Below are 576,716 nucleotides of genomic sequence, written 5' to 3' on the forward strand. Positions count from 1 at the left end.
CCTGATTTTCTCCTCCTTTTTCTTCTTCCTCTTCCTTTTTTTTTTTTTTTTTTTTTTTTAAATACATTTTTCCTGGCTTCAGACCTCAGACTGCTGCAGCCCGAACCTTTCCAGGGCTCTGCTCTTTGGGGCTGCCCATCCCTCCGGCTGCTAGAAAGGACGCGCGCCTTGCGTGGGGCGAAGAAAAGAAGAAAAACTTGTCGGAGGGGTTTCGCCAGCCCACAAGTCACCCCCTTCCCGCAAACCTAAACCTCCCGCCGGGGCCATCCCACGACTGAGGAAAGTTCCTTCAGAGCCGACAGCCTTCTCGGATGTGGAGGAGGCAGCAGCTCTGGCTGTGGAATTAGATCTGTTTTGAACCCAGTGGAGCGCATCGCGGGGGCTCGGAAGTCACAGTCTGCGGGCACCGGGGCGGCGCTGCCACTGTAGGGAGCCGGCAGTTTGCGAGCTCTGGCTGCAAGTGGCCTTTCTTCCCCGCAGTTGTTGTTCAGTGTCGTGTGAGGGCTGCGAGTGTGGCAAGTTGCAAAGAAAGCCCCGGAGGTCCAGAGAGGGCTGCGCTCCTGCTCGCACTCCCTTCTTCCTCTTCTCGCTTCGGGTGTGAAATCCCAGCGAACGAGGCCTCCCACCGAGACCGCTGGGCAGCGCTCCGCCCTGTCGCCCCTGTTCGCCCTAGAGAACCGGGCGCTGGGGAAGGACTGGCGGGGCAGGGGAGGGAGGTGGCGACGGCGGTATGGCGAGGTTCCCGAGGGCCGACCTGGCCGCTGCAGGAGTTGTGTTACTTTGCCACTTTTTAATGAACGGGTTTCAGTTCGCCGAAGGGAAGCCTGGAAACCAAATCAATGGTAAGATGCGCTTTCCCTTGTTGATTTTGTGATCAGCTGAGGACCTCGCTGGCACCCTCATTCCCAGCCCACCCCCACCTCATCTGTCTGCCCTTGGGAAAGTTATTGCAGTTGCTTTTCGGGTAAACTTAGGCTTTCCAAATGGGGAGAAAGGTTGACAAGAGAAGGATGCTGGGGATTGGGGGTGTTCTTGAGGCTTTGGAGCTTACTTCACCTGGGCGGCAGGGGGTGATACCGTTTCCCCCAAGTGGGGCTCCCCTGTGAGATCAAACCTCCTGTGGATACCTCGCCCAGGAGCTGGCATCCCCGGGCTATTTCCTCTCCAGCTTCTCCTCCTTCCTCACTGCTGGATAAACTAAGCGAGTGCATGGTGGGGGTGCGTGGGGGACGTAGTGAAAGCCAGGGATCGCAGGTCTCCCTTCAGCAGGAGAAAATTCCCTGTGGCAGCACCTTCCTCCCCCAGGCGACCCCCACTAGTTCCCTCTCTCCAACTGGGTCTAAGCGGGAGCTGGAAGTGGGGCGGGGTAGGTGCGGCCTGCGAAGAGGTGGAGAGGAGGTGAGAAAAGTGGGGGCGGTGGGTGCGCCTCTGGAGACAAACCACTGGCCCTTTTGTCCTCAGCCTGCCAGTTTCGCTGACAGGCCTGAACGTGCCGGGGGTTCCTCCAAGTGCCCTGACACTGTCCCCGAGAGGATCCCCAGCCTCCGCATCCTCCCAGTGGCTGCGCCTCCTGTTCGGCTGCTCCAGCCAGGTGCGCGTCCTGCGAGGAGCCGTGTCTCCAGGGCGATCCCGGCACCCTGCCTACTGCGAACTGGGTGCCTTGCTCCTTGCCTCTGCCCCTCAGTGAGGAAACAGGCAGAAAGAGAGATCTTGTCAGAAATTTGTGAACTCGGGTAGACTTCAAGAGGAGGTGAAATGAGCAAAAAGCACTTGGAGGGAAAAGAAAAAAGAAAACTTTCCGCTTAGGATAATCAATTATGTCCTGTTTTGATGGGGAGGGATGTGTGTGTGTGTAATTTTGGAAGAGGGAGGATGACAAATGATTCCACAGAAAGTATGCATGCATCCCCAACGGTCAAACATAAAAGTCACTGATGGAAGGCTAGGAAGGGCACCTGGGGATTCCAAGGAAGGTGAATCTTGAAGGAAATTCTTGAATGAAATTTTACCAAACTGAGCCCTACAAGATAATCCAAACACCAAGTCTGTCCCTGGTGTAAATTTTTATAGAGAAAGCTGAGATACTGACTCTGCCCTCCTACTTATGATTGGAGGTGTGTGTGTTGTGGGGCATGGGAGGACAACATGGTGACAACACTTTTAAAGCTGAGAATAAAATTCAGGGTTCCTGGGTGTTCATTTGTCTTCATCATATATAATGGTTCTGCACTGATGGACTTAGGTTGTTCTTGACTGTTTATGGCAGTAAATCATACCTTCTGTTTATTCCTCTGATACATTTCATTGGTTGAAAACAATAGTACTTTCAGCTTTCTGGGAAATAATTAAAAGGTGCAACAGTAATTTTTATGGACATATTCATGGAATAAATAAATGCTTAAAGAAAGCAATTTACTTTATCATAAAGGAGCTTGGAAGGATGTGTGTGCCAAAATGCATACCAAGTTGCTTAAAAAGTTCTTTGGCACAGTGAGTAAATAATGCATTTACAGTAAAGAAAAAAATCAGCAAATCTTTATTTTTCTAAACATTTTCAGTAATGTTACTGAGAAAAGAAAATATATATATATATATATATATGTATATACTTAATACATTTGCTATTCCTAGTTCTGAAATTGAGGATGAAATTCATCCTACTGTAAGATTGGCCAAATAGGTAAGAGTCTTTGCTGTGGAGAATATAAAATACTTAAAATGTTCAACATCAATGTACTGGTATTTTAAACTAATTCAGTATTTCTGGTGGAAATCAGCTCTAGAAACCCATATATTTACAGGATTGAGTAAAAAGGGAATAGTTTAAAATTCTTGGCAAATTTTGGGGGACTTTATTACAAACTGAACTATCTTCTTTCCTGGACATCATTCTACATATATTTTTATGAAATAATCTTGGAATGAAATGGTAAGCTTACTGAGTACATAAAAATAACAAGGTGAAACAGAAGAAAAATGTAATTTTCTTGTAAAATATCCTATTTAAAAGTTTAATATTGGAAAAAATGTCTGACATTCTTGAAGTTTGGCATGTAGCAATCAGGATTTTTATTACAGACATTTTGGCACAGGAAAAATCTGATTTCATAACAGGGACATTTTATTATGCATTACTTTAGTAAATGCTGCAGTTGATTTTATTGCCACCAGAGGGCAGAGAAACTGCTAATTTCTTCTATTCCCTTCTCTAATATGTCTTTATGTTCTAAGAGAAGTAGTTTATGATTAGCATATTATTTATGCTTACCTTAGTTCTTTCTCTGGTTGGATATTTTTCTGTTATGCTTTCATTGGAGTTAAACAATTAAGTTTGAAATATTACTAATTTGTAGAATTTGTTAAGAGAGTGTGCCTATTGAGATACTAGTGTAAGGTTTCTGTTTGCCTATATACCTAGAGCAAAATGTTATTAACAGAGAGTTAATTCAAGTTTATGTTTCCTACAAAATGGACATGGATCAGATTATTGCACAAAGGCAGGTTAATTATTTTTATCAATCTACGACTGTGACTGCTACAAAAATTTTTAAAATATGAAATATAAGAGTCTTTTTTCCTTTAGAGAATAGATACAGGTTGACACTTTAGGTTGGGTGAGTAAGTTTGGACCGAGACATTAGTGAGTTTAGAACATTTATGTCAGAGATAAGTTTTTCATTCGTGGATGTCTGCATAGAGGTTTGGAATTATAATCAAGATAATTTGCACATTTGAGTGTGATCTTCAGACGTAGACTCTTATCAGGGAGAACATGCTTCAGTAAAACTTAGTAATGGAAGATGCTAATATGCTCCAAACAGGTTTCTTCTCTGTATGAATCAGATACTCTCATGCAGAGATACAGAAACTATGTATCCTTCTCAATTAGTTTTGTCTGTTTTTTCTTTCTAAATGTTATCTCCTATTGCAGAAGTACTGTTTTTAAAGAGGAAGGACTTGGTCAACAACTGTGATCATGAGGTCTAAAGTCTTCAGCTGTTTCCCTGCCACACTAAATACAGTCTCTTCCCCATGGTCTGTAAGACCATTGTCCCAGGGCCTCACTTTCCCACCCCAGCTCTAACCAAATGAGCGCCTTTATCTTCCCTGAGTATGTGCCATGTGTTACTACCTCTTTGCCATTCCTCCTGCTCTTCTTTCTTTAAGTCCATCTCCATCCATCCATCTTCTACATTTTCTTACAGGCTTATCTCAAGTGACATGCCCCACTCCACCACACACAAAAGGACATGTTGTCTAAGAACCTTCAGAGCACTCTATGCCTTCTTTAAGGCATTTGTTTGCCTGTGCTTGATATTGTAGAGTTTTCTTTTCTTGCCATTTCTGCATCTCTCTCATATATTCTATTAGACCAGACCACACATTCTTTAGGTCAGGGTCTATTGTCATTTATTTCTGAACCTACTGTGGCATCCTCCGTGCAGGCATGCCGTAGGTAGTTGTTGAACTGAACTATAGTTCAAGCTGGACTAGTGATTTAAATGACACCTTGGGAGACTTTTTATAATACCCATATTAAGACTTTTTCTATCAATAAGACAGAAATAAATATAGAGACTAACTTCACAGGATAATAGTTTAAAACCAAAGCATAGGATACAGAGGTCTGCCAAACTACCCTAATGCTTCTGGAGGATGCATTTTACCTTAAACCTTTTACCTTCAACCTATTAATAGGTAGAAGTTTCAAAAAATTCGTTCTACTGCTGGTTTCTGACTGAACTCATGTTCTTAATCTAACATCTTTTTTCTTTTATATATTTTTTACTTTTAAATTTTTATTGTATAAATTTAAAGTGTATGACGTGATTTTTTGTTGTTGTTGTTTTTAATTCCACGGAAAAGAAAGACCATGCAGCATTTGTATTTCTGTGTCTGGCTTCCTTCACTTAGCATAATGTTCCCCAGATTCATCCATGTTATTGTAAGTAGCAGGATCTTCTTTTTTAGGGCTAAATAATATTCCATCGCATATATCATATATATATATATATATATTTATGTATGTCACAATTTTTTTATCCAGTCATCTGTGGATGGACACTCAGGTTGTTCCCATGTCTTGGCTATTGTGAAAAATGCTGCAATGAACACGGGAGTGGAGATAATCTCTACGAGATGCTGATTTTATTTCCTTTGGCTATTTGCCCAGAAGAGAGATTGATGGATCATACAGTAGTTCTTTTAATTTTTTGAGGAAAGTGCATAATGTACCAATTTACATTCCCATCGACAGTGCATAAGGATTTCCTTTTTCCCACATCCTCAGCAACATTTGTATATATTGTCTTTTGGATAAGAGCCATTCTAACAGATATGAGATGATATCTCTTTGTGGTTTTGACTTGTACTTACCTGATGATTAGTGATATTGAGCATGTTTTTCATATACCTGTTGGCCATTTTTATTTCTTCTTAGGAGAAATATGTATTTAGATTCTTTGCCCATTAAGCGCATTATTTACATTAAACCTTCTATTAATATATAGAACTTCCAAAAAGTTAATTTCATCATTTTCCTTAACTCCTGGTTTCTGACTGCATGTTCACTCATGTTCTTAATTTAATATTTTAAAATACAGTATATATATTTATGTATGTAAATGTGTATACATATATATAGTGGCAGTGGTGGTATTTTATTTTCAGTGAAGGAGAACATCATTAAATATTTCTGGTTTTTTTTTTCGAAATTGCTTTTGCATTAAGCTGTGTTTAAGCCTCATGCCATTTAACTACAGTGAGGGAGGCTTTAAAAATATTGTCTCATAAAACGTGTTATGGTAGCTGTTGCAGGGAGGTACGTGGGGACATTGTGCAATACATTGTGCAGTATCTGCTCCCTGAGTAGCCATGAGAAATTAAGAGAAAGAGAGTGAAACACAGGGCAAGATAGCTTGTGTTTCAATAATAGATATTGTTCTTTCAAACTTGTGTCTTCCCAACATTATGAATAGTGGCTAGACATGTTACCTTTTAAATTTTGATTTCTTGAAAGCTCAGAACACCATTTGTGGCCCACCTCCAACAAGTATACAAGCCTTCTGGCCTACATTTTGTGTACTAGCTTACCTATGTCTTCATCTTAACATTCCTACATTTTCTCACTTAAAATCTTACCTTGTATTTGTGTTAGATATGCAAAATAAATAAATAAAATGGAATTGCAATAACACATAAGGTTACGTTTATGAAGTTGCTTTTCAGCTTTCTCTTAATCTGATGAATTCTAGTCCTTTGGCTTTATTCTGAGCACATTTTTCCAAAGCTTTAATTATCTCTGTAGAGTACTCCATTCTGAGAGATCTTTCTTCACTGAGTTCACACAGGATGTCTTCCCTCACTGCCTCCCACACAATGATTCTGTTCAACTGAGGAAGTTACTCCAGAATAACAGACTAAGTACTGATGCTTTTATTAAGACAGTTTCTCCCACTATTTATTGTGTCATGCGTTGCCTGGCCAAATTAACAAAATGATAGCTGAGAAAAGACGAGAGTATAAAATATTACACATGTGTTTATAAACAGTGAACTCATTTCATATTTCTTCTTTGGTTTGTTTTTATTTTCCCTGCTGTCATTTAAAAGGTGGTAAGATGTGGAATGATGGTACAGATTTGTATATTTAAATAGAATTAGAGGTTTTGTCTGGGGCCTGTTTGGAATTAGCGTAGCCTGTTAAGGATTATAGATCTGAACATCGGTCAGACACTGTGTGACCTTACTGGAAGTTCAGACTTTTAATCTCCTCCTCCAGAGACCATCCAAACAGATCTAAGCACTAGTAGCTGTCCTTTACTCTCCAAATTAAAATAGGCTGTCCTCAACTGTTTCTGCTTCAGATGTTATAGTAGAGAGTGGCCTGTGATTTTGTCAAGAGAGGATCACAAAGGCAAAGATGCAGACTGACTTTTATTTTACTTTTCTGGAATCTTATTTCTTAGTACCCCTCCCCCATTATTTTTTACTCATTAACTGGAAATTTTCCTTAAAATCCATATTGCCAAGGTCTTATCCTGTAGGTAAGGGGCGTAGCTCACTGAGGCTTTGAGAATATGGAGACAATATTAAGAATTTGCCTTGTGGACAAACTACATAAAAATCCAAACATTTAAATGTCTACTTTCTATATTCCTTGGAGTGTCCATTGGTAGCAAAAGTTTAAATAAAGCTGATACATTCTCTTTGAGCATGATGCTTGGTAAGTACACTTTGGTTTATTTAGATTAGGATAATGTATTCTTTGGTCCAGTTGGAATATGGAACATTCAATATACAGTGATTTTTTGGAGGTAGCAGTAATATGCCTCTGTGTGTATGTATCTGCTTGTAGTAGTAGCCCAACTTTTTCTTTCTGAAACCGTAATATGAACATCCAATAAAATATTTATTTCCTTAAAGCCTAAAAGGGAAGTAAGATAGACAGAATTTATCATTTTAGAATATGAAATTCACAAATAATGATGATTTTTCAAGTGAAATAGTCTTTTAGATGTATTTCAGGTATAGCTCATGCTGAATCTATTATACATATTTGCTTAATTCTAACATACAAACTTAGACTCTAGCTACCACTGACCAAATGTTCTTAGTTATTCATTTGGTATATTTTTGTTCATTTGTTTAGTCAAAAGAGCCCACTGACCTCCTTGCAGGCACAGCTGGGAGCAAGTCCGGTTTTGTATCTGACTTTTCCTTTTGGCTGTCTCTTCTCTTTTTGCTGTCTTTTTCCTTCAATACATTGAGAAAGATTTGTACGCAAATTATCTGAATGTAACCTGCATTGCAAAATATTCCATGGAAAAGTGTATGTGAAATGATTTTTCATGTACTGAATCATAATCTCAGTGCATATGAGTTCCTGCTATTTAAAGGAATCCTGTCCTGAACTTGATTTCTGCTTGTCTGTAGTTTTATGTTTAAGATTAGCTAAAGTTTATTACATGTCCATAATTGTTTCAAGAGTTATATCTTCTCATATTAGCTATTTTAATTCTGGCTATTTATTTATTTACATAGGTCCTAGGAACATACATCTTTGAATATTTTTTGTAATTTAGCTATTTATTATGCTGTTTTCAAGACACAAAAACTGAACTAAGATACATAACTATGTCTTTGCATTTTTGTTCCTTGGTTCTCGTTTTGAGTAGAAACAGGAAGGGTCATTTGAGTTTTGTTTGGTCACACTACAAAAGTTTAAAGAATATTTTAACACCTTTCTGAAAACTCTGGATGCTCTGTGAAAATGAAGTTGACTTGTAGGATAAAAAAAAATTCTTTTCACGTTTTAGTTTGAAAGCATTCTTGCTGTATTACAAAGATATTGCTCAATGTTTTAGTTTCATATGCTAGTTTAACATTGTAGGATATTATATATCTTGTGTAATATCAATTTGTACTTGTTTTGATTCATAACTTGGGTTTTATATTTTTATATAGTATTTTTAAATGTTTATTTCTTTTATTCAAATCAAATGATTTTTATGAAGGCTTTTGGTTTTACATGAAGCATGAGTAAATACAGTTCCTGTATCAGACTATCGTGGTCACATTTGTTAATATGGCAAGACTTGCAAAATACTGATGGATATGTTGTGAAACAATTTTGGTTGAGGCCGAGTTGTGAAATAACTCACATCATCTGCTGTTTTGTTTTTAGCAGTTACATGTATTTAGCAGTTAGATGTATTTAGCAGTTAGATGTAATTCTGATCAGTTGGTCCACCACTGGTTTATTCAATTTTCCATCCGTGGATAATCAGTGCTGTTGTGAATATCCTTGCATATTCTCTTTGTGTTCATATGCAGAAGATACTCAGCTTATATTTAGAGCTAGAATTTCTGGGTTATTGGGCTTGTGAAGGTTCTACTATAAAAGATATATTCTGGAATAAGTCCTGCTAAGATAATGTACTTCAAAGATAAAGGGGGAAAGAAACCATAATTATCTCTATACTGATATCACAGTTTTAATTACTATAGCTTTATAATAAGTCTTAATATCTGATGGGGCAAACCTGTCCTCCTTGTTCTCTACCTTTAGGAGTTGGCTATTTCAGCAGGTTCTTTGCTTTTTCATACCCATTTTAGAATAAACATTTCAGGGTTTGCTAAAAACTATGTTGAGCTTTTGGTTGACGTCACATTACATCTCTGGATCATTTTGTAAAGAATCTCCAAACAACTGGGAGACATGTAATTTCCTTTCTACAACATCTAATAGCCAGAATAACTACCACAGCACTTCATACCAAATTGTTAATAGTGACTATTTGGCAGTAACCTTTTTTAGTTGAAACAATGTCCCTAGATTGAGGGCTGGTGCTGTTTCCTTATCACATCATCAAACTAACCACACATCTAATTGTTTCTTAGGAAATACATGGGGGAATTATAGGTTAATTAAAACGAACAGCTCAACTAAAAGAAGGAATGTTAATACCTCACTTCTTAGGAACCACCACAAAGGAGGGGGAACCACCACAAAGGAGGGGTGAGTTCCGGGCAAATAACACGTGAAAATGATGACATTTTTACAGTGTGCCTTTTAGTACCCTATCTCTGGACCAGCAGAGTTCCAACCAAGACTTTGTTTAAAGTTTGCTACATCTTAAGAAACAGCTCTGGTGAGAATGGTCAAGTCCCCAGGATTTAGGATTCACCTTAATGTTTGTTCATTAGCTAATTCATTTCAATACTATTGGAGATTTACATTGAAAGAGAGTACACTTTACAAATTGCTACCATTCTAAAAATAATGGAATTTATGACTTTATTTAGACTATGGGCATTTATATATTAGGGTTTATAATTTGCTTTATTTGAAAATAAAAACTTCACCTCCACATCAGCCCAGTTTATGACTGGCTATTGCTTGGAACTCATGCATAGTGATCTGAGTATTTTTTAATCAGGAGTGAATGGACAAGCTAGGCAGCCTGTTTTATTTCTTTGTTGTTTAGCCTTCATTATCTTTTTAACATCTGTTGTTCATTTCAGATATTTTTAAAAACAAGCATGATTTAAAGTCATTCTGCAGATGATAGTCTCATTGTCTGGACATTGCAAAACAGCTCTATGCAGGAAGCCAAATTGGTGCAATCTAAGTTTTGTCAAGCTGTTTTTAGAAGAGAGGTTTGTAAACTAGACACAGCCAATAAGGAGATGACTTTTTAAAAACTGAGCTCTGATGTTTGACTTCAGATGACTTTTCTCCATCCCCCGTTCTGTTATCCTGGCTCCAGCAGGCCACTGGCCTTTCTAGCCTGCAACAACTTCCTATTTTGCCTCCAAAATCTTCATTCCACAGCCAGAAAGATCTTTCTAAAATGCAGATCTAGCGATGTCACTTTTCTGTTGGAAATGCTCTCTTGTCTTCCTGTTGCTTTCATGCTGAGCCTGGTCCTGGTTTATCCCTCTACGTCAAGCTTCATCACTTCCTTCTCCTCCCCAGGTTTTTCATACACTGTCTCTCCTCAGAAATTCTTCACATACCTCTTTTTTGGCTGTTTGTCCTTCAAGTCTCAGCTTAGACTTGGTTTTTGGTAAAGTGGATTTTTTTTTGTTTGTTTTTACAGTATTTCTTACCCAGAACCAAGTCTGAGATGGGTGACTCACCAAAGGACACCCTACCCATCTTCATCATATCACTTAACATCAGTAGTGTTATTACTTGTGCCTGCACTTAACTGTGCAAACTGCCAGAGATTGGAGACCTTCTGTGACTGATGTCCATTACATCCCTAACTCCAAGTATAGGAAGCTCTCTTTGAAAATTTGTTGAAGGAGTCTTGTTAACGTTCTGTTTGTATGATAGTGCTGTATTTGCTTAGATTTATCACTCATGCAGAGTTTTGTTGATTCATTCTTTCTACATGTTTCTTTGGGTAAAATTTCTAAATCATAATTTCTATAATATATGCTAGGTTTAAATATCAATGGCAAAAAATGTGTAGACAAGCCAGAGATTAATTGACTACATAGTAATGGAATTTGTCATATATATTTGTGAAGAATTGAGAATTCAATTTACAAAGAATAGTTTACAAATGATCCAGTCACACACTAAGCCAGGAAGAACAGAGAAAGGGATACTTTAACTGGTCTTATCAAAAGTAGTTTGAAATTGTGGAGCTTTGTAAATTTGAGTAACATTTCAAAGGCCACGAAAGGACAAGATTTTAATCCTTTGTAATGATTTATAACCCAGCAACTTGAATTGTCTGATAAAATAGTAAAATTAGTTAATTTGCTTCTCTGGAAAGAATTCCATAGTTAAAAAGGATATATGGATAAACAATGAGTGAAACAGAAATTAGAGAGAGCGCCATGAGATTTGCATAATCAGGTTTCCGGGTGTCTCAAAGCGAAAGATTCAAACTGGGGAAATACTCCCTGGGATTAGATATTTAAGAGATTTTCAGATACAGATCATTGGGCAGCATTTAAGCAGCTTTTCCACAAAAGAATCTAAAAGATCTCTTACTACTGCACTCAGGGATGTGAGTTAACACTTTCCCAGGTCTTAATGTGATTCACTTGCCCGAGTTCACATTCGTTAAGATCAGCATCCCTCATGTACTCAACAGTTTGTTTCTGTTATATTCAGAGAACATTTTTCTCACCCTTGTCTTTATATTTATTGTTTTCCCTGAAACATCCTCCAGAGTTCTTCTATTTTCCATACTTACTATATGGTGTCAACATCTGATTTTTTTTTTTTTTTTTCCTGAGATGGAAGTTTCCCTATGTTGCCCAAACTGGTTTTGAACTCCTGACCTAAAGCAATCCTCTTGCTTCAGCCTCCCCAGTACCTGGAATTACAGGCGTAAGCCTCCGTGAACAGCCAACATCTGATATTTTTATCTGCTCAGTATCTCTTTCCCACTTCTTACTCTCCCACCACTTAGGGATGTCCTCTCCCCACTCTTGTCATTCTTCTTAGCCTTTTATCATGGTGGCATATTTCCCCACACAGTTCAGCAGGGGTCCCAGAGGTCACCACTCGTAATACGCCTTTCACTTGAGCTTCAGGCCAATTAGTCTTTCTCTGTTACCTACATATTCTGGAAGAGAGAAGGTCTGGGTTTTTGTTTCTTTTTTTTCTTCTGGGGGTTGCTGCATTGGGAAGATAAAAATCTAAAGCTATCTATAGGCAGTCTGGGATTTCCCAATAGCATAAACCAGAAAATTCCAATTTTGAGTTAGGATTGGTTACTTGCCAGTGACAGAGTCTTGGAAAATAGATCAAAGTTTTCAATTATATTGCGATTTGTATAATTATTTAATCAGGGTCTGGTCCCCCTACTAAATTATAAGATTTGTGAGGGTAAGGAATCATATTTGTTTTAGTCCCATTTTTTTGTTTTCTTGGCATTTTTCATAGTGCTTGGTATATAGAAGGCACACAGTAATTACTTATTAAATCAATTTTCTGCATACATTCATTTGGTAGAGTGTAATCTCCATGACCATTAAAATGATTCAAGTCTCAGACATCAGGTGAGATTCATCAGACAAAAGTTGTGACTGTGATAACTCTTAACTGTTGGTTTTCTTAGGTAATCTTTTTTATCCTCTTCTCATTTTACATATTAAATTCTCTTACCTGGGTCTTACTTTTCCAATATTCCTTGTGTTTAATTTGGTATCTTCCTTTATTTTGCCCCAGAGTTCCTATCATCATTTTATTTTTCCTGTGGGTATAGGTAAATTTTTCCAGGCAGTAGGACACAATGAATGAGAAAGCTTTAACTCTTGAATGAAGGACACGCACCATAGTTTTTGTTAGTCCATTAATCTATCCCTAGAAGAAAGAGGCAAAAAACAAAAACAAAAAACAACCTGTCATAGCTGCTCCATAGGCAATGCTTACTCGTATTGTATTTATTTAATATTTTTGTTGATTGGGATTTTTCAGATCATTAAACATATAACTACACTTCAGACATGGCACCTAGCACATAGTAGGCTCTCAATTTAAAAATTGTTGGCTTATTGAAAAAAGGCCCGCAACAGTCTATTTTGCTTCTAATAAATGCAATGACTCATTCTTCCATCCATTCATTTATTCAATAAGTAATCACTAATTTTGAAAAATGGATAAAGGAATGAATCCATGCATTTATTGGAAGTAAAATCAGCTGTTGCAGGTTAACTGGAAACCTAGCTATTCTATCTCATATTCTTTATACATAATTTGGGGAATGCCATATGTTACACATTTATGTGTGATGTGTGCTTAAAATATATGACATTTCATGGTATCATTTGAAATTCCTTATAAAGTTCAATTCACCTAATTTTTATATTAGTTAACCTTTTCCTCCACCAGGATAACTTCATTGGAAGATATTTCTACTGTCAATTTAATTTCCTAATTCACTGTGTGAGATACAAAACACATGGTTTCTATACTTAAGGGATGTGATCTACCAGGAAATATAAGTGTGTATATAACATGAGTGTCATGCAAGGGACTCTAGCAGCATGAGTATAGTGCAAGAAACAAGCCATTGTTCCTGGGATCATCACAAGGCCAGAGAAGAGTCTGGCAGGAGTGTGAGTGATGGGAAAAACTCTCCAGGGACGATAACATAACAACTGTCGGTGTTTGCTAAAAGGATGCTTTCGATTGCCAGACATGGTGTCATCCAAACCTTGGCTCTGCCATTTCCTCATGCCATTTTGACTTTGGGCAAAAGTATTAATATTAATGCCTGAACCTCCATTTCTTTTAAAATTTTTATTTATTTATTTATTTTTTAGAGATGGGGTCTCACTCTGTCACCCAGGCTGGAGTGCAGTGGCTATTCACAGGCATCATCATAGCTCACTGCAACCTCACACTCCTGAGATCAATCTATCCTCTGGCCTCAGCCTCCCAAGTAGCTGGGACTGCAGATGGACATCCCCATGCCTGGCTAATTTTTATTTTTATTTTTTTAACTTTTTGTTTAGATGGGTCTCCCTATATTGCCCAGGCTGGTCTCAAACTCCTGGCCTCAAGCAATCCTCCCACCTTGGCCCCCCAAAGTGCTGACATTACAGGCATGAGCCACCACACCTGGCCCATTCTTTACCTGTGATCTGAAAAATCACCTGTCTTATAATAATAACTGCTCTGAAAAATTTTGTTCTCAGAAAGTTTGGGTGAGTTTCAGTAGAAAAATAAGGAAGTTAGAAGTGGGAAGTCCTAGTTATGGATGTAGCCATATTTCAAAGTGCCAGAGATATACCATATTATCTTTGGTTCAATAGTAATTATGTGCAGTGGTGCTGTTGTATTAATAGGTTTAGGAAAAATTCAGCCCAATAAGAGCCTTTGATGGCCACAGGAACATTAAATTGCAGGCAGCAATATCTCAGAGTGCTGACTGCACCTCCAGCAGGCTCTGGCCTGCATGACTGCGTCCTGGAATGCAAAGCATTTCATATTCACAGTCCTCCCCCTCATTCATTGATAGCCTGGGGTAAGATTTGGACTTGAAGAACACTATTCCAATAAAACGTGCATTAAAAAACACTCAAAGAATTATTTTTTAACAAACTCGTGTTGTGTAAAATTAGATGAGGCTCCCAGAAACAGTTTTCTTTTCTTGCCATGGGCTGAGAAATTCTGCTGTGTCATCTACTTTGAAGCAAGAAAATAATACTTTGACCTTCTTAATGTACTCGCTTCTAAGGATAAGTAAACTGCCTTAGGAGATTACACAACTCCTTGGATGACAAGTTAACTTTTTTGGAGAAATGATGCTCTGTTTATAAAGAGATCCAAAATACTACCCATGTCTTAGTGAATTTATCTAAAAAGGTAAGCAGTGTATGTCTAAGAACGAGACAGCTGTCCTAAGATTTCATTAATGAATGGAAGAAATGTCAAAATAATAAATACAAATCTTTAAAAATCCAGAGTTTCCTGAGCATTTCATATTTTGCATTTCTTCTGGAACTCTGTGGAAGCCTTTATTGTTTCAGTTGAGGCCAGCCCTATATATGTGAGCGATAGAGGTGGGCGTCTTTATGGTGTCATTTGAAAGCAATGGAACAACTCCTTGTTCCTATACTAATGTTTCCTACAGTAATGTGTCAGTGTAGTTAACATTTAGAGTCATTTATTTGGGTTTAGGTAATAGATCTATGAAAATGTAAAATATCACAAAGTGGAGCAATGGTCACGCACATCCTTTCTATTTGAAACATAGGGAAAAACAGGTATGCTAGAAAGATACAGTCTCTAGGGTCCCTGGTTAGATCAAGAACTGCAAGAAGTCACACAGAGAGAGAGTTAGTTTCTGTGCGTGTGTGTGTGTGTGTGCGCGCACGCTCGCGAAAGGGCAGGAATTAACAAAGGCAGAGGAACAGGTGTACCAAATGAACCAAAAAGTGCTGACAGAGAACTGCTAAAATAGAGGTGAGCGGGCTCTGAGGACAGAACAAATACACCATTTTTGCAGCCCTATGCGTATAGCACCTGTGGTACCATTTTAATACACATAGGCTAATATGTTGTTTATTAATATTATCAGAAGTTAATAGAATTTTTGAAGATATTCAAATTATCCAATTGGATTAGCCTATAAACTGGAAGAAATTGGCTCAATATATGATTGTTTCAAAATAACTGAAATGACTGAATTCAATTGAAATTAGTATGCTATTAAGTTGGGGTTGATGGTGAAGTTTAGTTCTCAGAAGAAATATTCATTCATTTGACAAACATTTGCTACCACACAGTCTCTGGGGGAACTGCCATGGCCTGTTTGGCAGGAGCAGGTGCAGGACTAGGGAGGGCCTTGCACATCTGGCTGGATGTTGAACTCTCTCCTGAAGGTGACAGCTGGCTAGTGACAGATTTTTGTCAGCTGGGTGAGAAACTTAGATGGGCTGTTAGAAAAGTCTCTCTAGCAGTGGTATGGAGAGCAGATAGGAGGGGGTAAGCCTGGAGACAGACCAAACTAGGAACTGCTGGATTAATCAAAATGGAAGGTGATGAAGGCTTCAAATAAGAGGAGGAAGCCTAAGAGAAATCCCAGGTTCCCTAAGTGCTTGAGGGAATAGAAAATGAGCTCAGCCTTAGACTTGCTGAGTGCTGAGATGCTTAATGGACATCTCAGGCAAGACACCAACTCTACCAGGACCAGGGCTCAGGAGGGAGTTCTTGGATGAGGTCAAGATGTCAAATCATCAATATGTAAGTGATGGTGGGAACCAGCCAGGGAACAAGAATAGTCAGAGAAGAGCAGAGGGTCAAGATCAGAGTCCTGGAGAGAGTCCCGGGAAGGGTAAACTGAGGAAGGGTCCCAGGAAAGAAAACTAGGAGAAGTGACCCAGAAAGGGAGGCAGATTGGGAGGAAGAACAGCAGAATCACTAGGAGTGGTCTGGGAATTCAGTAAGATGGTTTGAGTGGAGGAATGCGGGGGCGTGTGGCTGGTGTCTGATTGCAGTAGGTCAGTAATGAAGGGAAAAGGAGGAAGTAGCGATGTAGATGACATGTCTTTCTTTTAAAAAACATGGCTGGGGAAGAAATGGCAGAGAGAAAGTGGCCAGAGAGGATCACAGGGGCAGGAGGGGGCTTTGCTTGAACAGGAGAGTTGAGCCTGTTGATAGGTGTGGGTAAGCAGCCAGTAGATGCTGAGGCGGGCTGGGACTCTTAACTATGCTACAAACACAAGACACCGTGTAAGGATCATTGTCTCAAGGAAAATGATCCCGGCCCTCCGAAAATGAAACTGGACTTTAAGAAGTCTTTCTTTTATCACATGTAAGAATATTGCCTTGACATCTAATAAAAATTTAATTAAGGCTTAGATGATATCACATTTTATGTAACCTGAAATCGTTAAATCCGTGAAATCTCTCAAGTAAAATAAAGTTTGTTGGAAAGAGAATCTCGTCTTAAGAAGGAAAATCTCATCTGCCGCAGGAAAAATGAATAAATTTCATTTATTTTATCAGTGAAGTCTGAGCTACAAAATGGTTGTAACAGGATAAAGAAATAATAGCTGCATCAGACAAAAGGGTATTTAAAATAATTTATTTAGTTTCAACCGTTTTTTGAAGCCAGTGTTACACCCAGAAGGAAAGGCAGTGATGACTTCATTATTCTTTTACCAATAGGGAGATCAGGAATTAAAATAATAAATAGAAGAAAGAGGGTTGTTTTTCTTCACTGTCATTAATTTTTATGGCTGTTGTGAAGGTGAATTTTTATAGTGATTAAAACAGTGCATGGCACATAGTAGGTGCTCAATAAATATGTGAAGTATGACTTTTCTAACTTTTATTTATATTTAAGGTTTAAAAGGTCAAAATATTCTTTCATAAAAACCTTGGAACTGTCTTCTCACTAAAAAACTGTAAACTCTTATAAAAGAGGTATTATTTATTTTCTTTCATTATTCCGTTCTTGGTGAGTTGGAATTTTCATCGACAGTTGTTTTATAAAATCGTTTGAGGACTAAAAGGGATGATTGTTGTCATGGGTAACGTGCTACCCAGCAACACATTCCCGACCAGGTTCAAATAAAAAAAAATTTGAACGAGTAAAAGATCAGGCTTATGCAAGTTTGAAATTAAAAACAAGAACAGAAGTTAAAACCAATAAACACTTCTTATCAGTAGGTTATCTTTCAGGATAGATTATAAGGTTGTTTCTCTTAGTAATTGGAACATTGCTGTTTGTCCTCAGTGTGTGTGTTTGTGTGTGTATGTGTCTGTGTGTTGGTGGACAGGCAGGGATAGATGAATGAGTTGGGAAGAAAGCAGAAGATGAAAAATGATATGGCTTAGGTCTGGTTCTGATAATTTTGCAATATTTATAGATGAACAATAAGATAGTTACGAAGTTTGTGCTTTCTTAAATGATCTGTGTTATTTTAACTTTGTAATGCATTGCAAACACCAAAACAATAGCATGCAAAATTAATGAATTTTGTCTTATAAGACATGCAGAAATGCTAACATAGAATATAAATGTGTATTGGTCTACAGTGATCGTTCAGCTTGTAACTGAACTTGTTAGGTCATTTATCATTGTTTCTCTATGTAAATTGCTTTGTCAGATGCTTCCACATAAATTAGAAACAGAGGCCTCTTCTTTTTGTTTTTGTTTAGTTTATTTCTTCTTCATTTAAGACTCCTAATTGTTACTCTGACAAGATATTACTAAAAAAGCACCAGTGTAAAACCATTTACTCTTTCTGTTGCTTGCATTTTTATGAAACAATAAGAAAAAATAGTTATAATACAATGAATATTGTAACTTTTTAAAAAAACTTTCAGGCTGTAGATACTCATTTGTATTTCTAGAATAGATAATGTAATGCTTAGTTTACATATAAAAGAATAAAAACAGCACAAGTTTTTAATATTTTCTATCTTATTTTTAACTTCAACTCTATAATGTTTCTCAGCATATGATAAAATTACAACATTCGAAATCTGTAATCAAGTGTATTTAAGTCCCAGTAAAACAGATAAACCACTTTGTTAGTCTCCTTAAATATATGACAGTGTTGAAACGATTTTGAAAAGTATAAGCTCAGATGAACTTAAGTCAATTATTCAATCCTACAGAACAGGGATTGAAATATTAGTCTAATATAAAAGTCAATACCAGGAGGCCCTCCATGAGGTCTTGTCATATTTCTTTGCCTTTTGCTGAGTTCCTGAGTGTGTTGTGTGCACCTGTTCATCTGGCAGTCAGTTATACAGTGTATTTTCTAATTGCTTTGTTTGTTAAGTCTTGTCTCAAGAGATTACGTGCCATTTTGAGAGGAGGGATCTGGCATTGAGTCCAGTGGACACTTGTGCACTGATTTACCTTTTTTGACCCTGGAAGATAAGGAACTTGGTCCCTTTCCCTTTCCAACATAAGTAGTTTTGGAGGGGAAGCGTTAACTGCGCCGCTGCCCTTTGGTTGGCTGCTGCTGTTTCCTTCTCTTGTTCTGCCTGTAGGCACTCCTCACCGGCAGACGTGTCCCGTCATGCTATACGCTGGGTCACAGATGGAAGCAAGAAGATTCTAACTTGTGCCCCAAGCTATGAGGTGTGCTGATTAGTAGCAGAGACTTAAGAGTCAGACAGATGGAGGTTTGAACTCAGCCCCAGCACTTCTTGGGCCTGTCTTTGGAGCCACTGCTTCACTGTTCTTCACCCTCATTTCTTTCATTAACACACCAAAGGGCTATTGGAAGATTTAAATGAATAACATATGTAGGCCACTAACTTTTGATATAAGCCACAACTACAATAATAATGATAACAAAAACAAATGATAGCATTTACTTTAATAAAGTAAGGACTCTTGTCAGCACAAGAGAGAAGCCCAACTGAAACTAGTTTAACCAAAACAGGGAATTTGGAGGGAAAGTCCCACAGAGCCCAAGAAAAACAATATGGCTGGGCCTCAGGGACAGGGGTCCTAGGAGAGTCTTTCTCCACCTCTCATTTCTGCACCTGTCTGTGCCTTTCTACAGGTTTCGTCTACTTTGCTGGTCCAAATGGCAGGAAACATAATTATTAATACTTTCCTCCTTAGACTTCAGCTCCTCCCAAAGAAGGGCTTAGCCTGACAAACCCCTAGTCTGGAGTTCAAAAATCCTGTCGAAGGCCTTTACTGTGGCCATGAGGGGAGGTTCCACTAAACCTAAACTTTGCACAGAATAAATTAAATCATGGTGCTCCTTTGGTTAAAGCCTTCCAGTGACTTTCCATTGAAATAAGTATAAAATCTGATTGCTTTTCCATGTTCTACAGGGCCCTATGTGAATAGGCCTCTCTGCCTACCTCTTAGGCCCCTTCACGAACCACAAGTGTTTATTGTTCGCTTTCTCACACACAGGATATGCCCCCCATTCCGGGCTTCTTTCTGTTTCCTGCTTTTGACTCAGGTCTCAGCTAAAATGGGGCCCTGCCAATTGCCCAGTAGACAGTAGCCACTCTCTGAAATTACCTTTTTTTTTTTTTTTTTTTTTTTTAAACAAAAAAGGTAATTTTATTTCATTATCTTCTCCACAAATTATCTCCTTAGTTGCTATTAGTTGAATCCGGGCCCCAGCTTAGCAAATTGCAGGTTCTCAATCTATATTTTTGCAGGAATGATCTCTCTTCTTGCAAACATGCACATGGTGTTGGGGTTCGGATTAGGGATTGTTCAGTTCCAGAAGACAAGATGATGGGTAGGCTAAACAAAGGGGCCACTACCCACTCATATGGCACTTTAACTCTACAAAGCCTTTTACTATATACTATCTTATTCTATCTTTACGCCAATCCATAGTCTTTTACCAAAATGGAAGTAGAGGTTCTAGGAGATGAAACAACTTATCCAAGATTCCACAGATAGTGAAAGCAGATAATAAACCTACAACTCCAAAATTCAAATCTGATTTTCTGCCATGCCACAGACAATTATGCAGTGAACTTTTTCTCTAGTCTAACCTTTTCCAATTATTTATATAAATGAATACTCTTGATCATAGTTGATTAAGACATTCTCTCCTTGATTCCATATATACTTAAGTGAACTTTACTAACTTATACTGGATTAGTATTATAAAAACCAATAGCTTGTACTATTTTACTTTGTTTTTAATAGAGACAGAGTTTTGCTCTGTCACCCAGTCTGGAGTGCAGAGGTACAATCAAAGCTCCCTGTAACCTCAAACTCCTGTGCTCAAGTGATCCTCCTGCCTCAGCCAACCAAATAGGTGGGACTACAGGAACATGTCAACATGCCTGGCTAATTTTTTAAAAAAGTTCTTGTAGAGACAGGGTCTTGCTATATTGTCCAGGTTGGTCTCGAACTTCTGGCATCTAGCAATCCTCCTGCCTTGGCCTCCCAAAGTGCTGAGATTACCAGCCTTATACAATTTACTTTTAAAACCTTCTGTTCAGGAACGTGGGTAGTTTTTTGTTCCAAGGGAGCATTTTCCAATAAAGAGGTTAATTATACATTAATTGAAATTATTACTCATTAAAGATACTGGTTGTATTTGGGTTAGTATTTAATATAAAAAATCAATCAATAAAAAATGTTTATTTTTCACATGTAGTTTTTCCTTTATGAATTTAGTAGTTTCCTTGCAAAGGCTCTTCGTATCCAGGATGGATAGCCTCTAGAAAACATAAAAGCATTCACTCTAAGAAGTAGTTTACCTATTAACTACATCATTCATACTTTGTATTAATATATGTTGCATTTAACACTGGTGGCATTTTTGTTAATTGTGTCGTTCTATTTTGGAAATTTATGAAGGTGCATACAATTGTCGCTTGTTCAAACAGTTCCATTTGAGTTATACTTCATTGAATTTATTTTCACGGTCATTTTATAATTGGAATTGAGGATAAATAAGTGTGATATAATTGCTGATTTTAACAATCCGCTGCTTGATTAGATAACTGGTGACAAATGCAATCTGGATTGTGGAGATCACTGGTGAATTTGGATGACCCTTGATGTTACAGATTTAAGCTTCAGCTCCTGATAAGCAGTGCTCAAGATCACTGCTCTGCTACTTGCAACTTAGAAACACAGAAGGGTCTAGATTCAGCTCACAGGGGCCTTAAAATCTGGCCTGGGTTTGATTCTCTTTCCCACAAATTACTAATTCTGTGATCCTGGAAAATTGCTTTACCCCTAGTTCGTTGATTTTGTCATCTGTAAAATTGAATGATAATGCTCACCTCACAAGATTTTATATAAAATAAGGAAAACTCTTAGTACTTGGTATGGGGCATAGAAAGCACTCACTAATGTAGCTACTATTTGCTTATTAAACAGATATTACAGATATTCAGCAGAGATTCAGATGTATAGTGTATAGTTTTCAAAATGTAGACTTTGGGCATACATCCATTTACTTTTTGCCACAAGTTGAGGTTAAATATGTGTTGACATCTTTTGATAATAAAGATTTAGCCAATATTTACCTGCTTTCATTGATTTAAAGGTAGCCATTTAGATCTTCAAGAAATCTAAAATGTCATGGGGTTTGAGTAGATTAGGCTATAGAGGTTTTTTTTTTTTTTTTAATCACTTGATAAGGAATAATAATTGAAAGCAAAAACTAAATTTTAACTACATTTCTGTGTAATGTTACTGTAAGGCTTAAGGATTTGCTCACAACGCTCCTTTCATTTTATGATGAATTGATTACCTACAGATATTTTTCGTTTGCTAAAAATCTGTCTTCGAAATGCCAAGAGTTGGCAATGCATTTTGGACTGACAGTTAGTAGGTGTATATAATTGTGAAATGCTAAAATTATTTTTCAGAAAAGGAATCTGTTACGATTAAAACTGAAAAAAAGCTATGTCCATTTGACTGCAGAGAAGGGAGGAGATTGACATTAACCAAAAACTCAAGAGTTTAAGTTTTAGATAAATGTGCAGCTTTCCAGTATAATTACAAAACTTTCAGAGCTAGAGGATTTAGGAGCTATGTGGTCCAATCTCCTCATATGAATACAACCCAGGAAGTTTATATGACTTTCCAAGGTCACAACCTTAGTGGTGGTGGCAAGATCAGAACTAGAATGCTCCATCCATCTTAACATGATTAAGTTAAATGTATGATTATAACCAAGCAAGTTAACAGGTGCAAGACACAGTACCTTGGATAATAAGCTTTCATAATAAAAGTGTAATAGAAACACAATTTGTTAACTAATTGCACATCCTTATGCCTTGAGCAACAATATATACATTTTATTCCTATTTCATAAAAGAACTCCTAACTTATAAGTCTGCATAAAAATTATCAAAAATATATTACTATGAAAACAGAGTAAGGACTGGCCTGTCCTCATTATTGTAATATATATCATATGTACGATATTAGATGGTTGAGAATTTGGTGAGGTGAGGAGTGGATATAATTGGTATATAATTTCGTTTTTGTTTTGGCGAAGCATTGAACATTACTGATTAGACATATACTATTCATGTCATTGCTATTATCAAAGTACTGATTGTGACAGTGAAACAGATGTCAGAAAGCAATTATACTAATAACAACGTGATTACTGCCACCAATTTAACTCTAGAAACCTGCCTAGAATCCTTATGAAGCAAATAATTTTCCTCAGCTATCTAGAATAGGCACTGATCTGTGTCCTTTACCCATCACAATTTAAAAGAAAATGGCATTTAAACATTTTTGATTAGACATACCATGTAACATCAGCTTTCAAATCTTTCTCTTTAAATCTTACATCTTTTTCAAAGCAATTTAATTACTTTTCAAAGCTTACTTCCACAGATGGAGGCTCCTTTCTTCAATTGTTTGTATTTATTTGGCCATGATCACACTTTGAAATGTGTGCATGATGATTAAAAAATCAGCCCCTACTCATTCTTTATTTTTTAAGTAACACTTTTTTCTACCTTGCTATTCAGTGTCTCTTTTGTTTTTCTACCTTTTTCACTGAATTACAGTGTTTTGGTTCTAATATTTAATGCTTTTCCTTATTAGCTCTAATTTATAAAGGCAATCTTGCTAATTATAGATATTTTAAACAATACAAAACAATATATAGAAGAAAAATTTTGCTTACCATTCTAGTGGTCAGAAATGACCATTATTAGAATGTCACGTGTCTCTCCTTTTTTTTTAATTCCTATCTATCTCTATCTCTCTGTCATCTGTCTCCCATCTACTCTTGTTCTGCCACTTACTAGCTGCGACCTCAGACAGCTAGACTTCTGTGCCTTCCTTTCTTCATTTGTATAGTGCAAATAATAACAACCCCTACCTCTTAGAGTGACTTTGAGGATTAAATGAGTTAATTCATGTAAAGTGACTGGCAGAGTGCCTGACATAGAAAACTTTCAATAAATGCTGATGATTTTTCTTCTGCATTGCTCATTTATATATTATTTGCCTGTGCTATTGTAATCTATATGTTATAAAATACAAAGTAGAAATGAAAATAAGACACCCCAGTGGGTGGTGTGCCATGCCCTACATTAAAGACCACTCGAGAAAGGATGTTGAAAATTTTCAAGGAGGATAAATGATAATATTTACAGATACATACAGATTACTATCTCACAGTAATTTACTTTGAGGTTTTAGATTTGGGGTAGGAATCTGAAGTCGTTTTGAAAACTTGATACTCTCTAAGTGCTATCTATGTCCTTTTACTGAATGGGGACATTATTCAAGGGCATCTCAGAATGTTTTAGTTTGAGGTGTCTCAAATAACAAGTGTATAGTAATGGCTTTAAATGCTGGGAATACTTTTTAGGGTTCAGCTAAACTTACCCCCTTCCCACCCCTGCCCTTTCATGAGAAGCGTCCTGACACTTGCAGCTCCCATCGTCCTTGCTCTGCCTTGATTTCTCTCCTGTACAACCCACTTGAACCTTGACCATTTATCCACCTTATTTTCTTACATGTGAGTCACAGCATAATGAACATCTTTAATAAATAACACTCATGGGCCGGGCGCGGTGGCTCACGCCTGTAATCCTAGCACTGTGGGAGGCCGAGGTGGGTGGATTGCTTGAGGTCAGAAGTTCGAGACCAGCCTGAGCAAGAGCAAGACCCCCGTCTCTACTAAAAATAGAAAGAAATTATCTGGCCAACTAAAAATACATATAGAAAAAATTAGCCAGGCTTGGTGGCACATGCCTGTAGTCCCAGCTACTTGGGAGGCTGAGGCAGAAGGATTGCTTGAGCCCAGGAGTTTGAGGTTGCTGTGAGCTAGGCTGACGCCATGGCACTCTAGCCTGGGCAACAGAGCGAGACTCTGTTTCAAAATAAATAAATACATAAATAAATAAAAAACACTCATGCTGAGTTCAACTCAGAGAAACTTAAACCCAAAACCTAGAGATTATCCACAAAGGCTAACCCAGTAAGAAGCTTTTATCTTGCTGGGCAAGGTGAATTTGAAGATAGCTAAATACATTGCAAGTTTAGAAGAGGCCATAGATCCAAACCTGTGGGTGGGAGCTTCCCCATATATGGGTCAACGAATATCCTCCTCTCATTGTGCATTCTGTCCTATATATGCCATACATAATGCCCTTTTTTCTTTGCTGCATAAAGGCTTTACATCTTCTGATATCATGTTTATATTATGTAATCTAAATAAATCTGATAGAAGTAACTAAAAAATGGCAATGAAGAGCCGAGTTACAAGTGTATTATGTGTTTATTAGCAGAGGTGATATTCCCAAATAGCTTCACTTTAAAAAGTATTTTTATTCTGTATTACATATGCTCCTTCTTAGTAATGCTTTTAACTTATGTCACTTTTTTTTCTATAAAATTTAGTGAAACCCTAATGTCTATGCAATTGTGTATTCTGTCTGCCATGGTTAGAGTTTTGGTTTCCCACCAAAGTTGTTTTAGATCATATTTAGCACAATTTATGAATATTGTTTGAAAACAAAGTGTTCATCTGCATTTTAAAGGATAACAATTGAAATTGAATACTGATTATGTTTCACAATGTAAAACTAATGTGTTAATTTGATAATTATTTAATACTTTATCCTCATGTTCTTTCTTTATAAAGTTTCTTTTGGGCTTCCAAAGAGGCAGTCACTGTTAGGTTAGTATGTCTCGCAAAGAACTCCATCCATGGGTACCACTGGGAACTAATGACTGTATTAAGATATTTTATAGTGAAGAAGAAAATCGAAGAAAGAATGATAATAGTTGGAAAACAAAAGAAGTAGAAAGTTTGGGGAAAAATAATTAAAGAATGGATAAGGCCAAAAGATAATAGATTTGTATATGTAGAAGACAGTGGACCCAACATCCGTTACCTAAATTTCTCTCTTCTAGAATCTTTTCTGGCATGACTGTGAAGAGCAAAAGCATGATTTGTTGAGGGATAAATCTGATTCTTAAGTCTTACCTATGACTTAAGGTCATAGCTTATTTTGTAAATTTGATCTTGAATCGGTGGAGAGAAAATTCCAGTCAAAATTACTAACCAAAAACCTGAATTACATATTTAACCTGTGCATTTTCATGCGTGCTAGCTGAAGTCTGTGCATGACTAAGACTAGTTAGAATGTAGTGACTGACTGGCTTTGGCTAACTTAGTCAAATTAACTATGAACTACCTTATACTCACAAATATAGGGGGATCTTGTTTCTCAAAGGATATAGGAATGTGGGATTTTCTAATGATGTTTTGAGGTCATATAAAAGGTCATTTATGACATTCACAATTCACAGGGACATGGAACCAGGAATATAGCCCCAGTCCTATTTTCTTCCAGTATTTTCAGAATCTAATTTTACAAGAAAATGTCTTGCTTTGGTTATGCTGGCTATTCATTTCTTATGTGTGGTATGTACTTGCTGGGATGTAACACACGTTCTTCCATAACAAGATGGCTGTTCCCAGATGTGGTTCTCATGGTGAGTTGCCTGCTCTCAATATGTGGGGAAAAAGTCATTTCACTTTTCTGCTGACCACATTCCCTGTCTGTATAAGAAGATGCTTGCACCAGGTCTGAATTCCTTAACAGGTGCGCTATAGCTCAAAGATTTCATGGATGTGTTGACAAATTGAAATAAATGTGTGGGATTTATTTTTTTGCTATGACTTTGGGGAGGCAATTATGGTGACTTCTTGTCAGATGAACTGTTAAACTAAGCTGTGTTGAGTGAGGGCAATTTATTGCAAGCAGGAGGTAAAGTGTAATGTTAAGCTTGTGCCAAGAGGTGTTCTTGGCAACTTGCAAGAACTCTTCTCCTGTCAATCATTGAGCAATGCCCTGGCAGGAAACAGTTCTCCCCAGTAAGTCACACCATGTCAAGGGTGACCAAATTAGTGGGGCTCCATCTATGGAAGCTATTTATTTAATTCCTTCAAGTCAATTCTCTTACTTCCAAAACACCCTGACCATGTCAAAAATTTACAAAGCCACACTCAAAAGATTGTATGAGTCAAACCTCTCACTTCTTTCTTGATACCTCAAGTGTAGTCATAGCAACCACAGTAAAGAGTAAATATAAATCTGATGCTTTTGCCAAACGTGAGTAATTTGGATCTGGTAGTGGCAGGAAAGTTATTTTTAGGGGAGAAGAAGGAGAAAATGAAAGGAAAAGAGCATTAATTATTTTTGTTCTATATCCCCTCATGAATGATATTTTTACATAGAATATAAGATTGGAAAGAGAAAATGGGGGCTTGATGAAGTGACAATCTAAAGGAGGACAAAAAGAAAGTCAAGTCTTACTGATGGGTTGTGAGTCAGCTTTTCTTTGAGTCTTATGGCTTTTCAAAAGACTGTTCTTGATATAATACATTTTACTTATCTTTTCTTCATTTATGTTAATAACACCTCCCTTGTATTATTGGCTTCATTTTAAAGATGGGGTAACTGACGCCTACAGTGTTACACTTTCCTAATATTACACAATTTGTAAATAGCAGGGTCTAGGATCCACTTGTTTAACTCCTAAATCTGTGCACCTAACCACAGAACTGTGTTTCCTTTATGCTTATTGAATGCAAGGCAGTTGGAGACCAGTGTTAGCATAAACAATCCCAGACCCAGGAAGTGGAATCCCACTTTCATACATTGAAGATTGATTTGTCTTCACTGGCTCCCTCTGTGCTTGCTGTTTCACCTAGAAAATACCACTTTTCTTCTCCTTTAATCCAGTTGAGTGGCTCCAGTGAAAATCAGACACGTGACATACCTACTTGTGGAAGCTTTCTCTGTTTTTCCTGGTGGAATGGATCTTTCCTTTAGTCATTTCCCCTCAGTTGTTGTCATCTCCTGTTCCTGCAGTTTGGTGGTTTTGCACTGTGTGTGTGTGTCCTACATCTATCCCCTGCAGATGAATTACAGACTCTTCCAAGAGAGGATCTCCATCTATAGGCAACTCCTCTCAGTTCCCCAGCAGGGTTCTGTCCATGGGGGGCTTCTAGTGAGGCTTGTTGAATAATAAGGATGTTTATAAAATCTCTTCTATATGAATACACTTCTAGGTTAGCTGACAGAGGGACCTCCCTGAAACATTGAAGGGAAATGGCTAAAACAAATTGAAAGCAGTAGTAAAAATTATCCAAAGTAGAGACAACTCTTGTCATCGTTATTGTTAACTTGAATTTCCAAACATCTTCAATGTAGGATAAGAGGAATTTCAAATGTTTCCATGAAGTACCCACTAGGATTGCGTCTGTTGAGCCCACAGGCTGTTCTTTTTGGCTGCACCTGAATTTTATGAGGCGATGCTGTTTGCCTCTAAGGATTTTAGAATGAGAGGGTGGCGGATTTTTTTTTTAATGAACTCATGAAAAGAAGCTTTCGGAAAAGACAATTACACTTCATTGCTCCAATCTTAAGCAATGACATAGTTTTACATTTTAAGTGAGAATTAAGATCTTATAAAGACAGAATCCCTATTAATGCCCTAGTAATTTCTTGTGTCACATATATTTATGATCCTCCGATGTATTTGCATTTATTAAACACAGAGATTTATGGAATTTATAACAAATAGTTTTACAACCCACACAACATCTATAGTTTTAAAAATGAATAGCATTTTTTTTTTACAAAAGAAACAGGTTTATTGTAGATAATGGAAATAACACAATAGAATAATCCAAATACATGTTTGTTTTCCATGTGATGAATTTATTGATATAAATTTTATAAGTAGTACATGTATATGTAGGCAAGTATTACACACACAAACACAGAGCTGTCAAGTTTTGTGAATGAAAACCTAATTCTACAAAATGAAGTCTAACACAATATGTTATGTGTTATATATGTTATTCCAATGGATGGAATAGGTGATTGTGAAATTAAAGGAATATAGAGAAATGGGTACTTAATGGTAGGAGAAATTACAGGAGAAAATAAATTGCAGTAGAGATTTTCGAAATTTCTTCCTAAAGGGAAGTCTGCCTCACCTGTGGTGTAGATGTTGGGGACAGTTCAGATACGACAGTCTCTGGCAACGTTACATGTTCTCTAAGTTACCTTACCTTACTCCCTAAATTATTTTAGAGTAATTTGATACACCTAAGGTAGTAGTTAGTAATTGTCACCCCACCTTAGCAACTTTCATCAATACATTTTGCGCCCTCTACGTAGAGCCTGGTCAGGAGTATTACACTGTTTAATGCTAACCTCACTGCCTGGCTTTACTGATAATAACTGCTTTACTTGTCAGTTTTCTTGTGCTGTGTAGTTAAATTAGAAACATCCCTTCTCTAACCTGGAAGAAAACTGCACTTGCCTAGCTGATAGGTTTTTATTAGACACACACACACGAGCACACATTTTGAATAAGGAAAATTAAATATGTATTTTCCCCAGCAGTAATTTTCAGTACCTTATACTAATTCTTTCTTCACTATTGTAAAAGTCTCTCTACTTAAAAATATTTAGTGTGAAGTCAACTGAGTTGTTTATAGATGATGTGTCTTAAAACTTTTGAACCTCTACTCTTTTTATTGGGTATTATAGTTAAAAGGCAAAATACAAAACAAATTTGCTAAAAAGATTAATATCTCATGGATGTTTGATCATGAAAGACCCATCTAATCATATAATCGGTTCCTACATGACCGCTACTTACACACTCCATACTGAGAGACTCAAAAGCAAACAATCTGCATTTGAATTACTATCTGTTAAGTTCTTTATGAGAGCCACCAAAATATGCATTTTAAATGAAAGATCCTGCACACTGCACTTTAGGAAAGACATGAATTTTAATGCATTTTCCAGTAACTGATAAGAACGCAAATCATGGCTTACTTAGAATTCTCAAATGACAACCCAGATCTGGAGCTAAATGAAAAATGGATTCTGCCTTGAAGCTCACAGTCCTCTGCTGCTGGATCTCCAGGAGGGGTATCTTCTTCAAAGATAGCAGACCCTTCATATCATTCAATTTGCTTTAACAAACATTTGTAGAATGCCTACAACATACCAACTATTCAGCTTTGTAACTCCAGAAGATTCAAGGAATTATAAGACCTACTTCTTGCTTTTGAAGTATTCAAAAGTAAAGGATTATATGATAAATGGGCAAAAACAGACATATAAACAAAGTATTTTATGACACTGATAAGGGTTATAAATAATGATATTTTCACAGTGCTGTGTTCTGGGACATAGATAGGGAACAATTATTCTTTCTAGGGATGGTCAGTCCCAAAGGATGGGATTTCTCTTGCTCTTTTGTCATCATCCATAGGAATAATGTAACATAGCCAGGCCCTTTCCCGCAATCATTACTTAATACTCACTTGCTTATGTGATCTGAACTAAAGGGTTTCTAGTTGTTGGCATTTTTAGGTTTTTTCTTTTAGGAGTGGTCACACGTACAATTGGTAGTTTTTGACAAAGGTTCTACTTCCTGCAGAACCATCTTAATGCTGTTTTGGTACCTCACTTGTTCCTTTCCTCACTAACAATTTAAGACTCTGAGAAGCAGCCTTTGATGAAGTGTATGACCAAGAGAAAGAGCTGGAGTAACCCATGCTTGCATTCAGCTCTTCCCCTTATTCCTTGAAGAAGCCAACGTAGTCAGACCTGAGTGAAAACTAGCCGGCAGTGACCATGGGAGCAACACATTGGAGGTGATTTTAGTCATGACATAGCCTGATGTTTAAATTCAGGGATAGAGGAAAGATCGAATCAGGCAACAAAAAGGTACTTTACAGTCTTGTTACTCTAAATGTGGTCCATGGCAGTGTCAGCTTCGCTTGGGAGCTTTTGAGAAATGCAAAAATCTCCACAGAGCTACTGAATGAGATTCTGCATTATAAAAAGGTGCCTAAGTGGTTTTTTTGAGCATTAAACTTTGAGGACTAGTCTAGATCCAGTGGAAAAAAAATTTTAAATAATTGGAAAGTGAGAAATACAAATGGATTCTAGAAACAAAATTTTTCAGCTGTGGTGATATTGTTACATTTCATATTTCATATAAAGTCTGGTTGATTATAGATAATATAATGTGCACATGATGGATAATCATGACATCAAAACACATGCAGCAAGATGGATGATATTGTGGAGTTTTTGCCCTCCAGATGTTGAAAACCTGTGTTTTTATGGGGGAGTTTGTTGTTTGGTCTACTGTATGGAATAGTACATATCTCAAGGCCCTTCTGAGGTGAGAATATCACCATGAGTCAATTATTAAGCAAAAGAATCTGATTGTTAAAAATATTTTTTGATCTCTTCATATTGTTGCCTTAGTTTCTAACTCGATCATGCTCTTAAGCTAGCACAATGAAATAAGCAATATAATCATCACGAGGTTGAGAGTGAAAATACTTTTTACCAACATTGTCGATACAAACTAATCAAGGTAATTTGAATCTTGGACACAATTCAAGAAAGCCATTTCTTTTACTTTTCTGAGGTGCATTCTTTCAATTGCTCAGTGAAGACTGCAGATAAAGATAATACAGAAATTAAAATAATACAGTTTTAAAAGGCTCAAGGAATGGACAAGGTACCAAATGGAGGGTCATTTATTATCTGAAACTGTGGTACCTAAAGGGAGTAATGCTTTGCATTTGTACTTAGGTTATATGTCACAATTCATTAGAAACAATACTAATTATTCCTATATTGCTTATTTAATAAGAACTGCAACGAATGTGGACATCACTCTGTCTTGACTGAAGAATACGTGTAGAATTAGATTTAAGTCTTTGCTGTAACAACTTCCACTCCTCCTCCTATTTCTCTTTCTCCGTATCCCTCTTCTCTTCCCCTTCCTACTAGTTTCTGTCTTTGTTCAGGGTCTCCAAACACTGGCCTTGAGGCAATTTTCTGTAATTTTTTTTTTGGGGGGGGCATGTGCAATTTCTGGAAAGCTTGAGTGAGGACAAAGAAAAAGTGAGGAATGAAGGAGGAAAAGCAAAGAAAAGCTGTTATTGAACTGGTCACAGTTTCACAAGAAAATATAGGTCCCACAGGTTGTCTCCTGAGAGGCTGTTTGAAATGATCACATCTTGGAATCAATTTTTATCTGGATCAATTCATTTATTGGCTTCTCCTATCTTATGTCTCTCTTTGGTCTAAACTTACTCCACAGTGGCCCTCTGGGCAGCCTCTGCAGAAACTAGCATCGCCATGCTTCTGGTTGGGTCAGCCCGGGGCACTGGAGATGCTGTGATTCGCACCGTGGTGGGTGCACGTGGTGAATGCACACAGGAGCCTGGCCCTAGACCCCTGGGAGAGGGAGGCTGAATCTGCCTGCAATGACAGGAGACAGGGCCACTGCAGCAACAGCCAGGTGCCTTGCATACACCATGGACCGGCTGGAATGGCTGGGGACTGCTCTGGCCTGCATCAAGGCAAGTGGGCTGAGCAGATCCGGGACATCACAGAACCTGTGTTTAGTACCGTCTCTACATAATTGACTAAAATGATAGCATCTGAAAAGAAAACACCCATTTGTCTTTCCACAACAGTCAAACTGCCCTAAAATACAGTGGACAAAAGGCCTAGATGTGTTGTTTTTAATATAAATCAGTGGCTATCAACCCAGGGCAATTTTGACTCCCAGGGGACATAGGGCAATGTCTGGACACACAGTGCGAGGGGTGCTACAGGCATCTAGTGGGTAGAGGGCAGGGATGCTGCTAAACAACCTATTATAGTATACATAGGGTAGCCTTCTGCAACAAAGACTCACCTGACCCAGAATGTCTTGGTTAAGAAATGTTAATATGGACTGAAGACCAAAGACATAGTTTTTTTTTTTAATCATAAGATTATTTTATTAGTAACTGAAGTAAAAAATCTCAGTTCCTGTCCCTTAGACATTAGTTGGAAATTCCATCCTTCCACAAGCACCCATGTCTTTGGGTACAATCAGTGACCCCCCAGGCAAGCTTCCAGGGGGCTGCTAGAGAATGCCAGGGGCAAGTTTCACTTCTTTAAAAATTTAGCCTAAGCTAACTGTACAGTGAAGAGAAGTTAAACTTTGATCTTTACTCCCTCCTCCTCTTTCCTGCAGTTTTATAATCCTTGTGTTCAAGAATTCAGGCTAGAATCTTTAAGTCACTATAGTCCTGACAGTTTATGGAATACACACATCTGTGAGTCTAACCACCATTTGTAATAGTTCTCCACTGCAGGAAAAATGTGTTATATTACAAACATATGTACAATTGTTAGAATCAGTCTAGCATTCATTTAAAATACTTTCATATATTACAATTTGAAGAAATCTCCCACAGTTTTTAAAATCATTTTTGTTATTACTATGAATAGATTCACCTATAATAGAGCTTAAATATAAATTACTTAATGGCAAGGATCTTTGTTTTATTTATGGATGTACCCAAACAAGCCTAGATTTGTGCCTGGTTCATACAGTAAATATTTGTTGAATATAATTTTGGATCTGTAGTAGCAGAAATCACAGTTTTTACAAGAGGAATATATAAGTACACAAGTAATTAAAACTCAAATACCATTTTTTCCTTTTTATCTGAGTTAATATATTTGACAGATTAGGCCCATTAAATTGGTCTCATTTCAAATTATTATCATTTATTGGCCTTGAAGTTCTTGAAATGATGGTTTCTACTTTTTCTCTCATAGATATTTATGTCTATAGAATCATACAGACCTAGATCTGAGTCCTGGTTCTGCCTCTTACAGCTGTGAACTTTCTAAGCCTTATTTCCTTTTTTGTAAAACTTTTAGTCCAGATTAATTATCCTTTATCCAAAATTCTTGGAACCAGAATATTTCAGATTTTGGATTTTTTTGGATTTTGGAATATTTGCATTATACTTACCGGTTCAGCATCCCTAATCTAAAAATCTGAAATCCAAAATGCTGCAATGAGCATTTCATTTGAGCATCATATTGGCTCTCAGAAAGTTCTGTATTTCAGAGCATTTTGGTTTGTGGATTTTCAAAGTTTGGGTACTCAGCCCATGTTAAATGAGTTAATATAATGGGCTTCGTTCAGTGCCTATAACAACGCAAGTACTCAAAAATGTCAGCTACTACTATTATTGCATGCTATGTAAAAATTGGATGTGTCAGATTTTATAATTCAGAGGTGACTTGTGAATTAATGTATTTACAAGTAGCCCAGTATTTTTTGTGAACTATTTATTTTTCACATGTGTTTTACATGCTCTTGTTTTTTTTCTTTAGTAGAAATATGTCTTTTTCAATTTAAAATTAGAATTCTACTTTTGACTTTTTAGGCTTTAGCATGATAACATATTACCAAAATAAAGTGGTTTTCATTAAAGATAACTAATAGTTGAAGATGAACACACGCACACAAACACACACACACACAGTATGCGAATATCTTCTCATAACGTGGTTTGCCAAACATCATTGTCTGCCAGTGTGATGACCTGTGATGAACTTGGACCCAGAGATGGGCACTGACAACTTTGTCCAAGAAGTTCACATAGAGTTTGAGAATTGTTAGTCATTCGCTGTAAGCTCATCAAGAACTGGAGCTTTGTTTGAAGTTTTAATGCTCATTTCATCTTTTTACATCTTGGTGTGTCCTGGCCTTGACAGCTCAACTCTGGCATTTCACACATTTCACCTGCTTTCTCCATACCAAAAATGAATGTTTCCAAGCATAAATGAAAAGGGGAAATCAAAACAACTTGTACTGAAATTTTGACAGTTCTGAAGACATTTTATTTATTTTTTTCCATTACTTCTTATTTCACTAGTATTCTTAAATATCCTGTTTAATTTCATCCTTTAAAGTGTATCACACCATGGTGATGGGGATAAAGAAAACAATACTTACTGAAGTAATTTCCTTATTGGAAATCGTCGATGAAAATAAATATGTGCAAAATAACTAGGATCATGCAAACTGAGTTTCTCTTCTAGCTTTTTTTATTTTTAAAGGGGCAAATAATAATAGTCATAATTTATTAAACACTTACTATGTGCCAGGCATTAGGCCATGCACTTTATGAGGATTATTTCATTAAATTTTCACAACAAGCAGCAAATTACCTAATTTACTATTGCAGGAACTAAAGCATACAAAAATTAAGTTACTTGCCCAGAGTTCCATAACTAGCAAGTTACAGAGCTAAACAGACCCTCACTAAAGTAGGAAGTCATTTTATGTTTTATTTAAGGTTCCCACAATGTAATTAACATTGTTCACTGCTTATATTTCAAGGACAAGAAAAAACAAAAATGGCCTAGCTCTAAATCATCTCTCTCTCTCCCCTTTAGATCTATAACCTACATGCTTCTTAAAGCATGTATTAATATTAAAATTGCAAACTGAATATAATCAATGGAGGGACAAGATAATTCATGCTCCTAATTAGAACTTAAGATAGGAATTAATCATTTATATATTTATCTCATCACTTTAGAAGCTATCTGGAAATGGTAGAGATGAACAGTTTTTCTTTTCTTCAGTGTTTTATCCAGAATTATCTTCTCTAGTGGCAATTGTAAAAGGGTTCATTTTCATATCACCTTTTTTCTCATTTGTAAAGTTTTTATCCATACATTGATCATGGCTACAAACTGAAAAAGCATGTTGCATCATGTCTTGGACTTAAAAAAGAAAACCAACAAAGATATTAGGGATGTTGTACTTTAAATATATGACTGCTTTCTATGTTCTTCACTGATTAGACAAGCTTAAGTTCTGAAGTATTATTATGTGAGTATCCACAGTAATAGAGGTAAAGAAGTAATGTTTACCTAGTTTATAATGAATCATTGAATCCAAGGCCAATTGATTCATTACTGGAATATTCAAAATACTCTCTCTTTTCTCCAGAATTTGTGGTTTTGGTATTTTAAATATATCTAGGGGAGAGGGGCAGGTTTGGGAGATACTTCTTCATTGGACTTGCCTGTTCTTTGACTTACTTAAACAGGTTCTTGAAATTATAAATTACTTCCCATTTGTTTGTTTGCCTTTATTAATGTTATTGTGGGAGCAGCATGCAGACAAGCTGGTCAACCACCCAGCTGGCTTCTTGGAGGAATTGATAGAGAAGTGAAGAAAGGACAAAAGATATGAATAACAGCAATAGTTTAGAGCTGCTGGTTTCTGGGGACAAATTTTCAAGGAGAAAGCTACCTAGTGGTTGCTCTGGTCTCCCAAATTACCCTCCTTCACCACTCACTCTTCCCATGGTACTTCGTCTGCCAGGAACCTGCACCATACAACTAATATGCTATCTCTTACTTACTACTTACTTACCTGTAGGCTCCTGAGGGTGGACCACGTACTCCTCTTTTCAAAGCGAAATCCAGATCGCTTAATGCAGTGTCAAGCACAAAGTAGAGTCTCAGTAAATACTCTTTGAATAAATGAGGGAAGGAATTCTTGAAATCATTTTCATTTTTATTTTAAGACTGCAGTGACCGTATGCCAGATTAGACATTCATTTGAATTAGCAAACTTAAATCTGTAAAAATGTAAGTATCTTTGGTAGAGTCAGAAACTCTCAGGTTAATAAGAATGAATGAATTTAGATTTCTCTCTTCTTAACATCTAATTGGGATTAGCTGCACTGAAGAAACGTGAGTTAAATTGAGGGTGCAAGGGAAAGTTTGGGAGAAGGAAAATAAGTAGTTTTGGGGATAGACTATGCTTTGGGTTGTAGTGTGGCCCACTGGTTGGGGAGCTGAGAGGGGGACTAAAGGCTTCGTAATGGTACTAGAAGCCATTAGGAGGGAAAAAAGAAAGAGAGAGGGGCAAAGGGAAGACTGAAGAAGCCAAAGAGAAGTTGCATAAACTACAAACTCTCTAACACGCAAGAGATGGCGTTAAATTTACATCCTTCTCTTCCTTTCCTTGCTACAAATTTTCTTATTTCCAAGACCTGGGTTTCAGACCATATCGTTAACGCTACATTTCAGACATACTGTGGGTCATATAAGCTGTAGTGGTTTGGCCTGTGAACCTATCACCATTTGTTAAAGTCCTTCTATGGGGAAAATGCAGAGGATAGCATTTTAGAATTTTCAGGAATCTTAGAAATCATCCAACTCCATGGATTTTTACCTTATTTTAGATTCACAAACCTTTTTTTTATTGAAAGAAAATCTTACTCTGGGTGAAATGTGTTATAAGGTGACAGCAGAGCTGATCTGAGGGTGGGCATGGTCAACCCACCAACCCAGCCTTCCCACTTCTCTCTCTTTCCCCAGGATGGTCTGGCCTTTAATGAGAGCTTGGGCTTTGTGGTGCAGTTTGCAATCATTGAGCTAAACAATTATGCTTGTTTACTGGTGAAGTAAATCCAATGACATTTAGAAACTTGGCAAAATGAGTTAAGAGCAGACTAAGTCTGGTCCCTAGTCCAGTGTGCTTGCCATGATACTACGATTCTCCAGCAGTAAGAACACCTGGTGCAATGTCTAATAAGTGCCTAGCACAGAAAAGACACTTAATAAATAAATATTGTGTAATGAGTGAAAAAAATGAAGGAATGAGCACTGAACTAGACGTCAAAAGGGCCAAGTGCTGTAGCTCATTCCAGTAATCCTAGTGACTCAGGAGGCTGAGACGGGAGAATCGTTTGAGGCTAGGAGTTCCAGACCAGCTTGGGCAACATAGTGAGACCCCATCTCTAAAAAAAAAAAAAAAAAAATCAGCTGAGCGTGGTGGCACCGAAACCAGAGGCTGAGATGGGAGAATTGCTTGGGCCCAAGAGTTTGAGGCTGCAGTGAGCCTGGGTGACAGAGCATGACCCTGTCTTTAAAAAAGGGGGAGAGGTTATCTAAGTGTGAAATGCTCTGACTCTTTTTGAAAATAGTTTGGAAATTGCTGATGCTTGGGAAATAAACCAATGGAGCATGGATTCATTTCCTGAGGGCAGCTTTTTCTGTAGTCGAGATCTGTCTTGTTACTGTGTAAAACCTAAACTTCCATGAGGGTAGGAGGCATGTCTGATTTGTTCACCATCAATACCTACTACGCCCAGTGCTCAGCACCACTGGGACAGACCAGATGCTCAATAAGTATGTGTTGACCACATTGTTTACAGATCCTTTCATCTGTAAAACTCTGAACTCAGCAATTAATTTGCTTGGAACTAAATCTATTATCTTCTGTGTTGCAGGTATTTTGTTAAAGACATCGGTATATACATAGTTTTCAATACCAGAAAAAATCCGGGAGTCAGTTTTGTCTAATCTTCTTTGCTCCTGGCTCCTATGCAACTAAAGGCTTGTCAAAGTCTGATTATTTGACTTTCTCAATATCTTTTAAATGTGTCCCATTCTTTCTGGCCCCCAAGAGACTCCATTACTGTAGGACCCTTTCATTGCTTTCTTGGATGATTTATCTTTTGCAGTAGCCTCTTAGTCAGTCTGCTTCTTTCAGTGTCTACTTGCTTCCTTCTTGTTCTTGCCTGATTGTTCTTTCCAAAAGTAACATCTCACTTTGCCACCCCTTTGCTTAAAAGTTTAATGTCTCCCTTGCCACTGTGAGATTATCTGAACTCATTAATTAGCACAGTGTTCAAGTAACCTTTTGAGCCTCACTGCATGCCTCTCCATTCTCAGCTTCCCCTAAGTGACCTGAGTTGCCCTAAGGCACTATCCTCTCTCATATCTATTCCCTATTCTTTTTATCCATGGAGCTTTTCTGCTTCTGCTTTCCGCTTTGCAATTTCTTACTCATATTTCAAGCCTCAGTTCAGATGTCCAATCTTTTTGACCTTTTCTGCAGCTCCTCTGACCCCAAATCCACCTCAGTGAGAGTTGGAGCACATTTTTTATAACCCTTCTGAATTCTAAGATAATTGGCTTCATGCTAATATCTCCACTGGATTCTGAACTTGATGGCAAGTACTATTCCTTATTTACTCTGATGCTACATCAAGAACCTGGTCTTTCACACAGAGATGTTATTGTAGGTTACTCACATTGATTAGTAAGTGGTATTTATTTCAAACTCCCAGGGAGATGCTAGCCCATTTTCCTCAACTCTAAATATAGGGGATATATTAAGTGATGATATTTACAGATACTCAAGGCTACATGTAGGAGATGATGAAAGATGTTCCAAATGTCTACTTTTTTTGTAGAATTTATAGTGGTATGATCTTAATAATGAACACAATAACATAGCATAGGTGGACTTAAGGCAATTTAAACTAAAGCGTTGCAATTCAGCTAGTGGCTTGAATTAATTATATTCTCTGAAAAGCTTATGGGTACTCTTGTGACTAATATTTATATAGACATAGTGTCCAATTCCTCAGATGTGGTGTTTTCATATAAAATGTGAAATTATGTAAGTAATCCCATTCAATCAAACAGCAAAGATTTTACGCTGCCAATACTTCTATAGTCATTTAAAAATTATTTGTTAAATGCTTACTATTTTGAGGGCGCTTTTAAGGCACTGGAAATTCAGTCGTTATCTAAAGAATTGCAATAAAGATAGCTAAGTATTGGAATCAAGATAACAGCAGAATTGTAGGAAGGAAGAACAAAGAGGGTTCTTTCTTCTTAATTTGTGTCTTCTTCAAGTCTAAGAATTTGAATAAGCTCATTAATCATGATGAGAAAGTTTACTGGCTTTATATATCACTATTAAAGGCATTTATAAAACCTATGCTATACAACACCTACCTGACAGCAACTCATTTTTCTTTTCTTTTCAACATGGAACTTCCCAGTCAGGGAAAAATGGAAGCAAATGGTGTAGGATCTGTTTATACCCACCAAGAGTTAGCCAAGCTTCTTGAACTTATTGTGAGTTTGCATCTGTTTCTTTTATTATAATTGCAATTGCCATTAGTCTCTGGAGCCCCTGTCTCTTATTTCCTCAGAATCCAGAATTGAGGATGTGAGCTATATGAGGCTCCAAATCTATTTAAATCTGCCTTGAGGAGGAATAGCAGCAGTAGGTTGTGAAGAGCTTCCTATGGTCCACGGAAGTGGTGTCTGTTTTATGTCAACCCTGTTCTGGTTTTCTTTTTAAGTGACATGAATAAAGTAACAAATGGGAGCCTGTCTTTTCCACTTTTATTTTTAGAGGGTAAAAGGAGGTGATTTTGATCTTTAAGATCTAAAACAAACCCCCCTCACTCCTATTTGAATCTTCCTGTCTTATTAATATTTCAATTCTCAATAGCATCTGAGATGCTAAGGATGTGAATGTTGTGCTACTATGTTTGGGGTTCTTTTGTTCCCCTCCAGGTTTTGTTTAGATGAATTTGGATCTTGGGTAGATGTTTGTGCAAAAAGTTGTATTGACAAAGACATCTGTGCAGATCCCAGTTCAAAACAATATTTAGTTCTGGGAATTGTTCAGAAACAGCTGCTGGCTGACATTATGTTCTAGAAGTGCTTGCAAGGCTGGTACGCTGCATGGAACGTTTTGCATTTGACACTTACGAACTGACAGCTGAGCTGCTAAGAAATTAATGTTGAGAGGAACAGCGTATCAGACAGAACATTCTAAGGTACAGAGAAAATCACTGCTCACCTAAAACAGCCCTGCAGGAAGGCAAGTTTGTTATGAAGCACTTTCTTGTCTGCAAGCTATTTTGTACAGATAACTCCAAGAATGGAATTTTTGTTTGAATGAGTTAATGATTCAGTACCTGAAGGAAGCAAGACATACATGTCTTAGTTTAATTCTGTATCATTTTTTTACACGTTTTTATTATTTCTCTCTGCAAAGGATTGCTGTTTCCATTTTTTTAAAAAAGTAAATTCCAAGGATTGCTGTAGCTTTTATGTTAAAAACTAATAAGCACTTTTTATTTCAGTTCAAGGTAATAAGTAAGCTTTATATTTGTTAGGACTCAGAAAAAAATGCCCTGAAATGAAGGCCTCGGAAGCAGCCTCAGAAGCAGAAGTTTTTCTCTGAACCTTCCTCCTGTCTTTCAGTTCTCACTCTCCCCCGAGGCTAGCCCTAGAAATTAGCCCTCTTCCCCAAGGCGAATGATAGAAACAAGAGAACCCCTTTTCTCCAAAGCCACCCATAGCACCTAAAAATATTATTCTGACTTTCCCTCTGCTTTTCTGTGCAAAAACTGGCCATAAAGGAATTATCTGATCTACCTTGTTGGACTGTAGATCGTAAGGCCCCCACTGCAGAGCGGGCCCTGCTGCATATCCAGAAGGTAGCAATGCATGTTCACAGAGGCCAAGAAAAATCTAGACAGACAGGCCTTGGTGGGTTTCCCCACTCCATCTAATAGCATTAGCTTATACCTTTTTTGTCCAATCATAATTCTACACAACTATCCGTACTTTGTTGAACCTACACATAAAAATGGGCAATTTTCTTTGAATCATTGGGTCTTCATTCTGAAGGCTCTTGTGTACACGTTAAATAAATTTGTATGCCTTTTCTCCAGTTAATCTGCCTTTTGTCAGTTGAATTTTCAGCAAAACTTCAGAGGGTTAAAGGGAAATTTTCCCTTTGCCCTATGTTTTAAATGAGAGGAAAGCAAAAACTGGGGTTTTGGTGAAGGTGTAAATCATACATTTTAAAATATTTTTTGTAATATCAAAGGGAAAGAATATTGGGCTTGCTCAATGTATGACTTAGATATAATTCATGAAATATATGTTGGTGTCTGACCAATTAAGCTAATTATCTACGAAAAATACAACATTACTTTCTTAGGTGAGGGAACAAAATGCACAAATTGAAGAAAAATGCCATTTGTATTATATCTGGGAAGATTATTTGAATATGAGAAAGAATGATCTCATGCTGATTAATCATATTTTTATTTCTTGGGCTAAAATAGGCACCTGTCTGGCACATGGTAGGTGAAATCTGAAACTAGTACTTGCAAAGACTGTTTTGTCTCCTGATTTTGATTTGATTTAATCTAAAATTCCTTGTGAAAATATATAAAGGATAAATAATTTGGAAATTAAAATTAGAACAATTTAAAGAATGCTTTTATCAAAATAATATCGTCTTTATGCTAAAGCTAAAATCTTCAATGAAAGTTCTGATGAGATGTTGATTTTTAGAAAAATGGGAGAAAATGGACCCTAGATAGGAATTAACTAATTCATTTATTAATAATTATACACGCAATAATTACTCATTGAACAATGTTATGGGCATTGTACTAGGTAATTTAAGATACAGATCCTTCAAGGAGAGCACAAATTAGTGGACTGGACAAACCACACACTTTTTCAGGGGAGTAGGAAAAGAACTCAGGAAAGAATTCCACATCAGGCTGTAGTCACATGGAAGAGACACCTAGTGTAGGTTTAAAGAGTGAGTCAAGGGGAACTTCCTGTAGGAGGAGACACCTCCCCTGAATTTGGAATAGTAAGTGAGAGTTGGGAAAGACAGAAAGAAAGGCACTCCTGTCAGTGAGGATCAAGTTAATCAATGTTCACAAAGGACAGAAAAGATGATGCTTTAGGAAAAGGACCACAGTTCAGTGTGGCCAGATGAGATCGTACAAGACAGAATAGATAGATAGGTGTGGCTACTTCTTCTTTAGCTGTTTTACCAGCAAAGTAGAAGTTTTTAGATTGTCCCTCAATACTGTATTCTGCATAGACCCAGTGGGGACAACAATGAGGGGGCAAAGTGGATGTATTTGTGTAGGGCCCTGGATTCTCTGAAAGCCGGACATCTCAGTGACTCTTTACCTGTGGCCAAAGGTAAACCTATCCAATAAAATGAATCTGTTCCTGGGCGCTATACACCGTAGGGAATTTGGTTACCTTTTGGGTTAAAATCTTTTGCTTTCTTTTTGAGTATAAGAATTCAGAAGGCTGACGGAGAGAACTTGGCTCTTCTTTATTCTTGAGAAATGTGTTTTTCTACTTCACAGAGGTAGAGCTGGGCTGTGCTTCACTTTGCAAATTATGAAAACGCTTTTATGTGCCCTGAAGGTCCTGCCCTCTCACTATTGGAATGAACAGATTCAAAGATAACGTCTTTGGTTTTGTGTTTTTAAGTCTTTTTTACATCATTGTCATTTGCTTTGCTACTCCCCTGCTACTTAGCATTCCAAAATACAATGGATAGTAAAAAAGACCTCTAAAATACCCCCACGCCCCTTAATATTCCTAGGAAAGTCCTAATGGAAGGTTGTTACTTTCTCCTTCAGCCTTGGTCATCTCTGGAAGCTCTATAAGGAATTGAAACTTTAAAAATGGAACATTTAGTATAGAAAGAACAAATCGTTATGGCAGTAGTAAGCATAAAGCATGTTTTCACAACTTGCTTAACAGATTTCATTAAGGTATCTCCCTGGAAAGACTCAGTTTTAACTTCCAGCTGCTGAACACATGATGAACACCTTTGATGCCCTAAATCCTCCCTTGATTTCCTAATTGGCACACAGTTTCCATCATGGCACTCTGATTATTACTTCAGCCATCTCAAAGATGCTTACACTCTTCTGCTGGCACCACAAATTCTCACCTTTATCCTCTTTTATACTTCATTCCCAGTAAAAAAAAAAAAAAAAAAAAAAAAATCACTGAAATGAACACATTGTAAAAAATTATCTTCCAGATAATTTGTGGGTTTTTTTTTTTTTTTGGCACTTTAGGATGATTAAAATCAAAGGAAATGAGGTGAAATTTCTTGGATGGAGCTGGGTAGCAAGATAATCATTTTACACAGTCTCAGGGTATTTTTTTTTTTTTTTTTTTGGTGGCTTAAACAATACAAATTTATTTTCCTACATTTCTGAAGGTCAGAAGTCCTAAAATCAAGGTGTTGAAGTGCTGTATTCCTTCTGGAAGTTCTAGGAGAGAATTTGTTTCCCTGCCTTTTTCAGCTCTTAGGGTTTGTCCGAATTCCTTGGCTTGAGGCGCCTTCTTCCAACTTCTGAGCCAGCAAAGTGCATCTCTCTGATCTTTCTTCCATGGTCACATCTCCCTCTGCCTCTCCTGTTTCTCCTCTCTCTTCCTCTTTAAAGGACCCTTGTGATTACATTGGGCCCACCTGGATAATCAGGGATGCTTTCCCTACCTTAAAGTCAGTTGATGAGTAACTTTAATTCCATCTGCAACTTCCATCTAAATTTCCCCACTGGAGCCTCTAAAGACCACCCACAAATTTTGACACATGGCCTCTCCTCCATATTCAAAGGAGCAGTGTAGCATCTTCAAGTCTCTCTCTTTCTGACTAGTCTCAGGGCATTCTAAATGTGACAATAATGATGTAGGTAGAGAAAAAGTGCCATCTAGGAAAATTTCAGAAAAAATATAGTTAGCATATATAAATCTCTCTTTGGAAAAGCAAAGAGGGACCACCTGAAATTCAGTTGATTGTTGTATCAGTAAATATATTCTAATAAAGTCTCTGTAAGACATCAACATTAAAAATGATGGAAAGTGTCAACTAAGTTTATCATTTGTAAATGCGCTGTGTTTAGAAATTAAAACTGTTATTTGGGGGCTTTTGAATCTATTCAAGTGTAATTGGTAGTTTTATATGAAATTTGAAAATCTTATTCAAGTCATCTTCACATGGATTAAAGTAACAGAGACTAGGGCACTGAGGAATTCCACACAACTTTTAGCAAACTGTAGACACAGTCTCAGAAATAAAAGCCGATGTCTTACAATATCTGCACCTGATCTAAATGTAATGTAGTTTATTCATTTTCTGATTCTACAAAATTTCCTTCAGAAGAAAAGTTTGAATCTACACCATTAAAAGAAAGTATGCCACCATTATTTTTTGTTTATATTTAGTTATGTAATTACCCAGTCAGTAGGTAGAGTCTATTGCTAGTAAACACTCTGTTGATTTATAAAAAAAAATCCCCTCTATATAATGAAACACCATTATTATTCTTGAAAAATTGTGTAGTGTTTATATTTGTTGATTCAGCCTATGCTTTTTGACCTTGACACTTTATTCTTCAACTATGATTTCAAAACTTAGCAAGTGTATAGAAACTACCAGAATGAAGAATATTTGTGGTTAATTCAAAAATTTTAGTGATAAATTGCAAATCTTAAGTTATTAATAAAATATGTAAGATATTTTTATTTCTCCTAAGGGTTTCTTTTTAGTTTTGAGAATTTGACTATATTCTCAATAATGGTTTTTAGTTGAAAATATGATAGCACCTTCTACTCTATCCTACAGACTATTACAGATATATTACAAGGCTTTTCCATCAGCTTTTGAGTCAGAGAACTCAGGGTTCAAGATTTGGCTATGCCCCTTTCTACCTTTAATAACTGTGAATAAGTTAGTATAATTTTTCTAAGCCTATATTTTTCTCATTTTTAAAACATATTAGTAACCATATTATAGGATTCTCATGAGGATTAAATGAGAAAATAAGCACAATGTGGTTATATTAATTTTAATGTTAAATTTAAAATGTTTAATTAATATTTAATACTACTATATTGAGTAGTATGTATTTGTGTTTAATTTTTATTTTATTGAATGTAGTAACAATGTATTACATCTCTTAACATCCTGATTATGCTAGAACCATAGCTATATTACTGTTCAGAAAACAAGTGAAAATACATTTTAAGATTCATTTTAGAGGAACATGCAAAAATGCAGTGGTCATCAAGACCTTTAATAAGTCATCGTTAGCATGTCATTTAGTGTTGAGTTTATAAAAGCGCTCCTGGTGGTGCCGGCATCTCTCCAAGCAATAAGATAAAGGTAATTTCTGGCAAGACTAGCGTAGTAATGGAGAGGAAGCAGGGAGGCTTCCTGAGAGAGAGTGAGGATTGCTTGGCAAGTTTTTGTAGAAAGGAGACAAAGGAAACAAACCTGGCGTCTTATTCAAATGACTATTATAAAAATAATTGAAATTAATGAGATGATGTGGCATATAACTAAAGCTAAAGTAAGATAAGTCAGGAAGGAGTAGAAATGTGCTTCATAGGAAAAGGTTGAAACTACTGGATTATTATTGGCAAAACTGAAAGTGGAAAATGTGACATCTGTTATTTATCTCTAAATATAGTCATAGGTGATGAAATATTGTATATAAAATACTTAGATCATTTCCTGCCACCAGTAAATACTAAATGACGATTAGCTATAATTACTGCTACAACTAGTACTTCAACTATTGCTATCATGTTAGATTTGTTTGTAAGTAATACCTGTTTGGTGTTAAGCTCAGAAGAAGAGAGAAAATCTGTCATATATAATTTATTTACTGCACTAGATTCTGTGTTAAATGCTTTATGTGCATGATTATAAGTAATACATATAGCAATGCTGTGTGGTAGGTTCTATTATTACCTCCTTTGTACAAATGAATAAACTGAGATTTAAGTTGAGTGAATGCCCAGGATGAGAGCTGGGATTTGACCCTGAACAGTCTGGCTGCTACTCACCGCTGGGAACTGATTTAATGCTTTCTCACAGTGAGGGATTGGCAATGGGACAGAAGTCAGGCAGAGATCCTCTTGGAAGCTGGGACATCCTAGTATTTAGTGTCTCAAAGAAAGGAAGGACAGTAAAGCAACAGAAAATGATAGACCATCATTTTTCTTCCTAAAGAATTAGGACCTTATGAAGAAAATTGTTCACATCTATGGTGAACGGATTCTCAAGTCATTGTCATTCTTTTGACCACATTGTGTTCACCTGGGGACGTACTATAATGAAACCTGTAATAATTCCAGGATAAACAAACAAGCAATCAAAATGTAGAAGACAGCACAGCATTGTTCAGTGTCAAATTGTGTCAGAGTGGTACTTTTTATTATAACTTGTCCTTCTTTAGATTCTTTGAACTGAAAGTCCTTGTTCAAATACAATCTTATCAGTTAGGGCTGGCTTGACATTTCCCATTTAATTGCGCATGCTGCACTCCCAATGCCCATTTCCGGTCTACTTTTCCCTCTCATGGTACTTGTCCTATAGTGTGTCAGAACTGACTTGTGTATTTTTTACCAAATGGCACTTTCCTTAAGCATAAGCCTTGTAAGGGCAGGGATTTCTGTCTGTTGTATTCACTCCCATACCTCCAGAGCCTGGATGAGTGCTCAGCACATAGTAGGCACTAAATAAATAGTTACTGGATGAATGAAAGGCACCTTTTGAGAGTAACTAGGCTGAAATGCTCATCTGGAGTAATGGGTAAGTTATTTTTCTTCAGAAAATCCAATAGGTTTGAGAAGGAATTCCAGAAACCGTTAGCCATAAAATATTCCACAACACGAATGAAGGCATCTGCAAAAGCAACTTGGATCAAGTAGGGAAGAAATTGTGGAAGACAGCCCAGCACCTTCATCCCTGCAGTTAAGTTCAGCGCCATAATGGTGAATGCCCAAATGTAAAGAATACACTGAAAGGGAGTTCGGAGAGTCAAAGAAATGTCACTAAACTTGACAGTGGTGGCAGCCCTACTAGAGTACATAACAGATCAAAGCTATACCCAAACTTGGCAGGAATGAAAATCAGGGCCAGGAATCTGTGGCCTCATAAGGAGAATCAGCCCAGCAGAGCTGGTGTCAGTCATTTGTTTGTTTGTCCTAAGGATACTATGTACTTATTTCCATGTTTTTGTAGTTTTGCCCTTAAATGCCTGGTAAAGTTCCTTGAATAATTTCAACACTGACTTAATTCAAGTAAGGGGAAAAGCGTTTCAGCCACACCTAGATGAATGTGGCTTGAAGCATCATGATACTCCAGAGGGAGAGGGGGCAGTAGGCTGAGAAATTGGGTGGAGTGCAGGGGAGCCAGGAAGGCTTAGAAACAGGGTGGGGGTTGTTGAGCTTGGGTCAGTGTCTATGATCTCCTTCCACAGTGTTCTTCAGCAAAGAGGGCCTGTGGCCACGGGACGCAGATTTTCTCTGGAACAAGTCAACCCAAATGTAAAATAACTTCATTTTGTTGCATCCTGAGACATGTTTGTAAAGTTTCTCTGGGTCTTCCTGAAGGTCACCAGTATGCGGGAAAGAGTCTGGTCTGGGGCTGTTTTGTTAACTCCCCTTTTGCACATGTCTAATCTTTATGCTGATTCAAGTGATTGCACAAACTCCTAACAGAACATTGTGACTGTTTACATGACACCAAAGAATTGTTTTGACAGGAAATCTCCTAATACAGCAAAAAGGTCAGTACTGGTTCAAAATAAGGGTGTCTATGTAGTGTTTTGATCATATGTGCCAAAGTGTTCATTGCTAGTGTTTGTCCATGGGGTTCCCAGAGTTCTTTGCTACAGTGATTTAGGATGGAGGAGTCTAGAGAGGCCTTGGAGAGGATAAAGGATGCTCTGTGGAGTGCTGGCTGAATCTACATTTTCTGAGCTGCACGCTCAGCAGAGTAGTTTGTTGGTTTGTTTTGTTTTGTAGTTGATGGTTTTCTAGATTTGGAGGTAGTGCGGATCTAACCCACCTTCCAACTAGTGGATTAGTGGGATTAACATTCTTTATTCCAGTTTTTTTCAAAGCATAATCTTTTACACACAGGACCAGCTGTATACTTTCAGTGAATCTGGATTGACCAAAAAGACTTATAAAATAGCTTAGACAACATTGTATAAAGTTTACTTTTTCATTAAAAAGTACATTATAAGAAATTCCATTTCATTTCCTTGGTATCACAAAGATCTATTTCCACTGCAAAGTAGGATTAGGTGGGTGTGTGGAGCGGGGGACACCCTTTAGTATTTGATGCTGCCTAAAATGGTCTGGAGTCAAAAAATGGTTTGAGAGTAAGTTCTTGGAACCAATTTTCAGTTCTTATGAGGACATATCATAAACGATCTATCAGGCTTTTTCTTAATCTTGAAACTGGGTTTCCATATTCTTAAAATTTCAGACCTGCCTCTGGGTGGACAAGAAAGGCAGAGAGGGGGAGAGCCAGTGTAGCAAGTGGTAGGTCACATGTATTAATATAAAACTCTTCTTACTGAAATTAGCTTAACCCAATACATAGCTTTCTAGCACAGTTCGTTGACACTTATCATCACAGTTGATTATCTCTGTTTCTCTTGTCAATGAAGTCATTAACAAGTGCAGGAAAAAAAAAAAAAAAAAAAAAAAACAAACAAGAAGTGCAGGACTACCAGTGGGTCGGAAGGGTGAATGCTGGTCTAGTCTCAGGAAAGTGGCATGACACAGAGGGATGCAGAGCATTTACGATGAAGCCTTTTCTTCTGTTTAGAAACAATTTCTACTAGGCAAGCATGGAACAAGTTTCCTTTAACCATCAAATCTTCTCTTACTGGTTAGTATTAAGGGAGGTACCTCACTTTTTCAGAAATACAAGGGGTCTTCCTGAGTTCTATGGGGGCACCTTAATCATTGTTTCTTTCCTAGTTTCCTTGTTTGTTTCCTTAACCTCAGATGGTCATTGACTTTCAAACCTGTTCGTTGTAAAAGACTTTACAACATGTAAGAATTGCAGTAGAATCCCTGCCCTCAGAAGACTGTAAGTCCAAAAGAAGAAGTAATAGACACAAATCTGTAGGATAAAAGGTGTCATAGGCCAAAGAACAGGTCCATATTGCTCATGGGCTGAAAGTGTCAGATGCGGGCCAGAGAATTTCCTTTTTGGGAGCTGGGGAAAAATTAAACAAGGCTTCTTGAAAGAAATAGCATTTGAATTGAGCTTTAAAGAGTATATGTAATGTTACCAGGTTTAGCTGAAGGCAGAAAGCAATTCAGGTAAAAGGATCATAAGGCCAAAGAAGCTGAGTGCTTGTTAGGGGACCTGGGGAAGCTGAGAATGTTCATTCGCACCTGTTGTTGGAGGTTTTTGTGCAAGGCCAAGGAATTTAAACTACTTACGATCTGGGAGAAGCAACTGCCCGAAATGTTGTAGAGGAGAAAATCTCTTCCACGGGGCAGATGATACATCTAAATGACTTCTCTGAAACCTTTTAACAGTATCACTCACTGAGTGTATCACAAAAAATAGGTAACTGAAGGTTGTAATTAGCATCATGGGAGTAAAAGAATAATAAGTCTTTTATTCATGAAGAATAATCCAAGAGGCAAAAAAGAGAAATTGGAATAATGTTAGTTTTTAGAAATATTTTTAAGCTATACAGTTTAGATTTGATGACCTATGAATACTGTGAGGGTATCACAGGGTTGGGCTCATAGAATGCACTCAGACAAGGTTTTCTGATGCATTGCTAAATTCTTAACTTAACTAGAATGATTTGGATGCCATTTTTTATAAATTCTGGCAGTTAGCGTGTCTTGCATCTCTGTGTGGGAATGTGTGTATCAAATTGTGCCATTATTTATTTATTACATTTTACATGCACATTATGTGCTAGACACTTTGCCAAGTGCTTGCATTTCAACAAATACAGATGTTTAGTGATTTATATATGAGACATATATACATAATGGAAGGCCTTGCATGGAAGGCCTGAGGCAGTTGTACTTAGTTTGGTAGGCAATGGAATAAAGGCATATGATCAAGAAAATGCAGTAAAAGTACATTTTAGAGGGATTGATTTAGGTGTGTTTTATAGGATGAGTTAGAGTATGAAGAAAGTAAAGGTGGGACACCAGTTTGGAACTTATTATGGGTAATTTAGGGCACAAATAGATAATGTAAGTCCAACTCTTATTTTTGTTGTCAGTGAGTTGATTTGTTACTCTAGAGCAATCTGAATGTTTAGGAACCCACAATCTAGGGACTTTTTCTTTCCTTTTGTTGTTATATTATTGAAAATTAAAAATCTTAATTGGCAAGTTTTAAAACAAATTCTTAGCTGCTTTGATTCATGTGTACTGACATTATTTTGGAATAGGAAAATCAGTCCACATAAGAAACTACAACGTGAGACACTTCAGACCATAAATTAAGGATAAAATATGTGAGCACAATTTTAAAACATTCAAAACACAATGTGATAGCCAGGCGTGGTGGCTCACACCTGTAATCCTAGCACTCTGGGAGGCCAAGGTAGGAGGATTGCTTGAGGTCAGGAGTTCGAGAGCAGCCTCAGCAACAGTGAGACCCTCGTCTCTACTAAAAATAGAAAAATTAGCCCAGAACAACTAAAAATAGAGAAAATCAGCTGAGTGTAGTGGTGCATTCCTGTAGTCTCAGCTACTTGGAAGGCTGAGGCAGGAGGATTGCTTGAGCCCAGGAGTGTGAAGGTTGCTGTGAGCTAGGCTGATACCACAGCACTCTAGCCCGGGCAACAGAATGAGACTCTTGTCTAAAAAAACAAACAAACAAAAAACAATACTTTAAAGCTTTAGTGACCACTTTTTGAAGTTTATTTATGAATAGTTTTTTGGTATTCTATGGTATTTATTACATGGCCAAGTTGCATAGTGATTTTTTAAAAATTATTTTTTTATTTGAAATAGTGAAAAAAGCCTTCTCTATTATACTTATTCTTAAAAACATGTTAACAGTAGTCCCCCCATATTTATAAGGGGTACATTCCAAGACCCCTGGTGGATGCCTGAAAATGCAGATAGTAATGAACCCTATATATACTATATTTTTTCCTATACATACATACCTTTGATAAAGTTTTATGTATAAATTAGGCACAGTAAAAGATTAACAACAATAAATAAAGTAGAACAATTGTAACAATGTAGTGTCATAACAGTTGTGTGAATGTGATTTGTCTCTTGTATGGTACTCACCTATTTTTGGACCGTGGTTGAGCAGATAACTGAAACCGCAGAAAGTGAAACCCAAGATAAGGGGGATGACTGTATTAAAGTTAGCACTGCACCAGATGATGCATTAGACAGAGGTGATACCTTGGAATTCTCTATGAAATAAAGCATCCAAGACTTTTCATGTTATCTGTAGTCCTTCAGCATCTTCTCCCTCAACTCTCATTCTTTTCCAGGACCTATGTTCCAATCAAATCATAAAAACTTGTACTTCAGTGCCTCTACTTTGTGTCATGTTGTTCTTAATCCTGAAATGTTCTTTTTTCAATTTCTACTTCTTCAAGAACCATTTAAAATATTATAGAAATCAACCAGAATGACTTAAAAAAAATTTTGTGTATTTATAATAATTAGGAGTTTGCAAAACATATTCCTATCTATTATTTCACCTTTATTCTGGTAACAATCTTATGAGATCCAGAATGATATTTTACAATTATTACACCAGAATGATGTAAAATTAAGTTGTGCTCAAATAAGCCTAGAAACTGTCTACGTCTCAGAATGAATTGGGTATTTTTTCTAATATCCCAGTTACCTCTCATTTCTCCTGCCTGTGAACTTCATGTGTAGGATGTCAATTTCTTTTAAGAATGGAGTTTTTCACCTTCTCTCTCATTGTCTCCTTTACATTGTGAATCTTTTAATGCCTAAGACTGAGGCTAATTACAAAGACTTTGAATTAGTGACTGCGAGGCAACTTACGTGAAATACCCACTAGATTTACTGATTGGCATCAACTATATGGGGCCAGATAACAGAATTATTATTACTTAGACAGGATCTTGCTCTGTTGCCTGGGCTAGAGTGCAGTGGTGTCATCATAGCTCACTGCAACCTCACACTCCTGGGCTGGAGTGGTCCTCCTGCCTTAGCTTGCCGAGTAGCTGGGACTAGAGGCACACACCACCATGCCCAGCTAACAGAATTTTTAACAGAATATTACTACTTTTTGACAAGATGTGACAACCAAAATGTTAAAGATCTGTTACATTATTGATATAATGAAAAAGGTCAAAGAATTTCAGTAGATAATTACAGTGCTAAATGAAATTGTTTATAAATCTCTTAATTATTGAAATTAATTATTTTGGCAATTATTGAAATTGCCAAAAAGTTCATTAACTTCTCAGTTTCCTACTGTAGACAGTATTGTAATTTATTAGCAATCTTAAGTTATTGAGTCATTACATTTCATGTATATATCTTATACGGAACCCATTTTTAAATGTTTGCTGTCTACCAATCCTCAATGTTGTTGTTCTTATTGGATTGAAAGAATGCTTAGTTCAACTTAATGTTCCAATTGCTTAGTCATGCAACCATCTTATGTTGTTAGACATCTTGGCAAGATTTTTACTACTGGTTCCAGCTCAAGTTCATGTATTAAAATTTGACATGCTTCTAATCAAGTTGATATTGTCTACTAAGTGCCGAGTTTAATGACTAATAGACTTTTCTCATGATGGATTCCTGAATTATGGCATTCTGACTCATACTGAAGCAATTTGAACGTTTAAAATAAGGTTCAGGGTAACACAAATTCAGAGTTACTTGTTTTTCCTCTTAAGATAGTAAGAATTTCATTTACATTTATTTCTGCCACAACATCAATACAATGAACATCAATTCATTATTCTACAGTAAGAATGTTAACCTCAATATAGCAATAAAGACAAAGGGGCCAGGGAATTTGCATTCTCTAATTAAGGAAAGCAAGAAGCCCAGAAGAGGGTCACTAACATCAGGAGATCAAAGAAATGTTTAGGTTAATAATGGAAAAGTGAAGCAGGAGGTTAGTCGGGCTTTAGAAAAATTGGATAGTCAACTAGCGGAGCCAGGACTTAAACCGAGTTCTGTCTGACTCCGAAGTCAGGTACTTCTTTTTCACCTCTGCTGCCCTACTTCCATAAATAGATGCCACGTTGCTGTGTGGTGCAGCTAGATGGATGAATCAAATATAATAGTGTGAAAGGTTTCTAAGGACAAATATCAGGTTCTGCATTTGGATTCTAAGAAACAACTAAGAACAAATGGATGAGACATGGATAAACAGTAGCATATGTCACAAAGATTTGTTAAATGTAAGTTCGATATTGGTCAACATTCTGACAAGGCCAACCAAGATCATGCCTTGAACAATGTTAAAAGCAGCACAATATTAAGAGCAAATAAGCAGAGAGCCCCCTTTTATAGTGGATGCTTGTGCTTGAGTCTTGATTTCTTTTTTCATCTTATACTTCAAGGGAATTTGTGGCAACTAAAATTTATTCAGAAAAAAAAAATAGGAAGTTACATGGCTTGTAAAGAATGATGAAAGGAATGGAAGGTGTTTAGTTAGCTGTGAGATAGCCTGGGTGGCCATGACACATGTCCTCAGAACTTGACCTTCTTCTTTTCAATATGTAGATTTATTCTGTTCAGATTTTGAAATCTATAGTATGAAATTCAAAACTGAAAATCATTACATTCTCCCTATTTTACGTTGGTGTAGGTTACTGTACTCCCTAAATGAGCGTATAACAACTGACCTCAAAGGGATGGTCAGTAACAATGAACAGGAAAAAAAGAATCCTGAGAACTTATTTCTCCTTTCCTTTTTCTAGAATATTGAAATAGTTTGAATAGTGTCCCTGAGGATCAATATTTTGGCTTCTCTTTTCCTGCTATTTCTTTTTTTTTTTTTTCTTTTTTTAGACTTGGAAAAAAATCAGAAGAAGAGCAGATAATGAAAAGTAAAATTCAGTTTAATCATTTTGCCTCAAATATTATATGCCTGTCAGTCATCCAACTTCCCCCCGCTGCAATGCATGTTAATGCTACAGAAAGTCATCTCCATTTAGATCAGTGGTCTTCAAATATTTTTGTCTCAGGATAATTTTAAAACTTTTAAAAATTATTGAGGACCTAATGATTTGTTTATTATGAGTTACAGCTCTCAATATTCATTATATTAGAACTGAAAGATGAACGTTCCTAAAATTTACCTAATAATTTATTTTAAAATAACAATAATAAACTCACTGCATATTTATATAAGTGAGATTTTTATGAAAAAAATCTGTATTTCTGGAAAAAACTTAGAAGAGTAAAAATATGTATTTATGTTTTTGCAAATCTCTTTAGTGTTCAGCTTAATGAAAAATGACTAGATTTGCATATCTGCTTCTGTATTCAGTTTCTTATGTTATCACACATCATATAACTTCTGGAAAATTCCACTGTATATTCATGAGAGAATGAGAGTGAAAAAGACAAATAATGTCTCAGTATGAATATAGTTTTGCCCTCATGATGCCTGGAAAGGGTCTCAGGAACATCTACAGGTCCTCAGAACACGCTACTTTGAAAAGCACAAGTTAGGATATTAGTGTGTGTTTTTAGATCTTTTGATTATGTCTCTTGTAGTTACCAATAGCATGTTCTGTATATTGTAGTATGGATCATGTCACTCAGTGGAAGTCTTCTCATCAGAGAAGCTAGTGATTAAAACTTGGAAAGTAATTCATGTGAGTGAAAGATTGGCTCAGAGTGCCAAGGATAAATGAAAAGTGAACGTGCATGTGTGTGTGTGCACTCATATTCAAAGTATATGCCTTATGTGCAAAATCCATGTATATTCTCTGTGAATCAATAGAGAGCAAAGTAATAGAGACCACTCAAAGTATCAGTGGCATCAAAGACAGTGTTCCCTCTGTCTTGAGTGTAAAAGTGTTAAAACTTATCCAGGTCACTTGATACAAAAGTAAAAGTAAAATAGGTTATTTCTTGAAATTGAATGGACAGCTTTTTTTTATAATTACATAGGCAACATCAGCAGGATGTAAGTCACATACCGATGACATTAATGCTGAACCAGCCAAAAGAAGGAAGAAAACAAGATTTTGAATTATTTCTGCACAGCCCACATTCTGTCATCCGTAATTTTTTAATTGGAGTTTGCTGTGTCATCTTGTGAAGGAACATGCCTATCACTCTGCTTCTGACAGTTCAGTATGCTTTGGTGTTCAAGTGTGAGAAATTAGTAATGGATTTGGTATAATTAAAGCATTTGCCTTTTAAAGAGCTTTCTCTTCATACCTTTATTTTACCTTAATTTTATTTATTTTTGAGACAGAGTGTCACTTTGTTGCCCTGGCTAGAGTGAGTGCCATGCCATCAGCCTAGCTCACAGCAACCTCAAACTCCTGGGCTTAAGCGATCCTCCTGCCTCAGCCTCCCGGGTAGCTGGGCCTACAGGCATGCGCCACCATACCCGGCTAATTTTTTCTATATATATATTTTAGTTGGCCAGATAATTTCTTTCTATGTTTTTAGTAGAGACAGGATCTCGCTCTTGCTCAGGCTGGTCTCGAACTCCTGACCTTGAGCGATCCACCCACCTTGGCCTCTCAGAGTGCTAGGATTACAGGCGTGAGCCACCGAGCCCGGCCTATTTTACCTTAATTTTAAAAAAATAAACTAGAATTCTGAATTAGCAGCTTTGCCAAGAGAATGATAAGAAAGTATTATTTAACAAATATTTATCGAACTGAATGGATCAAAGGTGATATGAATTTGACTCCCTGAGGATTCTGGGAGCGTTAACACAATTGGAAATCATTTACATGTATCTAGAATTTGGCATAAGTTACAGATTTTGTTTATTTTCAGGCCAAGTTCTTGTTCTTCTGGTGATTGATCTCTAACAAACTGTTTGGCAGCCTTCAAAACAGTAATAAAAAATAAACAAGAATGGATTACCTGCAGCAAGGTGCTATAGAGTAGACGGAGTTAGACCTACAATGAGATCAGTATCTCAGGGAGGTGGAGGGAGAAGTGGTCTGAGGGGGGTAGGGGAAGAACAAGCCAGTAGATGACATTGTAACCAGAGCATGGCTCTAGGGCACAGGCCAGCAGTCACCATCACGAAAGGTCCTAGTGAGTGAGGTACACATTAAGTCACACACATGGAACAGAGAAAAGGTCAGTGTTGGAACAGACCATGCTTGGGCAGACCTGGTGGCCAAGTGACAGATACCTGAGAAGTACATCAGACACTGGATTTTAGGATAAACAGCCCTAGGGGAAGTGTAGAGGAATAGGGTGAGACCAGTAAAATAAAAAAGAATTCAATGACTAAAAATACCATTTAAAAGGGAGGTGAGCTGCAAATCAGGCAAGATGTTGTATTACCTGAATATATAGAACAAGCGTCGCGGTTCTGATAGTACCAACCAGCATTCTTTGGTGGCTATCTCCAAAGGAATTTCAACTCTTACAGATGTTAATTAAATACTGTAATTTGAAAATAAATGTTTTTTCAAGTTCAGTGTATGGTTTGATCTTGCAGAAGGTAGTAGAGAAAAATACGGTATAAATTTCCTCTGACAAATCTTTTTTATGGTAATATCATAGCATCCAAATTTTGACCTATTGCTTTATTGGAAAAATGGTTTTGGACTGGTGCTGGTGTTCATCTTTCTCCTTGTTTGTGATTTAAAGACCTTTATGAAATGCTTAAGGACCATTCAGTATTTCTTAGAAGTGGTAAATCACCATATATATGTGTATATATATTACATTTATATATATATGTATATATATTACATTTATATATGTATATATAACATATATATATATATAAAAAACGTACACACACACATGCGCATACAGACACATAGCTTTTAAATTTGTATGATGACAAGCTCTCTTGATTCTTTTCATTACCAGTTATTTTTGTTTCATGGCCACGTCACTCCTGCCATTAATCATGCACTTGGGGCCATGCATTAACTCATTCAAGCCACTTGGGCCCCTCCAAATACACTGATGTACATTTCCTTAAATGACTCATTAATTGTTTTCAAACCACAAGGGTCTCATTTAATAACTTGCTGGAGCCATGTAATTAAATAGTGTCCTAGTGCCCTCAAAATGTATCCTCGTTTAATGACTCAGGCACTCTTGCAAAGGTAATTTATTAAGTGACCACAACTATGCTAGGGTTATAAAGTGGAGAGAGTTACTTTTCTTCTTTGTTTTCTTTTTCTTTCCTTATCTGTGGCCTTCCCAATATGTTTTGCTGAGACACCAACTACAAATATATATTAATAGTACAGAAACCTTGTAATATTGCAACTTTGAGATGTAATACATTTCTCAGCCTTAATTTTAGACATCAACAGGCAGGAAAAATGTAGACCACGAATGACTTTACCACCTTGTGCTCTGGGATGAACTCTGTGTCAGCAGGTAACCCATATAATTAAAATGAGTGCTAACTGGGTAGACACTGGCTTAAGTCTTTGTCTGAATTTCCTTATTGAATTTTCACAAAAGTGCTATAGGGTTGTAGGTTTTTAGAGTAGCCCGGATTTAATAGATGAAGCAATTGAGGCTTAGAGTAGTTACAGGTAGAACAAGTAGCAGAGCTGGGATCCTTACAGAGGTGGCCGACTCTAGAATATTTCCCTCAGCCTCTCGACACTCCATGTCAATATTTCAGGGCTTTGTCTCATGCGTTCATTCATTCATTCACTCATTCTACTTTCAGTTATTATGCCCATTCTGTGACAAATTTGATAGCTTGCTGCGAGTGAAGGGCAGGGAGTCTATTATTTCAACTTTTGAGGGTAACTCTGGGCCTGCTCTAATTGCTTTAAATTTATAGTCATGATGGAGAACTGTGTTTTGCAATCAAGGATTGCTAAATCTCACTTTTTAAACTCAAGCGTGTATAAGCGTATAGCATATAACTATTTAATACAATTTAGACTTTTTGTATAATATAGTTAGATGTATGTGCATATAACTAATATAAGTATTTCTCTCATTTATACTGATATTCCCCAACCTGCATATACCCGATGCTTATAGAAGTTTAAAACACATGTAGCCACCTGGAAATATTCTGCTCCAGGCAATTCAATTCTCCCCACCCCCTTGCTGCTTTACTGTGAGATTCATTTATTTCTGACTTCTCCGGGTTTCTTTCTCACTGATCTGCCGTGCATTCTCCTTGCTATGCAATTCCCTACACATCTTCAGTTTCTCTCTTAAACCTTTCTCTCTGTGGTTCCCAGCCTTTAGAAAATACAACTACCCAGTTAAGGAGAATAAAAAAAAAAAAAGTCACATTCTCTTTTAGAAAAAATATTGAGTACCTAATATTAGTATTGATAATAATATACAAATGCAATATTTTAGTGGTTTGTGTGTCACTCTATACATGTAAAAGCACATTATTTTTCGGCTTTCAATTTTTCTATGTCCTGATTTAAGTACACTCACACTCAGCTTTTTACCTTCTTTCCCCTTTGTCCTGTTTCCCTTCCACAATCTTCCATAATTACTGTTCACATCTCTTAAATTGCTCTATAGATTTTTGAATGGCATAACCCCAGAGTCTAACCTGGGAAATACTATTTTCTGAGCCATGTTCCCTTCTCCTCAAGTGCCTGCTGCAGGCATTGTAAAATGAAAGCCATGGGTCCTGACCTCCACCTCCTGCTTAAAAGCTTCCTGCATCTTCCCTCCAAAGAGATTAGGCCTAATTTTAGACCCTGCTGCCTTTGGGAGGTTGGTAACCTCTGGGGTGATTATAAAGCTAGGCATGATTGAGGAAACTTCTCTTTTGCTTCTAGCCTAATTCCATTTAGCTGTTATAACTTATTTTTGAAGTAAAACTCAAGGCTAATAAACCAAAGAATTGGTTTTACCTTTAAGTTCTCAACAAAGCAAATGCCAAATGATGTTACATGTGAAATTGCTTCTTTGATTTAAAAAATTGGATTTTCATTTTCACAGAATAAGTTAAGATATCCTTAGTGAAAGAAAAAGTAACAGAGCTTTATTTTCATGTTGGAGTGTTCTCTCTTAATAAATTTGCGAGTTTATGGGGAAAAAAGAACTCATGAGAAGAGATACTTCCTCTTATTAAAGTAAAACAAGGGATTTTAGAATTACAGAGTATTAATTCTGACAGTTGAAATTTTCAGCTTACATTAGTATTTACTATAAAAGAGTCGTATGCACCAATTCTTAGCAGGTACTTGGTAAATATTTGTAAATATTATAATAATACTTAAATTCCTTTTTTTTAATTTCAAAATTTTATGGGGGTACAAATGTTTTTGGTTGCATGGATCGCTTTTGTAATGTTTGAGTCACAGCTGTAAGTGTGCCCATCACCCAAATAGTGTTCATTGTATCTGTTAGGTAGGTTTTTGTCCCTCCCCTTCTGCCTGCTCTCTCCTGCTTGATTTCCATTGAGTTTTATTTCCCTCCCTGCACATGTGTGCTCATTGGTTAGTTCCAATTTAATAGCAAGTACATGTGGTGTTTGTTTTTCCATTCTTTAGATACTTCACTTAGAATAATGGTCTCCAGTTTCATCCAAATTGTTGCAAAAGGTATTAATTCATCCTTTTTTATGGCTGAGTAGTACTCCATGGTATACTTATACCACATTTTGTTAATCCAATCATGAATTGATGGACATTTGGGTTGATTCCACATCTTTGCAATTGTGAATTGTGCTGCAATAAACATTCAAGTACAGGTATCTTTTTGATAAAATGACTTTTTTTCCTTTGGGTAGATACCCAGTAGTGGGATTGCTGGATCAAATGGAAGGTTGACTTTTAGTTCTTGGAGGAATCTCCATACTGTTTTCCACAGAAGTTGTACTAATTTGCAGTCCCACCAACAGCGTATGAGCCTGCCTTTCTCTCTGTATCCATGCCAGCATCAACTGTTTTTGGACTTCTTAATAAAAGCCTTCCTAACAGAGGTAAGGTGATACCTCATTGTGGTTTTAATTTGCATTTCCCTGATAATTAGTGACAGTGAATATTTTTTCATGTTTATTTGCCATTTGTCTATCTTCTTTTGAAAAATTTCTGTTCCTGTCTTTTGCTCACTTTTTAATCAGCAAGAAAAAACAAACAACTCCATTAAACAGTGGGCAAAAGAAATTCTTAAATACTCGTTTTACTATGGATCAACCACTGTCTGAGGGCTCTTAGTTAATTCTCACAACCACTTAAAGAGGTATGTGCTATTATTATTGTTTCTGTGTTAGAGATGAAGATCTGAGGTATGGTGAACTTGAATGACTTAATTTGTCCAAAGCCAGTCAGCTAGTAAGAAGCTGAGATGGTACTCAAACCCATGCAGTCTGGCTTCAGAGGTTTGCTCTTAACCACTGTGTCACACTACCACCCCAGTGCAGATAAATAAAGGGCGTGCTCATGAAACTGAATGACTAAGGTGCTTATTGAAATTATTCTACTCATGAAAACTTCAGATGTAAAGTTACAACTATGACTCCAACTGAAATTGCTGAATGCTATTTACATAGTCATTCATGTTTAAACATATTGATTGCTGTGAATTCTGAACTCAGGCACTTTTCTGTGACTTCATCTTTGGCCATAAAAGCTCCAGCCTATGGTAAGAATTTGATTTAAAGCAGAGAATGCTTCTGTAAATAAAGGTAGACTTCTTATACTTGGAGATTTCTTCTCCTCTCTTTCTCAAACTGCCCCAACATTTGATGGCCACTTCATGCAGCAGTAAGTTTTGATGTTCTGTGTGTACCAACACAGCAATAAGTCTCAATAAGGATTTCACTTATCTCTAAATAATGCCTTAGGGTACAGCACAAGTTAAGACTGAATCAGACAGCAGGAGCCTTTCTTCCTTACTGTTGGCCTAGTTGAAATAGCCTTTGCCATTGTTGTGATTCACTGTTGTCATCATAAGGAGTAGGTTCATCCAAGGCAGGTCAATTCTAGTCTAGGTTTATTTTATCTTACATTCTGAGGAGATGGCTCTGACCTTTGGCACTGAAGGATAATAATCCTGTTTCAAGGAAGCTGGCATAGGTAATCATATTTGACTATTAAGTTTATGTGGCTGTTGGGGGCTCCTAGGTATGGCGAATTGCTTTGCTGCAGGGCCTACAGTGATTATGGCTGTGACAGGCACACACTTTGCTAGGAGTCCAGTGTGTGTGTGATTTAAAATCGTATATGTATCCACATAAAAACATATTGTTATGGTGAATATTAAATCACTGTATACTTCTAAGGCTGAATATACATCAGAAATGTCTAATGTTATTTATGTTTGCTGTCGGGAGCATTAAATAGCATTTGGAGAGGAGATAAAGTACCGTATCCAGTAATTTCATTGGTTTGAAATAGGTGATGAGTTATAATAAAATGATCTGTGGGCTACTTAATTTTTTTAGTGAATTCCTATACATACATTTTTGTAATGGTCATTTTCAAAGTCCTAAATGCTTTTAGGAATCCACTTACATAAATAAATTGAGAGAAATTTTCCTAGATAGAAGGCTGGTCTTAAACTCCATCTGATAATTCTAAGGCTTGTTTTAAATCATGTGGAAGTTCTGTGCAAAAGGATAGGTCTGTGACCAACATGATAATGGCTAACTTGGATAAAAGCAATCCTTCTGAAATTAAGGGCAATGCGTTAGACATGTATGTAATAAACAATGGAAAATAATCTTGGAGACAGAATATGCCATTAGTGAAATTCTGTAGTTGTTGAAGCAATCCCTTATGGGGTTTTTACTTTCTTATCAGCATATCAAAAGAGCAAATGACAACTCATGTCTCACTAGCTAGTTACACAGCCCTTCCCAGAAATATTTTATTTCTGGAAGCCTCCTAAGTGACCTTTGAAGAAGAAACCTGGATATTCATGAATAGGATTTAGTAAATGACTTGAACAGTTGGGGTCAACCATGGTAATAGCTCTAATCCTTTGAAGTCACTTCAGTGACCAGGAGTTGGACCTGGTAGGATTCCCTTCCCACAAGTAAGATGAGGTTAGACTCACATTGTTCTGGAATGTGAGTCTACTGTTTCTTTTTGTCACATCTCTTCCATAACTCCTTTCTTTAGTATTCCCAAGAGGAAATTGGGAAATGACTTTAGGGAACAGAAAACATAAATAAATGTATGTTTCTGTATTGGATTAAATTTTTTAACATGTTTATTTTCTTTTAGAGTAGATACACGATATGATGTTGATTTATTTTAGAGGTTACCTAGCTTATTCCATCACTTTTACACTTAAAAAAGCCAATATTCTGAGAAATTACATGATTTGGCCAATGTCATGCATCTAGTTAAGAGAAGAATGAGGAATAGTTGTTGAGTCTCCCTAATTTGAATATGTGTGATATGTGTAATTTTCATATGTAATATGTATTACTATATATCATATAATACAGTTTTCAAGTAGAAGGACTAGCTGAAAGCTTTGTTTTTGCAAAAATGAACATTCTATCATCTGCTACGTTTATCTTCTTCTGTAATCAATGAAACTGAAGAAACACCTGCTTCTCTATAACAGCAAGCTCATTAAATAAATTATTTTATCTTGACTACTGCATACTCTAAAATTATATTTATGGTTAGTTTTCAGAAATAAAAATAAAGAACATTATTTTCATGTAGACAGGTAATTTGAAGCTTAGCCTTGAATCATTCACTCAGTAAATACAAAGAATAGGGAAGCCAGTTTGAAATTGACATAAAATTGTTATAACAATTATCAACTTTTGTCCTGGTTATATATGTAACTTCTCCTGCTCATGCTCACTTATGAATATTATTCCTCTATCATGTATGGAAATGTTAAAACACATCTTAATCTTAATTATACACATATGTCTTGCAAACACAACAGGTAGAAAATTAACAGGGACAGCAAAAATTAGCTTTAATTAACAGCCACCACCCAAACTAACTTTCATTTAGTCTGGTGAGCACAACTGGTTGAAAATTAATAGCAACAACAGAATTTAACTTGAACAACGACAACAATAACTGGCTTTAACTTAGGGATTAGTGCATACTGCTTGCAAATCTATTTGCCTTTTCTCTGTGTTTCCGACTCTTGCCTGGAATAGCAGAAAATGAGGAAATTTCTATATCAAATGTAAGCTGAGAACTGTCCCACAGTCAAATAAATCACTGCAATTGTTAAACTCCAGAGTACTTACTCCTTTGCCCTCAGTAATATTTGACCTAGAACAATTCCTTGCACATGACAGATATTCATTAAATATATATTAAATTAAAGCTGGAGCAAGGAATTAAACAAATATTCATTTGGCACCTGCAATGTGATGGCTACCGGGCTAGATTCCATATACAAAGTTCTTGCCTTCAGGGGTTTAATCTTTTTTTCTTAGCACTTTGTTTGTACTATGAAACAGAAAGAAAAGCAGACAGAAACAGGAAAATTAACAAAAAACAAAAAAGGACAACTGAAAAGATGCCCCCTTAACCACATGTAGAATTCATACAGTATTTACAAGAGGGGAAAGAACTTTTTTCTCTTGCTGTCTCTGCGACTCCTCCTCTACCCTGGCTCCTTTGCTTTCCTTTTCATCTCAGAGAATCATCTCTGGTCTCCTTCAAGACCTCTCAGACCAGTTGTTTCTCTGAAGTTTGCTCTTAAAGTTGCTTCTCATAATTTCTGCATTACACTTATGTCAGATTTGCACACTTCACTGATACGCTAACCACTTTAAGGGATAAGAGTAAGTTAGCATAATGTCCAGTTTCCTTTCCAACCAGGTAGTTTATAAAGATCAAGCAAACTGCTTGCCCTCCATCTGCTGCTAGAACTGGCAATGTTCTGGTAGTTAAACATTCTGGCCTTTAAAGTTCATTTGCTGCCTAATTAGACATCATTTCTACAAAATTAATGCAGGGTTTTTAAACTGCACGTATTATATAAGAACAAATACTCAAGAACCTTATCAAGCCTCAAAAAGGACCCTCTAAGGCTGGGCTACCATAGTCCAAGTATAGAAGAGGGCAATACATTGCTAGTAATTGTAGATCTTTGAAATATATTTGGTGTGAAAGTACCACTAAGCTCTTGGTGAGGAAAAGTGAAATTTTTCAAATCTGAAGATAATTAAAATTCTTGTAGTTTTCAAACGTGAAAAGATGGTAAGATACCACATTAGTACTATGTATGAGTACAATCAATGTTTAAGCATTTTAGATTTCTTTAAAACCTTCATGCATTCATGATATAAAATATTTTAACAAAATTAGAGTATTTTTGATTATAATCTCTGACTCATCTGTTCTGATTTCATTTTAATTTCAAATCTTTACATTTCTTTGGTCAAGAGCTTCTGGTTATTTGACTTTTTGTCACATTTTCTAGATGGTTAGAGTATTATTGTATTTAAGGTCTTGTATTTAATTTAACTAGAGGCCAAAATAAACATGGTCCAGGCATTCAGCTATCTGAGAGTTTGGGTTTATTGAGATATAAAACCTTTGGATAAACTGATATTTTTAAACCACTCTTTGTAAATATTATTTCTCCCTATTGGTTTTTGATAGTCTTTGGGAAACAAGCAGTTGAAGATTATATTCTCTTGTAAGAGACCAAACAGAGGCGTTCTGAATAATTGATTTAGGGAAGACTCACGTACTTGAAGATGCAGAGAGTGTGTGGGAAGGTGGTAGGACTGGTGATATTTTGCAAAAGTTGAGGATCCTCATAAATGAGTCTTTTTTGAATAGATGCTTATCTGAGCCAATTTCAGCCATAGAAAATTATCAATTACATCATCAATTAAATTATGACTTAGAGTAAATAACTCCTTTTGAATACTCCAGGACAAATTCTTTAATCGGAAAAAGTACTCCAAAGGGACAAAATATTAGACTTTTTCTCATGTGTCAGTGGATATAAATCAAATTAGTTTGGGGCATATTTGCCACATATTAATACCATGATTTTGGTTTTTGAGTAGAAAATTTTAAGGCAGTCTTTCTGACAACAATTGGCAAGCAGGAGCGATGGTTTATTGAGGCCATTCCGAGTTCATTCGTTTATATAACAAATATTTGTTGTGCACCTATTATGTGCCCAGGTCCTGTTCTAGGGGCTAAGGGATACACTAGTGAAAAACATAGCCCTAAATCTCTGCCATCATGGACCTTGCATTCTAGTGATGGGAGACAGAAAAAACTAAAGGGAGTGATAGGACATGTTAGACAATGATGAGTGCTATGGACCAAAATAGAGAAAGGGACAAAAGTGTACATGCGCACGTGTGTGCACGTGTGTGTGTGTGTGTGTGTGTGTGTGTTTGTGTGTGTTAAGATACATTTTTATTATTATTCAGGCATGGCAAGGCCAACAGGTTAGAAGATGATTGCCGCTCACAGGAGATTATTGTTACTCACAGATACCGAGAGAAGAGGGAGGCATGCCATGCCACGCAAGGCCACATGGGGAAGCACCAGTGTCAGTCAGGAGGCAGGGGGAGCAAAAGGAAAATGTGGGCAAGAACCTGTATTGTGGTTTCTGTAGAAAGGAACAGGGAGGCAGAGTCAACAGACTGAGTAGGTTGAATAATTTCAGCAGGCTCTGGGGCATAGGGGCTGTTCTCTAGTTGTCTGATTTGTGACCTTGGGGCGATTAGAGCAGGAGGTAATGGTCCTGAATGTGAATGCCCCAAGGAGGAAGTGATTAGTCCCATGGGCTCTTAATTGGTTGGTTTGCATATGAAAGGTACATTCTCTGGCTGGAGATTTTAACTATCTCTAAGACTGGGTTCTCCTGGGAGGAGCAGTCCCTGTAGAGTCAACAAGGTCCAAGATATCAAAGCATCAAAAATACAGAAAATAAAAAGACACACTTAATACCATGTATGTGTGTGAGTTGTTTGCTCCTCTTTTAAATAAGATGGTCTGAGGTTTCACATACAAAATGACATTTGGGAAAAGACCCAAAGGAGACTGAAGGTTGAGCTGTGTAGATACCTGGGCTCCCTGTAGACAGAAGAATAAGTGCAAATGTCTTGAGGCAGGAGGAGCATGCTTGGCGTTCTAGGGGAACAATAAGGAGGCCTGTGCGACTAGAGCAGAATCCAATCGGTGAGGGGAAAAGTCTAGAGATGAGCTGAGACTTTTTAAGTCCAAGTTGAGATTTAAGTCCAAGAGGGAGAGCATATGGGCCCCGAAGGCACTGTGAGGACTTGGGCTTTTGATCTGGGTGTGATGGGAGCCACTGCAGTGTTTGAGCAAAGGAGTGACATGGTCTGGTTTATATTTTAAAAGGATCATTCCGCCTGCTCCACTGAGATAACAAGGGAGAAAGGGTGTCAGCAGGGGTTAGTTAAGAGGCTGTTGCAACAACTCACACTTGAGATATGGTAGCTTGGGCCCAAGTGGAGCCACTGAGGCTATAAAAACTGGTCAGATTCTGGATCTGTTTTGCAAATAGAACCCACATGATTTTCTGAAGATTAGATGTGGGTGTGGTGAGATTCAGACAGTAAAGTTAGAGCCCTGAAAGAAGCAGGCTGCTATTAGCCAATGTGTACCTTTGTGCAAATAAGGAAAAGATACCCCCTTGTGAGACATCACAGTCCTGGGGAACGTACTTGGATGGAAGGCACAGAGTCAGATTTCCATCCTTGAGCTTGAACTTTTTGGCCAAGTAAATTTTGGTAGTGCACAAACCACACAGTCATGTGTGGTGGCCTGTCTGTCCCCCATCAGAGTTTTCTTTTCTTTCTCTTTTTCTTTTCCCAGCAAGAAATCATGACTCCAACTGGTCAATCATTAACATTGGTCCACTTCAAAGAGATGGCAAAATAACTACTAGAAAAGGTTTATTGTGACATGTTAATCATTTTTTCCCATGGTAATATGTGTTTATAAAATTTTCCTTTGATTTTTCAGGAAATAGAATTTTATTTTCATGAATGTTAGGAGCCTGAAGTTCTGGTCATAAATGATAGTGGTGACTCTACATTATCATGTCCTGTAAGGATCTTGCTGTTTCTTTTCCCTGTGAATATTTAATCAAACAAAAAAAAGTTGAAGTTTTATCCACCTGTGTATTATTACACAGAAGTCATCTTTGACCATTTTGTTTTCTCTAAGACATTTCTATTCATAAAATGCCCTTTCCCCTATCGCTACCTCCACAGTAAACAGAGCACTTAACAGGTTAACACAGGAACAGAGAGATGGTATTCTTGGAATAAAAATATGAAACTGCAAACTGAAAATGAATAGAGTCAGTGATGTGCAAAACAAAACAAAATAAAACAACATTAAAATAACCATACCTAAGCAGTAACATTAAATGTGATTAAGGAAGTCACGGAACATTAAAACAACCACATCAATATAGACAGTACCCCTTACTATGTTAGTTTTCCTAAATCTGTGGCTTAATTATTGATATTTTTTAATAGAAAATGTTTCAGTAGAAAACAGGTAATCAATTTACTGCAATGCTCTCCAGATTTTTTTTCTTATATTTCCCTTAAAATAATACAGAAACCTATTTATTTCCTTCTTTTTTTTAAAGTTGATTTCTAACATACTTCATCATAAAATTCAATTGCTGTGTTATAAAAGAAGTAATTTCTGGCCATAAAAGTGTGATACCATTTTTACAAAATGAATCAGTATAAAGCAATCTGTAATTGACCATTTTTCACTTAAAAATACATATGTAAGATCTTAAAAGTCAGAATTTTTACATGGTTCTTTACCATTAATATCATATATTCATTTTAATTCCCCCCCACAAAACTTATTACAACATATTTTAATCTTTTACTGATAAATTTATCATAATTCTTTGCAATAAAAATGTATATATAAATTAAAATTGAACATTTTAAAAAGCTGACACTAATCCCCAATATGTTGAATTATTTCCTTAGATTGAGTGAATTATTATTACAGTTGTTAGAAGTATCCAGTTGATTAAAATGGCACAAGTATTTTTTGTATTCTGGTAAGTAGTTATTAAACATAAAAGGCAAAATACTACTGAAAATTGATCTCTGAAAGAGAGGGATGATGTGGAAGGAAGTTAGGGGCCCTGATTAAAGATGTTCTTCTCACATAGGTATTGAATTTCCTTGGCTCAGTGCTCAAGAGGTTTTAACACTCCTAAAATATGTACATGCTAAAATTCTGATAAGTAAAAGATACTCTCAGGGAGATAAGACATAGTAAATATGGAAGTTTCGGATCAAGATAGGAAGTGTTTGTGTTTCCTCAGGGGTACACATTACCCAGTTTGAGGAATAAGTGATGTAGAGTAACTACCAGTTACCTGGCAGTACACCTTACACATATATTATCTCATTCATTCCTCACAGCAGTCCTTGAGGCTACATCAAGGTATTTGTTGGTCCTAGGTCTTTCTACATTTCCAGGGAAGAGGGTGTTCTAAAGAGAGGACACAGAATGCTCTACTCCTACAAAGTGAAGAGCTGCCTTGCCCTTCTTTGCTAAGCATTGTTATATTAATACTATCTAATTCTCTTAGTTTTGACTTTTTGATCACCAAGCAACTGTCTGATTATAATTTTGCCACCAAAATAAAGTTCTCTTCAAGGAAAGAATACACGAGCAAAGTGGTCTTTATGACTGTTTCATATTGTATACATAAATGAAAATTTCAGCATTCTGGTTTGTACATCAGCCTCTCATGAATTTTGATAGTGTGAGTTACTATTGAGTAACCAAGTTTCTATGGATAAGAACCGAAGCTCTGGATCTGTAAAGATGACTAGTTTCAACAAACCTGAGAAGCCCTGAATCAAAATCTCAGGGATGTTGGTGACTATTAAATGACAGTTTTATACACGCACAGACACACAAGATCATGAAACTAATATCATTTCTTTGCTTAGATTCATATTTACCCAACTAGTCTTTTTTTCTGTTTCATAGAAAAACTTGAGTTTATTTCCAGAGTTGTACCACCTCAGCATTGTATTATGCAAATACAAATTAGCAAGAAAAAATAGATTAATAAGGCTTATAGAAGCCACCATATATTTTAGCAAAGTAACAAAACAAATTTGGCCACAGCTTGGCAAGAGATTAGGGGAATGATCAGGTGGTGACAGTGGCATAGAATATGACCAACAAATCAAATTGCTGTGACTTCTTGTCGCTTAATTATTTTATTATTCATTCTTGTATCCATTTCTGTATTGAGTTACTCATTTATTAATGAATATTTCTGAGGTTAAGCAGTATTCAACATGCTAGGGGTATCAAGAAGAATAAACCATCATCTCTAGTTTGGAGAAGTTTGCTCTCTAATGGTTGGAGAGAATAGACAGGTACATAAGTTATTACAAGAACAGTGATGATAATAATATATACTCACTATAAGGATGATGATGATAACAACAAGTCCTTCCATAACACTCACCATAAGCCAGGCACCATTCTAAGCGCCCCTAAAGTTCAAATACTGGAAGTACTATAAAACGTATACGTTTAATGTATTTCTAGGAGACTCATTAAGATGTCATGTAGTGCCATTTGTAGTTGTGACCCTAGAATACTATTTCCACCTCTTTCAGTAAATATTCAGTGCAGAACATAAAATCAGTGTTGTGTCTGTGTGAATCGTCCACACATACTTGCAGGATCTGAGGGGTCCAAGGTGCTGTTACAATCTTTGGAGTCCCCATTGTATGCCAGCAACATCGTTGACAGCCAAGGACCTCAGGGATGAGGACACAAAAGAGTGATTAGTAAACTATATGTTTATGTCTGTATTTACCAGCAGGTTTAATGGATTTGTATTTGTAAACTTCCGTCTTTGGAAAATAATTATTCATTTTCCAGGTAGCAATGATGCTGCTGCTGAGATGATAGTAACAATAATAGTAAGAACAACATTTATATGACATGTAGTGTGTGTGTCCTGCATTTTTCAAAGCCCTTTAAATGAATTATCTCATTTGATCTTCACAAAAACTCAAGGAAGTAGACACTACTATTATATACACTGTCCAGGTGAGGAAAATGAGTCACTGAGAGACATTACATGATATTATGGATTTAGTGCCTTCTGCTAAATAATAAAGGACCAGTTCCTTCCACCAAAGCACTTATAGCTACTCTTTTTCTTTCATTCATCTAAGAGATGGAGAACCATCACTTTTCTAATTGTGGCTTATTTTTTCTTTGGAAGGAGGTGTTAGTGTCAGAAGAGGCACAGGAGAGTTGAACAGCTGCTTCAAAGACAGAAGCCAGAACATTCCAGTGTCTATCCTCCCCGGCTGCCACTATCTAAGAATTCCCCAGGTCACCCCTAGTCTCCCTCTCAAAATCATGACTCTCCTCTGGGGTTTGGCCTCCTCACCAGGATATGGGCTGCAGGTATGGCCTGTTGTTAACCTTCATTGATCTAGGACCATAATATTTCAGAGTGTGTATACAGATTATCTAGTGTACATGGTCAAAAGCAAAACCAAAAACATGAAAGAAATCAGTGAGCTTTTTGATCATTTTGGGATAGTGCTAAAAACTGAAATGTGTCTGCTGAATAGAATAAAAATCTAAACATAATCCTTCTACATAGATTTCACCTATACACATTTCAAGATATACATACTCAATGCCATTCTTACACAACTTTCAATACTTGGTGCCTCCTTTAACTCTAAATATTTTTCAGTTTTCTCTGGCATAATTTTAATTAAAACCTTTTTAGCCATGTCATTCAAGTTCTCTAAGGTTACTGTTTTGCCCTATAAAATTTCCCATATACCTAACACTGTATTTGCTTGTGATGGTGAAAAAACAGAATGGCAGCCTCAGTAAAGCCTTTGTCAAACATTCAAGGCAGTGGGAGGTGTCAGAGTTATGGATTCACAGACAGAACTAACTCTGCAGACCTTTGAAGTCATCTCCTTTCATCTTATAGTTATGAAAACTGGAGACCCAGAGAAGCGAAATAAACTCCCACACTGAAGCCAGCCTTAGGTGGCTGAGCTAGGTAGAACCTACTTCTCTTGTCCCTACTTGGGAGCTTTTTCTACTATGCCAAGATACCTGCAGTCTTTTCTATTTTTAGTTCATTAAAGAAAAACAATATTTAATCAGTGAGATATATTACAACATATTCTGTGTTACAGACAGTATTTAATTTCGTCCAAATATAGACAGTGAATAAACAGATACATAATATTTAAGAGTATTCTCTGTAAGCAAATTCTGTTTTTCTGGCTTTGAAATGTCTGTCTGCTGCATCTCAAAATATTTCTCTGAAGCTATTTCCTTTCTCTAAATGGTCTCCACTGTATCTTAGTTTATTACTTGAGCCATTTTCTTTGACTTAGTTTATTTTTCTCAAACTGATTCCACATGTTACTTTCAATCACAACATCTCAAGACTTTGGACAAACAACCCTGAAGCATTTCACTTGTTTTGTATTCTACAGGGAATTCAGTCTGAGTATACAGAGGCCGTGCAGCTGAGATGCTGAATGCTTTGTCTTAGGTTTTATTTTTTATTTTATTTTTTTGGCCTGTTTTTCTACAAGCCAGCTGATATTTTAAAAAACAAACAAAAAACCAAATAATTTGTTTTATTCTTTGTCTATAAATGTGGACTTTTATGAACTTATCTTGAAATCAAAGTAATCAGATGAGCAGGAATCAATCTGAACTTTCTCCCTTTGCACATTGTAGTAAATTGTTTAACCTTATCTTATTTGCTATAACATGAAGAGAACCGGCACTTTGAGAGGTGAATGTAATGATTAGTTACCAAACATCTCTGATATAGGCTAACAAAGAACTAATTATTGCCTTAATCACCTTATGATACTTATGACCTTGATATCATAACATTTTTTCAGAATCTAATTCATCAGCCATGGCCAACAGGAATAATGATATTGGTGGCATCTGTTGATAACAGATATTGGTAATGTCTATTTTCTTTACTCCTCTTTAAATACTCTTATTCTACTTATTTTAAAAACAATAATAATTAACATTATGATTATCTTTGAAAACTGCCACAAATTCTTGTAGAAGTTAGTGATACATAAAGTCTAAGAACATAAAATTTGAGAAATGACAGCGATTATTAATAAATATGGTAAAATAAATTTATGACCTGATTAGCACATTCTCCACTTAGACCATGGGTTTTCCTTCTGATTAACATCCAATGACCTAATTACATTTTTTAAATTACTAACTTTCCTAACTGTAGAATACAGAAAACCAGGAGGTACTGGAGTTGTATTAATCTACAAGTTTTTCCTAAGGCAGTTTAATTATCTAAAATGCAATTTTAAAGACTTTTTCCTTAAGCTTTGACCTGAGAGCATGACTTTTAATAAGCTCTGGTGTCCAAGATCTCACAAGTTTTCAAAATTTATGAATGTTTTTTGGATGAGTGACACAAAATGAATTGAATTCCCAAAAGAAATCTATGAATATCAGTTTTATTCTTATTAATGAATTTTCAACTTAATATTAGATTTTTTTGAAATTTTAATTATTTTATTTTCCTTTATTCATTTAGTAATTCATTAGGTAACTGTAATTTTTTTAAAAATAAGCTGAAAGTTTGAGTAAATTTGTCAGTCTCTCTGCTTTACTTTATTCTTTTGATCTATTATGGTTGGTTAAAATAATAGTGCCTGCCAGTTTTGGGATGCCTATCAACCATATAGTATGCTGGGGGCGGGGTACATTCATCATTTTTTACTTTTTTCTTCTTCTTTTAAAAAAGTCTTTTATAGTATCTTTTGTAATATTAAATTTTGGCCTAGACCATTTAGTCTGAAATTAGAAGAGTTAATTTAACCTGTAGCTTTTTATTTTAGTTCTACCTAAATCATGCATTGGAGTAGTTAAAACACACAGTGGTGAGAATTATGCTCTAAAGGAAGAGATAAGATCTTCTTTTCTTCACTGAAAAAGAAGATGCAAAGTAAAGAACAAGGAAGGAAGAAAGAAGGAAGGGAGGGAGGGAGGAGGGAAGGAGGAAGGAAGGAAGAAAATACATCAAATGAGATTACTTGAGCAATCATTTTTTTTGTTCTTTCTCTTTTCAATTCTTCTTGTTTTGTGAAGTATTGAGTAATAATTTCATGGTTTTATTAATCTCTGTCATTCCTTACTTTTCCTTCCTATGAAAAGAAGAGCCAGTAAAAACACATAATTATCCGGATCTCACTCCATTACCATATATTACAAAATATTACTATCCCTATATTGTGTCTCAGCTGATCTTCCATTGATTCACCCTGCATTACATAGTGGGTCCTAAAGTTAATTAGAATCTGCATTTCTATATCTTATTAATTTACCAAATTACAATCTGCCAGTAAATCTCATGACCATTCATGAGAAAGAAACGATAAGTAAAGAGTTGAAAAGTTGAAGTTTCTTTGAGTATTTCTCCTGTCCATTTTCAGCTTTTAGGCCAAACCATTTATAGTGTAGTGGAGGGAAACAGAAATATGAAACAAGAGCCTGGTACTTTTATGTAATGACCTCGTAGCTTTGAACAACTCTATAGCTTAAGCCCTAATAGTCCCATTTTTTTTTTTCAGATGGGAACAGAGAATCTTGGAGAGCCTTACAGAAAACTAAAGCCCAGGGTTACACAAGTGCAATAATCAAAGTTGTTCCCACATCTTTAAGACCTGAAACCATAACCTGAAATTGTATGTTTTCTTGGTGGATTGACACTTTTATCAAGATGGTCCCTTTCTGTCTCTAGTAATTTTCTCTGAAGTCTACTTTATGTGATATTAGTTTAGCCACTCCAGCTTTCTTTTTTTTTTTGAGACAGAGTCTCACTTTGTTGCCCAGGCTAGAGTGAGTGCCGTGGCGTCAGCCTAGCTCACAGCAACCTCAAACTCCTGGGCTCAAGTGATCCTTCTGCCTCAGCCTCCCGAGTAGCTGGGACTACAGGCATGCGCCACTATGCCTGCCTATTTTTTTTTTTTTTCTATATATATTTTTAGTTGGCCAGATAATTTCTTTCTATTTTTAGTAGAGACGATGTCTCGCTCTTGCTCATACTGGTCTCGAACTCCTGACCTCGAGCAATCCACCCGCCTCGGCCTCCCAGAGTGCTAGGATTACAGGTGTGAGCCACCGCGCCTGGCCTCCAGCTTTCTTTTGAATGGTATTTGCACGGCATATCTTTACTTTCATTCTACCTCTATCATTACATTCAAAATGAGTTTCTTGTAGACACTGTATAGATGAGTCTTTTTTTTAATCCACTCTATCAATCTCTGTCCTTTAATTGTATATTTGGAACATTTACACTTAATGAAATTATTGATATTTGATTAAGGCACAAGTCTGCCATTTTAGTATTTATTTTACATTTGTTTTACTTGATTATTGTTCATCTACTTCCCTTCTCTGCTTTCCTAAGAGTTACTTGAACATCTTTAGTGTTCCATTTTGCTTTACCTATAGAGTTTTTGAGAATATCTTTCTGTATTTTTTTTAGTGGTTACTCTAGAGATTATACATTTGAACTTTATCACAATCTACTAATATCAATATTTGCCACTTCAAATATCCTTACAATCATTTAGGATCCTTTAGCATTCCCACTTTATAATTTAGTTGTACAAAATGTCTTCTTTACATACATTGAGAACTACACTAGAAAATATCATATTTCTGCATTCACCCATCTAACATAATTTTTAAAACTCAAGAGAAAATGAGTAGTATATTTTATGTACCCATATATTTGCCTGCTCTGTTGTTCTCTCTTTAAGCTGATGTTTCAAGTGGCCTTCTGTTGTCATTTTCTCTCTGAAGAACTTTCTCCAATTCTTTTAATCAGGTCACTGAGTCATTCCTTGCATCTTGAGGTTTCTAGAAACTGTATCTTCTTGACTCTACCTTTCAGAGTCTTCTGCTGTTGTTTCATTTACGTTCTTCAGCGTTTTAACTGTAATAAGAGGGAAGATTAGGGTGAAATGTACTTACTCCATCCTTCTGAAACTGGAAGTCCTCCCTATACTTGTTTAAGTACGTTCATGTTAAACCCAGAAAATGGCTGCCGTAGCCTCTGCAACTTGCATAGGCGTAGAGAGCTTGTTTTCCCCTTTCCTCTGTCTCAGCTAGAGTCCAACAACCAGCTGGTCCTTTCACGTTCACCTCTCTTGCATCCTGGAAAGTACAAAGTGTATCTGACATGGAAATGCTCTGTGGGTAAAAGTGTGAGCTGTGTCAAAGTAGATAAAATATTCAGGGGGAAACTACGTGGAGGGAGCTTTTTCCTTTTTTTCTTTTTCCCAAATACATATGAATGGATGAGAAATGGAAATCTGGAAAATACTGAAGTAAATATTACAATATTAACAGTAGCTCACAATTATTTATAGGCACTATGCTAAGCTATTTATTATTTCAAACCTTTTAGCACTCTAGGAAGTGATTATTGTTAGTATTATCCCCATTTGACAGACTAAGAAATTGAGACTCAGTGATAAATCTCACTGAGCTATACAGTGGTAGAGCTGCAGTGAACTCAAACTTTTCCCCAAAGATTAGTGGATTAGAAATAAATATGTGGCCAGGAGTGGTGGCTCATGCCTGTAATCCTAGCACTCTGGGAGACCGAGGCAGAAGGATCACTCGAGGTCAGGAGTTCGAGACAAGCCTGAGCAAGAACGAGACCCCTGTCTCTACTAAAAATATAGAAAGAAATTAACCGGACAACTAAAAATATATATAGAAAAAATTAGCCGGGCATGGTAGCGCATGCCTGTAGTCCCAGCTACTCGGGAGGCTGAGGCAGTAGGATTGCTTGAGCCCAGGAGTTTGAGGTTGCTGTGAGCTAGGCTGACACCACGGCACTCTAGCCCGGGCAGCAGAGCGAGACTCTGTCTCAAAAAAAAAAAAAAAGGAAATATGTAAGGAACCTGGCATCTACTTGATGCTTGAAGATGGAAGTTATGGTCATCATTATCTTTTCTTTTTCTTAGTTTAAATAATCATGTGGTTCAGGTATATTCCTGATTTTCCAATACTGAGGCACAAGAGCAGAATTACATGTGTATGCAGAATAATAAACTTTTCTAGCAATGATTGGTGGTTAAATATATCCTTTCAGTTATTCAGAAAGGGGGATGCTTAGCAATAATAAAAGTATTGCCGAAAGACTTTGAAGACCATTCTTCTTTATAAAAGGCTCACCTGTAGGTGTGGCTATTGACTGATTTTTATCATCTAAGTGAGAACACTGGCATTTAGAATGTCTCAACTCTTCTTAAAAATTGTGGGGTTTATTCAGTCAGGCCTTTTCTTGTTTCTGTCTTGTTTTATGTTACTGAGAGCGGCACAAGGCTTTGAGTCTAGCAGTGCTATGCAAGAAGGAACACTTTCATAGAGCCGGTGTCCTGACCATTTGCTCCAAACCTGGCCACAGAAGCAGAATAGCACTTAGTTCTATTTTTTTGTGACTGCACAAAATTAAGGCTATTTTATGTTCCTGATGGGCTGCAGTTTGCTTTAAGCTCAGCCAGACCTCTTTATAAACGAATGTATTTTCCATGATACTTCAGATCCATCCTAAGGCAGAGCATCAAAAATATCACAGAAACTTAAATCATGCTTCACACTCATCAAATGCTATGACTCTCCTTTGAATTTTGCACATAAATCCTCCCAAATGGTTTTGCAATTTCATCAAATGTCTCACTCAGTTCAGCCCCATCCTTTTAGCGATGAAAAGGAAATGCAGTTTCTAGATGTGAAACACACATGTTCAGTCTGAATTTCAGTAACTGTCCTTTTAAGTTGAGTCTGTTTGTGTTTTCTGACATCAGTAAGAAAAGGACAGAGACAATATGGGTCTCTTAGAGACCTTTAATTCCCCAGAGTCCATGATCTGTGTCAACAGCTGGGTAAACTTTTTAATGAGTATTTAAAATCTACTCATCTCAATGCATTACAATAAAATTAATTAAATGCCTATATTCTACTTCAGCTTCTTATAAATAGCTCATAAGCTATGGAACTGGACAACATAGAAAACACACAGTCGTAATCAGTTTTTCCCTCACATTAAAGCAGTGAACCTATTTGCAAAGTTCACAGCACACACTCTCCTGGTGAGTGATGCAAAGCGGCCACACCATATTTATGAACTAGTGAAATATTTTCCGCCTTTCTATGCAGGTGTCCCACTGCCGCAGTCAGCCCTTTTGGATTGAAGTCTAAGTTATCACACTTCATTTCAGCCATTGGTTAATTTGTGTATGGTAACTGTATAGGCACTATCTTCTTGCCAGAAGAGTTGAGCAGGTCAAAAATCCTGGTTTAGGTGAGCTACTCTAGGGGTACTAATTTCACCTAGTCCTCCATTTTTTGAGAGAGGAGATTAAGGGACCTGTGGTTTAAGACATACAGCTGGTTCGTGGCAGAGCCAGCAAATCCCACCCTGGTCTCTAGGAAAAAATGGAATTAACCTGGGTTGCAGTAGTTGAAGAAAAGATTTGCGGAGCTGGTGGAGCTTCCTATAAGCCTAAATAATGAAAAGCACAAGGGCAGGAGGAGTTGAAATTCAATACATTGTCTGTATCAAGGAAGGCCTCAGAAATGATGAGAAACAGAGGGGCACAGAGGACCATGAGCACACTGATCTTTTCTAAGATTATGTATGGACTATAAGTGGAGTTGTGGAACGTATAAGCATCTTTATAGCAAGTGTAACTGTGCATTACTGTATCTAGAGTCCTGGAAGGTATTTTCTCCAGGAAACAATCTGGGTAGTTACTTAACACATTTGATGGGTTACTACAGAGAAATGTGATGTTGATCATATAAACTTAAATTTGGAACATTTGTCAATATAGGCTATTTATTGTATTGCACTGTGGCCATAAAGTATGGAGAAACGTGTAAATACTGGGTCTAACTCTCTGTCAATGGCTTCTAATTATTCCTAATAATGTGCTCTTTGAAATTGCTTTTCAATCAATGCAATATGAAGGATTCTTATCCAAAAGAACGAAAATAAAATTCCATCTTATAAACACTCTGGTTTTAATTGATATTGCATGTGCATTTACAGTGTTGTGCTGATTTTCATTTGCACAAAAACCTTATTAAAAAAGGACATTATCTTGCGTGTAGGCACTTGCTAAAAGGAATGCAGCTTGCTGGCAGAGAATATTCTAAACTGCCAATCTCACTGGGAGCCTGCTGTAAAAACATCTGCAGCTTGCAAGAATTGGAGACAGCTAATAACAGCGACTATAATTAATAGTTAATTGTTTTAAGGAAAGCAATTAACAAATTGAGCTGATACTTAATCTACCCAATTAAAAAACAAGAAACAAAAAGAATTCGGAGAAAGGAAGCAATGTATTTTGTCTCCACAGTTGTTTCTTACAGAGATGGTTTGTTTTACACATTTTCTTTTTGAAATATACCTGTAGCTGATAATGGTGGTTTGGGCCCGTGAGATCCTTGGTTTATTTTGCCTTTCTCTTCTGCCTTTTATTATTAAAACTTTCACTTTGGTTATTGTGTGTTCAAACTCTATCTGGTACTCTGTTCTAGACACCACACAACAGGAGGTGATTGTAAAAAGTTACTATGTTTAGTCTGCACAGGAAAAAACTAGGCAAAGGTGCTAATTACCTTTTAGTATTTGGAAGGAAGGCTGTTTTAAAGTCAGAGATTTATTGTACTGCATAGTTCTTGAACGTTGATTTAGGAGCAGCTGATTAAAATGAGAAAATAAATTTCTACGTTACTCACCCCCAAACATACACCCAAATAATTTTATAACGATGACATTCTCACACAGCAGTCAGTGGCTGGGGCTGATAGTTGCTGCCACTTTACCTCTTTTCAATGGGAAAGTGTCTCCTGTTGCCACCACTTTCTGCTAATCGCCAACACTGACACCAAGCTTCTGTGGTTGTCCGTGGTTGTGCCTGCGTCTTGATTTCTTTACATATTACACTCATTAATGGTACTTGCCAAGTTCCTGTAGGCATTTGAATTTTGTCCTGACCTTTGAGGGCTCTTCTAGAACCCAGAGTTATGATCCTTAAGCATCAAAAATGACTGGCTATATTGTATTCATTTTTTATTCCAAGTGGGCATTCAATTAAATTCAATTTTTATGATTTTTGTTGTTGTTTTGTTTGCTTCTTTGTTTTTGAGATGGTCTTGTTCTGTCAGCCAGGCTAGAGTGCAGTGGTGCAATCATACCTCACTGCAGCCTCAAATTCCTGGGCTAAAGCGATCCTCCTACTTCAGCCTCCCAGATAGCTGAGACTACAGGTTTGAGCCACTACACCTAGCTATTTTTTTATTTTTTGTAGAGATACGGTTTTGCTGTGTTACCCAGGCTGATCTTGAACTTCTATCCTCAATTGATTCTTCCACCTTGGCCTCCCAGAGCACTAAGAATACAGATGTGAGCCATCATGCTTAGCCTGTATGAGTTTTAAAAACAGAACTTTGGTCTCATAATTTAAAAAGTAAAATTAAGGATGTGAGCTTTAATACAGTCATCCTAATTTTTATGTGTTAACTTTGAGAACTTATGTTCACAATATATCAATAATAGGCGAGGAATCAAAAGTATAGATTATATACCATTTTATGGATGTTTCAGAGGGGCAGTTTCCTTTGTGTTGGCCATCTTCCTCATTCATAACCAAGTAACAAGAACCTCCCTCCTTCCAGAAACTTAAGACACTGATTTAGGGATTTGCCAAGTATTCCAAGAAGATGTGATTCTTGCTTTCATAGAGCATATAATCTGAGAGGATTAATTGACTTAGACCATGCATCATTACATAACCAGACAAAAATAAAGAATATGATGATAATTTTAATCTTAACTACATTTTGCCCCATGAAAATCTCTATGATGCTTTCAAATTTCCTCTTAAGGTTGCAGCTCTAGCTTTCATGGGGCCAATGGGGCTATGTAGGGCGGCAGTGCAATGGTTTATGCTCTGCATAGAGTCCCTGGCCTAGGAAGGAAAGAGGCTGAAATCTAGCCTGATTCCACATGCCACGCCAGATGCCCCAGGGCCAGTTGAGACCACTGTGTCTAAATGTCCAACCCAGAGGACACTTGATTCTAATGTACACAAAGGCGCTCCACGGGCTAGCAGAGGCTCTCAAGCTAAACTTATGCCTACACACTTTGAATTGAGGAACAGTTTGCCAGTGTGCTTAAAATTAAAAGCTTGTCATAACTTATCCTTTATGGAGCTGTTCTGGAGGATAGGGTTATGTGTGGGTTCAAGTGGAAAGGCATGGGACACACATCAGTGGTAGCTTTGCTTACTTGGTGTTTTTTCAAGCACTAGTCCTGGGGATCAGGAGGAAGAAGATGGTGCTGGAGGTGAGGCTTCCCTCTATTAGTCATTATCCTACTTGACTTCAGGCTTCTGGAGTCCACTTGGCTGGGGTGGAGCTTGTTGGAGGCGCCATGTATGAGCAGCACTATGTATGTTTTCTTTCAATAACGTTTTGAATAGACGCTACTGCATCTACTTTATGGCTTAATTGTTTGAGATTGTCCAAACTCAAGAAGAAGGAATAAACAACCGACACCTCAGAGAGCATAGCTTAGTGACTGGAATGGCAAAATACAGCTCAGAGATTCAAAAACTAAAACTTGTTTTTAAAGCTCGTAAAGTTGGTCTGAAGTGCCAGAAATTCCCATTTTGGACTGGCTTCAAGGCAATGAAAGCTCAGACACTGACTCATTGAACTATTTCCTTATTAACAGACATAGAACCAAGCATTTTTTGAGGATTGAAAAAAATAACTGAAATGTTATCCAAAACCTTTGAGCCTCTCAAATACAAAGCTTTTTAAAACTCTTAATTTTGAGAGTTTTGTGATTTCAAAGGAAATCTGATCTATCTCTCTTTATATGTTGTTTATTCATAACTCATCTAAATGCTATTTGTCCAAGCTTGGTTTATGTTTAAAAAATCTCTGAAGTCATTTTATAAGCTGTTCAGTGCTTTATTTCTTTAGACCGGGAAGTTGCAAATTGCCAGCAGTAAGCAGAAGGTATGTTATTGAGTGCTAGCTTTATTTAGAAAGAATGAGGTTTCATGTATTTGTGGGCAGATTTATTTTACTGAAAATCTACCCCAAAATATCATGTAACAGTTGAAACTTCTCTTAGATATACTGTTGGAAAAGTTTTGCCTAATTAGAACAATGTCTATCCAAATTATTTTAACAAAACATAAACACATTTATATTTAACACAGGGTTTATAGAAGAGTTCTTCCAGAGTAAAAATCAAAGGATTACTGTAACCTTTCTTTTTGCTAATATAATGTTATTCTGAAGACTTGGAAGAATTATACATATTATTAAACTGAATAATTTTCATTTAATATAAGCAGAAAAATTTTTTTGTCCAATTGTACCTCCAATTGAGGTACATAAAGATAACTTTAAAAATTCATGACAGTCCATAGAAAATGAGGGCAAAAAGGGCTGAACAAGCCTTACCTTTGCTTCTAACTTGAAAGGATTGGTTTGATTTTTTTTCTAGCAAAAACTGAGATGTGAACCCTGCTCTAATTTTGTATAAAATTAATAACCTAGAACTGATTCCCCTATGTTATTCGTTATCAATTCATAATTTATCCATTTCCTTCACATTTCTTATACAGGCTAGCAATTATGTTGACATTCCTGATGAGTGAAGGTCTGTGATTCCTTAGCAGGGTTATATAATATTGGCCAATAATGTCCTTATCTATTTACAGAGCAAAACATTGAAACAGAAGTGGAAAACAATCTCTGTGAGCAGCAGCATGAGTAGTACGGTTCTGAATAGACTTTTGTAAGAAATTTAAAAGCTCCAGACCTGTATTTAACCTTCAGGCAGACTGTGTAAATCATCTGGAGGAGATCTGAAAGGATGACAGAAAACTTGTGTCCACATTTCTTCTTCTCTACCAAGTAACAGATTTTGCTAAAGACATTCAACTTCTTGATGGTTCCATTTCTACATTTATAAAGTAAAAAATGGTGTCTGTGTGTTCACCTGCAATACAGCTGAAAAGTTAGTGCTAGTAAAATGTACTTGACTTGCCAGATGGTGAATGGAGTTTCCTGGTGCCCATTTTATTACCATCTATAGAGATACCATGACGGCTTGTTCCATATGACAATGAAGTTGTATTTCTTACCTATTACTTCTATGTGCTTTTTGGGATGTTGACAGACAATGGATTCAAAACCGGGGTGAAGTTAAAGGTCTGCAAACTGTGACTGTATGGAATATAAATTTGTGGACCTGCTCAAGACAGCACAGTTAACTCACGTTCCTGCAGTGACACCAGTGAGCTGTATTTAACATCAAAGTGCCAGAGAAGGTCAGCCAGGTCCTGCAGGAAAGTCTGTCAAGCTTATTGAGGCTCTGCTGGAATCAAGAGGCAGCTGAAGGCATGGAGGGCCTACACAGCATCTGTACCTGGTGGATTTATAACCTGGCAGTGCATGCAGCAGTCACACAATTCTGTTGTAAGTGGGCCTTGTGTGGACAGTCTGGGAGACATGGTGACAGACCTGCAAATAGTATAGAAGGAGCTGAGTGATCACTCACTAAGGAGTATTCAGTGACAGAAGGGCTCGGAGAGGCTTTGGTCTGCTTTTTGATTTTTTATTTGTGTTTTTAGCAAATGACATTTGCATCTATATCTTTGAAAACAAGAACAGTATCTGGGTGTATATTTAATCATCAGGTTTTTATGCAAAATTATATTTACTAAACAAAAATTATATTTAATAAACAAATTATGTTTACTAAACGATGCACTTTGCACAGACTTTCCCCTACTTTGAGTGAGAGACCACTATGGCAGGGGGTAGTGGAAGTCACAGACAGATGTGTTGACTTTTTTGTTCAGGATCTGCCCCTTCCAAAGCAGGCTTCCATCAGCCTCTGTAGGACAGTACTTAGGTGAGGAATAACGTGCACTGAGGTGGCTTGCCTGCTGTTTTCCACACAGTGAACTGAGAATGTGTGCAGTCTGCCGAGTTTTTCTGAGTTGCTGTTTTGTGCCAGAGTTTATCAGCTAAACAGTATGCTTGTTATGCCAATCTGTTGGAATTAGAGAGCTCCCACATAGGCACATTTAACAAATCACATGGATGCATCAGGCAGCAACATCAGGGAGGTAGAGTTGGTATTTTTCTTTGTTTTTAATACAGGACAAATATGAACAATATAGAAATATTGGAGAGTTAAAGAGTTGACACAAAATACAATTCTACCTGGTTGGTTTAACCAGAAATGAATTTAGAGATGCGAAATTGCCAGTTACTTACACCACAGTGTCTGTATATCTGTGACTTTATATCATCCCATGGTATAAAATAAAAGCAAGAAAAATATGATTTTTATTTGTGCTTAGCCAAGTATCCAGGTGAGATTACACCTCCATTTGAACAGACAGGACTCCTGTTACAGCTTAGTTTTATGGGAATTACAGTTCTGCACTGGGTAGGTGGCATGTTTTTATTGTCTGCAGTATTACATTGTCAGAAAATCACCTAAAGGAGCAGAAGAGAAGGGATTGTCTGCTTAATAGAGGCATTAGCAGGCAGAATCCATGCGACCGCTACACCAGGTTCCTCTTGGCTGAGAAATGTAATGGACAATTACCAGGAAGGGCTGATTGAATCACTTTCTCAAGAATCTAAGATGGGGAAAGATGGACAAATGCAGAATTTCTTTCCATTTTTTTCCCTGTTGTTGTCATATTGGGGGAAGACATTGGTGGTGAGAGTAGACCAGATAGGTTTTGCTAAAAGTATATTTGCTTCCTCATTTTCAACATTGTGTTTGAGAAATGTAGCATGGAAGACTTCACAGTGAAAAGAAAAAACATGTAGTTTGCGGAGTTATTCAGAGTTATAAAATAAGACATGGTATGTGACATATCAATCAGATGGGACAATTATTAGATATCTGTAAAGACCAGTGAGAGCCCTTGACATTTTGATCACCACAACCTTTATTAAAATAGACTTGAGAAGTTAGCTCCTGACCTAACGAGTTTCCTGAAATGTGAATCATCATTGTTGTCCCAACTCTTTCTTCTCTTTACACATCCTCATTTCTACTGCTCCCTCCCCGGGGATATCAGCCTTTCCTCTCTCTGATCTCATCAGCTGCTCTCTGATTTACCCTCGTGCTGTTATTGCTGACAGAATCAACTCATTCATTCCCCAGTGCGTGGAAAAATTGTCTTCCATGAAACCAGTCCCTGGTGCCAAAAACGTTGGGGACCACTGTCTTAGAGACTGTTAACCTGAGCCTCAAGTTTTAGTATTGCCTTTCTGTACAAGGAATAATTAGGTTCTGTTTTAGCAACATGAAAGGTCAAATAGATTGTCAAGGAAATCTCTATGTCTTTTTTATTTTATTTTATTTTATTTTTTTTGAGACAGAGTCTTGCTCCATTGCCCGGGCTAGAGTGCTATGGCATCTGCCTAGCTCACAGCAACCTCAAACTCCTGGGCTCAAGCAGTCCTCCTGCCTCAGCCTCCCAAGTAGCTGGTAATACAGGCATGCTCCACCATGCCCGGCTAATTTTTCTATATATATTTTTAGCTGTCCATATAATTGCTTTCTATTTTTAGTAGAGACAGGGTCTCACTCTTGCTCAGGCTGGTCTTGAACTCCTGAGCTGAAACAATCCACCCGCCTTGGCCTCCCAGAGTGCTAGGATTACAGGCGTGAGCCACCGCGCCCAGCCAAATCTCTATGTCTTTGAGGAAATTTGTCCTCACCTTTTAACAATTGACTGACAAATTTTATAATAGTAAATCTTTTAAAAATCATGTTCTGAATTGCCCCTAGGTCTCTTTCCTTCTGACTTGGAAGCTATTTGTGCACATGCCAACAAACATAGGATTGAGATCAATTTTTTTTCGCTCTGGTGTGGAATCAGAATCTAAGTGATGGCAAGCACAAGGCTATGGGTCAGGACGACAAAAATAAAACAGAGCTGCTTTCCCATCCAAGTACTCTGAAATATAGCCCCTGGTAGCAAGAAACTACCTGTTGGTTACAAGTCCTGAGATAAGGGACAAGAGAATGGTTTTCACCGCAACTTTATGTTAATGTCCCCGCCCAGCATTCATTTCACTCTTTCCATATTTAGTTGCCGAAAATCACTTTGCAGATGGCACTGTGTTAGCAGCTGTTATTCTAAAATCACTAGGGCACTAAGTTTCCTTGGGTAGCTGGTCTGCTTGGAGAATGCACAAAGAAAGCATCTCCTCTATCCTAGACATTGTTTGGACATTTGTTAGTGCTCACAAAAGAGCACATTCTCATTTGTCCCTTTTTTCCCCTTCTAGAATTTCATTTCCCAGAACTTTTTTATTAAAGTTTTGATAAACTTTAAGTTGCCCAGATTCCCTTAATGCCATTTAAATATGAAGCATTGTACTCTTCGTAGGTCCAAATTCTAAAATTTCATTTTGGGAGATTATTTCGTTAAAGAAGCTGACTGAAACCAGTTTTAAAATGAGAATCATATATCTCAGTTGGAAATAGTAGGACTTCGGTAGCAAACATTTATTGATTTATAGAAGAATAGAACCTTCCTTTTTTTAAAAACAGCTGGGGTGTTTTTTTCCACTTGAGCTCTCTGCAAACCACTAATAAGGTCTTTAGCTCTGTGATCTTAGCATAATTCATGGTTGTCAAGAGGAATATTTGCTGACTTAGATGATATGTTGACTCTTATCAATGAAATGCAATGAAGCTGATATTTATACTCTGAATCTTTATTTCAGGCACACTGGGCCTGTTCCAAAAACATAGGAAGACTGGGAAAAAAAAGTAGTTGCTCTATGATAAGCAGAAGTGTATACCGATTTTGTAAAACGTGTCAGGTACTTTTGGGGAGATTGCTAAACCAGTGGAAGAACAATGTGGTTTAGAAAGAAAAAGAAGAGATGGTCCTTGTGTTTGCTGAATGATGGCATTCGTAACAGTGTGTGTTGTCTCTGGAAGCTGCAAAAACCCGTGGGAAGGAGAGCTTGTCTGGTTAGCTCAGATGACTTTGTGTTGATTAAGCGTACAAATGCAGTGCAGGAAAAAGGTTTTCGAGAGTGTGATCTGATTCCCCCTGTGAGCTGAAACTGGGCTCTTTGAAAGTCCTGAGGATGAGCCAGGTTGGCAGGTTCTTCTTTTTTTCAGCATCCCACCTACATCCCTCGCTTCCACTCTTCCCTCTGAATGTTGTGTATAGGCACTGATTTGCCTAGGGCCCAGGCTGTGAGCCAAGCTCATTTTAATGACTGTCCTTAAGCTTCAGCCAAACAGCTGTTTTACAGGTGCACAATATTCATCAACTCACTTTTAATATATGATCTAAAGGCTGCACGTAAATCACTTAAAAATGTATTTTAAATACTCTAGTGGGCTCGCTCTTTAAAGGGACCCTACAGCAAGTGTTTTTGTGAAAGGGAAGAATCTCTTTATAATGTCAGTAACTATCACCATCCCCTAGGTTTGGCCTTATATATATTTGATAGGTTTAAAGTGGGGGAAGCTATATTTTTCAGGCTGTTACGCTCTGCAGAGATCCAGAGTGAGCTTCACCAGCTTGTATATCAATTTTTGTTGCTGCTCACCCTCCCCATAGGAGCATCAGCGGGTTTGGCAGGAGAAAAAGGCAGATTGTGTGTACCCCTGTCTGACTCTCTTTCATGGCCAAATTCCTGATTTCTGTGAATGAACCTTGATATAAAATCACACAGTCATATAAAAGAAAATGACTTGAGGTTCAAGGATAACAAATTCAGGAAATATACTAAATGAAGTTTAATTTCAAAACAGGAAATACCTTCTAATTTGGGAAATTTGGGTGTGTGTGTATGCGTGTTTAAATAATGGAATCTTACGAAAACTTCCTGCTTGTGGAAATTTCATGGCTGCACAAACAAACAGATTTTTGATACTGGGCATTGCACACTGTTCAAATAACCTGTCAGTCCCAGTGGGTCCTAGCTCAACATCCCTCCCTGCTTCATTGCATGATGGTGACATAGTGTTCACTATTTTTATCAAAATGTTGACAAAGTATCAGATACCAGGCTCAATTGCTGGTGTTTTTCTTACTCCTAATTTATTTATCCTCCAGGTTCTTCCAGAGGGCCCATTTTTCACTCTTCTGTTTATTCTTCTCTTGTCTTTTCCCTATTCTCTCCATTTTCCTTTCTCTTGGCACACACATGCCTTTCCTGATCTTGAACTTGTCTTCCCTTCCAGACTTCCTTTCTGTGTACCAAGACCATTCAGTCGGCCAAGTGGAGTTATCAGGATAACTTTCTTGACAAGGTTATGAATTTCTTTCAACAGGTATTAAAATAAACATGCACTTTCATAGTCTTATTTTCAGCAGCCTTCATTTATTTTTATTTGTTTCACACACTATGCAGCGTTTTATGATTTCCCTTTATTTTTGATTTTCTGCTTTAGGATAATGTTCTCTTCTGCTCAGCGAGACACCAACCATATATGCTGTCAGTGGAAGGAGGGCAAAAGATAGCTCTCCACACGAAATGACTTTTAAGTAAATTGTAATCTTTTGATAGATTATCCTCTTATCTCATATTGGAGGTTTTAGTTGCAAAGCCCAAAGTTGGAATGTTATGGGAATAAAAAATACGTTCTTTTCTGAGCACGTTTGAATACTAAACTTTTCCAAACCAAATATTCTTCTGAACTCATTGCACTCTATTTAGGTAATACATCCCACTTGAGATGTACAGAATCGAGTTCTTGACTTTGGGTCAAGTAGAAGCCTGAGAGAGGATTTGGCATATTCAGTTACCTTTTGTATTTGTCTTCTGATTTAAGACATCCTCACTGCCACATATATATAACTTCCCTTTGCCAAAGAGGGGTTAGATAATATTTGGACAGCAGAAGAAAAATCAGTGTAAAGTAAACGAGCAGTACCAGGTATGTACTATAGTTAGTTTGGCCCAGGCTAACCCACTGGTGTTTGTGAGACCTTTGGCAGATTATTTAGCTCATGTCATGCCAAGGCTCTTGTTCAGCAAAGTGGAGATGGTGCCTTCAGCATAAGATTAATAGTATAGTTTCTGGCCCAAAGTAAGTGCTCACAAGTGTGAAATTTCCTCTTATGATAATGGCGTTGGTCACTTTGATGGGAGGCAAAGATATACATTGTTCATAGTCAAGACCTGATCCTGTTCAGTCTCCCATTTACATTCACTTACAGTTTGCTAAGGTGTTTTAGTGGCAAAAGAAGAATCGTGAGCACAGTTTCTACTTCTCTTGTGGTTTAGTTGGTTAATTTAAAAAAAAGCAATGTACTAGTTTAACAGTGTTTCTGAGCCAAGGCAGTGCATAAGTAGTTTGCTTTCTACACTGTTTCTTCAGGGGTTCCCAGAGTTTGTGTAGGAGCTACCTCACCATCTATAAATATGGGTCTTCATCCAGACCTAAATAATACTCTGCTCCTTTAGTATTTCCCTCGCTAACGTGTAGCAGGTCCTTTCATTGGCTTCTTTATCAAAAATTATCCAAATAAAATATCTCTCATGTATCTCAGGAGGTTTGTTGCCTCTTAGAGCCCACAGTATTTCAGCATTAATGCCAGCCTTGCTAATGCCCTAGGGCTGGCCCTTTTCCAGAAAGAGGAAATGTACTCCCCTTAAAGATTTAGTCGAAAAGTCAGAAATGCATTGTTATGCTCAACAAATCATTGACCGTTTGTATGGAGGGCATTTTAGCCTCTTCTCAAATACTATACACACTGGTTGGTCTGGCCCTGTGTCAGAGTTCATGGGTGGCAGAGGCTGATAGTGGGAGCCTAATGCCCTTTGACAAGACTGGTGGCCTCTTCAGATGTTTTGCCACCATCCACGTGTTCCTGTATCTGGTTGTTAGGTAACAGGCTGGCCAGCTGCTACAGACAGAGCCAACACTGTTCTGACAGCTGACAGGTGGTGTGGGCTTGGAGCTAGAGGAGTATAATCTCCAGTAGGGAAAGTTGCCAGCCTGGGACCTGGCCCATGGAAGAGCCCAACGAAGTGCGAGCTCCAGCTCCTCTTGTTTCTTCTTAGAGAGAAATACAGGCTGTGAGAGTTGGCTGGAGGCGAGGAGGTGCATGTGCTCAGGAATCACACGTGGGAGCTCAGGCGTGGCATAGGGCTGCCTCCTCTTTGGCCTCGGCACACACATGTGGGCTGTTGCCAGGCATCTTTGTCTCACCCTAGTCACCTAAGAGAATGTTAGCATTGATGTGATTGACCTGCCTCCCATTTTTTAAAGTCCTGTTCATGACGATCACAATGAAGAGTCACCTCCCCAAAGAAGTACATGGGAGGACCCACCATCTCTGGGCAGACTCATCTAAATAGACTTTCTCTCTGGATGGGGAAGGGTTCCCAGTCAAATTGACATGTCAAAAGAGACAGTGAAGAAGGCATCTTGATTTTTTTAACAAAATTTTTATTGAAGTATATTCGCATATAGAAAAATGCACAAATCTGAATTGTAAGCTTGAGATATTTTCACTGGATAACCAGCACCCTGATTAAGAAACAGCATTACTGGTACCCAAGAAGTCCTGCATGCTCTGCTCCGGTTATTCCTTCCTCATCTTGCCTCTCTCAGGGTCCCTGCTACCCTGACTTCCAATAGGATAAGTTGGTTTTGCCTGTTCTGTGCTTTATGTCGGGTTGGCAAATGTTTTCTGTAAAGGGCCAGTGAAGGAGGCAGTGAAAAGTCCTTGGCTGCTGTCCCATCTCCAGAACAAGCTTTTAACCCACCTATGTAGTGTGGTCTTGGCTTTGCCTAATACCAGTTGTAATTGTGGCTTAAGGCACAGTGTAACAATAGCTAACAGATTTTCCTTCAGCTCGGGATATTTTTTACATTTGACTTCTCAGTGGCTATAACAACTCATGACCAAATTTGCATGATGGCATTTCTAGTCTTCCGATTTGCAAACCCTATGCCTATACTTATGACATCACATACATTATGTACAGCAAATGTTGCTTATCTTACGTTGGCATAAAACACAGTGACGAGGCTTGAGGCTCTAACTCAGGCATAAACATTAAATGGATCAGAGGAATCTCTCACAAGCAAGAGTTTCGGTTATGTGGTACCACAAGAAGATAAAACTGGAAAGGTAGTGAGACCAAGTTATGGATGGCCTTAAAATAAAACTTCAGAGAGGGGCTTCTGCTGGGTAAGCAATCAGAAGTAAATGAAGGTTGAGTATCAGGGGAGTGTTGTAATCAGAGCTGGGTCAGAGGAAGGTTAAGTTGGCAGTTGTGCGTGGAATGAATGGGAGTATAAAGAAACAGAATCCAGACCTCCTGTAAGTGGTCTGTTAAAATCGTCCAGAAAGGATGTGCAATGTTCCTAACTAGGAAAGTGGCAGTGAGGATGGGCAACAAGGAGAGCGTGCATATAAAAATATAACTGACGCAGACTTTTCGGAACTTGAGAGCCAGCTGTGTGTCATGACAAGGGAGAAATACTTCTGGAATCAAAGAATGGCATCAATAAAAGATTTCAAGGTTTCACGGACTAGTGGCTGAGAAGGTTCAAATGAAATAAAGATAAATACTTGATAAACAGGTGCAAATTTGTTGACTAATATAAATTAACCAGTTAACACATATGAGTGTCCCTTCTGGGGTATCTGTGTTGGAAACTTCATAAATTAATGAGATGAAACACCCATTTCTAGTCTGAGATGGAATACATCTTTAACAGCACAAAGCAACATTGGCAGTGACCTGGGATCCAGATTGGGGTGGGAAGGGAAAGATTACCCTACCTCCAGAAATGGAGGAAAATTTAAAGAAAAAATATTTTTTAAAGAAGGAATCTCAGGAGTTTTATTGGCCAAGGGAGGGCAACCCTGGTCAGAGTTTTCTCGATAGTTAAATTTCATCAAATTAGCATTTGGGGACATGGTTTTTCCAATATGACAAAAAAAAAAAAATGTGCTGCAGCTCTAGGATTTATCTAATGACACTTTTAAACTTCCATTTCCTACTTACGTGTAAGATTTTATAACTGAAAGCTCATGAAAAGTAGGGTTTAAAGGGCTGAAAATTTTCTCCTCTTTCTTTTTTTTTTTTCTTTGGAAAAAGTCACATGATGATGTGTGGGGAGGAAAAAGCAATACAGTAGCTGAAAAAGGCCTAATATTTGTAGGGTTCTACTACAGCCTTCTGTTGGACAAAATGTGACAAATGTGGCAAAAATACAAAAAATGTGGTTGTTAAGCTATGAGCAGAAGGGAATTCTAATTTTCCAACTATAGCTTATAAAACTGGAAAGATGTTTATTTGGACTTGAGGTGTCAAGGAAAGGAGAGAATTATATTGGTATGGTTGGCATTTTGTATACTATGTTTATTTACATGCATGTTCAAGATGATTGCTTTAATCAATTCAAATTTGAATAATTTTCAATAATATCAAAGAGTTCAGGTGATTTAATGTATTCTCATAAAAGAATCTCAAGACCAGAGGGTCTTATCATTAAACAAATTCATATGCTAGAAACAGAAGGTAGGAAAATAAGATGGTTTAATGCCATACTAATCCTATATTCTGAGGGGATTTACTTCATTTAAAAGACAGTGAGGAACTTTGAACATTATAGTTAATTGGTACTAAGATGTATAGAACTTGGAAATACATAGTCTAGTAAAATTTAAAAAAAGAACTGCTAGGAGGTCATTAGTTTTATATTTGTTTTATTTTATTTTTTTAATTTATATAAATGAATGGGGTACAAGTGCAATTTTGTTGCATGCATAGATTACATAGTGAAGTCAGGGCTTTTAGGGTATCCATCATCTGAAAAATGTACACTGTACCTGTTAAGTAATTTCTTATTATTCACCCCTCTTTACCCTCTAGTAATTAGTTTTAAATGCATAGTAATATCCAAAATGATATATAGAATGATAAAATAATTTATGTGATTTATCCCTATAAAATAAATCTGCATTTTGACCTCAATTAATTGAATAGTAATGGAATAAATATTTTTTTCTCTTTTGAATTCCTACATTGTGTGCTTTACTTGGGTAGGTACAAATACATTTCTTTACCTATAAAAGCATAGTTAGTTGTGCAAAAAAACCCCAATGATTTGTGGATGTTCAACCATTTCTAAAATAACTTCTGGAAAATTATTCTATTTTCGTAGGTTTTTCTTCAGCCTATAGACTTGAATTTTCTTTTAGATCTCAGTAGCATTTAAACACACATGGAATAAGGAATGAAAGCCTGTATTGGTTAGATCACGTCCTTCCTCCTCTGTTTTTCTCCCCCATAATCACCCTCCTAAGAGTTGAGAAATTAAATTAGTTCTCAAAATTCCTTTGCTATTTTTGATTCTGTGAATTAATGTCATTTTTATCTGCAAAGATAGGATAATAGTATCTATAACCAAGATTTTTAAAGTACCTCATGTTCTTTGTGTAAAATATGGAAAAAGATAAATCATTATTGTCTCCTTGAATAATAAGAACTAAAAAAAACACATGCCAACCACCTATTACTCTTAAAGCTTAGTAAAAGAATTGGAGACATTCTGATACTTTTGAGATTTAACAAGAACTTATGAGGTAGAAAGGCAGTAGATTTAAGTATTTTATAAGAGGGAATTCTGTCAAAGAGAAGTTGCTAATAATTCTTCAAATTGTTGTACCAGTAAATGTTGACTATTCCTAACTTGAGCTATATCTGGGATGTGGGGTGTGTTTAATACTTAGACGATTATCTTGCTGTAGTTTCAAGAGCTGCCATCACACATGAGGTAGAATGCTAGGATCATTTGCTTGTAGACCTAAAGAATTTCAAAGCAAGAGGAGATCAGTTCTCTAATTTTATAGGTAAATAAACTAACAGGAGCAGAACTCAAGTAGGATTTGATTAAATGTCCACAGCTATGCAGTGGTAGAACAGGGCACTGCTGGAATTCCCCATGCTTATGCTTTATCTTATTTCAAGAATAAATGCTCCTGATCCCCAGTTATGGGAATTTCCGAAGACACTTCCCAGAGAATATAAACTTTAAAGTAATTGGATTTATCAAGGCAATACTGCATGTGTCCACTCTGTATTTTCACTTTGTAGAGAGAACGTGTTCTTATCAGTGTGTTACCTCTGTGCTGTGATAGTCAACATGAGTCTGCCTGTGAAACCCAGCAGTGGGCTCACCCTCAGTACTGCACCCACCATGCATGGGCACCTGAACGGAGACGGGCCAGTCAGAGCCCCTTCCCTTGGAATTGGGAATTGTGACAAAAAGTTAGCGTCATATGACTGAACTGTCTCAGTGAATGCAGCAGCCATTGGTGGCATTAGGTAACTCTTGGAGCAGAGGGAGCTGGTCTTTGGACAGCAAGAAAATGATGGGCAGAGAATTTTGCTGGGTCTAGTCATTCCAGAGAGCCTGCTGCCAGCTGTATTGGTTACGTAGCGCACTACTTAATATTAGAAGTATTAGAAATGCTTCTTTTTTCCCCCCTTGATCTCTTAAGCCAGTTCAAATGGGAGTCTATAACTTTAAATGATGGTTAATCCATGTTTATCCTTTTAAATATATTTACAGAAGGGCAAAAAACGCCTTTTGTGACTATTACAATTACAAAGAACTTTATACTTTATGAGAACCCAGGGTTCATCTTTTCTTTCTTTCTCATTCTCTACCCCACTCCATGCCTTTAGATATCACTAACATGAATTGAGTTCCCAACATGTGATGTGCATTGTGTTTCATGTAGGTCTTCCCATTTTATTTCAAACCAATGTACAGTATTTTTTATTTTTTTGTAAGGTGAGGTACACCTACTCCCTAATCAAGTCTTTTTGTATTGCATTTGTCTCCAGCCTTTGAAATTTAGGGAAAAAAAAATCAGAAACTTGGTTTTGGAGTAAAGCTTTTAAGGTGATTGAAGAGTTGGGCGCAGGGGCAGAAAGCCCAAATGTTATTTATCTTGAACTAAGGGGAAGATTTAATAACTATCTAGAGTTGCTATTTTGTAAAGATGGTAGTAATTTTGCAACCATCCTCTATCTTTTCCAAAGGCCAGAGAAAGATTAAGTGGACTTAAACTGAAATATTAGAGGTGCTGTTAAAAAGAAATGCTTTTGAAAAGAAAAGATTGTCCAGACAGCGCTGTTGAATACCAGGTGGTGTGCTAAATAGCACTATACAATACTTTCCATTGTGCTTAAAAAACAGGATATTTACCCATCTTGTATTTTGTAGTTATTGTTTCCTCTAATAATTCTGAGTACTATCTTACGGAGGTTGCATCTAATGATTCCATAAATTTCCCTTATGATATAGGCAAATTCTGTAGTTTTTAAGTACTGTTTTACATGGTGCAAAACATTTCTCATTAAATCTAATTGGGTTCTCCAAAAATACTATAAAGAACAAAAAGTCAGATCTACTTTCTTTCTGGTCTAATTCAATGTAAATTATATGGCTTTATCTTTACTTCATTAAATGCTAATTTTAATATTTATAGGGGAAAGTTCAAGGAGTTATTTGTAATAACAAGGAGATAGATATTATGAATACTTACTTCTCTAGTTAAACTTAAAACTGGTATTTTAACCACTAATTATAATCTCTGCACTTTAGAAAAAGCATCTTTTTCATGCAGTTAATTTCAGAAGTTATAATGATTTTGTTTGGCTTCCTCTCCATCCCTGTATACTTGCCAGTGGAGTGGCTAAAGATCAGGATACAGCTCAAATTCTTTGAGAGAGGAGGAAGCTGCAACTGTGTGCGTAGACACGCGATTTTCTTGATTACAGGTGATTTGTAACATTAGGATCTTTGTCAATATACGCATGTATCTTTACACTAATGACTGCTGAGTTTAAGCATTTCTATAACGTTCTATATAATCTACTTTAGGTTTTGGGTGAGTATTCTAAGCTTCTAATGGTAAGGAGTTCTATGTCTTTTCCACTTTTCTCTCAGCAACAAGGTGACACCTTTGCCAAAGTGAAAAGTTCTTTAACAGAGCAGCCACCGTGCAAGATCCATTCCATATAGTGCGTTAGCACATGAGCATTGCCATATACTATTGACGTAGCTTTAGTTTACTGGTCAAGACCAGTTAAAGCATAAAATGTCTGTGCTTTTTAAAATATTAGACCAGACAAAGCTTCCTGTGTCACTGGCTTTCTTCATACTCTTGGCTGAATATTTTCCCCCTTTTCCCTTGTACAGTACCAGCCAACTAAAGAAATTCTTAAAGTAGGAAAAGTATTATCTTGTCCTTTTAGATTTATTATTAAATAAATCCAACCAAACCATCCTGAGAAAATGAGTTATTTGAGTGACTTGTTTACTTGGAAGAGCAGGTAGAAATAAAGATGATTTGTGTTTCTTTTTGAAGGAGATAGACTTTTTCTGTGCATTGTTCATTGGGACAATCGCTTGCCACATTTGATAGAATGCAGCCTTCATACCACTAAAATGCCTTGATACTAACTATAACCACTTCCACTAAAAATTTGTGGGCTACTTTCTATTTTCCAATAGCTGTTATGCAGAGGCAGCCACACAGTAAATTTCACAATGACTTAAGATTTTAGATTATAAGATAATTATCTATAATACTCTCATAAACCCTAAATCAGTTTAGTATGTTTTCCATGCTAAATGGCAGAATTTCTCTAGAATTTTCTTGTAATCTAGTGGTAATAAATATTCTCTAGAAGAATAGAGAAATGTATCATATAATCCCACGGAGAAGCCGTCACATTCCATTGGCTTCTGTATTTTAAAGAGATGGAAATAGGTCCAGATTAAGAATCTTTTTTCTCCAACTTCTGACATGAAAACCTTCAGAATATATATTAATTCACATGGATATGGCAGATATTGTATATTTAGAATATGTATATCTTTACCTGTTAACTCCCACGATTGGTAACTTTTCATTTTAAAAAAAAAAAGATAATTATATTCAGATTGTTTCATGGCATAGTGAAGTTTATGTTAATATAGCTGTCCAGATATATGAACATTTGTGAGCTTGTTTGCTGTTTCAGGGCTTCCTCTCCTGACCTAGTAACTGTACTGGGAGATTCATTATTGGGGAGTCTGTGTCAGTATCAGTCATTTGTGTCCCATGTGGTTAACAAGAAAATCTGATGAAACCGTTGAAAAAAAAAAATCTTGATGTGCTTGTAGCAGACTGAAGCCATGCTGGTGATTAGGTATTCTTCTCATTCTGTAAACCTTCAATTTGTTTGCAAGAGGATGCTGTGTTGGCAATACTTGCCAGAGATCAGCCTTGCCAAGGCCAGGTTGGCCTGGATTCAGTTCACTTGGCCTTAATCTTTTATTCTTCCCTGTGCAGCCCAGATGGGAATGGAGGATGGCTTTCAGCCTTGTGGTGCTAGTGAAATCCTTGGCTGTGAGCAGTTTGTTATGTGACCTGAATTGTCTTTGGGTTCATCAGATCTGCAAAGGACTTCACAGTGTTTTCCTGTTATCTTGTCTGTGTTTCATGAGTACACTCATATGCTTAGAGTAAATTCAGTTGGCTCTTGATAGCGGTGAATTAACTGAGTCTTGCAGAGTGAGAAAAGCCCATATCTAACCCCAGCAAACTACTTTTAGTCAAAGTGACAAAGCCTCCAATTCACTCCAACCAGATATGAAAGATTTATATTATGCTGTTCCCTGTTGAGCTGAAAAACGTTTCCAGAGGACTGGAAAGGTATTTTCACACCAGCTTCCAAATCCCTTGTTATAATTTTACGTAAGACCATGTAAGAAAACATGGATTCAAATTGGACCTGATACTGTGTGCTGTTCAAATTTCCTCCACACACTGATTAAGATTAACAGTGAATCAGGCAGAATGATTTCAATTTCAAAAAGACTGTCAATATCGTCATCAATTGGTCGTGGCATATTAGAGAATTTTCTCAAGGCAGCTCAGCTGAGTCTGCTGATTCCTCACTGAACCCCCTGCCTCCATCATCTCATCCTCCAACTATTTCTACATGCTATTGCCCAAGTGAGTAATTACTAGTGAGAATACTGCCTTAGTGAGCAATATTCTAAAATGTAGCTCTAATAACAGGGAGGGAGGAAGTCTCTCATTGCTTGTATTTTTAAAAATCTAAATTCATTAATATTCAATGCTCTTTATACCTTTTCTTCCCAGCTTCACTGAAATTTGATATCCTGTTTGTAGTGACCAGAATAATGTCTTCACCTCCCCCCACCAAACATGTCCACATCCTATTATCCGGAACCTGTGACCATGTTATGTTACATGGCTTGTGGGGAGAGGAAGGAAGCTTGCAGAAGGAATTAAGTTTGCTAATTAGCTGCCTTGAGGTGAAAAGATTATCCTGGATTAATCTGGTGGGCCCAATGTAATCTCAATGGTCCTTATAAGTGATAAAGGGAAGCAAGAGAGGGAGAGTCCAGAGAGATTTGAAAATTCTAGACTGTTGACTTTGAAGATGAAGAAGAGGGGGTGGTCACAGCCAAGGAATGCAAGAGGCCTCTAGAAGGTAAAAAAGGCAAAGAAATGAATTACCCCCTGGAAACTTCAAAGGAATGCAGCCCTGCAGAAACCTTGATTTTAGTCCAGTGAGACCCATTTTGAGATTCTGACCTCCAAAACTGCATGATAATAAATCAGTGCTGTTTCTGCAGCAATAGGAAACTAATACACACCATTGTATAGTGCAGTAGTTAAAAAAAACAGACTCAAAGCCCAGATTACTGGGTTGGAATCCAGATCCTGACACTAGCTCTGTGTCCCTGGGCAAGTTTACTTGAAGTTTTCTTTGATGTGGATTCTTTCCTCTACTCATTGATGCTCGGATAACTAAATATCTCCTTTCTCCAAAAACATCTTGTGCTTTACTTCTACCCTGCTTGCTAATGTTACTAGGCCAACAATTCTTTTTGGAAAACATTTACCTGTCTTATTGAATCCAACATTAATATTGTCTCTTCCTTAAAAACTTGCTGTGATCCCCTCAGGGTAATTTATGTCTGTCTGTCTCTCTCTCTCTCTCTAATATAATTGTAGTGTTTTGCTTTTTATCAAGTTAAAACTTTTGAAAATACTAGTTATTGCATTTGGTTTAGTATCATTATTCATATTAAAAACTCCTTGAAGTGATAGATTTTGTACATACTTGAGCCTGTTTTCCCTTCAGGGTCTAGAAAAGTCCCTTGCTTATTATAGATGTCCCTCAATGGGACGTAACTATTGACAGAAGTCTTGTGAACTTAACAGTCCAATAAGATCTTTTATGTTTGAGACTATGTTGGCCATTTTAATAACTAAATGAGATGATGTGTCCAGTAGGCACCTTAACGGATGAAATGGTCAAACAATCTTATTCAAAGACTTCTTGCAAAATGAATTTTTAAGTCCACAACTGCAATTTATGATACAATTCTTCATGAAATTAACACCCAAAGGTATCCTTTGCATGTGCTATGTAGTGAAGAGTCCATGTACTCACCATTTTATTATCAGGATATTAAATGTGAGTAAAAATGAATAGAGATGTGTTTCTTTCCTATTGCACAACCCTCTATTGATGCCATTTCTCAAATTCCAATGAAGGAAAATGGAAGAAAGAAACAAAAGTGTTAAAAGCAAGTAGAGTGTGGCATTGCAGAATGATTTTCTGTTTCTCAGGAATAATAGAAAGAATGCAGTGCCCTTGGTTAAGAATGATTTTGATCTTCCATTCTACATCAGACTCTGTAAGAGTGACCAACAGTTTGCTAGCTCCACTTCTCCATTTGTAGCTGAGAGTTTTCTCTATAAATTATGCTTGATGGTTTCAATGGAAAACTATCATTGGATCAGAAAAATATGTCATTGTGTGGTATTTAACTTAATGCTCTGAGTTCTAAAGAAAGAGTAACCTGTTGTGGATTCTAGTTTTGCCACTGAGGACTTCTGTGTCTTTGAGCCCATGTTTAACCTTCCTGACTCACTCTTTTCTTATGCAAAGACATTAATAAAAAAAGAACTTATGTTTAAAAATGGTAGTTATTATTTTGGATATTTTACTGCCTATATCATTTGTGTTTTTTAAAGAATAAAACATTGAATTATTATTTAATAAATGCGTTAGAATGAATATACATTATATATGTATATTTATAAAGCTATTTTAATGTATAAAATATATACTCTATTCATTCTTGAAGGGTCTGAATTTGTATAAGAGCATTCTATACATCAAAATACTAATTCTTTGGGTATTTGAAGGCTAATGCTAGTTGAAAACTTGACCTTTAATAAAAAAAATTTATGGAAAAAAATTCTGATATTCAGAAACAAAAGAATTAACAGCTGTTCTGACATGATCATTTTTCAGGGCTTGTCAGAGCAGAGGGTTCTGAATATCTTTTGGGAGTATATGAGGCTGGGTGCAGTGAAAAACTAAAACAATTAATAGAAATAGTAGGGGGTAAATCAGAGATGTGCCTTTAACCTCAATTGAAATGTGATAAATGAGATTAACATTTCAGAGTATTATTAAAAAATAACAGGAATGGTGCTTGGTAAATGGTGCTTATATTAGAATGCATAAAGAATATTCATTTCTTAATATATACTGATTTGCTATGTGAATATCTAATAGAAAATGACAGTTCAGCTTGATATTGGAGGCTTTTCTATAAGTAGTTCTACATACACACTAGGACTATTAAATAGAAATGTGATAATAGATAAAGTTTACTTGCTCCAGTTATGGAACACTTTTTAAGGGTAAGGGTACTTAGTACATGAATGTGTCCTATTGGCCATAACCTAACATTATTTCAGGAACATTACCTGAGTTAGAGAACATGTACTAATCATTTTAGCCATAGTCCATAGGCAGAGACATTATTATAGCCCACCTTCTGGAGACCAAGGTGAGTTATTGATGGATAGGCTGTCTTTCAAAGTGGTATTTTGTTTTCTTCCTCCTTTCTTCCTTCCTCCCTCGAGTGTCCAGGAGACCTCACTTGGCCTCTTGGCTACTTACTGTAATAGCAGCTGTTGTTTGGACCATAAAGTGAGTTATTCATTAAGTCAGCCTTTCCACCAGCTGACTGGCTGCTGATTTTCTGAGAAATGACACTGATTTCTTAAGATTCCCACGTAAGTAATGATAATCAACTGCCTAAATTCATCCAACCTTAATTGAACAAATACTGTATGGATTCTCCCACAGGATCTCAAAACCAAACCAAAAGTTGTTCAGCTAAAATTAAACAATCTTTGGCTGTCTGAAACCAATGGGATTTGAAATGCAGAAAATTCCATTGAGCAGTCAAATACCCCAGAGGATACCAGACTTAATGAGAGCATTGCCTCCATGTTTTGTTGAGAGGATATGCAGGGAAATGTTGAATATTTGAATTTCTAATACGATTGCTTGGGTGAAAAGGACTTTGGATTGTGTACCTATAAAAAAGCAACTATCTTGGAAATATATTGAGCTTTAACTGAAATCTGTAGAAGAATTGGCTAGTAGTTGCATGCTGCAGATTTTCTAGGAGGAGAACAAAATTGAGACATAAGGGGCAACTTTTAAACAGGTTAACTTGTTCTTGTCTGGCCTGAAGGGAGTCAGCCAAAGGAAATATGATTTTTCTTTCAATCTTGGATCTTTATACTTGATTTTATACGTGTAAGTCAGAATTCTGTAGTTTCTACACAGTTTTTAGAAATCAGAATCCCAGATATCACAGCCATCATTTTCAGACCTTGTTTATACTAGCAGTTAGTTTAGATTGCTCTATAGAAAATGAATTGTAGGGAGATAGCAGCATTAAGAACAGAATGACCAATGAAATTGTTGTGTACACTCAGACTTTGGGTGGTGGTGATTTGGACTAGGGCTGTGGGGTAGAAAGGGAGAGAAGTAGAGATATCGGAGGTATATATTTGGTAGTGCTGATAGGACTTGCTGAAACCTGATGTTTAGGCTTGTGAGTATGAGGGAGTCTGTGAATGAACATATACTTGATTGTTGAGGGTGAAGGGTATGTCAAGAAATGAAATACAAAGCAACAGGAGAAATCCAGCATAACTTCTATTTTTTGGTTTGAACAATAAAACAGAACAGGTCTATCAAAAATACCTATCTTGTTTTCAGTTTGATCAGAAGTCCACACTTCTAGTAGGTCTAAAGTTAATATTGTCATTAAAATAGATTCTTGTGGATTTGTCTTAACATGGAAAGATCAAAAGTGGAAAGATATTTGAACTTTCAATTTCAGAGCTGTCAATCTTATATCTTTGTTTAACACTAAAATTATTTTTCTTAAAGGAGTTTATGATCATCCTCGAAATGATCTCTAAGAGTAAAATTTAAAAATTTTTATGATAAATTATCCTTGATATAGAATGAAAATAAATCAGCCACTTTTTTTCTTTGAAATAATGAGAACAAATGTACTGTCTTGATGAAATGATGTTTTTCCAAGCCTTGGTGATTGTATTTTAATTTCAAAGAGTCTGGAACAGAAAGTGACAGCTGATAACATTTGGAAATGTGGAAGGGATGATGGAATCCTGGGTTTAAATCATGCTAAAAGCTTGGCTTGAATCTTTGGAAGCTTAGTAATTTATAGGAAGTGATCAAAATCCAGCTTAATCTGATGAAAGGAGGACAGACTAGGTAGACATTGGAACAGGCAGAGATTATGAGAATAATAATAAAAAAGAACAAATGATTCAGTTAAGCAAAATGTATGGGCTTATTTCTTAAAGCAATTTCTCTGGATGTCGTTAATGAAAAGTATACTAAGCCTTGTATGTTGACCAACTGTCTCTGTCAGCTCGCTTAACACCATCTCCTGAAGACAAAATTTGGTACATTTTTATCCTTTATTATCCTTACAAGTGTTTTGAGTAATATTACCCTCTAAGCCAGTTTTGACTAATGGGCAAAGTAATTGTAAGCACTAGCATATCCATTCAAATGTTTCAGATGATTTGCATTTTTTTAAATGGAATAATTTATTCTTTGCACCTGACATCTGATTTTTGATGATCCATTAGTATTCTACATTGTCTGTATAGGACTTAAAAAAACATAATATGAACTTCAATTCAATTGTCACAATACAACTTCATTTACATGGATCTTATTTTAAATTTAAATTAAATGAATTAGTTTAGAATGACTAAAAACTATTACCTGGGCATTCTGTTCGATTTATTGATTTCTCAAACTTAAACATGCTGTTTAATATAGATTGCTCACATAGAGAGCAAATCGGCATTATGAAGTTGTTTCAAACTGGTTTTATTAAATTGGATATAAGTTGGAAAAGCATATTTCTGTCACTCCTTAAGCAGTCAGCAAGTTCTCAGGATACCTTTTGGTCTGTTTATGGGATAGATCACTTAAAAGATGACTTAACTGACTCTATGCTATCTATACACTTCTTTCGGGATACTTTTCCTAAGGTAAATATGCGATTGTGTTACTTTATTGCTCAAAAATCTCTAACTCTGTTATCAACTAAATGAAGCCCAGATTGGGCTCTACTTGGGCCTTCTCCATACTAGTCATCTGTATTTGCTTCTCATCCTGCCTTTCCCTGACTTTGTATCAAACTGATTTACACTTGCAGAAAAATGGCGTCCTCTACCTCATCTCCAGGAAATGTATCCTCTTCTCCATGCTTCTCGTCATCATCTTTCTAGATTTTACCCATCATGTAGCATATACCTTTCTTCTCCCACTGATGGTATTCAGAACTAGGGAGAGAAAAAACATGGGATTTTAAGTGTAACAGACCGGGGTCTGAGGGCTGCCTACAGACTGAGTGACACATTAACATTTTTAGCCATAGCTTCCTCATCTGTAAAAGGTAATAGAGTGCTTATACAATTATTTTAGGGACTAAATGAGGTAAAATACATAAAATATACATAATCCCTGGAATACAGTGAGCACTGCTTAATAAAATCAATTCCCTGCTTTTAAAAAAATTGTTCTCAACTGTTTCACTCCCACACTGGAAATAAGATCTACTCTTCTAAGCTGTTATGACATTTTATTTAAATTTGTTTCATATTCTTACAATTTTCTAACTATTGGAATAAATATTGGGTCCATCATCGCTACTAGGCTGCAGAGTCCTTAAAACTATGGATACCTTATGTCTTTCTGTAATCTCTGCCGTGCCAAACAAAAATCTCTTTTATGTGAAAATGAGTCCTTAGTGACTAGAAAGATAATTGAATGAATGACAGCTGCTCTCAGGAGGGCCTCTAAGCACTTGAATAAATATTTTTTAAAAGAATGCAAAATATCTCCCCAATCATTTTTATATTGATTACATGTTAAAATGATAACATTTTGAAAATTAATGTACCCTTTTTTTTTTTTACTTTTTAGAATATTTACAGTTACATATATATCTCCCATTTTATTTATGTTGTACAGCTCTGTTCTGGAATCTCAGCGTTAACGTTACTCCATGAAGACATCAGCTCTCAAACAAACCTGTTATTGACTTGAGAATTTACTAATTGTTAATTGCTAATAGATATTAGCTGATGTATTCATAGATTAATAGGTAAATGAATGGATGAACAAATGTACAGATGGAAGAACAAACAGATAGATGGCATAAAAGATCAATGAAGGTACAGATTGTATCTGTCTCACGCACTTAGGTATCCCTGACATTTAGCATGTTTTGTATATTAGTATTATCTAAAACTTTGATTTGCTTAATCCTAGGATATCCAACTACCTCAATTACTCTGTGACTAATGGCTTGCCTTACACCGATAAATTTATATAATTATTTCTGTTTAATGGTGCAGATAGTGAAAACTTAGAAAAGTTAGTAATTAAGGGGTACTACTGGGAACAATTCTCTTTAATTAAAGAGCAATTTTAGATGTCTACTCTTTGGACACTGATGTAATTTGTGAAATGTCAGCACAAATGTCTCTGTCTTCACTTAGGGCAACTCAATTTATGATACTCAACAATTTGGAAATTTTACAAATCATGGAAAAGATTTCTACGCTTTATTTGTAAACTGAGGCTTTAGGAATTTGCAGGCAAACTAGCACCAACTTAGTTCCATTTCTAATTCTAGTCTTTGAACTGGGACTGAGTGGAAGTTAATTTCTGAGCAGACAGAATACATTACTGGTATGTGTCACATTTTAAGAGGGATATTGCTCTTGTAGTTTTTTGTTGACTCTGGAAATGATATACCATAAATGTTTCTTATAAGAATAAGGAAAATATAAAAAATTTAATAGAAACAACAACAAAAAAATATGAGTTACTGATACCAGAGGCAGCCACTTTAAGTATTTTCATACACAAAGTTCCAGACAGTGTTTCAGTCATACCACATTTAGACTTTATATATACAATTTTATAAAAATTGAATGAATTGCGTAAGGTTTTTACTCAACGATATGCAGGAAATATCTTCTTTCCATGTCATTTTGTGGAATTATCACTTTTATGGCAGGGTAATGTTGAAATAAATTAATGCATCATGATATATGTAACCTGGACCCTAATGATGGACATGTAGTTTCCCAATTTTTGATAAAAATGACACTGTGATGAAGTGACTCACGCATTCATCTTTGTGCACTGGTATGATTGGCTCTTTAGTAAAAATTTTACATATGGCCTTGCTGGATCAAGGTTATGTAGATACTAATACATATTGCTAAACTTCCCTCAAAAAAGTTGTATCAATTTGCATTCTGTTTCCATGCTCCATAGTAGTGCAAATCTAGTTTTTGCAATGAAAGTTATTGGGACAATAAGCTTTATTTTTTAGAGTTTGAGTTTTATGCAATCTTGGCACCCATTCTATATATTAGATGATACCAAAAAGACTAACAAATGTAAATACTCTTCTGATTGTGATCTCCTGGAGGTTAAATACTTAGATCATACCTTTGAGATTGATTGTCTGACTTGGATTTGTACATTCTTGTAAACTCACCTTTCAACTAGAAGTCTAACGTATTTTTAATTTCATCTAATATCTTCCTGGATTAACACATGTTCTTCTTAACTGAAAATTGTTGTTTCTATATACATCGCTGATATTTCATAGAGAGAACAGCAGATGAGGATGATAATTCATTTCTTCATCACCTCAGGGTTAAATCAAACTTGATTTCGTAGCAGTGGGTTTCTGATACACAATATACTCTCTCTAAGACAGACACAAATAACTAATTTCATGGTTTTGTTCATACCTAGCCCATGCTATTGGGGAAAGTGAATGTTTTGATCCTTCCCTTAACCAAGATAAATTTCTTGAACACTCACTATGTGCTTGATTAAATAAGTAATAAAACCTACAGACCTAAAATAAATTATTATAACCTATTAGCTATACTGTCTTTTGACATCTAAACATATAGACCTAAACTGGAAGGCTGCTCTCTGGCCATGCAATAAAGTCTGATAAAGCCAAATATCTTTGTAACCAGATCTCTCTCTAAATTTACTTGGAACTGAATTTGAAATATTATTGAGTAAGACATTTAGAATTTATTAATAGTACATCCAAGGCTGTGATGTAGCCCAAGCTTTGGAAAGTAGTTCCAAAGCTTATCTGCCTTTTTCTCCCCCGATTCAGAATTAGTCTTGGGAGGAGTGTTTTTGTTCTTGTTTTTATAGGTAAAAGGGAGAAAAGATCATCACAAACAATTATATTTAACTCTACATATAAATATACTAGATAAGCATTATATGTTTTTTTTTCTTTTTCAAATTAAGCCTCCAAACTGAACTAGACCTTGTTTCCAGAGAAGTGGAACAGTTTGCCAGTGTTGTCAAGGCACATAATTTTGTGGCCAACAGAGGAAATTTTGAGTCCTGAGCAGCTGCTCTACCGACCATTAAACCAGTTTTTGTGGCCTATTGCATGTAGTCAGGCTTCTGATTAGATGCTGAAACAGAATGTAACACAGTAGTTACTCTTCTTTCTAATACCTGAACAGAAGGAAGAAATGAACCTAAATTTGGGTCTTCACTGTCATCTTCTTCCGTGTGCATTTCATAAATGAAAAATTAATCCTAAAATGTCAAGCAATTTAACCAGGATTACTATCCAGTCCATAAAAATCATTCCGCTCTCTGTCTAATGAACCGCTTTTATCTTAGGAAATTGTTCAATGATTTTTAAGTGAGAAATAATAAAGGTAACTGGAATAATAATCTCAGTGTTTCTGAGAAAGAAATTTCTAACCAAAAAGGAAGATGAAATCAAAACCTCGTTACTAGAAATAATTGGATGGAAATCTTATCCAACTTTACCTTTTGATAAAAAGCTACTAAAAAAAAAAAAAGATTGATCACTGAAAGGAAAACACCTCACATTAGAATGGTATCTTTATAGCCATGAGTTTATTTGGTTCCTTTCTTAGCAAGGATGTTTCCAGTTTTTCATTACATTTATGGTCACTGTGAGTTGAGAGTTCATATCTTAATTTGAGAATCTTGAAATGGCTTGTTTCCTTGGTACTTACTTAACTTTAGAAATATTCATATCTGAAATATATCACAGTGTAGAGTGAATAGCATAGGACTTTATTTAAATCAGTCATTCTAAACCTGGGATCTATGTATCACTTATATTATAAAACCCTCTCCTAGGGGGTGCCAGATTTCTTTAGAAGGTAAAATATCCAGTAACCCACGTATCTTAAAGATCTAGGAAGTTTGTTCAACAACTTCCCCCCTAATTGAATGACCTATATAAATATAAGCCATGACCAGGATTTCTGAAAACATCCATGACATTTTCTATGTCTCTATTTTTTTAGGGTTCTAGTTCCTACATAATCCCTCCGTGCTGTGCTATGTGGCTTAGGTGTGAAAATCAGTGCTGTCTTCGAGTTGCCCCCAAAAGCACTCACACAGAACATAATGATGTCATGAATATTTGGTATGGAAGGGGAATTCTAGAGAAGGGGTTTAAATAGCAGCAACAAAAACTGGCAAAATGAAACAAAGGTCATCTCTGTTCTTGCAGTGTTTTTCGGACAGTCCATAACATTTGTGAGGGTAGAATCTCTCATTTGTGCTAACTCCTCTCTTTTTCCTTTCATTTCTCTTCTCTACTCTCTTTTATTCTTGTATTCTTCATGAAGGTAGAATACAACTCTCCTAATACTCCGAAGTTGAGGGGTTATCAAATTCCTATCAACTTGAGCTCATACCATCTACTCAAATGCTTATTAGAATGTTTTTCCAAGCAAAGACAGTTCCTGTCTACCCTGGGATCAAGGAATTATGGTGCCAGAGTACACATTGTTTTCTGCCACATTACATCAAAAATTTCATATTAAACCATGACAGCCACATAGACCTTGAGCAACTTATTCTTCGGCTGTCATTTGCATAATCAATTGAAGTACGAATTACGCATGTACATAGCTTGCTGTCCCTAGAGATTAAAGAATATAAAATCAATGAAGGCTTAAGTGTACCAGTATTTTTAACACCTTGGAAAGCTGAGCAGCAGTAACCTACTTGCTTTGAGCTATGATATGTCATCTTAAATTGTACTTCTGTATTGCCAGGAAGTTTTGGGACTACTGCTTATGACCATACAGCATAGGGCTGTTTGAATTCATTTAGCCGTTGTTAGCGGGATGTTACTTTTTTTTTTTTTTTTTTTAAAGACAGGACTTGCTTCATTGCCTGTACGTCCAGGCAGTCATCACATGATCATAGCTCACTGCAACCTCAAACTCCTGGGCTTAAGTGAACCTCCTGCCTCAGCCTTCCCAGTAGCTGTGACTACAGGGCCGGCTAATTTTTCTATCTTTTGGAGAAATGCGATCTTGCTATGTTGCTCAGGTTGGTCTTGAACTCCTGGCCTTGAGCAGTCCTCCCACCTGAGCCTCCCAAAGTGTTAGAATTACAGGAATGAGCCACCCACCACACCTGGCCTTGTTTTTTTAAAACAAAATTCTGTAGTGCTTTTGGGTAGTACTGTGATTTCTTACACACTGGTAAAAAAAACCTCAAGTAAAATAATTATTTTGGTGTTCTCATGGAGATGTAACTCAATGTCAGCAGTGTATACTATGCAAACTTATTATTTTCAAGATCTACATACAAACCATTGATTTTTCCTGCATGTGTCAACATGCATCATGTCAACCCAACAGAATAAGACAGTGATGTATGGATGCAATGCTAAGTCACAACTGAATTGTTGTAGAGCTCTAAGCACATTTGGGTATGTGCAACTTGAAAACTCCTTGTTCCTAACATTCTGTTAATTTTCTGGTGCATGTGCCACATTAAAGAAACCTTGTAAGAGAAAAAATACTAGCAAAATCTCATACACTAGAAGTGACAAAAATTGCATTGAGACCACGAGGACAAAGGAGGGTTAAGCAGGAATCATTGTCATATGACATAATCAGTTCTAGAATTCATGAGATGAGCCAGGTTAACTTCCAGCAAATTAGGGAAGCAAAGCCAATTCTGTTCATGTGTGTGTTCATATAAATGAGTCAAATGGCACTGATAGCCATAGCACCAGTCAATTGGGTCGTACATCAAACAGAGATCTTGGAAAAACATTTACTCTGGGAAGCGTTGTAATGATCTATGCAAGGAGTCAATTTGATCAGCTTCATCAGAAAACTCCTTGACTTCTGAGTTTGAGCTTGATTGCTTTGCATGGGTGATGTCTTTATTAGCCAGGAAACCCCTCAAAATGATGACACATCATCTCTTGTATCATGCACTTGCTGAGAAGTGGTTGCCTATAAATTTGAAGAATTCATTTTCTATTGTGGCAATTGCTGCATACCTAAGCAGAGAACTTGCTCTAATTCTCACCTCTCCTATATATATACCTTTTTCCAAAGCAATTGGTACTGAAAGCATTGTCTTTCTCCATGTGGAAACGAGGTGCCTTTTTATGACTAGATATTTGTTTAAAATGTGAGAAGAAATAAATCGGGGTTTTTTTCTTGCCATAAAGCTAGAATTTAGTAAATATTTTATATTAAGATACTTGTTTCAGGAAATAAAGGGATGAACTTTGTAAGTAGGATCTTATTGAATTTAGAGCGCTTGAGTGTTTTTATGGCTGGCCATTTTTCCCCGGAGAGCTTACAGTGACAAGGAGTAAATGATGGACCATGTGTTTGAAACCAGGATTCTATCTACAATAGTAATATGATAAAATGTAAGCAAAATAAATTTTGAGGCAGGACCTCAAACTGAATTTCATTCAAGGGAACAAAAATGTGGTCAGTTAGCACTGTCTCTTCAACTGATAAAGGCAGGAAAGGAAGGCTGTTCGTTCAGGAAATATTTACTGACCGTGACCATGGGCCAGACACTTTGGAAGACACTAATGATACAGACATAACCAGAGAGACATAATCTGTGCCCTCCCACAAACCGTGTGTCAGTCCAGCTGACGCACGAGCCACATGACAGAAACTTTGTAAGGGAAAAAATATTAGTCCATCTTTGTGTGAATTATAATTTACCCCAACATATCTTTTACATCTAAACCAGTGGTTCTCAAAGTTGATGGGAGATCAGAATCATCTTTGGGATTTGTTAAACCAAAGATTGCTGGATCTACCCCCAGAGTTTCTGATTCAGTAGTTCGGAGAAGAGTCCCAAGAATTTGCTTTTCCATCAGGTCTCTAGGTGATGTTGTGCTAGTCAAGAGCCACACTTCAGTGCTTTAACCAAAGGCCAGAATTGGTTAAATATGAGTGATGGCAAGTATGAATATTAATCATTCACTTAAGTCATTGAATAGATGCTATAGCAGAAGAGTCATTGCTCCAGTATTCCAAAGAATTTCCAGAGAAATCCGCCATGATCTTGTGGCTCTCAATATTTCAGAAATAGACATTGAAGGAAGTTATTCTGTAGCACACTTGTTTCCCCTGAAATTGTCAGGTTTCATTCTGAAATGTCAGTTCTTGACCCACTCATGGCCGAAGAATGACCAGACGCACAAAAGTAAGACAAGCACCAAAATGAGGTTTATTGAGAAGATGATGGGATTATAGGACAAGAGCAAGACATAGGTTTACAGAACATGATACATATGCCATAGATGATGACAGGACCCATTGTGGCAGCAAAGGGAGAGCAAAAGAAAGGATGCAAAAAAAGGGGGCGGGGGGGGGGACTGGTTATGGTCTCCATCTTGTTTTATAGTGCCTGGATTGGGACCTCCCTAGTGGCTCAGACATCACCATGGAACCACTTTGATTGGACAGTGGGAGTTGCATTACTATGCATGCAGGTTGTTCTAGATCAATTTCCAGACTCTATGGTACCTGTACTGCTTGGCTTGTGGGCTAGAGAGTCCTCTGCATTCTTTTGTAGCTGGTGCACTAAATTATGATTGGCCAATCCATAGGGTATTCCCTTCTCCCCTAGGTATGGCAGTCTTGGGAGAGGATTAGGGTGGGGCAGGACCAAGATGGGGGCCTGGGGCCCACCCTTGTCCTTCTTCCCAGGTGGGGCAGTTGCACCAAGGCAAGATGCCCACTTTTGTCCCTAGGAGACCTGTAATCTCTTGCTATCTACCTAACAAAGTGAGAAGTAACTCACTCCTTTGAACCCTATGAGGGTATGAACACTTTTCGTTACTGTTATTTTCATGTGACATTTAATGTACTTGCCCCCAAAACACAGATTTGCAGGGGGACATTATGAAAAATGTCCAAAGAGCCCTTTTAATGATCTCTGATTAGAGCCAAACTTCTGTTTCTTTAGGTTTTAGGTCTTGTCTGAAGCCAGAAAATGAGCTTGAACTCTGGTCCTTTGGGAAGGTGGCAATAGGTTTTCACCTTCTACTACATACAGTGATTCTAAAATGTGTAAGTGCAAAAATGGCTAATTCATTATCAGCTGAAATATGGAGAATATGGCAGGTAAGAACACATTACTGCCAACATAATATCATCAGTTACAAGCAATGGTGTACCAGTCAACGTTTAACAACAGACTCTCTGAGGAAAGGAAAAAAATCCCTGATTTGTAGCCTTTGCCAGTTTCCTTGGCTTCTTCTGCCATGGCTATTAAGCTACCAACTAGGTATCGCTGATAAACGGAGTTAGCAAGATAGGCACAAAGTTGATTCCTGGGAGCCAGCTCCAGAATATACTATAAGCTTACAACTTGGTTGGTTGGTTGCTTTTCAGGTGGGTGAGCACAACATTTTCAATATCAGTCCTTTATGTGAGCAAAAAGAAGTTTCAGGGTTGGACCTTTTCCAAACTACCAGCTTCCCATTCCTGCATAATATATTAAATGGCTTTTCATCTTTCATCACTGCAGAAATAACTCAGAAATCCAAAGGAGCAATACACTAAAAGGAATTAAAACTGATCGCTATAGGGAAAATAATAAACGCACAGCATCCTGGCAGTGTCTTTGTAGTAATGCCTCTGAACCGTGAGTGTGGGTTGCATAGGCAGTTCCTCTGGCACAGGGTCACACCACACTTGTCCCCTTGCTTGTTGTTATATGTTTGCATATCTCTCTGTCCAACTAGACCCTGAGCTCTTTGAGGGCAAGCACGATTTTTTTTTCATTATCTCCAAACCTTAGCAAGAGTGCTTGGTTAACAACAGGCTGTTTTCATGCCTTCTGTGCCTCCACAAGGGACAACTCTAAGGTTATCCCAGCCCCAGCCCTCCCTCTGGGAACAGCCCAGTCTTCTGCTGTAACCGCTTTGCAATTGAATTTTCCCTTTGCTTAATCCAGCTTCCCTCACTCGTTTGCAAGAGTTGTTCCTGAGTCAGGAATTCTCCACAACAAATCTCCTGCTTGCAAATCTCCATTTCACAGACAATATGTAATTTATGACTTTTTGAATGTCGCATAGAGAAATTTGGAGATTTGTTTGGCCATTTTTCTACAATAATGTGCTTCAGAGCAGCATTAAATAATTTGCATTGTTCAAAAACGAGTATCACACTAAATCAGTAGCCGTTTGCTTGAGGGTGCTAATAAACTAGATGATCCGTTAGAATCTTTGGCTTCCTAAAAATATTTCTGTCGCTGTGCATTGAAATTACCTGACTTGGCTATGATTAATGTAGCAGTGTTTTAAGATAGAGTGCAAATGCTTTTGAGAAGGAGTCCTAGCATAGTCATAAAATATTTTCCTGGATAATTATGGATTATTGGCCAAGTTTTCTGGTACCGCCATTGAAAGGTGAATATGTGCTTTTGGTCCCAAGGCAAATGCTATTCTTTTGAAACAGAAATCACCTTTTAATAGTAAGCTTACTTTTACATCACCTGAATTTTTTAGTATGTCACATGGGATTCCTTAGTACAAACAATTCCCACATGTTCTGTGTGTCACATGGCCAACCTGACACTGCATCTGGAATAATAAAGCTGTCTCTGCGGCACCAGCAAATACCTTGGCTTAGGTGAGGCAGGAAGCATTTGCTTGAACTATATAGATCCACAAAAGCACAGAAGATTTCTCTGGAAAACACTGTGTTTTCTGTTTTGTTACACAATTAAATGAAAGTGTCTAAATGGATGAATCTCAGAAATCAGGATGATTCACTTCCAACTCACTGGCATGCCCTAGAACAGCCATTATTAACACTGGGCTGGTGTGCCCTAGTTTTAGAACTAAGTTTCTAATTTAATTATATCCCAGTAGTCCTCGATGGATTTACAATGCCTTTCTTATTAATAAGATCCCATTCTCAATTCCAGAAGATTCTTCTTTTAGGTATCAGTAAAATAGGACAAGTAGACCTTCCACAATTTTCCTGAATTAGGGAAGACTAGGCTGAGCTATATATAGATAAATATATAAAGAGAGATCTAGGTAGGCATATATAGATATAGAAATAGATATATATCATAATTTGGGTCACATTTTTAAATGATGCCATTGTAAGCCAGCAAGTAAAATGTCATATTAAATTCTCTTGTCTCATGAATTTAACACACAGTTTTGCATTTTGTTATTGAATTTTTTCCCTTGCCTTGCCTTCCCTTCCCTTCACCTTTTCTAATAAGACTGAAAAAAACGAAGATTATAGCACTCAAGTCCCACATTACTGGGCCTGAGTCTTTGCTGGCCTGGCTGAGATACAGTTTCCTGAGAAGAGAGCAATTAACATTAATGTTTTTTTACAGCATCTTCTGTGCTTCCCCGCATGTAGGTCAGCCTTGAATGTAGAGGCAAGGGGAAATATTGGGGGGTGGTTCCAAGCAAGCACCTAACAGTGAGAGTGTCCCAGCTGGTGCTGGGGTAGCTGTGTCCACAGCCACGTTCCGCATCTCTGAATGGTCTGTCCAGACACAAATCCCAGCCTGTCTTCATCAGTGCTAACAGATGGCAACCTCATGGTGAGACTTGTTTTATGGCATAGATTTTATAATCAGTAGCAACAGCCAACCTTGTGTAAAATGTGACCGTAATGAACCATCTATTCCCCACCTCTAGAAAGCAGAAGCTGTTTTTTTTTTTTTTTTCATACATGTTTTGGTACAGCTTATTAACTGCTTCATTCTAGATTTTGTCAAGGTAATGAAATGACCAATGGGCTTGTTGAACAAAAATTAGGAATCAATAACTTAGGAAACCAATATGAGGTCATTAAGACTATCATATCAGGCTAGATTTTTAAAAGATTTCTTCCCAGAAGGTAGAAAGATGGCATCAGTAGTAAAGGCAAGTAAAAAGAAAGGATATGAACTAATTATATCTGGATGAGTTTAGAAAAATATGGGAGTCTGAAAAAACAAGTGAACAAAATGAAGTCAAATCACATTATTTAGTTATTTGGGGTTAGATCACAAATATCACTTAATTCATTTCCTACTTCATTTTTACTGCTAAGTACCATCTTCAAACTAGAAAAGGTAGAACAAGCATAGTAAGAGGAAACAACTATAATAATAATAATAGTAAATAAACATATTAAGAAGGAGTCAAATAGATGAAAAATACGTTAAAGTCAGACCCAATTACTTAAAATCAGCTCAAGGTTCAAGGCATGAATCAGTGACATTTCAGTGTACTGAAAAAAAATTGCAGATAATACCTCATGTCCACTTTGTCAGTACAACTTAGAGGGAAGACCTTGCTTTATTTCTCATTTTAAAAGACAGGAATAAAAAAACAAGAGTCAAAAATTGGATCATGCTGCATCAAAAGTGAATGTAGTATTAGGCTATATTGACAGAGCTGAGTTTTCAGAAAAATCAAAGATGCATCCCAATTAAGACTATTATTACTTGGTATGGTATTGTGTTTACAGAGAATATTTTGCACTAGCATTAGTGAAACAGATCTGATTTATAACAACTAAAATGATAAAGAAAAGGGAACAAATATTATGCACATTAGCTGAAAGAACTCAGAATATTTAGCCTAGAAAAGACTTAAGGAGAAAGATAACTATTTCACATACATAAAAGATTGTCATATAGATGAGGGTTTGGCTCATTTATGTCACTACAGTGGGCAGAAGAACAATCAACAAGTTGAAATTACAAATAAATAGGTCTCCACTCAGTGTTAGGAAGGGTTTTCTAAGATTGCCAGCTATTTAATTAAAATGGAATGAACTGCTTTGTGAGACAGTTCTGTTCAAAGGAAAGGTGAAGACAATTGTTCAGGTTTATGGTGAAAGGAATTCCTGTATTATATGAGCGATGAAATATGATGAACTCACAGATTTCCCTTGTTTCTAAAATTCCATGTTTGGTTTTGGGGCAGAGTGTCATTTGGGACCTATTCAACAACTACATGGGGCTGTAACATTGGAATGGTGCTATTCATTCAAACCAACTTACTTTCATATATTGTAAAAAGAGGCAGAAGATAGGAGAAAAACTAAAATAAAATGTCATTCAGTACTGTAGATGGTACCTTGTAAAAACTATTGATTAAATACCAACATCATTGTAACAGATGGCATGACCCAGTGTCAGACCAGTAAGCTTTGTCAGGGCAAGGGCTCCAGTCCACATATTGAAAACAGGTGGCACAAGTTCCCTGAGGAACTTGGCATCTGTAAGTAATCAGTTACTGTAAAAGCCCTGATCAGACACAAATTAGCTTCATTGCTGATGACATTTTTAATAGCTGAAGAACCTCACAGCTTTATTTAATTAGAATCATAATAAACAATATACATGTAGTTGATCACCTTTGACAATTGTTTGGTTCTCTTCTACTTTGTTAGCTTAAGTTACAGTATACCAGACATTTTATTTCTGTAATGCAAAAGGATCATGAACACATGATGGAAGGCAAGATGAACTTGTCTGTCTATACTGCTAGAGTGTTGTTCTGTTGCATTTTCTCTGGTTCTTCCATTCATCCATAACCAACCCTTAAGGAGAAATCAAATACATATGTATTTGGTTTCTGTTCAGTGGAAATTAAATCCCACAGAAACCAAACCATGGTTTGAACTGAAAGTGCTCATTTTTAAAGTATGTAACCAGCCTCTCTGACATTATATTCTGTCACTCTTCTCCCCCTCTTCAATGGATATGAAAGTGAATTAAAGTTTATTCATAAGGAATTTGGTAGAAAAGATCATGGGTAAAGATATAAATTGCTAACATTGTCCAAAATTGATGCTTTCTAAGCCTTGGATCTTATATATCAAAGCTTCTTTGTAAAATATGGTGGAAAGTAAGAATTCAGTGGGAAGTCCAGTCTTTTCAGTTTGGAGAAAAATGAGTAAAGTCCTTTAGGAATCTCATGGGAACATTTCTGTACATTCCTGTATGCTGTTGGCCAATGTTTCGGGTCAGTGGGGTAAGATAATTTTTCTTCTGATTATATTTGGTAATTAGTCAGAATAGCATTTGCTTTGTTTAAACAGTAAGTTACTTTACTTATAACAATTGAGACTGGCCATAAAACAGGATAAACACATAAAGTAAAACAGCAGAATGATTTAAAATACACTGTTTTTGAAAAATAAATGCCATGTGAAGTCAAAGGACAATATGCTGCATGTTATCTGAGGGTCTACCTGCCAGCACTCTTTTCTCCATATTAATAGAGAGAACTGTAAGGCAGAAGTCTGCTGCATAAAATGGCTAAATTTTTAGACTACACGAAGAAGCAGTAGAAGGAGTTGGAACAATTCAAATCTTATTCCTGTGGTTGTATATCACCTTGCTTCTGCCTCTGACTCTCTTCCCTACCCCAGAAGAAATTTTATCTTCACAAGCTACATTGTTTCCTACTAGGCATTAATCTATTACCTAAAATAAAAAAAGCATTTTGCATTATTAGCTTTGGTCAAGCCTTTGGTCTGTATCCTATTAGTTTATTTAGGTAATGAATGGTTGATTTATTGTTTAGGAATAACTTTCTGGTCATGACGACCCTCATAATTTTTGCACATCAATTATCTAATCATAATCATAATCAGAAACCTGGATCTTGTGAAGATTTAAGAACAGGAAGCCCCTTGGTGGATTACAATTACATTTCCAAGACAGTTCATCTGAGGAAAATGGAACCAAGCGATAATAGACAGTGAATGCCTTTGTGTTGCGCATAACTGTTATACAAACTTAAGCCTTCTGTTTATAATGAAAGCTCAGCTGGATTACCTCACGTAATCCTTTAGATCTCATAGTCAGTGCTAACTGTGAAGCACAAATAGTAACAACCTCCTCTAAAGCTGATGAAGACATTACCTTGGCTTACTTACTATCATTTAGAAGACAGTTATGGCATTTTCCCATTGATTTCATTGTGCAAACCATAAAGACATATTTTAGACCCTTTTGACTATGAGATTCTCAAACCCTCCCATATGGCTTTGTATTCCCAGGAATACTACTATGGTTCAGGAAGAGATTTCTGGGCAGTAAGATGCAATAGCTGGGCAGCACCTCGTTAGTTCAAGAACTAGGGCAGTGAAAAAGTGATAGAGAACAAGCAGCCTGTTCTCAATCTGTTGCACCTGGGAAGTCCTGAAGGAGTCCCAGGGAATCTAGACTAAACACATTGGACTACGGGAGTTTCACTCTGGGCTTCATTGCAACATTACAGAAGGATTTGCAGAAGTTGGCTTGGACCTAAAATTTATAAAATCCCTTGGATATGTTGGGATTAAACCATGCAGCTGTTCCCAGCATCTACAGGTTCTGCACTGCTTCTTTCTTTTTGTCTTAGTAAGACTTTTGATTTTATATATGATTTTTAAATATATATGATTAATTTATAGTATAACCAATTTAGGATTATTTTTTAAATTTTAAAGAAGTTGAATTATTCAGATGTATTCCTTTTTGCATTTTGCAACTTACCTTTTAGTTATTTCTATTTTTCAAGAAGCTATTAGAAAATGAGAGGAGTGAATGAATCAGTGTTTTTTATATGTTAATCACTATCTGATGAGTGAGTTATTTCAAGAGGTGAAAATCTTGACCTTTACAGTTAATTGTATATTTGGATCGATCACATGATCACAATTCCTTGATACCATGGACAAGTGGGAAAGTACTATAGACTAGTTAACATTTCGTCTTTGACAATCAAGGTTGCTATGCCCTAAATCTGAGATAAGAAGTAAATATAAAAGGGCTGAGATGAGAGGGCTGTAGTCTCCTAGGCAAGAGATGCAAGTTGTGCAGCCTGGTGAGTGGGCAGCCTGAATACAGGGTAAAGTAGGGTTTCATGTGCTTGAAATTCTAGGAAAAAGAGAAATGAACAGCTTCTGGGTATAAGAAACACATTTGGGCTTTCCTACATTCGAAGGTTTATTAGGAACTTTGTGTTGCCCTAGACTTCTGCTTGGCATGTGGTTTGTTGTTTTTTCCCCGTATTTATTCATCTTTTCACAAACGTTTGTTAAACTCCTTTTTATGCAGCAGTGTGTCTGATGCTGAGATCATAAAAAGTCGACTCAGCCTATCCAGGAAAGGGAAAAAATATGTGTTTACGTGTGATGTAAGTCAGCATATGTTAATTGCCATGGCAAGGGGGAGAAAGTTCTTGTGACTGTGTAATCAGGAAGGGCACTATACTTCAGAGGGCAAAAAGATTAGTATAGCTGGAGGGAGACATCCCAAGAACAGGGAGTGGCAGGAGCTCTGCATAGAGGTAGGAAGGGTCAGACATTACTTGGGGAGTGGGAGAGAAGTTCACTTTAGCTATAAGGTTTGAAGGGTGGTAGAACATCATTTGAAATGTCCTGGAGTATCAGTCTTACAGGTCCAGCCTTTATCCTGTGGACAATTTAGAACCAGGAGACGTTTTTGAGCAGGTCCTCTGATACTGTTAGTATCAAGATGTGTCTGGCAACAGTGAGCAAAGGAGACTGGATTAAGGAGAGAATGGATACGGGGCACAATTGAGCTATTAGTATAGAGAATAGGATAACAAAAGCCTCAACTTTTATTTAATGTTGAAATAAAAAGGAAGCTGTACTTAATTGATCAATTAGAGGAACTTGAGCTCGTTAATATCCTCAGGGTATTTTCCCCCCTCACTGGGGAAACAAAGACATTCAAAACATCACTACTCCCTATTTCTACGTAGTGAATAATCAGAATTAAGAAAAATATCGAAAACATAAGGTTAACTAGCATTTTGCTAAAGGGAAACATATTAATAAGATTTTATTAACTTTTCTATGATGGAAGTAAGGCAGGAAGTCTGTAAATTCATAGGTAAAAATTTAGATTTTTAACTTAGAGTCCTTAATTAGAGTGAAACAGGCTTCTTAATTTTGAATTTTAATTATTTTTTCATAATAAACTCTGCCTATGGTTAATTTCTACATCTTTGTGAAAATTTTGTCATTTGCAATTGGTGGAGATATTTTGATTGTGTAATATCCTTCAAGATCTGAGAATATCTTTTCTTTCCAGAAGGAAATCAGTTGTTAGCATTGTGCTTATTGCCGATGTATGATAATTACTTGATTGTCCTCATTATTGTCAGAGCATTTGGTACAAGAAGACAGGTATTTGCTCAAGGATATTTTAGCATCTCAATTCTAATTAGAATTTTCTAATTTCTATTTAGAACCTAAAGTCAGTAAGTAGAAACACAAAAAATTGCTTTGGTAGATCCTATGGTGTCAGAGGGCATACGGTTCAGTTTTACCTTTGGAGAAATAGCAGTTTTGCCAGTACAGAAAAAAGTTATAATAAAGGAATTTTCCCTCTTAAGATGAATTGCCAGTCTGAGAGGAAGCGGTTAGGGAATGGTGGCCCATCAGTTAGAAAGCCCCAAGAACAACCATTAATAAGCACTCCTTGGTCGAACACCTATCATTATGGGGGCTGAGCTCCCTGGGAGAGCGCCATTCTGCCTCCATCTGACATTCAGAATTGTCAGTAAGAATGAATGAAAGAGTATGAAAAACTGCCCAAAACAGACTGAACAAGTCTTCGTTTGGAATAAAGAATAAAAAACTAAAATTGGAACATTTCATTTTTTCCAAGAGAGTTCTACAGGTGAAATTAGAATTGTTATAGTTACTTTGGTTAACCTGTAAAAAGTAAGACTTGGGACATTTTATATGTAAAATGTTTAAGTGCCCCAAATTTTCAGTGCATGATTTTTGAGAGCCTAAAATGGAGAAAAGCAAGATTTATATCGAGCATCTATAGTTTGCCTTTTGAAGCTATTTTTGAAAAGCCAGAAAAAGGTTCAGAATGTCTAGATCATGGGGCTGTTCCTTTAAGTAGGATTTCTCAGGTCATGTTTCCATCAGGAAGTAGGTAAGTGGCCAATTTCTCATGTAGTTCCACAATCTTCAACAAAATCAACTTATTACTGGATTCTCATTGCACCACCAGATGTAAATTGTCAGTTCCCCAACCAGCTGCTGGTTTCTGTGGCTTGGGGAGGGCTGTCAGCCAGTCTATGGGCTGAAATGTTGGCGACAAAGCAACATTAACATGGAAATATGAAGTTGCTCAAAGGCCATTATTTCACAGGCTGGTGGCTGGACCCTTCTTGGCGCTGAAGAAGAAAGGAAAAATAAATTATCTTGGTGCTTACTGTGTCAGGAAGTGAAGTCAAGGCTTATCCTGTGTGTGGGGAGAAAAAATTTCATGAGGAGTATAGAAAAGAAACAGATGAGTATACAATTAGGGGATTTAATTTCCAAGTCTTGTGGTCTTCTCAGTTGGTGAGAAGTTAGCTATAAATGTCGTGTAATATGTCTTAGCAACTTGTAAACTCTGTCTGGGCAGGGACCAGGTCTGATTTGCTCACTACTTTACTCCTGGAGAACCTAGTTGGCACTCAATAGATTTTTGTTAAATGCATGAGTGAACAGATATCTAAACTATGACTGTGATTATGTTTAGTAACAGAATTATAACAGTTTAAATAAAGAAACAATGAAATGCTCTGGTCTTGATTATTAAAGGCACCTTATTGAAGGACCCGGGAAAAAGTCATAATTCTGGCCTTCATAATTAGAATGAATGTGTTAGACTAAGTTGTCATTATTCTTTCTGTTTTTATAAAAGTCACGTGAACATATAGTTTAAAGAGTTGAAACCATCATTGCCCCTGGTGTATCCCACTTCCCAGAGGTAGTTATTTTCACTTCTTTTTAGCTGTTTCTCATAGTATTTTTCTACACATAATCTGAACAGTATGTTTATGGTACTAGCTCTGGTTTTTCAGTTTTAATAATTATCTCTTAAAACATAATGGAAGATGTAATTTTAGCTCTTTAAATTAAATCCTGCCCCCCATCACACACCATTCCCTCAACTTTCCATTATTAACATTATTAGCTGGGTTACTAATGAAAGCACTTTTCAGACCTGAGACATGTCATATACTATGATTTCTTTTATCTCTCTTTTGAGGTGGATTCCCTGTTTCATAAGTTTCTTATCTTAAGTTGAAATTCATTTTTCCTCACAATTTTGAAGGCATTGTTCTTTTGTATTCTAGTTTCCTGTGTTATTGTTGAGAAACTCTAAGTTACCTTCACTTTTGCTCTGTGATCTCTCTCCTCTCTCTCTGTCTCTGTCCCTTTTTTTGACTGTCATCAGTGTTCAAAAATTTCACGATGAGGTGCCCAGATATGGGTAAATATCTTCCATTGCAAGGCACCCAGTGGATTTTATCAGTCTGGAAACTCATCAATTTGGGGAAATTTTATTGGATAATTTCTTTAGTATTTTTCCTTTTTTTTTTTTTTTTTTTGCATTCCTATTGTTGAGCTTTGTGGCTTTCCAGGATAAAATAATATTCTCTATCTCTCTGACTGTCTGTCTCTCTTTTTCATTTGCCTCTGCTTATTTTTCCATCTTTTCCCCCTTATTTTTTGCTCCTCAATGTTTTGTCAAGCCTCCTCGTATTCCTAAAATTGAAATTTTAATTTCTAAGAGTTCTTTCTTTTCCCATAGTTTTTTTCTTTAAATAAAATTTTGTTCTTATTTCACAGATAAAACATATCCTCTGATCTTTTGAGGACATTAATGATAGTTTTCATCTCATTGTATAATATCTCTTCCCTTCAAATTGCCTCTGTCCAGTCTCACTCTTTTTTATTAGAGACATTCCTCAGATTTCTCAAAATCCTTGGACATTTTCTCATATTGTGAAGTAGGATGGTATAAAGCTGATTGGCATTCATTCTAGATTGATCTGTCTGGGACTTTTTGTTGGAAAATTGCGAATAGCAGTATACATCAGCCTTTTGTGTTAGTGAGATTCTAGAATCTGCTACTAAAAGTATGGATCATGACCAACAGTATCCACATCACCTGGAAACTTGTTGGATATAGAACCTATGACCTCACCCCAAACCTACTGATCAGAATCTGCTCTTTAACAAGATCCCTAGGAAAGAAGCATTATCCTGGAGAACAATCTTCTATTCATCTGCTTGAGATGCCTAAGACTGGACATCAGCATAACAGGAGGCCAATGGGGGAGGAGGTAGAGTGCAGGTGTTTCCACATTCAGATGATAACCATTTAAGTAATCTCCTGATCATAGGGTAGTGTCCCTGCTTTCACCATTGCCTGGTATCATAATCAGTTCAGGAAGCCATAACAAAGTACCATAGACTGAGTGGCTTAAACAATCAACATTCACTTCTCACTGTTCTGGAGGCTGGGAAGTCCAAGATCAAGGTGCCAGCAGATTTGGTATCTGATAAAGGCTCTCTTCCTGGTTTGCAGCTGGCTGCCTTCTTGCTGTATCTTCACATGGTGGAGAAAGAGATCTCCTATGTCTCTTCCTTTTTTGATAAGGGCATTAATCCCATCATGGGGGCCTACCATAAGGACCAGATCTGACCCTAATCACCTTCCAAAAGCCCCACTGCCAAATACCATCACATTGGGGGTTAGGGCTTCAGTATATGAATCTTGCAGGGGGACATTTTAGTCCGTAGCACCTGGTGTCCCTGTGTTTTAGCCTTTTCAGATAACAAGCTTCCAGTTTTCTGCAAAGTTGAGCAGATCATCTGGGAGTCTAGCTGCTGCTTCATCCTCCTCAATTTCCTGTCCCACCCTTCTGATGTACCTGGTAGATCCAATTTCTGAGCAAATTAGCCTTCTAGTTTCCTGGTAGCTAGAACTTTGTAGGTCATCTTCTCTTCTCCTCCATTTTATTTTCTTTATGGGTTTATGGTTTTCAAAGATCCCTATGCCCTGATTTTAGTGAATTTTAAAGTAATAACAGAAGCGAACATGTAGATTCAATTCACCATCTTTAAACTAGACTAATTAATCTTTAAGTTTCCTTCTGACTCTCAAATTTTACATCTCAATTTCTCTGTTTTCAACTAGAGACTAAATATATCTTTTTATTTGGTTTTTTTTTTTTGCTTATTTGTTGCTTTATAATTTATTTTTATTCCAAAAATCTGAACTCTTTCATTTATAGTTGCTTCATATGAGCAGCAAAAGGTGCTGTGTTAAAAGCATTTACTTGTGTAGAAATCTTCCTCCATACATGTTTTTTCAAAAAAGAAAATTTTCAGGTATATAGAGAATGTTTTAGTGCTCAAGTTTAATTTCAGCCCAGCTCTCAGGTCAAAGTAAATTATCATCAGCAAAATTCAGTGATACTAAAGAGTCTTAGAGTTTCAGAAACCCAGCAGCAGCAGGTGTGTTTTAGTTTTACCCCTCAGTAATTACTTGGCATTTGAATGAGATTCTAAATAATAGGCTACCAATCAATCATAATTTCACACAAAACTCCGCAGTTTAAAAATTTGGATTACAATTGGACCCTCTATTGTGAGTAGTAAAATGGAGGTTTGGGAGGCAAATAACTCATTACAATGACAACTTCTTGACCACTCTGCAAAGTATTGATTATGAGATAAGAGTAAGTTCTCATAATTATTATTTCTTATATCCATGGAAATGATGGAACAAGAACATCATTAGTCAGTGTTACTATACAAGTATTTTCTTATATGTATGTGTATATGTAGAACAGGAACCAAAAGAAATGCCTCTTGATAAAAGATCTCCAGGTTGAAGATTCTCTGTATATATTAACATGTCCTTTGGCCTCAAAATACATCTAACTAGTTTTAAACAAAACTTCCTCAGCTTTATTTGCTACGGGACCTTTTTTTTTCTTTTGCATAGCATTATAAATACTACCATAGAAACAAGGAAGATGGGGACTGAAGCCAATATTGTGATACCTCGGTACAGTGCCAACTGCTGCATCTCCTGAGCGCAGTTCAATACTTGGCACATATTCAATAAATACTTTCAGAATAATCTGAGCCAATTTAGATAAGCTGTACTTCTTCCTTTCATCAACATTTTTTAACCAACTTCTTCAAATTATCACCTGAGTTGCTTTGTGTTTTAATCTTCCTCCCTGCTTTAGAGTCTCCGAAGGTAACACTTAACTAGTTTTCCTTACACCCAGGGATTAGTTAAGTTACAAAACGTGGTAACTTGAGCTCCTTATTACTACCTCTTAAAATAAACTTGCCCCTGGGCATTTCCACAGTGGAGAAATGACTAAGCCTAGATGATCCAGATTGATCCAGGGGCCTTGGCCTTTGGTTCATTTCCCAATTGAATCTTTATTATCGAAATCTCTCTTTAGAAAAGTGTTTCCTTTTCTTAGTGTCGTATATCCTGGGTGTCATTTGAAGTAATATCAAAGCATCTTAAGTGTTATTCAAATTCTCTTTGATGATTTTTATAGTGCCACAGGCTTCTTATTTCAATTATATTTTGCTAAACTGTTGACATACAAGACATACAAGAGATGAGAGTAAATGTCAATTTGATGGCACATCTCTGCATTTCTTAACAGCAAAATTATTTTTTTTACATCTCTTTTACATCTAAATGAACGGATCTTTGCAGTGGATATATCCAGTTGAAGGTTTCAGTGTGTTGACAGATTTTAGCAAGTTTTAGAAAGGAGCCTTATACTCTTGTGTGTCCCTCACAGAAACTAATTAACTGTTAAACACACGTAAAGGATCAGTTCCATTTGTGATGTCTGGTATCGCAGTCTGCCTGGGCTGCTATAGCAAAATACCCACAGACTGGGTGACTTAAACAACAGACATATATTTTCTCATAGTTCTGGAGGCTGGAAGTTCCTGATCAAGGTGCCTACAAATTTGGTTTCTGGGGAGGGCTCTGTTCCTGGTTTGCAGATGGCTTTCTTCTTGCTGTGTCCTCACAAGGCCTTTCCTTGGTGTGGTGAGGGAGTGTGGGGTGGGGGAAGGGGAGAGACCACACTCCTCTGATATTTCTTCTTATAAGTAAACTAAGCCTGTCAGATCAGGGGGCCCCACTTCTGACCTCATTTAACTTTCCTAACTTTCTTAGATGCCCCATCTCCAATTACAGCCAAATTGGGGGTTAGCACTTCAACATAACAAATTTTTGGCAGATACAAACTTTCAGTCCTAGAACATGCTTTTCCTAACCCTTTTATCTATTTACGTGGTTTGAGATGTGGTTGAGACTTGAACCTCATTCTGCTGGACGTGATTTAATAGATGAATTGATTCTAAACCTGATGTAGCAGATAGTCCTAGCAGAAGAAGAGCTCTGGAAATCACATGGACATCTGACCGCTCTCTTTAGTAAGCTTACCCAGAACCTGGAAGCATCTTTGCACACCCTGCCAGATTGAGATGAGGTTTCACAGAATGAGTGAACATCAGGCTAGTGGGTATCAATTTTGTTTTTCAATGGTGGCGAATTCATCATGAGTCTTTTTGTTAGTTTACAGCCAACTCATTGTAAATGGTATCTATCAATATAAACACAAAAAGTTGAATTATGTAGTCAATAAAATAATGGATTATTTCAAATTAGCATGGCATTGATTGTAAGCACCCGCTACAGAAGAGCAAGGCTGCTCTTCAGGCCTTTCTGGGGAGAAAATCCAAGCTCTGAGTCATGTGAAGCTTTCCCGTGATAACTAACCATCCATAAATTCCTGAACCCGCCTCTCTGAGCTGGGTCAGTTCAGTGAGACAATGCATGTGAAAGCACTCACAGCCCTTTGACAAAGAGCAAAACAGAAATTTCTAGTGGTGTTATCGTTAGTCTAAAATGCATGGTCCAATCTGCAGAGTGCTGCAGTTTGACCCTTTGGTAGCAAATGACAAGGAGTTTCCACAACAGTAAATGCATTCATTTAACTAAAACTGGGTTTTTGTCAAATCTTCCTAAAAGAAGGGAATCATTTGAGACAGTATTTTAGAATGTTTTTTTCCCTTGAGGAAGACATAACAACACTTCACATAACTAATTTTAATCCTGGAGTCACTGAGTGGTCATGTGTGGCTGATTTGTGACAGATACATTCAAAACCATCCCTCCATTCTGTGAATGTTCAACTTTTAACAGGTCTAATATTGCAGTATCCTGGTTCAATCACCTTCACAGTCTTTTATCTTCTAGAATATCATAGACTCCTGGGTTTATTTCAGCTATGAAACAGACTGCTTTTTGCAACATAATCCAGAAATACCAGCAACAGTAATAACAGTTTAATTTTATGTCTCCAGTTCTATGTTAGGATAGTGAAATTAATCTGTATATTTTATACAGTGTAGGTAATATGATTGTTACATCATTTAAAAATAGAAATCATGCTCACTAGCTGAACAGCAGCAAGCTTTTTTCCTTTTTCCTTTTTTTTTTTTTTTTGAGATGACTATTCAGCATCTAGTGGACAGGTTTTTAACAACAACAAAAAAGACCTGCTATAAAAATAAGCTTCTTTATTATTTTTCTTGGATGCATTATATAAGATTGTAAGGAAATAAACTATGTAAACAGTCATTCACATTGCTGAGGAAACATTGAATCCTTACACAATTGCCTCTTTATTGAACGAAGAACACCCAGATCTGCAAAGTCAGTTTATCTCTTTAAGCAGTAAATCTGCTGAAATTTAAATATGTTATAAAAAGTTCATTTTCCCACTTTGTAGTAGTCACTAAAGAACCATCAATTTTTCCAATGTTAACATACTTTTTTATGATTATTGACAATGAAATGTTAAAAAATACTTTTTTATACCATTAGTATGTTCTTCAGAGTATTTTTTAAATTTAAAATTATTTATATCACACTTTAATGATACAAATTCTCTTCTAAGCAGAATATCTCTTCGGGTACCCCTCAGTTAATAATGAGAAATTTCTAAATCTTTACTCTTAACTGAGTTAGTCACTCGATACTTCCAAGTATCAGTAGTAGATTCAATAGCAATCAGATCTACAGTAGGTAAATCTTGAATTCCACTTTTAAATTCATTCCTTCTAAATTAATCTAGCCAAACTGGGAAAGAAGGCATACTATTTATCTTGTGCAAGACAAAAAGGGAGGAAAGAAATAGTTTTCTTTGATTCTAGGTGTTCCTACATTGATATGTGTGGCTTTTTAATGTTCTTTATTGTTACTGTTTTTTGTTTTCTGAGGATAAGTGACTACTTAACTTTTTTGGAGGTCCAAGCCAGGTGGAGGAATTGGCCACTGGACTAGAACACACTACTGAGAGGGTAAAGGCATGAAGTCTTCTCGTAGAATAGCTACCCTTACTCAGAAATTTTCGGTAACCCCAAGGAAACCAACAATCGAGAGAGACGAGAATATTTATGCAGGTTTCTTTGTTTCTGCCTCCTACCCCTATCTGAGTTTTCCTTTGGTTCTTGTTATTTTCTGGAGTCCTGGGTTTAATCTGTCTCTCCTGTAGCTTTGCTGCTTAAAGTATGGTCCACAGGCCAGGGGCTTGTCAGAAATGCAGAATTCCAGGCCCATCTTGGATGTACTGAGTCAGATCTGCATTTTGTCAAGTCCCCTCACTTTCCCTCAGGTGAGTCCTGTACTTGAGAAACGGAGTCCTAGATTTTCCTGGGTACCTTGTCTGCTCAGCTCATCACTCCAATAATTAATCTTGATATTTACAATATAAAAGGTAGGCCTACATTGTAGGGTAATAAATTAGTCTGAATGTGTTACTGTGATGTGGTCCAGCAATTTGTCATAAGATGACCTATTCTTATGGGTTGTCAAAGTGTCAGGCAAGAAAGAGTAGAGGATACTACTCTAAGATTCACATAGCATATCCTATATAATTCAAGTTCCAAAAAGAATTCAGGTCCCCATTACCCCTAATTTCCATGTGTTCCCCTATCTCAAGGCTCCCCATTGCTGGTTGTTATGTTGGCTACCACTGTAAAAGGTCTGGTGTTGGGTGGGGGTCCTAGTGAAAGAAAGGAATGCATAGGGTGATGACACTGAGCAGCCCAGCCAGCCTTCTTGTGGGAGCCGAAACTGAATTTGACCTCTGAAGACCCAGGCTCAGGTGGCAGCTGGCCAATGACTGGGGATGGAACCTCAGACAATGAACTTTACCCACTTGCAGGTGAATTTCTTCATTTATAAAGTTGGAGCAATGATACTACCTTACATAACTCGAGGGCTGTTGTGAAAAATAAAGTAGATAATAGTTAAGAAAGAACTTTTCAAAGGGACACATGAGTCTAGGGGGAGTTAATATAAGATTCCAAATATTTGAGCAAGTCTTTTCAATTTTAAAATAAAGTCAGCACCAACATCTATAGATTATTTTATGTTTTTACTCATATGCCACATGTAATTGTGGATGGCACCCCCCAAAGTATGCATTTATGATCTTTAATTCCAAGGACACAGGAGAAGTAGTATTCTTCTGTGCTTTACTGACAGCAGTGTTTCCCTACGTACAGTTCTCTGATCCACCTGCCTCAGTATCCCCTGGGGTCTTTGTGAACGCAGTGGGTTTGAGGAGTCTTCAGGAACACTATGTCATTCTGATGCATTCTAAAGTTTGAGAAATTGGTCTGAGTGTATTTTTATTAATTTTAGGAAAAATTTAGAAATTTTATTTAAGTTAACTTGTAGGTCTTTTGGTTTTATAACAGCTATTCTTAATTTTCCCTTTTATTCTTACTCTGGTAAAAGAAAATCGTAAGTCTCCTTTCTTTTTCTTTAAATGATGTTGTTTACTCATTCGCTCAACAAAGATTTCTTGAGCATCTAATACAACTGTGAAGGTTTATTATCTGTGCAGGAAACCAACTTAATTACTTTCCACATTCCTGAGTTATTCAGGCAATACATTGAAATTTAATGTATTGAAATACAAATACATTGAAAACTGAGATTCTTTGGTCAGATCTTTGGTAGAGATGTGGACCTCAGCCAGTCTCTGTAGACAATAAACCATCATAAATTTAGGGGTGTTTCCTCCCCTTCTCTTTGATTTTATTTGTTAAAATTAATTTGCTTTCCTCTCTACCTTTTGGAATATTAAGCAAAGAAAAATGGAAATAGAATATATCAGGTTATTTTGCTCTTTCATGTCACACTTTGATGCATGAAGTTCAAATGCAGATTCTGCTGTAGTGGAGATTATTACAGTGGATTACAGTGGAGATCATTTGTTTTCATATTTTCACTTAGAGAAGTTGCTGATGATGTGGAAAATTCTCAGTCAGGTATTTTGTATGTCTTCTCAAACACATGAGATGGAGAATTAACAATCCTAGACATTTCAATTGTTAGTTATCCATCAGCCTAACTAAGTACTTATTTTTCTTCTCACAGTCCACTCTTTATGCTAACAATTAGTTCATGGACTTAGTCAATCCCTTATTGAGTGAACCTGTTCGTCTTTATGTATGATTGCCAAAAATCTTCAGAATAAAAGCATTGTTTGCTTTTATCAGTTAAACCTAAGGTGATGAAAACATAATTTATACTCAAGCAGTCTATTCTGAAGTGAGTAGTGGAAGTGATCTTTTAAAATCATGTTAGATCATCCCCTTTACTCCTAAAACCCTTCCAATGGCTTTCCAATTCCTCAGAGCAGAATTCAACTTTGTTGCCTCTGCAAGGCCCTGGGCGATATGGTTCCGACTCACTTCCTCTCCTTGTCTCAGACCACTCTGCTCTTGCTGCTTCCACTCCAGACACACTAGCCCTCCTTATTCTCCTCCAGTCGAACTCACATTCCTGCCTGTGCCATGTTCTGGCTGCTGCTTCTTCATGCCACTGGGCCTTTGAAAAGTTTGAAGCTATTTAATAGCGTGACTGGATTTATGGATGAATGAATGAACAAATGAATGTACATTGAGTTGAGGAGAAAGGATTTGTTTTGTCATGAATACAATCTTAGGCATTTTGCAGAGTACTTTGAAATGTTTCTGATACTGGTGAGAGGTCTTTCTAAGTGTACTCAAAGAGTTTAATAAATATGGTAGAGTTAGGATTAGCATTCTCAGAACAGACCTGAATCTAAGCTTAGAAGCTGAAATTTACATATAAATAGAAAATTAAATCAGTTTTCTAAACAGGTATTTTTGAAAATCCAATAACAGGTTAACAAACCTAAGGTTTATATAAACACTGAGAATATTTTTGACTTAATTTTAATTAAACTTCATGAAGTATTTGATTGGTAAGTGAGAAAGGAACAAAGCATTCTCTCAGCATTCCAAATAGCATTGTAAGATGTTGATGGCTTAAAAAAAAAAAAAAAAAAAAAAAAAAAGGATCCCAGGCTGCCTGTCTGTTACCCAGCCAAGTAATTCATAACAAAAGGCAGGTTAAAATACTTTGCTCCAGAGCAGTGTGTTGGGAGATGGGAGACATTATGTAAAGTTAAAGTGAGAACATGGTGATGTATTTTCTTCTTTTATTTACACGCCATTCTTTATAAGCACTATACTTGAAAGTTTGTCTCAGAGCATTTTACTTTTCCTCTGGAGAAATGTGAAAGAAAATTACCTGTGTAGAATAGAAACCTGTTAATGTGTATTAATTTATTCTAGAAGAGATGCAGGTGTATTACTTTTGAGTGAGATGGGTGGAGTTCGAGGCAAATAGTGTTTCGGGCGCATGAACATTGGAAGTGCTCAAGGCTAGTTATCACCAGTTTTTGAAGTGGGCAGTGGTTGGGGGGATATATACATTTAATTGAAAAAAGGAGATATCAGTGAAATATATATAAGTATTTCACTATCTCCCTTTCTCAATTTTCTTTTTTCAAGTACTGCCATTCTTAAGTTTCTATTAATTGAAGTATAAATGGAGTAAAGCCATTACCCAGGTTTCAGTATTGAGTAGAAGACAAGTGAGGTTAATCTCATTTGGCTGAAGAGCCTGAAAAGATGGTCTCCAACCCGGGGAAGGAGCGAACCAAAGTAGTTGATACTTCCATAGAATAACCACGTCACATCAGTTGCTTATTTCCAAAGGGGTTCTCTTTACTTTAGCTGACTCCCCAAATTATTTTTATGCAACTTTGCCACCATTCTAAACACCCACAATCAAAACCTTTGCTTTCCTATTTCCTTTTCCTAGTGTGTCAAAGGCGTATCTGGCTTTTCATTGTAATGTGTAGCTCATCTCCCATAATGTATTTCTACACTGGCTTAATACCCTCCCTTTAGTCCAGAGTGTCCTGCATACATGTTTAGATTTAAATTGATTGAAATTTAAATATTAAGGTACACTTGCCATCCTTCTTTACTCTAGGTTGATATTCTGAGTTTTGATGTGGTTGTGTTATTTTTAATTTTATTTTTTGTCAACAGAAGATAGGAGGAAAAGTTTAGAATCGTAACCTGCATGATTTATATGTTATTCCTTTCCCCCATTCTACCTTGTTTAAAATTTAGACTTCTAGTACCAAATAATTACGCTTTCTCTTCTTGAAAGCCTTATTAGTGATGAATAAATTTAGTGGTTTTGTCCTTGGTTTGGCACCAGATTCATTATTTACATAACTGCCATTTTGGGGGTAATCTGTCATATGAACCTACTATTCTTTTGTTAGAATTTTAGAGGCTCAATGTTTTTTGAAAGCCTTTGCAAGCCTAACTGATAACTAAGGAAATACAGAATTGGAAAATGCCTGATACACGTAGCTTCCCGGAAAGATGAGGACATTCTAATGATTTATAGGAATTTAAAGCCTCTCCTGAGTTGACTAACAATTTCCTACTTTTTCTTTATGTGCTATCATCCACACTTTTTCCCCTTAACTCTTCATAAGTTGAAGAAATTATATCTAACCCTCTTCTCAAAATCAAATAATTCTCTTTATACCGCTGTCTGCAATTTGTGAGACTTGACTGAAGGATTGCATCTGAAGTACCAAAAATGAACCTTTACTTCATAGTGGATTTTAAGACTAGCATACCCACACCATAGAGATATTAGAAAGGAATTATTTAGTATATGACATCATTTCTAAAATTGTATTATTTTGGCAAGGATAAAGTATGTTAATATTCTCACTGTTTAGTGATAAAGTCAAATGCTGTATTGCTTTCAGTATTGTTATTTTGTGGCCAATATTTTTAGACCATTTGATAAGGTCTAAAATGTTCATATTAGCAACTTTTCAAATTAGAGGTAAGTTATTAATACCATATTTAGATGTCTGGTACTGTAAAACCAATTTGTTCTGGTTCAGTCTGAGGAAGAATGACTAAACAAGAAAACACCTGGGAGATGCTTAGCAGAATGTGGAATTTAAAAAACAAAACCAATGTTTGTAAAGTATATTCTGAAACCTACCACATAAAAGGTGGCATGCTGTTATTTAATCCCATAGGCCAATATAAATGAAAATATAGATCAAAGGAAATATCTGATTTGTATGTTAATGAGGACTTTGCCTGTTAAAAAAAACATTCTTGGGCTAGGGACAAATATGTGGGTATACTTCTTTCTGTAGGTAAGACAATTTTTCCAGAAGAGTCAATAGACTATTATGATATAAGTTGCACAGTCAGACAGGGGTGGTGGTTTCTTCACAATAGCAGGAGAGACTGTCGATAAAATGTTTTAGCTGGGATCTTCTGAAGGGCAGGAGCATTTCCCCCACTTCTTTGGAATGTTTTCCTCATGGTATATGCTGAAAATAAAGATGTAGAAAACCATGCATGTTGAATCCTATCTACAAACACAATCCTTCCACCTTTCCTTGAATCAGAACTATTGCAAAGTAACTGAACAATGTAATATTCCCCTATGTTTGGGGAAAGTGTGTCAACTTCAATAGAGTTGTTTCTGGCAGATGTATATAATGTGATTTTCTGCAAATTGTTTACAAATTGTGTTTTTACTAAAACACTTAGTAAATTTTAAAGGAGTTTTCTATCCCATAGGAAGGTTTTGAATAGGATAATCCAAAAAGAAAAATAAAAAGAAAGAAACATGGCAGGGCGAAGATAATATAGGTAACCTAAACATTTGTACCTCCATAATATACTGAAATTTAAAAAAAAGAGAGAGCAACATGAAATGGGAATAGCAAAAAAATGTTCACTCATTACCAATCAGAATGTAAATTAAAATAGTGAGATTCCATTGTTCAGCTAACAAATAGATAAACTTTCTTTGAAGGACACCATTAGGTGAATGGTGAAAATACAATATGCCCATCCTCATATCCTGTGGCTGCATGTGTATGCTGATGTAGTCTGAGCACAATAGCACACAGATTCTACCCAGCAATTTTTCCTGAGAAAAGAATTGAGTTTGTTTGCAAAAGTTTAGCCTCTAGTATCAGATTGAAACTTCAACAATTGAGGATTAGTTTATGGTAGACTCTAATTGTTCATTAAATGTAGTATTTAAGTCAACAATACAAAAAGATATTTATTGTGTAGTGCTGAAATCAAGTTATACATGCATATGCACACACACACATATTTGTATGTATGTAGACATATGTAGACACATAGAGAAATATCCAGGATGGAAATTCACTAAGATGATAACTCTACCTCCTACAACTGGAACAGAATAACAGAATAATGGGTATTTAAAATTTTTTTCTATTTTTTAATGATTTAATTTTTATATTTTTAAAAAATATTTTTAATAATATTTTAAAGCCCTTCATTATTTACTCTCTTATACAAATAGTTTTTCTTTTCTTAAGATAAAATGGGGTGATGCTTACTGTAAGGAAATTGTATAACTTCCATCATTTGGCAGTTTTTTTTTTAATTTCAAAATATTAAGGGATACACTTTTTTTTGTTACATGGATAAGTTGTATAATGTGAAGTCAGGGCTTTTAGTGTGCCCATAACCTGAATAGTGTACGTTGTACCCAGTAGGTACGTTTTTATTTCTTTCTCCCCTTCCTCTTTTCCTCCTGCTTAGTTTCCAATGTCCTTTCCACCACTTTATGACCATTTGTACCCATTATTTAGTTCCCACTTATTAGTAAGGACACGTGGTATTTGTTTTTCCATTCCTGAGACACTTCACTTAGGATAATGTTCTCCAGTCCCATCCAAGTTTCTGCAAAAGACATTATTTCATTCCTTTTTATGGCTGAGTAGTACTACATGGTATATATACACCACATTTTCTTTATCCATGTTCCCCAGATATTGCTTATTTATTTATAAAATAAAGGAAAGAATTCCTGTCTTAGTGTTGTCCTGAGCATTAGTGACTATATAAAAGATAATTATTGATAATATCCTGGCAAGTAGTTCTTGCCCAATAATGAAAAACATTGGTTAATTATTTTATGAAATTCAGGTGCCTGTGCTAAAGTAGGACACAGCCACACTCGGAGTTTATCCTAAATTTGTATTGTAATAAGTACTTAAAGCAAAGCCTCTTCTAGTTTATTTAGTTTACCACTTTTATGGTAAAAAACTTTTTACAAAAAAAATAATTCAAAAATAAACGAAGAGAGAAGCAATTGGATTCTAAAAGTGTCAGAGCTCTACTAATCTATAAGTGTTGATAGATTACTTTTGAAATGTGGATTTCCATCTCATTTTGGTGGCTTAATCCTTAACTGGTTGTTTGTATATTTTAGGAATATATCACAAAAGTTGAAATCTAATTTTAGTACAGTTTTTACTCTCTTGATTTCTTTTTATAATGTAATTTTGTTGATTGTGGATTATTTACAATGTTAGTTAAATTATGTAATCAGCATAAATATATGCAATCATGCAATTTAATTAGGGAATGTTGTTTAAGAAAGTAATGACAGAATTCAGACATTCATGGCATTTTAGAAATTCTTGGGAGCTTTATTTTAAAACTCCTACTTAGATGAATGGTGGTTGATATTCAAATTTAAATATTCCTCGTTTCCAAAAAAAGTGAAAAAATCTTATTAAATTCAGTGGTGTGAAATAAAGTATTAAAAGTATGATACAGTTTGTGAATAATCAAAAATTGTTAACTAAATTTATACTGATGTTCAAGTATCTATTTCTCATCATTTTCTCAGTTTTTGGCTTAAAGTATTCCCATTCTTGGGAATGGGGAAATTATAAGATGATTTGTTTTTTAACTCAAAACCGTAAGGTTACATATAGAAACGTTTTTTCCATATCAAGATATTTCACTCCTAATACTAGCATGAATTAATAATAAAGGGAACTGGTAAGTTGATGATGGCATAATTTATCTGATTTAAAACATGTAATTTACAAAATATCTGATACAAGTACATGCGTTGGCTGTCATCTCTGGTCATTGAGTCAGTCAGCCTGGGCTCAACATTGGGCTGTTATGTTTCTGACCCCACAAACTGGATATGGTGTGATGACACTGTGGGATGAGATTGAGTCTATCAGACATCTGGCAGCCTTGATTTGGTAAAACTCTCTCAGTAATTTGGGCACTAGGCATTTGGAGATCATTTCTGACACTGGGCACCATTATAACAATTGACTCCATCTGGCCTGTTATGGCTCAGAATTTTCACATGTTTCTTAGCAAGGCTATTGGCCATTTCTGGTCCTTGTTGACAGAAGTTTCCATCTCCCCTGATTGGCAGAGTCAAACTTTTCATGGACTGGGACTTAGCTTTTAGTGCCGAGCCCTTATTTTAAAATTAGCCATTACCAATACAGGAAACAAGAGCAGTTTAGGATGGCTAATGATAAATAGGAGTGTTAGAGTATTTTGCCAAGTAATTTTAGTTATTTGTTGTGCTGTGGATCCACTGAATTATCATAATTCATGAATTTTCACAAATAAAATAAACTTAAACAAATGTAGAATATTTAGTAAATGACTCAAATAGCCTAAAGTACATTAACAAGATATTTAGCTAAACAGTAGAATAATAGATTTTTTTAGCTGGGAGAGGCCATAAAGGCGGTAAGGCTGACCCCCCTCATTGTACAGACAGTGTGAGGTTGCATACCTACGGACTCTCTGTGCTTTCTTGGTTCATGATGCCATATTCCTTATGAAAAATCACAAGGACCTTATTAAAGATAGATTCTCAGATTTAATCAAATGCCCTTTTTCTTATTTATAGATTATTTGTAGATTATGGCTCATGTAGAAATAAGCCTATTGCCTAAATCTGACAGATTTGTACCTAAAAAAATCAGTGAATGCTCTGAATTCTTTGACAATTGTCCTTGAATTATAAGATGAGAGGTTATCATCACAGTAAAACAAGTGCTGAAATCTACTTGGATTTCATTTTTCTTTTAAATGTGTACTAGGCAGTTAATAGAAAATCCTCAATTCATGAGAAGATTAATTATTTATTTTAAAGTACTTCCCAAACCTTTCAAGATTAACAAAAGATATAATCAATATTAATGTGCTGTTACTTTCTGCTCTGTTTTTATAGGAGCAGTGTTTTATTTCCTCATATTAACAGAGTCACATGATGGGATATTATATTCCTTTTTGCTTTCACATGCTGGATTGTTTATATATTTTTGCTGTTTTAGGTTGCATATTTTGCTTAGATAATTGCTATTTTTTTTTTTTAGATTGTTTTCTTATATCACTAGGCTTTGTGGCAGATTGCTAAATTGATCCCTGAAAGATTAGTCAGAGGCAGCTTAGGTAGTAGTTAAGACCCAGCTTCACAAGGTACATCTGGTTACTTTCCCTGTTCACCACTTCTCTCATCCATACAGCGATTTCCTCATATGTAAAGTGGGATAATAGTACATGCCAAATACATTACTAACCCTAAAGGAGGCTCAGTCATTGTTATTATCAACCTATCATTGGAAACAATGTATAAAACATCTTTGTTTTATAACCATTAACATAGTTTTATTCTATTTATTTTAATACAATAATAATGTACTATTACATTATTGTATTAAAGATAATATAATAAAGATGTAGTAGTACTTTAAAGTGGTCTTAAATTTTCCTAATGATGGCTCATAATGCTGAGCACGCTTTATATTTTCCATAACAACATTTACCATTTTTACATATATAATTAAAATGTTCATTATTTTATTTAATAGTAAAATTATAAGACATCACATCTTAAAAGTATAAATTGCTTAAGCGTATATTTTGGATTGAGTGCTTGCTTACTCTGATTTTCCCATTTTGGTTCATTTTATTTCTTTAATGTATTTTTCTTAAACTGCCAAATGTTCTACGTGAAAAAAAATACCCTGCAAGTGATCTAGAACCCTGCAATGACTGAAGTCAGAGAAGGGTAAGGACAGAGAATAGGGGTGTTTGAAGCACTTGCATTTAGACTGTAGGCCTTTATGGTTCCAATTCTCTGCCACCTCGGAGATTGAACTCTTATGCATCAAACGTGTAGAGTAATTCTCTGCTTATTTTCCATTTTTAACTTAAAATTGTTCTCTTTTCATCTGCTTTATAGCTGTTCAATCTCACTGGACCGAGTCCACATTCTTCAAAGACATGTGTTATATTTCTTACTGATTTCATTAACCAAAGAGAACAGAGATGATGAACTGTAACCATGAGTGTTACTGAACATTACCCAACTGGCCAGTGAGCTATTTTTGAGTTAAGCTCATCTCAAATAAATAGAAGCTTTTATAGATTTGTTTTCACATCGTATTCTCCTTTTCCTACCCCTTTCTCTGACTACTCAGAAACGTGATTAAAATCTTAATAATTTGGACAGGAAATTGTATACATAAACTTTTAAGACACTGTCTTAGATGAGCAGTAACCTCATCATTCGTTCATTCATTCATTCATTATTCAGAAACCTTAGATACTTATTACATGCCAATGCCCATGTTTGTACTGATGGGAAAAATATGTAAGAAAGATAGAGTCCCTATCCTGAAATATCTCTGTGTCCCCAAGACTCCCTCCAGCTTTGGTGATTTGCTAGGTGGAGTCACAAGATTCATCATACAGCCATACTCATAGTTATGATTTATTATGGGAAAGGGAGACAAAGCAAAATCATCACAGGGAAAAGGCATATGGCACAATGTCTGGCAAACCAGGGTAAAATTTCCAAGAGTCCTTTCTAGACACACAGGACACATTTCATTTTTCCAGTAATGAGTTGTGACAGTGTATGTGAAATATTGTCTAAACTGGAAGTTCATTAGAAACTCAGTTCCCAAGGTCTTGCTGAGGGCTGGTCACATAGCTACCTTTTGTCTAGCATGTACCAAAATTCCAGACTCCCAGAAGGGAGACAGGTATTCACCATGAACCATATTGTTCACCCAGTTTAGGTACAGTGAGCCACTTTTATCAGTTGGGAATGGTGGGAACCCTCCCCAAATCTAAGTTCCCAGATGCCAGCCAAGGGCAACCTTGCAAACAGGACGTTCTAAGGATAGCAGTCTCAGGCGTGCTACATTAACTCTTTTCTGCACAGTCTCACATTCAAGTGAAAGTAGGCACAAGAGTGTTTAAGGAGTCAGGCAAAAAGAGTTACTGGATTATAGAGGAAAAACTCAATTAGCTCTGCTTGGGAGTGTCAAAGAAAAGTTCAAACTTGAAAAGACAATATTGGAGCTGGATCTTGAAGGCGTTGTAAGATTTCCAAGTCTTGGGAGTAGGGAGAGGGCCTTCATGCAAAGGTAACTATATTCATTATAGGTAAAGAGATTATTGAGAAATTCTGCATGATGAGAGCATAAGGCATGGTGGAGGAAGCAAGAGGTAGGGGAGTAGTTGGGACGAGAAGGTGAAGTATGTTATAGTTGGGTGGATAGTAAGGAGAAGTGAACAATTTGACAGGCATCTCTGGTAACTAGTGGAGAAAAGATTGGAGAAGGAAGAATTTGATAAGACCAGTTAGGAGGCAGGAGATGACGGAGATGTGAGTTAAGGCACCTATGGTGGGGATAGAGCATGTAGCAGTCCTCAACCCAGAAGACACAAAGAATCTTCTGGGGAACTTCAGTGAAGTAAGATGTCTAGGTGCCACTCAAACCCCTTAATATCTTCAGACAAAAAGTTCTGTAAGCTTTGTCTTCTGTAGCTGTCTTAAACTGTAATCCTACCAGTCAAAACCTCAAAGCTGGGGTAGCCAGTTCATTAATGGAGGTACCCAAGGGTTTAAGTATTTTTGTAGAATTTCCTCTTCAGTTCTGTAATAAATTGAGATGCAAAGCCATATGGCTGTCTACCTTAGCCAAATATTTTCATCTATTCTCAGATGCATCTAGCCAGCAAATCTGCTTGCAGTGAATAATCTCCATGTTTCTGCAGAGGATTCACAGTGGTGATTTGGTTCACTTGTAAAGTGCAGGCCAAAGTGTTTGTCAAAAGGCACAGTAGTGATGGATCCTAATTACATAAGATGCATGTCAATTTACGCAGTTAATTCCTGGTGGTTCAGAGAGTGTTATGTGTATGCAGGACTCAAGTAATGAGGTTAAAATGTTTTCAGCACATAATTATTGGTTAAATGCAAGGTATTGAAATAAAATCACTAGAATAAGACATAAATATAAACATATCCTTCTCAGCACAGCTTTCTTCCCTTTTGCTTCTACTTTGTTATTTTACAGTATATGATGACACAACAGAGACCTGCAAGATTTGTAAAGAATAAGGATACACATGAATTTCTTATTCTACTCTCAGACATTAACTGGACATTATGGCGTTTCTTAATAATGTTCAGTTGAAAAAAAACAATGAAATAACCTTCTTCAGTAACAGGTTTTCTGCTATTGTAGTCAAATAAAATATTTCAAGAGTGGGTTAAGATCAGTGTATGTATTGTTTATAGAAAAATATGTGTCTTTAAAGCTTTCTTTATTTTATCCAAATGGGAGTCACAAGATGTATTTATCATTTCCATGAGCTATCTGATTAACAACTATAGGCAAATATGTTGCAAAAAATTATCTTTGAAAGTTTTCCATCAGTGGTTGAATTAACATACAGTAGACAGAAAGCAAACAGTCTGTTCAAGCAGACTATTCGAAGATCTCTCCTGTTGTTTTTGTTTTCACTACAGCTGGGAAGGGAAAAATTACATTACGTATATCCCTTTGGCTTGCTTTTGAATGATTAGTTTTGGTGCTGATCTAAAAAATAATTTAAAATATTTTTATGAGTTGGAAAACCTGTGAAATGCATAGGAGTAATTTACAATATAGATAGCCAAGCTGTGGTTTTTCTGATTATCCTCAGTCTTTATTTCTGTGAAACATCAATTTTGACTTGTTTTATCTTCTCTGACTTGTTTTATCTTCTCTAAAAATCATTCAGAAATGAGATGAAAATCTAAGCCAATTTCATACTTCAGTCTTGATGAACCATGTACTACTGAATTATGAACATATAATAACATTTCCTCTATGCATGATCGGATAGCCTTGCTTATTCATAACATAACTGGAGAAAAAGAATTAGACTTAAAATGCCAACCAAAAGGAATAACCACAGATACTGAGAAAGGCCGAGTACTAAAACTCACAGATTTTCTCATTAGAAAACCCCTCAAGTTCTCCCTGAGATGCTGTTTACTCTTTGTAAATACAATTAGAGCAAGCAAGTGATTGGTTTTCAAAGTTTTAGGCAGCAAATTCTAGGAGGAACAAAGATAGAAGCAAGTCAACATTTGGCTGCAATAGCTGTGGATGGTGACAGCAAAATGAGAGATAACAAATCATAAAACACTGCGAACAATGGGGAAAAGATTCGAACCCACAGCTGTCTGGAGACGTGCCCTCGTAAGTGCTAGAAGCAGCATACATGCTTGTTTCAGAAAGAGGCCTACCTGTCTACTAAATTTACCATCCTCCAATAATCCTGCTGAAGGATGACTCTGAATGTTCACTACAAAAACAAGAGTTTGACACATTAATCACACTTCTCAAATTTCAATTTAAGTGGGAAATGTAGACTTTATTGCTCCTCCTGAAGTTCGTTTTCATTTGTTCTCTAGAGTAAGAAGGCAGGAAGAAAAATGAGAAGGGTATTTGAGGAAGTTGAGAATAGAATGCTACACAGAAGCCCCTGCAATGTCAGACATTCCATCTACTCCCTGCCCTGTGCAGGACCCCAGGGGCTAGTGTGAGGTTAGGGGCCCTAATGAGCATTCTGGAAAGTACTGTTCTGTCCTATGTTATAAATATCTAAAAAGAAAGCGATAAAAATTAATATCACGAAAGAGAAAATAACACCTATTTAAAAGAAACCAAGCGTTGCTTTGAAATTCTGTTTTGAAGATTTTAATGAAGACTAATTCTTTGAAGTTTTAGGTTTTTTCCTGATTTACATTTTAGGGGACTGATACACCTTTGGTTGAAGCTGTTCCCTTGTTGTGTATGTTTTTTCTTTTTCAATATTATTTCTCTACCTGGGACCATTGAAACCATTTCCTGCATTATGTTTGTTACCATTTCTTACCGATATTGACATCCTAACAAGGATCCTGTATAGATTTTCATTTGTTCCTACATGACTGTATGTGCATAGCTGTGTCAGTGGTATAACTTGCTACCATGCCAAGTGCAAGGCAAATGCATGTGTCTGATGTTGACCTAAGTGTTGTGCTAGGAGGTCTTCTCTGATATAAAATTTTATTGCTTACCTTTGTTGTAAGCTGCCTCATATGTTTTTGGTATTGAAGCAGTATATATAAATAAAGCAAATAAAATTGCTTTACGTAGCTTTGCCTAGAATCATAGGTCTTAGAGCCTGACACTTCCTCCAGAAAAGCTGTCTGCTTTTGCAGGTAAAATATTTTCATTCCCATTTAAAATATGGGGTAACAAAAGCACAGATACTTTTAAAAGACTATGCCTGATCTCACAACCAGCGAACCTAACAGGAAGAATTTCAGCCCAGGTCTCCGGAATCCTTGCACAGTAGTTTTTCTAATTACTTACTTCTGCCTGTCCCTATGATGCTTGGTCCAAAGAAACTGTCAACAATGCATTCATCTACTCATTCGGAAAGTTAATAAACATTTATTGAGTACCGTTCAATGGCCACTAGGCACAACAGTGTTAAAAAGAAACATTTTCTACAGTGATGATGACAGTACTGATTCAGTGTGCATTCTGAACACTTACTGTGTAGAAGTTGGGAAGGGGACCACACTCAATGCTGTATGTACATGAATTCTTTTCAGTCTATAGCAATTCAGTGAATTGCACACAATGCTACATTTTTCTGGCTTTGGGTTTCTCCCTGTGGAGCTTTGCTGTTTTGGTCTCTGTGGTCCTTTTAAGCTCTAATACTCTATGAACCCAAGAAAAGATCTAGATGGCAGAGGCTATGGTAGTGTTTCTTTCTAGGCTCTATCCGCTAAGGCACCAGGCCACAGAAGATCTTTTAAGTTCCCTGTGAAACCAACAAATAGCCTCTCTGTGTAGAAGAACACCTTTCTGAGTTGAAAAGGAGATATTTTAGACCGTTATGCCTGTGATTAGTAGAGGTAGCCTTAAGTTAGTTATTAGAGTTCTAAGTAGCTGATTCAGTGATATTATAAACTACTTTAAATACAGTTTGGTTTCTTGGAATATTCTGGCACTGAGGGGAACATTACAGCTATAATTAAATCACTACTCTCTTAGCCCTTTTTGAACCTATATTCTGCCAGTTACAAAGGCTGTCAATTCATATCTTTTGGTAATGGTTGTGTAGAAGAAGGCTGTTCTTGTTCAGAAACTGAATTACCAATACTTGTGGTACACCTTCCCTGGCTGACCTATCGAAATGAAAGACTAGAAGTAATGATTAAATCTCATTTTTCCTCCCATGGTAGCAGGATGAGCTAGGTCAGTGAGGCCAGTCTCTGCAGATGGCTTTAAAATGCCTTTGTGATTTGATCTCCTTGCCTTGCCATCCATTTCTATAAGTGCCTATCACTGTCATCCTTTAGACCTGACAAGATTTCAAGGTGAGAACAGCACAAATGAACAAGAGCGTTTGTGATGACTCCTGTGGGTGTCGCTTATTAAATGAGTTAGGCAATGAACCAAGTCTGGCTTGTAAGCTACAAGGTAGGCTCGCCCATTTACACAAAGATAATTTCGTGTATTATTTAACCCATTCCAATACGTTGTCTCTTTGCTGTCCAGCATAAATGCATGGAAAATAAGTATAAGCTTACAAGTTAATAATGTCTGACTTTTATTTTCAAATAAACTGAAAATCACTTGGTTTCATTCCTTTGTTTGGATTCTTGCTGGCTTTCTCAGAGCAGCCAGAGAATGTTTATGAAGTGTGTGTGTGTATGTGGAGGGGGTGACGGAAGGGAATAAAAATGCATTGCTTCAGGGCTGCACATATGTTTTAGGAACTCTGCGAGTTCCGCACGTTAACCATGTCACAACTCCTGGTGTATCCCACAATTGCATTCTACTCGGAGTTGTTCATACCAACTCCAAATATTACCAGTAAACAGATTTCACTGTTATAAGTTAGTTTCCTATTCTCGTGACTAGCAGAATTGTCATTTTTCTTTTCTTGTAGATGCCACATGTGTGTATGATTTATAATCGGTGGTAACACATGTTCTTTCTTTTTCAGACTGGCAGTATGACGTGGCTCAGGCGTTCCCTCAAACAGAAGGGGAGGTGGTGCTGGATTTGCACTCGCACAGCCACAGGTGGAAAAGGAACTCGGAGCCTCTCAAGGCGGTAGACTCGAACCGAGCAAGCATGGGCCAAGACTCTCCAGAGCCAAGAGGCTTCACGGACCTGCTACTGGACGACGGGCAGGACAACACCACCCAGATTGAGGTAGATAAATATTCTGGGTAATTGAAATGGATTAATGACTGTATTTCATGGAAGGTGCCCAACTTCTGTGTACACATAAGCTGTTCCTTCATCTCAATCTGGAGCGTTTGGACTGTTTTCTAAAAGAACAATTTATTAATAAGTGTAGTAGCTGAGCCATTCAATTATTCATTAATTCATTTACTCATGAAACAAACACGAGCTTGGTGTGGTGATGACAGCGAGGGGACCATACAACGCCTGCTCTCAAGGAATTCGTTGTGTAAGCATCTGAATGCCACAAGCAGACCATCCCTATGTCATGTGACATGTGCAAAACCATACAGGCTGTAGTGTGGCCTGGAGGACGGTGTGATCAATCTGTTTGGGATTGGGGTTGGGGTGTTGTCAAAGAGGCTTTGCCTAGGAGTGGGCATTTAGGCAGGGGCTTGGCAGATGGAGAGGAGTTCACCTGGCTGAAGACCTGTTAATGGCAAGAGGGAAGGACATTTCCAGCAGAGTGAATTGCCTCTGTGGTGCCTGAGGTGTGGAATGGCATGGCAGTTGAGAGTCCCCTAGGGTGAACAACCATCACAGTTTGCCCAAGGTTGAGGGGTTTCCTGGGATGTAGGACTTCCAGTGCTAAAGTGGGACAATTCTAAACAAACTGGGATGGTTGGTCACTCTGTCACTGTGAGTTATTCTTTGTTATGGTTGGATCCAGGGAGTACAAGGAGGAGTATTGTTTGAGAGTGTTTTGTTGAGTATGGGAGTTTGCAGAGGGCACATTTTAGGCAGATTTTGGGGTTGCTCAGAGGCCTCAGAGGTTGTGTTAGATTTCTGAACTTTCCATGGTCCCTAGCCTTGCAAATCATAAAATATGATCTTGTTTGTGAACTAGATATAAAAAAGCAAACAAGTAAATCTTATGGAGATAAATGAAGACCACCCAAATGAGAATAAACAGGGGCTATTTATTCCATTTGCTGTTGCAAAGAGGTAAGCTAACCATCTCCTTTAGCTGGTAGAGATTCCAAGGCAGATAGGAGAGTGAAAAAGTTTTTAGTGAAAGAAAGTGAAGGCTTCACATATGTTCCGATTGAAGGCTGTTGGCATGGGCAGTTAGAGGTGGGCTAATTAGAAACAGAGCGTCTTATGTGATTAGTTTGAGGAACATCTTTGGCTTTCTGTGGTTGTTCCTGAGTTGAAAGCAGCAATGAAAAAAATAGGGAATCTCTCAGTTATTAATCAAGCCCTGACCCTTCTAGGATGACTGCTGCCAAAGCTATGATTTGGCTTCTTAGACTGGCTGCTGCAAAGGTTGGGGTCAGAGTTCATTGTCATGTGTGATCTGGCCGTTGTCTGTTTGCATGTGCTCTCTCTATCCGAAGTTTCACTTCCTATTAATACTTTCTCCCAGGTGACAAGCTTAAAAATTTTAAGAACCAGGCAGCATTCTTTTTACTTCCTACTTTACAGTCCTAGAAATACTCATTATTTAGGGTAAGAACTCAGTTTCTTGAAGCAGCTACTACATAGTCCTGTAAATAGTATCAAGGTATCATTTTGTTCCTTCCTAGAAGGTCTGAAGCACAGGCTGTGGGAATCAGTACATGTGAAAAGGGCAGGAATTTCTGAAACCCCTCTCCATGGCCTTAACTACTGTGTGGCTGTGGTGTCCCCCAGCTGCCCCAGCCAGGTCCTTTAACAGGCGACAGAGGATGTGTCAGGAGCAGAAGTCGTATGATACCTATGAGGCTATTCTGGCTCCTGCAGAGTGGCCTCATATTTTGGCAACACTGTTGTTATAGCAACTTGAAGTAGGCAACATAACTCTTCCCTGAGCCCCTCTTTAGCTGGGGAGCAGCATAAAGAAAGGAGAGTTGAGTAGACGCAGATGCATCTACTCTCTGCCTAGAACCAGGACCCAATGGAAATCGAAAGGGAAGAATAGTAATTCCTAGAACTCTGTGATCTCTCATGTGGGGTTTTGAGTTTTCTTGATCACTTATAAAATAAAAAATCTCTTTGCTCAGGGATGTATTAACTCTCCTGAAAATAAAATCCCAGTTGTTACTAGAGCTGTGCTTTTGTTATTCAGCTGATTTTTCTCTTTTTCACCTTAACAGAGGGAGACCATAAAGTATCAGTAGTTTTGAATCATTAAAAAGGAGGAAGGACAGCACAGGAGACTATTTGGTGGGTACTTGCTTGGGGCTAATTTCTACCAGGTGCTGAAGGACACTGTCTTTTTTAGTCCTTAGCGTGCTAGTGAGATTTGAGGCTCCAGGTTCACTGGGTAATCTCAATCACTTTTTATAGGAGAACAATTTCAGATTTAGGTTTAATATTTTCCTAAGGTGTCCCATCATGAGTATTCAAACCCAGCTGGTATTCAAACCCCAACTTGCCAGGCCTCAACGTTTATCCTTTCCACTTAACTTTGCTTCCTCCAGTAAAAAGAAAGACAAATGGCACTTGCATTAGGTAGTGATTCTGAATAGTGGCAGCCCCTTAATATCCAAACTTTGGTGTTTCAGTCTGGCTGGAAGGAGACATGTCTCAAAGCTAGAGTTGCATAATAAGAGCACTGCCTTTATTTTGAGATTCATATATTTTGATTGTGTTCTGGCGTAAGGATTAATAGAAATTACTGAGGATCTGAAGTTCCTCACATCACTCCTTGACACTGCCACTAGTTCTGGAAATAAAAATCTACACCCAAAACTTCTTTGGAAAGTTTTACTTATCCTGGCCTTTAAAATGTCATTTTGAATACTGTTGCATCTCTTTTGGAGAAAAGAGTTTTGCTTGGTTGAGTTAAACAAGAATGAGAAAGAAAGGACCCAAATGGTTATAGATTGAGTACTCTATGCTGGGCATTGTGACAAGATCTTTCTTATCTTTTAGGAATAAGTGTTCTGGTTTGTATTGTTTAATATAAACAATACACATGAAATACCATGTGTGCTTTTTCCTTTAGATGCTTTCAGAATCAATGTGAGGCGTAAGAATTATTTTGTCCAGCAGCCCTGTCTCTGGTAGTGGCTGTTAAAATCATTTGTATTCCAAGGAGACTAAAATCATCCAGGATAGTTGTCCTGTACATGTTCACCTCATTTTTCCCCATTGTCTAGACTCTATATCCCACTCTCATTTAAATAATAAAACAAAACAAAACAACAAAAAAACCCTCAACACCCAAAGAAGACAGTAGCACATTTACTGTTTTGGCACATATTCATTCTGAAATAAACAAAGACTGTTATTCTTTTAACTCGGTACTTGGTGACAGTATTTTTTCTGGCTCTACACAATAATAGATAATGGAATGATTGTAAAACTTAGTATCCCAGTTAGAGAATTCTTCCAATGAAAGTTTCATTGTTGTTGCTTTTTTTTTTTTTAATATTCTTCCCAGGAAGATATAAAGATGTGTTGATGCCAACTGTATTTCCTGTCGAATAAGGAGAGACCCAACAGCTGGCAAATGTCACTGTTGATCTGAATGTTGGTTTCTGTGAGACTTTTCTTCTTGTATTTCCTCTGTTCATGTGGACCTGTGACCACTTAGGTGAAAAGAAAAAGTACCTTCCGCTGATTAGTAGTTATTAAAAATGAGGTGTCATAAAACAGTCACTAGGTACACTCCTTTTTGAAATTATGGTGAGATGTAATGGCTTACAGGACCCTCAGGTAAGATTGGATTTCGTTCAGGATTTGGGTTTGTTTGAGCAGTCTTCAGTGAACCCACAACCCCAGGGACAAGTGTAAACAAGCAGGGTAGGCGTATTCACCTTGACGCTGGCTGACCTTCCGTTATCTGGCGTGGACCTCTTGCAGCAACAACAGCACCTCAGAGAATGGAGAGGGCTTCAGTGTTGTTGGCTGAGAACTACTGATGCTTCACAAAGCTGTTTCCTATCCTTGTAGGATAGTGTTGGTAACTTACAGTTCTTTAGTTTACAGAAATCAATCACAAATTCCTTTGTGGCATGCTGAACCAAGTATGTGGGTTTTACCACTTGTTCATATACATTATTTGGAAGTATCATATTCCCTCTCTTGGGACAAAGGTTTATGAAAGGGATTACATAGTATGATTTTTGCCTTGATTCAAAAGTGCCTGCGTGACTGAAGAAAGAAGATTTTAAAAACAGGGATTATGGATCATTTAAGTATAGTCTCATGCTCTAAACTGACTCAGAAATTGGGAACTAGGCCAATGCCTCTGAAATTTTAACATGCTTACATATCTCTTGGGAATCTGGTTAAAATATATGTTCTGATTTCTTAATTCTGGGCTGGTGGCTGCCTGATCTGTATTTCTAACAAGGTCCTAGTTGATATAGCTGTGGTCAGCGTATGGGCCAGTTTTTCTTTAATTCCTTTGTTTTCTTTTTCTTTTTTTTTTTTATTTCAGCATATTATGGGGGTACAAATGTTTAGGTTATATATATTGCTTTTGCCCTACTCGAGTCAGAGCTTCAAGCGTGTCCATTCCCCAGATGGTGAGCACTGCACCCATTAGGTGTGAATATACCCATCCCCTCCTCCCCCTCCCCCCTCCCCTGCCCGTCATACAATGAATGTCATTAATATATGTGCGCATAAGTGTTGATCATTTAATACCAATTTGATGGTGAGTACATGTGGTGCTTGTTTTTCCATTTTTGTGATACTTCACTTAGTAGAATGGGCTCCAAATTTTTAGTTTCAAGGAGGTAGACCACAAAGCAGATTTAGCTATTAGTTTTGAAGGTATAAATTCTCAGAAAAATCTTGAATTAAATTTAATTGCCTACCAACAATATGTCTCATGGAGTTCTCATTCTGGTACTCAATTGAAAATTGCAGGTGTATCCAACAACTGTTCTGTCACCCACTTGTGCCTTAAAGTTCATATCTGAGGAGAGTACAGTTGAGAATGATCAGCAAATATGTGTGAAAGACTTAACTAAAAACTAGAGGTAAACAATTTTTCTCTTAAACGCATATGTAAAAACTCTCTCTGCTCTTCCACTGTCATACACTCTGCCAGTTGTGTTGGCATCTTATTTTTACAAATTGTACAATATGTTTCCTTAAAAAGTTTGCCAATTGCTAATTGCTGCACACAAGCTTATTGTGTAGGCTCTAATATTTTATTGCAGTCCATAACTAGGTAATCTCTCTGAGGGGAAAGACATTACTGGCAGCAAATGCTTAATCTAAAAGAGAGTGTGGGGCCAGGCACAGTGGATCACAATTATACTCACAGAACATTGGGAGGCTGAGGCGGGAGGATGGCTTGAGGCTAAGAGTTCGAGGTTGTAGTGAGCTTTGATTGCACCACTGCATTCCCGCCTGGGCAACAAAACGACACCCCATCTCTTTAAAACAAACAAACAAACAAACAAACACCTTAAAAAGAGTGTGATTGCTTTGGTGATTATTTTACAGAGAAAAAGGCACATTTTGTAATGTCGATGTGGGCAGAATCCTCATGGTATGTTTGCAGTATAGAGTATATCAGATTATCCTTAGATAAGGATAATTCTTCTTGTCTGTCTTTTAAGCATAAATAAGTTTTCTCAATTTCACAAGTCTGACAATGACAATAATGAATATAAATATGCAATAGTAATAAGACACACCATCCTGATTCACAGAAATAGAGTGACAAAAATTTGCAGGGTACTGTCATGCTGGTTCTTTCTTCAGGCTGCTATTCTCTTACTGATGCATAGAAGACAACAGTTACATATAAGCAGAATGTCATAATGCAGATTTTTGACAGTTTTCAAAAAGAAGAAAAGTACCTCTTAACATTGAACCGTTCTGTTACTATATTTATTATGAATGTGAAAAGCTGGTGGAGATTTTTTTTTTTTAATGAAGCATTTCCATTTTAGGGGATTTTATACTTGCAGAGGTTTCAGCATGTGGTTGCAGATGTGGAAAGCTGTGCACAGGGAATACTAAGATTAATCCTGAAGAAGTACACATATTGGACTCCAAAGTGAATTACAATTTCCCAAATGCTTGTAGGTGTCAGATTGACTTTCACAAAAAAGAAGAAAGAAAGCATTGTGAAGATGTGCAATTGAAAAGGAGAAGAAATATTGCATAGGTTAATTAACATGCAGAAGGAGACCTTTATTCAGTGGAGAGCCAGGATTAATGTAGGGACAAGGTATCACTTGAACCAAGTCATGAAGAGAGAATTAGAAGATGTCAAGGTATTGCTAGGCAGAGAGTTTTACACAGATAAGCAGGAGCAAGATTTTAAACTTCATTGTGTTCTATGCTAAGGTGTTTGGAATTTATCAGGAAGATGCCTTGAAGCTGCTGAAAGATATTAAACAGGGAAAGGCAAGATTGCACTGATGCTCCTGGTAGATTGCTGAGGGAACTGGATCAGAAAGTCCAAATCTGAGAGTGGAAAATAAGTTAAAGTTAGATGAGAATTGTGATAGAGTGATATAGTGAATGGTTAGGGGAAAGACTATGAATGAACATATGAATTTCAGAAATATTTAGGTTTTTAAGCCATTCACTTAAATTAATTGTTATTGGCAAAATTTTGCCCAACCTTAGGGTGCTTGCTTGATTCTGAAGGTTAATTGTGGATTTTTGTCATTGCTTCTCCTGGTAGGGTGACCTGATACCACCTTGAAAACACCCATCTAATGTGGGTTGGGAATTAGCCTCATTTCTTCAACTCTCTAGGGCCAAAGGTTGTACGTTAACTGACAAAAAAATCTATTTCAACTTTTTCTGTTTTGGTAATTTGCAAAAACACATAATTTTTAAACTCTTGATTTTATCCCATTCATTTTCTTTTGGAATATTGATGAGGACTTTTACTTTGCAAAGAAGAAAATGCACTGAAAATAGTAAATCATGTAGAAGTGAATTCTACAATCATTGCTCATCCTCTAAAAAGATAATGAGGATTAAAATAGAGTATCATATATCTTGCTCAATTATAGATTATTCTTAGCTTGACATGTCAGCTCCTTATTGGAACCAAAATGGAAAAAGATCCATAACTGTCCTTTAAAGAATAAAGAATAACTGAATTTTCTCTCTGATGCTTCACTATTAGCTAATTGAGTTTACTTACAGTAATGGCATGAAAATAGTCTTTGGAATGATACATACAGGTTGTAAATTATTAAGTAAGTTAGTCATATAATTTATTTCCAGAACAAGAATTATGTTTCAGCGTGAATAATATTCTTGCATTCTCCATGTTCAAAGAGAAATATATTTAATCTTCTCATCACCTGAGGGGCCCTAAGATTAATTACAAGAACACTGCATCGTTTTTTTTACTTCAATTCCCTAGCCATTCATAAGGAGCCCATTATATCTTCCCTTTGCATTAAATAGTGAAAGTGATAGGGAAATTCTAATAAAGGGAATTCCAGGTAACTGTTAATCAGGTGACTTTCTATTTTATCATCTTGCATACTTATTTTTCTTCTTGGCTGATATGAGTTTTCAACAGAGCATTTAAAATATACTTCTGTGAAAATTATTATTTTCAATATAAAAAATTATAGTTGAGCCACAATGTCATAGGTCTAAATATTTATCTAATTGACTTTTTAAAATCATGCTAAGAAATCCAGATGAATTATTTTGGTAGTTCAGAATACATCCAGTCTTTATATGTGGAACAAGGGGCTCAGGATGAAGGAGAAGGTGACCATTCAGTATGGGCTGGAACTCAGGAGCAGGAAGGCCAGCAGATGCAGGAGGCCCCTGTTCTCCTGGCAGCTCATGGAGAGTGCAGCTGGATGCACCCACAGTGCAACAACAGAACTCCAGAGAGGGATTTGTTTCTTTGCTCTCCCAAGCATGGGAGGGGAATTGCACAGGGGAAATGCGCATTTGAGGACCAAGCACCCAGTGTGATTCAGGCTTATCCTCCAGCAGTTTAGGAAAGTGTGAAAAATGTCATTCACCTGTACCTTGCCTGGAGTTACCAGGTCCTCAGAAATATTGATTGAGTTCAGCTCAACTCATGTCCCTGTGGGGACCATAACCTATGTCTTCAGATGGAGCTTCTGGGATCATTGAGTGGGCAGCCTCATTCTATATTTATGTATTAGGCCTTAAGGACGAGTTTTTTCCCTATGATTTTCAGATTCGGAAATGGAATAATAAAGTGATGGTAGCTCAAAGGCTAAATAAATCTGAGTTGGCACAGACATGCTAATAGCATGATTTTTATTACTGCATTTGGGATAGTGTTGGGGCCACTACTTATTCCCATGAAGATTTGTAGTATAATGAATCTGCCAGCCTCTACAATGTAAACTTATGTAATTTTTGGAATTTTTAATGCCAGTTGGGTACACTAATCACATCAAATCTTTGCCATTTATTTTATCATACAAATTAATGTGCACTCAACAATTTAGCACCAATTGATTGAAAATATAAAGCATAAAGGCTTCCTGATAAACAGTGATGTTGTGTAATTTTATGTGGCAATCAAACGTTTTGATGGAACTTTGCCGAGAATGTCTCATGTGTCTTTGACAAAAATAGTGACTTAGATGGAAACACTATTAGATCTATACATAAATGGGCCATTACAAAAGTAAGAGACATTTAAATTTTTCTCTGATTATTTAAACTTAAGAGATGAAAAATTGTATTTCTATGTTTAAGCAATGATGTGTAACATACTCTGCTAAATGTTCAAGGAGTTTTACTTCACCTTGTGTTTCTGAAGCAGATTTAAGATATATATGAGCCTCTTTATTTAAAAAAAAGTGTGCATATGTATATTCATGTTCATTGCTTTTGCATTTGTGATAAAGAAATTTGCCAATATGCTACTTTATGCCCTATTAAGAAACTCATCAAATAGCAATGGTCCGAGAAGGGATGGTAACATTTAGAATAAAAAGAGACTGCATTAGTTTTCATTTTGTGTTTTCCTGAAAGAAAATCAGAGCAAGGCATAGATTTCTGAATCTGTCTAGAAACAAGAGAAGAACTGAGCTTTGCAGTCCTTGGAAACAGTTGTTTTTAGCTATTTTCTATATATTTCAAGCCTGAGCTATTAAGTATTAAATTGAAGTAATAGTTTGGAAGTCATTACACTGAATTGAATGAATGGATTAAACACAGTTGAAACTATTTCATTTTTACAAGTAATTTCTAGATCTTTTGGAAACTTCATATATTTATGCAATCACTAGCTTAAAGAACAAAGTTGTGGAAATCACTAATATTCAACTTTTAGATGATATCTCTGTATCTATTTCTGTTTGCCTGCCTAACCTATCATCTATCTGTATTATTTTGGATTTACAATGCTGATCCCATTTGTGGCCATAGGAATTTGAAAGAAAATCTTGCAAAGCAAACTTATGTTTAAATATAAAAATTTCACTTAGTTGTAGCTCCTTTTATTAAGGAAATCTTTCAGGTACTTCCAAAACTAAAGATGTTTCATCTCATGATGGGATTTTCTACCTAAAATAATGCTACTTGATCTTTTGGGATTTAAATGAATTATAATCTGGAAAATTTTCTAATTCACAAAATCAATGCATTGATTTTGATTCTCACATTTTTTTCTCTAAGAAAATTTAGGTTATAATATTTCCTTATTTTTCTAAGATTACAATGCTCTGCACAGTACTCATTAATTGAATGTAAATCTCTACTTGTTCTGTCATTTAATACTAATATAGAGAAAAGATAATTTAAATTTTCATATTCTGAAAATGTTTGCAAGGAACATTACCAAATCCTCCCAGAAGATCTGAAAACAGTTAATCCGTCAATATAAATAAGATTATAGAATGATGTGTTATGTTAAGAAACAAGATAGAAATGATCGGTTTTCTCTTCCTTAGACACCATTTTACTAAAAATTGACTTATCATCTTCCTCTGCCCACTGAGTAATCAGACATTGCTTTATTATTTTTACAAGTGAATGAGATCAATCTTCCTCATAGTAGAACAGTATCACACTAAAATGGGGAAAATGTAACTAAATGAGTATTTGTAATAAAACAATATTATCCATAAATATAAATATGTGCTAGAAAAAAATAAGAATTCATGAGAAATTTTTCTCATCTTACCAGTTGACCAAGTGATAGCAAAATTATCTTCTAAAGGTAAACAAACTTTTTAGACAAATCTTTTTTTTTTCTTTTTATTTATTTTTATTTCAGGATATTATGAGGGTACAAACATTTTGGTTACATTTTATGACTTTGCCTCATCCAAGTGAGGATTAGAGGCATGCCCTTCCCCTCTACAACGCTCACCATGTCCATTAGTTGTGAGTTTACCACCCTGCAATGCCCTAATCCCTGGAGAATATTACTACCATGTGAGCACCATAGTGTTGATCAGTTAGTGCCAATTTGATGGTGAGTACATGTGGAGCCTATTCTTCCATTCTTGTGATACCTCACTTCGGAGAATGGGCTCAAGCTCTATCCAGGAAAATATAAGAGGTGCTAGATCATCGTTATTTCTTAAAATTGAGTCATATTCCATTGTAACAATCTTAAGTAAAAAGAACAAACTTGGAATTATCAGTCTACCAGACTTCAAGCTGTACTACAAGGCTATAGTAACTAAAACAGCATGGTACTGGCACAAGAACAGAGACATAGACCTTTGGAACAGGACTGAGAATCCAGAGATGAAACCATCCCCATATGGTAATCTAATCTTTGACTAAGCAGACAAAAATATACACTGGGGAAAAGAATCTCTTTTCAATAAATGGTGCTGGGAAAACTGGATAGCTACATGCAGAAGATTGAAACTAGATCCCCACCTCTCACCTCTCACAAAAATCAGTTCAGGATGGATAACAGACTTAAATCTAAGGCATGAAACCTTAAGAATTCTAGAAGAAGATGTTGAGAAGACCCTTTTAGACATTGGCCTAGGCAAAGAATTTTTGAAGAAGGACGCCCAAAGCAATCACTAGAGCAACAAAAATAAATAAATGGTATCTGAACAAATTGAAAAGCTTTTGCACAGCCAAGGAAACTATCATTAGAGCGAATAGACAGCCTACAGAATGGGAAAAAATATTTGGTCTCTACACATCCGATAAAGGGCTGATAACAACAATCTATCTAGAACTTAAAAAAATCAACAAGAAAAAATCAAACAGCCCCATCAATAAATGGGTAAAGGAAATGAACAGAAACTTTTCAAAAGAAGACAGAACAATGTCCAGCAAACACATTTAAAAAATTCTCAACATCTCTAATCATTAGAGAAATGCAAATCAAAACCACAATGAGATATCACCTAACCCCAGTGAGATTGGCCTCTATCAAAAAATCCCAAAACAACAAATGCTGGCGAGAATGTAGAGAGACAGGAATACTCTTACACTGCTGGTGGGACTGCAAATTCGTGCAATCTCTGTGGAAAAGAATTTGGAGATACTTCAAAGAGCTAAAAATAGAAAGACCATTCGATCCAGCAATAGCACTATTAGGCATCTACCCAAAAGAGCAAATGACATTCTATAGTAAAGACATCTACACCCGAATGTTTATGGCAGCACAATTCACTATTGCAAGGATGCGGAAACAACCCAAGTGCCCATCAATTCATGAGTGGATTGTTAAAATTTGGTATATGTATGCAATAGACAAATCTTTTTATAGTCCCTGTTCCTAAAAAACTCTATGTAATGTAATATTTTCTATCTTAAACCTAAAGAAATAAAGTGATTAGTAAATTAAGAAGCCCCCCTTCTTCCTTTCTGCCAACAGCCCATCCCAGGTGAGATTATTTCTGGCAAATCTTCCCCAATAGAAGGAGACCTTGCAAAGCAGTGCAGTTATTTATTTAACTGGAAGTCAAAATGACTTTCGTTACGAGAGTGAAAGTGTTATTTTGCCTCATTGAATAGGTTTGTTATGGTCTGAGCAGATTTAGAATGTATTTGATATGCTTTGTTCAGACAGTTTTGTGGCTGAACAATTATAACTGCCATTTCAAGGATCTTCTAAAAAATTTTGCCTTGTCAATGTGTATTTCTTACCTTGTTATTAAAAAAGAGAATGTAATATATTCTGCACACAAAGTCATTTGCATAAAAGGCAAAAGAAAGTAAAAACTCTGCATTTTTATCTCAAGAACAATGTTGAAACATTTTCAAAGAGAACTATTTATTTTTTTGAGTGATCACTTGGGAATGCGAATTGTAGTAAATGGTAAATGACTGTGGGACTGTTCTTGATTTTCTATTGACTTTTTAATTGTTGGTAATGAAGAATCTAGAAAGAGGAAATGATTTCCAACATTGAAACAGTCCCTGAGACAAAGCAAGGAGTGAGTTGAGGGCAGGGAATCAGAATCTGGGACAAACATTAATTTTCTCACTTTGTTCCATTTTATTCCAGCAAAGCTTTTGACCAGTCATCTTCTGTCTGTTCTATAGCCCCCGTACCAATGTATCATTGTCTTCCTTTGAGCTGCAGTTGCAAAATGAGAAACTGAAGAACTTGGCATTTTAGGTAGTGATTTTAAAAATGCTTATGTCTAGGCAAGGTTGATATATACCAAGGTCTATACGTAGAAGTTTTGGTAATTTGTATGTATGTATGTGTGTGTGTGTGTTTGTGTATGTGTGTGTGTTTGTGTATGTATGAGTATGTACATGTACACTCACGTGTGTGTATATCGTTTCTAATCATGGTAATTAAAAATTACTTCTGTGGGGAGAAATAAAAGGTGGCTTGGATAACCCTTGTACATTATACTTAGCATATACTTAGATATTTTATTTACTGGAGCACTACATTGATATGTTTTTCTGGTAGGGACAATAAAAACTAAACAGAGGACTGGCCAAGAGTTTCAGTTCAGTGAATTTTTTAAATTTTAAATATGTTCTCTAGATTGTGGCTCTCAAAGCCTACTGGATTTTTTTAAGTAACAGGGATCATAAATTATGAAAAGGTGGAGAAAGGATATGATGGTGACCCCAAGGTGATGAGGCTGGAATGATGTTCTCTAATCCCCTCTTCCCTCATTGCCCCCAGGAAAAGCACATAAAACCCTATGAGGCTTGTCCATCTGGGTCTGTTCCAACCATTGTGTTCCCTCTGTTTTCTTACTGGCAACTTGGCCCTCTCAACCACATATTTCTCTTAACTAAAAACTCATATGCTACTAACGACTTGTGTAGTCTGAAACCATGTTCCCTGTCTCCATTATTGCAAGGCCATAGGGGAGTGTAAAGTACATTCTCCTCTGCAGTTAAGTGAAAGGGCCTATTTAAAGCAGGGTTTGGCAAATGAAACTCTCTGGATAGCTCTCCAAACCATCTAGCAGTGAAATGACCAGACTATTTCAAAAGACCAAGTCTAGAGAAAATCTAACTCAGATTGCAATCTCTGTGAGGGAAGAAACAATGCCTGGTACCTTGCTGATGTTCATACAATACCCGTTGATTTGAAGCAAATTTTACTGGATGTGAGGAGAGTAGTATTTTACTGAGAGTTAGACAGAAAACCCAGAAAGGAGAGAGAGACTTTTCCTTCGTTTTAGACCAAGAAAACCAAGACTCATTTGTGGTTTGGACTCTTAAGTAAAATGCAGTCCATGTGACAAGAAGTAGAACTGGGTTACTAACAAAAGCCTGATATTTTTTTGTTGGCAGTTTCCATGTTAAAATAAGTAGTGAAGTGGGATGTGTGATTAGAGTTTGTCCACTGGGATTCTTTCTCAAGCAGGACATTTGTTTTCATACTCAAATTATGAGTACCATTTTCTTCTGAAAAAGAAGAAACAGATATAGAATGGAGGAAAGTAAGATAGTTACAGAGAGGCCTAGAAAGTGTTTATCCTATGGCCATGGTGTTGAAATCCTTCTTCCCGTAGGCACAGGACCATGTGCAGTGCCTTCCTGGAAACCACACCTGTCCACTCCAGTTTCCACTTACCTATGGTGATTAAAGCTCATGCTGCGTGCATATATTTTCTTCCTCCCCCTCAAACTGTGACTTTGGCGAATGACAGGTTTGAGGCTGTCCACATGCAAAAAAAGAGTAAGAGGCAGCAGGGCTGATATTAGCAGCAGTATCACTCCTTGTAGCATTCTGGAACAGAGCAAAGTGAAGCCATCAGCAGTTTGCAAAAGCAATGGGGAGCTTACAGGAAAGCATTTTCTTGGCTTTAGCAAGCTGCAGCTTCTGTCCTACATTGGTCATTTTGCTTCTATGATGGCTGTTTTTGCCCACCTTGCTGCTTTCCTCTCTGTTTCCGCTCTCAGGCAACCACAGATTGAAATGCTGCAAAGCACACATGACTGGAGAGAGAAAAACAGAGAGAGAGAGAGAGAGAGAGAGAAACACCTTGCTGATTCCTGTCCATGCCAGTGATGACAAAACCTGAAGGCACTGCTGTGACTCTTAAAACTGCCCTCCATGGGTGCTAATTGGGCTTTCTCAGCAGGGAACAGGCATGATAGTGCCTCTGGGTAGGCAGGGACCATTTGGGCATCTAGGTAGACAAAAGGGGATCAGACTCATCAAAACACTGGACCCTTCCAGGATTGCACAGCCACTTACTCCTTGGTGAATGATCTGTGGCCACTCGGCTCCCTTCAATAGTGTGATCCGTATCTCACCCTCCTTAGGGAATCAAGAGACACCTATTTCCAAGTTCCCCTGTGATGTGATCAATCTGGAATTTCTCTTTCCATTTTCTTGATGGATTATGTATCTGCCTAGTTCTCACATGCAGAAATCGAATTCTATTTTTTAAAATGGCTGTATTAACCACGATTTTGGATTGATTACTCCCTTTCTCTCACACAGACTTCCTCCAAACAGAATTCCATGCAGTAGATTTTAGTAAAGTTACTGTGGCAAGAGTTCTGAGGGTTTCAAATTCTTTAGTTCCATGTATATATACAGTTCCATACATATATACATATGTATACACATATGCATATATTTTTTTCAGTCTTACATTTAAATGTAATCACTAAATTTACATTCACTTTGCAAATTTGAGTGCCCTTGGGGCCATGCAAATAATAATCCAGGTTGGGGCAGGGGAGAAGGGGGAGGAGAAGAAGGAGGAGGAGGAGGAGGAGGAGGAGGAGCAGCAGCAGCAGCAGCAGCGGCTGCGGCAAGAAGACGGTGCACAAGTGGCATGATTTATTTCAAACGACTGTCTTCCTGCATGTAGGAAAACAGTGCAGCACGGGGACCATGGGGACCATAACAGAAACTCCCCACCTAATGGAGCAGCTGCTATGACGGGGGCCGTATGGGAACCTGGGCCCACGGTGCCAGATCTCCTAGTTTCTCAAGAGACATCCGAACACTTAAAGGTTGGCTCTTCACTCATTTTTTTTTTATTGTAGTCACATGTGGCCCAACACAGTGATGGCAAAACAAAACATGTGCACGGGCCCATCTATCCGATGGGCTGCCAGTTGCTATTGTGCATATACACCAAACTAATGACTAATCACCTTGTTCATGTAAACTTAGTAGGTCATCTCTTGGAGGACCATTTTATTTCCAAGTTTTGAGAGGCACCTCGCTGTAGAATTTCATGTTTACCCCATAGCAGCATACTATCTATTGAGCTGAATTCAGTCAGCTATAATATGATTCCTGGATATATATTCCAGACTTCTCTACTTTTCTCCCATGCTTATTTTATGTAAGCACCATCCAGGTGAACTATTTCTTTTTGCTTCAGTTAAAACAAAATTATTGAAAACAAGTAGTTTAAGATGGTTTTAGAGCTTTCCCCTTCACTGGCGATTTTGAAGGAAGTTTCTAAGATTATTTTCTTGTTCCTCTGAAATATTACAGTGTGTGAAATCATAGTCATGGGAAATCTGCTGCCTGGTTATAATTGATTCAGTACTCCAGGTTTTCAGAAGTATTTAAACATATGGACAAAAAACTTTTACATCTATTATTAATTGCACATAAATATTATAATTTAAACAATGACATTTCTTCAAGTAACCATCTTTTCTTGTTTTTGGGTTTTTTTTTTTTTTTTTTGAGACTGAGACATTTTAGACTTGCCAGAAAGACTTTAGAAAGTCAGAATAATTTGAAACATTGGTAAAAGTTTCAACTTTGAATAAGACAGGAGCTGGTCTATTGCTATCACTAGCTTACTAAAAATAAACAAATGGGTAAACTGTAACATGTGGCCACCACATATGCAATAATATTGAGTATATATAAAGTAGCCACAAGATTTTCTAAATTGCACATAGATTTGGAGGGGAAAAAAAGGATGAAACTCAACCAAATAACTTGTTAAAGGTACAAACTTTTAGTTCATGACTGGCTGCATTTCTTTTCATTTCTATAGCAGTTTCTTCAGATACAGGTGGTAGCTTACACATAGATACTTATTTTAGAGGTGTGCTGAAGTGAGTGGATCCAGTTTAGATTGACAAGTTACTTGCAGGGCCAGGGACCCATATCTTCTGTCTCTTGTTCCCGATGCCAGCTAACCCTTTCCCCTACACTACCATACTGGTAGCCTTTTCTGTGAGTTCCTGGCAACTGATGCCTAGTGCTGTGGGCTGAATTGTGTCCTCACAAAAATCACATGTTGAAGCCCTAGCCCCCAGTGTGACTATATTTAGAGATAGGGTTTTTAAGAGGTAATTAAGATTAAATGAGGTCATATTGTGCAGTCCTAATCTGATAGGATTGGAGGCCTTATTAGAAGAGGAAAAGATATTTCTCTCTCTCTCTCTCTCTCTCTCTTCCCCCTCCCCATGCATATACCTTGCGGAAAGGCCAGGTAAAGACAGAACAGGAAGGTGGCCACCTGCAAACCAGAAAGAGAGCCCTCACAAGAACCAAACCATGCTGGCACCTTGATATTGAACTTCCAGCCTCTGGACTGTGAGAAAAGTAAATAAAATAGGCCGGGCGCGGTGGCTCACGCCTGTAATCCTAGCACTCTGGGAGGCCGAGGTGGGCGGATCGTTTGAGCTCAGGAGTTCGAGACCAGCCTGAGCAAGAGCGAGACCCCATCTCTACTAAAAATAGAAAGAAATTATATGGACAGCTAAAAATATACATAGAAAAAATTAGCCAGGCATGGTGGCACATGCCTGTAGTCCCAGCTACTTGGGAGGCTGAGACAGGAGGATCCCTTGAGCTCAGGAGTTTGAGGTTGCTGTGAGCTAGGCTGACGCCACGGCACTCACTCTAGCCTGGGCAACAGAGTGAGACTCTGTCTCAAAATAAATAAATAAATAAATAAATAAAATAAGTAAATAAAATAAATTTCTTTTGGCTAAGCCATCTAGTCTATGGTATTTTGTTATAGCACAGAAGTGAACTAAGACTCCTAGTTGTGTGCAGAGATGCCCTGTTACATGACATTTTTCCAACGGGGATCTTTGTGAACTTACCAACCCTTGGACGCCTAACTTGACAATCTAAACCTAACCATGAGTGTAGATTACTCTTTATTAAAGAGAATACTACTCTTCCTCAATCATGTGACTGATTGCATGGATAGTTGGCAATACAAGACTCATAGTGCATCTTGTTCACACCTGTTTTCTCATGGTCCATTCCCAGTGAATTTATGATAGTTAATCTCTTAAAGAAAAATAGCCACTTCACTTTGCCAGACTATAGACTTGCTCTTTCTTCATTCATAAGGACTCCCTCTGTTTGTGGAGCTGGAGAGATTCCTTAACCCCTTGTACATACGTATATGTCTGTTCATGGTCTATTATTTGGGAACACTAATCCTTAATGTTCTGAAATATTTAGGCTGTTTTGGAAACTGAATTGTGTAGATAAATCCTTCTACCACATTTTTCATGAGTGAACATAGCCACGCATAATGGCATGTATCCTTCAATAAATATTAATACCTGATTAGAAAATTAAACATCAATTAGCGATGCTTTTTTTGTACCCTAGATAACCCTGTTTAGAATAAAATATTGCATAAGTTAAATAGTGTCCCAAGAGCTCTGACACAAGTAAATGAGGACAAGCCTGAAATAAAACCTAGAAAGGAAAGGTGGAGGAGAAGACAAAAAGTAATCTAGAACTTTTTGGAAAATACACACTGATTTCTTGTTATTTTCTATCTGAATAGCAAAGTATTTATTTAGTGACCAGTTTACTTCAGGAAGCATTTTTAAATGTCTTAAACTAAATATAGTTTAAAATAGTTAAACAAATGTTAGGTATTATAAAATCCATGTTTTACCCACATACAGAAAACATATTCGTAGCTTTGCTCAAAATCTTCTAATGGGGATTTTACCCTGTCTTAAGAGAGAAAATTCTGTTTTAGACATCTTAATTTATTAAATTGTTTTCTCATTCTTAGCCAAATTTTTCATCCCCAGAACATTCACTTATTAATCCTCATTCTGACTTCTACGTATAGTAAGGCCAGCCCCTCCTGTTGTGCTGTGGTCTCTTCACCATTCATTTCTCAAGTGACACACACCTCAACCATTCTGATCTTCCTCCTCCAGCCACATTTTATGCTGTAGATGTCTGCTTGAAATGCTGAGCTCACAATTGTACTCTGCAAGAATTCATCTTGGAACTATTACACATCTAGTAGCAGACTAGCAGCTGTGTCTCAATTTACTCTCGGGTTGTTCTCTATAAATCAATTAATTAATACTAAGTGACACTCAGAAATGCAGAGCGCATGTTTTTATAAGAGAAAACTGTAAGTTTCTAGATTTTATGTGTCCATTTATACATTTATTCATTCTGCAAATATTTCAAGAGTGCTAATTACTTGTATTTTTTTAGTAAAGCAGATATGAATGGAGCCTTCTTGGAGCTTACAATTTAGTGGGGTGGATAAAAATAAAGTAAATAAATCTATAATTATAAATATGACAGAACAAAGTGGGTGCAGAGATATGGGTTATTGGTTTGGGGTGAAAAGGACCTTCTAAGATAGGGTGCTTGGGGAAGACCTGTACAAAAGGCTGAGATCAGAGCCCACAGTTCCCTGAAAGCTATATGAGAGAATTTGCATTTCTTTGGGGCCTAATATATTCCATGACCATTATTTGTGCTATGGACAGCTTCTTCCTCAGAGGACCTTCAGAGGCTGGTTTCTAGAATAAGGCTTGAGGATTATAAACATGTGAACAAATTCCCTCCCCTACCTCCCTTTCCCTCCCAACCTACCACGTCCCCCAGTGCACATTTTGATAAGTTCATTGTGGTTCCCTTTGCCTGCACAATGGCCTCTCAGCTACCTACAGGTAACCAAAATGATCTTAGGAATTCCGTAGACCCCTGTACGCAGAAGAAAAAATGCAAAGCACTTGCAAATAATCATTTGCTAGAACCATTATTATCATTAATGGAGTGGGGGAGATTTTGATTTTGAAGATAGGAATCTTGCAACTTTCCTAGAGTCTCTGTGAATAAAATATAGTTGGCAGAGTATGAGAAATTCTCTGAGCTTTAGCTCAGCAATTTTATGACAAATACTTTTGATTATTTAAATATGTTCTAGTCTACCTCCAAAGGGGAAGACAAATTAAGCATTGTGGCAGTGGCCTCTGGAGTTTGGATATCATCATAAAACCAAATTGAAATAAAAAACAACTTTTAATTTTTTTAAAGTAATGGCATTTACAAATCTATATTATCTACAATCCCTATTGTTTCAGAAAAAAAGCATTAAAAAGAAATAGAACCATGACAGAATAAATGATAGGTAAATAACTAAATGTATCTTACCAAATTATCCTTATTTTTTTCACATTTTTCTCTTCGTACAGCACTGTATTACAAATTCTTTGTTGTGGATCTAAAACATTTCTCTAAATCATAAATTCCTTGTTAAGTATGTGCTATGGTTTGAAGATACCCCCAAAAAGCATGTGTTGGAAACTGAATTCCCAGTGCAACAATGTTGGGAGGTGAGGACTAAAAAGGAGTGATTAGGCCATGAGGGCTCTGCCCGCATGAATGAATTAATGCTGTTATTGAGGTATTGCTGATAAAATGATGAGTTGTGCCCCCTTCTCTGGCTCTCTCTTGTATGCTCTTGACCTCTCTCGCCTTTCTGCCCCGGGGTAACACAGCAAGAAGGCCCTCACAAGATAGTGGCCGCTCAGTCTTGGGCTTCCCAGCCTCCAGAACTGTGAGCCAATACCTTCCTGTCTATTATAAATTACTCAGTCTCTGATATTCTGTTATAGCAGCACACAATGGACTAAGACACTGTGTAAACCACAAAAGTTATTTATAGGCAGCCATTTTCCAAAAAACCTTTCATTTAAAAAACCTACCTGCAAATTATTTTATTACTTAAAAAGATATTCTAGGGGAAATTTCCACCTATAGTTTTCAAGGCAGTCTGTTTATTTTTCCTCGTTGGCTTTAACAATTTTTCCACTCTTATTCCTCTACATGTTTTGATAACTATTGTTGGCAGTATTCTTGCAATACAAACCTCTAGGCCATCACAAGTTATATAAAATCCCATCTACATAAGGGGACCAAATATGTATTGGATTTGAGAAACTATGTCCTGCATGTTGGACTAATTACTAAGAAATCATCAGGTCAAAATAGCCTTTCGCAAAGACCTACATTGATCTTTAGTTTTACCCTAGTTGTAACAGAACACTGATGTGCTGTTTGTTCATGCCTATTCTCGCTCATCTGGTTCTAAGGAATGTTTATTACATCTTTGCTCTCTGATTGAACATATGAATTGTTCTCCTCAACCCCTTCCCCATTGTTTCTGTCTTCACTCTCTGGAGTAATAATGTTTCTTCTAAAGGAAAACCCAAGGATAACTTTGACATAAGCTTTCTTCACCTTTTTCTTTTCTTCAGAATGTATTGATGTTTTCGCCATTAAGCAATATTATTGATTTTTTTCTACAAATTAACTAAATGCATTGTATTTATTGGTGACAATTCTAAGCAACTTTTATTCACATTGTAGATTAATGAATAGAATGACCAAGGCCAGGCAGAGGAAATCCATGAGAAATTGGAAATTGTCTGCTTTTTGCAAGTATTACATTTTACAAGTATATAGAATTCTAATGTAGAGCATTGAACTAAGAGTTTCTGTTATGATTTCCTTTGAACTTTTCGTTTGAGATGCGCAAGTAAATTAGGTGGCCCTAGGGTCTCTTATTAGTACAATCACTTAATACCTATGTTTCCCACTAAACTATAAGCAACATAAATGCAAGGACTATGTTCCTTTTTGTTGTTGCTGCTTACTGTATATTTCTTAAAATGAAAGTCTCCTGAATAAATGTTTTTAATATACTAATAGTAAAGGAATAGATGTTTAACAAGGCAAGTGGTTGATATTTGAACCACAAACACCTAGAAATAGAATATTCTCCTGTATGAGTGTCCACCCAAGGCTAACAAGTCTGAATTACTCAGTTTAGTCATATGACTCATGTTTTGAAAAGAAAGAAAAATATAAGTAAGTGGTATCATTTCAGGAAAATGGTTTAATGTTTAGAGTTTTAAGGATAAAGTATGTTGGATAGAGTCACTTGGGGATCTCTTAAAGATTCTAAAGCCCATGCCATATTCCACACCAATTAAATCAGAATCTGGGGTGGGGTGCATGGTGTGATCCCAACATGCAGACAAGTCTGGAAACCACTGAATAAGAGCAAATACCACCAATTAGCTGAAATTTGAAAATTGTTGAATGGATAAAATTAAATGTACGAATTTAAACTTCCCAAAGCTAAATATAACCTTTTTCTAAGTGCTGTTTATAAGTAGTATTGTGTTTGGTATAGTCACATTCAATTTACCACTGTTTAATACCTCGAAGCCTACTGATCATATGCTGTGGTCTGAAGGTGTCTCCCCTAAATTCATGTGTTGGACACTTAATCCCCAATGCACAGTGTTGGGAGGTGGTGCCTAATGGGAGGTGATGAGGTCATAAGGGCTACACCCTCATAAATGGATTGACGCTGTTGTAAAAGGGCTTGTGGAAGTGGTTTCACCCCTTTCTGCCCTCCTGCTATGTGAAGACACAGCATATTTTCTCTCTTGCCCTTCTGCCTTCTGCTGCATAAGGGTGTAGGAGGAAGGCCTTCACCAGATCCCTGTGCCTTGATCCTGGGCTTCGTGGCCTCCAGAACTGTGAGGAAATAAATTTCTGCTTTTTATTTTAAGTAAATTACCGAGTCTGTGGTATTCTGATATAGCAACACAAACAGATGAAGGCATTATGCTTGCGGACTGATGGTCTTTAAAAATGTTTTGGCATCTCAACCATGCACCATATCCATTGCATTTTTGAAACTGCTTTATCTAAACACTTACTCCAAAGCTGGTATAACCTGAAAAAAAATAAGGCCATAAAAATTCTACATAAATTAATGCAATAGAAACCATGCTATGAGGATTCCGCATCTATCTTTCGGACATCTATAGATGCAACCTGTGAAACATCCACAAAACATGTCAGAAATTGTCTAGATTTGATATCCATTAAGTAAGAGAAATCTCAATACAGCTTACTTTACAGAGATCGATTTCAACATGTGTAGAACTTTAAGGGTCATCATTTTAAAAACAGATTAAGGACTGTGTATTATTCCCAAAGTTTTCTAGAACATAAACTGTATGTGGTTTGGAAAATAGTAAGTTCAAATTGACAGAAGTGAAATTCTTCAAATTCAGTCACTTTCTAAAGAGCATAAGTTGAAACTTTTTATAGATTTCTAAAGTCTTGGTTTGGGCATGATCATGTAGACACACAACATGTTCAGTTGCATTTTGGAAATTTCAGCTAATTGGTGGTATTTGTTCTTGTTCAGTGGTTGCCAGACTTGTTTGCATGTTGGGATCATACCCTGCGCCCCACCCCAGATTCTAATTTAATTGGTCTAAGCTAGCGTATGGCCTGGGCTTTGGAATTTTTAAAGGTCTCCAGGTGATTCTAATATGCAGACATTTGAAAACCACTGCTGTAGTTCAAAGGCATTTGCTAGCTCATGGCATTGTCCCACTTTGGGCAGGTATTCAAGTATTTGGTGAGAGAAAAATAGAAATGCAGGTGTTATTTGAATATGAGAGACCTTCTCAATTACATCTGATTACTACTAATACCTTGTTTCTGTGAATTTTATATGTACTATATTTTGGAGACAATGATATTTATTTTCCCATAATTGTTTTTTAGTATTTAAAAAGATACATAGATATGCCAAGTTGTGCTTTAAAGTATTAAATGGCATTAGTTACTCTGAACTTTCCAGCTTGTCTCGGTTGTACTGACTAAATACTTAAGGGTCATTTTCAAGTACCCCTCTGCCTCTCAAATACTGGCAAACCTTCTGGATTTTTCATAGTCCCACAGCAGCCTCTTTTGCTTTTGTTCTTGTTAGTAACCTAGTTTGAGCTATGATGATTTTATTCTTGGCCTATTCTAATAGCTTCCAAACCAATGTCTGATTCTAATCTCTCTATAGTTTTTTCTGCTCATTTCCTTATGTGCAGACCAGTACTGCGGTTCTCTTATACTGGCTTGGAATAGAGATATTTGAGTATCTGTATTTTCTTACTCTGTTGCAGGCTTCTGGAGAGCAAGGACTAGATCATAAACATCTCTTTGCCCTTCACAGCCTCTCACTCAAGGCCTCCCACATACATAATCAGTACATCATGAATACTTGTTAACTTGAATGAGTGACAACCTAAAAGAAATGGTTGTAAATAAATAGGCCATTTTACAACATCTTCCTACATTAGACTATATTCTCTTGAATATTTTACCTGCATATATTTTTCCTGGAGTCTTTCCAGCTATTTCTTTAGAAAGTGAGAAGCTGATAATGCTGATCTCCCCCCCCCATGTAATTTTGCAAGACAGAAAAAAAAAAATGGGAAAACATGCTTCTCAGACTGCACTGAAATAAAATCTCTTCTAGCTATCTGGAAATTTTATTGCAAGCTATAAATGCCAGCTTTGTAGATCTGAAAGAGACTCTGCAAAGTCAGCAAAACCATACTATGAAAATATTTGTTTGAATCTAGCACCGGTGATTTTAAAACAAAACTGCTCAACAAATTGTGTTTTTCTTTTTTGCTTCTTTATTTTTAATGACTCATGAAACCATTGCAGCTTCTGTCCCTTTGCTCTGCACGTATTTGCCTTCCGTATGAGCTACCTGAAGTTAAGTGAGTTGGCAACAAAGTTTCCCTTCTTCTAAGATACGATCCTAGAAGAATTTATTATTTGAAAGGGGTTTTTTAAGTCTTACTTAGAAAGCATTAGGAAGACTTACACTGCTAAAAGTACCTCTATGCCAAATGAAAGCACTTTTAGAAATTATTTGAAAAAAAAAATTGAAACTACCCAAGGGTATTGTCAAAATGGTCTCTCAACAAAGTGAAAATGGTACAGTGTCTCTTTGGGGCAGAGTGGCTCTTTATTTACACTTAGCCCAACGGCTCAACTGCTCAGGAACAAAATAATTTGATAACATGTGAATTTAAAATGGCCATAAATTCTTACAGTTTCTCCTATAAGAAGGCAAGATATTTCTTCTCACCCCTTGAATTCAGGCCACGCCTTGTGACTTGATCTGATCAAATAAATGTGCTGAAGTGATATTGTACACCTTCTCGGCAATGCCTCAAGAGGCCTTAAGCTTCTGTTATTACCCTCTTGGGTTCTATTATTTTACGAATAAAGCCGGATCTGACCCACTTAAGAATGAGACAACAAATGGAGATAGAGTCCCTAGACGTGTGACCAGGGCTGGCTGGGAGCAGCCAGCCCCCAGCTAACATGCCAACTGGCTGTAAACCATCAGTGAACTCAGCTGATACCACATACAACAGAAAGAATGCCCAGCTAAGCCCAGACCACCTCATCAATCCTCAGAATCCTAAACGAATGGATGATTGTTTTAAGCCACCAAGTTTTGGGGTCATTTGTAATCTGGCAGTAGACTACTGATAAAAGTGGCTTGGGAGTTTTTGCACTAAGGCATGGAAATGTCAAGAATAGTAAACCGCATAATGAATAAAATGCACTATAAATAAATTGGATTGGTTTGAGCTGCAACTTCTTCCTTGCTGTTATAAAGAATCCACCACTCTGACTTCTTTTCTAAGCCGTGATAAAGCCAAAGAATGTAACGAAGTGAAGCCGTAAGATCAACAGCTATGTATTGAATGCCTATTACGTACCAGGCAATGTTCTAATCTCTGGAGAACAGAGTTGAACCCAATACAGAAAAACAGAGAGATTTTAAAGGGGCTCAAATGAGGTGATAGACAAAAAGAAGTTTGGTAACAGTGTTTTAAAGGAAGTCAAAGCAAATAAAACCGACTAAGGGAGTACCATTCCAGATGCATGGAACAGCAGGTGCGTGCATGATGTGGGAGAATACTGGCATCTTCATGGGACAACAAGGAAGCCATAGGGTTGGTGCAGAATGTGTGATGAGGAGGGTGAAGCTGGGAAGCACAGTGTGTAATAAGGATTAGGGATTTTATTCTAAGTGTCATGGGAAGCCTCATTAGAGTAGGGGAGTAGAATGATTAGATTTCTGCTTTAATAGGATTGCTTTTTTTTTTTAAGGTTAGAAACAGTTATTTCTTTATTTCTTAATTTTTAATTTTTTTATTTCAGTATATTACTGGGGTACAAATGTTTAGTGTACAAATATTGCCTTTGTCCCACCCGAGTCAGAGCTTCAAACACGTTTATCCCCCAGAAGGTGCACACCGCACCCATTCATTAGGTGTGTATATACCCATCCCCACTCCCCCCTCCCATCAGCCAATAGGATTGCTTTTGAAAAGCATTAGTCTACGGTGAAGGGAACCTATAGGTGAAGCAGGGAGACCAGTGAGAGAGCTCTTACAGAAGGTCTGATAAATAGCCTAACGGAAAAAATTTGAGCAAATTTAATTTTTCTTTGAAGTCTTAAAAAATTTGGTATCTAAAAGGTACTGTGCAAGTGGAAGGAACATTGACTTTAAAGTTATACAGAACTGCTTTTATTTCCCTGGTATTTCTGTGGAGCTAGGCAAGCTCCTTGGTGTGCCTCAGCCTCCTTTTCTTTATTTTTAAAATGGTATTTAATTCATCGAGTTGTTGTAAGGATTAAATATATTGTGTATGTTTTCTGCTAAGCTGACATCTTTGGAATATCATAGACTCATAAGTATTAGCTACACTTATTAATCAGTTTTGGTACGTTGTGATTATTTTCGTAGTTTTTTTTTTATCAACATTTTATATGCTTTATTCAAAGTTGACAAGTGCAACAGTTAAATACAGTGACACCTTACAACTGTGTAGAGAACATGCACAGAAACATATGCATATAACTACTATACAGGTAATATGCAGAAACCCCTACTGGGAAAATCCATTTCATTAGCCAGAACTGATCATTTTTCAAAGTATTCAACCAGCTCAATCGAAAGACTTCAGTAAACAGGGATTTACTTCAAGATATTCAGCAGCTAGAAGATGTTGGATTACACAATGTGAGTAACTGTGCCAAATTCTTACAATTTCTCTAGGTGTGGTTTTTGTCATATAGCAGTTTTTATGTAGATTGGTATAGAAGACAGCCCACACCTCTTCAGACAGCCAGTGAAACATCTAAATTTGAAACTGTACAACCTAAATAGTAGTTACAGTCCTCTATTGTACAAAAAAGAATCCACCAGCCTGAGCAAGAGCAAGACCCTATCTCTACAAAAAATAGAAAAATTAGGCAGACATGGTGGCACATGCCTATAGCTACTCAGGAGGCTGAGGCAGGAGGATCACTTGAGCCCAGGAGTTTGAGGCTATAGTGAGATATGAATTTGCCACTGCACTCTAGCCAGGGCTGCAGAGCGAGACTCTGCCTTAACAACAACAACAAAAGACATAAATGAATAAATAAAATAAAACAAAATAAAGAATTCAAAAAAAGGACCAACCACCAAAAGCCCATAATGATAGATGGCAGACATGAAACAAATGAATTAAATATGGAGAGAATGTAGAACCTAATTCAATATAGATACTGCTTGAAGTTTGCTGAAAATATTTTTACATAGGGGCAGCTGAAACACAAAAACAGAATGATCCATTTTATCTTCATGTTGGCATTCTACCTATTATAGCATATCCATTCCTTTCTAGTTTATTCACTAATATAGCCCCTTTTCATATTTTTAAAGTTTTATAATTTTGTAAAGTATGAGCACCACAGGTCAATTGTGCATACATTTGTGGGTTGTTTTTAAAATTAATTTGTTTTAAAGCTGTATTTTCTTCTTATTACTGTTCTTTTTTTCCCCACATATTAATCTTCCCTTAAAACCAATGCTATAAATTATGGAGGTGAGACAAACTAAAATACCATGGACTATATTTGCAGTTTATTTTTGTCTCTTGGTGCCATACATCCTGTTTAAGGTAAAGTTTTTATCATCTAAGATGTTAAAAAGATCTTATTATGCAAGATGTTAAAATTGTGAGGATTTTTAAAAAACATAAATATATAATACATAGAGACACCGTCAAGATTTGCCTACAGATTATTTTACTATTTTGAAGTATTCTAAATTTGAATATAATTACCCAATATAGCATGTCCTGTTTAGCTGTTTCCCCATTAGATTTTCTTAATGCAATTCCAAAATTCCAATTTCATATATATGATTTCATTTGAGATAGTTGTTAATCCCATTAGATAGATAATTAACACATTAGGAAAATAGCTTTATTATTAAAAATATTAGTAATTTCATAAAATTAGGTTAAGGTAAATATTTTCTTTAGGTTAGAGTAAATTCTCTTTTTATTTTCTTTAGGGTATAATTCTCTGTACTAGCATAATATGATATATGCTATTAATGGGCAAATTAATTTCCTTGATTTCCATTTTTTCTATGCTTGTTCTGTTTAAGACACATTCTGATAATAAAAATGGAATGCTTAGAGGCAAGGCAATTATATAAAATTCAGTAAAAAGGAAGGCTTTTTTTTTTCAAAATATCATTATTTGTCAAAATTGTTTTCCAATATTAGAGGCTACATAACATTGCCCGCTGTGTTTATAATGGATTATGATCTGATATTTGAGGATAACTCATGATTTAATAAATGTCAGTAGCATAAAAATATAGAACGTTTGAAGGTTTTTTTTGTTTCCATGGATTGCAGTCATGCACTGCGTAAAAGTGTTTCAGTCAACAGTGAGCATCATATATGATGGTGATCCCAATAATATTATAATACCATGTTTTTACTGTAACTTTTCTATGTTTAAATATGTTTAGATACACAAATATTTACATTATTCAGTATGGTAACATGCGTACAGATTTATAGGCCTAAGAGCAATAGGTTACACCATCTAGCTGAGGTGTGTAGGAGGCCATACCATCTAGGTTTGTGTAAGGGTACTCTAAGATGTTTGCACAACAATCAAATCATTTAATGAATTTCTCAGAAACTATCCCATTGTTAATCAATGGATGACTGTATTTGTGTTAACAAAACAAAAGTAGCATCTGATAGCACTTTATACTTTCTAACACATATTCAATGTGTATCTCAAGTAGACTTATCTCCAGTGGTGTGACATTGACTATATTTATTATAACTTCCATTTTATAATCTTGAATATAAAGGCCCCCAAAGTTAACTTTATTTCCAAAATGATGAGCAGAAGGGTAAATTAGTACTAGATTCTAACTCTAAATATGGCAAATGGTGTCAGTCCCCCAGCAAAATTCTATTTACAGCTGATACAGTGCTTGTTAATCACTGCCTGAATCTAATATTCTAAGAATTTGAAGACATGGAGAAGTTACAATAAAAGAAAAAAAAAAAGGATCAAGAACAGTTTCATTCTTTAACATTAAATGAATAATAGTATAAAAAAATCTGATTAATAAAATGTACATTGATACCTATCACTTGAAATTTCAGACTGAATAGTAACAGCTTAGAAAAGAGACTGTTGGCCAAGTGGTCACCAGTTGGTAGAAAGAAACCATCCAACTTTTCCACAAAGGTTGGTTATGTGAAATTCTTAACTGAGTTATAATTTTTAGAAGTTGCTCCTGAGCAAATCTGTTCATAATTTTAAAATTATAAATAGTGTTGGTTCTCATTTTTTTTGTAAGAAGTAGATCGATACAGAGATCTGTGTGGATTTTCCAAAAGCTTTCTTATATTAGAAATGGCAATTTTGATTAGTACTAGAAAATGACATGACTTTTCCAAAGTAATATATCTACAGGTTTTTTTTTTACAAATCCAAACTTAATAAAGGAACTGTGCATACATGCTGTGGACTGAATTGTGTCCCCCCAAATTCTTGTATTGAAGCCCTATCCCCCAATGTTACTGTATTTGGAGTTGGGGCCTTTGGGAAGAAGTAATTAAGGTTAAATGAAGTCATAAAGGTGGGGCCCTAATCTGATGGAATTGGTGACCTTATAAGAGGAAGAGGAGATTCCAGAGAACTCTTTCTCTGCCTTGTGAGGACAGAGTGAGAAAGCAGCCCTTTGCAAGCCAGGAAGAGAGCTCTCACTGAAAATGGAGTCGACTGGAATCTTGATCTTGGACTTCCCAGTTTCCAGAAGTGGGAGAAATAAATTTTTGTTGTTCATGCCACCCAGTCTACGATGGTGTTTTGTTATGGCAGCCCGAGATGACTAAGGTAGTAGGTAGCTAATACCCAATTTGGGGCCCTGTCATGGATGCTAAATCTAGAACAGATATTTTCATCTGTTTAAATTATGATGATCTTTTTGATTATTGGAACATTTTAAAGCCCTCTATACTATAGATTTTTTTTAAATTTCAGAATATTACAGGGGTACAAATGTTTAGGTTACATATATTGCCTTTGCCCCACCCAAGTCAGAGCTACAAGAGTGCCCATCCCCCAAACAGTGTACACTGCACCCATTAGGTGTGAATATACCCATCACTACCTCCTCCCTCCCACCTGCACAACACCTGATGAATGTTACTAATATATGTGCACATAAGTGTTGATCAGCTAGTATCAATTGGATGGTAAGTACATGTGGTGCTCGTTTTTCCATTCTTTTGATACCTCATTTAGTAGAATGGGCACCAGTTCCATCGAGGATAATACAAGGAGTTCACCATTGTTTTTTTGTGGCTGAGTAGTACTCGGTGGTATACATATACCACATTTTATTAATCCACTCATGTATTGATGGGCACTTGGGTTGTTTCCACATCTTTGCAATTGTCAATTGTACTGCTATAAACATTCTAGTGCAGATGTCTTTTTTATAGAATGTCTTTTTTTCCTTTGGGTAGATGCCATAGTTGTTTATTTCCAGTGGATTCAAAAAATACACAATACCAAGAATTATAGAGAAATTTAGTGGTACTCTATAATGAACATGCATCTGACCCACCACAATTATATTGTGCATTTGAAAAACGGTAGTGCACACATATGCAAGATTCATAATTTATTCAGTTTGCACAGATAATGCATGGTATCTCCAGGGATTTTTATACCCCCCACAACACTTTTGAGAATTTGCTTCCAAACTTGAGGCCCATCTACAACTTATCAACAAGGATGATTATGTACGTATTGAAGTGGTACTAGTGCACTGGCTATTCAAACTGCACACTTTTGTTTCTCTTAGTGAGGATCACTTAAGTCAGGCAAAGAAGGTTCTGACCTACACCTACTAATCACTACTTCTTAGCTTTGTGGCCAAAGATCTTAGGAGCTTAGATGAAAGGGATTTTAAGAGAGATCTAGTTCAACTCCTTATACAGACTAAAGCCCAGAACTTAGAGTGGCTATTTAGAGTCAGACCCTGTACTTCAACTCACATCTCTTCTGAGCTACATTATTTTAATGCTAATTTTATGCATTTTAGTAGAAATCTCATACATATTTTAAATACTTTTTTTCAATCACATCTTTTTTGTTAGATTTTTGAAGCCCTCAGAAATCCCTTGTAATTTGTCGATCCACCTCTTCAGAGGCCTGTTTGGCCTCTAAATCACTTGGTAGTATTTATAAAAGACAAACTGAGATGAATAATTTATTCAAAATTCTGCCCCCAATTCTCCTTCTGGCCTCTTCTATCTCAGCACACCACACCTGAGAATAGTCTACTGGGCTCATTGTTATAAAAGTTAAAGGTTTTAACCAGAGGTTAGATAAATAAAGGTACACCCTACCCAGGTGGAAAATATGTTCTAGTTCATTTAATAAATGAACCAGCATAAATACCTACTGACACCCCTCAAAATGCCCGTAGCTCTAGGTAATCACTTCATTGAATTGTGGAGTCTTAATTTTGTTATTATTTTGAAAGATCTGTACTTCCTTGGACCTATATTTCACCCGTTTCTGTGTAACATGACAAACGGTCTCATCTGTGAGAGAAATTGTTATAGGGAAAACGGAAACTTTTATATTGGAAACATTGCTAGGATCCCATATTTTATATGTTGCACAATATTTTGACCTTACAATAAATTTATACAAATACACACACACACACACACACACACACACACAATCACTCTACTAATCTTATGTTCTTGGATGTTGTTTAAGTAAATTCTTGGAAGAACTGATAAAATAAATTATGCCTACAAAAGGTCATAGATGAGGTATGCTGGGAGGGTAGACCATGCTACAAATAGATCAAGTCAGTAAAAATCCTTAGGGAAATGATGAAAGTATGTGTAAGCAACTGAAAAACTATGTAAAAAGTGTCCATAATGAGATCAATAATCTGATATAACCAACAAGAGATAGATGGATTGATTTTAATTCTTCTAACACTTTAACAGTAAATTGAATCATATACCATGTAATTGTTCTTAGTATCTGAAGAAGGTATTATGTAGTATTTGCTGATGGATATTGAAGGCTATTCAAAAATAATATGTAATTGTTCCTATCATGCTGAAATTATGTAGAGCTGATTTAATAATATTGAACATTCTATGTTCTGCACATAGGCTTTTCAAATGTGCTTAAATATGTTGGTTTATTTTTATTCTTTGGCAGCTCAGTGAAAGAAAACTAAATACTATCATTCACTTTTTGTTAATAAAAATGTAATACAAATTAAGTACCTACCCACACCACACCCCATGTAGGTCAGCTTCTTCTTATGTGATTGGCAAAGATGGGCATGGGGCTGAGATCTTTATCTCGTATCATTTTCCATTTGCTTTCCGTGCAGTCTACTCCCAACCCAAATGCGAGCCACCACTCATTCCACTGGGTAGCTCCTCTAAGTCTGAGACTCCTGCCATCCTCTGCATGATTTGAGCTATGGCAAAAGAGGAATTCTGTGTGCAGGAAAGTTCACAGTGAAATGAATTAAATGGATAATCGACCTCAATGAAGTGACAGAACTTATTAGTGATGGAGCCAGTGAGAATTCGAGATCAGGTCACCTGGCTGCCTGAAAGTTTAATGACTTCAACACACCACTCTTCCCTCCCCACATCCTTTCTGACCTTCCATCCCTCACCCACCTCTCTGTCAGAATGTAGCTGTGTGTCCATTCTACAGCCCCTTTTTGACAACCTTAGAAATGTCCTAGAAATAAGCCAGCAGATTATACTAGGTTGAACCACAACTGAAAGGGAAACATGAGTGATTCCTTAAAAGTCTCTCATTGAATAATAAACATTGCCAAGGTCTAGCAATACTGTTGAATAATTCTTCAGTATTGCATCTCACACATTCTATCAAAATGCTTCTCAGAAATAGTATGTTGTACCTTAGACACATGAATAAATGGTTTCTACATAAATGAGTGAACCAAGAAGAGAGATAATTTGGTGATGTTTTCATAAAATGCTTACAACAGAAAATCACTTTATAAAGATTCAAACTTATTGCCCTTGAACTTCTACATCGAATATCTGATTTATAGTATGTTAAAGGATTCTTCTTTAAGAACTTTTCAAAGTACCTATTATAGAAATTCTACAGAACTCTTAACTCTATATTGCATATGGCCTTGTGTCTTTCGATATATGTTGGTGGTTTGATTCCAAGGATCAACAATTGATATCTTTGGGTGTTTTCACATATTTTCTAATGTTTCATGTGAAGAAAAAGAAAGAAACTGGTAGTACATAATGTGCTTCTTATAAAAAATTCAAATAATACAGATGGGAAGGGATCTCTCTAAATCCTAGCACATCGAAATAACTAGTCAGTATATTGTAAATATCTTCTACACATATCTTTTGAAAAATAATCAGAAAAAAATAGAGAGATAGTTGAGTGGGTATATGAGTTCATATTTGGATTGATATAATTTTGTAAAATTTATATTATAGCATGAGTGCTATATTTGAGGAAAATAATGAATTTCATTTTTTGTTGTTGTTGAACTTTGGTGTCATGCATGCAACCTGAAGGCCACAAGTTTCAGACTTTTGCCTCAAAATGTTACCTTAAAAATTAAAATTTTCAATTTACTACTTTGTGTAAACTATATTTTATTTGTTCAGATTTATCTAGCAACTACCTCTATATACCATTAGATAATTAGACTTTTATTTTTATATTTTCATGGTTGACAGCAATTTCATTCTGATTTATAACCATAATAAATAACTTATCCTATTACCCAATTTCCATGGAGTCAATACTCACTGTCAGAATGTTTGCAACAGCTTCTCCGTTGCCATATAGAGCAATATACAGTTAATAGATCTATTTTTGTAATAAGTACTTTGATTTACTGCTTGGTTGATTTGATTGTATAATTAGGTATTGCATTTTTAAGAAGTTCTCATTGGTGGTATATTCCTTGCATATTTCTATGCATTAGAATTGTGGTTATTATAATTTGCCAAGCTTTCTTAAAAAATTAAAAAATAAAAAGAAATATGTTTGTTGCATTTATACTTAAAGTAGAACTTGGTTGGGGAAAAAATTCTTGAGTCACAATTTCATTCTCTGAGATTGTGTAGACATTGTTTACACTGGATATCATGGAAAGATATCAGACTATTAAATGATAACTTTGTCTTTCTAGATGCCTATAAGGCTTCTTCTTTTTTAATATATGGAAAGCCTCATTAGAAAATCTTATAGTACTCAAAATACTATTGCAAATTTTCTTGGGACATGGTGTGCAGATTGAATTCTTTATCTTAGAAAATGTTTTTTTCTGTAATATATTTAAATTTTTTTCTTTGCCAACTACATATGTATTTGATCTCCATTTTTTTCTATAATTTATATGATGATCTATTGTCTTGTCAACCTGGGATGCCATAGCAAAATATCATAGACTAGGTGGTTTAAACAACAGAAATTTATTTTCTCACAATTCTGGAGGCTGAAAGTGCCAGGTAAATGTGCCAGCTGCTTGGGTTCTTGGTGAGGGCTCTCTTCCTGGCTTGTAGACAGCTGCCTTCTTGCTTTGTCCTCACACATGGTAGAGAGAGAGAGAGAGAGAGAGAGAGAGAATGAATATGAATCCCATTTCTCTTCTTATAATGGCACTAATCCTATCAGATCAGGGCCCCATCCTTATGACATCATTTAATCTTAATTACTTCCTTGAAGAACTTATCTCCAAATACATGCACATAGGGGGTTGAGGCTTCAGCTTATGAATTTTGGGGAAGGGACATAAACATTTAGTCCATAACATTTATCCTAGACATTTATCTTATTGCTCTTTTCTGTTTCATGTTGTTTGTATCTTAGGACAATTTCCTGTGTTCTGACTGGAAATATTCAGCTACAAATGGGTTCATCTCTGTAATTTTTTACCTGAGTACTGTCAGTTCACTTTTTTCCTCCTCTTGATATTTCACCATGTCCTTTCGATTTCTGATATCAACATTACTTTTTTTTAAAGAAAACTGGTTTTTAGCTATTTCTGAGGAGTATAATATTCACAAGTAATATTTAAAACTAACTTTACCTTTCAATGAACTGCATGGTCCTTGTGAAATCATTCTGATAAGAATGTAATATATTTGTTAACACCTGGCAAGAATCCTTCAAATTATAATATTCCGTTATTTATTACAGAACAATCTTCAAGAGGTATCCAAATGATGCAATGCTAAAATGCCTTACCTAAGAACTTTTATGTTTTATGTGTCCATGTATGCCAAATGTCTAGCACAGTGATGGCCATGCAATATGTTCTTGATCATTTTCTTTTATTTAGTTCTCAATGAAATGAATTTGGAGCTCAAATGCCATTGCTGCATAAGTTGATGTGAAGCAGTCACAAAAAATTATCCATGATAAAATCAACTTAACACCTATGATAGAAAAGAAAGCAGCATTTGTGTTAGGCATTACATAGACTGATTGTTGCAGAATGGCTAAGCTACAGTTTTGATGACTTTTTCATCTATATTTTTGGTATATGTCTTCTGTTTGTCTGCAGCTGCACATTTCCAAGCATTTTTGAGAAACACGGATTTATAAGATTTATAGCCACCTGCTGTGCCTTTCAGTAACAGTTGGTTTCCTAAATGAATTGGCAACTGGGCATATCACAGTAGTGTTTTGTTTTATTTTCTATAGTGTTAGAAATAGTTTGCTTTTGAACAGAAATGAAAATCTTTGTACCTGAAGTGGCTTTTGACAACTCTTTAAGTACCATTACTCCTAAAAAAGCACAAGACGTGGTTTGAATAATTTAGCAGTGCTAAAATGTCACATTTTTGAGACATCTATTTTATGGCTTTCGTGAATATCTGAGAGAAACACCTCTCTGGACTTTAACAACTGTGTTTCTGCATTCCTAAGTAAACAATAAATTGTCTTCCTCTTTGAATAAAAGTTGCCATGACAACTTGGCAAGTGTAGGCTATAGAAGTCAAATACCAAGCTCTAGTATTTTCAAGGATGTGATACTGCTTTTTGCAGCTCTGATTTAAGTAAAAATGAAGGTGTATTTTCCCATAGCCGTATCAGTGATGTATTTTGTAGTGAGATAAAATCATATATATTTTTGCAGATAATTCATTGTTAAAATACAATGATATTCTTGTTTTTTATGACAACTTCGAGACTTTTAACTTATAGAAAATCAGGGATTGAGGAAAATGCTGAAGTCATTTTACAAATATTGACTTCGACAATTATACTGAACTCTACTTTGAAAGTTTGGAATTTTAAAGAGAATACCTATTTAGTAATTGTATGGAAATCTGGCAGCATCATAGAATCTTTTACATAATTCATCTAAAGATTATATCTTTAACTTCAATGTTGCCAAACTCTTTATAATAATAGTAATAGGGATAAAAAAATTTAAAATTTTTATTTAAATTCATTGAATATTTTCTTTAAAAACACTCTTTATGAATCATCATCATTTGCTATTGAGACTTGATGATTTCTAGCAGGTTACACACAAACTGCCATTTCTGTTGTGTGATTACCTAGAATAGTAATAGCATGAGAGATGTTTGTTATCTAGACCTGCAAATCTGCCAAGGTTGCCTTATTCAATGTTGCTTAAGTTTGCTTGCAAGTAAGAGAAACTTGTTTTTCAATTAGGATTCTTTTGGTTGACCATAACCTAACTCAAGGTGATGTAACAATAAAAGAGATTTAATGGTTCATCCAAGTGAACAAGTCTAGCAGTAAGTCACACTTAGATGTAGTTGATCAGGGATCTGGCCTTTTCTCTGCAGTGTTTACATCCTGTCTTTATCTATGTATTTGCCTTATCTTCAGGCAGGGTTTCCTCATGGTAGCCAAATGGACAATGGTTCCAAGTCTCACACCTACACATCTCAGCAGTCAGAATAAGGGGAATTATCTCCTCTCTACCTCACCTCCTGAGTGTCTCAGTAATTTCTCCTTCTTAGGTTATGTCCTCATGCATGTCCACCAACTACTGTGGCCAGTTTAATGACATGTGCTAAATGCCTTGTGCCTAATGTCAAGGAAGGTACCTACCTCTGAAGCTTCCAGTGGCGAAGCGAGACAGCAGAGGGGAGTTAAATACATACATGTTGGAGACACAAACACATGCTTTATATCCTCATAGAACTCAATCAGTATCAGGAGGTTCTGGAAGGGAGGGCTTAGAAACCCATCAGGATATCAAAGCTCTTTTGTGTTGCATCTTATTCCGCTCCTATTTTTGTATGTACTTTTTTCTTCTTTTTCTGCAGAGCTTCCTTTTCTTTCATCAATGGTGTGTATATAATTCGTATGTGATACCAGTAGTTTAATTGGAGGCATACCTAGGATTTTTATTTTTAAAAAAGCAACAATTTACTGTTAACATTTTATCGCTGTTTTCAACATTTACATTTTTGGTCATATTGTTTATTTTGGTCATGAGGCAAAATCTATTTAGAAGACAACTTAGAATATTCTTTTCCTTTCTGTAATCAATTTTATATATAATTAGTCTCATGACTTGTGAAAAAGTATATGGGATCCTTGTTTAGACTGGATTTCAAAAATAATTTTATTTTATTTAATTAGCACTTAGATAATAAATGAATTAGACAAAATTCACATCCCAAACTTTATTATTCAAATAAAGACCTTCTATTTACTCAACATTTTTCTTACACTTACTTGAATGTTTCAAAATATATTCTATCTAGTAACTCCTCAAATTGATAAGCACAATTTCATTTCATGGTTAAAAAAAATTACAATCAGAATTAGCCAAGAATCATATGACTTTTTCTAGGTATTCGTCATCAAAATTGTCTTTTAAAACATTTAAATCTATTCATTGAGTGGAAACATGACAAATAAAAGCTTTATGACAGGTACCATGGTAACACCAATAATGAGAATTCAAATGAAAATAGAATTTAAAAACCTAAATTAAAGGGAAAAATTTATTATCTCAATTTCTAGGACAATTAACTAAAAGCGGGCCCTAATACAGCCTTATTTTTAAAGAAGAGAGGTTGAATTTATTGTCACTCAATCATAGCTCAGATTTTCAGTAAGTAGTTTTAAAAATAACATTTTTGTATAGGTGGCAATGAGATCTCTAATAGTACTATGGTACACAGAATATATATTTGCCTCTAAGTTTTGTATATTTAACGGTTTCTTCTCAGGAAGACTACTAATTTATAGTTCATCTTAATTCACTTCCCTTAAAGGTTATTTAAATCATCTGGTTATTTTGAATACTACTAACACGTGTAAGTTCAACAGTATTTTCTTTTTATTATTATTATTATTTCAGCATATTGTGGGGGTACAAAAATTTAGGTTATGTATATTGCCCTTGCCCCCCGCCCCCGAGTCAGAGCTTCAAATGTGTCCATCCCCTAGACAGTGCGCATCGCACTCATTATGTATGTATACACCCATCCCCTCCCCCACTCACATCTGCCCAAAACCCAATCATTGTTATTCCTAAATGTGCTCCTAGGTGTTGATAAGTGAAACCAATTTGATGGTGAGTACATGTGGTGCTTATTTTTCCATTCTTGGGATACTTCACTTAGTAGAATGGGTTCCAGCTCTATCCAGGAAAATACCAGAGGTGCTATATCACCATTGTTTTTTATAGCTGAGTAGTACTCCATGGTATACATATACCACATTTTATTAATCCACTCATGTATTGATGGGCACTTGGGTTGTTTCCACATCTTTGCAATTGTGAATTATGCTGCTGTAAACATGCGGGTGCAGATGTCTTTTTTATAGAATGTCTTTTGTTCTTTTGGGTAAATGTCCAATAATGGAATTGCTGGATCAAATGGCAGGTCTACTTGTATCTGTTTAAGGTATCTCCATATTGGTTTCCACAGAGGTTGCACTAGTTTGCAGTCCCACCAGCAGTGTATGAGTGTTCCTCAACAGGATTTTTTTAAAAAAGAATTTTAAGAACAAAATTTCTGTTCTTGATATATATTATTCTCTATTATTACAGGAGGACACAGACCACAATTACTATATATCTCGGATATATGGTCCATCTGATTCTGCCAGCCGGGATTTGTGGGTGAACATAGACCAAATGGAAAAAGATAAAGTGAAGATTCATGGAATATTGTCCAACACTCATCGGCAAGCTGCAGTAAGTGTTTTGACATTCAGGGTTTCTTTTCCCCACTATGAAAAAATTGTTGCTTTAATTGGCATATAGCCACTTCTTTCATAAGTGTGATTATTAAATATTAGAACAGCCTTGTCTGTTGCGATCACTTTTCAATATAGCCAGGTCTGTAATTACAATTTAGATTAATAATTCCATATAAGATATTAAAGAAAATGAAAGAGAATTATTTTGGTAAACCACCATTAATTGAACCAATTTCCTTAGTATATCTGATGAATATATATTTGATTCAAAGTTGAAATTTTCTTGAGTTATTTTCTATGTTCTTATAATCCATGAGTTCACAGAACATTTTAAAAGATTACATGTATTTGGCACCTTCCATTTTACATGAGTTTATTGCTCTTTGTTTTGAAAAAGATTTAACCAAAAACATTTATGATTCAGATAATATATGTAGACCAAATTATGGGCTTAAATGAAGTTTAATATGAAGGAAGAGAATAGAGGACATCAAACTGATATTTTAAGCTTGGGCACGTTATTTACTATCTGTGTATCTTTAAGTAAACAATTTAACTATTCTGAGGCGTTATTTCTCCATCTGTAACATGGAGGTGATAAAAAATATTAGTACCAGCCTCACTTACCTTACTTGTCATCCGTAGTCTATACTATGTGCCAGACCGAATGCTTAAATGGATTAGCATTTTCAATCTTCACAGCAATCCTATGATTTAAGTATTGTTAACTAACATCCAGATATTGCAAATGAGAGAACCAAGTCTTGGAAAAGTCAGTAACGTATCCAAGGGTCTCCACTCTTAAGTGATGAAATTGGGATGTTAACCTAGGTAGTTAGGCTGATGTTAAAATTGCACACGTAAAATTTATCACACTTGGTTCTCAAAATGTCCATTGGTAATCATTTTCTGATAAATGCCAGATTTAACATTTTAAAAGTTATTTGGTTTGCTGGCATGGGTAACGGTGCTGATCTGTTGTCAATGAAGCCACATCATGTTCAGTTTAATATGCCTTAACGAGTTTAGTATGACTTGAAGAAAAAAATAAAAGAACTTTAACCTTTCAAGTGCTTTTGTCACTATTGACCTAAAGATAGAACTAATGGAATCAATGGCTGAAGGTATTTAGAGAGACATTGATTTAACAAATGTGAAATATGAGAAGTTTTGGCAGTGGCCTTCACTGTTTATATGTAGATGTTCCTGTGTCAGGAGATCAACTTCCAAAAGTTAAATGGAAATCAATTATAGTTCACCATGACAATTCATTGAATTTTCAGTGTATAGCACATGTTTGTGGAATCTATAAAGCAAATGAAGTAACTACCTCTCCTTGCTGAATTCCATTATGTCTTTTTTCCCCATATTCAGGCAACCCCAGGCTAGATGACAGATTCAGAAATAATTCACTGTGTGATTTCAAGCATATTTTCAAAAGAAGAGAAAATGAGAAAGATTAGATTAGGACAATGTCTGTCTGGAATTTATTGCAATTGACAATCTTCCCTCTATGTCACAGTGGCTAATAGTGTAAAATATATTTTCTCATGAAGTGGCCCAGTCCTGTTATCACCCCTATGGGTGACATCTATAGGCAGAGAAAGGTGTTCCTCCATTAAAATCTTAGCTTATAGGGTAGAGGAGAGTGCAAGAGAATATCTTACCTGGGAACATGATTTTCTAAAAAAAAAAAAATTTCCCCTCTCCCACCCTCCAAACAGTGGTGGTCCCACTGTTTGGACCACCATTCTTAAATGTGGTCCAAACAGTATTTTGGAACTTTAGTTAATATTCTAGAAAGAGGAAAAGGGTGGAAATAAAGTCAGAATTTTCGCTTTTCTCCCATCCACAATAATATAATATGAGAGCAGAATTAAACTTAGAAATCATTTAATGCACATGTTTGACATGCCAAAACACATTGATTTCTCTTTCCTTTCCATAATCTGAACCATAGTCATTAATATTTATATTACATGTATGTATACTAGAATTTGATTATATGTTCTTTCAAATTTCTCCGTTTTTCCTTTTTGTTTAAATAACATATCTTAAATCATTATTGCAAAAAAAGCAGATGCTAAAACCTAGTTTTGCAGTTGACAAATTAAAGCAAAGAGTGTCTTCTGAGATAAAGGAAAGTGAAAAATTTGTATGAGTCCCTACCATGTGGTAAACAATGAGACAGGCACTTTATATTAAAATTCTCATAGTGATCTGGGTACTCTGTCCTTTATTCAAAGTCACATAGTTATAAGGTTGCAGATCTAGACGTTTCTGACTTTAAACCTAGAAACCAGCCTAGATTTGTTTCTTTTCCTCTTTGAGGACCTTTCAAATTTTGCATTTTTGTGATTTTTTCTATACTTCTACATCCATATTATTTAATTTATTGCTGGGCACAAATTTAATTCAACAGTCAGACATATTAGAATGATTTTGTCTTGTGAAACCGTAGTTGATGGTGTTCTGATTCACAACTCCTAGAGAAGTGTCTCTGACCTGGCAGAAGGAGTCCAGGGTTAGGCATCAGGGGACCTTGGCTCCAACACTTATTTTCTTGGATTCTGGCCTCTCCACATCTCAATTTTGTAACCTGGAAGAAAGGGGGGAAAATGCCTATCTAGACTACCCCCGCCCCAGTTCAATTTTGATAATAAAAATGAAATAGTTATGAAAAGACATTGAAAATCTTTTTAAAAAAACACTAAAATTGCTAACCATTATTATTTGAGAGTTCTAATTCTTTACAACAAAAAATAATAACCCTTGCCAAAGAAAATCCAGAGCTGGACAATTGTTAAAGTGGTAAAAACAGATTTTATTTAGCATTCTTTCAAGAGGGGGAAAGAGACCTCTGTACAGAGCTGGGCTCAGTTCTGCATATAGCCTGGGCAAGTGGGATTATAACCAAGAGCAGAGAGAGGGGATCAGTGGGTGGAAAATTAGTAAGAGGAAATATCAGAAATAAATGAGGATTCTGCCTAAACTAACATGTTAGGATTCTTACTGAAGGAAAGCCAAGGTGATTAGATCCCAATGGGGAGATGAGGAATGATCAGTATTGAGGGTGATTAGACATGTAGGGTGGAGATTCTTGCAAAACTGACTTAGCAGGATTTTTGCTAAGATTGGGTGATGCCAAGATGGAGACAGAAGTCCAAAAGTTGAGGCCTCATGTAGATGGTGGCTCAGAGGAAGCTGACTCAAGTTTGGTCAAGGGGGGCATTTTGTAATTTCCCAATAAGTTAATTGCTATGTACTTTCTAAGAGCCTCTCTCTGAAAGATAGGTACATGGATACATAGATATGGGTGGGTGGATGGATGGATGGAGATACAGGTATAGGATGGATGGACAGGTGGGTGGACAGCTAGCTAGAGAGATCTAGATGGATGGATAGATAGAGATGAAAGATAGATCTATATATTTCTGTCTACATTATATCTTTCTGTATAGTTTTTGTTCGTTTGTTTGTTTGCCAAGCTCTTTGCCGGACATAAATATACTCTGGCTTAAAACATTTTAATCTTTCTATATATTGGTAGGAAGATTGATTTTGTAAATAAGAAACACCAGCACAATGAAATGATTGAAATGCTCTTCTCTGTCTCTCTCTGTTATAATTCAGATAAGCTTTTTGATGAAACTTACATGATTTTTGATGTGTTTTTTAAAATTTTTAAGTTGGACTATTCTTGATGTGATCTTCTACATGAATATACAAGAAAACTTTCATTAAAAAATTAAATTTTCTGGAATTTTTTTCTTTTCCATCGGGAAACTAACTTACTGCTTCAGCTAACATTTCCATTGGTCTCACATTTGCATAATGCTTATATGGGGGGGGGGCTAAATTTGGCTTCCAGTGGTGACTTTAGTCAGTTGTTTTCCCATATTGCACAATTTCATTTTTGGGGCATCAAAAAATTCGCTGACAAGTGCTCATTTTTCTAAGTGATTAACTTGAAAAGCAATTTAATTTGCTGTCTCTATTAGGCTATTGTCTTGACAACACATTTTTGCCTGAATTCTGTTCACAGTGTCTAACAATAGATTGCTGTTTACTTAGTTTTATTTTTGGCTTGTTGAATAAATTTACTGCATTCTTTCTTTTGAGTTGCTTCATTTCAAGTAAGACATACACAGTTCATCAACCTGGTCTTACTTGCCTTTGTTCATAGAATTTTCCTCCAGTTTGATAACAGACTGGGATGAGTTGTATCTGCATGTGTCACTATAGCTTAATTTTGTTTCTATGTATATTAAACCATATCTATATACATACACATAGTTTCTTCTACATATATAAAGAAAGAAATGTATTTGACATAATTAATATTTTATTGAATACTCTTAATATTTTTGTTGTAATCAAATTCTAAATACTCAGACAACTCTGATAGTTGTAAAATATTAATAGAATTGTCTTCAGATATTTAAAAAGCTTGGTCTAGTCTTCAACTTCCTATGAAACAGATGTACATTTCAAACAGATTAACAGGTTAAGTTGTTTAAAAAACACAGGGATTCAAAAGCATAGGAATTGGCATCGTAAGATCCAAATTCAGGTTTATTACAACTATGAGACCTTGGAAAAAGCCCTAAATTCCCTTTCACTTTCTTCCTATACTAAATGGTTGTGATATTACTGTCTGTCCTGCCTGCCACAAATGGTAAATGAGATTTTATGGAGCTTTGTAGTTACTTAGGTATTTTCACAAATCCTACCATTAATTCATTTTCCTATTATTTTACTTAAGTCACTTTACAGTTCTGAGGTTCTTTCTGTCGAAAGTATTAGTTGAGGGCCTGCCTTTGATCCCTTCACAAAACTAACGTGGTAAGAGCAACTGAGTTCTATTTCTCTGCATGCCTGGGAAATGGGCTGGGCCCCGGGCCTTGGAGCCAGTAAGGACAAGGGACATTCTGTCTATCCCCTTTCTTGCTGGGGAGCATTCAGGACACAGATTGAACATGCAGCCCATCTAATATGCTGAATTTAGTAAACTCATTTTACTGATATCATTACATAAATAAATATGTATCACCAACCATTTAGGCTACTCTTGTTATTCTTCCTGAAACTAGGAACCAAATTTTAGACATGGAAAGGACTTTGGAGATCCTTGAAGCCAGCTGCCTTTTGAAATCTACAGTGATCAATTTTTGTGTATATAACAAACCTTAGCTTAGCTTTCCAAAACAAGAACTTGCCTTTTTTTTTTTTTTTTACAAATCCTATTTGAGTGCATTGTATTTCATTGCCATTTAATCTTGTTGCTCCATTTTGGGTCTCTAGTGGAAGATGGGTACCATTCTTTACATAAAACTAGTCATGGAAAGTAATCTAATATATTCTCTGTTGCCAGGGATGGCTATAAAATAGATAGCTAAATATCTACTCACCTTTTAAATATCACAAGTGAGGTAAACACTTTAGGTTTCTCTGAAACCCTGTTAGATGGTTTCACATTAAACTTTCATAATCATGAATATTGCAAAAACGGAGACCCTTCAACCATGTCTCAGGTAAAATAAATAAGCCCATTTCCTCCTGTCTCTTACCCAGATTCTCTTCTCCAACCTATTTCTGCTAATCTTTTCTGTCATCTCTGCGTGAGCCCATGACGACTTAACGCCAGTTCCATTTAAGATAACATGAGTGTAAAACATATTTTCATCCTAAAGTCATTAAATGATAAGGATAACTCTTTTGAAAGTAAGATGGTTTGTACATAGACAGTTTAGCAAAATATAAATGCAATGTGATGTTCCTTAAGAGTGAACACACCTCAAAGCAGGTAGGCTTAATTCTTGTGAAAAATATTAAATTATAAAGGATAAAAGACATAATGCCTTGGAGGATTGAGATTCCCTGGGCAGATTAGTATTCTAGCATCTCTTAAAAACGATGCTTTATACCTGGTCACAGTATCTTTATTTGTCTGTTTCTTCCTACCAAATTACAGCACATCACTTAGGTGGTGGATGTATATTACCCTACACAAAATCATCAGTTTCCATGTGGATTGTTTATAAATGGCCTTCCCAATAGAACTTCTAGTGTACTCAGAATTCCAGCCCCAGAAAGTGGGTGTCTTTTTTTTCCTTTTTACTGATGATGCTCCATTAATATACCAGTGGAACTAGAAGTAAAACCCTGTTAGCCATTCTATTAATGATATATTTACAGAAATTTTCTATCCTGCAGCATCGACCTGAGAAGAAACGCCAAATAAGGTTCAAGTATGATAAATAAGCCAAGGTTAGGCACATTAGTCCTGAATCCCTGAGGGCTAAAGTGTAGGGAGGGGTAGAGTGTGGGTAGGGTTTCATAAGGGAGTGACTCTTGGATGCTGTGTTGAGGGGCATCAATTTACTTAACTTTTCAGAAATCAAAAAGGTGGCACATGTGACAAATTGATGAATCGGCATAAAACTAGAGACGGGAGCTGTTTATATTATTTTTGTAACTTTTCTTTAATTTGAAATTGTTTCCAAATAAAAAGTCAAAAGAAAAAAGAGAGAAGTTAGCAGAGGGGGGTGAAGAGTTAAAATTGAACTCTACATTTCAATTTCAGCCTGCAATCAAGGTCTGAATTATTTAGTCACTTCTCTGATGAAGTTTGCCCACTGAATTCTGAATCATTTTTTTATTGATACATAATATTTTACATATTTATGGAGTACAGGTGATATTTGTTACATACATAGAATGTGTAATGATCCAGCCAGTGTATTTGCGGTATCTATCACCTTGAATATTGTCGTTTTTGTGTGTTGGGAACATTTCATCGTAATACAGCAGTTGAGGGGCAGCTTGACATAGTGTTAAAACACAGGGATTTAGCACCAGAATGCCTGGATTTGAGTCCTCACTTTGCTAGCTATTAGCTTTGTGACCTGGAGCAAGCAAGGGTGTTTACTCTTTCTTAATCACTTTTCATCTTTTAAATGGTAATAGTAACAATACTTACTGTCAAGGTTGTCATTAGGATTAACTAATTTAGCATTTGTACAGTGCTTAAAACAGTGCCTGGCAGAGTGCTAAAGATATGTTACATTGATGATAATGATTGTTATGCAAACATTTACATTTAAAACGGTCATTTTCCACTTACTGGAAAGTAAAGAGTTTATTCCCTGGAGGGCAGATTGTAATCAACTGAGGAAAGGAAGGACCTTTTCAAGCTGTAAATGATAAACTCCTAGGAACATTTTTCTGCCCTACCTGGTTTGAGGATCACTGGTCAAGGAAGTAACAAGAATGTCACAGTCTTTACGTGTACTGGGACCGCAAAGAGGTTTTGCAAGTCATTGTTTTAAAGGTGCTTGGCTAGCAGGTGCCTCTGTACCACAATTCCATCCATGGAAAATTTCAGGGCCATGCAAGTACTACCAGGTAAAGTGAGATGCTGTCATCTAGAAACAAGTCTGTTCATCCTTTTAACCCATTTCACGCTTGTCAAAGTTTCCTTTCACCAATGGTTTTAGAGTTTTAAAGACCATTTACATAATAGAGCCTTACTGCTCTAAGCAGGGGGTGGGGGGTGGGGGTCCCTGGAGCCATGTTAGAGATACTGGGAACTTGATAGAAATGCAGGCTTTCTGCCCCTGCCCCCTCGAAATCCTATCTGAATTTCAACAAGAATCCTAAGTAATTCGTTTGCACACTCAGGTTTGATAAGCCTGGAGAATTCCATCGTATTGCTTCTGGAACAGCAGGAAAAATCTAGAAGTAATTCCTTCTGATTCTCACCCTCCCCCACCTGCCCTGGAGGGGCTCTTTACAAAATCCAATCACACTCTCTCTGTGCCCTTGAATGGTCGGATTCTCTGAACTCTGCCTGAGTTGTAAATATTCACATCATCAGTTTGAATAATTCCCAGCATTGACAAGTATAGACAAGCTACTGTAAGCCCAGTGTTTGTTGGGAACCATGTAATGGGAAAAAGATCAAAAGATTTGGCAACAGTTGACTTAATCTCAAGTTCATATGAGCCAACATCAGATAACTGCAGACTGTTTACATTTGTTTTCCAGTTTATGAATATTCCCTTGAAAAGTGTCATTCAATAGGCAGGGTTAATTAAGTTCTCAGTTCTGCTAAGAAAAAAGTGCTGAAGAGGTTAGAATTTCTAACTCAGAAAATCAATCCCATTGATGGACTTTATTTCTGAAAGGAGTAGCCAATTCCCTGTCTGCTGTATATTTGTGTATTGATTAGCTCCTGTCCATGAACATTTTGATCTTTTAATTAGGTTTCCAGTGTTTTCAGGCACTGGATTAATGACCCATGTTCTGTCAACCTCTCCCAGGGTGTAAGAATTGGTTAACATTCCATTTTTTGAAAACTCATACATGGTAAAAAGTATTATTAATTATCCTGCCTACTGTGCTATATTATTTTAGGGTACACTAGGCTCACTTAAGTTCTAGAAGCAGGATCTTACTGCATGTCCAAAGATGTTTGCATTGCCATTACTCATACATATGTGTGCTTCCAGATTCTATTTTCCATCTTTAATATTTGCTAGTTGTGGAGGCCTGTCAATTTTAATGTTTTCTATCTATGTTTGTATTTATATCGTTCTACTACCTTTCAGTTTATATTACTTTTATAAGTGAAGTTATTTCAATTAAGTAGGTGAATAAAGGCAGTGTACAACAGTTATCATTGACAAATTTAAAAAAGAAAGTAATGTTTTTTAAATTTAGAAAATAGGCCCCTGGAGCTATCTTTAGGGAGTAAGAAATGTAAGCAATCTGCTCCTGAATGTGCAAAAAAAAGTTTGTACCTCCATTATACTCTGAAATAAATTAAAAAAAAGAAAAAGAAACTCTACCTTTTGATGACAGGAACTGTAAAGAATTTGTGGCCATCTTTAATCTACCACAGTTGCCTAGGAATTTGCAACCAGAGCTGTTCACAACACTGTAATTGGTGCATCTGGTTCAGGGATTGGCAAACTTTGATCTGTAAAGGGCCAGAATTAGTTTAAGCCTTATGGGCAATATAGTCTCTGTTACAACTACTCAACTCTGTTCCTGTAGCAAGAAAACAGCTGTAGACAATATGTAAATGAATGAGTCTGACTGTGTTCCAATAAAACTTTATTTGCATGGACAAAAAAAAAGTAATTGAGGCTGAGTCAGTCATCTGGTGAGAAGGGACCTCTTGCTGTGCCCAGACCACAGGTGGTGCGGCAGCAGTGCCAGTGCTGCACCCAGCATGGAGCTATGTTAGTTCAGTCCCTGTGATTCTGAACATTTGATCTGAGAAGACTGCACTACACCTTTCCAATATTTTCTCTCTTTCGTGGCTTTGACTTCATGCATCTGTTTGTTTTCAAATTATCTTCTATTATTGCTACATTTTAAGGAAAATTAAGTTATTTATGTTTACCAATAATAAAAAACATGAATGACTGACAACACTAAGAATTGCAGGTAGAAAAAATTTGTATTGAAGGCATGATAACAAGTAGAAAATGAATCGGCTAGTATAAAAGGAAGATAGAATTATAAATTGTCAAGATGCAGACCTTGGGAGTCAAATGTATTTGGACTGAAATCTTAGCTCCAATAGCTACTGGTGGTTTGAATTTATCATTTGTCCTTTTTTTGTTAAAATTCTGTTTTAAAATGATTTCAGTTTTATAAAAAGTTGCAAAAGTTTTTGAGAGTTCTCATACAGGTTTTACCTAGCTCCATAAATATTAATGCCTTAAATACTCATACTACAATTATCAATACCAAGAAAGTAACACTGGTACTATGGTTTTAACTAATCTATAGGCATTATTCTAATTTTGCTAATTGTCCACAAATTATACTTTTTTTCTTAGCCAGGATCCAATCTAGGACCTACTTTGACATTTATTTGTCAAATCTTCTAGTCTCCTTCACTCTATGACAATTACTTAGCCTTTCTTTGTCTTTCATAAACTTGACCCTTTTAAGAAGTACTGACCAGATATTTTGTACAATGTTCTATTTGGGGTATCATACTGTTTCCTCATGGTTAAATATAGGTCTTTGCTTTTTACAATACTACAGCAGAGATGATATTTTGTCCTTCCTTATGCATGATATCAGGAGGTACATGATGATAGTATGTCTCATTAGTGGGATGTTAATTTTGATCACCTGGTTAAGGTGATGCCTGCCAGGCTCTGTTTCTTCACTGTAAAGTTACTGTTTCCTTTTTGTGTAATTGACAAATAGCCTGCTGCCTGATGCTTGAGACTATCCTGCTTCTCATTGTACTTTTTTCAACTAATTTTAGCATTTGTACTTGCTAAATATAGGCAAAAATATTTAATGTCTGATATACTAAATGATAATTCCATTCTCCTAACACCTGTAAGTATAGTAGTTATGATTATTTTAATATAAAAATAATGAAGATATCATAACATTGCCTAGAAACATAATATCTAATTGTGATATCAATTCTATTAGGAAAGATGTTTGCCTGAATTGGTTTAATCCTTTTTTTTAAGTGTTGTGGTGATGCATTTTTGTATTAGAAAGAATATATATCAGATCATTTGTAGCTATTAGGACTCAAATAAGGAGCTATTTTTGTTTAGGAAACTAGTTTTAAGAAATTATTGCTATGCTAGATACCTTTATGTACGTAATATAATGTTAACCGTCATTTACTCTGTCCTTATGAAGGTCCAGTTATTAATTGATGATTTGATCCTTATAATAACCTTTTAAAGATGTGGCTTGACTTTACAGATGAGAAAACTATGACTTAAAAAGGTTAAATCATTTATGAAATCACACAGCTGCCAAAGTACCAAAGCTGGAATGTAATTTCAGGTCTCTCTGACTTCAAAATCATGCTAGGTCATTCAAAAATTAGGAAAGAACAGTTGAAAAATAAAGCCCCATCTACTTGCGTTAAAAGAAGAGTGTCAAATGTGTGTCATGGTTAGTAAAGGAGTAAGACTACAATAATCTAAGCATTTATTCAGTTTCAAGAAAATTAGTTAATTGTTATGTGCATTTTGGAAGAATAAATCACATCCCAATTAAGTTTATCATAGTTATCTGATGTTTATTCAAGCATTTTTGTGTGTGAAAGATATAGAAATTTTACTGGAGACAAGACCAGTAATACTAGAAATGTCCATGTAAAGAAAGCAAATATAATATTTCTTAAATTTCGCAATTCCTCCCGAAGTTAATACGTGGCACAAATAAATGAACTGAAAATAACATGATTCAAGATTTATTTGATTTACTTTTTGAATTTATCTTTGGAAAAAATGACGTAAATGTCATTCTACTTGGATTAATAAAATATGGTATATGTACACCGTGGGGTATTACTCAGCCATAAAAAAACAATGGTGAACTAATACTTTTTGTAACAACCTGTATGGAACTGGAGACCATCCTACTGAGTGAAATATTGCAAGAATGGAAAAACAAACACCACATGTGCTCACTATTAAATTGGACCTAAATGATCAACACTCATGTGTATGGTAGTAAAATTCAACCAGGAGGAGGAAGGAGGGAATGGGTAAATATACACTATCTGGGTGATGGACACACTTACAACCTTGACTCAAACTGTAGAAAAGTAATTCATGTAAACAAAACCTTTGTATCTGTGTAATATTCTGAAATAATAAAAAAAGAGAAGTACAAAAAAACCCTCACTCTACTGCTAATATAAATAATAGCCCACCTATTATATCAGAGCTTCCAGAGACAAAGATTTGCCCCCAAACATAAAATTATTTGATTGATTAAAAATAGAATGTTAAAATGTGTGTAAAAATTAATGTTTAATCCATTAATTAATTCTTGAATAAGTAGATATCCCCTATATTCTGTAGATCCTTTGCTATGATGAACTTAGGAGATCAGCAATTATTGTAACTTCACTTACTAATTTTCTTCCCACAAGCTGCTTTCAGCAAAATTATGCCATATAAAGTTGAAATAAATAGACTTGGAATCAGAAAAGGATAGCTGTATTACTGCAAATAAGAAGCTGTCCTAAAACAAAAAGGAGTTTTTATTAGTGACATTTTAAAAAATGTTTCTGAGAATTATAAATATGCCCACTTCAGATTCTCAACTTTTATTAACAGGTTTCTGTCTTCAAGGTTTTGCAGGCATTGACTAATTAATTTATCTTTGTAGTACTATTGAGAAGTAGGCAAACAAGTTAAATGGGAACAGGGTATATTTAGGATTATAATTCCTGTGCTATTAAAAAAGAATTAACGGAGATCATAATAATTAGTGTGAAAATGGATAGGAATTTGCATAAGAAAATATGTAAAAAAGTCAAGGAAAAATGTTAGCACACTTAGAAATCCAAGAGTATGACTCTAAATGAGTCTAATAGTCTGTTGCCAACAGAAATTTCATTGGGGTATGTTTTAGGAAAGTATGGCATGGCTTTAAAGGTCACAGTCATGTATGGCTGTAGTTGCCATAAATTTATCTCTAACCACCTGAACAATATATACTTGTACCAGCTCTTCAAATATGTTTCATAAATTTATCCTCCACGCTATGAAGACATAATACTTCTTTTGTTTGTCTCAAAATTACCATTCTCCACCCTTTCTAATAGTTAACCCCTTTCCATAGACTGTCAGAAAGTAGTTAGCAAACTCAGTTGATTCTATTTATGCCTCTCATAGTCTTTAATATTTCACTTCTGAACTTTTATTTTGTGTTTTGCCCAGACTCTTAATCAATTTATCGGGTCTTCACATAACCATTTTCCTAAATCTTTTTTTCCCCCCTTTACATTAAATATTTCTTAAAGAATAAAATTCAAGATAGCATATGTTCAAGGTATAGTAATTACACTATAGTTTCAGTATTATGTTTCTTTTTGTCTATAATTGCTTTTTATGATAGTGCCCAGGGTTCAGTTAGCCTTTTTGGTTGCAGAAGAGTCCTTTGTTTCATATACAGTTTGGGTTCATTTAAACAATTGTTTACTGTATATAGTTAAAGGATGCATAACTGGTGACATAGCAAGTTTTCTCACACCTAACCAAAAACCACTTTTCTTCATCTCAGTTGGTGGCCCTGTGGTTCACCAGTCACCCAGCTAGAAATCTGTGCTTTGAGATTCCCTTCACCCACTACTACATTTTTTTTTTTTTTTTTTTTGGAAATAGGATCTCCCTCTGTCACCTGGGCTAGAGTGCAGTGGCATCATCATAGTTGACTGTAACTTCAAACTCTTGGGCTCAAGTGATCCTCCTGCCTCAGCCTCCCAAGTAATTAGGACTATAGGGGCACCACCATGCCCAGCTAATTTTTCTATTTTTTGTACAGATGGGGTCTCACTCTTGCTTAGGCTGGTCTGGAACACCTGACCTCAAGCAATCCTCCCACCTTGGCCTCCCAGAATACTAGGATTACAGGTGTGAGCCACTGTGGCTAGCCCTAGTCCAGACGTTTACGTCCAATTAATCACAAAGTCTTTCCAGTGGTAACAGTGGGAGTGAAGGGATGACTGTCCCAGCCTTCTGACTACCAGTGAAATGATACTTAGGCACATTTTCTTTATCGTTTCTCAGAGGGTCTCCATGGGATCGGAGGCCCAACTGGCTATAATGGTAGCACACCCAATGCTGTACTTGTTATTGGTTTTCCTCCTTTCCTTGTCTCTCTTTTCCCACTTCCTTCAGCAAGTGCTTACTAGGCATACTCTCCAAACAAAATATCTACCTCGCTGTCCTTATATCAGGGTTGGTTTTGGGGGTAACGCAAACCAAGCCGAGGCTTGACGAATATGGAAGCCATGACTGACCAAGGTTGAGAGACTATTCTAGCCAGAAGGGATGTCATGTAGAAATACCAGAACCAAGAGTTAAGGGTGGCAAGTTCAAGGAACTGAAAAATCTTGACTATGGCTGGCTGGAGCAGAGAATGTGAAGAAAGTTGTGAAGTAGCAGAGACCAGTTAATGGTGGGCCTTAGAACTCATGTTCACTGTGTTGGTGTAATTCTCAGGGACAATGGGATTCCCGAGTGAATGATTTGAAGTGGGGGTGTGATAGGCTACCTAGCATGGACAATGAATTCAAGGGGAACGGAACTCCCCTTGAAGACACCTATGATGAAGTTAATGCAATAATAGAGACCTTCATTTAGGGAAGAGTGTCAGTAGTGACTGGAGAGAAATGAATGGATTTCACAACTATTTAGAAGGTAGCATCTTCCTAAGTTGCCATTGCTTTTCCATATCAGGGTGAAGCAGGTAATGGTGGGAACTAAGGAAAGTTGGTCATTTTAAACAGGGAAACATTTTCAATCATTGATGTTGCTCTTCAGGATGATTGATCCATTAGCAAATTTTCTTTGACTTATTTGCTCCTCAAGGAAAAGTCTTTGACTCATGTATGTATTCCTGTATCTTAATCTGATTCTAAACATATTTAAATATTTACAACAGCTGAGAAATTCATGTCATATCCTGTTAATTCATCCTTGATGGTAATTGATAGGGTTTGTTAGTAATAATATTAATATATGTTTAAACCAGACTTCCTTTCTGGAAGTGAGAATGCTTACAGTTGTAAATTTTACGAATTTACTGATGAGTGTGGAAATCAATTGGAGTTATGGAAAGCAATATACAAGTGCCTTTATAAAATTTTTTCTGACGTCTTTGAGATAAATGATTTTGCCATTACAACTTTCATTTTAGGATTATTAGTGACTGCTCATTTCAGTTAGTGCAGTGAAAATGGGTCTTGTTGTTCCTGTTAGTCAACACAAAATAAAAATGATGATAAACCCTTTATAAAGATGTGGCTTTCATTATAAAGGGAAGAAAACCTAATTGAAAGTCACTGTAAATTCTGAGTGATTAATTTCATGCCAACTAAGCCATTAGAAATCTCTGATGGACATAAAAAAAGCAATCATTTGCAAAATTAGAATAGAGCTAAATTCAATCTAGACATACTTTTTTATTTTTTAAGATTTGTATATTGGGAGAGATGTAGTACAGAACTAGTGGAATTTTAACATAATTACCTTTTATTATAGGTAGTTTGTACATGCAATTGGGCTCTAAACCAGCTAATTACTTTCTCTCTGGATCCTTTTCAGTTGATCATCTTTGTTATAACTTAATGTTTTTCTTGTTTCTTGCCCAATAATACTACATCTATTTCATATCATTTCAAACATATAAAAAAGCTACGGTTTTTGTTTTGCTGTGTTGTGTTTTGGTTTTTTAAAAAGTTTAACATATATTATTTTTAGAAATATACACGTGCTATACACACATATACATATATATATATATATATATATATAAAAAATTTAAAAATATTAAGAGCCAAAGCTTTAGGCTGCTTTTTAGAAAAAAAGAAGAGCAGAATTTATGAACTTTCTACGTCTCTCTCATTTTCCTCTATACCAAGTAGAAATAGCTCTCTAGTAACCAGTATTATTTATTACACAACTCTGTGTTTTAAAAGTGGACATAATGTACTAAATCTGGAGAGCTTATTGTATTTTAAAAATAAAAAGGTCTGTAGGTCTAGATCTGTAGGTACAAGATATCTTTTTCCACAAAACTGCCTTTCATCAAGGGATGTATGGAAAACAAATTGAATATGTAATCATGGAAAATAAAACCTTTTGATTTTTATTCAATGAGTGTTGGCATATAACATGTTCTACTATTTTGAAGGAACTAGTCAATCTAAAATGAACCCCCAAATAAATTATTTATCATGATGACTGAACTGCTTGTTCAGTGGACAGCAAAAATGCAGTAGTGATATTAACTTTATGTTTTTCATGTACTTCCAATATTTGATTACCAGGACAAATATTCTTTAGTCCCCATTCAGGACTCAAAAGTCAACTACAATAATAATGGGGTATAGTAGAAGCATCGTATTTTTTTTTTAAGTAAAAGTCTCTTTATTTTATATTTACTATGCTGCACATTATTGATTTTCTTCTCTGGTGTTGTTCCTTGCAGAGAGTGAATCTGTCCTTCGATTTTCCATTTTATGGCCATTTCCTACGTGAAATCACTGTGGCAACTGGAGGTAAGTGATTTTCTAAACATTCACCTTAAGTAAGCTGCAGTTTCACTACAGTTATTATTTTTAATTTACTTCATATTTCAAGATTGGTGTGTATTTTATCACAAAGTCCTGGGTACAAATAAAACCTAAGAAAGAGTATACCTATTGGAAAAACTTTTCAGCAGAAAAACAAAATGTAGTTATAATAATTTTCAGCTTAGGTTCACCTCTGCTTTTCTTTTAAACTTAAGTTTAGTTTTTGATAGTATGGTAAAACTACACAAGTGGCAGAAATTGGAATAGAGATAGAAAAGCTGCTTAGAGAAGCTGTTGGTGATTTTTAATTTTCTTTTAACATATGTAGTGGATACACACACATACACAACCACACATATATTAGCTTTAATCATTTGGTTTTTTCCTTTAATGCCCCTATGTTGACTGACAACTCTTTTGAGAGTCTTCAAATAGACACTGAAATTCACTTCTAATGTTTATGATTTTATTTTTTTCCACAAACTGGGTTGTTAGAGATTAACAACATCCTAGCAAGGTAATTATCATTCTTTTTTTTTTTTTTTTTTTTTTTTTTTGAGACAGAGTCTTGCTCTTTTGCCTGGGCTAAAGTGAGTGCCGTGGCGTCAGCCTAGCTCACAGCAACCTCAAACTCCTGGGCTTAAGCGATCCTACTGCCTCAGCCTCCCGAGTAGCTGGGACTACAGGCATGCGCCACCATGCCCAGCTGATTTTTTTTCTATATATATTTTTAGTTGGCCAGATAATTTCTTTCTATTTTTAGTAGAGATGGGGTCTCGCTCTTGCTCAGGCTGGTCTCGAACTCCTGAGCTCAAGCAATCCTCCCGCCTCAGCCTCCCAGAGTGCTAGGATTACAGGCGAGAGCCACCGCGCCCGGCCTATCATTCTTTATAGTATATCTCAGAAGTCAGAAATATTTTAACCCTTGAATACTACTAGCAGAGATAAGCAAAATGCCAAAGAATATCCCTGTTGGCTGGCCCTAAGACAGAGGTAGAGAAAGTAGAAGAATGAGTGAAAAAACATAAAAATGGAACAGTAAGTAAAGAATCAAGTTGAAAGAAATCATAGCTATATGAAAAGGCTATGAGTGTCTGTACCCAAAACACCACAGATCAGAATCCCTTTTGTTCACTGGATCTTATGGATGTATGGAAACCATATTGATCATTGCCATTCTTGCCATATTTTAATGTAAGTCTTAGAAGATGTGCAGGATTTAGAAAAAATATTTGTAATCTGAAATATCAACAAGCAAAAGTGTTTTGAGTGCCTACTCTGAACGATAATAAATAAAGCTGCCTCTACTTTAGGAGCATATAGCTTAGGGAACTGTTAGACAACATGAAGCAGAATGCAGAGAATCCCTTAGAGGTGATGAAATATAGATTTTCAGGAAGGATAAAGCTCAAACATCTGTAAGAGTCAGACTCTAGAGAAATTTTTGCTCAAGGTGTTTCTTGGAGGATGTCCCAATTTCTTTGGTTATATAGAGAAGGAAGAGTCAGTCACAGGGAGGAAGATGCTGAGTAAATGTACTTATGAGGAAATGGCTAGTGCAGGATAGTAAATGACTGAGTGAGTGAAGTCGGGAGTATGTTTACAAAAAATGTGGCAAATTAAGATTAGGAAAGCAAATTGGGACAATTTTATATAATGCGTTAAGGTTCAGTTTGAATCAGCAGTCAGTAGTTCTTAATTAGATAAGTAATAAATTTTTAAAAAGATAAATCTACACATTTGTGTATGTGATGCCTTAAAGTGTGGGAAGACTGGAGTTAGTACATTTAATTAGAAGAATATTCTAACAACTGGTGTGAGAAATATTGAGGATCTTGGTGATTCTGTTGCTTCAAACCAAGGGAGAAGAATGATACCATTAGTACCAGTTACAAAGTCAGCCAGAAAAGCTGACTTTAGGGAAAACAAATGGTTTCAGTTGTGAAACTATTAAACTTTGTGTGAAAAAGGACTATATGTGAATAAAATGCACACAAGGAGTATGCCTTTTGAGCTCACCATGTATATGCTAATATACTGTTAGACATTTAATTAATGTTGTTGAAGGACTAAATGAAAAAGGAAAAGGTAAAATTGAATGATGGCCCCTGTAAGCCATGAATCCTATCCTGTCATCTCACATCTATAAAGGATGATATAAACATAGGGATCTTGTAATATGGACATGAGGTATGTTTTCTGACATTTAGGCTATCAGTGTTCTATTTAATTTTAAAAAGTGAACTATTAATCACATGTGTTCAAAACCTGTACACACTGCGGTAAAAATATGGGCAGCTTTGCATTTTCAATTTCTCAGATTATTTTATCTTTACAACTCATGTCAGACAATGTAAGACAATATGAAGTAAGATTTCCGGTAGCAGAGTGGGTAGGATCAAACCGAAACAGATGGCTATATCATCTTTACAACTTCAAAATATCATTTTTCTTTGAAAAGATCCTTAAAATAAGTGGAAAATCTGACATCTTGTACGATCTCTTTCTTCTTTGAAGAAAATACTAATGTAAAGACACTTATTTTGTTTCTCTGCTTAAAATATGCTAGTATGGAGCTTGCTTACCTAAATCGATACCCTGTTTAAAGAAGCATAGCTGAGATAATTTAGACATTGGCCTGGGTTTCTTCAAAATGAAACCTGAATCTCATGTAAAAGTTTTTAGTTAAATAAATAGCTTGCTTGCCCTTTCATTCTTCATTCATTCAGTCAATATTGATTAAGCCCTTGTAAAAGGCAGTGTGCAAGATGCTTCGGAATATGCTGAGAAGGATAAGCTAAGTTCAGGACCTTAGAATCTAAGAAGAGGAAGGGGTGTGATGTGAATAAGCAGGAAGAATAGGCTGACTGCAAGTGCTAAGGAGCAGAAGTTTGCTCAGAAACTTCTGCCCATACTTGCTGGTCCAATCAATCAAGAATAGGTTTGGGAAAGAGTAACCTTTGACGTTGGCTTCAGAGAAGAGGTGGAGAGGAAAGGGACATTCCAGACAAGGGGATGCTGAGCTGAGTGACAGTACCAAGCCCATGTGGAGTATGTTTCGAAGGCTGTCAAGTAAATCAGTGTACCTTCCACAGAGGGTTGGAATGAGAGTCTAGCGAAGGGGAGATGGGAAGAATGATGGGAGTACTTTGAACATTAGGAATTTAAATGAGATCCAGAAAGCACTGGGTTTCTTAGAGTAGAGGGTAGATCTGGACTGATCTGGCAGTGGAAGGCAGGGTAGGGTGAGGGAGGGGTTTGAAGACAGACTAAGTTGTTAGCAGGAATTTTAGCACTTCTTTGTGGGATATAGCGCCTGAACTAGGTTGGATGGGGTAGAAGAGGAGAAAAGGAGCCAGTGCAAGACAGGTAATTTGAGTTAATGATTGGGTTGGAAAGGTTTCCAGCCAAAAGGATCCATTAGAATGCAGTGAATAAAGCTAAGAACAGCTTAGAAGACTTCTGAACCATAGAGTTTTGATGGATCTCTTCTGTGACTGACTCGATGTTATAAGCAGACAGTCCCATCTGACAAATGCTCACTGGCCTTACAAATCTTAAAAAGGTTATTAACCATGGGAGGCTTGGAAGAAAAATGGAAATCATAGGTCAGGTTTTATAAAGTTGACTGCAGGCCATTTCAAATACATCAGGGGCTGGGATTTTTAAGTGGAAACACATAGATGTCTTTTCTATTGACTGCCAATTCTCTTTCACTGTGTCTAGAAATCCTTTTTGAACCTGATTCTACATTGGGTGTGGGAAAAAACACAGCAATATGTTTTCATGGGGAAGAGAAGCTGTGCAAATAAATAAAGTAAATGCTTTAAACCGCAGTCCTCTTCATCTTACTTCATTGGTTTGTTATTTTCCATACTTCCTTTTTTTTTTTTTTTTTTTTTTTTTTTTTTGAGACAGAGTTTCACTTTGTTGCCCAGGCTAGAGTGAGTGCCGTGGCGTCAGCTTAGCTCACAGCAACCTCAGACTCCTCGGCTTAAGCGATCCTAGTGCCTCAGCCTCCCGAGTAGCTGGGACTACAGGCATGCGCCACTATGCCCGGCTAATTTTTTCTATATAGATTTTTAGTTGTCCATATAATTTCTTTCTATTTTTAGTAGAGACGGGGTCTCGTTCTTGCTCAGGCTGGTCTCGAACTCCTGACCTTGAGCGATCCACCCGCCTCGGCCTCCCAGAGTGCTAGGATTACAGGCGTGAGCCACCACGCCCAGCCTCCATACTTCCTTAAAATCTCTCTCTCTCTTCACATGAACACAAATTTATTTAAAACTAAAATTAACTTCAAGATAATGCCTTGTGTTATTGCTGGGATCAACATAATTTAAAAACAGAAAGTTGTTTAAAAATATAGATACATGCATAATTCACTATGGCCCATCTTTGTATTTTATATGCATTTCCTTATGAGTAAACCTAAGTTTCCAGCTAAAAGTATAAATTAAAACTAAACACTTGGTCATTTACTTATAAACTACAAAAATAAAATTTTTTCCTATTAGGCATTTTAATATTCAAAATCTTCAATCATCCATACTAATAATGCACAAAATGAATTGGAAATACCATCTTATTTTCTGGTTCACTGATAGCAGAATCTGAAAGCATTAATTTCTCTTGCTATTTAAAAATACTTTAGAATACAAATATTTCAGGCATTAGAAAACTCCTCTGTGCATTTCATAAAAATATTTTCATTAATGGTATCACTAAGATGTGTTGTTTGCATATCACACTACATATTTTCTTTCTATATGAATACTTTAATTGGTTCATTTTTATTATTAGACTGCTAATGTGAGCCTTTAAATGGTTCATAATATAGATTTAAGTTTGAGGATTTGATTTTTGATTCCTGCAGCCATCACTAGTAATGATATTTTTACCTGAGTCCCTCATGGGTACACATGACTGTGATGAGTTGGAGGTGAGTAGGGTGGGTTAATTGCTGCCTTATATAATGGGGAAGAGAAGAGGTAAGGTTATTCAGATAATTTTGGCCCCAAAATGTATATAGAGAGATGTCAATTCATAATTAAAGTGTGGAATTGCAGGCAGTTGGACATGAGATTAAAAAATCAAAGGTGACATGAATTAAAAAGCTAATGATAAAAATGTGTCACTTACCTTGATCTTATGAAGGATTTGCCCCTTCTTCCTTTCTCCACAAATTTCTCCTTGTAGATTTCATAAGAAAACTTTTTAAAATTTTAGTTCCACTTTATTTCATTTGCCAAATGGTGACTAATAAAATATAAAAATGTTTGCTAAGTAATAAATTTTTGATATCTGAAAAACTAATACATTGACATTAAAAAACTCTTCCTTCTTCCTCTGCCTCCTAGTCTACCAGGTTCTCTCCCAAGAAAAAACAACTGTTACTCTTTGAGCCATAGTATATTAAATTCAAATTTACAGTAATTTCCAGGATATCTGGTTAATAATCCTTTGCTTTTTCCCTTTAAATCCCCAGCAAGAGAGATTTTTGTAAAGTAATGAATATTCTCTTGATTGGGTTTTCAAAAAGTATATTACCAAATCTTCCAGCTTCTTTTTTGTTCTGGCTTTTAAATAGTAATATTTTAATTGTAGTCCCAAATAATATTTCATGCTTTTTGGAGGGACTTGATTAATAACAAGAATAAAAGGCTTTTTAGGCGAGGAAGAGAGTTAGTTATTACTCATAATGATTGATTTATAAATACCAGCCCCATCTTCTTTCAAATGTACAACCTCATAAAACAGACCTTGATGTATCCATTAACTTTCTGAATCTAGTAAGAAAGTGGATGGAGTTACTTTGTCTTTATTATTATTAACAGAGAGCAGAGGTTATGGGGTATTTGGAGATTCTGTGCATGAAGGGAAGACACTAAAGGGGTAGATTCTGGCCAAAAGTAAATCCATTCCAATTTGGTTCACTAATTTAAGGTAACAAGTTCAGTTCTCAAGGATTCTGGACAGAAAGATAAATCGTGTCATCTAAGTGATTCTCTGAGCTATATACCTCCACGCACCTGAGTTTGCCTTGGCAGCACCCGTTGATAATTTACTCTTCCCCCAATCTTTCAGCAGTAGATTCAGTAGCGTCACCAACATTGCTACATTTCATTTCTCTGTGGCTTCATGAATTGCAATATTCGCAAGCACCTGTTTCTACTTTGTATCCACACATTTTGTATTTCATTGGCACTGGTTCCCTGGGCTGGGAGTGGGAAGTATAGGCCAGTAGGAGACCCAGAGAGGGACCACCCATTCTAGAACTGTGTCAATAGAAAAAAGCAAGGAAAATACCAGAGGCAGAAATATGGGTAGAATGAGAGAGGACAAATATAAATCAACAAAAGAGAGAGGCGCATTGGCACATGGTGGGTAAATCATTGTTGGGGATACGAATGGGGGAAGACTGACCAGCTGAGATGAGGATTTGGGTAAAAAGCAGATTTCCCAGGCTCATCCCCTTCCATTGCCATAATGACAGGCACAGAAGATTCCACTTGTCACTAGCACTTGAATATTCACCTAGGAATGTTTGTCTCTAGAAAGCACCATTCATCTTCTTCCAGTAGATCCGGGCTGTATTTGAAATATGGGTGATAATGTGTTGCTTGCATCTTTTCCTAGTCACTGCAGAAATAATTCAGATAAATAACAATTTTACACAGATGCTTAAATACATCACCCAATTGAAAATAAATGGTGTCTAGGTGACTGTTTAATTAATTAGGTAACAACATACGGCAGATTGCTCTAATACTGTCCATTTCTGGAAAGTAAAGGAAAGCAATATTAAACAGTACTGACATAAGACCATGGACATTTCAAGTTCAGAAAAGCAACCTCAATTTCTACCAAAGCCAGAAATTGAACTTCATTTTCTTAGAGAAGCAGTCAGGCACATAGGCTAAGGTAAATAATAGACTCTTGAATCAAAATGCCTTGGTTCATAAGCCATGCCTATCATAGCTGTATGATCTTCACCAGATTAGTTAATCTCTCTTATCTCAGTTTCCCTACCTGAAAAATAGCACAATAAAAATACCTAGCTTATAAAGATATTTGTAAAGATTAAATTAATGTATGTTAATGATACCTGTTTCATAAAATGTGCTATATAAATACCATATATTATTACTATAATTTTTTACATTTAAGTTTTCTCCTTTATTCCTTTCCAAAAAGCCTTCTCTGCAAAGCTTGTGCTTACTTATTAAAGTAGTTTCTCTGTTGTTTTCTTTAATGACATCATTCATTAGATTTCTCTCTGCAAAGTGTAAGAGGGAACTCAAGGAATGTTTAGGAATCTAACTCATTGTCACCTCTAATTATTTCTTTTAAAGGCTGGCTCAGCCATGTATGACTGGGAAGTTATAATAGCATGTAGATGACTTGGGATGTTCGCTTTATCAGGATGGCCACATCTGTCATTTCTAAGTGCAGTTCTGGATCTCTCCTAAAGACTGCCCCATGATGACATTCTGGGATTCTGGGACTTTACCTGGAACTCTTACAAAATTTAGCAGTTTTTTAACACGTGGAAGAATCTTGAAATCTTTCCCTAATTGTGATATCATAGTTCATAACTGGGTAACAGACATTATTATAATCAGCAGGCCACATATATCATTATGCTTCCTATTCTACCCTTGGTATAACAAGAACTTTAAGGACAAATTATCAAAGCGTAAGTTTGGTTATGAGGAAAATGATGGGGACAGGATGGACATCCCCCCAGTAGCACTTAGGTCACCTTTCTTGGACTTGAGGTTCATTTACTTGCTAATAATACAGTGCAAAATGTATTGAAGACCCAACCCCAAATGCAAAATTAAATTCATGTGTGATCCTTTGCCTGTAAATTAGGAAGCAGATTTTCTTATGTGTATCCATAATTTCAATGCTACCTTTATTTCAGGATCTTCTCCTATGTTTTTAATACATTACACATAACCAATAAGGTATATGTGAAAGTAACTCAAAATCGTATTCTCTCTTCATCATGTAAAGCTCTGAGACATAGTACTAAAAGAAAAAAAAAATGTCTAAATGTTTTGTTGGCTAATTCTAATGGGGTTATGATAGGTTTAGATTACTTTGTTGATTTCACTGGCCTGAGGGCTACAGAGAGATTTTCATTTAATCTGCTAGAATTATTGTTCAAATGAAAGGTTTCTCCTGAAGGCAAAGAAGATGGAAGAAAACGCCTTTTAATTGGTTTATTTTCAATTTTCACAGCTACATTCAAAAACAAGCATCCTTTAGTTAATAGCTTGTAGAGAAAATCACAGCACTTTTAGATGACTACAGAAAAATAGAAAATTAAGGGAATTTGAAGCAATTAGATTTTGAAAAATAAAATTATATAAATGATGAAGAGTGAAACTCTAATTTTTAAAATTGTGATAAACAGTAAATAGCATAAAATTTACCGTTTATGAATTTACTATTTATAAAGTTTTAGTCATTGAGCTCTAAATTTATTTTTTTGTTTTTTCCTGGTTCTCCTCCTCTTTTTCCTACTCCTCCTCCTCCTCCTCCTCTTCTTTTGATTATTGGTAATCTCCTCAGGTAATTTATTAGTTTCCTCCAAAATGCCTGGAAAACACAACTATTTCCCAAACTTTTACTCCAATGTATTCTTGTAGGCCAACTTTACTGTTCTCACTTTCCCTTTTTACCTTTCTGCCTCTCAATAATTAGAGATTATCTTGGAGAAATTTTTAAACCTATTTCTTTTATATTAGATAAAGTCTAATAACACTAATTTGGAAATTATTTTAAGTATTCCTAACTTATATACAGTTTAAAAAGGAAGATTTATGGAATATTACATAACTAAAAATTAGTGGGTTAGTATGAAAAGAATGCTTATAACAATCAAGATATAAAATTGTAGTATTCTATGATGGTAATTATTTAGAAATAAATTATTTAGAAATAGACATCTGCACTTGAATGTTTATGGCAGCACAATTCACAATTGCAAAGATGTGGAAACAACCCAAGTGCCCATCAGTACATGAGTGGATTAATAAAATGTGGCATATGTACACCATGGAGTTCTACTCAACCACAAAAAATAATGGTGAACTAGCACCTCTTATATTATCCTGGATAGAGCTGGAGCCCATTCTTCAAAGTGAAGTATCACAAGAATGGAATAACAAGCACCACATGTACTCGCCATCAGATTGGTACTAACTGATCAACACTGAGGCACTCACATGAAAGTAATATTCATCAGGTGCTGGACAGGTGGTGGTGGGTGGGTAAACTTACAACTAATGGGTGCAGAGCACACTGTATGGGGGAAGGGCATGCTTGTAGCTCTGGCTTGGGCAAGGCAAAGGCATTATATGTAACCAGAATGTTTGTACCTCCATATTATTTTGAAATTTAAAAAAAGAAAGCATGGCACCGATATGGGGGGAAGAAAAAAAAAAAGAAATACATACAAGTAGAATGGAAGGAAAAGCAAATACTGATTCTTTTGAAATGAAGGCATTGTGAGTGGCTATTTTTCTATTCCCTAGATTCCAAATATTCAGTTGAAAAATGTTAAATTTATATTTTAATCCTTCTATAATTTTAAGAAGTAAGAATCTGATTTCCTTTCAATGGAGATGCCTACTCATTTATTTTAACACTACTTATTAAATTTTTATTTCTTGCATTTATATGCAATGCTGCTTATATTCTAAATTCTCTTATTTTCTGTAGAATTTGAAATATATTACTTAAAATTAACATGATTTATCATAAATATAAAATGTAACTACAAAAATACATTAGAAGAAAACAAGAGAAGAAATATTTTTTTAGTTTGAAATTGGGAACATTTTTTGAAGAGTGATACAAAGCCTGGAAACCAAAAAGAAAATATTGATAAAATTACATATTTAAAATTTTGCACATATTAAAAATTCATGGCATTTAAATACCATCAATTAAGAAAAGGGAAATAAAAATCTGGAAAAATATTTGCAATGCATATGACAGTCAAAGAGATATTTTCCCTAATATATATAGAGGCAGTGTAAGAAGAAGACAAACATGGCAACTAAACAATGAGAAAATGACAAAGGGCTATTAAAAAGGGATTACAGAAGCTTCTGATTTCAGCTCTCCATTATAAACTGTTTGGAAGTTGTCACTTCTCATTCTAACAAGAAAAATATGGACAAACTAAAAATCAACATCTTTTATTGGACCCCTGAGACGGTTGAGATTCCAGGGCAAACCACTGTCCCCAAAATCTGGACAGACAGGCATATCCACAGAGACACAGAGGAGATCAGCCTCTCTGGAGCAGAAGCCACTAAGCCACTGGAACCACAAATTGGTAACAATATTTAAATAGTAACTTCAGCAGAGGTAGAGTTTGAGTGTAGATTGGTGCGGGGACTGCTGTCTTACCAATACCCTTACACTTTTGTGGTCTTGACCTCTAGGAACCACATCAGTTTCTACCAGTGAATGTCTGAGAAAGGTCTCCTTCATGGTTCTGTTGGGAGAGGGGAAGAGTAATCACTGTGAAATGTACCCAGAGCTTTCTCCAAAACAAAGATCTAATCTTCAAGGGAAAGCTTATCTCAGCACAGGGAAAGTCATTTCTCCCACTAGAGCAGCCCGCTTGAATCTTCCTGGCTCACATAAGGGGAAAATAAAAATACACGGTCTACAGGAGCCACGACTTCAAGGAATAGATCAGATCGGAAATGCTCTATCCAGGGAAGGGAGTAAGAGGCAAGAGAACAAAACAAAACAAAACAAAACTATTCCACTAGAGAAATCCTTGTGAGAGAGTCATAGCCCAAAGATACAAGTCCGCTGAAAATTGAGAAAATTCTAAAATTGAAGTGCAAAGAGAAAAAGAGAATGGAAAAAAAAAAAAAAAAAAAAGAACATCCAAGACCTATAGTGCAATAATAAAAGGTAACGTACGTATAATTGGAATATTAGAAAAGAAGTAAAAGACAAAAGAAGAAATATTTGAAATAATAATGACTGAGATTTTTCCAAAACAGACATGCAACTAGGAAGCTCAGTAAACACCAACCAGAAAATAAACAGCCAAAAAACCACACCTAGGCATATTATTTTCAAACTGCAAAAAACAAAACAAAAACAGCAACAACAACAAAGGCAAAGAAAAAATCTTGAAAGAAGCCAGAGAAAACCATACCTCACTACAAAATACTTGCCCAGTATTCTTCAGAACTGTCACGGTCATCAAAAAAAGGGAAATTTGGGGAACTGTCACAGTTAACAGGAGCCTGAGGAGACATGAGGCTAAATGCAATGTGGTATCTTGAATGAGATCCTGACACAAGAAAAGGACATTACATTAAAAAAAAAACTAGAGAAATCTGAATGCATTTAGTTAATAAGTTAGTTAATAATTTTGTATCAATATTGCCTCATTAATTTTGGCAAAGGTACCTGAGAAACCAGGTATGGGGTATATGGAAAGACAGTACTATCTTTGCAACTTTCTGTACAAGTAAACCTATTTTAAAATTAAAAGTTTATTTATAAAAAAAAGAAAATACAAATGGCTATTGAACATATGAAATATGTAATCTCGTTCCTAACAAGTGGAATTCAAGTCAAAACTACAGTGAGATACTATTTCACTCGTGTGATTTGAAAAGATTTAAAGAACAATTTTCTTTAAGATTTGGAGAAAAATGTAAAATATACTCTCAAGCATTGCAGATGATAATTAATATTCTCTACTAAAATATAAAATGTATAATTGACACTGTGATTTCTACTTCTAAAAATGTATCCTATAAGTGTATTCACACATCTGTGAACAATATATATAAGGCTATCCATTGCTAAAGATTGCAAACCACCTGAATGCCCATCAGTAAGGAAGTTCAAGTTGTGAATGGGTTAAAGAAGTTATTGTGCACCATAGAATACCATGTGGCCTTTAAACACAAGACAGCTTTATGTGTGGTTAATGAAAAAAAGCAAGGTGCAGAACAATGTTACATATACATATAGTATGTATGTAGTAAGTGTATACAGATGTATTATATATGCATAAGTTATCTTTGCAGTAATCTGGAAGAAACATATATGTGCTTCCAAGTGAATAGAAAAATCTCTGGAAAGATATACAAGAAACTATTAACATGGGTAACCTTCAAAGAGAATTGGTGGATGGCTAGAAATCAGGAATAAGAAAGATGCAATTTTCACAAGCATTTGTGCATGTCAAATTATCACTGTGTGCATGTATTACCTTTCAAACACTATTAATATTTAAAAATCTTATTGGTAAGAATTGATGGGAATGAGTTCTGCAGTGTATTTGTTTTTATTTAATATTATCTTGTAATATGTACTGATCACAGAAAATGAACAATTTTTAAAAGTATAAGGTACGAAGCTTGTTTCATAATTATTTTTATTTCAAAATTTATTATGTTTTAGAGTTAGAGGCAGTGAAAATTGTTCATGAAATTGCCTGTTTTGTTAAGAGACATTATTTAAATTGTTCTTTGAAGGGCTTATGAATACTAAGCCCTTAAAACATCCTAAAACATAGGACCCAGAACTCCAGTTTAATACATCTGAGGTTCCTCTGGATAAAACTGAATTAATATCAAATGAGTGTGGCAATGAAAGAAGGGGGAAAAAAAGATGTTTGTGAAATTCTTGGTTTAAATTTAACAGTCATATTAGGAATAATAGAATGTCCCCATTTAATTAATCAACACATATTTTTATGTTATTAACAACTATGTAGTTTACAATATGATAACTAAAAACAAATTCCCCATGCTAAGGAAAAACAGGAAAATGTAGGTGGTCTGTACATGTTACTGTAAGTCTTGCAAATTTGGCAGCAAGAAGTACTGAGGCTTCAAGAGTAGATCAGTGAGGAAGAGGAAGTGAATTAGAAATGGGTAAGGCGGAATTGCTGGAGCTCCTCTTGCTCTGGGGCTGGACATTTTTAAATTAGGGTGTCCAAAGAACTTAGTGACTTTGGGCTTCAAACTGGGTAGGAGTCAAATTGCAAAAGTCAGGGTCTTCCAGAATATTTAAGTTCACGGCGATGTCCTGATTCTGGGCAACCTATCTTCAAGCAGGGCTCAAAGGAGCAGGAGCCTGGCTGGGTTTCAAGGCTGTCTTTACAGCAGGGTGGTGGGATGAGAAGGCACAGTGATACCCTCATGAAACCATTCTGAGTAACCAAGACTCCATGTGGACTGTGGATAGATGGTAGCTTCCCAGTGAAGGCATGGGGTCGGGGACTGGTTTAGGCCAGAAAGGATGAGTTCCAGAGCATGAGATTACACAAAAAGGACAGCCATGTAGGACAGTAAACAGCTAGCCATTGGCCGCCCTCAACAGATACACCACTGGGCAAAGGAAACACTGACCTGATGGGACAGCCACAAATCTCTCTTATATTTAGTCAAGAATGTATAGAATGAATGATTTCAGGACCAGGTGCTGAAGGTGCTCAGGAAGTCAATGGTAGAGATAAGGAATTACACGAGCTCTGGGTCTGTAAAAATATCCTTATTGAGAAATCTGTACCTTTTTAATATTATCCAAGCAGTATCTTTCTTTCAGTGTATTTCTTATGCAATAAATATTTTGCCTTTGTTAATATGTAGATAGCACAGCTGTCAGGCCAAGGACAAAAGCATGTATTTCTTTTTTTCCTTTAGAGGTGACGAGTTGTTTAGTATAATGGTTGGTCCCATAGCATTTCTCCAGGCAGCTCAGCACTGTTAGTACCAGGCTCTGATCTAGGGGGTTAAAAAAAAAAAAAAATGTTATTAAATTCAGGCTTTTTTTTTTAAATCTTATTTTCATAAACTAAACCGCAATTGTGTTTTCCAACACTTTATGCTCAGCAGGTGTCTACCACAGAACAGATAAAATGTTAGAATGCGTAGCAGACTCCGCCTCAGAATTGCCTGCAGTGCTTCTTTAAAACGTGGATATCTGCTCCCTGCTTACAGAGGCTGCTCTAGAATTCCTGTGTAGGAGGGGCAGGGGCTCAACGACCTGGTTAGAAGGTGAGGGCGAAGAAGAGACAACACTAGCAAAGGATCTCTAAGCTGAGTTTGCATAGGATGCACACTGCTCTTTCTAAGGTTCTCTGTTTCATTTTAATAAAAATGGCAAAGCTTTCTAATGTTTCAAATTTCAAAATGTATACAAGATTTGTGCTTTGAATTAATTATGATGGTCCGATTTGAAGAGACACGGGAAAGTGATACGGATAATGAGGACTAAAAGCCCCATTGAAGCCACCCCTGGGCACCACCGCTCCTACTCAGTTAAGACTTTCTGGCACCAGGATCCAGGAATGTCGTTCTCAATAACTCCCAGGTGATTCTCGTGTGTATGTGCATGCCTGAGGGAACAAAACACGCTTTAAGAAACAGTGCCTTTATGTAACATCTGGTCAGTGAAGACTCCTCTAATAAAAACGTTTTTACAAAAATCATTCTTCTTACACCATAAAGAAAGCAATTAGAGGTTTTAGGCATAAATTCAACTACAGCTGCCTATAAACCATATAAGGGAGGAAAAAGCCACTACTCATCTCTTAGTAACATATCTAATTACTTTCTTATAATAGTTTGCTTGACAGGTTAAGAATTAGACTGTGGAACACGAGACTCTTCTTATGAGGCTCGACGTCACCTCTGTTTTGTGTCTGTCATCCTGAGTTTTCATTGGGGAAAGATACTGTTTTCATTTGTTTGTCATATGACAATATTTAAAGACAGGAGGCCTATTTTTCTTTCATTAACTTTTTCCAAATCTAGGCCCTAAACTGTAATAGGGTCACCCACCATGCTTCTTTTTTGTTGTGTTGTTTTCTTGAGGAAAGAAGAGTATTCTGCTAGTTATTTTTGCCATTTCCCCAATGCAAAGCAAAGGTTTACAGGCTCCTCTTAGCTTGGTCCCAAAGCCAAATTTTGGGTGACCTCTTCAAATTGACATTATAGTCATATGCCAATTGGGTAAGATCTCAAAAAGGGATATAGAAGACAAGCGTTTTTTTTTCCCCCTGCCTTTAAGAGTAGGATTCAAGGAGACAGTATTTGTCACAATCACCTCATTAAAATCACCCATTCTTGAAGTGAACATTTGTACTAGCTCCTTGAAAAATCAAGCCTGTAGCACACCTGAGCAGTTAACTTCAGAGAAGTGATGTAAATCCCAATCTGAATAACCACTGTGCTTATACATGGCTTGTATTAAGAGCAATGTATTTTCCAAGATTAAACATTTTCTAAGATAGAGCCTGTTGAATCCTATGCGTAAGGCAAAAGGACATATAAGAAATTTCTTTTGAATTTTAGAAGATAAATTTATAATTGGTAAAAACTCTCCATGAGCCCCTAATTTTGGAAATGCAAAAATAAGAACAAAAATGTCAAAAATATCATTACGAAGATCTTGATTTTATGACATATAAATCTATTTTAGATTGTTAATTTCAATGTGCAGGGCCCACTTTCCCCATCACAGTCAAACTTGCTTCCTTTTGTAGCAAGGCTGGGTAGGTCCATGCAGGCCAACAAGGACCCCAGAATTTTATCTGAGAACCACTTATCAGGTTTGCAGTTCCACCCTAACATCCATGCCCTGGCTTGAAGAAGAGGTCTTCCTTTGCACTGTTCAGCTCAAAGATATTGAGGATCTACCTGTAACTCAGAGAATATTTAACATAATTTATTAATACTAAAAATGGTTGGCTGGCTGAGTAATTAAAAGAATGTGCCAAGTTGTCCATATCCATGTAGAAAAGCACAATCCATCATTTCAATTCCATTTGCCTTCCACAGAGAATAGCTTCCAGCCAATAAATATTGATGTTGTCCAGTGAGATATTTGTTGAGCTACCTATGTAAAACCCTGAGTGATCTTTGAGCCACTAGAAGCTGCTAACCTTATGTAATTTTTTTTCCTCCAATAGATACAGTTTAAGTATTTAAGCCTTGACATTTTGGCAGTTGGACACACTATTCCTGATGAAAAGCTACTTGCTAGCAATGAAAAAGCAATTTCTTAACCTAATGAAGTAGATAATTTAAAACTAGGGGCAATATATTTGCAGTTTGTTTTAAAAGAAAAATAAGTCGGCTACATTTAGTAGCAGCATTTCTGTTATTGAATTGTGGTTTCCATGTCCCATGTTTATTTCATTAGAATCTTTTTAATAATTATTTCCTTGCAACTTCTGACATATCCTTGAACCTTCCTGGTGTTTTAATCAAGGGCACACTGGTTATGGCATTTGGTCACATCACCCCCTCATGCCTTAACTTGAATGCTAATGAATTTTGAGCCTGTATAGAATCAAAGAAATGGGAGATATAAATTCCTATAGAACAGACTCTATAATCATTATTTCATTTTTTCATAACATCAAAATTATCTAAATAGCCATGGGTCAAACAGTGAAAATTCAAATACTTCAGAGCACTAGAGACCAAAGTGGCCTGGAGATGTTTCAAATCTACTTTAACTGTGTTTCTGACAAGTGGTCCCTAATGTGTAGAGTAAGGATATCTCCTAGTGCTGCAATTTCTGTGCCAATGCTTATTTTAAAGAGCTGCCAATGAAGGAGCTAAATGTTTCCAGTATGTATTAAATTATTTTTAGTGAAGATCCCCAAGGCAAATGAGAATTTGTAGCCTTGCATTTAAGAAGAAAGAATAATGAATGAATAAGATATTTTTCTGGGTTGAAAAGAATTATTGAGATTCAACGTTTCAGTGAACAGCTGTTACTGAGGAGTAACTACTATTTACCAGTAGTCATAAAGCCTGTTGTTAGTACTAGGGTCTGCTATTTACAAGAAACAATGTTGGGCACTACAGATTAAACAAACCAAAAGATGTGATCTCTGTCTCTAGGAAAGATAGAGATAGATTGTGGACACCACCTATAGTAAACTATTCACATTTATCACCTGGTAGACAGCAGAGTATGTTGGTTAAAGAAGCAAGCTATGAAGCATTAATAATATGGCCTTGGTTCTAATCCCCTCTGTGCTATTAACAGCATTCAGCCACCTTTTCCTTACTTTTCTTATCTGTAAATTGGATATATCAGTAGCACCTATCTTAAAAATTGTTGTGAGGATTAAATATTATGGTATACATAAAGCACATAGAGCAGTCATTAGCAGATGCTAAACACTCAATAAAAACTACTTTTTATATTTGCTAATGAATATATCTACACCACAATTTAGGAACATTATTACAGCATATAATTTCCCCCGAAATTGTATGTGACCTTGTGTAGAACACAAAGCTTCTGAGATGGTGAGGCACAAGCTGGACTCACAATCAGTTGTGAAACTCATTCTAGCACATTCTTTCCACAGTGGATGATTGAATCTGTGCTTCCACAAAACCATCAATAATACATGTCACGCACCTTTAGAACCACCCACAAATAATCAAAATAGGAAATGTCAAATTAGTAACATTCAAAGGCCTGCTGTTAAATTTTTTAAATACATACATACGTGTACATATATGTATCACATATACATGTGACACATGTGATATATGATACACATATGCATGTATGTATATATGTTTGTACGTATATATATATATCATATATTGTAGAGATATTAACAAAGGTTTTGGAAGCTGAGACAAAAAAGCCAATTCCCACTGTATGAGTCATGAATGAATTTATGGAGGAAGTACCATTTGACTTGAATCTTGAAGCAAGAGTAGGCTTTTGGTGGGCTGACAAGCTGGGGAAAGGAATTGTAGGCAGAGGACATAGAAGTATAGGCAAACTCTATACACACTTTTGGAGAATGATTCAGAGTCCAGGGACTTGTCCCCAAGATTCATGGAGAGACTTATTATGAGAGAAGGCCAGGAAGATGGGTTAGGAACATTATGTAAAAGTCCTTGGTATTAGGAGAAGATTAAACTTTATTTAGTAGCCAGTGAGCTGGGGCCATTGCAAGACATGGAAGACATTATTGTGGTTGTTTCTGTGTTTACATAGTGAAAGATGAATGGAAAGCAGGCACTGGTTATCATTTCCATAGTCGGGTTAAAAAAACAATGGTACCTAAATTGGGCCAAGGTGAAAGATGAGACAGCAGAGGATTGAGAGGTGACAATGCATCGACCAAACTTTTACCGTATGGTAGTTGATTGAGGGGTGAAAGAGAGCCCGAGAGAGTAAGAATTAACTGATATGAGAAACACAGAATAAATAGCACTCTCATGCCTTTAGTGATAATCTCATGTTTATTTTAACAGGGGCTCCCTCTTGAGTTGGTAAGAGTGAAAATGGGTGTTGGGTTCCTATATCCATTGTTGTTGTTTTTTTTTTTTTTTTTCAAGATCTTTTCGTAGCGTGGGTGAATAAGAGGGAAAGCCCATAGTTGCCTTGACTCAGACACCCTGGTGAACCATGGGGCTTGCTTAGTAGCACATTGCCAAGGGCACAGCTGAGTGTCAGGGAAGTTGGCTCACCACAAATGAAGCTGAACCTTTACCACTTGGTAAACCAGCTGTCCTAAGTGCTGGGTGCGCAGTGCCCACAGAGGTTCATGGTGGTTCAGTGGCAGTTCATATCCCAATCCTATGCCACTTTTTGGAAGATGACAGGAGAATTAAATAGTAAACAGAGAAAAATGGCTATGTATATTCTGAGATACCAGATTATTTTCTAAAGTACAAGCACAATCCCACCAAAATCAAGCAATAGCAACCATTTCTCACAGAAAATAAAGCAAAACTGACATCACTCTTAATCACTCTTAGGTTTGCTAGCAACATCTGAATGACAACAGAGGGTTAGAAAGTCCTACAATCTAAGCAAAAGGTGATCCTGGTAAATGAGTGAATTAGACAGAAGGGAAATTATGGAAGGAGATGAGTTGCGTGTTCTTCTACTTATATGCCCTGGAGATAGAGACAGTGCTGTGCGTATATTTGACATTTTTTTTTTTTTTTTGAGATCTTCCTGCCTTAGCCTCCCCCGTGGGTGGGACTACAGGCGTGGGCTACCATGTCTGCTGAATTTTTCTATTTTTTGTAGAGACAGAGGTCTCATGATGTTGTTCAGGCTGGTCTCAAGTGATCCTCCTGCCTCAGCCTCCCAAAGTGCTGGGATTATAGGCATGAGCCACTGTGCCCAGCCATCCTTGTTTTGCTGTCTGTATACATCTTTATCACTTGTACACTTTCCCTTATTTTGTGCCATGTAAGTGTAATATTTAAGGTACAACTAATGCCTTCAGTAAAATGATTCCTTAGCAAGGTAGAAAAATATAGAGAAAGGTCTTGAAATTCTGAAATTGAAGATTTTCTTTGTACGTAATACATTCTGTGAACATTGTACACAAGTTGCACATTGGAAACAATATGGCTTTGATGTAAACTGTCATTACTTACCTATCTTATTAAAATCTCCTGAAAATAATTCCCCCACAAAATATATCCCAGAAGGGGAAGGTTCGCCACATGTTGGCATTAATTGAAAAAGCATACATTTAGGCCATATTAATTATATCATGAATATGGTACCCCATTTGCACAATTCTAATATTAAGATATTTTTCCTGGATCAAATGTCTAATGAATAAAACTTAAGACACACTATCCTGAGTTAATAGTTAACAAATCATTTTGCCACCCTGTTGTACACAGGATGTATATAGCTTTGTGAAATTGATTTCTGACAGCTTCCCCATGATTTAAAACATCAAGATGCAGATATATTCAGCCTAGAACTCTCTGGGAATTCAGATGTATGTATCCACCAGCACTTGAGGAGAATCTCTGTGTCGAGACCCTATAGGAACCTCCAAGGCAACAGTGAAATTCAACACCACACTCCCCACTCTCCCTACCAGCCTACCCCTCCTGCTGTGTTCCCTGCCTCAGAAAAATGAACAACCACCCACCCCTTTGTCGAAACCTGAAATCTTGCTGTCATACTTGTTCCCTCTCTTCTCACCAACTCTGATCACATCTAATAATGACCAAGTCTTGAACAGTTGTACTTTTTAATCTTCCTCAAAATGCAACAACTTTTTTACGTATTTTCTGTCTTCAGCTTCACCTTCCTCTTGGATAGCTCATGTCATCTTCTAATTCACTGTTATTCTTCTAATCTTGCCCCTCCAAACTTTTCTCCACATGACAGAATAAGAATCTTTTTAAGATAGGACATGTCCTTTCTCTTCAGCAGGCATTTCGTGCAATGGAGGCTATTCATTTCTCCAACTTTCTGTCTTGTCCAAACAGTCCTCCTGCACTGAGTTTCGGCCATGTTTAAATACTTCCAGGTTCCAATAACATTCTTTTCCTTATCTCAGGCCTTTTAAAATGCTCAAGTCTTTAAGTCTAAGATCTTTGCTGGAGGTGCTCTTCCTTCTCAGGTTCTTAACCTGCATCATCCTTATTGTGCAGGCTGAGTCCAGTGTCCCTTCACTATGCCCACCAGCACCTGATCCTTAACCCCTGTTGTAGAACATCTGTTCCTCTATCTCCTACCTACCTCCTCTATCTGCTACCTTTATCTCCAAGCCTCTCAAGGCACACTTGTCAGCCCAGCACCTAGGCAAGTGCTTGTCATAGTAAAGAAGTTAGTAAATATTTGCTCAGTAAACACATGAATGAATTTTATACCTCTAACCCCACCTAATATTGACTAAGCAAAACTTCCTTTTAACATCTATTGTATCCTAGAGAATTGAACACATGGAAAATTTAACAAATGCTTTTCTATGGCTTCGTCTTTTCACATTATAGTTCTGTAACTTAACAATGGAATATAACATATGCAATTGAAGGGGAGTGCTTTCAGCTTTAAATTTAAGGCTTAAACTGAACACATGATTTATAAAATTAAAATATGTTTACTTTAAGCTCTATCCCAAAGTCTATTTATCATATTCTATAATACTGACAAAGCAGTTAATGTTAGGAAGTTTATGCTTTTGACTTTTAAAACTAAGATTCCAATTTGCTTGAATAAGTATTTTGTAGAAATTCTATAGTATTAGCAGTGGCTTGACACATCGTAAGTATAGTAAATATTGGTTGAATGATCATAACTAGCAAGGTATTCGAAATTTAAAACAATGTTAAAAATGCTTATAAGGTATTCAAATTTTAGAAATTGGTTTTGGATAAACTCTCACAGAGGTTGATTTTTGACTAGGAGGTTGGGAAGTGAATGTCACAAAATTTTTAAAGAAATATATTTAATATCTATATAGTAGGCTGAATAATGGCCACCACCCAAAGGTATCAGGTCTTAATTTCTTAGAAGCTGTAAATGTTACTTTATAAGGGAAAAAAAAGGTTTTAGCAAATGTGATAACATCAAAGATCTTGATGGGGAGATTATACTAGATTATCAGGGTGGCCTCTAAATTCAGTCACAAGTGTCTTACAAGAGGAAGGGAGAAAGAGATTTCACAGATAGAAGAGGAGGAGGGAATGTGACCACGGAGGCAGCCACTGGAGTGGCGAGGCCACAAGTCCAGGGATGCCTGCAGCCAGCAGAAGCTTGGAGGGGCAAAGAACAGATTCTCCTGTAGAGCCTCCAGAGAGCGTGCAGCCTTGCTGACACCTTGATTTCAACCCAGTGATCCAAAGTTTAGACACCTGGTCTCTAGAACTGTGAAAGAATAAATTTATATTGTTTTAAGCTAGAGTTTTTGTAAATTTGTTACAGCAGCCACAGGGAACTAATATGATGTCCATGCATTTCTTCTATCCTAATAATGTATAAATCTGAGATGATAACTTCATTATTGAAACAAATCTAGACATAAAACAAGTAGTTGGTTGGATTCCAGCTACCCTCTGTACAACAACTTCATGTATAAAGGAAATCGCCATATTTAATCTGGTTTTCTCCCTCCCTCCCCATTCTTTATATTAGACCATAATTGAGGAGAATGCATGGGAATATCAGGAGAATATTAATCTTGATAGAAGATGTTAGTCTATATTGATTTTTTGTGTATATATGTCTGTATATCTTTTCCAATGGGCCAGCCAATGGGCACGTTTGATTTTCATTGGGGATTCATCTTCCTTGCTAAGCTCCATATGTACCTTGGTTCCCTCAGCCATGATGCTTATAATCAGGATGGGAGCTGTGTTTGGCTACCCACATATGGTCTTCCAATTTCAGGAACGTTTAATGTTCAGTGAAGGAAATAAACCAGTATTAATTTTTTTCAGAAAATTTATCTCATAAGTAAGTTACCACAAAAACTAAATCTCAAAAACACAAAACAGAAAAAAAACTAAAAACAAACAAACAAAAAAACCAACTTCAGCAAAACCATTTTGTAAATAGTGGCTTACTTTCTTTGCTTCCTACATTAATTGGAAACAGTATAAATGGCTTTAACAGAAATTTAAAACTACGTGGAGAAAATCTAGGAACAGAGCAAATGCCTTACAAAATATTTTGCCATACATTAAATCTTCTGAAGATGAAGTCACCATTTGGATTTTTAGCTGAAGAAAAGGAATATCATATCACATGTATCGATGAAAACAATTTTGATATGGTTTAAAATATCTGAGATCATCGTTAACATTAGGTTGTTCCAATTAATATATACAGAATTTTTCAGAATTATTGCTTTTAGCTCTGGCACATACTAAGACACAGATAGTAAGCAACTTACCTGAAGTTTCGGCTGAGACAAAACCTCATGTGGGTTTGATTTTTCTGTCCAGTCTTAGGGCAGAGTCTTTACTGCATTTCTGTCAAAAATTGTGTTCTCAAAGTGATTCATGTAAGAAATTTTATGACTAGAAGGACTTGGACTGCTCACAACTGAGACTTTCTTCTGCCCTCATCTGAGTCCAATAGCATTCATTTCATAGAAGGTTATGGAGGCTGTGATGTGGTTTTACGTGCATCCTAACTGAGACAGTTGACAGTGCAGGTTTTATTTATAAAGGTCAGTATGATCTTGGACCTTTTCTCTCCTTTCCTTTCCTTTCCATGAAAGGAGTGCCATTCCTGCTGCTGTTGTGGACACCATTCATAGCCACTAAATATTGAGATTATTCATTTGGAAGTTTTTTTGTTTTTTTTTTGTCCTCCAAGACTCATGTCAGGCTTATGGACTGTAAGAATTCTATTGTATAAGACATTGTAAAAACACTGCTGCTAATTTATTTATTTATTTATTTATTCAAGAAACTTATACTGAGTATTCATTACAAGTAACAGCCAGGTTCTGTAATTATAAGAGAGAGTGCAAGCCCTCTAGAACAGCACTATCTAATAGAAACATAACGTGGTCCACAAATGCACCACATATGTAATTTAAAATTTTTGGTAGTTGCATAAAAAGTAAAAAAACAAAACAAGCAAAATTAATTTTTAAGAACATAATTTATTTAGCCAATATATATCCAAAATATCATTTCAACATATAATTCATATTTAGGTTATTAATAATGTATGTTTCATTCTCTTTTTTTTCTCTTTAATCTTCAAAATCAGTAATTTATGTGTAAAGCATGTCTCAGTTCGGATTAGTCATATTTTATGTGCTCAAAAGTCACATTGTAGTTGTAGCTAATCCTACAGAATTAGACAGCACAAGTTTATAGGGTCACAATTTACTAAGTGCAGTAGATTCAGTGGAATTCACATGTTTCTAGAGGTATTTACAAAGTGATAAGGAAACACCATAAAGAACAACTCACTCACTTGGACAAAGAAGAAAGTGATCAAGAAAATCTGTTTAAAAGAAGTATATGTGTGAACTATGAAAAATTTCCAAGAGCGTATCAGTAATAAGATGGGAAAAGATCAGGTGTAAGTGGATATTTTCAATATTTCAAGTAATTTGGTGATGCCAGCATATTAGGCGTGTAGGGTAAGCAGGAGTCAGTGGCAAAGGATGGGAGGGAAAGTAAGCTGCAGATAGAATTACCAAAAACCCCGTGTTCTACTGAGGAGTGCAGACATTACCTGTCACACAATCTAGTGCCACTGGATTATTTTAGGCAGGAGAGTTGTGAGGTGTCGTTAATGTTTTAGATGGATAATTCCGCTGGTCGTTGAGAGTGAATTGGAGCAAGGTAACGCTTGAAGCAGAGAATAGTCAAGAGGCTACTGCAGTGGTGCCAAAGGATTGTTCCTGAGGATTAGATGACTTGTAAAAATTGTACAGGGTCAAATAAGTTTGTATGATGTTGGGATAAATGCAAATAAATTTATCACATCTAAATTTTTTTTTTCAGTTTTTACAATGTTAATGTTCATTTAAATTCACAAGTGAGACATGGTATACAATTTTTTCCAAATAAATCTGGCTATGGAACTCTTTTCTTTCAAGAACCATCTTACAGAACCAGTGTTCCCTGGCATATTTCTTGAATGCTGACCTGGGAAAAAGTCTTAGCTGGAATAGAAATAGGACACGGTGTGGCCTTTCAAAGGTCTTTCCGCTCTGTTTCTTGGGCTAAGTAGTATCTTACTCTGGGTAACAAAACCCTCCATGCACGTTTTGATTAAATGATTTTGGTATACCTCCATCTTTTGTTTTGTTTTGTTTTGTTTTTTTGATCAGCACTGAAGCTAACTGTCTTGTATGTCTGATTACTGAGATACATTGAAAAAAAATTTTTTTGAAACTTGAAAGTCCAAGCAAATTTATAGGTGTCTGTATTGGGCACAGGAGTCAGGCCAAAAGTGTTATTTGATGAATATGAAATTATTGCAACTCTTGAACAAACAACATACTCTCCTAAAGGTAAGGTCTATTTGTTTCATACATGAAAAAGGCAAAATTAATTCCCTTCTTAGGTTTGTCTGGATGAGGATTTCAGAAGAACAATTTTGCCGTTTTCCATGTGGCTGGTTTTCAGATCTATCTAGTCATTTCTACCAGGTAATCTGCAGATTGTTTACTTCTTGTGCCTTGGGAATAGAGTACCAGTGGGCCCACTGAGAGAGATCAGTGCTTTGAATTGATCTAAGAGTATTTGTCTCCTGTGAATAAGTAATTTCGAGTGTAGAGCATATTTCACACAGCCAAAGTTAAGAGATGTCTTATTTCACCAAGAAATAGGTCATTTGAATCAGGAGACACTGAAAGTATGCTTTAAGTTAATTACTCGGAGCAGGTGGTCTTCGCAGCTAGTGCTGACTTTGATGAAAGAGAGCTCATAGTCTGAAAACAGCCTATGTCATGTTGAGTTCTGCAGGGAAAAAACAAAAAAATTTAATAACCGACTTTGAAGTGAAAACCAATATTCTGTCAGCCCTCATTTATTTTCCATGGCAAATTAAAGATACTATTACTGTTTTAACCTTGTTTCTGTAGAAATATTGAGAACAGATTTTTTTTCTCCCCCATTTCCTTAAATTATTTCTTAAAAATCTGCCCCAATTACATCTTTTGGACTTAGCATGAATCTATTTGTTTTTACTTGTTATTTTTACTCCAATTTTAAGGTTATAATTTTATAGAAAAAATGCTGAATCAAATGCCAGCAAGGTGTCAGCAATTTATATTGTACAGCCAAATCTACTTTTGAAAACATTCAGGCAGTTTCTACAGAGGTCAGTAGAAATTGGTTGTAGATGCCTATGGATCACATAAAGATATGTTCAAATTTGAGGCAGCCCCTCGTTGAAAATATATTATTCTCTTGAAATGGAAATATGAGAAGAGTTATTTCTTTGTTTTATAAATTATTTAATTTTTCAAAATAACAGTCTTCTAAAAGTTATGTATTATTTTAAAGTAATATTTATATAGTATATTTATATTGTAGTATTATATTTATATAGTATTATATTATAATACTTTTGAAGTTATGCATGTTACAGGCATAGATACATACATTTATATTATAAAGAGAGAGAGAAAGATAGAAAATGACTATGTGGAAGACATAAAATGTTAGTTTCCTATCAGTATTAAGTTCCTTTGGCTGCTGTAACAAACTACCATAAACTGGGTGGCCTAAAGCAACAGAAATTTGTTCTCTCAAAGTTATGGAGGCCAACAATCCAAAATGAGTATCATTGAGCCAAAATCATTGTTGGCAGGGCTGCACTCCCTGTGTAGGTTCTAGAGGGAAATGTATTCCTTGCTTTGTGTACCTGGAATCCCTTGGCTGTGACTACATCACTCCAATCCTCAAGGCCAGTGTCTTCTAATTTCTCTCTGCTCTATCTTCATTTTAGTTTGTGTGTGTGTGTGTGTGTGTGTGTGTGTGTTTGTGCGCGCGTTAATGTAACTGCAATGCCTCCCTCTTGTAAAATTGTAAAGATACATGTGATTGCATTTAGGGCCCACCCAGATAATCCAGGAAACCTATTCATATTTTCAAAGACCTTATAAAGTCACATTCATAGATTCCAGAGATAAAGACAGGGATATCTTTGGTGGGGGACAGGTAGTTAGGGCATTTTTCAGCCTACCACACTGTTCAGTATACGTTCTCATGTTCTTTCCCGCTAATAAAATCCTGATTTTGCTCAAGATCTCATTGCTCCCATAAGATGTAAGCAGTGGCTTTTGTTGCTTCTAAACCTATGATGGTGGTCTGTCTCTACACACTGTGCAGCTATGGATAGCCCTGTAATCCAGTTCTGACAACTGAAATATGAGAAAAAAATAAGTTTGGGAGTTAGTCTTCAGAAAGGAGCTTTGGTGAAGATGCTAAATGGAATAGGCATGACTATCTCTGTCTCCATTTTCCACCTTGAAGTCAGACTTGATCCTTGTTACTGAGGCAAGGATTTTTTTGATCATGAGGCAAAAAGTCTATAAGGGAAAAACGTGGCAAAGCTAAGAAAATTGAAAGAAAAAGATCATTATTAGGCAGCTAATGCAATACCAACAACTGCCTATTTAAAACTTCTTGATGTGTAAAAATGCCTAAAATAATAATAATAAAGTAACATAAACCCACATTTGTTTAAGCCACTGTTGGGCTTTCTATTACTACAGCCAAAAACTTTCCTAACTAGTATGTTCTGAAATATTTGGAAAATACTAAAGAGCATGAAGAAAAAAAAGAAATCACTATTACTACCAATGCCCAGAAATTGTCTCTGCTAACTTTTTGTAGTATTTTCTTCCAGCCATACAAAAGACATCTTGCAATTCATACTGTTTTAGAAATTGCTTTTTTTGGTCTAATTATGTTACAGCTACTTTCTCGTGTCCTTAAACATTAATTGCAAAACTAATATCTGCATGGTGGTTTATCATTTTGATAAATCATAATGAAATAATCTATTGAAGATTTAAATAAATTTTAAAAATTAAAAATTGAATATTTTACCTACTTTCATTTCCAGTCCATTTCTCACAGATCCTCAAAAGAAATTTGGATTTGTTTTTCATTACTGCTATTGTTTAGCAAGAATATATAAAATAATAGTCCATGGACAGCAGAACAATTACAAAACAGTGCTAAGTTGTTTGAGTGAGGGCCTCCAAACCATAAGAAATTTTTTTGTTTTTATAGTTCTCCAGCTTCTACTTGAAAAAATCTAATAGGAAGATTCTGGGAGGATAACACCTAGTTAGGATGGTCTTGGGGAGTGATTGTGTTGCTAGGGAGAGTCTCTTACTTATGTTTTATTAGTGTCTGATAATTTGTTTTACTATTTTATTTTAGTAATTCATTCTAAAGCAGAATGTTTCTTTTCATCAAAATAGCTTTTATGCACAAGATAACACTGCATTGTTGTGATATAAAGGGCCTAAAAACATAAGCCAGTATGTAATATTGATGCAGAATAAAATATTTCACATATCACCTATCGAATTAATTGAAAGCATGAGTCTAACAACTTATTCCCTGTCACAAAATTTGTAAGAATCTGAACCAGTAGCTTAAAGTAAACAAAAAGTGTCTCTTTCTCATCACTGGAAATAAGTACACAATAAGGGCACAATGAGTAAACGAGTCTCATTCTAGAAAATGCTGACTATCCAAGGAAATATTCCCAATCATGGAAAACCATAAGTTGCAGTGGGGGAAAGTGCTGAGTGGTTTCTGGTTAAACTCATGAGTCACATAGGCTCCAGTGCTGTTCTTTCTCCCTGGACCAAGTTACCCAATGCTTGGTCTGCATGGAGGAGTTTGTAATGAAGTGTTTATAAATGTGTAGTTCCATTTTTGTTTTGTGTGTGTGTATGTGTATGAGATACTGAAAGGAAATGGTAGGTTTCCATAGCAACGAAATAGAAAATCTATAACATGGCAGTGATGTGATATAAATGATTTTTTTTCTGCAAGGTAAAGAGTGGGAGTACAATAATCATTGCGTAGTTATCAGCCAAGTGCAGACATTTTGTGTAATTCAGAAGACACTTAATTTAATTCATAGTTGACTGTAACTTGGTTGCTCAGGACATGCTATTCCTATTGCTTTTCTCTTCTCCCCCTGGTGTGTAATTTAAGGTGAAATTGCCTTGGCCTGCAGAATAATTGATAACAGCTTAGCAATACAGGTGACAGGAAGAGTCTTTTGGTTAGTTAAATAATTTTGCCAATAATTTGGTGCATTTTACCTTTTGGTTCTTCTTGTTCAATCTGGTGATCTCAAAAATGTTCATTGCCAAAACACAGATTTTGTTGTGCACTCATCTCAATTGAGATGAAAATTGCATGTTATGCATTAGCGGCCCTAATCATATCCACACAAGCTAAAAGAAAAAAAATTAACGAAGTATGAATTGTGTTGATAATTTAATGACAATTGCCATAGAATGTTGTATGGTCTCCTAACATATAATATAATAAACCTGTTAGTTTAGTAATTCAAATTGGGTTTGTTTTCATTAAGATTTGAAGTCATTCATTGGCCAATAGCTGTAGTCATCTTTTCATAAAAAATTTTTCTCTGCAGAGTGATGAAAATAAGTCAGAAGGAAACATTTTGATACAGGTAAAGTATTAATGGCATCTGGTTTGGGGGCATAGTTGCCTCTAAAATTGGTGTGTGGGTTTAATATAACATGTTTAAAGATGTGAGAGGATGGGGTAATGTTGATCTTTTCATCCACACTCTTCCAAAGTGTGTGCACGGCTCTCACTGCAGTTCAGCTAAGACAGTATCAGAAAGTTTGTGTTAATTCTGAGTCAAGAAAGGAACATTGAATCATGAGTCTAAATAAAGCAAACTCCTGCCAAACATCATCCATCATTTTACCCTTTAGACAGACTCCTGAGGACTCTACTCGCAGGATCAATTCTTTCTGTCTCTTGATGCTTCCTGTTTCTTCTCTTCAGCTTTTGCACACTTCATATCTCAAAGCTTCATATTTCACATCTTGCAAACTTGTTTCACTTAATTTCTTTCTTTCATTGCTGTGCTATTTCTTCTTCTTTTTTTTTTTTTGTTACAAAAAAATGTCTTTGATTGATGCCTCTCACAGAAAAATCCTTAATGTACTTGCTCTGCTTCCAAGACTCATCATTACCAAAATTTAACTGCTCAAATGAGTAGCACCCAACACCTTAACCCATAAAATGGCCATTGACTGACCTTCATTCTTTGTGGCATCAGGTTCTACTAAATACCTCTTCCTCAGAATGATTCTCTTCTCTTGGCATCTCTTAAATGACAATAGCTTGGCTTCTTACCAACCTTTCTAAGACATCTTTGTCTGTCTCATTTTAGTGACTGTGCCTTCTACCATTCTGTGCACATGAGCATGCCCCAGGGTATGACTCTGACCTTCTCATCTTTTATTTCTGTTTCAGAAGCTTTCTGTATGCCATATTACAAAATCCACACTCTGCATTCCATATCGTTATTCCACATAAACATCATCTTACATTTATTTATTTTTAAATTAAAAAAATTTTTTCTTTAATATGAAAGCCGGGAAAGTGAAGTTCAATTTCCTTTTTTTTTTTCCTGAAACAGAGTCTATCTCTGTCATCCTGGATAGAGTGCAGTGGCATCATTGTAGCTCACTGCAGCCGTAAACTCCTGGGCTTAAGCAATCCTCCTGCCTAGGTCTCCCGAGTAGCTGGAAGTACAAGTGCATGCCACGATGCCTGGCTAATTTTTCTATTTTTAGTTGGGTTGGGGTCTCACTCTTGCTCAGGTTGGCCTCCACCTCATGGGCTCAAGCTGTCCTCCTGCCTCGGCCTCCTGGAGTGCTAGGATTACAGGTGTGAGCCACCACACCCAGCCATCTTACATTTATTAGGTGAAATACTTTGATTTGGATAACTCAGTGTTTCCCAAAATGCAGTGCATTTATTTGGATAATTATCATCATTTTTCTGGGAGTGAATGAATACTCTTCCCCAACTGCCCTGTTTCTCTTGGTAGCACAGCCCTTATCCCAAGATGGTCATTTTTTTATTCCGACTATCCTTTAACCTGTGAATGTTATCAGTCTTTTATTAAATGGGCTCTGTGCCATCCTGTTCCATTGCCATCAGTGGAACAATTCTGGAGATATTTTGAAGGGATTGCTGATAACATTTGCTGTGAATTATGTCAGGGGTATGAGGAAAAGCAGAAAGCCAAGGGAGGTTTTAAGGGTATTGGCTTGAGCAACTGAGTGGATGGCAGTACCGTTCAGTGTGGTGCAGAACACGGGGAAGAACAAGGTGGGGGATCCTGTTCTAGGCATGTTAAGTTTAAGATTCCTATGAAGCATTCATGTGAAGATATCATATAGGTGGTTAAGATCTATGATCTAAGGTTCAGAGGAATAGTGGTGGTTGGAGCTATAAATTTAGGAGTTATGAGTTTTTAAAGCCATGGGATAGGGCAAGAACAACTAATGATTGAGTGTAGGTAGCTAGAGAAGGAGCCCTAGACTCACCCTGGAGCATACCAATGTTTCCAGGGCAAGAAAAGATGGGACATGCTTCCAAAAAGACAGAAATAGCAACCAGTGAAGTGGGAGGAAAACCACGAGTGCAGTGTCATTGAAGTCAGCTGATAACAGGTTTCTAGAAAAGAGGATAATCAACTATGTACAATGCTTCTGAGAGTCTAAGGAAGGTGAGGATAGAATACTCACCTTTAGGGACAGTTCATCCATTAGGTACAGGAGGCACAGTGCTTATGGCCCACGATACTTTTAGGAACCCAGGCTATATTTTAATATTCATTAGTTTAAAATCGGAAGGAAAAAGCCATGAATATAATAACAATGAATTATAAAAATGAAACCAGCCCAGATTATGTTTGTCTTGATAACAATGCAGTCATATAAATTTTAATCTTGTTTTATGGAAGAACAGGACTTCTTGTGGCCCTACTGAGGATTAGGTAGGCAACGTGGATGTCACTGCTCTCATTGACAAGAGCAGCTTCGAAAGAGTCCGGCACATGGATAAAAGGGATTATAGAGACAAGAGATAGCATTTTTAACAAACCTTTAAAAGAATTTTGCAAAGGGGCACAAAGAGGTGAGAAAGAGGTGAGAAACCTGGAAGAGGTGAGAAACCAAAGAAGAGTGTGTGTGTGTGTGTGTGTGTGTGTGTGTGTGTCTGTAGGAAAACTGGGTGGGAAGATGTATCTTCTAGAAGACATAATTATAGGAGCAGAGACCTTCATGACAGAAGGGCATGGGATCCAGTACCCAACTAGAGCTGGCCTTAGACAGCAGCAAATTCTTTCTGATTGTTTCTGCTTTCACAGTGAAATAAACAGTAAAGTCATCAGCTGAGAGTGAGGAAGTCTGAGGGTAGGTGGTAGATTTGAGGAGAGAATAAAAAATTTGAAATAGCTTTATCTTGAGGGAATGGATTATCAGTGGAAATGTAATGGGTTTGCTGAGAGAGAATACAAGAAAATTGAAACTGTTAGCAGCAGTAGTTAACTGCTGTCAACTAGGTCCCATATAAGTATTTGTTCATTTTAATGTATCCGTTTACACAAATGTCTTATATATGAATCTTCATTGGCACAAGAATTCATACTATGGCAGAGCCTGCCATCTCCTTGAAGACCGCGTGATCCCAGCCTCTCCATTGCTAGACACATTTTTTTTATTATTCTTTCTCCAAATGCATCCTTCTAGATTGTTTTGTTTTGTTTTGTTTTGTTTGTTTGTTGAGGGCGCGCGCTGTACTCTTAGAGAACAGGGAATGAGGGGAGTGAACAAGGAGGTGACACAGAACTGCCAACTACTCACTCTCATTCCTCACCTTCCTTCCCCACAGCACTTCTTAATGTGTTCTAGTAATGTGTGGGCAGTAGGAAAGAAATAGAACTTGTTCTTTTGTGTCAGGAGAAAATGGGGTGGGGGTCAAAGAGTGGACATCGCCACAGTAGGCCCTTGAGCCCTAGTTCTGATCTAAACCTGTACAAATGGAGATTAGCTGTAAACTGTGAAGTAGAAGCGTTCATTTCTCAAGTCTGTACTCTAACACCTAAAAAAAAACGATACGACTCATTAATACCTGAAACAATATGGAATGTTGTTGGGATGTCATCAAGAGTAAGGGAGGAGAAAACCAAAAGAGAATGTTGGAAGGCCATTGTGGGAAGCAAAATAAAGCTGTATCCTCTGGGGTCAGCTCATTTACTCAGCTAGCTAATCCTGAAATGAATAGTGGTGGTGAGAGTGAAAGTGATGATAGCACTTGTCATTGTAGTAGCAGTAGTAGTGGTGGGTAGTATTAATAGCAGTGACAGTCACCATTGATAGGATACATACTAAGTGGCAGTCGTTATATTCAGGGCTGTTTATATTATTTCTAATCCTTACTGCAAACCAATCATGTAGTTGTTCTATCTCCAATAAGCATAGGAGGAAACTGGTGCTTCAGCAGGAAAATAAATCAGTCACTTAGGTAGCAATGAAAATGGACAGAGGAAACATAATTAAATGGGAAGGAGAACAGAAAACATTTTCAGCAGTCCCCTCTCTTACCTTCTGTAATCTTACCATCCTTCTCACTAGCGTAAGAGCTTCCAGACCCTCTTGACTCTGGGATCTGGGTGCACCACCAGCCCTCCAACTGCCTGACTTTGAGGAATCTCACTGTGACTCACCACCGGCCTTTTATTGGCATATGGTGAAGCAATACTCATTTCCCTACTACCGCTACTTCATTCTGTTCCAGGAACGTTACACGTGCCACAAATATTTGTGCCACATAAATCAACATCCTGTTTTTGGACTGGCCTGAACGTATAATGTCATTTCCATAGGAAATTATATTCTGAATCTCAGGTAAGATGATTTACAAGTAGTCGTAACACTGTCATCCTCAAATGACTATTTTGATAAACATGATTATCCACGTTAATGGCAGGAAGCAATGAAATATGCATTCAGCATCAAATATTTGTTCTTGTTTAGCTTCGGAAGGCATTGTGCAGTTCGGTTGATGTGTTCTCCAAGCAACTGGCAGGAAGGGCTAGGGGAAAGCCTGTCTCTGATAATTCACAAAGTGAATTATCAAAAATAAACACATGGCTGCTATCTCTTCTCCTGCCCCCACCCCTTTTCTCTTTCCAACAACCCTGAGCAAGTCAGAGAAATGCGTGGTCACTGGTAAAGTTGAACAACTGAGTCACCTGATCACCCATCCTTTATCTGTCCCATGGCTCGGCTGTCACCATGGTTGCTTGGCTCTCACTGTCATCACTAAGAAACTTCCTATGAAGGGCCCCGTGCCCTGTGAGATCATTGTACTCAGAGTCAGATTCAGTGCACATCTCTGACCTGCTCTGTAGGGATGTGGCCCAGGGCATCATTTAATCTCCATCAATCAGTGAGATTGATTTGCTCATTTTCAAATTGGAGATTAAATTATATAATCAATAATGCCTTGAAAAGATATGATTATTTAAAACACAGTGTGGCCTTGAATAGTTTAAAGTATTCATTAATTCTGCAAACATTTATTGAGTGCTTATTTTGTCTCAGACACGATACTGAGCATCAGGGATACATAAATAAAACATAATTCCTGCCTTTAAGGAGTCATAAAGCTATGTTAAGAAATTGGGCTACTAATGTCTTTGTGGACCAGAATCACTTCCGTGGTAGCACAAACTTCTTTCAGTTTTATTTTATTGCAAAATTCATTTGTCAGTTGAAGGCTCCAATAGCACACAAGCTTCGAATCAGGCCATGTCGATCATATGACTCAAAGGTTGAATGAGAAGAAAACAGTAGCTCTCCAAGTGGGCAGGGTCATTGCTGCCATGAAGCTTGTTGATTTCCTCCTGTGGCAGAGGCAGAAGTCCAAGCAAGACCTTATCAGATGACAGCATCTGACTGCATGACAGCATGCCGGACCTGTGTCAGGGCCAGACCATGCAGTTTGGTCTGGACTGTGTTAGGGTTTTGGTCTCTATCCTAAGTGCCGTGAGAGGCTTGGAAGGGGCCTAAGCAGTGGAGTCCCTCATTATTGGATTGATTTTTGAAAGAACTCTGGCTGACACCTCGGCATCACATGGGCCTCCCTGCTTGTGGCCATGGTGCTAGACTTTGTGCTGTGATGTGCCCCAAGAGAATCCTTGGAGACAGATTGTTCCCCTCTGCCTCCTTTCACCAGTTCTCTTGCTGGAAATGTAGAGGTGGAATTGGGCACGTGGGAGGGGGGTGCAGGGGTGGATTGTGGCAGGATGGTTGTAGAGAGACAAGCCTTATGTGGAGTTACTCTTCCTTTTGTATTTCTTTATGATCTAACCATGTTGATCTTTTGGTTTCTCAAAGGAATCATGTTCCTTATCATCTCAGAGCCAGTTGTAATCTGTTTTCTCTGGCTAGGACTCTCCCTATCTCCCTATCCTTTTCCCAATTAACTTCCAAGTATCCTTAAACTCTGGGCCTTTCAGGAAGTTCATCTAGCTGCCCTATTCTATGTTCTATATATTATATGTTATATGTTATATACTACATAATGTACTTTTTACTATATGCTATATACTATAACATACTACATACCATATGCTATATATTACATATCATCGTCCACACACTATATACTATATGTATACTATGTACTACCTACTTGGCATTATATGCTACATATTATACAATTTATATACTATATACTGTGTATTTCCTTTATAGTACAGCATTTATCACTATTTTTTAGTATATGTCAATGTGTCTGGTTATAAGCATTTGGTTAAATATATTTCATCTCCAATAAAATGCTTCACAAGTTTTGAAACCCTATCTGTGTTGTTTCCCATTATATACCTGGTGTCTCCATAAATATGTAATATTTCTCAAAAGTTGAATAAAGAGTGATGATTTTCTCGAAGAAATTAACTTTGACATTTCTGAGGGAAAGTGTATAGATCGATGAAAAATTGAGGAATTGATATAATATGGGTAAAAATATAAAGGCAGAAATAAGCACCTATTAGGTGACATCTAAACATCTATTTTTTAAAAATTATAATCAATTATAAGACTAAATCTATCTTTATGAGACAGTGTACTAAGAATAGTGATTTTCACTGACCTGGCTTCATTGTCATAGTCCAGGTCCTGAAGTTTCTCTGGCAGAGTTATGATGCAAAGGTGACTTTCACAAGTCCTCCTGATATACAGATGCCAATGTAGAAAAGAGTTTATCAATTTATAGTATTTTGAGTATTAGAGTTTATTCACTTTATTTTAGCTTTTGTTATTTGAGTGTGTATCCTCAAGAATAAAAATCATTTCAAGATATTTACTTCTTAGGAGTAAGGGTGTATATATGTATCTGAAACAGAACAGTTTCACAAGGGAACATGAACAAAAGAAGGAAAATTGAGTAAATTAATCTAGAAGATTATTTTAAGGAAATTATCTTTAGTGATTCTTTTAGATTAATGTTTGTACCAAATAGTTTCAGATATAAATTAAATACTTTGCAATTCTCCCTCTCAGACTTTTTGGATTCCTAGTGTCTACCTATGTATCATCTTCAGACTTATATTTGAAATAAATCTTCAATACATCCCTAACATTGCGCTGGAGAAAAACATCTTCCTTTTGCTTCATCTATTTTCTCAAAGAATTTAATTTGGGATCTTATATCATAATCAAGAGAAGGGTATAATTCAGGCAATAGAGAAATCTCTTTAGGACAAAAGCTGATTGTTGCATGAGATACTCTGGTCTATCTTGCTCAAAATTGACAGATTATATCTTGTTACCAACAACTGTTGAATGAAAAATCAGTCAGAGCAGCAGGTCACCATTAGCAGTGACTGTTTCTGAATTCTTCTGCCTTACCCCTTTCTCTCTAATATGTTATCTCTCAAATTGTGTTCGGTAGGGCTTAGAGATGGTCAGCTATTAAAAAATACTGGATCCTTGCTCAAATAAATTTAGGGATTATCACATATCAATTTTCTCTCTTGGAAATTTACATTAGATTAAAAACTCTTAAGGCAGCCTACAATTTTTAGCAAATGCTATAACAAGATGAAGTAATAAAGCATTAGGGGAAAAAAACAAGGCACAGAGAACAGATATAATAGCAATTATTTGTTCCTTCACCCTCTTGCCAATGTCCTGTGCACAGTAGATAGTGAATAAATATTAGGTGGAGGAGGATAGGAATATTGTAGTGGCAGTTAAGAAAATCTGTGTGTGGTAGGTCAGGTAAAATCATGTAATGGCAGAAAAGGACTCATACCAGTTCATCAGTATTAAAAAGGGATGGAAATACACTATGATCAATATTAAAGTTGAAAGAAATCTCATCATCCTTTTTCTAATAGAGGTTATGTTATTTGATATCTTTTCAAATTACCATTCATCTCTAATCTTCTAACTTTTTTGTCTTTAAAATCTTCTAAGTATATGCCTTATCCTTATTTTTTAAGAAATACTGAGTGAATATCAAGTTTGTCATAAATGCAAAGTTAAGATTGCAGGTGGATTAAAAAATAAGGTTTTTAAAATATTTTGTAATGCAATCAAGAGAAAATTATATAGATTGAGAATTTCTTGTGTTTGTTTATATATAAAATGAAGGCTGGAAAGATCTGATCAGAACTGAGATCAACAAATGTCTTTATCATTTCTAGAAGGAGAAAACTAAAAACTTCAGATCTTGTCTAATCCTGGGACAGTAAGTTGTCTAGTAAAATAAATGAGAAGGAATCCCCTTCATTATTATTTGAAATGCTAACCTGAAGCTCAGAGAGATAACACTATTTATAGTTTTTTGTCTTTGTGAAATAGAATATCACATTTTCCCAGATTTTTGCTTATACCAGTTAATCTTCACATTAAGATTTGTTTTCATCCTCCTGTTTCCTGGATGCATTTAGCAATAGCCATTGAATGTTGGGCATTATCTCAGTGATGTAATGTGTTATCATTTTTTTATAATGCATTATTTTTATAAAGTACCACATTGCTGCCTCCAATGGGAATTATTGCCATGTAATGGTTTTAAATGTTTCCATACAAATTGGTAACTTGAGCATCTTAGATATTATTGTTACTCCTTGAGTGAAAAAGCAGCTTCTCTCTTAGGCTGATATATTAAATTATATTTCCAGTGATACAATGAAAACATTAAAAACTCATTATACCAGAATCTTTCTTCTAGGACATTCTGCCCCAGTGTTTGTAAGCTTAGCTCTAAAGAATTAGATCAGTTTGATTATTTTCTCTGAGAAAGTATCTTCTTGTCTCGTTTCTCTTCTTAATGATGATTGTCACCAGTAATTTTCTATTTGAAAGTTGCCTTTCTAACATTATCTTTCAGAAAGAAAAAATTATAAGACCATCTCAATGGAGAATATTTAAATGTGTTTTTTTAAACTGCTATAATTAGAAAATGATCCCTATAGGAAGAAATCTTTAGAATTGGAAAGACCCTTAATTAGTCAGTGCAATTCCAAAACATGGGAAGTAACTTTCCAGAGGGCAGGACCCTCTCCATCTCTTCCACTGCTGGATTTAGCTCCCAAAACAGCATCTAGCGTGGAGTCAGCCCTCCGACTGCTAAATGGAGGGATGAATGAAATGCGTGAGACACAGTTCTTGTTTCCAAGCATTCATGGAGCTGTAATAAAAGCTGAGTCTAATCCTTTTTTTCTTAGAAGGCATATGTCTAGCAAACGAAACAAAAAATCACACACACTGTGTGTACATACACATATATGTATGTGTATGTGCGCCTGTGTGTACGAGGGCTATATGGAAAGTATCCAGCCATGGATACAGTGGATAGGATCAGGGTTGTTCAGGAAGAAGACAGAGCTGGAGAGAAAGTGGGATTTTTGACAGGTGTAGTTATGCAGCAGGGAGAGCTCTCTAGAAAGGAGATGCAGAGATGAGGACATGCAGAAAGGAACTGGAAAACAAGAGCGATTACAAGGCCTGATCTTGCCTATCCTGGGAAGAAGACAGGATAGATTCATTAGTGCTGGGTCAAGGAGGGCGTGAAATGACAGGCAGTACCACTTAGCACTGTGCCATCATCACCTTTCACCATGAAATTGTTCTCTCTCCTGCAGTCTTTCTCACAAGCAATAACGGGGAATGGCCTGCTCAGAAAATTTCTCCGTATTTATTTACCTCAGTGGCAGCATTTATACCGTAGACCTCTCTTTTTTTGAAAACCACCTCCTTTGATTTCTGCGATGGCTTTCTCTGGTTCCCACCTGCACTCGCTGTCGCCCCTCCTCAAGGCTGGCCTCAGCATCCAGCCCCCTGACCTGGTTCTGCATGCTGCCCCCTGCCGTGACCAGCCCCCATTGTGACACCACACTGCTTCTCCAGGTTGCTGGCCCTGGAGAATTTCAGAATTGGGGAATCACCATCTCCTCGCCTAACCTTTTCATCCTGTTTTCATTTTTCTTCCAGTTTTCCAGGATCCACATTTTAAAATTATCTTTATTTTTATCCCCTTTTTGTTCAGCCCTGCTCCTTTTGTTTGTTTATTTTTGAATTGACTCGTTTGACCCATCCCTTCCTTTCATTCTCTCTGCCAACAGCCAGGTTCCGTTGTCATCCAACACCTGGATTATTCTAATCACCTCTGACTCCTCACTGGGCTCCCTTGTTTATGGTCACTCCCCCACCAGGGTACCCATGAAATTCCTCCAGACTAAACTAAAATAGTTTCTTTACTTTCATCCCTGCCTAGTTTCACAATAGAAATCAGCCAGCATTGATGGAGAAACTTGATGTGTTCCACAGAGTACTAGGAAGATTTGGTGACAGTGACAAATGCATCCCCTGCTCTAGACAAACTTTCAGTTTGGTGTGGGTGACAGACTTGTAAACCTAAGTTACTCACAAGTGAGTACATTCTCAAGTGCCCTAAAATGCCTTGTGTCATTTTCTAGTACTTTTACATAAACTTATTTATTTTAACCTTGGTGGCAATTTTTCATGCCATTTTTTAATAAATTCATGACTCTATTTACTTTAAAACTACATTATATATTTTATATACACTAGCAATTTTATGTAAATTAAAGTCAGACATAGGCAAAGTTAATCATCTTTAGGGTTGCAAACCCATAGTGTAAAACTATAAAGAAAAGGGAAAAAATGATAAACAAATTTCATGGTAGTGGTTAGCTCTCAGTAGGAAGGAAAGAGTGCATCTTAAAAGTCATATTATTGTGCTTATTATATATCTTTTAGCCTGGATGGTAGGGAAATGGGTACATGGGGCCCATTGCCTACTTAGTCATATGTGCATATGACTAAGCACAAATTCTATGCATATATTATGACTTTTATCTTTTGAAGATTTATTTTTTAAGTTATTGTAACATGCAGTACTTATATAAAGAAATAGAAATTGATGAAACATCACAAAATATTTTGAAGTATATGAATATGTATTTTAAAAAATTTAAATCTAAATAGGTCCTTACAATGACTCCCAAGTTCAAGAGAAAATGCTTTATCAATATTTCAGTTAAAATACATATATTCAGTCAATTTTTTATCTTTTTTTGTATAATGATGGGTTCTTGCTCTGTTGCCCCAGCTGGAGAGCAGTGACACGATCAAAGCTCACTGCAGCCTCCAACTCCTGGGCTCAAGCGCCTCCTGCCTCAGCCTCCCCAACAGCTGGGACAACAGGTGCACACCACCATGCCCGGCTAATTTTTAAAATTTTTTGTAGAAATAGAATCTCACTATGTTGCCCAGGGTGGTCTCAAACTCCTGGCCTCAAAACATCTTCCCTGCTCAGCCTTCCAAAGTGCTGGGATTACAGGCATGAACTAGCCAGTCATTTTTTTTTTTTTTTTTTTTTATGGTAGAATAATAGGAGTAGAATCTCTTTTTTTTTTTTTTTTTTTTTTTTTTTTTTTGAGACAGAGTCTCACTCTGTTGCCCAGGCTAGAGTGAGTGCCGTGGCGTCAGCCTAGCTCACAGCAACCTCAAACTCCTGAGCTCAAGCGATCCTCCTGTCTCAGCCTCCCGAGTAGCTGGGACTACAGGCATGCACCACCATGCCCGGCTAATTTTTTCTATATATATTTTTTAGCTGTCCATATAATTTCTTTCTATTTTTAGTAGAGATGGGGTCTCGCTCTTGCTCAGGCTGGTCTCGAACTCCTGAGCTCAAACGATCCGCCCACCTCGGCCTCCCAGAGTGCTAGGATTACAGGCGTGAGCCACCGCGCCCGGCCAGGAGTAGAATCTCTTAACATTTGAAATTGGATCTAATTTGGAGGATAAATGGAAATGCTAACTAAATTCTATTCTTTTTTTATTGATACATAATGGAAGCACATATTTTCATGGCATATATGATACTTTAATACATTCATTCAAATTCTCCTTTTGGCCTCTATGACCACATTCCAAATGAATATAAGTCATTGAATACAAGTGACCATGCTGGAAGAACGTATAATCCAATAAACCTTCTCTTGAGTCATCACCAGGAAGAGACGACTCTGAATAAAGTTGGATTTTGTTTATTTTTCAGTTAGAGTGGTGGAGGGTATAGGGAAAGAAATACAATTTGTGGATGTGGAAAGTAGGGCCTTCAGCGTCTCCCTGCTCTCAGTAATCGCAGCGCTTCCTAAAATAGAGTTGACAAATTTTAGGAAGAACACACTGTACCTGTGGAAATAAACACGGTTTTGAAAAGTTCAGTTCAGGCATTATTAACCAAGATATTGACAGGTCTGTGCATCTGGGACAGCAGAAAAAAACATGGCTGAAATGCTTTTAGACGAAGTAAGTTGGAGGCTTCCTGGATTTTATTGTGCTTCAGATTTTAAGACACTCAATATGTGTTTTATATTGATTTATAAAATCAATGTACTTTGAGATGCCCTCTCTGTCTCTGTCTCCATCTCTCTCTCTCTCTCTCTCTCTCTAGATATATATATATATATATATACACATGTACATGTGTACATGCAATAGATAATTGTGTGTGTATATGCATATATGTATGTATACACACATATACATGTTTATAAAATCAAAGCCAAATGCATATAAATTCCTTTCCTTTCTCAAAAAAAGTGAGTTTTGCATTCAGCATCTAATGTATTATGTGTTGTAATTGTATGGCATATTGAAAGTACAGAGTGCAAATTGCAATATGAATATGTGATTGGGTCAATGGTCTTTTGTTACAGTTTTTTGTTCTTCTCACAGACCACTGCACCCCATGGCCTGGGGGAAGAAGGGAGGGTATATGGCAGGAGAGGGCAGATTATGAACTAGCAAAATACCCAATGTTGTCATGTCAAGGAGTGGACCTAATTCTAAATGCCACACTCTGGCCAGAACCAAGGGATCAATAAAATGTTCCAGGAGTGTAGGCAGGAACTGTCTACAAAAGTGACCTGTTTTTCTATATCAGTGGTGTAGATCTTCTTTAATCCAAATCCAATCCCAGGAGACTCCTAGAAAAATTAGATCATAGTCAGCTCATATTTTAGGTGCTGATTAATTTTAAGAAAATTCCAGCAACTTTAGATAAGAAAGGAAGAGAAACTATAACATTTGTTGAGAAACTACTGTATTCCAGGGATGAAATTATACTAGGTTTCTTTTGTTATTTATCTCATATAATCCTCACAGTACTCGTGTCAAGAAGCTATTATTATTTCCATTTTGAAGCCAGAAAAATAAACAAATATTAGAACATTTTAATAATTTATTCATAACAATGCAATTGTTAAATGCCAGGGCCAGAATTCACATCCACGTCTATTTTTATCCCAAATGTAAATTCCTCCATTACATATCTTTTCCAATAGAAACTCTGAGAGTTAAATATTGCCTGAAGATAAATGAATCTCCTGGGAGAATTGATTTAGAACTATGTGTCAAGAAAAAATATACTTAGGAGAAAACCATGAACCTGAGGGCAGAGTATGAGAGACACCGTGCTGAGTTGAATGGAAAGGATGATGCATTTCTAATGTAGTAATGATGTTTGATTTAGAGAGATATGAGAGGATGGTGTAGTAGAGGGCTACCGTGGAAACCAGAAACAACGTACAGTTTCTCAACTGTTGGTCACTATTGCAACTGGCATTTGGATAGAACAGTTCTACATTGTGCAGAAAGTCAGAGCATTTAACAACTGCCTCCCCTAACTGGATCCCAGCATTGCCCACCAGGCATTGTGGCAATCAACCCCACACCCATACATCTATTTCCTAATATCCACTGGCACTTGGAGTGTTAGGGGAATTGTACTACCACCTTCCAGTGGGGGTCTAAGAGAATGTTGTAGAGATCTTGATTTAACTTACTAATAATCCCAGCTCCCAGAAGTCAAAGGAAGCATTTAGGGAAGATTGAAATGAATCCTTTCAGCCTGATCCTAGCCAAGCAAACACACTGGCTGATAATGTCCAAGTGATAAAAGGCTTGAGGAAAAAAAAAAAACAATCTGTGTGTAGTCTTGGATGAGGACTGAATAGAGAGATTGTATACCATCACCTTAAGGGACCAGACAACTGAAACATCTGAGAAAATGTCGTCACAATCGGAACTCTGAGACTGTAAAAGGGCATGTGTCTCAAGAAGGATGGAAATATCACAGAGGTTGGAGCCTGACCACAGGATTGCGAAGATCAAGAGCAGACGAAGAGAGGGATCAGTGCGGCTGCAGAGAGAGCCTTGACAGAGCTCTGACTTTAGAGGGACGGCAGAGAACAGTGCAGACTCCCTGTGTATCTGTATTGAACCGGGGGAGCTGCAGCTCCATTTGTATTGCATTTTTTTTTTTTAAACACAACAGTGTTGTTTAAAGAGATTAATTTTGGCCTAATTTTACAGAAGAAATTGCAACTCGATGAGAGTCAGTGATGACACGAGATCATACAGCTTATAAGAGATAAAGAAGAACTCAAATCTGGACCTTTCCACTACACTCTGCCTACTCATGGAGAAAAATGCATATATATATGTAAAATTATAAAATATACATATATAAAATTATAAAATAAAATAGATTTTGTTATAAAATAAAATATATATGGCATATGTGTAGTGTATATTTACATGCACAATACATACATGCAAACCATTATACATAGGCCATATATCTTTTTTTTTTTTTTTTTTTTTTTTTTGAGACAGAGTCTCACTTTGTTGCCCAGGCTAGAGTGAGTGCCGTGGCGTCAGCCTAGCTCACAGCAACCTCAAACTCCTGGGCTCAAGGGATCCTCCTGTCTCAGCCTCCCGAGTAGTTGGGACTACAGGCATGTACCACCATGCCTGGCTAATTTTTTCTATATATATTTTTAGCTGTCCATATAATTTCTTTCTATTTTTTAGTAGAGATGGGGTCTCGCTCTTGCTCAGGCTGGTCTCGAACTCCTGAGCTCAAACGATCCGCCCACCTCGGCCTCCCAGAGTGCTAGGATTACAGGCATGAGCCACCGTGCCCGGCCGAGGCCATATATCTTTATATATGTATATATATGTGTGTGCATGTATGTGTACATACATACATTTTACATATATACACAACAGTATATATATGACACTAGCTTGGATCTATAAGGTAAGTACTAAGGCAATTGAAACCCAAACCATCTAAGGAAATGCTTGGGATACTTAGTTATCAGGGAAGAAAAAAAGGAAGGAACCAGCCATTGATTTGGGACTGGTGGTACAATGCAAATGACTGTCTTTGAGAAATCAAAGCTCTTCTACTCCCTTCTAGCTTCTTTCCTGTCTAGATGAATGGTATTTCTCTTGCACTGAAAAGAGCATGACAATGAAGAGATTGTCACCACATTCTGGTAAAAGTAAGAGATGAGAGCTCTGTCTTTCCTAAGAATGTCTAAACAATCATGTCAAACAAAAATATTTCTGGAAGAATGGGAATTAGGAAAGTGTAGTTATTTCAAAACTGTGCAATAAAATTTGTTTTGTAAGACAGAGGCTGGATCCTGGGCAAGAATCCCAAAGTGATATCCTCCTGCTATGCAAAGCTTTAAATTTACCTGATTTTTAAAATGAGGTGTGTTGTACTATAGAATATTCAATAAGTACAATAGGGTTTGATGATACAGGAGAAAAGGCTCCTATCTGGAGGCAGCCCCTCTGTATATTTGGGTATCTTCTTTCCAGGCTGTTTTTGGACATTTTAAAAACGTATTTTAAGTGATAATTATTAAGTCCTTAGAAAAGGAAGAGACAAGCTGGGCATGGCGGTACATGCTGATAGTTCCACCTACTTGGGAGGCGAGATGGGGGCATTGCTTGAGCCCAGGAGGCCAGCCTGGGCAACATAGCAAGATCTCATTTCAACAAAAAATGAAAAAAGCACTTGTTGATTTCTATTTACCTGTTCAGTTTTGTTAATGTTTGCTTTATGAATTTAGGTGCTTGATGATGGATGCATATGTGTTTACAATTGTTATTTCTTTTTGATGAATCAAGACTTAACATTATATAATGATCTTCTTTGTGTCTTGTGACAGTTTTTGATTTAATGTCTATTTTGTCTGATATAAATACAGCCACCCCTACTCTGTTTTGGTTACATTTGTGTGGAATATCTTTTTTTATCCTTTCGCTTTCAACCTATGTGTGTCCTTAAAGCTAAAATGTATCTCTTATAGTTAGCATACGGTTGGATTTTGTATTTTTAATCATTCTGCTACTATATGTCTTTTGATTAGAGAATATAATTCATAAATTTAAAGTAATTACTGATAAGGACTTACTATCACTAAATTAACAATTTGTTAATTGTTTTCTGTTTTATATTAAGAGTTCTTTTCTTCCTTTATTTCTTGCTGCCTTCCTTTCTGATGTGATGATTTTTCTGTAGTGGCGTGCTTCGATACCTTTCTCTATATATTTTGTGTATCTACTGCCAGATTTTTCCTTTGTGGTTACCAAGAGGCTTACATAAAATATCTTAAAGTCATAGCAGTTTATTTTATACTAATAACAACTTAACTTCCACCACATACAAAAACTACACTTTAAATTCTCCTCCCCTCACATTTTATTTATTTGATGCCACAATTTTTGTGTTTTTATATTCTGTATTCATTAATAAATTAATAAATTTTGCTTATTTGTAATACTTTTGTCTTTTAACTTTTATACTAGAGTTAAAAGTGATTTGTGTACCACTATTACAGTATTGAAAGTAGCTGAGTTTACATTCTGACCTTTACAGTGAGTTTTATTCTGTCATGTGTTTTCATGTTGTCAGTTTAGATTGTTTAATTTCAATTTGAAGAATTCCCATTAGCATTTCTTATAACGTAGTTATAATGGTGATGAACAAGTGCTAGAAAATTCTATTCCACCATGTTGCTGACATCACTCTTTCTATAGCGTTAAGACTTTTGAAATATTACTTGCATCTGTCTAAAAAGAGAAAATAAACTTGATTTTCAAAATGAAGAAGACCAATTCAGTGCCTCCATGAAAATCCATGTGGTTTGTGCACTACACAACTCTAGGGAGCACCATCCAATAGTATGCATTGTGAATGAACCCATATCTGGAAATCCCAGATAATCGGAAATTTGAGGACTTGGAGAGGGGAGCTGTGACAGTGACCTATAGGAGGAATTAACCTGAATTAACCAAGAACAATTTACGTGGATTTATTTGAGGAACAAGATGGAGAAACCAAAAAATAAAGTCAACAATTGTGTTGTTAGTTCAAAATGGAAATGGAGGAAGAATGTTTTTTTGGTTTTAAGTTATTTTTGTTTTTTTCTATCTTCCTCTCCTCATCTATACACTTCAACTCCTGTTCTCTCTTTCTAGGTTGGGGAGAAGCACTTTAGATGATCAACATAAACTTCTATATTGGTAATTTCCTGAACATAATTTGTACCTGACAACTAATGTTGTCACTTGTTGCTTTTTTCCCCCCAGGGAATGGCTTTGTTGTGGTTTGTAATGCCCAATGGTGCCTTAAGCCAATAGAATGAAGGAGTCTATGATATGTGATATATTCAATAGATATATATTTTTTAAATTTAGTGTATATGAAATATATTTGATATATTTTACCTTAACAGCTAGTTCAAAATATAAAGGGAAAATAATTGGTGATTGACAATATTATACATTGCTTCCTAAGAGCCAGTGGATATATTTTAGTATAAAAAATACCCTTGATGTATTTTAACTTGATAGCTGGTTGGAATTGTAAAGGGAAAATATTTTGATGATTGACAATATTATGGGTTTCTTCCTAGGAACCAGTGGTTAGTAGGCTCACATGAAGTTCAAAATGCTTCTATTTCTTCTTCTTCATTTTTTTTTTATTAACTGTCTAGCTTGCATCTACAAACCAATATCTTCACAATGAACTGAGTATTCTACTAGCAAAAATTTTGTGCAGAGGAAGTCTGTTACTTGAAACCTGTCATTGTACAGTTGCAACTGGCAGACAGTTACAGTACCAGACAACTTACCATAACTTTTAATTTTCAAATTAGCAATTGCTGCCACATATGGTTTTGTTTAAAAGGCTGACTGAATTATAAACAAGTATTGTCTTAAAAAAGGTAGTTTATGGCATGTGAAAATCTATTATGACTTAAAAGTTTTGTGCAAAACTTAAGTTGAATTATGCTCGAACTTCATTTGTTTGCTTCAAGCAAATTGTCCACCACCAACACTGCCAGATTTACAAAACGATAACCACAAATAACACCTAGTTAAATAATTCAATTCTTCATGAACAAAGGTAGGACATATGTATGAGGTTAATGAGAGATTAGGATGAGGATGCTGTTCTCCAGATCTTTTTTTTTTTTTTTTTTGAGACAGAATCTCACTCTGTTGCCCAGCCTAGAGTGAGTGCCGTGGCGTCAGCCTAGCTCACAGCAACCTCAAACTCCTGAGCTCAAGGGATCCTCCTGTCTCAGCCTCCCAAGTAGCTGGGACTACAGGCATGCACCACCATGCCCAGCTAATTTTTTCTATATATATATTTTAGTTGGCCAGATAATTTCTTTCTATTTTTAGTAGAGACAGGGTCTTGCTCTTGCTCAGGCTGATCTCGAACTCCTGACCTAGAGCAATCTACCGGCCTCGGCCTCCCAGAGTGCTAGGATTACAGGCGTGAGCCACCGCACCCGGCCTCCAAATCTTTATGGATAAAAGGCCATAAATTTCAGATCTGTTTGATTACTGTGTAAAGATAACAGTACATGTGTCATAACAAAGATGACAAAGATGACATATACCAATTGTCATTTGTGCTCTAAAGGCAGCATTTACCTACAAATGTTCAATGCCCTGCAGGCATACCCATCACCTCCAACCTTTCCTCTGAGGTCCAAACTATCAACTAAAAGATGATGAAGTAGAATATTTTATGTAGTGCCTTACACATTAAAGTTTTACAGAGTGTTTCACAGGCAATTATAACCTCTTCATGCTTTCTTTATTACTATGACACTTCCAATTAAACAAAACAACCATTTGCAAACAATAGGAGGTTAATGTTTTTACAAAGAGCTTATTCAGAATGTAAGGGGAAATACATCAAACCAAGAACTTTAGGCATTCAGGCTTTTGTTATCTATCGTCTGGTAGTTAGCAACAGTGGTGTACCTTAACTCCAACAGGAATAATGCAGATAGGAATATATCATATGTACAAGTTTGAAACACAATTTTAAAGTCACGTAAACATCCTAATATAAGTCCACAATAATAGTATATATTTGACAGAAAAAAAAAACTCAAAGAGTAAAAATTAGAGTGAATTTAAGTGACTGGTTTTCTGCAAATTTTTAAACACTCTTCTTTAGCTGGTTTTTTTTTTTTTTTTTTTTTTTGAGACAGAGTCTCACTCTGTTGCCCAGGCTAGAGTGAGTGCCGTGGCGTCAGCCTAGCTCACAGCAACCTCAAACTCCTGAGCTCAAGCGATCCTCCTGTCTCAGCCTCCCGAGTAGTTGGGACTACAGGCATGCACCACCATGCCCGGCTAATTTTTTCTATATATATTTTTAGCTGTCCATATAATTTGTTTCTATTTTTAGTAGAGATGGGGTCTCGCTCTTGCTCAGGCTGGTCTCGAACTCCTGAGCTCAAACGATCCGCCCACCTCGGCCTCCCAGAGTGCTAGGATTACAGGCGTGAGCCACCACGCCCGGCCTAACACTCTTCTTTAGTATTAGCTCTTTTAGCCATCACAAAAACCAAACGATATTGATTCCATTACACCCCCACTTAGCAGATTAGGAAACTGAGGCACGAAGCGGTTAAGTAACTTAGTCATACCACTAGGTAGCAATATGCACTCAGAAACAAATTCTGTAATTGTGTGTGTCATTCCCCTACTAATTTGTGTAATTTGGTGGACTGCAATAGAGGAATATAATTTTAAAAAATTTATAAAATCTTCCAATTGAAAGAACAGAAGCTTCAGCAATACAATAAAGGTAGCAGGATTTGAGGTGACCATAACTCTGCTCTAAGGCATAGGTGCTAGAATTTTCACATAGAGAGGAACAGGTCTTTTCTTCCTCAAAGTCCTTGTCTAAGTACAAAATGCAGTGATGGAAAGTACACAGCAGGTCCTTGAATAAAGTCATTTCATTCAATATCATTTCATTATAATGTTGATGAGAAAAAAAATGATTTCCCTATTGGGACCACTGTCTGTGTGGAGTTTGCACATTCTGTCCATATCTGGTGAGTTTTCTCCCGGGACTACAGTTTCCTCCCACATCCCAAAGATGTTCACGTTAGGTTCACTGGAGTGTCTAAATGGTCCCATACGAGCGAGTGTGGGGGTGTGTGTGAGAGTCCGCTGAGAAGGGATGACGTCCTGTCCAGAGTCTGTTCCCGTCTTGTGCCCTGAGCTGCCAGGATTGGTGTGGCTGCCCATGACTCTGCATTGAATCACTGGGCAAATAATTATCTTACTTGTTTTTGTTAATCTTTCTTAAATGTAGAGCTCACATTTATTTCCGTGTTTAACATTAGAAGTGTTTGGTTCTTTATGTAGAAGTTGGGGGATGTTTTTGTTACCAGAAAGATGCCATAGGAACTTAACTCTTGTTTTTATCAATTAGCCTGTGGAAAAATTGATTTCATTATATGTCTTCAAATCCAGGTTTCCAAGAACCCATTGATGACATTGAAGACTTAACATTTAGTTCTGGAAACTCTCATCCATTTGCATTTTTAACTTGCTTATGGGATTGTCAGCAGTCCTGCAGAGTGGTTGCCTTAGAAATGACCTCAAGAGAAGTAAAAGGAATATACTGTCTTTGGTTCTGTCTTCCACAGTACCTGACATAAGACTGGACACATAATGAATTCTAAAATATATTGTGAAGAGCCCATAAAATTTAGAATCACAAGACCTATTCTAGTCATGTGGCTTTGGGTAAATTACCCAGCCTTATTAAATACTTCAATTAATAAATGGGAATAACAACAATAACACCATTATTCTTTTTAGCATTATTATAAGGATACAATAAAGAGAATATGTAAAAATGATGTAATGTCACTATTATCACAATAATATTTTTGGTTGGTAAATATATAATTGTGGTTAATAAATCTGCAATGATTGGGTGAGATTTATTCATGACAGGACCAACAATGATAGAATTCCCAAATGACTTGATGAGGCGTACAGATTTAAAACTAGATTATTCAAGTGACTAGAGACCGCCTACGGAAAGCAGCCCAGGGAGATTTTTCAAGCTGCAAGAGCAAATCAGTTGTACAGTGGAGCTCCAAATTTGACTCTAGATTTACTAAGTAGTTACGACAAAAGGGAAGGACAATGTGTTAGCTATTATTTGATATTCAAAGAAAAAAACATGTTTGTTTCTCTTACTTGAGTCTTTCAAATGAAGGTATCTTTCTGATTCCCAAATTATGTGGATAATGACCACTTTTCTACAAAGACAGATGAACAAATAACTGCTGTTTATACTAGAAGCAAGTAGTGAGCAAAGGAGACATTTTATGATTGGCCCTTCAAATGGGTGTTGGTAGCTATGTGTGCCTTTGAAGCTCAAAGTTTTGCATTGATTTGCATAGCTGGTTCTTATTTAATAACCAATTACATTTCCCCCTGCTCTCAGAAAGCTTGTAAAGTTTCTCTTCACTTAATTATTTACCCCTGCTAAAATGATAATTTTAAAATAAAGAAATTTAAGAACTAAGTAGATCCCATTGCTATAGTCAAGCTTTACTTTGTGATCATTAAGAACTAACCTGAGATATCGATATGAATTAATTTTCAATATGGCCAAGAAAAACAATTATTCCCAAAATTATCAAAATTAAACTCATTTTGCAGAGTAGTGGAGTTTTTTTTTTTTCCTCCTTGGGTTATTTTTCATGTTAATCCTTGTTGATGGTGATACTAATAGTGGTAGTAGTAATAGTAGTGCTAGACATGTTAGTAATTGTAGTAGCTATTTCTTGTTAATTGTAGTTATAGCAACTGTTAATACTCATAGTAACAGTAAGTATTATTTACTTTAATGTCACAATAATAGAAAAATCAAGAAGTATAACGATAGCTTTTACATATTAACAAAATCTTTCATATTTCTACTTAGTATTTTGGAGATAATTTGAAATTTCACCTATGAAAATTGAGATATTGTAGGTCTAGAAAACTTTTTCCTGATCAAAGGAAGCAGCAGTTATTGGTTCCTATGATCTGAAATTGGACTATAGGGAGTAAAGTTTAATTTCTTTACAAATCTGTGTAGAAACATTGAGGGACAAGTATATATATCTTATTTATTTAAATATTAACAGTAAGAATTAAGTGCCTGAAATTGTCAATGGTCCTGCATTTTACAATAATGTATTTCTAGGAATTGCTGATGTTTTTCTTATAGAGTTGTTTTAAAGAGTGGATTTTGTATTGATTTAAAATTATCTTCCTGCCTTGAATTACTGCCCTCTGTACTCCAGATTAAGCAGTTTCGTCTGTTAGTACTTTGAGAATGTAGAGTAGAGAAATAACTACCTATGGCTACTTCCTCTGAAAGAACACTTTCAGAGTATAATTCAAACATTTTCCTTCTAAGATTGTGTCTGTAGAATTTTTGTATCCATTTTAATGATGAAATTACAAAAGAATGCTGGTGAAAAAAAAGAAAAAGAATGCTGGTGAGATAGGAAAACAACCCACAAATCAAAGACCCTTAAAAAATAGTCATTCTTCATGTTTATAATTTTAAGGATGTGAAACTGCACGTTGAACATGGAGAGTGTGACTCTGAAAATCTAAAGAGAAATATAATGAAAGCAATGACTCTATCACCATAGTATCTTTTAGTAAACTTGAACTGTGTGAAATTGCAAATATACAAAATTCTGCTGAAGAGGTCAGGGATTTATTTTGAAAGATAATGCTTGGCAAATGAGAAAAAAATAAAGGAGGTAAAAATACATGTTGAAAGCTGAGCACAGTGGCTCACGCCTGTTACGCCAGCACTTTGGGAGGCCAAGGTGGGAAGATTGCTTGAGGCCAGGAGTTCAAAACCATCCTGGGCAGCATAGTGAACCCTCTCGGCTCTTAAAAAAGAAAGAAGAAATAATAATAATCCAGACATGGTGGCCTGAGCCTAAAGTCCCAGCTACTACTCTGGAGGCTGAGGCAGGAGTGAGCCCAAGAGTTCAAGGATGCAGTGAGCTATGAGGATGCCATTGTACTCTAGCACAGGAGAAAAACAGAGACCCAGTCTAAAACAAAACCAAAATCATACATATTGAAGATTTTACTAGTTTAAAATATACTTCTTAAGATGAATAGCTAGAGTTCATTTATGCCTTTGATGAAAAGTTAAAAGGTAGTCAAAGGAAAAAAAAAATTACCAAAAGGAAAGAAATTAATTTCAAAGTAAATAACTACAGTTTAATTCTGCAAATACTTACCTGGACATCACAATTTAGAATTCAAAATAATAAAGATTACAACAAAGCTTAACATTTTTTGAGCTTTAAATGCTATACAATTTTGAAAGAATTTTATTTATTTATTTATTTTTATTCTTTAATTTTTTTTATTTGCTTCAACCCCAGGACATTTGCAGAAAGAATTTTATTTTTAATCTCGCCCATTTTATTTTATTAATTGTTGTGAAAATAGAAAAATGATCTATAGTGGCATCAGATATCTAGTTAACTCTTGATTGCCCAAACATTGCAATTGCGTTGTCACAAGTAATTTACTTTACATTATATCTGGTAATATTGTATGTGTGTACTTGCATATTTATTCTTAATTGTGTATTTCTTAGATTAATATTAAAATTGGTTAGCATTCCCTGAACTGACTCTCCTTTCAGGCAGCTAAAGACCTTGGAGACAAGAAGCCAGTACAGGATTAACAATTTGTCTTGGATAATCCACAAAGTCAATAAACCTAGTGTGAATAATGGAAAGTGGGTTAGAGTTGTAACATAGGAGCTACTGAAAGTTAATTCAAAGCCGAAGACCAAGATAGTAAATTCCCTCTCATTATCCAACTGCTAGAATAGGTTGGCATTGATAATTCTCTAAATAGGGAGGCATTTGTGTATTGTCAATGTTTCACCATCTTATCTGCAAACATATAGACTTTGTCTTCTTGATAGTGTGCTAGTATTATAAAGGTTTGAGCAATCTGAGAAATGTCAAAACTTTGCCATGGGTGTTTTCCCCCCTTTAAACTTTCAAACAAAAGATTAAAGCATTTCCTGCATGTTAGCCTGAGTGGTTTCTAAAATATCCTATGCTGAGATTGCAATTTAAGAAAATCCAAATAAATACAATGAAAATGAATTAACTCATAAGAAGGACTTGCATCTTAAGCTAGTGTTAAAATAATAAGAGATTAATAATGGCAAATTGAATATTTGAATTACTTATAGTACTATATTAGCATTTTTCAGCCTAGTAATCTCTTCTAGATAATAAAAGATAATCTCTCCACAATTAGAACTGTACATATTACAGATTTCTGATTTACTGGTCTGCAAAGTACTACCAAATCATATGAGAATTTGTCACTTAATCCAGACTAAGTATCATTAGTGAGACACTAAGACATTAATTATGTTCCTTTTTTTTTTAAGCTACCATGATGTTTTCTTTTCAAAATGTGACAGCAATTGAATTGGAAATATTTTAATTATAATTTTATCTAGGCTTCATTTCCTTAACATATTTCCTATTTTTCTAATTATAGGTTTCATATACACTGGAGAGGTTGTACATCGAATGCTAACAGCTACACAGTACATCGCACCTTTAATGGCAAATTTCGATCCCAGTGTATCCAGAAATTCAACAGTCAGATATTTTGATAATGGTATGTATTGATTAGCCTATTTTTTGCTAAAATGTATGTCTTTAAACATCAAGCATCAAATATTTTAATGTTTTTGTGAACTTTTTTTGGTAGACTGGATTTGTAAACTGCTTGATGCAAATGCTCTGAGATGACAAATGTTATACGTTAACTGTTAAAATATAAAGTATGCAGTCCAATGTCATTCATTCAACAGATGTTTATTAATATCCATTGTACACTATGAGTTGCTGTAGACAACACCTCAGACAAAGAAAATATATTTATTTCATGGTGTCTTCCATAAGTCAATTTTCTAGCTTTCAATTAGAAAAAAAAATAATTTTGTTAGTTCTGATCTTCCAGTAGAGTCAAGTGCCTTAATATATTGATATTAAATTTCCAAAACTTATAAACTACATGTATCCATAAGATGAACACACATTTGCTAAAAGTATAAAGCAGTGGGTAAAGTACACCTAACAAAATAAAGTTCTCCTGACTTTAAAATATAAAATAAAGCCTGCTAAGATTTATCAAGTGTACTGACAGCAATCTATCCCTACTATTTTTCTGAGAACATATAAAATAGAGAAAACCCAGAAAATATCATTACATGCTATTAAAATCCAAGTAAAAAATTCAAGGTCTTGAAGACATAAATGAATTTTCAACTCTGTAACTTACTGAAAGCTCTAAATTTGGTGGTGAAAAGAAACTATAGGTAACAAAGGGTTTGCACTAGGAAAAACAATTAAAGGTAGAGTTTTCTGTACCCTTTATAATATAAAAATTGATTTTATTTGTTTAAATTACAATTTTATATCTTAAAATAATGGAAGAATTTGGGGTGAATAAAGTTATTTCTACTCTTGTCATGTTTCTGATGATCAAGGATAAAATTTAGTAGTAGGTGGAATAGACTTCCTGGTGGCTGTATCTTTGGGAACATATGATCATTTTGCTAAAAGCAATCTTCCGACTAGTGTGATGAAGCCATTTTATAGGTCAAAATAGCAAAAGCAGAAGGAAACAAAACTTAGATATTCACCTCGGGAAATATATTTTAAACAATTTGAATAATACCAAAGTGTGATCCAATATTAAATAACTCTAAATGTTAGCCATGATAATTATTTTTCTCTACTGTTTTAAGAGCTCTTATATTCTATCCTCCCAATTTTTTTAAACTCATGAGGTTCTAACACCAAATTATGTACAAGTAGATTGTAAGTACAGTATAGTTGAGGCAAAACTACAGCCAGAAACTTATCTGAAACTTATTCCATGATCTTCCATAGAGAATCGCCTTGAATCTACCCTAAGTAAATAAGAAATGATTTAATAAAAGTAGACAAGAAATGGCCAAGATTTTGTGTTGCTAGCATCAGAATCATAAAGCATATTAAATAAGTCTCTCTCTTCATATACGCTTTCATGCACCTTGTTCCTAGGCAGCTCTTCGTATTTGAGTTTTACCTGCATTTAAAAATTAATGTATACCACTCCAACTGGACACTAAGTTACCTGAAAACAAGGATTGTGGTTATTTATAAGAAATCATTTAATCTCCAGGACCCTGCACAGGTACTAAATAGGCACCTTATCATTGAATAATCCATTGAATCTATTGAATAATCTAGTAATTATTCAATGAATGAATAAATGAAAAAAATTAGTTAGATGAGTTTTTAATTCTGTTATAAAAGCATTAATACTCAAGAATTAATGTATTTTTTACCTATTGAAATATCTTCTGTGTAATGACCCATTACATAGGAATGTAACATTGAGGAATATTGAGTTCCTACAATAGAATGAAAGCTGAATAGTTGCTTATGTTTTATTAAATGAATTAAGCACTTTTAAATATCGTAAAGCTCTTCACAAACTCCTTTTTATACCTTAGCAACTTGCTGAAATATTTTCAATTTTGATTAGTTAGGGTCATTGACAGAATGCTTAAGGATTGGAAACTCAACATTTTAGGAAAGCCAAACTTCTCTAGAGAAGACAACAGTTAGAAAATTTAAATCAATAACTGTGGGGAAAGCTATGCTACTACCAAATATAAAACTTAGCATGTGCAAACTTAGTGTTATTTTAAAACTTGGTGCCAACAGTATATTAGGAATATCATCAGAATTTGCATTAAAAACATTTAATTAGTTTATATAGACCTGTCTTTTTCCCAAAGAATTTGAATGAACTATATTTTCTTGTATTTAATGCAGAAATCCCTTGAAGGCGAGAATCATACCTCCCATGTTATAAGAGCAGAAACAGGTTCATGCAGGTTAATTGTAGCCAAGGTCACACAGGTATTATAGAGGCAGGATGCAAGTCTAGGTCTTCTGCCTTCTAGTTCATTGTTTTCCCTGCACCACCAGGGTGTGATAGAGAGTAAGGAAGGAAATTAAGGCTTGAGGGTTTTGGACACTTGTGAAGGAAAAAGAAGTTGTTAAAAGGCATTTCATGATCAGAAAACCCCTACACTTGTAAAATTATGGGAAGTTTCCTGGCTATTGACTTCTTGCCTTTTTCAATTAAAAAAAAAAACAAAAGATAGTATAGTAACAAAGATGCCCATGAAAGGAAGAGAACTGGGTGGATCTTCCCCCATGGCAGTGATAGCTGTTGAGTATTTCCTATGGCTAAAAGCACCCAAGTCAAGATCAAAAACAATTTTTTTCTTTTTTACTTCTAAAGTTTTACCTCAAAAAAAAAAAAAAAAAACAAAACATTTGTATACTCTAACATTCTTTAAGGATTTACAATTGGGTATTCAGAATATTTGAAGTAACATGTCTATTTAAAGTTGTCAACTAGCTCAAGAGATATTACCAATAGCACCAAATAGTTGGTGAAAATTAATTCTGCTATACAGTTGTGATTATTTTTTAGGTGAACTGTTTAAAAAACAGGAAATGTTTTGCTCTTTTAGTTCTGTGAGTTTCATTTTCAACATAACTTTTTCTGGCAACAAGATTTTTTTTAACCCAGCAGAAAATCCAATATTTAGAGCTAAGCAAATTTTCAGCTGCTCATTTGTTTTCTTTTTTAAAAGAAATTAGAGACTACACAATGTCAGCTAGAACAAAAATATGAATTCTCACTGGTGACTATTACACTGTATTTTAGCTTTTATTTCATGTTAATGGTGAACACTGGCAGAGTGTATCATTGGAATATAATATATAGCACTGTATAGTTTCATTCCAATGTACTTTAAGGGGGCTTCAGAAATCTTAGCTCAGGGACCTTTAAGCTACTTGCAGCCTCCCAGAAGCAATATAACAAAGACAGAAATGCAAGCATTATGAACCAAAAAAGAAAATTCCCATTAGTGTTGAAGGAACTTCTTCAGTGTCACAAAGGATAATTCTAAGTATGGAAAATTTCATGTCTTTTTTAAGTGGTTCTGGTTTTTTTAAATGACTTCCTTTCTCCCTCAGCATTTGTCAAATTTATTTGAAGTTCATTCAATCCACTTGGGCTGCATTTCGAAAGTGGCTCATGGAAATTTAAGAAGACAGGGCCCATTAACATTAATGAAATTCCTAAGGCAACATTCCCTCACACTAGATTGCCTCAATATTAACCTCAGTATGAGGTTAGAATTTACCAAATATTTAGAGAATATTCAATCCTTTTAAAAAAATCCCTAATGCTATTTCAATACCAGAATTCCAATTAATCACATAAAACTGAAATAGTACAAAGACTAGATTTGAAGACCAGATTCAGGCCTATGGGAAGGCTCCCACCAGAATTGACTGGTATATTTTCTCATTGCATTTCTGCTTTTTTCCATGGGACGTACAGGCACAGCACTTGTTGTCCAGTGGGATCATGTACATCTCCAGGATAATTACAACCTAGGAAGCTTCACATTCCAGGCAACCCTCCTCATGGATGGACGTATCATCTTCGGATACAAAGAAGTAAGTGATGTGTTGATAATTTCCTTCCACCTTGACCTGAGTGCTACCTTTCCTTCAAGTGTTATGACATTTTACAGTCATGAACCTCAAATCATTTTCTTGGTTTCTTTTGCTTAATAAAAAATATTTGGGTTTGTTTTAATTTTCTGGGTACACTGATTGTAAATCCTTTGAATTTTGTTTTGTATTCTATTATCATTGGTATTAGGGCCCATGAATTTTATCAATTTTATGACTTTCATAAAATTATTGAGTAATTATATTCCAATGGTATTACAGTGAAATGTTTCTAAGAAAAATGTATTTAAAATTTGGAAGGATTCCTCATCTAAATCTGAATGTTTATATATTTTTGTTTGGTTGGTTTTTGCCTTGTTGATTTCAATGACATTTTTTGGTTCTAATATCAAAAGCATTAGTAGATATGAAAACCTGTGTGCACCCACTACTGAAAGAATTCCAGGACAGCTGAGCCTATGATTGCTTTGGTTAATGTTTATTGAAACCTGATAGGAAAGATTAACTAGAGACCTGAGTGATAGACAGAACAAGGGAATTTAAACTTATGGTTTGTTTCATTTTAACAAATTGACAAAGAATGAAAATTTACTAAATTGTAGAATGTTTAGACTAGAATAATACTGTGTTCGATTTCAAACTCTTTTGACAATGTAATTAAGGCCTATTAGACAAAGAATATAAGATAAAAGTTCTAAGAACTACAGATGTAATGTTTCAGGCAGTCACTAGTGATGAAAGAAATCCTGACAGTGTGAATTAATAATGGGCATTATTAACCCATGGGTTAATGGGTATTTATAATAATACAGACTCAGTATCTTCTTTTCAATTGAGGGATTATTTTTTTCTTGAGTAATGAATTCTTGATTACAAAAGAGACATTAATAATAAAGAAATGATTCCCTTTGGTCAAATCTTCTGAAATCCATATATTTCATAAAGTGAGGGATAGTTAAATTTCTTTTTTTTTTTTTTTTTTTTTTTTTTTTGAGACAGAGTCTCACTCTGTTGCCCGGGCTAGAGTGAGTGCCGTGGCGTCAGCCTAGCTCACAGCAACCTCAAACTCCTGGGCTCAAGCGATCCTCCTGTCTCAGCCTCCCGAGTAGCTGGGACTACAGGCATGCACCACCATGCCCGGCTAATTTTTCCTATATATATATTTTTAGCTGTCCATATAATTCTTTCTATTTTTAGTAGAGATGGGGTCTCGCTCTTGCTCAGGCTGGTCTCGAACTCCTGAGCTCAAACGATCCGCCCACCTCGGCCTCCCAGAGAGCTAGGATTACAGGCGTGAGCCACCGCGCCCGGCCAGGGATAGTTAAATTTCAATCAAATAGACCAACTTTAAAAAATTCCATAACCATGTCAGATGTTCCTATTCCTTTAAAAAGTTTTTCTCTGTGGAATTTCTCACTTACTTGGAGACAATCATAGTCTGTGTTTCTTTATCCAGAGCTATGTTTTGATATCATAGCCCACGATACTCTCATATCACACTCCCTAGAAGCTGAGAGAATATTTATCAAAAGGATTCATTCATTTCTGGTTTTCACTGTAATCTAGTGTATTGCTGGAACTGCACGGTCAGGCTTTGGAATGTCAGTTTTCAACAGTTTCAACCAACAGTGGTAAAGTTTCTGCAAAGATGCAGGGTCAGTAAGTCTGGAGTCTTAGATCTCACCAACTTTAGACTTTGTCAAAACAGACGTTTGTGTTCTTATTGTGGTCTCTCTTTCTCTAGTCTTTATTATCAAAATTGCCATCTTTCTTTACACTGTTCTCAAAGGGTATCTCACATTGCAGAGTACCAGTTGACTCTTCCTCTTCTCCCTTTGTTCTCGGTTGGCATTTTTTAAATGTTTTTTTTTTTTTCTTTTCTTCATTTTCGTCAAAGAGAAATGTTCCATTATGGTTGTCCCATTTTGCCATGGGAAATATCAAGCTGATAAACAATTTTAATGGTTTCTTAATATTCCCAGACTATTTATTGTCCTGTGGAACATCTTTGCTCTGCATTCAGAATTCAAAGAAGTCATTTTTACTTATTATTTGACTTTCTGTTCTTTCTCTATCCTGGTTAGAAAGCATTTTCTTCTTTCCTAGTCTACTTCTTTTTTCTTTCTCATAACTGTTACACATTTTATTTTGCTGAGGCAAATTGCTATTTGTAAAATTTGTACAAATAAGAGTCCCCTTTCATTTGGGGTGAGAGCTAGAAACTCTGGCTAATTCTAGAAAAATATTCATATTCACATGACGGCATAAAATAATAGTTTGCGTAATGCATCCTTTACAGAGTGCTTTCACATACCTTATAGTGCTAAATTCTTCAGCCATCTCTTATGTTCTTAATATCCTAAGCATTTCATAAAGGCATTGGCACATAGAAGGTGTTCTATAAATTCGTGTGGTTTAATTATGGAATTAGATCGTACATGATTATCTCTATTTTATAGCTGAGAAAGCTGAGTCAGAGCAATTAAATGACATACTTGAGGTCACACAGCTAATTAAGGACAAATCTAAGACTGAAAATTTTAATTTGGTTACCCCAAGACATCTCAACCTTTTTTTTTTCCCTTAAAGAGATTATGAAAACAATTTACAAATGTGTTTCATTTGTTTTTTCAATAAATATTTGTTAATGCTTGCTGTTTAATAATCTTTTTATCAGACTCCATCATTTTACACCGATGCAGGTATAGTTATCAGTCCTTGTAAAGACCAGCATATTTCTGGTTAGCCTTTACTCTTAGAGTGTAGCCCTTCAGGGATTTCCACTAAAGGTCTGAGTTTTTAATATAGATCCTGGGTGGCCCTGAATGCCTGTATTTTTCTTTAGCTCCATGAGACAGCCCGAAGTTCTATTTACTTTCCCAGTCTCTAAGCCTTGCTTATGAGTTGGTGAATGCCTGATGCAAAAGTAGTATTGAGTTCACATCTGTGACTTTCTTTTTCTGGGATCTTAGCTTTTGTTGCTCTTTGGTAACTACCTGATAGCTTCGACAGATGCTTTCCATATTTTATCCATCTTTTCTGAGAGATCTAATAGTAGAAATGATCTTATACAAGTTTGTCTGCCATAACAAGAATTAGAAATCCCCCTCACTTTTAATAACAACATCCAGACTTGCTAAAATCTAAGACTTACTGAGCTCTTCATATACGCCAGGCACTGACCTAAGTGCTTAAAATTTATCTCATGTAATTCTCACAAAAACCAAGAGGTAGCCACTTTTGTCATTTATAGAAAAGGAACCTAAAACACCCAAATAGGTTAAGCAACTTTCCCAAAATTGTGGAACAGAGATTTATCAACGGGATTATGACTCTAAAGCTTGTAGGTCTGGCCACTTTACCAGACTGCCTCCTTGCAAACTTCCTTTATAACACATGACTGAGTTGGTTCACTCACTTTAATACCCTCAACAGTCTTTCCCAGCTGGTCGTCATCATACTATAACGTAGCCACTTGAGAGCACAGGTCAGAATGGTTTGCCTTTCCACAGCATTTATTTTACTGATCTATTAATTAAAAAAAAATGAAAGGGAGCTGTACATAGGATAAAAAAATAGATCCTTTCATAGATAAGTGGAATTTGGAAAATCAAATTCCTAGTTTCTATTTTGTTAATAACTAGCTATGACTCTAGAACCCAGATTCTTTATAAGTTGCCATTGGATTGTTTTCTTGATTAAAATAGATACGAACCTGAAATCTCTGGTCTATTGATGATGTAACAAGGAGCCTACCTATTCTCAAAAAATATTTTATTCCAAAAACATTAGTGATTTGAAATCAGATTCCTCACAGTCTTTGATGTTGGCTATCCTAGCATATCATTACATTTTAGAAGTTGCATTTCCTCTAAAATTTTCATTTCCATTCTCCTCGTATACTTGGAATTTGTTGTTACTCTGGATACAAACCATGGAAGATGGTGATTCTTTTTGTGTCTACTGCAATTTTTTTTTCACATGTTAGCTCATGTGAGGAATAAGGATGGTCGTTACATTAGAACAATGCAATTAAAAAAGGTCACGTAATCCTACTGAGTGGCAACAGGAGAACATCACAGACAATGTGTGCCCACCCTGGGAGTCAGCCTGTTCTGTTTTCTTGGTTGAATACCTTACCATCTCCTTCAGCATCAAATTTTAGAGGAGGTCAAATAGAATAACTTCACTGTTTATTAAGTAAAATCACTTTTTAATCTATCCTACCATTTAAGTATTAAAACCTAATGTTCCTTAGTGTAACATTCACTGCTTCTTTGGAAGAATGCATAGTTAATAAATCACCATTGCCAATTAGTTGTAGGTTTCAGTGGGACTCCTGGTGCATTTTTAAAATTTCTTTGAAGATTATTTCTCTTATTTAAACTGTAATGACCCTTCACTCATGGTTAGCAGCCTGAAAGTATTAAAAGATGAACACTTGCTGAATTTTTAGAATTTATAGAAAAAAAGATAATTAAAGAGAGTAAGAGAAGGCCAAATGGAACTCAACAGTGAGACCATCATCATTTAATAGAAAGTAATTTGCTTTCTATGGGTATTCCTGTATGTGAAGGAATGTTTGACATATGTGAATATAATATATATACATCCAAGAAAATGTATAAATGTGAGTAGAAAAAAATTGTATATATATAAAATTTATATGCATGACCTATAATACAAGGTTGAAAAAACCCAGATAGAATAAAATGCTGATTAAAAACTCTCAAGAAATAATTCTAGGGAAAATGTAGAGACAGGTGATTTTATGTCATAACACTTCTCTGTGTTTTAAACACATAAAGAATTAAAATTTTATCTACATGGCTTTAAGGATCTAATTCATTTGCATTTGTGAAGGTATTTTATTTTTTACTTATCTCAAATATAGATGCTCCCAACAGATTAATTTTTGTTTACTTTCCCTATTGTTAAAAAAATGATAAATTGAATTGTTCTCCCTTTATTTATAATGTTCCAATAACAAATGCTGTAATAATAAATAAATACAGTACCAAGGTAAAAGGATCAATGCCCAAGAGGAAATAATTTTAGAAAGAGGAAACCTTTTCTAGTGTTGGCTCTGCCACTGGCTGGTTTTGTTGTCCTTGAATTTCTGTGACCTTTCCGGGTGCTTTCTCCCTTCTCCTTCCAAGCCTCACTGCCCTCTGATGTGACATTGAGAGTTTGATTTCATATGGTGGGTGCCCTTGCCCATAGGGGGCCATATCCAGTCTCCCAACCCTGATGACCTATGACCAAAGAGTGTCTTTGTCTCTGAAGTTAAAGGCCTAATACATTCCATATGTCTCCCCCAACCCAGGGTGTAGAGTTTCCTTAATCTCCCTTTTTTCTATTGATGTTTTATTCCCAAGTTATGTTCAAGCAAGCTCCCTTATCTAGCTGTCGTTCCAGGTAAAATCCCCACCAGGATCTTGACTATCTTGAGCCCAGTTGCCCAGGCTTCTTGAGGGTAGGACCTGCTTCAAAGTCTTGTTTTGTATGAAGCTCACACTCTAGTTTGTCAATTCAGCAGTGAGCAATCTTCAAATCAGAAGTCACACTGATTGTGTATGTGTTTATGTTGTGTGTGTGTGTGTGTGTGTGTATGTTTTTAATATGGATGTGTTGCCAACATTTAAATATTAGAAGATTTCATAAAATATATAAGAGATTTGTATTCTTTTTTTTTTTCTTGAGGAATCAGAAAGCCCTGGAAGCCCTGGGCTTATATTTCCACATGGCAAAAACTGGCTGGAAAAAGAGTGTTCTCACTCCAATTTCTCCTTCACTGATTTCTTTTTTCATACCCCAGGCCCACACAAGCTTATAGGAAGTTTGAAAACCCCCCTTTTAAAGCAGGGACAGACTTTATTTATCAGTTTCATGCTGTTGTCTCCTTCCAGATTTTCAACAGGGGATGATTGTGGAGACGGGGGCAGGAGACATGTTAGGAATTGATCTTTCAATTACAGTTCACCTTTGCTTTCATGCCGTCAGGTGCATTGCTCAATACCTAGTACGTGAAAGAAAGAGTTCGGGAATTGTTCCCTAAAAAGGGATCAAAATAACTGTGTGAGTCGTTAATAATATTCAGGAAAGCAAATGGATTGTTGCATTGTCAAATTTAACTGAAAGCCCTTCTATTCAAATGTAGTCTACAGGCAGCTCAGCATTAATATTTTGGACTTTATGTGTTATTTTGATAGTAACAAAAGAGAGCATGACTTTTTAAAATTAGATCCCTACTGAATAACACAGAAAGCAGGTCAGATACTTAAGGAAGATGAGGTAGGAAGTTAAGTGTTGAACACAAATAAGAGTGGGTAAAATAGAAAGCTTTGGTTTTTTTTTTTCTGGGATGTTGTTTTTATTAATATTAAGCTATTAGACATCACATTGATGATTAACAAGTGACCCAAAAATGAGTTTGGAATAATTCCATCGCAGTTTAGCTCTGATAGGCATGTGATTCACACTCTGGAACACGTAACAATATAATCAAGCTCTTGCTGAGATACTGTGTTGCCTATTAGATAGATAGCTGGGGCTGTAATGGAAACAAATGAATGTTTTGGCAAAGTTTGCAGGACAGAACAGAGAAGAAAATAAAATTCCATTACCTTTGACTTAAGCAGCATGCTGTTATCTCCCTGCTTTGGAGACAAATGTAAAAGTTCACATTGTAGAAATCGTGTGGGGCCCCTCGTGCTGGAGAATGATAGCACAGAGAAGGGTAGAGACCAGCTTTTGTCTCTGAATCTTCTTTAGAGGGCCAGTGTGCTCTGCTGTACATATCTTTGCTTCTAATATCTTTTCTGGCCTTCATTTTGACTAGCTATTGCAACACTTTTCTGCTTCTATGCTTAATTTGCCCCAATAAATCAGTTATAGAAAAAATGTATACCAAATAATAAACCTACCTGTATCTTGTAAAATGGAACAAAAATTAAAGTATTGTTAAAAAACAAAAAAGAATTCATGAATGCTTGTATAAGCCAAAACGGAAGGTGTTTTAACTGGTGTGAATGTTATCTCTCTATCCTGTGGAATGAATGTAATTGTAAAACGTATTCTCAGAAACGTATGATTCAATACAAATCATACATAGACCCAGATAAAATTTAGCTTTGCTGTCATCCTAAAAAGGCAACTATTGTAGGCACTTGTAAATAATGAAGCTGCATTTCTTTTAAAAAAACTTCTATAGTTCCGAATTTTTATTTTTTCACGTTGGCTTCCTGACATCCCCATCTGGGTTGACTCAGGAGACATTTTAAGGATGAATATAAATTTGTAGAAAGGATAAGACATAGTTTCCTATAATCAAAATTTTTAGAGTTTTGGTGCTTTGACATAATTTTTGGCCATGGATTCACTGACTTGAGTATTTCATGTCCTTGTAAATAGAGTCCTCTGTAGAATAGGTCATCATGACAATATGACAAACCCATTCTTGTGCTAATTTTGCCCATTACTGGCTATACTTCTAAGTATTTTGTTTATGCACACACATACTCACACACAATTGCTTCATTGATATTAGTCAAAAAAGCAGTTTGTTTTAAATGTGGTTTTAATAATAATGTATTCCTAATTCATCTTAATGGTGTCTAATTTTATACTGGCATGGAACCCTGCAGACTGGTCTCACTTCCTCACAGAGGCCTCACCCAGCCCGATGACTTGGCTGCCTTTGATATTATGAAGTGAAAAGATCCCAGTCCAAGAAGGCAGAGTAAGAAAGATAGGATCATGTCTGGTGGGGAGAGGTAGAGATGTTTCCATCAGAAATCTCAGAGCAAGCCTGGAGTTGTTCATCTTTTCCTAATTCATCTTTGATGATATCAGGTATTTCATTCACTTGGCAAAAACAGCCTTTTCAAAACCTGGTATATAAATGGTTTCCTAAAAGGCTTGAGTGGTTTCTAGGAAAATGTAGGGAATTGAAAGCTTCTTGTACGTTTTCATTTTAATATTTATCAGGACAAAACACTACAGTTTCAGAAATCCTAAGCTCTTAGTCATGAACACTGTAAAAGAAAAAGAAAAGCAATTTGAAGCCCGTGAGATTGCCATAAAGTGATCATCCTTCTTAAGGCTTCTTGTCTCGGACGTCTCCATCTCTGTACACTTCAGAACTGCTCTGTAAAGCTGCACACATTGTTTCCTGCACATCTAGAGGATGCCATTTTCATAGACTGCCTTGTAATTACACCTTGAAGCTGTACCGCCTGGCATTACTGATGCAAACCCCACTCCATTTTTCTTGCTACTGAGACCAGGAACCTCTGTGGCATCCTTTACTCTCCTTCCATCCCTTCTTGTCCGTATTAAATCTATAGCAGTGGCTACACAATTCATCCAGGATCTGTCCTTCTGTCACTGCCGCCACCTTTACCTCTCCAGTGCCGTCCACAGCATTCTTCTCTTACCTGGACAGCTGTGATACCCTCCTTACCAGTTTCTCTGTCTTTCTTTCCCCTACAGTATTGATCACACAGCAGCCAGTGTGATCTTTTTAAAATAAAACAGAACTTCCAAATGTTTCTGTAACTTGTGGAATAAAATTGAATGTCACTATAATGGCTTGCAAGGAATATACACTCCCTGTGATCTGTCCCTACCACCTCTCATCTCTTTTGACGCTTTCGTATAGTATTTCTGCTCCAGCCATAGAAGTAACCTTTTAACTCTCAAAACACACCAAGAGCAATTGACTCAAGCAGTCTGCATGTGTTGGTCCCTCTATAGCTTTTCCCCAAACATCCACATGGCAGGATTTCTTACTCTCTTTGAGGTTCTGCTGAAAAGTCACTCTGTGAGTCACTTGTGTGACTCTCGTCTCTAATAGAGACCCCCATCCCTCTCCATCACTTCACCCTATTTTGGTTTTCTCCTTAGCACTAGCTGCCTTCTAGTATGCTCTATTTTTTGTTTGCTTTAACGTCTGTCTCGGCCTCTAGAATGTAGGCTCCATCAGAGCAGGGCCTTTGTTTTGTTCTCTAATGCAATTCCAGTGCCTATAATAATAGAGAATATATTTGATTAATATCTGATGAATGAATGATTTTTTCCTATCTTATCAAACAGCATGGACAATGTATGGGGAAAAATAATTTATATGTGATAGGCATTATTCTCAGAAATCTATTCTCTATATTCCCAAATTATATTAAGACTCATAGTAGAGATATTTATGGTAGCAGTCCTTTGTCAGACACAGTACTCAGAAGTCATTGTCCTATGAATATGTAAATTTTTTAAACTGACAGTAAATTAAAGTGTAACCCTTAGCTACAAATTATCATTTCTACCTACATACACTCTCCTTACATATATTAATAGATAATTTTGCCCTTATAATTCTTGTTTGGATCATTACCAATTTACTTGATGCTTGCAAAAGTCAAAATCATTCAACAGAAAGAAATCATTTAATTTGGGAATTGAGAGGGTCCTTAAAGGTCATCTACAGTGATCTTCCTAGAAAGTGGTCAATTTGATCTCAGATAATTTTCAATGATAGCAAACTACCCATTTTGTTTCTGGATGGATTTTCCTTAGGTTAAATGAATCTGGTAACTCATATACCTTGGTCTTGGTTTTTGGAATCCACAGACAAAAGAATAAACTAGAAAATAAAGAGAAAAAAAGGTTCAGAAAATGAAAGAACATTCCAATCTTTCAAATTTAGTTGTACCTAGAATTAGGTATTTATCTAATTTCCAGAAAACTAAAAAGAGGAATGTTCCTGCATTATGGAGAAACACACATAGTAGTTTCAATTGGCCATTTGATTTTTAACAGAGATTGTATTGGTTGGTATTGCTGTGTAACAAACCACCCCAAAATCTAGTGGCTTAAAACAACTCCATTTGTGATTTCTCACAAGATACCTGTGGATCAGCTTGGTGGTTCTCTTGGTCTGGGTTGGATTCTACTGATCTCAGCTGGGCTCACTTATGTGTCTGCTGTTAGCTGGTGGATTGGTGGGGGTGCTGGCTGGTCACGGGTAACCTCTGCTGGAACGGAAACATTCCTCCACGTTTCTTTCATGTATCCTCAGCAGACTGGCAGGGTACGTTTTCCTGGCAGTGGCTGGGGCCCAAGAAAGCACTTTTTCAAGTCTTTTTGGTTTTTTGCTTCAAGTTTGCTGCTGTTCTCTTTTGCTGTAAATTTACCAAGCCCAAAGTCAGAGTGGGAGAGGACCACAGAGGGTCCAGGTACAAGGAGGCCATTGATTGAGGCCATTAATACAATTACTCCACACTCAGTAGAAGGCACTGAAGGAGGGCGTTTGAAGTAGAGACAAAACTTAAAAGAAGGGAGTGAAAGGAAGAAAAGAGATGGAAAAAATAAAATCAAAATGAAAGATGGCTATGTAAGGGAAGAAACAGGGAAGAGAAAAGAGGTAGAAAGCATCATCCAAAGAGAGGAGAACGTTTCGGTGAGGGCTCTGGAAACCAAGACATGTAACCTGGAAAACAAGCTCTAGAATAAACATGTAATGTTCATAACAACATAACAGCATTTTCCAATTGATGGCAGTATGAGCTCAAGTTGTGCTGGGAGTATAGGAAAAGAAGAAATACAATAAATTACCATGTAATCACCTGGTGAAGTATTTTGCAACTTGCAGAGGAAAACTGCAGTCGCAGATGTTGGAGAATGACAGCAAGTGACAAATGCCAGAGGCACTGCCTTCATACTTATAAGCAGGAATCTATTAATAATACCACTTAAAAATTATATGACCATGTCTTACTAGGATATACAAAATATAACTTGAATTGGGAATTTTCCTATGCTTTTCCATCTTTTTGTCCTTTCTTCTTTAACTGTAAGTCTGTCTAAAATACAAATTACATTTCTATTAGCACTCTTCAACATGGGGTGTAAGACTGGGTAATAGGATAATGCCCATTAAAAAGGGAGATTTCACATGTTGATAATGAAATTCAGCTTAGTAAATCATAAATAATGTATATCAGGTTCATTTAGTAAATGAGCTTTCGGGAACAGAAATGTTGGCTTGGTTTTGCTTGTTTTGTGTGTTTGTGTCATCCAAATGTCAGAACACTACTTTGTGTTGGTTAACAATTGGTCAAGTGGATATAAAATTTGCAAACATTTTAACATTATTTAAGAGGAGACTCAAATAGTATATCAAGGTAAAATGTCCTTGACCATTTACTTGTTTCAAAATAATTCCATATATTCCAAAAACAGTAAAATGTCTTCTTAATTTGTCAATTTCAACAAAATAGCCCTTTTACAATTTCATACCATCACGGTCAAAAATCAGCTGGGGAGCCTTTATTACATCTTCTCTCCAACTTACTCCCATTCTTCCCATTGTTACACTATTTATGGTTTACACAGCTTTAATGTAATTTGTAATAAATTACCCAGAGATGGCGCAGAATCTGCTTATTCTACCTAAAGAAATTTTTAGGCATTTATCCTTTTCTCTCTTGTCCCTTTGTTTATTGAAGATGGTTTCATTTCCATTTTTATTTCTATAAAAATGATAATAAGGAGAGTAATCACATCTCCAATGAATCTTTTCTAAATCTAGAAAAATAGGCTCTAAGAGTCCATCTCATTTGTAACTGTTGTATCATTTTTCATATATCCTCAATGTGTCCTAATTTTTTAAAAATGTAAATGTTAGAAATTATTCAGATTTTGGTTCCATTGAGATTCAAATTTAGGAACCATGACCTTGAGATGACCCACAAGAACTTAAAAGTTTTCCATAGGAATTTCAACTACAATGGGAAAATTCAACATCTGTTAATGATTGCCAGATTTAATTATATATTAATCAACAATAATAATGTTTGGTAAATGTTTAGCAGTGCATGTATTTGTCTTTCTCTAGGTTTTATATCTATAAGACCACTTGTAAACAAGGATATTTAAAATCTCTATAAAAATAAATATGTAACAAAGTCTTTTAGGAGAACAAACCACAAGAGAAAAATCTATTCCTGAAATTACAGCCAACACTAAATGCATTCATGGTGTGCCTACATGTGTGATAAGTTGTCAGCATCCGGTATCAATTAGATTCTCTGAGAATCTATTGATTTCAAGGTCAAGTAGCCATCTGTAGGACCAGGAATGCTCTTGTCTCTTTTAACTCATCAAATAGCACTAAACTGATGTTAATTTTTTGGTATTGTATGTCTTTCTTCTCCAGTATTTCTCGCTCCTTCTCTGATCTTTCATCTCCTTCACCTGGTTTTATCCATTAAACAAGAGGATCACACTTCCCTCCCACCCCTGCATGAAATTCAAGTCTAACATATCACAATCTTCTTTTTCTTTTCCAGATTCCTGTGTTGGTCACACAGATAAGTTCGACCAATCACCCAGTGAAAGTGGGGCTGTCTGATGCATTTGTCGTTGTCCACAGGATCCAACAAATTCCCAGTATGTAGAAGAGGGGTAATTGCAAAGTATGAGCCTTCTATGGGCATAAATTTAAAGGAAATTGATCTAAGGCAGATGTAACTGAAGAAAATGACTTACCTAATGAATTATCCAATTACTGCTTGTTAGTTCTTTTGCTTGGTTTATAATTCCTATTGGAGTGAGTTATCTCCATTACTCTTGAACTAATCATTTAGGTAAAGAGAAATGAAGTAGCCACACAAGAATGTATAATTTTGGATTCTTTGGGATGTTTAGCTTGCTTGAGCAGATATAGTTGTTTTATTAATAAGAAGAACATAAAACAGTGACAAACTATTTGATTGATAGGCATATGACTTTCCATGTTTATTTTAAATAAGTTTATAAGCAAAACAGTAATTCTGTGCTATTTTATGTTTAATATATTTTTGTAAAACTATTTGGGAATGTAAAGGAAGATGAAAGAAAAACTATAAATTTAGGTAAATAAAAATTTGGATGGTGCTATACCTACCAGAGAAGATATATATATATATATATATATATATATTTTCTTTGTTTAAATTATGTTTGCTTATCTAGTCTCATTCACATTTTGTAGAATAAAAATATATATGTTACTATGGGCAACTGCTTGTCATATTAGAACGTCAAAATGTTAACTCTATTTTGTAGCAGTTCTTACAATATAAATAGCCGTTCTTTGAAAGCTTCTCATTTTTAAACCTCTACTACTTCAAGAAGAGTCTTGAGAGATGCTTTGGTGTGTTAGTACTGGGGGTGTGTGTGTCTTAAATGTGCCTATCTCAAGATTACATCATTTCTTTCCCTTTTGTTCAAAGTTCTTTTTCTTCTTTTATTTCATTACAGTGGTAGACAATTTATCACCTGCATGTGCTGTTTGGTCTTGACTTTAGGTGATTCTACTTAATTATATCATCTCAAATATAGAAAGTAAATGGAGTGGAAACTGTTTAGACTTTTCAGAGCAATGTATTGGCCAGAAACATTATAGGGTTATTTTACAACTATACTTTAGAATGACATTCATACAGAACAGTTCTGCTAGGTGAAGAACATGCATCCTCCACGGGGTTTCTCCTTGTTAGCTGAGAATTTGTGGGAGGTAATATTCACGAGAATTGTTGAAAATCAAGGCAGATTTTCCAGAACCTAAATTGTACTGTGAACAAAGCAAGGATATATTAGTGTGTGTAGGCAACATAAAGGCATCCTGACAGAGCTCTTAAATAAGAGGCTGAGCCCTGGGAGAGCCAAAGCTGGCTTCTGTTCGAGGAGGAGTGTTCTCACATTCTTTCTTTCAGAAGTGTTAAATCAAGCATGACTTGAGTCAATTATTGCACAAGTAAAAGGAAACACTAGTTTTAGTTTATTTGTTGGTCCTTTTCATCCCTGAATTTTATATGCAGCTATCTCAGAAGGCCTTTTAGTCTATTTTGTTGTTCTGTTATATTATTGAGAGAAAAAGATGCACCAAAATACAAAATAATTTTTTTATGGATGTATTTTAATCAGCAAGTATCACTTGTTATGCTATAAAAGGATAACTGTTGTGTTTCAGGGAGAAAATATCATTCCAAATATAAATTTCATTGAATACATTGGCAAAATTCATATGAATTTTGCAATCAGATTATTTCTAAGATTTGGGACTCAACAGTCATCTAAAACACATGACTTAGAGTTCAGAAAAAAGCTGCTCTCGGGCAGGCTGCATGCTAGAAGGGCATTCACATTTCCTATTCACCTTACTGTTCCATCCTGAGAAAATTAGGCACGAAGGAGTGAAAGTTCTGGCTTTCTAATTTCTCCATCCCTGCAGCTAGACGGGACCATATTAGAGCAAGAAAATTGGAATCGATGTGTTCTACTTAAAAATGTTCTTGGGAACAGAAAATTTCAATCTCCTTAAAAATCTGTTCCCACATTTATAAAATGTAACAGTGTCTGTAACACGAGCTTCTGTATAAAAGTATTCTCAGCTTAAAAAAAAAAAAAAAAAAGCATAGATTAGGATAGCCCAAAGTTAGCATGATATGTTATATAAGTATTATTTTTTTCATGAGAAATAAGGTGATTCCTAGAGATCTGTATGTTACTTAATCATGTAATCAGAACTTAGTCCTTTTCAAAACAATCTGTTCCCATATTTAACAGCCCTCACTATTAGCAGTTATCTTTGTAGGGAATTTAAATCCTTTATCTCCGTTACCCCCTTCTTTCCCCTGAGTAGATTTAGGAAACAATTAATCATTATCGTAAGTAATTAGTGGTTTCATTTCTTCTATATTCCAAGGTGTATTACATAGGACCCTGTTCTCATAAGATCAATTTTCTGTTCTTTTAATCACTTTGGTTACATGGGGTATACAACCTAGACCCTTGCCTTAATCTAGCCATGGGAACATAGGAATGCCTTGAAAATAATTTTTCCCAGTGGGACCACCATTGCTATACCATTCTTATCAGATTTGGTGAAGGTTTGATAAAGCATTCAAAAACTGCAAGGCAATTTAAATTTATTTATTATTAAGTTTTCTCCCCACCCATTCCTTAAAACATCCACCACAAAAAAACTTGTTTTTTATTTTTTAAAGACTTTCCAATAGTAAATGATCTCATTGTAACTTTCAAGCATAATTCACGAAGGTAGCTTTCATCTTTCAAAAAAGATCAGGTGATCTGATAGTTTAAATATCAAAGGGAATTCAGGCATTGTTAGTAAATTGATAAATAGGTCTGAAATTACAAGGCTTCCTTTGCTCTATCAAAAAAATTTAAAAAAAAGGTAAAAGTCTATGGTGAAATTAACCCTTATATTAGAAAAATAAAAGATGAAAATTTGTTAAAGGTACAGTAATAAGATATCATAGTATCAATATTGGTCATGAGACCTGAAGCATTTTATTTAATGTCTATTATTTTCTTTACATATAAAATGAGCACCTTAGTACCCAACATGCAATGTGTACATAGCATGCAGTACCTGGTACAACGTAAGCGCTATACTTGTACTTACTGTTTTTTCCATCATCAGCACTTAAATGGACAGTGACACTGAGTCAGAGATCAGCCCAGCCCACGTGCTCGTTAGAGTGGAACTACAGGGATTTCCACTAAGAAACACTTTGACAAGGGCTCTCTGGAACTCTAGTTCTTCCTGAGTGTAACATTGTGTGTACTATGTCTCTTCATAAGACCTGTGTCTTTCTGCCTGTGTATGCTTTTGTCTGCATCACTTTATGGTTTTCACACAATGTATTTGTAAAACATCAGACAGAGAGAGAACCATAGAGATCAGCAGATTCAATCTCCACAGATACAGATATGAAAAATAAATCTACACATACAATGACTGACTTTGGTTATTCATTTCAAAATATACTTATTATGCTTAGAAGCATAGCACATTTTAATCAGAGTAATTTATAAAGAAACATGGAACCCAAAGACTAAAATTTAAATTACCTGTAAATATACTACAGAAAAAACCAATGTTTTCATGTATCTGCATCCAACTTTTCATTTATCATATATACACATACAAATATACACACATTAAGAAAACTGGCATTGTGCTATAAATATTGTTGCCACCTGTTTTCCCTTTCATATGTACAACACATTTTTTCCTGCATGTCAAATACCTGTGTAAAATGTGGTCATTAATGGCCACAGTGAGTTCATTTGTTTCACAATTTAGGACCTGTCTCTTCAGTGGTTGGTCACGTAGGTTGCTTCACATATTAATTATCAATAAAACGGTGTTGAACATCCTTGTTTTTAAATTTTTACATGTATCTGATTCTCAAAAAATGAATTTGTAAATGTTGAATGCTGATACTGTGGGGTTTTTTTTCATGTATTTTGACAAATTGCTTTCCATAAATGTACTAATTTACTCCTCTACCGCTAATGGGATATCTAATTATATTATATTAGATATCCTATTTCCCCAAATTCTTTCAGACACTATTATCAATTTTTAAACTTGGCAAATTTAATAAGCAGTGCAAGGTGTTTCATTGTTGCTCTAATTGTCTTTTGATTGTCAGAAAGTTTTAACATTGTCATGTCTTCAGGGGTCATTTGTAATTTCCATAATTTCTTGTTAAATAGCTCTATGAAATGATTATTTCTCAGCCTCGGCTTATGTCTGTCCCTCCAAAGCCTTTTACATAGAGTGCAGAGGTCTTCCTGGGTACAGACACAGTCATTCACATTTGTTTGTTTCTCTCTCCTCCAATTTAACATTTTGAATTTCAGTCTTAATCTCTGAGGCACTGGCCTTCCTCCTCATGCCTCACTGTTTCTCTACCTTCTGAGCTTGAAGGGAATAACATTTCCAGCACAAAACCCAGAAAATCCACCCATTCCATGTATCTCTTTAATTTGGAAAACTTAAGGCTGTGTCATTTAAGTCATGAGAAAGGTGCTTTAACAGACACATGCAGGATTCTAGCACTAAAAACCGATCTGGAAAGCAGCTGACCTAACTTGCACTGGTTCCACTACCAGTTATGATAATGACTATTTATGAATCCCTTAGAATATTCCACTTTATTCTTCTAACTAGCAGTACATTATCTGGTACTTTCGTAACGTCGAGCTTCTTTTCATCGGCATCTGCTGTTTTAAATTCATTGACATTGTGCTCTAATGTGCCTTTGCTTTGTTGGTTATTATTATTTACAGCTCAATAAGAAACATTAAGCATTTTCAGAAATAAAACTGACAATTAACTTGTAGAGCAAATATATTTTAAAAATAAGCTGCGAACAGTGACTTATGTCTTAATACTTAACAACCCAGGAGGCTGAAGTAGGAGGATCACTTGGGGCCAGGAGTTTGAGACCAGCCTGGACAACATAGTGACGTCCTCTTGAAAAAAATAAAAAAAAATTAGCCAGGTGTGGTGGTAAGTGACTGCAGTCCCAGCTACCCAGGAGGGTGAGGCGGGAGGATCACTTAAGCATAGGAGTTCGAGGCTGCAGTGAGCTATGATCTTGCCACTGCCCTCTAGCCGGGGCAACAGAGAGACCCTGTCTCAAAAAATAATAATAAAAAAATAAAAATACTTAGAGGATCATAGAACTCTTTGAGGAACATTTATATGTATATATTTTGCCATACATGGTCTCATAAGCTTACAGACCAGGCTGCAATTTTTCAAAGAAGTTGACTAAAATTATATTTAGAGAGTGAATAAACAAAAATAAAAGTTTTTCCTATTAAATAGACAAAATATCTTAATCTTTAATTTTCAAGGAAACAATAGTATAAAACTTCTGGGGTCGGTGGAAATGTTCTGCATCTGAACCGTCAAGTGGCTGCTATGCACTTACAATGTGGCTGGTGAGCCCGAGGCGTTGAATTTCTAATTGGATTAGATTAATTGATTTTAAATAGAGAGCCACATGTGACTAGGGGCTTTTTATATAGGACAGGGCAATAATAGACCCTATCCACATATTTAAATAAAATACCGACTACCAAGTATAGTAGTTACATGAACATTCTTTTTACTTCTCCTTTGCTTTTTAAAAGGGCTTGGAATATTAGATATGATTAAATAAAAAATTTTCAAGTATATTTCTTTAATGAACTTTCAAATAGAACCATTATAACTGATTTTCCCCATGAAAGCAATTTGTAATTTTGATGTGGTACACACTCATTATAACTTAGCAACTATAATTAAAAATGCGGTCAAGACTATATAAAATATAAATAACCTTGGAAAAAAATTGAAGATGTTTTTTCTTTCACAATATTTTATGCAATCCAGTTCAAGCCCTTTTAGAGAAACTGAGCTGGATTTGTTATTTCAAAGTTACCAGGGTCATTTCATTCATTTAAGGACAGATCAGTGTACAAATCTTCAGTAAATTGTGTCATCTTACCTTCACTCTTGTAAAAATGGAAAACCCTTCAAAATTATTCATTTTACAGAAGATAAAATCACTTCTCTTTACAGCATAGTTTCATTAGGTACTTAGGTTCTCAAGTATGCACTAGCTCACAAAGGCTCAACAAAAGGAGAAATAAATACAAATCATAACATTTTTCATGCAATGACTTCTCATAAATCACTGCCAAGATAGAAAGCATTATGCAATATGACATTTTATTGTTTTAATACATTTTTAATGTGCCCTATTTAATTGACTCTGACTTGATTTTTAAAGAGAAGTAAAAAAATCTAAGAATTTTTTTGGATATTAGATATCACAGATTAATCAATGTTAACATATTTGAGAATATTTCTAGAGTTTCTATAAACAAGAACGTGTCCCTTCAGGGACTTGTGGTTAAGTTCTTTCTTCGTATCTTTTTTAAATTTACTCATTCATTAACATTTAATCCTATACAACACTCTCAGAGAAAGTAAATTTTTACCGATTTAGAGTTGTGTCTCAGTTTATTTACTAAAGCTTGAGTTTTTTATTTCTAAAATAAAATCCTAAACGTCATGGAAAGAACTTTAATGCACTGTTAAAAATTCAAGGAATTTAAACATTTGTTTCCTCGACATATATTTATTGAGTACCTATTAGGAAAGGATTTATTGGTCTGAAAAAGGGAAACCCAATTTAATGTACTATTATTTTATTCAAAATAGTGAATCAAAAGTTCGTATCTGCACATTCCACTCTGTAGTTGTCTCACTAGGGAAGACACCGGAAAGCAGCCAGAGCAGTTCTCAAAAATAATCTCAGCTGAATTTTTCTATCCAGGTTTATCTGCCTTTTTGTTTTGAATTATGAACTCAGATATTAGCTTTTTCACTTTTCTCTTTCACATTTTTTCCAAATTCACTTTCCCTTGCCTTTATTGTTTCGCACTTTTTCCGTATTACATAATGAGTATTTCTCTTTTGACCTACTCTTTCTACCAATTTTAACTAATACCGGTTGCCTACATTTATAAACATGCCTGCATGCTAATTCCTCCAACTGAATTTTGCTGCAGGAAGTTTTGTTTCTTGAAATTAGGATGTATTGATAAAAATAAATAAATAAATAGCAAAAGAAAAGAATTAAAAAATAAAATAAAATATGCTTTTTTTTCCCCCTCCCATGAGTGCCAAACATCGGAGTGATTTAGCACTAAATGCTACTTTTTGAACACTTGATTTTAAAATAAAGAAATCTTACTGCATTTTGCCCAATTTCATTTAATGAAGTCACAGTCTCCTTTCTCTCAGGGGGAAAAAAAAAAAAAAGGAGGTTTAATGACACAGCAAATGTACATTATGCAATCTTCCCATGAGACTCGGGCAGGGAGGTGTGTCCCCCCTGGGGAAGCCAGTGGGACCACCATGTTGGTTACAGGCTTGCAGCCCAGCTGGCACACCGACCCACTGTGACAATGCATGGACTATCTACTGTCTCACCGCTGCTTCTGGTTCTCTCTTTTTTTTATTGATACATAATATTATATTTTACATGTTTAGGGGAAACATGTGAATGTTTTTTACATGCATAGAAAGTGTAATGATCATGGGGTACCCATCACCTTGAGAATTTACCATTTCTATGTGTTGGGATGATATGAAGTTCAGGGCAAAGTGATTACTGAAGAAAATCAAGAAATGCAGCTTGATTAAGCCGTTAGTAAAATGTATATTAGAGAAAGAGAGATGTGAGCATTGTTTTCTGTCCCGTTTTTGTTTTGTGTTTTTTTTTTTTTTTTTTCCTTTACACGTGCTCAAGTAACTTAGGAAATCTGGCCATTTAGGCTTTAGCAGTGTCCTGAAACTTTGCAAGCAGTGAGGGCATTATAGAGGAAAACTTAAGAGGTTTAGATTAGCACTTTACAGTCACCGAAAGTTTATGTTGTTTTATCTAATGCTTAATGGCCTTATTATCTAATAGAACTGGAAATGCAGTAGGAATTTAAAAAAAAAATAGTTGTGGCTAACACATTTTATATTTGTGGGTGCTTTATTTAACAACTCCAATTCCCTAATTCTGCTAATGCATTGCAAATTTTGTGTGGGAAGCTTGTAACCTTTATAATGGTGTCATTTTTTACCTTAAGAGTCTTTTTCTTAAGTCTTCATATTGGGAATGAACCTTGTAGTTGTGCAGCTAGTTACATTAAAGAGCACTCAATAAACAATGCCATATGTTGGTCTCATTTTGAACTAGAAAATAACTAAGGCATAACTGGCTGGGGTCAATCATTAAGCATCAGCAACACATAAATAAGGAAATGTTAACAAATCATTTATTTGACAATTCAGACAAAAATATTAGGCTATTTATACAAATATAAGAATAGACCAACTTAGGAAATTCCTTATATATTCTCTGTGTGAATGTTAGCTTTTGAGAGAGACAAACTAGATGACGTCTAATCATGTCACAGGGTGCTCATTAGTCTGTGCTCACTTCAGCTAGACTGGATATTAATGGAAAAGGATTCTTGGTGTTGCCATATGATCACTTGGAACCTCCTGCTGGTATTGATCATGCTTTCTAAAACATGCAATTTAATATCTGCACTTCGGATCCCATCACCTTAAGATTTTGATCACCAAACTATATTTTCTCTATCTGTTAATCTGCTCAGATTTAATTTTTTTTTTTAATTTTTGAGAGCCTCTAATGGGTGAATATTGTAGTTGATCTTGACATTGTAAAGTTGTAAGAACAGTTAAAGTTGTGTCACCATCATTAGACTGAATGCTTAGTTCAACATTATTTTGGCTTATATTTGAAGAAGACACATGAGCTAAAACATTTCTGGAATCAAATGAAAGCCTCTAGCATTGGCAGGGGCAACCAGTGAATGAATTCCTAATTACTTGCTTCTGACAGGCGTATCTCTGAAATACTACAGAAATGACCATTTGGCAACTGTCATTACTTGGCAGTTCATCAGACAAAAATTATTCTCATTAATTTTGGTGTTGTTAAATTTATCTCCTCCCAATAGTTGAAAGTCTTTGAGCAGGTTAGAACTAGCATAGCAAAAATAGTCACTCTTTCTTTCTCTTTACTCCAAATATGTGGTCAATAATTAACTCTCAAAGGCTTCACAGTCATTATCAGTAGTTGAGATTTTCAAAGTATGATATGAAATAAAAAGAATACTAATATTTTAAGCACCAATGAATATGATCAATGCTGTGCAAACTTAAGCATGAAGAGTCAAGAACTCCCATCCTAGTAATCTTATGACAAGATCTTTTTTATTTATTTATTTCTATTTAATAAGAACTAAATTGTTTAGCAAAACGCATGGGAAAGCAATATGTAGGAACTCATCCCATTTAGACAAAGGCAGAAGATGAGCAATCTTCTTATTAAAAGTTAAAAAAAATAAAGTGTGATTTATATTCCTCATGAAACCTTATTATGTACCATGAAACGAGCATTTTCTCTAATTTTTGATGAAGTTTAACTCTTTGAAGAATTTATATGCATCTTTCAGTTATACCCAAAAGAAATTAACTGGATTAGATTTTTTAAAAGAGTGTTTCCTCATCTGATAATCCTGAAGATATTTTCAGAGTAGCCCTAGAGCTACTCCTACCCTTAAGAGTTTGTTTTGTTCCTTTCCACACTGCTTCTGGAGTAGAATTTCATGATCAGTAATGCATGAAAGATGCGAGTAGAGAAAAATAGAGATATTTGTAGGTTTTAAGTGAATATTTGTCGTCCCTCTACAACCTCTTAAATTTTTAGGTATCTTCTTTCTTTTGAACACTTTTAATGAAAGTAACTCATCCACCACACTCCTGCTCTTTGTCTTACAGGAAATCATTATTGGTTCTAATGACTTTAATAAACATTTAACTTTCTCTAATACAAGATTGAAGATAAATTTCTGGAAGTTTGATTCTAGGATCTTAGTGTGATTTCAGTGAATTTGGATCTATAGAAATTATAAATCCAGCGTGTAACTAGTAGGATCTGTGGTTGCCATATGGAAGTTAGATAAAAATTATACCTAGTATTTATTGAGCACTTACAATGTGGCAAGGGACTATTCTAGGCAGTTTTCAATTCATTTGCATCCTCAAAACAACTCAATGATACAAGGATTATTATCCCTATTTTATAGGTGAGAAAACTGAGGCACAGAGAAGCTAATAAGGAGCCCTAGGTCCCACAGATACCAAGTAGCAAAACTGGGATTTGAACCCAGACAGGCTATTCCAGAGCATGTATTATTAACCACTGTGACATTACTTCCCAAAATTGAATACTATGATATTTTAAAAATAACGTACACGTTCCCAAATAATTCCTTATACATATGATAGTATTCACGAAATGCATGCCTGTCACTATAAGCATTCCAAGAGTGAAATTAAAACGCTGATAACATTTCCTATTTACATTTACCAAACCCAGGCAAGCACATTTGTAGAAGGCTTAAAAGGGGATTTTATATTTAAATGTTTTGTTTTGTTGTAAAATATGTTTGTTTATATTTTTCTGATTTTTAATAAAGTTCTTATCAAACTCTCCATCTAGTCTGTTCCTCAGGGATGTTGATCGATTTGCTAATGAATTATAAATAACATCATACAATATAAGTGCTAATTATTAAGCTACCTTAGATATGATATTATATATGTAATACATAGTGATATTGATTTTTTAAATGATTTAAGTTCTTTTTTCCCTCCAGCTTTTTGGAGGTATAATTGAGAAATAAAAATTGTATGTGTTTAAAATGTACAACATGATGATTTGATATAGGTATACATTGTGAAATGGTTACCACAATCAAGCTAATTAACACGATTCACCTTGCATAGTTAGTATTTGTGTGTGTGTGTGTGTGTGTGTGTATGTGTATATATATGTGTTGAGAATACTTAAAATCTATTCTCTTATTGAATTTCAAGTATAATATAGTATTATTAACTATAGTCACCATGCCATATGTTTTTACTTTTATTAAAGAAATTTATTCTAAACTTTTAAAGCAATCACATTGTTATTCTGACATTAACTTTATTTAGATTGAGAAACATTTTTAATTGCGACCCATTCCTAAACACGTAAGCTTTAGTTTGGGAGAAATGGTATCATCTTACCTTCATGTGTCAAAATTTTTAAATATATCAAAAAATATTTAGTATGCTTTGGGTGACAATGGGTTGGAGCCCTGCTAGGTAAGTGAGATACCTGAGACCCTAATCAACACTTTCAACTTCATTGATAAAGACTTTGGTGTACATGGGCACACGATTTTTAGTTTTTCTTAATAATAATCAATGTCTTTACAGGGTGAAGCTTAATTTTAAAATCACATCAAGTGAAAAGTGAATAAAGTCTACATCCATTATTAAAATGTTATATTATAGGTGAGGAAACATTATAGTTGATTTTTTTAATTTTTGTTTTTATAGATGTTCGAAGAAGAACAATTTATGAATACCACCGAGTAGAGCTACAAATGTCAAAAATTACCAACATTTCAGCTGTGGAGATGACCCCATTACCGAGTAAGTTAATATATGAACACAGGCAGAAAAAAAATGATTTCCAAGTTTTATGATCTGATCTGTTCAGTAATTATAATTATAATAATTGTGATAATTATATAGTTATCATTATAATTGTGTTTGGCATGCAAGGGTATTTTGATCCTGAGTATATATATGGGGACAGATGGTGATTTTTATTTTGGTTGAGCAATCTTTTTTTTCCTCCCAACCTGCCAATTAGTCTTGACGAATCTATTCTCTTCTATTAATATTCCCCAGCATGTCTCCAGTTTAATGGTTGTGGCCCCTGCATATCCTCTCAGATTGGCTTCAACTGCAGTTGGTGTAGTAAACTTCAAAGGTAAAAACAGTAGTAAAAAAAATTTTAAAAAGACTTGTTGCTTCTCCTCTCCCATTGAATTTTAACTGTATGTCAACTGTGGAGATTATGTGTGCATTAACAAGTGTATGTGTGTAAAAAATATGTATATAGTATACCATGACCAAAATGCAAAAAAATACATATATATGCTCAGAAGTGAAGATTTTAGTATTTTCCTTTGCTACATGCTCAAAATTACTAAGAACCTTTGCAGTCAATAAGATCATTATCTGACATATATTTATAATTCTCTATGGGGCTTAAGAAACATGGTAATCATAGTTGATGAGTCTATAAATTGATGATTTTGGTCCACATTCTATAGAAAGCATGGTATGAGATTTTTTTTTCATTGCAAGAATGGTTTATAATAATCACATGCACATTCTTCGTAAGTTCCCATACAGTATCTTTATAGACATTACTCAAGATTAGAGGTGTCATCTGAGGCTGACACAACCTGCCTCTACAGAAATAAAACATGTGATTTTGGCTCCATGTTATAATTAACTGACTTTGAAACTTAAGCCGCATAATTTGCTGATATCAAAGAGATTTAATGATTTTCATGAGTGGCAAAGAGAATTGCTCAATTTCTTTTTTTTTCTTTTTTTCCTTTGTAAAATTTCAATAGATTTAAAGGGTACAAGTGATTTTTTGATACATGGATAAATTGTATAGTGGTGAAGTCAGGGCTTTTAGTTTACCTGTCACCCAAATAGCCTGCATTATACCAGATAGGTAATTTTTGATCCCTCAGCCACCTCCCCCTCTTCCCCCTTCTGAGTTGTTCAGTTTCTAGAGTTTTCCAGAGACTGAATAATCATTTGTTGGAAATGCAGGATGAGGACATAAATTTATTTTGTCATTTACTCAACATTTTTGTGCATCAGTTATGTCCCAGGGGCTGGAAACACGGCAGTGAAGAATATAGACATGGTTCCTTCCTCCCATGGAGCTTACAGTCTGTCCGGGAATAAGTCACCTTCTCACCTTCAGAGTCTATGAAAAATCTGCTTCTTCCCCCAGGTGGAAAAGCAAATATGCACGCTGTTAGGGAGCGAATGTTGCACCAGGGTTTTCGGTTGTATAAGCCGTCTGTGTCTTATCACCCTCCTGCCGCAGCATTTGCCGTAATGATAAAGGCATGTTCCAGGGATACTTTAAAAGTTATTGAAGGATAAAAAAAATAGAAGGCCAATTCTTTGATAAAAAGCTTTAGGAAACATTGTTAACTCACTAACTTTGGGGCAAACACTGCAGTGTTGTAGCTAGGAGGATATTCTTTATAACAACCTCTGTTTTGTTTTCAATCTAACATGTTGTTCCAGTCATTTCCTTTGTGAAATGAGTTCCAAATAATAAAAAAAAAAGCAAGCAGGCAGTTTGCATTTTTAAAAGTAGATTTTAACTTAGTTCTGTATCCCAGAGTGGGAGGGATTGCTATAAAATCAAGTGTTTATGGTTATTTATATTTATATTTTGCAATGATTCCATAAAGATTATATGCATATCAGAAGTTATTCAAAATCTGTTTAAATAACAATGTGTAAGGGAATTGAAAGAGATGGCATTTTAATATGTATATTTAAATAATACTGAGCTCGGAAATGGGAAATGTCCAAAAGAATTCAGTAGGAGGCCATGGTGTGAGCTGCATACCTGCTTCAAGATCCAGTTCAGTGGTCACCTTGTCTGAGTCCCTGTGAGGTGCCCATCTCCTGTGTTTCCCGGCATCCTGGGCAAACTGCCATCATTAGCATTTGGTTTAGGGCTTGTGGAAGCTTGTTCCTTTGCCTGTTTCCTTTGCTAGGCTCTAAGTTTATTAAAGGCAAGGACCATATCCAATTTGTTCTTACATCTCCAGAGCCTAAGAACGTACCTGGTACTGCAGAAGAATGAATGAACAAATGAATAATGATTAAGTTCCTAATGAAGGAATCATAATTAGGTTTGTCTGGGACTGGAGGGTTTCTCAATATGAGAGACTTTCCATGCTAAAACCAAGAAAGTCCAGGGAAAAACCAGGACCAGTTGACCACTTTAACCAAAGTGTAATTAGGATAGTTCTCAACTCAAATAATACTATGGTAAATGAAGGTTTTGGAGACTCATCTAGAAATGTACCTACCACTACCCATTTCATTTTTTAAGACATATAGTTTTGGTGGAAATACATGTTTAAAGTTCCAAACAAGCAATTTTGGCAATCAAAACGCATCCACAAGTTGGAATCTGCTTCTAGTGTTCATACTTCCATTTTTTTGAGAGATGTCTCTGCCAGACATTGTGTCAAGGAATTTTCAAATATCATCCTTGACAACATTGACACCGTGGAGGAAACTGAGGTTTATAGGAGCTAAGTTATTAATGTTTGTGCAGGGTCTCAGAGCTCTTAAATGATAAATTTGGAATTAAACATCCATCTTTGTGACTCCCAGCTTTTGGTTTTGATAATCTCACTTGTTCTGCCTCCCACCTGCCAGGCTGCCAGTGCAGTAAGAAAGCTAATCTTCATTACTTTCTGAAAAATTATGGACGTGCTACTGAAAAAAAATCTTTTTATTTTATTTTATTTTTTTTTTTGAGACAGAGTCTCACTTTGTTGCCCAGGCTAGAGTGAGTGCCGTGGCGTCAGCCTAGCTCACAGCAACCTCAAACTCCTGGGCTCAAGCAATCCTCCTGCCTCAGCCTCCCGAGTAGCTGGGACTACAGGCATGCGCCACTATGCCCGGCTAATTTTTCTATATATATATTTTTAGTTGTCCATATAATTTCTTTCTATTTTTAGTAGAGACGGGGTCTCGCTCTTGCTCAGGCTGGTCTCGAACTCCTGACCTTGAGCGATCCACCCGCCTCGGCCTCCCAGAGTGCTAGGATTACAGGCGTGAGCCACCGCGCCCGGCCAAAAAAATCTTTTTATACTTCATGCTCCAAGAATGTACCATGGTTTTGAAATTGGCATAAGAAGACTGTAGAGGAGAATCAAACAAAGCCTAAAACTTCTGCATATTATTGAAAGTCTAGTTTCTTAAGATTAATGGAGAAAAGAAAGGTGGTGAGGCACATGAATGAGGAAGGAATTCATCAAAGAACAGTACTTTAAAAACTATGAGTTTTCTGCAAATTACTGTTTAGTGTTTTGTTGAATACCAAACACTCATTTAAATCTTGGGTTTACTTTTAATTCTTCAGCAACCCTGTTATATACATATCAAAACCTGTTTAATTAATTGGTTTAACCATGCCTCATTGCACTTCTGTTCAACTTAATTTCCCCACTGCATTTTATTAATTTCTCCTTAGACCTGTAAGCTTCAAAACTTTTGCTTTCCTACCCAGCAGCATTTCCCCAGACTTTAGAGCATTTATGAACAAATTCAACAAAAGGAGAGAAGTCTTATCCTAAGCAGCACAGTAAATGCCCCTGATTTTTTTATCTTCCGTCATTCTTACTTTCTTCTTTGTGTGCATTTATCCTTGAATGATAATCAGTTGGTGGTAATTACCAAACTCTCAAATTGAGCTTGCTCTAAAAAGATAAGATAATTTTAATTGGTTTGTTTGTTGCCTTTAATTCCCATTTTTCAGGAAGCAAAAACTAAGGCAAAATGTTCGTGATGGCTTGCCTCGGGTCTAACAGAATTGGAGTTATAGGAACACATAAGGAGATTCATGATTGAAAGTGCTTACTTAAAATACTTGGCCCATTTCTTCTACCTAAGAGTGCTTTTGTTTCCTCACTGCAAATTGAGAAGACCTGAATCAATCGTTTTCAACTACATCTTATATTTTCACTCATTCAACAAAAATTTTGGAGTGTCTATGTTCAAGTTACTATTCAAGATTGTGCCTGCAGTGGTGAAAAAAGAGAGACAAAAATCACTTCCCTAACACAGCCTCCATTTTTAGAATGGGGAGATAGATTTTTTCTTTCTTTTTTCTTTATTTTTGCATATTATGGAGGTACAAATGTTTAGGTTATGTATATTGCCCTTGCCCCCACCCCGAGTTAGAGGTTCAAGCGTGTCTATCCCCCAGATGGTGCACATCGCACTCATTATGTATATATACAACCATCCCTTCCTCCCCTCTCCCATCTGCCCAATGCCCGATAAATGTTATTCCTGTATGTGCACTTAGGTGTTGATCAGTGAAACCAATTTGATGGGTTTTGGTGCTTATTTTTCCATTCTTGGGATACTTCACTTAGTAGGATGGATTCTAGCTCTATCCAGGAAAATACAAGAGGTGCTATATCACCATTGTTTCTTACAGCTGAGTGGTACTCCATGGTATACATATACCACATTTTATTAATCCACTCATGTATTGGCAGGCACGTGGGTTGTTTCCACATCTTTGCAATAGTGAATTGTGCTGCTATAAACATTCAAGTGTAGCTGTCTTTTTTATAGAATGTCTTTTGTTCTTTTGGGTAGATACCCAGTAGTGGGATTGCTGGATCATACGGTAGATCTACGTGTATTTCTTTAAGGTATCTCCATATTGCTTTCCACAGAGGTTGCACTAGTTTGCAATCCCACCACCAGTGTATGAGTGTTCCTAGGGGAAGATAGATTCTAAGTGAATACATATAGAGAAAATAGAGTTTTGCTATGGTAAGAGAAATAAACAGGGCAATGTAAGGAAAAATGTAGCAAAATTAATAAGAATAACAGGAGTTTATGTGTTGGTATCATTTTAAAGCAACCTTGTCCTTTTGAAGAGACCTTGGTTTCATCACCCATTACCATCCAAGTTTATTGTTTAAATGAAAATTATTTTGCTCTTATAATAGTCATTCATTTGTTTACTTAACAATGTACTGAATACCTTCCACCTATCAGGCACTGATCTAAACACTAAGGCAGTTAGAGCAGTAATCAAGTATTAATCAAAGCCACAGTTCTCAGTTAGAGATCACAGCTTAGAGTTTAGCTTAGTAAGCTAGAAAATAAATGAATTAATAATTAAACAAAGAATGTCAGACGGTGATGAGTAGTCTGCTGAATTTGAAAGAACCAGGAGATGCTCTAGGTGGGGTGGCCAAGAAAGGCTTCTCCAGGAGGTGACAATTAAACTGAGATCTGAATGACAGGAAGCAGCTACTCCAAAGTGAAAGCAAAGAGATTTCAAAGGAAAGGACAAGTGCGATGGCCCCACAGTGGTTTCAAGCTTGATCTCATAAGGAATCCACAGAAGCCCAGTGAGTTGGGAGCACTTTGCACTGGGCATGGAGGGAGCGTGGTATCAGATGAGCTCAGAAAGGGAACAAAGTGCCGGGACACAGGTGGCTCTGTAAGCCAAGGAGGGTTTTATTCTCAGGATAACGGAAAGCCTTTAGATTTTAGAACTTGTGCAGAAGAGTGATGTGATTTTATTATATTTTTAAAATGGAACTCTGGCTGCTTCAAGGAAAATAGGGTGTTTATTTGTTTGTTTGTTTGTGGAGTGGGCCACAATGCAAAGGAAGAGAATAGTAGCAAGTATGTGCAGTAGTCTACAGGAGGGATGATAATTTGACAAGGATGATAATTATCGAGTTGGGAGAGATGAATGAATGCAAGGTGTGTTTTTGAAGGAGACAAATTATTTGCTCATGGACTAAAAGTGAAGGGGAGGGAAAGATAAGAATCAAGGATACATCTTAGATTTTTGTTTCAGCAACTTGGTGGGTAGTGCTACTTATTTTTTGAGATAGGTAAGATGGAGCAAAAAACAGAGACGAGGGTTCAGAGAAATAAAGCTTGGTTTGGGACAAGTTAATTCTGAAATAATTATCAGATATCAAGTGAAAATGTTAAGTAGGTAGGGATACATACGCCAGAAATTTCAGAAAGGGGTTATGGCTAGAGGTTCAGATTGGAGAGTCATTACCATACAGATAGTGTTTAAATTCATGGGACTGAATGAGCTCAGCCATGGAGAGAGAGTGTAAATTGGAAATAGCCTAAGAGGTTCTAGGAACTAGCCTCGTGGCATGGCATCATAAGGTATGATGTTAGTTTTCCATTGCGTAACATTATTTTAGAAGTATATTCATATAACACATGTATGTTTGCGTAGAAAGAGAATATCTCTGAAAGATACATGAGAGACTGGTAACAATATTTGTAGCCCAGGAAACTGTAGTGAACAAGGACAAGCATGAGAGTGAGTGTCACTGTTCATTATAGACTGTTTTGTATGATGTGAAGTTTTGCCACCTGGAGTTGAGGACAGAAGGAGGAACAAGCAAAGGAGAAATAAGGGAACAAAATTTATTTTTTATGGAGAAGAAATGCAGTCTTACTCATTTCAGTGTCTTCCACAATACCCAATGCAGTGCTCAGACTAATATAAAATTCCAACACATTTGGCTGGACTGAATTATGTAGATAATTGAGGCCAGGAATTTCTACTGTCTTGAAAATTCTAATTGCTCATTTTGGCTATTACTATCCATTGGCTTTTTCATTGTCAACCAAATTGCTATAGAAAAAACTAAGGTGATGCTTGGGGTAAAAATGTCAGCATTCACAATTAAGCATGTTGAACACTTGCTTAATCTCTTGGTGTCAATCTCTTTGTGCCTCACTTTTTAAAAATTTTCCGCCTTATATTTTCTTAGTCCAATCAAAATTATAAGCTTGGAACTGGTAAAAACTTACAAATAAATATATTTTATGATTTCATCCATTAAAAGAACAGAATATGCACATCTCTGTTAATGGTAAAGATATGTTTTACAGAGTAGTAGTACAACATATTTATTTGAGAAGAAATATGAGACGATGGAAAAAAGGTATTTCCTAACATCTTTATATATTTTTTTCAACCTTGTTATTTCTACTGCATTTCCCTGAGTGTACTCTGGCACTGCCATTATTTTCCACTGAACGAACTGAATTCCTTTGCAGTAACGAAAAGAGAAAGAGAAAGAACCACATATATTTCAAAAATTTTGAAAATGCATCAAGTCAGGAATACTGTCTAATTCATTAACAATATGAAAATGTATTATCAACCAAAATTAATTAAGGGTGAAAGAAAACCTTTTTACAAAGGCACAGCCAATATTTTCAAATAAAATGTACCCATATCATATGCTCATTTAGCTTACAGAAATTAAACTACCTAAGTTTGGGAACGGAGAGAGATGCAGAGGGCAAATTTAAATAGTGAGACCCTATCCAACTTTCCCCAAACAGTAATCTTGTGCTTCTGAATAACAGCACCAGAGAGACATGAATGTGGCTTCCTCCTTTGGTCTTGTTTCTATGTGCCCCTTAAAGCGGGCACATTTGCAGCACTGAGTGTGACTCTAGTGCTTAAAGACACAGTGGGCATTTTCTGTATCATATGGTCCTAAAAGGAAGCCAACGACTCTATATAGGCTCAACCAAAGTCCACAGTCCATCCTGACATTTCAGGAAAAACGGGGGTTATTAAGAGACAATGTGTGAGGAATGTCATTCCAAGCATGTTTTGGCTCTGTGTGAGTTTTGCCTATTTACTCACCTCAGAGTCTGGCCCTCAGGCAAGGGGCATCTCCATTGTCATCCTTCAGGAGCATATAAAGCATTCATTTAGCTGATTCAGCTACAAGGCCTAATGTAGTCCAAGGTATTAAGTTTGAAAGGAAAGAATCAGAAACAATTGTTTTGTTTTTTTGTTTTTTTGTTTTTTTTTGAGACAGAGTCTCGCTCTGTTGCCCTGGCTAGAGTGAGTGCCGTGGCGTCAGCCTAGCTCACAGCAACCTCAAACTCCTGGACTTAAGCGATCCTACTGCCTCAGCCTCCCGAGTAGCTGGGACTACAGGCATGCGCCACCATGCCCGGCTAATTTTTTGTGTATATATATTTTAGTTGTCCATATAATTTCTATTTTTAGTAGAGACGGGGTCTCGCTCTTGCTCAGGCTGGTCTCGAACTCCTGACCTCGAGCGATCCACCCGCCTCGGCCTCCCAGAGTGCTAGGATTACAGGCGTGAGCCACCGCGCCCGGCCAGAAACAATTGTTGAATGATAAACCAGACACTCTTAGAGTATATGGCCAAGAGTAAAAATTATAAATTAAGATAAATCAGTAGTTAGAGTCAGTATAATTATTCCTGTTCAAAGGTTCCTTTTATATCCTAGACAAACCCATAGCCTATAACCCTTTTCACATGGTGGTCTAAATTCGTATTCGAAGCTACTTGTAGACTATAGATTTACAGGATTCTTTCACATAACGAAATTCATTGGCTTTGGTGATTAGGTGTGAAATCTATACTTAATAATCAAATTGAATCCATATAGGAAATCCGGGAGCCCTGATTCAAAATTAATTACCAACTTAGGCTTATTTTAATGGATTGGGGTAGGATAAGATTCTGCTTGCAGTGGCACCTAATTTCAGATGGATATTTAGAACTCACCAAGCTTTAAGAGTTTCGTAAACTTATATTGATACAGGTTACAACATGCTGACTTTCTCTTAAGTTGATTGCACCTCCACTTGCTTATCAGAATTACTGATTATAGTATTTGGAGAGCCAAAAAACGTTATTGTTTTCAGTATATAAATTGAATGCTAGGTTTAAAATATGAAACATGAATCTATTTACAACTCTAACAATATCCATTTTTTGTCTTTGATAGAAAGTATGTCCTTGCTGAAATATCAGAGCCAAAAAATAATTTAATTGAAGAAAAAATTAATTGGACTGCTTTACTGTCACACTGCCTGGCCATCATAGGAAGAAAGAGAATTGCTGTCATTTCTGATTGAAGGCATCAGAGAAATATCAAGCTTTGTTTATAGTCAGTAAGGATGGATAAATTGCCCATAGGTCTGAAACTGGTGACTACCCTAGCCTCAGTCTAGACTAACTGAGATTCCTTCTCTTTAATGTATTCTTTAGTAAGTGTATTTGGGCTTTCTGATTCAGGAAGTACCTCACTGTCTGGATATCCAAGATTCAGGAACAGCCCAGAGTGGAAGAAGCATTCTTGAGTCATTCAAAGGAACTAAAAAAATCCCAAGTTAGTACTAGAAAGAAGGCCATCTTTTATGATCTGGAGTGACTTAGACTGAATGTCTGTGTGGATACCTACCAGCAACAATAAGCAAACTAATCTTGGATAAAGCAATAACACTTATTTACTTCTTACCCTGAAATGTGAAATACATTTGTTATCTAGATATATCTGATTCTCGTATTCCTTAAATCTGGATGGACTCAATTTCAGTAGTTCTCAAATTTTTTTCTAGATGTTTTAAAACTTTTTTATTATTTTTAATTGACACATAGTAATTGTTCATATTTATGGGGCACAGTGTGTTATTTTGAAACATGTATACAATGTGTAATGATCAGATAAGAGTAATTAACATATCCCTCATCTCAAACATTTATCATTTCTTTGTGGTGGGACATTTAAAATTTGCTCTTCTAGCTATTTGAAAATTTACAATAAATTACTGTTAATTATGGTCACTCTCTAGTGTCATAGAACACTAGAACTTATTCCTCCTATCTAGCTGCGCTTTTGTACTTTTGGCTATACCCCCTCACTCCTCCCCTTCCCTCACTCCATTCTACTCTCCACTGTGCTATCAACTTTTTTAGCTTCCACATATGAGTAAGAACTTTCAGTATTTATCTTTCTGTGCCTGGCTTATTTCACTTAACATAATATTAATACAGTGGAAAACTGCTATGGGATTTTGTCAAGATGTAGATTACTCTACAGCTTACTAAGGGATTCATATTCAGTAAGTCCAAAGTGGATCCTAGGGATTCCAATTTTTAATAAACCTTTTTGGGGAATCCTGAGGTGCTCTGGGAAGAGCACAGTGGAAATATTGCTCTTGCATGTCTGAGCTAAGAGTCCTATAAGCCTACGTAATTTTGCCAAAATTGTAAAAAAACACTTACTCTTAATTTGGAATTGAGAAAGCTTATAGAAAAGAAAATCTGTAGATACTTGTTAAAATATATTAACTGTTAATGAAATAGAGCTTGATAAAAGAGAGCAAGAAGCTTCTGTATAAACATAGTTTATATGATAAATCAGATTTTAGAATGTTGTTAGCTAGTTAAAATCATTGGATCATCTTTTTATTTCTGATTATTTATTAAATCATTGCTATCAAAGTTGTAATTCAGTGTTCTAAAGAAATTAAGGTGCTTCTAGAAATACCATACAACCAAGATAGTTATTTTTAACTTGCAAGGCCTGTAAGAGATTAATTGAATTTTGAATTTATTTTAGTACAAGATCTTTTATAATCAGTTCTTTTAACATTCAATAAAAAAGTTTTAGCCTTTCTATTAAATAGCTTCTCCTGAAATACAGCATAAGCAAAATTATCTTTTTAGAATACAAAGTTGAAGCTTTTTTCCTCCTTTTAAGCCTTCCAAACCTAGCTTTAACAAAAATATACCAATTATTTTTGTGTGAATTAATTATAATAAAATAGTGAGATATGATGCTGTTTTATCCATTACATGAAAGCATTTTGAAGCATGATCTGATATTGAGAATACTTTTGAAAAGATACATAAGCTACTAGTAATAGGGTTTGTCTTTGGGAAACTGTCATGAATTGGAAACTGTCATAAAGAGCATGTTACCGTTTCATCATAATCCCTTTTGCAAGATTTGAATTTTTACCACATGAACGCATTACCTAGAATCAATCAATTAATAAACAAAGAAACGAATATATTTTAAAAGAAGAAGAGGAAATATGTATATTAAAGTATATTAGGACAAAAGTTAATATTTCAGAAGCAGAAAATTCTCAGTGCTGAATATATATGCTACATCTCTTTCCTCTGGAAAGCAGCATTTGATTGACTAGATTTTAGTTATAAAATGCATGAATTCTTTTTTTTTAAAAAAAGTAGTGTTGAACTGTGTATGTTTATCTATCTATTGATCTACCTGCCTATCTGTGAATCATCTATTTTGCATTTTGATCTCTGTCTCCTTTTGGCCACTGGGCTATCCACCAGTCTCTAATGAGACATGTGGTTAAATAATAGAAACCAGTTTTCTTTTTCTTAAACTCTAAAGAAATAGATGCTTGAGCCAAGTCTCCTGATAACGGAGTCCCACCTGAAATACTAAGGCATTCTTTCAAGTTGTCTTTGATTTTTTAGTCAGTGAATGCTGTGTTTGCTTTCCATCTGAGCACCATTTGGCAAACTGTGGATGAAATCTGTAGAATTATTTAGCACACATATGTTTATAACTGCTTTTTCAAGATTATCCAAGTGATTTTAAAGTTTTGTTTATGTGTTAACCAACTGTGGTGACTGCATTTTATATGGTTATAATTTAGAAAACTAGACTTCAAGAAATTTATTCTAACAAACATATATAAAAATGGAGCATTTTAAAATGTTAATGCTAAATTATATATTCCATTCCCTTAGCTTGCTTGCACTAATAAAATGAGTTCCCCTGGAAATAATTAAAAGTTAATTGCCAAAGAATACAATTGCATTTGTTCACTTTGAAAACAGTAGGTGCTAAATTATTATGGAAAAAAATATGATCCTTAGAGGACAAGGAAATAAAAATTTAAAAACAAAAAGCCAAGTTCACAGTTGACATCTGTTAAGAAAATTGAATATTGAGAGAACCTTAGATTAACAGTTTTCCATTGAAAAGATCGATAATATGGTAAATGAGAACATTTAATATAAGTAGTTTATTGCTTAATTATTTGTTTTGCTGGGAATCTAATGTTAAGATATAGAAAGACATTTAAAAGCCAGTATATTTATACTCAGGCCAACTTTTTCAATATTTATTTAATAAAACTATAAAACCATCATTGGGATGGTTTCTGATTTTTTGCCTTTGTTAAAAGCTATTAAAATAATCATATTTTAACACAAAAGTTTAAATATGATGGTTTTATATTTCTTTGTTTCTTTTTTTGTTGTTGTTCTGAGACAGGGTCTCGCTCTGTCCTGTCATCATAGCTCACAGCAACCTCAAATTCCTGGGCTCAAGCGATCCTCCTGCCTCAACCTCCCCAGTAGCTGGGACTACAGGCATGCGCCACTACACCTGCCTAATTTTTCTATTTTTTGTAGAGACGAGGTCTCGCTCTTGCTGAGGCTGGTCTCAAACTCCTGAGCTCAAGTGATCCTGCTGCCTCAGCCTCCCAGAATGCTAGGATTACAGGCGTGAGCCACTGCACCCGGCCTATTTTGTATTTCTTGTTAAGAATGTATTTCTTGATAGATTTTTATGCTTTCTAAATTCTAAAGAGTTTATATTCTGTCAAGTCCTGAGTTAGAGATGTAATCTTACCCATCTAAAAGGCCTGCCCAGAGTTTTGAGGGAAATTATATGACAGGAATTCTGTCATTCATGGAAAAGTGCAAGAAATCCAGATGTATCTTTTTACATGATTCTAGGGCAATCTGACCAGGCTGGTATATATTATGAGGGAAGACAAAGAAGAAGGTTATTTAGGATAAAAATAAGATTTACTAGTTGAACAAAGATTAACATTCAAATTTTCCTTTTCTGGGATATTATAGAAAGTGATTGGCAGACTCTGGATTAATGAGACTCATTTTTTTTTTTTCCTCCTTCCTAGAAAGCCACTTTTTCTTTCACCTCAGTTCTTGCATTTTTCCTTCAATGACAATTCATAATCAAGGGAGAACTATTCTCTCCATCAATCGTGACCTTGACTGCAACAATTTCTAATGATAGATTGTCCTAAAAATACACAGATTTTATATTCCTAAAATAATGTCTTCTCACTACTAGGAAGACCTCCGTAATGACCCATGCCCTCATCAGAATTAATCTATTCCTCCTCTGCACTCTGCTAATACAGAGGTTTATTTCATCATTGCCCAGTTTTCTCACTGCTGCTGGTGCTGATGCAAAGTCATGAGGGCTTTGACAGAAAGGACAGGAGGGTTGTTTTAAGGGTAAGAATGACTTATACCTGGAGATGCTTAAGATTATCATGATAATAGCTACCTTTTATTTCATATTTACTATGTACAAGGCATTCCATGATAAACCTTTATTGCCACCAAAGTCTATTAATTTTTTTAATCTCACTCAAATCTTGCAATCATGTGAAGAGTAAAGTGTTAGGATCCTTGTTTGATAAGTTAAGTAAATAAGAATTAAGAGGATTGAGAAGCTTACCCAAGGTGATGAAACTAGGAATTGGTGGAGCCAGGATTTAAAATAATTTTTTTTTTTTTGTTTTTGTAGGCTGGATGGTTGGAAAGATGGAAAAATAAATAAATACCAGGGCTGAAATTTTAGCACATGGAGCCTTCCCAAGTATGTGCACAGACTGGATAAGCAATTCTAAGTAGTAGGTGTCCATCAGGAAGGAGGAAAAAGCCCCTCCCTGGCCTGCTATAAAGGCTTTATTAGCTTATTTATACTAAGCTCCATTTAAAACATTTCAATGGCCTGTTATAAAAGATACATATAAAATTGCCATTGGCAATAATTGAGGTTATGTTCATGCAAAGTGCATAATTGACAAGATAGAGTCCTCATAAAAAAATAAAAACCCAGATTGGGCAAAGTAATAAAAATAACACATAAAGGGTTGCCATGGATAAAAAAAGATTTGCCAATAATTAATTAAAATTACATACAGCAAAAATGTATCAAATTTAACAATTTTTTTTGTGTGGGAGAATTACTACTAAACTTGATTCTGAACCCTTTTCTACTCCTAGATCAGAGCATAAATTTACCTCTGCATCAGCTTCATAAACCCATGCACATGATCTGTGAAAAAAGAGAATAAACTTTGATGCTACATTTTAGAAGAATGGGCTGAAAATATGTTAGATACTTCACACTTTAGTAAGCAAACATAAACATATATTATCTAAAATATTATCTAAAATAACAAAGTGAAAAGAATGCATACATGGTCAGAGAACATTTGCCTGAAAAGACTTACTGAAACTGAGCACAGACTCTGTAAAGAGACCGGTGATGTCTGTGAAGTATAAGAATCAAATACATGCCCCAGACTCCACGTGCCCAGTTTTCTGGAACAGGCCTGCCTGTAGGCGTGTCTTAGTGTCATGTTCAGTTAGCGTCTCCTTTATCTCTCAAACGTGTAATGATTTGTCCTGTAATGATTTGTCCCCTAATCCCATTCTGATATTCTGATTGCCCTCCACTCCCTGCTACAGTTTAGGTTTTCATTGCATTTGGTATGTTCAGAATTTAACATATTCCTAGATAGAATTTCTGGGTTAGTGCAATTATTCTTCATAATGGAATGCCTGTGACAGAGACCACATGACCCCCAGCCCAGAATATTTACTATCTTGACCTTTACAGGAGAAGTTTGCTAGATCAATGGAGGATACATAACATATTTGTGGATTAATTTAAAGAAAAGTGAAATATGTACTCACAATAAACTAGTTGGGAAAAAATATTGACTACCTGATTTTGAGGGGTTTAACAAAGCAAACAGTGATACTTGGATAAATAAATACTTTAATGAGTATTCCTTAGAGAAAACAGCAGACAGCAAATGAAGGACCAAGTCAAACTGATATAATAGTGTTTGCAAGTGAATGATAGAAACATTTTTGAAGGTGTTGAATTCATGAGTATTGTGAGTAGAAGTTTAGACTAACATGAAGGTTCAGGTCTGTATGTGCATTCTGCATGTGCTTTTGCTACAAATATTTTTCTTTCTGGGTTAAAGGGAATGTTCTGAAATCCCAAGTCAGTTTTATGAAAAGCAAATCTTAAGAAAAAGCTGCATATCCAAGAATGCTTCTGTTAACATAAGGTGACATTAACTGTATTTTATGAAGCAGAAAATTGCTTCACACCCAAATTCTTAAAATCTTTTTTTTTTTTTTTGCTGTCTTTAATAAGACATAGAACATTGGTACACATGAGCTGCATAAAACTCTAATAGAATTAGCATTTAGTAATTTGATATTTTATATGCCTGATAAATCTGATGTAGAAAAAGCAAGGAAATAAGGAAAAACACTATTTTATGACCAGAACGATTCCGTAAAAATGGAATAACTTTGCTATTGCTGTGTTGGCAGTCTACTTAAGGACCTGAGCCTGGTGCAGTTTTAGAAACTGACCCTTCCAGGGGAGCTCACAAATTTATAATAAAGAGGGCATAATAATTTTTTTTTTTTTTTTTTTTTTGAGATGGGAGTCTCATTCTGTCTGACATGATCGTAGCTCACTGCAACCTCAAAGTCCTGGACTCAACCAATCCTCCTGCCTCAGCCTGCTAAGTAGATGGGACTACAGGCACATGCCACCACATCTCTCTGTGTTGCCTAGGTTGGTCTTGAACTGCTGGGCTCCTGAAAGACCAGGATCCACAGAACTGAGCACCATTGAATAGAAATTTATTGGCAACAGGATAGCATTTTACAGAGGCACAACACACCTAAAGCCCCAAGACTTTACATTTCTTTTTCTAAGCTGCCAACTAAGTAAAAGTTACAGCTGTTTCCTGTTGACTTTTATGCATTTGAAGATGCTATTCAAGTATAACGTTTGGTATGAAGTCAAGAATTTTTAAGAAAGTATGTCAAAAATGGAATCTTGAAACTTGCAGTAGTTTTATTTGTTACTGTTTGCTTGAGTGGCTCACAGCCATGGGGAGGAATCTTTTTTCTTTTTCTTCATTCTTTTCCTGAAGTCTTATCTCTCACTTCTGTCCTACCAAGATAGCAAAGTTGGAAACTGGCAAGGAACTTTTAGATTCTGAAAGAATCCATTCATCCCAAAGAGAGGGTTTATCGTCTGTGGTTTATAACCCTGACTTTGGTGGGTAAAGAGGCTGAAGTCCTGGATCAGAACACGGAGAATATTCTGTAAATTTTCCTTTATGGATGCGGTTACAATATCTTTTATTTTCAATAAGCAGTCTAAAATAACTTTCATTTCCTTGGCACCTACTATGTCAAACCCCAAATGAGTGCTTCATCAACGTTATTTCATTAAATCCTCACCATGACTTGGCAAAGATAGATTTTTACAATCTCCACTTTGCAAACATCAAACCTCTAATAACAAATTACCGTAGATGCCGCTCAGTAATCTCCCCCATTAACTTGCCATGGATAACAATGGATGGCAGAGCTAAAAACTGACCCTTGTTTTATGTATGCAATTCTAAAGCTTATGGCCTTTCCGCTAAATAATACAGCCCCAAATTTTTGAAGTATCCAGATGGGAATAATTGTGAGAAATAGTGACAAGTTGGGGTGGGAATTATGTAACTGACAGTTGTTGAACACAGTTCATGTCAACTATTACATGCTCGAACAGTGTTAGTGACCTGCACTTTTTCCCTCTCTTCTTCCCGTTATAGCCATATTAAAAGATGCAGTAGTTTTTTTGCTGGCAGTGCCCCAGTAGCGTGTTGAAAATTATTAATCGACTTGTTAATTGTTAATTCAAGGCTGGAGTCTCCGTTGTTCTTAGTGCTTAAACTTGGAAAGGGAGTCAGGTGTAGCAAGGTCGGACCTGTTTTCCAATGTGACACAATAATGGGCTGTGCTCTCAGATTCTTCAGGATGTGCTAATTTGCTGCCTAGACAGAGGACTCAGGAATGGTACATTTAGTTAAGTGGAAAATAGCAGTGTTTTTCTAATGCAATACTCATTTTATAATCACATATGCTAAGAGCTACAAAAATGACTAATTTTACTCTTAGAAATAATATACCAATAAATATAATCATCCTTTTTTAAAATAAAAACGATGCCACATTTTATTCATGTTTATATGATTTGAAGAAACAAAATAAAACCATCTAATTGTAATCTTGGTCTTCCTTCAATAACCATACCCTCAGCCTCAAAGTATCATTTATCTTTGAAGAGCTATGGTGTTTCTAAATAAGAGGCTGAAAGTCTTTTTCATAAATAAGAAATTAAAATGTGTTTTCAACCAGAGCCATATTTAGGATCAATCAGTGAAGAAATATTTTCTTCATAATATTAGAAAAACAAGCTTGATTTTAAATCTTAATAGCTCTTGGTAAACGGAAGCCTTTGTATTCATATTTCTAGTTATAAAGTTTCTCTTAGATAATAAATTTTCTGTCCATGAGCCGGGTGCTGTTGACCTTGTTCGGAGTTGCAGTTGAGAAAAGGAAACTCCTTGAACAAGGGACATTTTCTGGGAAAAGCAGCTTGGGTTGAATCTCCCTGAAGACGTGAGTAGGATGGGATGATAAAAGGGACTTCAGTCAAACAGAAGATAAGCAACTAAAGTATGTTAGAAATTAGAGGGAAATTATTTGGAAGGCAGTTTGTGGAAAAGCAAGGGAAGGTGTCAATGAAAATGTTGGCTTCATTGTTTTTATTTGTGTTTCAGTCTCATCTAAGCTCCAGGCTTATAATTCCATCCTCTGGAAATTCTAGAGCTTATAATTTCTTGTGTCTGGTTTCATTTGGTAGAATATACTAATCCTGGTGTTTTCAAAAGATGAATGTCTGCATCTTTTTAAAATAACCTACAACTTCCACCCTACCCCCAAAATTTACCCATTCAACTCTGAGCATTTACCACTAAGGTATTCTGTGGGTTATGACTGACTTTGTATTAGTGAAATCATTTGCTTTTTTCCAACATTATAAAAAATATGATTTGGGGTTCCAACTCTATCCAGGAAAATACAAGAGGTGCTATATCACCATTGTTTCTTATAGCTGAGTAGTACTGCATGATAGACATATACCACATTTTATTAATCCACTCATGTATTGATGGGCACTTGCGTTGTTTCCACATCTTTGCAATTGTGAATTGCGCTGCTATAAACATTCGGGTGCAGGTATCTTTGTCATAGAATGTCTTTTGTTCTTTTGGGTAAATGCCCAATAATGGGATTGCTGGATCAAATGGTAGGTCTACTTTTATCTGTTTAAAGTATCTCCATATTGCTTTCCACAGAGGTTGCACTAGTTTGCAGTCCTACCAGCAGCGTATGAGTGTTCCTGTCTCTCCGCACCATCAAATTGGTTTCACTGATCATCACCTAAGAGCACATTTAGGAATAACATTGATTGGGTGTCGGGCAGATGTGGGTGGCGGAGGGGATGGGTGTATACATACATAATGAGTGCGATGCACACTGTCTAGGGGATGGACACATTTGAAGCTCTGACTTGGGGCGGGGGGCAAGGGCAATATATGTAACCTAAACTTTTGTACCCCCACAATATGCTGAAATAATTAAAAAATATATGATTTTGTATTTCTAATGAAGGTTAGTATGAACCTCAACTGTTCAGTAATTCTTCTATAATCTGGTATGGTTGCCTTGTTTTTGCCCCATAGTCCAGCTATGAGTTGATTTATCATTTTACTTTGCATTCATATCAGGAAGACACAAGGCAGGAAGCAATCAATGGTTTGACTATTCTCCCAAAGCTTCATTTCTTGGGTTCTAACTTCTCCTTGCCTCTTGAAACAGATACAGTTCATTGTTGATCAGAAGTAGTGAGTGGCCCTGTTGTTGTGTTTATAACCTCAAAAATAAAAAGCATTCTCAGTCTTTCTCCATAATGTATGATGTTAGCTGTAGATTATTTATGGATATCCTATATTATTTATGAGTATAGAATTTTAAAAGTTAAAAGTCAAATCCAGCTGAGAGTAAAAATAATTAAAACATGGTCAAATAATAAATTCTATTTCATGAATACAAATATGATTTAGTTTAAAGAAATCTATTTATGCAATTAGCAGCACTGGTACTGAAGCTCATTTGGTCATCTTGACAGATGGAAGAAAATATTTGATAAAATCCAACCTTTTCTTCCTAAGTAAAAGTGTTAGCAGACTGAAATAGAAGGGTACTTATTAAGTGCAATAACAGATATTATTATGCAGGAACATAAAAATATATGGACCACTGAAGCTCCAGAAACACTACACTTACAATAAGCAGGAAGGCAAGGATGTGATCACCACTGTTATATAACATAATCCTATAATTCTAGTAAATGCACAGAGAAAAGAAACATAAATTAAGAGATAACTATTGGAAAGGAGAAACAAAAGTTATTATTTATAAATAAGGGAACCAATTACAAAATACACAGAAATCAATAGATTTATTTACCTTTACAATTATTTTTTTCAGTATTTCAAAAGGAAATAATTTCCCCATATTATAGCTTCTTCATACCACCCATTACCTGTTTTATATTATAATAAAACGTTATTAGTGTAATCACTGCTATTTATTAATATAATCACTGGTAGTTATCATCTCATCTAAAATACACATCTTTGTAAAGTATTTTTCCATTTCTTTGATGCTGAAGGATCATTTTTCACACTTTTGCGTACTGTGGCAAGAAAATTTGCTATATGTATAATTGATTTTTTCCATTAAGATAGCATACAAATAATTCTGAGGATGCAAGAACCATATAAATCATGAGATACCGTGAATAAGGTATTTGTCCGAAAATCTTTAGAATTTTATAGATCTTTATTTTACATGATAGTCTAGAACATAGTTCAGCAAACCACAGCAAGTGAGTTAAAAATATGACCCACTTCTTGTTTTTGTAAATAAAGCTTTATGGCCCACAGCCACAACCATCTGTTTACACATTTATCTGTGTCTGTTTGCAAGCTACAGTGGTGATTAGTGGGGACCGACACAAATGCTAAAATAGTTACTATCTGGTCCTTTATAGAAAAAGTTTACTGATTCTAGCAACTAATAGGATCCAAATAATTCCTAATAGGATTCTGTGAAGTTTCTTTCCTAAGTTCTCTTTGTAGATGTTTCCTCTCACTGGTGAAATGACACATGTTCGATTGCTCAGTCAGACATGCACTTCATTTTTAATCCTTATTTATTGCTTGTGTATATATCCCAACATTTACCGTTTCCTTCATACAACCATATCACCCTTGCAAAATAAGTCCTATTTGTGAAACACTTTCTACAAAATTGACATAAATTAAAGATAGAGAAAATTTATACTTTATCTCTTGATTTGATAGAAGCTGCAAGCTAGGACAATATTGTTTGTTTTCTAGGCTGCCTTATTTTATGGGGTTCACTTAACATGGTCCCTAGGGGCTTTAAATCAACACACCATTGAAATTGAGTGGAGATTAGTACAGTTAATTTGAGATACTGTATCAGTTTGTTTGGAATTAGATAATAGTGAGAAAAGAATAACTTGGAAATAAATACATCCTCCCATTGTAAAGAGTTCAAATTTTGTTGAAATCAAATTTTTGACGAATATTTACAAAACCACATAGTGTCTGTCTACTTATAAATATTGAATACAGATTTAGCCCACATGTGATAGAAGCTTAGATTTTCTCTCATTTTATGACACTAATTCCCAAATGTGATGATAAGGGACTTTATATTATAAAACACATTTCACATTGATATGGTATATAAGATTAACTCCTAAACATTTTCTAAATCCTGTCTATAAAGTGAAAATCTCATTTATTCATTTTTCCACAATTGTCAACTTTGGTACATGCATACAACAAAGATATTGTTTATTAAAAACAGCTAACATTGAATCTTTACTATGTACCACACAGGCACTCTTCCTTTAATCCTTATGTAACTTTCCCTGCCTCATTTTACAGATGAGGAAACCGGCTTAGAAAGGAAAAATAAATAACTCAAGGAAACAAAGTTCCAGTTAGACAGGAGGAATACAGTTCTTGAGATCTGTCACACAGCATGGTGATTGTAGTTAGTATTAGAATATTGTATATTTCAAAATTGCTGAGAGGGTAAATTTCAAATATTCTCACCTGAAAAAATACTAAGTATCTGAGATGATAGATGTGTTAATTAGCTTGATTTAATAATTTTATGCTGCATACATATATCATGATACCACATTTTACCCCATAAATATATATAATTATAATTTTTCAACATGCAATAAAATATTTTTTAAAAAAGAAAAATAACTTGTCTAATATCACAGAGCTATTTTGTGCCTGAGCCCCAGTTCTAACTCAAGCAGTTTGTTTGACTCTAGATCAGAAGTCTTGTAATATAAGCTCAAAAGCAACCAATTATAGTATAATAACAGACAGGTACTTGGTGCTGGGGAGCTTTGAGGAAGGGTTGCTGGCTCTGCTAGGTGGAAGAAGCAGCTGTTTTTTTGTAGTAGATTAGACTCGAGTTGAATTGAATTTACTAATTGGGTATTCCAGCAATATGTGAATAGCATGTTCAGAGGTAGAGTCATAAAAGAGCATAGCACCTTCAGAGAAAAGCAAGCAATTTTCTGTTCTTAAAAAGGGCATGAGAATGGATTATAGAAGACAGGCTGGAGGAGCAGGCGAGGGACCTGGTCATGTCCTGCAGGAAATTAGTGGTTTTCAAATTTCAGTGTGGTGAGCATCCCTTGGGGGATGTTTGTTTACAATGAAAATTGCTGTGTCTCAATTGCTAGAGAATCTTATTCAATTAGACCCATGAACTTGCATTTCAGCAGGGATCCTAGGTGATTCCAGTGTAGGAAGTTTCTTTCTGAATCACTGTTTAAAATGTTGGGAAATCAACGTGCTGGAGCACGACATGGTTAATGTCCTTGTGTCTCAGAAAAAACAACACAGCAGCTCAGTGGAGACAGGGAGGGAGGTGTTCTCAAAGATGATTTTTGGTTTATTTAGAATTCAGAAATAATATGGAGATGGCTTTTCTTAATGATTTATACAACACACAGACAAACACACACACATACACACACATGCTCTTTTGTTTATAATTGCTTTTGGATGCTATTTAGATTACTGAGCTATAAAAAATGCTGAAAAGGCAGGGTCCAGTTATAGTCATTTTTTTTTCCTTAAGGCACAGTAAGCTACAAAAAAGTATGAGCTTTTCAAACCAAATCTTGTTTTGCCATTCTCAGTCTTTTCCATCTTTGTCCTTAGTAAACTTCACTTAATAGGGAATTGATTGTGAATAAATAAATGAATGAATTACTTAATTGATTCATATTTTCAGTAGAATCTAACTTCACACAACATAATTGGAGGATTATTTAAAGAATAAAGAATAAATCAAACAAACTGCAGTGTTTCTGCACTTCTCCCTGGTGTTAATTCTACAATTTAAAGGACTAATTATTCTAAGATAAAATTTCAGTTGACACAAAAATTTAAGATTTGGTACTGTCTTGTTATGAGATAAAATGTATTATATCTCACTTGCTATGGATACATCTGGAACAGAGTAAGTGAAAACAAACTGCATTTTTGAAATTATCTTTTCCATTCAATTACATATGGTCAGGTGGTTCCCAAAAAATATTTTTTTTTGTAGAAATTTGATACATCCCCATCTTCCAAGAGAAAATGTCAGTACATTCTTCAATGTTTAAACAAACTTGAAACAAAAAAAAAGAAGAAGAAGAAGAAGAAGGAACAGTCATCTAACTCATCTGGAATTAAATGGAGGCTACATGTCAGATTTTCATTGGGTAACCGGAGATGGCCTTGACCAACTGGGGATTCTCAAACTTAGGGTGCCAAATCATACACTGATGTTTATTCCACACTTAAGCTTGTTCAACACAGATGGTAGGCATAAAATAGCTGAGCTTCAATGGGTCATGTCTGGAGAGAATGATAGATACGGTCTTTTTTTGTTGACAGGACAGTTGTTTTCACATTCCACTTGAATTAAATTATGCTTGTTCATGCCATGGTGCATAAGCTCTGGCTAGGATTCATAGAGAGAGCCATCATGTGTAGTGGTTGCAAAACAAGTGAGAAGAAAAACTTGCAAAGTAATACAGTGACCACAATAAAAAAATTGAAGACAAAAGTTGAACAGCTTCCATTTATTGTGAAAAATATATAAATATCTACTTAGATTAACATATATTAGTATGGATTTTATATATTGTATGTAGATATGCATTTGCATAAGTTAAAATTCAGGGGCAATGTATCTCCTTAATTCTAACAGACTAGTAAAAATATTTTTAATTTCTCATATAAAAGATATCATGTGTTAGATGTACTGGACAATATGATCAGTATAAGACCCTAGCTTTGAAATGTTCACAATCAAGTTTGATAAATTAAACATAAGCACATTTAGATATAAAGGAGAAAAGTTAAATAGTAAAGTAAGATGTGATCACAGCAATACAGTAATCCTCCCGTATCCTCGGGGATACATTCCATACATCCTCGGGACGGATCCCTGAAACTATGGATGATACCAAACCCTGTATATGCTATGTTTTTTCCTACACATATATACCTATGATAAAGTTAAATTTATAAATTAGGCACAGTGAGAAGTTAACAATAATAATAAAATAGAAGAATTATAGCAATATACTATAAGTAAACTTATATGAATGTGGTCTTGCCCCCTCTCTTTCTCAAAATATCTTATGGTAGTGTACTCACCTACTTTTGGACCACAGTTGACCATGAGTAACTGAAACCTCAGAAAAGAGGGGACTACTGTAGTGGAACCTTTTCAGAATGTGCTCTGGATAGTAATTTCTGGGTCTTGGAAAATGAATGGGCTATATGAGGATAGGTAAGGAAGACAGAAAATTATTCTAGTCAAGGAAGAGAATATGAGTGAACAAAATCTTATTGACCCAATGCTTGTTAAATTACACCTTGTAGACATGACCTAATCGTGTTGTTGGGCATCCCCAAGAATACACTCAGGTTCAGTGATTCACTAGGAGGACTCACGGATCTCCGAAAAGCTGTTATATTCAAGGTTGACATTTATTACAGAAAAAGGAGATGGATTAAAATCAGCAAAGATAAAAGGCACAAAGGCCAGAGTCCAGGAGAGACCAGGCATGAGCTTCCAGTTGTCCTCTCCCAGCAGAATTGTCCAGACAGCACTTAATTCTCCTAGCAGCTATGTGTGACAACACACAACAACTATTGCCAACCAAGGAAGCTCACCCAAGCCTTGGTGTTCAGAGTCTTCATTGAGGGTTTGTCATATAAGGATGGAACTCCCCTGTGACTAGTCTTTACCGCCCGGTCTTCAGCTCCCCCTGAGGTCAAACTGATAAAGCATGGCCCCATTTCCAGGTGAATAAAACCAGACAATCACAATAAATCAAATTGTCAGCATAAACTCTCCTGCACAGCCCAAGACCCAAGATACACACTCTTACAAGGCAGGATATTCCAGGGGTTTAGAGGTTTTCTCTTTAGAGCTGGTCCAAGGACTAGTTTTGTTCTTTGGAATGTGCAGGGTTTGAAAAACCCAAAACTACTGAGTTAACACTTTACTGAACGATAGCAAAGAGTTTGTGTGATGATGGGTCTTAAAATAATCTGAAATCTTGAAAAATGATACCTGCAAAAATTGTATGATTTATTTGTTTTGATGATGAAGAAAAAATAAGCGGAAAAAGAAAATCAACTCCACAGAAAAGCAATTGGTCTCACCTTTGTGCAGGGAGCCAGGAGTTCTGTGCAATGTAGTCTGCCTGAGCAGAGTGATTTGTTGCCAAGTGTGATGCTGATAGTGTGACAACCTAAGAAGTGAGTGATAACCTAGTAACACCCTAAATGTTTCACTGCTTCTCCAGTTGCCAGTTCTGTAGAAGAAAGTTTATGTTGTGCTAAACTGAGCTCGTGAGAATTAACTATTCACCAATCTTTTTCTTTTCATTTCTGCACCCCCTCCTGCATCTCATCCTTTGCTTTTCTGCACTGCAATGTGGTCTTTGAAGATGTTCCAGTGGATTTGATCGCCATCGGCAGGACTGGGTGGACAGTGGATGCCCTGAAGAGGTACACCTGTGCTTTCTTATGACAAAACTCCTGGGACCAAGCTGTCACATACATAGTTGCTACAACTTAATGGAAATCGTATCTAATTTAACAAAAAATAGCTAGCAGTTACTGAACCCCTAATATGTGCCAGACATGGGGCTGAACTGTTTATATGTATTACCTCAATTTATTCTCACATCCAGTCTATGAGTCAGGCACTGTTAATACCCTCATATTACCAAGAAGAGAAGAGGGTGGGGTGAGGGTGGTGAGGAGAGGTGGAGTGTGAGTGTTTCGAGAGTTAGGTAAGTGGCTAGGGAATAGGAGAGCCAGGAATTGAATCTGTATGAGCAAAGGGCCGTTCCCTTACACAGTCTGCTATTTTTCTAAGATCTAGGAAACCATTGTTCCTGTTCCTCTTTGTAGCTCAAATAACAAGACCAATTAATTGTACGGGGAAATGACTGGTTACAGCAAACTGGTGTGCTATAGTAAGTGAGAAATGGTATACCATAGCTGACATAGAGAAATGGTGTAACATTAACTCAGAGGTGAACATGATGGAGACAAGGATGCAATGAAGTGATTCAAGCAATTGTATACAATTACAGAAGCAGTTCTAATTTTCCAGTGAATTGGGTTTACACTGACATTTCAGGTCATGTAAAGATACCCTATAAGGTTCATGAAGAAAAGTATGTCTTCTCTTTTCATTAAATGTTAGGGTATGAATTTTGAATAAAAATTCTTAACAATTACACAAGTTTTCTCATTCAGTAAACCAAATTATGCCAAAATGCTATTTTAGAAACTATTAGGAGAGCAATGGTTACTAGAAGCTTTTTAAAAATTCATTTTTGGGGAGGAATGTCTCATAATGATGTCGAGAAATACACCTTTAAGAACATTCTTGAACTTTAAATATAGTATTGCCAATGCAGCTTTAAGCAACGTTTCAATATTCATTTGGGGGAATTACAGGGATACATATTAATCCATCTATCTCACTTCAGTTATCTAATAACATACTTCAAAAAGAATATGTATTTGTGGAGCCATAGTTGTGTTTTCAGGTAATTTTTTTCTTTTATGTAATCATAGTTACCTCAAAAAAATGTGGAAAATGAATACTATATATGTGTAAAGATTGAGGATGGAATTCAGATATTTTTATTTTCTTGCTTCAGGGTGGGTTCGCTATGAATTGTAGGACATAGAGACAAACCCATCATACTATAAGCCCTCTTAAGTATATTTGTGGAGAATTCACCATATTCTGTAGACTGTGCTAACCACTAAAAGCATAAAGATAAAAAATTATACCCTCTTCTTAAGGAGCTCAGAATCTTGTGAATTCTGTAATATCCTGTGTTACCTTTTTATTGTGTAATTAAATTATCAACATTGTTAGCTTTATGGTGAGCAGTTCTTTCCCTGTTTTTATAGGTTAGTAAAAAAGTTCACCAACTGTAGTCTTGTTTTCCTTGCGTGACACTAGAATTAAGTTTTCTTTCTGACACTGTGAGATGAATTTGTTCAACAGTATAAATCCTAATATGAGCACCTACTATGTGTGTTTGTGAAGCAGGTTCACCGTGCTCTGGTTACCACCTTGTCTGAGTCTGATGAGGCAGAATGCCCATACCCAGCAGGTTACATAAAGAGGATTTATTACTTACAGATAAGCATCAAGGGGCAACAGAAGCCTGGGATTTACTGTGAGCTGGTCCCCAAAGCCTCGGGAAATCTGTCCAGGGCAGATGGAGTCCTATCTGTAGGTCTGTATCCCATTTGCACTGCAGCTGAGACCTAAGTAGGATAAAGGAAGGTGTGCTTAAGGAGGTGATGTTTAAGGTGAAACCTGAAGGGTGACTGAAGCAAGAAGAGAATTGGTGAGATAAACACAGCCCTAAGTGTGACAAGTTGAAGGAGTTTGGACTTGACCCTAAAGGCAAGGAAAATCTATCTGAAGGGTTTTAATCAAGGAAATAATATCCAAATGGCTACTTGGAAAAATCATCTTGGATTTGGGTGAACAATGAATTGTAAGGCAAGCAGCCTTAATAAGTTGCCTGTTGCAATAACCAGAATCAGAGATGTTAGTGATCTGGACTGAATCAGTGGTAGAACTGGGAGGCTTGGGGCTGGGGTAGGGTGGCAATGATGGTTGTGGTGGGAGAATCAGTAGGTAGGTGGTTGAATAGAAACAAAATCTATGAAAGTGTTTTTCAGTGTTCCTTCTTTTTATATTTCTTTAAAAAGATCTTTTAAATATTTTTATAAGATCAATGTAATTCTAAAGCACAATAAGAAAAAGAAAACCCATGATTGCACTATGCAATTTTAGAACTAGATTCATCAATGACTATGAAACTGGCAGTTCATTTCTGCTCCGTCACATCCCTATTCCTGTTGAAAATAAATAAAACTATTCTGAATCTTGGGTTTATCACTCAAGATTTTGAGTTTTCTTTAAACCCTTATTCAAGTTAGTTTCTATGGTGGTGGTTTATTCACCATTTTCATAGCAATCTATTCAGTGTTATGAATATACCATTTATTTACTCAAGAAATATTTATTGTGTGTTCATGATGTCTCAGGCACTTTTTAGATAGTGAGATATAGTTGCAAAAAGAAAAAAGGGAAAAAATTGAAAATGAACAAACAAAAACATGCCAAACCCTCCCTTCTTGGAGCTTACATTCTTATAATCATAGTTTTCTCACTGAGCCTTTTGTTTACAGACATTGTTTCCAGACTTTTCTTCTTACAAAAACATTTTATGTATGTCACCTGAATCAAATCTGCAAAATTGTCTCTGATATTCCTAAAAATGGAATTGTTGAGGGTGGGTTAGGTAAATGTTCAACCTTGAAAAATAATGCCAAATGTATCAATTTTCTGAATTTTCCAATATATCAATTTATACTATAGCGCTAAAACTCTTATGAGTATCTGTTTTGTTTTCCTGACAACCCCAGTATTGTCAGATTTCTTCATTTCTGCAAATCTACTGGATGTAAATGGTTCTTAATGCAGACTTAATTTGTATTTCTCTAATTAATGAAATCGAACATATTTTCACACACTTTTTGGCTTCTGTGTTTCTTCTGTCTTTCCTCTTCGGTCAGATACCTGTTCATGTCTTTTTCTCATTTTTCTGTTGGGCAGTTATCCTTTTCATTCTAGATACTAGGTTTGTCTGATGGTTATATATAACAGACAGATCTATTGATCTGATATACAACTATCTTACATTACTCACTAATTTAAAAATAATGTCTGGGGGTGGGGCTAAAAAATATGTCTGAAAATAGTTGGTTCTCTCTTTAGTGATGATTCTCTCTTGATGGTTCTGTAAATACTACAATAATATGATTATTTTTTTACTTCTGTTCCTTACACCTTTTAGTTATTTCTGTTGTTCTCTTGTTCTACCTAATATCTCAAGTTCTATATTCTCCCAAATCTTGGTTTCTCTTTTCACTTTCTCTATGATTTATTTAACATTCATTTTCAATTTCAGTGTGTCAAATTTATCAATATTTTTATAGTTAGTTCTATATATATATGTGCATCTTGTTTTAAAAGACTTTTCCTACCAAATTTCATTAAGTTATTTTCATATATTTCCTTCTGAATGTTTTAAAGTTTTATCTTTCACATTAAAATCTTTATTTCATTTGAAATTGATTTTTATGTATTATGTAAGCAAGGAATCCAATATTGTAGGGTTTTTTCCTTATAACTAACCAAATTTCAAGCACCATTTATTGAATAATCCTTTCTTTTGACAGTATCTTGCAAATTCACCTCTTTCATATGTAGTTTCTTGGTTCTCCTCTTCTAAAGCTCAGTTTGTCATTACCTGAACAAACATCACACTGTATTAATTGTTATCATTTTATAAGAAAAAGTGGTATCTATAGGACAAGTCTCCTTAATTTTTCTCTTCACAAGTGTTTTGTCTACTTTAGGGCTTTCACCCTTCATATAAATTTTAAACTTACTGTGTCAAGATCTCTGATCAGTCATTCAATAAACTTCATTAGCATTTTATTGGAATTACATTGAATTGTGAATTATATCACATTTCCAAATTGTGGGGACTTTTAAAATTTTACCTTTTTTATTATTGACTTCTAACCTAATTGAATTGCTGTCAGAAGAGATACTCTGTGATAGTGATTTTTAAAATTAGTAGGAAATTTTTCATGAAATAGTAATGGGCAATTTGTATAAATGCTCTATGTATGCTCAATAAAAATGTGATTTTTCAAGTGTATTGGCTGTCAAATTTGATAAATGTGCTGTTCAATCACACTTCTCCATTCTCTTTATTTTCACCTTCTGAATTCTTTGAAGATAAGCTTGACATTTTCATTTTTCCTTATTTTTTTTTTTTACTTCTCCTTTATATCATCTATTTTCTTATTTCTCTGTGCTGTATTCCAGGAAATTTCTTCAGATATATCTGCCAGTTTATTAATTCTTCCTTCATCTTGTTTAATCTTCTTTTTGATCTATCCATTGTGGTAGTAATTTAATAAATGTATCTTTCATTTCTAAAATTTAAATGCGATACTTTATTAAATCTGCCAAGTCATTTTATAATCTTACGTGAACAGTTCATTTTTAAAATATACCTTTCATTTCTTTAAATATTCCCTATATGATTTTTATATATTCCATATTGAATGATCCCCCAAAATATCAAAGTTTTGGTAGTCTGTGTTGTTCATTGTTTTTGCTGACTCTTTGTCAGACTGCTCTCACCCTTTTTGTGTTCTTTGATTAAAAGTGTATTTGGCTGATTTTATTCCATGTGAATCCGTAGGACCTAAATAGGTGCTGCTTTCCACCAAAGACGATTTGCTAATGGGACCCTCAGGGTTTGGGGGAGGGCATAGGCCCCTGCCTTAATATAAGGGGGAGAGGTTTAGATTGATCTCCCCCATCTACTGCTGGCTCAAGGCATGGTCTCCTTGGAGTGATATTGATATTGGCTGTTTTTCTCTTGGCAAATCCTACTTTTTTACTTAGCTTAATATATATTGCTCCTACTCTCCCTATAGAACACAGCTTTTGCTTTGTTTTATTTTGGTGGGGGTAGGCAATGGAAAGGTAGGATTGAAGATTTCCTTTACTTCCTGAAAATTCTAAATGTTTTAAAACTCATGTTTTATCCAGAGTCTACTTGTTTTGTAACAAGACGGCCATTTAGCATCTTAGCTGGCTTTTACTGCCATAAGTAAACTGAGCCCAGGATTTTACCTTAAACATTGGGATGTTTGATAGTTCTGTTTATTGACAATGGAAACAGAAAGAGAAAATAATATATGGCAAATTCCATTCCAGACTTCTTGAGTTTGAAATGTCCGTGACATTCACATGCTTATGTCCGGTCAGTAGATGACTATTTGCGCCTGAAATCCAAGAGAGAAATGTGGACTGGAGATATAGATTTGTGAATAATCAACACAAGGATATTAATTGATATCAAGGATGTGGAGGAGAGCGCTAAAGAGAATGCATAGAGTAAAACAACAGGTCAAGAAAGATCCATGAGAACCACCAACACTTAAGGAATAGACATAAATAAAATAAAGAAGTTGTTAGAGAGGTATCAGAAAATTGAGGACAGTGTGTGTCACAGAAACCAAGATAGGAGAGTTCACATCTATTGCAAATCCTGATGAGGCAGGTATCAGTAGTACACCTTGGAAGATCAAGTAACTAAGAAGATATTTAAACATTTAGATATTTATTTAAGTGGTGATGGTAATGAGTCAGCGGAGAATTAGAGATGGCAAATATTGAAAGGAAAGGATGTGACCAAATGAGCAAATTCACAATACCTGAGAAGGTGGGATGAGCTGGGCCAGGGCACAGGTTGAAAGAATAGCCATTAGGGAGGGTCCCCATCCCTCATAACCGAGGAAAGAAGAGTCGATCAGCACAGAGTCAAGTAAGTGTGCTGATTTGTAAAGAAATTTAACTGATGATGGCTCTTTTATCAAAAAACTAAAAGATGAGCTCATGTGGTAAAATTGGGAGAATCATTATGGGATTGTAGTTTTAAGTCGAATGGAGAGGGTTTAAAGCTGATACTGAAGAAACTGAGAGAGCTGATTAGCAGTGCTGCCAAGCCGCATGGATGGTCCAGCGGAGGATGCAGGAGAGACGTTTCCAGAGCTCCTGGTAGGAGAGCTGTGTGACTGTTCTCAGCTGCGCCTGGCTTTGCAGCAGGCAGGGAAAAGGCACAACTTTTACTATGGACAGCTTTGGGGGTTTCCTGAAAAGATGGTGTGGAAACAACAAAACCAAAAAAAGAGCAAGATGCTTAAAGCTATTGACAAGAAAGGTTGAAATGATGGGAGAAAATCATTGTTTTGGGCCTTCTAAAGTAGTCAAAGGATAGGAAGGATTTGAGTTCGCAGGTACATGGATAGACTGAAATAAGGGATAATTGAATTTATGACTTCAGAACTAAAGCATTTCCAACTGAAGTTGGAAGTGGTCCAGAGTGTGTGGATGACAACTAAAGTGGAGTCTAAGAGAAGATCATTGGATCATTGGGGCTGAGAAGCTGCAGGAACTGAAATCTGGGGACTTAAATAGACCCCTAGGATGTTGATACTTGAAGGGGTGAATGAATCTGTATCGTATCCAATTAATTAAGAGAAGGCTGTCTAAGGAACTCTTTATAAACCAGTGAAAATGTTCATAGTACTTAGGATTTAGTATTATCAGTTCTATATGAAAGAAATCCACTCTTTCTTGACATACCTAAGCATCTTTTAAACCTCATCCTTATGCTCATGTCTTTCTTCCAGTATGAACTTTTCCCTTTTGACATCATGTCTTTTATAAATATATCAATATACAATTTAGGGCAAGATAAACAGTAATATGAAAGCTTAACAGAAGTAAATGATGAAATTCAAATATCTAAGGATGGAAATGCTTTTTTTACATCCATTTTTCCCTCTCTCCTATTTTACAAATGTTATAAGTTAGCAAAACCTATAAATGTAGTCTTGTACAAAAGTAATGTATTCCCTGTCTTGATTTGAGAGCCTGTGCTTTACAGCTTAACTTCTTTGATGAAATTTCTAAAAATATATGTATGATCACTCAAAGTGTTTGCCTTTTTGTTTCTTACTAGTCAAAAGAGAAGATGTGTGAGAATATAGAACCAGTGGAAACTTCTTCTCAAACCACCACAACCATTGGAGCGACGACCACACAATTCAGGGTATTAACCACCACCAGGAGAGCAGCGACATCCCAGCTGCCCACCAGCCTCCCCACAGAAGGTGCCCAAGAGATATTTTGCTTTTTTTTTCCAGAAAAGGGACAAATCACTGTGTTGCTATATACTGGAGTAGCTCCTACTCGCTAGAGGGAAAGTTGTTCTTTGACAAACTGGGTTTCTAAGGGATTTCTGAAGGGGAAAGACAAGAATTATTGTGGACTAAAAATATGGCTTAGTTTCTTTTACTGTACTGTGCCTTTTATTGAGATGTAGCTTTTACCATTGATTCTGGTTTTTTGACCCCTCTTCCCTAGGGAAAAAAAAAAATCCACATTTCTTTTCATGTGGCTAAATTTTATAGTAGATGAATTCAACACTGCAGTCACAGGATGGAAAGGCAAAGTGCGTATGAAATGTTTATCGATTTTGAATTCTGAACAATGGATAATTCTACTCATCTGCAATTCTAAGATTTTCCTGAATGCAGTCAATAAATTATGTTGGTCTCTAACCTATACAGGGGTACTGTATATGTCATAGAAAATGTCCTTGAAAAAATATTTCCTCTTCTAGGGAAGGCAAAAATACTAGAGAGTGTTAATGCATGGGCACAAATAATGGAGGAAGAAAGTGTGTTGGCCAACATCTGAATGGTACCACTATGAAGGAGTGGGCAGAAACATAAGACTAGTTGGTCAAGAGTCAGCTTTGAGGGGGAAGAAAATAGTCTTACTTTTTATTGCCATAAGCTTTGCTTTTATTTAAATAGAAAGTTAAACTTGGAACTTTTGCTTTAATTGAAATTTAATTGGATGCTATAAGGTTAACTGGAATAAAGTGAGGAAGAAGGCACCTGCTGAATGCATTTTATTGCTTTTAAAAGCAACATTAGATTTTAATCCATATTGGTTTGGATTGTTATATTAAAGCCTGTGAAAATATTTCTGTAATTTATACTCCACCATTTAGAATGAAATATAACCACTGAAATAAAAAAGCATATCTGACCTTTTGTTTATTCAGGATAAGATCTCTTGAACGAATAGGCATTTAACTTTTGGAGTTAAATTTGAAAATATCAACAAATCTTGACTATTCCAATTAACTTGGAATTTTCTTGATCTTGATTTTAAAAATGAATAAATAAGGTCATAACTATGAGTCTAATCACAATAAGCTCTATTAGAAAATTAAAAAATAGATGTATTTTAAGTTATAACTGTTTGCTTTTCTCACAGAAGTTAAGGATCAACAAGACTTTAAGAAAATGTTGGTTTTACAATCTCTGTAGGAAATTTTAGTACTATATCATGTAAAGCTAGGAATTGCTCTCTTTGAACTAGAAATGACCTCAATAAATTATCAAAATCTAGTCATGTTACAGACAAGGCTGTTAGTAGACAATTACTGGTCATAAGATTGATTCTCCTTTAAAATTTTTTTCTGTTATAATAACCTTGAATTTCTCTTTCAGATGATACCAAGATAGCACTACATCTAAAAGATAATGGAGGTAGGAATTGACATTTTTCTTTTATAAACATTCTTAGATACTAATTCATTTCATTCATTTTAATATGAGAAAGGACTCAGACTTCTAAATATAGACTAAGGTTCTATTTTATTCCCTGTTGGTATTTAACATAGGAAGAATTCAGTGGGTTGGCTTGAAATTAAAATGGAATCCTAATCTTTGCATTTCCCTCTAAAACTGAGTGACAACAAATACCAATGATAAAGTGGAAAATTCATCCACACATCTTGCTATGCTTTGTTGTTCTAGTCCTTGTTATAATTGTATGCATGGTTATTGACACAGCTACAGGTACTGAGTTCAATTTTTTTTTCTCACTAAGTTGACTGGTCAACATACTTATACATAAACTTAAGAAATAGCCCATTACTGGGCATCTACCCAGAAGAACAAAAGTCATTCTATAAAAAAGACACCTGCACCCGAATGTTTATAGCAGCACAATTCACAATCGCAAAGATGTGGAAGCAACCCAAATGCCCATCGATTCATGAATGGATTAGCAAAATGTGGTATATGTATACCATGGAATATTACTCAGCTATTAGAAATGATGGCGATATGGCATCTCTTTGGTTCTCCTGGAGTGAGCTGGAACCCATTCTATTAAGTGAAGTATCCCAAGAATGGAAAAACAAGCACCACATGTACTCACCAGCAAACTGGTTTCCCTGAGTGCACATTTGGGATTCACACCAATTGGGTATTGGACAGAGGTCGGGGCTGGGTGGAAGGGATGGGTGTATACCTACTTGATGAGTGCGATGCGCACTGCCTGGGGAATGGACACGTTTGAAGTTCTCTCTGGGGGGGATGGGGTGGGGGGAGGGGAGGAGTGCACACCTATATGATGAGAGTGATGTGCACTGTCTAGGAAATGGACACAACTAAAGCTCAGACTCGGGGGGATGGGGAGGCATGGGCAATGTATATAGCCTGATCTTTTGTACCCCCTTAATGAGCTGAAAAACAAACAAAAAATAAAAATAAAAAAAAAAAAAAGAAATAGAGCAGGAAGTGTGAAAATAGATTATGCTAAGTCTTTTTTATCTGTTATATGGAGCAAAATCCACAAATATTTGAATGAATGTCTTGTTAGTAACATAGTAAATGTTTTTCTACGACAATTTAGAAAGACCTATAGGGATACTTGAAAATTTGAGGGGAAAAAAGTTTTACCAAAACAATACTGTGAAAGATACTAACTACATTTTTAAAAACAGTACTTTTCCTATTAAATTATGTTAGCTCATGTATGCTTCTCCTCAGAGTATGTTGGATCTTGATAAAAGAGATCATCACTAGTAATTATTTATTCGGCTCAGGAAAGGGGTCTTCTCTTCTTGGCAGCATCTATTATGTAAATGTGGGCATATTGTGACATTGATCTGGGCATGGTTTTGCTTTTGCAGCCCCAGATGATTTCTTGAATAAGTCAAAATTCAATATATACATTGTTAGGGGTGATTTTGTCTATAATTGTGGAGACCAGATCCTAAATCAGTCAGTCTAGGTTAAGTAATCAATACTTCCAGGCTTTCTTAGGTCATTTCATATATATGTATATATGTATTTCCTTTCTGTTCTGAAAGAGAAGCCTCTTAGATGTTCATAAGCATCATTTTTTATATCAATTGTCCATTGTTTTATTGTAGTGTTTTATTTAATTAATTTCTTATTCATTTTTGTATTAATGTGGTAAGTAGATGGCTTTAAAAATGACCACTTGCAAAATGTATGCTAGCTAGAAATTAACTAAAATCCTAGTGCTTGAAGGGACTTTAGCAATCCCCCAAATCAGGATTTCCCAGAGCAGGATCATGTGACTATAAGTCTTAATGCTGGGGTTACCTCATTTTGAGGGAAGAGGTGGGGTATGAAGTGAAAGGAAGGAGGAGGGTCCCCAAGAAGCTTCTGTTTTATTTGTTACCTTTAATTCTTTTTTTTTTTTAAATATGGGTGGAGGTAGTTAACGTGTTTGTTGTATTTTTCTCTAGGCTTTCTTTTTTCTTTCTTTTTTTCTTAAGCTGTTTGCTTACTATGTTTCTCTAGTGTTAACAGGAAAAAACAAAGGATTCCTGTTAACAAATAGGTGTGATTTACTTTGAGTGAAAGAAAAAGAAATTTCCTTGCTGGAGAACCATTCAAAGCCTTTAATGTTTATTCATTCATTCATTCATTTATTCCTGCGTAAAGCTTGCTAATTGCAAAACTCGGCTCTAGGCTTAGGGCTCTAGTAGTGAATAGGACTTGGGCAAACTCCCTGCTTTTGGAGAACATGCATTCTAAAGAATTTTCAAGATGGTTATTAAGATTTCATATTGGCATTTCTCCACTGTTTGGTCATAAACCTTTTTTACGAGTAGCGTCTCATGGGCCTAATGTTTTGTGGCATATACTTTAGTAAAGAGTTTTCTAGAATATTATCAATTATCCCAAAGAAAACCCTTAGTTTTGTTTAAAATATCAAAGAATGATAAAACTTTAAGGATTTTCCTAAAGCAGCATCTTAGAATTACCTTATGCTGCTAAGAAATCAAGTTAAGTAACTCCCACAGTTTAAACATAGGATTTTGGGTATGCCAGAGAGTCAACTATTGGATTTCCAGATGATATTTAGATAACTGATATGCAGCAGGTATTCATCAGAATTCTGAAATATCACAGTAAGACTTTAAACTCTTTCCATGTCTAGAGTTGTTTACAAAGCACTTTTCCTAAAAACATTGAAGTTCAGTTAGAATAGACTAACCTGACCAGTATTAAGATAAATGTCACTTCAAGAGTACTCAAGGAAAATCACATATTATTTTTTATAGCATACTTATTAAGTTAGTGTGTGGGTGCTTTTCATTTTGTAGAATGTGAAGATACAGGAAGGATTGCCAGTTTAAATCTCACTTCATTAGTTAATTAAACCTGTTGAAAACAGAGTTTAGAATTGTCTTTCCCCTCCAGTTTAACATTTTTGCAAGAATGAGCTAATAATGAGTAAGGATGCCTTATTTAAATGTTTTCTAACATTTATTAAGGTTGATTTTTTTTAAAACATCCAAGCTAATACAGTTTTGTAAATCTCCCTGTATTGTTGCAAAGAAATTTAGCACATTTGATTTAATTGGCTATTCTTTTTTAAAAATAAATTTTACTGTGTATACTTGCAGTTTACAACATGAAGTTATGGGAATACATATAGAGAGTAGAATGGTTACAATAATCAAAGCAATTAATATGTCTATCATCTCACATAGTTACTTTTTGGTGACTAATTAATAGTTCTTAAAAGCGCTTTCATTCAGAGGTTAGTATTTTTCTGGAAGAAGGATGCCATTTATCAAAGGAGTTAATATGTAGCTAGAAACCAATGACTCTCCCTTTCCACACATTGTTCATTTTAGGTATTGGATCATCTCGCCTCTGAGCCTTTCTGGGACATTTCCATGGGCTAAAGTAGTTGATTTTCTTAGTGTAATTCACAGCTGACATGATTATACATTCACTTTCCAGGAGACTTTTCCTTCGTCTTTGATTTTCAAGCATAAAACACTTCTGAGCAGCTGGACACCCACATCACACCACAGGGTTTCTCATTCAGTAGGGCCCAGACTGAGCTACAATCTGCTAAGTCACTCTTGATGAATCTTCAATTGTGCAGCGAGTTTCCAGATACATTTAGATTAAGTCCAGGTGAAGCCTCTTGAAGTTTCAGGCTAGTTGTTCAATTGAAGAAGTTTTATTAACCTTTGGTATTGACTGGAAATTCTAACGTCTCTAAATAATTTGGAGAAAAGAACATGAAAAAAATCAAAAGAAAGGAAACAATATCTAATGGGTGCAGACCCCCTTAATAAGATAGAGGCTTTTGTGACCCTTGTAAATAGCTGAATACAAAAACTCTGAAGATCCAACATAGAGCCAGGCGTGGTGGCAAACACCTGTGGTCCCAGCTATTCAGGAGGCTGGGGCAGAAAGGGTTGCTTGAGCCCAGGAGTTCGAAGCCAGCCTGGGTATCATAGCAAGACCCTGTTCCTAAAATAAATTTAATAAGAAGATCCATTGTAAACACAGCATTTTATCTCCAACTGGAATATTGCTGGTTGCATGTTTATAATATTAAGTTTAGAATAATACATAATTCTAATCAAATAGCTTATCTGTCCCTTGTTTATGTGAAAAATGGAAGAGGAGGAAGAGGAGGAGGGAAGAAGTGGTAGAAGAGGAGAAGGAAAAAAGAATATTTACTATGTCCCAGGCATCATTCTAAAGGCTATACATATATTAACTCATTTAATTCACACAACACCCCTGAGTTGGTCCTATTATTATTTCCATTTTATAGGTGAGGAAACAGGTGCAAAGGTCAGGTTACCTAGGTAGTATGTGGCAGAGCTGGGATGTGTTTAGCCTTGATGCAGATTTTATGTCCCTGCTTCTCCCTTACAAAATAGATCTCTTACAATCAAGCTTCGTATGGGAAAGGCTAGCTGCTTTACTTACGCCTACTATGATCTTTTACATTTTATATAACAACTGATTATACTTACAAGTATTTGAAAATGAAATTTCCTTTTCTTATGTAATTATGCATTAGTTTCCATTGTATCCTTCCTATGAAAATCACAGTGCATTAATTCTCTTGTGTAATTCAGTGTTGTCAGAATCATTGGTATGGTCTCCAAATTACAGGGCTACCCTGCAGCTTGTGTTCAGAATCTAATTTAAGTTTGGTTTCTCTAGAAATTCAGGTTTAATTCACCTGTAGAAGGTACCTAGACTGCATTCTTTAAATATATGTATTTCTGTAGGTAATGGTTGTATGCATTTAAAACCACATCTTCTTTGGGTTTTTGAATTTTAGCAGTAGCTTATTAGAAGAGTTACATTTTAAAGGAATGACCTAGCTATATATTTTGGCAGGTACAACTATTAAATGCCTTCTTTGACATTTGATTAGGTTACTTCCAAATGGCACTCACTTCCTAATTAGAAATGTAAATGTCTTCAAGATGCAAACTGGATAAAGTTATACCCAGGGCTGAGAAGAGGTTTGCAAGCTGAATTAATGGAGAGGATTTTTAATTGAGAAGTAAAGTCTTCAACCAGATTCAACTCAATCTAGCAAACTGAATTGTGCCACTCTGCCACATTACAGATGTCAAAATTATTTCAAGCTCTAAAATCCTGATTTGATTTCATTGTTCAAAATTTGTTGACTGAGGTTTATCAAAATACCAAAAACTGCATTCTTTCTTGGTTCTTTTAAAAGTTCTTTTCTTTGATAGAGCTAAACTTTTAAAAAAATACTTGAACATAAGTTCTAAAGTATCAGCACTCCAGATAAGCATGATGTATAATGGAAGTGGTAATGTGTTTGACATTTCTTCTTATTGCTAGGAATTTTACAAAACCAGAACTCTAAAAGACTGCATTCTTGAGTCAGAGGGTGGTGTCTCCTTCAGGGAGATGCGAAAATTGATACATGAAGGAGTTTACAGAACATGATTAAGTTAATTCAGAGGTACAAATATGCAAAGTGACTGATTTCAAAGAGCTAAGTTAGATATATTTTGAATAAACTCTCATGGAATGGCTGATCTAAATTCTATTTCTCTTGTGTTCAGTTTCCTATTTCTTAATATATCATAAGACTTTTCATCCAAAGATAAAGTGTTAGAACGTTATTCTGACTTTTTTCACTGGACTACGTCTAAGGCTATATTTTTATCACCTAGCGTATAGTGATAGATCAAGTGTCTAGTGTTTCATTTATCATTCAATCAAATTATTTTTTGACTTTCAGACATAAATCATTACAGTAACATATCTTTCACTATTTTTTCCCTGCCTTCCCTTTCTATTCCCCACTGCCACTTCTTTTGTGTAGATCCAGTCAGCATTTTTCTGTATTAGCCTGAAATTCACTTGAGAAATATGAACATAAGATATAAATTTAAGCATCAGCAGCATATAAATGATAGTTGAATTATAGAGGTGAATTAGGTCATGGAGGGGTAGTATATAAATGAAAAGAACAAAGGACTAAAGAGGGAATACAACATTTGAGGTTTTGTGAAGAAAATTGAAAATTGTCAAAGAGACAGCAAGAAAACCACAAGAGTTTGGTATCAAAGAAACCGAAGGAGAAGAAAATTTCAAGGAGGAAATAGCAAACAGTGTCAATGCTGCAGATAAGTCAAGTTTAAAAAAAAAAAAAAACGCACAGAAAAATAACCATTAGATTAGGTGATATAAAGACATCCATTGACCTTGACTGGACAGTTCTACAATCCACAGTTGTATGATCCCCCGACAGAATTTGAGAAGTCTTGGGGAAATAAGAAAATTGACAACAAGGACAGACAACTTTTTCTAGTAGCTTGGTGAAAAGAGATTTTTTATGCTATTGATGCTGCTTTATTTTAGGAGTATATTTATATGGTTTAGGTGTTGAGACGAAAGAATCCATAAAGAGGAAAAAGAGTTAAAAAATGACAGAGTAAAATGATATTTCTGCAAGCACAGGTGGGGTCCGTTAGCATGGACGAGGGAGACAGGAGGGAGAAGGGTGGGGGTTTCATCTGAGGTTGCTATTTTCTCAGTTTCATAGGAGGCAAAGTAATATGGTGAGAGTGAGTGGAAAGAAATCAGAATATGGTGTCCAGGAGTTGGGAGAAGCCACAGAACATTTTCAAGGGGAATGGTAAAGGGAGCTTCCTACTGATGGCCTGCAAAGGTGTGTTTGTAGCCTGCTGAGCGTGGTGACCTTCCTTGAGGTTATATGACTTCAACTCTAAATTCTGTTCAGCTGTGTTTGAATCACCAATGTTTGTTAAGCTCATGTAATATGCTGATCCTCTTTAAGCAAAAATAAAAATAAAAGGAAATGATGAATCTTGATAGGGAGAAAAGATGCTATTTTAAAAATGGCATAATGCTTTAAAGAGAGTTGTTTAATCCATTAGATGGTAAATTTAGTTTAATCTTTTTCAGCAGCTAGGTTTTCAATGGCTTCCTGTTCCATTAAGACTAATTTTTTGCTTTAGTTTGATTCTGCAGTGCTCAAATAATATGGTGCAAGATTTTAAATGTGTTTTGGTTAGTAAGGACAGGAATTAATTATTTAACACTAATTCATAAGAGTGTTGTAAGCTACTGTGACCAAATGTTATTATTTCAGTTACAGTAATAAATTAACAACTTGCTGGATAAAGTTTCAACCATAAGTGATTTTAACACATGTTAACATTATACTCAGCAACTGCTAAAGAAAAGAATACAAAAATGGAGAGCCAAAATTCCATTGGAGGAATTTAGGTGGAATTCTAAGAAATACTTGTTTAACCTAAAGAAAGCAAGAAAGAAGGAATGATAGACCACATAACAGATGGACACAAAGAAAACAAATAGCAAAATGGCAGACAAAATCCAACCATACCAATAAGTATTTTAAATGTAAATAAAATAAACGTTCCAATTAAAAGCAGAGATTATCAGACGGACTTTTAAGAAGCAAGATCCAACTATATGCTGTGTTTAAGAAATGTACACGAAAAATAAGATTAAGATACAAGTTGCTTCAAGGTAAAATTATAGAAAAATATATACACTGCAAACATAACCATAGCAAAGCTGGAGTGCTTATATAGATCAAACTAAGAGGACTTAAAGACAAAGAGTATCAACATAGGAAAAGAGGAAAATATAAAAAGGAAAAAGGGGGCTGTTCATCAGAAAACCATTGCAGTTTTTAAAAGACAAATAAACAAAAAACTAAGAAGGATATAGATTTGAACGACACTCGATGTGATTAATATTTATGGGCACTGTTCCTAATAACTATAGAATATAATTTTTTTTCAAGTGCACATGAAATGGTTACCAAGATAGACCGTTGATGGAGCCATAAAAATATCCTAAATTTCAAAAGACTGAGGTCTTACAGAATATATTCTCTTACTACAAAAGAATGAAATGAGGAGCAGTAACAATGTAGTATCTATTGAGAAGAAAGATTTTAAATGCTCTTATCACAAAAAAAGATAAGTATGTGAGATGGATGTTTGTTGATTAGCTTGATTTCAGCATTTTACAATACATACATACAACAAAAATTATGTGGTACACTGCATATATATATGGTTTTTGTCGATTATACTTAATAGAGCTGGGAGGAAACATACCGTATCGAGAAAATCTCCAAATGTGTGAAAAGTAAACAAAACTTCTAATTAATATATGAATCAAAGAAGAAATCATAAGGAACATTACAAAGTATTTCAATGGAATGATAATGTATATTACCAAAACATAAAAAAGTATTTAGAAGGAAATTTATAGTTCTAAATGCTTATATTAGAAAAGAAAAAGGTTAAAATTAGTGATCCAAGCCTTCATTTTAAGTTCAAGAAGATGAGCAAATTAAGCCCAAAAGTAATTAAAGGTGTACAACTATGATTTATCAATTAAAGTAATATTAATTTAAAAAGGACAAAATAAAGATGAGTAGAAAAAAGTAAAATAGAAACTACACAATAGGCCGGGCGCAGTGGCTCACGCCTGTAATCCTAGCACTCTGGGAGGCCGAGGCGGGTGGATTGCTCAAGGTCAGGAGTTCGAGACCAGCCTGAGCAAGAGCGAGACCCCCCCCCCCCCGCCTCTACTAAAAACAGAAAGAAATTATCTGGCCAACTAAAATATATATAGAAAAAATTAGCTGGGCATGGTGGCGCATGCCTATAGTCCCAGCTACTTGGGAGGCTGAGGCAGTAGGATCGCTTAAGCCCAGGAGTTTGAGGTTGCTGTGAGCTGGGCTAACCCACAGCACTCACTCTAGCCCGGGCAACAAAGCAAGACTCTGTCTCAAAAAAAAAAAAAAAAAATACACAGTAATTATCAGCACAGTCAAAAGTTTGTTCTTTGAAAATTTTAATAAATTTAATATCCCCTAATAAGACTGATTTAAAAGAGTAATAAGTGATCAAACTTAAAAACCTGTGTTCATCAAAAACTCTGGTAGGAAAATGAGAAGGCAAGGGAAAATATTTACAATGTGCATATATTACAAAGAACTTGCATTGAGAAAATACAACCCTGAAAATTGATAATAAAAGACAAACAATCAAAATCTAAACAGGATACAATTTCATACCGATGAAGGCGGCCAAACACTACAGTACTAATACAGATGAGGAAGTGGTACACTTGAACTCCTGTACATTGCTGATGAGAGGGTAACATTGTACAACCAATTCAGAAAACTCTCTGGTAGTTTCTTAATAAAGTTCTGGCCTTTGGGGCCAAAAATTCCACTTCTATGTATTTATCAAAAAAAAAAGTCCATAAAAAATCTGGTACAAGGGTATTCATAGCAAATGTATTCATAGCTGTCAATAACTGGAAATAGTCTAAATATTCATCAATAGAAGAATAAACAGATTAAGTATGTTCATACAACGGACTACTATTCAGCAGAAAATACAATGAACTAATAAGCTGAAATAAATTAAAAAAAAAACACTGTTAACCAAAAGAAGCCAGACATGTCAGAATACATGTAGTATGATTCAACTTATATGAAATTCAAGTAAAACCAAACTAGTACACGACAATAGAAATCAGCACAGTGGTTGCCCGTGGGCGGGGGAGAGCGTCAGGATTGACTACTGTAAGTGCGGACAAGGGAACTTTATGGGAGGATAGAAGTGTCCCACAGCTTGTTTTCAGTGATGGTTACTTGGAATATATTGTTATCAATATTTGTTAAATGGTACCCTTAAGATCCATGCATTTCAAGGATGCAAATTGTACCTCGGTTAAAAAAAAATAAGAAAGAAAAAAGAATTATTTTGATGTGTTTTATAAACTAAATATAGTTTTAAAATATTCTGATGAATAAATTTTTCCAGGCTTCTTGAAATTCTGAACTAAAGCAAACAGACTTATCTTTAGTGAACCAGCTTCTCTAATTAGTAGGCATAAAATTTAACATTTCTGATTATTTGATTCATGTTTTGCTTTAAATTATTCATAGAACCTTCCCATGTAGTTGGTAATAATGATAAAATTATCTAGCAAGTATTGGGCTGTTAACTATATACCAGGCAGTCTTCTAAGGGCTTTGCATGTTTAACTCATTTTATCCTTAAAGCACCCTATGAAGAAAGTACTATTGTAATCCCATTTTACACATGAAGTATCAGAAGCCCAGGGATTTAAGTAATTTGTCCAGGGTCACATGGTTTATGGGGGATGCAGCTGGGTGATAAGACCAAGCACTCTGGTTTCAGGCCTGCCCTGTGCTCCTGTGCTCTCTGTCCCCACACTGTCCTGCCAGGAGGGTTTTGCTTATGTGCAGCTGACTCTGTAGTCATGCATTTGCTATTCTCCTATTAAAGCCATCCAGTATCTCAAAAAACATTGTAGCACCAGCTTTGCCAAATCACAGAGTTTTAAAGTCCGAAGAAAACTTACTGCTTCTCTAATCCCATCTTCTACCACTCTGAGACCCTTGCAACTGTACACTCATGGACATGTCATGTGCCCACACAGTGGAGCCTTTTTGCAAAGCTGATGTGGTGGAAGAGTTTAGGTCAGGACTACTGCTTTCTTCCTGCGCTAACCATATTCTATCCCACATTCAACACATGGAGATTTATGTTTCAGGAGGCTGGGTATTCCAGGACCTGAGGGATCAATACAATTTTATAATATCCTTCCTCCCAATCAGGCTAATGGATTCTATCAAATTTGAGTCATATTTTGCCAGTATTGGTGGTAAACAGTGAAATATATATACTCTGCACATGTGGTTCTCAGTGGTTTCTTTTTTTTCTTTCTACCCTTGATGTATATGTGGCACAATTTGTTAGTTCTGGTAACAAACTAAAGGGAAATTCAAGGCTCTACCCAGGCTTTTCATTAATTTTATGCATCAACTCAGGCACTAGGGAACTTGAAATCAGTACGATATTCAGCAATTTTCAAAAGAATGTGCTTACAGATAACCACTGAAAGGTTGATTTTACTTAGATAGTTTACAGCACTTCAGCAGCTAGGCTTTTATTTTTCATACAGTGGCTGCAGAGTCTGTGTCCCACATCCAGCTGCTGTTTGAGACCGTGTGCTTCCCTAGGGCTGGGAGGGCAGTGCAGTGCACGTGAGACCGATCTTGACCTTTCCAGTGGAAAAACTATTCCCTGAGATGTCCTAGCTTTCTCCAGGGTGCCCTTAAGCTTCAGGGAGGAAACAGATTCCCCTTTTCCAAGCATAATTTCAAGAAGGCCTCATTCTCCTGGTAGTACAGCCATGATTGCAATGCAAAATAACGAGGGCAGGAACCAATAGAATAATAATTAACATTAATAATAGTAGTAACACTACCAAGAGAATCAATATAGTAAAATATAGTAATCAGTAGAATAACAAATAGTATGGGTAGTGCTAATAACATCAGTACAACCATTTCACTGAGGACTTGCTATATTTAAGGCACGATGACAAGTACTTGATAAGCATCATCTCAGATCTTCGTAGGCATCATGAGATAAGTATCATTATTATGCCCACTTCTCAGAATAGAAGACAGGATTAGAGAGATGCTTATCCTTTAGGTCTGGCAATGTGAGATCCGGATGCTATTTTTGGAAGCCCCAAAGGTTCTACACTAGCTAAGTGGTTTGGACACACATCTGTCTCTCTATGTTGATAGGAACAGAGTGAAGAGGGTTCCTATTCCATGTCCAGAGAAACTGATAGATTTGATAAGGTAGTAAACATTCATTGTAATAATTCTAGGTTATGCATATAAATTATATGTTTTAACATAAACAACAGTATTCTGGAATGTATGCATTAAGTGGCACAAAGAGTCACTCTTTTCTCTACCCCCAAACCTTGAAAATAGTTTGTCAACCTTATTTTTGGTATTCCATAGTCACTGCAAATATACTTGCTAGGAAAACTCTACTAAATTGTGTCTGTAGTTAAAAATCCTAATGTCTTAACCATGCAAGGGCTTGGCATGGAATTAATGGAATTGAAAGAGAAACGATTCCATGAAAACTTAGTTTCACATTTAGCTGAAAACTTAGATACAAAGATTTCTTTTCTGTGGATTATTTTGTGTAAGTAGGGACACATTTAATTTTTCAAAAATAATTTTTAAACGTACTCTTAAAGAAAGGAGAGACAAATTGGTATATAAAGCTGATGTTAGGAAAAGTTTAAAAGTTAGGTCTTATAAAGATCCTGATTGCTGAAAATTATATTAGAGGCATAGGTAGATTATTACAAAAAGTAACACATATACACATGAGAAATGGGAAATGATAATAGATCATTCCAAAAATTTATTTTTTGTCTTATGGTAGGTATAAATACTGTAAGCCCACTCTTTTAGATACTTACACATACACATGCATTAAAAGCACCAATCACTGAATGAGGCTAGAATCACTGCTATCCAAAATCTGTTGGAATCAAGCATTTTTTAATATGATTTTATAGAAACTTTATTTAACTTCATTTTTCTAAGATAAAAGGCAATCGATTATCATTAAACAAAAAGGACTGTCATACTCTAAGCTCTTACAGCCCAAAACATTTTATGTTTCCCTGAATGGAATTTCATAGCTGCCCTGTAGTAGCACAGGCTGCTGAAGGACAGCGGCCCCTACTAGATATTGCTGTCACCATATATAATGCACTTAGATGTGTTCTGTGCACCCGTTCTAATATCTTTTCACAGTACTTACCCAAATCTCTTCTATGGTGATGCCTTAACGTGAATTAATAATGTATTGGCACAGTGATACATCTTGTGAATAAGGTATAACTTGTATAATAGTTTCAGGGCACCCTAATACCTGAATAGTATTGACAGACTGTTAAGTATCCAAAAATATTAACAGCATGATTAAGAAAATGGAAGAATGAAGAGAATTATGAAAAATTAGAAACGACACAAAGCACCAGAAGACATTCTGAATGAAGTCGCGGTTGTGATTGTGTATAGAGAAAGTAAAAAGCTAAGAGAGAAAAATATATGAGCTATGAAATGAGATCAGTTGCAAGGGAAATTTCCAAAGGAAAGTAAATTTATTTGAAAATTTTACCACTTGATTTTATTCCGTTACATGCTTTAGCTTATAAATGGGTTAAATAATATTCCACAGGGAAAGTCGTGTCTATGTGTGTTTTTAATCCAAAACTGGAACATTAACATTTTAAGCATTTATAACTGAACTTCATTCTGAAGCTTTTTTAAAAAGTACATTTTGGCATCGTCTGTGTAAGATTTATGAATTTCGAGGAAATTTGTACATGACTTTGTCCAAGCCATCAGCTTCTCTGTCCCCCAAAGGATATTAATACATTATGGAATTTATGGGCTGTAGTGTTTCGTCTTAAGGCCAGGAGAAGTTAGTTCTAAAGTGAATAAAATTTCAGACAAGAAATATTTCTATTTTAGTTTTACTTTATCCCAAGACTCTAATTATTGGCAAGATTTAATAGTAGGTACAGATAATTTTAGCAATATATTAAAATTTTTGACAATATTAGAGAATTATACTTCTAAATACAGAATATCAGTGCCACATACATGAAAATCCTGAGGAGGAGAAACAATCAGAAAAAGCAAGAGGACATAGAGTTTTAAAATTAAATAACACTTTGAAGTAGCAACACTTTGGAGAAACAATATATTTAATTTTCTTCATTTTTTTCCTCCTATCTTCTTTCTCCTCATTTATTTCATCTTTCCTTCTGTCAATATGTTCAGTCATAAACTTTTTATGGTGTGCAGCAAATTGAACATATTTACATGAGGGCTTGAATTTGTTCTAATGTGTACTTACTGCCCTTTGAAAGGTGGTTTTTATGGTACCTAAAACTCACCCCCAAAGAGCAGGCTCCTTTGATGGATCTGACAATTCTTGCAGTCCTCTCTGTATTTTATAAAGTATTAAAAAGCCACAAACGCTACCCAGGTCACTCAATGGATCAGATGAGAGTACATTATCTTTGATACTATTGATTTTCTGTGTTTCATTTATATTTTAAAATGTGCTTTAAACAGAGTGCAAAAAAGGTCCTCATTTTGGAGGCTCTTAAAATATATTTCTATACTTCCTTTTTTGGCTTGGAGATTCCATTTTTAGGACATTGTATTGCCCTTTATCATGAATTCCTCTTATTTTAATACACAGTGTAAGGCTAAAAAAAAGATCAAAGATTTGAATTCTCCTATGTGTGATACTATGTGTGAGAGAGATACTTGTTTGGTTTTCATTCACTTTTGGATATGAATGAAAGAGCATAAGATATTTATACAAATATAATAAGAGTTCAGGCCTCAAACTAGATTCCTTCTGATTTTTTTTTTAATATTTCCTTAACTCATAATGGAATCTGATGAATTTAATAAGAAGTATGTACCCACAGCAGGTCCAGATGGATTTTTGGTCCCACTTCTATCTGCAATTAAAGAGAACAATCAGTCAAGCTACTGGGTGACATCTTAGTTTATTGTCTTTTCTGAATGAGTGAAATCAGTTTATTTGAGCAGTCTTCCCTTGAGGTGAATGAACTAAATTTCAATTATGGGAATTACTAAGCACTTGCTTACATTTTTCAAATTTCAGTGTTGCATTTGAGGTGTTCATCATTTCTAACACAGAAGATCCTCTGATTTCTGCCTGCAGATCCCCATAAATATGCAAAACCCATACCATTTGATAGAGCAGTGATAAACTGGAAACTAAATAGTGAACGAATTTAAAACCAAAGCACATCAATGAAGTGCTTACTTTACTTTCAGATTTAACAACCTTTAATAAGCCATCACAATACCTGTTAGTATATGGTCACCTAAAGCCCATAGAATAAACATGCTTGTGCTGTGTGGGAAATTATAGAATCATTGTAGTAGCAAAAAAAAAAAAAAAAAAAAAAAAGGTTAAATAATAAGGAGGTATAAAAATGCATTCTCCAAAACTATTCATGCTATTTTGATGATCATTCTGAAGCATTTTGAATAGTCACTGGTATGTGACACAAGGAAACCCTTGTAATATTTTGGAATTGAAATTGCCAAGTATTTCCTTAAATGGTTTGCTCTGGTTATAACACATCAAGTCATATGACACTCATAGATCTCTAAATTCTATGGTCTACTAGTTAGTATTGAGAATTCATGAATATTATTTGTGTTATTAAAATCATCATGCAAACATGTCATAAAATAATTATTTGGTTATTAACAAATTGCATTAGATATGACTATGGTGTCTTCACATCTAAAACAGAAATGTAAAGGATCATTTTAAAAGAAAGATAACTCAATCCTTATTGGAAGTATGAGTAATTAATAATTGTGAGACTAAATATTTATGCCTAAATAAAGGGGGTGAGGTTTGCCACACTCAAAGTGCAAATCCGGATATGATATTATATTCCAAATATAGGCCACCCACTCCTGCAAGTCAGAGATAATTTTAGTTCTGAAAAGGACTCTTATTGACTAAAACATGTCCCTTGCTCTCATCGTCCTTCCTGGGAAGGTCCACCTCTTGCCTACTGCCTCCTTAACAGGTTCTTGGCCTCTGGCCCTGTTAGGAAGTGGTAGCCTGGGGTCAACTCATAAGTGCCTTGCCCTTCCTTGCCCCTTCTGCACGCACAGAAAAAGTGAGGCTTACACTCGCCGTGTTGCATATAAAGGACTATAAACCCTAGAAATAGAATCAGATGCTGGGTGGATGGATGGATGGATCAATGGAGAAAGGGAGGACAAAATGAAGGAGAGAGAGAAGGATGGAGGGACAAAGACAGGAAGAAGGAGGCATGGAGGGAAGGAGAGAGGAAGGGAGACAGCAAGGGAGTAAATGACACATGGGATTTGAAGAAATATTCAAGGCTTCCCTTTTGACTCAAGTAGATATTTTTGCAACATTTTCCCCAATGCCACATTTTAAATTAATCCTATTTTCTCATGAAAGCAATGTGTCATACTCTTGTAAAAATAAGAGAAAAGCCAAGTTCCCAAGATGCAATAATACAACCATACTTAAGAACGAGGCCAAACTCTTAAAAGCAACAAATGTTAAGGGCGAAAACATAGTTTATAAGGTGTCATGAATCTGACAGTATAATTTGCCTCAATCTGCCTCATATAAAATGATAATATAATGGCTTAGCATTAATTGCATATTAGAAGTCAGGTACTCTATGTACTTTGTATGTATTAAATGTTGAATTCTCACAGCAACCCTATTGGGTAATTACTGTTACTGACCACATTATGGAGATAAGGTAGCTAAAGACCAGATGGATGAAGTCATTTGCTGTAGCCTCATTTGATTTTTATTGGGGATGTGGTGGTTCCAATAGCTGCAACCTGTTTTCAACAGCCTCTGTTTTCCTTATTTTTTCTTCCTCTCTTTTCCTCCTGAGTCTCTTCCACCAAACATGGATGGAAATGTCTGTGATGGCGGACTGACTTAAGACCTAGTTTCAAAGAAGGGACCTCTTAGAGGCACAATGATAAGTTTTTAACCACCTTTTAAATTAATTTTCCTTACTTGAAATTACCAGGGTTCTTTTCAGAATTCTTTGCCAGAACTCAAAACATGAAATAAGAGGAAATAGCAGTGCATATATCTCAGTGTTAAATAAGGAGGCATTGGTCAGAGATTCACAGTGCAGACTCTGAGGCCAGACTGCTTGTATTGAAGTCTGGTTCTACCTTAATAGTTTTGCAACCTGTGCATATTTCTTAATTTTCCTATGCCCCTGTTTCCTCATCTATAAAATGGGAATAATAATATCTACCTCTTAGGGTTGTCGATATGATACTTGCAAAGCAATACAAACATGTTAGTATACTTAAGATCTGTGCATTTCACTGTATGCAAATTTTGCCTAAAAAGACCCAAAAACAAATATTAAACTCTAGTTAATGTGTAAGCTGAAAAAAAACCCAAATATGTCTCATGTATTATAAATGAATTTTTATGTAATGAATTCCTCTTAAAATTTGTTATTCTTCCACTAATGAATTTTTTTGTAAAGAGATCTTTAGAATTTTGAGCTTTATTAGATTTGGAGAAGCATTACTAAACATCAGCAATGGGTCTCAAGCAAAGAGTAAACAACAGCAACAAAAATGTAAATGATGAATAGGAAGTGTTAGAAGGTGATGTTTCTCCACTTCATCTGGAATTTGTTAGAATTCCAGATGCCTGTAAGAATGTGTGTGGACCGCACATTCTTACAGGCAGCCATGTCTGTTTTTTATTAAGAAATTTTTTTTTTAGACTAGGGAAAATTAACAATTACTTTGTGTTAAAAGGTAATATATATATATATTTCAGCATATTATGGGGGTACAAATGTTTAGGCTATGTATAAAAGAAATAAATCAATGCTTACTAAATGAGGTTTAATAGACAAATGTTTAAAACATAGAGGCAAAGTATAAAAATAACAAAGAGGAAAATTGGTAATGAAAGATTTGGGAACCACTGTTCTGGAACTTCTGTGAGTCTTAAAGAATTATCTAATGATTCAAAAACACGAATCATATCATGCACTAAGATACAGTTACTGCTGCACATAATTTAGGAAGATCTCTAAATGCCTGAGGAATCATCAAACATTACACAATTTTAGAATAAGAGAAGACTTTAGAGGTTAGTTGTATGTGGTTGATTGACTTTGGTTTGAATAGCTATTACTTTAGAATTTAATTCCTCCCTTTCCTAACTCTGAAAATGTGTATTATAGCAGAAAGTATCTCAGTAAAAGTTACAGGAAATGATATTGGTCTCTGGTATAGTGCAATATTTTCATGTGCTGTGGTGTTCCCTTTAGATAGTGATAAAACTATTTAAGGGTCATTTAGCATCCATCTGTTACACTTTTAAAGAACATTGCTTTTAAAACAGATTTTTGGAAAATTATGCTTTGAGTTTATGCACAGACCTTCTGAAAATGCCTGTTGTGGCTCACCAAAAGATGTCTGATATTCTTCAATTTAAAATTCCCAAAAGAAAATGAGAGAAACACCTTTCAAAAAGCAATCAGTTTTACTGTAGGTATCTTTGTTGGTTTAATGAGAAAAATCAAATTTACAACTTATTATACAGTTAATTTCAGTTTCAGCTTGTTCATAGTACTTTTAAAATAAAGGCTGTTAATTTTGTTTATCAAAGTAGAAATTAAAACACAGTAATGAGTGTATTTTTACTCATTAATACATGGGATTTTTTCATTGCCCATATGAAGAGCACCTGGCCTCTAAAATTAGTGTTATGGAAAAGAAAAGTTGTACAGAAAGTAAAGATCCAATATTACTTTGTTAACAATATAAATACCTCCCCAGAAGAAAATGTAAACTTAAGGGTGCACACATGAAGGTCTTGACAACTGGGCTGTTCTTTCAGCGTCTACAGATGACAGTGCAGCCGAGAAGAAAGGGGGAAGCCTCCACGCTGGCCTCATTGTTGGGATTCTCATCCTGGTCCTCATTATAGCCGCAGCCATCCTTGTGACAGTCTATATGTATCACCACCCAACGTCAGCAGCCAGCATCTTCTTCATTGAGGTAAGTGTCAAACCACGGCAGTTCATGAACTATATCCATTTGTTAGCACCACCTGTATTTAATATTTAGCACGATTCCTCCATTTTTCGGTTTCAGGATGGCCGATTTCACACTCATGCATGTGTGCACACATGCACACACGTACATAATAATCGATTGCTTTCATACGATGGGTTCAGTTACCTTATCTCAGGAGCTTTTAAAGAAATAAACTATCTTGCCTTTTATAGATCTGAAGGAAAATAGGAACCATACTTTTTACTTAGTCCTTTTATACTTAGTATGTTAACCAGCTGTTCTCCTGATCCTAGGAGGAAATGCAGCATATGCAGGAAGCTAATGACTTAGGTTAAATCAGTTGCTCAGCAAACACCAATTGAGCATTGGCTCAATGCAATATGGTGGGCCTGCTCTCAAAATGTTCATGATTTAGAAAAAATACGGCCTTCACTACAAAATGACAGGTGTAAAAGTGAGATAATGGTATATTGTGCTATTACTATTTTGCATAATGTGTATACATTTGTACATTTATATATAAATGCATGTGCTTGTGTGCGCACACACACAGAGTACTGTGCTGAATCACTGCTGTTGTGTTTTCATGTACAGAATTCAGATTTAGTGCCTGTGCCCAGGAATAAACAGGTGGGAGGACAAAGGGCTTTGTATAAGGAGCCAGAGCCAAGTCCTAGGGTCTAGAAGGCAGAACAAGGAAGCGTGGAGAACAGTGATTCCAGTCAGTCAGACCAAGTCATCCTCTCTCTCCTTTAGAAGGCTGGACTTCCTGGGCCCCCTGCTTGTGCAGCTTTCACTCTGACATCTTCATGGGGCCACTCCTCTTCCAAAACCAAATTATACTAGAAATACAAGAGCACTAAAGGGAATCTCCTGCAGAGTGTCAAACTTGTAAGAGTTTAATTCTAACTCGTGTGATGCACAGATAGGTGGCTTGGAATTTTGTTCACTTGCTGAGTGCGAAATTATAATGCTTTTTAAACTACAGAGATAAAATGACCTTTGTCCCCTATAATTGAGAGGGGTGAATGCAAATCAATTAAATAAATGTTTAAAAGTCCTATATGGGCCGGGCCTGGTGGCTCACGCCTGTAATCCTAGCACTCTGGGAGGCCAAGGCTGGCAGATTGTTTGCGCTCAGGAGTTCTAGGCCAGCCTTAGCAAGAGCAAGACCCAGTCTCTACTTAAAAAATAGAAAGAAATTATCTGGACAACTAAAAATATATATAGAAAAAGTTAGCTGGGCATGGTGGCGCATGCCTGTAGTTCCAGCTACTTGGGAGGCTGAGGCAGGAGGATCGCTTGAGCCCAGGAGTTTGAGGTTGCTGTGAACTAGGCTGACACCATGGCACTCTAGCCCGGGCAACAGAGTGGGAGTATGTCTCTAAATAAATAAATAAATAAAAGTCCTATATGGCTTGCCACTGTCTGTAGAACAAAGTGCAGTCGCCTTTCTGTGTAGGCACTCAAGTCTTTGGCAGTCTGGATCTTATCTGTGTTTCACCAATCTGGGGTTGGCACTATTGTCAAATTTCACTCTCTACTCTTCTCCGTTATGAGCCCCCAATTCTCCATGCCACAAAACCATTGCTCGTTCTATTTCCTCCACCAAGAATGTCCTCCCCTCCCACCTCGGTTCTTGAATTCAGGACCCAAACAGCCCACGATGCCATGTACCCTGTAAGTTTCCTTACACCATCTGCCTATCTGGGCAGCTGAAAATCATGTCTCTTCCTTCTCTGAAACTCTATCTGTAGTAATACACCCATACCTTTCTCTGGAATTTACCTCTCTGTTTTGCATTAGAGTTAAATAGGCACATGATTCATTCCACCCTATAAGACTCTTAAATTCCTTAAGACTTGGATTAAACAACTTAAATTTCTTTTGGAAAAAAATAGGTATTCTACCAATATTTCCCAGAAAAAAAAAATACATAGTATCCTAGGACATTTCAAACCTCCAGTGAAATTTCATACCAGACATATTCCAGAAATGGCATCCTAATTTAATATCTTAGTAATTGGGAAATGGCCAGACATTGCATTCAGTTAGAAAACTGTTAGCGAGTTTTGTTAATGTGCTTGATTTTCTTGGAAGAAAGACAACTTTCCCGAAGTTACGAATGCATTCCTCAAAGAGCTGACGAGTGACAAGCTGAAAGCCTCAGTGAGCAACCAGATATCAGGCCGCTGCTGCTGCCGTAACCCCTCATGTTTAAGCGTTTTTATACGCTGTGCAGTTCATTTTCTGACATAGTGAAAAAACAAAACACTGTGCAGTATCTGATAGTGATGACATTAGCATCAAATTGCACAGTTTGAAGGATCCAGGTAAGGCGAGTTGCCAGCAACCCCCATATGACTACAAAGCAAGACTGCAAGAGAGTGGGACTATTTGTATGGGACATTGGAGCTAGAAGGAATCTTAGAGATAATTTAGTCCTATCCCCTCATAACACAAAGGGAAAGAGGGGCTCAGGGAGATGGAACAACTTATCCAAGGTCAAAGAGCCACAGTTCTAGGAATAACTCATTCATCTTTTCACACTTACATGAAGCAGAAGCATTCAGAAGCTCCCCATCCCCCAGCTCTCTCCTCTCTGCCTTTTTCCTTCCCTTTGAGTCCATTGCCAGTGTCTACTTAAATCACTACCTGTCTGACACCCTGCCGTGGTCACGCGGCTCCCAGCGGCTGGTCCGCAGATGATTTTTGGACGGTAAAATCCTAAGTTTGCTATTATTAAAGCTGACCAATGCTTACAAAATCAAACCACAGATTCATGATGACCACACTGTGTGTGACATGCCAGACCTCTGAATCAGAAGATTTTTGAATTATTAATTAAATTAGAATTGTTGGTACATGAATGCATTGAATATAACAGTATTGTTTCCATTGCTTTTTTTATGTTCCACATATACTCCTGTCTACTTTAAAAATGAAATTCATGTGCTCTTTTTCCACTATGAAAATGATATCAGTCATTATAGAAAAAATAATGCAGAAACGTAAAAAGAAAAAGGAGAGTCATTAATAGTCCTGGCATGCAGAAACAATCACCATTGGTATTGTAATTTATTTTCTGCTGGAATTCTTATATGCATAATTTGATGTTTGCCCATTTAAGACAACTGCAATTTCACTGTAATGCAAACTGATATTCTTTTTTTTAAAAAAATAACATTTTTCTATTTGATTATGAACTGTTCATAGACATCATTTAATGCCTGTATACTATTCCATTTAACATTGATTCCATAGCTTTATATTAACTTCCTCTCATGCAGTCAGGTGGTAACTCAGAAAGCAACTGAGAGCCCAACATGGACCTAGAAATCAAAAAGAACCTCATTTCACCAATATCCTATTGTGGAGCATTGAGGCCCTTCCTATTTTTTCCTGTTTTAGTTAGCCCCAATGTGAACATATTGAACAGCTAATATTTATTAAATTCACTACTGGAAGTGATTTACACTTATTACCTCTCATGAAGAGCCTATGAAGCACTAAGATTATCTCCATCTCTCATACGAGACAGTTGAAACACAGCACTTAGTAAGCAAGTGCTCAACATCATGCATTTGGTCAGTAGTGGGGTCAGAACTTGAGCCCAGGCTCTCCAACTCGAGGGACCGTACCCTTAATCACTTGGCTGTGCTGCCTCTCGGTGTGTAAAGGGTTTTTCTTCATCTACTGTATGTAGAAATGCACGGTGATGTATATCCAAGGACATACATTATGTCCTTAGGACAGATTCCCAAAAGTAGAATCAAAGGAAAGAAACAATTTAAAAGAACTTAGCAAATATTGTCAAAATCATTATACAAGTTCATGTAGCTTGTTGCTATTATTGTCTGTTTTTAGTGATGATAATGACAGTGGTTTATATCTGTGTGTTTTGTTCTTGCAGAAAATATACACCAGTTGTTACACATTTTGTGGACACAAACACTCTTCCTCGTATAAAATGTTTACATGGGCTTCAGCTTGTTTGTAAGAAGGAAATGCAATAATAAAGCAAGTCATCACCCCATAAACTATGTAATTAAATAAGTGAATTAACCGTTTATATCTTGTGTCTGCTTACACAGGATCAGGTACAAGAATTCCATTCTCCTAAAACATTCAATCTCTATTCAATCAAAGAGAAAACTCTATTTTTGCCGGGCGCGGTGGCTCACGCCTGTAATCCTAGCACTCTGGGAGGCTGAGGTGGGTGGATCGTTTGAGCTCAGGAGTTCGAGACCAGCCTGGGTAAGAGCGAGACCCCATCTCTACTAAAAATAGAAAGAAATTATATGGACAGCTAAAAATATATATAGAAAAAATTAGCCGGGCATGGTGGTACATGCCTGTAGTCCCAGCTACTCGGGAGGCTGAGACACTCCGGAGGATCGCTTGAGCCCAGGAGTTTGAGGTTGCTGTGAGCTAGGCTGACGCCATGGCACTCACTCTAGCCTGGGCAACAGAGTGAGACTCTGTCTCAAAAAAAAAAAAAAAAAACCTCTATTTTTTACTAACTTACCTCCTGTAATTCTCCATTATCCCCCTCTGATCTGAGACTGAACATTTTCTTGGACTTTTTACTGAATTGCTTACATTTTGTGTTTATCTGTGTAGCTTTTCACAGTAAATTTGAAAAGGATATCTGACGATAGGCACATATGGGCACAAAGAGATGTAAAGGCCATTGGAATCCAAGAAGGGGGGACTGGGAGGGCCAAAAACTTACCTACAGGGTACAATGACTGCTATTCTGATGATGGGCACACTAAAAGCCCCAACTTTAACATTCATGTAACATTCATACAAGGTATTCATATAACAAAAACTTTTGTACCCCCCCCAATATTTAGAAATAAAAGCCGATTTTGAAAAAAATCCATCGCACTACACAAGACCTTTTAAAAGTAGAATATATTATCTTGAAACAAATGATAGAGAACAAATATTAAAATAAGCATGTATTCCTTAATTTTCAATAGATTTTGATAAAACTGGTATCTGTTTGGAACAGTCAACGTGTGTTAGGTTGCACATTAAATTTAATGGCTGCTGAACATTTCTAGGCATAGATTCTGTGACTTGTAATAAATTTCACTGTTTCATGACGGTAGGTCACAGAGATAAATGTTTGCACTACTGAACACTATTCTTCGCATATCACTATTCAAGATTTTTAAATAAAATATAATCTAAGTGAAGGTCAAGAAAATAATATTGTAAAGCAGTAATGATAGGAAATCAACATTCCCATGAAAGGATTCTATTTGGACTATAATAAAAATAATTTAGACTCGCCATCTTACTAAAAGAATTAATGTTGAAGACTGTCCTTGATTTTTCTTAGCATATTTCACAATGGCCAGTGCTTGGACACTTATGTTAAGGTTTGATTATTTTATACACAGAAAAATGAAGAGAAACTGACAAGAACCTAGTGAAAAAGATGATCAAAACCTTGAGAAGAAAGATTTGATGAGGAAAATATTAAAGTTTTTTTTTTTTTCTTACATAGAAAAGTAAAACAAGAGTACCTAATCCTGCTGCTACTGCTGCTGGAAAGAGCTATTTGAAACATCGTTAGAGAGGTAGGAATCACGTTAAAGGGTTAATTTAAAATGGAAAGGAAGAAGCCAAAATTGCAGGAACCATGCTCCTTGTATTTCAGGAAGGGGCCGAGATTGTGCGATGGCAATGGATTTTGCCTTCAAATACAGGTTATAATTAATTCTTACTCTGAGTGTCATCCTTGCCCTCTTGGGTGGAGACAGATAGTCAGCATATCTTAAGTTAGATATGGACTTCACGTTGAATGTTTAGTTTTATAAAAGATGCAGTCTTTATAAAATGTTACCCTTTTTGAGCAATAAGTTATTATTAACCAAATGACTAGGGATGTAAGAGTATACTACGATCTTTATGTCTAAACTTGCAATTGGGTCATAAGTGCTATCCTTATTATTTTCATTATCATTTTTATGGAGCTTTGGATATATATTCATAAAAAATAAAAATTAAATAAAATGAAGAAGTAAAAACTGCTTTCAAAAACAGTTTATTTTCCTCAAGGAGAAAATGATCTTACCATTTGTTTGTTTGTTTTAGAATATTACGGGGTACAGATATTTTGGTTACATGAATTGCTTTTTTACAGTTTGAGTCACAGTTATAAGTGTGCCCATCATCCAGATAGTGTGCATCGTACCTGTTAGGTGTGATTTTACTCATCCTCTTCCCCCCCTTCCCACCTGCCTGATTTCCACTGAGTTTGATTTCCATTGTGCACATGAGTGCAGACTGGTTAGTTCTCGTTTAATACGGAGTACATGTGCTGTTTGTTTTTCCATTCTTGCAATATTTCACTTAGGAGAATGGTCTCTAGTTCCACCCAGTTTGTTACAGAAAGTATTAATTCATTTTTTACGGCTGAGTAGTATTCCGTGGTACACACATACCACATTTTATTACTCCACTAATGAATTGATGAGCACTTGGGTTGATTCCACATCTCACTGTGAATTGTGCTGCTATAAACATTTGAGTACAAGTGTCTTTTTGATAAAATGGCTTTTTTTTGCTGGATAAATACCCAGTATTGGGACTGCTAGATCGAATAATAGGTCTACTTTTAGTTCTTTGAGGAATTTCCATACTATTTTCCATAGCGGTTGTACTGGTGTGAAGCCCCACTAACAGTGATAATTATTCCTTTCTCTCCACATCCACACCAGCATCTATTGTTTTGGGACTTTTTGATAAAAGCCGTTCTCACTGGAGTTAGGTGATATCTCATCAACTGTAAGAATTCTAGAAGAAAATGTTGGAAAAACTCTTCTAGATCATCAGCCTAGGCAAAGAATTTACGACGAAGATCCCAAAGGCAATCACAGCAACAACAAAAGTAAATAAATAAATGGGACTTGATTGAATTAAAAAGCTTCTGCACAGCCAAGGAAACAATTGACAGAGGGCATAGACAACCTACAGAATAGGAGAAAATCTTGCATGCTATACATCCAATAAAGGGCTCATAGCCAGGATCTACAAAGAACTCACGCAAATCAGCAACAAAAAATTCAAACAACCCCATTAAAAAGTGGACAAAAGTCATGAACAGAAAAGCTTTTCAAGAGAAGATAGACTAATGGCCAAAAACATGAAACAATGCTCAACATCTCTAATCATCAGAGAAATGCAAATCAAAACCACAATGAGATATCACCTAACTCCAGTGAGAATGGCTTTTATCAGTTTCACCATTTTTAAATTGTGCTTGAATTAGAAGTTACAAGATGGTTTTTACAATAAAATCTGAACATAAATGTCTAAATACCAGTCATTGTTCATATCATTCTTTAAAATTCTTACCACTTCTAGAGAATCAAAATATCTGCCCTTGGTGATGCCTGGTATTTTCTATTAGCAAAATTCTAGGATGTCAAAGCAAAAAGAAAGCTCACATGCATGCAACCTAGGGATTTAGGAACTTTTCTAAAATAAACTGTATGAATTCTCCAAGTATCTACAAGTAAATTTCCTTGAGGGTTCATGTTTTATCCTAAAGATGTATATGAATTTTGCATTATGCTCAATAATACAGGCACGTGTGTTTGCTGTATAAAATGATTTCACACAATCTTCAACTAATATTAACATTCCAAAAGGTGATTCTTCTCTCTGTAGGTACACCACCCCAGTTGTACAGTTCTAGATACTATAAAATCCAGATAAATTCAAACCAGCAGAGACCTCTGTTTCTGGAAATTAAGTGGGTAGTGTCCTTTCTATGCCTTTGTTGGAGTCAAGTGAAATGTAGAAATAGAGCCTCAGAATGGTGAAGCAATTTTCTTGGATCATTTGACACCTAGTAACAGAGCCAAGACTTCAACTCAGGACTCCTCATCCTGGCCCTATAGCCTGTATGGTTCTAGCAGCGACATAGCAAGAGGCTTTTGAGCAGTTTGCCACTCAAGGGGATTCCCCAGCCCAAGAAATATTTGTGGATAGCAAGGACCCATGGAGAATATGATTAAAGAAATGCAGGCAGCTGTGGCCCTCAAGTTTTCCTGGCAATCAATAGTGCCACCAGGAGAGAAGCCAGAGAAAGGAGCCAGGCAAGGATTCAAAGGCTGCTGGTGGGGAGGAAAAAAAGTGTTTGCTAAAAGTTTGGCATCTTGCTTTGCAGCTGCTAGATAAATAGCTCTTGGGAGTCAAGAAGATATGATCCATTGACTAACCTATACAGTAAATGGAGAAATCGTTTCATAGAACCACAAATCTTTTCTTTCTTGAAGTTGTATATTTTTAATAACTGAGTTTTGCCTTTAAAGTATTTCTTAGTCTTATTTTAGCCTTAAAACTCAAGGGGAAAAAATGATTCATTGAAACAAAATACTTCATATTTTTATTTCTTAGATGAGGCAAAAAATGGTATTCACTTTTGATGAGTTCCTACAGGAAGGAAAGGTTAGGCAAAAGCTAACTGATATTGTTGCCCTTCGTCAAAGAAGGTATGTTATTAGATGACAGTTTTCCAGAAATATAGAAAAATATAGGAAAAATAGGTGAAACTGAGTCACTGTAAAAAAGAAGTGTTTACGTGTTTGTGATTTCCTTTCCTCACTTTCTGTTCTAAGATGCTAGAATTTTATTCATGTACGTTACTGAATGTTTTCAGTTCAAGTTCATGGTGATTGCCTTATATATGTAATCACCAAAATAAGATTTCTTTTATGGATGTCATCTTCAATTTACTCTTCTAGGTAACATTTTCATTTAAGTTCATTAAAGTAAAATAGTGGTTGTAATTTAAGGAAAGACTTTCTTCCTTTCATTGGGAAGAATTATTAAAAATGTCAAATAAAATATCTTATACTTCACCTCTTAATTTCCATTCCCTAACTAGTTTTAATGGTACATAAGACCATGAAATTAGATAGATGATGATGATTGATAGATAGATAGATAGGTAGATAATCTTCATAGGGGAGTTCTTAATAGATGAAAGAATCAAATGAATAAATAAATAAAAACCTGCCAAGTCACAATTCATTTGGGCATTTGTAAACCTGAGTTATGTTGTTGTGAGTACCTGATACATGTTTTACGTATTCCAATCCTTTCTTCTGTTACTCTCAAAGAGAAGATTACTCTACTGACAGTACCAACTATGGAGTAATTTCTTCCTTGTGACTTTGGTAATTGTTCTTTGTTATTAATAAAATAAATACATAAGCCTTTCTATTTGAGGAGACATAACAGAAACTTTAATTTTAGCAATAATTATTGCCTCACAATAATGAATTTATTCAATTATAAGATCATTTTTCCACCAACTCCACTTATGTAATTATTTTCTGGCAGAAATACAAAGCAACCAAGCTTAATAAGTTGATTGTTATGGCATGCTTTGGTTTATAAATAATACTAGAATTATTTGTGATTGTAGGAATATTAGATTTTAAAATTTGAGTTTCAGAGATCAAAAGTATTGGGAATCTAGGGAATACAAATGTAAAGAAATTTCTTACACATAATGGTACTGATCATGTTTTTCGTAATTCTATCAGAAGTGATCAACCAAAGGTATTTTTAATTTGCAAATAGAGTAAGAACATTTTGCACTATTTTCTTGTAGTGATCACTCTATAAAAACGTTCTTAATATAAACAAAATAATTTTCAATTCAAAATTAAAACAATTTTCTTACATAGTAAATGTAGGTTCAGAATTATTCCTTGTTTGCATTCTCTACTTTCAGCTAATTACTATATTTGTATTCTAATTAACATAGTACTTATTTACTATTGATAAGATACATTTTGAATAGATGCAACATCATTCGTGATTCCAAAAAAAAATTTTTTGGAACATTGTGTGCCAAGTGTTATCCTTGGCACAGCTTTTGAAGAAGAAATTATATTTACTTTGTAAAAATGAGGAAACCTTTTCTTCTATAAAAAGAAAATAATTTGTCATAATTGTTTAAAATCTTTAGTGCAGCTTTAAGTCCTAGGCTTCTAGTAAGAGATAATATTTTTTAATAGTATGTCAGATTTTTTTCTTATTTTAGGTCTGAATTTATGTCCCATATTTTTTTCTTAGCTCTTTCCCTTGATGTCGACCTTGAAATGTCTAACTGGGATTCATTAGCTTGTAACTTGACTTGAATCCTGAATATGTACAAATGTAATACAGAGAAAACGATGTAGCATAGGAATAAGTAAAGAATATTGAAATTTAGTCAGACGTAATCTCAAAATTTATAATTTACAGTATTTGGTTGTCAATTTTTAAATGTATCATATGTTTTATAAAGAGGAGCATACATAGTATCTCACCAACAGTAGTGGGGTTCATTCTTGTTAGGGGAACACAGTCAGCCTCCAGTGTGTTCAGCAGAGAGTGACTGAGAACATTAAAGACTTGAAACTTAGGCCAAGGTAGCTGACTTGTTCCCAGTGGATCCCAGGAGTGGACACAAGAATCTTTGGGGAGATGCTGTGAAGATTTAAATATGGACTCATCATAAGGACCAGTAGTCAGAGGTACTCAGAGATACAACAGGCTCAGAACTCTTCATCACCAGAGGTATGTAAGCATTCAAGAAGGCCCCTTTATCAAGGACTTCAGAAGTTATTTAGATATTTTATAAGTGGTTAATGTAGAATAAATTTAAAGTTCATCTGTTCCTGTAAATCTAGGATATTCTGAATCCCTCTACCCTCGATATTGTATATATATTAGAAAGATGCAAAAAATGTGAAGTAAATGAGAAAGCGTGTTTGTGCATGCTTACAGTTAGTTTATGAAAACACCTTATTTTTTGAGTAACCCAAAGAGAAAAAAAATAAAACACAAACAACAAGGAAGACCATAGTTCTCCTGTTCAGAGAATAGAATTACTTATGAGGTAATAATTGGGCGAAGCGCCCACTGACTTTTGCCATTTTATGGAACTTTGCAGTATTGGATAATGCCTTAGATTTCATGCTCAGGTTTGCCTTTAGTCAAAAGTGTGCATAAAAACAAAGGAACTAATCATTACAATAACAAGTGATGTAAATTTTCTTAAACAAATCTATTCCCATAAGGACTTACTTGAAACAGGAAAAAGTAACATAGAGCAAGAGATATCAAGTACTAGTCTTTCTCCCATAGTACCTCCCGCAAATGAATTTCTTACATTTCATTAAGATGAGAAATGGATGGTTAAATAGGTATGTTTTCTTTAAACAGGTAGGAGAAGCATACTGGCCAGTTTCTACTTAAAATAAGGCATTTTGTGTTTTTTCTTCTATTTTCATCTTTTTCTTTCTTTCTCCTAAGATTTACGACTTTTGGAGTGTTTGGTATAACATGTAAGCTCTGCCCAAAGTCACTTCTGCTACTCTGTTTCCTAACCTCTCATATTCTGCCAAGCAGCCTTAGGGAATTTTTAAATATTTGCACTCACAGATTTTTCTGAAATTTAAGTTGGCATTTTTTCCATTCCTATTTTTATTAGAATCTGCAATCAGTATCTTTTGAGTATAATCACTGCTGGTGGACAAAGTGCTCTTTTCTTCTCACCTATTCTCTTAACTATAGCAGACAGTGACTTCATTCAAGTTGAAATTCCTGTATGCCCATAGTGACGAAGACGTGTGTAAATATGTTTCTCTGACATTGAAGGGGTAGAAATTTCCAATCTTGATCAGAAGGAACCAAGAGGAAGCCACAACTACTTAGTTAGCTTTCCATCACAATTCTTCACTTAAGGAAATATATCATTATTTCACAATGAAAGGTGAGTGTAATAGGAAAATAGTCAAAGTCGTAGTAACATTTTCATTTAGATCAATTTGGTGAAAGATTTTGTAGGAATAAGGAATGTGACTTAACAGTAAATACAAAAAGAGTCCTTTAAATGTCAAAAGGAAGTACTGAAGATTGATTCTAGGAAGTTGGCAGCGGTGGTGGCATAATTATTTTTTATTTGCCAAAGTAGCTTCATAAAAACAGACAGAACAACTAGGCATCAAAATCAAAAACCTGTGGACAAAATTTATAACACAACTAGCTAACAGCATATGGCCAAAGTGTAGGCACCAGCCCAAAATACAGCAGCGAATACCAAACCACCAATAGCCACCAGAACTGAATGCTGTGGGCATCTGAGTGAGAGAAAGTAAAGGGAAACAACTCGAGGAGTCTGGCAGGTTTAAAACAGGATAACCACAAACTAGGTGACAGGCACTGACTGAAGAACGCAGCAGGCCAGTGTGAGAACAGCAGAGAGTGGGAGGGCGTGTACTGACACCAGTCTCAGGGGTGAGCAGGGGACAGGCGTAGGAATTTTTGAAGGAGCTAGAACAGCATTGCTGGAGAATTCTCAAAACTGACCTGCCGGAGCTGTCTTCCATGACAGTGCCCAACATTCTGAGGAAATGCTGGGGATGAAATAAAAATTCAAGAGATGAAAAATAAAAGAAGGCACCTATGAAATTTGGATAGGGAAACAAAGTCAGGAAATGTCAGAAAGCAAGACATCATTTTTTTCTTAATGATAGCCATCATTTATTCAGCTCCTGCTATGCATCAGGCACTGTTCTATAAATTATATACATTTAAGGTGCACAACATGATGTTTTGGTATGCATATACATAGTGAAATGATTACTACAGTTAAGTATTTTATCCTACCCATCACCTTCTATAGTTACCTTTTTTGTGGGATAAGAGCACCTAAAATCTACTGTCTTAGCCAATTTTCAGCATAATGTACAATACAATATTGTTAACCGTAGTCCTCACGCCATATATTAGATCTCTACTCTTATTCATCCTACATAGCTGCAAGTTTGTTCCCTTTGGGCTATTTTCCTGTTTCCTCCTCGTTCTGCCCTGGTGATCACCAGATACTCTCTGTTGTTATGTATGTCACTGTTTAAAGAAATTCCACATATAAGAGAGATTGTGCAGTATCTTTCCTTCTGTGTCTGGCCTATTTCACTTAGCATAGTGTTCTACGGGCTCATCCATGTCGTCGCAAATGTCAGGATCTCCCTTTTCAGGGCTGAGTAGTATTTCATTGTGCGCATATACCACCTTTCTCTGTCGATGGACATTTCAGTTGTCTCAATGTCTTGGTTATTGTGAATAATGCTGCTGTGAATATGAGAGTGCACATTGTCTACAAGGTGCTGATTTTATTTCCTGTGAGTATATAACCAGCAGAGGAATTGCTAGGTCATATGGTATTTCTGTTTTTAATTTTTTGAGAATACTCCATACTGTTTTCTGTAACGGCTGTACCAGCTTACATTCCCTTTTCTCCACACCCTCACCAACAGTGTTATCTCTTGTCTTTTGCCATTCTAACAGGTATGAGGTGATATCTTACTGTGGTTTTGATTTCTGTTTCCTGGGTGATTAGTGATGTTGAGCACTTTTCATATACCTGTTGCCCTTTTTTATGTCTTCTTTGGAAGAAAATCTAATTTTGCCCCCTGTCTGACTGGTGGACATCACTCTAAATCTGCAAATGAGTAGTTTCCACTGTTGGATTTGATGGCACATATCATTTTATTGGGTTGTTTTCTAATTGTGTGATTGAATGTGGATTAAAGCACACAACTACTTTAGAGTAGAAAATAGCTCACCATTAACCATTCCTAAGGTCACAGCTGATTAGAGCTTCACTTGACCGCTTTCTTTACCTTCACTTAGAAACAGATGGGTGCTCGGGACACGAGTAACTGTATGAGAACAAATTCTTCAGGAACATTGCCAGTCTTAATTGTGGTTGGGAGCAGCACTAACTTACATTTGACTTTTACTAGGATATTTATGACCAAGGCAGCATTATCTTGTCTTTTAACCCAGTCACTGTGCAACACACCCACTGCAAAGTACTTTTCTTTAGAGTAAATTGCCTGTCTAATTCCAGATTATTACCCAATTTTAGTAGAAAATAGCCCCTTGTGGAAATGTGGTTCAAGAAATGAAAAAATCAACATACAGTGAACTAAGGCTAATGCTAAAGAAAACTGGAATATTCTCAGCTTGTACCATGGAAAATCAGTCAGAACTAAAAGATTCTATTCATGCAGTGCTATCCGGTAGATGTTCTTAATGTCACAAGGGGGTATGATGAAGACAGAATCAAAGATGACTCTGAAGTACTGAATCTGAGCAACTGGGAAATTATATTTTCTAATGACAGAGTTACAAAGACCAGAAGGCAAAGTTAGTTTAGGAAGGGAAATGAAGGGATGGATTTTGAGCATGTTTGGTTTGAGCTGATTGGGCCTCTTCAAAAAATACCATGGAGCACTACTCAGCCATAAAAAATCTAGTATCTTTTATAACAGCCTGGATGGAACTGGAGACCATTCTTCTAAGTGAAGTATTGCAAGAATGGAAAAACACGCACCACATGTACTCAATACTAAGTTGGAACTAATCTATCAACACGTATGTACACACATGGAAGTAAAACTCGACGGAAATCAAGCAGGTGGGAATGGGGAGGAGGGGGTGGGTAAATTCACACCTAGTAGGTACAGTGTACACTGTCGGGGTGAAGGGCACACTTATAACTTTGACTCAGACTATTCAAAAGGAAATTATGTAACACAAACCTGTGTACCACCATTATATTCTGGGGGAAAAAAAAACACCCGAAAAGAAGGAATGGATTAAGGTAGTCAGGTGAGAGAAAATATGGACGTTACAATAGTGGAAGTTGAAACCCAGGAGAATAAAGAAGACCCATATGGAGAAGATGAAAGTGCTTGTGACTAAACCTTAGGATATGTTGACAGTTAGTGTTTAGGAACCAGAAAAGGGGACTATTTAAGAAAAACAAAACAAAAACACACAGAAAACAGAGCGAGCTGTAAGAGAACATAGCACACTAGAAAGTTACAAAAGGGAGAAAGTCAAGAATGAAGAGAAAGGCAGCAGTGCAAAGTGCTCTAAAGAAATCACAGAAGAAGAAGAGAAAAAAAGGTATTAATTTGACAATGAGATCCTTGGTAACCTAAGAGGATGTATGTTCAAGGGAGAGACCAGGCACTGGATTTAAGGGGGTAAAAAAATGGTTTTGTAACGTGAAGGCAGTAGCAGCAGTAAGACATTCAAGAGACATACAGCCCTGAGGATTCCAAGAACATCAAATAGAGGCTTTTTTTCTTCTCATGTTGAGTGTAGGCATAAGGTAAGAAACTATGGAAGGGGTGTTTTAAGGTGCTTGGGAAGGAGAGAGGAATGAAGTGAACTCCATAGCAGAGACAGGATTATCAAGCAGGAAAAGCAATTAACTATGCAACCGAGGAAGAGTATTTTAGATGAGAAAGAAGCACGAGTAGATACATAAGCATTGATGGCAGCAGAAGATTGGATCTTCTTCATGGTTTTATCTTCTTAGTAAAAATAGGTGGAGAAATTAACAATCTGAGAAAGGGCAGCATGAGATTGGATATGGCCACATACTGGAGGTGGCTGCTTTGAGTTGAGATAGAACGAGCAATATAAACCATACCATGCTCGTGGATCAGAAGAATCAACATTGTTAAAGTGTCTATACCCGAAATGATCTACAGATTCAATGCAATCCCTATTAAATTTCCAATATCATTTTGCACAGATATAGAAAAAATAATTTTATGCTTTGTATGGAACCAGAGAAGACCCCGTTTAGCAAAAGCAATCTTAAGCAATAAAAACAAAATGGGAAGTATTAATTTGACAGACTTCAAACTATACTACAAGGCTGTGGTTATTAAAACCACTTGGTATTGGCACAAGTGCAGGGACACAAGACCAGTGGAACAGAACAGAAAATCCAAATATAAAACCATCCTCATATAGCCATCTAATCTTTGACAAAGCAGACAAAAACATACTCTGGAGAAAAGAATCCTTATTCAATAAATGGTGCTGGGAAAACTGGATAGCCACATGTATAAGACTGAAACCTTAGGTGTGAAACTTAGAATTCTAAAAGAAAATGTAGGAAAGACTCTTACAGACATTGGCCTAGGCAACGAATTTATGAAGAAGACCCCTAAGGCAATCACAGCAACAACAATAATAAATAAATGGGACCGGATTAAATTCAAAAGCTTCTGCACAGCCAAAGAAACAGTCATGAGATTAAACAGACAACCTACAGAATGGGAAAAAATTTTCACATGCTACACATCAGATAAAGGACTGATAACAAGAATCTATTTAGAACTCAGGAAAATCAGTAAGAAAAAATCGAACAACCCTATCAAAAAGTGGGCAAAGGACATGAATAGAAATTTTTCAAGAAGATATAAGAATGGCTAACAAATATATGAAAAAATGCTCAACATCTCTAATCATCAGGGAAATGCAAATCAAAACCACAATGAGATTCACTTAACTCCAGTGAGCATGGCCTTTATCAAAAAGTCCCATAACAACAAATGTTGGTGTGGATGCGGAGACACAGGAACACTCACACATTGCTGGTGGGACTGCAAACTAGTGCAACCCCTGTGGAAAGCAATATAGAGATACCTTAAACAGATTCAAGTAGACCTACCATTCGATCCAGCAATCCCATTATTGGGCATCTACCCAAAAGAACAAAAGACATTCTATGACAAAGATACCTGCACCCGAATGTTTATAGCAGCACAATTCACAATTGCATATAGCAGCACAATTCACAATTGCATATAGCAGCACAATTCACAATTGCAAAGATGTGGAAACAATCCAAATGCCCATCAATACATGAGTGGATTAGTAAAATGTAGTATATGTACACCATGGAGTATTACTCAGAGTCTCTTTTGTTCTCCTGGAGAGAGTTGGAACCCATTCTATTAAGTGAAGTATCCCAAGAATGGAAAAGTAAGCACCACAAGTACTCACCAGCAAATTGGTTTCCCTGATCATCACCTAAGTGCACATTTGGGAATAACACCAATTGGGTATCAGACAGAGGTGGGAGGGTGGGGGAGGAGATGGTGTATACCTACATAATGAGTGCAATGTACACTGTCTGGGGAATGGACATGCTTGAAGCTCTGACTCGGGGGGGATGGGGGGGGCATGGGCAATATAAATAACCTGAACTTTTGTACCCCCATAATAAGCTGAAATTAAAAAAAAATATTTAAAACAAAAGTAATAAAAGGGAACATTTCTTGTAAAAAATAAATAAAAGAGATGGAAGTGGATATTTTCAAAATGATCCAGGAGGAGCCCTGAAATAGGGAATGTTAATGTCATTAAAGGTGTTGGAGGGGATAAAGCAGACGAGAGAAAAGCAATGCGCACAAAACCAGTGGCTGCCGTTTTCTAAGGACCTGGAATGAGTCTTGCAGGTAGCATCAGAGCCGCACTGATGATGAGTGTCCCTCTGTCCTTGGTTGTCATGTCCATTCCACCCACAGAACCATCCTGATGACTCAAATTCAGAGGAAGGTAGTTTTCCACAAAACTCACAGCATTTACAGCCAGATGATTTCAGTGGATACTTGGTTTTTTTAACCAACTCTTAAATCTCATTGTTTAGCTCCTATTCAAGCTTTTATATGCAAATATATTATTTTGCCTAAATGTACTATAAATGCCTCATGTTTAGTACTGTTTTCCATAGAAATGTGTAAACAGTAATTTTATTAGCTGACTAAAGGCATTTATTCCCACATGAATGCACTAATAGTCACTGTCATATTCATTCTTGGTTTGGGCAACGAAGTGGCCACTAATGGACTGAAGTCAAAAGAGGAAAAAAATCAAGAAGATAGCTTGTCACCCAAGAGTCTCGCTGCTGTGCCCCCAGTGAGGCCATCAACCATAGAATAAGATCTATGAAAGTCAACACAAACACTTACTGTGAGTTTCCTTGTGTACAACACTTGGCTGGCTAAGGTAGATCTCGGCTCTCTGCTCCAGGTGAAGGTAAAAAGGAGGGTACATTATCTGTAAAGAATGATAATAAAACTCACTAAAATAAGGTTGCTTTTTATTATTACCATGTGTCAGAAATTCTAAGTTGTGTTAGTGATAAAATATTCCTCCCTGAAAAAAACTTTTGCCAACCTACATGCAAGAATGGGTTCCCTTACTTCTGAGTTTTATTGACATGATATTAATATATATGTGTAAGCTTCAACTTTGCACAATTTTATTATTTATCCTTTAGTAAACATTGTCTCCTACACGGAAAACATGGAAGTTAATTCAGAGAATTCCCAGTTACACACATGGCCCCTCACAGCAAACTCAGCTGCATGCATCTATTTAGAGAATAAGTTCATAAGATTTTGGAATTTTTTGCGTTCCTCTCAGGTAGTTCAATTCATGTATCCCTTCATGTAACTGTATAAAAACAATAGATTCAAAATAAAGAATGTTAGCATTGTGCTTGTAAAGATGAAGAAACAGAACTTAAACTGCTTCAATTCTGTTATTGCAAGTGCAAATCACACTCTGAACCTTGTGGCATTGATTTATTTGGCAATATTCCTTCATGTGTCTTTTTCCCTTTTTTTCAAAAACATTCACTCACTTTTTCCCTTTTTGTATGATAATATTTTACTTATTTTTAATATCTTTTACTGGCATATTATATCTATGCAGTTCAAAACAAGGAAATTTTCTCTATCTGCATTTCTTTTATAAATTTGTCTTACAGAGGAGGCAGATGTTACAAAAAGGATCCTCTTCCAGGTGTCATATATTTTCAGTCTCCCACTGCTGTGCTTATAGGATATGACACTTGACCTCAAGGACACATTATACATAGAGCATGATGTATGTATAGAGACTACATGTCCGCAACCACATGGCCCAAATGTTTGCTAAAATGTGACAAGTGATAGTGATAACATACCAGGAAATGTCTGAAACAACACAGGAAAATGAGAAGTGACGTCTAATCTGTAGGTGGGGACCTGGAAAGTTTTCTTGGAAATAATGTGAAATGAATAGTGTTTGCATAAGCAAAGATGATGAAGTAAGAGTCCTTCCAGGCTGAAGGAATACAACAGGCAAAGGCTCAGAGTGGGATATTACGGGATATAGACAGGAAATAGAGAGGTGCAGTTTGGCAGTGGCTGGTTCTTAAACCTCACTGTACTCACTGATTCACCTGAAGAACTTTTTCAAAATACACTTGCCTGGGTCCCCTCTAGAGATTCTAAATCAGTTGGCTGAAGGTGCCCTCAACATCAGTTTTTTTTGTTTGTTTGTTTGTTTTCAAATTCCCCAGGTGATTTTATTTTTCAGTCAGCTCTGAGAAACCAGCAAACAGTGAAAGAAAACAATGTACATTAAGTATCTGAAATATATGATTGAAAGGTCTTTCTTCCCATATTAAAGAGGTTGTACTTAATTTAGCAGCCATTTACTTTGCACTTTTGGAAAAATCACATGAATAACAGGATTTTTTTTTTTTTTTTTTTTTTTTTGGTTAATCCCAATAGATAGGTGTTCTGTATATGCTTTGGGACATTTGCATCTTGGACATGTACCAACTGCAGTTATAACTAATTCTTCAGGATCATCCGTAGGACAGTTCTAGAATGAAGGCAACATACCAATGGCAAGTAGCAACAGTAGGTTAAAGAAAAGCGAACTGCAAGAAGAACCAATATACAATGAGCAGAAAATGTGTAAAAAAACACTCAGGCTTTGCTTCATGCATAAGGGATTGGAATTCTCAGCTCAGCTACCCTCTGCTTTGTCAGAAGATAGACAAATCAATTTGAGTTACTCTTTTTAAGGAAAATGTGATCTACAATTCATGAAGCAAAGAGATACACCCACAAACAAAAGTAGTTTATTGTAATTGCAAGTTTCACTGGCTAGGGCCCAAAGCCATTGTGTTTCCCTATGGACAGAGCTGCCAAATAAATACAGGACACTCAGATAAATTTAAATTTCAAATAAAAAAAACAGTCATTTTTTTAGTATAAGTATGTCCCATGAAATATAGTGTAAAAAAATGATTTGTTTACCTGAAATTCAAATTTAACTGCTGTCTTATACATCTACTTGCTAAATCTGGCAACCCAGCTAATTGTTAAGACTGAAGAAATATTCAACACAAAATAAGGGAAATAGAAAAGAACTTGTATTTTAAAGAATGAAAAAGAAAAAAACCCCAGCTCTTCCACTAGACGGTCAAACATTATCAAAGATAAATACTGAAAGGTTGACCGGCTGCGATGCCTTCAGTTCCCGGGAAGGTCTGCTGGAGACACAAGATGGAAGTTCAATATTTTTTCTTCCTCTCGATTTGGAGGATGTTTCTGTAGAGAACTTAGAAAATCGTTACCCTTGCTCTTTAAAGCATGTTGTGTGGACCAGCAGTGAGCTGGGAGCCCGATAGAAATGCAGACTCCCAGGCCTCCCCGAGACCTACTGCATTAGAATGTGCAGTTTAACAAGATCCCTTGTGATTTGTACGCATAGTCAACTTTGAGGAACACAGATTTAGTTCGACAGCTTCCAAAAACATGCTCTAAGAAAGTATAGGCTTCGTAGATTCAGGGGTCAGGGAGGACATGTAAGCACAGACAGTCCATCACAATTAAAGGAGACCCACCCTGTGTGCTCCTGTGTGGACTTCCAGATGAGATTTTATTAGAAAAAAGGATCTGTGGCTTAAAGATGAAAAAAATTACATAAATAGAAGTTTGAACAACAACAATCTAGTTCAGTTCATTTTCCAGATGAGGAAGCTAAGTAACAAAGAGGACGTGTGACATTGCCACATCCTGTGCTGGGAAGTGATCTCTCCTTCCACTTCCTCTCTGTTCGAGCAAAGCAGCACAAGATACCAGAACTTTTGAATCAACTGCTTGGCAAGTGCCATTATGTAGCACAGGTGTCTTTATCTGGGCCTTGAATTTCAAAATTAGCGCCCCCACCCCTTTTTTTTTTCATATTCATGCCAAGAATATGAAAAAGGGCCCATCCAACCCAACAAAAAGCACCGCCTGTTCTGCTCTCTGACCTGGCAGGGAAGTCTCCAGCTGCAGTTTTGTGTACACTGCTAACCGAGGGTAGCCTACAGGTTTGTTTGTGGATATTTCAGCTAATTATCTTGCCACAGACCATTGAGACAGATCTGGATGATTGTTCAATTAATAGTACTGAAGGAGTAATTAGGGAGAATTCCTGCCTGCACAGCCTGCCCCGTGCCGACCGACGTATCGCTGTGAACGTACCTTCTGAATGTGATTAATCACATAAATAATTCTCAGAAATGAAATTAGAGCTCACCCACGCATTGCACCCAGTCATGTTTCAAGGCATTACATCCTGAATCTCTGTAGTGAATTAACATTACAGTCTGGTTTGAATTCTTCAATTTGCAGTCTGCAGCCTGCTCCCTTAGCAAGTGACCCTGGGGTCTCTAACAGTTTCTATGACAATTTGAATTAGCCATTCCAAAAAGAACACAGATTTGGGAATGTTTAGGCCTCAGGAAGGAAGTACAATATATCCCGTCTCTAACATGCTTGCAAATTCGTGGCAGGGCTAGACGTGATGCCCAGGTTTCTAGACCCTTTCGTCCATGCCGTTCCCAGTCCACTGGGCAGATGGCTCATATTACAGCATTGACATTAAGGATTTTTCTATGAGCAGTAAATGTTCATTCATTCCATTAAAGTCATAGAATTGCCCCATTATTTTCTTGTATAAGGAAATCTCTGAGCAACTGCAGAGTGACATATTAATAGAAAAGCGATTTCAGTTAGGACTAATTTATATTAGAATTCCTAATTTAAATTTCGGAATTCTAAAAGGTAGGAGGCACAATGATCAGAAGAACCTCAACACGGAGGGATTTTTTTTTTTTTTAATTATAATCTTCTCCCAGCTTTAAAGTCACTTATCTGAGACATGAAAATATAAAGATCCTAAAATTTTAGAGGACTATCATTTTACAGATGAGGAGACAAAGGCCCAGAGAAATCAAGTGATTTAGTCACAATCTCATAATTGTTTTGGGATATGGGATGGCATTGCCTCTTTCATTGTGAAAGTGTTCTAGAAAGAAAGCAGAATTTTGGCAAGGTCGTTACTCTTTATTCAGCATTGTTATAGCTAAAATTGAGATGTCAAGGAATTGTAAAAAAATATAAAATAAGACCTAAAATTTAAAACCTTAGTTGCATGACATTTGTTAGCTTTCATCATAAGTTTTATTAATAAGATTATTATGGAAAAGTTCCTTTCTTTTAATCTAGTAAAAACTATTGAGGGAAGTATAAATTTTCATTTGTACCTGGATAAAAAGCAGTCTTGAATAATTTTGTGGCTGGATTACACCTACTCTATTTTGTTCAACTTTAGTAATGAAATGTTTGAGTGAGGTACGCTGACAGTTTAACCAAATTATGTGTGAGTGGTGGGGTCACTAGTGATTTTAAATCTTGTTGGGATATTTCTATGTTTTTTCCCCTACATGGAATAATAAAAAAATTGCAAAGATTATCCTTAAAGATATATAATTAATTTAGATAGTAAGTTTGTACTTCCTTAAAAAAGGAAGCTTCACTCCCAACATTTTTGTGCTTTCTACTTCAAGGACCTCTGTGATAAGCTCGTGTACATGATAAACATTATCAATAATCCTGCAATCTTTTCACCTAAGACAGAATTATTAGCTTAGTAATTCAGACTTAGCAACAGAATACTTAAGGAGTTGGTAATGTTATATTTTGAAGACTAAAATAAAACTACAACCGTGTTTCCAAATGTTGGGTGAGTTACGCAGAAACCATTGAGTTTTACGAAGTAATTTCCACAGCAGGAAAAATTAACTTTGGAAGTAGATAGGTTTAAATGGCTCTGCCATTTGCTAGCTTCACAGGTTTGTGAAAAATGGAAATGATTGAATTGTGGATATTCGATGAGATCATGCATGTGAACCACCTAGTACAAAGCATGAAATACAGTTAAGAACTTAATAAAATGTAACTTTCACAAGCATCCTCATCAACATGCTTGTCATCTGCATTCCTTTTTAATGAAAAGTCATGTATAGTACAAGGTCTTTATGTACTATAAATTAGTGCCAGGTCATAGGGCTGCACTTGCCAGCTGGACCCATAAACCAGGTGGGCCTTGGAAAGGTGAGGATTTAGGGCAAAATCTTAGTGGTGCTGCTTGACTAGGGCAGTCGTGGCTTTGGAGAAGCTCAGTTGTGAAGTCACTGAAACCAGAGCAGGGGCTACAAATAGTGGACACTGCAACATGTGGCCTTTCCCCTCCAATCAGAGGTAACCGTGAATTGTAGTACCCCCCCTGCCCCACAGGTGCTTGTACATTTCCATTGATAATGCTCTACATCCCACCACATACACGTTGATTTGCTTTGTGGCCCTCCTTAGTTTTAACCTCTTTTGGAAAATAAGAATATTCCGTTTCACTTAATGGGATTTCATCGACAAATAAATGTAAGACATTCTGACCACATCATGGTTACAGAGAGTGCATCATATTATTAGTAGGCACCAGGTAATTACATGATTCGTATTTTTCCAGAAGGCAGAACTAATACTCATTCCTACCTGATGTGAAAAAGTTCTTTAACAGCCATTAATCATGGACACTAGCATGAAATTGGCAAATCTCAAAAGATACAAAAGGCCAGTATATGAACACTGATATTTAACCTTTTCTCGCATTAAAAATTCTTTAGATAAAAATAAACTTCCTTCAATATTTATTGTCTTATTTACCCCAACATTTCAGGCACTTTGATAAATGGCATAATAGTTTCTGGTGTCACTATGGCTATGAAATACATTTTAGTGTCTTCTGCAGCTGTAACTTAATAATTCATTTCAGCATATCTATTTGTAAATCATAGAAGGTTTGTTTGATGGACATAGTGCTGGGAAGAAATGCTTTTTTTTTTTTTTTTTTTTTTTTTGGTCAATAACAACTAACCTGTATTTTAGGACTAGCATCCACTGCACACAATATTTATTTCATAGGCTGGAGATTGTCCATACCCTGTAATGATGGATTCTACTTTCAGAGTAGGACATCTTTAATTTTCAAGCAAAAAAGGTCATACATGAGAATGCTTAGCTTAGTAATTTATTTAAGACATTCAGTGATAGTTTTTTTATTAGCTTGTTTGCTGGGAAGTCTAGCACCTAGTTAGAAGCACATTTCTAGGAAATGCAGAATTTCATAGACTTAATTTTTGAATGAATTAAACAAAATGAAGTGACATCAACATTCACTTCTGGAGAAGAGAGTTTCAGTGGCTAAATATTTAAAATATTCGTTTGTTTAATACAGTTCGTTTTTGCCTAGTTCTATTTGGGCATTTTTCAGACATAAATCCACATAAGACATTACACCTTGCCTTTGAGAAATTCTCAATCCTCTCCCAGAGGCGTGTCATAGTAGAGATGCAAGTACAGGGCTTTGAGAGCTTATGAGGGGTACACTTAATTCCGACTGTGGCCATAATAAGAAAAAAAATTAATGTGTTACTTTTTTTTGTTTTTTTGCATTTTCTGTTTTAGAGACGCCCAAGCAGATGGCCTGCAATGAAGTTTCGAAGAGGTTCTGGACATCCTGCCTACGCTGAAGTTGAACCAGTTGGCGAGAAAGAAGGTTTTATTGTATCAGAGCAGTGCTAAAATTTCTAGGACAGAACAGCACCAGTACTGGTTTACAGGTGTTAAAACTAAAATTTTGCCTATACCTTTAAGACAAACAAACAAACATATACACACAAAGGAGCCCTAAGCTGCTGTGGTCTGAAGGAGACAAGATTTCTGGACAAGCCCAGCCTAAGAAGGGTAAAAGAAAAACTTAAAGCTTATACAAGATACCATTTACACTGAACATAGAATTCCCTAGTGGAATGATACCTATAGTTCACTTGGAACATCTCCTGTGGACTTATCTGAGGTATGACAAGATTATAATGCTTTTGGCTTAGGTGCAGGGTTGCAAAGGGATTGAAAAAAATAATAATAAAGCTTTAGTTCATGAGGGATCTATACCTTTGGTTCAAATGTTCTTCTCTGATGTCTCAAAGGTAACTGTTCCAAAGCCTGAACTCTTTCACTCAAAAGAGCATTCATGAATGTTTCAAGACTGCTGAGAAAAACCACTCATGCAAGAGCAAAAACAAACACGAAATAAGACATTTTCTATCTTTTCCAAACAGATGTGTGGCAAAAGGACTCTGTTTTTCTGGTCTAGATCCATCGGTATCAACAAGTTGCATTACTTTACAGGATGAATCTTTTATCTGTACAGGAGGTTCAAACTATATCTGCCTCTTCCTTGATATTGAATGCCCTTTCTATAAGCATTTGGAAATTTCAGAAATTTCCAAACTTTTAACTAACAATTAGGGAAGAGGGAGTGGCCAGTGAGGCTTTCCGTTCTCCTGCCTCAGAATAAAACATCGGATTTGTTTAAAGAAGCATTGCCTCCACTTCCCAGCTGTGAAGTCCCATGAAGCCACACTTGTTCTTGGCTGATGGAAACAAAAGGAATCAGTATGAAGAGTTCCTTAATCATTTTTGATACAAAAATGTTAAGGGATTTTTAACATTTTTTTTTTAATTTTATGCTATTTCAGTACTAAAGACCCATTTCATTGTCAATTCCTGTCTAAGAAGCCATTCAAGTCAGCATGGCGATAAAAAAAAAAAAAAAATGAAAGAACCCTGCTGAATCATCCAGTAATTTTCTTTAAAGCACATAGTAGTTACATAAATATATATATAAATATATTTTTGTTTATAACTAACACAAGGCAGGCTCTTGTGATTCTAAGAGTGCATTTTGTCATCAAGACAAAACAAATGCAAGATGCATCACTGCATTACTTCCATAGAGTTGTAAAATAATCCTTAATATTAGAATATTTTTATGTCACTTAGCAAAAGTGGTTCAATTAATTGCAGTGCCCATCATTTTCCTGCCTATTTGATCCACTTTTTCATTCATGTCAATACCCTCCCTCCCTGGCTCAATAAAGCAGGTGCAAAAAGCTCCTTGGATAGAGGTCTCAATTGCTCTGTAATCACAATCCAGATTTTGAAAATTCCCCACTAACGAAGACAGAAAAGGCATCCCTTGAGGAGGAAAATGGTTAATAATATATAGTGAGCTCCTAAAGTTTAAATTCAGGTACTGTGTGTACAATGTCATCAACACCCTGACCCATGAAAGTTTTATATTCTGTGCCAAGAAACTGTTGGTTCTTGTAAGGTACAGCATTCAACATTTGCAGATTCAGGTCTCAAGGAGCAGAGATGTCTTATAAGCAGCACTTTACTAACAGCTAAGCATCTGTGCACAATGTCTGCATTGGACGACCTCATTCCACTAGTAGAGTATCACACTTTATCATCATGGTTGTCTGACATGAACAAGTGCCCTTTTCTATTCCATATATATTGAGGGTGGTAATTTTTTCCTAACTCATTTAGTTAATAATTGCAACAAAAAAAATGAAAAGCAAGGTGACTGAAGGATGTGATGACAATCTCTGCAGTAGCTACGTTCTGTTTATATGAAATATTCCAACTTCTTCTTGTGGAGTAGGTTTGGTCGGGTAGCAATAACCAAATGACTTGCCAATGTAACTGGTGCAACTGGTATTCTACAAATACATAAGGAACACATAGACGACTTCCTTTTAGGATAAGATGATGCTTCTTTCACTAGCTTTTGTGGTATGTGGCTTCCAATAGCAATTGATTGGCAGTTATATCAATCTTGCATGTATATCCTTACACAATTCTTAATATTCTTATACCCTTCCGAGTTCATCTTCTATACCCTTCAGAGTTCATCTTCTATTTTAGATTCAAAAGATTTGATAATTCTGTAAGGAAATCATAAAACCCTCTGAATTGTTCAGTGAACCAGAGCACCAAGTAATAGGGAAAACTTTTTGAAAGTAAAGTATGAGAAATCTTCCTAACAGAACTAAGAGTTAAAGGTGATAAAAAGTTTCTGTGGTATATGAATTCTTTAAATGGTAAGGAGAAGTGTTGGCTGAATCTCTTTCTTTCATGAAGCTTTCATTCTATTTTATATTTTCGGTTTGTTCTTGGTGCCCATTTGAGCAAACGTACACATAGTTTCTGGAAATTCAGAATGGACACTGATGCTTTGGACTTTATGTATACTATGTATTAAAGAGGGTACATGTGTACGTGACTTAACATACTATAAGCATAATAGAATAACAACAACAATAAAAAATTAAGAATTGGAAAAGGACACAAACTTCTGGAGAAATCAGATAAATGGTGCTATAGAGGAATTTAGTTATTTCATCTCTATTATTTGAAAAAATAACATTAAGTGATTAAGTAAAGATATTGAAAGTCAAGAAAAATATCTTAAGTCAGCCAGATGGCACTGACTACAATGGCGGTTTGTTTATGAAGGGTTTGGACTTCAAGATATACCAACAAATAGAAAGCTAAAAATAAATGATAAAGTACAACTGACCTCCAATTATGTTTGTTTGAGATACTGAGGGCATTTGCTAATCTCTCATATGTAGCTTCTAGAGCTGTGCTGTCCAATATTATAGCCACTAGCCAAACATGGCTTTTGAAATTTAAATTAATTAAAGTTAAATAAAATTTAAAACTCTGTTCTTCGGTCATGCTGGCCACATTTCAAGTGCTCCATAGCCACACCTGTCTCATGGCTACCATATTGGACAACAAGGAACACTTCTATCATTGCAGAAAATTCTACTGGACATTGCTGTGGAGGTATTTCCTTTGAATTTCTTGTCCTTGAAGAAAAAAGAGGGGAAGGAAAGAAAGAAGGTTTGGTAGCTCTTGGGCATAGTGAAGCATTTTTTTTTTTTTTGGACCCATGAAGTAATGAAAAGAATACCAGCTGACATGGTTTTGAGTTCCCACTAGGTTGTCTTGTGGAAATCACTTCAACCTCCATGAGTCTCAATTTGCAATTTTGGAAAATAGGAATATTTTTTGTCTTGTTTTCCTAGGAAGATTATTATGCAGACTGATTAAATGTCTGTATACTCGGACTTTTAAAGCCTTACATCAGTGTAACCCATATAAAGCACATCTATCTATTGGTCCAGTACTACAAAAATTTGCATTCAAAGGAAGAATAGTTCATCGATCCAAAAAGCATTCAAAGACAATCAATTCAATACGTTTCTTGAGAAAGTGCTAAAGGACAATCCATTCAAAACACACAGCAAAATTCCTTAAATTCCTTTTTGCCCATCTTAATATTTCCTCTAATATTTGCCCTACATGACAACTGTTCCAACTATTTCTCCTCTCCTGGGCCAAAGTTGCATATGTACATCCTTCAGTCGGCTCAGTTCTTCATTACATAGAGTCACTTAGGTTCTCTAGCTTCTTCTGATTTTCCATTTTATTCTTTACAGCAATGGGAGGCCCAGGAGCTGAACCGTAAGCTCCTCTTTAGAAAACAATATCTCAAACATAAATAATTTCATATTTATTTTATCCCTATAACACCAGAGTAAGGGGCTGTGGCATTAAAATATAAAAATATGTGGAACTTAATTTTTTTTTTTTTTTTTTTTTTTTGAGACAGAGTCTCACTTTGTTGCCCAGGCTAGAGTGAGTGCCGTGGCGTCAGCCTAGCTCACAGCAACCTCAAACTCCTGGGCTCAAGCGATCCTCCTGCCTCAGCCTCCCGAGTAGCTGGGACTACAGGCATGCGCCACTATGCCCGGCTAATTTTTTTCTATATATATATTTTTAGTTGTCCATATAATTTCTTTCTATTTTTAGTAGAGATGGGGTCTCGCTCTTGCTCAGGCTGGTCTCGAACTCCTGACCTTGAGCGATCCACCAGCCTCGGCCTCCCAAAGTGCTAGGATTACAGGCGTGAGCCACCGCGCCCGGCCGGAACTTAATTTTAATTATAAAAGTTTGCAAATGTAGACTATATAAAGGAATAAAATGACTTTCGATTATTCTAATACCCAGATAATACATATTCTCAGATAAGTATAAGTTGCCAGTTTTTGGCAAAAAGAATTCTTATGTTATTTCCTCATGAAGGAGTATAAATTTGGTAATGTTCCTGGGATCTACTGCCCACTTGAGAAGAAGTTTTGCTAGAATCCATGCCTTGGTTCAAGACACTTTCATTCCATGATAAGAAACTGATATTTAAATAAAACTGAAAACTAGATCCTGTGATTATGGTTTCTTCCTCTTGGGAAACATTCTTTTGCTTGGCGTTTCTCTGGGCATTTTCCTGGTGTTTGATTACAGTGTGCTTTTGTAATTCCAAAAGATTGCTCCTGCTTTAATTTTACCAGCCCCACCCTACCTGTGGCATCAGCATTCATATACCAGAATCACAGGTCATCTAGTCTGACCTTTGCATTTTACAGATAAGAAAATTGAGGCCTAAAGAGATATACTAATCTTCCTAGTGCCAAAACTGGGCCTTGAACTTAAAATGTTTGTTCCAATTCTCGTGGCCTATACCCTTTGTCAGCAATTAAGGCCAACCAACCAGTTTAGAAAGCACAGTCCATCTCAAAACTAACTGCATTTGCTGTGTTGACTATCTACTCTGTGCTGTAATATGGAATATTGGCTCAGTCTTCCTCTGTCATGTTGCTGACTTCAGAAAGCTGCTATTATAACAACCACCAGTGATTTCCAGGTGTAGCTATTGAGGGTTCTTTATTTGGTTTTGCTCATCTCCTCTCCCCGACCTTCCCCCATCTGTGGCCATCTAAGCTAGCAGTACCATTTATCTTTGCCATTTAAAATTGTTTTGCCTTTGTTTCATTTTTTCCCAGATGTACTGAAAAACGAATACTCTTTATAGCAGGTTTTCTTACCACATATATAGTCACAATTTTTACTTGCTCTTCACCTATTTGAACATTTTTATCCTAAGGTTTTTTGAGCAACTATTTTGAGGTCTGGGGTATTACCAATTATATTCTGCTATTCCCTTTTGTCTGCAAAGCATTTTACATTTTATGGAGCACTTTGATCCATCCCCTTATTTCTTCATCATTGTTCACTCTATTCCCTTAAATATTTATTGAACACCTACTGGAACCAAGTTACTGTGCTAGATCTTGTGGTATGTTGTGATAAATATAAACAGTGAGAGGTCACGCATGTAAACTGATAATTATAACAGGATGAAATCCTCAAACCAAACTTTGCAAGGAGATAGGATCAATATTACTCTATCAACTTCCAGTTCCAATTTTCTGTTCTGTTTAAATAAGGAACTATCAAGTATTTGCCTGAAGAATTTTTCTGGACTATAATACATCATGGCACATCTCTGTTGTTTGCTCTATTTGAAAGGATCTGTTAATCTCATTTATGAGAAAAAAAGTTACTTAAAGTTGTCCCTGACCCAGGGAGACTTTCCAGCTCAGTTGCATTCTTACTGATTAGATGCAATAGTTGAAGTGTGACTTTCCAGCACCTATATTTCTATTGTGGCTTTTTGAATTATCAACATCACTGCTTTAAGATATTCAGAAGCAACAGTGTATCACAGGAGCATTTGCACTGTAGGTATGTGTGGTTTTCATGTCATTTATTAGACTATCTTAGCTTTTCACAACCTAGGCATTATTGACATTTTAGACATTCTTTGTTTCAATGGTATAGAGGGTGGCTATGTGCACTGTAGGGTATTTGGCAGCTTCTATGGCTTCTGCTGATGATAGCATGCACACATGTCCCCTACCTTGTGACAACTAAAGATGTTTCCAGACATCGCCAGTTTACCCCGGGGTGCAGAGGTGAGGAGAGAGATTGGCCAAAATCACCCCGACTTAAAACCACTATATTATCTAGTGAGTAAAATATATCAAGTCAAAAAAAAAAAAAAGATGTTTCTCTTTCTCTTGTCATTTAATCTTCATCCTAGGTAGGTTTTTATTTATAAGAAGTCTTCAAATCATAAACTCTTTCAATTAGAAGAAACTAAAAAAGTCACACACAGTTCAACCACAACCCAACATCATCCTTATCTATTTCTCCATTTCTCAGTTTTACAAATTTCTTTAAAGGAGATTGGAAGACTGATTATCTCTGGGAACTGGGGAATTGACTTTTTCTTGGCTAGAGATGAGGCTGTTTGGTAGTTATGCTCTGCTGCTGTAATAGCTGGCCCAGCGATCTTTGCATTCAGTATGGGGACTTGATACTGAAATCACACGTCGCTATCTCAGACTTTCCTTTGGGGAGTTTTCTTTTGAGTATGTCACACATCTACACAGCTTGTTCTTTAGTCTTTGCCTCAAAATACGCATTGAAGTTGAAGCTTGGTACATCTAATTTTAAGTATACCTGGATGAACATTCTATTTCTGCTGTCAGTTTCTGAAAATTTTCCTGTTTGCATCATCAGAACATTCAGCTATGGGTTTTATAGCAGTTGTGATGATATTAATTTTTTGTTGTCCCTCATTGGGGAAAAAAAAAAAACCCTTTGTCCTAAATAATAGAAAATTAGAAGTTTCAGAGTTGGAATGTTTAAATCTGTGAAGCCAAAGTTTGTACTCATTTGACGTGCCTTATGTCAGTTTTCCTGCAGGGTCAGTAATTTCCTACGGATAACTCTGAATTTGATCAGTTTGTACTGGTGACTATTCTGCACCAGTTGAAAAACTTTGTGACGTTGTACAAAGACAGCCCCTTAAGAATATTCCCAGAAACAGTAACAAATCCCCAACTGAAATATCACACATCCCTTATCTCTTTTGCTAAAAGACCAACCCAGACTTTGACAGCCTTCATAATTACTTACTACAAATCGCTAATACGGATACACAATTGGAAACCTTGATTCCAAAGTCTACAGCTGTGGAATATTGACAAGCACACCGGGAGAGAGGTCTCATAAGACAATCAGGGAAATCAAAAAACTTTGACCTTTTGGAGGCCCTTCACGTGTGTATAATTTTCTATTCTACCACTGCTGTATGTCAGACAACATGGTATTACTTCTTAAGGTTTTGATTCAGTTGATCTTCTAGCTTCAACTTAAACTGTAGCACATCTGCCTAGTTATCACCTGGTGTAACTTTTAAGCCATCCAATGCCCACTGCTCTCTCAATGATTACTGCAGAGAAGATGATATTTATTAAAGTAAAATCACATAATTTGGGGAACCAATTTTCTATAACAAGTTTATGGAATATATCGTCATTGGTTTCTCAATAATACATTTATTATGAATGACCAAATTATATCTAGAGGATCAAAATGCTCAAAACCTGTTACTATTCTAAGGTAATTGCCAGCTCACTGTTTACGCTGAAAGATCCAAGTTACTTTAAATCTAGGATAAAAGGCTAGAAAAAAATTAAATGCAAATCACAAGCTGGAACTCAACTATTTCCAAGACTTATTAACATTTGAAAATAACTCAAAGAATTTCTTTTTTAATGAAATACAATAAAAAAAATTGACTTGGCAGATAGTGATCTTATATTCATTTTGATTCTGGCTGAAAAATCTCAGTGACTTCTCTTCATCCCACTGGAGTTTTGATTTTTAACAGAAGTCTCTCTTTTTCCTAACATTACAAAAATATATATTCATGACCAAAGTATCACTTACTGACCATGTAGCTGTAAACCTTCTGTGCCTGTCCAAGAAATACATAGCATGAAACTAACTTTAAAGGTTTGCTGTGTGGTCAAAGTTATAAACAGAGGAATAAGTGAATGGAGATGATGTGTGGAAAAAAAGTAAAGATCCAAGTGTACTATCTAGGCAGAGTTTTCACCTTCTTCAGAGCAGTGTGCAAATAAATATTCAATAGGATCAGCACAAATTTAGGTTATTCAGACACAGGAGCACAGATTCTGCAAGTAATGCTAAGGGACACATATGTGACATACAGAAAGCCAAGGACGTGCCCACTGAGTCTTAAACGCAACCATCACCTGTACGTCTGCCATGGCATCAGTCCTGACATCATGCCAGCCCCTGCTCTAGGGAATTGGGTTATTTACAGTCAGGGAATGACCAAAAAAAGACTTTTCATTTATCTCCCTCTGACTTAAAAGGCACGATCTTGTTCTTTGCTTCTGTTTTTACCGGAGACCATGAACCAGCCAACCACACACAGGCAATAAAATAAAATAAAATAAAATAAACAGAATTTTCCTACAGAAAGGATAAGAGAGGGTACTTTCTTCTGTGGTCGCACAGATGGATCTCTGGGAAGTTTGACCATCCCAATGCCCCTACTCAAGTGCTATTGTCTAGACATTGTGGAAAAGCCTAAGAAACCATGTTAAAGGTACTTTGGACAAAAACATACTCCTGGTTATAGCAGAGAAATAAAAACTCAAATTAAGTGTCCTTCAACAGGCTACTTTGAAAATAACATCGAGCAAAATCAGAGCTTCACTTGCAAGGAAATGTTAAAATCATTTTAGAGAAATCAATGAAGTCTCTTTAGACGCAGACATTTTGTGTATCCCGTAACTCAGTCTTGGGGCCCTAGCTGGGAAGAGGGGAAGTCTTTTCATTGGTTGGTCAAAACACATCTCTCATTTGCCTGATTTGAGGCATTTGGACAGTGCCTGGGAAGTACATTATTTTCAGGGGAAAAAAGGAGACAGCCTTTTTTTACATGCCAGCTGGGATCATGGGAACTTCAAATGCCAGGAATTTACTACTGTTTCTGGTAATTCTGTTTGTAGTCATTTGAAATGTTGAAGTGTGAAAAAAGAAGTTGGGCATTTCGGGGGGAGGGGGCTCCGTCCGTATTCTATGCCAATTGCACCAGCGTGCAGAATATTTGCAATGCATTTCAAAGTGGATATAATTGTACCCTTTGTAGGAATCACAGAGCTCACTGTGGTGCTGCTTAGAGAGAACACAGAGGAAAATCTGACCCTGTAAACCCAGTCCCCTGCCAAACAAAAGGAAAGATTCTGTGCCTAAGCAGAGAACACCACCGGTTATTTCTCACTGTTTCCAAAATCCCTGTATGCAACACAAGGATGTGTCTTTCAGGTGAAGGTTAATTTTGCAGAGGTTTCCAAAACTTCATTAAAACAGGGCTTGGAAAACTGAGCATTTTGAACTGATTCCAGTTCTCTGGGCATCATTCTTATTTTCTCTGCCATGTCCATGAGACATTCCAAGGCCGCATGCTGTCATGCTAAAATAACATACACATACTTCCCGATGACCTTCTGTTGGACATACCTGAGCCTGCAAATGTAAAAAACGATTGTATCTGGATTTGCACTAATGATGTCTGCAAGCAAAAGAAATGTGACCTCTATTGGAACCTTTTGTTCAAATTCAGTAATTCAGATGCTACATACTTCTGCAAGCTTCCTGACTGTTTTCACTGTAAGACTGATTGTCTGAGTTTGAATGTATTTCCTTACAGTCCATTAATGTGCCATCTATCTTTTACCTGGGGACCATTATGATTGCAATAATTCATTAATGTTGTCTTTGCACAGCTTCTTAAACCAACTTTCTGGTTTATCTTTCAGTGTGTGGGAAATATTTTTTTTTCCTAGTAACAATTTGCTAAGAAATCCATTGTATTGACTGCCATAATGACCACAATTCAACTTCAAAGGTGTGGAAGCTGGTGGTGACCAAATGTTACCTGTGTTCTTGCTGTTGATTGCTTGTTTCAAAATTAAATCATTTTTTTTTTTTTTTTACTTTCCGTTGGACTCAACAAATTTGGGATTTTAGGAAGGGGAGAAGGGAGCTCTTTGTGTAATACTGCTGTCATATTTGACTACATATTAAAAACAATAAATGAGCATTTTGTTTTAATTTCTTAAATACCTTGTCCTTCAACATATTTCTATTTCCTTTCCTCCATTAATTTTCAAAACATCTTACCTGTTGTGGAGGAAATTCTGTGTGCAGAGTCCAGGGCCACAGGGCTAATGGCGTGATGAAAAATTCTTTTGCTTCTAAACCTGCCCTGGAGTGGGGACTGCTTCCAAACGGAGTGGCCTGTAGGAAACAGGAGGCAGGATGTCACAGAGTGCAACTGGGTTGAGACCCCCTGCACCCAACCACAGCGCCCAGGTGTTGAATTCTCCCAGATCAGGCAGATGGGATTTTAGCTGCCACTTTTTTTTTTTTTTCCTATTTTCTCTTTTTATTTTTAAAGTCATTTTAAACTTACAGAAATCTTGCAAGAATAATACAGAGAATATATTCCCCCTTTGAATCATGTGTGATTAAGTTGCAGACCGGATACCATTACCCTGGAATATTTCAGCATGTATTTGCTACATACTAGAACATTCTCCCACATGGACGTAATACAACCATCAAAACCAGAGAATTAATATTGATTCATTACCACCATCTAATCTTCAGACCTATGCCAGTTTGAACAATTATCCTAATAATGTCCTTCATGCCAAAGAATTCAGCCCAAGATCATGTCTTGTATCTGCTGTCATGTCTCTTTCATCTCCTTCGGTCTGGGACAGTCACCTAGTCTTTCTTTGGCTATGATGACACTTGGAAGATTACAGGACAATTTTGAAATTACATAAATATCTTGTTTCTCAACAAATTTTTTATTTAAACCCCAGCGCTGGAATAAGTCAAGGTGCTTCAGTTCTGCTCCTGCGCTGGTCACTAGTCTTGTTTTATAAACTCCTCTGAGCTTCCAAATGAGTTCCTGAAGCTTCTCTATTATTCCATCTCTCTTTTTCCCAAACTGGAAATGATTGTACCTAATTCTCAGGAACTGTTGGATGTGTGCCTCGGGTGATTTATGTGGAACGTCTGAAGTAAGATGTCTCCAATTCCAAGTATTCCTTCCCTGTTTCCTAATCTTCCACTCTTGGACTGTCCTTTTGACAACACCAAGTACGCGAAGGCCTGAACCTACGACCAAGAAGCACACATGGTACCCGGATCTGTCGAAATTCCAGTCAGGGGCATTCCCTGAGCAAGCAATTGCTCTGTGCAATTCAATTATGATTTTTTTTTTAAAAAAAAACCTGACCTCTCTATGGACCTTTTGGACTGTATCGATTAAACTTTGATACCATGGAGGAAATTCATAAGTGCAATTTTAAATGGTGTGAATTGTCTTTATGATGCTAAGAAACAAAAATTATTAATGCAAATCATGTAGCTTTTCCCAACAATAGAAAAACATCAGGCCAATGCTTTTAAAAATCTTTTCATGGATGCCATCTCTTTAAATACTGCTATGGAAATGAACCTGAATAAGATATTATAAAGAAAAAAATACTAATGACAATCATACAACTTTTAAATTAGCCTTAGATTTATCTCTTTATAAATCTGGAAACCAGGTCTTCTCCTGGGCTCTTCCAAAGCACTATTTTCAGAATCAGATTCTTCTGACATACAGTTTGGAATCCCGCCCCCCACCCCGGTTTATTTTATCAAACGTTTATTAAATGATTCTTCTGTGCTACGTAGTATGCTTGACACCAGGGCTACAAAAAAAAAAAAAAAACCCACAACAGGACAAGGTCTTCGCTTTCTGTTAGCCTACAGTGTAAAAGGGGAGACTAACTTTTAAATAAATATGGCAAACCAAGGATTATAGGTTCCAGGATAGAAATATTAATATTTATACAATACAGTGAAATGGCAGAGGAAGGGTTAATTCTGTATGGAAAAGGCCAGGAGCTCTTATAAAGCAGGTGGTGTTTGAACTTGGTCTTGACAGGTGAGCAGGCCTTCACCAGACCACAGCCTGGGCTTACCAGGGAATAGGAGGACCATGTGCACAGGGGCCAAGAAGAAAAGAAAGAAGAGGAGGGCCTGGAAGCCACCGAGGCCAGGGAGTTGATGACATCCATGACTTTACAATTAACTTTCGAAGCAACACATGAACTTGAAAGTTTTGAAGCACCCAAACTCTGTCAGAACAATCACCCCTTAGGCAGAGTAATGGATGAATGCCATGGGGAAAAGCTAAGAGGCTGTTCTGGAGATGACGGCTCAAATCTAGCTGCTGCACCACGGTGATTCCTCCTTCTTAGTTCTCTGCTCTCCTGCCCGTACTCAATCCTCTACTAATAAATCTCAAGCCCATAGGCACGTATGTGATGCCCCTCTTCCCTCGCAACCAGCTCTTCCAGCAAAATGTACCTTTCCTTTTCCCCAAGGTCATGGCACAACACAGTAAGACAGATTTTCATGTGAAATCAGCCAAGCCAGCCCAGGTATACCCATTGCTTTGTGCAAGAACTCTCTTTTTCATTTTCTAAAAATGCAGGGCAAGCCAGACAACCAACACCGCTGGGGATGGAGGTTAACTTTCCCTGTGATGACCATAAAACAGGAAAACCACACATTTCGCCAATTTCCCTCTGGCTATTAGAGACTTAATGACTAATTAAACTACTTGAGATTTGGGTGGAGAGGTTTCAATTTAAAGTGTAGTCCCTGAAATAAATGACCTAACCATTTCTTTTCTTTTCTTTTTTTCATTGTTAGTACTTAACTCATCAGGTTGCCCTCAGAATTACTGACTTAGTAAATGCTCAGTTGAGAGTATCTAGGGTTATTACAAAGCTCAGCAAATCTGAATTAAGTAAAAGAACTGGAAAGATCAAACCGTTTCACCTTGAAATGGGGACCAGAGGCCTGGTGAGGCATCCACTGTGGGGACAGTGAAATGTCTGTGAAGGGCAGAATTAGACTTCAGATCCGGTGGGGGTCGGAATATCAAGATTGACAGAAGCTAAAGACAAAGTCACCAAGATTTCAGGCCGTCCAGAGCAAGAGGATTTCAAAGGGTGAATGCAAACTGCCTCTGGATAATTTGAGAGTGTGCTGAAGTGTTTCAGAGTTGTCTGAGGAAGCAGATAAACACCTGATTTAGTCATAGGGAAACTATGAAGATGTCGGTCATAAAAGCGGCCAGTTGGCTCCCATGGCTGGCTCTGTGTCTAGAGATCACAGCCTTGTGGTTCAAGTGCACTGGCGCTAGGAGAGATCGTAGCTTGCGCCTTGGAGATGTAAGAAGCTGATAGAAGAACAGAAACTAACAAGTCTGTTACCCTCTAGGCCTCCCAGTTACAGGGAGCCAGATTTCATACGCGCACTCCACTACCATGGGGCGTAGTGCGAGCACAGGGAGGGCAGATGAGAGTGCAGAAATAGAGAAAAAATAGACTTGCGCATGGGAAACTACTGCCTCAGCTGATGCCAATTTCTCGGCTCCAGGCAGTGGGTATGTAAACAAATGTCATCTACACATCTGCTTCTCCAAGTCTAAATGTAGGGTTATGGTTTTTGGAAATTTCAAAAATGTGCCAAGGAGAGGAAAAAAATCAATGAGAGTCCCCTAGAGCTTGCAACACCAGAACAGGAAGAAACCCCACTCGCCACCTAGTGATGGGCCTGTTATTTTCTGTGAGTTGTGATCACTTTGAAGACACACAGATGTGCTTGGCCTCCCAGAGCAAATACACTTTAGAAATGCCAGCATCTCTTGATAAATGTAAACTGACCCTTTTTTAACATGCAATATTCTAATGGCTGCAACGAACTTTACTGAAAACCTTTGAATTTCTCCCAGATAATCCCTGGCATTTTTGTACAGTAAATTTCACAAACATTTTGGGGTTTGAGAATCATGTCAAGCTATTTTTCTCTCGGGAATTTCTTTGTACAATTGCAATTTAGATTTCTCTCCAAAAGGATATATTGTGGCGTTGAGTTTTGGTAGAATGTGGAGCAGATTTCTTCTGCTGGAGTTTCGCTCTAAGCCTGGAGGATGGGCCGCATAAATTATTCTAAATGCCATAGAACCTTGCATCTTACTTCTTTCTAGAATGTTTTAAATCTGCGTCAGGATGCCTGGAAGTGAGAGACTGAACAAGCAAGAGCACATTGCAAAAAGAGAAATAATAACTTGCCGAAAAAAATGAAACATCGTTTTTGCAAAACGGTGTTGTTTGGAATTTAATTAGGTGTCATCTTCTTGAGGAAAGGGATGTTATTGGAACCAGACCAGATCCCAGCAGGTTAAACAGCAATAAGGGAAATAAGAAAGGAGAAGCCCTGTTAGAGAGAAACATTAAAACGGGGGCGTTGGTATCACAGGAGACCCCCAGGTGTGCATAATGCAATAAGCCCTGGCAGAGGGTGTGCCTGGAAGGAGGGAGGGATCCAGCTGGGTTTCCTATTGTTTTGCTTTACAGCTTGAGAGACACTTTACAGAAGCCCTGGGACGGGAGTTCACTGACTTCAGACAGATCGCTGTAGTCAGTTTGATTTCCTTGACATAAAATCACAACAAATACCTGACCTGGCACTCACCGCTCAGGGACATGAAAACACTCCGCTCCCCCCTAAAACCGGAAGGAAGGTCAGGTGGAGACTGCTCTCTGCCCCTTTCATAAACATCAAATCAGGACCCTTGTATCAAAAAGAGCGAGCTGAGATGCATCTCCTCTCACGTTGACATGCATCAGTTTCCTGAGATAAATTTCCTCCCTGCCAATAACACACCAGGCCGTCTGACACCTACCCATGTAATAATTAAGGAGATAAGCTCTGTGACATAGCCCAGCTGACCTCTCAAAATCCAGGTTTCTTCCTCTATAAAATGAGGATAAAAATTGTACCTACTTCCTAGCATTATTATGACAAAGAAATGATCTAAAATATTTAGCTTACTGTTCTGCAGTTAGTTATGCTATCCTGAGAGTTGCCCATGAAAGATGTGCTGATTTGGGTAGTAAAAATGCAGTCTTAGTCCTTGGGAAGATAAATTTAAGGCAAAAAGCAGAGAGAAACAATTAACTGGATGAACAGATTGCAAAATAAGCAGTTCAAACTAGAAATTGCCTGGGAGGAAGACTACTTCCCTTACGGTCCTGTTTCCCATTCTCCATTCGAGTCTCATTTCTCTCCACTGTCTAAGTCAGTATTATCTTTTCCTCATTCTAAGATACAAAAAAGCAAAAGGAAGGGAACTTTAAATGCTAAGCGATTAACAAGTAAACATTAAATATCAAAACACAAGTCTATATTAAGAACAGATAGTGGGTTATAGAATTTAAAGAGGTACCTGCCTTTTTCATCTTTATTCCTTTACTCATTTATGTATAGTTTTACAGAAAAATCAAATAAGGTTTCCGAGTGTGATTTTTTTAAACAATTTTTATATTTGTGTATCTAATTTCTCAGTTTGCAAAATGAGGACGATATTTCCAACATCTCAAAGTAGTTTAAAAGAAAATTCCTAAGACATAAAATGTTTTAAGCTTGTGCAAACAAACTTTATATCAATAGCCTAAGTCACAGATTCCAGCCTCTCAACTTTCATGCCCACAGAACATTTCTGACACAAAATGTGTGGCGGGTTTTTCCCACGCCAGTCAATTCTCCAGCTCTCTGTATGGCAACTGGATGCCCCATCATTCAATCTAATTTTGACAGGCGCTACTCAGAGTTCGCACACACCCCACAGGCTGAGAGCTCAGTCTCATAAGACTCCCCCTGCCCCTGCCATTTCAGATGCCAATAGTCTGTCTCAGGGCACCCATATTTCTAACTAACCAGATCTGAATTGGGGTTCCCCGTGATACCATCCTCAGGTTCAACGGTTTGCTAGAACAGCTCATAGATCTCAGGTCAACAGTTCACTTAAGGTTTCCAGTTTATTATAAAAGATACAACTCAGGAATAGCCAATGGAAGGGATGCACAGGAGAGGGCATGAGGGAGGGGTACAGAGCTCCTGTGACCTCTCTGGGTCACCGCCCTCCCTGTACCTCGATGCGGCACCAACCTGGAAGCTCTCTGAACCCCATCGTTCAGGAGTTTTTATGGAGGTTTCATTACAGAGGCATGACTGATTAGATCATTGGCTATCGATGAGTCCCCTCTCCCCTCCCTGCCAGTTGTGGAGCTGGAGCTCCAAGCTCCGCCCTCTAATCACGCTTTGCTCCTCTAGCAACCAGCCCCCATCCTGTAGCTACCTAGGGGCTTACCAAGAGTCATCTCATTGGAATAACAGATGCTCTCTCGTCACGTCTGTCACTCAGGAAATTCCCAGGGATTTGGGAGTTCGGTATCAGGAACCAAGACAAAGATCAAATATATATTTCCTATTGTGTGGCACAGCCCCAGTGAGTCAGGGACCTTTGCCATCTCCTGCTGTGGCACGTGCTCCTTCTTGAAACAATACGAATGCATGTGCACAGAGACTGCCATTACTGGGAAAGGACCTCCGAGCAGATGTCTCCTCAAAACGTGGTAAGTAGGCTCAGCAGGGTGTAGCAAACAAAACAGACTTGTCAGCAGACCCTCTAACCCAAGAGCTGAATTTTCATGTGCTATGTATTTTATTTTGAAGATTCAGTCAATGTATGTTTGCTGATCACCTTCCAAGAGCCAAGGACCATTTCAGGTGCTGAAAATTTAGCGATGTGGTTCTTTCGCAGATAGTTATATAGTGCTATTCTTGTGCCAGGCACTGGTCTACGCACTGTACAGATATGAAGTTAATGAATCCGGTTATTATCACCCTGAGGCAGGTGCTTATATTATCCTCACGTTACAGAAGAGGAAAGCGGGAACTTAGTGGGGGAGCAACTGGGCCGAGGTCACCTAGCAATTCAGAAGCAGAGATCTGACGCAAACCTGGGGTCTGTGCTCTTGGCTGCCTTTGGAACAAAACAGCAAAAGAAATGACAGAAATCCCTCCCCTCGTGTGTTTATACTCTAGTGGGATGAGACGATGAAACCATTATCTAAGTAATATGTATATACAGGAAGTTAGAAAAGAAATGCTAAGTAGAAAAATAAGACAGAGAAGAAAGATTAGGAATGTTAGAGAAGCTGATTTCTCATTTTTAAATAAGTAATCAGGAAAGGTGACATTTGAGTAATGACCTAAGAGTGTTTCAGACAAAGGGTACAGCAAGGACAAAGGCCATGCAGAGGGAACATTCCAGCATGTTCAAGAAACAGCTTGGATGTCAGTGTGGCCAGTGAAGAGTGAGTTAGGGGGAGAGTCCTACAGAGATCAGAGGTAAAATGAGGGCAAGTGTGATCCCAGGGGAGATGGAAAACCAGAGGGAAGTTCGGAGTAGTAGAGGGAGAAGACCTGACTTCTAATTGAAGAGAATTACTCTGGCTTCTGGGTGGATCCAGGAGCTGGTACAGTCGGGAGAAAGATGCCATCATCTGGACGTCCTGTAAGATTTCAAGGTTCCTGTGCAGGCAGGACGTAACACAATGACGCTATGATGAGAGGCAGAACTCTGTCACAGCTGGCAAGGGGAGAAGGCTGAGGGGCAGGGGCCCCTGGGGCTGTACCCCAGGACAGAGCGACTGCAAGCTGAAGCCAGAGGGGCCAGTTTACGTGTGGCAAGCAGGTGAGAACAGCCTCGTTTCTAGGCTCCTGTGGATTGGCTAATTTGAGTAATTTTGAGGGGACAGGAACATAGAGGCTGTTCCTAGCTGTCAGGCACATGGCCCGGGGGCAATTAGGGTGAGTGTATAGTGGTCTCAAGTGTGAGCCCACTAAGGGCAGTAGTGGGGGCACGAACTTAATCAGCTACTCAAAAAAGGGAACTGACCAGCCTCCAGCCAGGGCCTCAAAAATGCATCAAGATGGCACATAAAACAAACTATGCACATTACAATGAAGCAGTGAGGATGGTGAGAATTTAATCAGACGGTGGCTATATTTAAAGGAACAGGCATTAGGGTTTGCTAATGAGTTAGACGCGGGATGTGAGAGAAAGAGGAGTCCACAGGAACTCTAGAGTTTGGGGCCTGAGTCTGGAAGAATGCAGTTGCCACTCAGGTGGCCAAGACCGCAAATTGAACAAGTTTGTAAGGAAATGTTAGAAGCTCAGTTTAGAACATTATGTGTTTGAAGTGTCTTATTTTTAAAAAATAAGACAAACAGTGAAGTTGTTGAACAGAAAATGAATTTATGGGTCTGAAGTTCAAGAGAGATGTCTGGACTAGAGACATAAATTTGGGAGTGTTAGACATAAATATGGTATTTAAAGCCACAGGACCCAATGAGATCATCCAGGAAGTGAATGTAGATTTAAAAAAAAAATGTGGCCTAATGACTGCATCTTGGGACAGTCAACATGAAGTTGAGCTGAGGAGGAACAAGGAGGAGAAGAGAAGGAAAAGCAATGGATATCTCAGAAGCCCAGTGAGCAAAGTGTTTCAAGAACATAGAAATATTCAAGGTCCCTGGTAACCAAATATGCATATTAAAAATGAAAATAAGGTACTACTTTGACCATCAGATTAGGAAATTGTTTAAAAACAGACACTTCATGTTGTCGGGAGTGCAGTGCAGCAGTTGTACCAGTTTACACCCTAATTAGGAAAATAACTGGGTCAGACTTTTTGGAAAGCAACTTAACATTATCTAAAAGGAATCTTTATACAAACTCTATATAATTAAATTCAGCATTTCCTCTTCCAGGAGTCTACCCTGAAGCAATAACCAGAAATGTAGACAGAGTTTCCTATACACAGATGTTCTCCGCAGGGTTATTTATATTAGCAAACAACTGAGAGAAAATTCAGTTTTGAACAAGGAAGCTTATTCAATAAATGATGAGCCTAATACCAAGTGGATATTGTGGCCCAAGAAATGATGATTCAAAAGTATATTTAAAAGCATGTGCAAGTCCGCATACTATCACATTAGAGAAAACAAGGTAATGTTTTTTCTCATAACCAAACTAATAATTATCATTTACTGGATACCCACTATGTGCGAGGAACTATGCTTATCATTTATGTGTTTTGTTTTTCATTCCATAAAATAGGCATTTATGAGAAAGCAGAATCTCAGAAGATTAATTGATCTAACCAAGTTTTATTTGATATCAGCACATCTGGGAACTGCAGGAAGCACACAACACATCTCTGATGACCTCTCCTAAACACTCCTGTGCCCCTAAAGAAGCCTCCCAGTACTACTATAAAAATAGAGTGCAAACCGTGAGTTTATGAATTGTTTTTGCAAAGGGGGATTCTAAGAGTGACAGCAAATCAAAGAAGTAAGCACATGTTTCCTCATTTATGTAGAACTGATTTTGTTGTAATTTCCTAATTCTAACTACTCACCTATAAAGATACGTGGAGCTTTAGAAATCCCCAGCACTGCCAGCTACCGTTGACCCTTGAGCAACATGAGGGTTAGGAACGCTCACCCCTCCCAAAGTGGAAAATTCACGTGCAACTTTTAACTCTCCAAAAACGTAACAATAGCCTACTGTTGATTGGAAGCCTCGTCAATAACATAAACAGTCAATGAACATATAGACTAGTACCTACATGTATTTTATGCATTCATGACATGCTTAATTTTTTTCTGTCTTTCTAGGCTACTTGATTGGTCTATGAGTGTTTTTCAAATTGTCACAAATCTCCAAAAATTCTCCAATATATTTATTGATAAAAATGCATGTATAACTGGACCCACACAGTTCAAGCCTGTCAAGGGTTGACAATCAAGGGTCAATTGTATTTTCTTCTTCTGGAGCACAGTTGATTTGTTGTGATGCAAAAAGGTAAAGGAGTTAAAATATTTCTGGAGAATTTATTGTGAAGAACAGAGTTTAGTGTGCTAACACAATCTTGCCACCTTCATTCTGTAACCCATATTTTTCAAAGAGATTTTTTAAGAGCTTTCTTCTTTTACTGAGGTACCCAGGTGATGAAAATTAGTGTGTTTAGCATTCTAATGTATTTGTTAATGCAGCTGATGTTGCCATACCATGTGCACAACTTGGATGGTTGGAGGAGACACTTGGGAAGTTCGGATTAAAACCTAAGTCACACATCCTGTTCCAGACACACTCACTGTCTGGAGAAGGCAAGCACTTCTCACATACGTGTAGTACAGTCATGACAAGGGCCATAAATGAAGGTAACAAGAACGACAGGGGCAAGGTTTGAGAAGAGGTACGGAGGGACAACTTCCCAGAGAAAATGATGCTCACTGTGTCCTGAAAGCTATCAGCGAAGAAAAGAAGAAAACACGTTTAGCAGAGAACAAGAGAATTTTAAAAAAGGTGGAACAGTGACAGCCTCAAAGTGGGCTGGATACAGAAAGTAGTTCAGCATGGCTGGGATGGAGCTAGACAAAATAGAGCTAACACAACAGTTAAGGGAAAGATTATTAAACTGTTTTTATGCCTGGCACGCAGGAAACCACTAAAAGCTTTTATACGGGAAAAATCATTAAAGTCTGATTTTATTTGAGCGCCTATGACACTAGTATACATAGTACAGCAGGAAACTTAGTTCACTGGTCAGGAGCACAGATTACTTGGGTACAAGTCCCAGTAGCTGCGTGACTTTGGCAAGATGCTTACTACCTTTGTGACTCAGTTTCCTCATGAAGAAAATGAGGAGGGATGATAATAATTACACATCTCTCCTAATATTGGTCCGAAGGTTAAATCTGAAATAGATAAAAGTGCTTGGAACAGGGGCAGGTATATAGAATGCACTCAATAAATGTTACTATTGTTATAATCTGTAGAGCCAGCTACTGTTGCGTAACAAATCCCTTCAAAACTTGATAGCTTGAAACAATCATCTATTTGCTCATGGTTCTCCAAGCCAGCAGTTCAGTCTGAGCTCAGCTGGGTGGTTTTCACCTGATCCAACCAGGCTAGATTTGCTTGCATGCCTGAAGTCAGCTGTTCCACTTGATCTCTCAACTGGCCAAGGGTTATTCCTTGGTGCAAGTGGCAGAGTTCTAAGAGAGAGAACGTAAGCTCACAAGGCATCTTTAGATCTGGTTTGGACATTACTCACCATCACTTCTGCCACATTCTGTGGGCCAAAGCCAGGCCAGATTCAAGAAGCAGAAAAACAGCCTCTACCATTTGATGGAAGAGGCAGCCAAGCCACATTACAAAAAACAAGGATATGGAAAAAAGTAAAGTATGGTGGTCATTCTCACCATATCCCACAAGTCTGAAGCTCCGGATAAAGATGGAGATTGGAGATGCTGATTAAGAGGTCATCGACTATAAATAAACGCCAACAGAATCTTCAAGTGGACAAGCTCATCGAGAGAGAGAGAACAGAAGAGGTATTCAAGGCAAAACTTTTATAAGCATCAATTATTAAAACTGTACAGAGGCAGACTAGAGCACAGTGGGCACTGGGCAAGGTAGAACATGAGCATGGAGAATCCAAACTGCCGACGAGAAGAGAAGAACGAAAATTCACAAGTAACCTTTGCATTTAGCAGCAACCTCAGTGGTTTTGCCAGTGGCAGATGTCAGGTTGGGGTGAGCTGAAGAGTGAGTGGGAAATGAGGACATGCAATGACAGGTGCAGACCTGATGGTGAACAGCCTGGTGATTCCAGGGAGGTGAAAGGTAGACAGTATCTGGAGGAAGATGTGGGGTCCAGTAAGGGGTTTTTGATTATGTGGATTATTTTATTATTTCTTTTAGGATGGGGATCATTTAAGTGTCTAAATACTGATTAATATAGAGTGAGGACAGAGTGGAAGTTTGAAACCTCAGGAAAGGAGAGAGAGGTGAGTCTGAGAAGGCAGAAGGAAATGTGATAGAGAAGGCATTAAGGAAAATATGAACAAATATATTGATAAGTTTTTTGTGCTGCTGTAAACATTCCAGTGCAGGTATCTTTTATACGGAATGTCTTTTATTCCTTTGGGTAAATACCCAGTAGTGGGATTGCTGGATCAAATGGTAGTTCTACTTTTAGTTCTTTGAGATATTTCCATACTGCTTTCCATAGAGGTTATTTGTTTCAGAATTGACAAGATGTGGAAACAACTCAAGTACCCAAGAATACATGAGTGGATTAATAAAGTGTGGTATATGTATACCATGGAGTACTACTCAGCCACAAAAAACGGTGAACTAACACCTCTTATATTAACCTGGATGGAGCTGGAGCCCATTCTTCTAAGTGAAGTGTTACAACAATGGAAAAAGAAACACCACATGTACTCACTATTAAATTGGTACTAATCGATCAACACTATTATGCACATATCGTAGTGCATAAATTCACACCTAATGGGTGCAGTGTGCACTGTCTAGGAGATGGGCACACTTGTACCTCTGACTTAGGCAGTGCAAAGGCAATTTATGTGACCAAAGCATTTGTATCCCTGTAATATTCTGAAAGAAAGAAAAGAAGAGAAAAATTTAGAAAAAGAAAAGAATATGTTGAAAGAATAAATGTCTTGTCACAACAAACCAACCCTGATATTGCATTTCTTTTTTCAAAAAAAGCTTAAATAACAGTCAAACTGGGATATTTATCACAAGACAAACACTGACAACTCTGTAGGAAAAATAATGAAAGGTTTTTCTGCCTTAATCTCATATTATCAAACTAGACATCACATTATTTATTCAAATAACAGCTTCTCTGGATAAAATTCTGAAGCTCATGTCAAAACAGAAGCAAATGAGCCAAACATCTGCTCTCCGTACTGGCTTCCCAACTCTGTTTGCCTGGAGGACTGACCCCCTATATCAACACCTTAGGCCTTAGGGTTAGAAAAATCTGGAAAGTTATTGACTACGTTGACTACTGACCAAGAGAAATCTCTGGCTATGGCATGGGATATACCATGGTCCTAGCCTGGGTTTCCTGAAAGACAAACTCTGGACAAGGATTTATGTGCAAGACATTTATTTGGAAGATAATCCGAGGAAACACCATGAGAAAGTAGGAATATAAGAGATATAGAAAGGGAAGAAAGCCAAGGAAGCATGTGATAAAGAGTGGTTCTTGCCCTGAGCTTAACCCCACGGAGGACTCAGGGAGAAACCACATGGGGCTCTTCTTGGAGCTTCCCCACCACAGGGCAAGGAAGCTGAGACAATTACCAGCAGCTCAAACACCTCATTTGTGAAGGGTCATTCTTTTCACTTCCATCCTGCCTCTGTGAGGAGAAAACAAATTGTTTTTCCTCTGCAGTCATATCACAATGGTCAGGACAGAAGACTTCAGAGACCAAACGTGTGAATTTCTCCCCACCAAGTAAACAACCAACTCTTCAATGGACAACAGCTCCAACTCAACTCTGACGCTATCTGCTTGGAGATAACGTCAGATCCCACAGAATGAGGGCTCAGTCCCACAAAACTGATGCCCCTTTGGATGCCAATCAAAAGCCCCAGCTTTTGACCAACCAGCTATAAACTGGGGTTCCCACAACCCCCTCCTGGGTTTCATTAGTTTGCTAGAGCAACTCAACACTGAGGGAAACACTTCTGTTTACTGGGTTATTACAAAGGACACAGATGAAGGGATGCACAGGGTGAGGTATTTGGGAAGAGGTATGGAGATTTCTCACCCTTCCCAGGTGTGCCACCCTCCAGGAACCCCCACGAGTTCAGATATCTGGAAACTCTCTGAATCTCATCCTTTTGGGGTTTTACAGAGGCTTCACTGCATAGGCGTGATTGACCAGATCGTTGACCATTGGTGATCAACTTAACTTTCATCACCTTTACCACCTAGTCTTCCCAGTAATTTGTAACATATTGTTGAAAAATAGCTCACATTGGAAAATGCAGGCACAATGTATACAGTAAGGTGTCTTCAAGAAGTGTGCCCAGTTCAGCTTTCCTTGACTTGATCTCTGTGGGACTCAAGAGCTCCTTTATGCCTCTTGCCTGGTCACTTAAGTACTTTGTGAACACTGCCTACGACATTCTTGTCCTGGAGAGTCACAGTCCACAGTGGCCTGTTAAATGTCATTTCTAGCCTCTCCACTCTCCAGTGGTTCCCTGAAGCACCTGGAATGAAATCCAAAACCCTACTGTAACCGACATGCTTGGCACCCTCTTCCCCCAGCATGTGGGCCTCATCACTGTTCTTCCCACAGGCCCACCGTGCTCAGGAGAGGGTCTACACACAGCTCTGTCGCCTCTGCCAGAAACACCCTTCCTTCCCCTCCAGGCCTGCCTCCTCTGCAGTCCCTCCCGCAGCCAGCTCCTAAGTCGTTTCCTCACAGCTGCCTTCCCTGACTTGCTTGTGTTTAGAAGCACGTCCCTTCCCTCCCTACCCGCCAACCCCCTTTTTTTTTCTTAGCACTTATGGCTACCTGACATGCCCTATGTTATTTACTTGTTTACTAGTGGTCTGCCCAAGAGAATGGCAGAGCCATGAGGGGCAGCCCAGCAATAGCAGGTATTCAATAAATAGTTGTTGAATTCGATTAATAAAGGAATGAATAAAATGCCTGGCTGTCACTGGGAGGGATGCTGCCCACTGTTAAGATGTCACAGCTGGCTCTGACAGTGTGCCCCCAGGCAGAGGCCATGGCCAAGGTGGCTTAAGTGAAAGCTAAGAGCAGAGAAGAGAGCCCTTCCATGGACCATGACTCAGCTGCCCCGTAGCCCGGGGCATGCCCTCCCAACAGTCCAGTGGTCCCCAACCATTTTGGCACCAGGGACCAGTTTCAGGGAAGACAATTTTTCCATGGACTGGAAGAGGGAGGATGGTTTCGGCATGATCCAAGCTCACTACATTTATTTTGCACTTTATTTCTATTATTATTACACTGTAATATATAATGAAATAAGTATACAACTCACCATAATGCAGAATCAGGGGGAGCCCTGAGCTTGTTTTCCTGCAACTACATGGTCCCATCTGGGGGTGATGGGAGAGAGTGACTGATCTGACAAGTGGCAGAGCTCAGGTGGTGATGCAAGTGATGGGGAGCAGCTATAAATACAGATAAAGCTTCTCGCTCTCCCATTGCTCACCTCCTGCTGTGCGTCCTAACAGGCCACTGACCCATAGTGGTAGGTTCACGGGTTGGGGTTTGGGGACCGCAGCTCCCTTGACATACCTGGGTCTTGTTAGGTGTTGCCAGACTGTTTATGGTTCCCAGACTGGCCTGCTTGGGCATGGCCGGCTTCTTTCGGGACATAAGATACAGCCATTGACTCTGGTCTTCCTGACTCTGGCAAGCTCTGAATCTCCAACTCTCTCCCCAACCACCTAGCCAAGGGAATCTCTTTATAGGTCAGTGAAAGCTTTCCTAGTGTTTCTGGCCAATATTTTTTGGCTATCTACTATCAGGAATTCTGTCCTTTTTATCCCACCGTGAAAATCATCTAAATGCCCCTAAGTGCTTAGGCTTCTGGAAAACAAAATTTGGAAAGGGAAGTATTTTACTTTATGCTAAAACTAAACTAACTAGGTTTATTCTTTGCTACATGCATGATATGAGCTAATGAGTTTAGAGAAAAACCTCTGCTAAACAGAGGGAAGCAAAGAGGCAGTACAATGAGAAGGAAAAAAAGAGATAAATTCATGAAATATATACACATTGCCAACTTGGTCAGATTTTTACCCATCTCCTAATAAGCTCTGGCCAGAAAAAATTACTTGGTGTACTGAGTTTCCAAAGAAAAGGAGGCATGAGGCTGCTTTTACTTAAGTAAGTGTGTGAACACAGTGTTTGGTGTCAAATATTGAAGCTTTGTGGTTCTATATAACTAATTATTTTCTTACAAAAAACATTTTCTTGTCTTTATATAGCTTTCTAGAAAACTGCCTCTTCTTATCCTTGACATTAGCATTGTAAGTTATTTCTTAAAGGAAAACATTTTTGAAGAAAGCGAACATTCTGAAATACTTTATCTTTTTGTTTTATTTCTTTAAATCTTCAGAACTGCTTGTTGCTCTTGTTGGTTTGTTCACTTGTTTCTTACTATTCTCTCAGGGATATCTTAAAAGCTGGTATGGGAGCATCAGATGTTGTTGCTAAAAATTTCAGTTCAATCCAACCGCATTTAAAATATACCTGACTTAAAAAAAAAATAGAACAAACAAAAATCTTTCTGATCTTTAGTTTTAAAGAGATAGATAAATGATATATAGCAAAACATATACAGTAGTTAATCCACATACTGAGGAAGATTTCAGAGATTTATTTGTTCAATATCATTGGCAACCATACTTAAGTGATGCAGAAGACTCAAAATACAAATTAGTTATAAAAACAATTTATTTGATGCTAGAAGGATGATGGTTTTGTTGTCATTTAGGTTTGGGGAATAACTAAGATAAGAAGCACTGATCGTTTTATCATTTTTCCGCGCCTGTGTTCAGCCTAGGTTATCTTAAATCTACCAAACACGGTAGTTCAGATGCCTTAGTATTTTACAGCTGCCAAGCAGCTACAAAAGAACATTGTGTTAAATTTAAACTGTAGTTGCCTTTTTCTTTAACTTTTTGAAGAATTTGGTGACTGTAGTGTATTTATTTCTGTCTTTTGATTTTATTAATACTCTGTTTTGCTTTGCATTCCCAAATAACAGGTACAGAGATCTCTTTACAAAGATAAAGGTAGTTTCTAGAATAATCAGCATTGCTTTGTCAAGTAGTGGGAGGGCTGAGCAGGAAAGAGAGGTGATTCGTAGGGCCTAAGCAGGCTGGATGCAAACATACACAGGGATTATCTCCAGAGACTCTTAAGATCTGTATTTGAATGCAAATACCTTCAGCTCAAGGGTGGGCTTGACTCTTTTGGAAATGATTTGTGATCTAATTTGAGATGGTTATTTATGATCCCAATACCTACTTCATTTCATTCTGGCTTATAACATAAATATCTGTGTCCTGTGGATAGAAAAATCCACCAGTTGGGATTAGCTACATAGCTATAGCATATCACAGGCTTTATTATTCAAATCCACAGTCAGTCATTCCCAGATTTGAGCTTTGCTTATTCACTTACTGCAAGAAAAGAAAAACCCAGCACTCTACCTGCACATAGTAGCTGTTTAATAAATGTAAATTTCCTCTCCCCACTAAGGTCAATGACTCAGTGAATTATGGAGAAAACTAGTCTGTTGAAAGATCAACATTAGACAAATTAAACTTAACAGAGTTAAATTGAGCAAAGAATGATTTGAGAATCAGGCAGCCCCCTGAACCAGAATAGGTTCAGTGAGACTGTGGGTCTACCACGTGGTCGGATAATATTTATGGACAGAAAAGGGAAAGTGACATAAAGAAAACAGAAGTGAGGTACAGGAACAGTTTAATTGGTTGCAGCTCAATGGCTGCCTTATTCGGGCACAGCTTGAATAACTGGCTGCCTGTGATTGGCCGAAACGCAGTGATTGGCACAAGAGTAGGTTACGGTCTGTTTAGACAGACAATTAGGTTACAGTTCATTATGTACAAAGAAACCCTTAGGCTGAACTTAAAATATGGAAGGGGGCAGCTTTAGGCTAAACTTAAGTTAAACCAACGATTCCCTCCTTTTGGTTAACCTCTCAATTTTGAGAGAGGACCAAAACTTTAGGCATTGATATCACTCTGTCACCATTGTAAATGGATTTATTTGGTCTCAAATCCCCGTGGGAAATAGCAGAACAGTGGGTTTTATCAGGTGGGAACAAGGACACAGAACAATTTAAAAAACAGTCACTTCAGATTTTTTTTTATAAGGGTTAGAGCAGAGGGGACTTCTTTATTATGCCAAAATCTTCTGTTTTTAGGAGAAAAAAAAATGGTCTGTTTTGGGAGCTATCTACTTCCTTAACATTTCTGTTTGATTTCATAGCATTTAGCAGGAGTGACTCCATTTTGGTTGGTCTGGTCTGCTGGGGCTTAGGGCAAGAACTCAGTCCAGAACAATGACCTTCCATAATTTTAACAATTCCCCCTTTTATGTTAGGTTCTTACCTAGGTGAGAGTGTGACTAGAACTCAGGGCTTCACTGTTACTCTAAGTTGCCATCATTTTGGGTTTCCAGCCTCAGCACATCATTCATAGGTTACAGTGACCTCAGCCAGCCTATTGGCTTCAACTCCTAAAAGCAAAAGATGCCCCTATCTGTATCCAAGCACACTTTCTTCCCCCAAGCTTCAGTCCACGCCGCCATCTGCATCCTAGAAAGATGCCTTTCACTTCCTCTTCTTCCAAAGCCATTTCCCTTTCTGCACATTCTCACTTCTGGGATTGGCACCCAAATCTACAAAAGTGTTTACGTCAACCTCGTATAGTTCTTGTCTTCTTCTTCCTCTTGATTTATATTCACCAAGACCTTGTTTCCTTTCTGTGTTCAACAACTGCGTTAATCTCCCAGTTGGCATCAGGGCTTACATTTAGGTCATAGCATCAATATCACAGCAATAGTTTCTAATTTTTAATTCAATTATTTTTCTTAAACAAACTTTATGTCTGGGAATATTACAATAGAAATAGATGTTGAACACTTCCTGTCCCTGGCATCCACCCTGCAATCTTCTGTTGTTGCTGTAACAAGTGACCACAAATTTAGTGGCTTAAACGAATACTAATTTATAATCTTACGGTTCTATAGGTTGGAAGTCTGACATTGATCTCCCTGAACTAAAATCAAGGTGTCTGCAGGGCTGTGTTTTTTCCTGGAGGCTTTAGAGGAGAATCTGCTTCCTTGTTTGAGTACGACCTTGGCATTTTTCTGACCATTCCTTTATAGCCAAAGCTCCCTCCAACCACAGCCTGGGAAGCTTCTCTGATTTTTAAAAACGTATGTGACTAGACTAGGCCTGCAGGGATAATCCAAGGTAATCTCCCTGTTTTGAGGTTCTTGATTTAACCGTATCTGCAGTTTTTGTTTCAGTGGGTCAGGGTGAGCCTGTAATTTGCCTTTCTAACAGTTTCTTAGGTGAAGTTGATGCTGCTAATCCGGGACTATCTTTTGAGGATGACACAGACATTCAAGAGAATCTACAAACTACCAGAAATGAGAGAGTTCAGCAAGGTTGCTGGATACAAAACCTACATAAAAAATTAATAGCACTGTAGCCAGCAGTAATATACAATTAGAAATTACAGTAAGAATAAGTTTGCATGCACAAAAAAAATAAGGTACCTAAAATAAACATTACAAGAAATATGCAAAATCTCTATTAAGGAATGTATAAAATATTTTTAAGGGCATAAAAAGTCCAAGTAAATGGAGAGATATAACATGCTGATGTTTTGAAGAAAAAATCAGAAAGGTGTCACTTTTGCCCAAATGACAAAATCTTTTTTTTCCTGTAACACCAAATAATCTTAACATATCTCTTAAATTCTCTCTAGTGTTTCATCAGGTGAAGATTTAACCTTTCTCCTATATTTGGACATTTTTCAATTTTCCAATTGTTTTAAATTTTTAATATGGTACTACTTTAATCAAATCTTTAAACAAAGGGCATTTATAGTTTTTTTCTTTTTAACTGACTATGAAGCGGGGCACTTGAAAAGAGAAGAACACAGCAAGGAAGAAAAAAAGACAAGAGGAGAAAAACTATTCTTCTTAGCCAAATATTTGGAATCATAAACTGCTGAAAATAATTTAATGTATTTGTGTTAAAACTGTAAACATATCCGAGGGAAAGGCTAATAAAGGATATTTAATTATTCTGCAAGGAAGCAGCCAATTCTACAAAGAAATATTGGAGAGGAACTATAGCTACCTGCAAGTCAATGGTTGTACAACACAAGATTTCATGATGTTCATATTTAAAGGCCATTTTTTTTCAATTGTTTATCAACCATGGTATTTAGCTTTTCCATCCTACATATACCAACAGTCTCTTTCCAAGTAGAACTTGGCCCTTCAAGTTATCCAAATATAAAAATAGCCAAAAATTGTGGTTAAAATGGAAAAAACTATTTTCCATTCATGCATTGCTATTAATTATATGTTCCAGAAAAAAAACAAAATCTCCTTCAGGCTGAGAACAAGCATGAAAAATATCAACCCAAAATCTAAATACCAGTATTTCTGAAAGTAAAATGCAGGAAAATACGGCGAGGGTTAATGCTAACCCATAATTTCTTCTCTTCATTCCATAGTGCTAGTCTGTACCTTCATTCCCAGAGACATGTGCACACACGAAATATTTTCCCTTTACAAAACTAGTTTTAGTCCTTCACAAAACTGGGAAGGAGCATGAATGATAGAGCCAGACTTGAGTTTCAGTTCAATTTTTGCTACTTCATGTTCTGTGAACTCAACAAGCATCTGAACATATCTGGATTTCATTTTCTCTCATCTCCAAAGTTAGAATATGATTACTAATATCTTTAAGTATTATTTGAAACAAAGTTGGGTATAAAAAAATTAAATATTAATTAATAACTATCTCACTCTTTCTCTAAAGATTTGCACAGTAAGCTGTGCAAAAGCTGTCTAACCTATAAAAGGTGCTCAAAAGATGTTTGACCTTTTCCTCTTCTTCTTAGAAAACAAAAAGACATACAATTTTGTATCTACAAAAGTTGTGGGAAGTTGCATTTCTTAAATTCACAATATGAAATTTGAAGTTTTTAAAGGGTTTCACAATATGGAATTCTTCCTTCATATCAACATTCTTGAAAAAATATAGATCCTTATACTAGAATAATCCAATAAATAGCAAAAGCCAATTTATTCACAAAAATAACATTGATTTGTACAGTCCTTTACAAGGTGCATTTAGAGTATGTTCACATATATTATCAGTATCTGATGATAAAAGGTTCTAAATAATTAGTATTTCTCTCATTACTACCTAATTTTGCCTTAATGATGCTGCTGTAGTATATGCCATTTCTTTTGGAGCAACCAATTATTTTCTGTAAAAAATTACAATTGATACTAGTGCTTCATATAACTCTTTAAAACTATTTGCTCTAAGAGGAGTCTGAACATCATGTTCATCAGAAAACCTGGAATGGTTATTAAAAATGCTAATTAATCATACACATCAGGAACATTAAGCTCTCGGGGAATGTGGCCTAGGCAAATCCATTTTCAAGTAATTTTTCAGGTTACTCTAATATGCACTGATGTTTGAGAAAGGCTTCTTCAGTGTTTACATGAATACAGTAAGCAACAACAAATACTGCAGGGGTCTCCCCGTGCTGCCTGTGGGAATATTGCTACCATTCTAGTGTAGACATTAAAGATTGAAGGCTCCTATAGTAATTCTTTTGCAAAATATTGCCAGGTATCCTTTGGGGGAAATAATGTACCTGGCATAGGGGAGCACACAGCCACACAAATACTCAATAAATCGCCAATAAATGTCTAAACTTTCCAAATACTAGAATAAAAGCTTCTCTTAGAAAATCTTGCATTCAACATGGTTTCTTTCCATGCAGATTCACTGTTTATTACGCCTATTGGGGTAGGTTTCATTTTTGGAGCAGGCCTACCCAATGATCTCATCAAGATTCCAGGCCACGTGTCACAGCATCAAAGAGAAATACTTTGAGAAAGGTGTATTCCAACCACCAGAATCCAACTCACTCAGCACTGCTGGGCGTCAGTACTTAAAGGCAAAGGACTGACTGGCTTGGGAACATTTTTACATATTTTGCACTAAGATAATATGACCACTTTAAAGGGCAAAGAGGGGAGTAAACTGATCTCAGTAACATTATAACTTAGCGTTACCTGTTTTTTTTGTTTGTTTTGAGTAGCTGAGCCGAGGCCCATATATTATTAGAGCCCACTCCCTACACTACAACCTTTTATCTGTTTCCATTTTTTGTTTCCGTAGGTGTTTTTGTTTAGAAACTGGGAAGAGAAAGTAAAGGTTTGTGTGAAGTGGAGAAAGTTGGAGTAATAGTCACGGTATATTTTTTTGCCCCTTATATTACCTTGGACTAGACTTGAGCTTCTTTTTAGAGTGGAGAGACACTGATAGAGAGAAAAGGCCAAATTAATTATTTGAAGATTCATGGGCTTAAAAGGAGGGTTCAAAAGAGATACCCTAGGGAATGAAATATTGGCACTTCTTGGAGAGAGGTTACATTTGGACAGACAGAGATGGAATGACTTTCCGTAAAAGAGGAAACAATACAAACAAAGACACTGAGCAAGATGAGATAGGCCCATTTCCTCTAAGAAAGGGGTCTGGTCCAGCTTGGCTGGAGTCATACATGAAGATAAAGACACAGCTGGTAAGGGTGTGGGGTTACCACCCATGCATGTACAAACTGCTAGGTTAACAATGGCGAGTGACTCAAAATTTTATGAGTAGGAAAATTACCTAAAGAGTCCAGTGAAAAAATACTAGTACAGGCTATTTCAATAATCCAGGTACAAAGAAATGAAGAGACATTCAGGATGGTGGTAAATGTTGGAAGAGAAACGCAAACGGCGATGCCACAATCAGGACTCTAAATCACAAGGAGATGGGTTCATTTCACATTCACTGAGCTAGAGATCCCGTTGAGTCATAAATGAGGACAAGTCTAGCAGACACGTGGGACACAAACCTGGAGGTGAGGTGGACAGAAGGAGGCGGCAGACAAGGCTAGAGGTGACAATCTGGGAGTCACTGATCAGCACATGACATTTTCTCTTGCTCAGTGCCAGGAGCTCGTCTCAGCCCCAGACTAATGCGTAGCTGTCTTTCCTTCTCTCAGTTGTCTGCCAAGGACTCAGCCTCTATTTCCCCATTCCTTTTGCAGAAAGCCACACCGTCTTTCATACACAGTGCTTTTCTTTCCTCCCTCTTCCTTGCCTTCCTTACTCTGTGGCTCACTGAGGAGTAGAATTCAATCTCTAGTACACATTTCTACTTCCTTCCTCTTGGCTGTGTGTTTTAAAATTTTCATAACTAATTTTTATAGGAAAACAGACACAGCCCACAGAAGCTCAAACTTTTCTGAGCTCTAACTGTGGGGATTCCTGGTCTATAATTTCTGACAACCTCAGAGAAAGTAAACAAGAAGCTTCCACCAGCCTTCATCCTTCTCCCTTTTGTTTCCTGATCTTTGGTTCAAAATAGTCTCTTCTTCTTAGTCTCCAGGTGCAATCAGAGCTGGGGACATTGGCAATTGGAATTCCTCCAGACTATATGCCCTGTGTAAGGTTCTGTGTCCTGTTCCAGAGAGTTCCTTCCCTGGCCCCTCCTCACAGAGCAATCTCACCATCATGGTTTTTCCCACAGCATCAAGTGGCCTCTTCCAATAAAAGTCTGAAGATTTTAATTCTGAATCTCCCCAGATTTCCAAAGCAAACACAGAACTGCTAGAATTAAAATGTCTTTCCTGACTTGCCAAGTAAAAATACTGCCATATACTAGCCACACCCTACAACCAAACTCAGAAAGCAGAGATGTATTTCAGTATTTCTCCCTATAAAATCATTGTTTGACTAATATTCCTATTAAGGTAAAGAAATTGCAAGTTTGGTAAAGAATTTAGATAGTTATATTTTGTCATTACAGGACAAAGGCCCAGTACGTACTGAATCTGTCTACAAAATCTCTTAAACATTGTGCTTCTCTGTGGTTCTCCCAGCAACACACACATCATTTCCTGAGCATTGCCAGTGCTCCCTCAGTACAGATTCTTCAGGTCTTAGGAAAAATGTGGATAAGTAGAATAAAATAAAAGTGACCAGGATGTTTGGATTTTCTTTTACATTCTTCACCATTGACATATTGTACTGTTTTAAAGTGACGTATTACACTTCATCTTGAGATGCTAAGCACAAAAACTTTCCTTAGATATGTTTGTGTGACATTTCATCTGTTTCCAATACAACATGTGGGTAAGTAAGATATAGTGGTTGTCAAGACTAATAGGTTTATTTTATGCTAAAATGCATAATTTAATAGGCTTCCTTATTAAGGGTGACTTATAAAGCAGACATTTATGCAGTGATGCATGGTTTCTGTATTTTCCTCGACATTTAAAATTGTCGGATGTGCTGGGCTTGTACTTTGTAGGGAGGCTTAAAAGACTGTCAAAGGTTAGAGACAAAGGGAAATTGAGGTTTTATGACCACTGTGGCATTTTGGACATAAGGCTGAAACACATAAAGATCTGGGTACAAATGAACTGAGAACTGGCCACGGAGTCCGTCCAAGCAACTTCTGTGTGTGCAACTTGGGCACGTCAGTCTTTCAGCCTCAATGTCCTGTGCTGTAAAACTGGAACACTTCAGAGAGTTTTGTTGCATCTCAAATGAAATAATGAAAATGAAGGTGTTTTGTAAACTGTGACACGCTAGGTGGAAAGTGAGGTCGTTCTGCCCTACAGTTAGCAGCACACTTCATTTCTCTCAAAGAGGTATGCGTGGTTCTCTGGGTCCCTGGTTGATAGCAATGCCAACTATTCAACTATTTTGCAGTCATCCAGGGCTTACAAAAGAAATATCAATGTTGTAGGGCACTGCCCAGATCAAGCCTTCAGGACCCAGGTGCTCATTTCCCCAGCTGCTGCAAGTGTTAGATACTAACAGCTCAGAGCTGAGTTCCTTTCCAGCAATTGCCGACATCAGAAGGAAACTGCCTTCCCTGGAGCAGTCTGTTTCCCAAGATCGGCTGATCTAAGAATATAAGGGTCCAGCTCCTTGTCTCCATCGAGGATAACTTGGAAGAGTCTTCCAAGCTGAGGACCCCCTTGCAAAGGAATCATGGTTCACACTCCTCCTCCATCCAATCCTGCTTCTCCACCCCTCCTTGCAGGGTTGTTCCCAATAATCGCCTAAAAAATTCTCCTGCATGCATACCCTCATTCAGAAACTGGTGCCATTTGAAAGCTCACCAGGTAATCGATGTATCTCTCAAACACGGAAGAGAACGGATTTAGTCTCTGCATCAGACAATACTGTTTCTAAACTGAACGATAATGTGCTAGAAATGGAAGTTTAACCTTTTCACATCCCAGTTTGTTCATCTGGAAAACTGGGATAACTCTTTTACAGAGTATTTGTTTTAAGGCATATATAATGTGATAATACAATGTCCAAAACATGGTAGATACTCAATAAATATCGGGTGTAGTTATTTTTATAGCTGATTAGGAAAAGCAAAGGTTATAATACTGTGTGCTTGGGCTTCTTTTAGATACACTGTAATTAGATCTTCAGACAAATCCTGATAGTAATAATAATTATAACAACATTTAAATCTAGAAAGATATAAGAGTAATTTATCTGGGTAACTTAAACAGCAAACGAGATGGGGGAAGAGTACTATACAAACTGTAGAAGATACGTGATATTGACTGTAAAGATATTTTTGTAGAAAACACATATACCCCCACATCAAATTTATTTTTAAATATTGTTTGAAAAATTACTGGCTGAACTTTGTAACTAACATGATAGCATAACATGTTTGCTACCAATTGGTTCAAGTCATTTAAAAGATGAAAAATAGTTAACTAGGAGGATGAAGTAAAGCTTGGGGGAGAACTGTTATCTGTTATTTATGTAGAATTTTAAAAATTGCTATTATTTTATAAAAAATGGTAACCAGCTTTTCTCACCCCAACGAGAAAATTATCTACATCCCTTGGATTTCCATTGGGAGGTGGGAGTTGTATGGGGAGGCACACAGCTATGAACATTTTTCATGTTCCGGTTCAACTATTTTAAAAAGTGTCATGGTATTTGCACCTTCTATATGAAATGAATTAGTCATCACAAGAACCTTTGAATTATCCAAAGAAAATAATTTCTTCATCTTAAGTCGGATTAATGGGGCAGGACACTGTCAGGACCAATAAAGTGCAATTATCCACCGTGTTATTCCATAATCCCAATCAGTGTAAAGGCTTTAAAGTGCTTAATTCAGATTTTTGTTTCCTGTAAAGCTTTTAGAAATGACCATCTGACACTAATCAGAGAACAGCTGAAGTATCAAAACTAGGTTATTTGCACTAGTGTTTGCCATTAGTGTAAAGAGAAAATCAGGTAAGCCAACTAATGTTCATATTGTTTCCAAATTTTATTTACCAGTGCAACTCAGTTTCTCAGATCTTTGCAATTTGCAACTACAAAAAAAAAAAAAAATCACAGTTAATTTCTTCTGTTACTTTTTTAAAATTTTTAAATATTTCAAACATACAGGCATGTAATATAGAGGTTAATTTAATGAAGGTTCTTATTCATAACACCTTGTTTTATAAATTCTTGATATTTTACCCTATTTATCTCAGACTGCTTTAGGCACTAAAATGTTAGTAGGAGTTTTAAAGCCCTCTGTGAACCCTACTATAATTCTGTTCTCCATCTTCCCTCCCCGGAGGCAACTGCTATCCTGGATTTCTATTTATCATTCAGTAAATATTTTTAGAATGTTAATAACATGCTGGTAACCATTAACAAAATATATGTTTAATATAAATGATACTATATTTCAACATGCTTTGTTCTGGATAAATGTTAAGTTTTTCAGATTTATCTAAATTGATATGTATAAATTTAATTCATTCCATTAATTATGTTAATAACAGTATTAGCATAATTATAATAGTCCATTATACTATAGACAACAGTGTATTCATCTATGCCCCTGACTTTATGATGTAGCTTATTTCTCATTTTTCCCTTTTATGCACATCCATTTGGCCATGTATGAGGGCTTCTCTGTGGTATATACCAAAAATGGTATGGCTGGATTCCAGTGTCAAAAGCATTTTCAGCTGTACTCAGTCTTTCTAATTTACTCTTGACAATAGTTTAATAATGTTGTCATTCCCTTCAGTACTGTGTAAAAATTCCCAATTCCCCACAATCTGATCCTCACTTAGTATTACAGACTTTTAAACTTTCCTAATCTGATGGCTACAAAATTGTACCTTCTTGCATAAATTCTCAATTTCTTAATGATAGTGAGGGCAAGCATATTTATTGGCTTCTTAAATTTTCTCTTCTTCCACTTGACAGCTTTATAGCCTATGTAGATTTTCTACTGGGTTATTTTTATTTTTTTAATCAATTTTAGTTCTCTATTTTTTTGATAATAAACATGGTGAAAGTATTTGTTAAGACAATGCTTCAATCTAATAATCTAGAACAATTCAGTTCTAATACTTCAGCTCTTTTCTCATTAGTGTTCGGTGGTCATTTCTAAAAGCTTTATGGGGAAAAAAATCTGAATTAAGGTTTGTAAAGAAGAAAAAGCCCAAATATCTCGGATGGAAGTTAGGCTGGGAGGCAGCGCTCTGCTCCACGCAGTTACGATCAGGAAAACCCCTGGTTTGTTTTCTATCCATCTAGAATCTATTTATGATTCTGCCGCCCTGGGACATCTGTCCATTCAGGCAGTGAGTGGGGAAAGAGAGATGATGTGGAAGGCAGACCCATTTCAAAACCATTTCAGCCTGGAAATTACGAACTTCACTTTCATTTACAGTCTACTGGCAAGAGCTAGTCCCAAGACCCCTCCACAAGGAGGACCAAGAAATGTAGTCCCTGGCGGGACAATCACACCCCAGCAACGTCTTTACACTGTAGCATTTGAGCGCAAATCTAATCTTCAGTCATCAACCATCTAGTTATGCCATCATTGGTTATCTATATTGCAAATGTTATCTCAAATTCTAAAATCTCCTGGTATGTAGATATTTAAAATTTTATTTTATTATATTTTACCAGTCTTTTCCTTTATGGGGTGCGTGTGTGTGTGTGTGTGTGTGTTTAGGAATTCCTTCCTAAACTGAGGTGATATATGTACTCTTTCATATTATTTTCTAAAGCTAAAAAGTTCACTTTCCATATTTAACTCTTTTATGTATTTGGACTTCATTTGGTTTGTATTTGGACTTTCCACTGCAAGGTGTGGAAATGTTTTTAATTTTTTTCTAATATGGATAACCAGTTGTGCTAAAACCGTTTTGTAAAAGGCCCATGATATCACTAATTTACAATGCCAGTTCCATCATATACCAACTTTCCATATATTTGAGGGTTTGCTTTTGACTCAATTCTGTGTCTTTTATTTCTTGTCAATACCAGTATCTTTTATTATCTTGTATTACAACAGTCTTAATTTTGTGTAGGACATGTGCTTCCACCCTATTTTTCAAAATTTCTTGAGTATTCTCCTATATTAATTTTAGAATAAGATATTTACATTTCTGGAAGAAAAAAAATTGGCCAGTAATTGAAATGATATCTCTTTTTTCAGTTAGAAACAGTAGGCATTTTTACACCATTGAGTATTTTGTCATACGTATTTTTATCTCTTTCATGTACTTACTTATAGTACTTTTTTGTTATGTTACTTTTATATACTGAGCATTTTTATTGCTTTTGTGCATTGAACATTTTTCTATTGTATTTATAAAAGTGGAGCTTTTGATATTTCCATTTTGACTGTGTGCTGAACTCTATTTTTAGTAAAATAAGAATTATCTTCTGTTCTACATCTTTCTTTTATATATATTATACTAGCTAAAACTTAGAAAAATAAGTTGAATAGAAATGGTGATAGCAAGTATCCTTGTGTTATTTTTGGCTTAGCTTAAAAGAATTTCTAGTATGTCACTATTAAATATGATGTGTACTACAGATTTTTGGCAAATATCCTTTAAGAGATTAAGAAAGTTTCCTTTTATTCCCAGTTGGCTGGATAGATTTTTTTTTTGGTTTCGTTTTGTTTTAATTTTAATTATATATTGATACTGAATTTTTCAAGTGCTTTTGTGGGAATCTGTATACATAATCACATAAACTTTGCTCTTTAAAATGTTAATGTGGTATGTTACTTTAAAAGATTTGTATTGGGAAATATACAGAGACATAGAGAAATAGAGAAATGCTTGGTCATACCTCTTGCGTGTGTAGAAGGAGGGTCTTTGGGAAGTAGACATAGAAATAAAATTCCTGGACAAAAAATATGAATATCTGCAAAGTTACTATTTAATGCAAAATTGTTCTTACAGTTAGTTGTTCTCTCTCCCTCTCCGGATCCCCACCTGCCCTGGTCCCCAATCAGTATATTAGAATTACCATGTTTCCATAACCTCTCTGTTATGTAGTCTTCTGAGACTTTTTGAGACATTAAACTAATGTGAACTAGTATCAACTTGTTGGCTAAACTGATTGTCATTTAGTCCATTTTCACATGTTTATTGCCATTAAAATAATTTCTATAAATACTTTCATTCTAGTATTCCTAAGGTAAAATCTGTATAATTATGATGCATTTTGATCTAGACAATTTGGATACAATTGGCCAATAGTTAATTTAAGATTTTTGTATCTGTGTGTAAAATTTTACTATAAATTTTCTTTTTTATATATTCTTTGGTTATATTTTAGGATTAAAAGTTACCGTAGCATAAAAAACAAGTTGTTGAACATTCCCATTTTATGAAGTAGCTTCTTTAATATTGGGAAAATTTGTTCCATAGACAAATTTGGGTAAGCTCCTCTGTGATACTACTTGGGCCTGGTAACATTTTTGTGGGTATATTTTGACTACTGATTCAAATTTTATAAGTGGTTGTAGGCCCACTTGAGTTTTCAGTTTCTACTTGGGAAACTTCTATAAATTACTATTTTCCTGGAAACTTAACAATCTTGTCCAAGTTTTCAAATCTGTTGGCATAAAATGAGTCATAGTGATCTCTTGTAAGTTTAAATATTTTGTACTATCTGTGCTGTCTCTCTCCTCTCTCTCTCTCTCTCTCTGCCATTACCTTGATCATCCTCATCAGTCTGCCCAGAGCTTATGTAGCACATCAGATTTTTCGGAACCAAAATATTGTTTGTGTTGATCATTACTATTTATTTCATATCTCATTAAATTTTGCTCATTTTTATTAATTTCTTCCTTCTATTCTCTTTGGATTTACTCTATTATTTTTTCACTTTTATAGTTAAAATTAGTTCATTGATCTTAGTTATTTTCTTCTCTAATATGCACACTGGAGGATATAAATATAGTTCTAACTTAAGCTTCATCTCAGAATTTTTAACAGCTCTATTGAGGTATAATTAACATATAATAAATTGCACATATTTAATATGTAAAATCTGATCTTTGGGCACTGTGAAAGAATCACTCCCCTTGCCATTATCAGCAACCACTAATCTATTTTCTGTCACTGTACATTAGTTTATATTTGTATTTCTTAGTTTATTAACATAAAAGGAAAGGGGCTGGGATTCCAGGTTTGCAAAGATAGACACACAAGTCTGATGCATTCATTAGCCAGAAAGATTTTCTCTGCTCACAAATGTGTGGACATAGAGCAGGGACTTCAAGGAAGAAAAATGGTCCCTGATCCACCTGACCTAAGTCACATTTGCAGAATTCCAAAATCAGGGACAGAATGAAATCCCAGAGGCAAGTGATCTACAGGAGGAATTTGGAATCCTGGCTTTCCTCTTTAGACTAATAAAGGTTATAATCTCAGGACCTTCCATGCAGACAAATGAGCATTTATGAGAGCAAAGCAGTAAAGCATCATGGTTACAGTTCCATCCTTTATTATCAAAGAGACTTAGGTTCACATTCTAGCTTTGCATTACCAAAGCCCTGTGAGATTTAGTTTCCTAGTCTGTATAATAAAATCATTACTATTAAAATAATGCTTTATTTTAATCTGGTAATAATACTTTGTAGGTTTCTTGAAAAATTTAAGTAGAAGAATGTGGATAAACCCCTAGGCATAGATTCAAACATTTCACTGTCTCTATTATTATTACCTCTGTTTCTGGTATATTTTATTATAATTATTGATGACACATTTCTCTTATCCACTACATAGGATGAATAAAGAAAGTTTGTCTTGTTCATTATTGTATCTTCGGTGTCAAGATCAAGAACCCCATCTAAAAGACACTCAGAAATTTTTTGAATTAATAATCAAGGTAGTACTTTAGAAATATTAATCTAGTGGAGTCACACACAAATGGATCAGAATGTATAAGACAGGAGCCAGGGAGATTGGGTAAGAAATCATGACAGTATGAGGAAATCTGATGGGAATGTGTGATTAGAAATGACAGTTAAGGATAAATAGGGGTCAGAGACTTCTAACTTTGGTCCCCAAGGGAGCCAGTTTCTGTAGAAAGAGATAGTAACCTTTCTAAATGAAGTAGCCTTCATTAAATCCTCATCATCTGGAACAACCTAACATGTGTCTGATCTTTGAAACCCGAGGGACCCTATATGACACAGGTGCTCTGGAAGGGGGTGTGTGTGTGTGTGTGTGTGTGTGTGTGTACCTGAGGCAAGTAGTTAACTGCAGATAATTGTGGCAGAAACCACTCAGCCCCAATTGCTTCTTCTGAAGATAATATGTTTTCAAGCCTTTTCCTTCGGGTATATTCACTTCAAGGATACTTAAAATTACTCATTAAGAACTTCCTCTACTCTTGCCAACATAATAGCGTGGGGAGGCACAATCACTTCATTCATCAACTGAATAGCACTGTCTCTCTCTTTTTTTTTTTTTTTTTGTTTTCCTGGCCATTTTCCACTGTTTTAAAAGCTGCTAATCGAATTGATGGCATTCTGGAGTATTTTATTTTGGGGGATTGTCTCTTCTAAATCTGTCTCTTTTATTTTGCAACCACTCAAGTCTGGTATAAAATCACACCCATCCTAGAAAGCTACAGTGATAACAGTGCTGCAGGGTCACTGTCATGCTCAGTAAGCGACTTGGGAACACAGACTTCAAGGACATGGGGAGAAATGGGGCTTCACTTATGAACATCTAATGGCTGTCATTTACGTTGCCTTTGGGTTTTGCTCCCGAGTTTCCTCAGAGACAGGCTTTTGTCTAGGGTGCAGTTGGTGGCTCAGGAATGAACCAAGTAAAGCCACATGCCCTGCACAGCAATGGACCTGCAAAGCACCTGGCGCAGCTGGAGCCATGAGCTCCTGAGTGCTGCTGTGAGCCCCTGGCAGGACAAGGGCTGAATTCACTCTCTGTGAAGTGCTCAGATTCCAGATCTATTTTGAAGACAGATCTCATAGAATTAAATCGTTGAAGGACTGGAAGTGGAATGAGAGAAGAGAAAAGATCATCAAGGATTCCTCTAAGATTGGTGACTTGAGCTGCCGGGATCATGAAACTGTCATTCATAGAGATGGGGAAGCCTAAGAAAATCGCATTTGAAAGGTGGAAATGGGGAAGTCTGGGAGTTTGATTTGGGGAACATTTAAGTGTTTTGATGTTTATTATACAACCAGATAGAGGTATCAAATAAGCAGTAGGATGAATCGGTCTGGAGTACAGAGCAGAGTTTTGTGCTGGGGATTAAACTCCAGGTGTTATCAGCAAGTAGATGTCACTTAAAGACATGAGATTGGGTGAGATCACTGGAAAAAGATTACAAATAGAGAAAAGAAGAGGAGCAGGACAGGACATCGAAAGTCTGATGTTTAGAGGTTGCAGAAAGGAGGAGAAACCAGGAAAGGAAACTTGTGGCCAGAGAAGAGCCAAGAGGGAATGGTCACCAGGAAGCCAAGTGGAGCAGGTGTTCTCAGGAAGGGAGGGAGTGAAAGATTAAATATGACGAGGACATCATATTTAACAATCAGCCTTTGAATTTGACAACAGGGAGATCATTGGGGACCTTGGCAAGAGAGGTTTTCACAACACTGTAAAACGTGAGCATGACTGGAGGGCGTTCGAGAGAGGGTGAGGCACGAAGCAGTGAATAGAGTATGTGTAGACAGCTCTGTCCTGCAGTTTTGCTGAAAATAGGAGTAAGGAAATGGAAGGTTGGAAGAAGAGCACACATGTTTGAGCTAGATTGTTATTTTTCACCAAAAATTATTTTGATGAATTTCTATCTATCAGCAGGGTATATTAATAGGGTAAGTGACAGATGCTTTCACGTCAAGAAGAAGCAAGATCTGTTATTTTATCAAATCAATTTCTGGTCTTCTGGATTCATCTGGCATGAAATTTATTAGAAGATATTGTTATGTTAGAATATTATCACTGAAATATCTCAAATTCTGATGAGCTATTCCAAGTAGCCACGATACTAATTGTAAAGAGAACTCTTCCATCTTTTTGGAAACTCTACAGTAGATACCTCTTGGTCACATGACCCTATTAGTGGTATTCCAAGCACTCCCTCAAAGTAATTAAAAAATTTATATTTTACTTCAACACTAGATACTTCAGGGTCAAGCACAGGGGAGTTGAGCAGGTTCTGGAAGGACTGGGCTATATTTGCTTGGATTTCCAGTGAGGATAGCTCAGGAGAGACATCAATACCAAGGAGTCACCCAAGCAACGGGAAGTTGGGAGATCATAGGCTGACAGTGAACCAGGAAACCCAATCGTGTGTTGGGAACGAGGGGGCCACGTGAACCAAGCCCAGCATGGAACAGAAGAGTGTTCAGTGCTGGAAGGATGACTTAGGGCTCAAAGATGAAATCTGCAAATGTGGAACTGCGGCTGCTTTTTTTTATAGGTAGAATGGTCTGTTCCCATTGGACTTGGTCTTTCTTGTTGAGCTACTGCATTTGGAGGGCTTATTACACTCCAGTGTGTTCAGCACTTCAGATACATTAGCTCGTTTAATAGCAACTATAATATTGTTTACCCTCTTTTATAGATGAGGAAGCTAAAGTTCAGAGAGGTCATGTGCCCAAAGTTACACACCTGTTATATGGTTGAATCTGAGTCTTTCTGTTAAAGAACAAACCCTTCAAGTTTCCTGGTTTGTTGTCTACAGTTGTACTGACGACACAGGTGCCTGTTAGTGACTACTAGGAATAAAGCTGGTATGTGAACATGGCCCTGGGTTATATTCGGTCTTAAGAATTGAAAGACTAAAAATAAGAATTTCAACTTATTTGGAAATAAGTTTTATTCTTTCTCAATTGAAAGAATAAAAATAAGGGAGATAAAAGATCTTCCTAAAGTTTTTTAAGGAAGGCTGTAAGATGAAGAAAAGATGTTTTATCCTAATTGTCAGTGTTCATTGTTGTTTCTGCAGTTGGCTTTCTCCACTTATTTTGCTTCTAAGCAGAGATGTCGGTTTCATCTATTTCTTAATTCATTCTGTCTCCCAGGCTGGCAGATGGCTCAGGCATGAACCACTTGGAGAGACCACAGATCACCTTTCTCAGGAGTCATAGGAACACTTTGAAGTTGCGTTGGGAAGAGTGGATATAAGTGGAAGAAAGGAATGGAAGGACAAGTAATGAAGCCATGTGTTTACAGCTGTCTGCCTTATATATAATCGCAACAAAACAAAATCCAGGTGGATTGCCAAAATTGAAAACAGATGAGAAACATTTGCTATTTACATAGATGCATTTCCTTGATTTCGTTTTTCAAACTTGCATAACTATAGGTTTTTCAAAACGTGGACAAAAGCTTTATACCGTAACACTTGATGAATCTTAGTAGTCTAAATTTCTAATGTTTCTGATCAACACCATGAGCTGTTTATTAGTTCACTGTCATCAAAATGTTATTCATGTACACCCTGGGAACTTATTAGGAACATATATATTCTATGTACTTATTAAGAATATCAGAAGGGGTTTTCTTGGTTGAAAGTCACAAAGGCACATGAAAATGTTAAAATTACTGGACATGAAGTTGTGAAAAGTGCAAATGAAACTCATAGTGGGAAAAATGCTCATGGGCAAAGGTACCCAGCAGCAACGTTTGAAGTTTGAGTAAAATATGCTGCTGGTGTCTTTCTGACTTCCTCTTTGCTTTAAAAGTATGTGTAGACAGCAATAGCATTCACTGAAGACATAAGTGGAACAGATTCTTTAGCAAGGGAATGAATTCCATTTGGGGTATACTATATTTTAAGTCACTGGTGGATATAGAAATGAACATGCCTTATCAGCAACTGGGCATGTGAGTCTCTTATTCAAGGGAGCGACCGGAGATGAAGGCAGAGATTTGTGAGTCGTCACCACAGAAAAGATTGTTGGAACTATGAGAGTGCATGTATTCCAAAGAGAAAACAAACAAGGATGAAGGACTCACCATGCAAGCAATAGAGACCAAGAAGATCAGAGAGGGAATATTTACAATAATAGAGAATCAAAAGGAGAGAGTGGTTTTCTAATAACTAAAGGAGAAAGAAAACTTTTAAAGGTGTGACAGTGTTAGTGAGGTAAGGAAATAAGAAAGAAGAGAAGATGAAGGAAGATGAAAGAAAGTAACATGGTAAATTCCTGGAATTGCACTGAAATGAGCTAAAAATAATTTCATCCTTAATATACATAATGAGAAAAAATATTAAGATCTTCTTATGAGAACATTATCACATTCCAATTTTATTATTTTTAATGAGTTTTTAAAAATTATTTTCCAGGGTAAAATGCAAATGTATTTTTTATTTCTTTTTATTTATTTTATCTTTCCCCTACTTTTCTTTTTAATTCTTTGGTTGCACATACTGCCTTTGCACCACCCAAGAACACAAGAAATTTTTTTTAAACTTGATAGAATTGAGCTGGATTCATTGATTAATTTTAGTAGAGCTGGAATCTTTAGCATATTGAATCTTCTTGTTCATGAATATACTCTATGTCAACATTTGTTTGGGTCATCTTTTTTTTAAATAACATTTGTCACTTTTGCCCATTAAATGCCTGCACACATTTTGCTAGATTATTTATAGGTATTTAGTTTTGTTTTTTGCATATTATCTTGCTATTATATTTTGTACTAAGTTGTGATAGTAGGTAGGTGTATTCATTTGTATGTGTTGATCTTGGATCCAATGCAAGTCTAATTCAAATATTACCTGAATAGAAAAGGCAAACTGATTTTAAAATTTATGTGGCAGAATAGAGGGCCAAGAATAAATGACTATTCAAAACAGAGCAATAATGATGGATGATTTTTTTTTCCCTACCAGATATCAAAACTTACAAAGCTGTAGTCATTTTTAAAATGTGGTTTTGGCAAAGGGATACATATACATTAGATCAATGAAATATGTTAGCTCCCCAGACAGCACTAGCAACATGTGAGAATGAGCTAGAAGTATGAGAATATGATTCAAACAGTATTAGAAGTCAGTGCGGAAAGGATGAATTCATCAATGAGTGGTGTTAGTGCCACTGATTTTCCATATGGAAAATCACAGAAGTAGTTATTCCTCATACCATACACAAAACCTAAATTCCATGTGGGTTGTAGATCTCAATGTGTAAAACAAAACTTTCAGAATGTTATAAGAAAATAAAGAGACCTTAAAAAGAATTTGTTAGACAAGACCAAAAGTTTAACTCCTAAACGTTAATGATACGTTTAACTATATCACTTGAGTACATTTTACTGATACATTTGATTATATAAAAATTTTAAACATCACTAGAATAAAAGACAAGCACAAAGACACAGGCTAAGGAAAGGTTCTTGTATATGTTAAAAAGAATTTGTATTTAAAGTGTGAAAATGATTTCCACAAATCAATAGTAAATAAAATAAAACAAATAGGCTGCTTCTTGCCAAGAAGAGAGCAAACCAACAAGGTCTACAGGCTCCCATCCTCAACCCATCCCTAATGTGGGGGCCACATTAGTGAAGGGTATGTGTGTGTGCCTGAAAAAGTGATTTAAAAATTATTTGAACTCCTCAGGGCATCAGGATACAGTTACCTGGTGTGGGGAGGAAGTGGGATCCCAGGAGAAGGGAGCAGAGGGCAGCAGGGACAAGAGATAGGTTGAGGGGGAGATTTTGAGTTGCATCCTTTTCCTCAGCCCAGAGTCCCCTGCAAGCATTCTTACCTACTCTGTCATCCTAACAAGGCAGAAAAGGAACAGTGTCAGCCCACAACTACAGAGCCCCACTGCATCAAGCAGCATTTATTAACAGATGCTGCAGACTGGCCAGCTACTGGCAATTTCCTTATCTCAACCCATCCACTTTCCAGGGCCAAAGGCTTCCTACAAAGGGAAAATAGCCAGAGTGGAGAGACAGGGTGTTTCCAGGAAGGCAGGGATTGATAGAGAGGTGACACCTACAGGGGAGGGAACTCTCCACAATGGTGGACAATTCTTGCCTTATTATTCCAGGAAGGAAATAAGTTAAGGTCTGGATTATGTCTCCTCTCCCCAAAGAAGCTGCTGTGGGACCTCTAAGGAATATGACCTCAAAGAGTAAAACAACAACCTAGCTAAGATCATCTACTTAGAGATCTATCTCTAAGATCTGAGACTTACCTGCATTAGCAAAGAAAGACAACAAAGTCATACAATCTATATCTGATGGAGAAGCATTCATGCAACAGAGAAGCATTTAAAATAAGCAATATACATAACCTAAACTTTTGTACCCCCATAATATGCTGAAATAAAAATAAAATAAAATAAAATAAGCATAATAAATGTCCTTCAAGAAATAAGGGCAGATTCTGATCACATCAAACAGGAAAAAAATCAATTTAAAAAAATCAAGCAAAAATGTGGATGTGAAAATACAAGAGTTGAAATAACAAATCAAACAAAGGGCATAAATGGCAAAATAATTACAGCAGAAGAGAGAATTTGAAATAAAGGTAAAAAAAGTTTCATATTTATAGTTATAAAACATAATTGTTTCCAGTATAAAACCAAAAGCTATCTATGACAGCAGGTGATTGCCAATTCATTGGTGCACAGTAGTTTTCAAGTCAATGATAAAAAGGTTAAAAACAATAAATGAAATATGACTTGTTATATTTCAAGCAAAGAATCAAATTGTAAGGTTATCTAATAAGAAATTAGAGAATTTAATTTGACCTAAATACGTGATAGAGAAATACAACTGAAACTGGCATGTATAGTTAAATCAAGTTTGTTTAGACAATTAACACTCCACTTAAGTAGCCAGAGGGGACTTGATAATTACATTAAATGTACTTAATCATTTTAAAAATGTAAGGAAATACGTACATTAATAGACAAATGGATACACACACATACACATACACACGCACATATTATATAAACCCAGAAAGCTTGACAGCTCAGTTATAGTCTGAGCAGAATATAGTGTACTCCTAATAAAAGGAGTATTCAGGAAACAGGAAAAGGAGCTCAAACCCGTCAGCATGCCTGCAAATTGTCCTTTCACACCATGGCCAGAACTTTTTCCATTTCATTTCTTTATTTTCAAAAGGAAAGACAGTCTTCCTGGAAAATTAATCACCAAGATATGCTATATCTTTTCACCAAGTATAAATCAAATAAGAATGCTGTTGACAAATAGGAATTTCCTTTTCAAACTACGTTTGTGAAACCGAGTTTTGGGGATGATGGCTGCATGGGTGGTACTCCTGGATAAATTCAAGCTGGCTTGTATCTATTGGAAGAAAACACTGTAATTTTCTTAAAATATTCTTCCATTCTAAAATTTCTTATTCACTCTCACTCCAGTTTCTGCCCACTGTGGATGCCAGAGTTTCACTTCACCTCCATCCTGGCTTCCTCTCTCTTTCAATGAACAGAAAGCCTTGGACCTCAAATATGAACATCTAGAGTCTTTATTCTTTGAGCGGCCCTGGAACCCTCTCTAGGGATGACTGCCCTGCTGTGGAAGAAAATCATAATACAAGACAAGAGGCATTGACTATATCCTTGGGGATATGGGTTTCATCTCTTTGGGGAGAAAACTATAAAACCACTTTTCTATAGGTGTTTCCAAACTCCTGCAACTCTAGAGGAAATGTCAAAGTCCTCCATGTTTAACACTGTATCAAAAGCTAGCTCAATGCTTTGCTGGCGCACCTATAAAGGCTGGGGTCACCTCAATCACGTTGTTTGTCTCTGAAACATTTCAGGGAGGGTTATGAAGTCCTGCCAGCAATTAAGTATAAAAATGCAGAGAAATAGGCTAAAGAGAAAATATTCAGAGAGGTAAGATGTAGAAGATTCCAGGAAGGGACTGGAAACTGTACAAGTTTCTCCAAAGGATTGATTTGAATTTTGGAGAAGTCTTCTAACTGCCCAGAGTTTATGCAAATCCATGTTCTAAATGTTTTTAAGGTCTGCCCTATCAGTCATGATATATAATGGAAAGAACTAATTATCTTAGAACTGTGCAGCTGCATGCAACCTTCAGATTAATATCAGAGTTCAAAGAGAGAAGCAGATGTGTAAAGCAGAAGCAATGCCAGATATGTACTTTGGAGCATTAGGAAATATTTTGTTTGATGAAAGAGTCTTATTCAATAATAATTTTCCATCTCTCAACCATGGCGATGGGATTAATATACATTAGTCTGTCAACTAGGTTGCTGTTTTTCATTGTATTTGTTATTTTTCCATTTGGGACTTAATAGACAGGAAATTGTCGCTTTTTCAGAGCTCATGTGGATTTTGTAAATCCCAACGGAAGACACTCAGGAAAACAAATCCAAATAAGGTGCCTCTGCTATTATCAATTGCAATTTATTATTCTGTTTTTAGCAGAACTGAGAATAACACTATACAATTCAATTTACTGAAACTTGCCTCTTAACTTTTTAGCTAAATAGTTGAGGTTTGGACATCAATTTTTAAGATAGTAAGTGTCTGTCAGCATTGGGCTTTAAGCAATCCTTCTAGATGCCTCAGAAAGCCAGCCCAGTCTTTGTGGTTTGGAAAATCCCAAAGCCAATGATGATGCTAAGGGCTCAGTTTGACTCTGAGGAGGCCTTTGTGACATTTGTATATCTTTACTGAAAGCCAGCCTTTTGTCAGAAGAGCACAAAAATGTACTTGGAAATGATCGAGTTAAAATTGTCAGAAGAACAACTGGAAATTAATATAGCCATTCTGGAAAACAATAGGGAGATTCCTCAAAAAATTAAAAGTAGAACTACCATATGATCCAGCAATCCCACTACAGAGTATACACCCAAAGGAAACGAAATCAGTATGTCAAAGCGGTATCTGCACTCATATGTTCATTGCAGCATTATTTTCACAATAGCCAAGACATGGAATTAACCTAAGTGTCCATCAGTGGATGAATGGATAAAGACAATGTGCCACATATATGCAACAGAATACTATTCAGCCTTGCGAAGGAACGAGATGCTGCCATTTGCGACAACATAGGCAAACCTGGAGGACAATATGGTAAGTGGCAGGCACAAAAAGACAAATACTGCATGATCTCACTTGCATGTGGAATCTAAAGTAGTTGAACTTATAGAAGCAGAAGACAGAATGGTGGTTCCCAGGGGCTGGGAATGAGATAGGGGTGAGATTGGAGAAATCAAAGGATACAAAATTTCAGTTAGGAAGAATAACTTAAGAGATACATTGTACAATGCAGTAACTACAGTTAAAAACAATGTATTGTATATTTGAAAATTGCTAAGAGAGTAGATTTAAGTGTTCTCACCACACACAAAAAAATGATAAATGTGTGAGGCAATGTTAATTAGCTTGATTTATCCATTCCACAATACAAATATTTGTATTACAACATGTTGGACAGCACAAATATATACAATTTTATCAATTAAGATATTATTCAAAAACAGAAAAATGATTGAAGAAAAAATACACCAAAATGCAAAGGTCATCATTTGTACTTGTGAGGACTGTGTCTGAGTTTCTATCATATTTCCAACCTCCATCCATTTTTCAAAATTTTCTGTAATGGGAATGGAATGGTATTTAATTGAGATGAAACTAAATAATAGTTTTAAATGTTCTAATTAAATTTTACTTAATGTAATATCTAACGGGATACCAGCTCCTCTATAAAGTGAATACATTAGCTAATAAATGGCTAGAATTTATAAGTGAGTTTCTCTAGTCCTGCTTGAAATGTTTATTATTGCTAGAGATCAGGGAAACCTATGGCCCCATCATATCTTGGAGTATGAGCTTTCTGTATTTTTCTATATCAATCAATAATGTGACTTTTTAATCTTAAATTTGAAAACAGGGCACAGAGTTGGTGATTTGCTTTCCCTCATATGAACCAACTGTAGCTATATCCTAGCACATCCCAGCTGCCACATGCATGATATCAAACTGTGGGGTAATGAGTTAGATCTGGGGACAGTCATCAGGGAAGTGGCAAGGCTGATCTTCCTGGACTCAGTCTAACCCAGATGTTATCATGCAGAATGAGCCCTTGGAGATTCTGACCAGTAGAGGACACATGGGAGAAAAGCAACTTTAAAAACTCTTGTCTGGAAATCAGCATCCATCGTCAGTAGGAAAAGGAAGGGAAAAGAGGACAGTCAAAACTACAGCAGCACCGTGACCACAGAGCAAAGAGATCAGCAGGTTCTAGACCTTTCCCCTGGTGCAAAGAACAGTGTCACAGCAGAAGTTCAACACCTGTGCCCTTTGCCACTGCATCAAGTGCTGAAACCCAATGCATAGTAATAACACCATCTCCCACAGTTTTGAGCCCTTACTCTTTTCCAGGCACTGTGCTAAGATACTTTACATTCCTCATCTCATTTAGTACTCACAACCTTAAAGTGGGCACTATCGCCCAACTTTTCCAGGGATACCCAAGGCTCAGGGTGTAAAGTAACTTGTTCAAGATCACACATCTAGTAAGTGGCAGAGTTGGAGTCTAAACCCAGGTCCATGTGACTTCAAAGCCAGGCTCTTCAATGTTACAATGCATTGCTTCCTAACATCTGTTTCCCATAGTAACACATGTAGAGCTCTTTGTAGCTTTGTAGCATTATCACACGGGATTCTCACACCAGCGCCGTGATGGAGGTAGAGCAGATGTCATTCCTGTTCTATACATGTGAACACAACGAATGCGGAGATTGAGTGCCCAGCCCAAGGCCACAAACCTCGAGAACATTGGAGATGGGGCACAAAGACAGGATTTCTGCCTTTCTTTTTTTCTAAAATCTACAGCATATTGTCTGCAATTTCTCATTTCATCAGTGAAGTGTCTTTGTGTGGCAGTGAAAGCCATATGTTTTCTACGAACTAAATAGGAAGAATAATGACCCAGGCAGAACATAAGTCAGGATGTTAATAATACAGATGAAGATGAAAATCCTGCCAGGATGTAGGATTAACCTCTTCCTCAAAAGAGCCTCAAAATATGCAACTCTGATCACGATAAGGAGTTAGATTTGCATCTTATCATAAGTATGGCTTTAGTTAGTTAGTTTATTGATTTTCCGTGAAAATTTTGAGCCTGTATTTTATGAGCAGCAAAGCCCGAGAGGCCTTTGATTTATTCCTTCTTAGCTTTAAGTATAACCATCAGGATGATAGAAGTGCTTCCCAATGATGTAACCGCAACCAATTCTTCCACTTGTTTGAACAAAAGTGCTTTTTGATTGAATACCCTCTCCATCAGTCCTGCTTTGAAACAAGAAATGGAGCAGGATGGGTTAAAGGTCTACGTTGATCCATCACTGTCACAATAATCCTGGGTAGGCAACCCCCCCAAAACAAAGTGGTGTCTCCTAGCAACACACTTGTATTCAATGCTCAGGAGTCTGCAGATTGACTGTGTTTCTGTTGATCCAGGGCAGGTTCCGCTCTGCTCCAGGCTGTGGCTGGGCTGATCTTGGTACCAGGTCAGTCCTGATGGGGTAAGCTCAGGTCTAGTCCATATATATTCATTCTCGAGGGGAAGATGAAAGGGAAGCTATAATAACTGCTAAGATTGAAAGGCCCACCAGAGAACAGGTGAGACATGTTTGAATGTTTCAAATGTTGCCAGGCTGAGTCCCCCAACATTCCCCAGAGGACTGGGTCCCTTAAGCAAGGTTTTGAGGGATTATTAACAAATTAAGATAAAAGTACCCACAACAGTGCCTGAACCACACTACCCTTCTGCTGTGGGGTGGAGAGAGGAGAATGCAACATCCCATACGCCAAACTCAGTCCTGAACCTGAGCTTATGACAATATCAAAATGGTGAGAATAAAGGAATACATTCTCCTTTTTAGGCCTAAAATTTGAATTTACATGGAAGAAGCCATGAGCATCTGCCATCTACAGAAAATAGAAAAAAAATAATGAATAAAAAAAAATAGTGTCAACTTTGAGCCCTGTTTCCAAACTGATTAAAATGAAAGAGACAAAAATATGAATGTTAGTGATTCTTCTCCATATTGAAACGCTCTGCTGTGATTATGTTTTGTTTTGCATAACAAAAGGACAGCACCGACTCTAGTGGTCTAAGTTTACACTTCCATGTTTCAAATATCATCGTGCATAATTTATGATCGACTGATTTACACTACTTTATTTGAGTAGACAGAAATGCTCTTCATTAAAAATAAATTCCTAACACATGAAAATTTTATCTTTTCTTTTTCCATGTGGGATTCTTAAAAGTCATTGGCTACATATTGTTATAATGTCTAATTTTGAGTTCTGACAGATTTTGATGTCTTTATATTAAGCTTTGAATACATATATTTATGTCTTGGAATATTGTTTCAGATACAAAAAATATATATATAAGGTAAAGTTATTCCAGATGTCTAATAAGATAATATGGAAATCCAATTATTGTGGAAAATCTTAGTAAATTATAATTCGATCTTGGTTCAGAAATCTTGCTCGCTGGTAACTAAATTTCTATCAGGCCCATCTTTCACGGTCCACCTTATGCTAAGCTTAATCTTGTTGACTCATTTGGATCCACAGTTCTGTTAGGACTATCATTCCATTTTGTCCCTCTGAGACACTGCTTCCTTTCATATCTTGTTTATCCACCAAGGACCACGGGCATGCAACTCCAGACCTTGCAATGTGTCCTGGCTTCCAGAAAGATTTAACCTGACCTAGATTTAGGCCCTGGGAAGTGCCATATTTGGAAGAGGGACCCTAGGAGCAGTGACACCATCATGGGAGCCTGGAGGCCAGCTGAGGAAAGAGCCAGTTGTTGGCTTTAATCACCAGCTTCAATCTCAGCATCTCTAATTTTGCCTGTTTTTGTATGAGATGACATACGTATCACTTGAAAACAAGATTCTACCATTCTTAAATTCCCCTTAAAAAGCATTGCCTTATAACTAGTTCAGAAAATAGGGCTGGATAAGGTAACTCACACCTGTAACCCTAGCACTTCGGAAGGCTGAAGTGGGAGGATCACTTGAGGCCAGGAGTCCAAGACCAGCCTGCACAACACAGCAAGACACCGTCTCTATAAAAAATAAAAAAAATTATCCAGGCATGGTGGTGCATGCCTGTAGTCCCAGATGCTCAGGAGGCTGAGGCAGGAGGATTGCTTGAGCCCAGGAGTTTGAGGTTTCTGTGAGCTATGATGATGCCACTGCACTCTAACCTGGTGACAGAGTGAGACCCTGTCCCAAAAGAAAAAAAGAAAATAGGAAGAAATGACAACATTCCCTGATGTGCTTTTCAGTGAGTCTTAGAAGGTTCACTTTCCAGATCTGTCTGTATATACCTACCTACAACCACACAGACATACACATATATGAGGTCATCAGTGATCTGTTCATAATCACAGAATTTATGTTTCCCTCAAGTCAATTTACATTTGCAGAAATCTCATAAGATGCAAACTGGTTCCTGGGTACATCATATCATTTCATCTTGTATTAGCATCTGCCCCTAGGCTCTCTCCTTCCTCTATGCATTTTTGGTGAGCACCAAGGATACGATTACTTCAGACGGCCATGGGCTTCTCACACAGCCATAGGGAAAGATTCTGCAAATGCCTTTTCTTCCCCTTACTTGTATCTTTAGGAGTCTTCATATAATATAATAGCTATTTATTTGTACACATTGATGTTATTTGAGAACATGCTTAATAATTGCTCTTTAATGTACTCTGAAAATAAAATAAAAATCTCTGTATTGGAGCTTACAAAGATGATAAGTAAAAAAAAAAAGTCCCTTTTATCTTCAGAGATCTTAAATTTTCAAAGAGCTTTTTTTATGTTGATTAATTCAAGTGATCTTCACAAACACTTTGGCATGAAAGTAAATGCTGCAAAAACAACTGAAATGGTTAAACTGTGTTTTAAAAAATCTGGTTTTTAAAGCAGATGACTCCAAGAAGCATCCATTTTGTCATTTAACCATCAACTGGCCAATTATCTGCCTCACAGGACAGGCTGCTCCAACTGCCCTGACTGTGAGCCCAGGGGCAGGATTGTCCTATCCCTTTGTCAACTCTGATTTCTCTTACCCCTGGTCCTGGCTTGGCCTTCTGCCTGAAGTTGCAACTCCATTTCTTCCATTCTTGTTTCTTTGTCTACTCCATACGGGATTCCAATCCTCTTTCCAATCCTACACTGAATTGGAGCTCCTTATTTCAATGTAGAGAGTTTTTTTTTTTTAAAAAAGTCTAAACCAAAATAGAGCAATACACCATCACCTTTCTTCTTGAAGAAGAGTTTAGAGAAGCTGGGAATGAAATAAAATACTAGTTCTTTCACTAATTGCCCTTTGCCTGTGTTGAAGCTGCCAAAACTAAATCAAGTGAATCTCTACATCCCCCTCTGACATTTTGTCTGCTCATTAGAGTCAATTAGTTCAGTAGTTTTTTTCATTAGAGAAATATTACCAGTTATTAACCTATTTCTGTTCACCTTTCAGGTCTCAGTTTAAATGTTATTTCCCCATAAAACTTTCCCGGACTATCCTGACTGGATTTGTTGGATTTGGTTTGTTGAAATGTAATCCCTGTTGTATTGATATTAAGAGGTGGGGCCTTTTGGGAAGTGATTAAGTCATGAGGGCTCTGCCTTCACGAGTGGATTAGTGCCTCATAAAAGGGCTGGAGGAAACCAGCTTAGGCCCTTTTTGCTCCTCCGCTCCTCTGGTGTGTGAGGACACCTGATGGCACCATGTGCGAGGAGGAATGGGCCTTCATCAGACATCGAACATGCAGGCATCTTGATCTTGGACTTCCCAACCTCCAGAACTGGGAGAAATAAATTCCTATTGTTTACAAATTCCCCAGTCTCAGGCAGCACAAAAGGACTAAGACAGTCACTTGGTAACATATACATATATACCACTGCAAACTTCATTAATCACACATCCTGCAGCTTCAATAATACATTACTTTCTTCTTTAATAAGCTATAACTTTTTCAAGGAGGGTAGAGAATGCCTTATTCACTCACAGCATCCACAGGCCAAGCATAATAGCCAGTAAGTACATCACAGAGCTAATAAAAAAAAATCAATGAACATGAATAAATGCAGGACGGTGTGCTAGCCAGCAAGGATGCCAGGAGCTAGACACCGTCTCAGAGAATTTAGTATCTAGCCGGGTATGGAGGACATTTAACTACAAATACAACACATATCAGAATAAGATAAAGAACAATCACATATACTATAAATCCTCCCTAAAAAGCCTCTTTATTTTCAGTGGAGCCTACGTGGACTTAGGGGGGTGAGGACAGTGGTTGGAATGGCTAAGCAAGGTTGTGTGTGGGGGAAAAAGTGGAACCAGAAGAATGGAGTAACTTAGCTAAATGGAAAAGGTGTCTTTTTGGTCTTCTTGGCAGACAGATGGGAGAAGCCAAAGTGAAAAGGCACAGGCGGAATGGAGTTGAGGGACTCAACTATACATTTTCATTTTACTCTACAGGATACTAAGGGCAATGGGGAATCCGTCCTTCCTTCCTTCCTTCCTTTCCTTTCCAGTTTTTTTTTTTTTTTGCAAATGTAGTAAAAGCAACTTTGGGGAACACTTAGCGTAACAGTATATAGAGGTATAAAATGTCAAGGGAAGGATAAAATTTTCTCATCATTTATGTGACAGAATGAGAGGAGCAGTAACGGTGGGAAGGACGGGACAAAGCCAAGACCAACAAGACCTGATGATTCCTGACTAGATAGAAAAGGCAAAGGAGAGGGCAGAGTCTTAGAAGACTCCCAGTTTTTGAAGGGAGGTGCAGAATAGTAGGGATGTGCTAAAAGAGAGAGAGAGAGGAAGGCTGACTGTGTTGAGGGAGTGACAACAGCACAGCCCAGCCAGGAGAAACATCTCACAGACAGATGTGAGCTTGAGGCTTGTTTTGTGGAATGTAGTTTTGGGGACAACTGCACACATATGTTTTGCTCCCTGGAGAACTTATAGAAGGGAGTCTTTAGGTAGAGAAGAAAAATATTAACCCACTGGCTTTGCTTATAAACTTAAAGGAAAATAATAAAAATATTCAGTGTTTTCATGGAGTCCCCCCAAATTTTTGAACCTTTTTGGTTGAAAATTTGCATAGCCCATTAATGATTTCCAATCTTCCTTAAAAATCTGAAATATTAATGCAGTTCAATATTTTGATGTTATTCATTACCATTAATACTAACGTCAAATGTTAAATTCAAAAGTCAATGAATAAACATGACGAATCTTTAAACCACATAGATCACCAAGGCTGGTTTAAAGATATAATACATACACAAGTTTCCTCCCACCATTTGCTATAGAAGAAAAGTTTCTTACAAGATGTGAACTTTTGTAGCATGAACAATCTGCCTGGCTTGGGTTTTAGAACTGCAGATCCGAGTGTGCAGAAAGCCGACCACATGAGCTGCAAAGAAAGTGTCTATGCTGTAAAAACAGTTCCGTAGCTTTTTCCAGTGGTGGCATCTAGGATGCACAGTGTTGTAGTTATTGGGTAGGTTTTTAGTTAGATGTGTTACAGATTCTTCAAGAAATTAACTGATAGTCAGCAATGACAGGGCCGGCTATTAAACTGAGCCAATTTTTATTGCTGAAATGTTGACCCTTCTGTGAGTGTGCCAGCGGCAGTGATGAGACCGCAGGTTGAAACCAGTCTGACATGTCCCACCTTATTAGGTTCCCATCTGATTTTAGCAAATTGGCACCGAACACCAATGCCCGCTGCTGTCCAACACAGGAAGTCCCCCTAACGCTTGGCAGTAGGTGTCGGGAGCCATATTGAGAAAACCAGGAATCGGACCAGATGGTAGCTCTCTTTTGGACTTCTTCAGAGATTTATTTTCTCTACGAAGCAAAGGGAATTGGGCAAGTCCGCCAAGCACATGGCCTTTTCTGTACTTTCATCATAGATGAGAAAGCCCTGGCTAGTCTTTTGGCAGCTGAAGATTTGGCAGGCGGGCAATCTTGGCAAAGTCACGCAGCTCACAGACTACTCAGGGGCCCTTCAGATCACAAAGCAAATCTCGCAGTTTGCAAAGTTACTCAATGAGAGATGGGGAGGGGAGGGGAGGTGGAAATGATCCATCGCAGACACCTAAAGGCATTCTGGAAATACGACCAGCTCTGCCAAGACAGAGAGTGATACGGAATGTGTTTAACAAGCCTTTCCAAGAGAAAACTTATTTGGAAAGTTTTTAAGTGCATGAATGCTGAATGGGCATTATGGGATACCATCCATGTATCAATTTCCACAAGCTTCCCAGAATCTGCCCAGACTCCACAGGTCTTCATAGGGTAGAAACTTTTCTTTTCCTTTTGTAGTTATTATTATTTCTATCTTTTCTTTTAAGGATAGCAAGAGCACTAAAGTGTCCTATACTACATTCCCCAAGCTTCAAGTGACTGTGTTTCTAAACTGTGTTTATTGAGATATAACTCATACACCATATATGTCACACATTTGAAGTCTACATCATGGTTTTTGATATAAGTTATTCAAATGGTGGTAAGACCTATATAACATAATTTTGAATTTTGACTATTTTAAAATGTACAATTCAGTGTCATTAATTATATTCACAGTGTTGTGCAACTATCACCACTATCTGTTTTCTAAACAGAAACTCTGTAACCACTACCAATAACCCCCCAGTCCCCCGTTGCGCAAGCCTCTGGTATCCTTTCCTTTAATTTTTTATCTCTATGAATTTGCCCATTGTGAGTATTTCATATAAGTGGAATCATACAATATTTGTCTTTCTGAGTCTAACTTATTTATTTCACTTAGCATAACGTTTTCTGGGTTCATCTGGGTTGAAGCATGTGTCAGAACGTCATTCCTTCTTATGGCTGAAAAATATTCCATTGTACATATATTCCATATTTTTTTTATCCATTCATTTGGTGATGGACATTTAGGTTGTTTCCACCTTTTGTGGAAAGCTTTTTTTTTTTTTTTTTGGAGACAGAGTCTTGCTTTGTTGCCCGGGCTAGAGTAAGTGCCATGGCGTAAGCCTAGCTCATAGCAACCTCAAACTCCTGGGCTTAAGCAATCCTAATGCCTCAGCCTCCCAAGTAGCTGGGACTACAGGCATGCGCCACCATGCCTGGCTAATTTTTTCTATATATATTTTTAGTTGTCCATATAATTTCTTTCTATTTTTAGTAGAGACGGGGTCTCGCTCTTGCTCAGGCTGGTCTCGAACTCCTGACCTTGATCGATCCACCCGCCTCGGCCTCCCAGAGTGCTAGGATTACAGGCATGAGCCACCACGCCTGGCCTGTGGAAAGCTTTTTGACCATTGTGTTCAGTTGACTTCTGCATACCTTTCAAAGGAGAGAACGTGTGCTCTGATGCACCTTGCAATCGGCTGCACACACATTCTGAATACCTTTGCAATTGTAAATGCTCTAAGGAAAGGTGTCCCATCAGTGCCCAGCAGCAATTAAGATTGGCTGGTATGAATTGCATATATATATATAAAATAAAGGACAGAATCACTGAACACTTTCCCTAACATAATCTAATATTTGAAAAAAGGTTACATGGTTCTCCTACGCATAAATCGTGCCTGACTAACTGAATAGACTTCTTTGAGGTGATACATATTTATATGGAAAAACAGATACGGAGAATATGGCTTGTTTAAACTTTCAACATGTCTTGGAGAAAGTTTTACACCAAGGCTATTACGTTTTAATTAAATTACCATAGGATTGGAAATAGGAGCAAATTGTTTTGCCGTTATAGAAAACTGACGTTCCATTCAGTGAATATTTATGATGTGCTTGGTTAGGAGCTACAGAAAATACAAAGACATACTTCCTGCACTCACCCAAATCCACCTCCCAAGAGAAAAGGAAGCACAAAGAATAAAATAAAACAAAATGTAAGGCATATAGGGGTCACACCTTTACAAGAAAATACATACGCAATGGAATTCCTTAGAGATTCAGATCTAAGAGCAGTTCTATTTTAATTATATTTTATTGTACAGTGGTGGAGAACATCTAGGGGAAAAACTCCAAGCTTACGTGACTAAATTCTTTCAGGAAAGAAACTACAGATGAATTCATGCTTTGTGAGTGAACAACAACAAAAGTAACTAATACATTTTATTGAGCTTCAAAAGGCTAATGAACTATACAAATAATATAAATCCATACTAAAGAACAGATTTTAATGTAATAATTATGCTCCATCAAATATGACCAAGAGCATTTAAATATGATTTTCCCACACCAAAAGTGTTATAGTGGGCTCATATAATTAAAAGATACAGTGTTATAAAGCAGCAATAGGAAGATCATTTGAGAACAAGCTAGAATAATATCTCCTAACCCAATCATAATCTTAAAATAGTTATACCTAGTCCTGGAATTAGATGTTTAAAATTATGGAATTATGAGATGTATGTAATCTTGCCATCTCACAAGGTCCACTGCATGGAAAATATCAACTTTATCAGATGATAACTTTTTAAAGAAAAAGGACCCCTAAATTCACATTTTATGTAAGATATGAACAATACTGTGGTATGAACTATTAAAATTTGGGGGTTAAAATATTTTAAAAATTTCACATGAAAGAATCCAAAAACCATATTTAAATTAACAGGAGAATGATGAGAAACAATAGGTTCCCTTTTAGCAAATGTTGTTTTGAATGTCAACAGCTTACAAGTTATTACCAGGTGGTAAAGTCTGAGATACTTAATTATGGAAACAGTAGTATAAAATAATATGAAAATGTTGTCAAACTAAAGGAGGACTTAAAACATGTCAGCACACTGAAAAAACGTGTGAAGTTTGGTAGACATCATACTCATTGATCTTAATTAACCATGGTGGCTGTTACCCTCCACGCTCTCCTTCCTTTTTTCTGCTTACTAACAAAGATGTAACAGATCTGTTTGTAATGGATAAAATATAATCAACTTGGGAAGGATCCAGAGAAGGACAAGTAAAAGGGTCTGAGGAGTGAAGGGGCATGTCCAGGAGGACATCTAAATTTCAAAGCTTAGAACTACAGTTGGAAAGGTAAAAACGGAGTGAGACTATTTTTGATACTGTTAAAAATTGTGAAAGGGGAAAACTAGGGAGAGGTACGGCTAGTCCATCCAATTCTGAGTACCAGAACTGAGAGTAAATGTCTTGAATCATCAGTGAGGAAAGTTTTATGATAATTATTTGGGATATAACTTCATAGCACAAAATGAACTTGGGTTATTGAGTTTCAACATAAAGAGAAAAATAAAGCAATTGAAATAAACTCACAAACTGACAACTTCTTGATATGAGAAGACAATTAGTAGATTTCAGGATTTTCCTTATCTTTGTAGGAGATGCCCCTACAGTCAAACACATCTTCCAGAAACACATCTGTTCGTGCTCTTATCTTAGAATGCCGGACTGCATAAGTCCAGTAAGTCCAACCTAATCTTGTGAGTCTTATGCTTTTATGTTTTAAAGCAAGCTCCAGAGGTGAGAAGTAAATGCAGTTCCAGGAGAAATTAGGTAGAATGTATACTTGGAAAGCTTTCTCCTCCAGAGCCTAGCTCCCTGCTGACAATGGATTTTGAGTAACAGTATGGAAAGCCACTAAACTGCATTCTCCTTAACCATTAGCTCCAAAACAACGGGTAAGAAAATCTACCCATTTTAGAGAACAAAGAGGGAGAAGATTCTAAAACCATACAGAGTCTCAAAATATGTATGTGACATCATCACACTCATTTAAAGTTGCTAGAAGAGAAAGTATTTTTTTTTCTAGAAAATAAACTGTTGATGAACCTTTTAATTTGTATTTGTTATTAGAGTATTACCCTCACAATCATAATATTTATACAATTCTTTCATAATTTGGTTTATATGTGAAATCTGCTGGACTGTAGATTTCACCATTTCTAATTCCCTTTTTTTTGCCAAAATTAAAGCTAAATCCAAGTTTAAGAAAAGTGTTTTCAGTAAAAATTAGCTAATTTGTAGTGATCATTTTCTTTAACAGATTAAGGAAAATGTCAGTTCATAATTCGTGATCATAATTTACATCAGGATTCACCTGGTTTCATGAAAGTTTCAATAAGTGCACTTAAAACTGGGGAAAACAAGCCAGAATTGTATCAGGATCATTAACAAATAAGATCAGTAAATTGCAGATTATTCTTAACTATCAGGAAGTCACCTTTAGTTCTATGGTGTTCAGCTGGAGCTAGAAGTATAAACAGGAGACTCCAATAACTTAGTGATAAAATCATGGTTGAGTTACTTTGATTCAGAAACTATTGCCCTTCAGTGCTTAGGAACAGATGCACTCAGTACCTTCAATTAGGTAACCAGGATCAAAACTCATTCTTTCCTCCGGTAAGGAAATTTAAAAGTAAAATCAATGTCTCCCTTCTCTAGGTGCAACTTCCAAATAATTGTGGAAATAATGCAGTGGTGAAAAAGGCTAAATATACTTCAGCTGAAGTGTTATGTCAGAAAGCACAACCACAAAATTCATTATTCAACAGCTTAACACCCAGATCACGCAGGTGCCTACGATAGGAGAAAACAGCCCCATTCTTTCCTGTACGCATGGCACATGCAGAAGTTGATATGTAAATTCTGTGTCAAGATATTCTTGAAGTGCAACAAATATCTAGAATTGGGTATCTCTACATGACTTGCCAGATTCTTTCCCTTTTCATCTGATGTCCTGGCATTGGGAGGATCAATCAGTGCCTTCTTAAATTGTATTTGCTTCTGAGAATTCTTCCTATGCAAGATCAACATTTTCTATTTTACCCAACATATGAGTTTATGTAAACTGATTTGATTTCACTAACAAACTGTGGCTTTGCTGTTTTGTTTTGTTTTTTTTTTAACTGCCGGTTAACCCCACACAAAAATCCACCGTTTGAGTTTTCACCTTTTGAATAAGGAAGTTGATTAAGCCAGTGCTTCTCAAAATTTCATGTGCTTCCAAATAATCTTGGTGAAGAGTAAATTCTGATTCCAGTAAGTCCAGTACACGGCTTGAAATTATGCATTTCTAACAAGTTTCCAGGACATGCCGATGCTGGTGGTCTGACGACCACACTTTGAGTAGCACAGTTAAGCAACTATTACTTAGCCCATCAGTCGTAACACTTGGCTGTATTCGAAAGATATTCTGAGAGTGCTATTGAAAGTCTACATTTTTATGCTCTAAAATTGCCAAATTTTCCACTCAGGAACTCCTTCGATCTTTGGCTGGATCATTAAAAGTTTCTAGAATAGAAGAGGATGAATTCCCTACCTTGAATTCACAAAATCAAAGCACTACTTTGAAGGACCATATATCAGCCAAATAAGGTCACTCAAATATAGAGAAATACCTTCAAGGAAAGAAAAATTACTTTTTGTTTCAATGCACTTTGTGCATAAAGAGTGAAAGTTGTTTTCTACTTCCAAGAACTTCTTATCAAAAGGAATGGCAGTTTCTATACTTTTTAAAGGTCAAGAGATTTGCCTTGAGTTTTTACACCTAAAGAGTTTCATCACTGTTTCTACACAATGTTGAGCTGCTTGGACTTTCAAATGAAATATCTACTATTGCTGAAGATGTACCTCAAGCGCTGCAGTTTTTCATAGGCAATATTCTAGCTGGAAAAGGATGTGAAACGCTGGCTGGCTGATTAGGAATATTGCCACAGTCTATGAAGGGTTTGGACAAACCCTTAAGAAACAGAAATAATGATATAGAATATAATGCATAAGAGAATATATTAAGAAGGTAAATTGAAAATATATAATTTCTATAATTTAATAAATTAAACAAATTTATATACTAAAGTAAATTATAGATGTCTCAAGAAAAGACACATATTAGAATTCTAAGCAAAGAACAAATTTTAAGTGAAAAACATAATAGGAAATATACAGGAAATAGGTATAGAAGAATCGAAGAAATGTGGGTGAACATGATCAGGCATAACATGTAAAGATTCAACTGGATTAAATATTGAAACCTCATATGTTCTCATATTCTCATATTCAGATCCCCAAATTCTATGGATATGATGTCTTTTATATCATTATAATAGCATTCCTAAACTCTGCTTAGTTAAACTATGGAAAGACAGAAATTGGTACCTAGACAAAGCTAAAGCAGGTAAAGAGGTTAAACATATATTATACTGATTTCACAGAATCTGTTCAAAATTGGAAACAAATGTATTTATTATCTGCCGATATTAAATACCTGACTTTAATTAAGATAAAGCATTTTTATAGATAGGAAACATTCATTTGTATGATTTCATAGTGGAATCATCCTTTTTATGATTTAGTAATTGAGAAACATTAAAGACAAATGACATTATGTATTTGTTCTGTTCATATTGAACCATCCAGGTGAAGGATTCAGCAAATGATGGTAATGATTCAGTAATACAGAGATCATAAAATAATGAAAAAATACATCAACATGCTCTACACTACTTAAGAAGTAGATTTTAAAGTGAACGCAAATGATCTCTACGGATAAGGAAATTGCCATCTCAACATAACGATACTGTCAATTACACGATACACAGAGGAATAAGAGAAAAATTAGAACTTCGACAATAATAGAAAGAAAGGATTAAAGATGATAATAGACAAGATGGAAAGAATCCCAAAGTGAGTGCTAATTGGTTACAAAGGCACATTCAATGCCTCGTGGCTCACTCATATCCTGAGGAAATACTTATTTCTGATTATACCTGATGATGAATGTACAAAAAATGAATCTTTATAAAGGTCTCTTCCACTAAAAATCGAAATGGTAGTCATATTAGAGAACAGGTTACTGGCTATATTGTGCCTCATACCTTTTAGATACATCTCTCCAAATGTTCTCAGAATTCCTTTTCGTTTATTTGGCCTTGGTGTATCAATTCTGGGGAGGAGAGTTCCTTCATTACGCCACGATCCCAGTTAGTGGAAACTTAGGATTACTCTTATTGCTATAGCTATTGGGAGGAAGAGGATGTGTCACTTGACGAATAGCCTTGCGTAGCTTTACTATGATCCTGTTTCAATATGCAGACTTTAATTTAATAAAGGCATCTTCCTGTGGATTTCATTTCTCTTTTCTGCCTCACATCCTCTGCTTTAGTCTTCCACTGGTCTCATCTGTACCCCAAATACCCTTCAGCCTCTGCACCTCTTGCCTCAGTATCATGAAATATAAAATTTAAAAAGAGGACTTTTCCAATGTTTCAGCTACACCAAGCATCAATGAAATGAGACAGACGCCCACAGACATGCATGTGAACTTTTTAGGAAAGTATATTCCTTCCTGTTCTCCTGTAGGCTTTCATTTTTTCAACTGCTAATTAGTTTTTAAGCAGTCAGAGATAAATCACTTTCCCTGTGAGGACACTTCTCTATGCTGAAGTATATGTCCCCCTCAAAATTCATATGTTGAAACCTAATTCTCAACATAGTGGTGTTTGGAGGTAGGGTTCTTGGAAAGTGATTAGGTAAATAGGATGGAGATCTCATGAATGGGATCCATGCCCTTATAAATGAGATTCCAGAGGGCTCCCTCACCCCTTCTGCCATGTAAAGACACAGTAAAAACACAACTGTCTATAACCAAGAAGCGGGACCTCCCAGACACCGAATCATCCAGAAGCACCTTCGTCTTAGACCTTCCAGCCTCCAGAGCTGTAAGAAAGAAATTTCTGTTGTTTATAAGCCACCAAGTCTATAGTATTCTGTTACAACAGCTCAAAATGACTAAGACACCTCAGTTTATTTGTTTATTTATTTTAAAAAGATTTAGTGATTGCTATGGTTCCAGGCACTGTGCTAGCAGCTGGAGGTATAGAGAGTGGGACAACACAGTACTTGCTTTGAAGAGATTCACAAAATAATAGAGAAAACCAATATTTCCCAAATATTGGTCTTAGAATTAAAATACAAAAGTGTATAGATCTCTTCATTTATGCAATCATTCACTCATACATGAGTCATTCATTCAGTCATATATTCATTCATACACGATGAACAGGAAAGATTAGGTCTCTGCCCTTGGAGCTGAACAAAGAGTATCCATTTATGCTCATGCGTGGAGCATACACATACACAGATACACATATACACATGTGGACAGAGGCTGTGCAGATAGTGACTCAACAGGTTTTATTTTTAAAGGACATGTTTGATTTTTCCATCACACACACAGTACACAAGATTTGTGAGAGCTGCTTCATGCTATGTTGTGAATGTGCCCCTGATATCAGACTCCATATGAATCCTTTATTTCTAATTTAAAATACTTCCCTGGTGAATATCTTACTGTCTTTGGCTCTACCTGCATCTCATTATCCAAGACAAGCAGGGCACTCTTTGAAAAAGGCCTCCTGCAGTGTCAACAATGCCCGTGGAGAATTAAAACCTCCACATTTATCTGTGTGTCTGTGATCTATGATCATGTTCATGTAGGGATAATGGCACAATATAGGCAGATGGAAATCTCTTTGTGTGCAAGCTTTCAACAGGAGAAGCTTGGCAAGATAACATTATTATAAAGGGAATTTATCAATATCTTCTCACATTGATGAACAGCTACTTCTGACTCCTGTCATGTTTAAAAATTACTCAGCTGTTTGGAGCAAATGAATCATGCCTGAAAAGCTCCCATGATCTGCTTGAACAAGGTAAGAAGGAGCTTTTGAAACTCATTAGAACTATGAAAAGCTCAAGCCCTTTCCAAATGAGTTGTAAACAGATAGGACGTGTGTGTGTGTGTGTGTGTGTGTGTGTGTGTGTGTTTATTTCCCATTTCAATGGAGCAACAAAAGAAAAGAGAAAAAAGTTTGGAACTTATCATACCAAAAGAAATAAAAGGAGGAAGACAAGTGAATCACAAAGACTAGAAAATAAGACATTTTAAAAAGAGAGTACTCAATTAAAATCACAGCGAGTTACTTTGTGGAGATCAAGAAACTGATTCTAAGTTGACACGGAAGACAAAAAACTTAGAATAGCAGACACAATATTTAAGAAGAAGTAAAACCTAGAGGACTGACACTACCCAACTTCAAGACTTACTATAAAGCTAGAGTAATTAAGACAATGTGGTATTGGCAAAAGAATAGATAAATAGATCAGTAGAACAAAATAGAGAGCCCACATAAATGGACCCAGGCAAATACAGTTGACGGAGCTTTGACAAAGGAGCAAAGGCAATTTGATGGAGAAGATAGTCTTTTCAAACAATGGCACTGGAATAACTTGGTGTCCACATGCAAAAAAAAGAATCCAGACATGACTTTTTACCTTTCAAAACAATTAACTAAAAATGGGTCATAGACCTAAGTATAAAATTCCAAGCTATAAAACTCCTAGAAGAAGACATGATAAAATATAGGAGACTTAGGCTTTGTAATGACTTTTTAGATACAACACCAAAAGCAATATCCATGGAAGAAAAATGACATGTCAAGCCACAGACTTGGAAAAAAATATTTGCAAAATACATGTCAGAGATAGAACTTATATTCAAAATATACAAAGAACTTTTAAGACTTAACAATAAGATAACCCACAAACCAATTTTAAAATGGGCCAAAGATCTGAGCAGACACTTTGCCAAAGAAGATATGCAATGGCAAACAAGCATATGACAAGACATTCAACATATAATATGTCATTAAAGAATTGCAAATTTAAACAACATTGAGATATCACTACACACCTATTGGGCTGGCCAAAATCCAAAACCATGACATCATCAAATGCTGGTGGGAAAGTGGAGCAACAGGAATGTTTGTTCATTGCTGGTTGGAATGCAAAATGGCACAGCCACTTTGGAAGACAACTTAGCAGATGGAGAAGGCATATGAAACTCTCTGTAGTTTCCACTCAATTTTTCTATAAACTGAAAACTACTCTAAAAAATAAAATGTATTAATTTTTTTAAAAGGAGATAGTAAAACTATTCCTGAAACAAAAATGACATAAAAAATATGCAAATAAAAAGTGAAAAAGAAAAATAGAAGCAAAGTCTTACCCTTTAGAAGAAATTATAGGACAAAAAATTAAAAGTGAAATAAAATTGTCAATAGAATTTAAATGTTTGTCAATAGGAATGTGATTTTTAAATGAAAAAATACAAACAGCAAACCCAGGATAAGAAGTTTAGGGAGATTCAATCCCATGTTATTATACATTCTTATCAAATCCCATGAGGACTTCAAAATTATATGACTTTGCTATATATTCTAAAGATTCATTTGTCTCTTTTGGCATATGCCTCATTCATATTCAAATCTGGTTGATATTATAGCAATTAACAGTCCAGGAGATGGGCCAACCTAATCTAATTAAAGTTTCTCGGGGAATCATCATCATGAATTAATATTTAATTGTCGTATGCTGTAAAAGTAAAAGATCCACATTCCATGTTGTAATGATTCCTGACATCTCCATGGAATCTGAAGAAATGTTATTTTCCCATTTCATGACATATTGGGAAATGAAAAGGGGAAATGATGTAGAATTGCACATAATGATGTGAAGACTCAGTAATGAACAGCTCTTTATAGATATTGACAAATGGCATTGCATTTAAGTAGCCAAATACGCTCCCAATGAATGAATGTAACACAGAACAGGAAATTGGTTTGGCCCTAAATGCCAAAAAGTATTATAATTACTGTTTTGTTTTTAGAGATTTCCTGGGATGTTTGTTGCTATAATTTAGGGTGGTATGAGCCTTTTGGCACCAAAAAACTCTCCTTATGAAGGCCTGATTGTTACTTGATCATTAATTGTGATGAGATCTTTTCAGTCGAAGATGAATTTTTTTTTTTTTTCAGTTGAGCTTTGGATAGTAAAAATTGACTCTCAATTAAAATTGGTTAGTATTGAATTTGCCCTCTGTTTTTGGGACCAGGAATATTTCGTGCTTTAAAAGACAGCAGTGACAGCAATCTCAAGCATGTGATGCCAGCCACTTCACTTCCTCGGTCTCATGTGCTCAGAAGTTTTCATTCCACCATGAAGTAGACAAAAGAAAATGTCACCCTGTTCCTGAGTCTATAGGACACAGATATTTCATCATAGTGTCACCGAGTAGTCAATGCTATTTCATGTGAACATCTTCATCTGCTCATCTCAAAATTATTTAATATCATCTTTACCTGTCCTCTTTTTCTCACAATTTTTGAGGAAAAATAAATATACTGTATCTCTTTTTTTCAACTCAGTAAGAATCAGGGAAATACAAAGGAAAATAACAACAAGATGCTGTATTTTATCTAAAGAATTGGCAAAAATTATATTCTGCCAGCACCAAGTGTTGGTGAGGATGCTGATGGGATTAAAAGTTGGTATGAAAGGGTGACAGGCAGGGCCAGCTATGGGTAAACTCCTCTGGTCTCTCTCAGAGCACACGGTTTTAGCTGGGAAGTGGTTGCTCAACTAGGGCCTGACTGCAATCCCAGCAGCTGAGAGTGGCTTTGAAATCACAGTAGTGCTCATTGGTTGAAGTACCACTTCAAAGACAGAGCCTGTAGGAAGCTGGTGTGCCTCCGGACACTTACTTTCCTTCCTCTTTCGCTGGCTGGAGGCAGTGGCTGGGAAAACCAGAGGTTGTCAAGAATCTAGATTTCTGATTTACTTCACAGAGGAGAGTGAGCAACAGATCAGGAACAGTTATAAATGATTAGCATCTTTGGGTCTAATATTTATTACAGCTTAGCCTACTCTAACACACACATACATTTTGGAGAATAATTCGACCAGGTCCAGAAAGACTAGAAGTAGACATACTATAGCATCCAGTAATTTCACTTCTTGATATATTTCCTGAAGAAATATTTGACCATGCATCACATCCATCGTAGAATTGTTTTTATAATAGCAGCAAAATATTAGAACCACATGAATGTTAGTCAATAATGGGGTGAACAGACAAAAACAGAAGCTGCTCACATGAACAGCACACAGTTAAAAGAAATGAACTATAGAATGAGATGTGCGAGAACTGCAATCTATACTCAAGTTAAGCTTTTGTAGAAGGAAATTGTTACAAAAGTGATAGTTAAATATTTTACCATTTATTTAAACACAAACACATGAAAAATAAAGACAAGGTTTATAGCTTACTAAATGTAAAGATAAAAATATAAAGGTAAGACTAGAGGTATAACACCAGCCTCATGATCTTAAGGAAAAGAAGAAAGGAGGATCAGGCTTGAAGTCAAGAAGAGATTTATTTGGCCATAATACTCTATATCTTAAGAAAAATGATGCCAGCACATGTTATTTGTGTGATGATTTTGAAAATAAATATGATGATCAAAGACACGAAGCAAATGTGATCAAATATTGAGAGGGTTAAATAATGGGTAGTGGAAATTATGGTCCAATATATGAAACTGTTTATTACTGACTCTCTTGGGATAAGACTGTTATGTGCACAATAAACTCTCCAATTATTTGTCTTTTTTTTATGTTATCCCAGGACCTAGAAGTCATGGCTATAAAAGACAATGGGTACTGGTGTGGTAACCCACAACAACTACTCAGTTTATTTTTACAGCTTTATAATTCACAAATCATAAAATTTACCCATCATAAGTGTACAGTTCAATGAGCTTTAGCAAATTTATGAGTTGTGCAACTATCATCACAATCCAACATTACAACACTTTTATCACCCCAAAAAGTACTTTTGTGCCATTTTGTAGTCACCTTTGCTTCCATTATTAGCCCCAGGAAAACCAATGAAATGTTTCTCTCTCCATAGTTTTGGCTTCTCTAAAAATTTTATTTAAATGGAATCACACAATCTGCAGAGTAACTATCTGGCTTCTTCATTTAGCATAGTATTTTGAGGTTCATCCCTGGTTTTCTGTGTACCAGTAGTTCATTCCTTCTTAATGTGAGGTTCTTGTGTGGCTATACCATATTTTCTTGACCTATTCACCTGTGAATGGACATCTTGGTTGTCCCCATGTTGGGATATTATGAATAAGGCTGCAAACAAATCTTTGTAGAGACATGTGCTTTCATTTCTGCTCAAGCGATCCTCCTGCCTCAGCCTCCCAAGTAGCTGGGACTACAGGCATGCACCACTACATCCGCCTAATTTTTTATGGGATTTCTTTCTCAGGCTGGTCTCTAACTCCTTAACTCAAGTGATCCTCCCGCCTCTGCCTCCCATAGTGCTAGGATTACAGCTGTGACCCACAGCGCAGGGCCCTATTCATATCTTTTAACATTCTACTTTAAATGTAAAGCACTTTAATGTAGCGCATGGTCTTTGATGTATGAAAAATCTGGATTCACATTTTACTTCACCCACTTTCTATTGTAGACACTATCTTTAATCTCTCTGAACCTCAGGTCCATTACCTTTAAAATGGCAAACGTAATAGCTAACATATAGGGGATCATTGAGCATTTAATATATTTAGAGTTTCTTGCATGTAATAGCACATAATGATTGTAAAAAAAATTCATCCAGTCATACATCCACCATTCATTTTATTAAGTAAAATCAGTTAATGATATGGGTGCTAATAATACAGTGCTGTATGTGACAAAAATCTCTGTTCTTATAAACTTTACATTTTTGTAGGTGAGGATGGACAAAATGAAAATAAAAAAATAGATTATTGTAGATTGTGTTAATTGCTATGAAGCATATAAAACAGGATGCCACCACAGCAAGTGAATTGGGAATGGGGGCTTTTGGGATCAGGCTGTCCAGGAAGGCCTCTTTGGGAGGTAACAATTGAGCTGAGACCATCAGTGGTAAGACAGATCCAGGTATAGGAATGTCTAGAGGGGGACATCATTTTAAGCATGATAAATAGTAAATTCACAAACAAATGTATTAACTTAGGAAGCACACATTCCAGGAATAGAAGGAACGCTCAAGTGGCTGGAGGTTAGTACAAATTAATATAAACACAGAGAGGAAAAAAAAAAAGAAGTTGAAGTCATTAGAGAAATAATATATCAGTTATCTGTTACTGTGTTAAAAAACACTCCAAGTTGACTGGCTTAAAAAAAAAAACAGCAATTCATTATTTTTTGTGATTCTGTGGGTTGACTGGGTGGTTCTTCTGCGGGTCTGGCCTGGCTCATTCGTGTGGCTTTGTTCAGCTGGCAGGATGGAGGATGGCAGGGCCCTGTGTCCATGCCAGCTTTCATCCTAGAATTCTGCATGGCCCGGAGTCATCAGGGCAGTGTTCCAACAGGATTAAGGCCACTTAAGGTCAAGGGTCCACAGCTTATGCAATGTCACTTCCACCTTGTAAGGGAAACAGCTCCTTTTGAGGAAAGGAGCTACAAAATATTGTTACCATGGTTTCTGATCCATTGTGCTGTGTCCTCTGGCCATAGTTACTTACATTTTCCCCATATGCCAAATATGCTCACCATCTTCCCCAGAAGTTTTATCCCATTACAGTGTCCGGCCCAGGATCAAAGTCCAGAATCGCATCATGTAAATCAGATCCAAAGGAGGTTCCCTTGGGTGGAGATTGGCCGACAGAACATTTTTCTCGTGGCACTCTTCTCCTTCACATCCTTCAATGTTTTCCCATTGGCTTGAAAATAAAATTCCTATAATGTCCTAGGTGACCCTAACTCGTACTCGACCTCTCTGGCCCTCACTCACTGCTGCAGCCTCACTGCCGGAGTCCCCCTCACCTAGGGTCTTTACAACAGCTCTTCCCTCTGTCTGGACACTCGCTATTCCCCAGTTCTTTCTGCAACTTCTCAACATTTGTATCCCAGCTCAAATGTCAGCGAGGTCAGCCTCACTCTTCCTTTCCCCCTTCCCAGTAGTATTATGTTCAATTTTCCTATTTCTCTTTCCTCATATTATTAATGACTATCTGAAATTACTTTATTATTTTTGAATGTTCAATTGCCTGTTAACTCTCTTATAGCCACAAAAATGCATGATTTAATTTTTTAAATTTATTATTATTATATTTACAGACAGAATCTTGCTCTGTTGCGCAGGCTGGAGTGCAGTGGTATAATCATTGCTCACTGCAGCCCTGAACTCCTGGGCTCAAGTCATCTCCCCCTCCCACCTTAGGCTCCCCAGTAGCTGGGACTAGAGGTGCATGCCACCACTCCTGGCCCAGATAATTGTTTTTGAAATTTTTTTTAGGGGTGTGGTCTTTCTATGTTGCCCAGGCTGAATTTGAACTCCTGGCCTCAAATGATCCTCCCACCTCAGCTTCCCAAAAATGCAAGAATGATAAGCACACAATACCATCTCCGACTTAGTACCTAATATCTACTCCAAACTTAGAGCAGAGCTGGATACGTGAACAGTACTCCGCAATGCATTGTGGAGGGAGTATTGCTATATTATTAATGGAATAAAAATGCAACACTAACTTTGATCTTTCCCATAGGTAATTATCTGGGAAGGTTTTCTTGACATAACTGTGAATGCCTATACACTAAACTTAGTTTTTGAACAACTTTGAGATGCAATTCACATATGCAATTATCCCATTTAACATGTACAATTTACTGTGTTTTAATATATTTACAGAGTTGTGCAATGATCACCACAAAGTTAGAACATTTTTATCACACACACACAAAACCCTATACCCATTATCAGTCACTCCTCAATCTTCTACCCCTTCCCCCAAGCAGCCACTGATCTATTTTCTATCTATATAGACTTATCTATTCTAGGCATTTCTTACAAACAGGTTCATACATGTGGTCTTTTGTGGCTGGTTTCTTTCCCTCAGCATAATGTTTTCAAGGTTCACCATGTCACAGCGTGTCATACTTTATTCCTTTTCTAGTGCTGAGTAATATTCCATTGTATACATATACCATGCTTTGTTCATCCATTCATCAGTTGATGAACATTTTAAGGTTTTTTTTTCTAATTCTTGGTTATTATGAATAATACTGCTATATACATTTACAAGTTTTTGTGTGGACAAGTTTTCATTTCTCCTGGGTATCTAGCTAGGAGTGGAATTTTGAGGGTCATACAGAAACTCTATGTTTAACATTTCAAAAAACTGCCAAACTGGTTTTATAGAGTCCCTACAAGAGTTTATATACCACCAGCAATGTATGAGAGTTTCAAATTTTTCACATTCTTGTCAACACTTGGTATTCTCTATCTTTTTGATTGTAGCCATACCAGTGTGAAGTAGTATCATATGGTAGTTTTGATTTGCATTTTTCTAATGTCTAAAAATGTTGAGTATCTTTCCATAGGTTTATTAGCCACCTATATATCTACTTGGAGAAATGTCTATTCAGATCCTTTGGCCATTTTTAATTGTTTTGTTTTCCTTTTGCATTATTGAGTTGTATGACTTTTTATATATTCAAGATATAAGTGCCTTACCACATCTCTGATTTGTAAATATTTCCTCCCATTCTTTGGATTGTCTTTTTACATTTTGATGCTATCATTTGAAACAAAAAAAATTTTCTTAGCTTTTCTAAATTTCATACTTATTTTTATTGTAAGAATTTATCTGCATTATTAAAATAGATGAATAGCACCATAATTAACATCAGGCCTGTATCATATAATGACGAATAAACAGATGTGTTCACTTAGGATGACAATTTTGATTAACAGTGAAAAAATTTTTTCCAGGATAAATTCACTATAGAAAAAAAAAGTTTGGAACAGCTCTTATATAACTATCTGGTAGAGTCATTTTTCAGTTACCCTTCTGAGAATTCACCACAGCAATAAAACTTCTCTAGCCATTATAACTACTGAAGCACTTACTTCATTTTTCTATGGAGAATTAGCTTTACAAAAGGAAACTCTCAGGTTGGTTAAAATATCTATTAATTAAAGAGGCTATCATTTTGTGATGTTGACGGTGCAGTGGCTCACTCTCATGTGTTTTTGTTCCCTCAAAAACTCTGCAGATAGAAAGGAAATAAAGCTAAGATTTACTAAGCTCGTCATATGTGCCAGGTACTTCATAAGACACTTTACTACATGGAAAAATAATTCATAATACAGTCATTCAGGAGAAGTTCTGTACCCACAAAATATGTCCCTCCTTTGTTTACTAGTCTCTGCAATGGAAAAGTGAAACATTCATTCACTTTGTTAAAAACATTTATTAAGTGCCTACTATGTGCCGAGTATTGTACTAGATATTACAATTGCAAATGCAATCTACTAAACCCCCTCCTCTAGGGGGTCTAGTGTGAGAAGGGTGAGGAAGAAAACGTAAAAAAATAAATATAATAGAATATTACAGGAGAAGAGTATTTATGGGGGACAGGGGATGAACAAAAGATGACAATATGAGTGAATATATAGATGCTTTTCGTGCGCTGTCTCATTTTAATATACACAACCACCCTGTAAGTCAGATCTTTACATCTCTACTACACAAATAAGAAATATAAGGCTCAGGAAAGTTAAGGAACTTAAAAAAGGTTAGAAAAACTAATTAGTAAAACAACAGAAAATGAAACTAAGGTTGCATGGTGGCAAAACTGTGTTTATTGCAGTCTGCATCAAGGTTCCCAAAAACTCATTCTGCGTGTCCCTTCAGTTAAGCTAGTAAGAAAATCGCAACCCCGGGAGCATCAGTCATTCTGTTAGCTCATCTGTCTGCGTTTATCTATTGATTATTAATACATTTTTGATATAATTCTTCTTCACATTTAGATGTATCCTAATACACTGTCAGACTGCAATAGCTATTAGGCAGATTCCTGACAATCTGTTTTTAAACATAGTATTTTAAACCCCTTATTTTTATCTTACAATATTAAGCCTTGTGGCAAACTGAATAATTGTTTGCAATTCTTTATGCCTCCCCACCCACAATACCTCATACATCTACAACCTTTACCACTTGTCTTTTCGGTTCCATTACTAAAGTGCGCAGAGTTTAGTGCCCAATCCCATTGATACTGGGTTTGATCGCTGATTTGCTTCGTATGAAGGAATGTGGGCAAAAGTGACACGTGCAGATCCACTGAGGCTGATGATGCAATGTGTGTATCTGCAGGAGTGTGTTATGCTTTCAGGAGCATTCACAATTGCTATTTGAAAAAGTTCCCCTGTAGCTGCTGCATCTCCAGCATGAGCCCTGAAGTAACCACAGGGGGAACACAGCAGAGGCAAACTCAGCCTAGATCAGCTGCTCCCCAACCGCCCCACAAATGCATGAGAAATAAATACTTATGGTATATGCCACAGAGATGGTCATAGTTGTTATTTACACTGTAATAGCTAATGCAGACAAGCCTCATTCTCTTCCTCATGGGGAATTTAGAATATAAGCACTCCAGATTCATTTATCCAATTTATAGCTCCACCTGGATGTATCAAACTTAGCAGGTCAAAAATCAAACACTCTGTTTCCATCCCTAAAGCTGTTCCACCTTCAGTCTCCCCATCGTGGTAAATGGCGCCATGATGCAGCAGGACACCCAGGAAGTCATGTGGGCCTTCTCCATTTCATTGCTCACCACATCCAACCCACCAGCAGCTTTTCCAAAGGTTTTCTAATTCATTCACTGCTCTCCTTGGCCCCTGGACAGCCTCTCCTCTTGCAAACACAGCAATCTTTTCAACTCATCAAAACATACCATCAAGAGAGTAAAAGAACAAAGCACAAAATGCAAAAGCCAAAAAGGCTTCTGACCCACCAAAAGTTCCTATGAGTTTAGGACAGTGCTGTCCAATAAAAATATAATGTGAAACACGTATGTAATTTTAAATTTTCTAATATTCTGATAGTCACATTAAAAAGGTAGAAAGAAAGGATTAGAAATAATTTTAATAATATGTTATTTAACCCAATGTATCAAAAATGTTATTTCAAACAGGTAATAAATAAAAAAATTAGGAATGAGAATTTTATATTTTTTCAAACTGTCTTTAAAATTTGGTTTTTATGGAAAATTTACAAAACACCTCAATTCAGGTGCTCAATAGCTGCATGTGGCTAACAACTGCTCCAGTGAATATATGAACACTTATGAATCAATAAGAAAAAGACAAAAAAAAGTGAGAAAAAGACATGAACACATAAATAAGTGCACTCAGCCTTCTTTTACTCTGTGTTCACAGACATAGTACATTTAAAGTGCTTTTTCTGAGACCAGACTGAGGCATTATAGTGATGATGATCGGAGGTTTCCTTTTCCTCCAAAAGGAATAAAAATGGCTTCATTCTCCATAGCTGTGCTTTCATTTGTTACTTAGAGATTAAACAGACTGACCATATTATCCAGTGAAACTTCATGTTTAATTCTATTATATTTCAATGGTTATCAATGTTCCTAAAATTTTAATTATCCAAGGTACTTTTGATTGTGATAGCCAATCCATTACTCTTTGGGAAAATTGTGGTTCTATATGACAGAATCTTCACCATCTGCATGACATCAACACAAAAGTTGAGGGGTGCAAAGGAAAAAAAAAATCACGGAGGTATACAAATGCACTTATTTTCTAGAGTCACAAAAAAGAAATTAAACAACCAAGCTTCACTTCTAGTTCTTTGGAGACCGCATCCCCACAAAGGATATTTTCTTATCTCTTGAAAACATGCCCCTTGTTAAGTCCACTATTTTATACATACCTGAGAATTCTTTCCTTTCAAAAGAATAATTATGGCAGTAATTTTACTGTGCTGTTCATGAGAGTTCTGAAAAGGTTATCCATTTCCTAAATGCCGCTATTAGACTCCTTGGAGTGCTTTGTTCATAGAGCTCCTGATAAGCCTCCTCAGAGAAATAAGGGAGTAAGGGAGATAATTATTGAGCCCCAAGAATAAAACTTCTAATAGTGTTTGGTGGGAAGTTAGCTCATTCTGAAGAAGGGGAGAGTTAAATATTTGAGCCCCTCCTTGGCTAAAGATTCCCTACCAGCAGGGAAAAGGTGCTTTGAGAAGTCATGCTAAGTTCTGTCACCCAAGTGTTCTATGATGTCCTGTGACCCCAACCATAATATCTGGTATGGATTTTCTCAAAACAGGAAGTAAAATAAATAAAAGTCATAACATAACCTGAAGATAGGGTAAAACAACAACCACCACAGCAACATTAATTGAAAAAAAAAAAGACACCAAGAAGAACAAAGCCATCACGTTGGGAAATTCAACCAACACTTTATAACACTTGGGGTGAGGGCCCAACTCCATCAACACGAACAGCCAAGAAAGGAGAAGTTAACATGGGAGCCACGTAACGGTGACCACACAGCAAGCCTGAGAGTGGTGTTAATATCGAGTAACCACTAGGTCCAAGCCACTGCCAGCCCCCAGCGTGAACATCAGCGTGGATGTTAAAAGGAAAAGCAAGAGTGGCTGTATCAGCCACCCCAGGGGCGTGATGACATTTGGCCCCAGAAACTGGAGAACTTTGCATGAACCACCCAGATTTTCCTGGCAAGGGAAGAGGAGTTGTTGAGTAATTTGGGAGCCCAAAGAATGCACTGTGTGGAAAGACAAGGAGTCAAAGGTTCTGTTCCTTTCACTGGAGACCTCATCCCTACCCTCCAGCAGCCTGGAGACTGAGACTAGAGCTGTAAGTCATCCTACTCTCGCTTGTTCTGAACAGTGCAAAAGTTTCCATAGTTTCAAAAGCCTACTTTCCCTTCAGCACTTTTTAAAACCTACTTACCAATTTTATGGACTACTTATTTCATACTGTATGTGATTTATAATGTGAAAAGTCCCAGGCAGTCTAGTTTATGACCAGGAAGATGGTCCTACTGAGCTTTGGAATTGCTGTGCCTGTTCTTTGAGCTGTAATATATAGCTCAGGTATTTTTGGGATTATCGCATCCGAATCCAAATTTTGAGCTTCAGGGAAAAAAAAAAAAAAACAGGCACGTTACTTTAAATTGAGTTATTTCTTATTTTTCTGTCTTCCTCTGGGCAGTTAAAAAGTAAATCATCACTTTGGAAGAGATACATTTAAACTATTTTGTAGGGAGCACATAATTTGAAACTAAAACACCCTAAATTGCCTGTCCATTAGCAAAAATCAGATCTAGCACTCCCCAAACTACTTTGCTTAATTGAAAACGCTCAAAGAGCAATCCTTCATAAATATTCAAATTCAGTGTCTTGAACTAATTTACCTCTATTTGACTATTCTGTCATGGTATGAAATTGAAAGTAATAAAGCTAATAAGTAAAGTTAATGGACTACCCTCCACCTGGATTAATATAGATTAATGCATTAATCCACCTTAATTAATATAGAAAGCCAATCTTAACAAATTTGAGCAAAATGGCCGATTACTTTTGTTCTTGATAGCAAGGATATTTTTTAATTAAAAACATGTATTGGTGTTTCCTGCTCCCCCCTCCAATTTTATATTTTGAGAAATTCCAAACTTATAGGAAAGTTGTAAGAATAAGGCAATCGATGTCTATATACCACTTATCCAGGTTCATCGATTATTAACTTTTTGCCACATTGTATCTACTTTTCTTTCTTTTTCTTTTCATGACTTATTTAAAAGTCAGTTGATATCTTGACACTTCACCTCTAAATACTTCAGCCTTTCTCTCCTAAGAACAAGGACATTTTCCTACATAACCATCATTTAATTATTGAACTCAAGAAACAACACTGATACAATTCTATGATCTAATATTCAGTCCATAGTCAAATTTCCCCAGTTTTCCCAATGATGTTTTTCTAACTTCTTAAAATTAACAATGTGGTAAAGAATTATGCATCAGATTTAGTCATCATACCCTCATCTACTTTAATTTAGAATAGTTCAGCAGCTTATTCTTATCCTTTTTTCTAAATGATTCTGGGAGGAAATTAGAGAGATTACCCATGAATACCTCAGCATGTTATCTCTAAAGAACAAATCCCTTATAGAAACACAGTGTGAGTTTTAAAAATCAGTGTTTATTTTTACATTTATTATAAAAATTGATTGCTTCTTTTTATAGAAAATTGAGAAAACACAGAATACTAGAAGATAGTATTCTGACCACCATCCATCACCCAGTGAAAAACTACGACTATTTTGTTACATTTCCTTTTAATCTTTTCTTTGTATGTTGTTTGTCTGCTTATTTGATTTCACAAGTGGGAGGACTATAATAATGGAAGGATTTAAATAACGTATTTTAGCTTTCATTTAACAGCATCTCTCTCTAAAGCCAGAATGACCCAAATCCAAACACAGCTAGCTCAATGAGATCAAAAGATTCAGACTAATGATTCCAGAAACCATTATTAAAACCCCCTGAACCCCAAAATGCTGTCTAGAATTGTGGAGATAAATTGACACACAAAATCCTTCCATTAAATTATTATTTAGGGCTTGTAGGCAACTTTTTCCATAAAATTGTAGTGTCAGCTAAAGTGAATTCCAGAATTTTCCACTGCGACGTCTAATGGAAGAAATAGAAATGGGTGAGAGAGCACATGATGGGGTGAGAGGGGAATTTTATCCATTGCACTATTGCAGATTACCCTAATTCCTCTTTAAGACCTGTCCAGAGGACATTACCTATACATTAAAAATGAACTTCAGGGCGATAAAGGGCATCAAAAATGATGAGTTGATGCAGTCTGGGAACAAATTCAAAACCTTCCACATATTTCACTGTATTTTTTTTTCCTATATCATTGTGAATGTGCTTTGTATTTCCCAAAGGGAAAGTGTCCACAGACAGAACCATTCACAACATATATCAGAGGAAATGGGGATATAATGTTGCATGTCTATTCACCTGAGGAGGCACTGTGGAAACTGGCAGTACCACCTAATTAAATAAAGTGTCTAGGGTTTTTGGTTTGTTTTTATTTATGTTTTTGATATTTCTTTCAGCCAAAACTCTACGGAAAGCCAGGCACAGACATCAGAGATTATAATACTGCTCCAAACTGTGTATGTTTATTACCAACTGGCAAGAGTTTTATATACATGCTTGATAAAAGACTGACAATTTTTAAATGACTGGACTCTTCTGAAAAAGCAAGAAAGAAAAAATTTAAGAGGCCTTATGGTCCCTTATAACCACAAAAACAAAATGTAAAATGAAAATAATTTATTAACTTAGAGTCACGCACCCTTCCACACCAAGGAAACTGAGCTGTGCTTTGAAATTTTCTAGAATGATTTTATAAAAGCCATTCTTTCCATAGCTGTTGAAAGGAGCAATCCATTATTTCATGCATATATAATAAAGGATTAATTAAAGCAATAAATTATGAATAAGAGCTGTTTGTTCTTTGGGAAAGAGAGTTATTTTTCTTTTTTTGTAAATATTACAGCTCAAAATACAGTTTATGCTTTTATGATACCATTAAATGTAACTGATATTCTTGATTTTTCCTGTTATGTTTTATTTGTTTAAAAAAGGAAACAGCCATTTTTTAATATTAAGTTTGGGTAGCTCTAACAGCTCATATGAAAATTATAGACCATGTATTTGATATTGTTCTGCTCAGAAAAATCTATTTGTAGAATAATTTAATTAGTTGATTTTTAAATGCAAATGTAGCTATTGTTTGTTACTATAATCTAGCATAGAAGCTAGTGAACACTTCAAGATGTAATTTCAAAACTTTAAAAATTTCATGAAACTCTTCCATATAGGCATAATAAAATCAGAAATTAAATTTTCATCAAGTAATATATATAGTCATATATACATATGTGTATATATGAAGTGCAAATTCTCTAAGTTTTATCTGATTGTCAATGTCAGATATAAGCAAGAAATATATACTTAGTATAAATTGTTATACCAATGGACACAAGCGCGCACACACACAACTGCTCAGAAACTGTAGATCCCTTATAATGAAGCTATAAAATAAAAAAGCATGAGTTAATTCTTTTTGCAGCAATGTAGAAGGAATTAGAGACTATCATCCTAAGTCAAGTATCTCAAGGATGGAAAACCAAATACCACATGTACTCTCTAATAAACTGGAACTAACCAATGAGCACACATGTGCACAGAGGGAAGGAAAACTCAGTGGAAATCTAGAAGAGGGTGGGGGGAGAGGGGGAGAGGCAAAAACCCACCTAATGGGTACAATGAACACAATGAACATAAATGGGCACATTTATAGCCCTGACTCAAGCCATGTAACAAAAACATTTGTACTCCTTAATATTTTGAAATTAAAAAAAAAGAGAAAGGTGTGCACACCATCTTTTCTAAGAAGATACCTCATTCACTTTACATAAAAGGACCATCTAATGCTATTTTCAAATTATTTCCAATAAAAAAAATGAAATGTCCATTTAATACTGGACCCTCCACTTTCAGTCTTGATCAGACAGCTAGACCTTTTGAAATGACACTTACTGGAACTTGTATATTCTAAAGGGAAATGATTATTTTTGACTACTAAAAAATGGAATATGAAATAGTGCCCCAAAGTGTTTATTGTTAAATTCATGGGAAGGCATGAACTTTGAAACTCCTGTGTTCTGAGCTGCCAATATATCAGAGGGAGTTGATACTAAAGGATTCAGAAAGTATTCTTCATGCAACACAGCACTGAAGACATGAAACAGTTGGGATATGAGTACATTGGAATGTCTCTTATATTTAACCCAATAATCATGGCTGAAATAAAATGTTACAGTAGGTAGTGGTGACAGTGGAACATTAGCAGAAGCAATACTGGAAATGAAATACCCTAACCCTAATGTGGTTGGTAAACTACTACGTTGTTCTTCTATTAATGAAAAAGATTTGCTTTTCAAAAACTGTAACTACAACCCAGTTCTTTCCACCCACAACCCAGTCTCAACAAGAGAGCTCGTCATTGTGAGTAAATAAGTTCCTTGGATTCAACCATTTCTGAATAGACTTAACTCTCTGATTCTCCCAAGCATCGATAGGAATTGAAAAAAAAAAAAAATCCCTGGACTCAAAGTCTGAAACTGTGAGTTCAAGTTCAGATGATGCCACCTTTTGCTAGCTTGAGGGTTTTTCTAGCAGAGCTGCCTGAGTCTGACTTAAGTGGTCAAACACTCCACACACTTAACAGAGGGTGGTTACCCACTCAGGAAGTCCACGGAGTCTGAGAAAGGAGCAAGGATTCCTTGTCTTAATAGTTACTTGCTATGGACTAAATGTTTGTGACCTCCCCCTGCCTCCATTAATATATTGAGACCCTAATCCTCAATGTGATGGCATTTGGAGGTGGGGCCTTTGGGAGGTAATTAGGTCATGAGGGTGGAGCCTTTATGAATGGCATTGGTGCCCTTATAAGAAACAGAGAGATTTCTCTCGCTCTCCCCTATGTGAAGACACAGAGAAAAGGTGGCCATGTGTAAACCAGGAAGAGGTCCCTCACCAAGAACCTGACCACACTGACATCTTGATCTTCTACAACTGTGAGAAATATACAATTATTATTTAAGCCACCCAGTCTGTCCATGGTATTCTGTTACAGCAGCTGGAACTGACTAAAACATTACTCAGTTGTCAAATCCTTGTGATTTGAGTATGAAATTTGTTTCCTCAACCTGAGAAATGTTGCATCCTGTTTCTCTCTCCCTTCACTTTCATCATTCTCACTTCTTGCCCCAATTTCCACCCAACTCCATCCTTAATTCTCTATGTACTCACACCCTTGTTGTTTGGTTGCTTATAAATATCAACTTCTTTTAGAAAAATTCAATCTGAGGTCCCAGATCCTATTGGCATTTGGAAATTTGAGATAATTCAGTTTAAACTTTTACTCCTTTATTTCTAGGATTCGGCTATCATTTTTTTTCTCGTGGAGTCATCTCATCTTTACCAGCATGCTGGAAAGTGATATTTCTACCCAGTTAGCATCTGTGCAATTAGCATTGACTCTTCTGAACACGCAGCGGCTCGTCATTCTAGTTCCCACTGCCCTTGGGCAACCAACATGCTTGATACCTGGAAGGCAGAACTAGAATTTTGTAAGTATGAAAAATTCAGATTCCCTTAAATCTGACCAAATAGTCATTGCATTATTCAAGCTTTACCAAGAAGAACCAGATTCTACTGTGAAAATTTTATATATCTTTGAATCATTTCTCATCTTTCAATAAGGACTCATTCAGTTATTCATTTACAGAATTTTTTTCTTTTTGATTTCTAAATATGCTGCAGGAGAATTCCAAATATTTAGCCAGAATCCATAAAATGATTGAGATCTTCTTTTCCCTACCGTGGAAAAAAAATTGAGAAAACTAAAATGTGATTCAGCTTCAAATGTATCGTATACCCCACCCGTAAGAAAACTCTAAGTATGGCCCTACAACAATAAAGGGATGTTAAAAGTGACCTGTAGCAAAGCCACTATTCCAACTGGCATCTTCACACTGGTTAGTTTATTTGTTCTTTGGCTAAGCAAACATATTTTAATCTCCCTCTATTTTCTAGCCAAGTTAAGCACTTTCATATACATAATCTCACTGAATATTTGTGGTGATTTGGTGTAGCAAACGTTATTTCTGCTTTCACAGAGGAGTCTACTGAGGCTAAGAGAGTAGAATCAGTATGTACAATAAATTCCTAAAGCCATTAGCTTTGACTGGACTTGACTCAGCTCATCTGATTTCCAGCTCAGTCAGCATCCTCCCACCCTCCCTACACCCATCCGTTCATTCCTTTGTGGTACCATGATTTTCAAAGTGGCTCCCTCATATCTGAGCCATCCTTGTGCTGTCCACATAGGAGATACTCATTAAATCTTTGCTGGATGAAGAATATATACTGAGCTACCTGTGCTAGGCCCAGTTCAGGGCACTTGACATACAGCAGTGAATAAAGAAAAACCCTAATCTCATGGAATTTACATTATAATGGGGGGAAACTTGAGGCTAATAAACAAGTAATTATACAGTAGGTGGTGATAAGAGCTTGGGAGGAGAATAAAGCCAGACAAAGAGAGACAGCCAGAGAAGCGCTGTGGTAAATAGGGTGGGCAGAGAAAATCTCTCTACAATGGTGGCATTTAAGCAGAGGCCTGAGTGAAGTGAAGAAATGAGCCATTCAGATATTGAGGGAAGAGCATTCCAGGTAGAAGAAACAGCAAGTGCAAAGGCCCAGAGGCAGGAACCTGTGTGATGTGCTTGAGGGAAACTGAGGATGCCTGAGTGGCTGCAGCACCATGAGGAAAGCGAAGAGTGGTTGAGATGATGTCACAAAGGTGGCTGGTTGGCGGATCACGAAGGATGTGGTAAGCAAGGTGAGAATTTTGCATTTTCTTCTGAGTGGGATGGGAAGCCATTGGAGGCAGCAACAGTCTCACTTCAACAGGTTCCCTCTGGTTGCCATGGAGACCTGTGACGGCAGGAGTGATGGAAGCTGGGACTGGAGTTGGGAGCCTTTGGTGAGAGCTCAGAGAAGTGGCAGCTCTGGCAAGGAGCAGGTGGCTGGTTGAAGAGGAGGCAGTGAAGGATGGTCCGACATTTGGGGCCTGGGGACTGTTTCTATCTGAACCAGCAAAAGGGGTTAGTGGGTCATTTAGGCTACTTGTTAGTTCAAAAAAACAGAGATTATTCTCTAGGGGATGAGGAAGGGTGGTGTGTGTATATTTCGAGTGGTCTGTGGACATAATTAGGACAGAAGGAGGAAGAGCCCCTGGCATCAGCACAGCCCAGGTAGGGTCCATGGTACACAGGTATGAGGCTGGGCTTAAGGGTTGGACAAGCCAGGCTTATTGACAACAGAGAACCTATTGCATATTTTAATTCAGAATCGAACTCCTTACTTGATAAACTAGTTGGTTTTTCCATAATATCATCTTGGAGGTGGAGGAAGGAGGAGTCACCAAATTATTTGACTTTAAAATGACTGAGGCCAAAATGAAGAAGCTTTATCATTGCAAGACCTCTCTGACTATTCCAAGTGCTTTTATTTTTAATATATAGAATCAGTGCCTTCCTTCCCAAGTAATTATCTAAATAGACATAAAAGTGCTTTAAAATTGTCCCATTTTGGGGACACCATTATTCCGAGTTTATTTCTGCCATCCTAAAGCCCAGAGTACAATTATCTTTGAGAATGGGGACAGTTTTTCAGGTAGGTTTCCTTTGAAAAAGAGAAGGAGTTTTCCCTAGGTTTCCATTTCAAGAAAATTAAATTGAATTGGATTTTCAGGTACCATTAATTGATGTAACAGAGAGAACAGAAACCTGATGATTTGGCTCAAGGCCTTTTCTGAAAAAAGGAAAAGACTTTAGTGAGATTAGCTTCCAGACCCAAAATGTCAGACTTCTAGCTGCTTCTGCAGCAATACCTGTAGTTTAAAAAAAGGCAACAATGGAACTGATCATTTCTCTGGGGACTGCAAATTTTTAACTGTGGTGTCTATGTTCCACATTTCAGAAGTCTCAGACATATGTCATTTATAGCAAAGTAGATTTAAGAGACAGAAAGACTGAACAATCTAAAAAAAACTTTTAAATATATATCATTTTTTTCAAAAAATACATTTTAGTTTCTAGTATTTCTAAGGTATTGTATTATTGGATCTAGATTCCTCACCATAGTGAAATTTTTATTTGACACTATTATGTGCCTTTTAGGCTAACTGGATAGATACAAGGCTCTTAATGCAGGCAAAAGTGCATCAGGTCAATGGTAAGCTCTTCTATGTTAAAAAAAATGAATTCCAATTTCATTTTAAAAAGTATGCATTAAGATGCGTGTATCTAGAAAAATTTTTATGATCTAAGAACTCTTGTGTTAAGGTGCATTGAACACTGGCCTGAAAGTCCAAAGATGAAGGAAGAAAGAGAAATGGTAGAGAGCTGATTCCCTAAAGCATGCATTCTTGGGGGGGGAGTCAATGGTGACAATGCCCCCAAAGGGAGTAAAATTGATTCTTGGGGGTCAAGAAAGTCTTAGGTATTATAATGGTTTATGGTCCTCTGTGGTAGGCAGAATAATGCTTTGACAGTGCCTTGTTTCACCAAAGAAATCCATTTGCTAATCTCCAGAACCTGTGACTATGGTATGTCACACGACAAATGGGAATTAAGGTTATAGATGGAATTAAGGTTGCTGCTTAGCTGACCTTGAGAAGGTAGAGTATCCTGGATCATCCAGGCGTGCCAAGTGTAACCACAAGGGTCCTTATAGGTGGAAGAGAAAGATGTGGCTATGGAAGAAAGGCACAGAGAGATGCAACGTTTGCTTTGCACATGGAGGAAGAGGACCACAGGCAAAGGCATGGGGGTGGTCCCTAGAAGCAGGACGCCAATTCTTCTCTAGACTTGCAGAAAGGAATGCAACCCTGGTGATCCCATCATTTTAGTGCAGTGAGACCTGCGTCAGACATATATTCCCATAGAACAGTGAGATGACACGTTGTGTTCTTGCTGCTGATTTTGCAGTAATTTTTTATAGCAGCAACAGAAAACTAATACACCCTCCCAAGGGTCACAGTATATAAACAGATATATAGTGTATCTGTAGTGTTAAAATGTCATTGGTGGGATATGACAAATAACTGGAAATTCGCTCATATGCAAAGGAGCGGCTGACCTAAGCGGTAAGAAATTAAGCATTATTTTCTTTTTTTTCTTTTCAGTTCCAGGCAATACTAGGGGTCTTGATAAATTGACAAAATGAGACTATGTAAAATAAAGACACAGAAAGCCACCAAATCAGCACAGAATAAGTTTGACAAAACACATGTTAACAAGAACGTGGAGAAATATGCACTGCCATACACAGAAGGTGGGAATGTGTCCTTTGGGAAGGGTGGCTTGGCATTATATATTAAATTCAAAAATTAATTTGCCTTTTAATTCTGATTTCTAGTAGTTTATCCTACAAGTGAGATAGATAGGGGGGTGTGTGTATACGTGTGTGTGTATATATTTGTGAGCATATATATGTCCACATATATATGTCACATATATATTCTAAATGTCCAACACTAGGGTGTTTAATTTTAAAATCATACAACATTCATGTATATATGTGTGAGTATATATATGTCCACATATATATGTCACATATGTATTCTAAATGTCCAACACTAGGGGTCTAATTTTAAAATCATACAACATTCATATAATGTATATTATATGACTATTTTTAAAAAGGATATATTGATATACAATGTTATCTAAAATAGATTTAAAAACTAGTTGTTCGGCCGGGCGCGGTGGCTCACGCCTGTAATCCTAGCACTCTGGGAGGCCGAGGTGGGCGGATCGTTTGAGCTCAGGAGTTCGAGACCAGCCTGAGCAAGAGCGAGACCCCATCTCTACTAAAAATAGAAAGAAATTATATGGACAGCTAAAAATATATATAGAAAAAATTAGCCGGGCATGGTGGTGCATGCCTGTAGTCCCAACTACTTGGGAGGCTGAGACAGGAGGATCCCTTGAGCTCAGGAGTTTGAGGTTGCTGTGAGCTAGGCTGACGCCATGGCACTCACTCTAGCCTGGGCAACAAAGTGAGACCCTGTCTCAAAAAAAAAAAAAAAAAAAAAAAAAAAAACTAGTTGTTCAATGTAACATATAGTATCAATACATTAATTAAATATATCTATCCATACACATATATTTCTTTATGTAAAAAAAATCTGAAGGAACACCCGATACAGCTATGACATGTTTGATCTGCTGACTCCCAAGTGTCTGTATTTTAAAAGAACTAAAAATAATTAACTTCAGAGTCCGGCACAGGCCAATAATAGTCAAATGATATAGGGATTCTGGGATCTCTGACGCAGGAAATATATGGAAATTCACATAGAGATTATACGCTACTAGTATAAATAAAGTCATAGTAATAACTGCCACTTCTTATATAATCTTCCATGTCCTTGATATTCCTATAGTTCTTGATGTCTGGATCTATTGATTGTATACTGGATGGTAATGGCTATAGCCGAAGTTTGCCTAAATGCAAAAGCAATGCCCTTGGGGAGAAGCCTCAGGGAAATACACGAGCAGTGGGAACCCTTGGACCAGTGAAAAAACACCACCATTGCTTTCATCCTTCATTTATCCATTAGGGACCAGTTTTGCCTATGGAAAATAAGGAGAAAGTCTATTAACATTTTCTAACTTTTTATGTGACTTCTCAGTGGGAAAGAAGAAATATTGTTCCAAAACTCTGCAGTTTATTACCCTGCAATTGTTTATGGCTTTTGCTACACCAAATTGCAGTAGTTGAAATGTATCTCAATATATTTTAAAGATGACTTTACTTAGGTGACAGCTTATATAATTTTTATTCCTGAATTGGCCTCCCTGACAGTAGGAAAAACAGTGTTATTTAAATAGGACTCCTTATTTTGATCATAGCTTTGATGCACTAAACATGAACTACAGGAGAAACTGGACTAGTTCAGGCATGAAAAGCTATGAACCTCACTGCTGCCTTGATTTTGAAAGTGTTTTTGGATTATTTTACAGGCATCATATATATATAGAATATTTAAAATATGCTGAAGTCGTGAATAGGGAAAAACAAATTAAAGTCCCAATAAAGTATCACTTCACTCTGACTAGAATGGGTATAATTTGAAAAGACAATTTGGCAAAGGTATAGAAAATCGAAATCCTCATATATCACAGGTAAGTCTGTAAATGGTATAGTCATTTCTGGAAAGCAATTTAGCAGTATCTTAAAATGCTGAACACAGAATTACCATATGACCCAGTAATTCCACTCCCAGGTATATACCCAAAAGAAATGAAAACATATGTCCGCACAAAAAGTTGTACATGAATGTTCACAGTACCATTATTCATAATACCAAAAGGGATAAACAATCTAAATTTTCATCAGCTGATGAATGGATAAATACAATATTGTGTATCTTTACAACGAAATAGTATTCATCAACAAAAAGGGATGAAGTACTGATATATGCTACAACGTGAATGAGCCGTGAAAACATTAGGCTAAGTGAAAGAAGCCAGTCACAAAAGATCACATATTGTATGAATCCATGTATACAAAATGCCCAGATTAGGCATATTTATATAAAGAGAAAATAGATTAGTGGTTTCCTGGGTAACCGGGAAAAAGGAAGGAAGAATGGGGAGTGACTGATTGCTAATTGGTAAGGAATTTCTTTGGGGAGGGGTGAAAATGTTTTAAACTTAGATTGTGGTGATGGTTGCATAAGTCCATAAATTTACCAAGAAAACACTGAACTGTACGCTTAAAATGAATGAATTTTATGCTGTGTAAATAAGACCTCAATCAAGCTGTTGAAAAATATGGTACGGTTCCCAACATGTAAAGAACATCAGGAGGATGTCAAGACCATGGTAATTAAGGAGTTCTGGACCTACGTATGTAACTGAAGAGCCTTGCCTATCAAATTTCACATAGAAACTCTGAATTCTAACAGGACGTGAGCACAGCGGAGTAGGTAATCTTCAGCTAGAAAATATTTCACTGCTGAGTTTTCTTTGACATAATTTATTGAAGTGAGAGTGAAGTTGGAATGTTCACCTTGAAAGGTTGATCTCCAGACTTTTCCTTCAGAGCAAATCATTTCCTTCTTTTTTTTTTTAAAGCAACCATAAATAAGTAGAAATTTTTGACATACTGTACAACACGGTTTGTTTTTTTAAACACTGCAGGAAATGTTTTGGATTTTTATTCCTTGTAGAGTTCACAAACAAATAAAAGACATAATAAGGAAAACCTGTTCAGTCTTATTCACTCTTTTTAACTTTCTCTGAAAGCCTGCTAAGATACACCAAATCTGATTTTTCTTTTTATCTACCCAAAGGCAATGGTCCTCATTAGCAAGGAAAAAAATCTACAAAGCTAGGACTCAGTGAAGAAGGTTGACGGTTCTCTCATTAGGGCATGCGGTGCTCCCAAGACACCCAGTTGACAGTATTAAAAAGCCAAATGTCAAGGCATGAAACAAAATGTATTGCAGCACTCAACTCTCACCAGCATTAATCCCTTTATTAAAAGTTCTGTTAATGAACGATTACAGAACACCAGAATGTAGGCAAGGAGGGGAGTGGAATTGAACCTTTGCTTTAATCACCACAATGACAAAAAAAATAGTGCCTGAGACACCTTCACATCAAACTCATCATTTCAAATCCAAAATAGCATTAATTATTAATACAAGAAGCAAATGAATTTGATGATGTGTAAATTATACCTCAATAAAGCTGTTAAAAAATACTCTAAGGTTTCCAGTGTACAAAGAGCACCACTACCCAAAGAACACTTGCACCTTGGTAACCTTACCATATTTTGAACAGCTTTATTGAGGTATAATTTACATATCATAAAATTTATTCACTTTAAGCCTACAATTCAATGATTTCTTAGTAAATTTATAGAGTTGTGCAGCCATCAGCACAATCCAATTTTCTCTGTAGAGCACATGTTTAGAATATGAAAGCCTGAAAGAAATTGAAGAAAGGATTTATGGAAGGTGCAATGATCTGTTAATAGAAAGAATATACTGAGTTCAGAAGCTTCTTAAACTTTTTTTTTAATTATCCATATAAAAAAGTTACAACTTTTTAAGTATAGCTTCCATATTCTCACTTTATTTTATGTATTTTAAATAATGAATATTTAATTCAATAAAACATACAATAATACAATGTCAAGTTTTTACCCTTTTTTTCCCACTTCATTTATAGAAATTTATTTATGGAATTAAAAAGAGAGAAACATAGAAAACAACCAGCTATGGAAAAATGATCCAGTTTACAACAGCAACATAAAAAATAAAATATCTAGTAATAACATTGTTTTTCTGATTTTAATTCGTACTTCTCATTTTAAAATTGAGGGATGCTGTATTTGCTACTTCAGAAATATCAGAAATAAAGGTAAGCTATCCTATGATTATTTCTGAAAAATAAAAATCATTGATGTATAAAATTTTAAGATCTTTTAAAACCTGAGGTGTTTAAATTCTGACTTAAAAATAACTGGAAAAAGAACAGTCTCTTGAGGATGATTGAGGGATGTGTCTACTTCTAACAAAAATGACCTCCTTTAAGGAAAATGGAAAACAGATTCATAGAAAAAAATCAGGCAAAGTCATTGGCCAAAATGGCAGTTATTCCCATAAAGTGACACTAAAGGAAACAAACTGAAGAAACAAACAGGCTCTGTTTTTCTTGACCTGCATTGACTGGGCGTGGAATGGCATGTGTTCCTCCCGAATTCCCTGGCTACCTGCTTTAGTAAACAAAAAGCCTGTCTATTTTTTTCATTCTCACCCCCAGCTGCCTCAAAAAGCAAAACTGCATTCAATCCAAACACGGCAACACAAGGTCTACGCAATAAACATTGAAGTTGGCCATAAACACAAGTGCCTGTGGCCACAACCTTTGTGCGTAACCACCTATGAGTCAGATGGCAAAGGCTGGGCCACTAAGGCAACTGGTAAGATCGTTTCAATGTTGTGTATGGTAGCCAAGAGAATTATGGAATTGTGATAATTTTCCAGGAAACTCCAGATAATTATTCAAGAAATGAAAGGGAGATTAGCCTAAATTATTCTAATATGACATCCAACACTGACCAAATTATCTACATAATGCCACGGGGTTATATTCCATATAGTCTAAGTAGGTACAGTTTTATTCATTCATTCACTTATTCAATCAGTTGATATTTACTAAGTTTCTATATGGGCCAGGAACTTTGCCTCCAAGAGTTTACATACAGTGAATCTTTTTATCTGATATAGTAACATGATCACCACAGAAAGGATTTTTTAAAACAACTTATCCCTGTAGTAACATACATTTAATAACTGTAAAGGTATAATTACCTTCAAGTAAACAAGATCCACTGAGCTTGTGCTACAGTGTATATATAATAAATAGCCAAATAAGTCTGTTGATTCTACTTAATCCAAATCTAACACATTTCCTCCATTATTATTTTCCCAAAAGACATAGTTACTTCAATAAATTTTAAACAGCCCTAACTTTTAGAATAGGCACACATTATTGCCTTTTCCAGTTGCTCCAGACATGAGATTTACTATAGGAGATTGGGAAGAAAGGACCTGTGGTTCCTTCTAACTTCTCCGAACTTCATGAGCAAATTGAGAAAAACAATGCCGACTTTAAGAATCATAAAGAGAAATAACGTGAAGAAATGAGCCCCCAATATCTTACTTGGTATGTGTACCTGTTTTAGGTATTTTCCCCTTGCCTAAGAGGCACCTGGCCATTCAGCCATAGGCATAGTTATCGCTATAAAGGCCATAGGTAAAACTCACATGACACCAAAATATGACACGTAAACCTCAAGTGACTGATACGAGTGGAGCCACTACCTCTCACACAAACCTTAGAGAAACAGGAGGAGAAGAAGCAGTTGATATCAGAAATTTACCTGCAGTCAGAGAAATGAAACCAAGTGCAAACAAATGAACTACCCAAGGTCTTACCGTCAGCCAATATGTAAGCCAAATTAATCCATCTTAAATTTACTATTTAGCCTACTAATTTGTACTGTCTGCATAGACAACTCACACTGAGTTGCTGGGAAAAGTCTTCTTTTCCAGATGATGCTTTTTATAGTTTTATAGTGACTTTTAAATTACGGTACAGTATCTTTTACTGGTGTTATGATATTTTTGTAATTTATTCATAAGCCTGTATGTGAAAAACACTTGGTACATTTGAATGTCACTGATGAAAACATTTATATTCTTAATAACAAATGCAATAATGGGCATGTTTTATTATACAGTTGTTCTTAGGTTTTACTACAGCACATGTTGACAAAGAATAATAAATTTACTAAATTTTTTACAAACCCACCATTTTTCTGTGCAAAGGTGCAGAGAGATATAAACAAAATGCAGTTCCCAATTAAACATGCCTCGTTAATTATTGCGATGTGCTAAGATGAAAGACCAGTCTTTGCTACTCAAGACTCATCAAACTGTTAAAATTGACTTGCAGTCAGAAAAGCTGATTTTAAAAAAATAACTCCTGCTTTGATTCCTAACAGCTTGCATTCTTTCATAAAACCATATGCTCCACATGGAAAGCATAAACCCAGTCGTGGCATTTGGGCATTATCTAGTGAGATGCGTTCCATCTGTATGTTGCTTCTAGGTTGGAAACAAAAGATCAGGTTGGAAGCACTTTCCCTGTTTCCAATCCACCCTCTCATCCTCCCACACCCACCTCATCCTCGTGCCCACCAGACCCTGGAAAAAACTTACAAAGCAAATACGTAATTCTGGAGGCTACTTAAAATAGTAGCAATTCTGGATTAAAATTTTCCACATAGTATCCCCTGTTCCCTCCCCTTCCCCTTCAAAAGATGTGCTTCCAAGATGCCTGCCGTGAAAGTCTCAGGGCCAAATATTAGAGGTCAGCCAGCTTCGTTTGTAACCCGCCAATGGGAAGCAAGTCTCCATGTTTCCCTCTGCATTCCTATGATTTCACTAAATAATAGAAAAAGAAACCCAGTGCACAAAAGGATCAAAACGCCTATGGAAGCTCATTGTCCAGTTACTGTCTGGAGCATTCATCTTGCCTGTTGCTAAGGTCACAATATTGAGACTAAGACTTTCAGGGAAAGAAATTCTTGAAAAGAGGACATCAGGGATATTTTGCTGAAAATGCCCTGGCCTCACACAGACAGCCTTTCTTCCTTTCATTTTTTTTATTTTTGCAAAGATGTAGCTACGTTTGTTGAGTACAATGAATTGCTCTAAAAGCATGTTGAATTGAAGTACAATAATGGAATGTGCCAAATACATTCTCTCAAGCAAGATACTACTGTGGATGCTCAAAATAACTCAAATTTAAACAGGAACAAGCTGGAACTTAAAGTGAAACTCCTGTGAACAGAAGCTGCCAGTTCCTTTAACAGCAACCTCTTTTAAGGTACAACTGAATGATTAAGGATGAGGAATTAAAAAGATATGGACACTTAACCAAGACAAATGTGTTTGGGATCCTGGTTTACAAATCCTTGCAACTTCATTTTGTGACTAGTAGCCTGTAAAACTTTCTTCCTTTTCCCTGGATGGGAAAATAGTTGCTTCGTGATGCCAAGAATATGTGTTAAGACATTTACATCCTTAACTCAATCTCATCCACTTGAGTAAGATACAGTGTCATCCCAATGGATACAAAGTCGCTACGTAAAGCCAGGAAGGAATTAAACATCTAGGAATTTCAAAACACAATGCAGACCAGTAAAGGAATGGCCCATAAATTGTGATCAATATCAGAACACAAATGCCCAGGACCAATAACCAAACATTAAATATGACTAATTCATAGATTTTGATGACAAGATCCCATAAAGGGTTCATTCCGCTAATATATCCCATGGAACTGTTTCTTTTAATACTTCAAAATAGAAAATGATTACTAGAGTGATATAAAGATTTGAGATCAAAGGGGAAAAGGAATGCTTTGGGATTTGTGTAGGTCTTCACCACTGAGGAAGCCTGCTAAAGTTTGTTTCATTAATATCCCTCATGTGTCAACAATAAATGAGAGAAACACAGACATAAATTGGTATATAACTGTCAGCGTGCCTAGTTGGTTACCCTAATGCACCACTACACTATAAGAGATTGTGACATTGAGGATTAGTTGACATTTTCATTTAGAAAATCATATGGCTACGATCCAGTGCAGCCTGCTTTCTACTCAATTCCATATTATAGTGGGTATTTTGTAATCTACATCTCAGTAATCATGATCTCACTGCTTTTATACATCCCTTAGAACTTGGGTCACAACTGTGCAAAGGCAGACTGTCCAGATCTGTGCATATAGTACTGTACCTTTAAAAGGAGTAATCAGGAAGTCCACAGAAAAGTGACAATAATAATTGCTATTTTATGAAATTGGTTTATTCTTGTCCATTTTCTTCTATTACTCTTGAAAAAGAATTGTCCCATAGTTCATAGGAAATCTGAAGGAAGAACCACAATTTATTTTCAAAGGCATCCTAGGGTCAAACCAGATTGACGGGAGAGGAAGGATTTAAAGGGTAAGATGATAAACTCACTCAAACAAACATCCTCAAGGCAGCTCATTTATTAATACTCTGCAAATGAACAAAACTAAAATAGTAAGACTAGGTCTCTATACTATGGTTTCTACAAGGGAGACGATGATACAAATTTATATAATCTTCTCTCTAGAAATTTGATTTAATTAAGAATTTTGTAAAGTAAATAATAGGTGATCGAAGATATTATTTGCACATTTTAATCCAATCTCACCTGAATTTAACACATTGGATAGTAAAAAAAAAAAAAAAATTATAAAAGTAAAGTTCCTACATAAATATCCTGAACCCTATTCTTTCTCAATGAACAACATCATATAAATATTAGACTAAAGGAAAAAATAATAATTAAGTGTAACCATTCTCCCAGGGCTAGTCTGTTGATGTTTCATGATGATATTTATTACAATCTTTTCTTAGGTAGACAAATATAGTGTTTCCAGTCTTGGAATGACCTCAAGATCCTGTGTCTAAGGTTGTTTTGTTTTTTCATCCTAGGGCAATGGATTCTTTTTTACTAATGACTTATTGTGATTTAGTGACTTCTTGAAATGCTTTCTCCTGTCATATTGTATGGTGCAGTATCTAAAGCAAAGCTCCACCACGGAGACCCCCACATAAGCCAGCAAGAACGTAGTCCAAAACAAGTCCAAAACAATGTGAGAAATGTCTCATTTCCGTAAGACTTCCAAAATGACACAACACCAGCAGAATTTCATTGGAATGTCTGAAATAGGAAATGTGCTCTGTGGAATATAACTGTCAGAGTATAAACAAGAGGTCCCAAGAAAATAGTTTTACTCATGTTAGGAGAAAAATAATCCTTTTTTCTTGACCACATGAATAGGCTATTACTCAGACAGTAAGAGAATTCCAACAGTCATATTTGTTAACCCAAAAATCACCCTGACATATACAATTTGATTGCTTTAAGACAAAGAAAAGGCATTTGAAGAGCACCCGAGACTTCCTACCTGTTACGTTCCTTTAACTCTTGATGCTTTTATCTTGCATCATGCATTTTAAAACTTTTTCATAAACTTTCTTATGCTAACTGCATCTCTAGACTCAAACATATTTGCATAGGTTCATGAATAGGCAATCACCATTCTTATTGGACTAGAAATCTAACATCACAGAATATAGGATTTGAAAGCACTACTGGACAAAAAAGTGTTAATTATTTTCCTGAGTCCAAAAAGTGTTCCTCCAATCATCTCCTTGAAGTTAGGTGACAATTAGGGACTGAGATCTCTTTCAGAAGCCTATATCTTTGTATGCTTCATCATGCTTACATGAAGTAAACTACCAGACATTTTGTGAATGTTGTTAATTTTCTTTTTAACCGAATAAACCCTGCAAGTTCCTATAAGGGGAAAAAATGTATTTTTTAAAAATGACAGAGTTCTCGTAACACATTATTTTTAATAAAAACATCATCTAAAATTTTTGTAACAGTCATCAAGCTAAATAGGTCATTTAATTTTCATGAAATTACTATCACATAGATACCATAATCATCTTTTTACTGAAAAAGATATTGAAGTTGAGAAATGGTGAAGCCCTTGTCCTAAAACTAACAGCTAGCAAATAATGAATCTGAGGTCTTAAAACAGATCTACATAATTTCTTAGCTATTATAAACCCTGCCCTCACAAGGAGCATTCAGTAAGAACATGCACAAGAAGAAACTAGCCAAGTCTAGAGAAAAAAAAATCACTAAAAAAGACTACAGGCAAGAATTTTCAGGACTTACACAGGGCTGGAAATAGTACTGATAATTCATGGGGCCTAAGGAAATATATTCAAAAGCCTTTTGCTTAGTAATGGGGCAAAATTAGCTCCACAGTAAATACTGCTGTTGACTCACCTAACAATGCTTAAAAGTGAAGCTAAAAAGGGTCAAACTGCTTCCAAGTAACTGAACTGTATCCTGAAACAAAGCTTCTATGAAGACAAAAATATCCAGCACTCATCAAGATACTAATGACAATGAGCGGCATTCAATCAAAAATTATCGGAATGTCAAAGAATCAGGAAAATATGACTCACGATGAAACTAAAAAATAAATTAATGAAAAGAAAACTCAGTCAATTGAAACTAACTTAGAACTGGAACATATGATAGAATTGGTAAAATGGGATATTAAAACATTAAAAGTATTCCATACAATGAAAAAGTGAGAGGAAAGATTAAACGTGTTAAGTACTTGAGACATAGAAAATATGAAAAATATAAATAGAAAATATAGAGATAAAAACTAAAATTTCTGAAATAAAAAATACACTGATAGGGTTAACATCAGATAAGACACTGCAGAAGGAAAATAAAAGTGAACTTGAAGGTATCACAATAGAAACTATCCAAACTGAAAACAAACAAAAAATAACCCAGGGGAAAAAAATTGTTAGAACATCAGTAGTAAGCTTTGTGAAAATTTAAAGTACTCTAAAATACATATAATCCTCAAACAAGTGGATACACATGAAAAGCATGTGAATAAATAATCGCTGAATTTTGTAAGTTTTATAAAAACTATAAACTCATAGATCCAAGGAGCTCAATGAATCCTAAGAACAAGAAACATAAATAAAACTATTCCAAGATATAGCGAAATCAAATTGCTCAAAACCAGTAAGGAAAAAAATCTTAAAAGCAGCCAGAGGAAAATAGACACATTACATAGAGAGGAACAATGGTATGGATGATAGCAGATTTCTAACTGCAAACAAAGCAAATGCAAAGAAAGTGGAGCGACATCTTTAAAGAACTGAAAGATACAAATATACTATAGAATTCGTTGGTGAATTCTACCAAGTATCTAAGGAAGAAATTAAAGGAATACCAATACTTTCTCTTATCATAGACTTAAAAATTCTTAACATTTGAGCAAATTGAATTCAATACATACAAAGGTAAAATCTTATAACCAAATGGAGTTTATCCCAGGAAATGTCAGGCTGATTAGACATGTGAAAATCAATGTAACTGGCCATCATAACAAACTAAAAAAGAAAAATCATATGATCATCTCAATATAGACAGAAAAAACAATTAACAAAATCCAGGATCTATTCCTGATGAAACTCTCAGCTAAGTAGAAACAGAAGGAGACTTTCTCATCCTCCTAAAGGGCATGCACAAAACTACGGTGAACGTTTTATTTAATGGTGAAATAGGAAATGCTTTCTTTCTAAGATCAGGAAGTAGCTCTCACCACTTGCATCCAACATTTTGCTGGCAATTCTAGTCAGTGTAATAAGGCAAGAATAAGGGGCATTGAGATGAGAAAGGAAGAAGCGAATCTCAGTTCTCAGGAGAAGTAACCATCTATATACAAAACACTCTGTGATTTTCAAAAAATCTACTAGAATCAATTAATTAATCAAATCAAAGATACATTAGTTATAATTTAATTAATAAATAAAAATGAATCTAGAAGTTTCAAAATACAATCAACATAAAATATCAATTTATTTTTATATATTAATATTACAGTAAATAATCAGAAATTGAAAATTAAATACAACACCATTTATAATAATATAAAACTATTAAATATACAGTGATAAATCTCATCAAAGGTGTACAAAGCTTGTACACTTAAAATTATAAAAATTGCGAATAAAAAGTTTTCAGTAATTAAGAAAATAGCAATATAGTCTGTCCATATATTATTAACAGAAAACTCAAAGGTTAAGACACAACACTCCCTAAATTGATCTATAGATTCAATGTAATGCAATCACAATCCCAGCAAGAGTTTTTATAGAAATTTTTAAAATTGTTCTAAAACTCATGTGGAATTCAAAGGACCTAGAATAGCTAAAAAAAAAAAAAAAATACTTTGAAAAAGAGGAGCAAAATTTGAGGGTGAAACTATTTGGCTTCAAGACCGATTGTATAACTGTAATAAGAGAGTGTGGTGGTGGTGTCAAGATAAATAAATCAATGGAAGAAAATAGAGAATCCAGAAATAGGACCAAAAATGTATGGTCAACTGACTTTTTTTCTCATAAAATGTTCTTCCTGTGATAAGGCAGAACATAAATAAATAGTAAAATTATCCTCTCTTGTGTGTCCACAAGTATTGTGGGGAGGGGTAACTCTTAGTGTCTCACTGTGGTTATTTTCCTTTGTGACTTTCCTCATAGATTTTTATATTTGCATCCTAGAAAGAATGATTTGCTATGCAGTTCTGAGATGAAATTCAGTTCTGGCTTGGAAGCTGCTTATCCCTAATATTTACAGTTCTCCAAACATGCGCAGCATCTCCTGTGAGGGGTCTGTTGAGAACAAAAAGGGTACTAGTTCAGCACCGGAAACACTCACTGTGTACACAGTCTACTGGCCACACATTCAACACAGGCTCACATTACGGACAGCTGTGTGGCCATTCTGTAGATACATTTGATCCAAATGTGATTAGACAGCCCAGAAGTCAATTCACAGAAAAAGCCCTTGAGAACCAACCTCTTCAACAAACGCCAGAGGTAGAAAGGAAAGAGAGTAAAATTGTTCTAGCTTGAGCCTCCACGAAAGGGGTTTTTTGGTAATATTGAGACAACCTGGCAGCTCCATGTCCTTTGCCAATGAAAGTACTACTCAAAGGAAGGAAGCCTGCTGTGTATTGCAGGGTCTCTTGGCTTTTAAAATGCCCAGACTGTTTGGTACATAAAGGGTGGTGAGTTATGTATGTGTCAGGTATGACAAAGCTCTATTAAAACTGCATAACTTGCACACATCTGCTGACATTGCGAACACAGTTCAGCACGGCGCTCCAGAATTACTGTCATTAGCAGTGCTAAAGCTAATATAGCACATCCTTAATAATAATAAACAAAGGCGATTCCACTCTTTAGTCATTAAACAAAAAACTATTTATAAAACCAGGTATAACCAATTTAATCGTTCTTCTTTCCACACCATCCTTCCAGCAATGTATAAATCAAATCTTCGAGGTCTTTTAACCTCTATGTCCTTCCTTCCCAGTTAGCATGTTCATCTGCTAAGAGTGGACCCTGCTCACATGGGCATTGCAACATATCATCCCGTACGCTGAGGTCCCTGGAATAGTTTTATGTGGGTCAGTTGTTTTAAAGAAAGTTCTTTAGGATTTTTATCTCACTAATTTTCATCATATGACCAAACCAGTTCTATCAAATTTGAATGGCTTTATCATAAGGCAGGATAAAAATATGAATGTCTGCATAGCCACAGTAAGATTAGGGGAGCTGAGCTTCTTAACCATTCGTTATTGATTATCCACGGAATGACAGTTGACCAGAGAAACTTCAAAGATACTCCCACTCTAGTCTCTCGGGTTCTCCACATAGCTTAAAAATTCATTGTATATCTAAGCTCCTGCAGCTGGGATCTGTGAGTCTGATTTCTAAATGAAACATTTTCTGACACTCCAGAGCCATTCAAAGCCTTGGACATTTTTACCCAGAGGAATTTTGTCTTGGGAGAAATGGGGCAGTGGAATATTGATGTAGTATACAAAGGTGCCTTCATGGAAATGAGTTTCCTTCTGAGATAAAGGAAACACATCAAAAGAAAAGAGCAGGAACCTATGGTGGACGCAGTCAACTTTGAACCCTCACTCTTTCAGAGCAGCTGATACTACTGTATGTTCACTTTACTGTTAGAAATACAAAGTTTTTATCCTCCCATTTAGACCTTTATATTATCACAACAAAAAAAAGGCTGCCGAGGGACGTATTTTCATGTCCTTTTCTTGAATGAAAAATTATTTGTGATACTTCTTTAAAATGTAACTTTGGAAAGTGCAGGAAATAATAAGAACTAGGAAAATAATTACCCATAATTTTATTATCCTAAAGAAATTGCTAGCAATTAAGTCTACTCTTTGTAGTCTTTTTTATGAATTTTTGAAAGGTTAAGATTATGCAGCATATACAGGCCTACCTTGTTTTATTACATTTTGTTTTATTGCACTTCACGGATGTTGTATTTTTACCAAATGAAGGTTTACGACCACCCTGCATGGAACATGTCTAGCAGTGCCATTTTTCAGACTATGTGTTCATGTCTCTGGGTCACATTTTGATAATTCTCACAATATTTCAAACTTTTTCATCTATATTATGGTGACCTGTGATCAGTGATCTTTGATGTTAATATTGTAATTGTTTGAGAGCAACATGAACCACGCCTATATAGAGAGCAAACTTTATCAATAAACTCTGTGTGAGTTCTGGTTGCTCCACCCACTGCATTGCCCTGTCTGTCTGTCTGTCTGTCTGTCTCTTTCTCTCTCTCTCCCCCCCTGCTTCAAGCCTCCCTATTCTCTGAGACAAAACAATATTGAAATTAGGCCAATTGATAATCCTACAATGGCCTCTAAGTGTTGAAGTGAAAAGAAAAGTCACATTTCTCCCACTTAAAATCAAAAGCTAGAATAATGAAGCTGGGTGAGGAAGGCATGTCAAAAGCCAAATTAGGCCTCTTGCATGACATATTTATACAAGTGGTGAATGCAAAGGAAAAGATTTGGAAAGAAATTAAAAGTGCTACTCCAATGAACACACTCAGAAAGCAAGATTCCTTTCAAAATACTATCTCTCACTGACAACACAACACGCCTGGTCCCCCAAGTGCTCTGGCACAGATGTACAAGCAGATGAATGCTGTTTTTGTGGCTGCTAAGACAACATCCACACAGTTGGATCCACACTATGGATCAAGAAATAATTTTGACTTTAAAGTCTTATCATTTAAGAAATACATTTTGTGAGGCTATTGCTACTGTATACAGTGATTTCTCTGATGGATGTGGCCAAAGTAAATTGAAAACCTTCTGGAAAGGATTCACCATTCTACACATCATTAAGAATATTCATGATTCATGGGAGGAGGTAAAAATATAAACATTAATAGGAGTTTGGGAGAAGTTGATTCTAACTGTCATGGACGACTTTTGAGGGATTCAAGACGTCAGTGCACGAAGTATCTTCATATGTGGTGGAAAAAGTACAAGAACTAGAAGTGGAGCCTGAAGATATCACTGAATTGCTGCAATCTCAGAATCACACTTGAATGCATGAGGAGTTGCTTCTTATGGATGAGCAAAGAAAGTGAATTCTTGAGATGGAGTCTTCTGGTTAAGATACCGTGAACATTGTTGAAATGACAACAAAGGATTTAGAATATCACATAAATTTAGTTGATAAAGCAGAGGCAGGGTTTGCAAGAATTGACTCCAGTTGGAAAAGAAGTTCTATGGATAAAATGCTACACACTACGAAGAAATCCTTAGCAAAGCAAACTTCATTATTGTCTTATTTTAAGAAATTGCCGCAGCCACTCCCACTTTCAGCAACCGCCACCCTGAGCAGTCAGCAGCCATCAACAGCAACGGAAGACCCTTTACACAAAAATAGTGTGACTTACTAAAGGCTCAGATGATTACTAGCATTTTTAGCAAAAAGTATTTTTAATTAAGGTATGTATATTTTTTAGACATGATGCTATGGCACGCTTAATAGACTACAATATTACGTAAACATTACTTTTATATGCACCGAGAAACCAAAATATTTGCATGATTTGCTTTCTTGAGATATTCACTTTACTGCAATGTTCTGGAACTGAATCTGCAATACCTCTGAGGGATGCCTGTACAATTTTGTATCATGCTTTCTTGCACATAACATTAGAGCGTATCATGTATTTTCCCATATCATTAAAATAACTCTCAATAAGACTACACGTTACTCATAAATGGATGCATCAGAATTCATTAGTTGCAGTCCTGTTGTTGTACAGTCAGATTAGTAATAATTTTCTCAATTATCAATAATCTTTAATAAACATCATTAGGCATAAAACCATGACAGATATACAAATTATTTCCTTATGATATATAGATTTGCATAATTTAAATCATTGGATTAAAATTATTGACAATTATTGATCTTTAAAGCTCTTCAAATACACTTGTCAAATACCTTTTCAGTAAATTTATATGCCAATTTATACCAATTTAAACTCTCTCAAGCCATGCAGGAGGATACACATTTCACTCTCCAGCCTCTACATTAAGTCTTCTCATTTTTAAAATATTTGCTAATTTGACAGATGAAAAAAATATCTATTACAAAGCTATCTGTCCTCTGAAAATCATCCCATAGGTTCAAAGCAACTCAATAGGAATTCCAACAGTGATTTTTGTGGCACTGTAGAAACTTATTCTACAATATACATGGAAGCGTAAAGAGCAAAGATGAGCCTAAATATTTCAGAAGGATAAGAAAGTTGGTCCCAGCTTAATTTACACCAGGCTTCATTTTGAAGCTCAAGTAAGATAATGTCAGAGTAGCACAGAGATAGATACATTAACCAATGTAACAGGCAGTCCAGAAATAGATCCATTAATATATAAGAATTGAACTCATAATAATGAAGGGCAGATCCGTGGGAAAAGGTGAACTTTTGCAATAAATGAAACCAGATAAATAATTACAGATTTAGAAAGTAAAAGAAGATCCTGTTTCCCCCCCAAATGTAAAAATCAATTCCAGATGGATTAGGACTTAAGAAATAAATATAAAAGCTTGAAATTTTTGGTTTTATTGGCAAATATCTTGCTGACTTATGGGCGGGTAATAATTTTGCAAACAGGACTCAAAAAGCATTAGCTAAATAAGAAAAAAATGGTGAATTTAGGTATATTAAAGTTAAGATCTTCTATTCAACATGATCTAATCATGTCTCTTTGAGGAGTAGATCTAACTTCTCTGTGTCTCAGGTTGCTCATCTGTAGAATGAGATAGTAACATTATCTATTTCACAGATTTGTAATGAGAATTAAAGGATTAATTTATGTCATGCATTGAGAACAATTGCTTCACATGTAATAAGTACTCAATAATTATTAGTTCATTAAAGCTAATAATTAATGACAAGTTTATATTTTGTTTATTATCATATTTATGTTTTGTTCATTATCTTTATTATTTGCTTTATGACTTTATTGATTGACTTTATTTTAAGCAATTTATTGAAGTATGATTGACGTGTAAAAAGCTGTACATAGTTAACGTATATAACTCAATGAGTTTGAGGATAAGTCTACACCCATGAAACTATCACCCACATCAAGGCCGTAAACATATCTATCACCTCCCAAAGCTTACTCCTACCCTCTTTGCTGTGTGTGTGTGTGTGTGTGTGTGTGTGTGTTTAGAACACTTCACATGAGATCTCTCTTACCAAATTTTAAGTATACAATACAGTATTGTTAGCTATAGCAATTTTGCTGTATAATAGATCCCCAGAACTTATCTTGCATAACCATTACCTCCCTATAGCCATCTCTCCCTACCCCCTGACAACCATTCTAATCTCTGCATCTATGAGTTTCACTATTTTAGGTTTCACATATAATTGAGATTATGCAGCATTTGTATTTCTTGACCAACTTATTTCACTTAGGATAATGTCCTCCAGGTTCCTCCATGTGGTCACAATGGCAGGATTCCCTTCTTTTTTAAGGCTGAATAATATTCTATTACACATTGGTATATACCACATATTCTTTAGCCATTCATCCATCGACAAATTTAGATTGTTTATCTTGGGTATCATGAATAATGCCGTTAACATATGAGTGCAAGTATTTCTTTGAGATTCTGATTTCAATTCTTTTGGATAAATATCAAAAAGTGGAGTTGCTGGATTATACGATAGTTCTGTTTTTAATTTTTGAGAAACTTCTATACTGTTTTCCATCTATACTGTGCCAATTTACATTCCACCAACAGTGTACTAGGGTTCCTTTTCCTCCACACCCTTGCCAACGTTTATTTGTTTTATATATGTGTATATATATTACATTTATATATATATTATTAATAGTTGTTCTAACAAGTATGAGGTGGCTTTGATTTACATTTGATTTACATTTCCCTGATGATTTGTAATGCTGAACGCCTTGTCATATGCCTGTTGACCATGTGTAGTCTTCTTTGCAGAAATGTCTATTAAGGTCCTTCATCCATTTTTTTAAATTGGGTTATTTGTTCTCTTGCTATTGAGTTGTAGTATGTTCTTACATATTTTATAATATATATGTTCTTATATATGTTATATATCAGCCTCTTATCAGATATATGGTTTATAAGTATTTTCTCCCATTTTGTACATTGCCTTTTCATTTTGTTGATTGTTTTCTTTGCTGTGCAGAACCTTTTTAATTTGCTGTAATCCCAGTTGTTTATTTTTGCTTTTGTTGCCTGTGTTTTTGAGGTCATATCTAAAAATCATTGTTAAGACCAACGTTAAGGAGCTTTTCCCCTGTGTTTTCCTCTAGGAAGGAGTTTTATGATTTTTAGGTGTTGTATTTATGTCTTTAATCCATTTTGAGTTGATTTTTTGTGTGTGTGTACGATACACGATATGGATTTAACTTTACTCTTTTGCATGTGCATATCAAGTTTTCCCAACACCATTTATTGAACGGACCATCCTTTCTTCATTTTTTATTCTTGGCAACCTTGTTAAAGATTAGTTAATCGTATATGTGTGAGTTTGTTTCCAGGCTACTGTGTTCCATTTCTCTATATGTCTGTTTCTATGCTGATACCATACTGTATGGGTTGCTACAGCTTTGTAATATAACTTGAAATCAGGAAGTGTAATGTCTCCAGCTTTGTTCTTGATAAAGATTGCTTTGGCTTTTCAAAGCTTTTGTGGTCCCATATGAATATTAGAATTTTTTTTTACTACTTCTGTGAAAAATGGCATCGGCATTTTGATATTTGAAATTTTGGCTTCATTGAATCTGTAGATCACTTCAGTTAGTTTGGACATTTTAACAATAGTAATTCTCTGTATCTGAGAACATGGAATATCTCTCTTTTTATTTGTGTGGTCTTCAATTTCTTTCATGAATGTTTTACAGTTTTCTATTGATTAATTTGTCCTCATTTAGATATAAGGTACTCATGAACATTTGTGTTTAATTTTTATGTCCTGATTATTTTTAATATATTTTATTTTTTCATGATATAGTTTATTTTAGTGCATTCTTTGAAAAGTGGATCTAGACATTTAACTAATTGTCTAGATATTGTTTCATAGTCCTTTACTCTCTCACTGATTTGCAATACCTACATTACTGAATATTGAATTTTGCCTCTGGTTTCTGTATTAGTACCCATTAACTTACTTTTTGTAGCTCTATAATAACTAGTAGGAGGTTAGTTCTTTTGATAAAATTATCAAGGGGCTGGGCAGAGTGGCTCACACCTATTAAGCCCAGCACTTTGCGAGGCCAAGGTGGGAGGAATGCTTGAGGCCTGGATGGGCAACATGTTGAGACCCTGTCATTACAAAAATTATATAAAAAATTAAGCAGGAGTGGTGGTGTGCTCCTGCAGTCCCAGCTACTCAGGAGGCTGAGGCAGGAGGATCACTTGAACCCAGGAGGTCGAGGTTACAGTGAGCTATGATCTTGCCACGACACTCCAGCCTGTGTAACAGAGCAAGACTCTGTCTCTTAAAAAAGAAATTATTAGGGGAACTTCTTATATTCCTTACATCGTTTTCATATTTAGCAATCAAAATTTTAATTTTTGAGATTACCTCATTTCCCAAAATTGTTCCCAAAACCCACCAAATAAAAGCTCCAGAAGTTATCCTGTCACTTAATTATAAAACCAATTTCAAGCCACATTAGTCATTCAGTTACAAGTAAGCCTGGGTCAGGCCTCTCTATTACAAAAGGCAACTGTAAAATATATATTTGACAAATACAGTCTGGATATTTTCTGTAAAAAGGCATCTTATTCTTTTGCACAAAAATAAAAAAGTTACAGGATTGCTAGACATTAGTTTGTGAGATTAAAGATTATACCATAAGCGCCAAGTCATGACTATATAAAACACTTATTACTCAATGCTCTCTCAGAGCTATGCTTGCTACTAGAACCAAAGGGCTTGTTACCTCCTTTTCAGCAAGACGTTATGCAGAACAGTGACAGCGTACCTAAAATAAATGTGCTTGTATATGCCACTTTCTTAGACATTTATTACAAGGAAGAGTTTATAGTCTGAAGAGTTCCAAGAAGTTTTTTTGAGATAAATGAGAACGGACATAAAAATAACTACGTTGTAGAATCCATATAGCTGAAAAGTATAAAAAACAAACAAACAAACAAACAAAGCAATACATAGTTCAACCAAAAGCTTTGCATGACGTGATTCACATGACTGGAAAACAAAGAAATGGAGTTAGCCTGGCTAAACTAAGGAATACGCAAATATTGGGAGAAAAACAGTGAAAAGCATTAACCCAAAGCGATGAACCCAATTCACTGCACTCTATTTTGCCTCCCGTTTTTATTAGGTTTGGGTACACCTTGCCTCTGGGAAGTCTCAAAATCCATTATAAGCACCTAAATAAAACAAGTACCTGAGTAATGGCACTCAGCTTTGACGGCTGTCTATTGCAGGGGACTTTTGAATTAGAGGTGGCAGCTTGAAATGCAGTCACTGCGTGGTATAGTAAACCTGGCTTACGGTTCAGCCTCTGCCCCTAACTCCCTTACCAACCTTAGCCAAGTAATGTAACTTCTGCACTTCAAGATTCCCATACTTAAAATCAAGGGTCTGAACCAACTGCTGTCAACTCTACAGGGTTGTTAAACATGGGAAGTACTTAGAACATTAAGCACTTAATGAAAATAAGTTTTTTGTATTTTTATGTATTTCCAACACTGAGAAGTGTGATTCTATTGCTCAGAGCAGGCTCTACCCACCTTATAAATTCAGCATACTCTGCTAGGATTATTCATTATTTTAAGTGTCTGTGACCCTGTCAACCCTTTGGAGCCAGGGTGGCATTGGAACTCCTCAAGGTGGGCATAAGGTACAATAAGTCTTTCCTGCCTGCAACCATACCTGAGACACACTCTAGGGAAAGTCGAGGAAAACTGAGTGTCTTCCCAGGGAGAACCTAACACCACTGAGACGCAATACAATGTTCACTAGTTTTACAGGAAAATCCCATCCATAATATCTCACTATACCCTCCATTCTTATTAATATTACCCTACCATTCTGGGGTTGAAACCAAGCAATTGAAAATCTTAGAAGTTTCCTCCTTTTCATCAAATCTATTATTTTAAATCTATGCCCTAAATTATTTCACAACAGAGATTTTATTTGGAAAGAAAATGCAGATTACTAGGGAAGCCTGATATTATTAATAGAAATGTACCATTAGCTGAAAGGAAATCAGCCTGATGATTCTTAAATTGGGGGCTTGTTTTTATATAAATGCAGTGTGTTTCTTGTAAAGCAATGTAACCAGTTCTGTCAACAAATGTCACTGTCTTTAACTACTTGACTTTTTATGTTGTTCCCTCTTCCCTCCACCCAAAAAACCAAAGGTAGATTTTCTACAAGACATAGCACTTACTGACCCGAGACTCCCTATTCCCTACAACCTGCCCCAATGCCCTAATCTCTGTTACTCCTGGAGACGGATTTGAGGCTGATTCCCGTTCTCCCAACCAACATCTTTCATATTAAAAATTCCTTTGTTCCTTGGAATCCTCCTTTTCTCAGTAATTGGTTATTCTGTGCCACAAACAAACTGAACCCAGGCCAGATGCCTTTTGGGTTCAGTAACAGAGATGCCTGTCCATCCCCACCATCCAGAAGAAACGGGGACCTTCATGTGAGGGGACACAAAGGGGGTCTTTGGTGAGAAGTCACTATCAATGAAGATTTTTAAAATCCAATTGAATTTTTGTGTCTTAATTATTCCTGAGGTCTGGGAATTTTGACAACCTACTGAAATATGTCAAATCCAAGTGACAGAGCTGGAGACAGGACCGAGTTTGAGACTTTTAACTAGAAAATGATGGGATGGTAGGGGCAGAGGAGGTTTCCTGGAAGTGTTAAGAAGTAGGAGTGGAACTCCAGACTTTTATCCCTAATGAGGGCATTTTGGACGAGCGGTATACACAGAAGCCTTCTCCCCTGAACTCACCATTGCTTCCACTGCTAATAAAAATATTCCACTAGCTAAATCTCAGGACTGTGAAGCAAAGAGGAAAAAAAGAGCCTAAAGAAAGCTGTGGAAATGAACCCCTTCTCAAGCAATGGGATTTTATAAATGCTGAAGAAGCACTTAAAACTCCGCAGTCTGCAAGGGAATACCACTTCCAGAGTCTCTTAGGGGTTTGTGTAGGGCACTTTTTTGCTAAAAAATAAAAGGTTTCTTTGCCAGTGATCAAATGGGAGACCTAGCCTGACTCATTAGTGGACTAAACTCTGTTCAGCACTGAACAAAATGACTGACTAAACTAGAATTACTTGAGAATTTCATCAATAAACCAAATGCTGTGTAAGGGATTAATGATCTGTTTTTCCTCTGACTTGAAGCAGCAAAGTAAGTCCCAACCCTATCATAAATAAAATTATTAGTGGAGGTTAGAACTCAGTGAGTCTCAGCAGGTTTCAAAGCAGGTGAAATGTTGAAAATGCACATCCTCTTTAACTTAATAGCATTTACTGGTGGTGTTTTTCATACAAAAATATATATAGGTCTTTGCAAAAATTTTGGAAAATGTAACTGTGGGCAATGAATAAAATAAAAATTACCTAGAACCCCAATATACAGTGATAAGCTCAAGTAGCCCAGCCTGTATCCTCCCAATATTTCTACATTCATAAATATAAAATTTTACTAAAACTATACTTCTGATACCAGAGAAAGTGTCATGTTCTCAGTTGTTTATTTGTTCAATGTTCTGTTGAGATGTTTTTTCTTTACCTACGTTAGTGTCTGTGGTTTTAGGTGAATCAAATCCATTATTAAGACACAAGATTTATTCCAATTTCCCTATTCCTTCTACTACCACCAAATCACTCAACACCATCTGTCAGCAGAGCTATTATAGTGATTATTTAATCTGATCAGGGTGGATGACTAAAAGATTAGAGACCTATCACTCTTAAGCCTGATCCATTACCATGCAATAAAATATCAACTGTTTATGAAAAACAAGATCCCAACCAGTCACCAAACATGGAAGTGCATCAGAATAAGTTTTCACTGAATGTTTTAACTGTCTTCTTTGTTTTTTTACCAAGCAGAAGCAGCCAGGAAAAAAAAAAAAAAAACTTTTTTATTGTATCAGATAGAAATAATCAAACAATTTCACTAGGATATTTCACTAAACTTGCTGACCAAAAAGAAGGGGGCTGGGAGAGAAACAGAGACAAAACGAAGAGAGGACGGTCATTCCATCTGAGAGGCCAGAGGCACACCAGTAACATCAACTGGGGAGAGTTGTCAGTTGTGTAGGGTTCAAAATGAAGTGGATGAAGGAGTAATGTGTGCCGACCCCCAGGCATGAACCTGCGTGCATGCATACTCCTGTGTGCACCCGTGGCCCTCCCACCAGGTTAGCTCAGACTCCAGCTGTAGTTCCACCAGGAAGAGTAAGGCCAGGCCAGGAGCTAACTGGGGGGAGCCCAGGAGCTTGGACCTGAGCACAGAGGGAGGTGCTGGGTGGCCCCTATGCATATTGGGAAGTGGAACCACCACGGTGACCCTTGGGGTATCTCAGATAGGGCTGGGCTCCAGGGCCTGTGGTGGCTCAGGTCCTTAGAGGGGACCCGGGGTTCACAGAGGTGAGGGGGACAACCCTAAGTCCCTAAACTTCAGCCAAGGTCAATGTACACTGTGGCTCTTGCTCAGAGGAACAGGTTAGAACATAAGCTAGAAGGTAAACTTCACAAAGGAAGGGATCTCTGCCTATTTTTTTCACTGAAAGATTCCAAGGCCCATGGTACATACTCAGACAATGTTTGCTCAACATTCAAATTCTTGTCCGCACATCTGGGTCACATTAGAATCTCTGACACTGCAGTCCAGAAATCAGGATTATTAACAAGTGTTTCAGATGATCCTTGGGGAAAATGGAATTTGGGAGCCAATACTTCAGCCAAAGGAAAATCGCCACTACTGAAAGGGTATTTCACTTTCTTAAACTGGCTTTCTGCTTTCATCGAACTGTAGCCAATGAGAGTTTTAGTTTGTGTTTTGCATTTTGTTTTGCTTTGTACTATTCTTAGCAAACTCATACTGAAAGGGTGGTTATTAGCCACATACAGAAGCAGCTATAGACATTCTTCCTATGGTCTGCAGACCATCGGAAAGAGATGTATATCAAAGAAGGTATTAAACAATGACATACCTTTTTTCAAACATTATCTGATGTTTGAAACGTTAAAGTACAGAAAAAAATCACTTCTTGGCCAGGAAATGAGGAAAAAGGAACTCTTGGACTTGATTAGCGTGAGTGTTCACTGGTGTAACACTATGGAGAGTAATTTGGCAGCAGCTAGGAAACCTGAAACTGTGTCCTTATGCCTTGGAAATTCCACACCCAGGTGCATTTCTGGATAAACTCTTGTTAATATGCACAAGGAGACCTAATAATAGCTAATGCTGAGTGAGGAACAGTTGTGATGCTTCGTATGTAGTTCTTTTAATAATCACAACTCTTTCAAAATCGATGAGTATTACTGTGGATGAGTTGCTGCAAGGTAGAGCAACTTGCTAAAGTCCCATGGCTCGGTCCCAGGACCAAACCCACACAGCCTGACTCCAGAGCCCTTGCTTTTAACCCCTTAGACTAGACTGCCTCCTTTGGTCCTCTTGAGGACTGAATTGTGTCCCTTAAGATTCATACGTTCAAGTCTTAACCTCCAGTATACCCACGATGTGACTGCATTTGGAAATAGGACCTTTAAAGAGATAATTAAGGTTAAATGAGATCATATGGGAGGTCCCTAATCCAATGTGACTGGTGTCATTTTAAGAAGAGGAAGAGACACAAGGAGTGCTCATGCGCAGAGGAAAAGGCTTCATGAGAACACAGTAAGAAGACAGCATTCTGCAAGCCAAGGAGAGAAGGCTCAGGAGAAACCAAACCCACTCACACCTCCATCTTGGATTTTTAGCCTCTAGAATTGAGAGAAAATAAAATTTTGTTATTCAAGCCACCCAGCCTGTGCTATTTGCAATGGCAGCCTCAGCAAACTAACATGAATATTTACAAAGTTATGATCAGTTGTACTATTAAGTAATAGTGAACTATTAAACTCAAGGGCCATCAGTAGGAGAATGAATACATAAAATGTGTTTTATTGATATGATGAAACTCTGTAAGGATGTTAAATAGAACAAGCTTAATCTTTATGCATTAATATGGATAGATCTCAAAAATTATGTGAAGTGGAAAACAAGTTGAAGAATGACATGAAGTATAGAATCATTTTTATGTAAATTTAAAATACATGCAAATACAACATGTATCATATGATGTGGTTCTTCCACTGTTTTGTGGGATTGCCTCTGGAGACAGAAAGAAAAACATCTGGGGATGGGGAACAGATGGAAGTCTAAGCTTATCTGGAATATTAAGAGTATTATAAAAAGGACTTTAAACATACAAAATCTTAATATTTGTCATTCTGGGCAGTGGTTATATGAGCATTCATTAATTATTCTTTAAGCTACTCTGTATGTTTTTATTTCTCAACATGAAGATATTTCTAGAAAAAGAATATTCTAATCAAATATTATTACTAGTATAGAGTTCTATTCTAATATTCTAACACTCAAGTAAGAGTCGTCTAGAAATTCTTGAGAATACATCAAGCATACAGGTAATTTAAAAAAGTTTTTTCAGCACATTACAAGTGATTTAAGCAAAATTATAAAATAGTGTCCTGGGAAATAATATTTTAGGAACATTCTGGTAACCAGAGATTTTTTTCCTTGTGTTTTCACTCTATTGTTGATATTCATATATCTAAAATTGACCTTGTTTGAGAGCCACTTTTGTCTTACACAAATTGCAAACAGCAACTGAAACTTTGGCTATGATAACACCCTTGCTATTTAGGGTAAAATGAAGAAAGGCAGTGATGAATTAAAACATTTATTTTCTCATGATCACTCTATACCATAATTTAGGGGAGGTATAATAACTGCGTTAATAGAGGATTTTTCGTTTTTGCCCACCCATCCAGTATGTAGGAGAAAAACAATAGCGTGGAAGTCATCATCTTTGATAGCATCACTTATGCACAATACATAGTTTCCTTAAATGGAAAAAACAAAATTTTCACAGCCAAATATCGCTGGGATCTATATATTCTAAGCTCCTCCCTTAAAGGGTGAAGGGTGGGTTGTTTCTTCACTTGCAGATTAGCAGAAAGGGTGGGTTTAGGAGTAAATTAGAACTTGCTTCAAATTGCACTGCCCAAACTCACTAACTAGATGACTTGGGGAAAGTTACTTCATCTTTTTGTGCCTTAATTTTTTGCTCTAAAGCATAGGAAGTATATAAAGTATTATCATTATAATTCCTATAAAAGTCACGTCATGTAGAAAGTAAGAGTGCAAATCCCTGAGCAGACTCCTGGGTTTGCAATATGGCTGTACAACTTGCCAGCTGGGTATCACTGGGACATCACTCATCATCTCTGTTCTTGACTTTGCCCTGTCTGTAAGAAAAGAATTATGGACACCACCTACTTGTACATTGTTGAGGTTTTCAACAGGTTAATATATGAAAGGTGCTTAGAATGCCTTCACTATGTGTTTGCTGCTATGCTAATTGTGATGCAGTCATCGTAGGATTAGAGCTAATATGTGAAAAATGCACGGCACTTAATAGGAATTTTATAAAGAACAGTTATTGAGAGCCAACAAAATTTGACAATTTGTATGAGAAAGGCAGATAGACAAAGAAGTTGCCTGTAAAATAAATACAGTCATGGATCAAAAAAAGAGTTGATGATTCCCTTTCCTGGGCCTTAAACTATATCCTCCTCTTTTAATCAGGTTTCTAGGGATGTGTAGAATCAACTCTTCACATTGCCAAAGTTACCTTTAAAACATAGAAATGATATTAGTCTCTGTAAAGAGAGATTCACAACCTCCAAATGAGAATGTAATAATTCCAGCAATCCGTGTTCAGCCCTTCGGGGAATTACCGTGGAGGTATTGCAACTTGCTGGAGGGAGGATGAGTGTCTTTGAGACGTAGTGATGTGCAATGCCCCCGTGGCCTGGCAGAGCTAATGTAGCTTTCAGCAGCCCCTAATTATCTCCTGGAAGTAGTTTGAGCTCTGAGATAACTGGACTTATTTAGAACACACAGTGGTGAGGGCACTAATTACCCCCAAAGGGCATTTTGGCTTCTCGTTGGTGTGGTTGAAATACATGCCAGATCCCACTCTGGTGTTCATGTGTGCCCTGCTTATTCAAAATTCTATCCCCAGATTTAAAGGCATGGATCAATGGGAGATTAAAAGAAATCCAAATAAAACCCAGTTGGCAATTTCAGCCTCAAATGAAAATTAATTTACCCTCTTTCACTCCAGCCAGTTGGACAAACATGCTGCTAAGAACTTAAAAAATGCCACAGCTAAAAGTCTACAGCCCAACTATCATCATATAAGGAGAATTAGAAACGTGGTTGAAAAATGTCTGCATGTTGAGTCCCTGCTTTAAATCCCTGGCTGCATATCTATGGATAATTTATACAACTTCTCAGTTCCTCAGTTACTTATCATCAATACAAGGATAGTAAAAGTAGCTTGCTCATGGGTTTGTCATGAGTCCTCATGAATTGAGGCCAATAAAGTTCTCAGAACAGTGCCTGGCATGTAGTATTAAATAAATTCTACATCTTCCGTGTTAGCTTTTGTTATTACTATGTAGTGTATCTAAAATACAAACATGGCATTTTGTTGCTGATTCATACACTTGCTTGTCCCATATGTTACATATCCCCTTAGATAGGTGCTGCCCAGTATGGGAGCCACTAGCCACAGGTAGCTCATGAGCACTTGAAATGTGACAAGTCTGGCCTGAGGTGGTCTGTAAATGTGAACTACAGGTGGGCTTTTGGAAACGTAGTGCAAAAGAAAGGAAGAATGTAAGATATCTCATCGATAATGTTTTATGTTGATTACATGTTTGATAATATCATGGATATATTGGATGAGACATATCATTAAAGTTAATTTCACCTCTGTTATTTTTTTAAATGTAGCTACTACAAAATTTACAATGACATGTGTGGCTTCCATAATGTTTCTATTAGACGGCTGCTTTAGAGCCAGAGCAGGGGGCTGTACAAGTGGCCCCATGGGTAGCTCCTGGCTTAGGACCAGGGAGCCCAGTGCAAACTCCTTGTCTCGGTCCCTCTTAACAACTGGATGGGCAGGGCAAGTCCAAAACCTGCAGGTGTCTGTCTCCTCATCTGTCAAATAGAGAAGATAATAACAGTATATACCTCCTAGTGTGTTCTGGAGTATTGTGATTTAATACACACAATGCTCTTAGAATGGTACTTGAGCATAATAAATATCCTGTAAATATTAGCTTAGCTATGACTCTATTACTGGATGCTGATACATGAAGAGTGAGACAGGGAATGCAGTAGAGAGAAAAGGAAGCATGAGAGTTTCTGGAAAAAATAAATAATTTGATCCAAAAGTCTATTTTAGGTATAAAGTAACTGTGACCAAGAGAAGTATTTACCCTTGTTCATTCAATCAGGGACAGAGTCAGGGGTAGAACTCAGCTGTCTTGACTCTTACTTTAGCAATCCTCTGTTATACCATTAAGCCTCACCTCTGCACTTCTGAAAGTGGCCTTCCTTCCTCTTCACTCTTTTCTAGTATTCAATTAGCTAAGGGGAAAACTGAGGAATCTCCATGCCTTTTGAAATGATAACGGAACTCCAACACCTTTTCACTGAGGTCTGCCTTTGTAAGAGCATTGGGACCTTCCCAAGAGACATTCCATCTAATGTCCCCAATCCTCCTTGTGAATCCAGTATTGAAATACAGAAAGACCTGAATGCAAGATATCTTACCATTCATTCCACAGATCCAACCACACAATGCTGTGTTAGAGTAGGAGACTAGGAGACAGGGCTGAAGCAGGATGCAGAGGTGGGTGCTAAAGTCTAACTAAGGGGGGTGATAACCACAGACAAGAACTGGCTTCAACCAGCCTGTCAGCTATCTAGGTCACCTTATGTGAAATTTGGCTAATTACAATATCATTTCCATTGTGGTTTTAAAAGTTTTCTGCCCTTGAAATCACCGTGACAGTTCTGAAACAACTATATAAAGTATGAAAATGGGAGAGAACCAAATGCTAGGAATTACTACCCAAATTCTTAGTAAAAACTGACCCCTTAGCCTTGTATATTCCTTCCCTCAATTATTGAGACTTGATAAGACCACAAACCCCTTCCTTTTGGTGCAGCTGCTCTTTTTAAGCCTGTCTGCTCCTTTTCTCTTGATAAAGCATACTTTCACTTTCAACAAAAGCCATTTACGTGGCTTGCATGGTGCATCCTGAAGTTCTTCGCTCTGAAGATCACCAAGAACCTGAAAATACCTTCACAGGAGGCTGCTGACAGCTATGGTCAAAGCCTCCACCCTGCTCCTTCTTGGGCCATTTCCCTGTGTGTGCCCTTTCTGGAGCTCTTCCCTCAGCCAGGCTCATGGTTCACTCCTCAGCCCTTCCAAATCTTTGTTTAAATGTCATCTTTCCAGTGGGCACTTTTGCAACCTCTATTTAGTTCTGCAGTCCCTCTCCTTCCCTGCTTCATTTTTCTCTATTGTATAGCTAATCTGCTGATCTACCACAAAACTTATCACATTATTTGTTTGTTATTTATTGCCCCTCCCTAGAATGTGAGTTCTATGAGATAAGGATTTCTAGTGCCTAGAAGAGAGGTTGACACCAATAAATCATTAATACAAGTTTGTTAAATACACATAGGATTGATTGGTAAGTGTTAAAAATAGTCTATCCCCTGAATGCTTAATCCTGGAGAGAGAACTACAGTATAGTGGTTAAGGTAACCATCTTTGGAGACTAGCTTAGTTTTGAGTCCTGGCTCAGTCCTCACTAACAATGGGACCTTGGGTGAGTCACTTCATCTCTCTGACCTTCATTTTCTCATCTATGAACAAAGAATGATAACACCCATCTTCTAGGGTGATTATGGAAAGAAATGATATGTAACATGTAAAGAACACTAGCAAAGGGCCAGGCACAAATTAGACCAGTAAATTGTAAATAGTCATTTTCTAAAAATTCTCACCAATCCAAAATTAAAGAGTGAAGTTATTGCTCTGCCTCCCCAGCAACATACAATCTGTAATCCCCCAGGGGTAAGCATGAGTAACTGATGCTATATTAGCATAGAATGACTTCAGAATATCATATCATCCTGGGTTCTGACATGTCTATATTCAAAAAATAAGATGGAATTAGATTAATTCTTAAGACACTGGCCGGGCGCGGTGGCTCACGCCTGTAATCCTAGCTCTCTGGGAGGCCGAGGTGGGCGGATCGTTTGAGCTCGGGAGTTCGAGACCAGCCTGAGCAAGAGCGAGACCCCACCTCTACTAAAAATAGAAAGAAATTATATGGACAGCTAAAAATATATATAGAAAAAATTAGCCGGGCATGGTGGTGCATGCCTGTAGTCCCAGCTACTCGGGAGGCTGAGACAGGAGGATCCCTTGAGCTCAGGAGTTTGAGGTTGCTGTGAGCTAGGCTGACGCCACGGCACTCACTCTAGCCTGGGCAACAGAGTGAGACTCTGTCTCAAAAAAAAAAAAAAAAAAAAAAGACACTTGAAGTTTTGCTTCATTTTAAGATATGTCAAGATCCCATCCCTCAGTATCTAAGATTTAGGACTGATCCGGAGATGTGAGCTGGGGATGGCATTGAGCTCAGAGTATAGAAATTATATAATGACTTTTAAATGTTCTCCCTAGACTCTTCCCAATTAAAAAGGATTCCCAGACTTCTGATTTCCACTCCAGAATGTAGGGAGCATGGGATTCTTAAATTCCATGATCACAACAACAACAACAACAACAACAAAACTAAACAAACTGAAAATGAACAACTCTTATAAGATACGGCAGAGACTTGAAGTCACAGGGAAAATCACTGCCTCAAAAGTTGAAATGGTAGACAGGCAAGTTCAGAGCATCATAAATTACTGAAGCAGAAGCTCAGAGGCAGGAAACATCACAGGAACACACCAAGGGGAAAACAACTAAAAGGACTGTATAGTTCAGACCTTATTTAAAAAGTCTCTAGGGAAACACAAAGACAACCAAGAAGACAAAAACAAGGACACCAGAGGAAATTTTAGCCTCTGGTCCCTACAGCCAAAGCAAACAGTAAACATGGCCTAACTACTAGCCTGATAAATAAAACAAACTAAAAAAAAAAAAAAAAAAAACCTCTGCAAAAGGCCTATTTACCTCAATTCCTTTTACCTAGTACATCACATCCAGATTTAACAAAAAATTACAAGGCATGCTAAAAGACAAAAAAACAAAGTAGTCTGAAAAGAGAGAAAGCAAACATCAAAGCAAGATTCAGAGATGTTGAAATTATTAGACCTAGAATTTTAAACAACTATCATTAATATGCCAAAGGCTCTAATGGGAAAACTGGACAACATATAAGAACAGATGAGTAATGTAAGCAGAGATAGAAACTATAAGAAAGCATTAAAAAATGCTAGAAATTGAAAACACTGTACCTGAAATGAAGAATATTTTTGATGAGCTCATTAATGTATTACATATGACCAAGCAAAGAGTCAGTGAGCTTGAAGAAAAATAAGGCTTTCTTAAAGGAACTGCACTTAATATAATATAAAAGGAATAAATGCTAAAACTCCAACATGGAAATTTGTAGAGGATCATACCTGAGAAAAGATATTTAACATTACATCAATTTATTGAACATAAGATATACTTTGAGATGACTGCTTGCTGATTGAGTTCAATGGACTTTAAAATTATACTCTCCAGTTTTATGAAGTAAGCATTGTCAAAATGGAATATTTATGACAAAAGCATTTAATGGCAAACCTATAATGATTGTTAGCTCATGAAATAATCTTTGTTAGCTGATGAAATAATTTTGAGAAAATGCATTTGTTGCAATGTTTTTCGTTAATGTGTCATCTGCCTTTTATTTATTTAGGATAAAGCACCTATCTTTATAATCCCCATTTTAATTTATTATACCTATACTAGTGCTCCTAAGAAAGCTACTTCCAGTAAACTTTTATGATACGCAATTCCTGGGCTTTATAACTTATAGTTGAATCCCACATTTACCTTTTTAAGGAATCTATTTCTAAACCACCTGCACCATCTTTCTTTCCAGCCTCTGTGATAATCTTATGTTGATAATACATTTACTACTGCACTTCCTTATTCTATACTTGGAGAAATTCTCCTGTGACACTGTCCTTACAGATAAGGCAGTGGTTACTATGAAAACTCTAAACAGATATTTATAATTTGAGTTGAAGTTACAGGACTCCCTTATAGAAGTCTCAAAGAAAAAAATTCATAGACAAGTTTAATATTTTGAAAGCCCAAAATAAATTGCGTAGAAGGCTCGTAAGTATGTTTAACGGGCATACCCCACATGCTGTCTGGAATGAAGGAAACTTGAATGACTGAATTATTCAATAATTTGCAACATGCAGTGTTACTGTTATTGATATTTAAATACAAATGCCCCTGGTCATTAGTTAATTTTCTTCAGTTTGGGTCTTCCTGCAATTTGACTTCTCCCTGCCCCTAGGAAAAGACAAAACACTGAAATATTACTGAGTTTTTTGCATGTGATTTTTCCAATTTGTTCTTAGGGAGTATTATAGCAGTCTGGCACTGCGAGAATCTCTGCATGACTTTTTTTTAATAAAATGGATGAGTATTTTACTAGATTGCTTATTAAGAACTCACAAGCAAGGCATTGCATACGGGATATTCAATGCCTCCCTGCTTATAAACCTCTCAACCAACCTCCATGAGTTAGGCAAGGCTCCTTGGCAGACTCTGTCTCCCACTATATTCTTTGCATCAGTGCAAAACATGCTCCAGTCCTAGGGAATGCCTCATGGTTCCCTGACCATTCAGGAGCTGGATCTCCACTTTTGTATCTCCTACAACACAGACCCAGTGGTTTGGACAAAGTACATGCTCAATAATCATTTACAATATTACACTGGAGAAGAGAAACAAAAAGCATTTGACTCTCCCCAAGAGTTAGGTGTAGTGACTGTTTCTCACATGGTCATCCTCTGGTTGTAGTGCCTACACCTTCCACCGCGAGCTTTCCTACTTCCCTAGCATGCAACCTGTATAATCCTGCCACTCCTAATGTCCTCCTGTCTCCTAGCCAAAGTGTGGACACATGACCCAAGATAGGTCAATCACAGTGCCTCTTCTGGGGATGTTCATCTGTACCAAGCGACAAAGAATTTGAAAACAGCTGGTCCTGCTATCTATTTTTACCCAGCTGGACCACACAAGCGTTCTGGGACTCCTCAAGTTCAGTCCCTACTGGGTGCCTTTGCTATGTCAGTCTGTGTAACCACAACTTCTTCCTGCAGACACTGAGCTGGTTTCCTCTACCATCTTATTCTCATCTTTGCTCAAAAGTCACCTCCATAGCTAGAACTTTCCTGACAATGCCTTTTAAACAGCTTCATCTGACTATCTTGTCCCTTTCCCTCCATTTTCTTTGCCTTATTGTTTTCCATTGCTGTTTTCCCCACATGAAATTTCTATGTATATGTATTTCTATCTGTGTAGAAATACATTTCTATGTATTTCTAGTGTTTTATTTGTTCTCTCTCTCTACCACTTCAGAGAGCAGGTACCTGTTCTGTCTTGTTTACTGAGAAAGATGTTTGCCTAGCACACAGTAGATAATAAACATATATATATTGAATGAATAAATAAATGCTACCTAAATCACAGGAATTGCACTGGTTCCTGGCCTCTCCTAAATCCAACTGGTTGTTCAGCCTTTGCTTTTATTTTTTCCAATACATTTCTTTTCTCTTTCTTTTTGTTTTGTTGTGTTTAAGTTAAAGAGTTTAAGTTTCTGATGCTTAGAGTTTAAGAGCCCCAACTGAGAGGGTTCAAATGTAAAAGTGCATTTAACATTGTTCTTCTAAAAGCATTTCACAGACTTTCTGGCACATACAATTTGGATGAATTCCCCATTCCATTCTTTTTCTACTCTCTTCTAGCTGACCTCCGGAATAGCCTGCAGTAGACCAGAAAATTTATCAGACAGCACCAGCTACATAGTTGGTGCTCAATAAGTATTAGGTGAACATTCTATTTGAACTGAAAAAGAGGACCCCTGAAAAACTTCCCTGTATAACTATTCCAAATACAGGTCTATGCCTTCTGATCAGTTGCTTATATGAACAAATAATTGACAAGAAACTTAAAAAATGATTGCACTACTCCCTTGCGTATTCTTGTCATAAACACCTAGCATTTACCAGCTGTGTAATGAAACTTCCAATTGCATTCAAATTATTACATTCAAATGCTTAAAATTTCATGTTGTCAAAAACCAGCAACATTATCAAAGGGAAGTGAATGTGGTATAAATATATATGCTTACTTTTAGAAAATGTACAGCATTTCATTTCCATAATAATTCCAAGTTCTCTTGTTGAGAACCAAATTTTAACTTAAGAAGAGTAATTCTGTTCACTTAGAGATTTTTGCAGACCAGAGCCAGAGTGGTTTCAATTTGGGGCAAATAATTTAAATTATTTTCAAAGAGAACTGCTTTTTGGAGTTCATTTCTAAGAAACATGCTTTCTTATTAAAATAATTTTAATGACTTTCTTGTTTCTCATTTATAACAGATCACACTTCCATTAGAACAATAATTGCCAATGTTTTATTTCATTATTTGTGCTTCATTTAGCTGCCTTAATAACTAAGAACACTTATGCAAAACAATCTTTATAATTGTTTCGTAGTTGGGTTCTTTTATTTTCAAAAGTTTTTATGCAGCTCTAGTACTGAGTAAGAAGAAAAAATTATTCAGCGTGTCATCTTTTCATTATAAATTCCACATTTGCCAATATATGTGTGTATATGTCTATTTAGTTTTTTTCTTTAAACTTCTTCAACCTCTCTCCTTTAGTCATAATATTCTTTTGGTTTTAATTCTCCATACTTTTATGTTAGCTTCTCTAATCAGTTTTCATTTTAGATGCAGATTTATAATAAATTTTTCATGAAGCTTCTATAAGATGCTTGCAAAATCCATCAGCTTTGCTTTTTGATAGTCAAGTTAAAAAATGATGATTAATTTACAACAGATGTTCATTCCTATCTCTTTTAGGAAATCTAAAATGTCTCTGGATTTCTAGATGCATGTACCAGAAAATTGTAAAGCAAAGAAAGGAATGGTGTAAATAAAGTTCAGTACAACAGAGTTACTTCTGCAGGTGATGGTGGTTTGCTCACCAACTCCTTTGACAGTTGAGTAAATATAACTTCTAAATATCTTCCCATAACGCTACTATCCTCTGTTCATTTAATACTAAAATGTCTCCCCCACAAGCAGTAGTCTTTCAAATTGGACTGATTTTACTCTTTTGGAAATAAATCTGAAAAAAAAATTGTTACAACAAAATTAAAAGAACTCACAATATGTAATGTCAGCTTATGAATATCTGAGGGAAATGTAGTTAGGTTTTTGGTTTGTAGAATTTTGTTTCTTCTTTTTCTACTTTTGTTGCTGTTTTTTCTAATCTTGTTGGTTTGACTAAAATAATCTTTCCCAAAATATATTCCCTAGAACACCAGCACTGAAAAGCGTTAACAGGCATTACATACAGAAAGATTCTGTGGTCAAACAGTTATGGAAAAATGTTTATTTAAATGAAGTTAAATGAGTTTTCTTCCCTAGGGATTTCTCAGAATTGTAATATGTGAATGTAGTTCTTAAATCTCTAGGACTGGGGTGAATGAGGTGTTGGTTAGTGTGCAGGAGGCCAACGTTTACTTTCATAAACTATTTTTCCGGACTGCTGTTCTACAAAACACATTTTTGGATATATTAGCCTAGAGGATGAAAAGTCAGTTTGATGTGTCCAGAAGTCAATCTGATTGTAGTGGTAATGACCCAAAGCCGCTTTTTGGATGTATATTAATTTCTGCTAACCAGGATTGGTTATCTATTTCCAGTTCTAATTAAGCAGAAGTCATCATCTCAAATGAGGAATATATTTAAAAAAAAAAAAAAAAAGCCCAGTTCCTTTGTCACCTGATACATAAGTATTCCACCAGATCCTTCTCAGTAACTTGGGAGGAAAATCAAAAAGCCAATTAAATCTCGATGAAGATGGACAGACCCGAGAGCTCAGGAGCCTGTCCCAGAGGGTTTGATGTCAAACACTTCACAATCATCACCAAAGAAAACCTTCTACTGAGTGTCTTATCCTTCACAGGTCAGGCAGTCTCTGTGAAAATATCTCCACTCTGCCTCCTCAAGGTTTTCTATGACTAGATGTCCCTTCCTCCCTAAGGTCTCCCAGACCAAAATTCAACATGGCTTTTCTCTAGGAAAGCTGCTCTCTGAGTGTTCATTTTTTGTTAGAGACTAAAAGCTATCATGATTTGATTACTATTACGAATCTGATGATCTTAGCAATGGCTGAAAACTGTTCCTGCTGAAAACTTCTGATGTCTCACGGAAAAGAGCTGCTCTCTCTTGTCATTTTCAAGTCGGAGCTTTTTGTCTGGCCATTAGAAGTTATCAACCTCAACTCATGAATTACACCCAACATATGCCCATGAAAGTTGTGATGAAACAGAAACATATTTATTTAACCTATCTGGTAATCATGGTTCCTCTCCGACAAGGATAGACATGGTTGTACATGGATAGCTTGTGCTCATGGGAAAGCCAGACTGCAGGAGCATCACACAGGGACACGGTGTATGTAGAGGTGCTGTTTACCTGCTAAGTTCCTATGGTAACCAGAAACTCTGCTCTAATTATAAGTTCGAGACTGGACCTGAATAATACTAATAGTGCTTAATGGAATTTCGTTACATGGGTCTTTACAGAGATAATAAATTGAGATCACTTACATATATTCTATGAAATGAGAGGATTATATAGTCAATTTAAGTTTGTGTGTGGTGTGTGTGTACAACTAGTGTATTTTAATATATACAGAGAAAGAGTTTGTCCATCATGTTCAGTTTTTTTTTTTGTTTTTTTTTTGACTACTAAATTGAGGGAAATTTTTAGCTAGATGTGGTTGAGAAAACTTATTATTTCCAACATCCCCTTTTTGTTTGTCTGAGTATGTTTGGCTACTTTTTGCCTATTGTATTTAGCTATTTGTCCCCTTCTTATACAAAGATCATGATGACATTACTCCATTGGCATCTGTAGTAAAGGCCATTTTTATATGATCTCAAAAGTCAGTAAGTATATAAAATTGAAATACTTCTGAGGCATAAATTTGCCCTTCCTATATATACCTAAGTTTCAATGAAAGAGAGAACATTTCTCTCCCCTTTCCACCCAGAAACCTTGCCCTCAGACCCAGCTGAGATGGTGGAGGTTTGGATCCACCGTGACTGGAGAAGGCCTCTCTGGGGAGTATGGTTTAAGTATGATTTAAACGCTGAAGGATGAAAATGAATGGAGCATGGGAAGAGCCTGGAGAACATAGTCCCAGGCCAGGGAAGAGCAAATGCCCAATTATGAGCTCTAAGCCAGAGAAGAATAAATCCAGGGGAAAACCACAGGAATGATTAAAGGCCCACAAACATGAGTCATAAACAAAGGACAGTGACCAGCTATCCTTCACCTCCATTACAGAAAAGGAAATTAGAAAATAAAGGATTTCCTCTAGAATAATCTCTCTACCCAGTGAAGTTTCCAAAGAAATTTAGGACTTTATTTTTCTCTCTGGAGACATATTGTCCCCTGCATACCCTCTGTTAAGCCAACCTGATCCCAGGAAGTTCGGTCTGGTTTCAGGCTGATCATACAAGTCGGCCCTGGATTTTTGAAAAAAATTAGTTCACTAAATGGACTCTTAAATCTAACTTTTGGGAGTGCGAGTGATGTTGGTAATATTTGAAGACCCAGGTGTGATCCAAAATCCCAGGACCTGGCTATATAAAGTCCTGTGAGGGGACAATGGCCTGGACACAACCAGCCTAGCATACCCAGAATGCAAACGTCCTAATTCACTCATTTAAAATAGATAAACACATACCCCATGTGACTTGAATTACAGTTCTTAAATGTTTGTAGTGGTGCCTGGCATACAGTAGGCACATTACAAATACTATTGGCAAGTATAATTATTATAATACTGATGATGTTTTTGATGTAAGACAGAATTTTTTAAATAATTATAGGGTAGCCTAAGTGCACAGTGTTTTTAAAGTCTACGGTAGTGTACAGTAATGTCCTAGGCCTTCACATTCGCTCCCCACTTGCTCATGGACTCACCCAGAGCAACTTCCAGTCCTGCAGTCCACTGATGGCAAGTGCACTATTTTTACTGTACCTTTTCTATGTTTAGATAGGTTTGGCTACACAAATACTTTCCACTGAGTTACCACTGCCCACAGTATTCAATATAGTGGCCCACTGTACAAGTTTCAGCCTAGGAGCAGTAGGCTATACCATACAGCCTAGGTGTGTAGCAGGTTACACCACCAAGGGCTGTACAAGTACACCGTCCCATGTTCTCACAACAGCGATGTTGCCTAACGATGCATTTCTCAGAATGTGTCCCTGTCATTAAGCGACACGTTACTGTATAAAAGGTGGAGAGGTAAATGGATTAGGGAAGAGAAATGGAAAGAAGATTTAAAGATCTAAAGGACATCTCTTTAGATTGTCATATTCCTGACTTCTTTGGCAACTATTCTGCTTCACCCATAAATCACATTAATAATTCGTTCCCCTTCATCTGAAATATTTGTGTGTTTTAGACTTGTTAACAAAGTTCTTTGGCGGTTTCCCCCCGCACCCCCCCCAGGGAGGGTTCAAGGAAAAGAGGGAGGTTATTTAGAGATATGTTCCACAGCTCTGGTTCCATTACTACAGTAATAAATAAGAAACACTAAAGTCTTCAACTTATCATTGTTCTCACTAATCAGCAGGCGAAAATTCAGTGCTTATCGCTTAAGAACCATTCCCTTAGCAATAAAAACCTCTTTATGGCAGCTTCTCTTAATGAAGAGTACGCACAATCTCCTCCCCCATGAGAGATGATGGGATGTGCAGGGGCGGATAAGCCCCCTCCGTAACTTCCAAACACCAGCACCAAAAGGAAACTCCAGAGAGAAAAGCACGTTTGCTCCTCTCCGCCCTCCACTCACCTGCTGAGCTATTTTAGTTCTCCCTGATGTCTGATGATTCCTTTTTTATTAGCACAAGACTCTCCCAAAATGTTTCTCATCTATAAAGGCATATAAAAATCCTCCAATCTGTAAATCAAGATCTATTATTTTTGGTCTTTTCCTTCTCCTGGGGCAGCTACTTCCTGAGGTTATAACAGCGTCAGACCTGGTGGAAATTAGATGAACGAGGACGTGAGCAGAAGCTCCAGAGTCAGTATCACATTATGCTCTGAAAGGCAAGAAGCCGAGAACTTGACTCATTCCTGTGGGAAGTCCTTGGGTGTTCTTAAAGCTGCCAATCATGAACTGAACTTGGTAAAAACCATCTGGAGTGCTTTGAAGAATGAAAAAGAACTGATGCCGCATTACCCTGAAAACTACTACATCAAGAAAAAGGTCAACTTATAGGTGATTGAAGACAACAGTTGGAATAAGTACTCTTAGAGCTATGATTTCTTTATTTCAACCTGCAGGCTTTTACATTATTTTTCAGGTCTCTGCAATACCAACAGCTAGTTGACTATTTGGTTTAATGTGTATGTTGTGGTCGATGGGGAAGGAAATGTGGTCTTTTGATCCATGAAAGAAAAATGGAATTGAACTTGTGCTATTTAAATTGAGTTTAAAATGGCATCTGGATTTCTTCTGTATTTCTCTGCTTTGTAAGTGTGAAAATTTCCACAAACTGAAAAAATAGCTAATGATAATAACTTTGTGGGTTGAGGCTCTAGTCATGCTTTTATTCAAAAAGAACTAGCTAGTTTTACTCAAACATATATGGTTTGATTAATATTCCCATAATGACTCAAAATAAAAGACCACACAAATTAATTAAGCCTTTAATGTCAGTGTTAATTATCAGATAATCATTAAGGTTCTTTTGGCACAAATCATGTGACTTGCTAATTCTGACCTCAGCCAGTTTCTCATGCTATAAGGAAAAAGCAGACGGAACTCAGGAGTGGATGCTATTTTTAATAAAAATAACAAATGGGTCCCAACATTAACGTTAACTATTGTTAGTCACTAAAGGAAAAGCCAAAATAGCATGAACTAATTTTTTTCCTGCCCCTTAGCGAGACGGATCCTTTAAATGTTTCTCTCCATGATAGAGAAATACAATGAAAATTATTTAGCTATAATGGAAAACTCTACTTATATTTTTTAGCAAATTATAGATCACCATTTTTTTTGTTCTTCCAATAGAATCAAGAAAACAAGATTGCTTCTAAATGATCAATCAAACACAAATAATTAGGGGAAAAAAAGATGTTTAATGTTAACAAACCAGGAAAATAATTTAGTCCAAAGGAGGTTTGAAATAAAATTCTGATTTGGCTGATTTGTTTACTCTGAATTTACTGATTATTTAATAGAATTAGTTCTATCTACTGGTGTCCACATAGCTTGCCTGGTTGAAATTCCTGCCCAACCTACCATTTACTAGTTGTATGGTCTTAGTTAAGTTAATTCTCTAAATCTCAGGTTTCCCAAATGTTAATAATACTAGCTATCATTAATTTATTTTCACAATATGTTGGGTACTATTAAAAGGGCTTTGCCTGAGTTAATTTGCTTATTATTTGTAACAACTCTATAAGGTAAGTATTGCTATTATTGCCATTCCAATTTCTTAGATGAGGAGACCCAAAGAGATTAGGTAATTTGTCTGAGGTCCCCATGCTGCATGACAAAGCAAATGTTTGAACCCCAGGAGGCTGCTTCGGGGCCCTGACTTCTGATGACTCTGTTAGGTCCTCAGTCAATAATACTTCCTTAGATTGTTAGGAGTCTTTGAGAAAATGCTCGTCAAACACATAATCCAGTGTCTGGTATATAATAAGTACTTAAAACCATTACATATAATTGTCATCCACACAGACTTCCTGGGAATGATAATTAAGGCTCTACTAGAAAAGGGCTTGCTAAGTGTACAACATAGTTGATGAATAACATGTGCCTTAAGCACATTTAGATACCTCCCAAAGTTCCCCCTGAGAACATTCCATATTTCTATTACTGTTGACATCATTCTCTCAATCACTCAGACTTGATTTTTTAAAATACTATGTATACACACACAAGATAAAGAACAATAAAACCAATACTCAGGGGCTCATCATCTAACTTAAGACAAAGCACAATACCAGTAACTGCACCCTCTGCATATCTCTCTGATTATATCTCAACCCTGGAATACACCTCCTGGATTATAAAGCATGCTCCTTGGAGTTGAAACATTGATATCAAAGATAGCCATTAACCAAACTTCTCATTATTCATCATTGAAAAATCTCACTCCCTCTGTCAGGTTCCTGTTGCCTCTATTTCAAATTACCACTAACTTAGTGCTCTAAACCAATGCTCCCCAACCTTTTTGGCACCAGGGACTGGTTTCACAGAAGATAATTGTCCACAACCCGGGGTCAGGGGTGGGGGGGGATGGTTTCAGGATGATTCAAGCACATTACATTTATTGTGTACTTCGTTTCTATTATTATTACATTGTAATATATCATGAAATAATTGTACAACTCACCATAATGCAGAACCAGTGGGAGCCCTGAGCTTGTTTTCCTGCAACTAGACAGTCCCATCTGGGGGTGATGGGAGACAGTGACACCCGAAGCGTGTTGCTTATGTCCAGTATACTCCGTAATGTCGATTTGGTGGCTGTCACTGCAGAAAACCCTGCTTCACAAAGATAGGATGTTGGAAATAAAAGCAGGCTTTTCAGTGTTTCTGTGGCAATTTCAGTATGTTCCGCCTTGACATAATTCCAGAACGTATGGAGATTTGATGTTGTGTCAAACATACTTTTAAGGCCACCGTCATTTGTAATCTCAAGCAGTTGATCCTCTTCTAGCAAGGACAAAGTTGATTCACCTGGCTTATTCACAAATGGGTGGCGGATCCATTCCTTCCCAGTTCCGGGGTCTTTTGTGGTTGCAAGTAATGCTCAAACTTTTGAAAGCTGAGACAGGTGATGATCATGCACTAGCTCGGAGAAAGAAGGCCCTGGCTCAGTCTCTCAAAATCTTTGCTAATGTTTGAATTATGTCAAAAATCCCAGTGTTCACTTATCACCCCCCAATACCACTTTGTCTTTGAACGCAACCACTTTATCTGCTGACTTGAACACAGTTGTTGTTCTCCCCTGAAGTGACAGATTGAGTTCATTGAGCAGGCTGAATATGTCATACAAGTAAGCAAGGTTTGCGACCCATTCTGTGTCACTGAAACGTGCTGCCAGTGGTGACTGGTTTTCTAAAACAAATCTCTGGAGCTGCTCTCATAACTCAAAAACTCTGGCCAGTGATCTACCTTTATCAAGACATCTCCTGTCTGTGTGTAAGAGAAGACATGTGCTCTGCATCCATCTTGTCACAGAGCTGCACGAAGAGACTCGAGTTAAAGGCATGTACTTTAATGTGGCTGATAATTTTAAATCACATCCTGCAAAATGTTGTTTAGTTCAGGTGACATTTTTCAGCTACCCAGCATTTCTCTATTGATGACACAGTGTGTAGACTCACATTCAGAAATGACTTCCTTGACCCTAGTAGTGAAACCAGAAAGCCGTCCAGTCATGGTAGCCGCTCCGTCCGTGCATATACTGACACCCAATTCAGTTCTCCTGATATGTAGAAATTCAAAGACTTGAATGGTTCTGCAACTATGGTGTTGGTTGGCAAGAAAAGCACACATAACATATCCCCTTGCACATCCTCCTGAAAAATATAGTGCACAAAACAAGCATTGTTGCCTTGTTGTCAACATTGGTAGACTCGTCAATCTTGATTGTGTACCAAGATGATTTATTAATCCTCTCTAACAATTGTGCCTCAATATCCTCTGCTATTTCATCAATTCATCTCGTTATGGTGCTAGCTGAAAAAGGAACACGTGCCACCTTTAGAACTGTAGCCTCTCCTAAAAGTTCATGGCAAAGATCTTTAGCAGCAGGCAGGATCAACTCTTCACCAATAGTAAAGGGCTTCTTAGCTTTAGCAATATGGTTAGGCACTAGGAATGATGCTCTCAACTCAGACAGATTTGATGAAGTAGTGGCCTTCAATAATTGCTTCTGTTCTTTGTGTCTGCATTTTTCTCTTTTGAAAAACTCCAAGGGCTTGTCTTTTAATGCAGGGTGCTTGGTCTCCATGTGATGAAGCAGTTTTGAAGGTTTCATGGTGTCCTTGGATAGCCAGTCACCACATATTATACAAAGCGGGCCTGGAGAATGTGAATCACCTGTTGCAATAAACCTGTAATTTCAGTAGGACTCTTGGTATTTTCTTTTAAACTCAGCTTTCATTTTGTTGGCAGTCTTAGTGTCTTCTGCTGTCTCATCATTGGGTCTTTCCCCCTTTTCAAAGATTTCCAGCAACATTTGTTTTTTACTCAATTTTGGGCTTACCAAAACTGTGACTGACCAAGTGCACAGTGCAGGAAAGAGGCACGGATGGAAGTGGTAAATAAAATAATGGGCAGGCCACACACAGACTAAAATAAGTGTCAGATTCTGACTTCAAGCCTGCCACCAGATGCAGCTTCATTATGACTTGCCACTCAGTGATAGGGTTTTGATATGAGCCTGCAGGCAAATGATTTATTATGGCCTCTATGCAGTCAAACCTCTCTGCTAATGATAATCTGTATTTGCAGCCACTCCCCAGCACTGGCATCACCGCCTCAGCTCCACCTCAGATTATCAGGCATTAGATTCTCATAAGGAGTGCACAACCTAGATCCCTCGCATACACAGTTTACAGCAGAGTTCATGGTCCTATGAAAATCTAATGTCATTGCTGATCTGACAGGAGGCAGAGCTCAGGCAGTGATGCCAGTGATGGGGAGCAGCTGTAAATACAGATGAAGCTTCACTTGCTTGCCCACTGCTCACCTCCTGCTGTGCGACCAGGTTCCTACCAGAACATGGACCGGTGCCAGTCCTTGGCCATGGGGTTGGGAACTGCAGATCTAAACAACACAGATTGATTCTCTGACAATTCTGACAGGTTAGAAATCTGAAATCAGGTTCACTAGGCTAAAGTTAAGGTGTTGGCAGGGCTAGTTCCTTCTGGAGATCCAGACGGAAGAATCCATTTCGTTGCTTCTTTCATCACCCAGTGGCTGCCTATATTCCTTGGATCGTGGCCCCTTCTTCATCTTCTTTTTTTTTTTTTTTCTTTTTAGTTTATTTTTTTACCCTAGATGTGCTAAGAGGAGCCTTCTTCATCTTCAAAGTGCATCAGTCACTACAATCTCGGCTTCCGACATCATGTCACCATCTCCTCTGACTTCTCAAGTGTCCCTCTTTTGAGGACCATTGTGACTACATGGTCCTTTCTGCCCACTTCAAGATCCTTGACTTAATCATAACTGTTCCTTTTGCCATATAAGGTCACATTCACAGGGGCCAGGGATTAGGGTGCAGACATGTTTGGGGGGGCCATTATTCAGCCTACCACACTCCCATCCTTTTTTTCCCTTTCTTTTATTTTTTAATTAATGCTCCCATCCTAAGTCAGATGGTTACTTATACCTCTAATACACTGTAATTACCTCCTAATTGGGCAGCTGGCCTCAGAGGGGAGGTAAAAGTGATATTGAGGAATATATATATCTCACAGGCACCAACTTACGGGGGTATCAGAAGATGCTACAGAATATTTTTTTTTAATATTTTGTGCTGAGTTACTAACTTTGTATTTGTTGTGCATGGAATGTATAAAAGTGGTGTCCCCACATTTTATTTCCATATTTATTCATTTCTAGACAAATATCCACACGAGATAGGGAGAGAGGGCTCAAATGCATCACATTTTCTTTGGGCACCATTTATTCTCACTGTATCAGTATTCCAACTTTATTGTTCTCCTCTGTTACAGTCCTACGCTACAATACCCAATCCACCCTTTCCAAATCCAGGACACTGGCTTACTAAAAATAATAATGATAAAAACAAAACCAATCCATGGCTCCCAATAGCCTACAGTCATGATTTGCAAACTTACTCAAGTTGAAGAATAACCGAGAGTCATGCTGCTCCCGTAATATCGTAAGTGAAAAACGCAAGGGCACTAGCTCCTGATCGACCTGGGGTTAAATCCTGGTGCTGCACTTTGTAGCTGTGCACCTCTGAGTAGGACAAATGTCCTCTCGACTACTTTGTCCACTAATCTGTAGCATTTGTAGAGAGGATAAAATGAGATATTACGAGCAATTTGCACAGCATCTGGCACTTGGTAGGGGCTCAAAAATCTTATCTCCTTCCCTTTCCTTTAGTGAAATAACATGCTTTTTAGAGAAAACAAGGAAATAGTCATCATCCAAACCAGAAGCAATACTTTTAGCAGACTGTGCAATATGCAATACAAAACATAAATTTTAAGGACAAGTTCTCAGGATCGAAAAAGCTGTTAGACTAAATTCAACCAGCTAAGTCTATATTTTGGCATAAATAATCCTTGGCTATCATCATCTGTTGACATGGACTAACATTCGATAGCAGATGAGCAGTAGCAGAGGGTGCCAAGTGTTTCAGAAAAACATTTTGGATAGAAAAATTACCGAAAATTGGGAAGCAGAATCCTTATTCATTAATTAGGTTTTTAACAAGTTGACAAAGTCTGACAATATTTGATTTGAACCTCAGACCACCTTAGCTCAAGTCACAAATTAAAAATAGTTTATGGGAACATGGTATGAAGAACCTATCAGATAAAATCCAAATTGCTTCTCCTGATCCTCAAAATGCCTTCAGTCTGGTTCCAACTGATCTTTTCAAAGTTTGCTCCCTTTAAACCCTCTGCCCTAGTCCGATTAGTCTGCAGGCCCCGGGCTAATCCCTTGACACTTATCATTGCACCTGCACCTCTGTTATTTCCACACGGGTGACAAACTCCAATGCCACAGGCCAAGACAAAATGCATACCCAGAGCGACCGGATCCGATCATTTTTCAAGAGAAGCTGGAAGTCTGGAATTTGGTGTGAAATTTCCCAAGTTTCAAATATTTACAACTAATTAAAAATGTTTAAAAATTGAATGAGCCAAAGAAAACATACCTGCAGGGGAGATTGAATCCCTGGTCTCCGGGCAGCTCTGATCTTGCAAATCATTCAGGTGCAGCTCAAGTGGGGAGTGTCAGGAGTGATTCCATGTCCCCGAAAGTTCAGCCTCCTCTGGACTCACCTTCTTCTAGACCCAACGTCCTCTTGTACTTTCATCTTTTTCTCTCTTTAAAGCCCATTTATGGGCTTGTTTAAGCTGCTGTTTAATGCTTTTTCTTTAGTTCCAGGAGGAAAATGATCATATACTGAACTGTTTTTTCAAACTCAACACACTGAATTTCAGTGTAGGAATAAATTACTCACATCAAAGCTTCTTTTCCAAGTTCTGTGCACATAATGACCATCATCTGTTTATCCAATAAATTCTTTTTTGTTGTTTATTGTTACTTCTCTATACATTGAGAAATGTCTATGTGTCGAAACAAAAAACTCTGTTTCCGATTCATGCCCTTCCTGTCTTAACCATGTCTAATGCATCTTTTGTTGAAGTCTTTGCTGTGTCAGTCCATTATTGGACCCAGAAACTTTTGTCTATAGTTCAAATCCAAATTGGACCAAGAGCTTCTGCTTTTATGACCACTTCAAGACACAATCTGAGAACATAAGCTTCACTCAGAGTACTGCTCACCAGCAGGGAGAGTTCAGGAGGATTAATTAATTTCTGGAGCTTCTGTTTTCTCACCTGTAAAATGAGGATAGAAAATTTAGCTAATGGAAGCATTATGAGAATTAAGAGACTTGCATAAACCACAAGCATGAAAGAAATGGTAACTATTATTCATTTTCCCTTCCCCTCGTTTCTACCCTTCTGAGATGAGCATCTATGTAATTGGGCCACCACCTCTCCTCCAAAACGATGTGGAATCTGGAGAAAGGTGTTTTTATTTGGTTCTATATCCCATTTCTGATTTCTCTGCATAGAACTACTTCAAATATTGTTAGATATTTCTCTCATCCATTTCTTCATTCAACAGATATTTACTTCTCCTTCAAGTCGTCTATGGAATGAATAAATGAAAGAAGCTACAATGTAAATTGGGTTTATTAAGCTTACAGCATAGACTTTATTATAGTTCATGAGCTGAAACATAATTTATTAATCAGAGTGATGATGTCAGAATAAGTTACGTTCTTCTTTAAATTGGCAAACTTGAAATACAGGAAGGAAGAACACTTGTTCTTTACAAGGTGAAAAATTAACAGGGAAATCTTTGTGTCCCCTATTTTAACTATGTGTTAACTATAAGCCAGTACTATAGAATCGTTAGAAAAGGAAATCAAAATTTTATTAAGGTGTAAAGTGCAAGACATAATCATACAGTGTTATACCATAAAAAAGATACTTAGAAAAGACTCAAGGTTCATTCATTCATTCAGGAATTAATTGCAGGCATTGAGCATGCGCCAACATACTACAGAGGTGGGAAACATCTTCAATTGGCAAATCCAACATTGAATCCAGATGAAGCAGTGACTCCTCAAGAGAAGATGGGATCCAACAGACCTAACTAGGGACTCCTTGTCTCACCAATGACAGGCGAAAATAAAGTAATTTTATAGGTTAGCCTCAAAAAGAGAAAGCTAAGGAATAAAAAATAATGTTGAAAGAAAACTTCAGAGATTCTTCATGTAGCATGCCTCCCAGACAGACCAGTCAAAAGATTGCTGAAAATAGCTATTCATCTTTTACTTTAAAATCCTTAGAAAAATAGTTTACTCTCTGCCCTTTGGTAACACATCATATTGTCTTTCTTTCTTTCAGCTACAGTGTTTCTTGATGTATACCCTAAATTACCAGCCAGAAAAATACAACTGACCTAAACAGTTCTGGGTACCCATCTATTAAGGAAAGCTGAAGTGTTAAAAACCAACTTAAGAGATTGCTTTTTTAAGCCTGGTTGAGTCTATTGAGTTCATATACCCAGTATGTAAATGACAAAGATCATTTGCTTTCCTTTTAGTCACTCTTGGAAACAATTTTATGCCAGAAAAATATATGCCTTCAATTAATTAGAGTCATTCCTAATTTCTTTTATTGGAAAAAGACTTGTATAATTAAAGGTCAGATTTTTTTTATGTATGAGAGATACGAATTAGGAGAGACGAATAGCCTGTAACTAAAAGTGAGAACAAGTCTGTTTGTGAGTTACTGTAACGTTGGAGCATTTTCTGTAGACTCCAACCACCAAATAATTCACTATGCAAACTTTTGAGACTGAGAAATAAGGTGCTGTTAATAGCAGGACAATAGGCATAAACTGGACCCATGCCAGACAAACTTGGATGTATGGTCACCCTATCCGTTACCAAATTTCACACACAACACACATGATGGTAGGACCTCTTTAAGTTACACTAAAAAATGAGCTTCCCCATTGTGTGATTTATGGACACCTAGAAGACTACTCGGACAGTATGTGACTATAAAACCAGGAGCAATACTTGTGGTCAATGTTAAATTATTAATAATTCTTAAACCTGTTACCAAATAAAATGCTGATCACCCAGGACGATTCTCCTACCTTTTCCCTCATGCTCACAGAACAGTTCAAAGAAGCAATGTTTAAAAAGAAACACAGTAATTGGACTGCCAAGGTTCATGAATTAGAACTTTCTGAACTCATCTCCGATTAGAAGATTATGATTTTTAGCTTAACACAAACAGCAAATGTTGCAATTCCTCTCTGCACACCAGGATATGTTGTGCTTTATGCCAGACAGCTCTGAATCAGGAAATTAACCCTCATGAAATCAGACAGTATGTTTCCATTCCTTCTCAGAAAGCAAATTTTCTGGGTGACTCTAGCACAGGATCTTCAAAAAAACAAGTCTTCTTCCAAATCAGCATTATTTTATTTCCGATATATATTGCTCTTCTGAAAGAACTATTTATTTTTAATACCAGACATTCTTGTTAGGGAGTGCATAGAGAGTTTCTTGAAGCTGGCCTTAATGGTTAGTCTTTTATTTCCCTTTAACATCTTTCCATCTCTGTCATTTCTCCAGTTACCAGTTTAAATATCTGAGCATCACTTAACAAACCCAGTTTCCTTATTTGTAAAGTGAAAGGCTTAGACTAGATAATGCTGAAGGGTCTGTCTAGCTTTAAATTCCTACAGTCAGATCTCATTGGATCCACTGCAAGAGTTTCCAAAAGCTTCCACCTTTAATTAACTCCCTGCTTTGATTCACCATATGACACCACAGCATTCTGTTTCAAATGCCATTTTCATTTCTAAGTACTCTGCTCCAGAAATGAGAAGCGTTCTTTATTGCAGAGCCTAACCAATCTAGAATTCTTATTGTAGGATGTAAGACCTCTAGCGACTGATTTCCTACTATCTTTCCAGCTCATCTTTGATTCTTCCCTTACAGGCCCTCCTAGGTAGCCAGCCCAAAGAGCTCACTCCAATGAAACATAAGTTTTCAAGGTTTCAACAGTTTATACTCCATCTCCAATGTGTGGTATCCTCTCTTTCCTTTACAATCAACTTATATCTATTACATACTTCAACATTCAAAAGATTTCTTTCTAAATATTTTGCCTTCATCCCCTTTCTCATGACAGTTTGTACACTAAAGCAATTTTCTATTATTTAGCATATAATGATAGTGTTAAATTAATCCAGGTATTCAACAAATATTGGGGGATAAATGCTTATTATACATATACGGCACTGATCAAAAAGCTATGAACAAAACAACAGAACTGAAAGTTCCTGCCCTCATGGAGCTTACATCTGATGGAAAAGACAGACAATGAGCATTAAATGAATGCTAAGGTATAACTGCAATAATAATAGGAATATTAATGAAGATAGGAAGAAAGTGACAGGAAGCCAAGCAGGGGAAATCTCACTGAAGAGGTGGCATTTGAGGGTGGCAATTGAAAGAAATGAAGAAGCAAAGCGTCTGAAAATCTGGGAGGAGAGTTTTCCAGGGAAGAGCAAGAGCAAGGTCCCAGAGGTGAGCACAATATTTAAATAACAGCAAGAAGACTGTTGTGGCTGGAGGCCAAATCCTACCTCGGCCGTTTATTCTCCTGGCCTTCCTCTGCCCCACTCTTCCCCATCACGCTCTCTGATTTAGCTGCTCTGCCTTCCTTGCAATTCTTCAAACATGTTAAGCACGTTCCAACCTCAGGGCCTTTGCACTTGCTATTCTTCCACTTGGAATGCTCTTTATTAGAAAGTCTCGGGTTTCCTCTCTCCATTTGGGGTTCTGATCAAGTATCACTTTGCAACTTTCTCTCTCCTTGCCTGGATTTACTTTTATCCATAGACATGATTGTATATGGATTTGTGTTTTTATTTGCCTGTCTCCACCTGCTAGAGTATAGTTCTAGCTGTTTTGTTGATTGCCTTAGAATTCAGAATGTTTTCTAGCATTTAGATGGCACTCAATAAATATCTGTTTGATGAGTAGTTAATGAATGTTCATCAAATTCAACAGGTCCTACCAATCTGGCAACTCAAATTCAGTACTATGTCAAAGTTTTAGATCTTAAAAAAACTTGTGCGAAGTTGAGTGTCCTAAATTAATGATTTTGATGACTACAAAATTATTCAGATTTAGAAACTATAAACACCCTGGAAAGGGGCTGTTAGAGAGATTTCAGTGATCATGAAATGGAAGCTGTAATTCTCTAGGAAAATAAAGAAAAGAAGAAAGGCAGACAATTCTCAAGCTGTTATTGTAGGTGACAGTGGCAAATAAGAAAATGGTAGTGACATCAGAAGGTCAAACCACCACAAACAAAAATAAATGAAATACTAGAAACATGTTTTCAGCTGCAGAATACTTTTGAATTGCAGTTGCAGACTTATAAAGTTTTTCATACGGATGCAACTTTTTTTTTAACCACAATTGCTAATTTATTGTGTGTCTATATAAACAAGGCACAGCAATCTTGCAAAGTAGGCATTATTGTCACAGTTTTGCAGATGAGGAAACTGAAGCCTGGGAGGTTTAAAAAGCTATGAAAAATTCTAATCTAAATCTGTCTGATCCAAATATGACATTACCTGGCCTCTGTCACAAAAAGCAAAGTTTAGAATTAGAAGCCTGAATCGTTAAGAAAAAGTAGACTCGTGAATCATTAGTGTTGGTTTTGTTGAAGACGACAAGGAAGTGTGGCATATGATTTAGAATGTTCTTTATCAGAAACCCTTTAAAAAAGAACTTTGGGAACTTTAAAGGGGTATGTTTTAGGATCAGGAAATTTCACTTAGAAGGAGTAGACTCAACTTTGCCTTTTGCGCTAACATAAGGCAAATTGAAAATTGAACCCAGGAGCTAGTATTCAAGTCACTACAGCCTATTGCGGATTCTTCCTTTGAATATCAAGGAGGAATGAGATTTCCATGTCACTTTTAGTGTAGAGGTTGAAAAGATTAGATACTTGAGGCCTCAGAATGCCATGTGCCAAATGAATTGAGCCTACCTCCGTGTAATGGAAATATATAGATAATAGACACCTAATTGTCCCCTCTTCTTGTCTATGGGTCCCACATAAAATAGTCACCACCCATCAATTTCAGGAGAGGTAGAAGTGGAAGAAGAAGAAAGCAGAAAGAAGCACTAGAATAAAAAAAAATAGACTACAAATACTCCTTGATAGCAGAGCTTCTTTCTAAGAAAATTATTTCATTATCCAGACCTCTTTTCACTTCCATAATTCTTATCAGTGTCTGTCATCCATTTCTCTAGAAACCTGTAGTTAATTAAAATCAGATTTGTTGAAGATTGTTTCAGAAGGCTGTGGTTCCTGAAGGCGTGATTCACAAGGATCTTCACAGAAACCACAGAATGAAGAAATAGATAAATTCAAGCCCCTCACTGGTGCTATTTTGGAGATTAAAGACTATGGGATCCTTCAATTGACAATGTATCTAAAAGTTGATTCTTTCATTTCAAACCAGAAACAAATGTAATTCATATTCAAAGAGTTAAAAGATATCTTTCAATTCAATCACTCACCATATAGTTACTAAGTAGCCACTGTGTTCCAGCAGCTGTGCTAGGGACACACTGGTGTTAGAGTTGCCAAATAAGAATACAGGTCAGCCAGTTAAATTTAAATTTCAGATAAATATTCAAATGTTGCATTGGACATACTATAATAAAAGTTTATTCATTGTTTATCTGAAATTCTAATTTAACTGGGTGTTCTGCATTCTTGCTAAATCTGCCAACCCCGATTGGTTTACAAGACAGGCACAGGTGCTACTTTCAAGCTGATCAACTATTTTTCTTTTTATTTAAACTCTCACAATATAACTAATTGCCAGCCACACATGGTGAAACTGAGATATTCCTACCTAGAACACTGAATAGCTGACATTAATTATAAAAGCAAATTGTTAAATTCTTAAACCCATAAGGCTTATGTTCTCTCATAAGAAACACCAACAGATTTTTTTAAAAAACTCAGATTCTTACGGCCAGCTTCACATCCATCAAAACAAAATATTTCACTTCGGAGATCAAGAAATATTTATGTAGTTGAGAAGGATTTCATTCCTTTCTGATGCCACACAAATACTGGTGGTCCAAGGCTTTTCCATCCATACCACCTGTTCTGGAGTGAATGTTTGTGTCCCTCCAAAATGTGTATGTATGTTAACATCTAATTCCTAATGTGATGGTTTTAGAAGGTGGAGTCTCTGGGAGGTGATTAGATCACGAGGGTGGAGCCCTCATAAATGGGATTAGTGCCCTTATAGAGTTTGAAACCATTATCCAAATTATTATCTCACTGTTTCCTAACCACATAGTGACATACACAACCACCTAAAAAATTTTTTTAATTTTTAGCCCACAATTTGGCAAAGCGATTGTAAATCCATTCCCCTAGTTAGGCAATAAGAATTAAAAACAAGTTCATACCCTGCTGTTTTCATCATTATTACTGAATCTGAAAACCATTCCTCTCTTCATCTACTTTCCAAAGTGATGGATATTAGCAGAAGAGCAGAGAATCAGCCAGGGAGTATTGGTGAACAGGGTTCTAGTAAGAATTTCCTGTGGTAGCTTTTCTTACACAAAATTTGGGCCAGATGATGTTGAAAGTGCTCATTCATCAAAACAAATTTATAGTATTAAAGAAAAATACAATTATTTTGGCTTTTAATAAGAACTTGCCTTTAACAAGAATTTTTAATAAGAATTTTTAAACCCAGGAAAACATCTTCTGGAGTTAAATATCTCCAAAGACAATTAAGAACTAAGATTACAGCAATTTTAAATAATTGTGTATATGATAAAATGGATGAAAACACTCAGAGACTTGCATAATTTGTACACAATTTTCTACAGATTGCAGGCTGGAGTACATTTTTACTAATTCAATCAATAACCTATTATTCAAAGAAATAAAACTGGATTGTAATAATTATTATTCATTTATCATGCAAAAACCTTCAAATCGCCAAAGTGAAAAGCCTTTTTCAGGCAGTTAATAGTTGCTCATTTCATACTCTTTGCACATTCTTTTTCCTCACTGAAGATATATGTGTGCTGCCTGGAGGATGCCATGAGATGGTAATGAACAACTGGGTTCATCTGGGTGCTTTTGGAATTTACAGAGACATAATTTTTCCTCCAAATTAACTCGACTTGGAATTAAATTATGATGATCCTAAACAAATAAAAATGGAAACTACTGGCCGGGCGCGGTGGCTCACGCCTGTAATCCTAGCACTCTGGGAGGCCGAGGTGGGTGGATCGTTTGAGCTCGGGAGTTCGAGACCAGCCTGAGCAAGAGCGAGACCCCATCTCTACTAAAAATAGAAAGAAATTATATGGACAGCTAAAAATATATATAGAAAAAATTAGCCGGGCATGGTGGCACATGCCTGTAGTCCCAGCTACTCGGGAGGCTGAGACAGGAGGATCGCTTGAGCTCAGGAGTTTGAGGTTGCTGTGAGCTAGGCTGACGCCATGGCACTCACTCTAGCCTGGGCAACAGAGTGAGACTCTGTCTCCAAAAAAAAAAAAAAAAAAAATGGAAACTATTTTCCTTTTAGGTCCCTCAATAGTTATTTAATTTAAAACATATTGAATTTGATATTTAAGAAAATTAACTGACAGCTGTAAGAAATCACTTATATAATATTTTGGAAGGTGATTGATACTTGCCAACAAATAGATCCTAAAGGATATGCGGCAGAGAAAGAAAGAAAAAAAAACATTTCTGCATAATGTTTTTTGATTGTCTCTTTTTCTTCCTCCTTGAAACACAGGCCCAAGGGAACCAGACTCTGCTTCATCCTGACCAGTTCTACAGCTAAACAGACACCCTAACGAAAGGAAGCTGTCATCCCTGACGCACTTTACAGAATAAACAATGTACTTCCTTGTGACCACATTATGCACTGCCATGATCTCCTCCAATTTGGTGCCTTTGAGCCTGCAAGCCACAGGAATCAATGTCATCGAGCAGTGGGAGGTAAATGAAACAATTGTCCACCAGTTGTTTTATTAAAGATTGGGCAGCTGGAATAGTCTGCAAGCAAATGTATCTATAGCCTCTGGGGATTGCTGAAGATGAATATTACAAATTCGAACTTAAAGGAACACTCTTAGAGGAATACACTTCTTTTTCTTGACCAAAGCATCAATAATATATTTTGCTTTTCTCTAACATGCAGGTCGCCTAGGGAAGGCAAAAAGGAAAAAAAAAAATCCCTGTGAATAATAAAATCCAAAGTGAGGTCAACATTTCCATCCTCAGCAGGTCACTCCAATTTGAACTCTCCTCTTTTTAATCACGGATAATTTCACCAACAGCACAGCAGTCGTGCTAGTTCACGGAAGATGAATTCTGTGTTTTCGTAGTTTGATGATTGCCTACTATGGTGTTGGTGTGCTGTGGATGGTAATGTTACTTTTCTGTTATTTATTGTGGAAGGAGGAAAAGATATTGCCTTGTTTTCCTTACAAGGTGTAATGCTGAACCAGAAAAATAACAAATCAACACTTTAACATTTTTTTTTCATGAATAGAGATTGACAAGCAAGAATTAAGATGAGTGAATAGCAATTCCATCTTGCTGGGGCAGGGACATTCATTGTCCATGGCTAATGTATGAGCAGCCCCTCAAATCCATCAAAATCCCTTAAAAACCAATAAAGTAGCACTGTAATCATCAAACATGTGCCATATCCATGTGGCCCCAATGGTTTCAGATCCTTGTAGTTGTATCCCAAAATTGCCCTCCTGGTGACAATTTTACTGTAACTGGCCCCCCAAAATAAGTAGCTGGAATCACAACCCAAACTGCCCAATTCATGACCTTTATCATCCTCAAAGCTTGAACTCAAAGATGAAGCTTGATCTGGGGTCTCTCTTGTTTTTGTTATCCCTTAACCACAGAATATTAAGTTAGTCTGGAAGAAGACAGACATTAGGATGTATTGGTGAAAAACGTGAACTCGCCAATCACTACCTGATTCGTGACTCACCTCTGTTATATGCCAACAGCAATCTCAAGTGCTCCAAGCTTTTGTTTCCCTGTTTGCAACACAGAAGTAATAGTCACACCTGCCTCAAGGATTTGTCATGGAGATTAAATGAGTTAATATTTCTGAGATATTTAGAATAGTACCAGATGCCTTTAAAAGTAGTTATTAAAGCAAACAGAAGCCCACAGTAAAGGCCTCCTAGGGGAGAGTGTGATGTCCCCAGCTTCGGAATTACCCTGCATTGTGTGGAATTGGGTCAGACTCAGGAAATTTTCAAACCAATCCAGCCTACACACATTGTAGAATATGTCACACATTTTAAGGATATTTCTAGAGACCCTCAAAGTCATCTGGTGCTTTGAGAGTGCCCTAACCAAAAGTTCTGTTTTCAGACTTGGTACCATCTTCACCCACATTGACCCTAATACGTGGTATACCAGGGTTTGCAGAATCTTCATGCATTGATACCGAGTTTCAGGGACTTAGTGAAAGTATGTGAATATGGTGGCTTCTTATTGAATATCTTCTTGAAAGCACAAGTGTATAACAATGAAAAGAACATGAATTAGGAGTCAAAATAGAACTAGAATTTGACCCACCTCTTACCGAAAGTTTGGATCTTGGTTTGCTCACTAGCGAAACGACAAGAGTAGGATTAAATCTGTGAATCACAATCTACGGTTTCCTGATTCTGAAGAGATTTTCTTAAAAAGAAGTCTTCTATGAGCTATTTTCAGAGTTTCAAACAGCCTAATGGAAACCTGCATTCACTCAAGGTGACACAGTGGGGGCTTATGGAAACATTAAGTTTTATTGTTTAGTTGGTTTTCTTTTTGTCCCCCGACTGGCAGGAACTTTATCACCTTGGTGCACTGACATAACCCCAGTGACAACCAGTCTTTTGTTGATGACAAATTCTGAATAGCAAGTGATAGTCAAAGATGGAAAAACAATTTAAAGATTACTAAAGCAAATATATTGCTTTTAGACCAAAATCTTTCAAAAGGAGAAGGGTAACTAAAAAAGAAATCCTAAGTAGTAGAGAGGTTGAGTTTCTGAACTTTGTAAGGCTCCTGTTAGCTCCAGAATGCTACAATTATATGCCTCTAATGATCTAGGACATGGAGAATAAAATAAAATGAATTTAATTTAGACAAGTAGCGAACAATACAAACTCTAATAAAGGAGGAAAATAAGAAGTAAAGACTAGTTAGAAATGCAAATGAGAAATTACAAAACAAATTCAAAATTAGAAAAAGAATTCATCTTCTTCCATAGGGAAAAATTTGAAAAGTCAATAAATCAGGACAATGGGTTTAAGGGGATAATTTATCAAAGTTGGCATCAAGTATTATCATGACAAAAAATACTAATGTAAACTGAGAGCTGTAGACCAAGAAGACTCCATCCATCAGTAAACAAACAACAGCCAACGTCTCAGGGCATGTGTTGGGGGCCCAAAGGACCAGAATTTTTTGGCTCAAAGATACCATTTATGGTGAGTAAGGTAAAGCTGAAAATATTGACAAGGATAAAAGAATAGGATGAAATATGTAAAACTTGGTTAAGAAAGTGACAAATCCAATTCTGATTTTCTATCTTGCAATATCCCAAGTATATTTGCCCCCAAATACAACAAAATAGACAGAAGATACTCCAGTGAGGGAATTCAATACTCAAAACTGCAATCATACATTTTAGGAGCCAGAACAAAACGTGAGAGATTGTTCCAAGTGAGATAAGATCAGCCCCAGTAATAGTCTGAATTTCCCAAGTGAAAATATGTTTAATATAAATTGTTACAGTTAATGGATTAAATATATCAAATAGATGTTCAAGATATAACGGAAAGATTAACAGTTTGGGAGTCAGATGCCTGCAACATTTTCATTAACTGGTTGTATGATTTGGATTGAAAAGAAGCGTTATTCCTTTTTTTCAGCAAGTATTTCAATAAATATTTAATAATAATAAGCATTTTTATTAATGATACTTAATAAAAAGTATCCCTTATTAACTGTCCAGTTTCTTTATCTGTAGAGCGAGTGGGATGGGCTAACTGATTTTAGAATGCCTTCCAACTCTAAGAATCTTTGTCTAAAATGTTAATTGACATCGTAATTTCTTATCTTCTGTATCTCAGAACAGCACAGCAGTGGAGTGTGATGAATTTGCCAACAGTATCTCCAGTCATAGATCCTAATTGTGCACATAGAAAGTTGACAGAAAAGAAGAAAAATTTATAAAACACAAATATTAGGATGATTTAGTTAAGTGATAGAAAGTATTTCTTGGAATCGGGCTATCTGAAAAATTTATTGTGAGAGTATAGAATGCAGATATTAAAGAATTCCTTAAAACATTTCCACGGAGCTTTAAAACGACCAATAATTGTAATTTGTGATGACACCAAATAGTCTACAAAGGCTTAGACTATCAGCCCGCAATTAATTTATCTTAATATGGAAATATTTATTAGCTCAAATGAATGTTTTCAGAAAGTATTGCATCAATTTGTAAGTTAGCTTTCGCAGTGCCAATACCGTACTTAAATACAGTTGGAAAATCCGGACTCCTTTGTTAGTAAGGTTAGAATGAGTAGACACATAGTACTGTGAAAGGTGACTGGACTTGGTGTCCAGGGACCTGGGCTCTCTTTCTGACTCTGGCATGGCATTTTGGACCCCTCATTTCATCTTCTAGGCTAATGCATCCTTTAGCATTTTCTCATTGCTAAAATGAGGGCATTAGACCAAATGGAGCCAGGATTTTGAAGGGACACAATTCAAAATCCCATCCAGTTACTGAATCCAGCTTAAAGTCCAGGACCTTCAGGTGATATTTAGTCCCATCTATCAGCTTTAGTGGCTCTATGTCATCTGGTGACTTCTGACCTAAATGGCAAGTTATCTGTCCCCTCTGGCTCCTCTTCCCAACACATGCTCCAAAATCAGTGGTGTGTCTGGGCTAGGATGGTGATGACAGTCTTATCTACAAAAGACAAGGATGGGAAATACACACCAGCCACAGCCCATAGCAGTGACGGAACCCTGCCAGCCATACCTGGTGAAGTGACCCTGCCTTAGCTGCTAGGGAAGCTTGATTAGACACCGATTCTTATTTTCTGAAAGGAGCTCACTCATCCATGGTTCTCTGTGCCTCTGGCTCTGCCTCTGGGAGGATCTTGTTGGTCCTTTGTCCACTGAGGCCACAGCTGAAATTGCAATTAAGGAGGGGGCCCCAATAGAGAACTCACAATTTCCTGCCACTGCAAGTTGGGAATTTCAAAAAGTATTTCAAAGCTCAATTTTTAGTCGAGGTTTCTCTTTTCTTGACAGTACAGTTTCCTAGAAATTTAGGAGAGTTTTTATCTATTTTTGATTCCCAAATTTTCTCCTAGACATAATACTCAAGCCTGATTTTCTTTTTTCTTTGTACCCTGGTTCCCATGACTTTCTCCCTCAATCAATTCAATGACAGCTACTTTGAAGCCATCTGAAATAACAGGTGCAATGGCCATCTATTGCACCAAATCTCACATTTGCTGAAAGCTGAGTCAAGTTCACCTGGATCTATTATTGGCCTTTGTTACTCACTAAGGCTCTAGCTAATCTATGGCTCTTGTGTTTGCAACACAGCACTTCCAAGTTTGACACAGAAGGGAAGACAGTGGATAATTGTTAATTGGAATGTTTCATGGCCTCGTACACATCACTTTCCACACTGTAAAATGGAATTTAGCTCAGCATTGTTCATTGGTTTCTGCAATGATGCAGACATTCTTTGTGCCATACTAAATGGTAGACATTCATCATATGTGGCTATGGTGTACTTAGAATTTGGCTAGTGCAGCTCAGGGATTGAATTTTTAATTTTTATTTAATGACAAGTAATTTAAAATTAAACAGGCACATGTGGGGAATTGCTACCCCACTGGATAGTGCAGGTTCTTATTTTCTAAAAGAGAAGAAATAGGTTTGGTGAGCAGTAAGTCCATCTCTGCCCCAGCTGGGGTCACTTAGTCAGTGCTCATAGATAACATGGGAATAGGGTGCATCGCAAGGAGAGTTCCTATGTTGTCTCCAAACACTGTTCAGGTACAAAAACTAGAAGTCATCTCCACCCTCTTTATCGAGGCATACCAGTACAACCTGAAAAATAATTACTTATATTTATAGCTGATTGTTTCGAAAACCATTATGGGAGATAAATTATTCATGTCCTATTTACAGAAACAGGAGTCAAATGTAATAAAAAGGACCCTATGCTGATCACACAAGTTTCTGGTTTTGTCTTTTTTCCAGTTTCATGAATAAGGGGCACATTAATCTTCCCATTTTCAATTCTGAGTTACACATAGGCTTCAGTTGTTGAGGCTTTTGCATCTACAATATTGTGTGTGGGAGAATATCATGGGAAGGTTATTGGGGCAGTGGAGTGTGGTAGCTCTTCTCTAAAAAACTAAAAACCCTAAATCCTACTTGATCAAAATGCAAAGCTCTACAGTCAAGTGTGTAGCAATAATTTTGGGTAAGGAATTACCTGCAGAAATAAATTTTTTAAAAAATTTTTATTGCTCCCTTAGAGAAAGAACACTTTATTTTATTAGTTATATTTTATTTCTAAAAATGAAATAAGCATCTTAATACAACTAGAAATCTTCTCAACAAATTTGGATTTCAATTTTAAATTTTTCCCTTCTCTTCTAAATCTGTGTCGTTTGTTCATACAGAATTTCTAATCATGTTACTTTTTCAAAAATAGTGATGTACTTGAAAAAAATAGAGAACAGTATTTTTTTTGTGAGATGATGGCAGTATAAGGTAAAGGGAATTGAAATCCCTTAAAGCAAATAAAGAAACCTTGTGTATACCAACTTATGCAAGGCATACACGCCCCTCCCCCTTTACAGTTCAAGATGTAATACTGTTAGGCCGGGGGCGGTGGCTCACACCTGTAATCCTAGCACTCTGGGAGGCCGAGGTGGACGGATCGCTCAAGGTCAGGAGTTCGAGACCAGCCTGAGCAAGAGTGAGACCTCATCTCTACTAAAACTAGGAAGAAATTATATGGACAGCTAAAAATATATATAGAAAAATTAGCCGGGCATGGTGGCGCATGCCTGTAGTCCCAGCTACTCGGGAGGCTGAGGCAGGAGGATTAATTGAGCCCAGGAGTTTGAGGTTGCTGTGAGCTAGGCTGATGCCACGGCACTCACTCTAGCCCGGGCAACAGAGCGAGACTTTGTCTCAAAAGAAAAAAAAAAAAAAAAAAGATGTAATATTGTTGCATCCCATTAATACCTTAGATAGTAATAGTTTTGGTTCAGCAAAACGTAATTATATGAATGACTGTCTTCATTTCCCACATTATCTTTTCCCGGTTGGCTGGAGGCAATACTTTGGAAGAACAAACAGATCTGATTCTAAGTAAAGTGATAACATAAAAAAAAACCCTTTCTGCCACCTTCTCTTTCTCAGATTTTTCAGTACCTTTCCATTCGAATGCCTTATAGAAATCAAAACCTATTCATTATAAAGGACTGGATGTGCTGATTTTACAATCATTCAAAATCATTTGAATGAAAATGTCAGCTCTTCTACCCACTATTTGTATTTTACTTATATCACCTGTTCCTGTACAGAGTGAAAATTATCGCTGATGACGGAATTCCAAGTACCAGCAAGGAAGTGGGAGGACTTCCTTAAGGGGTGGTCTTTGGGGCTGCTGAAAGAGATACAAAATACACAGTCAACTTGTATGTGTGCCCAAACCTGGGCCTATGGGAGAAGGAGAAAGTCTCTTAGTAGATGACATTACCCAACTCATTCGCCTGTGAAGACTTCCCTGATGGCTTGGAGAGAAAAAAAATCTGAACTAGCTAATTGTTGTTGTAATTAACTTAAAACTAAAATGTGGATTATTTATTAGTTGTCAACTCATGGAAAGCTAGAAACAGGACTCATTCTTTTTTCTTCTCAGCCCTACCTTCTAGCTCCATCTACAACTCCCAAATAAGTCTTTTGCACTTTCTTTCCCAAGTTCCCTCCGCACTGGGACCAAAGTACAATGACTCTACATTTGTAGCACCTTTGCCCAGAAATGTCTTGGAGATTTCCATCTAATGAATCCTCATGTCATTATCCCATGGCAGATGAAGACAGTGAGTACTCAAGGGATTTTTCTAAGACCAACTGGCTTTTATTTACTTATTTATTTATTTTGAGACAGGGTCTTACCTTGTCACCCGGGTTAGAGTGCAGTGGCATCATCAAAGCTCACTGCGACCTCCAATTCCTGGGCTCAAGCAATCCTCCTGCCTCAGCCTACCAAGCATCTGGGACTACAGGTGTGTGCTGCTACGCCCAGCTAATTCTTCCAGTTTTGTAGAGATGGGGTCTCGCTCTTGCTCAGGCTGGTCTCAAACTCCTGGCCTCAAGCAATCCTCCCTCCTTGGCTTCCCCAATTGCTAGGATTACAAGCATGAGCCACAGTGCCCAACCCGGTAAGACCAACTGACTGTTAAGGTTATTTGTAGAATCACTTTATTTTCTCTTAAACGAGTTTAACTGAAACCTCCTGACAAACCTACTAAAATTTCAGAAAGGTGTTCTTTTAAAAATAACTTCAATTATTTAATCATTTAATTATTTTAGTAATTTGGTTAGTTGATAGCATTCACTCAATATGAACAACAGCATTTATTTACTTTGCATATGCATTGAATTTTCACTCACTCTCACACACGCATAAACACACACATCATATGCTTCACACTGAAGGTACAGAGTCCGTGAGTCACAGCTCCAGACCCCAGGTAACTCACAAATTTAGTAGCAGTCATTTTTACACAAATGATGTTAGCCTCACCCCTAAGATATCATTGATGTTTTCTGAAGCTTCAGGTAGAACAGATCGCCCTGTCTTAGACCAGGATGGCCATATAATTCATTATCCAAACATATACAACTTCGAAAGTGAACAGGGCACTACTACTAATAATGCCTGCACCACAGACTCACTTCCCTTTTCTGAGACACATCTTAACCCTATGTGAACCCCTGACTGTGCCCCATACAGACTGACCACAGCAGCTGCACCAGCCTGCCGGATATGCTGGTTTATATACAAACCCACCTTCCTCCAGATTATAAGTCTCTTGCCTCTTGGCTTTTCCATCACCAGATCCTGAATTATGACAGCTAAATACTACTTTTTTAAAAATAAGCATTATAATCCCCTAGGGTGAGGACTGGGGTGGGAGTGAGGCTTCAGAGAGGACAGTGTTTTTGAATTGGAGTAAGCATGATCTATCAGGAGAAATTCACTCATGCTATAAACCAGCAGTCACCAACCTTTTTGGCACCAGGGACCAGTATCATGGAAGACAATTTCTCTACATGCAGGGTGGGCAATGGGGGATGCCCTTGGGTTTGGGGACCACAACAATAAACAGTTTATTTAGCACACACACACACACATGCAATCATTGATCTTGTCCAACCAAAATGTTCAAAGTAATTTTACATATACAAACTCAACAGTATGGGAAAGAATGTGTTCAATACTATAAATCATAGTCAATATCAGAGGTTATTTTGCATTTTAACCATCAGCTGTTCTAAAATATCCAAAGCTATTCTCAAGGATCAATTTGCCAATTTCATTTACTGCAGAGGCAATGTGACAAAAAGTTGGGGATTGCTATTAAATCTCCTTGTCCAAGGAAGTATAGACTAGTTTATGCTAAACTACATACAATGGCACAATCTGAGTGGCTCTGCTAGGAGCTCAGGATAGGTCCCAATTCTGCTTCCTGCCAGCTCATGCCAACACTGCAGTGATAAAGAATCCACCATCTGAACATTGCTGGCCGCCAAGTTAGACGGTCAGAGTGTTCTGGAGGTCTTACGCTGGCAAGTCCCCCCAAGTGGCAGTGACAAACATGAGTCCTGCTGACAATTTATGGACCTGAACAAGTTACACGGCTCCACCTAAGGACAAAGATGCTGGGATATTTAATCTTACCATCAGGTACCATGAAGACAGCCAGAACTATTTGATAAAAGAAACATTATTGATTATCACACTTATATTCCTGAGTTTGGACCTTATTGGCTACAAGAATAACCCTAGCAAAACTATGATGATGGATAGAATTCTGAGGCAACAAAATCCTAGTAGTGACCTTGGCCCTGAGCTGGAGGTAGACACTTCATGAACTTCTAAAGACTTGACTTGCATCAACTCTGAGTAAGTTCCTAAAATAAGAGGCTCACAGAAGAGCTATGCAAACCCGCCCCCATAAGAAGCTTAGGAAGTCTGCTGTTTATCAGCATGACTTTGGAGGTCCCAGAAGAATCATGCCACAAGTTGCACTGAGAAAAATGATACAGTGGGCGCAATGATTAATATTTATGAGCCATCAGTGAACATCAGGTGCTGAGTAATGAGAAGAATGTACTGGGAGATGCCAATTCGCACCTTATGTGAATCAACTTTGTTGGAATAGAGTTCAAAAGAAAGTCGTCAGCCAGGACATGAGATATAAAAAGGAGACTTAAGCCTGAATCACTTGAAGAGAAAAATGGGACATATCGATTATACTTGTTCATATTTTCAGTGGGTTAAATAATGCCCTGAAAAGAAATATGGTCAAGTCCTACTCTCAGTAACTGTGAATTTGACCTTATTTGGAAATTAGGTCTTTGCATATAGAATTAAGTTAATAATCTTGAGATGAGACCATTCTGAATTTAGGGTAAGCCCTGAGTCCAATGGTAGGTGTCCTTGTAAGAAGAAAAGGGACAGACACAAGAGAGAAGGCGGCTGTGTGAACATGAAGGCGAGGATGAGAGTGACACATCTACAAGCCAAGAATAGTCCAGGATTGCCAGCACCCACCAGAAGCTAAGAGAGAGGGACAGAAGAGATTCTCCCTCAGAGCCTTCAGACAAAACCAACCCTGACAACATATCTTTATTTCAGACTGCCGACCTCCGGAACTGTGAGACAATAAATTTATGTTGTTTTAAGCTACCTAGTTTATGGCATTTTGTGCTGGCAGCCCTACTTTTTATGTGGGAGGGAGAGATTTTTTGAGCTTCAAAAAACCCAAAAGATGGTAATAAAAACCCAAAGGTAATCTGCTAATTAGGAAACCCAAAAGATGTCTGATACAGCTGAAATGAAAGAAACTTTGAGAGGAAGTTACAAGCAGAGAAAGAGATCCAGAACTAAAATATGGTACCAGGATATCTGAAGTAGGCTGGTCTGTGGCCTGGGGGATGAAGTTATACTTTACAAAGAGAGAGACTAAGGCACTGACAGAATAAATCTGTTTCTGCCATATGTAAAGAGTTTCACAAGACCTGCCTAAATGCACAATGGCAAGATAATTATCACCCTCACCATTACCCTAGCATATACAGAAAATAAACATACACATATTAGTCCACCAATTTATTTTATATGTTTCAATTCCGGAGAGGATAATTAAAAATGTCTTTGGCAGAATTCCCCAGGAAACAGACTCTGAGATAGAGATTTCTGTGGAAGAAGTTAACTATGATTTTGGGATTAACACCTGCGAGAGTGTTGAAGAAGTAGATTGGGAGACAGAAAAATTGAACTGTAATTCAACTACCACAAATGACTCAACCAATCCCACAGGGCCATCTGAGGTTGGGCTGGCCTTTCAGAGTTGTCACTGGAGTTTAGAGGACCCAGCTTTTGTGACGCTGTAGCACTTCACAGTTCCTGGAAGTGGATTGCCCCAGGGGAGTGGGCATAACCTTGGGGGAGGCATTTTTCTAAAATAAAAGGGAAGCTAACAGAGTGTTACGAGCAGAGGAGCGACATGATCTACTCACATTTTATAAGGACCAATCCAAAAGCAATGTTGAGAATAGGCTTTGGTGAAAAGGGAAAACAATTTTGGTAGAAGGAAACAGGTAAACCAACTGGGGGATTATTGAAATAAACTAAGGAAGAGATGACACTGACTTGGACAAGGATAGTAGTATAGCACTGGTGACAAATTATTAGATTCAGGATATATCTAGGGAGTAGAGCCAACAAGATTTGTTGATAGACTGGATGTGAGAGAAAGGGAGCAGTAAAAAATAACCCCACGTCATTCTCTGAGATGGGAGAAATGCAGGCAGAGCAGATTTAGCGAAGGAGACTCAAGAATTCAATTTAGGGCATTTTAAATTTGAGATGCATATTAGACTTCCAAGAAAAGATGTCAAAAAGGCTGGATACACAAGTCTAGAGGCAAAGGCAAAAATCCTGGCTAAAGAAATAAATTTGAAAGCATATAGAGCATAACTGTAGAGCATGAAGAGGACAGTTATAGTCATGAAACCAAATTAGATAACCTATGGAGGAATTAGTGTCTATGGAAAAAATACAAGGTTCAATACCAAGCTTTGGTGTAACTAAAGTGGAAAGTAATGTGAGGATATACCAATAAAGGAGATTAAAATAATAAAACTGAATTTAGCCAGAACAAGGATTTGCCAGCCATGCACACACAGGAAGAGAGCTGCAAGGGCGAGGAGGATGTAGGTGAAGGCGTAGTTCCATAGTGATCGCCACTGAACCTAAGCTGGGTAAGAAGGAAAATGGGCGAATGAGTGGATGAGGGAGAGCAAAAATGTAGTAGAATTAAAAGATACTGGATCTGGGTAGGGGTCAAGATTGTCAGAATTTAGGCTGGAGTGAACTGGAAAAGCAGATGGTGGCAATGAGAAAGCTGGATGCTTAAAACAGAGGCACATGCAAAAGAATGATACAGGATCCACATCTGTCAATACTCACAAAAGTTAATTCAAGACGGATAAAAGACTTTAATGTAAGGCACGAAACCATAAAAATTCTGGAAGAAAATGTAAGAAAACCTCTTCTAGGCATCAGCCTAGGCAGAGAATTTACGACTAAGACTCCAATGGCAATCATAAAAACAACAAAAATAAGGAAATGGGATTTTACTAAATCAAAAAGGGAGCACTTAGCAGCTCTCCAGAGATCTTTATGGAAGAGTCGTAGGAATGCGAGGTGATCTGGAAGGCTGACCTCCTTTAGATGACTTCAGTGAATTGGAATGAAAGGCATGGCAAGATGAGTCTTGTGTCTGGTAAGTAGAGGCTGTGAGTGTTATGCGTCAGGAAGGGGTCAGGGCCTGGCCAGGAAGCATGTAGAGCTCTAGCGCCCTCTCCTCATCACTACTCAAAGCAACAAGGAGGCCTGGAAAGGAACTCCATGACCGGGAACACAGGGAGCTTGGGCGCCATCTTCCCTCTGGCCACTCACTGGCAGTGCGTGATGGATGGCAGGAGTGTGATGAGGGCTGTGATGGTAGATGTGATGGCACTTGTGCTGGAGTTTGCTGGGAAGCCAGCCATCCCCTCCAGAAAGCACAGCAGACTGGGACCCCAGAACTGGGTCAGAACCATTCTCAAGGCCCAGGACCCAAACAATTCTTTCTGTAAAACTTGACTGTAGACAAGAGGCATGATCCCTGATGCTCTAGTGGTACAACTTAAGACAAATTCTAAGAGTAGGAAATAAATAAAAGTTATGTTCAAATCTAACTACAAAAACTCATGATAATGTTCCAAAAATTGAATTCATACCCGGAGTTATGACACCAACATATCAGTATGACAATTTTTACTGCAATCCTACTTTCCCTTATTCTTGCAAACCCATGAGTCAAATCGGGGTCATGTTAACATTGCACTGATCTTAGCTCTTAAATTGCATAACCCAAATGACCTAAAATTTCTCCTCCAAGTATTTCTGGATGTAGCTAAGTTGTTTTCTATATATTCACCACTAGTCCTTTTTTATTATTTTCTTCTTTTTGGCCACTAATCAATGTCCCTGCTGTTGAAGCTACTGAGGGCAGTGCTTTGACATTGCCACTCCCACCCAGGCTCCATGGAACAATGCTCCGATGCCTGTGCAGCTTTAGGACAACTAGCACAACTGGCTGGACATGCAGTGAAGATTTTGAGGGATGTGCTTGGCTTTGACACGTCACTACATTTCAAATACAGTTGTGAGACATGATACTCCCCACCTAGCATTTAGTAAGATTACAGTAAACAGTGGCAATTGCTGTGCTGCAGATCTCTGAGCTTGTCTAATGCACAGGAAGGCAGGGCTTCCAGGAGTCAATTTGTACGAGAACTTTGGTTGAAAGAGACTGAGACAAGGGCTTCTGTACGCATTTTTTGGGGGGAAAAAATGAAACGAGAAAGATATACAGCCCCTTTCAGGGCCCTCCTGCCACCTTGTGCTATGTGCAAAAAAGCAGTATGGCTTCTAATCTAGTATCTTATAAAGCCTCTAAGTGACAAGAGCTCTTTGCTCCTAGGAGATCAGATCCAATTGAGAGAGGGACCCAGGAGTCAGATTTATGGAGATTAAAATGTCAGCTTAGTAACTGACAAAAGCTAGGCTAAATCAAACAGACTCACTCTGTAAGAGGTCCTGCTGGTCTACCATGGCCCTGGTCAACTTGGAGAACTCTCCCAAAAGAAGGAGAATGGAAGAGACTGACTCATTCATGGCCTAATTCTCCTCCCAAGGGTCCTGGAGAGGAATAGGTGTGGGCAAGGAGCTTTTCACTAGCAGAAATTCTTCCAGAGGAAAGGAGGTCCCTGCTACCCACCCTCCTGGGAGCTCTGACTTTTGCCCTTGGAATCAGATAGGTAGGTAACCTGTTCTCCCACTTCCATCTTCCTCCCAGGAAAATGCACAATACCTTTCAAGGCCCACAATCCCCATCTGTTGGAGTCTGAAGATTTTATTCTGTACCATTGTGTTATACCACCTCCCTGGAATCCATGGCATATTACGAGATTTCAATAAACCTTTACCAGTGTCAAAATAATTATTCTGTCATCATCCTTTTAGTCATAAATAAGTTTGGGTTACTAAGTATACCTTTTCTAAAATTGATGTTAAATGCAAATCAGACTGAATAGCCAGAGACACTTGCCACATTCTTCCTGCAACATATTTCAAAATGAAAGTCAATGGGAAATTTCCTCAGCTCATGTGCCCCACAAAGCAAGTATGCTAGAAAAATCCTCTGTCATCAATCATGGTAGTAGGTTGAGTTAGGAAGCTCAAAGCTATAAAAGCTTGTCTGTGGTTTGGAGAGGTAATATTAAACAGGTCAAATATTTAAGAATGCTTATTTTTTAAAAATAAATCTATACTGAATAAAGAAATTTGCACTTGATATGACTGCCTATTAGTCTTGGCATTTTCATTTTTAAAAATCAGGAACAGAATTTACAACATCTTTTAACAGAAGCTTGAGAAGTCACAGTAAAGTATAACATTAAAGTGGCCTGAAAAGTTGTCTTTAAATCTTATAATCAATAGGATCTCTTACAACACATTCTGCTGAAGGTTATGGAGGACAAAATCAACCAGCGAAACCAATAACAGGAACTTTATTTATTATTGTATACTTGAAAAAAAAAAATTAGCCTTGCAGAGCTGGTTAATTCAACAGCTTAACACCACCACCAGGGACCCAGTTCTTTCTACCTTTCTTTTTTGTCATCCTAACTGCATTGCTTTTGCCCTCCAGCCTTGTCACCTCTTGGCTACAATGTGGCTACCACAGATCCAAGCATCACACCTTCACACATGTCCAAAGAATAAACCAAAGCAAGCCCTGTTCTCAGATTCCTTACTAAGATTGGGAAGAGGATACTTTCCCCTGTCTCATTGGCCAGAATTCTGTTGCCCACCTTTGCATAAACCAACCACTGCAAAGAATAATAAATTGACTTTCCATGACTAATGTTCACTAAGATTCATTTGTTAGGGCTGGGAAGAGGCCCAGTTCTGTTGAAGCACAAGGTGGTAAATATTTGAACAAAACTGGTTTTCAGTTATCAAGGAAGGAGAACTGGAAATGGCTGCTGGATAGGCAACCAACTGTATCTGATGCTTCAGCAATAACAAAATATCATAATTTGAAAAGCTATCAGGACATGCCTTCAGTTTAAATTTGTATAATTAAGTAAGTACCTGTCAACATGGTTCTTAGTGCAGCCAGGACATCTTGTACCTCAATCAAAGTTGCCTTGGTATCAGGCAGCAGTAACAGAAGGGTTTCTTAGTGGGTAAATATATTTAGAAAAATTCAAATTGTTCAATCTGTGCATTATCCAAGTCACACATTTCTGTTTCAGAGAAGTGTCAGACTATTGCTTTGCTTGGTCACTGTGCTTATGACAGAGCAGAGCTATCAAAATCCTTTTGGAACTTTAATCGAGTGACGATAATTCTTATTGCTCTGGGCTTTGACATTTCAATGTCTTCAAAAGTGCCTATATATTTCCTGAGGCTAACCAATAGGCTGATTTTTTTAATTGAACTTCTTAAAAATGTATCTAGTTTTGGAAAATCGATACTCAATAGTTTTTGCACTCACCCATTCGGCAAACATTCTTTTAGTGCCTATGTCCCGAGCACTGTCCTAGGAGGTTGGTACAGGCAGACACAAGGTTTGTTTCCAGTCCACTGCGGGGAATTCAGATAGGCTCACAGTGTGATGAATTTGCTAAGTGCTCCACAAGACAGAAAAACACAAGCTGTAATAGCCCTTGGGAGGCGGTGATGAATTCTGCCTTACAGAAAGCAGGCTCATAATGGAGCTGACATTGGAGATAACTCTCAAAGGATGAGTAGGTAAAAGGACACTTCAGACAGAGCTACAGAACCATTAAGTCAGGTGCAAAGAGACATGTTTTGGGAAGGGTGTGGAGTTCTTGGGCATGGAAAATTAACAGGGAAGAGATTGCCGATGGCTGGAGAGCTGGGTAAATCTTAAAGGGAACTGGAAACTTTCTCAATGGAAGAGCTGTCCCTCTTCTCTCTGGGATGTACTGTATCCCAACCATTATTTCATTCACTCAGTTAACACTTCCGTTCAACATTTCTTATGGGTCTAGCACTGAAAAAAAATGCTAATAAATGTTATAAGATCAAGTCTCAAAAATTTATTTTATCAAGCAAATGTTCTGGTTTTTACACTATGATTCCATTTTTCACTTCTGTTTCCTTCTTTCAACCTACAAACATTTCCAAGCTTCCTTCATTTAAAAATCTCTTTCTTCAATCTATTGCTTCTCAGACCAGCGCTCTATTTACCTTCATCCCTTTGCCACCAAAGTTCCTGAAAGCCTGTAAGATCCACCCCTGTACCTACACGTTTCATTAACTCCTCAGTCTGTTGCAACGTTTTTCTACTGTCTGATAAAACTTACCTACAAAGACCACCCTATGGCTGTTTTCAGTTCTCATTCCACTGATCTGTGAGTGTTCACACTGTTATTCTTTCCTTCCTCCTTGAAACTGTCTTCTTCTGAGTTCTAGAACAGCACTCTCTCTCTCTCTCTTCTTCTGTATCTGATATCATTCCCTCTTGGATACTGCTTTCTGCTTCCTCTCTGCCCACCCCTCAAATGTGGATGGTCCCTACTTTATTGACTTCATTCTTTGACTCTTCTCTCTCTTTATGAACAGTGTCTTCCTAGATGATCTTATCTGAAATCACCCCTACAAATAGTATGGGGTGATGATTCCCAAATCTATATCCCAAGACCTGACCTCCCTACCAAACTCAGGATTTCAGTTTCCAACTGATTCCTAAACACCAACCCAGAGCTCTGAAGATGTCTCTCATTTAACATGTCTGAGGTTAGATGCATCATGTCTCATACCATTTACTTCTTTCCCATAATTAGTCTTCATCATTAGCACAATGTGGATTAAGAACTCTAACTCTGCACAGAAGGATGACTGGTTTTATTTGTAAAAATCTGGATCAGATCACATTATATAACAGAAATAAAATGGCAAAGGAAGTCATGCTGTCCTACACTGAATTTAATATTATGTCCTATCTGTTTTGCAGGTGTTAGACTTGGGAGCATGCCTGCAGGGCTTCTGAAATTTTAGGATGCATAAGAATCACCTGGAAGGCTTTGCTAAAACACAGATTCCAGGATATTCTTGGGGTCTGGTGTCGGGCATGCAAATTTGCATTTATAAGTTCCTAGGTGCTACTGTCTCATGAACTACACTTTGAGTAGCACCTCCCTAGAGAACATCAACTTTAATTTTGCATCAAATTATATATCCTAAGTCTTGTTCTAATGGTTATGTTTGCCAAAGTCTTAGTCTTAGTTGAGAAGGGCCTTAAATGTAGCAGCTTAGAGTGTGCTCAGTAGAGTCCATGCCTGGATTTGAATCCTGGCTCTCCTACTTATTATAGAAGTTGTGTGACACTAGGGACTTAGCCAAACTCTCCTTTATTTAGTATCCTTAAGTGTAAGATTAGGATGATAATAGTACCTGTTTCACAGGGTTGTTGTGAGGATTGAGAGCATTCATATAAAGTACTTAGTGGCACATAGTAAACCCTCAAAAGATGTTTACTACTCAAAACATCCCTTGGATGGGGAAGAATGGTAAGACGTTAAGCTAACAGGCTGGCTCTGGCCCTCAAGCCTTCAAATTATATCACCCACTACTCTACTACTCACCCCCAGAACATTTCCTCTCATTTCTTGATGTTATAAGCATCTGGCTCATTGTCACTCTCTACAGCATCACAAGAAAAGCTTCATTCTTGGAAATTCCAATGGTCTCATAAATCTGCAGTTCCTAACGCCTGGACTGGTATCAGTTCATGGCCTGTTAGGAATCTGGCTGCACAGCAGGAGGTGAGTGGTCAGTGAGCGAGCAAAGCTTCATCTGTATTTACAGCCATTCCCCATGGCTCCCATCATGGCCTGAGCTCCGCCTCCTGTCAGATCAGCAGCGGCATTAGATTCTCATAGGAGCACGAACCCTACCGTAAACTGCACATGCCAGGGATCTGGGTTTCATCCTCCTTATGAGAATCTAATGCCTGATGATCTGAGGTAGAGCTGAGGCGGTGATGCCAGTGCTGGGGAGCAGCTGCAAACACAGATTATCATTAGCAGAGAGGTTTGACTGCACAATAAATGTAATGTGCTTGAGTCATCCTGAAACCATCCCCTCCCGCCCCCTGTGCATGGAAAAATTGTCTTCCATGAAACCGCTCCCTGGTGCCAAAAAGATCGGGGACAAATGTCATAGATGATCCTCCTAACTCAGGCTTCTCTGTTCCTTGAGCTCCTCACTGCTGATGACCTTGTCCTCCACCTCCCCTCCACTCATGTTCTCATGGTGCCACCCTGGAACTTCATCTACAGTCTCCACCCATCTCTAATCTCAATTTCATACGTGCTACCCTGACCAGCACTTGCTATCCACCCAGCTCACTCCTCCTGGGGCCTCGGCTTCTCCAGTTCTTCAGTTTCTCAGTGCTTCCCATTGATCCTGTCACCTTCCCTTTTCCCTCGTCTTTCTGATGTCAGCTCCCTCCATCGTCCTTGGGTCAGGTCCTGTGGCTGATCATTATCACTCTCTTGCACACTCTGTCAGTTCCCTGCCCACTTCATGCCACACCAAGGCAGCTGAACTTGCCTGTAGCAAAGCTCAAGGCCTCACTAACAGACCCCACTGTCACATCCATGAACCTCAACTGGGTCCTAAGTGCTGTCCAAAAGTGTGTCCATACTGTCCCTGCCCATCCGTTTTCCACTCTTCTAGAGTGTGCTTTCTTTACTTGACTTCAGGACACCTCGCTGAAGCTGCGGCTGTTCAGATGCCCTGCCCATGTTACTTAGGCCTTTCCTCGTTAGATCACCTCCTAACTGCCAGGATTCGAGGCCTTTCTCCAAATGGAAGCTGCTCTGCCCCTGTACACAACAAGCTGACAATCATGGGGAATGAGCAGCCCCTAGGCACACTCCACACTTCCCACCATGGTTCAGACCATCTAGATTACTGTAATGTCCCCTGATTGACCCCCATTTCACTGTAGTTCCCCTGTTATGCACAGGGGACTCAGCAGAGCAGGTAGAGGAACGCCTATAAAACTTAGGTCAGACAATGTCATTTCTCCGCTTGACGCCCTGCAATGGCTTCCCATGCTATTCAAAGTGAAAGTCTAACTTGTTCCCATGGCTGGCAGTATGACCTGGCCTCCCATCACCTCTCCAGCCTCATTCCCTGCCCCTCACTTACTCATTCACTTCACTCTGGCCACACTGACCTCCTTGGTGTTTCTCAGACACACCAGACATGCTCCCGCCCTAGAGCATTTGCACGGGCTCTTCCCTCTGCCTACCAGCCATTCCCCAGAAATCAGCAAACCCCTTTACTTTTTTCAAGTTCTGCTCAAACATCACCTTGATTAGACATACACTGACCATCCTCTTTAAAACTGCAACCTTCCATCAACCCCTTCAATTCCCCTTCATCTGTACCTTGCACAAGTTTTCCTTCTTACCACAGCATGCATTCCCCTCTACCACACTATAAAAATTGCTCATTTGTTATGTGTCTCCACCCACTAAAAGCAGGAATCTTTGTTTTGTCCATCAGTGCCTGATGCATAGTAGGTGCTTAATAAATATATTTCATTATAATAAAACTCTGCAGATCTGATTGTAAAGAGTCTTGAACACCGTGCTGCTGTATAATTCAGATTTTACCATGTGGGAAGTTAGAAGTCATTACAAGTGTTTGAGTGTCCAAATGACAGACCAACTGCATATTGTAGAGGGCTGATTCTGCTGCACTGGGTGAATGAATGGAGAATGGATTGTAAGGGACAGAGAATGCAGGCAAGAGGGAAGGGACAAACTAACATTGGAGAGAACCTACTATGAGTCAGACACTGTAGGAAGTGCTGATGATGGTGGTGAACAAAACTTATCCAGGCCTCACGAAGCTTACACTGAGGGTGGGTAGGTGGCTGGGAGGGAAAGACATAGGGAGAATAGTGGTGGGTGGGAACCAAAGAATTACACAAATATGTAGGCAGAAATTGACAAATCCTATATGGAAAGGTAATGATGCTACAAGAAGGGTTAGCAGTGAAACTAAATTTCACATGGGGAATGAGGAAAGGCCTCTTGAGGACATGACATTTCAAGGAGACCTGCAGGTTGAACAGCAGTGAGAGGCTATGAGCTGGAGACCAGAGAGGACAGTTAGTGGGAGCTGAGCCTGGGCCAGATTTCATTCTACGTCCTGTTTACCCCAATTCTGGTGAGAGAGAGTGGGAAGAGTCAAAACCCACTTGGAGGCTTCTGACTCCATCCACACTTTCATCATATCTGTGTTTCCTGTGCCTAACCTGGGTCTGGGCCTGGGCAGATCCTCAAGCCACACCTGTGGAACATGTGGAGCATCAACTGAGGCAGAGAATATAACATAGGCTTATGTTTACTTTTTATTTCAGTTGTCTGAGTTGAAGTGGCCCCTCTTAAACAGTGATGATTTTAGGGGAAGATCTCTCAATTCCTATGTCAATTCATAGGTGGGGAAATTCTCAGGATACCCCAAACCAGATAGAGTTGCCAATAACAGCAGATCACAGCTGGTTCCTCCAAAAAGTGTAGAAAGTGCATGTTGTCTTCATAGGCTAAGGCTTCCCCTTAACCTAAACTGTCCCTCGGAACTGGGAAACCCTTAGCTTTACTCCCTAGCGTTTGCCTACCAATGTTCTCTGAGCATTCTGAAAGAGCCTAGAGCCCAGAAGCCTTTCAATACATATTCTAGTATGTCAGCTGCTACAGCAGAAAATTCTAAAAACCTTCAACTGAAAGTCTTTACATCAGAGCTTTGATAAATTTTCTGGCAGGGTGAACTCCATCACCACCTTACAGTTGATCAATGCATAGGGTATGTGTCTGTCCCAAATCTAGAAATGAGTTATCAAAATGGTCCTTCCCATCATAATACTACCATTTATTTTCCAGAGGAGTTTGCAACAGAAATATCTGAAAATCAACCTCTCAGAATGTTTGTTGTTCTTGTGTAGACCTTGTTGTTATTTTGTTGTTGTTGTTGTTCTAACTTATTCTTACTCCCAAGGTGTAACTGAGCAAAAGAACAAAATCAACACTGAGTACAAAGTGCTTCTATCTCTTGGGAGGGGTTGCATGCAAGATTGATTTCTCTAGGCACCAACAAAAGATGGGTGCAAAGTGTCATGAAGGTCGAGTATGTATCTGGGTTTAATCTTAGTTCTAGCAATTGCTGCAAATTGACAAATCTTAGAGGAGTTAATTTACCACGAAGTCTTCATCACTATAAAATAGGTTTACGAACCCAGAATTGCTGGATTTTATAAGGATAAGAGATGATATATGTAAAATATCTTGCATGGTGCTTGAGTGAGTGTGACTCACACACATTATTATGATGGTATTTTCGGTACCATTGGCCTGGTATTTTGCTGTGATCCACGCTACAGTGGCACCAAATGCATACATTTTAAAGGTTCCACAGTATGAAGTCAGAATGACTGAATTTTCAGTTTGCTTCATCATAGCCCCATGATTTAAGTGTTGTGATTGCTGCAATATTTGCTTATGTATTCATGTATTCCTTTATTTCCTTAAAGAAAGAACCTACTTCAGAACTTGGGATTCAACAGATTTCAGTGAGGTTCTTCTACAATATTTTGACCTCCCGGATGGCAGGGTCTTAGCCATTAGCATTGCAGGGGCAGGATATTGTTCATACTGTAGGAGGCACTCAGCAACTACTAAAGGGCCCCTGTGACATAGTGGTAGGCAGTGGAGAATGTAGCTGCTGGGGATAGAGCTGGACTTCAGCATAGCTCCTGCCCCTGTCTACTTAGCCTCCCACTTCTAAGCCAGAAGAAACCTTTAGTCAGTGAATTAAAAATGCAGGCATCAAGCCTGCTGGTTAAAGAAGTGATTTGAAGTAAACTTTAATTATTCTCAGGGATGTCTTCTCTTACTCATGTGCCCCATTCACCTCCTTCACCACCTAAAGGAATGAATCCTTTTGCACCTGATCCAGGTAGGAAGATAAAAATGGGAATAGGAATCCCTGGGCAATCTTGGTGCTCAGCATCAGATAGGTAAGTCCCTAATTTTCCAAAGGAGAGGGCAAAAAAAAAAAAAAAAAAGAGATCAAGCTGAAGGGATGCAATGGGAGCAGAAGAGGTTAGAGGTTGAAGTCACCTGGGGAAGAAAACTATTAGGACTTAGGTAGGAAATCAGAGTACTACTCAACCAGGCCTAGATTCCAAAATGACTCAATTCTAGGAGAAAACTGGAAATAATGTCAGAACCAAGTCAAAAACACACTCTAAACATAAAATCCAGAAGGGAAGAATGCAACACAATGCAAAGAGTTTTCTTTGGAAAGAGTCTCGCAACAGTGGAAGGGAGGCTTAGCATGATTAGCTCCATTTTGCTTCTGACCCCCTGAGGTAATATCCGTTAGGTTAAAAGCTTCTGCATAGCTCTGCATGTACGCCAGCTAATTACAGGAAGAATTTAGGTTGTAGCTGAACTCTAGAAGAAAGATGATAACCATCCCTTTCTCAAAACTAACTCCCAGGGAGCTAAGAAAAGTGTGCACACAAATAATAATGCTATGTTAAAGATTTATAGTGAAATCATGTTCCTAACACTTACATCATCCGAAATTAACTGACCAAGAACAAAGAAGTTTCACGACCCTCTCAGACCCTCACTGATGCCCAGATGTCTGTAGTCATTGGTTACCTCTTACAACCTCCCTCCTCTCCCCTCTTCTTTTAACACAAAAACGAATCTAAAGATCATACTAATTTAAGATGGTTTTTTAGACTCTAGTCCACTATCTTCTTGGTTTGTTGGCTTTCAGAATAAAGGCTTCTTTCCTTGCCCCAATACCTTGTTTCTCCACTTACTGGTTGTCACATGGCGAGCAGTATGAGTTTGGACTTGGTTATAGTCTCACAAGACAAAAGCCATTTAGGAGAGGACTCTACGTCCCCCAGTGGGAAGGTACTGCTAATATCTTACCTTTAACTCTCAGGGAGGATTCCAAGAGACAGACCCTTTATATTTCAATACTTGGGCAGGGGAAATATAGGTACGGATCAAGAATTATTTTATGAGAATATCTGTAGAACTCAGACTTTGGCAGGAGAACATGAGCTAATTTTCATTATATTTTTATCAAAATAGAAGAAAACAGGTTTCCATTAGGGCTTTATCTCTTAACTTGCAGAGTTTAATTTTGTCTATATGAAGGAAGAAAGACAGCAGTCTGAAAAGATTCGACAGATAGTCTTAAAAATTTTAGAATACAATATATTCCCTTCTGAACTCAGAAACACAATTTTTAATATTGCAGGCTCCGATGAAAACAGAATCCATTAGTTAAATAAACAATTAGACTGGTAGTGAAAGTGCCAGTTTAGGTAAACTTACTCTGAGGCAGATGGTAGCTGATTCTTGGACACAAGATAGAGAATAAAATTGTCACCACAGCCCTGAAGCTAAGAGAATTCAGGACAAATTTGGAGCAATTCAGTAGCTTCATTATAACATAATGTTTCATGTTCCTAATTAGCTCCCTTTCCATTTCCCAGAGAAGAAAAACAAAGTTCTTTCTGCTCAGAAATGGTCTCAATTTAGTATTCATTAGTTTATAAGCTAAAATGGAGTGTTCTGAGTTGCTCTGGTAAATTTTTAAGTTCATCAATTTGCTTCTTATTGGCTTAAATGGGTTTCTTATTGATTTTTTTCAATCTAAAATTTGATGTTAATGTTTTTAACAATTTATTTTTACACTATTACTTAGAACAATGTGTTCAGAATTTTGCTTTAAAAATTTACCTACAGACTCTAATTGTTTGAAGTTCATTCTAGAAAATCAAAATGTGCTGAGATTTAAATAAAATTAACCTTTGTCAATGGGCTATTATCCAAACACAATGGTGGTTTCTTTTCAAAGCTCACACTTGCTTCAAATGGGGTTTTCGCATTTTACCAGATTTCTGAGTCCTTCCAGCAGTCCTTATGATTCATACAAGGCATAAAGCAGATGGAAATAATTTGCCTACAAGAAAGCTGGATGGGATTCATTTATACATTTAGGCTCTCATTCTCAAAATAGTTATATGCTATTCTGATACTTTTACATAGTTTATTGTCAAAGTGAAAAAAAATTAGCTATCCAGTTCAGGTTGAAAACCCTTTTATAAAAAATGCTATCTGGACAATGTGGTAGGCAGAATAACGGCTCTCCAAACATGTTCATGGCCCAATCCCCAGAATTTGTACATACGCTGGGTTAAGTGGCAGAGGAGAACTGAGGTTGCAGATGGAATTAAGTTTGCTCATTGGCTGACACTGAGTTGAGGAGATTATCCTGGTCGGTCCAATAGAATCACAGGGATACTTATAAATGGAAGAGGAGGGGAAGAGTCAGAGGGAGATGTGAACATGCTACAGGGCTAGCTTTGATGCTGGAGGAAGGGGATGTTGGAGTCAAGGAATGTAGGTATCTTCTAGAAGGTGAAAAAAGCAAGGAAACAGATTCACTTTTAGAACCTCCATCAGGACCACAATCTTACTAACACCTTGATTTTAGCCCATTGAGACCCAATTCAGACTTCTGAATTCAAAAACAATGATGAACTTTTGTTTTTTTAAGTCACTAAGTTTGTGGTAATTTGTTAAAGCAGCAAAAAGAAACTCATACTGAAAATATAGGGGAGCATCTTGAGATGCCCTCAGACCTGCTAACGTTGCTCATTCAACCCTTTATTTCTCTCTTCAGTATTCATATTTTGAGCACCTGCCATGAGCCAGGCAGCGTTATAAGGAGGTCAAGGAACATTGTCCCTGTCCTCCAAGAAGCTTACAGTTTAGTGTAGAAAATAAACTCATAAACACATAGACACAACATATGAAGTAACTATTTTATGAATGACATTTAACGTGCTTTCAAAAAGCAAGTGCTTACCAACCTTGGTTTCCCAAATGAAAATAAATCACTTAGTCTTTTGGTCTAAAATTTATCTGAATACTGAAAACAATACATTTCACCAAATATAGCTTCAGGTATACAGATGATGATATGAATGATGTACCCTGTTATTGCTAATTAGGTCTAGCTCTAGGACCAGCTTTGACAATAAAAAGCTGGAGCAGAGACATCATCACAGGTGATTTTGGGCCCAGCAAAAATTAATTAAGAGTTAATTCCCTTCATAGGTTATTTTAGCTGTAGGTAAAGCTATCTAGCTTTACTCCACATTTTTACCCTTTTCGAAAACCTTCTTTTCTAATGTTATCTTCCTGCTTATCCAGAAATTCTCTTTAAGAATTCCTTAAGAATTCCCTCTTCTAGTTCTAATGATACAGTAAAGAAACATTACTGGAAAGTAATTAACATTCAGTGTTACTGATTTGATATGTTATACCTTCAAAGCATACTAAAGGTGACCAATACAGGATTCATGCCAAAGGAATTAATTACTGTAGGTAAAATATCAAGCACCACATGTACTCACCATCAAATTTGTTTCACTGATCATCACCTAAGAGCACATTTAGGAATAACATTAATCGGGTGTCGGGCAGATGTGGGTGGGGGAGGGGATGGGTGTATACATACATAATGAGTGCAATGCGCACTGTCTAGGGGATGGACACACTTGAAGCTCTGACTCGGGGTGGGGGGCAAGGACAATATATGTAACCTAAACTTTTGTAGGCCCATAATATGCTGAAATAAAAAAAAAATATATCAAGCCCCGTGACCCGGGGGAAGGGAAGAACTATGTACAAATTTTATTTTGTGGAGTCAAACCACATGGGCAATCTTATCAGGTAGTTCTGAGAGTAGCCACTCCAGATAGATCTACAAAAGATTGTGGAACAAAAGCAACATTGAATTATGGTTCAATAAAATAAAATAGTACGTATATTAAAAAGTAAAAAATATTTTTCTATTCTTTAAATACTTCACTTAGGATAATGGTCTCCAGTTCCATCCAAATTGTTGCAAAAGGTATTAATTTATCCTTCCTCCTGGCTGAGTAGTATTCCATGGTATACATATACCACATTTTGTTAATTCACTTATGAACTAATGGGCATTTAGGTTGATTCCATATCTTTGAAATTGTGAATTGTGCTGCTATAAACATTCAAGTGTAGGTGTCTTTTTGATAAAATCACTTCTTTTCCTTTGGGTAAATACCCTGCAGTGGGATTGCTGGATCAAACAGTAGGTTGACTTTTATTTCTTTGAGGAATCTCCATACTGTTTTCCATTGAGGTTGTATTAATTTGCAGTCCCACCAACAGTGTATAATCTTTGCAACTGTGCCAGTCCACATGTACTCACTACTAAATTGGAACTAACCAATGAGCAGGTATGTGCACAGAGGGAAGTAAAATTTAACAGAAGTCAACCGGGGGGAGGAAGGAGGCAGGGACAGGTGAAACCTGCCTAACAGGTACAATGAACAATATGTGGGTGATGGGCACTCCTATAACCATGACTTAGGCATCATAAAAGCAATTCAAACAAGCAAAATTATTTGTACCCCATAATACTTTAGAATAAAAAAAAGAAATTATAGTATCCAAGACCAACATTACAATTATCTGGAAAGCATATTAAAATATTCCTTCCTTTTCCAATTACAAAAAAAAGTGAAAATATTGATAGGCTAATCATAAAAATTCTAAATATAAAACTGAAATAAAAAGAAATTGAAAGGTGTAGCACATTCAGAAAGTAACTAATGATGTGTCTTAGGAGAATTAATTGGTCTATGACATGAGCAATTTGGAATGATAAGCACTCTTCTTGAGAGAACATCCAAGCCTTGTGGCTGAGTTTAGAAGAATTAACTTCAACATCAATTAAGACGATTTTCTCCCTGTTCCCTTTCTGCCAACTGGTTCAGAAATTATGCTCATCAAATTAGTCTTAACTCCATTATTGATATAATCAAAAATGTAGTCTTTTAAAATTATAATAATGTACCTAAGATTTTTTAAAATGCTTTTGTCTTCTCAGTTTTACAATGACCTTAGAAATAATTTTCTATATTGAAAGCAAAAGATTTGCTTCTCACAGAATTGAATAAATAAGTCACCAAATGGTTGTTAATTTTATCTGCAATATTCCATTGCTAATTCTTTGATAAATATATTGATTCCCAGACAGTCTTCCTCTTTCTGCTGGAATTTGTTTTAGTAAATGGAAACAATAATTATATCATGACATTAGATCAACAGATACCTAGAGGTTTAAAGCATAAAGCTTTCCATTGAAACTATGGAGTCGCCAGAATCAAGACTTCCCTTCTAGTCTAAAAGTCCAGGAGATAAGAGGAGGAATATGAACAATGGCTGTGTATTCTTCCTTTCACTCTGGAGAGAAAGGAATTAAATGAAACATAGTTCACACCATCTTTCAATTGTTCTATATTAATTTAGCCTTCAGAAGTCCTAAACAGCAACCAGTGTCATGGAAGTCCTATAAAGTAAAAAATCATTCAGAGGAAAAACCAATGAAACTAACTGAGGAAAACAATAGTCATATAGCCTTCCACTCTGGGAAGAAAAAGCAGAAGGGTGAGGGTTAGGAAACAAACAAAGGGAACTAAGATATTTTTGTTAGATAAATAAGGAATATGGATGTGAAGGAACTGACCCCTTAAACACATTTCATTTGTTACTTTTTGCCCAAAAAATGTCACAAATCTTATTTGGCAAAATCTTTATGAAATATAAGATGGTTATTATAGCTTATGCACGTTGATTTCAACCCCTGATAGGATGAAAAGGGCAAATGCCATTAAAAACAAGGAACAAATACCTGGAAAGTCGCAGCACAATGGAAAATAAGAGGAGAGAATACAGCAACCCAATTTTCTTGCTGTACGATGATGGCCTATGTAGAAAAACTATATGAATCATCTTCCAAAAATTTAGCAAGGCTTTAACATCTTTCTATTTGACATTATCAACAACAAAATCCAAAGATGTGATTATATCATTGTTAGGAAACTATACAAGCCACTAACAGATTATATTCCAGCATGTTTCAAACGAGGAAGTAAATCAAAGAGTGGCTTAGTGAAGTGGTTCTCCACTGTAGTGGGCATGAGAATTGTCTGGAAGGCTTATGAAAATGCAGATTACTTGGCCGTACCCCAGAGTTTCTGATTCAGTAGGTCTGGGGTAGGGCCTGAGACTTTGCAATTCCAACAAGTTCCCTAGTGAATCTGCCGGCCTGGCAACCACACTTTGAGAACTGCTGACCTGGAAAGTCAACACAGGAACTGGTATATAGAGATACCTTTTATACAGGTGTATTCACCAACCACCTGGATAAAGACCTTGCGCTAATTCTTTGTGTTTGCAGATAATCAATGATTCATCATGCCATGGTGTCTCTCTACTTCAAAAACTATTTTCTAATTTATTTCCGACTGTTTATGCAGCTTCTCTTTCCACCTCTGGTAATTACACACACCTTCCTGTATCCACAACAGTTTACAACTCCCTCCAGAGAAGAGGAAGAATAGATTGTCCTTGATTCTGGGCTGGCCTTTTGACTTGCTTTGGGCAATAGAATGAGAAGTGATAGCGTGCCAGTTTCAGATTAGGCCTCAAGGGACACTGCAGAGTTCTACTTTCAGCATCATGAGAAAGAAAAGCCCACTGGCCCCCAGAAGAATGAGAGGCATGTGGTGTAGAACTGCCCCAGCTGGGCTGCCCACCAAGCCTGGCCCAGAGTAGAACTGTTAGCCAACCCCTAGGCACAGGAAGGAGCCTACCCACAATCAGCTGTGCCCAGCTAAGATGAGCCAAGCCCCACTAGACCAGCTGATGCCAGTCTGCCCATAAATGTATACGTTCTAATAAATAGTTGTTTAAGCCATTGAGTTTTGGAGTAGTTTGTTACATAATAATACTTGACACTTAATATCTAATCCCTAGATATTATATCTTCTGTTTTTCACCAGCAGGCTAAGTTAACTGATCAATATGATAAAAACTACATTTCTTTGATCCTATTTTGGCTACCAGCATCTGTGGGAAAAATGTTTCAATAATTTATTGTTATGCCTATTCTGCCTCAGATAAGAGTAGGACTTGTGATTGTATAAAAATTTAGGAAATAAGTGATTTGTGCAACTATTATTCCAAGATCTGAAATCTAGTCACACTGGCTTCTAGAACATGGAAATCCTCCAAATCATAGGCTTTGATTAAAAAAAAAAAAAAAAAAGAGGAAGTAAATCTGTTAATACATGGACACTCTTTATAACTTTGCTGTTCTCTTTTAAACATTCAGAAGTTATTTTTGATGAAATAGCTACGTTGTCCAGGTAATTTAAATATAGAAAGTTTTAAAAAATAAAATAGGTGAATGGCATTATACTTGATGGAAGGGAGGATTATATTATTAATTTGTATGATGAAAATTACAAGGACAGATTTCTCTTGAGGTTACATGGCTAGTATTACTTCCCCTTTAACTATCAAATACATGGAAGCTCATTTTATAGTGACTTTTCATCAATAGCTCACTGTAAATTACTTAAAAATCAATTTTCTTCCTTCAGGATAAGAGATTTATACAGTAAAAATACTGAGGTAACCCATTTTCTATCAATGTAATTAAGAGCTCAAAAGAAGCAGTTAAGACACCAAAGAAAAACATGTTTTAAAAGTACCAGAGGGAAAGATTTCTCTAATGTATTGAGTCTATTGCCACAAATCAAAAACAACAGCTTTTCATCAGAGATTAAAAATTTATACACTATTAATAGACAATAAGATGTGAAACAGTGAAATGATTTCTTTAAAATTCATTCCTGAAGAATTAAATCAAACTAGGCTGCTTCGTTCCTCATGTACGTTTGACTTTATAAAGCTTTCAATTCTTAGTTCCCAGCATTCAGATATTGCTACTTAATAGAGGCCAAAATAACTGCTTATTTCTACCATTTCTTAAGTTCTCCTGATAGATTGTCAATGGGCCTCTATATTTTTGCAGTGAGAACAAATTACCAAAACCGAGCCTTGCATTTCCTGTTCCCCATGGCATGCATCACAGTGAAGGCAACTGCACTTTCCTCATAGGATCTTGGTCAAATCTTCAGGGGAGGGAGGGGGTAGAGGATGGGCAGGAAGAGTTTGCTTTGCCACAAGGCACATGTGGGAAGACAGTGTTGATCACAATCAGTGTGCTTCATAGCTATTAAATTTACTTATCCAATCCTTCTTATGATAAGTATTTACTGAAGACAATTCTACGCCAGGCACTGTTTGAGGCTTTGGGAGATAGAGCAGTGCCCAAAACAAAGTCTTTGCTGTCTCAGACAGACATGTATATTCACACACACAAACACATAGATATATATTTTCATATATATGTGTGTATACCTATAAAATCAGAAAAGGTAAGTGATATGAAAAAAAAAAACAAAGCAAAATAAGGCAGACAGTTATTCCCTCTAAAGAAATCAAAAGATCTCAGATAACATTTACTAATTCTCTTGCCATGTCATTTAAAACAGGAAGCTAAAAACTCAGGATGTCCCAAAAGAGCCGACTTTGCTAAATGAATACACGCCAAAGAGAAAAACCATGTCAGGATACAATAATATGCAAAGCCCCATTCTCTGACATCTAGTTTTCCAGTGCCACTGATTCTATCGACTGGAGTTAGAAATGAATGTTTCTAGGCAGTTTGGGAATGAACGAAGAATAAGAATGCACGGCCACTATTCAGGCATCCGTGTTGAGGTGACAGTGACAGAGTTTTTGAAAATGAGAATTGTTCAGCTGTGTTTCATTACTGTTATCTTCTCTTCCTTTGACATCTTTTTATATTCAGGAAAACCCTCCTGAACAAAAAAAGAAAAGAAAAGAAAAAGAAACAGATTTTTCCAGTGACTCTTGCACTAAAGCAAAAAGGAGCTTAGATAAAACCAAGGCTTGTGGTGCAGGTCCTTGTTTTAAAATAATGTTTAAACACTTCAAAGTGAAGAACAAGATTAGCACCGATTCCTCCCAGGAAGGTATAGCTGGTGCTGCCTTAATATTCACCAAAAAGCAACTGAAAAGGTCACTGACCTAGACGACCCCTGGTTCGTAGGCTGTAGCACATTATTGCCTCCCATGGAGCAAGAGCCACAAATGTGCAGAAAAGCAACCGCCAAACGGGGTTTGCCTTCCTGTTTCCAATTTCTGTGGCATCTCTGCATCCAGGATCCGGAGCCTACCAACCAGTAGCTGTTCTACTTCCAACTCCACTTCTCTGGGCCAATATTCAAGCCCCAAGAAGCAAGACTTTAACTCAATGAACTTGAGAACACCATTTAAAATCATTAATATGTTATTAGGATAATAATAGTATTTACTTTACAGGACGATTAAAAGCATTCAATGAGCCGGTGGTTGTAAAGCTATTAAAATAGTGCCTGGTACATAGTAAGTGCTAATGTGCTTGCTAAGCAATGTAAGTAATAAAACAAATCCGTAGCAACAGTCTGCTTTCATTGGAAATTAAATGAAAAAATGATTCATGATACTTTAACTCAGTTTCTCCCTTGAATAATATAGGTATCATGTAGGATGCCTTCATACCACAAGGGCTCTATTTTGTTAATGTACCTACCATCTACCCAGATCCCATTTTGACCTAACCATTATGGTCACTAAAACTGAATCTATGTGCTTTAGGGAGTGTACAAGACAATCCACTCAGCTGGGTGAAGAAAATATTAGAACTTCTATTGGTACTTATTTTTATCTAAAAATAAAATAGAAATTATGCTTTTCTAATATTTTTTACACAACATGATGGGGGATCTGGGCATACATTTTAAATAAATATACATTTATTGGGAACACTTGATCAAAAATGTTTTACTAATGAGGATGTGATTTAAAAAGTTTGGAGAAATGGAATGGAAATGGAAGATTGCTTTCTTTGCATGTTTAAATTGCAAGTGTGCCTTCCCCTCAGTATTTATAAATTGGTACAATAGCATTTCTACGTCTAATATGTTCTTTTGTTTTGGCAGCAGACCTGTTTCTAGTTGCACAAAAAATAACTTTCTGTTGGATTGATCACTACCTGGCAGGTAGTGATCCACTCCCTGGGGGTGGATTTCAGCTGACCAGTACAACCAAAGGTGGAAGGCCCTGGGCATGCAGAAGCCTCCCAAGAGTACAGACCATCTATTGATATATGTTCTTCCCCATATCTGGTCTTATGAGAGAATAATATGTACACTTTTACTTTAAAAGCACAAAATATAGTGCACGCTTATATAACACAGAGCTCATTTTCTGGAGGGTCCATGGATGGGTGCAAGAGATGTAGGGGCTCCTTGAAATCACATAAAGTATTTTATAAGGCTGTATATTTATCCATTTTACTGGGGAGTAAATTCAGAACTTAAATATGAGTTTCCAAGAGCCAGTGACTCTCCAAAAAATAGTGGGTTGGAGGTTATTTTTCAAAGTACAGTTGACCCTTGAAGTATACCTGGGTTAGGGGTACTGACTACCCGCCCCCCCCACACACAGTTAAAAATTTGTTTATAACTTTTGACTCCCTTAAAATTTAACTACTAATAGCTTGCTGTTGACTGGAAGCCTTAATGGTAACATAAACAATCTATAATATTAACACATTTTTGTATGTTATATATATTACTAATATATACTGTATACTTATAATAAAGTAAGCTAAAGAAAATGTTATTAACAAAATCGTAAGGAAGAGAAAATATATTTCCTAGTGGTTAAGTGGAAATGGATCATCATAAAAGTCTTCATCTTTGTCGTCTTCATGTTGAGTAGGCTGAGGGAAGAGGAGGAAGAGGAGGTGTTCTTGCTGACTCCAGGGTGGCAGATTTGGAAGAAAATCCATGTATAAGTGAACCCATGCAGTTCAAACTCATGTTGTTCAACGGTCAACTGTACTGAAAATCTATTTTAAATCATGTATTTAAATACCTCCTTTCAACAAACACAATTTAATTAATGAGTTAATGGTTTTTAAAGAATTAAAGCACTTCAACCAGGTCATTCTGGGCAGTAAGAGGTCAGAATATTGCTCAAGAAATCTGTATACCAGCCAGAAACAAAGAAAACTTTAACTAATGCTTCTTTTTTTTTTCTTTTCCTCTCCTGCTTTCTCTGGTTTTAACTGAACATTTTATATGATTTCATTTTCTCTCTTCTCTTAGCATATTAGTTATGTTTCTTTTTCATTTTAATTTTTCAGTGGTTTCCCTAGAATTTGCAGTATACATTTACAACTAACATAAGTGCACTTTCAAATAACACTACGCCACCTCACAGGTAATGCAGGTATCTTATAACAAAGAATTCCTAATTTCTCTCTCCTGCTCCTTATAAAATTGCTGTTATTCTTTTTTTAATCTATACCCTATGATCACCTAATACATTGCTACTATTATTACTCTAAATATTTATTAGATCAATAAAGAATAAGAAAAATGAAATATTTTTATTTTACCTCCATTTAGTCCTTCTCTGTTGCTTTTCCTTTATGTAGAACCAAGTTTCTGACCTAAATCCTTTTCTGTCCTCCTGAAAACTTTGAACATTTCTCACAGGCCAGTACTACCAAGGATACATTTCCTCAGTTTTTATTTATCTCAGAAAATCTTTCTTTCTCCTTTACTTTTGAAGGATAATTTCACTGAATACAGAATTCTATGTTGATGGTATTTTTCTTCTGACACTAAATACTTCACTCCACTCTCTTCTTGCTTGAGTGGTTTCTGTCAAGAAGTCTCTTGTGGTTATTACTATTGTCCCACTATAGGTAAATTGTTCTTTTACCTCTACTTTCAAGATTTTCTCTTTTTTCTGCAGTGTGAATATTATAAAATATGCCGAGGTATAGATTTTTTGGCATTTATCCCTGCTTGGTGTTCGCTGGGCTTCCTGGATCTGTGGTTTGGTGTATATCATTAACTTTGGAAAATCCTCAGCCATGATTACTTCAAAACTTCTCCTTCTTCTCCTTCTGATATTCCCATTATGTATATACCTTTTGAAATTGTCCAAAATTTCTTGAATATTCTGTTCTATTTCTTCCCATTATCTTTTCTCTTCGCATTTTAGTTTGGCAAGTTTCTACTGACATTACCTTCAAGCTCATTGGTTCTTTCCTTAGTCGTGTCCGGTCTACTGATTAAAGGTGCTCTTCATTTCAATTATGGTGTTTTTGATTTCTACCATTTCCTTTTCACTGTTTTTAGAGTTTTAATCTCTTTGCTTATATTATATCCATCTGGTCTTACATGTTGTGCATATTTTCCATTAGAGCCCTGGCATATGAGGCACAGTTATTTTCAGTTCCCTCGCTGATAATTCCAAAATGTGTGTCATAGCTAGTCTCAGTTCTGGGGCTTGCTTTTTCTCTTCAAAATTTGTTTTTGTTTGTTTTGTTTCTGTTTTTGCTCTTTAGCAGGCCTTGTAGTTTTCTTTGTTGTTTTTAAAAGCCAGACACAATGTGTTGAGTAATGGGTACTGAAGTAAATACATCTCTAGTGTGAAGTTTATGTTAATCTGGTCAGTTGGATTACATTTAATGTTTTCTGTAGCTGTGGATGTCAGAGGCTTCAATTTTTCTCTACAGTTTTCATTTTTGTCTCCCTTATTGTCTCTGGGTTTCCCTAAAGATTCCTTTTTAAATAGAGTCTGTGCCTGGCAGCTCTTTCAGCTATAATCCACTGTTATTACTTTGGGGCCCTTTTGATGTGGTGGTAAGGTGTGGGAGAAAGCAAGCTTTCTATAATCTTATGATTAAATTTCAGTCTTTTGGTGAGCCTGTGTCCCTGGGATGTGACTTTCATAAGTCTTGTGTCTTAACTTATCTTTCTACTATTAGTTAAGGAGGAAGGCTAGAGGGTGTTGGAATTGGGTGATTGCTCTTCCCCCTGAATAAGGCTTGGATAAAGTCTTTTCCCTGAGCAGTAGGCTTTTGATATGGAGAATTCTCTGGGTATATTTCAAAATGGTCAGTTCCCCTTCTCTCTTCCAGAAATATGAAGGAGTTTTCTTGGCTATTCACTGTAATTGGGGTTCCTGCAGGTAAAATTCATGAAAGCGTGCCCTTCCTCCAAGATCGTGGGCCCTGAGAGTTTATCACTCTCATGCTAGTCCATACTTATCCTTCAACAATTTGTTAAAATGATCATTTTCATGTTCATATCGATTTATGGCTCCAGTGGCTTCCACACCAGCTAAGCTGATCTTATTCTCTACATTCTTCTGTTTCTGCAGATTTTGGGGTGATGTGCCCTACAATCTCAGATCTCTAATAGGTCCAAGAAAAGTCCTTTATTTTCAGATTACTTTACTTATTTCTTACTGTAAGGATGGGAGTGAGGACTTCTAAGCTCTTATCAGAGCTGAAATGAGAAGTTGAATGTATTCTTCTTACGCCCCTGCTGGCCTGAAAACCTGAAAGCCTTCCCAACTCTACATCATCTCAGAATGTCTTCAGCTGCGTTCTGCCTGCTCTCTCTGACCACCCACTGAGCCTTACCCAACTACAGCTCAGTTCTGGGATAATGCTACTGCAGAATGGCAAATAGATGCATTTAGAGAGGTTGCTTGTTCTGTTCACCTTACCCTAATCCCCAATTAACCTGGAGAGAACTTCTCTCCACAGGTTAGCATACCTAACCTCCTACTCGATGGGCAGAGCTTGTCCTGGGTACATTGATGAGGAAGCCTAAGTGTGCACTGGTGTTCTTCAACTCTATTTTCAGTGCCAGCACCCATGATGCTTACTGCCCTCATACTTCTTAGAGCGCCTTCACTTGAAACCCCCACTCACTTGGGGTTAAGACCTCTACTAACATGGTTTTTAAAAGCCTCTGAGATAGAACTATCCCATTAGAAACAATTAAAACAACATCAGAGATGTTTGAAATTGCAAGGCTACAATAAGGGTGCATTTTAGAAAGTATAAGACTGAGGTCTTGGGTATGAAGGTAACTGTAATTTTGTCAGCCACGGAAAGCATAAGCATAAGAAATCTTAAGGACCAGAACCTAACTAAGAGTTTGAATAACTGGAAAAGATATTAAAAGTATGCAAGATTGCATTAACTAAACGAATCATTCAGAGTGACAGTAATAAGAATTCAGAGGAAGGGGCAATTGCTTCTATCTGGGGATAGTCAGTAAAACTACGTACTCTTTAAACAACATTCTGAGTCTCACTGCTCTGTTCTAGAAGAATATCAAGAATGCAAGAAAATTCCAGTGGGTAAGGTGAGAGTAGGTAACCCAGACTTTATTATTCTTGATGTTCTCAAAGAATCTCAGACAAACTGGATATGTCAGCTCCATAATTGAGTCCAGTTCTATATATATATACCAGGAGAGTCAGATGTGTGATGGAAACATCCAATCCATTCAGGTCCAGTCAGCAAGTGACAGGGCAGTACATTTTGTTCCCAGCCGACTGGCTAGCCTCATAACTCATTACAGAATTCAGAAATCTTGTGGTTTATCTACAAAGCTGTGCCTCTGTTGGAGGTGCTCACAGTTCTTATGAACTCATTTTTTATTTGTGTGCTAGGAAAATTGATTCGGGGAACCACTTGGCAGAATCTGTTATAGAAATCTTGGGCTATTTTACCATTGAAGAAACATCACCACACCGAAGTCATTGATAAGACCCACAGCTTTTGCTTTATTAGTTAATTGTTTCAAAAATTAAATGGCCATCCATTTTTATAAGCCACAGCACTACACCAGGGTTGTATTTGGCCCTTTACAGATATGTGAATAATTCTGGCTCTGCCTTTGGGGAGGATCTCATTATCTTTATCCCTACGTTAAAGTTGAGATCTGACCTGCTGATAGACCAGGGGAAAATCTTTCAAGATCCAGCCAAAATGCCACTGTCTCATGAAATGCTCTGTCTTTTGACTCCTGTAGCACTCCAATTATTTCACACCTACTTCATTGTAACTAGCTTATGGGAATGAAGAATGAGTGTCAGATTTCCCACTTAGACCGCTGAGAGTTAGGATGGTGCTATTCCCCACTGCACCTCCATGCCAAGCACTGATTCTAGGGAACAGAAGTACTCGGTTAATGTTGAATGATTGCTCTCAAATGTGTCACTTCCAATTATTTGATTAAATTGGATACACAGGTATTTACTGGCCGACATCTTCACCACACATATAACTGCAGTTAGCACAGAAATGAGTGTAGCAGGGTTGAAGGACGGGCTGGCTGGGGCTGGCCAGTGGAGACAGGGGCAGTGGGGGGAGGGTCCAAACACAAACTCACTTCACAGAGTCACACCGGAATCAGGAAGACCCATGGTGGTTGCTTCTACACAGTGCATCCAAGCTCAGTTTTATAGTTCCCTTTCTCATTCTTCAGATTTTCCCAATTTTCCATAGGAATCATCGTTCACTTGTATGATTGAACAAAGACCAAAAACATGTATTGTAAACTTTTCATATAAGATAAAATCAAATTTCTAAAGAACGGGCCTTCTCATATGGTGACCACTGTAAAGCTTTGCCTGCCTCCACAGTATCTTTTCTGCTGTCTTAAACTCTGATATGTTACATAACCAAAATAAGGTGCAACTTCCCAAGGTGACTGCTCTGGGAAACACTCAATCCTTACATGCTTCAGTTAAAAGTTTTTTATAAAGCTTTATAATTACATATCTTGAAAACAATTTGGAGAAACTATCCTAACACATTTGAAACAGTAGAACAATGCAAAACAATATTTAAAGTATTAAATTAATTGGTCATGGCAGTAGTTGTTAAAGAAGTTGAGATTTTAGGATAAATTCCAGCAAGACTTATGACTTGTCCCTCGGGGCTTCATGCACCTCCACAGGTGTCTGAACGGGAAGAAAGTCCAAATGGACAAACTTCCTTGGATTTGGAGTCAAATAGATGGGTATGCCAAAGAGTGCAATGGTATATTGTTTTCATCCACATGTAGATTTTAAACTTGTGATATAAAAAGTAGGAGATGGGGAGAAAATTACTTAACTGACCTGTTACCTGGGAAAACCATTATTTTTTTGTTCCTTGCCCAAATCAGAATGACTCGTTTATCTGAGCCAGGTGTAGTTTCAAGTTCGGTATTTCACTGTACCAGACACAGAGAGTCCAAGTGGGCCCCTGCGTTTCCCTTTGTTCTTCACCCAAGGCAGTGCTATGCAACACACGCGTATTACACAGACTGCTTCCCAGACCACAGGCAACGGTGTTTTCATTCCAAACGTCTGGGTGTAGAATTTAAGTCGTCTTGGGGGGCAAACACACTGGAGTTGTTTACGTCTCTTAGCCAAATGGGGTACAACTGAATGATTACTGAAAAAGACACCTCTTTTCTTTTTTTTCTTTTTTCAAATTTTTTAAAATTTCAGATTACCAGAGTACATACATTTTGGTTACATAATTTGCTTTTGTACAGTTTGAGTCGAAGTTATAAGTGTCCCCTTCAGTCAGTCAGTATGCATTGTACCCATTAGGTGTGAATTTACCATCCCCCTCTCCCTCCCACCTACTTGATTTCCCTTGAATTTTACTTCCGTATGTGCACATGAGGAATTTGGATAAGTGGTTAAGGTCAGTGTTTAAGAACAAAATTATTGTTCAAAGGTTTTTAAAAGTAGATTGAATTTCTCTGCCAGAAACCAACTACTCCATTATGAATTACATCTAAATATGTATTTGTCATTCTACATAGGCTTTTGAAAAATAGCAATGAACAAAAATAATACTGGCTTTCTGGGAGAAGGGAAGAGATGCTGCATTTGCTAAAACCTGCCATCTAAAAAACACACACACACACACACATACCCCCCAAAAGATTTTCACATCAAATATAATCCAGTAAATATTAAATTACCATATACTTGCCATTGTAAGACTTCATGGTGTTATTAGCTGCTTATTCATTTAGTTGCTTAGAAACACCAGACTTATTTTAGTTTACAATTTTAGCTTGAGCCATTCTGAGTATATTAATTTTAAAATTGTGCTTACTCACCTATGAAAGAGTTATTGACAACTGCCAAATGTATTTTTAGAAGATTCTCTTACTGAAATTTCCCAGTTGCTGGCCAAGTGCAGATTCTAAAGACCATTTAGCTTTTCTAGCCAGTAGCAAGGATTTCAGTAACTGGGCTGTCTTATAGTGCAATTGAGTTTTGTCTTTTATTTAGAATACTCTTTCTCTCTTGGCATTTGAGTCTGGTGGTGCTGGTATATTTAAATAAAGTCCTCCAAACATGAAAAAAAAAGCCTCTATCATTTTATAATGACTACCATCTGTGTTCTTATTCTTTTACAAAGAATGCTAAAAGTATCATGATACTACTGTCATTTTTTAAAAGATTTTGAAATAACTACTTCATGTCGATACAAGTTACAGCCACCAATTCACTGAAGCTACCTGAGCACTAACAAGCTAAAGAAAAAAAGCAATCCACTGAAATCGATCAGTGTGGGTGACTAAGAAAATTCAGTTTCCAAACCTTTCCAAAATGTTCCATGTTCCCTTCCTCACCCGTGCAAAGCTTACCAATCATTAAGGGACCATCTCTACTCTCATATGATCCACGCAAATCTTTTCTTTAAATGTTTATTTAACATGTACTACATTGTAAATCATACATAAACACTCTTTCTAAGGTAATTTTTGAAGAATTCAGTTACTAGGTTGGCTCCCAAGGGACACTGGCTGGAAAGATGAGTAACCTCTGAACTGCATGTAAGTCAAGCCAGTAACTCCTACTCTGGAAATATTTAGAAGTTAGAAACATTCCTTTATAAAGGGCAGACATAGATGTAAAGTAAGCAGGAAAGCCCTGTATGCTTGAGTATACCATAATTCAGGGATTTTGAATCATCTAGTACAGATACAGTTTTTGTAGGGGAGGAGGCGGATGAAAATGTGGCTGGAATTTTTTTCCAGTTTTATTGAGGTATAATTGACAAGATATCCAAGAGGTACAACATGGTAACTTTATTTTTATATATATATATATATATATATATATATGTACATGTATGTATATATAAATGATTATGACATCAAATTAATTTACATCCAACACCACACATCACCATACATTATTACCTTTTGTGTGTTTGTATTGGCAGGTGAAAACACTTAAGATCTACTCTCTTAGCAAATTAAAAGATTTTAAATAAAATAAAAACTAAAACTTTAAAGAAGACATACAAATGGACGACAAATATATGAAAAAATGTTTGACATCACTAATCATCAGGAAAATGCAAATCAAAACCACAACGGGATATCATCTTACCCCAGTTAGAATGGCTATTATCAAAAAGACAAAAAAACAACGGATGTTGATGAAGAACTCCTACACACTGTTGGTGGGAATATAAACTAGTACAGCCAATACGGAAAACAGTTTGAAGATTTTTTTTTTTTAAACTAAAAATATTAATACAACTACCATATGGGCCGGGCGCGGTGGCTCACGCCTGTAATCCTAGCACTCTGGGAAGCCGAGGTGGGCGGATCCTTTGAGCTCAGGAGTTCGAGACCAGCCTGAGCAAGAGCGAGACCCCATCTCTACTAAAAATAGAAAGAAATTATATGGACAGCTAAAAATATATATAGAAAAAAAAATTAGTCAGGCATGGTGGTGCATGCCTGTAATCCCAGCTACTCAGGAGGCTGAGACAGGAGGAACCCTTGAGCTCAAGAGTTTGAGGTTGCTGTGAGCTAGGCTGATGCCACGGCACTCACTCTAGCCTGGGCAACAGAGTGAGACTCTGTCTCAAAAAAAAAAAAAAAAAAAAAAAAAAAAAAAAAAAAAAAACACAACTACCATATGAGTATTTATTTAGAGGAAAGGAAATCAGTACATCAAAGGGATCCTTTGAATCCTGTGCTTACTGAAGCACTATTCACAATAGCCAAGATTGGGAATCAACCCAAGTGTCCATTTACAGATGAATGGATAAAGAAAATGTGGCTTTTACACAACGGAATACTATTCACCCATATAAAGGAAGGAAATCCTGTCATTCACAGCAACACGGATGAGTCCAGAGGACAGTGTGCTGAGCAAAATAAGTAAGGCACGGAAAGATAAACATGCACACACTTGCTCATGTGTGGCAGCTTTAAAAAAATTGAGCTCATGGAGGTGGAGAGTAGAATTGTGGCTACTAGAGGCTGGGAAGGGAAGAGGGAAGGAAGGATGAGGAGAAGCTGGTTAATGGACACACAATTACTGCTAGATAGGAGGAATGAGCTCTGGTGTTCCACAGCACTGTATGGTGAATACAGTTAAATAATTTATTGTGTATTTTCAAAAAGATAGAAGATTGTCAATATTCACAACACAAAGAAATGAGAAATGCTTGAGGTGACGAATGTTAATTACCTTGATTGGATCACTACACATTGTATGGACATAGTGTAATATCACTCTGTATCCCATAAATATATATAATTATTATGTTTCAGCTAAAAATAAAAGAAAAAATACAGAATTTCCTTCCCTATCAGGATTTTCTTCACACTATGTGTGTGAGAGAGAGGGAGTTGCAGAAAAAATTTTAGAAGAATGGAACTAGAAGTATTCAAAAGTCATCCAGGATAAGCATCTGTAGATGAGGAAACAGACCCAAAAGAGTTATCATATACATCCACGTGGCAGCTCGGGAAAGGACCTAGACAAACCACTGGGTGCAAAGGGAAATCTGGAAAATGTTTTAGCTTTTGATGCAGGTAAATCTGAACCTGAGAGGACGGGAAACTGGCAGAAAAGTCTCTGTCTCAAAGATAATTAACGCACCACAATGATCCCAGTATCTTTCATGTTAAGAATAATAAGAAAAGACAAAATCAAGGAAAGAGGAGAGAAATGAGGATGACTATAGTTAAGATACATGAAAATTGTCTAATTATATACTAGCATTGTTTACTTTCCACATTTGCTCTAAATTTGAATGTCAAGTAAGATTTTATAAAACAAGTCCTTATTTCACATACTATATTTGATAGAGAAAAATATTCCCCCCACCACCACACACGCACACTCACACACTGAGTGAGAACTAAAGAGAAGTAAAAGAGAAAGAGCTTGAGGACAGAGTCCCAAATTTCAAAATTGATTTCCTTTTAATCATGTAATACCACGTCCCCTACTAACAGCACATCCAAAATACAGGAAACAAGAGGGAAAGAAATCCCTTTGGGGAGCTTGATTTGAAGAATTAAATCATCAAATGTATTAATCACAGTTCTTGGTACATAAATTATTACAGACTATTTATTATATAGTGACTTCAATTGTCATATGGGTACAAGCCTTGATTCCCAATAAGTTCAAGTTCCGTGAGAGTTAGGGCTATGCCCCCTACCCCATAAAAGGCCTTGTTTATACTGAACACAATCTTTATGACATGATCACTACTTCATAAATACTTACTGAATTAAACTGATTAACTTCAATTTAGTAAGTAATAGGAAATAACAGGGAAAAATACAATTTTGGCTTAGAAAAATATTCCCCTAGCTGTCCTCTGTCATTGCCCACTCCTCCCCACACTCCACCCTTGGTACCAACTTAGCAATTTTGTTTCTAGAATCCATTGAGAAAATGCTGTGTGTATATGCAAAAACTCCTTACAGGGACAACTGTGCACCCTGCAAACCGGGCTTCTCTCTGCCCATGGTCTGATGTGAAGGACACATCCTGGGAACTGCTGGAGCAATTTCAGGAGCATATTTTAAGAATAGATCAATAGAAGATAATAAATTAAGATTTCCAAGATATCTTTGAACTTCACTGGGGAAACATTTGGAAATTTGCAGAAGCAGCCGATATGATCAGGGGATAAATTATTACAGGAACAGACAATTATAAGAGCAATAGAGGAAATCGAGCTGGGCTTTACCCATTGGCTGACAACTGTCCGAGAACCACGGGGAGAACTGATTCGCATGCTGTGCTGTTCCTTCACGTTCTTCCTTGTAGCTTTCTGTGTCTTCCCATTCACCCTGGCATGTTTTTGTGTCCTTGAAATTTTTATTTTGTTCTTGTCCCCAATAAAAACTGCTCTTCTATTGTCTCTGATGATTTAAATACCACACACTCATTATATAGAATTCACACCTTACGTCAAGTATTTGGAAAAATAAAATAAAACTTGCCTGAAATCCCACCACCCTGATATAAGTCAATACCATTTTAGTCATGTGTTTATTGACCACTGGGATTTGATCCTCTGGGAGTTATTTATTCATAACTTTTGACCATTTTGATTGTCTTTTCCTTATCAGATTATATGTACTGTTTGTATAGTACTAATATTAACTGTTTTGGTCAGCTGCTTTGCAAATATTTTTAGCAGTTTTGCTATATAAATGTTTTTATATTTGTTGTATATATTTTTATATATTTTGTGTATTTGCTATTGTTGCTATATAAAAGCTTTTATATTTATAGAGTGCAATGTGTCTGACTTTTTTTGTGTGTGTGGCTTCTGGGTCTCCTGTTGCATGGAGACAGGCTTTTTCTGGAATATTCTTGAGCTGGAAGCAGTGAAGTTGGGTATTGTTCTTGAAACACTATATTCCCTTGCTCTTAACTATCATGAAATATCACCACACACACACACACACACTCACACACCCCACTACCTATACTTTGTTTGAAATAATCACAGAGATGATCCCAAAATTCTGTTCCTTTCCATAGCTATTAGATACTACTAAAAAAGACACTGGTAGAGGATGAAACACACCCAATAAAACAATATTGTTCACATTCAATTGTTTTTAATTTTAAGTGTTCTCATGTAGAAAATGTGTGAAAAATGGTTATCTACTTCAAAAAGCCTTTTCCCTTGAAATAATAAGAATATACTACTGGACATGAATTTATAGATCATTTACTTAGGTTTATACTTCATTTATTGATCCTTAAACTCTCATTTTGAGAAAAAGTTTAAGATGGAGTATTTAGATGACATTTCTCTCCATGTTTCAATCATCTCATGTGAAAATACAGTATATTATTTTTGATTATATCTCCTAGCTTTATCCATGGGCAAAAACAATATAGCAATCTGAAATAAGTGGGTCTTATGAAGTATCTTTTAGCTGTATTGTTTAAGGCAGTTACCATTCCTATACATAACATTTTTATGAACCATTATATTTTTTGGTTAACCTTTTAAAACTATTTTCCCCTTTTTATCTCTCCATGTTATGAGGAAGCAGTATATCAAGAAAAGGTGTATTTGACTGATAAATAAGAGGTTACCTAACTTAAGAAAATATACGTATACCCCAGAGGTTCATTATAACGATATCATCAGGGTCTAGGAATGAGGCACCTGGTCCAGCAGATTCCTTGCAAACAAGGCATTCAATGGGGAGCTTCCAGGAAGAACCCTATACTTCAGCAATCATTCATATGAAGGTTCCAGTGATTTATGATTGAGCAGGGAAATATCTCATAATAATGCATTCTGCTACTTTCATTGTGTATTAAGTAAAAAACACTTTTCTAAACACTCTGAATGTAATATAATTATTCTCTTTCATTTATTTGAATGGTAAATGACAGTATCTAAACATTATAAAATTAAAATGGTAGCCCCTTTTCTTTTGTGGGCACTTCTATCTAAATGAAATCTGCCATACCTTGTTCAGTGCCGTATTTTTGTTGACGCTTAGTCTATAGCCAAGACTACATGTTTTGACACTAAGATTCTGAAAGCATTTTTTTTTCCAATTTCAATTCCATTTTATATACTTACAAATGTATTTTCTAGAAGGAAAGAGAAAGAATGTTAAAGTTTTTTTTTCTTATATGTACTTTTGACTTACTACTTGATTTTTCACAAGTAAGCTTCAAAAGAGTTTATTTTCCTGTTGAAAATCTCACACTTTTATGAATCTTCACTGTAAACAGCAAGCAGGAGATAGAATGTAGCAGGTAACCTAGCAACCATCCAAATTCCATCCACATTCCTGGCCTGGGCTCTGGTTCTACAGGAAAGACCATTCAATCCAGAAATAGACAAGAAAAGGAGCTGAAACCTTCCTGACAATGCTAGAGAATTAGCAGTGAGAGGCACATTAGGCAACAGCACGATTGTGCTTTGTACAAACTCCCTGAGTTTTTTTTTTTGCAGTAAGAGGACCAGGATTTCGGTTCACATCCCTGGAAGAAAAGTTGTTATTTGCCAAAGCAGAGTTGAAGGAGCAGAAGGAATGAAAAGTTTAGTTTCTGACATGTTAAGTTCGAAGCACCTTCATAGATGTTTTCTCCGAGAGGAGGATTAGAGTTGGCAGGTAATTTTCAGGCAAGAAGATGAGGGGTGGAGAAGACAGAGGTAAAATGGCTGCGCCCCAAGGTGCCCCAACATCTAAAGATGAGGATGAATGAGCGAAGGAGACCGAAAAAGAAAGGTCAGTGGTATGGGAGGGACATGCTAAAAGTCAAGTGAATTAAGTGTAAAAAGGGGAGAATGATTAACTGTGCTGAGTACTGCTAATAGGCAGGCAAGATGACCACAATATTGATGACTCTGGCAACATGAGAGTCCCCGGGGACATTAACAAGAGCAGCGCTGAGCACGGAAGCCTAATGGGAGAGCCTTCTAGGGTGACCTGAAAGACAAGAAGGTCCCTTTTGCTGCTTCCTGTGAGTAGTGGGAAAGATAATTAAACCATGCAGCATTCTCACTCAGTCTTGCACTGCCTTCAACTTGGTGATTTTGGACAAACATTTAAAATTAAAATGTTAGCTACATGATCTGTACCTTACATTTGAACATTTTCTAATCCCTAATCCCTCCTTAATTCAAATATGCTTTTCCAAATTTGACTCTATTTTTTCCACTCTTTTTAATATTTAAATATGCCTGCTTTCTCTGCTCTCCTGTGTTCGATCTCTTTTTTTCTCTCTCTCTCTCTCTCTCTTCCTCCCATCCCCCCTCCCTCCCTCTCTTTTTCGTCTCTCTTTTAGTCAAGCAGAAGAGGAAAACTACCATGGACCATTAGGAAGTCTATTAGGACTTATGAGCTAATATCATTATCAAAATGTTAGATGAAAACAACAAATTGAAAACTTTTGAAATGAGAAACAATCACAATTTCTATTTTCCATTTTCTATAATATTGCAAAAATAAATAGCCCTTTCTGCATTTAACATTTTGTTTTAGGTATTTTTTATCCAGATATGGAGGCAAGATTTTTTTTTAAAATCAAACACATGCCTACTTTATAAGATGGCTTTAATGTCATCTACTGAATAATTTTATATTCATTAAGTGCTTTGAGCTACACAGGAAATCTGTTAAAAAATGAATAAACAAAGAACCAGCTGTATCTTCAATTTGCTCCAAGATTGAGTGAAAATTTTATTTGTGACTGAGGAATAAGTATTAAATATAGATAATCTTTGATTCAGATATGTCGTAACGATGGTGGCCTGTGTGTCCCTCTTTCAGTAACAAAATACACCGAAACCCTTCGGAAGAACTTAATTAGTAAAAACCATGCCAAAATATGGATCCAGGATGGAATCATTCTAAGGCAGGTCCCCAGTGCATCCTACGAGGAGGAGCAGGGTGGGTTAGGCAGGAACCCCCCCTCCTCCCTGCCTCTGTGTCCTTGCCTCACAGCAGCTGCCACGTGACAGCAAAACAATGACACACAGACTGGCATCGAGCCCTTGGGCAGCAGAGTCAAGAGCCAGGATGATGGGCCAGAGCTCACTTCCATATAGCCTCAGAGCATAGGAGCCACCCATACCAAAACATGTGGCCACCTGGGCATAGCATTTGGTGTCCCTTCAAACCAATGTTCTTTAATAGGTGTTAAGAGACAGAACATTCTCTCTCCTTAATTGCCCAGAGCAATTTAGGTCTGGCCACAAACATAAAACCTCACCGTGCAAAATAGAAACCCTGCAATTACATCCCCATTCTCCAGAGAGAAGGTTCTTTAGCAATAATGGCTATCTACTGTTACTTAAACAGGCCTCTGCTGTGACTAAGGCATGCCCTTCTTATTTTCTTTTTTTTAATAGACTTTTTTTAAAGGGCAGATTTAAACAATAGACTTAATTTTTAGAGAAGTTTTAGGTTTACAGAAATATTGAGCAGAAAGTCCAGCAGAATATACCCCTCTCTGCCCACATCCCACAGTTTCTCTTATTAGCATCTTGCCTTAGTGTGGTCCATTAGTCACAATTGATGAACCCGTATTGATATTATTCTTAACAAAGGTCCATAGTTCACACTAGGTTGAAGTCTTTGTGTTGTGCAGCTCTATGAGTTTTGAAAAATGTTTAATGTCATATATTCACCATTATAGTATAATACAGAATAATTGTACTGCCCTAAAAATCTACCATGCCCACCCATCCATTCCTCCATTTTCCTTTTGAAGTAGTGTATCAAAATATTTCTTACAAAATTACCCCTCTCATCACATCTTTGGTGATGTTTCATAACCTGGGAGGTATTTTAACATCTCTTATAGAGGGACAACTGCCTGGCAGGTCTGCCAGTAATCAGACTCTCACTCTGTGGACGGTAAAATTGTCAGCTTCTATTTCTATGTTACTGAGATAGCATTTCAAAAATTATGGCTAAAAAGTGAGACCGTGATGTGGTTTGAATGGATTCCCCCCAAGTTTGTGTGTTGGAAACTTAATTCCCAATGCAAAAGTGTTGGGAGGCAGGGCTGAATAAGAGGTGATTAGGTCATGAAGGCTCTGCCTCCACTTACGGATTAAAGTTATCACAGGAGCAGGTTTGTTGTTGCAAGAGTGAGTTGTTATAAAAGCAAGTTTGGCCCTCCCTTGCTTGCTCTTGGTCTCATGCTGTCTTGTCCTTCTGTCTTATGTCATGGGGGGACATAGCACCAAGGCCCTCACCAGATGCTGATGCCATGCTCCTGGACTTCCTGACCTCCATAATCATGAGCCAAATAAACTTCTATTGTTTATGAATTACCCATTCTCAGGTCTTCTGTTAGAGCAACACAAAAAAGACTAAATATATCTAGTCTTTACACCTAACTCATGCAGGAGCAAGAATGATAAAGTACAATACCCAGTTCCAAGCATGCTAAATCCATAGAAATACTGAATAGAAAAAGAGGCAATGCCATCAGCAAGTTAAAAATCAAATTCTCGTTTCTTTTTACTAAGTTCTCTCAAAAGACAGTTGGTCTCTTCCTGAAGCAAGTGCAACTTTTCTTTCGTTGTAGGCAGGCTTAAAGTTCCAATCATTTGCTGCAATTGTAGTCAGGATGTAAGTTAGCGTTTTAAAAAATATGTGAGTCTAAATATAATGGAAAGACAAATCAGTAGTTCAGAGTGCACAAAGAGTTCCCCAAATTACTCAAGCTTGGGATATTCTGTGTCTTGCATTTTGAGCACCATGCTTATAGGAAAACTTAGGGAAAACAAAGAATGAGCTGAAATATTTGGGTTAGGAAAGATCAATGCATCTCAAACTTTCGGATTGATACAAAATTAACAGCATGAAGGAGACATGGTGCAGTGAAATTGAAAAAGAATGATATTTAGAATCAGAGCTAAATTCAAATCCAACCTCAGCCACTGAGTAGGTATATGACCTTGCCTAGCTTATAAAATCTTAGAACCTCCAAATTTCTTCACCCTCATAATATGCTCATATAAAAAAATTAATAATAAAATGAAGAAAATAGTATTTTGATAATTAAGTTAGAACAATACAGAAGGCTTGACTTCCATTGGGTCAGAAAAAAAATCTGAATCACTATTTCTTTTTTTGGAAATGAAAAATAACATTACCATGTAGCCTATTATGTGTCTATTTTTTTTTTTTTTTAACTGAAGTCCTTTTCTTTCTATGGAAAATTACTTCAACACTGAATTATCTGTTTCATAGCACAGTGTGCTTTGTGTTGGGCTGATTCTTCACTGTGGCTTGATGAGAAATGTCTTCATATTTTAATTTGACTGAATTATTCTATTGGGATAAACAGACAGCTTGTAGAGAAATAACAGTTTGTCTCTTACTAGCAGAAATGAGTTGCACATCACAAACTTGAATTATTTGTTTAACTTCTTTTAGAGAATGGTCTTTGAAAGAAATGATGATGGTAGCACAAGTACAATGACTTTCAAAGCCAAAAAAACGGAGACTTTAAATACAAATGATTATTTTTTTGGAGAAAGAAAAAGTAAGCAAGTAGCAAAGTTTCATTTTAGTCAGCTTGTCCTTATGTAAGAAAGTAGGCAGAGCTCAACCTCTACCTTCCCAGAAGGGAAAATGGCAAAAAGGTCTTCCCAAGGCACAGAGAAACATGGACAGGACCTTCCTGGAGCCAATTTTTTTATTATTAGTTTTTCAGCTTTTTCCTCCTCATGGGAATTGTCGCTGAACTTTAATTTCCCACATCTACAGTGGAGTTTAGAAAAAGATTAAGGGATCAAAGAGAACCTTCAGAAAAAACAAAACTTTTTTCTCATGAAGTAGCAAATGTTTTACATAAAACAAGCAAACAAAGATAGTTAAAAGGAAAACATTCACTACGTATTAGCCAGAGAACTCAAAAACAGCAAAAATCATTTTTAACAGTCTCTGACTTTAACAAAGCATGTTTTAACATTACTTCAAATTCTGTTTTTAATGTAGCTGTCACAGTATTGCTTGTCATTAATTTGTTGTTTATGAACCCCAAATTGAACTTTTTTAGTATGTGGGAAAATACTATTGGCAAATTAACACATCACCAGGGTCTGCCCATAGGGATAGCTTTATTTAGAATTTTTCTCATGGCCATTCTTGTTTTGCTAACTGTAATAGATCTTAACCAAAAAGTATTAATATTTATAATATAAATATGAGAGTTGAAAATATAACTAAATGAGACACATCACAACCAAACCAATGAGCCAAATGCAACTCTCCCATAATTCAGTTGTGGTTTCTGATCACTGTGGTCACTAAGAGGCAGAGAAAAACTGGCTCAATCCCATAGAACCAAGGAACTCAGTGAGAGAAAAAAGACAACAGACAAGAGCTGGGCTCTTATTCAAAGTCAGAGAACATACTCTTTCTGTTTCCTAACTGTCATCAGAAATTCAACTGTTGGTCCAATGTTGACACTTTAAAATAGACATGTCATCATTCGTTCAATAAATAATTACTGAGCATTTATGATGTACCAGAACTATTGACTGAGGATGCAGCACAGAACAAAAGAGATATGGTCTTAGTCCTCAGGGGACGGACTTAACCCTCTAATGGTGCCTGGAGAAAAATAAAATAACACATAAATAGAAAACATACTTCAGGGACTGCAAATTTCTAAGAAAACACATTAAAAAAAAGGGAAGGAGATAAAAGTGATGGAATGTGCTAGTTTACATACAGTGACAGGGAAGGCCTCTTTGAAGAGAAGACCTTTGCAAGAAGCCTGAAGGAAGTGAAGAAGTGAACCACACCCCCATTTGAAGAGCGTTCTGAGCAGAGAGAACAGCAAAGCCAAAATGCTGAGGTAGGAACAAGCGTGGGGTCTTCTACAACCATATGAAAGCCCAAGTAAGCTTGACCAAAGTGAGCAAAGAGAAGAACGATACAGGTTGAACATCTCAAATATCCAAATTAGAAATCCAAAATGCGCCAAAATCTGGAACTCTTTGAACACCAACACTCAAAGAAAATGCTCATTGGAGTATTTTGGATTTTTGTATAATCCAGTAAGTATAATGAAAATATTCCAAAATCCAAAAAAATCCAAAATCTGAAATTCTAGTCCCAGCATTTGGGATAAGGGATACTTGACCTGCAGTAGGTATTATAATCCATAGTAAAGAGTGTTGATCTTACTCTAGTTGAGAAGGCAAGCCTCGGAGGAGTGTCAAGAGGCAATGACTTCCATTTTGACTGTAAAGGGGTGTTTTTGCGGCTGTGTGGAGAGTGGACCATTGGGAAGTAAGAAAGGAAGTCGGAAAATGAGGTGGGAGGTTTTTGCAATAGACCGGAAAATAGGTGTTTGGTGTCTAGGACTAGGTGATAGCACTGACGTTGGTGAGAAAGGTCATATTGGGGATATATTTTGAAGGTAGAGCCAATAGGAATGGATGCAGGGTGTGGGAAGAGAAAAGTCTAAGATGATCCTAGATTTTTTTGACCAGAACAATTACAAAAGCAGAGTGGCCACTTACTGAAATGGGAATGATGGAGAAGGAACAAGTTTGGATGTTGGGGAACCCAGACTTGTAAGTCTGTTTAAGGCTTGTTACACTGAACTATCTCACTGGACATCCAAATGGGGTATCCAGCAGTCACTGAGATACACAAATTAGATGTTTAAGAGAGCAGTCAGAATTAGATACTTACATTTTGGAGACATCAGCATACTGGCGGTATTTAAAGCCATTAGAATATCTGTGGTCACCCAGAAAGTGCATATCCATGGGAATAGTCAGCAGCCTGGAAAACTGACCTTACTGACGGAAGATAAGACCTCTTTGGGTTTTTTATTTTGTTTTGTTTCATTTTTCCTTTTTCTGGATCTCTAATGCAAAGATCTTTAACATGACATTCCTGGAGAAATGGCTACAACCTTAGAAATCCAGTAGTTATCAGGAAAACATGTCTTTACAAACTGCCACGACTCTTTAGAACAAAAATACCGCTGTGATAATTTAATAGCCAAAGTCCATCTCATCTGCTAAGTATACAGTGCTGTGGAAACTGTTCTGGACTGGGTGGAAACCAGTCACTTCCATTTCCAGAGTCTCCTTGTCCTCATTTGTAAAACCTAGTGGTTGAATACTAAGTTTCCTTCTTGTTTCAAAAGCTGATTCTTTTATATTTTACTCTTTATTTCTGTATTTTATGATAATAGATGGAATATTCTACTGCATTTTACTCTCTTTCTTTCTTTTACTATTTTATGAGACAGAGGAAGAGAGAAGGTAAAATACAGTGTATATGTATTTATATATATACATATATATATACACAGTCATGTGTCACTTAATGACTGGGATACATTCTGAGAAATGCATTATTAGGTGATTTTTGTCATTGTGTGAACATCAAAGAGTACACTTACACAAACCTAGGTAGCATAGCCTACTACACATGTAGGATGTATGGTATACCTCTTGCTCCTAGGCTACAAACTTGTACTGAATCCAGTGGGCAACTGTAACACGATGGTATTTGTCTATCTAAACATAGAAAAGGCACAGTAAAAATATGGTATTACAATCGTATGTCACCACCATTGTATATGGGATCCACTGTTGACCCAAATGATGTTATGAGGTGGATTGTGTGTGCATGTGTGAGAGAGAAAGAGAGAGAGAGAGAGAGAGAGAGATGCAGTTTTTGTAATTGTTTGGTGTAATCAAATGCTTTGCAGAATTTATATGTCCTTTCTGAATCTTATATTGACACTAAAAACAGTTTTCTCCTTCCTCTTTCATATTCTGATTTTCTGGACATCAATGCTATCAGGGATACTCCTGTTGATCAATAAACTTTTGTTCATTGAATTGGAGCTCTGAGCCCAGAATTCCAGAAATTCTGCTCTGAGACCAGAATTCCAGAAATTCCACTGTCAGTAACTACGTGCTATTTCTCTCTAAAACAACTGCTTTTCTTCTATAGGTTTTAATGTGTACAATACGCAGTGCTGTACCATCTTTCATTTTGTCAAACACTGTAAACACAGAATTAGATGTGCTCCCCAAAGGCAATGCTAAACTCTGCAGAATTCATATTGAGCTATCAGAACAAGTTAGAGCATTATATTGTAATTCTCTGCCCTACGTCTTCCCTAAGCATTCGGACCAAGGTTTCCTGAGGTCACAGGGAGAAGATGACAGAGGAATTAGTCAAGTAAATTAAACCACAAAGTTGAAAAATCTTAAATACTTAAAACCACAAGGCATTAAATCTTTTAAAACGTCTACATTTTACAAAGCATATTTCAGAAGGAATAAGTAAGAGACAGTTTGTTTAAAAGCATTTCCTAATCCAGCTCAAACATTTATATAAAAATTACAGGTTGTTTTTTCCACTTATCCTGTGTGATGTGCCCCCCGCAGACACACACATCTTCACAGTTATCTAGTACATTTAACTAAAAGAGAAACTTTAAAAGGAATTATTATCTAATGGGTAAAAGTACAATAAAAAGGAAATGGAAAACAAAGATAGTGCTTCCATACAACTAATAGTTGCAGTCATTAAATATCAGGCTTTGAATTATTTAATGATATGGAAAAATGCTTCTGATACAATATTAAATGAAAAAGAAATGTATAAAATATGATTTCAAAATTTTTACAAAGAAATACAAATTTCAAATTAGTAATGGCTTTAAGAGACCACAAGTAATGGTAGACTCTCTAAATGGGAAGATTACAGATTTTTACTTTATTTTATTATTAGTAATATAATGAGTATTATTTTATCTTGAGAAAAAAGTTTATTTTAGATGGATTAGAAATGTAAAATCATTCAAACAGTAGAATTACATTGTAAATAATACTGTGGAGGTAAGAGAATCTCATTGGCCTTTTCAATATTGCTATAATTTTATAGTCATCTTTGTACCTCATATCCAAAAGCTCTTCATTTGTAGGTAAATGTGTCTTATGATTATTTCCACAGAATTGTGACCTGGATAGAGTCAGATGTCCTGTTACATTGGTCTAAATAAATAAATCTTAACACAAATCAGCAAAGTCTATCGAATTTAAATGGTGTGAACTCCAGAACCCAATTTATATCTCAAAGTATTGTCTTATATCCATTCATAGACTAATATGGAACAAATGATTAAAGATATGCAGATTAGATGCCTGGTTTGAATTAACCCAGATGGAAATTCTGCTTACTTATGAAGAGTAAGTCCCAGCTACTAAGGAATGTGTGCGGAGATAACAATTTCCCGTAACACGTGTCTCACATTAATTCATAAAATATCATATATAGCAGGTGTGCATGAGATATATTCATAGGTAGGTATAAATATTGTTATATGTTTGTTCACTGAAACAGAGATTGTCCTTAAAATGATTTTACCTCTGATTTTACCTTTATTCTAAAAAGAAGACTGAGAATAATTTCTGTTATTTCTGGTTATGCTCAGGGAATCAAATCTAAAAATCGAGAGGTAAGCAAACTAAACACAGTAAGAGATGATGGGGGAGGGATTACCCAGAGTCTATTTTAAAAATACTAAATGAAGCAAATTTTTAGAAGGCAAAACTGTGATATTTGTAAGCCTCTCATTTTCCTTGTCTTGTTTAATTTTGCAAGATTTCGACACTACATACACGTGAATTTAATCTTTCATCCATTTATTTATAGTTTGAAAGTATCTGTTTTATGATGGTGCTCTTTATATATATGTACACATATATTTGAGGTGGCCAAAGGGCAAGAGCTATGTCAAATTAATTTGAAGTCTATAGTATCTGATATAATGTCACTTGGAAACTTGATGCAATTATTAATATAAAGATGACATCATCACAGTGATGATGACGATGATGATGATGATAATTACTTTGCTATTGCTTTACAGAAAAGACTGAAGAAAATCCATCCCACAATCCTAAAACAGTTGCTCTAAGATACCATGTTATTAGCTCAAACTAACTGCAGCCATCTTTCAGAAAGGCCTCAAATAATTGTGGAAGTACAGACAAAAGGAAGAGGTAACATTTTCCCTGCAAGTGGCTTTGAGGCAACACATGAGACTCTTGAATGTGAAAATAAATAGATAATAAATGAAATCGAATTCATCCCAATCTATCATAGAACTTCCTTGACAACATAAAAGTCAGCCAAATAAATCAGAATAATAGGATTTTGACAAAACAAGACATTTATCTATTCCCAGAGAAACATATTGGTCACACAACTTATAAATCGCCAATCGAGGTTCTCCATCCGTCACTAAGATTTCCATCTAATGACAGGGAAATAATTACCATACCTCTACCATGTCATGCAATCTTTTGATGTGTCAGGAAGTGAACCACTGTGTAAATTCAATCCTCAGTGTGTGGACAACGCCCATGGGTGGGTAGATTTTTTTTTTTTTTCCCCACTAACAGCAGCTAATTTCTCTCCTGAGCAAGTCTGGAATCTGTCTGTAGCAGTTCGACAGCTTCAGGAAAGGCAGCAGAGAGTCCTCCCTGGACGAGACAGAATGTTTAATCTTGGACCTTTCTACAATTCATCACAACCCTTTTCCCACTAACATGTCCAGGGGAAAAAAAAAGTGTGTTTCCTAAGATTATAAAGAAAACAATGGATTAGGAGCTCCAGATTTAGTTCCAACTTTCTGGGTCTCTTCAGCTTAAAAATAGAATTTTCTCTGACCTGAAACCTGTAGGTATCTATTAGCATTGAATCTGAATATTTGAATAAATGAATAGGGACTCTGCTCCCAAATTTTACATTTTTTACATATATATGCAAAATTTTACATAAAATGTATAATTGTATATTTATGTATACAGTATACACAATGCGTGTGTGTGTGTGTGTGTGTGTGTGTGTGTATGCCAGTGAGTGAGAGAGAGAAGCTGTCCAGAACTGAAAGAATGAAAATCCACCCAGATTGAAAACAAGAAGCCCTGCTGTTAATCAGCCTGGGAGGACAGACTCATAGCCAGCTGTGTAATTAACAGGAAACACTGTTTCTCCCAGGGTCATGCAGCAGCTGGCCAATGCCATAACAACCTCCTTCCTGAGTGACCCCTGCTTTGTCACCAGTGACGCTTGCAGACGCACTTTGCCATAACTCATCTATTCCTGGGGATCCAAAATTGCTAAATGGCCTTGCCTGGTGTCAACACATAATCCTAGTTAATCTTCATTTATACTAATCCCACTTTGGGAACAGCAAATAATCCAGAACTGACCCCCACGGGCTTCCACTGGACTGGCCTCAGGGCCTTTCCATGACAACCCAGCCCTGTGGAAGACACTTCCTCCTGTCGAGCAGCACTGCTGGCTCTTCCAAAGGGCCCCTCTCCTGCATTTATGATTCTTTTATAATTACATCTTTCATGGTGGTATGAGTGGTACATCTCAGCGGCTTTACTTGCTAGATACCTAACTTCCCTTTATTTTACAATCAGACTAGAACAGAGAAGATGCGGGCTGATTAGCAGATTTCTGTTTTCCTCTCAAACCACAGCTACCTAAGATCAGAACTCTCTGATAATTTGTGCTGCTATTTTAGGATCCAGTTTCATTCTACAACTGGCTGAAGCATGAAATGAACTAAAATAAACGGAATTGAATGGAACTGAACTGAACTGAAGTGAAATAATGTGATTTCCAGTAAACCTTACACCTCAAGGACAGAGCATGAACCTCACCCATCTTCCTCCCAGAGGTCCCAGCACGACGACCGGCACACACAACTCTCCCGGTGCGTGACCGTTGCATGTCACTAACAGCAATCCACCTCTCTGCACATAATCCAGTCTACTTTTCCCAGGGTTGAAAATACCCTGAACTACATCTAGAGGTAACTGTAAACTAACAGCCAAAGCACTAACTGAATTCAAATTATATTCTTTATGGCAGTCAGATGCGAGAAAACAAAATTTAGAAAACAAGCCAGAAAGGAAATGAAGAAAGTAAAGAGCCTGAATTCCCCTGACTTACCACCATTCTATTCCCATTCCCATAATTTTTCTAGTGTTTATGAAATAGCTACTACACGCCAATCAAAGCGCTAAGCATTTTCCATGCATTATCACATTTGATCTTCACAGAAGCACATGATTTTTAAATAATCAACATGATTATATGCACTATATATGAAAATTATTGACACAATTTTATACAGGAGGAATCTGAGACTTGCCCAAGACCACCCCACTAGTAAGATTTGAACCACATGAAACATGTCTGGCTCAGGCCTTATCTCTAATGCCCTGAAATCTGCATCAATATAGACTGTAATGGTGAAATATCAGGATGGAAGCAAAGCTGTCAGCACACAAACTAACCAGAGATTTACAAGCAGCTAAACTGGAACTCACACGAACCACATCCACTTCTGTCTCCATCTTTCCTTTCTCCCTACCTCACTGCCTAAAAGCTATCCTAGTGACATTAGTCACACTGCACATCCACTGCCCTACTCAACTCTTGTTCCACCCTGTTCAGGAGTGTCCTGAAATTACATGGAAAAAAAAACTTACTTTATAATTCCAAAGGCAAGAGTTAATCCATCAGACCGTCTATAACAAAATTTAAAGTTTACCAATATCTCAAACCAAAATTAGATAAATGAAGAGTTTCAGTGTTGCTTACACAAGTGTCATTTCAAATATCCGAGAAAGGAGGACACATGTTTACCAGAAAATTCCTTCCAGGGGCTTTGAAAACCTGATGCATGATATATACAAATAAACTAATAAATATATTGAGGGTTTTTTTCTGAGCCATAGAAACAAACTTCTTATAAAGTTACATCTGAGTTTTATGACATTTAAGGTGTTTTTTTTTTTTTTTCTTGTGTCTTGGTTGCTTTAACTGAGCACATTTCTATTTGTGAATCATCAGATAATGAATTTATATATAGGAACAGAAAATTCAATTCATTTGCAGGTAGTGTGTGCTCCAAAGCACCAGTAACAGAGGCATATGCTGGGTGCTCCGTTTCATGGCAATAGTCACTATCTGAAGATGCTCTGGGATTGTGAGGCTTGCTGAAGACTTAATATTCAAAATAACTGTAACCATGTTCACATAGCAAATCAGCAAATCATTTTTTCATTATAAATCATTTCTGTTGGAGAACAATTTTCTCAGTTGAGTTCTAGATAACGTTCTAGGTAACATGTTCACTTGAATGTTCTTCTGTTCTACAGAAATCTCTTAAAAATAAATCTTCAATCTTGGAAGATTAGCTAAAAGATTAATGTCAGACTTTTAAAAAAAGAAAATTGGGCAGAATTCTGACTAAACAACATGTGGTGCTTTTTTCTTTTCCTTTTTTTTTTTTTTTGGTTCCTTTATTCTGCTCATTTTCTTTCAGTTTGGTTTTTAATTTCATCAAAATTACAGATGCACATAGTTATTTTAGGCACATTAGGAAAACCAACAGGACCCTCACACCCTTGCCCAGTACATGCAAGCATTTCTGCTTTCTAGAGGCAACCGTTTTCAATTCTGATAGCTTTTTAGTTGTTCATAGTTACCTCCATAACCCTAAATAGCTTATATTATTACTTTTGACATTTCCGTTTTAAGAATAATCTATGGGGTTCCCTCTATGGAAGATGAAGATTCAATCTCTTTCACTCTCCCTCAACTTACTGACCTCCCAGTACCATCTTATAACTAGTTTGGTTAGATTACTATTCAATATTTATTATAGTTATGTAAATAGTGGATCCAACATTAATCTATAATAATTTCCTTTTTTGTTGAGCAATATTTTGGTTTTATTTGGAGCTAATAATTATCATACTTTCGTTTGCTTAGTTTTGCACATATTTATCACTAACTTATCTGCAAACTTTCCTCACCATGCCTAAGCTTCCTCTCAAAAGTGTCAGGCACGTGAAGTATTTTTATCCATTTTACCTCTTTGGCTACATTTCTTTCTGACCTGTTCCTGTCTGGGCAGGTTATTTCCTAGTCAGCAGCTGGTTCTTAATCACCAACTTGGGGGTGGATTTCCTGTTCCTGGACCCTGTATCTTCTTCATAGCTTAGCTTAGTTCCTCGTTTTGGTCAGGCATATTCACAACAGCATCATTAAAAAGCATGTGTGGGAAGCTAATTTCACAAAACCTTGATCAGAAAATGTCTTTATTTTCAATTGTAAGTGATTTGCCCTCGGGATATTAAAGGTTTACGCCAGGGCCTTCTTATTTCAAGTATTGTTTATGAGATGTCTAAAGCCATTCTGATCCCTGACGCTTCCTAAGAACCTCCTGCTGCTTTCCCTATCTGAAAGTTTTCGGGTACTTCTCTTTGCTCCTGTGGCTGAAGTGAAATGTTTGACGTGGTTTTATTTTCACAAATGATGCTGTACACTCAATAGGCCCTTGGATAGGAAAATACATTTTTCTTGTCTCTATTCACACCACTTTGAATACTTCTGACACTGGGTGGGGGGGAGGGGCTTCCCACACTAATTCTCCACTCCTTGACAGACACCAACTGGGCGTCCTACAATTCAATTCTGACACTAACCAGAATCAATGCAGACCCCACAGATTAAGGGCAAAGTCCCACAAGACTGTCCCCCACTTCAGCTGCCCATCGTAAGTAGCAGGTCCCCAGGTTACACGCAACTTCTGTGCAACTTGGCCACACACTGGAGGTTCCCACGCCCCTCTCCGTGGGTTTCAATGATTTTCTAGAGCAGCTCACAGATCTGGGAAAAGTGCATTACTATTACCCTCTATGGGTGTGCCCAGCACCTCCATGTGCTCAGAAACATGCAAGCTCTTCAAACCTCGTCCATTGGGGGTGTTTTGTCACTTTCATAGGTGACACGACTAATTAAATCATTGGCCACTGGTGATTAAGTCAATCTCCAGCCCCTCCCTGCTCCTGGGAGGTTGGAGGATGGGGCTGGAAGTTCTAACCCTCTAATCATATGGTTGGTTCCTCCAGCAAGCAGATCTCATCAACATACAAAATGACACTTACTGCTTCAGAGATTGCAAGGGTTTTAAGAGCTGTGTGCCAGGAAACCAAATATTTAGTGGAAGACCAAAACATACATTTCTATTATATTACATAATCACAGCCCTTTTAAAGTACAAACTCATGTTCCACAATTCTGGGTAATAAATTTTTTTCTCTGATAATTTCATCTCTCTTTTCTCTCTTTATTTCTCAGATGTTAGAATTCCTAGACTAATCTTTAATTTCTGTGTTTTCTTTATCTCTATGATTTTCTTACATTTAACATTTTATTTCCAACTATGTCGTCTTATTTCTTGGAGTGGTTTTTGGATTTCCTGACTGTACCGTTTATATCTGTTCTTATTGCACGGCTATGAGAACTGTTCTTATCTTTCTGTTAAAATAAGAGTGATGTTTTTCTCCCTTGGTAATCTTAGTTTCCTTCAAATTGCTTTTCCTCTTCTTGTTTGTTGTGTTCACTTTCTTAAAGCTTTTTGACCTTAAAGAGTTTACATTAAAAACAAAAAGGTTGATTGGAAGATCTTTGCATACAATTGTGACCTTCATTGCCCAGGGGATCTTTTGGAATTTTTTGCTTTGAAAAGCTGATAGCAGTATTTTATTCCCACGTTGGCCAAGTTAGAGTGCCTAGAGAAGAGGCTCCAATCTCCTGCCTTGAGGGTAAAACCTAACACTCTTTTGGGAGCCAAAGTGTGGGAAACTCAGTGTGTGAACATTCACTTAATCCTTTGTATTCAAATTATATCTCCACACTCAATTCTTCCTAAAGTCTTTCAACCCAAGACCATCTGTTTCACCCACAATCCTAACATAAAAATGATGTTAATTTAAATGGGAATAGTTTTAAAATTGTTTAATAAAGGAACTCTTGAGTATAGCAGTGAGTAAGGAAACCACAAGATAGCACTGAACTTCTTGCTGTTACTACTTGTAGGCCCAAGGAATGAGGGAAGGGGAAGGAAAAAAATCCTACAGGGAGGCCAACTTGGGAAGAGCTGTAACTTTCAGTGGAGAGTAAAAGTCATCCCAAGGTGACCTTGCAGAGCGGTAACTTGGAGGATAAATGCCTTAACTTACTTTCTTAACTTTCTCTGATCCCCTGTCAAGGGTCTCCATTGGTCACACCCAACGGGAACCAAAGGACTAAAAGGTCCATTAACTTAATCCATACGAGGCAGCCTCCTAAAGCAAAGGCAGGAGAAAAAGGATGGAGAATGTAGCTAGAGGGGCAAAGGGGAGATGTCTAGCATACTTCCTCTAGAAAAGAGCTCCCAGTACTCAGCTGAGGCGGGGCAAACCAGCTATTAGATTGTGTGAAGCAGGGGTAAAAAATGTGAGGATCTAACTGCTTCTTAAACTAACTTCTCACCAATCCCCATTTTTGGTCATTCTTAACCTTATTTCCAGATGTGCCTGGTACTACTTACTGCCAATTCCAGATTCTTTCAGGGATTTGCCTTAGAACCGGCTTTCTCAGACTTATGGGATTAAAATGCCACTTATCCTGCTTTTTAGATTCTGAAATTTGGAGATTCTATTAGTCAATTCTCTTCCATCTCTTCTTCCTTAAACCTTTTAAGAAAAAAAAATACTTAACTGTCATATACTGGGACTTGGAAAAGAAGCAGAGGCTAATACCTGTGTTCAATCTTCCACAATTTAACAGTAGTTCTTTTTAATTATTATTTTAGGAAGTTGGAACTAATTGAGGAGGGAGGGTTTGGTTATGACTCGCTAGTTCTCCCAGACAGCGTTTGGATGATCTGGGTAGGTGCCGTGTTAACCAAGGCCAATAGAATGAGGTGAATGTGTCCCATTACCAAGGGAGAAACACAAATGGAGCAGCTCCCACGCAACAGCAACCACCACAACTAAGTAAGAAACAATGGATATGGACTATGCACCAGGAAAGAGTGAATATGTATTTCTAAGGTGACCTGTGCTGAAGGCAAGAAAGAAAAACTTCCAAATAACTTCCAACGGTGACATTTTTTAAACTTGGTTTTGATTGAAAAGCCAAAGGAAGACTAAGCTAAAATGGAATTTGGCTTCCCAGGCTCCACAAGAGGGAGGTCCAAAATACAGCTAAGGAAAGTTTCACTGGGAAAGATATTTTACCTTCTTTTATACTTATCAATGACTATTTTGAAAAAGGTAAGTTTCAGCAAACTTTTATTCAGACATTTGAAAATATCTTGAACTATAGCAACATGATCTAGAGAACAATAATACCTAGATAACAACAACATAGACAGTTCAATTGATATTTGCTTTAGAACTCATCAGGGATAGTAATCTTTATCCTATATTTACTAAAATTTCCTTTTTTTTCTAACCAGAAAAGTTAGAGAAGTATCAAGTTTAATTCAGGCTCCTGCCTTGAAAAGCTATTCACAGCCATTCACAGCTACCACATATTCATTTTGCAGTCAACTTCATTGCACTTTTTAGTACCTGGTCTTGTTTGCAAGACTAGAGAAGGAGTTTGTTGAATAGATTACGAAATTTCTCATTGATCTCAGCATGAATAAACTTACACCACCTGTTCACACTGAGGCTATAGAGCTGATTCAAGTATACAAATGTGGTTTCAAACGAGGTCCCAGAGAACCGTGGAGGCACCTTGAGAAAGACTGATACTTAGCTGCTAGTTACCTAAGTGCAAAGAAACAACTCGGTAATATTGCACCTGTCTGTGACCTACGTGGAGCATACCAGAAGTGCCCAACAGGATCACTCAAGGCTTCACATTCAACAATCACACTTTCACTTTGGCTTGAGCCTCCTATTCTCTGACTTTTCTATTTTTCCCCGGAGTAGTGCTTTCAAAATCATTCAAATTCTTCACTTACATCTACTGAATGTTATTAAGGCAATACATAGTTTACAATAATAGGGCTAATAATTTTGTTTCCTTTCCCAACCATTTATATTTCCAATCATCATGCTCTCTCCTGCAAAATTTGGAATACAGGATATGTGGTAATATGGAAAATACAGTCAGTTCTGCTTTAATGGGATATATGTTTCTAAAAATTACCAATGCTATCCAAAATTGTGCATTAATGCCACAGGGCTTATGGAAAAATGGAGTCAGAGGAACAACATTCAGAAACTTCATTAGTGACACATTCAAAAAGATAAAAACCTAATAAAAACAGAAGCACGGTTTACACATGCTAAGTGCTTAAGAAATACATTTAAGTACTGCAGTAAAAAGGGTGCCTTATCTTTAAAAGACAGGCAGTTTGCTTGAGGAAGTGGGTGTCAGCAATGTGGCAGATTGTCAACTACCCTGAAGGTGAAGGAAGTTTATCTGAAATGGGAAAGTTGTAACGCCAGGTGGGAGATAGCCTGACTCATGGCACAGCGGTGAACTGATGCCGCAGGTACAGGTTTCAGGTATGTTTTGTGTATTCATAAGTTGCTGTGTTTAGCTGGTGCAACTTTCAACTTTCGCCTAGTGTTTCTTGTGGATGAAGTTTTGCATAAGCAAGCACTAAATTCTCATGTTTAAATTGTTCCCTAATGCCACAGTACATCCATGAACCAAGCTTTATGACAGAACTGACTGTAGCCAAGCGCTTGGGCTTCATTGCTGCATCCAATTTCCCTTTGCCTCTGACTCCACTGGCAAGCCTGAAGACCCATTCAGCTGTTGTTGAACCCTTCTCTTGAGGTTTCGTGAGAGATAGGGAAAAAGTCACAATTCCATAGTGCACAAGGGCAGAGAAAAGACTAAGTACTATCATTTAATAATAATTTTCATCTGGTCACATTTCTAAAATAAAATGGTGCCACTAGCCTCTAATTCTGTTAAGGAGAGAGCTATGTCTTTTCTCTCTTTATCTCCAGTAAATTGAAGTGCACTTGGCATTAAGTAGGCACCCAATAATATCTGATGACTGCACACATGTGCATTCCACTAGAATAACAGTCCTATCATGTTTCCTAAGACCTTTATTCTCTTTCTGATTCTATAAATAGAAAAATAAGTTTAAAAAGAAATAAATGGACAAAGACACTTGGTCACAATATCTTAACATTGCAACACCTAACTATATACATCACAAAATTTTTTAATCTAGTCATCTGTTTCACAAGATGAAGGAAAGAAGAGCATATAATCTAAAGACATATGGCAGGGCTTAAGAAAGACTATTATGTACATGACAGACTCTAAAATATCAGGCCCAGAGAGCCCTTTATTATTTTATTTCTGTGGCAGAAATTTATGCCGTAAAGTTTCTACCACCAAAATTTGCAAAAATTAAATTCTTCCTTGTACTGATTTATTTCCCAAGTCTTCATCAGGCCTTTAGAAACCAAAGAGAAAATTTAGCTGCTTTGCAGGGATTTAAAAAATATGTGGCAGCTTATAAAATGGAAGAGGAAGCAAACTAGCTAAGCCAAGGGGACTTTCCAGAGAGAATGTTCTGTGATGTTCTTCAACGGAAGCATTAAATTGTAATTGCACATTCAGATGTTTCTTTCAAGAAGCACCTATTTAGTTTGGTAACTAAGTTGTTTAATTCTCTGTAGTTCATAATATTTACTCAGCCTCCTCTATTTGTTTTTAAAAATACTTCAAATGAGATTATCTGAGAGTCAGCACATTTTTTTTAACATGAAAAGAAGTTAGATTCTAAAATAGTAAATGGGCAATTTTCAAGGTATAAGGCCTATATGCAATAACAAGATCACCAAATAAAACAGCACACATTTGAAGAAATTTATCAATAAATATTTTGGAAAGATAAACATGTATAGAAAAAAATATCATTTCAAGGAAATTTGCAATAAACTCAATAAATTGGGGATGAAAATACATGCCAGTCATCATTTACCAATTGCAAGACTTACAAGGGCCATTAAATGCCTTTATTTATAAAAGAAATGATTAAATACAACCATTTGCACTAAACTGTAGATTCCAATTAGGATGAAAGAGATATACAATGTGCCATTCCCCAAAGGGTCAATTTCACTTCAGTGATAAAAATGCTTAATGGAGAGGAAGAAGTACAAGCAGGAAGAGAGAATTCCTAAAAATATTGATCTAGTTTCATTAAGAACCGGCACAGTGAAAAACGAAGCCACCAGTTAAAAGACATTCTAGTTATGTCCTGCCAGAAAGTACAGGTATCCTGCCTTTGTTACTACCCAGCTTTTCAACAAGAGAGCATTAATTCATTCAACGTTAGACTTTATGATAAAATACACACATGTCTCAGTGCCACGAGGGATATGGGTGACATACACTCTACCTTCCAAGAATTTATAATTCAGATAGTAATAAAGATCAACAATACAAGACCTAAATATAAAACAACAGTTCAAGGGACATCACAGAGCCATGTATTGTTATTTATAAAGTGTTTGTATAATCTCTTTGTATGATCACAATCTTTGCCTTTTTAGAGGGCAGGTATATAAAAAATCCAATTATCTTTATAGTTAACTCAATGCCAAACACTGCATTATTGGTCTTACACTATAATAAATATTAACTTACTACAATATGAGATTTAGAATATAGCCAGACTCAGCAACACAAGTAATTCAATAAAAAGAAAGGCATCTTTTGTCTTTGAGCCATAATCACCCTACAAGGGATTCGTATTTCTTCTGGCAAATGAATTTTCAGAAGGCTGCAACAGGGAAGTACAAAACTGATTTTGAATAAAACAACAAATATTTTAATGAACTGATTAAGTACTAATCACAGAGGAAATAAATGATTCAGCATTCTTTCAGATCTGCCTAAGAACTTGGCTGGATGTGGCCAACAAGGAACATTAATCACAACAGAAGCAATAATTTGGGTTGATCCTTTCATGCTCAGTCCCGGTCAGCTTCTTGCCCAACATTCCTCACTTTAGTGAGTGGCCTTTCCCTCCCCTCATCTGCATCGTCTTCAAAACTTCCTCCCCCACTGCACCTCGAAACTCTCCAAAATCACTGATGACTTTCATGTTGTTGCATCCCGTGATCAATCCTCAGTCACTGCGCTTGACTTCTCAGCAATATTTACAACAATGGCTCACACCTTCCTTGATACACTCTCTTTAGTAGTCCACACATCCTCTTGGGTCTTCCCCTGCCTCAGTGGTTCCTTTGCTGGTTCTGCTTCTTTCCCCTCCTTCTGCCTGTTGGATTGCCCCAGGGCACAGACTGTCACCCTCTTTCGTTCTTCGTCACTCTCCAGGTGATCTCGTTCACTGCCCGTGGTTCTCAATATCACATGTGTATCTCCATCTAAGAACGTATTTTCTCCAGCTCAGAACTTTCTCCTGAGCTCTAGCCTTGAATATGCAACTGCCAACCTGATTCCTTCACTTCTACTAAACACCTCTAACCTAAAATGTCCAAAACTGAAGTACTGATTGCCGCCACCTCACACTGGAATAAGATTCTTCACCATCTTAGTGACAGCTAGTTTTTCAGGCCTCAAAACAGTTCCCTAAGCTATCACGAAATTAAAAGGCTCTACCTTTACATATATCCTAAATCTGGTCACTTGTCACCCCTTTCACTGCTATCACTCTCGACCAAGCCCCCAAGCAGGTCTCCTGTCCTATCTGCGCTGCCCTGTGATGTAATCTTAGAGTAGCAGCCAGATTGAGATTTTTAAACATAAGTCAGGTTATGCCATTCCTCTGCTCAAAGCCCTGAAATGACTTCACATTTTATTTAGAAGAAAAGCCAAACTCCCCTCCCCCCACTACCCTCAGTGGCCTTCCAAGCCCTATACAATCAGGCCTCCTGGGTTTTCTTGCTCTAGCACCTGCCTTCCTCGCTCTGCCTCAACGGGCAGACATACTGGCCCCCTGGCCTTGGCTTGGATTTCCCCTTCTGGGTAACCCTACCCTGACCTCCTTACTGAATAAAAGGGACTTGTTCTGCCGCCCACATCCCTTACCTTTCTCTGCTGGTTTCTCTCTTCTACAACATTCATAACCTTCTAACATACTTTAACGTTTATTTATTTATGTTCATTTTTTATTGTCCTTTTCTTCCAGGGATCTTTGTCCTGTTTTACTCAAGGACGTACCCCAAGCACCTCATACAGTGCCTAGCACAAATCTGTATTCAATAAATACTTGAGAAAAGAATGAATAATTGGCTCGGCCATTTCCCAGTGGCTCAGACCAAGTACTTTGGAACCATTCTCAATTCCTCACTCTCCCTTACACCTATTCAATCCAGCAGAAAAATCTTGTTATTCCTGGCTTGGAAATATATCCAAATATATCTAGAATTAAACCAATTCTCACTGCACTGCTAAGCTCTGATACAAGCCACCCTCGTCTACTGGCACAATAACCTTCTACTTGGCGTCTCCACTTCATCCTTGTTCTCTGTTATCGGCTGTCTTCCACAAAACAGCCAGAAGGGCTAGTAAAAACCTTAATCATGGAATGTCACTGTTCTCAAAATCTTTCACAGATTCCCATCACATGTAGAATTAAGTCTAAATCCTTACTTGAGTTTGTAGGGCTCTTCCTGACTTGGACTTTACTTCTGCTCTAAATTTATTTCTCTTCTCTCTCCACTTGCTCACTCCTCCCCAGCAATGTTGACTCTGTAGAGGTTCCTTGAATAAGGCAAATTTAGTCCTGTAATAGAACCTTTGTACTTGTTCTTTCTTCTGACTCTTCCTCCAGATTCCAGATTTTCCAAGGACTCACGCTCTTGCTTCACTGAAGTCTCTCCCTAAATATTAGAGCCTCAAAGTCTTTCCTGATCACCCTACATAAGAGTTCCTTCTTCACCCACTCTCAGTATTTGCCTTCCATCTTGCTTTTTTCTTTGCAATATGCATAATATATGGTAGCATTATATTACATACTGGATTATTGACTCTTTCCACCACGCTCTAATTCTACCATCGGAGCCTCTGTTCTGCCCACTGTTCTGTCTATGGTGCCTAGAACAGTCCTGGCATATCACAGGCATTCAATAAATAGTTACTGAATGAATGAATGACATAAGGAGAGATTTACTGTAATTCTTGAGCTGGACAAAGTAACAAATGGCAATGTATTCCAATCCATTCATTTTTCTGTTAATAAATACGAAAATTCTATTCAGTGGATTGAGCTTTGGTCACCAGAATAAAACATGAAGTCACTTAGAACAAATCATGCTGTTATTAATACTTGGTTCCAAACTGTATACACACATAAATTAAGTTTCAGGCAAAAAAATTGCTAAGTCTTTTTACGACGATCTGTGACTTCTTGCTAAATGTAATAACTCCACTTGGTAAAATTAGAAAGGTTTTTATTTTCTTCTATTCAGCTGCTACCTCATATAGAAATTCTGCTCTGTACGTGAATTGCTGAAACAAGAACAAATGATCCCACAAGCAGGCTTTGCTTGAGATTAGAGTCACAAATCACAATCGCTTGGCTAGGTTCCCATCATCCAGATGCTCTATTGAAAGAATTCTCTTTGAGGTTTCTCCCACCACAAATTTTTGTATCACAGGCAACACTTTGCTAAATATTTATGGCTAAAGTAGACGGACTCACCCTAAACACTTAGTAAGATTTTATCTATAAACCTTCAATGTGTTATTTCCTGCAATTCTATCATCCATCTACCTAGGTCATTACCAGCAAAAAACAGTGATAAGGATAAAAAAAGTCTGAGAAAAAAACACGTGCTGACATGTCAGATGATTGCATCTGTTGGTTTTACCCTGTGTCAGATTTGGATTTGGACTGTGCTATCATAAACGTTGCTTTGTGATGAAGTTTCATCAAATGCTGACCTTCTTCCCTCAGGTTTTGTTGAAGTGCAAACCATGTGGAAATAATTACAATGTGCCATTATACATACATGAGTTTTTTTGTTAGTAGAGCATAGAAACATCTTTGAGAATTGGCTAAAATTTCCACGGTGGTGTACACAGTAATCCCCGAGCTATTTGCTAAATATTTGAGCAAACAGAGCATTGTTTATTTAGTTCTTGTTAACTCCTCATGTGCATTCTTGGAATGAGGCTGAAGGTTTTCCATTTGATTTTAAAGGTGGCCACAACCAGAAAATTCGAAGTCTGAACTAGAGAAGTCAGACGATCATTCACTGCAAAATTCATTTCTCTGATTCCTCGCCTGTATCCAGTGACCCCCTTAGTTCCATGGATATCTCGTGATGATCCTGGCTGTTCCTGGTCTCACCCCTTAAGTGCAAGCACTGAATGATTCTGTAATAACATCATTTTTTAACCGCTGGAGGAGATGGCCTGTGCTGGCCCCGGAGATTCAAAGGACTTTAAAATCATGTGTTGCAGAGTAAAATGATCTCTACACAGCAGGGTCTAAGAGGTCCCAGGTTTACTTCTGACAATTTTCTTCTCTGTCTTCATCTGTAAAAACCTACCTCCTAGTTCAAAATGTCAGAGAGACAGAGAGAAACGCTTTCTGTCTTTCTCCTCCTTAGCAATATTCCAAAGACAATCAGAGCTTTCAGAATCAGAAAATTAAGGGGGAAGAAACCTAAAGAGATTTTCTAATCCATCTCCCTTCCTGAAGCAGGATCATCATTCCTTAATGATCTCAAGGGAACGGTAGGTAGCTTTGTACCAACAGAGCCTGATAGCAATTAAGGATATTGTGAGCTATCCAACCTACTTGATTGTTTTACAGTCTGGGCCTCTCTCAAGTCATGTTCATCAGGAAAAAATTTATAAAACTTTTCATGGAAAAAAGAAAAAAAATCCTTGAACAACATATTTAACGGCAATATGCTGGTACATTGTCTTAACTTGACATTATCATTTAAAATTAAGAACATTCAGCATGAAAACTGTGTTTGTAAAACAGATTTCATGTTTTCAGCGTTTGGGGCAAGGACATTTTATTAAGTAGCGACAACTCACATCCTTTGCAATGCTGTGTCCTCAAGCAGTTTTTAGTGGAACTGTGTAAATAATCAAGATCTTTGGAGCAGACACATCAGGGAGGTTACAGGATGCTTTATGGATCAGGGACTTTGCTACTGAGTTTTATGATTTATTTCTCAAAAAAGACAGCGAGAGAAGGGATATTTAAACCAGTATTTCTAACACTAGTGGGTTATTTTCAGCTATTTCCTTTTAAATAATTTAATATTTTGCAATTACAGATATAGAGATACATGAAAAAATGGAAAATATTTTCTCTTACCTTAGATACAAAATTACTTTTAATTTTAAATCTGTCATTGGAAAGGGGAGCAGTTAGTGTTTTGGGGGCGACATCTGGGGTAAAAATTAAGCTACTTGATTACAACCTAAGTATATTTCAAATATCAATAATATATAAAAAAATGTCTTCCAGGGTTTTAGAAATCATAATACATTTGCTACTAATTTATTTAAATTTCAGATTTTTTTCTTTCTCTGGATCTAGTATTTTCAGAACTATATCAACTTACCAAACTTGATTCTTTTCCTTTCTGTGTCACAGCCATACAAAAAATTAGGTTTATAAACTCTGGGAGGCTTAAAAATTGAGAACAGAGCTTTGTAATCCTTGTGTTAACTGGAAACACCTCACCACGTAAAGTCTAGATAAAATTTGTCTGAAGCCCATTCCACTCTGAGAGAGCTCCGCAAATTCATGAGGAGTGTACATGTTTATGGTTCTAAACTCCACTTCTTCCGAATAGCTCAGTTTCTGGATCATCTCACTGTCTTGTGTATGCTGGCCAGACTTCCTGCCACGTCAACATAACCATGGAATTTTCCTCAGTCTTTCCTTCTTCCTATTCCCTCCTCCTCACAAAACATTAATAGCCAGTCACACAAGCCATTTGGGTGTGGAACATTTTACTGACTTATCTGTAGAGACAAAGACAGCAGTGATGACCCTGTAAAGGTTCTTTTGCACACAGACATACCCCCCCCACACACACACACACAGTATTTAAAATTCAGCTAGCAGACTCCTATAGCATGCACTAGTAATTTTTATTATTACTTGATTTAAGTAAGAAATAAATTCACATAGTTCTCAAATAAAAACCATAGGAAATGGCATGCATGAAGTCCTTCATCGTCTCTCTTCCCATGTACCCTGTCCACTACACCCACCCACACCACAGGCAATCATGTTTATAAGCTGTTTGTATATCCTTTCAGTGTCTGTTTTTACAAGTATAAGCAAACATAAAAATATATGCACTTTTATCTACTTTCTTAAAGAAATGATAGCATACTGTAGGCACTGTTCATACCTTTCTGTGTTCACTCAGTATTATTAATACATCCTGGAGATCTTTCCCGACATTACATACAAAGCTTCTCTACTCTTTCCTGCAGATACAGTGCTCCATTATGGAGATGCACCATAATTTTTTAACCAGTCTCCTATTATTGGACAAATTGGGTAATTTCCAGCCTTGTGTTATTACAAATGCTGCTGTAATGTATAATTTTTTCTACTTGCCATTTTGTATGCACAGATGTATTTGCAGCATAAATTCCCAGAAGTAGAATTGCCAGGTCAGGTGGTAAGTGCATTTTTAATTTAGATAAATATCTTCCGTAATATTTGCAAGGTCCGGTACACAAGCAGGGTATGTGAGTACCTGTTTCTCCACAGCTCGTCAACAGTGTATGTTGTGAAACTTTAGGGTTTTGATAATCTTATGCATGAAAAGTAATCTTTACGTGTGATTTTAATTTGCATCCTCTTATTATGTATGAGCCATTTGTATATTTTCGTAAACTCTCCGCTCATTTTCTTTCCAGTGTTTCTATTGCCTCATTAGTCTTTTTCTTCTCCGTTTCTAATGTTTATATATTAGAGAATAGCCCTATGAGAGGGAAATGAGTTGCAAATGTTTTTCTAAATTCTCATTTGTCTTTGAAATTCATATAGTTATGCATAAGTTTTTTGCTTGTTTTTTCTCATGTAGCAGAATTTATCAATTTGGAGTTTTTGTTGGGTTGTTTTTGTTTCATTTATATATTTATTTGTTTGTTTTTTAATAGCTCTGGGTTTCAAACAACTGGTTGTAAAGTCCTTCTTCACTACGTGTCAAAAAGGAATCTACCCATGTTTCAGTCTAGTGCTTTAATCCTAATTTAATAGTTTGAGATACAAATACAATTTTATCTTTTTCCAGATAACCACATGGCACTCCCAATATTATTTTTAGGGTATGGGGAGTCCATCTTTACCCCAATTATTTGGGCTGTCAGATTGATTATGTACTAAGTTCCAAAATGTGTTTGTGTTTATTAATGGACTTTTTACTCTGTATTTTTGGTCTGTTACCTTTTCATGCACTGGTAATATACAGTTTTGATTACTGAAGCCATAGTGTGTTTAATTATTTTGTAGTGATATATATCCTTATTGTTTTTATTTTTAATAGTTTTCCTGGGTTATTCTTACTTGGTTATTTTTTCAGATGGACTTTAGTATCAGCTTGCTTAGTTCAAAAGACTATTATTTATATAAAACTCACATTAAATTAAAAAGATAATATGCATTATCCTCTCCAAGAACATAGTATGTCTTTACATTTTGAAGTCTAGTTTTCAATCCTTCAGAAGTGTTTTAAACTTTCATCACATATTATAGCAGCACAATTCACAACTGCGAAGATGTGGAAACAACCCAAGTGCCCATCAATACATGAGTGGATTAATAAAATGTGGTATATGTATACCATGGAGTACTAGTCAGCTGTAAGAAACAACGGTGATATAGCACCTCTTGGATTTTCCTGGAAAGAGTTGGAACCCATTCTACTAAGTGAAGTATCCCAAGAATGGACAAATAAGCACCACATGTACTCACCATCAAATTGGTTTCACTGATCATCACCTAAGAGCACATTTAGGAATAACATTGATCGGGTGTCGGGCAGATGTGGGTGGGGGAGGGGATGGGTGTATACATACATAATGAGTGCGATGCGCACTGTCTAGGGGATGGACACACTTGAAGCTCTGACGGGGGCGGGGGGGGGCAATATACGTAACCTAAACTTTTGTACCCCCACAATATGCTGAAATACGAATAAAAAAAAACTTTCATCACATAGTTTATGTCCACTTCCATTTTAAAAAATGGAAGGTATAACAAGAAGTTCTAGATATATCTGAGTCAAAGAAAATGTTTACATTTATGTAGTTCTGTCTCATTCCACAAATGAGAAAAACTAAGGCCCAGAGAATTGAAGGCAAGTATCCGAGATTATGGAATAGATGGTTAGATTCAGAGCTGGAGCTTCTCTGGGCATTTGAAACAGTTCAAATATGAGAAGAGAGAGAGATTAAAGGGACCAATCAACTGAACAATTTTTTTCTCAGGTGCATTCAATTGAAGAATTTGTCCCCCCATATTTGTATTAAAACATACTAAAATCAAAAGTCACAACATCTTATTAGTTAACAGGAAATTGTTCTGATTCATGCAGTAAAAGGGAAGTAAAAATATTATTTCCAAATGGATCACGCCACATGAATGTGGCCAAATATGAGTCCAACATATTGCAGCAAACTCCTTTCATGGTCTTGCATTTTGCTTTACGTATGTTCCAATAGGATTTGATGTTTGGGGTATGCATGCAAGAGGTGATATTAAATGGAAGTTAGGATTAATTATGGTTTACTGAGCAAGCTGAAAACCAAGGACAGGCTGAATGTTATCATAAGCAGACCCATGAATCAGAGCAGGATTGAGCATTGACAATAGTAGGCTGCAATGTCTCAAAATAAACGTCTGTCCATTAGGAGAATGAAAATTCTCTCAAAAATAAAACCACCAAAAAGATTAAATTTGAATTTGACCCACAGGGACAGATTTCTCAATTGAAGAATCAAATGAAGAATGTGACCTGCAGACAAATTGTTCAATTGATCCAAGGAGAGTTCACTATAATTTAGAAGGATTCTCACCATAAAATACAAGATGATTTGCCTTCTTAAATTAATTTTGACCTTCAAGAGATGGATAGACTCGAGAAACTATCACTCATTGTAGCACTTGGCCAAACTTTTTCTTGTTTGTTGTTTTAACAACAAATGTTTATTTCTTGAAAGACTCCTGCTTTGATCTTTTGTATAAAGGCAAGTAATGGATATATGGCTAAACCACCTTGGGTATTTCACTAATGGATGTCCTGGTGATTTGTTCAGACTATCACACTGTCCCTTCCTCAGCAGTGGGGGAAATTATGATGCAATACACATCCAGAGAGAATAAAACATACTGTGGCAGCACTTTCCGGGGCATTAGAGGGCCTGGAAAAAACTAGGCATATGTAAGGACAAAAATGGAATTCCTTAAGAAAGGCAAAACCCAATCATAGAATGAGATTCTAGTTTATACATCTAACATTATCAAAGCTGAATGTTATACAATGTACTTCTTTTATTAACTTCCATGTCTTCTCATAGGGAATAGTTCCTCTTTGGTCTGATACGTATCATGTTATTTCTTCTCTGAAGCACTGGTTTGCTAATCCTCTTCTTTTAGTATTTTAGTCTTCTCAATCCAATCAAGTGTAAAGTGAAATTGTTGCTTTCATGTTCAGGGTGTATGATCTACACTGCAGATATTTCAGTTTCTTTGTGATCATTCAGTCTTTAAATACACATTTGCAGTCTAAAAAGATCATCTGGACACCGAGTGGAGAAGAGATGTAAGGGAAGCAACAGTGGAAAAGGAGAGATCAGCCTGGAGTCCACGTGAAACACAAAGGTAGTTAGGACTAGGGTGGTGGTAAGGATAGAAAAATGTAAAAATCATAGCTCTCATTTGATGTGGTAGCTGTAGGACTTGCTGATACATGGGTGAAGTAGAGAAATAATCAAGGATAGTATCTAGGCTTTGGCTTGAGCAATTTGGTAGATAGTGATAAGTTTTTACAATATGGGTAGAACTAGAATAAAAAATAGGTTCCACAAAAGGGAAAAACTAAGGCTTTCATTTTGGGAACGTTAAGTTTAAGAACACTATTAGACATCCATGTAAAGCTATCGGGTAGGTAGTGGCAACAGAAGAGAAGTCCCCACTGGGAATAAGTTTGGGAGTTTTCAGCATATAAATTATATTTAGTCAAGGGAGGCCGGGCGCGGTGGCTCACGCCTGTAATCCTAGCACTCTGGGAGGCCGAGGTGGGTGGATCGTTTGAGCTCAGGAGTTCGAGACCAGCCTGAGCAAGAGCGAGACCCCATCTCTACTAAAAATAGAAAGAAATTATATGGACAGCTAAAAATATATATAGAAAAAATTAGCCGGGCATGGTGGTGCATGCCTGTAGTCCCAGCTACTCGGGAGGCTGAGACAGGAGGATCCCTTGAGCTCAGGAGTTTGAGGTTGCTGTGAGCTAGGCTGACGCCACGGCACTCACTCTAGCCTGGGCAACAGAGTGAGACTCTGTCTCAAAAAAAATAAATAAATAAAATAAAGTCAAGGGAAATGGATGTAATAAAAATAAAGAGTAGAAGGTGGCTTAGAATCCAGCTGTGATGAACTTGAACATGTGGAGGTTGGGAAGAACAACCAGTGACAAAAGGAAACCCCCAAAGTATCATCTCATGGGCCAGTGAGGTATCCTAAAAAAAAAAAAAAAAAAGGTTTGGCTGCGTCACATGCTGCTGAGAGTTCAATGATGACAAGGACAAATGAGTCAATAAGGTTGGGTAACATGCAATTAATTAGTGACACTGATAAAAACAATTTTGGCAGAGTAATGGGTAGAATTAATATTGTAAAGGGATGGGGAATGAAAGTTAGGCAAAGGAAGTACAGATAGAAAGAGTTATCAATACTTTCAAAAAGTTTGTCTATGAACAGGAACAAAGAAACATGACTTGTGAAAGAAATAAAGAAAGATATTTCCATTTAGGTCAAAATTGTATATGTTACTTGTCCTTCATGATGTTCATGTACTTTTCAAATTCCATCCTTGGCTGCAACTAACTGGGGATTTACCATGTTTTAATTTCACTTTTGTTATATATTTCAGGCAATATACCTCCTAATAAATGGGTTGTCCCTTATTTTTCTAAAGTCAATGAGTTCTTTTTTTTCCTTTAATGAAGAACACATGATCTATTTTATACTGTATTAAATAATAACACTAATTATAAATGAGTCCTTACTGCAGCAGTATAGTAAGAGTTTTGCACATATTTATTAAGTAAAT

The 576,716-nt window shown here is 36.7% G+C and overlaps 1 protein-coding gene across 1 annotated transcript; it reads left to right on the top strand.

Moving 5' to 3' along the window:
- The first annotated feature begins 702 nt into the window (after positions 1–702).
- On the top strand, positions 703–358,023 carry PLXDC2 (plexin domain containing 2). Its single transcript, XM_069458825.1, has 13 exons — positions 703–842; positions 143,750–143,961; positions 199,014–199,083; positions 252,713–252,835; positions 256,640–256,758; positions 269,121–269,220; positions 280,598–280,693; positions 280,955–281,036; positions 305,795–305,855; positions 313,007–313,157; positions 314,571–314,609; positions 333,071–333,231; positions 357,783–358,023. The coding sequence occupies exons 1-13, from the start codon at positions 731–733 to the stop codon at positions 357,897–357,899; spliced, it is 1,443 nt and encodes a 480-aa protein (XP_069314926.1). The 5' UTR covers positions 703–730; the 3' UTR covers positions 357,900–358,023.
- The last annotated feature ends 218,693 nt before the right edge of the window (positions 358,024–576,716 follow it).

This window comes from Eulemur rufifrons, chromosome 25 (genome assembly GCF_041146395.1).
Source record: "Eulemur rufifrons isolate Redbay chromosome 25, OSU_ERuf_1, whole genome shotgun sequence".
NCBI classification, from domain to species: domain Eukaryota; kingdom Metazoa; phylum Chordata; class Mammalia; order Primates; family Lemuridae; genus Eulemur; species Eulemur rufifrons.

Coding starts and splice junctions, on each gene's coding strand:
- PLXDC2 (XM_069458825.1), top strand. CDS start 731: ATGGCGAGGTTCCCGAGGGCCGACCTGGCCGCTGCAGGAGTTGTGTTA. Junction 252,836..256,639: donor AGTCAGATATTTTGATAATG/GTATGTATTGAT, acceptor TGGGACGTACAG/GCACAGCACTTGTTGTCCAG. Junction 280,694..280,954: donor GGAGATGACCCCATTACCGA/GTAAGTTAATAT, acceptor AATATTCCCCAG/CATGTCTCCAGTTTAATGGT.